This window comes from Carcharodon carcharias, chromosome 6 (genome assembly GCF_017639515.1).
Source record: "Carcharodon carcharias isolate sCarCar2 chromosome 6, sCarCar2.pri, whole genome shotgun sequence".
NCBI classification, from domain to species: domain Eukaryota; kingdom Metazoa; phylum Chordata; class Chondrichthyes; order Lamniformes; family Lamnidae; genus Carcharodon; species Carcharodon carcharias.
The window spans coordinates 129,196,459-129,773,174 of NC_054472.1; the positions used below are offsets into that span (position 1 = coordinate 129,196,459).

The 576,716-nt window shown below is 41.9% G+C and overlaps 5 protein-coding genes and 1 long non-coding RNA gene across 24 annotated transcripts; 4 read left to right on the forward strand and 2 right to left on the reverse strand.

Moving 5' to 3' along the window:
* The first annotated feature begins 19,821 nt into the window (after positions 1-19,821).
* LOC121278672 (NEDD4-like E3 ubiquitin-protein ligase WWP1) lies at positions 19,822-217,097 on the forward strand. 5 transcript variants are annotated; one of them, XM_041188993.1, is made up of 24 exons: positions 19,822-20,052; positions 98,757-98,835; positions 116,257-116,395; positions 117,318-117,442; positions 118,052-118,189; positions 118,303-118,369; positions 138,881-139,059; positions 142,961-143,405; positions 146,599-146,694; positions 146,781-146,955; positions 147,512-147,566; positions 148,186-148,270; positions 153,148-153,276; positions 156,547-156,619; positions 156,805-156,876; positions 162,922-163,010; positions 165,856-166,015; positions 179,313-179,446; positions 182,116-182,256; positions 183,539-183,659; positions 196,687-196,791; positions 208,638-208,734; positions 212,336-212,408; positions 215,775-217,097. In XM_041188993.1, the coding sequence occupies exons 2-24, from the start codon at positions 98,778-98,780 to the stop codon at positions 215,872-215,874; spliced, it is 2,856 nt and encodes a 951-aa protein (XP_041044927.1). In that variant the 5' UTR covers positions 19,822-20,052; positions 98,757-98,777; the 3' UTR covers positions 215,875-217,097. The 5 variants fall into 5 exon arrangements, with proteins under 5 accessions (XP_041044927.1, XP_041044924.1, XP_041044926.1 ...); XM_041188990.1 differs by lacking the exon at positions 19,822-20,052 and adding an exon at positions 95,281-95,352; XM_041188992.1 differs by lacking the exon at positions 19,822-20,052 and adding an exon at positions 95,281-95,352 and having other exon boundaries at positions 138,881-139,044.
* A 695-nt stretch (positions 217,098-217,792) lies between these two features.
* On the reverse strand, positions 217,793-264,148 carry rmdn1 (regulator of microtubule dynamics 1). 5 transcript variants are annotated; one of them, XM_041188998.1, is made up of 10 exons: positions 263,783-264,148; positions 260,748-260,865; positions 245,889-245,976; positions 242,993-243,152; positions 242,824-242,913; positions 237,022-237,077; positions 233,160-233,247; positions 227,543-227,573; positions 224,552-224,685; positions 217,793-218,044 (listed from the first exon to the last, which is right to left on the reverse strand). In XM_041188998.1, the coding sequence occupies exons 2-10, from the start codon at positions 260,815-260,817 to the stop codon at positions 217,997-217,999; spliced, it is 765 nt and encodes a 254-aa protein (XP_041044932.1). In that variant the 5' UTR covers positions 260,818-260,865; positions 263,783-264,148; the 3' UTR covers positions 217,793-217,996. The 5 variants fall into 5 exon arrangements, with proteins under 5 accessions (XP_041044932.1, XP_041044933.1, XP_041044930.1 ...); XM_041188999.1 differs by lacking the exon at positions 263,783-264,148 and adding an exon at positions 263,585-263,709; XM_041188996.1 differs by lacking the exon at positions 263,783-264,148 and adding an exon at positions 263,433-263,575.
* An 11,884-nt stretch (positions 264,149-276,032) lies between these two features.
* LOC121278925 (copine-3-like) lies at positions 276,033-381,156 on the forward strand. 2 transcript variants are annotated; one of them, XM_041189480.1, is made up of 16 exons: positions 276,033-276,132; positions 304,140-304,298; positions 313,433-313,612; positions 329,808-329,882; positions 330,842-330,913; positions 331,502-331,585; positions 334,368-334,457; positions 340,767-340,862; positions 341,905-341,991; positions 345,898-345,957; positions 349,439-349,572; positions 351,673-351,727; positions 351,816-351,867; positions 370,343-370,476; positions 372,291-372,527; positions 379,554-381,156. In XM_041189480.1, exons 2-16 carry the CDS (start codon positions 304,170-304,172, stop codon positions 379,677-379,679), a joined length of 1,611 nt encoding a protein of 536 aa, XP_041045414.1. In that variant the 5' UTR covers positions 276,033-276,132; positions 304,140-304,169; the 3' UTR covers positions 379,680-381,156. The 2 variants fall into 2 exon arrangements, with proteins under 2 accessions (XP_041045414.1, XP_041045415.1); XM_041189481.1 differs by having other exon boundaries at positions 276,086-276,167.
* A 7,387-nt stretch (positions 381,157-388,543) lies between these two features.
* LOC121278752 (copine-3-like) lies at positions 388,544-458,532 on the forward strand. 6 transcript variants are annotated; one of them, XM_041189150.1, is made up of 16 exons: positions 388,544-388,609; positions 408,136-408,272; positions 410,423-410,602; positions 412,964-413,038; positions 419,346-419,417; positions 419,693-419,776; positions 426,876-426,965; positions 428,032-428,130; positions 432,311-432,397; positions 437,820-437,879; positions 438,426-438,559; positions 439,027-439,081; positions 439,172-439,223; positions 454,181-454,314; positions 455,355-455,591; positions 457,518-458,532. In XM_041189150.1, the coding sequence occupies exons 2-16, from the start codon at positions 408,144-408,146 to the stop codon at positions 457,623-457,625; spliced, it is 1,596 nt and encodes a 531-aa protein (XP_041045084.1). In that variant the 5' UTR covers positions 388,544-388,609; positions 408,136-408,143; the 3' UTR covers positions 457,626-458,532. The 6 variants fall into 6 exon arrangements, 5 of the variants coding, with proteins under 5 accessions (XP_041045084.1, XP_041045083.1, XP_041045087.1 ...); XM_041189149.1 differs by lacking the exon at positions 388,544-388,609 and adding an exon at positions 388,883-388,964; XM_041189151.1 differs by lacking the exon at positions 388,544-388,609 and adding an exon at positions 388,958-389,094.
* Positions 458,533-459,417: 885 nt separating this feature from the next.
* Positions 459,418-474,083, reverse strand: LOC121278721. Its single transcript, XR_005943267.1, has 4 exons — positions 474,016-474,083; positions 464,868-464,900; positions 463,585-463,996; positions 459,418-460,050 (listed from the first exon to the last, which is right to left on the reverse strand). It is a non-coding gene; the product is annotated as an uncharacterized LOC121278721 (long non-coding RNA).
* Positions 474,084-474,144: 61 nt separating this feature from the next.
* On the forward strand, positions 474,145-562,730 carry LOC121278719 (copine-3-like). Of its 5 annotated transcripts, none has more exons than XM_041189084.1 (17): positions 474,145-474,353; positions 477,005-477,171; positions 506,011-506,147; positions 506,877-507,056; positions 507,783-507,857; positions 522,250-522,321; positions 522,460-522,543; positions 525,919-526,008; positions 527,650-527,748; positions 537,645-537,731; positions 539,211-539,270; positions 542,976-543,109; positions 552,136-552,190; positions 552,278-552,329; positions 554,160-554,293; positions 556,237-556,473; positions 561,431-562,730. In XM_041189084.1, the coding sequence occupies exons 3-17, from the start codon at positions 506,019-506,021 to the stop codon at positions 561,536-561,538; spliced, it is 1,596 nt and encodes a 531-aa protein (XP_041045018.1). In that variant the 5' UTR covers positions 474,145-474,353; positions 477,005-477,171; positions 506,011-506,018; the 3' UTR covers positions 561,539-562,730. The 5 variants fall into 5 exon arrangements, with proteins under 5 accessions (XP_041045018.1, XP_041045023.1, XP_041045021.1 ...); XM_041189087.1 differs by lacking the exon at positions 474,145-474,353 and adding an exon at positions 474,555-475,042; XM_041189088.1 differs by lacking the exon at positions 474,145-474,353 and adding an exon at positions 474,555-474,980.
* Positions 562,731-576,716: the final 13,986 nt, after the last annotated feature.

The window sequence follows — 576,716 nt, forward strand, 5'->3', positions numbered from 1 at the left end:
ATCTCTATGGATGCCCAAGTGCCTTTGGCTGATTCCCTGGAGAGAAGGGTAAACTGGAGTGAGGTTGGGCTGCCCCACCCTCCCTCTTGTGTAGTCACCAATGCCTACACTGATGAAGTGCAGTTCCTGCTGCAGTGCAGGACCTATGTTCTGAACCAAGGTCTCCATGGTAGCTGCCTTCCTGCCAGTGTTGATCTTAGTGCGTGGCATGCCAGCACTATTAACTCAGACATAACATATACAGACTCCTCTATTGTGCTTTGATATCTGAGGAATGCAGTTGACTTCCCTCCCTGATTGTCCAGTGATTGTCGCTGCAGCTCTACCAACTGGTCCGGAGGTTTGTCACTTGACTTGGACTCTGCAGAATCCCAGCCTCCAGAAGTCCTCTGAATGCCAGTGACCTTGGATGTCCCTGCTTCTGCCTGCTGTGGACTAGATTATGTGCTGTGCTCACCAGATGGTGACCCTGAGGCTGCCCTCACACTGTCCTACCGAGGTGTGTATCTCTGTACCGGTGGAGTGTGTGGGTGAGCAATGTGACAGGTCTTCAATGGTGCTGTCCCTAGGTTCCTCATCTGAGGTATCATTGGGGCTTAAGCTAAAGGCCTGGCTGGTTGAGGGCCTCCGCCGCTTGGTGGAGGTGCCTATGAAAGAAAGTAGAAATAATTAGTACATGGCAGGCGACTCAAAAACAGGACAATTCATTCACAGTATTGTTGGCTGAGGGATGAGCTGATGCATCCTCACTTGGATGTTTGCCACTGACATCACTGTTGCCACAGGGATGGTCCACGTCCTCTCCAGCCAGGTCTGTTCTCGTGGGCAGTGTGGGCCTTAATCTCAGCCATTATGGGACCTCTCCCTCCTATTTTATGTGAGCTTGTCCTACATAAAGACAGATAGAGAGAATGTGAGCAGGAAGCATGCCAGGGTAGATGATAAGGATGCCAGCCATGTGTGGGTGGTGAGTGGAGCCATGGATGGGATGAGGACACGGGTTCCAGAGAATATGAGACCAGATGGATATGTGAAGGTGTGAATGCTAATGTCCCTTGAACTGGCAGCTTTTGAGATGCCAGTGAATGTGTGATGGTCTGATGAATGTGTGAATTGAGAGTGCTGAAATGGTTGATTACACTGGCAGCAGGGATGAGATCATTCAATCATGAGGGCATCCGCCCTCACGCCTTCTCCTCCCTCCCAGAAACATGATAGGGTCCCCCTTGTCCTCACTTATCACCCCACCAGCCTCCGCATTCAAAGGATCATCCTCCGCCATTTCCGCCAACTCCAGCATGATGCCACCACCAAACACATCTTCCCTTCACCCCCCCTATCGGCATTCCGTAGGGATCGCTCCCTCTGGGACACCCTGGTCCACTCCTCCATCACCCCCTACTCCTCAACCCCCTCCTATGGCACCACCCCATGCCCACGTAAAAGATGCAACACCTGCCCCTTCACTTCCTCTCTCCTCACCGTCCAAGGACCCAAACACTCCTTTCAAGTGAAGCAGCATTTCACTTGCATTTCCCCCAACTTAGTCTACTGCATTCGTTGCTCCCAATGTGGTCTCCTCTACATTGGAGAGACCAAATGTAAACTGGGCGACCGCTTTGCAGAACACCTGCGGTCTGTCCGCAAGAATGACCCAAACCTCCCTGTCGCTTGCCATTTTAACACTCCACCCTGCTCTCTTGCCCACATGTCTGTCCTTGGCTTGCTGCATTGTTCCAGTGAAGCCCAACGCAAACTGGAGGAACAACACCTCATCTTCCGACTAGGCACTTTACAGCCTTCCGGACTGAATATTGAATTCAACAACTTTAGGTCGTGAGCTCCCTCCCCCATCCCCACCCCCTTTCTGTTTCCCCCTTCCTTTTTTTTCCAATAAATTATGAAGATTTTCCTTTTCCCACCTATTTCCATTATTTTTTTAAAAAAATAAAAAAAACACCCCCACTAGAGCTATACCTTGAGTGCCCTACCATCCATTCTTAATTAGCACATTCGTTTAGATAATATCACCAACTTTAACTTTAACACCTATGTGTTCTTTTGTACTATTGTTGTTGACATCTTTTGATGATCTGCTTTTATCACTGCTTGTTTGTCCCTACAACCACACCTCTCCCCCTCCACCTCTCCCTCTCCGCCCCCCACACACACACCTTAAGCCAGCTTATATTTCAACTCTTTCTTGGACTCGAACTCAAGTTCTGTCGAAGGGTCATGAGGACTCGAAACGTCAACTCTTTTCTTCTCCGCCGATGCTGCCAGACCTGCTGAGTTTTTCCAGGTAATTCTGTTTTTGTTTTTGTATGAGATCATTCATCCTTTTTGTGTACTGAATGGCTGACCTCCCCTATGCAGCATTGGCACTGACCACCTCTGCCACCACCTTCCAAGATGGAGCAGTGAGGCTGGTAGCCTGAGCAGGGGTAGAGCACATCATGGCAGGCCTCCGCTGCATCCAGTAGATGGCCCAGGGAGGCGTCACTGAACTTGGGGGCTGCCATCTTCTTGGCTTTCAGGGCCATATCTTCAATCGAGCAGTCCTGGGCTACATTCATTGAGAAAGCTGTGCGTGAGTGCACTTCAAATGTGGTGAGAAACCGGTGAGCTCATGGTGAATTAGAAGCCACCACCTGCGATCTGACGTGCATAATTAATGAGGTGCGAAGTGGACAATGTGGCGCAAAAACCCAACATTGTGCCAATTTTATGCATGGAGGGGAAAATCCCACCCTTGGTCCCAGAATGGAAAATTCTGCCCTATATTTTAATACATCATTATGACTGTTTCAAAAGGATTGTAGTCAGAATCATACAATGAGTTGATCATTTGTTTACACTAATTTTGCTTTTAAGAATTAAAGGTGCCAAAATAAAAAGGTGATCCCGCTTCCAACTCTAGCCACCAACCTTAGTTGCTCTGTCATATCCTATTTGGCTTTCCCAATTAATTAATAGTGCTGTGGATGGTGCCTCTCTGAATTTTTATCTTTTGTTTCTCCCAAGCTCCATGAGTCAATCTAGGTGATTTTCCTGCATCCTAAATGTATTAAAATGAATACTATGGGGGGAATTTTAAACTGACAAGGTGGGTGGATTTCTGTATGAGCAATACAGCAATATTAAAACAGCTGAAACTGCTGACTTGTCAGAAAAGTAGCAAGAATCTGCCAATTGCTGTGTTTAGCTCAAGTGCATTTATAATGCACAGGAAACCCCATGGGTCAGGCAGGTCTGATATTTTAATATGTTAAAAGGCAATTAAGTAGATTTTCAACCCTGGATTCTGTCTTTAACTCTGAGCACTTGGGCTTTCTGTACATCCTACAACTCACTAGATAAAACAAGGCAAGAGGACAGCGGGGATTGACAAGGCTGAGCAAGAGACAGGCAAGAAATGTTTTAAATTCTGAAATATGGCAGGTGTTTCCTCACCTAAATGAAAGGCTTTTGCTCACAGGATTCATTCAGAGAATGTATTTTCACTGTTTTGTAGGTAATTTCCAATACTTTGGAGGTCATTTCTATTGCCAGCAGTTTCTTGACTTTCATTTGTACTTTCCGGTTGTCAACATTTGGATCAGCATCGGAGTCACTTATGCAGCCCTAACTTGGACCTTGAATGAGGTACAGGAGGAGAAGCAGCAGCAACATTCTCCTCAGCCACATGCCACTCCACAAGATAAGAGGGATGGTGTTACAATTATGTGGTTTTTAAGGTTATTATATTTTGGGACTGTATATTTATATTTAGGGTAAATGAAGGGGGTCATGTGACCTGTTCTGCAGTCTGCCTGACAGTAAGCCTGGGTAGTTTGATAGTTAGAGATCAAAGGGAGGCTTAGATTATTTTACTGAGAAGAAGTTGCTATGTTTGGGGAATAATGGTTGAGCCGTAATTGGAGGAGAGTGTTTCAGGTACTTTGGTCAAAGTTAATCAGCCAGGCCTGGAACATGGTGGATAACTATCTGTTCAGATTTTGGGCATTGTAGACTTGATAATCAGAGAGAAAAAAAATTTTGTGATGTATTTCCATGTTAATGTCAGGTCAGCTTCTATGGGGCCAAATCTCCTGCTCCTGCTACCCGGCATCCACTGGCTTAAGACATCCATACACCTAAAATTGATACACCATATTCCTGGTGCAGGCACACATTCTTTTATGAATTAGTCTCCAGAAACCAGGGTGGTAGTGGGGTGGGGGAGAGGGGCTGGGGGAGGAGGCAGCAAAGCTTAACCTTATCAAGAGAATTGCACTTGTGGCAATTATTTCTGTGGTTGAAGCATTCCAAAAACAAGCAGCCAGAAAGGCCTTCAACTGATCATGGGCCTGGGTCTCATTGTGAAAAAGAAATGGGCTTGTTTGCAGGGCCACTGCCTGGCATTTTCCAACTGGAAAGGACTTGAGTTCAAGGCCTTGAAGCTTGTAGCTTCTAAAGAGTGTGTGGTCAACAAGGGAACAGAAGATGAGGCAAGTATGCCAAATACCCTTCCCCAATTTATTTGAATGACTGGCCTGGCCTGCACCTATTGCAGGGGCAGACAATCCATCTACAATCTCAGGGGTAATCTCAGAGATCCCATGGCAACATCAAGGGGTCTCTACACCAGAGAAAATTGGAAACTGGGTCATTGGATATATTCAAGGCTGAGTTAAGAAGATTTTTGATCTACAAGGGAGTCAAGGGTTATGAGGGGTGTGGGGGGGGCAGGCAGGAAAGTAGTGGGTGATGCACTTTGGTAGGAAGAGCATGGACAGGCAATATAAAAGGGGTGAAATTTCGAAGGGGTGCAGGAGCAGAAAGACTTGGGTGTATATGTGCATAGATCATTGAAGGTGGCAGGGCAGGTGGAAAGAACAGTTAATAAAGCATATATACATGCTTAAACAACATGCAAAACTCCCAGCAACTTATACTTGCTCATTTGTATTGCTACTCTGAACAGTGTTTTGATCCTGAAATAGGTTCACAGAAATTAACATGAAAAAGCATTTTTTTGTAAAGGCCGATTGTAAAAAACCTGTGCAAAATTACACAGGCTGGATGGGAAAGGGAAAGGTATCAAAATATGAGTATTGAATTCCAGGTCAGATTTGGCATCAGTCAGCTTAATAAGTGGAAGATTTTGAACTATTGCCACAATACAAGTTAAATCAACAAGCTAATACAGCAAAACAACTTTACACAATTTGACACTTAGCAACATACTGCTTGACTAGTTATGTGTCTGCCTCATATGTATTCAATTTCAGACCAGTGATTTAAGATTTTTTTAAGAACTAAGTATTAACAAAAAATGAATCTTTTGTTACGCTCAATCCTCTTCTCAAAAAAGTTACAAGGTTTTTTTTACTCTTCCATAAGCAGCACTATATCTTTGTGTATTTTTGACCGCTGAAAACAAATTAATTATTACATTTAAGATTATGATACTTTTATTCATTCACATATGTGGGCTTTGCTGGCTGGGCTAGCATTAATTGCCTATCCCTAGTTGCCTTTGAGAAGATGGTGGTGAGCTGCCTTCTTGAACCGCTGTAGTCCATGTGGTGTAGGTACTGTTAGGAAGGGAGTTCCTGGATTTTGACCCATCGACAGTGAAGCAATATATTTCCAAGTCAGGATGGTGAGCGACTTGGAGGTGAACTTGCAGGGGGTGGTATTCCCATCTATCTGCTGCCCTTGTCCTTCCAGATGGTAGTGGTTGTGGGTTTGGAAGGTGCTGTCGAAGGAGCCTTGGTGAATTCCTGCACTGCATCTTGTAGCTGGTACACATTGCTGCTTCTCTGCGTCGGTGGTGGATGGAGTGAATGTTTGTGGATGTGGTGCCAATCAGGTGGGCTGCTTTGTCCTAGATCTTATAAAGCTTCTTGAGTGTTGTGGGAGCTGCACTCATTCAGGCAAGTGGCGAGTATTCCATCACACTTCTGACTTGTGTCTTGTAGATGGTGGACAGGCTCTGGGGAGTCAGGAGGTGATTTACTCATCGCACGACTCATAGCCTCTGACCTGGTCTTGTAGCCACAGTATTTGTATGGCTAGTCCAGTTCAATTTCTGGTAAATGGTAACCCTTAGGATGTTAATAGTGGGGCGTTCAGTGATAGTTATGCCATTGAACATCAAGGAGCTGGATTCTCTCTTGTTGGAGATGGTCATTGCCTGACACTTTTTTGGCATGAACATTACTTGCCACTTGTCAGCCCAAGCCTGGATATTGTCCAGGTCTTGCTCCATTTGGACATGGACTGCTTCAGTATCTGAGGAGTCGCAAATGGTGCTGAACATTGTGCAATCATCAGCAAACATCCCCACTTGACCTTATGATGGAAGGAAGATCATTGATAAAGCAGCTGAAGATGGTTAGGCCCAGGACACTACCCTGAGGAACTCCTGCAGTGATGTCCTGGAGCTGAGATGACTGACCTGCAACATTCACAACCATCTTCCTTTGTGCTAGGTATGACTGCAACCAGCAGAGTGTTTTCCCCGATTCCCATTGACTCCAGTTTTGCTAGGGCTCCTTGATGCCACACTTGATTTATATGCGGTTTTGATGTCAAGGGCAATCACTCTAACCTCATCTCAGGAATTCAGCTCTTTTGTCCATGTTTGAACCAAGACCTTAATGAGATCAGGAGCTGAGTGGCCCTGGCAGAACCCAAACTGGGCATCAGTGAGCAGGTTATTGCTAAGCAAGTGCCGCTTGTTAGCACTGTTGATGACCTCTTCTATTACTTTTCTGATGATCGAGAGTAGACTGATGGGGCATTAATTGGCCGGGTTGGATTTATCCTGCTTTTTGTGTACAGGACATACCTGGGCAATTTTCCACATAGCCGGGTAGATGCCAGTGTTGTAGCTGTACTGGAACAGCTTGGCTAGGGGTGCGGCAAGTTCTGGAGCACAAGTCTTTAGTACTATAACTAGATGTTAAAAAATCTGTTAGAATATGACCAGAGAATCAATAATGCACAGGTAATCCACAAACATTTCTTTCCTATAGTTAAGTAAAGTTAAAGCAGAAAGAAAGTCTTAGCAAAGTTAAAGTCTAAGTCAAAGCAATCTCCTGATGTATAAACAATAACAACAGTCAGTGGAGATTTTTTTTGGACTTTTTATGGGTACCCTAAAATCATGTCTGTTCGGCTTTTCCATGCAAACTTGGAATGCAAACATAGCAACAGCAGTATCTTCTGAAAAGTAAAACATAGATTTAATCTGTGATATAAATAATGAACATAAACTGCTCTGTCACTTAAACATTCTAATAGAATTATTGCCTTAAATTCAGAAAGACATATCTATCAACCTCTATTCATTTAGAATGGCAGATAATCTCCTTACCCTGACCTCCTGAAATGCTTTTATGATCATAAAACAGTTCTGAACATCAAATCCTGTACAAGTTGTATATGTATTCTCAGTACAAATTAGAAGATTGCATCTTTATAGAATGCTTATAAACATGTAATCTGATTCCTTGCAACATATTCTTCAACATCAAAAGCTCTGAACTGTAGTTTGAAATATAATTTTCATGTGATTTTAAACAGGCAATGAAGAAATGTGCTTCGTAAGAGGTAACTATTAAGTGTACATTATTTTCTTATCTTAGGATATATATTGGTGACATCTTAAATAATTAAAATGATAAATGTGAGTATTAATTGCAAACACAAAGACAATATACTGCTCGTCATTCAGAATGGCCAACCTTTTCATTTTCTTTCCTTTTATAAGATAACAGGAGATTGACATGGCTGCCCTATTTAATTGCATTATGCATTTTGAAAAGTACAGAGGATTATTGATGTCACCATGTGACCAAGAAGCCAACATGTTCCCGCTGTTCCTCACCCAGTGCGCTCTGCCACACAGGGGTCTGTTTCCATCTTATGGCATTTGTGTCACTTTGCTGGAATTTCCTTGCATCAGTGAAAGCAATGCATGGTGTGTTGTTGCCTTATTTTGGGTCACTGATGATCTGATTATCCAGGCTTACAAACAAAAAGGGAACAAACATTAGAATTCAATAGTCTTGTGAGGGTTTATCAAAAATAAGCAGTAAATGTGACAAGCAATTTTGGGTCATGGACCTTTACATTCCTCATCTTGTCAGATTCCTTAGTATGCTGTCTTCTCCCATGTCTGTTCTGATGACCTGAAGATAATGTACACAGCATTGAGCCTGACTGTCATCTCACACTAGGCATGATACGCTTTAATCTTCTGGGGTGTGTACCCAGAAGTGCTAAGCAGGGCAATTATCCTTGCATCCACCTCAGCCAGTACTCCATTCACTTCAGCACCAGAGTTTCAACAATTGGACCACTCGAGTCATTTTTCTGCAGACTTCCTTACTGGATTTGTCTTCACTTTGTCCTGGAGAAATTGATTCCCTTATACCTTCAATACCCCCATAGATCCTTTATAAATGCTACTAAACAATGTGAATCTATTTTGAGCCTTTTTACAGACTCAGTACTTGTTCCCATATGTGATCACTTATCTTCAAGTGGCTTCATGCCTTTAAATATGAACTGCAGCCCATTAAGAGTTCTGAAGTTTAATATAAACTAGCAGATCTCCTGTGGCTTTTCTCATGCTGAGTCAAACTATACTGTTTATAACAAATAAAATATGTGTAATAATATGTACTTTTAGTACAATATTTTAGAATTTAATGGATCTTTTGGGATTGAGTTCAAACAACTCGGTCTTTTTCTCAATGTTAAGGAAAAATGGATGGCCTTTATGTTGGTAGGAAATGGGTTAGGAGTTATGTGTAAGAGACTAGGGATAATGAATATGTACTCTAATTGGCAGGATGTGACTAGTGGTGCCCCCAGGGAGCTGCACTGAGGCCTCAGTTTCTCACTGTTTTTATCAATGTCTTAGATGAAGGAATATGAAGCCCTATGTCCAAGGTTGCTGACACTCACGTGCATAAGTCATGTTGATTTGTGCAGGAAACTGCAAAGGGACACTGGTTAAGTGCATGTGCAAAACTGTGGCAAGTGGAGATCAGTGCAGAGAAATGTGAGATCATCTGCTTTCTATGAAAGAAAGATAGATTAGAGTATTTTCTGAATGATGAGAAGCTAGTAACAGTGGGGAAACAAATTTAGAGGTCCATGTACAGAAATAATTAAAAACTAGTGAACGGGTACGAAAAGAACTAATAGAATGTTACCTTCACTTAATGGGATCTCGCATACAAAGGGGTGGAAGTTATTCTATAGTTGTATAAGGCTCTAGTTTGACCACATCTAAAGTTTCCAGAATCACATTCATCACTCTTGAACCCTCTCTCTGCCCTGGTGTTCACTTTGCAATAGTTTAAATTACAGCAAAATTTAGGTGCAGCTTCCCTTTAAGGTACAGCCTGCCTTTAAGAAGAGCAGGCTAGCTGTAGAATGTGGTCTGCAAACAATGCTGCCTGTCATCTCTGCCTAACACTAAGGCTGCAGTCAGCTTGGAGGTGCAATCAGCAGTGCAGGATTCACTTAAGCCAATGTTACAATAATAGATGAATTGGGTATACCAAATTTGCATGTTGCCCACCTCGATCTTTGTGAGCTTGGGCAAATCAGAAATTCTGATCTTTGCATCCAAAAAATCAGAACTATCCAACTTCTAGCTCTCTTGGCCTAATAGGAGTGGGTAGAACCTAGCTGCATTCAGGAATGAGTCTGAGCTAAAGTAGCACTCTGAGTGTTTCTGACCTTTGTACTACTGTTCCAAAAATTTAGTGCATCTGGAATCCTGGAGTTAGCAGTATGGGGGTGTCCTTTGATCTGCTGTCTGGAGATTGCCAGAACTCAGGTCTGTGGAACAGGAGAGTGGTTGGGATTTAACTCCCTGGTGGAATCTCGTGTGTCTGTCAGTATGAGAGGATTGAAAGAATACCTATCAAATAACAATGCTGGTGAGAGGAAGAGCCCTGGGACTGGCAGCATTGATTTATAGGCTTCTGAAAGTTCTGCAAATATTGAATTCAATGTTTTGTGACTGAGTATTACTGAAAAAAGACGTTTTGTTGAAGATTTTCATCTCATACTCATCAGGACAATCGCAAGAATACTAAAGCAAAAAATAAAAAATACCTGGAAAAACTCAGCAGTTCTGGCAGCATCGGCGGAGAAGAGTACAGTTGACGTTTCGAGTCCTCATGACCGTTCAACAGAACATTATAGCAAGAATACCAATGTCAGGGGAAGCAACAACTTTATACTGTATGAGAAGAGATTGGTTGCTGATTGGTTGGCAAGTGGCATTTGTGTGTACTGTAAGCTACATATATTAATACACAGGGCCCTGTTCTTTGCAGACAAAAAGAACGTGTACACATTGCGCCTGTTTCAGCTAAACAAAATAAGTGATAGCTATTCATTGGTTCATTCCTCCGGACAATGCCTTGACCAATCAGCGTCAGGCTGCTTGGTTTAAAATTTCAAACAATGCTTGGCAGGTAACTGCCAGTCACCATTTACTGATGCATTCTCCATGGCAATGCCTCTACCAATGAGAGTCCACTTGCCAACCAATCAGCACTCTCATACAAAGTTGTTGCTTCCCCTGACATTGTTATTCTTGCAATTGTCCTGACGAGTGCAAGACAAAAAGCTTCAACAAAACGTCTTTTTTCAGCAATACTCAAGTTCTGTACTACCAAACAACTATTTGTTTTGTGACTGATTCCTGCACGTATCTATCAATTGTACCTTCTCAAAATTATTAATGAACTATTTAGTTCATGGTTTCAATTCCAAACAGAATAAAATAACTGATCGATCATAGGAATTCAGAGGACATTGCAGCAATAGAGAGCATTCAACATAGATTCACCAAAATGATACAGGGGATGGAAATGAAGAGAGTTATGAAGAGTCTTGAAATGCTGGTCAATTTCCATTGGAGAAGAAAACTAAGAGGTGATTTAATATAGGTTTTCAAAATTTTGTTGAACTTTGGTAGAGGAGTTGAAGTTACTGGTTGGTTAGGGAATCAGTGTCAAGAGTCCATCAATTTAAAATGGTCGCAAAGATAAAGATTGGGAATTTTCTTTGCACACTGATTTGTTGGAGCATTGGATTGTTTTGGCATAGGGAATGGTTGAGGCTGAGACCACTGCTACTTTTATGGATAATTTTTGGAGCAGAGGAAGACAGTGGGATTAGTTTTAGATTCCTCTAGCAAATAGCTGGCACAGAAATGTCAAGTAAAATTGCATCCTTCAGTGGTATAAACAATTACAATTTTATTTAGATCAAGAGACACCATGATTCACTTAATAACAGAAGGTTGTTGGATTAACCCTAGCCTAGAACTTAATTTATGCTTAAATGTTAGCACAACACTGAGAAAGTACTGTATTGTTAGAAAATTTGCTTTCGGAAATATTAAACTGAAAGTATGGTTCTGGTGGATATTAAGGATATTAAAGAACTCATGTCATTATTTGAAGAAGAGCAGGGTTTTAACATTTTTCCTTCAATCAATTCCAATAAAAGCACATCTGCATCTCATTGTTATTTCTAGGATGTCTCTATGTGCAAATTAGCTGCTGTATCCCTTTCCAATACCAGTCACTTCATTTCAAAATAATTAATTGAATGTTTCCGAGAGCTACAGTGTTACATAAATTCAAGAATTGTTTTTACAATGGAGCATTTCTGCAGTTTTTATCCAGGAAAATTACAGTTAATTCCAAATAAATTAATAATTTATATATGGATAGAATCTCAAAAGATCAATCAAATCCAGCATTTCATTAAGTCGTTCATGTCCAGCTGAAGCTCTTTGTTGGTGTTTTGTTTTCGATTCAATTCTGTAGGATTCTTCTTAACATTTAAATCTAGATACAACCATTCAAATAATGAATGCTCAGCACACTAAATAATATCAAATATATGGCCTAAATAAAAGTACTAAACGAGTGGTGAACTCAATAAAGTAGAAGACTCAAGAACCTCGCTTTGAGTCTAACATAGGCTGATGGGATTCAAGTCACTTGTAGCTGCTAGGGTCATAAATGAAGTGAGCCTGAGGCAGTCCAGCTCAGATTTTGCTGGCAGGAGTTCACAAAACAAAACAGCCCATAATTCACCACTAATTGACACTAAGTTACCAGTTTCACTTAAAGTGCCCAGAAAGAAGATAGGTGCAGAATTTGAAAACATTACACAATGGAAATGCCCTACCCAGACTGGGTTAAGGCACATTTCTGCAGCTGGCTTATATTATTTATGACCTGTTAATGCTGACACTAATCCTGCAAACATAAGTAAATACTCCATCCCCCAGTAGAACATATTTACTGATTTCTGTGTTTATCAAGGTGAGCAATGTCATGACTGATCATCGATCTCTCAGCTCATCTCAGAAATTAGCAAAAATAAAAACACAAGAGCTGTATGTTAGAACATTCTTTTAAAAGTTATATATTATTTGTTGCAGTATAAGGTTATATGCTTGTAAGATCTACATTGAAATCCAAGTCTCCACTGATATTTATTCATTTTTTTGCATTGCTTTCCTCAAAAATTTTTTTTCTTTGATCCTCTTGTCTTTGCAAAACACCACCCATCCCCAACCTCCCTTTTTTCTCCAAAGTTCTTAAACACATGGCTGCTTCTCAAATCCCTGCCCATTTTCCCTGCAATCCCATGTTTGGATCCCTCCAATCTGGTTTCCACCTTTCCACAGCGCCAAAACAGCCCTAAACAAAGTCACCAATGGCCTCCTCTGTGACCGACACCCTTATGTACTATTGCTTCTTATCTTCTTGACCTCTCTGAAACCTTTGACATGGTTGACCACACCAGCCTCCTCTAATGCCTCTTCTCTATTGCTCAGCTAATTAGGACCTAGTAGTAGGCTCTACTATCTTACCTATCCAGTCATAGCTAGATAAACTCCTGCAATGGTTTCTCTTCCCAATCCTGCACTATTACTTCTGGTATCCCCCAAGGTTCTATGCTTGGCCGGTGCCTGCTTCTCATCTGCATGTTGGCCCTCAGTGGCATCATCTGAAGACGTGATGTCAGGCTTCATATGTGCAATGATGATACCTCACCATCACCTCTTTTGTTCCCTTCACTGAATCAATGTTGTCAGAGTTCTTGCCAATTTGCAGTCCTGGATGAGCCGTGATTTCCTCCAATTAAAGATTGGGAAGACAGAAGTCATTGTCTCCGGTCTCTACCACAAATTTGGATCCCTCACCACCAATTTCATCCCCATCACTAGCCACTGTCTCAAACCAAACTAGACTGTTCCAAAACTCAGCATCTCATTTGATGCTGAGCTGAATTTCCAAACACATATCCTTTCCATCATAAGACCATTTACTTCGACCTCCATGACATTTCCCATCTCTGTCTCAGTTTCACTACAGTTGAAATCCTCATCCATGCTTTTGATACCTGCAGACATGACTATTCCAATGGTCTCCTAACTAAGAATTCACTTTTCACCCCTCCACTAACTTGAACTTATCCAAAGCTCTGTTGCCTTTAACCTGTTCTGCACCAAGTCTTGCTCACTCACCATTCCTTTCTGTATTTACTGAGCTATATAGATTCCTGGTCCACCCACTTATCAATGTTAGAACTCTGATCACACTTTCAGATTGAACTCTGGCTTCATCCTCCCCTATCTCTAAAGCCTCCTCCAGTCCTACAACTCCCCACAAACTTAGTGCTCTTCCAATTTCGGTCTCTTGTGCAATCCATTTCCTTTGTCTAACTGTCAGTAGCTGCACTTTCAGTCATTCTAGGTCCTAAACTGTGAAATTCTCTCCCTAAAGCTTGCTTACATTAAAATCTACTTCTTTTATTCACAAGTCCTAATATCTCCTTTGGTTTGTTCTCAATATTTTTATTTGCTTATGTTCTCATGTGGGAACCAGGAGAGAATATTAGAAAGTAATACCAGGGTACATGGAGAGGCAGATAGCACTATAATAGAGAATAGTAAGTTAATAGATGGAGTTGGAGTAAGGGAGCAAGTAATGAAGTCTAATTCAGGGTTACACTGCATGTATGTGAATGCATGGAGAATAGTTAATAAAATTTGAGGAGTTACAGGCACAGATTGCCTTGTGGGGTTATGATATTGTAGCGATAACGGAGACCAGGTTTAAGGAAGGGCAGATCTGGATGTTAAATATTCCTGGTTACAAGTTGTTCAGAAAAGATAGGAAAGGGAAAGAAGGAGGAGGGGTGGAGTTTTTGGTTAATGTTGCAGTATTGGAGAAAGAGGATGTGTCAGAGAATTTAAGGACAGAATTGATTTGGTTAGAGCTAAGGAATAAGAAGGGTGCAATTACATTGCTCGGTGTAATATATAGACCACCAGCAAGTGGGAAGGATATAGAGGAACAAATCTGCAAGGAAATTATAGAGTGGTGTAAACTTCGTAGAGTGGTTATAATGGGGGACTTTAATTACCCATAAATGTGGAAAATGTCCTGTACACAAAAAGGACAAATCCAACCTGGCCAATTACCCCATCAGTCTACTCTCGATCATCAGTAAAGTAATGGAAGAGGGTCATCAACAGTGCTATCAAGTGGCACTTGCTTAGCAATAATCTGCTCACTGATGCCCAGTTTGGGTTCCACCAGGGCCACTCAGCTCCTGACCTCATTACAGCCTTGGTTCAAATGTTCAAACATGGACAAAAGACCTAAACTCCTGAGGTCAGGTGAGACTGACTGCCCTTGACACCAAGGCCGCATTTGACCGAGTGTGGCATCAAGGAGCCCAAGCAAAACTGGAGTCAATGAGAATCAGGGGGAAACTATCTGCTGGTTGCAGTTTACCTAGCACAAAGTAAGATGGTTATGGTTGCTGGAGGTCAGTCATTTCAGCTTCAGGACGTCAGGACATCATCGCAGGAGTTCCTCAGGATACTGTCATCGGTCCAACCATCTTCAGCTGTTTCATCAATGACATCCCTTCCATCATAAGGTCAGAAGTAAGGATGTTTGCTGATGATTGCACATTTGCAACTCCTCAGATACTGAAGTAGTCCATGTCCAAATGTAGCAAGACCTGGACAATATCCAGGCTTGGGCTGACAAGTGGCAAGTAACATTCACGCCACACAAGTGTCGGGCAATGACAATCTCCAACAAGAGAGAATCTAACCATCGTCCCTTGATGTTCAATGGCATTACCATCACTGAATCCCCACTATCAATATACTGGGGGTTACCATTGATCAGAAACTGAACTGGACTAGCCATATAAATACTGTGGCTATAAGAGCAGGTCAGAGGCTAGGAATCGTACGATGAGTAACTCACCTCTTGGCTCCCCAAAGCCTGTCCACCATTTACAAAGCACAAGTCAGGAGTGTGATGGAACACTTCCCACTTGCCTGGATGAGTGCAGCTCCAAAAACACTCGAGAAGCTTGACACTGTCCAGGATAAAGCAGCCTGCTTGATTGGCACCACGTCTAAAAAAATTCACTCCATCCACCACTGATGCACATTAGCAGCAGTGTGTACCATCTACAAGATGTATTGCAGGAATTCACCAAGGCTCCTTCAACAGCACCTTACACACCCACTACCATCTAGAAGGACAAGGGCAGCGGATAGATGGGAACACCATCACCTGGAAGTTCCCCTCCAAGTAACTCACCATCCTGACTTGGAAATATATTGCTGTTCCTTCATTGTCGCTGGGTCAAAATCCTGGAACTCTCTTCCTAACAGCATCATGGGTGTACCTACGCCAGCTCACCACTACCTTCTCAAGGACAACTAGGGGTGGGTAATAAATGCAGGCACAGCCAGCGAAGCCCACATCTCGTGAATGAATATAAAAAAAATTAATAGGGGCGTAGAGTACAAGAGCAGGGAGGTTATGATGAACTTATATAGGACACTGCTTAGACCTCAGCCGGAATATTGAGTACAGTTCTGGGCGCCACACTGAAGGAAGGATGTGAATACATTGGAGAGAGTGCAAAAGAGGTTTATGAGAATAGTTCCAGGGATGGGATATTTCAGTTATGAGGAAAGATTGGAGAAGTTGTTTTTCTTGGAGTGGAAAAAGCCAAGAGGAGACTTGATGGAAGTTTTTAAAATCATGGGGGATCTAGACCCAGTAGATAGGGAGAAACTGTTCTTGCTTGTAAATGGATCAAGAGCCAGAGGACAAAGTTTTGAAGTATTTTGCAAAAGAAGCAAATGCAAGGTGAGGAAAAACACACAGCGAGTAGTTAGGATTTGGAATGCACTCCCTGGAAGTGTGGTGGAGGCAGGTTCAACTGAGACATTCAAGAGGGTATTGGATGATTATCTAAATAGAAAGAATGTGCAGGGTTACGGGGAAAAGGCAGGAGATTGGCACTAAGTTAAAATGCTCAGAGAGCTGGTGCAGACATGATGGACCAAATAGCCACCCTCTACACCGTAACGATTCTGTGATTCTTGTGAAGTGCATTGGGGCATTTTCCTACATTAGGCATACTATATAATTGCAAACTGTTGTTGATTATAAAGATTGAGCATATGATTTGATCCCTGGTAGGTTTAAAACATTGTATCCAATATTTTTCTTTGCATGATAGTTTTAACAAATTTGTAAAGATGTTTGAAAAACATCTTTACAAATTTATTGAAATGGTTGCAATTATCTCTGCCTAGTAAATATCAAAAAAGTGGGCAATTATAGTGGTCCACTATTTGCTTATGCAAAGGTGCTAATGTCTGTTTCAGGCATGGCTCCTGGATGATTGTACTTCAGCCTTTCCCAATCTGGTGAGGGGGTGCTCCTCCAATGTGTAGGTCCATTCTGCTTACCATATTAGATGAGTAGGCACCTGTCTGCACCTATACAACATACACAGTATCAATGAATTTCAAAGTCATGGACTCCATACAGACTCAGAGTGCTGTTGAACTGAAATCCACTTACTGTCAGCTTCAGATGTGGCAACTCCAGAAGTGCCGGGGTGAGTGAGTCAGCAAGTGAAGCTGGTTAAGGATTGGGCATTCAGAGAAATAGAGGTCTATGTCCCTCCTAACCCAACAGGAGAGGTACCACTTCCTCAAAGCAGAGATCAGCGGAAAGGACTTAAGACAAATGGATACGTGACAATGTGACATATGCCTGTTGAAGAGCATGCATTTCAGCCTGAAACTGAAGATCCCAAATACGCACCCATTCAGTTATCCCCAGTTGTGTATCACTGACCTTGCTGCAAGAGAAGGAAGCAATTACACCAAGTGCTCCCTCCACCACCACATCTTAATTTCTGAATATGAAGGAGAAAAAAAACCACATCTTAATTCCTGAATACGAAGGAGAAAAGTCTGTGACAAGGTCTAATGTCCTGGCTACCGAGACAATTGAACTTTCGTCACTAGACACTGCCTTGGATCCAGTGGTTATCTCCAATAATCTGTTTTGCTTCTGGTGAAGCTGAGCAAGAGTGATCGAAAGACATTGGGTCCCTTTACCCTACTGCCAGATCTGTACCAGAGGAATCAGGGTTGTTTTTTGATCTGCCTTGCAGGCCAAAAATCTGACTCCCAAATCTCATTTCCCTGAAGAAAGGAAACCTCCCAACTGCTGCTAGGAGTTTAACAGAAGAATCTTTGCCTTTATCCTGGGGATGAGGGTCTGAGGTGGAAGCAAGAACAGCTGCTATAACTAGTTCTTTCAAAGTGGGTGGTTAACATATGGCAGACTGAAGCTTTTGCTCCCTCTGGCAGTGAGCTAGGAGGTAGGAAGGGCACGTACTTGGATGTGATGGTGGTCTGCACGAACCCTGCCGCTTTCTCGTCTCTGTCTGAATTAAGGTAGACAAGGAGCCTACTTCAGGAAAGATGGTTGGCTGCCAGGTGTCATTTTCTACATCTCCTTTCAATCCTATTGGACATTCACAAATATACGACAAACAACTATACAGTAGAAACAAGATGTCACTAGATTTGAAGGCTGAACCTTCCGATGTTAATTTGTTCTGTAGATGTAACATGTAGCAGATGAAAACATTGATCCAGCTGAGCTTTGCCAGTTGCAAAAGTTCCTCACTCTTGAGGAAGTGAAGGTCAGAAAATGCTTCTGCTCCCTTGGTCACTAGTGGTGTTGGTGGTAATAGCACTTATGTTTACATAGCCCTTCCATTGGCGACTATGCTTTCAGCTGCCTTGACCCCAAGCTCTGAAATTTCCTCCCTAAACTCTTTGCCTTTCTAACTCTCTCTCCTTCTTAAAACCTATCTTTTTGACCAAGCTTTTGATTATCTGTCCTAATACCTCCTTCTGTAGCTTACTGTCAAAAATGTTTTTATTGATAAAGTGCTTGTTTAGGACCTTGGGACGTTTTGCTACATTTATGGTGCTTTATAAATGCAAGTTATTGTGATTGTAGTATGAGGGCATAGCCTGAATCAATACCTTCGGCAGCAGGCGAGTCTACCACCAGTTTCTGAACTTCTTGTCTCTACAAGAAGGGAAGTGGATGGTGTACTTCCTGGAAGCTACTTACATCACTCCTGGAGAGGAGGCAATGGGGGCCTCTATGTGAGTCATCTGGCCGCAGATTCTGACAAGCTGGCTATCATGTTAACCCTAGATTTTCAGCATGTGATACAGGGGGTCAAGGAGTCAGTACTGGGCTATTTACTCCTGACACCAGGCTTCTGAAGCAGCTGTTCTATTTGGAACTTGGTCATGGCAGGAGACTCCCAGGAAGTCACTGGAGCAACGCTTTAGGTCCTCAAAGAGTCCCTGAAGAGATCAAACATCCCCACCGACTCATGCAAGTCCTTGGCTTGTGACTGACCAAAATGGAGAAGGTTTATTCAGGAAGGCACCAAACACATTGAGAGACTTTGTTGAGAGCACACACAGGTGAAGTCGAGGTGTTGGAGACAGCACACAAACCTCCAAATATTCATGTCCTGACCCTTCAAGCACCATCTGCCCCACATGTGGCAGAGTCTGCAGATCGTGCCTTGGACTTATCAGCCATCTCAGAACCCACTGAACCAGAGCGGAAGCAAGTTATCCTCAATCTCGAAGGTCTTTCCAAGAAGATTTGCTTCATCTTGCTCTTTGACATGGGATGCAACAGGCACAGCCCCATTCAACCATTCAGACTCAGAATTATATCGCTATTCCTTCATTTCTCTGGGTCAAAATCCTAGAATACCCCTCCTAACAGCACTGTGGGGTGTACCTACACCACATAGACTGCAGCAGTTCAATAAGGCAGCTCACCACCACCTTCTCAAGGACACTTAGGGACGAGCAATAAATGCTGGCCTAGCCAGTGATGCCCACATCTTGTGAAAGAATAAAACAAAATCGCAGAGCAAGTGCACCTCTTCAACGAGGTTCTCATCTATCTCATCTCCATTAATACTGATAATTGCATGGTCCTCGGGGGATGATTTTATTGTGCCCTCAAGACTTGAGACCACACCAGTGAGTGGCAACGCCTGATAGCAGTGAAGAAACCAAGGGTCTAAGTAAAATCGTTGGGTTTGATGGACAGCTGCCGGCATCACCACCTTGACTGCAAAGCTTCGAGACTGGACAACTGTGAGGGTTGAACAATAGTTCCAAAGCTGGTCCGGACTTGACCACCTTCACCCAATGAATGGCCTGCCGTTCTTCTGCCCTTTTCTGTTTGGATTTCGACCTGGGTATCCTGCTGGCTGGTACACCAAGCCCTCTGCGAAGCCAGTTTGGCCTTCAGCAGTGTTAAAGCTCCACTATATTAAAGCTTGCTTGCTCTGGGAGCTTTGCCCCGACACTGGCTCCGTTTGTTGGAACAAGCACGGCCGCAGCGCATTCGCGCGACGCTGGACAACGCGCGCGAGTGAGCGTGCGCACGCACGTGCACCCGGTGTCGGTGACGCGGACGAGTGTCGGTGCCGGAGATGGGAGTCGGAGAGCGGGGCTGCGCGGCGGAGCGGAGAGACGAGGAGTAAGGGAACCGTAGCCGAAGCGGTAGCGCCTGCGGGAGGAGGAGGAGGAGGAGGGAGGCCTTTAAACCGGTGAGAAGCACAGGCCCGGAGAGCAGGCTGAGGGCGGCCGTTGTATTATTTTGTTTGGTGGGGGGGGGGGGCGGTGAGGGGGCGTTGCTCCCACTCGGTGACTCCAAGAGCGAGTGTCGGGCACGGCTCTTACCGGAGCTGCGGCCGGGGATGTTAGTGATGAGGTCGGGCCCCGGGCCCCCTCACCTCCCGTGAGCGGAGGCCCCGCTGTGCGGCTGAGCGCCCCGAATCCCCGGGTCTCCGGGGAGTCCCGGCCCCTGTGACCCCGGTCAGACAGGCGGAGGCAGGCAGGCGGACAATGTGTCCCTCTCGGGCCGGGAGAGGAGGGGAGGGGGGCGATAATAGGGAGCCGCTGATCCGGCTCCCTGCCGAGTTTCAGGGCTCGCACTCGATCCGGATTGTGCAGGAAAAATAAACCGATCAGTGTTATTAATAAAAGTTATTGTCAAGTGAGTGGACATTTGCAGCACGGTTTCTCTCGGGGACTGCTTTTTATTGCTAATAAACGGATCAGACTTGGTCTGCCCAGCAGTTTAGAGATGGGTCTAGTTTGGTTTGTACTCGGGCTGGACAGCGGATCGCTTGTCTGCTCTGTGTACCCGAACCAGGAGGAAGAGATTGGGGGAGGGGGGTGTCGTTGTTGTTGTTTGTGAGAAGGGACCACTGCAGCTCCAACTGCATGCTGCCCTCCTGGCAATCACAAAGTGTCCATGACCATGACGAAGCAGCAGCACGTCTTAGACTTGTATATGAGTATTTTTAATCCAACCCTTTCTCCATCTGCGCGCTGGTAGGTTGCAATCCAGTGGATCTGGTGTGATTGGAGAGCGAACGTAGTTTGCAAGTTTTACCATTTGACGAAAACATTTTCTCAGGTTTTTAAAGTGTTTTCTGGACTCCTGTCAGCTAGTAGCTGTGCCCCCCTCCCCCTCCCCCTCCCCCGAATGTAAGGTCCAAGATGCGAGAATTCCTGGATTCCTCTGCCTCTGCTGACAGAAGTAAAACATTACAGCATCTTAATTCAGGGCCTTTGGTAGGCTCGGTGCTGTCTGCAAGAATACAGCCCGATGTGCAGTTTACAGTTTTATAATTACTGTGTACCGATGGATTTTTAAGCCTCCCAAATGTGAAAGTAAATTATAGTACTGTGCATGCCTAGATGACAACTGACACAATTCAGACAAGCCTTGCAAACCTTTACTGAATTTCACAGATTAAGTCTTTTTAAAAAAAGTTTGTTTCTGCAAAATCGAAGGAAACATAACATGGAATTTGAAAATAATTACTACAGGAGGCAGTATGCAGGCAGCGAAGACCCCATTTCTCTCACGTGTTTAATAGTGTATTAATTTACTGATAGTTTTGTCTTTGACCTGTGATTACACAGATGTTGTTTGTCAACATTCAAATTAAAAGTCCAAAATATTCTTTGAAGTGAAAACTGCATCCTTAAATTACAAGTCTTGAAGACTGTCAATGAAATTAATTCATTTAAAGTTCATGCTAAGTTTTTATGTTGAGAACTTTTTCTGAAAAAAGCCTGACTTTTCTCAGACCTGATGCCTGTTTTGTATTTATATTGCTGTGTCTGTCCTTCATACATACCCCACTGGAAGTTTAGTTTGCCATGGCCACATGAATAATTACCTTAAGTTGCAGGCATTTGCTAAATCGTCTCATCTTGATAGCTAGTATCTTGTGGTACAGGACTGTATGAGCTCTTCTTTTGACCAGTGATTGAGATTACAGCTATTCCAATTACTGCATATTGATACATTTATGATCATCCTTACTTTATTTGTCTCTAAATCAGAAAAGGGTAAAATTAAATAACGAGTACACATACAAAAACAAAAACAATCCTTGTGATTTGACACCTATTTAGCTCAGTTTTGAGTAAAGGGCAATACAGTATATGCAAAGCCTCAGATTAATTGCCACTAGTTATTGTGGAATATATGAGCTGTATAATTTTTCAGTTTATTTCTCTGATTGCAGCAACAGGCTGCAAATAAAATGGAGACGATTTTAAATTATGCAAACCATAGACCTCTCAAACAAGGGTCAGCAGCAGAAAGATACGTTGATTGACACAGCCTTACAATGCTGCATGACTCTTGTGCATCCTTGCTCTACATGAATTGAAAGTAACTGACAATCTTAATTTGAAGATGAGAAGAATAGTTTAGAATGCTGGGAGACTGGGAAATGTGTGCATTCATAGGGGCCTTGTACATGAATCATAAAAAGTTAACAAGCAGGTACAGCAAGCAATTAGGTAGCCAAATGCTATGTTAGCTTTCGTTATAAAAGGATTACTTTAAGAATAAAGAAGTTTTACTACATTTGCACAGGGTATTAGTGAGGTCATACCTGGAGTAGTGTGTGCAATTTGGTCTTACCTAAGGACAAACAAGACTGGTTCCTGAGATGAAGGCATTGTCCTACGAGGAGGGATTGAGTAGACTAGGCTTATCTTCACTGCACTTTAGAAAAATGAGCGTTGATTTAATTGAAACTTGTAAAATCCTTCAGGGGCTTGACAGGACAGATGCTGAGAAAATGTTTTTCCTTGTTGGGGAATCTAGAACACATGGCCACAATCTCAGAATAAGTGGTTGATTATTTAGCTTGAGATAAGGAGAAGTTTCTTCACTTAAGTAGTAGCTGATTTTTGGAATTTACTATTCTAGAGAGCTGTAGAGACTCGGCTGTTGAATATATTTAAGACATAGGTTGATAGATTTTTGGGTACCATGGCAATTAAGGGATATGGGGATAATGTGGGAAGGTGGAGTTGAGATGGAAAATCAGATATGATCTTATTGAATGGTGGAGCAGGCTTGAAGGGCCAAATGGCCTCCTCTGGCTCCTATTTATGTTCTAATGTGAAGTGGACCTATTCTGATATCATATCACACAGAAAATATTGTATGAAGGCAGTGAGGCCAGGGAAGTCGTGATTTTTAGAAAAATGCTGAGGGCAGTCATTAACTTCCTTAATCAACTTGATTAGCATAAATGTTCTTAAGAGAAAAAAACACAATATTGAATAAATGAAACAAAAAATAATGCTAGAAACATATGTAAGGAGAAATACGGGTTAATGTTTTAATATTAAGCCTACATTAGAACTCAGGCTAATTTTCAGAAAATTAGCTTTTACTTGGAAGGTGAAGGGGAGATGGAGAAGGAAGAGTAGCAGGGCGGAAGGGACAGAGATGAAAGAAGTTTGTAAAGCAGAGGTCAGGGACAGAAAATTGAAGGGTGAGCCACTTGGTCCGGTCTCATGTTCCATCCTGTGTGTCATGAAAGTATAATCATTTTCATAATTTTTTCAGGTTTGTTGTGAAATAGGTTTATGGGGGCAAGTATAGTTGGGCCTGTCTATCTGTGGTTTAATTACATTTGTTGTCAAGTAGACTGCAAGTTTAATTTATCAAAACAAGCTAAGTGCTTGACATGCTAATGAGTAAACATGGATGCTGGCTTAACATATAAGGTGTGAAGGGAATTTGCATTTTTAGATAAATTAATGGATATTTAGATTTCAAAGGGATCTTAGTCTGTTTACAACTAGCCAGATAAGCAAGGCAAGAATGTGTTTATTTTTCCCAAAGGTTACTGGCAAAATTGACACCATGAAAGATTTTATGTTATGAGGAAGATACAGTTTCAAAGACATATGGAACAATAGACTTTATACATTAAAAAGAGAGAAACATATATAAAGAAGAATTAAAGGTTATGAGTGGGATTTTCTGCACCCACCCACCACCTGGATCATCCGGTCACTCAGCAAGTTAGTGGACTTCTGGCTGGGGCTCTGTGGTGAGTCCTGCCCGCGACAGGGCCGGAAAACCTCAGCCTAAGTGTCAGAAGGCCATATAAGACCTAACAGAAGTGTGTAAAATAGCCTTAATGAAGCCTGTAGCATTTGTGCATAAGTCTGGAGTCTAACGAAACAGAAGCTGGGGAAAAGCCATTTGGAATTCCACTGTCCAGGGTATTGTGTTAACTTGCCAAGTTTGTTTTAAATCTAAAATCTATTTGTGGACCATTGCTTTAAATGGAGCGTAACTGGTAGTCGGGTTAGTTAGGAATTTTAGGAATTATTATAGTAGCAATTGTAGTCTTACATATTTGCTTAAAATCTTTTATTTTGTTAATAAATATTTTAATTCAAATTTTTTAAATGTCTAAAGGTCATTGGTGGACTTATTACTTCTGAATTCAGTACACACCTCTCATAATAAATACAAATTGCAAAACCATTGTGATAGCAAGACCAAGTTTCCCTCATGGATTTGGTCCGTTTGGCACATATCACCTGCCATGTCATAGCACTGTGGTTGATTTGAGTGGCATGGAAGAAATTCATTTGGTTATCATCTTGGCCAGAAATGGTGCATTGCCTTGGAAGACATAGGGGGAAAAAGATTAAAAATAGAAAAAAATGCTCTTTATGTGCAACTTTAAACTTTTGACTTATATTGTGTGTATGTTATGCAGTATTTTGTATGCTTAGTTGTAAGACTGTTCACAATATACATGTGAAAACGGTAGTTGAATTCTAATATTTTCCATGCAGTATTATTGCATCATTTTGCAGTGCTGCTTAGAGAAATCAGAGAAGTGATGACACTCATTACAGTGTTTGTGAGAGTATGATTGTAGAGGCTTATAAAATTGACACTGATGTGAAAAGAATCCAGAGACATTTTTCAAAAGAATTTAGAAGATATTTGGAATTTATTTTCTTTAGTTAAAGTGATGACAATATTTTGTTCACCCTTTGCAGCACCATATTCAAATTGACCAGACAGGCGTTGGATCAAATTTGTTTGGTTGTAGATGTTATTTATTTGGCAAGGGCATGTGTGTAAAGGCAATTACTGTTAGGTCAGCCATACCAAGTGCATTGATAGCTCTACCCAAACACCAATTTGCCAGTTATAAAAACACCTGCTTTTGGTACAGAATACATTTTCTTTTGGCTTAAATAAAATAACAGCCAGATAATTGAAAGAATATGTTTCCTACTATAAACAAATCTTTTTTTAAATCATATGTATGAGAGAGAGATGCATATTTTTCTCTGTAGGAGAGTACGGATGGTGTATTAATATATTGACTTAAGTATGTGTTTAAATTTTCACATTTTAAAATATCACCATGAGTTTCAGTTCCATGTCTTTCCATTGGTTTTGGATATGATTTATATTGATTCAATAGTAACATCTTGAATAGTAAGTTTTTGAATCTTTAAATGACCTTGGCAGTGCAAGGGATGGTGTAGCTGGAAGATTAATGTTAAAAATAACACTAGCAGAAAATATTCTGTAAATGGGGAAAATGGTCAATTGATCACTCTCTCTAAATAAAACCAGATTGTTGCGTTTAATGGCTATTCATTACCAAATATCTTTATTTGGGAAATAAAACACCATTTTTTTTTTAATCATACACAATACTTGTGGATGGTACTTTATCATGATGAAACTTCTCCTTTACATAAACTTTACATAGTGACTTATTTTTCCTTGCATGTTTTATGAAGGAATAGAGTGGGCAAATTTAGCTTTATCCTTGCTGCACCTGAAACAAATCGTGCAACCACCAATAATACTAGATCTCAGAATTAAATGCCGAGTCAGAGTGTGGAGTTTATACTGTCAATTGTAAACCAGAGTGTACTGGAAAATAGAAATGCTTTGGTTTGCAGTTGACAGTATAAACAGGGCATAAATGACAAAGTTGAACTTTTAAGTGCCAAATGAGATAAAATAGAATATCTTACTGTTCCACGTGAGTAAAGGCAGAACAGATAACTAGATCCAGATTAATTCCAATCCTAATCTATTGATAACTGTTTTAATGTATTGGAATAATAGAACAATGAAGTCAATTGCATGTTCACTTAGTAAAAGTCTTGCATTTTTACCCAGGAAAAATGGTGGAATCTGGCTTCCTGGCTATTTTCCTGTGTTTAGTCAACCAGGACAGTCTGAGGAATAACTGTGTTCTTCACCACTCCTCCTGCAACCTCTTATTGTCTGCATGTCTCATTGCAAGTGTTAAAGCAGGACGAATATGTTAATTATCACCATGGCTCAGTTGTCTCTGAATCAGAAGGCTGTGGGTGACAACCCCACTACAGGTTTTGAGGACTGAATCTAGGCGGATGCTTCACTGCTGTACTGAGGGAGTACTGTATTGTCAGAGATGCATTTTGGCTGACCTATTAAATTGAAGCTGCACAAAAGTTTCCATGGGATAATTAGAAAAAGGTGCCTGACCCACACTCTTCTCTCTGCTAACATCTTTAAAATCAGATTATCTGCTCATTTATTTGATATCTGTGGGACCTTGTGGATAAAATTGGCTTGTTTTCCATATAATAGATAATGTACTTAGGAGTAATTCAGTAGTTGTGAAGCATTTTGTGATGTCCTAAGATTGTGATAAAGGGACAGATTTGTTAGCATAATTGAAGTCCATGAAATTAAAGGGGCACTGGCAGTGGAGATGAAATTGACTGCCAGACGGAAAGCAGAGAGCAGTAGTGAATCATTGTTTTTTGGATTGGAATAAAGTATACGGTGATGTCCGCTAGGGTCAGTTTTAGAACCATTGATCTTTTGTTATATATTAATGATCTGGAATTGTGTATGGGGACATAATGTCAGACTTTACAGATGACACAAAGCTTGGAAATGAATTAAAAATGAGAATAGCAGACTTCAGGAGGATGTAGACAGACTGGTAAAATGAGCAGACTCATGACAGATGAAATTTAAAACAGAGAAGCATGAAGTTTGGTAGGAAAAATAAGAGATGGCACAATTAAATTGTGGAATTTTAAAAGGAGGCAGGAACAGAGAGACCTGAAGTTTCATGTACAGAAATATATGAAGGTGGTAAAACAAGTTGATAAAGCAAGTCTGGCAGTATCTGCGGAGAGGAACACAGTTAACGTTTCGAGGCCGTATGACTCCTCAACAGAACTAAGTAAAAATAGAAAAGAGGTGAAATATAAGATGGATTAAAGGTGGTGGAGCTGGATAGAGAGCCAGTGATAGGTGGAGATAGCCAAAAGGTGTCATAGACAAAAGGACAAAGAGGTGTTGAAGGTGGTGATATTCTCTAAGGAATGTGCTAATTAAGGGTAGAAAGCAGGACAAGCAAGGTACAGATAGCCCTAGTCGGTGTGGGGTAGGGTGAAGGAATCGAAATGGGCTAAAAGGTAGAGGTAAAACAATGGATGGAAATACATTTAAAAAATAATGAAAATAGGTGGGAAAACTACATTTAAGGATACTGGTTAGATCTCAGCCAAGTATTATGTCCAGTTTTTGACTTCAGAAAGAATATCAAGCCCTTGGAGGAGACTTACTGGAGTGTATCAGAGACGAGGGATTTCAGTAATGTGAAGGGACTGGTGAAGCTTGGAATGATTTAATAAAAAGAAAAAGATGACTTGCATTTACATAGCTTCTTTCACAACAACCAGACATCCCAAAGTGCTTTGCAACCAGTGAAGTACTTGTGTTGTAATGTAGCAAAAGCAGCAAGATTTGTGCACTCCAAATTCCCACACAAGCAATGTGATAATGACCAGACAATTTGTTTTGGTGATGAATATTAGCCAGGGCAATGGGGATAGCTTCCATGCTGTTCTTCGAAATAGTGGCATGGGACCTTTGAAGTCCACCTGAGAGGACAGACAGGGCCTTGGGTTTTATGACTCATCCAAAAGACCGCATCTCTGACAGTGCAGCACTTCCCTCAGTACTGGAGTGTCACCCTAGATTGTTGTGCTCAAGTCTCAGAGTGGGACTTGAACCCACAATCTTCTGACTCAGATGAGTGTTACCAACTGAGCCATGGCCGAGGTGTTACAGAAGTGTTCAAAGTTATGAGGGATAGAGTAGGTGGCGAAAAACTGTTGCCATTGGCAGAAGGACAGAGATTTAAAATAATTGGCAAAGCAACAGGTGAGGTGAGAGTTGTAATGATCTCGAATGCATTGCCTGAAAAGTTGGTGGAAGGGGATTTGGTCCTAGCTTTCAAAAAAGAATTGGATCGCTACTTAAAAAGGAAATGTTTGCAGGATAATAGGGAAAGAGCCAGGGAAGTGGAACTAATGAGTAGATGTTGCAAAGAGCAGACTTGATGGACCAAATGGCCTCTTTCTGTGCTGTATAATTCTATGAAATGCAAGTTTTTTTTTAATATGTAGAAGAAAAGAAGACCTCTCTTCCCTGTTTAGGGTATTTCTAGGTACTTTTTGGGTATTGATCTCAATAAATTGAGAATTAGTCCCAACTTTGTTTTTTTTTTGACATTTTCTTCTGTTTCTGTAGATTCTGATTTCTTTGATTTTCACATGAATTCTTACCTACATCAAAAAGTCAGCAAATGTAGAAAAAACGTTTGTCTATTCTTCATGTGTTCTCAGTGATTTGCAACTTCAATCACTCACTTTGGGTTCTCTCCTCACAGTTCACTGTCTTCCCTTAACTTCTCCTATATAAACTCTTTCTTTACCCATATTCACATCCATAACCTTTACTTTTCTATTTCATGCAACCTCTCTGTGTACATTGTGTTGACCACAGACAAGGCAATCTCTGAAAATTTCCTTGTATTCCTCACCAATCTCTGAAAATTTCCTTGTATTCCTCACCACTTGCATACCCCAACCCCTTCCAACCACAGTCATTCCTGTATCTAAGCCTGTTTTTTTTTAAAAAAAGCCAAGTCACTTACAGCTGCTGTTGCAAGCTCCCAACTATCAAGTTTTTTGCTGTCCATTGGCCATGATATTCCTGCAGCTATCACATCTGCTTAGTCCATTGCCTGAGTTGGCTAGACCACTTCAAGCACTATTGGGCCTAACTCATTTTTGTTAGAACTGTTAACCACTCCAGTATCTTCCTGGAATGCAAGGGTAACCCTGATTTCTTTTCTTCACTAATAACTGCTTTCTTAAACCTTTCTGGCCTGTCCCCTCCTCTCTCACTTCCAACAATTGTTAGGAGCTTATGTTTGTTGCCTTCACTAAGACTGGGGCCATATTGTATGCTTGTGATAAAAGGACGGCAATAATCATGGGTGATTTTAATCTACATATAAACTGGAAAAATCAGATTGGTAGTAGTAGCCTGGATGAGGAGTTCTTTGGATGCTTTCGAGCGAGTTTCCTAGAGCAGCATTTTCTGGAACCAACCGGAGAGCAGGTTATATTAGACTTGGTATTGTGTAATGTTACAGGATTAATTAATGACCTCCTAGTAGGTAGCAGCGACCACAATATGATTAAATTTTGCATCCAGTTTGAAAGAGAGAAGATTGGGTCCACGACTAGTATTTTAAACTTAAGGGCAATTATGTGGGCATGAAAGCTGAGCTAGCTGAAGAGAACTGGGATACCCAGATTGAGATTAGATCAATAGAGAAGCAGTGGCAGACATTTAAGGGGATATTTCAGAATATTCAGAATGGGTATATTCCTACTATAAATAAAAATTCTAAGTGGAGGACCCACCATCCATGTTTAACTAAAGAACTAAGTAAAGCATCAAATGTAAGGGAAAAGCATATAACTATGCCAGGACGAGTGCCAGGACAGATGATTGGTCAGTATGTAAAGAATGGCAAGAGAATGACCAAAAGGTTAATCAGGAGAAATAAAGTAGAGTATGAGAGAAAGCTAGCTAGAAATGTAAAATGAATAGCAAGAGTTTCTACAGGTATTTAAAAAGGAAAAAAAGTAAGTAGAGTAAGTGTTGGTCCTCTATAGAGTGACAGTGGAGAGTTAATAGTAGATAATAAGGAAATGATGGATGAAATGAACAAATATTTTGCTTCTGTATTCGCTAAAGAGCATACAAAATACATTCCAGTAATAGCTGTATATCAGGAGGTGGAACGGAGAGAGGAACTTGGTGAAACTGCAGTCACTAGGGAAGTGGTACTGAGCAACTGATGGAGCTGCGGGCTGACAAGTCTCTGAGTCTTGATGGACTTCATCTTAGGGTCTTAGAAGAGGTGGCTAATGATGTTGTAGATGCACTGGTGTTAATTTTCCAAAATTTCCTAGGTTCTGGACAGGTTCCTTCAGCCTGGAAAGTAATAAATTTAACCCCTCTATTCAAGAAGGGAGCAAGGCAGAAAACAGGAAACCGTAGGCCAATTAGCTTGACATCTGTCATGGGGAAGTTGTTAGAATCGATCATTAAGGAAGTTATAGCTGGGCATTGAGAAAAACTCAAGGTAATCGGGAAGAGTCAGCATGGTTTTGTGAAAGGGAATGCATGTTTAATAATTTATTGGAGTTTTTTGAAGGAGTAACATGTGCTGTAGATAAAAGGGAGCCTGTAGACATGCTGTACTTAGAGTTCCAGAAAGCATATGGTGCCACATCAAAGGTTATTGCAGAAAATAAAAGCTCATGGTTTAGGGGGTAACATATTAGCATGGGTAGAAGATTGGCTGGCTGGCAGAAAACAAAGTGTATGCATAAATGGGTCTTTTTCTGATTGGCAGGATGTGATGAATAGATTCACATAAACATTTACAGCTCAGAAGGAGGTCATTCAGCCAATCATGTCCGTGCCGGTCTTCAAAGACCTGATTACCCCATTTTCCAGCGCTTTGCCCATAGCCCTGGAGGGGCCTGTGGTGGGCCTCAGCTTTTTACAATTTACATCAATGACTTAGAGGAGGGGAGCGATGGCATGGTAGCTAAATTTTCAGATGATGCAAAGATAGGAAGGAACGTATGTTGTGAAGAAGACATAAGGAGGTTGCGCTAGATCAGTTGAGTGAGTGGACAAAGATATGGAAAATGGATATCATGTAGGAAAATGTGAAGTTGTTCACTTTGGCAGGAGGAATAAAAAAGCAGAGTATTACTTAAATGGAGAATGCCTGCCAAGCTCCAAGATGCAGAGGGATCTAGGTGTTATAGTATATAAGCCACAGAAAGTTAGTATGCAGGTACAGCATGTAATTAAGAAGGCCAATGGAATGCTTTCCTTTATTATGAGAGGAATTGAACATAAAAGTAAGGATCTTGTGCTTCAGTTATACAGAGCATTGGTGAGACCACATCTCTAATACCGTGTGGGGTTTTGGTCCGCTCATTTAAGGAAGGATGTGAATGCATTGGAGACGGTTCAGAGGAGGTTTACTAGATTGGTACCTGGAATGAGTGGGTTTTCTTATGAGGAAAGGTTGTACAGGCTGGGTTTATTTCCACTGGAGTTTAGGAGACTGAGGGGTGACTTGATTGAAGTGTATAAGATCCTGAACAGTATCGGCAAGGTGGACATGGAAAGGATATTTCCCATTGTGGGTGAGTCCAGAGTGAGAGGGGGCACTGTTTTAAAATTAGGGGTTGTCCTTTTAGATGAGAATTTTTTTCTCTGAGGGTTGTGCGACTTTGGAACCCTCTGCCTCAGAAGGTGGTGGAAGCGGGTTCATTGAATATTTTTAAGGCAGAGGTAGATAGATTCTTGTTAGGCAAGGGAATCAAAGATTATCGGGGTTAAATGGGAATGTGGAATATGAAACACAGGCAGATCAGCCATGATCTAATTGAATGGCGGAGCAGGCTCAAGGGGCCAAATGGCTTACTCCTCTTATTCCTTATGTTCATGTATTCCCCCTTTCTTCTGGCCTCTTGCCCACCAAGCCAAATTTCTTCCAAGATCTCTCCAGCCATAGTTCTGATCCCACATCTTCCTCTAGCTTCTGTTCTTCTTGTGCCCTCTCTGACTCCATGTTCTTAAGGCCCACCTCTTGCACTCGTAGAGTAGACAACAACTGACATCACTCTTCATCCTCATGGAAGCTGACATTGTAAATTGTTCCCTCTCCACAGGTATATATGCTTCTCTTTCAAAACTGCGATTTTCACCCCCTAAAAAAAATCATCTTTGATTTCTCTGATTTTGCAAACTACTACCCCATTTCCAACCTCCCTTTCTCTCCAAAGTCCTTGATGCCTGCCAAATCTATGCCCATCATTCCAACAGCTCTATATTTGTATATTTACATCAGGTTTGCGCCGCTGCCACAGCTTTTAAATGGCTCTAATTAAATTCATTAAAGTTGACATCTGTAGTGCACTCTTCCTCCTTGTCCTTCTCAACTTCTGAAGCTGTTGACCCAGCCAACTACACTGCCTTCCTCCAATGCTTTTCCTTCATTGTCCACACAATATGTGGAGCAGTGTATGACCGGGAACTGGATGCTTTGTAAGCAGAGTGCTAAAGTCAGGAATTTGGTGCCAGTGGAAATTCTTTTTTTTTTACCTCCAGTAGCTGGTGAGCATTGTCCCAAGCTAGGAAACTAACTTGCTATTGCTTTACTTAATTAGTGACTAATTAACTAATCAAATAAATGAATAATTAAGCTTAGTTAGACATAGGGCAGATAATGTGCTGTAACGGCAAAATGTGCAAGTTTGTAGTGAACATTGCGAACCCGGACAGCCATATCTGCAGTGAGTGTCTGCAGCTCAAAAAACTGGGAGCTTGAGCCTCAGATAATGCGGGGCACCAGTGAGGGAGAGTTACCTGGGCACTTTGTTCCAGGAGGCAGCCATATGCCTTAGGTTAAGTAGAACTTTAGAGTTGGTCAGTGGGCATGGGAAGGTGGGTGTCACTGCAAGTCATGCAGGTATGGGCACCCAGGATTTAGTGACAGAAGATCCTTGGCCCTGATTTTGACCAACAGGTATAAACTTCTGATAAAAACAAAAAAACTGCCGATGCTGGAAATCCAAACCGAAAACAGAATTACCTGGAAAAACTCAGCAGGTCTGGCAGCATCGGCGGAGAAGAAAAGAGTTGACGTTTCGAGTCCTCATGACCCTTCGACAGACCTTGAGTTCGAGTCCAAGAAAGAGTTGAAATATAAGCTGGTTTAAGGTGTGTGGGGGGGAGCGGAGAGAGAGAGAGAAGTGGAGGGGGGAGGTGTGGTTGTAGGGACAAACAAGCAGTGATAGAAGCAGATCATCAAAAGATGTCAACAAAAATAGGACAAAAGAACACATAGGTGTTAAAGTTGGTGATATTATCTAAACAAATGTGCTAATTAAGAATGGATGGTAGGGATGGTAGGTATAAACTTCTTGTTACCTGTATGGAGAGAATGAGGACTGCAGAGTGGGTGGGCAAACTGACCACAGTGTACCATGATGTAGGACCCCATTTAAGTAGTGGGAGTGCAAAGGAATGTGATAGTGATAGATGACAGTATAGTCAGGGGGAATAGACACTGTTCTCTGTAGCCATGACTTGGAATTGCAAAGGTTGTGTTGCCTGCCCAGTGCTGGGGCTGCAGACATCTCCTCATGGCAGGAAATGAATTTGGAGGGGGCAGGTCCAGTTTTCATTGTCCATGTAGCAACCAATGACATAGGTAGAACTGGAAATTATGTTCGATTTGAGATAGTTTGAGGAGTTTGGGTCCACATTAAACTGAAGAACCTCAAAGGATTTTTACCTGTGCCATGCACTAATTGACATGGCATCAAGCAGATTAGATAATTAAATTCATGACTCAAAGAATGACATGGGAAAAAAGGAGTTTTGATTCATGGGTTACTGTGCCAGTACTAGGGAAAGGGGGAGCTGTCCTGTTGGTCTGGGTTACACTTAAACCTGGTTGGGATCAGGGTCCTGGCAATTGTCTAACCAAGGCTGGGGATAGTTTTAAACTAAAAAAGGTGGAATGCTCACATGAAGGGAGATTTAGAAATCTAAAGAGAAATATTGAGGCAATAGAGCAGTGTAGCAATTTGGGTAATGACCAACAGAGTGGGTAGAAAGGGACAGTGAGTTTAATGATGACAGTACATCAGTGAAAATGTTCCATGTAAAGTATGGTGGTTTAAAAAAGATAAATTAAAGGCTCTTTATTCGAATGCATTCATAACAAGTTGAGCGCACAAATAAAAAGAAATGGGTTTGATATAATCGTCATTACAGAGACATGAGTGCAAGATTCCCAAGGTTGGAAAATAATTATTCCACGGTGTACCTTTGAAAAGAAAAGCAGAATGGGAAAGGTGTAGGAGCAGCCCTGATAAAGTATGACATAAGGACGGTAGCTGGAAAGGATCATGGCTCAGAAGATCACAAAGTAGAATCTGTATGGCTGGAAATTAGGAACAGCAGGGATCATAACTTGTAGGTCCCCTAAAAGTAGTTATAGTGATGGATATTTTACAAGAAATAATTGGAGATTAGCAAATGCAATGTAATAATTATGGACTTTAATCTTCATATAGACTAGACAAATCAATTTGGCAAAGGTAGGCTGGAAGACGAGTTTATAGAATGCTTTCTTGACAACTTCCTAGAACAATACACCGTGGAATCATATGGGGAAAAAGCTATTGTAGATCTGATGTGTAATGAGGCAGGGTTAATTAGTAATCTAATTAGTAAAAGACCCTCTGGTAAAAGTGATCATAATACAATTTTATTCCATATTAAGCTTTGAGAGTGACATATTCCAGTCCAAAAGAAGAATCTTAGAGCCAATTACATAAGGGTGAGAGGAGAGCTGACTTAGGCTGATTGGGCAAATAGACTAAAAGGAATGGCAATAAATAAACAATGGGAAATATTAAAGAAATGATTCAAAGTGTTCAACATTAACAAGAAAGATCCATCGCTGACTTATTACGGAACTTAAAGAAAATATTAGATTAACAGAAATCACAAATTACATACCAGAAATAGAAAGTAACCAGGAGCTAATAAGAGTGAGGAACTTAACGTAATTAATGTCAGCAGGAAAAATGAATGAGAGAAACTTATGCGATTAAAAGCTGAAAAATCCCAGGACCTGATGGCCTACATCCCAGGGTTCTAGAAGAGACAGCTACAGAAATAGTGGATACAGTGATTATGATTTTTCAAAATTCCCTAGATTTCTGAATGGCACTAGCAGATTGGAAGTTAGAAAATGTAACACTGCTACTCAAGAAGGCAGGGAGAGAAAAAACAGGAAACTACTGGTCAGTTAACCTGGCATCAGTTTTCAGAAAATGCTGGAATCTATTATTAAGGAATTCTTAACAATGCACTCAGAAAATCATAGTATGATCAGACAGAATCAGCAAGGTTTTATGAAACAGAAAATGCATTTGACAAATTTATTGAAGTTATTTGGGGGATGTAACTAGTAGGGTAGACGGAGAGGAGCCAGAAGGTGTAGTATAATTGGATTTCTAAAAGGCATTTTGTAAGGTGCCACACAAAAGGTTGATATGCAAGATAAGGGCTCACAGTTTGGAGTAATTATATTAGCATGGATGGAAGATTGGTTATTGGACAGGAAGCAGAGGGTAGGGATAAACAAGGTGCTTGCAAGTTGGCAAGCTGTGACTAGTGGAGTGCCACAAGAATCAGTGCTGAGGCCGCAACTATTTACAATCTATATTAATGACTTAGACAAAGAAGCAGAGTAATGCATTTGCTGATGATACAAAGCTAGGTGGGATTCTAAGCTGTGAGGAAGACACAAAGAAGCTGCAAAGTGATATAGACAGGTTAAGTGAATGGGCAACAAGGTGGCACATGGGGAATAATGTGGGGAAGTGCAAGTTTATTCACTTTGCTAGTAAGAATAGAAAAATGATACTTTTTAAAAGGTGCGAAACTTGTAAATATAGATAAGCAAGACTTGGGTGTACTCGTACAAGGAACATAGTTTGCATGCAGGTACAGCAAACAATTACGAAAGCAAAAAGAATGTTGGCCTATATTGCAAGGGGATTGGAGGCAAGAACAAGGAATTGTACAATTGTGTCGGGCTTTTGTGCCACCAAATCTGGAATATTGTGCTCAATTAAGGAAGGATATACTTGCATTGGAGGTGGTACAGTGAAGGTTCAGTGGATGAGAGGCTGTGTAAATTGGACCTATGCTTTCTGGAGGTTAGATAGATGAGATGCGATATCGTTAAAACATACAAGATTCTGAAAGGGCTTGACATGGTAGACAATGGGAGTTGTTTCCCCTGCTGGGCAATCTGTAACAAAGGGACACAGCCTCAGCATAAGGTGTGTATTATTTATGACAAGTGAGGAGAAGTTTCTCCTCTCAAAGGGTTGTGGATCTAGGGAAAGGCTGGGATAGACAGTTTTTTGATCTCAGGGAATCAGGGGATTTGGGGGTGGGAGGGAAAGTGGAGTTGAAGCAGAAGGTCAGCCATGATTGTATTGAACAATCCAGCAGGCTCAGGGGACCATATGGTCTGCTTCTGTTATTTCTTATGGTATGTTCTTATGTCCAACTGCTTTTGATTATTCTCACTCTTAGCTATCCAGTTGCACCCAGAGACTCTCTAGCAGTTGCTTAATTTCCCACATCTGAACTGTTGGCTCAGGAGCCCCCCAAGGATCTAACTTGGTCCCTTTCACTTTTCAGCATGCTGCCTTTCTGCAACATCATTTGATGACATGACATCAGGTTCTCATGTACATCAATGACACTAAGCTCTACTTCTCCATCACTGCTCACAGCTCATTGGCTGCTGGTTAAGCAATGCTTGATTTAAAAATTTTTCCTTGTTTTCTAATCTCTCCATGGCCATACCACCATCTCCCCACCTTTCTCTGTAATCTCCTCCAGCTTCACAACACTCTGAGATATCCATGCTGCTCTAATTCTGGCCTCTTGAGTATCCCTGATTTTAATTATTCCATGGCTGTAGCTTCAGCTGACTAGGCCCTAAGCTCTGGAATTTTCTCCTTAAACTTCTCTGCATCACTACCTTTCTTTCCTCTTTTAAGATATTTCTGAAAGCCAAGCTTTGAAGAAGCTTTTGGCCATCTTCCCTAACCTCACCTTATGTGGCTTGGTGTCAAATTTTGCTTTATAATGCTTGTGTGAAGCATCTTGAGATGTTTGATCACTTTAAGGGCACCATATAAATACAACTTGTTGCCTGCTGCACTGTCTGCTGTCAGCCTGCTTATATCACCATTTCCTCTAGTAATGTATTGGAAAGAGTGAAACCATTGCCACTGGCCTCCAAGTTAAACTTTGAACCCTTGCCTTGCCATTCCATCTCCCTCGCTGACCACTGTTTCAGGTTGAATCAGACTGTTTGCAATTTGAGAAAATATGCAATATAGGAAAAAAGCTACAGGAAAAGTACCATGAATTCAGTAAGGAGGTAATTCAACATTCACGGGGTGAATTTCTGCAGGGGTTCTCCTGAAGGTTTGTTGTAACTTTGCCAGAAGAGCTTGTATGAGCACTATTTGTGCTTTCTGGAGGTTTCATAGAACTTTTGGCAAAGTTATAGTAGATGAATAGAAGAAAATTGGTTCCTAAGACTATAGGGTTACTGGGCTATTTATGGCATAAAAATAGAGTTGAGACCACAATCAGATTAGCTTTGATCTTACCGAATGGCAGAGCAGGCTGAAGCAGCCGAATGGCTTACGCCTGCTTCAAATCCATATATTTGTATGTTAGACAAGAAAAGACCAGCTAGCCTGTCCATACACTTATCTAGCCTGTTCCATAAAGTCACGATGCCATACCCATCACAATTTAGAAACTCCTACCCACTAAGAACCACACAGTCACCTGGGAGAAGCAAAAAACTTCCGACTTACCTAGGTGATTGAAACTACCCCAGGAGACAACATTGATCATGAATTATATTCCTTTGCACTTACCTTTGTATGACATCATCTCTGCTCCAACAACAAACTAGTTTAGCTACTTTTGAGGTTTAAGGCAAATTAGCATGCTCTGGAGGAGCAAGCAACTTGTTCTGTAAGTTTATTATTTTCTGGGAAAGAAGTTCTGCCTAACACCTATGCTATGTCTACACTTGTGTAACCCACAAATGTGACCCTTGTTCCTAACCTATCTGATTGAAATAATTTGTCAATGTGAACACAACCTAGTTTCTTCGTTATTTTATAGACCTCAATCAGTTTGCCTGCATCTTCTATTATAAAAAGAGCATAAACCCAGTGTTTTAAATCAATCTCATTAGCTAAGGTGTTTCAAACTGGCCATCAATATAATGGCCTTCCTTTGAACCTTTTCCAAAGCCTCAGTAACACTGAGGGATCAGACCTGGACACAGCATTCCAAACGAGGTCTAACCAAGTCTTGTACACAATTATATGTTTAACTTTATATTATTTTTATTTCCTAATTTACTTAATACCCTCTGCAAATTTTTCATAAGATTATAAAAAATAGGAACACAGTAGGCTATTTGGCCCATTGAGCCTGCTTGGCCATTCAATAAGATTATGGCTGATTTGATTGTGGCCTTAACTCCACTTTCCTGCCTGTCCCCCATAACTCTTGTCTACATTGTCAATCAAAGGCACTTCTCCCCTTCTTCATCCTCCCTCTTTGAGTAGCTTACTTGCTGCCCCTACAGCAACTCCATCTCCTGCTGCAGCCCAAGGGGGAATGTTACCACAACCTGCATGGCTGGAAGAAAATGGTTTGCCCAGAATATTGCATTCAGAGCCAACACCTTCCCCAGATGCAGCATGACTTGCTGCAGCTTTCACCAACTGTGACCAGCTCCTCAAAACACCCAGCACTTCCACAAACTCAAACAGAACAAGTAAAAAGCAATTAACCTGCGAGTTGTTGATCACCCCTTTAAATCCTGCTGGTGAGGAATCCTTCATACTGCTGTGTCTGTTTGAGAAAACACCAGCTGGAATGGGGAGGTCCAAAGTAGCAGCATTGACGTTAAATCAGTGATAGGTGCGGACTGACAACATGATCTGCTACATTGGATACTTTGGGCACGCAATCAGAATGATTCAGCTGTATAAATGGGGCTTTTGCCTAAGTTACAGAAATGGACTGTGAGAAATCACAAGTAAATTCTGGGTGCTAATATCCTTATGGCCCCTGATTCAATTAGCTAGTTGGTTCCAAAGCTAATGCAGTTTTATGCTGTGAACCTGCATCCTTTGGAACAGGATTGAGACTTTACAATTTCATTTTATCCTTACAGCTAACAGGTTTTCATTCTACCTGTTCGATTTACCTTTGATCCATTCTTTGCGATAAAAGAACAGTATGCTAACTCTTGTGTATCATTTTGATTTCATTCACGATTTTATGAAAGATCTATGTTTCTATCATACATTGTGTGCTTTACTGTGCAGGGTAATGTTTGAATAACATTGTACTCAACATGATGGAGTAGGAAATTGTTAGGATTGCAAATGATGGATGCAAATTCCGATTTAATTGTTCACGATTCATTTGGGAAATAGTTGTTAGATGCTTCAAATGAAGCTTCCAACTAAAATATTTAGGAATCTTTAGGAATCAACACTGCTGGAAAATTAGTGTTCCCATTTGTCAAATTCATGTTGTTATTTGTTTCATTGAGACCAACTATAGGTTTAAGGGATAAACTGGGCAAAGTTCATCTCTATCTGAAAATTTAATGTGCTTAACAGACCAGGTTTGGGACCAGGGAGTTTGCTGATGGAAACAATTGGAATTTCTTTTATATAGTGAGATTTGTAAGCTGCAGTTGTTGCATAAATGTTTACTATCTGGACTGGAGCTTGTAGTTCTAATTATATGAATTAAACCGCTTCAGTAGATTATTTTGGCTTGCAATTTATAAGCGAGCTTCACATAATATCACTGCATTATAACTAGTTTATTTACTATATTAATAACAATATTTTTCAGAAAGTTTATACCCAAACAAAATGCTCAAATGTTGTGCAATGTACTTCTATGATCTTAACTGGTGACCTTAAAATACTCATACCTCTGCCAGTGACAAACCTGTAACCAAAAGTACTTTATCCTTGTGTTGTATAAATACAAAAGCTCTTGTCAGACACAAGCTAACTTTGGAAGGGCGTAATCAGTAATTGTATTCTTTTCATGGTTCGAATACCTGTGTTACGACAATATCATAGTCCTACAATTACACTAATCCTGTATTGTAGGTAGGACTTTTGAGTGAACTAATGCAACTAAAATACAGCTTAGGGTATATTTTGCTCCAGTGAGTTTATGGCACTTAAGTTTTGGAGATGTGAGACTGTGAATGCTGATTTGCTTCACATCCTGTGGATCTTCCCAGGATTGTTTTCTTTGCAGAAGACATTCTGGTAGAGTTGGGTAGAATCGTAGTTTTTTACCTCTGATTTGTGTTTTAGCTTGTTCAAGAAATCTGGTATCTTGCAACATGAAGGTTATTTTGCTGTTGGCCTTTCTGGGAACCAATACTAAGGTGACTTGTGTTGAAAAAAAAATCACTGGTTAAGTGCAGATCTGGATGATATTAATTGGGAATAACCAATGTTCAGTATTGTGGGTAAGAAAGACTTTTCAGTTCACCGTGAGGTGCATTGAAACCACGTGAATAGAATCTGGTGAGAAATTGGGGTCAACCACGTTGTCTCTGATTATTTTGTAACTACAGAAAAATATTTTTGCGCGCTGATGGTGATTGGCAGTTTAATTGATACTGTAGGTAACAATCCTTAGTGGGTTATGCTTCACATTCTTTTTCAAGACTGTTTATTGATAAGTTTTGTTCAATAATGTAGTACAAATTAAATTGTTTAATTTTTTTGTGTCTTTAACATACTTAATATTGTACAGTTGATGGTTCCACTTCTGTGCTTGCCAGTCTGCAATTTTCTGCCAAGTAAAATGCATAAACTTCAAACCTGACCTTGCTGATAAGAATAGAAGTAAAAATTCCTGACCAATATGGGTACAGCGAGTAATTAGGAAAGCTAATACAACATTATCGTTTATTGTGAGGGGAGTTGAATATGAAAGTAGGGAGGTTAGGCTTCATTTGTACAAGGCACTGGGGAGACCACATCTAGAGTACTGTGTACAGTATTGGCCGTCTTATTTAAGGAAAGATGTAAATGTGCTAGAAGCTATCAGAGAAGGTTTACTGCACTAGTACTTGGAATGGAGGAGTTGTCTTATGAGAAAAGGTTAGACAGTTAGCCTTGTATCCACTGGAGTTTAGAAGAGTAAGAGGTGACTTGATTGAAACCTTTAAGATACTGAGGGGTCTTAACAGAGTGTATGTGGAGAGAATGTTTCCTCTTGTGGGAGAATCTAGGACGAGGGGGTCACTGTTTAAAAATAAGGGGACATTCATTTAAGACAGAGATGAGAATTATTTTCTCTGAGGGTTGAGTGTCTTTGAAATTCTCTTCCTCAAAAGGCAGTGGAAACAGAGAGTCTTAGAATAGTTTTAAGGGAGAGCTAGAAAGATTCTTAATAAGCAGTGGGTAAAAAGTTATTGGGGGTAAGCAGGAATGTGGACTTAAGGTTGCAATCAGATCAGCCATGATTTAATTGAATGGCGGAGCTGGCTCCAAGGGCCAAGTGGCCCACTCCTGCTCCTAATTCGTTTGTTTGTATGTATGTTCACATGGATTCACACACCAGTGCAATACTGAGGGAGTGTGACATTGTTGAAGTTGCTGTCTTTCAGATGAGACTTTAAAGTAAGCCCTGTCTGCCTGTTGCAATACATGTAGATGAGTGCGTGGCATTATTTGAAGAAGAGCATAATCCAGAGGCATTGCATTTCCCTTTTTTTGGTATGAGTTATAGCAGTTTTGGGTAATTTCTATTTTGGTAGTCTCTTAACACAACATCTATTAATAGACTCTGGATTAAATAACTTATCCATTAGGTTATACAGTAATTGATTTGAATTACTATATAAACACAAACCTGCTATCCGAAAATGCCTGTACTAGGGATGTGAAAATCGCTCAAGTTTGCAACAAATCATTGCGTTAACTTTGGACTCTTAGCCTAGCCTTAGAATTTCATTAGCAGTTGAGTATAAAGTAATCACTGGAACCAGATTACCATAACTCTATAATCCATAAATTACATCCTAATGAGGCCTTTCATTCTATTGTTGTAAAGGCTGACTGTAGTTGCTTCACTGTAATTGTGGAAATTTTGCTGCAGTTACTGTAATAGGTGATTAAAATGTACATAGTTTCTTTTTTCTACACTGCTGTTGTGTCTAGAAATGTTCTGGGGTACCATCAGCCTCATTCTATACCCACTAGAGCACAGCAGTTGGACAGTAAGATGCATGTGACATAAGCTATTTGGGTGAGGAATTAAGCTTGTGAGCTCCCATTCTTTGGGTGCTACTAGTGCCCTTAGCGTTCCAAATTGGTGTCTGTGATGTGTGTATGTACATTTGTAAGCAAATCACTCCGAACGCAATATTGGTGCAGAAGTGAACGCAATGTTGGTGCAGACGTTAACGCCACATGCAGTGAACATCCATTGAAAGCCTTCATAACAGGCAAATCATGATGTTAGTCATTGCCATTTGCCCCTCAACACTCAAATACACTCTCAGAACATAGCTAAACACATAATCAGCGGCAAGAAGGACACCCCTCCCTGAATAGCACTATTTAAAGGGATCATCAGCTACATATAGTTTAGTTGTTGGTTGATACCTTCTGGATAGCGCTACAACTCTATAAGTGTTTGGTGCTTTCAATAGTTGTTTCAAGTTGCAAAACTCTATAGGAAGTTGTGTGGTAGGTATTAAAAGATTTTTGTTGACTTCTGGACTTCTGCACAAACCAGTTGCTCACAGGAAGTAGAGTCAATATGGGTGAAGATTAGGAATAGCAAGGGTTGGAAAATGCTGGTGATAGTTTAAAGGCCCCCTAACAGTGGTTATACCGTTGGGTAAAGAAATATACAATAAATTATTGTATCTTACGACAAAGGCAATGTAATAACTGAGGTCTTTCATCTTCATGTGGACTGGAACAATCAAATTAGCAAAAGATGGTCTGGAAGAATGCTTTTGTGAAAGTTTCCTGGAGCAATAGGTTGTGAAACCAACTAGGGATAAAGCTATTTTAGATCTAGTATTGCGCAGTGATGCCTGGTTAATTAGTAATATCACAGTAAAAGTTCCTCTGGGAAATAGTGATCATAATACAATTGATTACCATATTAAGTTTGAAAACAGCATATTCCAATCACAAACGAGAACCTTATACTTAAACAAATTATTTAGATATGAGGGGAGAGTTGACTAAGGTTGCTTGGATAAATATCCTAAAAGATATGGTGCTAAATGAACGGTGGGAAGTATTTAGAGAAACAATTCAAAATGTTCAAGAAAAATATATTCCATTAAAAAATAAAAACTCAGCAAGAAAAATCCACCTGTGGCTCACAATGGAGTTTAAGGATAGTATTAGATTAAAAGAAGAGACTTATAATGTTGCAAGGAATGATAGTAAGTCTGAGGATTGGGAGTGATTTAGAAACTAACAAAGGGCCACCAAAAAGATGATAAATAGGGGGAAAGTAGAATATAAGCGTAAAGTAGCCAATAATATAAAAAAAAAGATTGTTAGAGCTTTTACAAATGTGTAAAATGGAAGAGTAAATGTTGGTCCACTATAGAAGCAGAGACAGGAGAAATTGTCATGGTGAATGAGGAAAAGGCAAAGGCATTGGACAAACACTGCATCTTCCTTCACAGTAGAAGAGACAAGTTACATACCAGAAACCGAAATTCCCTAGATTCTGGAATGCTCCCAGCAGATTGGAAGTTAGCAAATGTAAGAAAGGAGGGAGAAAGAAAATGGGCAACCAGAGGCCAGCTAGCCTGACAGCCATCGTGAAAGTGATGGAATCTATTGTTAGCAATGCACTTAGAAAAGCATAGTATGATGAGAACAAATCAACATAGTTTTACGAATGGGAACTCCTGTTTGAAAAACTTCTTAGAGTTGTTTGAGGATGTAACTGGTAGGGTAGATGAAGAAGAAACAGTAGATGTGGTATAATTGGATTTCCAAAAGGCATTCAATAAGGTGCAACATGAAAGTTTAATAGATAGGGGCTCATGGAGTTGTGGGTGATACATTAGCATGGACAGAGCATTGGTTAACGGACAGGAAGCAGGGATAGGTTGGCAGGTTGTGAATAGTGGAGTGCTGCAAGGATCAGTGCTGGGGCCTCAGATATTTGCAAGCTATATTGATGACTTAGATAAAGAGACAGTGAGTGGTGCACGCCAACTCTGTCATATACTGGAACTGAAAGTCATGAGTCATGTATGAGCCACATTATAGGAAGGATGTGATTGCACTGGAAGGGGTACAGAGGAGATTCACCTGGATGTTGCCTGGGATGAAACATTTAAGTTATGAAGAGAGGTTGGATAGACTTGGGTTGTTTTCGTTGGAGCAGAGAAGACTGAGGGGCAACCTGATCGAGGTATACAAGATTATGAGGGGCATGGACAGAGTGGATAGGGAGCAGCTGGTTCCCTTAGTTTAAGGGTCAGTCACGAGGGGACACAAGTTCAAGGTGAGGGGCAAGAGGTTTAGGGAGGATGTGAGGAAAAACTTTTTTGCCCAGAGGGTGGTGACAGTCTGGAATGTGCTGCCTGGGAGGGTGGTGGAGGTGGGTTGCCTCACATCCTTTTAAAAAGTACCTGGATGAGCACTTGGCACATCATAACATTCAAGACTATGGGCCAAGTGCTAGTAAATGTGATTAAGTAGATAGGTCAGGTGTTTCTCACATGTCGGTGTAGACTCGATGGGCCAAAGGGCCTCTTCTGCACTGTGAGATTCTGTTTTTCTCCTGATTCTGCGTGTTACTGCCTGGCATCCTGGCAGAAGCCATAATGCCTACATTCTGTGGCAGAGTGCTCTGCAGCTGCTTTTAAGCTAACACAGTAAACTAAAGGCTGACTACTGCACTAGTCAGTGCAGTGACTTCATGGCTGATGACTCCAGTGTGCTACCAATCCATAAGTGTGCCGTGTGCATACAGTTAAACGCCATGGTGCCTAACAAAATGTGATAGAGCAGACCATTGGCATGCTGAAATAGCGCTTCCGCTCGCTCGACTGCTGTGGAGCAGCACTGTAGTACTTGGCAGAGCAGGTATCAAGATTCCTGGTGGTCAGCTGTGTGCTCACAGCCTCGCCATCATGAAGGGACAGCCTTTACCTCCAGCTAAATGATGTGCATGAGGAGGAGGAGGCAGGGAAGAGGCATCCTAGACAATCATTCTGGCTGGGAGGTCCAATAAAAACTAATCCAAGTGCAATACCAGTAATATGAACTCGCACCATATTACATACAGAAGTCAAAACACCCTTGTACATTCCCTTAGCTGGCTTATGTGCCTTTCCTTGACTGCATGCAATTACGCACTGCCACCCTAGTGGTTGTAACATGGCTAGTGGAAGTTTGCTGATTTGCAGTGATGGAGAGTGCAGGTGGCCCAACAGGACCACCCCAACTGTGGATGGCAACATTCTAGGCCTGGCTACCTGGTGACAGCAAGTGCATTGGAAATATGTAAGAAGTGGGAGGATGAATGCTGTCATTGTGAGGGAGGAGAACAGATTTGTGCTCCACGTAGCCACGGCCATCCCCCTGACACACTGCCTCAGCAGTCCTAGTAGTCTGCTGGACACATTGTTGGAATGCTGGGACATGCTGCAAGTCTTTTCATGAACCATAGTCCACAGTCATGATGACAGCAGCCTGCATTGCAGCACTCGGACATTGGGTGGCTGCTGCTTATGTTACAATGGAAGCTCAGACATCAGACGCTATCATGGTTGGATCTGCAATTATGTGAGTGGAGTTAGTCACCACTTTCATGCTGAAAAGGATGGACTCCAAGCTCTGTGCAAAACTCTTTGCTAAGTTTTGGTGGTGAACTCCTCCATGCTTCTTGTCATTGACCACAGGCTTTCTAGCAGGCTTCCCAATCCACCAAGCATTTAATGTGTATATAGCAGCATACTTTTGTAGCTTGACTCATTGAAGTCCTTGTCTTTGGTCAGCTGTTACCTATCCTTTCCTTGCCCCCTGCCCTGGCTGCAGCCCACTCGTGCCCATTGTCTCACCATTTGTAGATCCCACCTCTGTTATCCTCTAAGATATATGCAATGAGCTGGTGACTGCCTGTGAAATGAAGTCACAGTGCTGTGTGTTCATCTTCACTCTATACTTGCCTGGCCATGTTGCCCCTCTTGGGTATCTAAAAGGAAAAAGGCGCAAGGATAAGTTTGGTGTGGGGAGCATGGAAATTAGGAAGTGCATGCTTGTATCATCTGCTGTTATATATCTGAAGAGCGTATGTGGTGAGTGAGGAAGTGGGATGTGAGAAGGAGGTTAGGTATGCGAATACTGTCATCTTTCATTTCAGCCCTGCCGCTGATTACCACCTCAGCAATGAACATTCAAATAATGGCCAGCACAGTCTCCTCCATAGGGGTTAGGGCACACAGGCATTCCAGTCCCTCAGTGGGTAACCCCTACTGCTTTCAGTTGTATGCCACCTTGTCTTACAAGTGTGCTTCTTTTTATATTTGTTCATGGGATGTGGCTGTTGCTTGTTAGACCAGCATTTATTGCCCATCCCTAATGACAATCCCTAGTGTCAGTGAGTATGGTGCAATGTTTTTAGATGATGTGACTGTCAGACTGTGAGATGTTGGTGTGAGCAGTGCAAAGTGAGGTTGGGTATGAGTCCTGATTGATGCAGATATAGCAGATGAATGATTGGGATGTGGCAAATTAAGTAGTGGCTGATGCTGGTGATGCATTTGATAGGTTTCGATGATGCGCTCGCTGACCTTGACTACGAAAGTGAAGTAATTAACTCCTTTTGGCACTGTGTCCCGGTCTTGGGCTTGGCCCCTGGCATTGATCTCCACGGCTATCTGCTCCTGCTGCTTTTAGATTGTCAGCAGTATCTCCTTCCCCTCTGTGGACACAGGGCATCTTTCCTCCAGTGCAGTGTCCTAAAACATTGGAGCCTTTTCTCTCCAATGATGTGTTATTCCACACTCTTTCTGAGGTTGGGTTCTCTTCAACCACGATTGTCAGCACCCATTCCAGCCACAGTGACCCAGATTTGGCAGTAGTAATGATGGTGAACATTTCTGAGTTTACTGTCATTACTCTTCTGAAACTGGCAGCAGCTTCTGGAGTTAAATGTGAAAATTTTGAAATTACTGTAATTGACTCTAACCTTCTCTATATAGTGTGCCACTGTGTGAGACTGCACTCAGTTAAAAATCCCTGAATTTCTGAGAACTTGCCCTTTATATTATTAATCTCATTGTAATAATCTGGAAAAAAGTTACATTGAATTGAATGAGGTGTAACTGGGTTTTAATGATATATTAAGTTCATAATTACTGTTGAGAAACTTTTCTGGCCCTAAGAAACTAATTTGTAATTGTAGAATGTCAAATTTCTCCATTATGATAAATTCCACATATTTCAGACTACTTTGATTTTCAGTTTCTATCTGAAGCTCAGTGTTAGGTCCCAATTATTTAGTTCACTATTTCCTGGATTGCTAGCTATGGGAATGTTTCATTGTGATTGGCTGCTTATCCTGCTTGATGATATCACAGTTGTTGGGGCAGCTCTTGATTCAAACTAATGATGGGAAAAGAAAAATCCACACCGTAGAGATTCTGGCTTTCTGGGCAGCTTTCCTTGAGCTCACCACTGAGTACTATCACTTGGCTGCTGGCTGCAAAATCCAGTCTATTGCCCCTCCACTTTAGGAAGTGCAGGCTAGCTTTAAGTGGTGCCAGGACAGCACAATTTTGTGCTGATTTGATGCATCTAGCCAATGAACAGCATGTTTAGCACTCGATGAATGCAGAGATCATTGAAATAAGCAGACAGCATGAAGTTGGTATGCTGTCTGTAGTCGATCATGCATTATGATTCCTCTGTCCATTTTTGGGGGCTATCCCCTCTCTTGCTCGTTCTCCTCTGCCCACGTACAATCCCATTCCATTGAGTGTAACGCCTTGTTGTATTTGTAATCTACCCCATTTGGCTGCAACTACAGTTGAAATTTGGGGCTGTTTAAAATTGAAATATCAGAACTTACTCACTTTCTGAAAAATTGAAGACTTTTCCCCAAGGCAACTGAAACTTATTAAAAGTTATAAAATCCAGATCTGTGTTGCTTTTGAAACATCTGAGGCCTGCAATTGCAAAAACATTGGAGCTTCCTCTTCCGTTACAAAATAAGATTTCCCCTACTGCTTCTCATTGGATTACGTGCCTTCAATCCAAAAGCAAAATCACTCTAACCTCAGTCATTGAGCTCCAGATTGCAGATGACACTTATGTGTGTGCTCACTCAGTAACTGAGCTCCAGATGATTATTGACTTCTCTGAAACACATGAGAAAATGGACCTTCCACTAAACACCCAGAAAGCTAAGGTTCTCTTCCAACCAGCTCCCACAACACAACACCTCCCCCCATCGATAAAGATCAATGTGGACCATTTTCCATATTTTGGGAGCCTCCACTTGACAAAGGCAGACATAGATGATGAAATTCATCATCTCCACTAATGTGCCAGCTCAGCCTATGGCCGATTGAGGGTATTTAAGAACCAGGATCTCAAAGCCTAGACTAAGGTCATGGTTTGCTGGGCATCAGTGATTCTCATGTGTTCTCATATGTTTCAGAGATATGAACAACCTACAGCAGGTTCCTCAAAACACTGGACCATCAGCAGTGCATTCGCAAGATCCTCCAAATTTGGTGGCAAGAAGGGCAGTCCAACAGCAGCGTCCTGTCCCAAGCCAACTTGTTTAGCGTCGAGCTGCTAATCACTCAAAACCAGCTCTGCTGGACAGGGCATGTTGTTAATATTCCTCATACTAGACTCCCAAAGCAACTGCTCTTTTTGGAACTTGGTCATGATAGGAAACTCCCAGGAGAACAAAGGAAGCGCTTTAGGGATGTCCTCAAATCATCCCTGAAGAGGTCAAACATCCCTGCCAACTCATGGGAGTCCCTGACTTGTGACCAACGAAAATGGAGAAGGTTTTTTTGGGAATGCACAGAATGTATTGAGAGTCTTTGTTGGGAACACACACAGGTGAAGTCAAGGCATCAGAGAGAGCAAACAAACTTCCCAACAAACTCATTGAAGCGACCCTCCAAGCACCATCTGCCCCACGTGTGGCAGAGTCTGCAGATCGCACATTGGATTTATCAGCCACCTCAGAGCCCATTGACTCGGAGTGGAAGCAAGTCATCCTCAATCCCGAGGGACTGCCTAAGAAGAAGGGTTCAAATTTGAAATACCAGAACGTATTCACTTTCTGAAAAATTGGAGACCTTTTCCCAAAACAATTGAAACCTCTTAATTAAAGTTATGAAATTAGAGTCTGTGTACTTTTTGAGATATCTGAGATTTTGCAATTGTAGAAGCATTGGAGCTTCCTCATTCCTTGCAAAATAAGACTTCCCATGCCGCTTCCCATTGGATTACTTTCCCATTCCCCATAACGTATTTTTGCAACTTCTCGCTTTCTCCTTTGCCAATCCCCTACCTCCCTTGACCCTGCTAAGGGTTTTTTACAATAAGGTGGATTTTCACTGAGGTAATTTTGTCATTGCTCTCCCCACTGAGAAATACTCCCAATTCTTCTCCCCAATGTAGATTTCCCTTCTTTCCTACCCCATTAGCGACAGTTTTACCTCCTCTGTCACCCTCTCTTTTCTTCCTCCTATTCTTCTTCTTTCCACTTCCTTCCCCCTCTCCTTCCCTCAGCCTCTTCCTGACTACACCCATTCCTCTTTCTCCCTTCCTTTCCTCTGCATTGATTCATTTATGACCCCGCCTGAATGACCCAAAGCCAGAGCTTAAGTCTTCACCGCCTATGTGCAGTGTCATGCGAGACTGTTTTTAGTTTATAATTACTAGTTCAACAAAGGGGGCCATCGATATAAGATAGTCACCATGAAATCCAGTAGATTCCTTAAAAGAAACTTATTCAACTAGAGTGGTAAAAATGTGGAACTTGCTGTCACCCAGAATGGTTGAAGTGAAAGGGGAAGGTCGACAAGCATTTGAGGGAGAAGGGAATAGATGGTTATGATGGTAGATTTAGATGAGAAAAGATGGAGGAGGCTCAGGTGAGCACCAGCATGGATTGGTTAGGCCGAATGGCCTGCTTCTGTGCTGTGTATCCAATGTATGTTTTTTTCCATTTCGGCATTGCAAATTTAACAATGCAAACATTCAGTTTCAGATACTTTAGTGGGTCATTGTTACAAAATTAAATTAATGTAATTTCCTGCTAGCTACTTTTCAGCAGAGTTTACTACCTGCAGGTTTCTAAGCCTAACAGACCCAGGAGCTCTTTTCACAATGTTATACAGTGAAGCCAACAACAAACTGTCCAAGATAAATCTGATTTTGATCACTTGCTACAAAATGCCTCACCAGATGTTGCTGTTGAATTGAACAGTTCTAAGTTGATCACATCAGCAGAGGTATCACATCATGATGTTTGAAGGAAATGCTTTAGATTGTACTATGCCCATAAGTGCAAACTCGGGAAGCTCAAATTACCCTTTCCCTGCTAAATGTGACTGAAAAGTAGATATAAGTATGTTTTAGATGTGATTGAAAAGACAATATGGCATATTTTCAACACGTAAAGCACATTTGTGCACTTAGGCATTGTGCTCTGACATGCCGTTTGGTATCTGTGCACGATTGGTGTTTATGGGGATATTGACATACGTACCCAGCAAATTATAAATCTAGTTGTACATGTCTACCAGATTTGCAGTGCAGTGCCTTTCCCCACTGAATAATAGTAACTTGCATTTATATAGTACCTTTAATATAGAAAAATCTCCCAAGATTACACCTCCCTCATAGAGACAGAAGTAAAATTGGCATCAAACCACAGGAAATGATATTGGAAAAGACAAAAACAAACTTGGTTAGAGGTAGGTTTTCTGAAGAGCCTTCAAGAGAGGAAGATGGAGAGGTGGCTTAGTTTAAAACTGCAATTCCCGAGTGGGATCTTGCGGCTGATGGTATCTTTTCCAGTAGTGCGAGCAGAGGGGGCCTGTTGTGCAAGAGGCTGGAGTGAGAGGAATGGAGACTTAGGGAAAGGGTTGTAGAGCTGTGGGAGTTTACCGATAGAGGGTGTGGTGAGGTCTCGGAGAGATTCAAGCATGTGGATGCAATATATGGCAGGGGTGATGGGTAAGCAGGGCATTATTTGGGATAGATTATTGCTAGCAGATTTTGAATGAACTGAGGTTTGTGCAAGATGGATTGCTAGCCAGAAAAGCATTGGAGAATAACTGAGAATGGAAGTAACAGATGTAAGAATGATGATTTCAGTAGAAGATGGGCAGAAGCAGGCAGTGTTATTGAAGTGGAATTAGACAGTCTTTGTGGCGGAGAGAATATGGCGTTGGAATGCAGAAGTTGAATAAGTAAACAATTGTATAATGAATTCTATCTTGTTTCACACTGTATGAGTCTTTAAAATGAGAGCAGTGGAAACTGAGACAGGGTAGTTTGACCTGTGGAAATTCTGTCCTATGTATGTTTTCTTTCCTGTCATGGAATGTAGAATATTCCTGTTATTGTCTTATGTTGCTTGCATCAGCATTAATACTTTTCTCAGTGGGGCATTTCTGTGTATATGTTCAATTACAGCTGTTTTCTTCATATGTGTATATGTCCATGCTGCACTACTTTTTAATTCTTTCAAGTTATGCAGCTTCTTCAAAACCTCCACCCAGATCTCGCTCAGTAAAACGTTGACACAATTCTCGCCTCTTTTGCATATTTTTGGGATTGTCCTATTCACTGAAAATCTGTGAATTCTTGATAACAGAAGTTAATAGCAGATGATGAGCATATGATGGGCCTTGTCACAATTTATTGTTGAGCGGTTTTCCACATTTTGGAACTAATATGGTTAATGATTCATTGCCTGCTATAGATATAGTAATGTAATTATTACATTTTTATTATTTGGCTGCTGGCTTTTCTATAATGCTACCAAAATTGCATTCTTGGGATTCATGTGTTTTGAAACCCCCATGTTTGACAATGTTGTTTGGTGGTTACAAATGAACATGAAAAACACGTAGTATTTGGTTTCTTCAGTAATGACCTGAGCAACACTTGTTTCTTGGCTGTGAGTTAAAATCGTTGTCAGAAGAAAAGGATCCTTATAATTTTATCCACGATGTCACCAATCACCGGATCTTAGGCTTATTGAGCGACTGAAATACTTGGAAGTTGTAGGAAAGAACAAAAAGTGTGTTGTGCATGACTGTTGAATTATCATAGGAAATATGCTTCAACCTCTTTATAAGAGTGTCACAATGCTCAGAGAATAGCACTTGATTCATTTTTTTTTGTCAAGATTTGCTCCCATTTACCATTTTTCATACCACCCTACACAAGATAATTGCAGATGAAGGCCATTTGACCCATCTTGGTTCATCCATGTAAAAAGATTCTTAAGTACCCTTCTGAATTCTGGATTTTATCTTCAACACTCTGTGCAGAGTGCTATTCTATATATAGAATTTATTGCAAGGTTCAACACCTGAGATGGTAGAAAGCCTTATGCTATTGTAAGTGCTCACGAAGTAATGCACACGAAGCTAGAGTGATTTACTTTGTGTTCCATTTACCTAGCCACATTCTGTGTCCCCTTTTGATGGCATGGGTTTAAAATTGCAGAATCAAGTAGTATCCATTATAAAAATCAATGAATTTTATTTTTCAGCCAGTATAGAAATATACCAGCACTTCAGGCTTGCTTTTTCTTCCATAGACTAAGATTTTTGGGATTGCCTTACTTGCGGAAAAATACAGATGAAAATTATTTGGATTGTGAAGTGTAATGACTGTAATAAATGTCCTGCTGAATAATAAATTCAATTTTGAAATAGACTTATGCATATATTTCTTGCTGTACACTGGGGCTCCACTATAACAAGATCCACGAGTCCACATCAATAAACTGGGAGACCCTGTTATCATGATGTCCTTTCAAAAGCGCTAAGCCAGTAGCCAGAATAACTAAACAAACAAAATGAAGCCAATCAATTCAAATAAATTGCATTTTATTTCTTCTGGTAACAAGAAATATCATTATTAAACAGATTGATGCGTGTTGAAGGCATCAATAATTTTTTACTGTTTACATTTCCTCCTTGCCTCTGCCTATGCTAGATGTAAGACTTTGAGTTTGTGTCATACTTGCAGCAGTTGACTTTTTTTCTTGTTGGCTTCTAGTCATCCCTGTAATTCTTCCAGGTAATTGATGAAGGTATGAAATGATGGCAGTGGCTCAGTCTTGGCATCATTATCATCAGTTTGCTATTTGCTTTGAGGGTTTGTATCAGTTACGTTAGCCAAAATTTGATTATCTGTCATCAACTTGTTGGTAGTTTCTTGGTAAACGAAACCCAGCCGTGTATTAATGTCGTCAGTAGCTTATTCACCTCCTACAGGCATTGCCTGGCTTAGATTGTGGACATTGAATCCTTTGTAGTCCACAATTCTCTTCATGCTTTCCATTATTTCTTCTTAACTAAATCCTTCATGTCATCATTGTTAGTTTCGTCTTGAATGCAGCACCCATGGCATGTATTCAGGAGTTTTTGATACAATTGATCAGCACTTCTTGCCAGGTACAGCTGTATTTGTAGGTTCCCTCTTTCACATTGAGTTTCTTCAGGCAAGTTTTCACATTGTCCTTAGTGTTCACCGTTCTTTCGATCAGTCCTCTTCTGTAGTTATGTTTGAAAGTCAGTTTGATGCCATGGCCAAGGGTTTGAACTTTTGCTGTATTTCTTGATAGATGCATTTGATATTCTTATCTCGTGTTAACCAGGTTCTCAGGGGGTAGGTGTGCAGGGTAGTTTTCAAGCAGCAAGGTGGCCTCCTTTGGTCGTTTGTTCTGTCGAAGATGTTTGCTCGTGTTTGGTGCTAAGTCATGGTGGAACCAGTCTTCAAAAATTGATTAATTCATCTGGGTTTTTGCACTATTTGAGTATTGCCACGGTAGCGATTTTAGGTTTAGATGATGGAAGCAGTTGGTTTGACAAATTTCCTGATGACTGACAAAGTTAGGTTGTGTAGATCAGTTTTGTTGGCAGCAAAGGAGGACTGTCAACTTTGTCTTTACTTGTTTAAATCCAGGCGTTTTCAGATTTTTTCATGTTGCTTGTGCCTTCTCTGGTAATATTTTGTAGTACAGGGTACTCTTGTGCAGTTGTAGATTTGCTCTTAAGTGTATCCTCCTTTGTGTACAATTTTATTTAATTCAGCAGAAAGTGATGTTGTGGCTGGCTTATCCACTGTCCGTTCTCTTTTTATAGTAACCTGTGGATTGCCAGGCTGGTTCTTAAGTTTTGGTTACCATTATTTTATGGCTCCAAACTCTACTGAGGCATTGCTATTTCCATAGACTTGGTGGCAGAACTTCTTGGCCTGAGCTTGAAAAACAGGACTAGCTACAGGTATGACTTTACCTTTGTGCTGATTGAACCAAGTATATCTGGCCTTGTTGAGAGGAATGTTGCCGGCATTTTGGGTTTTCTTTCTTGCCTGACCACCATCATCCATCTCCATCAACCTCCCTTTCAACTTCTCCTCAACTTTAAGCCACCTACAAAACGTTGATTCAATGACCCCTATTCTCTGTAAAATGGATACTTGCATAGCGCCTTCCTTGATCTAGGCTATGATTTTCTGCTTCTTGGCAATGGTGTAAGATTTTATCCTTTGTGATTTAGTATACATGATTTTGCATTGATCATTGTATTAGTATCAGTGCAATTTTGACATATTCATATAAAGAAAACTGACAGCTAACTCTGGCTGGTTCAAAATCATTTATGGAGTATTTATATTTTCACTTTTCTGCAATACTTTCTGAAATGACAAATTTACATTAAATATTTGGAGCCCATGATGGAGCTGCGTTCTACCGAGCTCCGTGCTATAGTAGCTTGCGCTTTAGTGGGGACCCAGTGTATTGTCAGCGACAATAAAACTCTCATAAGATACAGTTCCATTGTAAAAATCAGAGTTTCTCCTCAGTTGTTGTTTCCAAACATAATTGCATAATTGCTGGCATGAACTTGATAGGCTGAATGACCTCCATTTGTGCTGTTATGATACTATAACTTTAGTTTGACATACAGTAGTTGAAAGTATAATTGAATTACTTTTGTATACAAGAATTACACAAGTTATGTGTATTGAAACAAGTGTTGACACTAGTAAATGGCAACTTGTTGAACTTCTCGGACAGAATGTACTGATGAGTCTTTTCAATTAATGTTTAATCTTGTAAGGGATTTGAATGTTTGCAGATAAAAAAATTTTATCATCGGGCAATCGGTCCACAGCTCTGTTAGTGGAGAACTGAACATTTGCAAAAGAAATGGCATACTCCATGTGACTTGGTCCAAAATAATTTTATTTCGCTGATGACAACTCATTGTCCCAACAGTACGGAGCTACAGTGTTCAAAGATTATTTGATCATGTATGAATATACTTTGTTCCCTCAACCCTTTTCTCAATCAGGTATTCTTTAGCTACTTTTTAAAAAGTGTTAATTAATATGAACAATTGATAAAGTTCTTCCTATGAGACATTTAAAGAAGATTTTAAATTTGTGTAATTAATGGTGGATTTGATGTCTTGACTGCGATTAGCTTGGTTGTAAAAGCAGATGACTCTAGTGGTAGAAAAAGCTCTGTTGTGAATTGGGAAGGTAGCGTTGCCTAGTGGAAATCTGTAGGGGTTTATTCTGGGTCTCTTATTTACACTGTTTAAATTCTTATAGTAGTAATTGAGGCAAAGAAGTTGGATGACCTACTGTAAAGGAGATTAACAGATCTCAAGATTTGGGTCATTTAATTTTTTTCATCACACTTGGGAATCTCCAAGGCACAGTACTGAGATATACAACAGTTCCTCTTCCTCAACAAAAGAAACACACACTACTGTTACATGGCTAGAGAAAGTGTAAGATGATAGTCAAAGCTTAGGAGTTCCCCCTCTCCCACCTTCCCTGCATGGGAATGAATAGCACTGCTGGAATTTAACCAGATAGAACTATTAAGCTTATTACCACTGAGCATTGGCAAGTATGCTGCTGTCTGTCCAGTCAAGACCACAATACAGATTTATCTGGAGCTGAGTAGGAAAAGGCACGTAGTAAAAGACCAGCTGGTCAATTTGAGTCTTACCTATTCATTCAGCCATACTTCACCTAAGCATCATGACTCCCAAAGCTCATGGAATTGAAGGAAGAATTTTGACCTAGTTAGGAAAGTTGCTGAGTGGAAAAAAACAGAGAAGTAGAAGTCATGTTTCAGCTATACAAAGCCCTGATCTGAGCAGTCCTGGGCACCGCACCTCAGGATGGATATACTGTCCTTGGAGGGATTGCAGCCTTAATTTACCAGAATGATACATTGGCTCCAATGGTTAAATTATGAGGAGATAATGCACAAACCAGAATTGCGTACTGGAGAAATTACAAGGTTGAGGAGTGATTTGTTCAAAGTTTTCAAGATATTCAGGGGGATAGGGTAGATTGGAAGAAACTCTTTTTGCTAGTTGGGAAGTTTAGGACTAGGATGCATAGTCTAAAAATTAGAGCCAGACTTTTCAGGAGTGAAATTAGGAAATATGTCTTCCTGCAAAGGGTTGTAGAAGTTTAGAACTCCCTTTTTCAAATGATAATTGATTCTTGGATGATTTCTTAATTTTAAAACTGAGGTTGTTAGATTTTTGTTTTCCCTAGCTATCAACTAACGTGGATCAGAATTAACTCAGATTGGCCATGATCTCATTTGAGAACAGGTTCAAAGGACCAAATGGCCTGCTCGTGTTTTTTGTTTTTATTCATTCACGGGATGTGGGCTTCATTGGCTGGGCCAGCATTCATTGCCCATCCCTAGTTGCCCTTGAGAAGGTGGTGTTGAGCTGCCTTCTTGAGCCGCTGCAGTCCATGTGGTATAGGTATACCCACAGTGCTGTTAGGGAGTTCCAGGATTTTGACCCAGATACAATGAAGGAATGGCAGTATATTTCCAAGTCAGGACAGTGAGTGACTTGGAGGCGAACTTCTAGTTGGTGGTGTTCCCATCTATCTGCTGCCCTTGTCCTTCTAGATGGTAGTGGTTGTGGGTTTTGAAGGTGCTATCTTATGAGTCTCAGTGAATTCCTGCAGTCTATCTTGCACAGTAGCAGCAGTGTGTACCATCTACATCAGCTGTGGAGGGAGTGAATGTTTGTGGGTGAGGTGCCAATCAAGTGGGCTGTTTTGTCCTGGATCGTATCCAGCTTCTTGAGTGTTGTTGGAGCTGCACTCATCCAGGCAAGTGGAGAGTATTCCATCACATCCCTGACTTGTGCCTTGTAGATGGTTGGCAACCTTTGATGAGTCAGGAGGTGAGTTCCTCATCACAGGATTCCAAGCTTCTGACCTGCTTTTGTAGCCACAGTATTTGAATGGCTAGTCCAATTCAATTTCTGGGTAACGGTAACTCAGGATGTTGATAGTGGAGGAATTCAGTGATGGTAATGCCATTGAAAGTCAAGGGCCGATGATTAGATTCTCTCTTGTTGGTGATGGTCATTGCCTAGCATTTCTGAGGCGTGAATGTTACTTGCCACTTGTCAGCCCAAGCCTGGATATTGTCCAGGTCTTGCTGCATTTGGACATGGACTGCTTCAGTATCTGAGGAGTCACAAATGGTGCTGAACATTGTGCAATCATCAGCGAACATACCCACTTCTGACCTTATGATGGAAGGAAGGTCATTGATGAAGCAGCTGAAGATGGTTGGGCCGAAGGCGCTACCCTGAGGAACCCCTGCAGTGATGCCCTGGAGTTGAGATGACTGACCTCCAACAACCACAGCCCTCTTCCTTTGTGCTGGGTATGACTCCAACCAGTTGAGTGTTTTTCTCCTGATTCCCATTGACTCTGGTTTTGCTGGGGCTCCTTGATACCGCACTCGGCCGAATGCAGCCTTGATGTCAAGAGCAGTCACTCACCTCACCTCGGAGGTTCAGATCTTTTGTCCATGTTTGAACCAAGACTATAATGAGGTCAGGAGCTGAGTGGCCCTGGTGGAACTCAAACTGGGCGAAAGTGAGCAGGTAATTACTAAGCAAGTGCTGCTTGATAGCACTGTTGATGACCCCTTGCATTACTCTACTGATGATTGAGAGTAGACTGATGGGGTGGTAATTGGCTAGGTTGGATTTGCCCTGTTTTTGTGTACAGGACATACCTGGGCAATTTTCCCCATACAAAAACAAAAATACCTGGAAAAACTCAGGTCTGACAGCATCTACGGAGAGGAATACAGTTAATGTTTCAAGTCTGTATGACTCTTCAACAGAACTAAGGAAAAATAGAAAAGAGGTGAAATATAAGCTGGTTTAAGTGGGGGGGGGCGGAGTTGGTGGGACAGATGGAGCTGGATAGAGAGCATGAAATAAATCCACATGGATTGAGCTGAGGAAGAAAGTGGCTAATCACTGCTGGGTGTATGCAATAGACCCCAAACATTAAGAGGGAAATAGAAGAGCAAGCATGTAGGCAAATGGCTGAGAATACAAGACGGCAAAAATGTTAAGGGTTTTCAATTACCCAAATGTTAACTGGAAAAAATCCAATATTAATGGTTGCAGAATTCTTAATATCATCCAAGAGAACTCTTGCAGACAGTAGCAAGCTGAACAAGAGAAGTGATGGTTCTGGACTTAGTTTTACGGAATGAATCTGGGCCTGAGCAAAGGGTGTCAGCAGGAGGGCATTTTAGTGGTAGTGATCATAATTCGATTAGATTTATAGTAGTTATGGAAAAGGATAAAGATAGACAAAGAGTAAAGGTTTTACATTGGGAAAAGGCCCATTTTACTAAGCTGAGATGGGATTTGCTAAAGTGAACAGGAAACGACCACTTTAAGGTAAATCGGTGTCAGAGAAATGGGAGGCATTCAAGGAGGAGGGTTAAGAAGCAAAAACAAAAATAGCTGGAAAAACTCAGCAGGTCTGACCATCTGCAGAGAGGAATACAGTTAACGTTTTGAGTCTGTATGACTCTTCATCAAAACTAAGGAAAAATAGAAGTGAGGTGAAGTATAAGTTGGTTGAGGGGGTGGGACAGGTAGAGCTGGATAGAGGGCCAGTGATAGGTGGAGGCAAAGAAGGGATTGCCAAAGATGTCATAGACAAAAGGATAAAGGGGTGTTGATGGTGGTGATATTATCTAAGGAATGTGCTAATGGTGACATTAAGGGTAGGAAGCAGGACGAGCAAGTGACAGCCCTATTTGGGGGGGGTGGGGATCGAAATAGGCTAAAAGGTGGAGATAAAATAATGGATGGAAATAAATTTTAAATAATAGAAATAGGTGGGAAAAGAAAAATGTATTAAAAAAATATTTTAAAAAATGATAAATTATTGGAAAAAGAGGGATCGGAAAGGGGGCGGGGATGGAGGAGAGAGTTCATGACCTGAAGTTGTTGAACTCAATGTTAAGCCCGGAAGGGGTGCCTAATCAGAAGATGAGGTGCTGTTCCTCCAGTTTGCATTGAGCTTCAATGGAACATTGCAGCAGGCCAAGGACAGAAATGTGGGCATGAGAGCAGAATGGTGTGATGGTTAAGAACTAGGGTGGGACTCTCATCTGTTGTAGTGCACCACTAAGTGGGTGTGGTTATGTTTTCTGTATACATTACTAGAAGGGAAATGATGCAGTGTATCATGTGATTCAGACTTAGTTACAGTTTGTTCTGAGGAAGCTACCAACTCAGACTTGTAGAAGTTCTCCTATTCTGTAATACTGCTACCAACTTCTCAAATCCTTAATAAATGAACTTACGTATTTGTGTATTAACTAACCCCTTACATGTGGTTGGTGTCTTGATGTTTATCTGTTTTACTTAGTAGATAAGGAGAAGAAAAACACCACAAATCCTCCTCCTAGGATATCAAAGGGCATACAGAGTAGGATAAAGCAAAGAAAGAAAACTTATGTCAGATATCAAAAGCTCAGTACTCTAGATATCCTGCAGGAGAATAGAAAGTGCAGGGGTGAAATTAAAAAGGAAATCAGGAAAGTAAAGGGAAGGCATGAAAAAAAAATTAGCAAGTAAAATCAAGGAAAACCCAAAGAGATTTCATGACTGCATAAAAGCAAGAGGATAACTGAAGAAAAGGAGGACCAATTAGAGACTTAAAAGGTAAACTGGAGGTGGAAAACACACTCATGGTTCATACCGAATATCTTGTGTTTGCTTTCATAAGAGAGAGACGAAGCAGACGTTGTGGTTGAGTAGAATTATGAAATATTGGATAGGATAAACATAGAAAATAGGAGCAGGGGTAGGTCATTCAGCCTTTCGAGCTTGTTCCGCCATTCAGTATGATCATAGCTGATCCTCTATCTCAACCCCATATCTCTTGATGCCTTTAGAGTCCAGAAACCTATCTATTTCCTCCTTAAATATATTCAACGACTTGGCCTCCATAACCTTCTGTGGTCGAGAATTCCATAGGTTCACCACCCTCTGAGTGAAGCGGTTAGTCCTCATCTCAGTCCTAAATGGTCTACCCTGTAACCTGAGACTGTGATCCCTTGTCCTAGATCCCCCACAGCCAGAGGAAATATCCCTGCATCCAGTCTGTCCATCCCTGTCAAAGTTTTATATGTTTCAATGAGATCTCCTCTCATTGTTCTAAGCTCCAGTGAATACAGGCCTGGTCTGCCCAAATTCTTCTCATACGACAATCCTGTGATCCCAGGAATCAGTCTGGTGAACTTTCACTGCACTCCCTCCAAGTATATCCTTTCTTGGGTAAGGAGACCAAAACGGCGCACAATACTCCAGGTGTGGCCTCACCAAGGCCCTGTGTACAGCTGCAGTAAGGCATCCTTGCTTCTGTACTCAAGTCCTCTCGCAGTGAAAGCTGACATACCATTTGCCGCCTTAACTGCTTGCTGCACTTGAATGCTTGCTTTCAGTGATTGGTGTAAAAGGACATCCAGGTCCCTTTGTACATCAACATTTCCCAATCTATCACCATTTAAATAATACTCTGTCATTCTATTGTTCCTACCAAAGTGGATAACTTCACAGTTATCCACATTATACTGCATCTGCCAAGTATTTGCCCACTCACTCAACCTGTCTAAACCACCTTGAAGCCTCTTAACACCCCCCTCAGCACTCATATTCCCACCAAGTTTTGTGTCGTCAGCAAGCTTGGAATTATTAGGTTTGGTTCCCTCATCCAAATCATTGATACATGTCGTGAATAGCTGAGGCCCAAGCCCTGATCCCTGAGGTACCCCACTAGTCACCACCTGCTACTTGGAAAAAGGCCCATTTATTCCTATTCTCTGTTTCCTGTCTGCTAACCAATTCTCAATCCATGCTAGTATATTACCCACAATCCTGTGTGCTTTAATTTTACACACTAATGTCTTTTGTGGGACTTTATCAAAATTTTCTGAAAATCCAAATACATGACATCCACTAGTTCTTCCTTATCTATTTTGTTAGTTACATCCTCAAAGAACTCCAGTAGGTTTGTCAAACATGCTTTCCCTTTTGTAAATCCATGTTGACTTTGTTTATTCCTGTTGACATTTTCTAAGTGTCCTGTTATCGCATCCTTTATAATAGACACTAGCATTTTCCCTACTACTGAGGTTAGGCTAAGCAGTCTATAATTCGCTGTTTTCTCCCTCCTTTTTTTAAACAGTGGGGTTACGTTTGCCACCCTCCAATCTGCCAAGACTGTTCCAGAATCTACAGAATTTTGGAAGATGACAACCAACTCATCCACTGTTTCCATGGCCGCCATCTTTCATACCCTGGGACAGAGATTATCAGGCCCTGGGGATTGATTGGCTTTCAGTTCCATTAATTTCTGCAGGACTATTGTTTTAGTAATACTAATTTTCTTCAATTCCTTCTCCTCACTTGACCCTTGGTTCCCTAGTATTTCTGGGAAGTTATTTATGTCTTCCTCTGTGAAGATAGAACTAAAGTAATTTAATTCCTCTGCACATTTCCTTGTTTTCAATTATAAATTCTCCCGTTTCAGACTGTAAGGGACCTACACTTATCTTCACTAATCTTTTTCTTTTTACATACTTATAGAAGCTTTTAGAGTCTGCTTTTGTGTTCCTTGCAAGCTTACTCTCATACACTATTTTTCCCCTCTTAATCAATCTCTTGGTCCTCCTTTGCTGAATTCTAAACTGCTCTCAATCCTCAGGCTTGCTACTTTTTCTCGCAACTTTATATGACTCCTCTTTGGATCTAATACTACTCTTAATTTCTTTTGTTAGCCTTGGTTGGGCTGTTGTGTTTTTGCGCCAGAAAGGAATGTCTAACTGTTGCAATGCATACACTCGTTCCTTAAATATTAGCAACCGTCATGCCTTTTAACGAAGTTCCCCAATCTATCTTAGCCAACCCGTGCCTCATACCTTTGTAGTTTCCTTTGTTAAGATTTAGGACCCTAGTTTCAGATTGGACTACTTCACGTTCCATCATAATGAAGAATTCTATCATGTTATGGTCACTGTTCCTTAAAGGATCCCACACAACAAGATTATTAATTAAACCCTTATTGTACAATACCAAATCTAGGATAGACTATTCCCTAGAGATAAAAACAAAAAAACTGCGGATGCTGGAAATCCAAAACAAAAACAGAATTACCTGGAAAAACTCAGCAGGTCTGGCAGCATCGGCGGAGAAGAAAAGAGTTGACGTTTGAGGACTCGAAACGTCAACTCTTTTCTTCTCCGCCGATGCTGCCAGACCTGCTGAGTTTTTCCAGGTAGACTATTCCCTAGTTGGTTCCTCAGCATACTGGCCTAAAAAACTATCTCGTACACCAGGAATTCATCTGCCACAGTATTATTGTTAATTTGGTTTGCCCAGTTGATATGTCGATTAAAGCAGCCCATGATTACTGTAGCACCCTTGTTACATGCATCTCTAATTTCCTGTTTAGTCCCATCCCCTACCTTATCACCACTGTTTGAAGACTTATAGACAACTCCCACTAATGTTTTTCACCCTTTGTTGCTTCTTAGTTCCACCCAGACTAATTCTACATCTAGGTTTGCTGAGCCAATATCTTCTCGCACTGATTTCATCCTTAACTAATAATGCCACACCACCCCATTTTCCTTTTTGCTTGTCCGTCCTAAATATCAAGTACCCTTGGATATCCAGTTCCTAGCCTTGGTCACCCTGCAGCCACGTCTCTGTAACCGCCATCATATTGTACCCGTTTACATCTATTTGCGCTGTTAATTTATCTATCTTTTTGCGAGTGCTCTGTGCATTCAGAAAGTGCCTTTGGTCTTGTTTTTTTTTAACAGTTTTGCACATTTTTTTTGTACTATGGCCCTATTTGCTGCTAGCCCTTGTTTGCTCTGCCTTCCACTGCTTTCCAAGTTTCAATCTTTCATTCCTATTTTTGTTTCCCTCTCTTGGTCTCCCCACTCAGGTTCCCACCCCCTGCCAACCTAGTTTAAACCCTCCCCCCCAGTACTAGTGAATAGTATCCAGGACTGTCACTGACCTCATCTCCTCTGGAGATATTCCCTCCACAGCTTCCAACCTCAGTCTCCCAACCTCAGACGGCCCGCTTCTAGCTCCTACCCAAAGTCTACAAACAGGACTGTCCTGGCAAACCGATCGTGTCAGCCTGTTCCTGCCCCACGGAACTCATTTCTTGCTATCTTGACTCCATTCTCTCTCCCCTTGTCCAGTCCCTTCCCACCTACATCCGTGATTCCTCTGACACCCTACATCATATCAACAATTTTCAGTTCCCTGGCCCCAACCACCTCCTCTTCACCATGGACGTCCAATCCCTATGCACCTCCATCGCCCACTGGGATGGTCTGATGGCTCTCCGCTTCTTCCTCGAACAGAGGCCCGAACAATCCCCATCCACCACTATCCTCCGTCTGGCTGAAACTTGTTCTCATGCTGAACAATTTCTCCTTTAACTCCTCTCACCTCCTCCAAATAAAAGGTGTGGCTATGGGTACCCGCATGGGCCCCAGCTATGCCTGTCTCTTTATGGGATATGTGGAACATTCCTTGTTCCAGTCCTACTCCGGCTCCCTTCCACAACTCTTTCTCCGGTAGCTTGATGATTACTTCGGTGCTGCTTCATGCTCTCATCTGGACCTGGAAAAATGTATTACTTTTGCTTCCAATTTCCACCCCTCCATCATTTTCACATGGTCCATCTCTGATATTTCATTTCCCTTCCCTTCCTTGACCTCTCTGTCTCAATTTCTGGTGGCAGACTGTCCACCAATATCCATTACAAGCCTACCAACTCCCACAGCTCCTCACACCCCGCTTCCTGTAAGGACTCCATCTCATTCTCTCAGTTTCTTTGCCTCCGTCGCATCTGTTCTGATGATGCCACTTTCAAAAACAGTTCCTCTGACATGTCTTCCTTCTTCCTTAACTGAGGTTTTCCACCCACGGTGGTTGACAGGGCCCTCAACTGTGTCCGGTCCATCTCCCACGCATCCGCCCTCACAACTTCCTCTCCCTCCCTTAACCATGACAGGGTCCCCCTTGTCTTCACTTATCACTCCACCAGCCTCCGTGTTCAAAGGATCATCCTCTGCCATTTCCGCCAACTCCAGCATGATGCCACCACCAAACACATTTTCCCTTCAACAACCCCCCCCCCGGCGGCTTTCTGCAGGGATCGTTCCCTCTGGGACACCCTGGTCCACTCCTCCATCACCCCCTACACCTCAACCCCCTCCCATGGCACCTTCCCATGCAACCGCAGAGTTGCAACACCTGCCCCTTTACTTCTCCCCTCCTCACCGTCCAAGGGCCCAACACTCCTTTCAAGTGAAGCAGCTCTTCACTTGCACATTCCTCAATTTGGTCTACTACATTCGCTGCTCCCAATGCGGTCTCCTCTACATTGGAGAGGCCAAATGCAGACTGGGTGACCGCTTTGTGGAACACCTTTGGTCTGTCTGCAAGCATGACCCAGACTTCCCTGTCACTTGCCATTTCAACACACCACCCTGCTCTCATGCCTACATGTCCATCCTTGGCCTACTGCAATGTTCCAGTGAAGCTGAACGCAAACTGGAGGAACAGCACCTCATCTTCCGACTAGGCACTTTACAGTCTTTCGGACTTAATTTTGTGTTCAACAATTTCAGATCATGAACTCTCTCCTCCATCCCCACCCCCTTTCCGATACCCTTTTTCCAATAATTTATACATTTTTTAACATTTGTTTTCTTTTCCCTCATATTTTAAAAATTATTCCGATCTATTGTTTCATCTCCACCTTACAGCCCATTTCGATCCCTTCCCCCCACCCCATCCGCACTAGGGCCATCTGCCACTGGCTTGCTTCCCTTAATGCCCCTATTAGTACATCCTTTAGACAATATCACCACCATCAACACCCCTTTGTCCTTTTGTCTATGACATCTTTGGCAGTCTCTACTTGGCCACCACCTATCACTGGCCCCGTTTCAAGCTCTCCTGTCCCACCCCCTTCTACCAGCTTATATTTCATCTCATTTCTATGTCTTAGTTCTGATGAAGGGTCATAGGGACTCGAAACGTCAACTGTATCACTCTCCGCAGATGCTGTCAGACCTGCTGAGTTTTTCCAGGTATTTTTGTTTTTGTTGAACTAGTGAATACCCCTGCAAGGATATTGGTCCCAGTCCTGCTGGGGTGCAACCTGTCCAGCTTGTACAGGCCCTATCTTCCCCAGAATCGGTCCCAATGCCTCAGCAATCAAAATCCCTGTCTCCTACACCATCTCTCCAGCCACACAGTATTCTGGTCTATTCTCTTATTTATGGCACTGGGAGTAATCCTGAGATTGCTACCTTTGAGGCCCTGCTTTTTAATTTATTTCCTAGCTCCCGATATTCTGCTTTCAGGACCTCATCCCTCTTTTTACCTATTTTGTTGGTACCAATATGGATCCAAGATTAAGGTGATTAGCATCCTTGTAAGAGGATAAATTGCCAGGCCTGAACAAAGTGGATCCCAGGCTGCAAAGGGAGGCAAGGGAAGAAATAACAGTGGCTCTGACCATTATTTTCCAATTCCAATTCACAGGTGAGGCACTGGCGGAGTGGAGGATAGCTAAAACTGTACTGTTGGTTAAAATCGGAGTGAGAGATAACCCAAGTGTTTACAGACCAGTCAGCCTAACTTCAGTGATGTGCAAGATATTGGAAAAAATTCTGAGACACAGTGTAGAGTGTCATTTAGAGAGGCACGAATTAATTAAGGACATTCGCCAAGGATTTGTTAATGGAAGTGTGTGAATAACTAGTTGGATTGAATTTTTCGATGAGTTAACAAGGAGGGTCAATGAGGTTTGTGGCAATTGATGTAATCTACATCGCTTTTAGCACGGCTTTTGACAAGATCTCACATGGCAGACTGGTCACAAAATTAAAAGTTCATAGAATCCAAGGGCAAGTGGCAAGTTGAATCCAAAATGTGCTCTGGAAAACATGGCAAGGGAATACTGAGCAATGGTATGATTCTGAGAACAGATGGACCTTAGAGTGTATGTGCACAGATTCCTGAAGTTAGCAGGACAGTTAGATAAGGTAGTCAAGAGGGCTAATGGGATACTTTATTTTGTTAGCCAAGGCCTACAATATAAGGGCAAGCAGGTTATGTGAGAACTATATAAAATACTAGGTAGACTCCAGATAGAGTACAGCGTGCAGCTCTGGTAACCGCATTACAGGAAGCACGTGATCAGACTAGATAAGGTACAGAGCAGACTTAAGGGGATGTTGCAGGAATGGAAAATTTTGGCTAAGGAAATATTGGATCGGCTGGTGGTGTTACTTTGCAACACAGGAGGCTGAGGGGAGATTTAATTGAGGCCTATAAAATTATATGTGGGACCTGGATCGAGCAGATAAGAAGGACCTATTTCCGTTATCTAGTTATCACAAGCAGGCATAGATTTAAAGTAACTGGTAGGAGGAATAACTCTTTCACCCAAATGGTGGTGGGAATCTGGAGCTCACTTCCTGGAAGGATGGGAGGGAGAAAAGAAACCTTCATTGCATCTAAAGAAGACTTGGATATGCACTTGAGGTTCAGTAACCTCTACAGTGTTACAGACCAAAATCTGGAAGGTGGGATTAGACTGGATAGCAGTTTTCTGGCCGATATGGACCTTCTTTTGTGCCATAGGTCTCTGTTTTGTTTTTCTGTTTGGGGAAATTTGAAGAATCTACCGCCTCCTTTTGTGAAATCTACAATGAACATAAATAAGTGAAATAAATTAATATTTTTAAGAGTGGTACATCAAGTTGATACCAGTAGTTCAGTACAAGTTTGTCAACCCTGTCAGAGATCAACCATATTTAATAAGTTATTTTCCTTCATCGTGCCACTTCTAAAAAATTGTTTTTGCATGCCTTCAATTTTCTCCTTTTACTCTGCAAACTGCTTATGGAAGTAATTGAAAGTTTTTAGTTTAATTTTATAGCAGATGTTTTTCTATTTCTTTTTGTTTTCAATCACTTCAGAGTTTGTCGTGTTTACTTCAGCTATATTCCTTGCCTGTTTTCAGCTATTTACTTTGTGCTTTAAAATGTTCAATCTAGAATTCAATTCCTGCATTACCGAAGATTGAATTTTAAAAAGAAGCAATACATTGAGTGATGTTTTTCCTACCCAGACGGAATCTGGCACCTTACCAGACTTTCTAAATTGCTGTCAATCCTGGAAATATGCCATGAGGTCTTCCTCTCCACTTAAAAGCACCCTCGTGAGTGAATGCTTATTGAATCGGAACACTTTCTACTTTGCAGGTCATAAGGGAATAAAGTACAAGTTTTACTTTCAGCTTGTGAAGCACCTTGGAACCTTTACTATGTTAAAGGCGCTACATGAATACAAGTTGTTGGTTATAGGTTATCTGCCAATTTCTGTTAAAGCAACCAGAATTATTAATAAGCGAAATCCTTTGAATGAAGGGTATTCATCAAAAGCCTGAGGATTGCCAAACTGTACAGATGTGTGAGTAGCAGCCAAAAAAAATTTGCTAGTCTAATCAAAGATTTTTTTTCTGGTTGTCTATCTTGTGCAGCTGTATGGCAGAGAATTAGATAATTTTTCTAATGGCTTGAAATTAACACGTGTTAGATTGTCACCAGAGTGCTTAACACTGAACTGTTGATAATTGGAGACAAAGCTGTTTGCTGAGATGGTCATGTTTGTTCATTCCAGGTCTGACAGCATCTGCGGAGAGGAAGACAGTTAATATTTCAAGTCCGTATGACTCTTCATCAGTTCTGATGAAGAGTTTAACGAACTTGAAACGTTTACTGTCTTCCTCTCCATAGATGCTGTCAGACCTGCTGAGTTGTTCCAACTATTTTTGTTTTTATTTCAGATTTTCAGCATCTGCAGTATTTTGCTTTTATCTTTGCTCATTCCGGTATGCTTTTAGGTGCAGACATTTTGCAAGCCATCTCCATTAAATACCTTAAATACATAAGCATCTGTTTGATTGGCTCAGTGGTTCTTGCTCAAGTCAGAAGCTTGTGACTTTAAACCCCTTTTTAAATTTGAGCACATAATCCAGGAGGCTGATGATTCAGTGCATTGTTGGAGGTGCTGTCTTTGGATGAAATATCAAGCTGAGGCTTCAACTGCTTGCTCAGATTGATGCAAAATATTCCTTTTGAAGAGGAGGAAAGAGTTCTAGTATCCTGGCCAGTATTCATTTGTTAAACACCTTCAAAACTGTCATCGTCACAACGCGCCTCAGTAAACCTTTTCTTTCCTCTGTCCTTGAAAACTACTGCCCCTTATTCAACATCCCTTTATTCTCCAAAGACTAGACATATCGCTGTCTAAATTTGTACCTATCTCTTGCATTTATCTCCAGTCAACAGCCAACCGTACTAAATGACTCTAACAAAAGTCAAAAACAATATTTGCTGTGGCTTAGGCTATAGCGTAGTATCCTTCCTCACTTTGCAGCTTTTGACACAGTTAACCCTGTCATCCTTCTCCTACATCTCCTTTTGTTCAGCTTGATGTGATTCGATCACTTAACTCTGTTCATCTGTTCAGTCATTGAACAATTGATAAGAGGAAGTATTGGATAGACTGTCTGTACTTAAAGTTGATAAGGCACCAGGACCGAATGAGATGAATCCAAGGATACTGAGGGAAGTGAGAGTGGAAATTGCGGAGGCACTGATCATAATTTTCCAGTATTCCTTAGACTCGGGTGGTGTCAGAGTGGTGTCAGAGGACTGGAGAATTGCAAATGTTACACCCCTTGTTCAAAAAAGGATGTAGAGATAAACCCAGCAACTACAGGACACTCAGTTTAATTTTGGCAGTGAGGAAGTTTCTAGAAACAATAATTTGGGACAAAAATAATCACTAGGGCAAATCTGGATTTAAAAAAAGGAAAGCCAGAATGGATGACACAAAAGCAAATCGTGTTTAATGTGGTGGAGGCAGGTTCAATCAAGACATTCAAGAGGGACTTGGATTATTATCTGAAAAGGAAGAATGTGTAGGGCTAAGAGGAGAAGGCAGGGAAATAGCACTAGGTGAATCGTACATTTGAAGAGATGGCACAAACACAATGGGCCAAATAGCTGCCTCCTATGCTGTAACAATTCCGAGATTTATATCCCTGCATCATTACTTACTCATCTGAATGCTGTCCCTGGCAATATCATCTGCAGACATGGAATCACCTTCCATATGTTTAACCCATGACATCCATCTTTACCTCCATTCCTTCTTTCGTTATCTCTGTGTTGTCAGACTGCTTGACTGATGCCCAACGTTGCATGGAGCAAAACCTCTTCCAGCTAAATGGTGGGAAAGCTGAAGCCAACTTCTTTGGCTCTTGTCACGAACTGCACCCTTTTCATCTATTCTACCACCCTCCCTAGCCACTGTTTTCAAATGCTGCCATTTAGTATAACACTTGCTGTCAAACCCGGGATCACCCCTCCAACACCCAAACTCACGTGCCCCACACTCCATGAAAATGTGATATGCTTCCTATACCTGTCCTATCTAGAATCCAGAGTATTTTTCTCATCTTCCTTTGTACCCTTGGATTAAAAAGGGAAAAAGTTTGAAGGAATTATATTGTTCAGCTAATTTTCAGTATTCAAGGCCATTGATTTGTCGTTTACCTCATACAGTTAGACTAGAGTAATACTGCCTTTTTTATTGATGCATAGTGGTTTTAGGTATAAGATTTGTAGGTGCTATTCGTGGCCCTTGAGCATTGCACTAGGCACGCTATAATTAAACCTGGCGTGAAGTTGTGCTTTAAAAGTGCTCAGATACTCATCTGGGTATCGTGGAGACTTTATAAACTTGGCTGATTTTTTTGACTATTATGAGAAAAACTTGGTTACGGTCTCATAAAATTCAAAATTAACCACTTTAGAAGTGGAGCTGCATATCTACATTCAAATATACATGCACAAATTTCTGCTGTGACTGAACTAAGTGTAGGGTGCAGATCTACTGAATGTGCATGACTGCAGAAATAGAAATTAAGCTTCTAACTGGAATTCTAGAAATAATATCTTTAATGATTAGTGTTGTGAAGGATTTGCTAAAACTGGAACTTTGCAGTTAAATAGTCTTTTTTAGTTTTAATGCTTAGTCTCCTGTGTTGAGAATTAACTGTTTCTTCTCAGGATATGATCAAAATAAGCTGCTGGATCTTTACAATTTCTTATTATGCCATTGAGCTTGTGAAGCTACTTGAGTGCACTTGGAAAAGAGCATTTACAGAATTCTCTATTCCAGATAGTATGGAAATCTGAGATGAAATTTTGGCAGCCTACCAGAAAATTCCTGTAACTCTACTGCTTATTTTGATAGCAATTTTCTCAATGACAGGTTTTAAAAACAAAAGTGGTCTGCTTTCAAGAACTTTTTTCTCTTTTGCTTTTGAGGCATTCCATATTTTATTAAAAAATGTTAAGTTTTTGAATAAACTTGTTTTTCTCCCAGTATTGTTTTATTTCTTTTCCTCTCTGTCCTATTGTAATCTTGTACAAACGTTTTGGTTTATTTCAGGAAAGAAATGCTGCTTCTCTATAATTGGCAGTAACTTTAAAAATAATCAGACCAATGATGAATATTTCAACAAAATCAGATAGCATCATGTCAATGAAAATCCAAAGATTATATACGTACTTTTTATTCCCTCCTTTTATTCCATTCTTATCAAGACTGCCTCTTGTGGGAATAAATTTCATTGGATCCCAGCAACCCTCCATTGCTTCAACAAAGAAGTCACCATGCTTAATGCAAGTTCAGATAGTGAGTGTCCAGCAGCTGTTTGACTCTAGAGGCCATAATAAATGTGTTCAGCCTTTCCTCACCTAAGTCACAATTTCCAATAGGAATGACTAGATATCTTGATATCAGTCAGTTACAGAAACCTTGCTTGAACTGTTTTCCTTTCCCTTTCTTGGTCCCGAAGCACTGAGGCCAGTTGTACCACCAAAGCCATACTGAGAGCAGTTAATTCCGCATGGATAGGGGATCTTACCAGGAGTCTTCTAGTACCACACATAGGCACTCATTATCTTTACTAAGAATAAACAGCATCCCTCATGGACCAGTCAAGCTCCTTTATGGTTTGCACTGGTGATGTGGTTATGCCTTCATACTTAGTCTTTCATATATTGTCCAAATACAATTTTAAAATTTACCTCATCAGATAACAATGATAAAAATTGCAAGTTTTGGTCATTCTTTTATTTGTCCATGGGATGTAGGTGTCACTGGCAAGGCCAGGATTTATTTCCCATCCCTAATTGCTCTTGAAATCTCAATTGAAAACGATAAACCTGTAACTCCACAACGGGTTGGTCAGTCTGCTTCTATGAGAAGACACTTATAATTTTTCAAATAAATTATGATGAAGACTACACATCTGAAATGTCTAACTATCTATGCACAGAACTGATGAGACACCTCCTGGCAAGATTTTCACCACAAGCATGATGATGTGGCTCCATGATGATGTCATTGATTTTGTTTTGAGTAGTTCTGTGCAATTGAGAGTTTTATATGCCTAGCATAACACATTCTGGTGTCCAAACTATTTTTATTTGTTTTTAAAAAATCATTATTTTTATGAAATAATATGGTTTATTAAATTGAGAGCATCCCTTTTCTTGCACAAGATTTTGAGGTTTCATTGCTGAAGCACTGCACTAATACCTCCTCCCCACCACTTCATGTAATGTTCTCATCTGTAGTTTGCTGATCAATGTTCTCCACACATCATCATTCCATGATATCACAAATGGGGCAAGGAGAAGAGGCAGGACCCAAGAATTACCTCAGTTGGTACAGGGGCTGAACCCATGCCGTCTCGGTTGTTTAACACCATAGCCAACTGAGCCAATCGGCACCCCCCCCACTTTTACTAATACAGACTATAAAAAGCTTAGGGATTTTTTAATGGTCCTACATGAGAGAATGTTCGTAATATAATTAAGATGAGGAAGGTCATTTGACTAACTTAATTCAGAAAGATCTAAAATTCCTCTATTGTAACATATCTTGTTAAAAGATTCTAGGGTTTCTTTGTCCACTATGCCTAAACGTTTATTTGATGGGTTGATCATTTTTTATGTAAAGAATAATTTTCTGATATTCCTAAAATTACACTTTTACTAGTTTGAACTTGTGTTCCCTTTTTCTAAGTCTACATTTTAACATAATATCTTGGATTTATATTTTCCTTTCCCTTGACTGTCTTGTATACTTCTAGGATCACCAATCAGATAAATGGGGAGGTGGTGGCATAGTGGCATTGTCACTGGACTAGTAATCCAGAGACCCAGGCCTGGGGACCTGGGTTTGAGTCCCACCACGGCAGATGGTGGAATTTGAATTCAGTAAAACTCTGGAATTAAAAGTCTGATGGAAACCATTGCCGATTATTGTAAAAACCCTTCTGGTTCACTAATGTCCTTTAGGAAAGGAAATCTGCTGTCCTTACTTGGTCTGGCCACAGCAATGTGGTTGACTCTTAACTGCCCTCTAAACAAGGGCAATTAGGGATGGATAATAAATGCTGGCCTAGCCATCAGCGCCCACATCCCACGAACAAATAAAAAAAAGGCTTTCTTAAATCTCAGACAGATCCTTACTCTAGGAATCAGCCTTGTGGCTTTTCTCTCTCTTGTTTTTTGGTGACTGCAACTGGATGGATACATTATAATGGTAATCTAACTAGATTAGTGCAGATAGATCACAATTTCCATTTGATTTGTATTCTACACTCAACATGCTAATAATGGGACATTATAACATTACTTATTTTTATCTGACCCTGAACAGGCAAATTTTAGTTCTTAGAATTGTATCAGGCAGCAAAGAAATTCTGTGAGGTAGCAGGAGTTAGTCATTCCTGAAGTTGCTCTGGGAATCATTGAATTAACTCCAACTAAAAACCAAAATAAGCTTATTAGATACAGTGATTAGTCCAATTTGGATCAAGCTGTCTGCTCTGGCTTGGTTGGTAGCACCCTTTCCTCGAGTCAATAGATTATTTGTTCAAGTCCCACTCCAGAACTTGAACACAAAAATTGAGGCTTACACTGCAGTGTGGAGAGTGCCGCACTGTTGGAGGTACTATTTTTGAGATGAGACATTAAACCGATGCCCTATTTACCCCACTTAGGTAGGAAAAGATTCCATGGCACTAATAGAGGAAGAGCAGCGAGTTATCGCCGGTGCCCTAACACATTTTCTTTCAATTAATATCACAAAAACAGATTATCTGGTCATTATCATATGCTGTTTGTGGAAGCTGTTGTGCATAAATTGGATGCCACTTTTCCTACATTACAGCAATGACTGCACTTCAGAAATATTTAATTGGCTGTAAAACACTTTGGGAGTTCCGGTGGTCATGAAAGGCACTCTACAAATGCAAATCTTGCTTTCTAAATTTTTTTTCACTTTTGGTATGTTGCTCATGATATGTTATTCCTTACTGACCAGTCCCTGGGTCCTGATGGACTTGGGGTCTGAAAGGAAGTGGCTGGCAAGATAGTTGATGCATTGGTTTTAATTTTCCAAAATTCCACAGATTTGGGAAAGTTTCCATTAGTTTGGAAAATAGCAAATGTAACTCCATCATTCAAAAAGGGTGGGGGGTGTTGGGGAAATTGACAGGCCAGTTAGCTTAACATCTGTCATAGGGAAAATGTTAGAAGCTATTATTAAAGACATTAAAACAGGCATGTTTAGAAACATGCAAGGTAATCAGGCAGAGTCAACTTGGTTTTGTGAAAGGGAAATCATGTTTAACCAATTTATTGAAGTTTTTTGAAGAAGTAACGTGCTTTGGATGATGGGGAATTGGTGGATGAACTGGGGGTTACATGTTGACATGGATAGAAGATTGGCTAGCTAACAGGCAACAGATAATAGGGATAAATAGGTCATTTTCTGGTTGGCAAGACATAATGAGTGATGTGCCATAGGGATCATTGCTGGGGCTTCAACTTTTTACAATTTTATATAAATGACTTGGTTGAAGGGACTGAAGATGTGGTTGCTAATTTTGTTGATGACACAACAATAGGTAGGAAGGTAAGTTGTGAAGAGGACATAATGAAGCTACAAAGGGATATAGATAGGTTAACTGAGTGGGCAAAGATCTGGCAAATGGACTATGATGTAGGAAAATGTGACATTGTCTATTTTGGCAGGAAGAATAAAAAAGAAGAATATTAGATAAATGGTGAGAGATTGCAGAGCTCTGAGATGCAGAGAGACCTGGGTGTCCTAGTGCATGAATCACAAAAGGTTTGTATGCAGGTACAGCAAGTAATTAGGAAAGCTAATAAAATGTTATCATTTATTGTAAGAGGAATTGAGAGGTTATGCTTCAGTTATACAGGGCATTAGAGAGACCATGTCTGGAGTACTCTGTACAGTATTGGTCTCATTTAAGGAAAGATGTAAAAGTGTTAGAAGTAGTTCAGAGAAAGTTTACTGGACTAATACCTGGAATTGGCATGTTGTTTAATGAGAAAAGTTTGGACAGGCTAGGGTTGTATCCACTGGAGTTTAGAAGATTAAGAGGCGACTTGATTGAAACATATAAGATCCTGAGGGGTGGATGTGGATCGGATGTTTCCTCTTGTGGGAGAATCTAGTACTAGAGGTCACTGTTTAAAAATAAGATATTGCCCATTTAAGTCAAAGATGAGAATTTTTCTCTGAGGCTTGAGTGTCTTTGGAACTCTCTTCATCAAAAGGCGATGGAAGCAGAGTCTCTGAATATTTTTAAGGCAGAGGTGGATAGATTCTTGATAGACACTAGGAGGTCCTGAGGTTCAAAGGGACCTTGGCGTGTGTTCTCTGAAGGCGGAGGGCATGTTAGTGGGGTGGTGAAAAGGGCATATGGGACACTTGCCTTTATCAATCGAGGCATAGATTACAAAAGTAGGGAAGTCATGTTGAAGTTGTATAGAACCTTGGTGAGGCCACAGCTGGAGTACTGTGTACAGTTCTGGTCGCCACATATTATAGGAAGGATGTGATTGCATTGGAGGGTATTCACCAGGATGTTGCCTGGGATGAAACATTTAAGTTATGAAGAGAGGTTGGATAGACTTGGGTTGTTTTTGTTGGAGCAGAACAGACTGAGGGGTGACCTGATCGAGGTGTACAAGATTATGAGGGGCATGGACAGGGTGGATAGGGAACAGCTGTTCCCCTTAGTTGAAGGGTCAGTCACGAGGGGAGATAAGTTCAAAGTGAGGGGCAAGAGGTTTAGGGGGGATGTGAGGAAAAACTTTTTTACCCAGAAGGTGGTGACAGTCTGGAATGCACTGCCTGGGAGGGTGGTGGAGGCGGGTTGCCTCACATCCTTTAAAAAGTACCTGGATGAGCACTTGGCACGTCATAACATTCAAGGCTATTGGCCAAATGCTGGTAAATGGGATTAGGTAGGTAGATCAGGTGTTTCTCACATGTCGGTGCAGACTCGATGAGCCAAAGGGCCTCTTCTGCACTCTTGTGATTCTGTGAAACAAGGGGGTAAAAGGTTTTCAGGGGTAGGCAGGAATGTGGAGTTGGAATTTCCATTCAGATCAACCATGACCTCATTGAATGGCGGAGCAGGCTCGAAGGGCCGTGTGGCCTACTCCTCCTAATTCATATGTTCATATGTACTGCTACAAATAAGCTGCACCTCTCCTAGGTCAGTTAAGTTTCTCTATGCTTTGCACTAACTATGTGCTTCTAGCTTCACACTGAGTCAAACTGTTTTGTATATCATCCAAATAAAATTTAGGCATGCGTTTTCAGACCACCTGTAAAAGACAGTTTTGGGCTTAACAATATATCTCAGTTAGTGTGAAATGGTTTCAAAACTTCATTAAATAGCACTTGAGTTCCATTGAATAAACCTCTGTGCAAGCATGTACACATAGAGAACTCAGTTTTTCCTGGTCCGAAATTGATTCAGAGCCCAGTGTAGCCTATGTTGCTGAATCCATTTTGGCCTAAACAAGTACTAGTATCAGATAACACCTGTTGTGTTCATGTTTATCTATTTATTCTTTCACAGAATGTGGGCGTCACTTGCTAGGCTGGCATTTATTGCTATCCCTAATTGCCCTTGAGAAGGTAGTGGTAAGCTGCTTTTTTGAGCCGCTGCAGTCCATGCAGAGTCGGTAAACCCACAGTGCTGTTAGGGTGGGAGTTCGTGATTTTGACCCAGCGACAGTGAAGGAACAGCGATATAGTTCCAAGTCAGGGTGATATGTGGCATGAAGAGGAAACTTGCAGTTGATGGTGTTCCTGTGCATCTGCTGCCCTTATGTTTCTAGACGGTAGAGGTCACTGGTTTGCTTTGCTTAAAGAAGAGCTGAAGAAATAAACTTCTCAAATTAAGTGTTAACTTTGTGATTTATTGAAGATTAGCAAACCATTTTAAAAAAATTTAATTCACAGGATGTGGGCAACACTGGCAAGATAGCATTGTCTACCTCTATTTGCCTATGAGAGTGTGATGGCTCACTGCCTTTTTGAATTGTGGTAGTCATGTTGTGCAGGTGCTCCCACAATACTGTCAAGGAGCTGAGGAGCTTAACTCAGCAACAGTTTTGGAATGTGATCTATGTCTGTTGGCGAGAAGTTTAATTTGGAAATGATGATTTTCCTATGTACTTGCTGCCCTTGTCTTTTGGTGAAGTCGCAGGTTTGGGAGATACTGTCAGTGAAACCTTGGCAAGTTGCTGCAGTACATACTGCAGCCACAGTACACCAATGGTGGAGGATGTGGATGTTTAAACCTGTGAATGGGGTGCCGATCATGTGGACTGCTTTGTCCTGGTTAGTGTGTTTTGGAGCTTCACCCATCTAGACAAGTGTAGATGCATTCTGTTGCACTCTTGACCTATATCTTCTAAGTGATAGACAGATTCTGAGAAATCAGCCAGCCATTGCAGGATATTCAGTCTCTTAACCATGCCATTTATATGGCTGCTCCAGTTCTATTCCTGGACGGTAATGACCCTCAAGTTGGTGGCGAACTTGGCAATTGGAATGCCATTGGAGGTGGATATGCTCTCTCTTGTTAAAGAAAGTTATTGCCTGACACTTGGATAGCACGAATGTTACTTTCCATTTTAAAGCTCAAACCTGGATTTTGTCCAGGTTTTGCATGGACTACTTCATTACTTGAAGAGTTGTGAATGGAACGGAATGCTGTGTAGTCATCAGCAAAAACAGCCTTACCTCTGACCTTATAATCGAGAGAAGGTCATCGAAGAATCAACTGGAAATAATTGGGCCTAGGGCACTGTCCTGAAGAACTCCTCCAGTGATGTTGTAGGGCTGAGATGATTAGATTCTAACAGCCACATCACCTTCCTTTGTGTTGAGTTCTAACTTTAGCCACTGAAGAGCTTTTCCCTTGGTTCCCATTGACTTTGTTTTACCAGCTCTTCTTCGTGTCACTCTTGGTCAAAGCAGTTGATGCTAAGGGTTGTAATTCTCACCTTGCCTCTGGAACTCGGATCATCTGTCCATGTTTGGACATGAAGACTGGAGCTGAGTGGTTCTGCCAGAACCCAAATTGAACTTCAATGAACAGGTTATTGCTAAGTTAGTGTCATTAGTTATGTTAATCTCTCCCTTTCCATCACTTGGCTGGTGATTGGGAGTAGGTTGAAGAAATTTTACTTGATCTACTTTTTGTGGGGCAGGACATATCTGGACAATTTTACACTGGTTAGATGCCAGAGTTGTAATTGCACTGGTACAGCTTAGCAGCGACCTTAGCACTATAGCTGCTCTATTTGTTGGTGCTTGTAGCCTTTGCTAATGAGTCCAAGAAGGATCATCCACTCAGTGGCATTGCCTGGAATGCTGGGTTATGCAGTCACTGGGAATGGAATGTTCATGGAACTACCTCATTTTGTTAGCTGCTTAATTGCCTGCCTCCATTCATGAATGGATGTTGCAGGACTGCAGAGCTTTGAACTGATCTGTTGGATCTGGGGTCACTTAGCTATGCCTGTAGCATGCTGGTTCCACTGTGTGTTGCATGTATGTGCTCCTGTGTTGAACCTTCATCAGATGAGCACCTCATGTTCAGGTACATTTGGTGATGTTCCTCTCCTCGTTGAACCAGGCTTCGTTATCTGATTTGATGTTGATGGGAGCGAGAGTGATGTGCCAAACATGAGGTTACAGATTATTGTGGAGTACAGTTATGTTGCTGTTTGAGCCTTGCATGCCCTTTTGATGGCCACTTTTGAGCTGGTAAATCTGTTTGAATTTATCTCACTTAGAACTGTGGAAGTGCCCCATGACATGATGTATGCTTATAAACTAGGCAACATTTAAATTACAGAGAGCTTGCAGAAATAATTTGTTTTTCAGCAGAATGTGTTATTAAGTTTTGCACAAGGTTCAGTTGGTGTCATGACTTTAAATGTTGGAAAAATTAATCTTAGTGTGAACAGACCACATAAATAAACTGGAAAGTGATACTGTTACGTTTGGAGCTTGGTGCTAAAGGTTATTTTTGATTTGTAACTATTTGCCATTTTAACAATTTGCCTTTTTTTCTTGACTTTCCAGTATCTTAGGATTGTTGTAAAATATTGGGTCTTGTTGGAGGGTGGGCATGAAGAAAATGGAGAAGGATAATACTGCACTAGATTTTGTTGCAGCCTCGATTGATTACTGTGTAAGAAGAGTAATGGATTGTTACAGTAGCTTCCTGAGACCTGGGTGTGTACAATTTTGTTTTACAGGATTTACAGAGCCAAAGATTAACAATGTTATTGGATACTTGACCTAAATTCTGGAGTCCAGAAAGAAAGTTGATAATACCTATCTGCAAGGACTTCTTCAGAAAATAATCAAAAAGTTACATTCATAAATTGTGTTTTTGCTTTGTTTTATGATTGAATCTAATAATGCTGATTCAAAGAGAAACTGAGAAATTTATGGTATTTCTGTACCAAAATAATACAGAATGATTCAAATATTTTAACTTATTGTTAAAAATACTAAATGTAATATTATGTTGTTAAATTCTTAAAGAATAATTTTGTTAAATCCTAGAAAATAAACATAAACTTCTATCAGCTTTCATCAATCTTAAAGATCTGTGGAAGCTACTTCCATGATGGTTTATTAAAATTGCTTATTATCAATCCAATGTAAACTAGAGTACAGTGATTTCCATTATATTATATTATATTATATTAATGCTAGACTTGTAGTTAGTGTATTTTAGCAGCTAATAATCTATCTAACCGACAGTGTGACTATCACTCCCTAAATTAGCAAAGAGCTAATTAACAGGCCTTTGGCAACACCACTGGTGAGGTACCTAGAAGGACAAAAGCAGGAACAACAACTGTCTTCTACTTTTTACCATTTGAAATATCCTCAGCGAGAAATTGAGCTTGGTAACACCTGTTGTCTGGGTGCTACGAGTGCTCTCAGAGATCCAAATTGTACACTTCTGACACACACTGTGCTGAATGCCATCTTGGTAAAGATGTTGGTGCTGCAGTTAACGCCCGCCAGAAGTAACTCTTTCGAGTACAAACCCGTTTCCATTTGTTTCAGATGAAGTTACATTGTTTCATAGTTTGCCATTGTGAGATTTGAACTCTTGATCTTGGGTTTACAAACCCAGTACCATAACCACTTGGCTATTTAGGCCAAGCCCCCGCCAGAAGTATGTAGAACAGTCAGATCATGATATTAATCAACGTGCAATGCTGATTTGGTGCATTGTGACCATTTTGGAGTTCCATGATCTAGCCAATGCCCCCCCTCAACTTTGCAGAGCTGAACACTCGTTCAGCAACATGAAAGGCCACTTTCCTAGGATCTTCATCTGCTTACAGATTAGTTGCTAGTTCACCATTGCTACTCTTCTCCATGTTTTTGGTATTTTCCAAACTTCAAGTTTCAGAAGCCTACAGGAATGGTGTAGCAAATGCTGAAGTATTTTTTGCTGACTCCAAGGATTCTGCACAAACCAATTGTTTGCAAACATGGCCTCCCTCTTGGAACTGAACATTTCTGAGAGAATGAGCAGAGGTCATGCAGAGCAGGACAAGCTGTTAGAAGGGGAAGGAAGGCATTCAGCAGGCGGCCACATCCAACTAGAGCGTTCAGAGAACAATTCTGCCATCTGAACTCAATGGTGACCAGTGCTTAGCACTTTGCTAAGCAGGTCGTCACTGAAATCTGCTAACTGCTGCAGCCACTCTAACCTCAGAGCAGTGTGAGGGCCACATTGCCATTGGCTTTGAAGGTGAATGTGGTGATGAACTTTCATGTGTTTGATTCCTTCCAGGCTGGTGGTTCAGATATTAACATTTGGCAGTTTGCAGTCCACTGTGCATAAGTCACCAAGGCTTTCTATTGAAAGAAAGATGAGGTTTACATGAAGGATCTTGGCCCTGAAATGTTAACTCTGTTTCTCTCCACAGATGCTGCCTGACCTGCTGAGTATTTTCAGTGCTTTCTTCTTATAGGTTTTTTAAAGTTTTCAGGCATGGTGAAGGGGCATTGAATGCACAAACATTGCTTTGCAGGCACTGCATGTCAAATCTGCCAAGTGCTGGAACTAAAAGAGGTTCCACTCCCTTAACTTGCAGCTGATGTGTGACCATCTGTGCATAATGCAGGTCAATGCCTGACATCCTGGCAGCAGTTTTGGTGACTTCATTCTGTGGCATTGTGTAGTGCCAGCTATATTGCAGCCACGGAAAATCAAAGGGTGGCTATTGGGTGAAAAAGGGCTCTCTACTGACGACATGGCTCATGAACCCAGATCCCAACCCATGAACACATGCAGCAGGCATATAATGAGAGTCATGATTCCACAAAAATGTGATAGAGCAGATCTGTAGCAAGCGAATAGTAGCAAGAAACGAATCAATTGTCTGGACCTGCTCAGAAGGAGCTGAACAATAGCTGAGCTGATTTCGAAGCTTGTGGTGGTATGCTGCGTACTGAAAAACCTTGACACCATGGGGGGAAAAGGCACCTTGTGCCATCTTTCAGCCGAGGACCAGAAACACAGGGAGAAGTAGGATGTGGAAGAAATGGAGGTGGCAGAGGAAGGGAGGAAGCAACCTAGAAAGCCTCTTTCTGCCTATGCTGTATGTTAAGAACTAATTCACGTGCGGTACTAGTACCCTCAACCCCCATTTTCCATTCACCAACAGTCCCACACTGCTTATCTTCCCTCTGCTGGCAGTAGAAGTCTGGCTGATGGTTACCAGAAAGGTTATGGGCAGCGTGGTAAAGCTGGGAGCTGTCAGCCTGAGAGGGAGCAGTAGTTCATGCTTCTTAATTGAGCCATGTTCATTCTTCTTAACTGAGCCATGTTCATTCTTCCAGGGTGGTGCCTCAGAAATCTTAGTAACCTGTTGGAGGGAGAGATTGCTGGACTGCTGTGAGCCTCATTGAACACTGGTATCCACAGCCATGGTAACAGCAGTCTGACCTTGCATGGCTGCAAGCTGACCTGGCATGACTTCAGTCTGAGCTTCCAGTGCAACATCCAGAATTTTGGTGGAAGTTTCTTGCACTGCAGGGTAAACTGAAACATCAGCCATCAGAAGCTATATCCATTGTGTTTGGAAGGACCAGGCAATAAATACTGTGGTTACAAAAGCAGGTCAGAGGCTGGGAATTCTGCAGACCGTAACTCACCTGACTCCCCAAGGCCCATCCACCATCTGCAAGACACAAGTCAGGTCTTTAATGGTATACTCTCCATTTGCCTGAATGAGTACAGCTCCAACAAACTCAAGAAGCTTGACGTTATCCAGGACAAAGCAGCCTGCTTGATACCCCATCCACTACCTTAAACATTGACTCCCTCCACCACTTTCGCACAGTGGCAATAGTGTGTACATTCTACAAGATGCACTGCAGCAACTTGCCAAGACTCTTTCGATAACACATTCCAAACCTGTGACCTGAGGCGCCCAGAAGAAGAAGAAACGCATGGGGAACCCCTCCTGCAAATTCCTCTCCAAGCCACACACCTTCTGAATGTTCCTTCACTGCCATTGGGCCAAAATCCTGGAACCCCCTCCCTAACAACACTGTGGGTGTACCCACAACACATGGACTGCAGCGATTCAAGAAGGTAGCTCACCACCACCTTCTCAAGGACAATAAATGCTGGCCTAGCCAGCAACTCCCACACCCCATGAACGAATAATGAAAAGAAAATTAGAACTACCCAACTTGTTTTCCATTTCCATTTTCCTATCCTTTCTAAAAGGCAAGTACCCTGGTTTTGTTCCCATTCTTGGTCACCTTACAACTTTCTCTCAGTACTGGTCAAATCCATTTATCTTTATTTATGTCATTAATTCGTTTATCTTATTGTAAATACTTCATGCATTCAGATATTGCATCTTTAATTTTAACTTTTTAACTAGACTGGTATCTGTGATGCTAGAGGCCTCAGGAGGCAGCCTAGGTGGATCATGCATTTGGCACCCAGCCTGAAGATGGTGGCAAATGCTTCAACCTTGTCATTGAGGATGGGGCTATTGTGGAGCCTCCACCTCCAGTGAGTTGTTTAATTGTCCATCTCCATTCACAACTGGATGTAGCGGGACTGCAGAGTTTAGATCTGATCCGTTGGCTGTGGAATTGCTTAGCTCTGACTATCGCTTGCTGCTTGCGTTATTTGGCATGCAAGTAGTCCTGTGCTGTAGCTTCACCAGTTTGACGCCTCATTTTTAGGTTTGCCTGGCACTGCTCCTGACTTGCCCTCCTGCAGTCTTCATTGAACCAGGGTCGGTCCCCCAACTTGTTGGTAATGGTAGAGTGGGAGATATGCCAGGCAACGAGGTTACATGCTGTGTTTATACACACCGGTACTGCAGCTTATGGCCCACAGCGCCTCATAGATGCCTAGTCTTGAGTTGCTAGATCTGTTTGAAATCTATCCCTTTTAGCACGGTGATAGTGTCACACAGCACAATGAAGGCTATCCAGAATGTGAAGACGGGTCTTCGGCTCCACAGGGAGTGTGCAGTGGTCACTCCTATACTGTCGTGGACAAATGCATCTGTGACAGGTAGATTGGTGAGGACAAGGTCAAATAGGTTTTTTCCTCTTGTTGGCCCCCTCACCTGCCGAAGACCCAGTTTATCAGCTATATCCTTTAGGATTCAGCTAGCTTGGTCAGTAGTGCTAATACCGAGCTAGTCTTGGTGATGGACATTGAACTCCTCCACCAAGAGTATATTCTGTGCGTTAGCCACCCTCGGTGCTTCTCCCAAGTGGTGTTCAACATGGAGGAGTAATGATTCATCTACTGAGGAGGGGATGGTAGGTGGGAAACTGCAAGAGGTTTCCTTGCCCATGTTTGATCTGATGTCATGAGACTTCAGACTCAATGGTGAGGACTCCCAGAGCTACTCCCTCTCGACTGTATATCACTATATTGCCATCTCTGCGGGTCTGTCTTGTCGGGATAGGACATACCCAAGGATGGTGGCGATGATGCCTGGGACATAGTCGTACCTTATAGGCAATGTCAGGCTGTTGCTTGATTAGTCTGTGGGGACAGCTCTCTCAATTTTGACATGAACCTCCAGCTGTTAGTGAGAAGGACTTTGCAAGGCTGACAGGGCTGGCTGTGCTGTTGTCATTTCCTGTTTTAGGTCAATGCTGGGAGGTCCGTCTGGTTTCCTTCCTATGCCTTACACTTTGTAGCAGTTTGACACAACTGAGTGACTTGCTAGGTCATTTCAGGGGACATTTAAGAATCAACCACATTGCTGTGGGTCGGGAGTCACGTGTAGGCCAGACCAGGTATAGATGGCAGATTTCTTTCCTTAAAGCACATTAGTGAATCAATTGGTTTTTTATGACAATCAACAATGGTTTCATAGTCACTATAACTATGGTCATGGGAGACAAACAATAGTAAATATTTGCACATAGTTCATAATTCTCAACAAATTACATTCCCTTGAGGAATAAAACCTCCACTGCAAAAGTGGTACAACTATGGTTCACTAGAGAAGTTAAGGTTAATACTGCATTAAAAGAGGAGGGTTACAATGCCTCCAAAAAGAGTTGTCAGACTAAGAGTTTAGAAGTGTTTTCAAAATCAGCAAAGGATGACCAAGAAATTGATAAATAGGGAGAAAATGGAATTTGAGAGTAAATTAGCAAGAAATATTAAAAAAAAACAGATTATAAAAGCTTTTATAAGCATGCAGCTAGGAAAAGATTAATGGAAGTAAATGTGGATTCCTTGAAGGCAGTAATTGAAGAAATTATAATGGGGAATAAGGAAATAGCAAGTTTAAGTATTTTATATCTTTACAGTAGAACAAACAAGGGACGTACTGGAAATTTTGGGCAACCAAAGATCTGATGAGAGTGAGGACCTTAAATTAATTTTTACCTTGGTAATTTAATACTAATTTAGTAACTTTATTAATTTTAATAACAAAAATGCACTGGAGAAATCCTAGTGTTTTAACAGAGCCTAATCCTAGTAAAACATCCTGGTGTTTTAACAGAGCTGGCTGCAAAGGTAGAGGATGCATTGTTTTTGATCTTCCAGAATTCTAGATCTTAGAGCGGTTCCAGTGGATTGGAAGATAGAAATGTAATTCTGCTTGAGGAACAGCATCTCATCTTCTGATTAAGCACTTTACAGCCTTCTGGACTTAACATTGAGCTCAACAACTTTAGACTTATCCTCCGTTTTGATTTTTTTCCTTCCTCCTCCACCCCCTAGCCCCCCACCACCCCCTCCCAGCAAGTGCCAGTCTGTATGTTGCTCTTATGTTTTTGCTTTCAGACAGTGCTGGCCTCTTTCTGCTATTAATACCTACTCAGTAAAAGTTTTGGTCCAATCGTTACCACTCCCCTTGTCTTGTGCTCCATGACATCATTGTCATTTAAGAGCTCCTGCCCTCCAACCTATCCCTGACCTTAACTTTGCTTCACCTGTCCCTCCCTTTTTTGACATAAAACCTACCACATTTTGACCTCTCTCCAGTTCCAAAGAAGAGTCATGTTGGACTCGGAATTTTAACTCTTTTTCTCTCTCCATAGATGCTGCCAGACCTGCTGGGTTTTTCCAGCATTTTCTGTATCTATTTCAGATTTTCCAGCATCTGCAGTGTTTTGCTTATATAAAGGGTGAAGACTTCTGCATTTGAAGTTTTCTTGAGACAGGTACACAATGCACCCAATTAGTTTCAAAGTCATCATTTTTTTCTCATGTTTCTTATGTCTTGTAAATGTATCAATAACTGAACAAACATCTCAAAAGGTATCAAAGAATTGAAGAATAATATCTGAGGACCCACTTGTTTTCTTACAAAATGCTTTCTCTACATTCAGATATCTCAGTTTCTGATGTGTAGTGGCATCCCAGCCATGCTTGATAATTGTCCACACATTATATACCAACAACAAGATTCCACATAACTAACAGTAAAATTTCAGTTGTGTTGTTTAATATCCTTGCTCACCTGGAGGAACTGAAGTCAAATCTATTTGTATTAATGATCAGCGTGCGATGAATTAACTGCATGACAACAGCAACAACAACTCGTATCTATATAAAGACTAATATAGAAAAATATCCCAAGGCACTTCAGAGTTGTAAGTAAACAAAATCAAACATGGCCTGTGACTCAGTGCCACAACCCAGTGGATTTAAAATTTATGGGAGAGCTCTGTGACGATTGATTTCCATGATGTAATTTGAAATGATTGATCCTCATGGTATCTCTTCTAACTTTGAATTCATTGGAATAGAACAGTATCCTAATTCCCCTGTTTATTTATTTGAGAGCCTTGTAGATATCTTGAAATATGCCTCAGAGGTGTTGCATCTATAAGGACAAATGTGAAGACTTGCTTGACTTGGTCACTTTCTAAAGTTAATTGCATTTTCTCCCAAACTCTGTCAGTTCTAAATGGGCCAGGAGCACAAAATAATTGATCAAACTCTTCAGATAAATATATACACTTTGTTAAAGCAGTCATCTTGATTTTTCAGCTGTCAAATGTAAGTAACTTTTATAACACAAGAATCTTAAAAGATGCATTCATAATGAAATGGACATTCTTACTCTGAGTTGGCTGGATATTCTCTTGCTGAGGTCTACTCCTGAGCCAGAGCTGTTGGCTGGATCTTCAATTATTTTGTTGAATTTAGTTACTTTTTTTTCTGTTGATAATCTAATTCCCCTGATTAACTACAGTCCATGCAGACCATGACAAAACCCCTTTCATGTTGATTTGACAATTTTTGCTTATGTCGCAGTGGCCTATTCACTGTTATCACAGACGGTTTTATGGTGTTACTTTTTATTACCTGTGATCGTTTATATGTGTATATGAGGTGCACATATTTCTTACCCTTGGAGTAAATGAGTCAATTTTAAGTAGTCTAACAGTAAGCTTAAGATAAAAGCAAAATACTGCGGATGTTGGAAATCTGAAACAAAAACAAAAATTGCTGGAAAAATTCAGCAGGTCTAACAGCATCTGTGGAGAGCAAGAGTTAACGTTTTGAGCCCAGGTGACTCTTCTTCAGAACTAATGAGAAGTAGAAATGTGGTGAAATATAAACTTTATAAGGGGGGGTGGGACAGATGAAGCTGGATAGAAGGCCAGTGATAGGTGGACGCAAAGGAGAGATTGCAGAAGATGTCATAAACAGAAGGTCAAAGGGTGTTGATGGTGGTGATACTGGCTAAAGGAGGTGCTAATGGTGACATTAAGAGTAGAAAGCAAGACGAGCCAGTGACAGATGGCCTTAGTGGGGGTGTGGTTTTGGGGAGGGGACGGTGTGAAAGCAAGGATCAAAATAGGCTAAAAGGTGGGGATAAAACAATGAATGGAAATACATTTTAAAAATAACGATAGAAATAGGTGGGGAAAAATGTATATATAAAAATTAAAAAATAAATATTGGAAAAAGGGGATCAGAAAGGGGTGAGGATGGAGGAGAGAGTTCATGATCTGAAGTTGTTGAACTCAATGTTAAGTCCGGAAGGCTGTAAAATGCCTAATCGAAAGATGAGGTGCTGCTCCTCCAGTTTGTGATGAGCTTCACTGGAACATTGCAGCAAGCCAAGGACAGACATGTGGGTATGAGAGCAGGATGGTGTGTTGAAATGGCAAGCCACAAAAAGGTCTGGGTCATGCTTCGGACAGACCAAAGGTATTCTGCAAAGCAGTCACCCAGCCTGCGTTTAGTCTCTCCAGTGTAGAGGAGGCTGCATTGGGAGCAGCAAATGCAGTAGACCAAATATAGGGAAGTGCAAGTGAAGCGCTGCTTCACTTGAAAGGAGGGTTTGGTTCCTTGGATGGTGAAGAGGGGGGAAGTAAACAGGCAGGTGTGCACCTTCTGCAATTGCATGGGAAGGTGCCGTGAGAGGGGGTTGAGGTGTTGGAGATGATGGAGGAGTAGACCAGGATGCCCCGGAGGGAACGGTCCCTACGGAATGCCGATGGGGGGTGAAGGGAAGATGTGTTTGGTGGTGGCATCACGCTGGAGTTGGCAGAAATGGCAGAGGATGACCCTTTGAATACGGAAGCTGGTGGGGTGAAAAGTGAGGACAAGGGGAGCCCTATCATGGTTCTGGGAGGGAGAGGAAGGCACCTCTGCACTGGTCCTCACTTTTCACCCCACTAGCCTTCCTATTCAAAGGAATTATTTCTGCCAACTCCAGCATGACGCCACCACCAAACACATCTTCCCTTCACCCCCCCCGTCGGCATTCCGTAGGGACTGTTCCCTCTGGGACACTCTGGTCCACTCCTCCATCACCCCAACACCTCAATCCCCTCCCACGGCACCTTCCCATGCAACTGCAGAAGGTGCATCACCTCCCCATTCACTTCCCTGCTCCTCACCGGCCAAAGGACCAAACACTCCTTTCAAGTGAAGCAGCGCTTCACTTGCACTTCCCTCAATTTAGTCTACGACATTCTTTGCTCCCAATGTGGCCTCCTCTACATTGGAGAGACCAAACGCAGACTGGGTGACTGCTTTGCGGAACACCTTCGGTCTGTCCGCAAGCATGACCCAGACCTTCCTGTAGCTTGCCATTTCAACACACCATCCTGCTCTCATACCCACATGTCTGTCCTTGGCTTGCTGCAATGTTCCAGTGAAGCTCAACACAAACTGGAGGAGCAGCACCTCATCTTTCAATTAGGCATTTTACAGCCTTCCGGACTTAACGTTGAGTTCAACAACTTCAGATCATGAACTCTCTCCTCCATCCTCACCCCTTTCTGATCCCCTTCTTCCAATATTTTTAAATTTTTATCTTTACATTTTTTCCACCTATTTCTATTATTATTTTTAAAATTTATTTCCATTCATTGTTTTATCCCTACCTTTTAGCCTATTTTGATCCTTGCTCCCACACCGTCCCTCACTAAGGCCATCTGTCACTGGCTTATCCTGCTTTCTACTCTTAATGTCACCATTAGCACCTCCTTTAGCCAATATCACCACCATCAACACCCCTTTGATCTTCTGTTTATGACATCGTTTGCAATCTCTCCTTTGCCTCCACCTATCACTGGCCTTCTATCCAGCTTCATTTGTCCCACCCCCCCCTTATAAAGTTTATACTTCACCACACTTCTACTTCTCTTTCGTTCTGAAAAAGAGTCATCTGGGCTCGAAATGTTAGTTCTTTCTCCTCACAGATGCTTTCAGACCTCCTAAGTTTTTCCAGCAATTTTTGTTTTTGTTCCAAAAATAAGCTTTTTGCCTTTAAGAAGGAATAGGTGTTTAGTTTTCATTCCCTTGCCCTGAAGGCTAGTAAAGAAACTACATATCACACACACACACACACACACACACACACACACACACACACACACACACACACACACACACACACACACACACACACACACGAACTCCAAAACTAGGTACAGATGAAGATACAAACAATACTTAAAATGGAATGGATCTCTGTCTCTGTTTCAATGCAGGCCTGTTATTTCATCGTCATGTTGTTACATTGTGAAAGTGAAGGTCTTGAAATTGTAGAAATGTCTTAGCAGTTGCGATGGCTCCTTCTGCCAGGAAGTTAGTTTCAAAGGTAAGCTGGAAGATGGAACCAGGTAGGGGAGAGAGGAGGTTTTTTTATTTTCCTTTCAAGGAACTGCATTGTGGCCCTCCTTTATCCTGGTTGATTACAGCAGTTAGATGGCTGTGCTTAAAAGCAAAAAACTGCGGATGCTGGAAATCCAGAACAAAAACGAAAATACCTGGAAAACCTCAGCAGGTCTGGCATCTGCGGAGAGGAGCACAGTTAACGTTTCGAGTCCAAATGACCCTTCAACAGAATGGCAGTTAATTAAACACTAAGATAAAAGCAAAAAACTGCGGATGCTGGAAATCCAAAACAAAAACAAAAATACCTGGAAAAACTCAGCAGGACTGGCAGCATCTGCAGAGAGGAACACAGTTAACGTTTCGAGTCTGAATGACCCTTCAATAGAACTAAGTAAAAATAGAAGAAAGGTGAAATATAAGCTGGTTTAAGGGGGGGTGGGACAAGTAGAGCTGGATAGAGGGCCAGTGATAGGTGGAGATAACCAAAAGATGTCACAGACAAAAGGACAAAGGTGGTGATATTATCTAAGGAATGTGCTAATTAAGGGTAGAAAGCAGGACAAGCAAAGTTCAGATAGCCCTAGTGGGGTGGGGTGGGATGAATTTTATCTCTACCTTTTAGCCTTTTTCGATTCCTTCACCCCACCCCACCCCCACTAGGGCTATCTGTATCTTGCTTGTTCTGCTTTTTACCCTTAATTAGTACATTTCTTAGATAATATCACCACCTTCAACACCTCTTTGTCGTTTGGTCTATGACATCTTTTGGTTATCTCCACCTATCACTGGTCCTCTATCCAGCTCTACTTGTCCCACCACCCCTCTTAAACCAGCTTATATTTCACCTCTCTTCTATTTTTACTTAGTTCTGTTGAAGGGTCATTCGGACTCATTAACTGTGTTCCTCTCTGCAGATGCTGCCAGACCTGAGTTTTTCCAGGTAGTTTTGTTTTTGTTCTGTCTGGGAGTTCTGACTTGGTTTGTAGCAGTTTGCTATATTTTAACAAGGAGTAAAGATGGCCATTGTATCGTATGACCAAATGCCAAGTCATTGTCCAAATGAGGCATTGAGATAATTTAAATTAGCACTCTACAGTGTTTACTTACCTGTAGATTTAGCTTTTGTTCCGGCCAAGGTGAAATTTACATTCTTGCAATGAGGCGTCGAAAAGCTTTGTTATCCCCTGGGTGAGACCACAGTGAGCTATAATTAAACTAAAGATTGTCTTTGTCTTCTTGAAAGATAAATAGAGTCTGATCCACAAACCTTTTTGGTAGCTTAAAGCCATTTTGATATTGTCTTTTTAAAATCAGTTCAAAGCTTTTAAATGTAACCTTAAAATACAGTTTTAAAAAAATTGTAATCCTCATGCCTGCACAGGCATGACACTGTGCTTGCTTCAGTAGCCGAGCCCAAGACATGAGCTTATCTCTATGCTGCTTTCAGTGGCCTTCCCTGACCTATTAAGGTTTGTCTACAGCCCACACATCACATGTAAAGTTTGCAAGTGCAGTAAGGAATCTGATCACACCAGTCTCTTCCCACCTGTTTGTTCTTCTAACTGCCCAGCGTTAGTGCTTCTCCACCTACCTGCTTCCCAGTCCATCCAAAATGGCTATACTTTAATTGTATTACCTGGAAAAACTCAGCAGGTCTGGCAGCATCGGCGGAGAAGAAAAGAGTTGACGTTTCGAGTCCTCATGACCCTTCATGAGGACTCGAAACGTCAACTCTTTTCTTCTCCGCCGATGCTGCCAGACCTGCTGAGTTTTTCCAGGTAATTCTGTTTTTGTTTTGGATTTCCAGCATCCGCAGTTTTTTTGTTTTTATACTTTAATTGTGCATGCTATGACCTAGTCCGATGTTTTCACAGCCTCTTCAGCTGTGCCTTCTATACGTTATTCCTTATCTCTGCCCAACACTTCTCACCATTAACTCTGCCACATTCCAGCAATGCACCTCCTTTTTGCTCCAGATGGCCACATTTTCTAATCTGTGGTCATTCTGATCCTGTCCTTTGTGCTGGACTACTCCCAGTTCCACACACTAACGCTTGCCAGCCTTGATATCCTTCTACGTTGATCCCAGCATCGATCTATTTCTCCATTGAAACCCCCACCTCCGCATTTTTTGCTCTCTCACACCACCAACTTCGAGTTCCCTCCCAGTACTTCTTACACACTGTGTACTCATTACTCCAAGTTCACTCTGCTCCTCTACAAATTGGCTGACTGTTTTCGCCATCAATTCTAATAACAGCGTTGTATGAAATTTGGACATTTACTTTCAGAATCTCATTCACTGGTGCTACATTCAGTTCTGACACACATCCCAGCAGCTTCCAGTCTATAATCCCAGTAAAGATTCCCACTCTAATACACTGACCACCATTCCTTCAAACAATATGGCTTTGTTCAGTTGTAACCTTTCATGCTCCAAACTCAAACCTTTGTTCCTTCTGGATGCAAGGACCTCCTTGGGCTTCCGCATCTAATTTTATTCCCAAACACCTATGTTACGGCCCCTTTCCAAAAACCTTTCCCCCCCTCACTTCCAACATCGTATATGTTGCTTTCCATCTTAATGCATGCTGTACACCTTTTCAAAAGATAAGAACAGATAATCACATTAGTAAAAAATGTGGAGACATAAAAATAGAGGAGAGACTTTCAGAGTGAAGAAAAATCAAAAAAAGGGACAATTTATGGTTGGAGAGAGAAGTGGTAGAAGAGAATAAGAGCAATAGAATAAAAATAAGTGATTTAGAGACAATTACAGGAAGGGAGATAATTGATTTAGGAAGGGAGAGAATTGATTTTATTGTAGGGCAATGTGTTACAAATGTAAGATTTTGAAAGATGATTACGTTTTAAACTGTGTCTCAATTTAACGTAAGGCAGAATGCCTTGGAATGAGGGAATGTAATCATGCTGAAATCTGCCCACGGGCAGGCCCATGTGATTTGGTTGTCATGGGGATAGAAGTCTCGATTGAAACTCATAGAACTCAGGTCCCCGTTTTCACACCTTGACACAAAAAAAGAACATCTGTTTGTTTTTTAGATACAGATTCGCAGTCTCAGTCAGACAGAGACCTGGAGAGGGAGTGCAAAATAGCTCCTTTGGCAAGCAGGGGGAAAGACTGTTTTTGTGTTAACCACCAAGCAGAATGCTGGTGAGAATGAATTTCTTGTTTGAAGAGCTATAACATGTAGCGATTTAAAGACCAAGGAGTCACCAGAGGGTGTCTTGATGTTGGAGATTGCTTTGTTTATACTCGGGGTATTGAGTGAAGGGACTTTTAAAAGAGCTTTGAAAGGCTCACTCTTGTGTAGCAGGAGAAGAGAACCTGTTGTATGCCTGGGAGGAATTTTGGACATAAACTACAAGACTACATATCTGCTGAGAGTGTGCTGTAATGTATAAGCATGGCATGGGGCTTTTGTTTGTGTTAATTAATTAATGGGGGAAAATACCCTTTGCAGTCATTTACTAGTTGTTTACTATGTAATGTTTAGTTGATGTTATGATCTGGTTAGTGACCAGTAACTTTTTTTGTTTAGACAAAGTTTGAAATCCTAGTTACCCACTTAGAGAATAAAATCACAAGATTCCATGGTTTTAAACAAACAAAATAAACTTTAATACGCAAAGTCAGAAAAGTAAAACAATGTACAATCTTATTCTCTAACATTCTGAATTAACGAGGTAAATATGAATTAGCAGGCAAAATGGTTGTACACACCACACTGCACATTAAACAGCAGATGAGACCAAGACAAATACCAAGGATTTCTCAGCAACCCACCCAGACCCCAGTGACCAATGTGAGTCTCAATAACACATTAAAACTCTTGTCACCCTCGCAAGGGATTTCAACTGCTCACTTTTGAAGATCTAGCCTCTGAATTCCCCCAAAAGTTGCTCTGACTCGGACTGCCTGAGCGACTGCTCACCTTCTGATAGTTCAATCTTTTCTCCTGAGACTTTTTTTTACTGGATTCACAAAGCCTCTAATTACTGGCACAATTCCAATTTTTTTGCAGACCTCTAGTTTCACTTAAGTTGGCACTGCCCCTAGGTTTCTCTGAATTCCAGTCTCCTTGCTGCACTGAGCTAGAAATGCCTCCTAAGGGTTCTTCCGAACCATAACCGTCTCCAGCATAGAACCAGTGACCTTCCACCTCCTTCTCAGCTCTCCAAGACTTCCTGAGTCCTAACAGTAGAGAACAGCTCCCAGGGCTTAATTGTGAGCTGCAAACCACACAAAGTCCAAATTGCACTCTCAGCTACACCAAACGACTCCCAGAGCTTCTCTGAGCCCTAACTGCCTGGCGCCTGCTAACAGCAGCACCTTTTCTACATGGAGCCTTCAAACAGCAGCACCTTTTCTGTATATTCCCCGTTGCAGAAAACTCAGATAAATTGAAACCAGAGAACCTTCTTAAACTCTGCCTATCTCCATGATGACATAACCTTTCAGGGTTCAATGAATGCTTTTAAACTAATTTAGCTTCAACTCCCAAAACAAAACATCTCTCTGGACTGCACTTTGCAAGCAGTGTAGAAATCATCCCTCTTGTTTTCCAACCAAGCAAGCCCACCTGCTGTTTTTATGGCTCTATCTCTTCTATTCTGGCTCCATTCAACTCATATGGATAGCCTTCTGATCTGCCATTTTCTTTTAGGCTTTCTGGCAATCTCTAAAGCCCAGCATTTTAGTTACCTTAACCTTCACAACAGCAATCTTCCCAGAACAAAACATTACCTCTAAAATATTAGGATGAACCATGAACTAGGAATTCATCACATTGATGTTGATTTTTGTTTGTTTGTTGCAGTAAGAGTCTTAAAACGGAGAATTTTTTCAGTTGGTTGCTGGGAAATTCATATCTCTTTTAAAAAGTTATTGGTCTTGATAGGGATCATTGCAAATGTTAGAAGATATCAACTATACCATGATACGTTATATATTAGATGGCATCATTCTCCTATCGTGTCTTATGGAGTACACCTCTTGACTCAGAAAAGAAAAACTTGCATTTATACAGCACCTTTCTTAAGTCTCAAAGTATTTTACATCCAATCAAGTACTTTTGATGTGTGGTCCCTGTTGTAATATAGGAAATGTGGCAGCCCGTTTGTGCACTTCATGTTCCCACAAACAGAAATGTGGTAATAACCAGGTAATCTGTTATCATGATGTTAATTGAGGGATAAATATTGACTGGGACACTAGAGATAACACCCTGCTCATCTTAGTAATAGAGGCATAGGATCTTTTACACCTACATGGAAGGGCAGACTTGGTTCAACATCTTACTCAAAAGACACCACATCCAGCAATGCAGCATTTCCTCAGTAATGCGCTAGAGTGTCATCTGTGATTATTTTTCTGCTTAAGGCCTGGTGTGGAATTTGAACCCACAACCTTCTGACTTACAGGCGAGTTTGCTACTGACTGAGCCACAGCTGACTCTCAAAGAGGAATGCGGCCACAACAGTCAAGAGGCTCAGTGCCATCTGGGATAGAGCAATTTACTTGATCAGCACTCCTACCACAAAACTTGATATCCAGAACCCTGATGTACTGTGGCTGCAGTATGCATGATCTACAGAGTGCACTGCTGCAACTAACCAAGGTTACTTTGAAATTCTTTCCCCCTCTTGTTACCTTTGCCATTGAGGACAAGCAACCAGGTCACAAAAACACCATTGCTCGAAGATTCCCCTCCAAGTCATACATTATTTTGACTTGTACATTGTTCATGTTTCTGGATCAGTAACTTGAAATTACAAACCTAACACTGTTGGAGGAGCACCATTACCACAGGGAATCAGGTGGTTCAAGGAGGAGACCCATCACTACCTGAGGGCAATTAGGTCAGGGCAGCGACTGTGGCTTCATTGGTGTTGCTCATATTCCAAGAATAAATTTATAAAATTCTCCAATAATTTGCAATTAGTCCAGCAGGCCACTAACACCTTAAATTATGGCACTGAATGGAGAAAAATGGGTTAAATTATTCAGGCATTGCGTGGCTGGGGCCATAGCAGGAGCTCTTTTAGATGCACAGCAAGTTAATGTATTGCAGTAGCTCTTCCCTTTGTTTTCAACTTTCTTTTCGTAGCTATGTGAATTCTGCATGGACGAAGACTATCAATTTCCTCGAGTTTCCACGGAAAAGCTGTGCCCATGTTTTCTGTTGATTCTTTTATAAGTACCAAAGACTGAAACAAGCAGGTTTCTACTTAGAAAAGGTACTAACAAGAAACTTCCTTAGAATATATAAACACCTTTATGTAGTAAGTATAATGATTTGAAATATTACAGCTCACTCAGTGCATATAATGTAGACAAATGTCAGTAAATCTTTTGGGACTTGGAAGTAGATTTGGATATAAACTGGAGTGACTCGATCTTGTACCAGACACTTACTGCTCCATAGAAATGTTTGGTTGCTTGCTCCTACCAGAAATGGTGCAGTGAAAGTAAAAATATAAATGTAATTTGTCTGCATGTGTTTATGTGTCTGTTAGTCGTATCTATATGTGAAGAACTCAAAAATAACTTCTGTTTTAACCTTGGGCAAAGAAAATTCTGTTAGAACCTGCATTGTATTATAAAGTTCGCAGAGCACATATGTTACATTAACATGGTGAGTAAGTTACGACTATGCAACACATTCTACAAAGTTGTACAATATGTAGCAATAGTTTATAGTGACGAGTGAGGCTGTTGTGACAGCTGTAACAGACATTTAATCTTTCACGTATGCCATATTACACATTAGGAGGGTTTATTTCATGGATAGATACAGGGGAATTCAGTGGCTTCCATTTTTTAAAAAAGAAATGAATCCTATTTTAAATATGTAAGCAAGAGTTAGCTTTTCAGTAGGCAAATGACCTACTACTTTTTCCCTTATAAAAACCTGTTGTTAATCTCTCCAACTTTGTACTATATGGTGCAAATAAATTCTAAAGTAAATTAGCGTTAAGGGCTAAAAAATGGAGAAATGTGTATTAATTGCTTTTTTTCTGTAGCCTGAACCTCCTTGTTATTCTGTTAAGAATTATATTTGAGGAGTAGATTCCTGAATTTCCAACTATATTTGAAAAGGACAAACCGCATTCCCAGTAATCTTATGGAAACAAGCTTAATTAGTTCTCTTGGAGAAAATCATGATAAAGCAGTGAAAGAAAGAAAACTGTTTAGTTATATAGCAACCGTCTTGGCTCCAGAACGTCCCAAAGCACTTTACAGCCAATAAAGTACTTTTAAAGTGTAGTCAGTGTTATAATGTAGGAAATGCAGTTGCCAATTTGCACATAGCAATGTGATAATGACCTGATAGTCTGTTTTGATGCTGTTGATTGAGGGATAAATATTAATCAGGGCATAGCTTGTCATTGAAACACTATGATATCTTTCTGTTTAATGCAATCTCCAGTCAGTTTGTACTTGGATTATTTTCTGGTTATATGCAGCATGTTGGGTTATGGTGAACGGGTTGGAAAATGCTATTCAGACCAAGATTAGATCATCCATGATATTGAATTGCGGAGCAGGTTTGAGGAGGCTTATGGCCAACTCCTATTCCTAATTCTTCTGTTCTTATGGTGGATTTAGCAAAGATATTTGTTGTAACAAAATAACTAATATGACTTAGGAACTGGTTACAATTATTTTCACAAATAATCTTTGTGGAGTGGTGGGGGGTGGGGAGTGGTTGAGTGAGGGGCAGACAGAAGATGTTAAATAAAGCTTTATAAACATATATACAGTTTTAAATTAAAAGTTGGTTTTCTAAAACAGATTATCTGATTATTTCGTACGCTCTGCTCAATACTTATAGCTCAGTCAACATCATTTGTCAGATTATCTGGTCATTATCACATTGGTATTTTGGGAGCCTGTTCTGCACAAATTCTCCAGGAAGAGAGAATCTAAGAATCTCCTCCTGACATTCAAGAGAATGATTAATATCCTGGGGATTAGCATTGACCAGAAATGTAACTGGACCTGCCCTATGGTTGTGGCTCGTAACATTGTCGTTACAAATGCAGGTCAGAGGCTGGAAATTCAGCAGCGAATAACTCATCTCCTGGCTCCCCAAAGCCTGTCTACTATCCACAAGACACAAGTCAGGAGTGCATTGGAATACTCTCCACTTGCAAGGAGGTGTGCAGCTCCAACAACACTCAAGAAACTCAGCACTATCCAAGACAAAGCTACTTGGTTGATCGGCACCTCATCCACTACATAATCATTCACTTGCTCCACCACACCGCCTCCAAACCCATGACTTCTACCACCTAGAAAGACAAAGGCGGTGTGTAGATACACCATCACTTGCAAGTTCACCTCCAAGTCATACACTATTCTGACTTGGAATTATATTGCTGCTGCTTCACTGTCCCTGGGCCACAATGCTGGAATGCCCTCCCTGATAGCACTGTGGGTGTACCTGCATCACATGAACTGCAGTGGTTCAAGAAGGCAGTTCACCACCACCTTCTCAAGGGCAATTAGCAATGAGCAATAAATACTGGCCTTGTCAGTGATACTACCATCCCAAGAACTAGTAAAAAATTGGCTGCCATATTTCCTACATTCAAACAGTAACTATATTTCAGAAGTCAGGAGGCTTTAAAGGTGCTTTGGCGCATGTCCTTTAGGGAAGGAGACCGGCTGCCCTTACCTGGTTTGGTCTACATGCTACTCCAGACTCAGAGCAATGTGGTTAACTCTTAACTGCCCTCTGAAATTGTGTTGCGAGCCACTCAGTTCAAGGGCAATTAGGGATCGGCACATGCTGGCCTTGCCAACAACGCCCATATCCCATGAAAGAATTTTTAAAATCTGAGATCGTGAGATATGCTATATGAATGTCTTTTTTTCACTGCTTTATAGTTTATTCTAAACAGACAAGAAGGAAAAATGCTCTGAGAAAGGCAACAATTGACTCTGTAAATATGATGATTTAGATAAGCGAGTGGATATTTGACTGAACTTGTAATGTTTAATTTTCCTTCTTTGCAGGCTAACATTGCAGCCTGTGACATGGCCACAGCTTGTTCAAGTAACAATCAAAATGGAAGATCACAGTTGCATGTAACTGGTATGATTTTTTTTAATTCCACGATACTTTCCTAGAAACCACATAGTTTATTTCTTTATGAAAAGTTTCTATCTCGGATTATCTTGAATCTCGAGCACAAACGTAATCTTTAATGCCCAAGCTGACATGCTCCTTAGAAACCATTGTTCCAAGTGCTCTTTGAGAAGTGGGCTAAATGGGGTTTCTGGGAACAAGTCAGGAAAATAAACATTAATATGCAATATTTGACTTCCTTTTTAAAAAGAAAATACTATGCATCTGTCATGAGGAGTGACTTATGTATATTGGCAGGGGGATGGGAACCAGGATGTAACAGAGGGAAAACAAGGTGCAAAATAATTGGGAGAGACAGGTAATATGGTTAAGAAATATTAAGTTATTAGATGGGATCAGAGTAAGATGGAATGCAGTAAGTTCTTAATTACATTTACAGTGCATGTATGGAACACACAGGCTGTGGTAAATAAGTTTGGTGAGCTGTAAGCACAGGTGGCTAAATGGGAATATTATGTCATGCAATAATGGACACATGCGTCAAAAAATGGAAAGACTAGGTGGATACAAGGTCTACTGGAAAGACGGAGAAGTTAAAAAAACAGTTAATTAATTAGGGAGAATATCACAATGCTAGTGAGAGTGGATGCCCTCAAATGGTCAAGGACAGAATCTGTTTGGTTAAGGTTAAGAAACTATCGAGGTACCAGTACAGTTATGGGTGCATTCTATCGGCCACCAACTAGTAGAGACAAATTTGCAAGGAAGTTACGGAGAGATACAAAAAAGAGCTTCTGATTTTAAAGTGTAGATGACTGTGGAGATGTAATATCCTCTCCCAAAATGCTTAATGTTACCCCTGCTTGCTATCTTGGAGTTAATTTGCAATGACTTATTTCCTCCCTCTAAATTATGAAGAAAAATTATGATAAATATTGCCCATCTCTTAAAAAAACTATAGAGTAGTTATAATGGGAGACTCAAATTATCCTAATATTGTCTGAGATAGTAATGGTGTAAAAGGTAGAGAGGGGAATGATTTCTGAATTGTTCAGCAAAATTTTCTAGATCGGTATGCTCCTGCCCAAAGAGCAAGGAGACATTGCTTTATCTGGTTCAGGAGAATGAGGTGGGGTCAAGTGGATCAATTGTCAGTAGGGAAACATTTAGGGAACAGTGTTCATAGCATCATAAGATTTAGGTTAGCTATGGAAAAGGAAAAGAGGCAATCCAGACTAAAAGTAATTGGGAGAGGGCCAATATCAGTAGGGTGAGAACAGATCTGGCACAGGTAAATTGGAATTGAAGGTTGGTAGGCAAAATTGTAATGGAACGGGGGATGCCAAAAGGAGGAGGTGGTTTGGAGTACAGTGAGAAACAATCCCACAAGGAGGAATGGTAGGAAAAATGAAGCCAGCATTCCCTGGATGATGAAAGAGATAGATATTAAGAGGAAACAGAAAAAGGATAGGTATGATAGATGTCAGGTTGTTAATACAAGTGAGAAAGAGGCCGAAAATAGAAAGTTCAGAGGGGAAATGACAAAAGAAATGAGAAGCAAAGAGTGAGTATGAAAATAGACTGGCAGCCAACATAAAAGTGAATCCAGAAGTCTTCTATAGGTGTATATATAGCAAAAAGGTGTTAAAAGGAGCAGTGGGGCTGATTAGGGACCAAAAAGAGGATTTATGCATGGGCATAGCTGAGGCACTAAGTGAGTACTTTGCATCTGCCTTTATCAAGGAAGATGGTGCAGCAAAAGCTGTGGTGAAAGAGAAGGTAGTTGAAACACTGGATAGGCTAAAAATTTATAAAGAAGAGCATTGGAAAAGCTGGCTGTACTTAAAGTTGGTAAGTCACTAGGAACTGATCAGATGCATCCAAGGATACTGAGGGAAGTAAGGGTGGAAATTGCGGAGGCACTGGCTATATTTTCCAACCCTTCTCAGGTTATGGGATGATACCATAGGACTGGAGAATTGCAAATGTTTACACTCTTGTTCAAAAAAGTCTGCAAAGATAAGCCCAGCAACTGCTAGCCAGTTAGTTCAAATCGGTGGTAGGAAAACCTTTAGAAACAATAACAAGGGACAAAATTGGATTAATTGAGGAAAGCCAGCAAGTATTTGTTAAAGTCAAATCGTGCTTAACTAAATTTGAGTATTTTGATGCAGTAACGGAGAGGGTTGATGAGGGCACGTTGGTTGATGTGGCATTAATGGAATTCCAAAAGGCATCTGATAAATTGCTAGCAAAGTTAAAACCCATGGAATAAAAGGGACAGTGGCAGAATAGATACAAACATTGTGGAACCACACTATATAACCTCCTCCAGTTCAAAATTAACGTTCACAACCATTCCTTGTTCCTGTCAGAATGAACTTTGTATCTATTCTGCCACTGTCCCTTTTGGTCAGAACAAAAAGAAGAGGTAAAATAAAGGATGAGATTCTCAAGTGGGTGCAGGAGCAGAGGGGACCTGGGGATATATGTGCACAAATTGTTAAAGGTGGCATGGCAGCTTGAGAAAGTGGTTAATAAGGCATCCAGGATCCTTGGCTTTATAAATAGAGGCATGGAGTTCAAAACCAAGGAAATTATGGTTAGTCTTTATGAAACACTGGGTATAGTGTCCAATTCAAGGCACCACACTTCTGGAAGGATGTGAAGGAATCAGAGAGGGTATAGAAAAGATGAATAGTTCCAGGGATGAGAAACTTCAGTGATGTGGATGGATTGGAGAAGCTGAGGCCATTCTCCATGGAGAAGAGAAGGTTGAGAGAACATCTGGTGGAGGTGTTCAAAGTCAAGAAGTGTCTGGACCTGGTGGATCAGAAAAACTGTTCCCATTTCCAAATGGGTTGAGCACCAATAATCAATGATTTATTGTGATTGACAAAAGAACCAGAGGTGACACGAGGAAAAGATTTTTATGCAATGAGGAGTTGGGGTCTGGAATGCACTGCCTATATGGTGGAGGCAGAACTATTTCCTGGTTTTTATATGGGAATTAGATATTTCCCTGAAGGGAGAACATTTTTCAAGGCCATGGGGCAAACACATGAGAGTGAGACTAGCTGAGTTGTTATTTCAGAGAGCCAACATAGGCACAATGGACAGAACTGCCTCCTTCAGTGCTATAACCATTTAAAAAAAAAAAGAAAGGCCTTTTCAAATAATCTAATAGATCCCCTATAACAACACTTATGGTTAGCTTGGAACCAGTTTTGCAGTTTTTGACATTTTTCTATAGTCCCACAACAGAGTTCCTATATCAATCAGAATGTCTGCACACAGCTGGGTCTCTTTGGTTCTTACTACCTGGTTATCATGTGCCATGGGTTGCCCTGGCATGCTGTTGATATTGTAGATCCACGGCAATAGCCTGAAAAGCTGGCCAATGATGAATCATTCACCCATACGCTTAATTTATCAGCAAGCCCAAGTGAAATTTTAATTTCCAATCTCAAGCTCTACCTGGAAGAGCACGACTATTTGAGAAAAACTTTGTATTATTTTTTTAAAAAAGGCTTGCAATAATATAGCGCTTTTGACGACCACGGAATGACTCAATGCGCTTTACAACTAATGAAGTACATTTGAATTGTAATCCCTGCTGTAATATAAGAAACATGGCTGCCATTTTACACACAGCAAGCTCATACAAACAGCTACATGATAATGAACAGCTAATCTGTCTTTGTGATGCTGTTTGAGGGATACATATTAGCCAGGATACCAGGGATATCTCCTCTGCGTTCCAAAATAGTGCCATGGGATCTTTTATATCAGGCCAAGCAGACAGATGGATCCTTGGTTTAATGTCACATCCAAAGGATGGAATTTCTGACAGCGCAGTACTCACTCAGTACTGCACTGGAGTGTCAGCCTTGATTTTTCTGCTGAATCCCTGGAGTGGAACTTGAATCTGGAACTTTGTGGCTAAAGTGCTACCGACCAAGACACAACAGATGCAATTGATCATTAATCAATTAATGCCTTATGTTATATCCAGCCATATAGTCTCGCCTGAGTGAAGGAAAAAAAAATCACCTGATAAAAACTGGAGATATTGGAGCAATTTGATCCGTTTTGTGGCATGTGCTATTTAGTGAATAGTAAATTGAGTGGGAAAAACCTTAATACTTGCTTAGTTTTTTACTTATTCAGTTTAGCCTTTCACTAATTTTTGTTCAGTTATATGTCATGACAGGTTAATCAAAACATTTTAATTATATAAATATATACATTCATATTAGTATTACTATAATATGAACTATAAAATGATAGCAGGATTATGATATGTCCAATTTGTAATTGGATTGGCAGTATTACTTCAAAGCATTCAACCTGGATTTGATTGAACAGAAGTAATAAGACTACCCTCAACTTTGGCTAACTTTTAAAACACTTTACCTTTGATGTTTTTTATAACAGGAAAAGGTCAGTTGGACTTTGGTGCTTGTTTTATGTCATCTAAAATGTAGTCAAATGACTTGTGCAAAAGTGTGGCTTTCAGGAGTTTCTCTTTTATCATCATTTTTAAATTAGTGGATTTGTTTTTTTGAGTGTGCTCATTAAAGTCAGAATCTTATTGCTGAGATTTGTACATTTCATCTACCTTTTGTGCAGTAGGGTCAACATCAAGCATTCCAAAGTTTGGTATAGCACAACCAAAAGCCTAGAATTATCTGCCCTCTGTTTTAATGAGATGCCTTAAGTTCACTTTGGTGGTATGCCTATTCACTCTTGTAAACTTTCTAATTCCCATACAAATTGTACTAAATAGTGGCCCCATAGCAAAACATACCTTTGCTCATTAATTGGGTTAAGACTTCCCATTCTTATTTTGTTTAACATTCTTACAGCAAGTAGTTTCATCCCATGATCTATCTGTGGATGAATTTGAACTTGGTTTCAGGGAAGATAAAAAATAGTGTGCTAACCTACTGTTCTACCGATTTTCATGGCTTACTAGACTTCAACCTAATTACATCAGAAAATCAGGGAGTAAATAATGCACTGAAGATTTTTTCTTTAAAACTAACTGTCCTCCAGGAAAAAAAACCCTGATTTTATGTTAGTTATTAAAGCAATTTATTGCTTGGCTACTTATCACACCAAAAAGTGGAAGCACTTTAGTCTTTGTGATGCCATCACAGAATTGATTTGTTCTCTAAATGAGTTTAAACATGATCACATTTAAATTTTTGGCTTGCATTGCTATACTTAAAATGGCATGCTGTTCTGTTGACAATGATTAACTCCCACGATTTCTATAAAAATTGAAATAGAAGTATTGTCATAGTAAATGACTGAATGAGACAGTTTTTGCATTAATTAACAATTGTTTTAGCCTACCCTGATTACATAAATCTTAAGTGAGTTTTGCAATTGGAAAGTCTGAACAAAAAGCAGCTTTTACAGAAGTGTGTGTTTGCTTTCCATTAATCTGGGACACCCTGGTCCACTCCTCCATCACCCCCTACTCCTCAACCCCCTCCTATGGCACCACCCCATGCCCACGCAAAAGATGCAACACCTGCCCCTTCACTTCCTCTCTCCTCACCGTCCAAGGGCCCAAAAACTCCTTTCAAGTGAAGCAGCATTTCACTTGTATTTCCCCCAACTTAGTCTACTGCATTCGTTGCTCCCAATGCGGTCTCCTCTACATTGGAGAAACCAAACGCAAACTGGGTGACCGCTTTGCAGAACACTTGCAGTCTGTCCGCAACAATGACCCGAACCTCCCTGTCGCTTGCCCTTTTAACACTCCACCCTGCTCTCTTGCCCACATGTCTGTCCTTGGCCTGCTGCATTGTTCCAATGAAGCTCAACGCAAACTGGAAGAACAGCACCTCATCTTCCGACTAGGCACTTTACAGCCTTCCGGACTGAATATTGAATTCAACAACTTTAGATCTTGAATTCTCTCCTCCATCCCCACCCCCTTTCCATTTCTTCCCCCTCCCTTTTTTTTCCAATAATTTACATAGATTTTTCTTTTCCCACCTATTTCCATTATTTTTAAATCTATACCTCTTGTGCCCTGTTGGTCTCATTTCACCCCACCCCCACTAGATCTGTACCTTGTGTGTCCTGCCATCCATTCTTAATTAGCACATTCTCTTAGATAATATCACCACCTTCAACACCTCTTTGTTCTTTTGTCTGTGACATCTTTTGACTATCTGCTCCTATCACTGCTTGCTTGTCCCTACAACCACCACCCCCCACCTTAAACCAGCTTATATTTTACCCCTCTCCTAATTTTACTCAGTTCTGTTGTAGGGTTATGAGGACTCGAAACGTCAACTTTGCTCTTCTCCGCGGATGCTGCCAGACCTGCTGAGTTTTTCCAGGTAACTCTGTTTTTGTTTTGGATTTCCAGCATCCGCAGTTTTTTGTTTTTATTTCTTGTACTCATGTCGTTACAAATCCTATACAACTACTTGTTCTCACTTGTCCTAAGCTTGTAATCAGCCATTCTTATGTTGTTAGCTGCTTAAGGACTAGCAAGCTGTTTCAACTGTTGGTAAGCTCCTTGATACTTTTTGGCATGTATGGAAACAGTTAATCTGATTTGTACTGTCATACTGCTGAACCATAAAGATTACTGAAGTGCACTTTTCTTTAATTGTGCCTCTCCTATTAAAAGAGATTTATAGTGCTGCATGATATTGGTTTGTCTGTGACTATTAAACCTGATTCTTTGTATTATCTTGGCTACTTTTAGTCAGATCGCCAAGGAATTGATACTCTTTCCAAGCATGAATGCTGGGAGCCTTCTGTGTTTTTTTGTAAATTCTGATACATTGGGCTGAATTTTAACTTGGCTTACTCTGGTGGATGTGATAGAACACTGGAAATCCAGAAGTCAGATTCCCTCGAATGGCATGTTACATCACGGTCAGGTTCCTTGCTCAGAAGCTAACCTGATTGACAGTCCAGCAGTCCAGAGGAGACCGTATGAGGGAAACGTGTAAACCCACACCCCAGGGGATAGGGGTGGATGAGGTGCCATCCTGTGTCCTCTATGGGTTATGTGTCTGGGGAGGTAGAGGTTGGGAGATCAGGGACATTTTGGGGATGTTCGGGAGGCGATCACAAGGGTCGGAGTGCAATGGAAAGTTGATGTCTGATCACAGGGGACCGATTGTCAAGCAGGCATGCTGAATTCAGCAGATAAGTGGAAAGGCACTTAACTCATAGATTCAACAATCCTCACCTGAGTTTAGCTACTGGATTTTCTAAGGCTTGGGAAACCTGGTTGTCCACAGTTAATCTCAGAATGTTGCCTAACAATGAAAATTGGAGCCTCATAATATTTAGAGTTCAAACCTACTTTGTTTGAGTGGTTTGATCACCTGTTGCTGCCATACCTCTGTTAAAAGCAGAAGTGGGCCGTTTGAAGGTTCATTGACGTTGAGATTCTGATTTTTAACATGTTAACCCCCTCCCCACCCCCAACCGCATCCCCCACCTAACCTAAACTTGCCTTTTTTTGTGATTAAAATGCCCTCCATCATATCTGTGACCTCAAACAAAGTATGGAAATTCAACAGTAATAGGTCCAAGCATAAATCTAAATTCCAGCTATTGGGTGAAGGTATTATCACATTTATCAGTGGCTTAGTTGTTAGCACTCTTGCTTCTGAGTTAGTCTCACTCCTGAACTTGAGCACAAAAATCAAGGCTGACTCTACTGCAGTACTGAGGTGTTTATTCCTGCATTTTTGGAGGTGCAGTCTTTTGGATGAGTTGTTAAACTGAGGCCCTTTCTGTGCTCTCAGGTGGGTGTGAAAGATTCCATGGCACTATTTCAAAGAAGAGCAGGGGAGCTGTGCCTTTGCTCTGGCCAATATTTACCCCGCTTCCCTCAATCACCATCACAAAATCAGATTATCTGGTCATTATCACATTGCTGTCTGTGGAAATTTTCTGTGCACAAATTGGCTGCCTTGTTACCTATCTTATGACAGTGACTATACTTCAGAAGTACTTCATTGGCGGTAATGTCCTTTGGGGAATCCTGTGGTCATGAAGGCTGCCATAGAAATTCAAGTGTTTCTTTCTCTGTATGAAGTCTATCTACCAGAACATTTCTATTGAAGTCATTGCTTTCAACAGTGATATAAGTGATGGTACTTTAGATATGTTGAAGTTCTTTGCTGTCTCCAGTGTCATTTATTGGATGAGGCAAATTTGAGAAATTGTTTTTAATTTGGCTCAATAATTGAGTGCTTTCATGATGATTTAACTGATGGCAATCACAAGTTTTGGAATTGATGGGCAAAACTTCAAGACTGCTATCAGTCATTAGCACTGTCTATTTATTTGTCCATGGTCTGTTGATGTAGAATGTAATAGTGACTTGGAGGGAGATTGTCAGTGCTATCAATGAATGGATACCTTTTGCCTTTGAGAACAGCCACCTATGGTCTATGCAGACTAAAAAATGTGATTCAGTAAATTAAAGAATTTGTCATGGAGAAAGGTGAAACAAATTTTAACAAGCATTTTGAAACTTTCAATTCCACTTATCAGCAAATTGATCTATTTGGGCTCACAACCAGCAGCATAAATCAGTCCATAATAGAGAGGCTTTGCTTTTGAAAGTATTCAAGTTATGATTTTTTTTAATGTTAACATTAAAAAGTATCATAAAATTACATGTTTTATATTTCAAATAACTTTTTGTACTGTTAATTGTAACATTATACCTTTTAACGTTATGATCGTTACATTAACATTTGCTTCCTTTTTCAATAAACCAAAATAATGTGAATTTCCTTAAAATCTGATTGATTTTCTGGCACTATTTTTACGCATTGTCTTCCTGTGTCTTATAAGCAATCAGGGTAATTCCATGGAATACTAGTAGGTTACAAAATATTTTAATATAGATCATGATTATACATTGAATGAAACTAAGGTTCATTTTGCAAGCAACCACACGCGAGGGGAAGACAAGGTTGCATTTAGCTGTGTAACGTCTGCCCCACGATTTTGCCAAGAACCTTTTTGCTAAAGAATCTATTTGATGAATGCAAGAGTATCGGCAATGGATCTGACTGTAAGAGTAGGCTCATCACTTTCAAAGTGTATGTAATGTTGCAAAGCCATTTAGAAAGCTAACAGAATGCTAGGCTATATACCCAGAATAGCCAGGTGCAAATCTAATGAAGTTGTGCTAAAGTTTCACAGTGCATTGATCAGACCACATTTGTTTTGTATTGTGGCATTTAGAACTGAGCAAGAGAAATTATTAGCATTTATTGGTGCCTTTAACATAATTAAAATGTCCCAAAGTGCTACACGGGAGGATTATTGAGCAAAATTTGACACCAAGCAATATTGTGAGATGTTAGAGCAGATTTTTGTCAAAGAGGTAGGTTTTAAGGAGTGTCTTAGGAGCAAGGAGAGATAGATAGAGAAGGAAGGAGGTTTAGTGAGGCACTCTTAGAGCTTATGTCCTCAGAAACTGAAGGCACAGTTGTCAATGCTAGAGTGAATAATATCAGGGGTACTGAAGAGGCCAGAATTGTGGAGCACAAATTACTCACAGAGTCTTAGGGCTGGAAAAGGTTACAGAGCTAAGGAGGGGGTGAGGTCATGAAAGGATTTGAAAGCAAGGATGAGAAATTTAAAATAAAGGATAAAAGTGAAATACTGCGGATGCTGGAAATCTGAAACAAAAACAAAAATTGCTGGAAAAACACAGCAGGTCTGACAGCATCTGTGGAGAGAGAGACAGGGTTAATGTTTCGGGTCCGTATGACTCTTCTTCAGAGCTAAAGGGAAGTATAAATGTGGTGAAATATATACTGTTTAAGGGAGTGGGACAGGTGAAGCTGGATAGAAGGCCAACAAAAGGTGGAGGGAAAGGAGAGATTGCGAAAGATGCCATAAACAAAAGGTCGAAGGGGTGTTGATGGTGGTGATACTGACTAAAGGAGGTGCTAACGGTGCCATTAAGAGTAAAAAGCAGGGTGAGCAAGTGACAGATGGCCCTAGTTGGGGTGGGGTGGGGTGGGGGGAGGGGACGGTGTGGGAGAAAAGATCAAAATAAGCTAAAAGGTGGGGATAAACCAATGAATGGAAATAAATTTAAAAGATAATAGAAATAGGTGGGGAAAAAATATATATAAAAAATAAATATTTGGAAAAGGGGGATCAGAAAGGATTGAGGATAGAGGAGAGAGTTCATGATCTGAAGTTGTTGAACTCAGTGTTAAGTCTGGAAGGCTGTAAAGTGCCTAATCGGAAGGTGAGGTGATGTTCCTCCAGTTTGCGTTGAGCTTCACTGGAACATTGCAGCAAGTCAAGGATGGACATGTGGGTATGAGAGCAGGGTGGTGTGTTGAAGTGACAGGAAGGTCTGGGTCATGCTTGCGGACAGACCGAAGGTGTTCCGCAAAGCGGTCACCCTGTCTGCGTTTGGTCTCTCCAATGTAGAGGAGACCGCATTGGAATTGGGAGCCAGTGTAGGTCAGCAAGCATGGGTGATGAGTAATTGGTGTGAGTTAGGATGCAGGCAGCAGAATTTTGGGTAATCATACGTTTATAGAGGATGGAGGCTGAGGGTAGCTAGGAGTGCATTGGGATAGTCAAATATAGAGGTAGAAAAGGCATTGATAAGGGTTCCAGCAGCAGATGAATCAGGGATGGAGTTGGGTGAGAGGTTAGAAATACACAGTCTGTGTAGATGTGAGTATGTGATTGTGTAACTAAAACCTGTCGTCCTTGAAACCATTCTGGTAAATTTATCTGCAAACTCTCAAGTGCCTTCACACCTTTCCTAAAGTGTGGTGAACAAAACTGGCTGCAGTGCTTAGGTTGGGGCCTAACCAGAGCTTCATAAAGGTTCAGTGTAACTTCCCTGCTTTTGTATTCAATGCCTATATTTATGATCCCATATCCTTTGCAAACCACTCTCTCCACATGTCTTGCCATTTTCTAAGATTAATGCATGTGCACCCCCAGGTCCCTTTGTTCCTGCACATTCTTTAGAATTGTGCCATTAATTTATTTTATTCTTGCCTATCCCTTTTACCATATTGCATTACTTCATACTTTTCTGTATTAAATTTCATCAGCAATTAGCCTGCCTATTCTACTGGTTTATTTATGCCCTGCAGGCGATTCGTATCTTCCTCACTGTTTGCCACTCCTCCAAGTTTGGTATCATTGGCAAATATTGAAATTTTCCTCTTCTAAGATGCAGGTCATTTTTATGTAGCAAAATAAAAGCAGTGGTCCTAGCACTCATTCTCCAGTCCCATAAATAATTATTTACCATGACTTGCTTTTTTCTGGCCTTAAGCTGTTTTTTTTTATCCAGTTGGACACTGACCCATCTATTCCATAAGCCTCAATTTTGTTAACTGACCTTTTATGTGACATCTTGTCAAATGCTTTCTTAAAATCCATGGGCAGCATTTTGCCCTTGGCGGGGGCGGTCAAGAAGCCGACCGGCACCACACCGCGATTTCATGCTGGTGGGGCAGTTAAGACTCGCCCAGCGTGGAATGAGAACAGCAGTGCTGAGCACTGCCTGCGTGGCCGGGGTGGAGGAGTGCGAGTGGGCCTAGCACGACCTTTGCGCATGCGTGCAAAAAAGTGCTTCAATCTCCCTGAGGCGTGGAGCTGCTTCAGGGAGATGAAGTGCTGTTTAAAAAAAAAAAGTGAAGAGAATAAAAATGTCATAAAACATGTCCCCTCGCGTGACTCTGTCACATGAGCAAGGACATGCTTTTAATTCAAGTGTGAAATTTCTATTTTATTTTTATTTGCTTTAGGAAATCTTATTCCGCCCGTGTATGAGGTTTCCTAAAAAGTGCAAAAGCCGCTTGGTGTTTTCACCTGCCCTCCAAGCATGAGGTTGAATGGGCAGCATAATTTTGAAATTAATTACCTTTTTTATGGCCTTAATAGGCCTTTTAATTATTGTTGAGTGTGCTGCCGACTCTAGCCTGCGCCCGCCAAATGAAATATCGCAGGACGATGTTGTGACGTTGGGATGCTTGCCCAACGTCATTGCTTGTCGTTTTACGCTTTGCCGGGTCAGGCGTGCGTTTCCTGCCGAACTCAATATTCTGCCCCATATAAACAATATCCACTGCATTCCCTTCTTTAACCTTCTCTGTTACTTCACCAAAAAAAACCAATTAGTTGATCAAGCACAATCTGCCTTTTACAAATCTGTGTTGGCTCTCCTTAATTATCTCAAAGCTCTCCAAGTGTCTTTTGATTTTTTTTCCCTGGTTGTAGATTCCACACCACTTACCCACCACTGAACATATTAATATACAAATTAGGAGCAGGAGCAGGGCATTCGGTCCCTTGAGCCTTTTCCGCCATTTAGATAAGATAAGATCATGGCTGACCTGATTGTGGCCTATAACCTACTTTCTTATCTCACCCCTATAGCCTTTGACTCCCATGTCAGTCAAGAACCTGTCTAACTCAAATATTCTTAAAAATATTCGATGACCTTGCCTCCACTGCTGCCTGGGAAAGAGACCAGCAACTCTGATAGAAAGATTTTCTCCTCATCTCCATCTTAAATAGGAGACCGCCTATTTTTTCACTGTGTCCCCTAGTTCTAGTGTCTCCCATAGAGAGAAACACCCTCTCAGCATCCACCCTGTCAATTCCCCTCAGGATCTTAGTTTTCAATAAGATCACCTCTCATTCATCTAAACTCCAGTGGATACAGGTTTAACCTGTCTAACCTTTCCAAGATAACCCCTCTCATTTCAGGAATCTGCTGAGTGAACCTTCTGTGAACTGTTAATATTATTATATCCTTTCTCAAGTAAAGGGACCAAAACTGTACACAATACTCCAGATGTGGTCTCACCAATGCCCTGTATAGCTGCAGTAAAACTTCCCTACTTTAATATTCCATTCCCCTTGCAATAAATTACAACATTCCATTTGCCTACCTCATCACTTGCTGAGCCTGATATTAATTTTTGAGATTCATGTACCAGGACACCCAAATCCCTCTGTACCGCCAAGTTTTGCAGTCTCTCCGTTTAAATAACTTACTTTTTTTTTGTTCTTCCTGCCAAATTGGACGAGTTCACATTTCCCCACATTATGCTCCATCTGCCAATTTTTTGTTCACTGATTTAACCTATCTGAATCTCTTGGTAAACTTTTTATGTCCTCCTCACAATTTACTTTCCTACCTATCTTTGCGTTATCCACAAATTTAGCAATTCTTCATTTGGTTCCTTCATCCAAGTCATTGGCGTGGATTGTAAATAGTTGAGGCCCCAGCATTGATCTTTGTGACACTCTATTGGTTACAGCTTTCCAACCTGAAAATGACCCATTTAACCATACTCTCTGCCTCCTGTTAGCTAACCAATCCACTGTCCATGCCAGTATACCCACTACACCATGTGCTCTTATCTTGTGTAGTAATCTTTGGTGTGTCACCTTATCAAATGTCTTTTGGAAATCCAAAAAGAGGTATCCCATTATCCACGTTACTTGTTAATTCCTCAAAAAACTCTAATAAATTAGTCAAACATGATTTCCCTTTCACAAAACCATATTGACTCTGCCTAATTGCAGTAAGGGTTTTAAGTGCCCTGCTATAACCTTAATAATAGGTCCCAACATTTTCCTTATAACAGATGTTAGGCTAACTGGCCTGTAGTTCACTGCTTTCAATCTCCTTTCTTGAATAGAGGAATTAAATTTGTTGTTTTCCAATCTAATGGGACCTTTCCAGAAACGAGGGAATTTTGGAAAATTCAAACCAATGCACCTGCTATCTCTGCAGCCATTTCTTTTAGGACCCTTGGATGAAGTCCATCAGGTACTGGTGATTTGTCAGCCTTTAATTCTAATAGTTTTCTCAGTACACTTACCCTGATGATTATAATTGTTTTAAGTTGCTTTCATCTCTTGATTCACAAGTATTTCTGGGATTTTATTTCTGCCTTCTGGAGTGAAGGCAGACACAAAATATATGTTAAACACTTCCACAGTTTCTTTATTTCCTGTTATTAATTCCCCAGACCCTCACCCTCTAGAGGACCCAGGATCCATGCTTACTTTAGTTACTCTTTTCCTTTTTAAATACCCTTGTAGAAACTCTTGCAATCTGTTTTTATATTTCTTTTTCTCACACTTTAATTCCTTCCCCCTTATCAATTTTGTTGTCACCCTTCGTTGGTTTTCACATACTGGCTAATCTTCTGACCTACCATTAATATTCGCAGAATTGTACACTTTTTCTTTTACTTTGATGCTATCTTTAACTTCCTTTGTTAGCCTTATCTCTTAGACTCTTTCTTTCTCACTGGAATGTATCTTAGCTGAACATTATGAAATATCTCCTTAAATGTCTATCACTGCATTTCTACTGACCTACCCCTTAACCTATTTTCCAAGTTCACCTTGGCCAGCTCCATCTTCACAACTTTGTAATTGCCTTTAATTAAGTTTTTAAAACACTAATCTTAGAACCACTCTTCTGTTCCTTAAACTGAATGTGAAATTCAATCATGTTATGATCACTGCTATCTAGAGATACTGTGTAATCCTACCTCATCGTAAACTACTAGGTCTAGAGTAGCCTGCTGAGTGGTTGGCTCTAGAACATGCTGCTCTAAGAAACTGTCCTGAAAACACCCTATGAACTCATCTACCTTGGCCAATCTGACTCGTCCAATCTGTATATGGAGTAAAATTACCCATGATAATTGCAGTGCCTTTCTGAGAAGCCCCCATTATTTCTTCCTGTATACCCTATCCTACAGTGTGGTTACTGTTATGGGGCCTATAAACAATTCCCACAGTTGGCTTAATCCCTGTGCTATTTCTAATCTTTACATCCTGATCTTTAGAATTAAGCTCATCTCCCACTATTGTACTAATGTCATCCTTAAATAACAGAGCAACCCCACCACCCTTTCCTAGCTTCCTGTCCTTCCAAAATATCAAGCACCCTTGAATATTCAAGTCCTACCATTGGTCACCTTGCAACAACACTTCTGTGATGACTATCAGATCATACATATTTATTTCTATTTGAGCTGGCAATTCACTTGCTTTGTTACGGATGCTACAGGCATTCAGATACAAAGCCTTTAGCTTTGACTATTTTTGCAAACTCTGGCTTTATCTGCTGTCGCACTCTTAAATTTGTATGCTCTGTCCCTTCCTGCCACACTCTGATTGTCATTATCCTTATTGCTACATTGCTCTTTTGCCTCGTCTTTTTCCTTTAAATCTGCGTCTTCCCTCACTTGATCCCTCGCTCCACTTTTTAGTTTAAAACCCTCTCTACTGCCCCCATTATATGATTTGCCAGAACACTGGTCCTAGCTCAGTTTAAGTGAAGACCATCCCAATGGTGCAGCTCCCACTTGCCCTAGTACTGGAGCCAGTGCCCATGAATTGATGAAACCCATTGTTCCCACACAAATCTTTGAGCGGCACATTTAACTCTAATCTTATCTAATCTACAAGAATTTGTTCATGGTTTAGGTAATAATCCAGAGATTATTATCACTGCTTTTTATGGCTCCTCTTGCACTGAAGCCTTGCTACTTTTTTCACCTTCCCTGAAGTCTCGCTGCTTTTTATGTCAAACTAAATGGCCTGTAGTTGCTAGGACTGTCCATATACCCTTCTTTGCATAAGGGTGTGACAAAAACATTTGTCGCTCTGTAATCCTCTGGCACCTCCCCCATATTTAGGGAAGATTGAAAGAATAAGGCAAGCCCTTCTGCTAACTCCACACTCACCTCCTTTAGCAACCTGGGATGAAAGCCATCAGGATCAGATGACTAATTATAACTATCTTTTCCAGGACTTCTTCCCTTTCAATTTTCACACTTTCCATTGCCTCCACTATCTCCGCTTCTACCTATATATTATCTTAAACTCGTCTCGGGGTCAAATAGGAGACCTAGATTGCGAAAGTCTGCTTCAACCTTGAACAGTTTGGGTGTGGAGCTTGTAGTTGGAAGCCAGTGACTTCCCAAAACCCAGAATATTATTCAAAGTAAGACACAGTAGGACTGAAGGTATTCCATTTAAACTAATTAAAAATAAACAAAAAAAATCAGTAAAATTGGTTTTAGCCAGAATGATAAATGATTGGAATAATTACCAATTAAGATAGAACCAAAAACATTAGAGGTTTTCAAAACATGGTTAAATAGTTTGGTACGATATAGGTCTTTCATTATCCTTGACCTTTCTTTATGTTCTTGCACTTACTTGGCTGTCTTGCATCAGGCAAAATCATCATACTTTTATGTTACAGTAATTCCCCATTTTAAATTGACCTGTTTAACTCAGTCCTCTTTAACACCCGTCAGTTAATAGTGTCCCTATTTGCATTTAGCGCCAGGATTTTGTTTTAGCCTTCCTTCACGCCGGGTTACGTGACCCTATTGAGCTATTTTGGAGTGGCCTCTTCCGCTCCCTGACCCTCCCGGTTGCTGCCAACCTTCATGGTGGCTGCCAACTTTCCCTCCCGCCGACCCTCTTGTTGCCTCTCCGGTTTGTGGACTACCTCTGCATAACCTGCAACTTGAAGCTGCTCTGCCTGCTCCTCACTGCTCACCTTGCCAACCCTCACTCACAGCAAAGATGGCGAGCTGGAGGGTTGGGGAACAGGAGAGGCAGTGGGCCAGAGAGGTGACAAGCGGAGGGCTGGGGAATGGAAGAGCAAACCGGATGAACAGAGAGCAGGAGAGACGGCAAGCCAGAGGTAAGTAGAAAGTGTCAGCATATTTCTTTTATATATTTTTAACTTTATTTTAAATTATTTTAATTTAATACTTATTTCATTAACAAATATAAGAATTCAGCCATGTAAAGTATTTTAGCTTACAGGGTGTAATGTTTTAATGTTTTTTTCCTGATGAGAAAGATCCTACAGAACTTAACTACAGCTTTTACGTTGGTTATAATGGGAAAATCTGATTCAGTTAATGTTGTTTCAATTAAAGTTGCACTTTTCAGGAATGCAACTACCATGGTAAACAAAAATGCTAATCCAGATTGTTTTCAACGGACAATGGACTGCTGATAATGTTTCTAAATATTTGCATTTATTGCTATTAATAGAAAAGTTTTATTAATTTCAAATCATATATAACTAACATTTTTAAAAACATTAGTTGCAGTATGAGATGTTAATGTATTCTAGGTGAAAATAATAGCTTTGCAAGAATATGTATTTTAAGATGAAATGTGAACTGTTTGTTTTAGTTAAATTTAAATGTGGGCATGACGTTTATTTAAGAATGAGACTTTTTCATTGCTAAATATCTGATAATACAGATCGTTATAATACAGCCCAAATAGGATTTGTTTGATACAGCTTCTATCCGATCTACTGGGGATGTACCATATGCATTTATTTCAATTTGTAATTTTACTTAATAGTTGCTTCTGCAAAACTAAAAAGAAGAAAGAATTGGTTTGGAACTGCAATCTATGTGGAATTATCAGCAGACGGAGAATTAAAGAAATCTGCAAAGTCACATAGTTCTTCCAATCCAAAATGGGATGAGCACTTAACAATGTAAGCACAATTATGAAACAAATAATTAACCTTCTATAGCATTATTTTCAATGTGAAACAAATGTTAATATAACTCCTTGAGTATATATTCCTAACCCGTGCTGAGTAATATGGTAAATATGTACAACATGGAAAATTCAGCTTTTTGGAATTGTGTGGAGGCAAAATAACAAAATTATGCTTAAATGGAATGAAAACCCAGGAGGATCAAGTTTTTTTGCTGGCATTGAATTGAGGTTCTTTTCCCACTTAGCTATTTCAGTGACTTCACTGGCAGGCAGCATCTTGGAGTTTCCCCAACCAACATTGTTAGAAACGGAAGGATTGTAGCTTCACCTGTGCTGTGCCAAACTTCAACTGCCCAAGTCAGAAAAACAACAGCAAAGGCTAAGGAAAGGGTGGGGGAAATCCATGATAGAATGATCATAGATGACCAATGGATGCAGTGGGCTTGATGGATTATAAGGAGACCATTCAGCCCATCGTGTCTGCACCGGTTCTCCAAATGAGCATAATGACTCAGTGCCGTTCTCCTGCCTTTTTCCTGTAACCCTGCACATTGTTTTTATTTAAATAATAATCTAATGATTCCCTCTTGAATGCCAAGATTGAACCTGCCTCCACGACACTTCCAGGCAATGTATTTCAATTCATTGCACTAATTTGTAATGATCATGAAGTATTGACTTGTCCCTTTAAACAGCCTTCACCAGCTACATCTTCAAAATAGTACCTTATAATATTTCCTGAAAAAGAACCCCTTTTAGGTACTACAGGAGTCTTTATTTTGTTATCTTAAAATGTTTAATGCAGCCATAGCGCATGCATATAATCTTTCAGAATAACCACAAATTAAGAAATTATTGAATTAATTATGTCACACAAGCATATAAATCACAGAATTTTTTTTGTTTGCTTGCAGGAACGTAACACCACACACCAACTTGGAGTTTAAAATCTGGAGCCACCATACATTAAAATCTGACGCTTTACTAGGGAAAGCCACTTTAGACATCAGCCAAGCTTTGGAATTGCACAACAGAAAATGTAAGTTTTACAATTAACTTAAGCATAGTAGCTGCTTACTCTGATGTACCACTGAGACCCATTTGCCTTGTAGGGTTACCTGCCACAGGAAGGCTGTATTGCAGGAGGCAGCCTTATATTGTAAGTAGTCCAGCATCAGCTCCTCCTCCTTCAAACTCTGTCCCTCTGACTGTGTGGCATCTTTTACATTCATCTCTTTGACTCTCCATTGATAGTTGTGCCTTGAGCTGCCTAGCCTCCCCCATATTTAGGAATTCCTTTCTAAAAATGTCTGCCTCTCCACCTCCTTCCTTCCTTCCTTTTCGACTTTCCATAAACCCACCTTTGACATTAGCTGTTGGTCATCCCTCCTAATGTATCCTTTGGCTCAATATCTTTTTTATTTATTGTTTTTCTTTGAATACTTTGAAGTATTTTCTGTTAATGGTTACTTCTAGCTAAAAGCTCAAATTTGATGTTATCTTTTGAACGTCCTTTATAACATTTTGGTTTTCTACAACAAGAAATAAAATGTTTTATAATTCTGATTACACAGTTAAGTTACTGTTGCTGTGCATTTATAAACAAACCGACATTTTATTTTAATATCCCCACTTTGCTTTTGAATAGTGGAGAATGTTAAAGAAGTATTGAAGCTCACGTTGGAAAATAAGAATGGAGTAGTGCAAACTGGTGACCTGACTGTTTTCCTCGATGGTATGACAGTGGATCAGGAATCTGTACCTAACGGCACTGCATCAGCGACCAGTGAGTAACAGTCACTAGCCTGATGACTAGCAAAATAAATGTATATTTAATTCAAGATAGTTTGCTAGAATTTGTTAAAAGTGTATCTATTTAACTAAAATTCTTTTGCACAGAAGTTCAGCAGAATGGAGATGCCATCCATGTAAATGGAGGTGAATCCTCTACAAGGGCTAGAACAAGGTATGTAAAGTCTTTATTGAAATGTATCCTGACTGATTCATGGCCTCTTTAAATGTGATTTCGAGAGGTGAAACTAAATGTAGAAACATCTGTTGGGAAATTTGGAAAAAATTATGGTGTTTAGTGTGACTGAACAGAAAACAAGAAATGTTTAATGTTACTGTGAAAATGCACTGCAAGTACCTTGGCCATTTGTACCGAGTAATTAGTATGTTATGCCATACATTAGAAAGTCATACCATGCTGCTCAAGTATTTCGAAAAACATTATATCTTTTCTCAAATGCTTGTAACCATTAGCTTTAAAAACTTTTAAGAAATGCCTTTAAAATTAGTGGAAACCCTGTTGGTTGAAACTAGAATTTTAAAAAAATGATTTATATGCTTATTTAAATTGTGAGCAGGTGTGTGGGTAAGAGCTTATCTACTTCATGGAGAAAATAGACATAATGTAAACAAGTTTGAACTAGAATTTTGCAATAACGCTACAGCCCAAAGAGACACTAAATTGTTGCAAGCGTTGTTTAGTAAATGGATGGACAAAATATGGTCAGCGAACTATGAATGGAAGAAAATGTAGGGTAAAATTGCTTCATATATGCGCAAGCGATGGATTGTTATTGCTTTCTCAGTATGCATGCTATGCAATGGAAACTACTAACCTTGGTAGTTCAGGATTGTAATTTCATGACATTGATTTTGCACTTGATTTTTAGATCTGCACGAACCACATGAAATAATTTTTAAAACTCTTGCTCGATGAAGCATTTTATTGACCACTCTCTATTGACAATCTGTTATAGTAGTGGAAATGGCTGCTAGTCATCTTTGTGATTTGAGCTGAAGTTCTGGTTTGCAATTCCTAATATATAGTGTTCATTGAGATCTGAGTGCATTATCCAAATTCCACCATTCAAATATGATTACCTCCATTATAATTTTATAATTAGATATTTGGGAATATGTATGCTCCCTGGACATAGAAATCTTAGTGAGTAATTTTGACTTTGAGTGATGGTGTAAAATTCAGTAAGATTCAGCTGCCTGTTAAACATCTCTTCCGACTTTTGTTTCCATTGAAATCAATGATAGGTGTGAATGATTGCAGCCTGTAGTTTTTTTTAATCATTTACACTTAGCACAACCAAGGCTTCCTTTGGGCAAAACAATATACCCTTTGTAATTTGTGCATTATTCTTTTCCTTCTGATCTTCTTGATGAGGATGACAGGGCTGCCTGATCCCCAGAGTTGTGGAAATGGATCTTGAAGACACCCACGTCTCTATATTAGTAGGGAATATTCTAGTTCTTAGCTGCCTTTTCGCAGGGCACTTCTTGAGGTCTAAGTGAAATTACTTTAAGATTTAGCTTCAGTTTATTCCTCACCTGCCTTCCCAGTGACACATTGCTTCTGCAAACTCACCTGACTCTGGCCTGGTGTGCATCACTTCCCACAGTAACTCATCTTAGTGACCAAGCAAAATGATTTGGGCAGAGAGCTCCTAAATGTAGAAGTGGATTGTTGAAGGCAAAGGAAGGATTTGTAAAAGATTATAGTGCACTGGGGTCAGGAAGCCATTAAACATTTACGTGGGCAAGAATGACCAACCAGCAGAAGGTGCAAATACAAGGTGTAAAGTTTTGGATAAACTGAAGCTTGGTTACATTTGTTATGCTGAAAAACCCTACTTTGAGAGTCTGAACCTGCAGGCCTCTCAATTTCTGAATTGACCATTCAAGGATATAAAAGTCCAGGGTACGCAGCATTTGGATTTGGACACAGTACTGCTGTGGCAGTGTCTACCTTTCCATTCCAGGCTGTAGGCAGGCAGATGATAGCCTTATAGATAGAAACATAGAAAATAGAAGCAGGAGTAGGTCACCTGGCTCTTCAAGCCTGCTCCGCCATCCAGTATGATTATGGCTGATCCTCTATCTCAACGCCATACTCCTGTGCTCTCCCCATACCCCTTGCCACCTTTAGAGTCCAGAAATCTATTTCCTCCTCAAATATATTCAATGACTTGGCCTCCAGAGTCTTCTGTAGTAGAGGTTCACCACTCTGAGTAAAGAAGTTTCCCCTATCTCAGTCCTAAATGGCCTACTCCGTATCCTGAGGCTGTAGCCCCTTCTTCTAGACACCATCCCCCCCCCACCCAGGTAGGGGAAACATCACCCCTGCATCCAGTCTGTCCAGCCCTGTCAGAATTTTATACGCTTCAATGAGATCCCCTCTCATTCTTATAAACTCCAGTGAATACAAGCCTAGTCGGCCCAATCTCTCGTCATACGACAATCCTGCCACTCCAGGAATCAGTCTGGTGAACCTCCACTGCACTACATCAATGGCAAGTATACCCTTTCTTAGGTAAAGAGACCACAACTGCACACAATACTCCAGATGTGGTCTCACCAGGCCCTGTATGGCTGCAGTAAGACATCCTTGCTCCTATACTCAAGTCCTCTCGCAATGAAAGCCAACATACCATTTGTCACCTTAATTGCTTGTTGCTCCTGCATGCTGGCTTTCAGTGATTAGTGTACAAGGATACCCAGGTCCCTTTGTACATTATGATTTCCCAATAATACCCTGCCATTCTGTTTTTCCTACTGAAGTGGATGATTTAACACTAGCCACGTTGTACTGCATCTGCCATATATTTCCGTGCTCACTTAGCTTGCCTAAATTGCTTTGAAGCCTCTTAACACCCTTCTCATCACTCACATTCCCACTAAGTTTTGTGTCATCAACAAACTTGGAAATATTACATTTGGTGTCTCATCCAAATCATTGATATATATTATGATTAGCTGGGGCCCAAGCACTGATCCCTGTGATAGCCCACTCATCACTGCCTGCCACTCCAAAAAAGACCCATTTATTCCTACTTTCTGTTTCCTGTCTGCTGACCAATTCTCAATCCATGCTAGTATATTACCCACAATCCCATGTGCTTTAGTTTTGCACACTGACCTCTTATGTGGGACTTTATCAAAAGCTTTCTGAAAATCCAAATACACAACGCCCACTGGTTCTCCCTTATCTCTTCTGCTAGTTACACCCTCAAAAAATACTCCAGTAGGTTTGTCAAACATGATTTCCCTTTCATAAATCCATGTTGATTTAGAAAATATCAATGGGATTAGACAAAGTGTCTTGTTATCACATCCTTTATCTTTTAGACTCTAGCATTTTCCCTACGATTAAGGCTAACCAGTCTGTAATTCCCTGTTTTCTCCCTCCTTTATTAAATAGTGGAGTTACATTTGCCATCCTCCAATCTGTTGGGAGTGTTCCAGAATCTACAGAATTTTGGATGATGATAAACAACACATCTACTATTTCCATGGTCACTTGCTTTAGCACCCTAGGATGTAGATTATCAGGCCCTGGGGATTTATTGGCTTTCAGCCCCATTAATCTTTCCAACACTTTTTTTAGTAATACTAATTTGTTTTGATTCCTCCTCTTCACTAGACTCCTGGTTCTCTAGTGTTTCTGAGAAGTCACTTATGCCCCCCCTCCGGGGGAGGGGATGGTGTTAGTGGTATTGTCACTGGACGAGTAATCCAGAGGCCCATGGTAATAATCTGGGGACCCGGATTCGAATTAAAGTCTAATGATGACCATTAAACCGTTGTCTATTGTTGTAAAAACCCATCTGTTTCACTGATGAAGGAAATCTACCGTCCTTACCTGGTCTGGCCTACATGTGATTCCAGACCTACAGCAATGTGGTTGACTCTTAGAAATGCCCTCTGAACAAGGGATGGGCAAGAAATGCTGGCCTAGCCAGCGCTGCCCACATCCCATGAATGAATTTTTTTAAAAAAATCATCCAAAGGTCACTGACTTCTCTCTAACCAGAAGCATGAGGAGCGAGCATGTGACTTTGCCATGGTGCAGGATACATTAACTGTACACTCTTGGCTTTGTGGGTGCACATCTCAATGGTGAGATGTACCAAAACCACAATGGGTATGACTGACTCAATGTACAATTGGTGTGCCCACCATGTTAGTGAATGCCAGCTGTCCTGATAGTGGCCGTGATTCGTTCATTCTGTGCTAGCCCAGCGACTTCCAGCCACCACCTGAATTAGAGGGTGGGTGCTTGGTGACAAAAGCTACCTGATCTGCAGCTGGCTGATGACTTCACAGCAATGTGGTTGACTCTTAAATGTCCTCTGAAATGGCCTAGAAAGCTACTCAGTTGTATCAAACCACTACAAAGTCTCAAAAAAGGAAGGAAACTGGATGGTCCACCTGGCATCAACCTAGGCACTGGAAACGACAATGGCAAACTCAGCCCTATTGACCCTGCAAAGTCCTCCTTAGTAACATCTGGGGGCTAGTGCCAAAATTGGGAGAGCTGTCTCACAGACTAGTCAAGCAACAGCATGACATAGTCATCCTCACAGAATCATATCTTAGGGATAATGCCTCAGACACCCCCATCATCATCCCTGGGTAGGAGAGACCCAGCAGAGTGGTATACATTCGGGAGGGAGTTGCCCTGGGAGTCCTCAACATTGACTCCGGACCCCATGAGGTCTCATGCATCAGGGCAAACATGGGCAAGGAATCATCCTGCTGATTGCCCTGTACCGCCCTGGCGTGCCCGGCTGGCCCCCCCCTCAAATGATGAATCAGTGCTCGTCCATGTTGACCACCACTTTGAGGAAGCACTGAAGGTGGCCAGGGCGCAGAATATACTCTCAGTGGGGGATTTCAATATCCACCACCAACAGTGGTGCGGTAGCACCACTACTGACCGAGCTGGCCAAGTCCTAAAGGACATAGCTGCTAAACTGGGCCTGCGGCTGATGATGAGGAAACCAACAAGACAGAAAAACACACTTGACCTCATCCTCACCAACCTGCCTGCACAGTCATTGTGAAGATGAAGTCCTGCCTTCACATTGAGGAGACCCTCCATTGTGCTGTGTGGCACTACCACCGTGCTAAATGGGTTAGATTTCAAACAGATCTAGCAATTCAAGACTGGACATCCCTGAGGCGCTGTGAGCCATCAGCAACAGCAGAATTGTACTTGAATACAATCTGTAACCTCATGGCCCAGCATATCCCTGACTTTACCATTACAATCAGGCCAGGGGATCAACACTGGTTCAATGAAGAGTGCAGGAGGGCATGCCAGGAGTAGCAGCAGGCATATCTAAAAATGAGGTGTCAACCTGGTGATGTTATAACACAGGACTACTTGCATGCCAAACAGCATAAGCAGAAGTGATAGACAGAGCTAAGCGATCCCACAACCAATGGGATCAGATCTAAGCTATGCAGTCATGCCATATCCAGTCGTGAATGGTGGTGGACAATTAAACAAGTCACTGGAGGAGGAGGCTCCACAAATATCCCCATCCTCAATGATGGGGGAGCCCAGCTCATCAGTGCAAAAGGTAAGGCTGAAGCATTTACTACAATCTTCAGCCAGGAGTGCCAAGTGGATGATCTATCCATCTTTTAAAGGAAGTGGCTGCAGAGATAGTGGTGGCATTGGTCGAAATATTCCAGAACTCTCTGGATACTGGGAAGGTCCCAGTGGATTGGAAAACTGCTAATGTGACACCCCTGTTCAAGAAGGGAGGGAGACAAAAAGCAGGAAACTATAGGCCTGTCAACCTAACATTTGTCATTGGGAAAATGCTAGAGTCCATTATTAAGGAAGAAATAGCAGGGCGTTTAGAAAAGATTAACGTTATCAAACAGAGCCAACATGGTTTTGTGAAAGGGAAATCATGTTTGACAAATTTGCTAGAGCTCTTTGAGGATATAACGAGCAGAGTTGATAAAGGGGAACTGGTAGATGTAGTGTATTTGGATTTCCAGAAGGCATTCAATAAGGCATCACAAAGAAGGTTATTGGACAAGATAGGAGCTCATAGTATTGGAGGTAATGTATCAGCATGGATTGAGGATTGGTTAACACACAGAAGACAAGGTCAGGATTAAGGGACCTTTTCCAGGTTGGAAAAACGTAACGAGTGGCGTGTCCACAAGGATCAGTCCTAAGGCCTCAATTATTTACTATCTATATTGATGACTTGGAGGAAGGGGGCAGAGTGTAATGTATCCAAATTTGTCGACGATACAAAAATAGGTGGGAAGGCATGTTGCAATGAGGACATAAGGAATCTGCAAAGGGATATAGACAGGTTGAGTGAGTGGGCAAAAACTTGATAGATGGCGTTTAATGTAGGAAAGTGTGGGATCATTCATTTTGGGAGGAAAACTCAAAAGGCAGACTATTATTTAAAAGGAGAGAGACTCCAAAAAAGTGCAACATAGAGGGATCTAGGTGTTCTTGTGCATGAAACAAAAATTTAGCATGCAGGTGCAGCAAATAATTAAGAAGGCAAATGGAATTTTGGCTTGTATTGCTAGGGGGTTGGAGTTTAAAAATAGGGAAGTCTTGTTGCAACTGTACAGGCTGTTGGTGAGGCCGCACCTGGGGTACTGTGTACACTTTTGGTCCCCTTATTTAAGAGAGGATATGCTGGCATTGGAGGCAGTTCAAAAAAAGATTCCTGGGATGAAGGGATTGACTGATCAAGAACGTCCAAACAGGTTAGGCCTTGATTCATTAGAGTTTAGAAGAATGAGGAGTGATCTTACTGAAACTTACAAGATTCTGAAGAAGCTTGACGAGGTAGATGTTGAGAAGATGTTTCTACTAGTGGGGGAATCTCGAACTAGGGGACATAGTTATAGAATAAGGGGACACTCATTTAAAACTGTGGTGTGAAAGAATTTCTTCTCTCAGGGTAGTGAATGTCTGGAATTCTCTGAGTTGTGGAGTATTTAAAGAGGAGGTAGATAGATTTTTGAAATATCGGGGAGTTGAGGGTTATGAGGAGCTGGCACGAAAGAGGAGTTGAGGCCTGAGACAGGTCACCCATGATTTTATTGAATGGCGGGGCAGGCTTGAGGGGCCAAATGGCCTGCTACTGCTCATATTTCTTATGTTCTTTAGTTCTTATCTCAGCCTCCTCCAGAGGTCCTCATCACCACACATGCTAGTCTTCAAACAATTCAATTCATTCCACGTGATATTAGGAAATGGCTGAAGGCACTGGGTGGTGTAAAGGCTTTGGGCCCTGACAATATTCCGGTAGTAGTACTGAAGACTTGTGCTCCAGAACTAGCTGCACCCTTGGCAAGCTGTTTCAGTACAGCTACAACACTGGCATCTACCCAGCCATGTGGAAAATTGCCCACGTATGTCCTGCACAGAAAAACCAGGACAAATCCAACGCGGCCAATTACTGCCCCATGGGTCTACTCTCAATCATCAGTAAAGTAATAGAAGGGGTCATCAACCGTGCTATCAAGCGGCACCTGATTAGCAATAACCTCACTGACACCCAGTTTGGGTTCCGCCAGGGCCACTCAGCTCCTGACCTCAACAGCCTTAACTCAAAAATGGACAGAAGAGCTGAACTCCCGAGGTGAGGTTGGAATGCCTGCCTTTGACTTGAAGGCCGCATTTGACTGAGGGTGGCGTCAAGGAGCCCTAGCAAAACTGGAATCAATGGGACACAGGGTAGTGTCCTCGGTCCAACCACCTTCAGCTCCTTCATCAATGACCTTCCTTCCATCACAAGGTCAGGAGTGGGGATGTTCGCGGATGATTGCACAATGTTCAGCACCATTTGCTACTCCTCAAATACTGAAACCGTCCATGTCCAAATGCAGCAAGACCCGGACAATATCCGGGCTTGGGCTGACAAGTGGCAAGTAACGTTTGCACCACAAATGCTAGGCAATGGCCATCTCCAGCAATAGAGAATCTAACCATCGCCCTTGAAATTCAATGGCATTACCATCACTGAATCCCCCACGATTAACATCCTGGGGGTTACGATTGAGCAGGAACTGAACTGGACTAGCCATATAAATACTGTGGCTATGAGAGCAGGTCAGAGGCTAAGAATCCTGCCATGAGGAACTCACCTCCTGACTCATCAAAAGTTGCCAACCATCTACAAGGCACAAGTCAGGAGTGTGATGGAATACTCCCAACTTGTTTTGATGAGTGCAGCTCCCAAAATACTCAAGAAGTTTGACACCATCCAGGGCAAAGCAGCTTGCTTGGTTGGCACCGCATTCACAAACACTCACACCCACCCACCACCGACGCACTGTAGCAGCAATGTGTACCATCTACAAGATGCACTGCAGGAATTCACCAAGGGTCCTTAGACAGCACCTTCCAAATCCACGACCACTACCATCCAGAAGGACAAGGGCAGCAGATAGATGGGAACATGACTACCTGGATGCTCCCCTCCAAGCCACTCACCATCCTGACTTGGAAATATACTGCCGTTCCTTCATTGTCGTTGGGTCAAAATCCTGGAACTCCCTTCCTAACAGCTCTGTGGGTGTACCTACACCACTTGGACTGCAGCAGTTTAAGAAGGCAGCTCATCACCACCTTCTCAAGGGCAGCTAGGGATGGGCAATAAATGCTGGTCCAGCTGGCGAAACCCACATCCAATGAATGAATAAAAAAAAGTAGTTGTATAACTGGTCCGCTATTTCCTTGTTCTCTATTATAAATTCTCCTGTTTTGGACTGTAAGCCTCCTATATTTGTCTTCACTAATCTTTTTCTTTTTATGTGCTTATAGAAGCTTTTACAGTCCGCTTTTATGTTCCTTGTAAGTTTACTCTGATACTCATGTTTTTCCTCCCTTAATCAATCTCTTGGTCCTCCTTTGCCGAATTTTAAACTGCTTCCAATCTTCAAGCTCGCTACTTTTTCTAGCAACTTTGAGTCCTCTTTGGATCTCATTCTATCCTTAATCTCTTTTGTTAGCCATGGTTTGCTACTTTCAATGTTGTGTTTTTGAGCAAGAAAGGAATGCAGAACTGTTGCAATGCATACCTTCGTTCCTTAAGTATCAGCTGTTGCCTTCCCACCGTCATTTTGATAATGTTCCCCAACCTATCTTAATCAACTCATGCCTCATACCTTCATAGCTTTCTTTAAGACTTAGGACCCCAGTTCCAGATCAGACTGCTTCACTTTCGATCCCAATGAAGAGTTCCATCATGTTACGGTCACTGTTCCTTAAAGGACCCCGCATAACAAGATTACTAATTAACCCCTTCTCATTGCACAATACAGAATCTAGAATAGCCTGTTCCCTTATTGATTCCTTGATGTACTGGTCTAAAAAAACCATCTCATGCAAACTCCACTTCCGCCACATTATTATTGCTAATTTGGTTTGTCCAGTCTATATGCTAACCCTTGTTTCCTCTGCCTTCCACTTTTGTTCTCTACTTTTCTGTCTGTCTTTCCTATCTTTATTTCCCTCTCTTGGTCTCCTGCTCAGGTTCCCATCCCCCTGCTTGTCAAAAATCAGAGCCCTGCCATGCAATTACTACCCCAGCGTAATTTTAAGTCAGATTGTGCTATGTTTCGGTTAATGCCAGTTAAACTTTGTGCCATTACAGGAGCAGTGTGATTGTGTTTCTTTCAGTGAGAATTGTGTATATTACTTTTCAACGAAATAATTTCTATTTAAAAGCTTTGCTTTCTCTTCTACTTGTTTGCACTGCTAAATCACCTGAACTCAACCTGGCAGTGCTATCTAGAAAAATAGGAGCTGTGACAACAAGTGTTATCTATTAGCAAAGGGTCATATGTCGCTGCAGTTTCAGGATACACAGTACAACACTGGAATGTGATGGAGGAGGCCAGGAATTCAGTGTGCCAAATCATGGCATTGGAAATTACCAAAATAATAAAAATGGCATGTAAAGACTTTTGATTAATGTTACATTGTTGTGGGCACTGTCATATTGGTTTAGGACTGTTGCTTCTTAGCTGTTAGTAGGGCGGTTTGATCCAGCAGAATTACTGGAACAATGGTGGGTGTTGCAGAGCATGTGGTGAAGGAGGAACCGCACTGACATTCTGAGAAAGGCAATATGTTTTGTACCTGTAGAGTCACTGCCACTCCCATGAGGCTGAAATTTGGCACAGCCATTATAAGACCGTAAGACATAGGAGCAGAAATTAGGCCATTCGGCCCATCGAGTCTGCTCTGCATTCAGTCATGGCTGATAAGTTTTTCAACCCCATTCTCCTGCCTTTTCCCCGTAATCTTTGATCCCCTTACCAATCAAGAACCTATCTATCTCAGTCTTAAATATACTCAATGACCTGCCCTCCACAGCCTTCTGTGGCAATGAATTCCATAGATTCACCACTCTCTGGCTAAAAAAGGTTTTTCCTCATCTCTGTTCTAAAAGGTCTTCCCTTTACTCTGAGGCTGGGCACTCGGGTCCTAGTCTCTCCTACTAATGGAAACATCTTCATTACGTCTACTCTATCCAGGCCTTTCAGTATTCTGTAATTTTCAATCAGATCCCCCCTCATCCCTTCTAAACTTCATCGAGTATAGACCCAGAGTCTTCAAACGTTCCTCATATGTTAAGCCTTTCATTCCTGGGATCGTTCTCGTGAGCCTCCTCTGGACCCTCTCCAGGGCCAGCACATCCTTCCTGAGATACGGGGCTCGAAATTGCTCACAATATTCTAAATGTGGTCTGACCAGAGCCTTATAAAGCCTCAGCAGCACATCCCTGCCTTTATATTTTAGTCCTCTTGAAATAAATGCCAACATTGCATTTGCCTTCCTAACTACCAACTCAACCTGCAAGTTAATCTTAAGAGAATCCTGGACTAGGACTCCCAAGTCCCTTTGCACTCCAGATTTCTGAATTCTCTCCCCATTTAGAAAATTGTCTATTCTTCCCACCAAAGTGCATGACCTCACACTACCCCACATTGTATTCCATCTGCCACTTCTTTGCCCATTCTCCTAACCTGTCCAAATCCTTCTGCAGCCTCCCCGCCTCCTCAATACAACCTGTCCCTCCATCTATCTTTGTATCATCTGCAAACTTAGCCAGGATGCCCTCAGTTCCTTCATCTAGATCATTAATGTATAAAGTGAAAAGTTGTGGTCCCAACACTGACCCCTGTGGAACTCCACTAGTCACCAGCTGCCATCCTGAGAAGGACCCCCTTATCCCCACTCTCTGCCTCCTGCCAGACAGCCAATCTTCTATCCATGCTAGTATCTTGCCTCTAACACCATGGGCTCTTATCTTACTGAGCAGCCTCCTGTGCGGGCACCTTGTCAAAGGCCTTCTGCAAGTCCAAGTAGATAACATCCATTGGCTCTCCTTTGTCTAACCTACTCGTTACCTCCTCAAAGAATTCTAACAGATTTGTCAGGCATGACCTCCCCTTGATGAAACCATTCTGACTTTGCCCTATTTTATCATGCACTTCCAAGTATTCTGAAATCTCATCCTTAATAATGGACTCTAAAATCTTACCAACGACCGAGGTCAGGCTAATCGGCCTGTAATTTCCCATCTTTTGCCTCACTCCCTTCTTAAACAGGAGGTTACATTAGCGATTTTCCAGTCCTCTGGGAACCTCCCTGACTCCAGTGATTCCTGAAAGATCACACTAACACCTCCACTATCTCTTCAGCTATCACCTTCAGAACTCTGGGGTGTAATCCATCTGGTCCAGGTGATTTATCCACCTTCAGACCTTTCAGTTTTCCTAGCATCTTCTCCTTGGTAATGGCCACCATACTCACCTCTGCCCCCCCCCCCCCCGGCTTTCTTGAACTTTGGGGATGTTACTTGTGTCTTCCCACCGTGAAGACTGTCGCAAAGTACCTATTCAGTTCCTCCGCCATTTCTTTGTTCCCCACTACTACTTCACCAGCCTCATTTTCCAGTGGCCCAATGTCCACTTTTGCCTCTCTCTTACCCTTTATATATCTAAAAAAATCTCTTGCAATCTTCTTTTATATTACTGGCTAGTTTACCCTCATATTTAATCTTCTCCCTCCTAATTTCTTTTTTAGTTGTCCTCTGTTGGTCTTTGTAGGCTTCGCAATCCCCTGGTTTCCCACTGCTCTTCACTGCATTGTATGCTTTTTCTTTAGCTTTTCTGCTATCCCTGACTTCCCTTGTCAGCCATGGTATGCCTCGTCCTCCTTTTAGTATGCTTCTTCTTCCTAGGGATGAATTTTTGCTGTGTCTCCCAAATTACTCCCAGAAACTCCTGCCATTGCTGTTCCACTGTCTTTCCTGCTAGGCTCATCTCCCAGTCAATTCTGGCCAGCTCCTCCTTCATGCCTCTGCAGTTGCCTTTATTCAACGGTAATACCATTACATCTGATTCCAGCTTTTTCCTCTCAAATTACGGGGTAAATTCTATCATGTTATGGTCATTTCCTCCTAAGGGTTCCTTTGCCTTAAGCTCCCTTATCAAATCTGCCTCATTACACATCACTAAATCTAGAATTGCCTATTCCCTAGTGGGCTCCACCAAAAGCCATCTTGTAGACATTCCACAAATTCCTTTCCTTGGGATTCACTACCAGCCTGATTTGGTAGGTTGCATATTTGAATCCCCCATTATCACTGTAACCTTGCCTTTCTTACACACTTTTTCTATCTCCTGGTGTATTTTGTGCCCCACATCCTGACTACTGTTCGGAGGCCTGTACATAACTCCCATTATGGTTTTTTTACCTCAACTCTACCCACACAGATTCTACATCATCTGACCCTCATTTCTTGCTATCGATTTAATTTCATTTCTTATTAACAAAGCCCCCTCTGCCAACCTGCCTATCTTTTCGATAGGATGTATATCCTTGGATATTTAGGTCCCATTCCTGATCCCCTTGCAGCCATGTCTCCGTGATGCCCACCACATCATACCTGCCAATTTCAATCTGTGCCACAAGTTCATTTACCTTATTCGTACACTGCGTGCGTTCAGATACAACACCTTCAGTCCTGTATTTCCCGTACCCGTTCTCATTGTCGTCCCTTTATCTGATGTGCTTGAAGTTAGCTTCCTAGCCCTTTCCAAACACTCTGTCCTATTTTGTGTTCAGGAGACTTTAATAGCCTCTCCTGGGCTCTCCTTTCTTTTCAGTTTTTTCATAATTTTTCATGAAGTTGAATCCACCCCCCACACGCTAACCTGCTGCTTTATTTCCCATTAGTCATACTTCTTGGAGTTTTACCCTTCCCTCCCTCCCCACTTTCTAGTTTAAAGTCCTTTTGACCACCGTATTTACCTCTGCTGAGTGCAGACTGCAGAAGACGATGACACTTTCAAAGCCCCTTTGAAAGTTTGAAGACATTGAGGAAAATGAGTAAAGATGGGAGAACCTTGACTTCAATAGCACGACATTGTTGGTGACTTTGACGAATGTATTCTTAGTACTATGGAAGTAGTAGAAGCCAGATTGGAGGATGTAGGAATAAGAAGGATTTTACCGACGGGATTTTAGTTCCAAGGCAAAAACACATTGCCGATCTTTGGAGAAAAAGGAAACATTAGAGATCAGGTGGCATTTGGAGGGATTGGAAGGGTTAACAGTGAGTTTCTGCAGGAAGCTGGGTGTAGCACCCTATTATAGACACAGGTTGATAATATCAGCAAACACAGAGCTAAAGAAATTAAATTTTGTAGTCAAAAACTGCCAGGTGAGAGAATCGGAGCAGCATGTTTCATGAATTGGATGTTTTTTGAGGGGGAAATGGAGAATAGAGTAGGTGAGAACTTGGTTGGAGAGGAGGATCGAGAGCTGAGTGTTGAAGTTAATTAGGTTGAACAATCAGTGGAGACATTGCAAATGATTTTGAATTTTGACACCATGTAGTCCATGAATTCCTCCCATTTAAAACTTGAGATGAGGGCGTGTGTATGTGTTTTTGCTCATAAAGGAGGGAAAACTGACACATTAGTTTGTGCTGGTGAGGATATTGGAACTCTGCCTATCTTCTATGATAATCTTTGGAATAGTGGCATTGCAATTTAAAATGTTGCAAGCAAATGTGGCACTTGTCAGCAAGGTAGTTGAAAACCACGTTGGGCTTACAGCCAGTGGATTTAAGGTTGCAGAGATATATGTTATACCAATTGAGCAATGAAAGTGGGAGACTGGCAATAACTTTCCTTTCTCCAAAAAATAATTGATTTCTTAATGGGGTAGTGGTCAGTTTGTAGTGCTCCACTACTGAACCGTGGGGGCACTGAAGATAGTTCTAGCATCCCTAACCCTGTCCAACTGTGAACTGTAATTCTTTATAATTCAGCACAGACTGAAAATCAAAACTGGGACTTTCTAGGTCTGTAAGGCTTGAGTATTTATTAACTTAACTGTTTTGATTCTCTTCTGTATCTTTCAATCCTTAATATGCTGTATGTATTATTAGCATGTTTAATTGTCTGTTGTCATAGAATTATTGATAGCACGAAAGAGGCCACTTGGCCCATCAAGCCTATGCTGGCCCTCCGTAGAGCAATCCAGTCAGTCCCATTCATTCCACTCTATCCCCGTAACCCTGCATGTTTATTTCCTTCAAGCACCCATGCAATTTTCTTTTGAAATCATTGTCTCTGCTTCCACCATCTTCGTGGGCCACGGGTTCCAGGTCATTACTACTTGGCGCGTAAGAAGCTGTTCCTCACACTGCCCCCCCCCCACCTTGTCTTTTCTTGCCCAAAACCTTAAATCTGCGTCCTCTAGTCCTAGTACCATCAGGTAATGGGAGCAGCTTTTCCTTGGCTACTCTATCCAAACCTGTCATAATCCTGTACAACTCATATCAAATTTCCCCTTAATCTCCTTTGCTCCAAGGAGAACAACTCCAGCTTCTCCAACCTTAACTTGTGGCTAAAATTTTCCAAATCCTGGAACCATTCTAGTAAATCTTCTTTCTCTTTTAAGGAACTCCCATCCTCCATAGAGTGTGGTGACCAAAACTGGATGCTATACTCCAGTTGTGGCCTAACCAGAGCTTTATAAAGGTTCAGCATAAATTTCTCTGCTTTTGTACTCAGTATCTCAATTTATGAAACCCAGGATTCTCTTTGCTAACCATTCTCAATATGTCTTGCCACTTTTTAAAGATCTATGCACATTGCCCCCCCCAACGGACCTCTCTCTTCCTGCATGCTCTTTAGAACTATGCTGTTATGCCTATAATGTTTCTCCCTATCACTTATGCCAAAATGCATCACCTCACACTTCTCTATATTAAATTCCATTTACACGTGCCTGCTCAATCTGCTAGCATATCTACGTCCTGTTGCAGTTGATTAGTATCATCCTCACTATACGCCACTCCTCCAAATTCAGTTTTAAAAACATCTTTCAAGTGTATTTATTTTATCTCCTCCAGTTTTGTTTTTTGTTGAACCTTTGCTCCTCTTTGACATCTTCCAGTTAACCCATGTCTGTCTATCTTTGCTTCTTTATCACTCTACTTCTGACTTTATTTAATGACTCCCCCTACAGATGTCTTTTTTTCCCTGCTCCCTTTCATTATTTATTTCCTTAGGGTAAAGGTGAGTTGCTTATTGAAATTTACATACTGATTTCACTCTTTAAGAATTTAGGTAACTCTATTTCTAGTAGCTTGTAACTAACTCTTCCTTAACCTGGTACAGATATGAGAGCAAGGCAGACCATGGAATGATCATGGGAACAAAGCTGAGAACTAGCATACAAAAACTAGCATACTAGACAAAAGAACTTGCTGTAACCTGTTGTATGGTTAAATGTGACATTTAAATTTGAAATGCCACATATTGTAGTACATTGCTGCTATGATGATGATGATGGAGTGGTTGCTAAACTATACATTGGGAAAAATTTTTTGATTTTAAAAAAAAATCCCTTAAGAACTTGTTTTACTAATGAAAGCAAAAGGTTGAATCTTTTCAGTTTCCTTAACATCTTGAGCACAATACTTCGCCTCAAATGAGTGGACACCATGTGCTCCTCTCCAGGGGCACCTGGGTGTGAACTTAGCTGCGGAAGAGGGGCAGACACTCGGGCCGAATGACTTCCTCAACAGCCCACTGCCTGGAACTATTAATGGCTACCTTGGCCAGGCCCAGGAGCAGGCTAGCAAGGAGCTCCTCTGCTCTGCCCACGCCCCCTCTGCACCAGGCGGCCAAAGATCAAGAGCCATGGGGCTGATGTTTAGCAAAAATTTGAGGAGCAGCCCCTTCAAATAGCTGAAAAGGAGTTACAACCTCACACAATCTATACAAACATGGAACATGGACTCCTCCAGGCTGCAGAAAATACAGGCGGCCTGGGAGTCCATGAACCATCTTAACCTTCTGTTGCATGGGACTGCGGCGTGCAACACCTTTCACACCAAATCCCCATGTAAAGAGCACTCCACTGGGGCCCTTCAGATGACAGGGCAGAATGCCACAGTGCGTCCAGATGATTGGCGAGGGCAAGGAAGTGAAGGGTTGTGCATAAGAGTGTAAAGGCAATACCTCCATGCGGAATGAAAAGGCACAGAGGGAATTTCCGTGAGACAGCACAAACTGTGGGGCCAAGGTTCCCGAGGGTGGTTTTGGGACCTAGAGCCAATTTAAAATTCTGTCCAATTGGGGGTCAGCTCACATGCTCGAGCTGCCTCGACACTGCGAGTGCAGTTGGGACCGAGCACCACAGTATTAAGGCTGTGGGTGGCTTTGGCCGCGAGCTGTGCATCAGTAAATGTGTGATGTGCAAGTTGTGTCGTCGTCCAACCCATTCCTCCACCATCCAGCATGTCCCTAATCTGGGCATTCAGCAGCTCGATCCTCTCTTCCACCAGCCACATGAGCCCACACTGTGGATGTGCAGATCCCTGAGCAGCAGTTCTCAGACACTAGCCACTACTCATGACAGGAGAGAGCTCCAACGCAAGGCAATCATGTTCCAGACTTTGATCAGTTCCTGGTAAAAGACAGGCAATTCCTGCAAGGAGGCATGGAGACCTCCCAGGTCCATAAACAGCAACTGCAGGTCATACTTGAGGCTGTGCACCAGGCAGAAGAAATACGTCACTAATGCACACCATCAGGGAGGGGGTGCGACATATGCTCTCCCCTATTTCTACTCTTTTGAGTAACAATACAACCAAATAAAAAAAGTCCAATTAGACTAGTTGATAGCCCCTTAAAGGGCATTAATGAAAAATGTGCTCCAAGTACTTAATTAAACAATGCCCTTCACCTGTATATCCTAACAGTCAAACACTCCTTTCAAGTGAAGCAGCATTTCACTTGCATCCCCCAACTTAGTCTACTCCATTCATTGCTCCCAATGCGGTCTCCTCTACATTGGAGAGACCAAACGTAAACTGGGTGACCGCTTTGCAGAACACCTGCGGTCTGTCCGCAAGAATGACCCAAACCTCCCTGTCGCTTGCCATTTTAACACTCCAACCTGCTCTCTTGCCCACATGTCTGTCCTTGGCTTGCTGCATTGTTCCAGTGAAGCCCAACGCAAACTAGAGGAACAGCACCTCATCTTCCGACTAGGCACTTCACAGCCTTCCGGACGGAATATTGAATCCAACAACTTTAGATCTTGAACTCCCTCCTCCATCCCACCCGCTTTCTGTTTCTTCCCCCTTCCTTTTTTTTCCAATAATTTATATAGATTTTTCTTTTCCCACCTATTTCCATTATTTTTAAATCTTTTATGCCCCCCCCCACCCCCACTAGAGCTATACCTTGAGTGCCCTACCATCCATTCTTAATTAGCACATTTGTTTAGATTTCACCAACTTCAACACCTCTGTGTTCTTTTGTCTGTGACATCTTTTGATTATCTGCTCCTATCACTGCTTGTTTGTCCCTACCACCACACCCCCCTCCACTTCTCCCCCCCCTCCCCCCGACCTTAAACCAGCTTATATTTCACCCCTCTCCTTGGATTCACCTAGTTCTGTTGAAGGGTCATGAGGACTCGAAATGTCAACTCTTTTCTTCTCTGCCAATGCTGCCAGACCTGCTGAGTTTTTCCAGGTAATTCTGTTTTTGTTTTGAGTACAATTAACATACAGAGTCTGTAAAATCTGCTCTGTGTTTCTGAAGAAAGTGATGACAGCCATGCTCAAAACAGTGACAACAGAGAAATGGTATTTTCAAGAGCTGGGGATCAAAAATTAACAGAATAAAGTACAGCAAAATGTTACTTTTTCTGAGTACCATGCCATTGCAGCAAGAAAACTAAAACAACACAAATCACATACTTGACCGCTCTGTTATAAAAATGATAGGTTACTGCTGCATATTACAGCCCCGCTTATCCAAAATGCACACCAGCAAACAGAGATAAAAACAAAAAAACTGCGGATGCTGGATGCTCCTCCACATTGGAGAGACCAAACGTAAACTGGGCGACCGCTTTGCAGAACACCTGCGGTCTGTCCGCAACAATGACCCAAACCTCCCTGTTGCTTGCCATTTTAACACTCCACCCTGCTCTCTTGCCCACATGTCTGTCCTTGGCTTGCTGCATTGTTCCAGTGAAGCCCAACGCAAACTGGAGGAACAACACCTCATCTTTTGACTAGGCACTTTACAGCCTTCCGGACTGAATATTGAATTCAACAACTTTAGGTCTTGAGCTCCCTCCTCCATCCCCACCCCTTTCTGTTTCTTCCCCCTTCCTTTTGTTTTTACCAATAAATTATATAGATTTTTCTTTTCCCACCTATTTCCATTTTTAAATATTTTTAAATCTTTTATGCTCCCCCCACCCCCACTAGAGCTATACCTTGAGTGCCCTACCATCCATTCTTAACTAGCACATTCGTTTAGATAATATCACCAACTTTAACACCTATGTGTTCTTTTGTTCTGTTGTCTGTGACATCTTTTGATGATCTGCTTCTATCTATCACTGCTTGTTTGTCCCTACAACCACACCAGCCCCCTCCACTTCTCTCCCCCCACCCAAACCGCGCCCCCCCACACACCCCTTAAACCAGCTTATATTTCACCCCTTTCTTGGATTCACTCAAGTTTTGTCGAAGGGTCATGAGGACTCGAAACGTCAACTCTTTTCTTCTCTGCCGATGCTGCCAGACCTGCTGAGTTTTTCCAGGTAATTCTGTTTTTGTCACCAACAGACCCTGCTGAACCATTAATAATACACAGTTGGAAAGATGTAATCCTTCCAATTATGCTATAAATCAGGAAGTAAATGTTCTATAGTGCCACCTTCTTCAAAGTAAAATACTGTCGTATGTTAGGAACAAATAAAGAACATAACAAATGATCACAAAATAAGTTTTAATGCAAAGTAGGTTTGGGAGCAGGCTGTGATTAAGAATGGAGAGAAAAATGTTACCATGGCAATAGGCAACATTGAATCAATCAATAACAACTTGTATTTGTACAGCACCTTTCCATAGCAAAACATGCCAAGGCACTTCACAGGAGCTTTATAAAATAAAATTTGACACCAAGCTACATGAGATATTAGGGACAATACCAGAGTCCTTGGTCAAAGAAGTAGGTTTTAAGGGGTGTTTTAAAGGAAGGAAGAAAGGTAGAGGAGGGGAGAGATTTAGGAAGGGAACTCTGGAGCTAAATTCCTTGATAAAAACACAATGAATTTAAAAGTTAATAGTTTCTTTCTTAACTATCTTATCACCTATCTTTCTTATCTTTTTTGACATTTTCCTGCTATTGTTTATCTACTTTGCTTTATTCTTCATAAGTTGTTTTGGTTCTGCCTCTGTGCCCTTCAGCTTATTTCTACTTTTTTTTCTTTTGAGTAGGTGATGTGAGAGAAGGCACTTAGAGAGTATTTTTATGTGGTAGATGCAGGGAAAAGTTTCTTGAATCCACATTATCTGATATTATTTCATGCCACCAATATTCCATCCTGTTCACTTATGCATTCTCTATGCTTTTGACTATTAGTGGCACTGATATTTTTTTTAAAGTGTATCCTTCAACACATGGAATACTTATATGTGAATAATGTATTCTATTTCCCCAGGCAATGAGGGAGTATTTAATTCATGTACAAAGGTGCCTTGGGCTCTGATTTGTGAGCCATATTGTCATGGAAAGTAGCAGGACTTACCCACTCTTGCTCTGTCAGTTGCTTTGAAGAAGAGTCTCGTGGACTTGAAACGTTAACTCTGTCTTTCTCTCCACAGGTGCTGTTAGACCTGCTGAGTTTTCCCAGCATTTCTGTTTTTGTTTCAGATTTCCAGCTTGCGCAGTATTTTGCTTTTGACAACACTCAGTTGAGTTAGCTGACCACGGTCATGGTGAAACTATAATCGGTTAGGAAGAGGAAAATTAGCCATAGTTCTGGGTGTTGGTTAGCATTTAGTCACCCTGTTGGAAGTGTGTACATGTGGATATTGGATGAGGACTGGATTGGAGTAGGCTATAGTCACTTTTCTTGGATGGATAGCGCATATAATGGAACTGCAACAAAGAGTAACACCTTCAGATAGGGAGAAAAAAAGTTTAGTGTATGAAGGTTATATATTTATTAAAGAGGAATAATGTCTGAATTATAATTTGAACAGGAATTTTATTCAACAGTGATGTTTGTGGTAGCTTCTAGTGTGTTAACTTGAAATATCTTTTTTTTTTAAAGATCCAACACCGAAACCTCCAACTGTGCAGATAGTCCATCAACAAGTTCTTCACGGCAGTCTGCTTCCAGTTCTCCGATTGTGAATGGAGAGAGTAATCATTCTCCTTGCCATTTAGCTGCCAGGCCTAAAAGTACAATAGCGCCAAAAAGCTCTACCACTCAAGGTACCGGCAGTACTGGTAAGAGTTTGTAGGCAGTTTGATAAGTGTCAAGAGAGATATGTATTTACAATAGTGCCTTTCACGACAAAAACAAAAATACCTGGAAAAACTCAGCAGGTCTGGCAGCATCTGGATAGGAGCACAGTTAATGTTTCGAGTCCGAATGACCCTTCAACAGAACTAAGTAAAAATAGAAGAGAGGTGAAATCACGATCCCAGGATGTCCCAAAGCTATTGACAGCCAATTAAGTACTTTAAAGTGTCAACACTGTTTTACTAGAGGAAACATGGCAACCATTTTGCGCATAGCTAGATTTCACCAACAGCAATGTGATAAAGATAATCTGCTATAGCGATTGAGGTTGAGTGGTTCAGATCTAGAATGCACTACCTGAGAATGCTGGAGGCAGAATCAGTTGTAGTTTTCAAAAGGAAATTGGATAAAAATCTGAAGAGAAAAGATTTGTGGGGTAATGGGGAAATATCTGCAGAGCGAGACTAGCTGATTTGCCCTTGCAGAGTTCTGGCATGAACACAGTGGACTGAATGGCCTCCTGTGCTGTAACCATTCTGTGGTGGTTGAGTTTATTTATTCAATTGGTTTGAGGGATCAATGTTGGCTGTGATTGTGCAGAAGCCCCCCTGCTCTTCTTTGAAATAATGCCACTAGATCTTTTATATCCACCTGAGATGGCAGACGGGGCTTTGATTTAACATTTTGATAATCCTTCAGTTAATATTGCATTGCAGTGTAATCCTGATTGTGTGGTCGTCCCTGGAATGCAACATGAACTCACAAAATTCTGACTCGGAGTCAAGAGTGCAATCACCATGACATAGCTGATGCCTATCATCTCTAGCAGTCGCTGAATGACTGTATCTTGATAAAGTATATATTTTATTAAATCTCTGTTTAATTCACGAAATTTTTGCTTTGTTATTACTCCAATGTGGCCTCTGTGTTTACATCTAAACCTTCATTCAACTTCTTGTGCGCAGCAAGACATGCAACAGCTTAGTCCGAATAGATTCAAGTGAGCATTTTGTTAAGTTATAATGTAGTATGTTTGCATAAAAATCCAGTTTAAATCCAGAAAACTAAGCACCATGAAACCTAGACACAACAGATCCAGATGTAGAAGAGGTGATCAATATTATTTAAAGGATACTTCATTGAAAGACATCAAATATGGATAATTATCTAGTTTGTTTTAGACTTTGCATGTAAATTCAATGTCATTCCCCCTAGTACATGGGCTCTGTGCTGGGACCATTCCAACTCATTATTTTCATTAATGAGTTAGATTTGAGCACTAATGTAACTGCATAAATTTGCATGTGACTCACATTGTGCACAGGAGTTAATAATTCAGTCGAAATTCATAGATTGCAGATTGATTTAGATAAATTAATAAATGGGCCCAGATGTGCAAATGTCCCCAGTGTGGAAAAATGTGCTGAAATAAATTTAGGGTTGGGAAACTCCAGGGCAATTTGTAAAAGTAATGAATCAAAAAAGAATCATGGGGATAATTATTGATAAGTCATTAAGGATGCACAAGCAGTGGTTTTTAAAAAGATAAATAGATTTAATTTTTTAATACTAGCACTGATTCACATAGCACCGAGTTGCATCCTGTCATCCGGAAAATTACCTGTTTATCTCTGGGCAGAATTTTCTGCCTGTCAGGTGGGCCGGTCAGGAGTGGGCACGGAGCCGATCACCGCCTGCGATCGGCTGAGCACTGCCATTTTACGTGGGCAGACCACTTAAGGCCCGCTCAGTGTGACACATGGCCGGTAGTGTGCTACCTGTGCAGGCAGGGGAGGAGGCAGAGTCAGGGCCTGCACTCTTTCGCACATGCACGCGAAAGAGCGCAGAAATCTCCCTGAGGCATGGAGCTGCCTCGGAGGTTAAGTTCATATTGAAAGTTTTAAATAAAGAAAGATTAAAATTATTCAGATATGGCCCCTCATGTGCCAGTGTCACATGAGCTGGGACATGTTTATGAATTGTGAGAATAAAATTTATTTATTTAATAAAACATTCAGGAAACCTCATCCCGCCCGTGGATGAGGTTTCCTGAAAAACGCAAAGGCCGCTCGGGCTCTTCGCCTGCCTGCCAACTTAAGGTTAGATGGGCAGCATTGATAATTACTTCAATCGGTTTCTTATTGGCCTTAACAGGCCTTTGACAGTCCAGCAGGTGCACAGCCGCCTCTGGCGCACACACGCTGAATGAGAGATCTGAATGACGTGCCGGGCCCACCCTCGCACGTCGACGTGAAAATTCTGGCCTCTGTTTCTGTCCATTAACCAGTCCTCAAACCATGCTATTATATTACACTTAATCCCATGAGACCTAATCTTGTTTAATCTCGAAAACCTCTTTTCTGAAAATCCAAATGTATGACATCCACTGATTTCCCCTTATCTACCCTGCTAGTTAGACCGTTAAAAAAATCTAGTGGAGTTTCAAGCATGATTCCCTTTCACAAAACATTGTTACCTCTGCCAAATCATTATTGTGATTTTCCAGTGCCCCGTTACCACATCCTTAGTAATAGATTCTAGCATTTTTCCTACTACTGATATCAGACTAACTGGCTTCTAGCGTTTGTGTTGTCAGCATACATGTGCAACTTGACATATTGTTATCGAATTCACTGCAGCATAATGAAGAGAAGGGAGCAAAGACAGATCCTCAAGAGATAATAATGTGGGTTAGGGTCAGAAGCCATTGTGGGAAATGCTGTGGCAACAATTGGATAGATAACAGTGGAGCCAAGCCAGTGTAAATCTCACTGAGTTGGACAACAGAGGACAGGGTGTTGGAGGAGAATGATGGAGTTGACTGGAGAGGTCAAGGAACTGAGGGTTAATGCAGTTTACAGGGATGTAATTTGTGACTTTGATTAAGGCTGTTTTGATGCTGTGGCAGGGATAGATATGGGATTTGGGAGACAAGAAAATTGGATCTTTACTGGGTCTCTTTCCATATAAATGTTTGAACCCACTTCTCCCTGTGAGCATGTGTTGCCTTTCTTCCCTCCTTTTGTATTTGCACAAATTTGTGAGCACTGTGGTGTGGCTTCTCAAGGGATTTATTGAAGGTCACAGGCTACATCCAGTTTATCGCCATTGTTGCCTTATTCCCAAACTTTATGTTGTCACTTTTTCTTATAAGTCCTTATAATAAATGGCAAATATAATATAAACACTCAGTGCTTTGAAAACTGAAATGCTTGTCAGCTCATTAGAGATTATGGCTGTGTGGTGTGAAGTTTGAAAAGTAAGTGCATATTAGAGCAGCAAGTATTAGGCATTAGTCAAAAGGGCGGAAGAAAACAACTTGGCTACCTGTAAGAGAGAAGGAGAGAAAATGAGGTGGAATGCTGCAGACATGGGAGAGAGGGGTGCATCTGGCCTTGTGACCGGAGGTAGAATACCAGGGAGCAGTTGTAAATGGCCAAAAGTGTAAGTTTTATAAGTCGAAAATAAAATCTATTTTTACCTGCCTATATGTACCATCATTTAGAAGAATGGATGTGGAAGATAAACCTTGGAGCAGCAGTGCAGTATATTGGGAGGCCTGAAAGATAAATAGTTGTATTAATAGAAAATAGTAATGGTAAGTACAGAATTATTCAATCAAAAATAATGCTAGATATTATATGAAGGTATCAATCAGTGCTCAAATATGATAGGAACTGATAAACAGGAAGTGTACTTAAAAGTACATTTTTTTTAAGAAATGAGTGTTAATATTTAGCATTTTGCATGAAGAGCACAAATGGCAGTATTTGCAGCAGATTCTAAAGCACAAATTGAAGGTCCAACTTTCATATACACAATTGGTTCATGATTATGGATGGGTAATTGTCTAATTTGTTAAAAATTTTACTTATTTTTGCCCAGTAAATGGAGAACCAGAACCAGCGCCACCACCAGCAGCAGCTACACCTCCTACACCTCCAACATCATCATCAACATCCTCACCATCAATAACTGTGACTATGACAGCTGTCAGTGGAGTTCTAACGCAGTCTACAGAAACTTCCACCCCCATGGTTTGCACTACTGCTACTATTACTACTAGTACTACTAGTACTACCTTACCTTCCATATGTGCGGCAACTTCAACAGAAACAACCACAGCTGCTGCAGGCAACAGCACAACTTCAGAAACAAGCACATCTAGTGGTGCAACTGATGCTCCTTCAGCAGCCACAGCTATGGACTCCGCTGCCAGAAGCAATACAGGGGCAGACAGTGGAAAACCTAGACATTCAACTTCAAATGCATCTGCTGGGCCTATTAGACAGCAGCCAAACAGCATTAGCACAGAACCATTGCCAGCTGGGTAAGTACATGATGAACACTGTCTTTGTTTGACTATAGGTATCAGCAGGATTGGAGTCTAATGGAAATAACCTATCCAAATGTTATACTCATGTCTTAAAATTAGTTTTATTAAGCAGTAACATTAGTCTGTTGACTAACTCAGACATGTTTGAATTATCCATTGCTTTTAAAATGTGCACATCATATTTTCCAAAGTAAGTAAAGTGTATGATGTGCAAAGTTGAAAGGATGAATTTGATTCACGGAGCTGTAAATCATTTGACCTCAGTGCTCTTAGGACACTTTTTTGAAAATGTGCATCTGCAAAGTGTTTACAATTTTTTCATGGGTGTAGATTCTTTATAATCCTTGGTTCAGTCTGTTTTTATACATAAGTAATGCTTGAGTACTGTAAGTAGGGCCCGTGTATTTTATATTTAATTCCTCCCCCCTTTACTATGCCTCTCAAGGTGGTGATTCATCCGAGAGTATGGTTTGAATAGTATTCAGTTGTTAGTCTGGAGATTGAGCATTCAGCATTCGTTTGTATATACATGTGTGCTTCCTAGAGGAATCACTGAATAACGAATAAAAATAGGAACCTGGCAGTGCCCATTTCCCCTGCCTTCTCCCATTTTCCATCTGGCAGGGAACCCTGTGATCAGCTGTGCTACTTGAACTGCCAATTGATTAAATTTGGCAAGCTTAGCAAATGCCAAGAATTAAATCCGGAACCTTCCTGACATGTGGTTCACTCACATCTGTGGTTGCATTTAACCTGTAATCACTTATATACATATATTTTGCTCCTGAAAAGCTTTTACCTGCTCCCAATTTGTTTTTGATTCAGTACCAAAAATGCTCTCGCATATCGTACAATAACATTGAAGACTAATAATGTGCAGTTTGATAATGTGGATTGAAAGTTCTGTTGAATTTTGGCAGCCCTTTTACATTTAAAAAAATAAGGCTTATATAATTATATGGGTCACTTATCTAACTTGAGTTCCCCAGAGTAGCGTCCAAGGCTCAACTATCTTTATCTGCTTCATCAATACCTTCCTTTCATCATAAGGTCAGAAGTGGGGATGTTTGCTGATGATTGGACAATGTTTTTTTTAATACATTTACGGAATGTGGGCGTTGCTGGCTATGCCAGCATTTATTGCCCATCCCTTATTGCCCTTGAGAAGATGGTGGTGAGCTAACTTCTTGAAACGTTGCAGTTCAGTACCATCCGCAACTCCACAGACACTGAAGCAGATGGAATTTAACCCTGAAAAGTGTGAGGTGATACACTTTGGAAGGAGTAATTTGACAAGGAAGTATTCAATGAACGGCACGATACTAGGAAGTTCTGAGGAACAGAGGGACCTTGGCGTGTGTGTCCATAGATCTCTAAAGGTGGAGGGGCATGTTCATTGGGTAGTGAAAAATGCATTTGGGACACTTGCCTTTATCAATCAAGGCATAGGTTACAAAAGTAGAGTGGTCATATTGGAGTTGTATAGATCCTTGGTGACGCCACAGCTGGAGTACTATGTGCAGTTCTGGTCGCCACATTTTAAGAAGGATGTGATTGCACTGGAGGGGGTGCAGAGAAGGTTCACCAGGATGTTGCCTGGGATGAAACGTTTAAGTTATGAAGAGAGGTTGGATAGACTTGGGTTGTTTTCGTTGGAGCAGAGAAGACTGAGGGGCGACCTGATCGAGTTGTACAAGATTATGAGGGGCATGGACAGGGTGGATAGGGAGCAGCTGTTCCCCTTAGTTGAAGGGTCAGTCATGAGGGGACATAAGTTCAAGGTGAGGGGCAGGAGGTTTAGGGGGGATGTGAGGGAAAACCTTTTTACCCAGAGGCTTGTGTCGGTCTGGAATGCAGTGCATGGGAGGGTGGTGGAGGCAGGTTGCCTCACATCCTTTATATACCTGAATGAGCACTTTGGAGGTCATAACATTCAAGGCTATGGGCCAAGTGCTGATAAATAGGATTAGATAGGTAGGTCAGGTGTTTTTCATGTGTCGGTGCAGACTCGATGGGCCGAAGGGCCTCTTCTGCAGTGTGTGCTTCTGTGATTCTATCCTGCGGTGAGTACATTCACCTACTGACTCCCTCAAGCCTGTCCACCATCTACAAGGCACAAGTCGGGAGTGTGATGGAAAACTCTCCACTTGCCTGGATGAGTGCAGCTCCAACAACAGTCAAGAAGCTTGACGCCATCCCAGACAAAGCGGCCCGCTTGATTGGCATCCCACTCTCAAAATTCAGCCCCATACCACTGACGCACAGTGGCAGCAGTGTGTCCTATCTCCGAGATGCATTGCAGGAACCTGCTAAGACTGTTCAGACAGCACCTTCCAAATCCATAACCGCTACCGTCTTAAAGGATAAGGGCAGCAGATACATGGGAACACCACCACCTGCAAGTTCTCCTCTAAGCCAAACATCATCCTAACTTGGAAAAATATTGCCGCTCCTTCACCGTCGCTTGGTCAAAATCCTGGAACAAACTCCCTAACAGCACCGTGGGTGTACTTACACCACATGGACTGCAGTGGTTCAAGAAGGCAGCTCACCATCACCTTCTCAAGGGCAATTAGGGATGGGCAATAAATGTTGACCTAGCGATGTCCACAACCGTGAATGAATACAAAAAAAAACTCTTCTGGTTAGTATCCATTACCCTCTATCTCCCCAAAATGCATCTTTGGATATTGCCCTCTGTTCGAGGTTCTGCATAAGTGTAAATTATTGTAAACTTAATTTGCACTCATAATGTTTGCTGTTAAATTAAAGAAGAATATTGAGAATTATGAATTTAGAAACTTTTGTCAAAATTTGAAGTGTCGTTCACTGCTTTAAAGAACACAATCATCTTCAGCTTTTTTTTTTGTCCCTTTAATGAACATGTACTGGCAGAGACTTAGAAGTAAGTCATGTGGCAGATGACTGGAAAATAATAGTGTAGCACAGTTAAAATCAGGAAGAGCGGATCAAATCTAAAAATTATACTGTATAAATTGTACTATACTTGTTGAATTTTATAGCGTATAAGAGCTATTTTGGATTATTGCACCTGACTGAAATAACTTTGTTTAGTTGTGTTAATTTTCTCTGAAACACATATTCCACTAACCCTAGTTATCTCCCAGTTTGTGCATTTGTAAACTATTTGAATAAATCTTTTCTAAATTAATTCCACTTTCTGAAGGTGGGAGCAGAGGAAGGATCCTCATGGTAGAACATATTATGTTGATCACAACACAAGAACTACAACATGGGAAAGACCACAGCCTTTACCACCAGGGTGAGTAATATTGAATTGAATAATTTATATATCCTTGTTCGTGAGAGGTTTTGAGTTATATTCTTCAAACATGCTTTGTCTCTTAGTTGGGAAAGACGAGTGGATGATCGAGGCAGGGTGTACTATGTAGATCATAACACCAGGACAACGACATGGCAACGGCCAACAATGGAATCAGTCAGGAACTTTGAACAATGGCAATCTCAAAGGAATCAGCTACAGGGAGCTATGCAGCAATTCAACCAACGATACCTCTATTCGGTAGTTATTGCTTCATTTTGTTTCGCACTTCGGTCTACACAGCATGTCAGAAAAAACTGTTTCATTTACATAAATGTTTCCTATTAATTATTGATATTCTATATTTTTGCCTATGGTAATTCTATTCTGTGTTAGTAACTGTTTCCATCCTGTAGCCTGGAATTGTTTGCTTCATTCCTACAGTGCCAAAGAGTGTAAAGAAGAATGACAGCAAGTATTTTTTAGTTAGTAGCTTAAATTTCCAACAAGTGATGGAGTTGTCAAAAGAGTGTCTTTTACACTGTGCTGCTTAAGAGTAGAAGCCAGATTCACATTTCCAATCCCATGCGATGAATGCTGGAACATGCCAGGTGATTATGAGCAACATGCTTCCCTGCAATTAGAAATAGAGGATCATTCAATGTGGGTTTCCTTTGTGCCAATCATGGTAGATGGTTACAGAGCAACATAAGCCTAGGCTGAACAGGAGAGGTTCGTGATGCTGATGCTTCATTCTGCACTTTGTAATGTATGTTGTTTGATAACAAAGCACTAAAGTGAATATTGTTTTTCATAGGCCTCAATGTTATCAGCAGAAAATGATCCTCTTGGCCCTTTACCACCTGGCTGGGGTACGTTTGTCATCACCTTTGGTGCGGTCATACCATACTGTTTAAAAAACACAACACATTGAGTAAATTTTTCAGGAAATAATCATGTTTCTAAATTGAAAAGGCTGTGATTTGTATCATTTCTTAAAAAGATGTGAGCTCACTAAAATTAATAAAGATATATGCATATAGTAAAGATGGGTTTATTATTTCAACTTGAACTGGACAAATAAAAAAATTGCCATTCAGTTTGGCGGGCATGACTAATGGGCCTCTACTCTTTTCACATACTAATGCAAAGCTATTTTAAATGCATTAAGAAAATCTTTTTAAAAGGTAAGCTTTGAATTGAGGAACAAAACAACAACAGAATTAATGCAGACTCAAATCCTGCGCTTTAAAGATTTTGATCTCATACCACATGATAAACTTCACATAGCATCAGTTCTGTTGTGATATTTGATTTACTGGGAGAGGGAGAGATGTAAGAATAACAGAATTGGTAAAATTATGCAGATTGCAATTTTGGGACCAACACCTGCACCCACTTCCCCCTGCAAATCAGTCTACCTTGAAGGAGGATATATGGGAATGAGAAATGAAAAATATCTAAGTCCTTCTTTGTTTCTCTCTAAAACAGAAAGGAGGGTGGATGCGAATGATAGAGTTTACTTTGTGAATCATAATACAAAGACCACTCAATGGGAGGATCCAAGAACACAGGGGTAAGTATCTAGTAAAGAAACCCATAGCCAAGTAAATATGTGGACACCTTAAGCCCAACTGAAGCAATAATGCACTCAATAAATAGCTATATAATTCCCTGTATATTTCCATGGAAGCTGTTGATACATCATCTGTATGTTTCAATAGTAGGAGTCATGTGCTGTGTTGTTCCTTTAAGATATTAAAAAATTAAAATCTAAAATAGTAAAGAAAGTTTAATAATCACAGTAGCTTGTCAATTTCTAAATTAAGATATCACACAAAACCAAATTGTGCTGACAAAAACAGATAACTAGCTGACTTATTATGGTGGTTTGTTCAGGAATGATTTGAGGTTATGCATAAGTGAATTCACTTGTATTGTAATAGGTGGTTTTAATCACTGATTAATCAATGATTGCTAAAATAATCCAAATTCTTGAAAAATATAGGCTCATTTGTGTTGTCAAGGCAGACGAAATAATGGAATCAGTTATCAGCAGAGGATTTGAGAATGACCTGTATAGTAGCCAATAGTAGTAGACATGACTTTGGGAGGCGAAATATTCTATCAGCCTAACCTCCTTGGGCTGAATCATAACTCTCAAAACATGTGGGTTGATGTCAGTCGAGACTTTGAAATTTAAAAAATCTCAAACCCAAACCATCTACTTTTTAAAGGAGGTGGGATAGAGCAGGTAGCCAATCCACTTCCAGAAACCCAGCATTTAAGGGAGGCATACAGCTTCAGGCAGGAGTTAAGTGCTTCTTCCATGGCTTCCGAAGCTCACCCCCATTAGACTACCCCCCCTCTCCTCTCTTCCTGGGTTGGGATCAGGATCCCACCACTAGCAGCAGCAGAAGATTTACTTGCGGTTGAGACCTGCTGATTCAGCCCATTGATCTTTTTGAGGAGGTGCGATATCAAATAGGTCCGGGTATACCTTATTACATAAATTATTTGGACTTCTAAAAAGTCTTTAACAACTTTTTTTCATAAAAGGTTACTGTATATGCCTTGAGAGAACTTGGGATGAAATCTGAAAATTGAAAAAAAGCTGGCTGAAAGAATCAACAGCATTAGAATAAGAAATAAATAGATGCTAAGCCAAAGTGGATTTTAGGAGGGGTGACCAAAAATGACCTCCCATTTTCTGATTCTTGGTTCTCTTTCCTTTTGCTTCTGTGTGAAGGAAGGAATATAAGTCTGATGGGAGAGATTCAAACATGGAATTGCAGTAAAGAAGGGAGAAAAATTAGGAGAAATTAGAAGCAAAAGGACATTGGAAGTGGAATTATAGTTGGAAAAAGAAAGGGGCATTGCCTGAAGAATGGGAACCATTTGCAGTATTGGTGAGCACAGGGACCATGTTGTCAGCGGTTTATTGGGAGCAGGGTCAAAAAGCCTGAAATGGGTCTCATGGATACAGATGTGCTCAAGAGGGAAGGTAGAAGAAAAATTAGTGAAAGACAGCTCGGAGATAGGACAGGAATGAGGCTGAGGGTCAAATTTGGTGAGCAAGGCGAATGGTCTCAATTTTAATAACAAAGAATTCCAAGATCACCTTATACTTTTTGTCGGTATGAACTCGAGAGATGGGTTTAAGAAGGCTGGTAATGGAAAGGAAGCATTGCATACTAATAAGTGAGTGTTTTGGAGAAGGAGACTTATGAAATTTGATGAAAAGTGCATAAGTTTTCAAGTGATACCAAGCTAATGCGAAGAGGAAAATAGGAGTTAAGCAACACGTTACCTGCAAAAATGAGTTCCAGCAAAACTTACAAATTGCCGGATAGTACATTAACTTAGTGGCTATGTTATTGGATGAATGATCTGGAGTCTTGGACTAATAATCCCAAGATGAGAGTTCAAATCCCACCAGTTAATTGGATGAATCTGAAGTAAAAAGCTAGTATCAGTAATGATGATCATGAAACTTCCAAATAGTCATAAAAGCCTTCGCTTCACTATGGCGTCAATTGTGGCTCAGTGGATAGCATTCTTGCTTCTGTGTCAAGCTTGTGAGCACCAAATTCAAAACTGACTCTCAGAGCCTCACTCCCTCAGTTCTGCAGTGTCTGAGTTTTTGATGAGATGTTATACTGAGGCCCTGACTGCTTTCTCAGTTGGATGCAATTTCAAAGAACAGGGCAGTTACCTTCAATATCCTGGCCAACAATTACCCTTAATCAACATCAAAAAACAGATTATCTGGTTGTTATCACATTGTTGTTTGTGGGAGCTTGCTGTGGTGCAAATTTGCTGCCAGGTTTCCTACATTGGAACAGTGACTAGAGTTCAAAAATAATTTGTTAGCTGTAAAGAACTTAGAGGCATCTTATGGTTGTGAAAGGCATTTTATAAGTGCACAACTATTTCCTTTGTAATGCCTTCAGGGAAGGAACATACAAACATGTGAATTAGGAGAAGGAGTAGGCCACTCAGCCCATCGATAAGATCATGGCTGATCTGATTGTAACCTCAACCTCACATTCCTGCCTCCCCTCGATAACCTTTCAACCCCTTGTTAATCAAGAATCTATCTAGCTCTGCCTTAAAAATATTTAAAGAATCTGCCTCCACTGCCTTTTGGAGAAGAGAGCTCCTCACCCTTACCTGGTCTGGCCTTCATGTGACTTCGGACGCATGACAATGCAATTAACTCAAAATGCCTTCTGAATTGGCCTAGCAAGCAACTCCCTTCTTGAGGGAAATTATGGATGGACAATATATGCTGGCCTTATCACACTACCCATCAATCAATCATGAATAAAGGAAAAATTAACAGACATAATATAATACCAATGCTTTTGTTTTTTTTATTCTTTCATGGGATGTGGTGTTGGTGTCAAGGGCAGCATTTCTTGCCCACCTGTAATTGTTCTTAGAAGGAGGTTGTGAGTCATGTGCCTTGAATTGCTGCAGTCCATGTGCTGCAGGTTGTTGAGAAGGAAGATCCAGGATTTTGAACCAGCTACACTGAAGGAACAGCGATATAGTTCCAAGCCAGAATGGGGTGTGACTTTGAGGGGAGCTTACAAGTGGCGGTGTCCCCATGCATCTGTTGCCTATGTCGTTCTATGTGGTAGAGTTAGGGTTTTTGGATAGTGCTGTCAAAGGAGGCTTGGTATGTTGCTGCAGTGCATCTTATAGATAGTAAGCACTGTAGCCATGGCATGCCTGCAGTGAAGGGAATGAATGTTTAAGGTGTGGATAGGGTACCAGTCAATTGGGCTGCTCTGTCCTTGATGGTGCCGAGCTACTTGAATGTTGAGGCTTTTTCTTTTATTCATTTATGGGACATGGGCATCGCTGGTAGACCAGCATTTATTGCCCATCCCTAATTGCCCTTGAGAAGGGGTAGTGAGCTGCTGCCTTGAACAGCTGCAGTGCATATGGTGTAGGTACACCCACGTTGCTGTTAGGGAGGGTGTTCCAGGATTTTGGCCCAGCTGCACTCATTCAGGCAAGTAGGAAGTATTCCATCACACTAATACTAAAGCAAAATGCTTCAGATGCTGGAAATCTGAAATGAAAACATAAAATGCTGGAAGCTCAGCAGGCCAAGCAGCATCTGTGGAGAGAATCAGAGTAAATGGGCTGAATTTTACAGGCTACCCACTGATGAGGAAACAGGTGGGTGGACCTGTAAATTAGGGTGCTATGCCAGTGGCAGTGGGTCATGTGCCTGTGGACCAACTGAGGTTCTTAAGTAGGCAGTTAATGCCCAGTTAAGGCCCTTATCCTGCTGGCACTCTGATATAATGTTCAGTGTGAGAGTCTTGCACCTAACACATGCAGCCTGGCAAGTTTAATCTGCAGGCTGCTGGTCAGCGAAGAGGTGGGGCCTCTTTCACAGGCCCCCTGTGCCAGTCAGAGGATTTCCCATCTCCACAGTTTTACCTCTCCATATCCACCTCCTACCCCCCTGCCTTGTCCAACATGACCCCACCCCCACCAGCCTCACTGGGGCCTGTCAGCTTGGTTCCAGAAAGAGCTCGGACTTACTAAAGATAGAACAAGAGTAAAAGTTCTAAATTTGGGAAAGACAAATTTTACGAGGCTGAGCGTTGATCTAGCAAAAGTGGACCGGTTACAGACTGGTTACAATGTGGGTGTACCTATACCATATGCATTGAAAGGGAAATCAGTGACACACCAGTGGGAGGCATTCAAATGTGAGATTCTATTGCCAAGTGTATATATGTCTTCACAAGGAAAAATGGTGGTGCTGCCAAATCTAGAGCTCCCTGGTTATCTAGAAGTATACAAGGTAAGATAAAGCAGAAAAGGAAAGCTTATGACAGTCACAAAAAACTCAATACTGTAGAAAGCTGAGAAGAGTATTAAGCGTACAGTGATGAAGTAAAAAATGTAATTACGAAAGCAAAGAGAGGATAAGAAAAAATATTGGCAGGTGAGATCAAAGAAAACCCAAAGATGTTTTACCAGTACATTAAGAGCAAGAGAATAATTAAGGAAGAGAGGACTGAACAGAGATGTATATCATAACTTGCATTCTGATACTGAAGATGTGGGCAGGGTTCCCAATGAGTACTTTGTCTCTGCCTTCACTAAGGAGAGGGTGAAGCAGATATTCTAAAGAGAAGGAGTGTGAAATATTAGATACAATAAGCATAGTGAGAGAGGATGCACTGAAGGGACTGACATCCTTGAAGTTGGATAATTCACCAGGCTGGATGGATTGTTTCCCAGGCTGTTAAAGGAAGCCAGGGAGGAAATAGCGGATGCTCTGAGGATCATTTTCCTATCATCGCTAGACATAGGTGAAGATTGGAGTTCTGTGAACATTGTACCATTATTTAAAAAGGGTGTGAGGGATAGACTTGTGGTTAATTTTGATTCCATATTTTCAATACTGCTTCTTCTGTGCAGTTTGCAGAATGAAGATCCACTTCCTGAAGGCTGGGAAATTAGATATACAAGGGAAGGTGTCCGATATTTTGTTGATCACAACACTCGAACAACTACCTTTCAGGATCCTCGCACAGGCAAATCATCAGTGTAAGTCCTATTCTTGAACAAACTGGTAGGAATTAAATAGCTTTGGTCTAGTTATAGTTTTTTTTTGCTTGAAACTGGCAATTTTGCATGTTAAGCAAAATAAATGAGATTTTTCCCTTTTTTAAATCAATTTAATATTTAAGTAAAATGCTGAATATTAGTTCTTAGAGGTATTACCAACATAAATGATATGAATTCTTTAAAATGCAGTTTGAGAAAAGATTTTTGGTTCTACAGCTCTTATTCTGCTGAGCTATTTTTCCTGCTCCTCTTTTGCACGTCACTTCTTCTCTGCTCATCTCACTGAGACATTGTTCCATGGGTTTTAAGCTTGTGTATTTTCTCACTCAGATGGCCTGCATGATTTTTGATGATGAATGTCACCAGATTAATTCAATCATTGCCCTTTACAAATGAACAGATCTTGATCACATTTGTCCCCATGCAACATACACACAAACGTAATCCAAGTAGGATTAACAGGATAGTGATCAGGAGTGGGAACTATGAGATAAAAGCAGAAAATGCTGGAAATACTCAGCAGGTCTGGCAGCATCTGTGTAAAGAGAAACAGAGTTTCAGTTCTGTGACCTTTAATCACAAAACATTAGATTTTCTTCATCTTGTGCTAGAAATGCTGAATTGTGATGCTGATAGCATCTCACTACCAACCTAATTTAGACCAACTAATTCAGCACGAATCAATAGCTAATCTATGAACTACTTGGTCTGCATCCCTCACTAATTTGCAATCTTGATTCATGGAGATGGCAGGTGAGCTCCTACACAACCCATTTATTCTCCCAAAGAAAGGTTCTTTCAATAATGTAATGTTCCTTGTAATATGAGCCAAGTTGATTATATTTTTAAGATTCTAAGAGCTTTGCACCGTGTTCCCTAACCTCCCTCACTTTATATTTTTGAGGTATAATAAGGGTGAAAGTATGTATAAGGGAAGAAATATGACTTTTGTCGGCATAATTTACATATTGCACATCCTTCAGTCAAAACTTAGTTGAGCCATTTTCATTTGATGCTTCAGGAAGAATGACCATTTGAGCTAGTCACTAGAGGAAGTCTACATGCCTCAAAACTGCACTCAAGCAGGAGAGAAAATGGGGATAAAATTACAAACGAGAAAGAAAAGCTTAAGTAAAAGCAAAAGTGGGAAGCACAAACGTTTTTTAGTAAGAATAATTATTTTATATATATAAAAATGTAAAAGGATAGTTAAAGCAGATTGCCTCCAAAATTTCCTTTATTCTGCACAAAGGGCATGACTGAAGTAGTGAATGAGTATTTTGCATTCCTCTTCATAAAAGAAGATGAAGTTACCATCTCAATAGAGGAGGGAGAAATGGAGATACTAGACAGGATAAAGGTAGAAAGAGAAAGAATAGGTAGGTTGGCATCACTTAATAAGTCACCTGGTCAAACGGGAATGCATCCTAGGTTGTTAAGGAAAGCTGGGGTGCAGATAGCAGAACCTCTGATCACATACTTTCAATACTCCTTAGATATGTGAGTGAGGGGAGAGAGATAAGCTTAGTGATGATAGGCCAGTTAGTCTGATATCAGTGTTGGGAATACTAGAAGAGACCATTGCAAAGGACGAAATTGAATCTCATTTAGAGAAGCGTGGGATAATAAGGGATAGCTGCCACAGGTTTGTTAAAGCAGGTCATGCCTGATTAACCTGATTGAGTTATTTGAAGTACCAGAGAAGGTTGATGAATCTAGTGAATCTCGTATATATGGACATACCAAAGTAATTTGATAAAATATTGTTTAACAGGCTTATTCAGAAAATAGAAGCACGTGGTATTAAAGAGATAGGAAGCAGTAGTGGTGGACAGATATCTGACTGGAGAGAATTGTGCAGTGGGGTCTTCCAGAAGTTGATATTCAGCCTATTACTTGTTATATATAATTTTAAAAAAATTATTCATTCACAGGATGTGGCGTCGCTGGCTAGGCCAGCATTTATTGCCCATCCCTAATTTCCCTTGAGAAGTGGCCAGGATTTGGGTATAAGAAGCATAATTTTGAAGTTTGAGGATGGTGCAAAACTTGGTTATGCAATTAATAGTGATCATGATAGCAGTAGTCTTCAGGAGGACATAGATTGTTGAAATGGGCAGACACATGACAGATGTAATTTAATGCAAACAAGTGTGAAGTGATGCATTTTGAGAGGAACAACATGGAGAGGGAGTCTAATCTAAATGGTACAGTTTTGAAGGGGGTGGGGGGGTACAAGAGCAGACAGACCTGGGAATGCATATTCACAAATCTTTGAGCAAGATGATAAGATGGCTAAGAAAATACATGAAATACCTGACTTTTATATGGGGTCTTGAATACAAAGCAAGAAAGTCATGCTTAACCTTTGTAAATAACTGATTAGGCCTCAGAGTATTGTACACAGCTCTGGACCCCACCCTTCGGGAAGGTTGTCAAAGCCTTGGAGAGGATGCAGAGGAGATTTACTCGGATGAAATCAGGGATGAGGGACTTCAGTTATGTGGAGAGATTGAAGACATTGATTATTCTCCTATGAGCAGAGAAGGTTAAGGGAAAGCTGTTAGAGGTATTCAAAATTGTAAGGAGCTTTGATAAAACAAGTTGGGGAAAACTGTTTCCTCTGTCAAGTGGTTTGGTTTAAATTACAGATTTAGAACAAACAAAAGAATTAAAGGGGAGATGGGAGATTTCCTCACACAGAGGGTTGTTAAGATCTGGAACATTCAACCTGAAAGATTAGTGGAATCCGATTCCGTGGGAAATTTCTAGAAGCAGTTGGACATGTACTTGAAGAGGACTAATTTTCAGTTTTCTAGGGAAAAAGCTGGGGTGCAAGATTAAATTGGACCAGCCATTCAAAGACCTTGCACGGGCACAACAGGCTGCACTTTATGTACTGTAAAAGTCCATGACTCTAATAAGATTTTTAATAAAATTCATTTTCTCAATGTTAATAGCATGTATAGTGTAATATTAGGATTTGTATCTACACCATGTTGTTTTCATTGAAATCATTAAAAAGTGACCAGTTTAGGAAGCACACGAATCCTTGGAGTTATATGCGTACTAAGGTCCATATGACTCCAAGGATTCGTGTGCTTCCTAAACTGGTTCTTTCTTCAGGGTTCAACATTTAAAATCCACAGGATATTTTATATCTTAATGGTGTCTCAAAGAATGTTACAAAGTTCAATTATTACCAACTTCTGCCATTTGTTAAGGGTAAAATGTAACTTATTTTCACAGTGCAAAGGGTCCACAAATTGCATATGAACGTAGCTTTCGGTGGAAGTTAGCACATTTCCGGTATTTGTGTCAGGTAAATCAATTTTCTTTTCCCTCTGCAACTGGCTTATTCTTAATCCTAAACCTTTACATATTTATAAGTACTGGTAGACTATTCAAAAATTGAGTTAATGTAAATTTTTGCACTTGAAAAATTGAGGTGTCAGTTTAAAATGCCACAAGCATTGTTGATTAATGCAGTTGACTTTGTTCTTTCAGTCTAATGCGTTGCCCAGTCATGTAAAGATCACTGTTTCTAGACAGACTTTATTTGAAGACTCCTTTCAACAAGTAAGTAGCTTTTCAGGTACCAGAAGTTGAAATACTTATTAAGGTTTTGTAATCAAGGCTTAAGGTTATCACTTTTAGCTGAAATTTCACAGTATTTTAAAGAGAGTAAGTATGCTCTTAATAAGCTTGCAACCAATGTTACACAAAAAGCTCTTCACTGTGTGTGTATAGATTTATGTTCATGTATCTAGGATGAGAGAACTTCTTCACACCAGCCCTTCAATTGATTTGCCTCTTGTGCGTCAACAATTCTGTTGCTCCACTACCTAGAAGAAGCAAAAAACAAATAACTGAGAATTCCACAGGATATCTGTTTGCTCAATAAAGGGATGTGTACACCCTTTGTGTTGAGGTTCACCTCACTTGCCTAAATCCAGAGATTTAGGTAGAAGACCGAAAGATCCAAGGCATGCAGTGTTTCTCCTTGGTCTTGGTCTTCTCCTTACTTCCATTTCATTTTACTTGAGGTCGCCACAATGCTGGTTGATCACCCTTCTCCATCTCCTGTCATTCATCCATTCTTCTTCCGATCCTGCTGTGTTTACCACCTGGTCTTAGGCCTTCCTCTTCTCCTTCTCCCTGGCACTCCCATCTCCATCACCCGCCTTACCAAATTTCTTCTCTCTCCGCAACAGATGATGATACCATTTCAGTCTCTTCTCACCTACTTTCCCTGATGCTGCCACAATCTTCACTGAAGTGTTGCTGATAGAGTTTCATGAGCAAAAAAATGCACTTTATTCACACTGTTACCCTCCTGCTACTTGCTACCTTAGTCTACTAAGAAAATTCCAGCCTCCAGTAACAGACCTATCCCTCTAGGAACCAGTAATGAGCCACAGTGGCTGATCAATCACCCAAGATGCCCTGGAGCACTGCTAACTTGTTTGGCTTGGATTCCAAATTACCAAATCTGCCATGGAGTGTAGATTCAATTCTATTCTTTTCCACTGTTAGTTGTGATATTTGGAGCAAAGGAGATCCATTTGCCTCTCTCTGCCACAGAGAATAATAATCCACTGAAGCAGTCCATGTCCAAATGCAGCAAGACCTGGACAATATCCAGGCTTGGGCTGACAAATGGCCAAGCAATAAGTGCCAGGCAATGACCATCTCTAGCAAGAGAAAATCTAACCATCGCCCCTTGATGTTCAATGGTATTACCATCACGGAATCCCCCACTATCAACATCCTGGGGGGCTACCATTGACCAGAAACTGAACTGAACTAGCCATATAAGTACTGTGGCTACAAGAGCAGGTCAGAGGTAGGAATCCTGTGACAAGTAACTCATCTCCTGACTCCCTAAAGCCTGTCCACCATCTACAAGGCTGGAATACTCCCTACTTGCCTGGATGAATGCAGCTTCCAAGACACTCAAGAAGCTTGACACTGTCCAGGACAAAGCAGCCCGCTTGATTGGCACCAAATCCACAAACATTGACTCCCTCCACCATCGATGCACAGTAGCAGCAGTGTGTACCACCTACAAGATGCATTGTAGGAATACAGCAAGCTCCCTTAGCCAGCACCTTCCAAACCCACGACCACTACCATCGAGAAGGACATGGGCAGCCAATAGGTGGGAACACCACCACCTGGAAGTTCCCCCCCCAAGTCACTCACCATCCTGACTTGGAAATATATAACTGTTCTTCCGCTGTCGTTGGGCCAAAACCCTGGAATTTCCTGCCTAACAGCACTGCAGGTGTACCTATACCACATGGACTGCAGCAGTTCAAGAAGACAGCTCACCACCACCTTCTCAAGGGCAATTAGGGATGGACAATAAATGCTGGCTCAGCCAACAAAGCCCACATCCCTTGAATGAATAAAAAAACGTCTGTAGCTGGCCATTAGCAAAGTACCAAATGTGTGTTTGAGTCCATGCCAAAAACCTTTATCTCCTTGTGAGCAGCTTGGTGAACAGCACAACTCATGTTTGGGTGCAGTGCTGCTATCCCTCTGTAATAGTTTGGACAACAATGACTTGCATTTACATAACGTGTATATTATAGTTCAAAATCCTAAGAGGTTTCACATGAGCGTTACCAAACAAAATTTTCCATCGAATCACATAAAGAGATTTTAGACATTCTACAGAGGTTTATGAAGGAAATTCCAGAAGAGCCAAAGCAGTTAAAGGCATGGCCGCCTACGGTGGGGATAGAAATCGCGATGTGCAAGAGGTCAGAATGGGAGAAGTGCAGAGATCTCAGCGATTTAGAGAAATCGGGAGGGGTGAAAGGATGGGATTTGAACCCAGGCATGAGAATTTTTAATTTAAGGCATTACCAGTGTATGAGTCAAGGTAGGCTAGAGAGCATAGGGGTGATGGGTGAATAGGATTTGATGTGATTTAGGGCATGAGCACCAGTGTAGGATGAACTGAAGTTTATGAAGGGTGGAAAATGAGTGGCCAGCCAGGAGAGCATTGGAATAGTTGTGTCTGGCGATAACAAAGGCATGTCTGAGGATCTCAAAGTACAACAGACAAAGGCAGAGGTGTGGAAATAGACGGTCTTGGTGATGGGGAAGTTATAGGGTTAGCAGTTCAGCTCTGAGTCATGACATTACTAATCAAGAGTTGCCAAAATGAAAAAGACAAGCTCGTTAACTATTGGTAGTGATCGACATAGGAAACCCTTTTTGAGTTATGCAGTCACTATATGCCTTCACTTTAATGATGTAAGTGTGCTGGAATAATTGATGTTTAGATGGAATTAGGCTCTAATTCAGCATAAAGGTCAATGAGAATTAGGCTTAACTGGCTTACATTATATAAATAAACCAGATAGAACTTCAATGAAAATTGAATAGTAGGTGCAATATGCACCTAGAGCACATAAATTGCAACTGACCTGTCAAACGTCATTTTGGACTCTCATTTTGGTATAGGAACATGTGCATGCTGTTCAGTAATTGGAACATACAGCAACATTGATTTAGCCAAGTTTGTCTACTTGCTTCAGTAGAATACAATGCAACAAATGTAGCATATGGCAATGTGTAAGCTCTTGGTCTGTTGAACATTCCTGCTCTGCAGTTACTATTGGAGAATGTCATAATGCTGACAATTGGCAGCTGCAAGTTGCAAAACAGGGTGATAATTTTGAGGGTAGAGAGATTTTAGTTTGTTCTAAAGGAGCTAACTCTCCTAATAAATTATAGAAAATGCCAAGCACTTTTGTGTTTCTTGTGCACAACAATTTTTGTAGTTGATGTTCGAATACCCTCTAAATCTATACAAAAGTGTATATATTTTAAGTCAACTGCAAACATGGAGATTCATTGCATCCCACAACTGCTATGGAAGTACTTGATGTGTGAAGGTTACTGTCATCATGACAAGTCTGTACAGTAAAGTATGTTCCATCGTGTTAAGATTCTCAAAGCTCTCTGCCACTGAAGTTTTACTCGACTCATGTCTAAGTGTTGTAGCATTATTGATTAGAGTTTGATTGTTATAATTGGCCAACAGCTACATTATATTAACTGTTATGCCACCAGGATGGTAGAATGGGAACCAGATGGAGCTTGATCTTTGTTCACCTAGCAATTGCCAAGTCAGGGGATGTTGGGATAGGTGACTAGGAGTTTGGTTAAAGAGATTTCAGGGAGGTGGAGGGATTTGGGCTGGGAGTTCAGAGCTTGGGGCCTAGGCAGCCAGTGGTGCGTGACTGCCAATGGGAGGATGATAAGGGTCGGGAATGGGTGGGTGAGCAGATTTGGAGGAGTGCTAAGATCATGGTGGAGGGTTGTGGAACTTGAGGCTGCAGACATGGTAGGTAGGTGCAAATTAAACCATGGAAGGATTTTAACATGAGGATTTAAAATCCATGTGTTGTTGGATTTTAAGTCAGCATCTTCAGATGAGTTTGGAGGAAATGAGAAACAAGTAATAAAATATTTCATACAGTGATATCAAGAACTCTGTGCTTTGTGTGTGTAGGAAGACAAAAGCTAGTACAAATGACTGAAGCCTGCTTTTGCAGATTTAGGAGTAAGTCTATCCTTGGATTCAAATCACCAGAATTAATTTAACTAAGGAATGAGACTCTGCAACCCCAGATTTAACAACTGTAAATGGCTCATTGGTTTCAGTTTTCTGAAATGCCAGTTAACAAGAAATTTGCACCTTGTATTTTAATGGTTTAGCTTTATGGCTTTAGCTATGTACAGCCAAAATATCTGGTGGAGCAGCGTGGCTGGAAGAAATGGAAAAACACATTCTGGAATCAGGCTCAAAAGTGATCCCTTCTGAAGCACATTGGTTCAAATTAGGACACAGTATGATCCAGTCTATTTGAATACATTTGACTAAAGACATTTGTTATACTGAACTTAATGTTGCGTAATTGCATTGTATTATGTACCATTAGCATTATTTTATAGCCTCCTGTCCCCTGTCTCCCTACTCTCGTTTTCCAAAATAAGTTGCAATAATTGAATTGTCCTCCTGAACAAATTATTTTTATTTTAATATTTTCCATTCCTCCACTGTGAGATTACAATTAACACCCTCTATTAAGTTATCTTGTTGAAACTTTGCCTTAATGTTGGTACAGAGGTCTTCGAGAGAATTATTAGAATCTTACAGCATTTGGTCCTTCATGCCTGTGTGGGCTCTTTGAAAGTGCCATCCAATTACTCCCACACCTCATACTTCTGCAATTTTCTTCCCTTTAAGTACTTATCAATTTTCCCTTTGAAAGTTATTATTGAATCTGCTTCCATTGCACTTTCAGGCAGCGCACTTGACAGACCATCACAACTCTCTGCATACAGTTTTGTCATTTTTTTTTGAAAAAGTACTGAAATAGTAGAAAACCACTTTGTGATAAGTTTTTGATGATTGGGCTATCTTGAGCACATCTGCCTACCTGTGTACTTATGAAATTATAAGCTTTCTAAGGTTGATAATGTGTTTCTTTTAGGCAGCGTGACAAATTTGAGCAGTTATGCTCAGTTTTTATAATCAGGTTTTGCCCTTTGGTTTTCTTAAGTTCTTTGTTTCTATTTTAAATGATGCATTTTCTGCTTTGCATCTTGCAGGTAATTTGGTGTTAAACTTGAAACTTGCTTGACACTTCATTTGGTGCCTTTATCCATTACATATAAAATTGACAACACAGAAACAGACCATTCAGCCTAACTGATCCATGCCCATTATGCTCAAAAAAAGCTTCCTACCTTATCATCTTGCTCTATTAGCACATAAGGGGTTTTCTAATAGACATTTTCAAGATGAGAGGCTTTGATAGTGTAAAATTATTCCCTCTGGTGGGTGAGTCAATAACCAGAGATCTTGGATTTAAAATCATTGGCAAAAGATCCAGATGGGAGACGAGGAAATTTTTTTTCAGAATTGGTGGGATCGGGAATGCTCTACTGAGAGGGTGGTGCAAGCTAATTCCATAAATAATTTTAAAGGGGATATGCACAAGTGCTTGAGGGTGAGCAGTTTATAGAGTCATGGATAAAAATTTGGGGTTTGGGACTAAGTATGACTGCTCTTTCAAAGAGCCAGCGCAAGCACAATGGTTGAATCCCTCTGTGCTGCAAGTTTCTACGTTCCTATGTTCATAGTAAGGTTATTGTAATTGTAATACTAGCAGCTTACAATGAGAAATATGCTGGCCTGTAATTCATGAAGGGCTAATATTTTGTATTGTTAATTAGTTACAAGCCTACCATGACCATCAACAATAGATACCTGTACAGTTATTAATTATGGCCCTGAAAATCCTTGGCTAGCAATCCTGCCAATTATATTAGGATTATGTGCCATTAAAGATCTCCAGTGCTGACCTTGATGACTTATTCAAGTCCCATCCTATTTTCCAACCCTACTGACACACACCTGCCAAAGTTACAATGGGAATGCACTGGAAAAGCTGTGGAATTTCTGATCCAATATTTTTATTTTAATAAACTTGGCCAGTTGTTCCTCATAGAAGTATGCTATTTTAAACTGCCTATTTTCACTTTTCCTGATGTGTGCACACAGAAACGTTATTAAAAGTTAATGTTTTTTTTAAACAGATAATGGCTTTAAAACCATATGACCTTCGAAGGCGATTATATGTAATATTTAGAGGAGAAGAGGGACTGGATTATGGTGGATTGGCCAGGTAAAGCACCATCAGAATGATTTGCAAATAAAGATCTAGTTTCAAGTATTACTTAGTAAAATGCAGTAACTAGTAAGAAACTTTTGTTGATGCTGTCTGCATAAGAAGATTCTAATATATTAGGTTATATTGGAATTCAAATTTGTACAAAAAGAATAAAATTAATTTATTATTGCATGAAAAATTGTTATAAAAAACTTACAGCACAGAAAGTGGCCATTCAACCCATCATGCCTATGTGACTCTTTGGAAGAACTTTTCAATTTAGCCCCAAATCCCGGCCTTTTCCCCATAAATTGGTCTTCAACATTCCTTAGGGAATTTGGTTTTACCATCCTTTTATGCAGTGCATTCCATATCTTAAACTGTGTGAAGAGATTTTGCCTCATTTCTACTCTAGTTCCGTTGCCAATAATTTTAAATCTTTGACCTATCGTTAGTGACCCACTTATCTGAGGCAACCCCTTGTAATTTGGAATACCTTTAAGGAGAACAGACCTAGCTTCTTCAATCTTTCTAGTCATACGGGTAAACCTCTTCTGTACCCATTGCAGACTCTTGACATCCTCCCTAAACTGTGATGCCCAGAATTGTACAAAAGGCTCCAGCTGAGTTCTAACCAGAAACTTGTAAAAATTTAGCATGGGCTCATTGTTCTTGTATTCCACCCCCTAGTTACAAAGCCAAGTATCTGGATACCTGTTACTATGTTGTCAAGTTTTGTATCATCTGCAAATTTCAAAATTGTACTCCCTAAACCGAAGCCCAGGCAATTTATGTAAAGCAAGAAAAACAATGGCCTTAAGGCACCCCAATGCAAATGTCTTTGTTCATCTGTTTACCACTGTACTCTCCCTTTGATCCATTAACTAATTTCATCCCTAAGTTACTACCATCCCTTTAATATTATGTGCTTCTATATTCTGAATAACTTTGTTATGCTGTACATTATAAAACCCTTTTGAAAACCCATAGATACAACATCTACTCCACTACCTTCATAAACACTTTTTATCACTTCATCAAATAACTCAATCAGGTTAATCACACATGATTTGCCTTTAACAAATCTGTGCGGGTTGCCCCCTGTCAACCCGTGCTTCTCCAAGTGAGAAATCATTTTGTCTTTCAGCATAGTCTCTCGTACTTTACTCTAGTAACCAGGTTTATTCCTCTTTCCTCCTTTGAACGGTGAAGTAACATTTGAAATCCCCCAATCCTCTTGAAACCCATATCCAAGGAGCTTTGAAAGACTGTGTTAGAGCTTCTAGTCTCTCCATCCGAGCTTCTTTCAGCACCTAAAGATGGATCTCATCTGTACATCAGGTTTATGATCTACTAGTTCCTTCTAAAAACGTTAAAACATAGTATTCTATGTTGTGAGGTTAGTTCAAATCATTCCCAGTCTACTGAATTATTTCACAAAAAATATTTCTTTTGAATGAATTGAGTTTTGTTAAAGTTGCAGTTTTAATTTAAATAGATTCACCAAAAGAGGAAACAGGTTATTATTACAAAAGCAAAATACTGTAGATGCTGAAAATCTGAAATAAAAACAGTAAATGCTGGAACTGCTCGGTAGGATTGGAACATCTGGGGCAGAGAGAAACAGAGTTAATAATTCAGGTTGATGACAAAAATGACACAAAAATTGGTGGGAAGGCAAGTGGTGAGGATGACACAGAGTCTACAGAGGGATATAAACAGGTTAAGTGAGTGGGCAAAAATGTGGCAGATGGAATATAATGTGGGAAAGTTGAGGTTATGCACTTTGGCAGGAAAAATAGAGGAGCTGAATATTATTTAAATGGAGAAAGACTGAAGAAAGCTGCAGCACAGGAACTTGGGGGTCCTCGTGCATGAATCCCGAAAAGCTAGCATATAAATTCAGTAGGTAATAGGTAAGGCAAATGAAATGTTGGCGTTATTTCAAAGGGAATGGAGTATAAAAATAGGGAAGCCTTGCTAAAACTGTACAAGGTACAAGTTAGACCACACCTAGAATACTGTGAACAGTTTTGGTCCCCTTATCTAAGTAAAGATATACTGGCATTGGAAGCCGTCCAGAGAAGATTCACTAGGTTGATCCCGGGATTGGAGGGATTTTCTTATGAGGAGAGGTCAAGTCGGTTGGACCTGTACTCATTGGAGTTTAGAAGAATGAGAGGCAACCTTATTGAAACATATAAAATTCTTAGGAGGCTTGACAGGGTAAATGCTGAGAGGTTGTTTCCCCGTGCGGGAGAGTCTCGGACCAGAGGGCATAATCTCAGAGTAAGGGGGCGCCCACTTAAAACAGAGATGAGGAGGAATTTCTTCTCTCAGAGGCTAGTCAATCTATGGAATCCTTTACCACAGAGGGCTGTAGAGGCTGGGTCGTTAAGTATATTCAAGACTGAGATAGACAGATTTTTAATCAGTAAGGGAATCAGGGGTTATGGAGAAACTCCAGGAAACTGGAGTTAAGGATTATCAGATCAGCCATGATCTCATTGAATGGCGGAGCAGACTTAATGGTCTGAATGGCCTACTTCTGCTCCTACATCTAATGGTCTTATGGACCATTCATCAGAAGGTAAAATCTGGTGAAAGCCCTGAAACGTTAGCTCTGTTTCTCTCTCCGCTGATGCTGCCAGATCTGCCTAGTATTTCCAGCATTTTGTTTTCATAAGTTCTTATTTACTTGCAACTTGAGAATTGCTCAATGTATCACACTCCAACCTCGTAGAGTGGGAGATTCCACTTGAGCAACAAAGAAGGGATTGGAATAGTGACAGAATTTTTTAAAAGTTATCAAGTGATGGATAGTATATTTTCAAAATGATGTTTAATTTTCTTCACACAGAGAATGGTTCTTTCTGCTATCCCACGAGGTGTTAAATCCAATGTACTGTCTTTTTGAGTATGCTGGCAAGAGCAACTATTGTTTGCAGATAAATCCAGCATCCACGATAAATCCAGACCACCTATCATATTTTTGTTTCATTGGACGATTTATTGCAATGGTGAGTGCATAATTTGTTAATTGGTTAAATGTTAAGTTGAAAATTCAAAAGGGTTTATGAGTAATGCACTAGCTTTGAAGCCTTTTTGTATTGGGAATAAGTCTAAAATGAGATGCTATTCAAATATTATAATTTACCTTGCACGATTTTGGTATTATACTGTGTGAAGAAATGGTATTGTAGCCCATTTAATTTGACAAATTGAAATATTAACACACTGATATAAAGTGATTCCTAGTACAATGAGTTTCTAGTCTGAGGTTGGCTCTCTGCAAAAGTTGATGAACTGAAGTGAGAATTGTTTTTTGTAAATCTGAAGGCTAGTCTCGAAGTAACAGTTTTGTGTGCCATCTAGTGGTTACTTTCAGTGATATTGGCAGAGGCATGATAGGATACCTGTCTTGCTCAAGGAGTGGAATATAAAACCTAACAGCTCATAAAATGGGAGCATTCTTTAGTTATTTTCTCCACTTTGCCAAATAGGTGGTCTAAGAGGGTAGAGGGGTGACCAGGTTTCAGCAATGCTTTTATGAAATTATTCACTGGAAGGAGTGCCGAGGTAAATATTTCATTTAACCTATCTCTGATTTGAACTAGGCAAAATAATTCATTAAAAGCTGAAAAATGTAAGCTAAGTTGATGAAGTGCATAAACTTTAATTTAATTAGTTCTTGCTGCCTTTGTGGATGAGGAAGAAGTCTGCAGGGTGGATGAACAAACTCACCGCAGTACCATGTTTTAGAAAGTGGGGATAGGTGAAAAGGAATGTGGTAGGGGACACTATAGTCACGGGGATAGATCTTGTTCTCTGCAGTCATGGCTAGAATCTCCGAAGGTTGTGTTGTTTACCCTGTGCCAGGGCTAAGGACATCTCATCATGGAAGGAGATGAAGTTGGATTGTGATGGGGAGGAATCCAGTTGTGGTCCATGTATGAACCAACAATGTATATAGAACTAGGAATGAGGTTCTGCTGAGGAGATTTAAGGAGTTAGGGTATAAATTAAATTAAAAAGCAGAACCTCAAGTCATAAACTCTGGATTGCTACCAGAGCCATGCACAAATTGGCATAGTTCCTACCAGAGGTTTAAGCGTGTAGCTGAAAAGGTGGTGTGGGAGATGGGGGTTTTCAATTTGTGAGGCACTGGCACCAGTACTAGGGAAAGAGGAAGCTCTTCCATTGGTTGGACTCCGCTTACACTGGTTGGGACCAGTGTCCTGGCATATCAAGTAAATAGGACTCTCAATTAATACTGGGGGAGCTGAAGAGAGAAGTCAAAAGGTGTAGAGCAGAATCGCAATTTGGGTAAAATCAAGTAGGTGTGTTGGGAAAGAACAGAGTTTAACAAAGATAATAATTAAGGTGACATCAGGGAAAATAGTAAAAAGTTAAATTTTTAGTCATCATATCTAAATACATGAATCATCCAGAACAGAATAGGTGAAACAATAGCACAAACAGAAATAAATGGGTTTTATCTAATATCTGTTATGGCGGCGTGGCTGCAGAATGATCAAGGTTGGGAATTAAAGAGATAGACAAAATGGAAAAGGAGTTTTGGGTAGCACTCATATTAAAGAATGGGATACGGACAGTGATAAAAGGATCTTAGCTCAGAAAATCAAGATGTAAAATCAGTTTAGGTGGAGCTAAGAACCAACAAGGGCTAGAAAACATGAGGGGCAGAATCTTCTGGTCCTGTCAGCAGTGGGAATCATGGTGGGTGGGGAATATTTGGCAGGAGGCCAAAAATCACTTTTCCAGTGTTGGGAAATTAGTTTGGAATCTTGTTCTCCAACTTCCATGGCAGCTTAAAGACGGGTTGAGTGTCCCGCAGACATATGTTGGTAGGCTTGTTTGCATCTATTGAATGCTCATTGAAAGGCCAACACAAATTAAGCGCCCAGCAGCCGGAATTTAGAACACTCACTTTCACGACTACATAAATGGCGTACACCTGGTGAGGTAGACTTCTTCCAGATCTTTGAGGTCAGTAGATGGTGCTTTCGCCTTCCTTTCACACCATCACTGAGAGATATTGGCTGCCTGTGGCACAAGCTGGGCTTGGGAGAGGTGAGCCTGAGGCAGGACTGGGGAGGAATCATGGAGCAGAGTGGAAGAGTGAATGGCTGTCTGGGTGCCATTTAAGCATGGTGCCCAGGCATTGGAGCCTACGAGCTAATAGCTGGGCAGGCCATTTCCTGCCCGCCCTGCCACAGGATTCAATGTGCCCCTAGCAAATGCATAAGTATTGAGCTGAACAGCACAAGTGCTCGCTCCAACTTCTGCTCCCTCCACTTAATTCTCCAGAATGGAAGATTCTGCCCCAGTGGGAGTAGTTTATTGATTCCCTAAGAGTAGCTGTAGCATCAAGCAGAGTACAAATCAGGATATTTGAGCTGCATGAAACAAGGGTAATACAGTAAAAATGTGGAAGCTTAATGCTCATAGGAGGGCAAACCAAATTGGCAAAAATAGTCTAGAGTTCTTGGAATACATTCAAGATAGTTTTCTAGATCAGTATGCCAAGGAATTAACAAGGGAACAGATCCTTTTAGATCTTGTTCTGTGCATCGTGACAAAATTAACGAATATAAAGGCAAAATGCTCTAGTGTCGGAAATCTGAAATATAAACAGAAAATGCTGGAAATACCCAGCAGGTCAGGCAGCAGCTGTGGAGAGAGAAACAGAATTAACATTTTAGGTCATTGACGTATTGTAAGAACTAGTTGATCAATTATCACTTGGACAGTTGTGGATTCATTAAGGAAAGTCAGCACTGACTTGTTAAGGGCAAATCACATTTAACTACACGGGCTTATTGTCAAGTAACAGGGAGGGTTGATCAGGCTAACATGGTAGATGTGGTGTACATGGACTTCCAAAAGGTATTTGATAAAATGTCATATAACAGGCCTGTCAGCAAAGGTAGAGCCCATGGAATAAAAGAGACAGTGGCATCATGGATATGAAATTGCCTGAGTGACAGTAAACAAAGCAGTGGTGGAAGGTTTTTTTTAGACTGAGGAAGGTATATAGTGCAGTTCCTGGACCCCTATGTTTCTTGGTATATATAAATTACCCAGACTTGGGTGTACAGCGCAAAATTTCAACATTTGCAGATGATACAAAACTTTGAAGAATTGCGAACCGTGAGGAGTATAGTAATAGAGTTTGAAAGGACATAGGCTGCTGGAATGGACGGACAAGTGGCAGATGAAATTTAATGCAGAGAAGTGTGAAGTGATTCATTTCGTTAGAAAGAACAGAGGGGCAAATTAAGATAAAGGGTACAATTGTAAAAGGGATGCAAGAGCAAAAGGACCTGGGTGTATATGTGCATAAATCATTTAAGGCGGCAGAGCAGGTTGAGAGCCCGGGTAGTAAAGCATAGGGGATTCTGGGCTTTATCAATAGGGGAAGAGGGCACAAAAGTAAGGAAGTGACAATAAGCCTGTGAAAAAGGCTTGTTTGGTCTCAACTGGAGTAATGTGTCTAGCCCTGGGACCACACTTTTGAAAACATGTGAAGGCATTAGAGAGGGTGCAGAAAAGATTCATGAGAATGGTTCCAGGGATGAACATCTTCAGTTATGTGGATAGATTAGAGAAGTTGGAACTGTTCTCCTCGGAGAAGAGAAGATTAGGAGGAGTTTAGAAGAATGAGCGGGCATCTCGTTGAAATGGATAAAATTCTGGCACGGCTGGGTGGACTGAATGTTTCCTCTAGCTGGTGGGGTGGTCTAGAACAAGGGGTTACAGTCTCAGGATAAGGGGTAGGCCATTTAGGACAGAGATGAGGAGAAACTTCTTCACTCAGAGGGTGGTGAACCTGTGGAATTCTCTACCACAGAAGGCTTTGGAGGCCAAGTCACTGAATATATTTAAGAAGGAAATAAATTTCTAGACTGTCAAGGGTATGGGGAGAGAGCAGGGCTATGGCGTTGAGCTAGAGGATCAGCTATGATCATATTGAATAGCAAAGCAAGGGCCGAGTGACCTACTCCTGCTCCTGGACTGAGGAGATAGGGAGAAATTGTTCCTGTTGATGGAAGGATCAAGAATTAGAGGACATCGATTTAAGATGTTTAGCTAAAGAAGCAATGGTGACATGAGGAAAAACTTTTTATGCAGCGAGTGTTTAAGATGTGGAACGCACTGCCTGAAAGTAGTTGGAGGCAAATTCAATCATGGATTTCTAAAGGAAATTTGATAATTATCTGAAGAAAACAATATTGCCAGACTGAGAGGAAAAGATAGGGCAGTGGAACTAGGTGAGTTGAGAAATTAACCAGTCCGACAAAGTTGAATTTTGCAGCCAAAGTATTTGTTTAATGTTGCTGACATTTCCTTGTTCCCTGTTATATTTTCTCCTGTCTCTGCCTCTAAGGGGCCCATGTTTACTTTCACTTTCTTTTTGCATACCCATAGAATGGGCATTATGCATGGGCATAACAGACCAAATGGCTCCTTCTGTGCTGTAACCATTCTTTGATTATATAATAACCATGCGGTAAAGAAATTACTGGGGAATAATAATAATGTGATAGCATTGTATGTTGATTTTGAGAATAGCTTAGTTAAGTCTGAAACTCTCATCAATAAAATAGCCACATAGCTATGAGGGGTGAGTTAACAAAGATGGATCGGAGAAACTAGATTAAGATATATAGCAGATAAACAATGGCAAACATTAAAAAAAAATTAAAATTTGCAATGAATATATTTCCTTAAAGGATAAAAACCCCATGGGAAAAGTGGTCCAACTGTGACGAACAAGAGAAATTAAAGGTAATAAATTAAAGGAAGAGGCTTATAATGCCAAAAATAGTGGTAAATCTAAGGATTGGAAAAATTCAACAAAGGATGACCAAGAAATTGATAAAAAGTGATAAAATAGAATATGAGAGTAAAGCAACAAGATTCATAAAGGCAGAGTGTAAAATCTTTTATTGGTATGCAAAAAGGAAGAGAGTGAAAGCCTGTTAGAGGCAGAGACAAGAGAAAATATTGGGAAATAAGGAAATGTTAGAGACATTAAACAAATACTTTGGCTGTAAAACTCTGCTTTGTTGCACTGGTAGTTTTGGTGCTACGGCTGATAGCTTAGGTGAGAAGTTTCTGCCCACTTCCAATGTGGTTCATGCTAAACATCATGTTGTTGAGGGCATTAGTCCAAGTTTTATATGCACATGCCATCGGTATATAGATTGGGCAAAACATGGTGGCAGTTAGCGCCCTATGCTGTTTTGATGCCTGACCTGCCATTTTCAAACTCTCTCCCCTAAATAATGCCCTTTCTTAAACATGTACAGCTGAACATTTAAAGACATTATCACCAACTTGCAGATGAGTTATTTTGTATTATCTGCTTACACTTGCAAAGTTTGTGAAAGTACTAGGTTGTTGGATGGGTTCAGAAAAGCTGGCAAAGTCAGGTTTGAGTGGTACTAGAGTTTGGGAACTTGTGTCCTTTCAAAAAGCCTTGGAGTACATCATTTGCTCCTGGTCATGGGGGCTATAATTGCACATCATTGGAGGGAAATGGCACAGAGGCAGGAAAGAAACTGCTCACAAAGGGAGGAAGTGGTAAAAGAGGAGGCGTCTTCTCAACAGGAGAGTCTTCAGGATGCACTTCTGCTACCTGCACCTAAGCTAGAAGCAATGTGTCGGGTGTCATTGCTTTAAAAAGAGGTGGTCACATAAGTGTACCATCACTTGGAAGCAGACCTTTAGCCTCAAAGCAGGGTGAGGACAGTGCTGCCAGTACTCATCAAGGTGACTATGATCCAATTTTTTTTTTAGCAGTGGATCCTTCCATGCTGGGACAGGTGATATTATAAACATATTGCAGTTTGCTATCCATCGCTAAGGGGGGGCAGTGGCATAGTATTGTCACTAGACCAGTATTCCAGAGACCCAGGGTAAACTCTGAGGACCCGGGTTTGAATCCCACCATGGCAGACGGTGAAAATCAAATTCAGTAAAAATCTGGAATTAAAAGTCTAATGGTAACCATGAAACCATTGCCGATTGTTGTAAAAACCCTGACTCCAGACCCACAGCAATTTTAAAAAATGCCATCTGAATGCATGGATGCATCAGATCCCATGATTCACTGACTTCTCTCTAACCAGAAGCATGAGGACCGAGCACGTGACTTTGCCATGGAGGATGCATCAACTGCACACTCTTGGCTCTGTGGGCACACATCTCAAAACCACAAAGGGTATGACTGACTCAGTGTGCAGTTGGTAAGCACATCATGTTGGTAAATGCCTGCTGTCCTGATAGTGGTCATGATTAGTTCATTCTGCGCTAGTCCAGCAACTTGAACTAGAACTGCTTGGTGACAAAGGCTACCCGATCCACACCTGGCTGATAACTCCTCAACTCTGCAGGTGGCAGCACTCATATGATGAGCACCATGCTGCAACAAGAATGCCTGCTTGTGTGCAGTGGAGCTAAAACATCAGCCACCAGATGCTGCATCACACTTGGGTCTGTAACTATTTTCATGGTGTTGCCAGAAAGGATGGAAGTTCTGGGCAAAGGCCTGTGCCAAGTTGGAGCTAGACTGCTTTCTGCTCCTTCATGGGCATCAGACTGTTTGGCAGGAACGCCAAGGCTCCAAGCATTTCTCTCTGCAGGCCCATCAGCTTTTTTCCCATCAAAGTCCTCATCTGAGTCTTCTGCAGTAGAACACATGTGCAACCTCACCCTCTGGCGAGCTGGCACCTGCACATATCCTTTTCCCCTGACTGGGCTGCAGCCCACTCATGCTGGTGGCTACAAATGTCAGATGGAGCAATGCTGTTTCGTCCTCCTCAATCTGGTAGGACTTGGGTATCCGAAAGAATAACATGCATGATTGAGGATGAGAAAAGTGGTGGAGAAAAGCAAGAGGTGCATGATTACTCCATCAGGAGCTTATGTATCATAGCAGATTTGGGGAATGAAGGTGAATTGGGATTGAGAAGGTGGATTAGTCAGGAATATATCCTTCTCAATGGCCACAGCCTCAGTTATGACAGCTTCAGTTATTCCTAGCGCCATTTTCCCCATGTGGATCAGCACATGCAGCCCTGCCTGTCCCTAACTACCTGTTGACTGCTATTGTTGTCTATTATAGGCTACCTTGTCCTGCAAAAGACAGGGAAGCCTGTCATGTGCTTTGGTGATGTGCTTGCCACAGTTGAATAGCTGACAATGTGTGCAAGATCTGAGATGTGAATATGTGGTTTGTAGCACTGCTAGATGTTTGAGGGTGAGCTGAAGTATATGTATGTGAGATCTGAGTTGTGGTTGAAACAGACTGATGCTAGATGACTGAAGAGGTTTGATGAATGGAGCAATTTGTAAGGCTAGTGGTGCAGCTGGTGGGATGTGGCTTGACATGATGCATTAATTTGATCGCTCATGTTAGGTAATTAAACTTGCAACACTACATCAAAAACCTTGCTGCTAGATTGGCAACATTGACTGCCACAACTACCTACTTCCATTGCCTTCTGAGTATTTTCTAGAGGGAAGAAGACATCTTTGGGAAGAGAACCTCTCTCCTCTTGTCGACCTCCTACATCAAAAGCTCCAGCACAGCTTCTAGAAATCTAGGGTCAGGCCCACTGGCCTATTGCACCATTTCATCTCCTCCAACAGCTCTTCAAAACTTCTCCAAGCAGTTTCAGCCTATTCTGTACCTTGAATGCACCTAGCTTTTTAGATGCACTGGCTCAGCTGGCATTTATTGCCTATCCCTAATTGCCCTTGAGAAGGTGGTGGTAAGCTGCCTTCTTGAACTGCTTCAGTCCCTGTAGGTAAACCCACAGAGCTGTTTGCAGGGGGGAGTTTTATGATTTGACCCAGCAACAGTGAAGGAACGGCGATATAGTTCCAAGTTAGGATGGTGAATGGCTTGGAGGGGAACTTTCAGGTGGTGATGTTCCCATCTGATTGCTACCCTTGTCCTTCTAAATGGTAGCAATTGTGGGTTTGGAAGGTGCTGTCTCAGAAGTCTTTGTGAGTTCCTGCAGTGCATCTTGTAGATGGTGTACACTGCTGCCACTGTACATTGGTGATGGAGGGAGTGAATGGGGTGCCAATCAAGCTTTGTCCTTTGTGCTTTGTCCTGGATGGTGTCGAGCTTCTTGAGTATTGTTGGAGCTGCATTCATCCAGGCCAGTGGAGAGTACTCCATCATACTCCTGACCTGCACCTTGTAGATGGTGGACAGGCTTTGGGGAGTTAGGAGGTGAGTTACTCACTGCAGGCTTCCTAGCCTCTGACCTGCTCTTGTAACTACAGCATTTATATGGCTTGGATCTATATCGTTGCTCCTTCACTTTTGCTGGGTCAAAATCCTGAAACTCCCTCCCTAACAGCCCTGGACTGCAGTGGTTCAAAGAGGCAATTCAGCACCACCTTCTCAAGGACAATTAGGGATGGACCATAAATGCCAGTTTGGGTGAGCACTTCAGTTTCTGGCATTTTGTTCTTGCATCTGATCTTCAGAAGCTTCCAAAGGTAGCTCAAGTGAAAGTGATTGAGCTTCTTGGCATGACGCTGATACAAGGTCTAAGCCTCGCATGTGTGGAGCAAAGAGGGCAGGATAGTGTAGAGGAGAGCCATAATCTCCAAAATGATATAGATGGGTTGGTGGAGTGGGCAGTAAAGTGGCAGATGGATTTTAACATAGAAAAATGTGAGGTCATACATTTAGGGAGGTCAAACAGTTACAAGGATTACAAAATAAATGGGAATGTTCTAAGAGGGGTAGATGAAATGAGAGATCTTGGCGTACAAGTACACAGGTCCATGAAGGCAGAAGTTCAAGCAGACAAGGCTGTAAAGAGGGCGTGTGGAATGCTCTCCTTCATTGGCAGAGGTATAGAATATAAAAGTACGGATATGATGTTGGACACTGGTGAGGCCACAACTGGATTATTGTGTGCAGTTCTGGTCACCACATTACAGGAAGGATGTAATAGCTCTGGAGAGAGTGCAGGGGAAGTTTACAAGAATATTGAAGGGTTAGAAAAGTGTAGCTACAAGGAGAGATTGTATAGGTTGGGGTTATTTTCCCTGGAACAAAGAAGGCTGAGAGGTGACTTGATTGAGATGTACAAAATTATGAGGGGAATAGATAGTGTGTACAGGATAAAATTGTTTCCCTTGATGGAAAATTCTAGAACCAGGGACATAGATTCAGGATAAGTGGCAGAAGGTGTAGGGGGGACATGTGGAAGAACTTTTTTATGCAGAGAGTAGTGGGTGTCTGGAATTCGCTGCCCAAGTTGGTGGTAGAGGCAGAAACTTTAAACTCTTTTTAAAAAGTACCTGGATCTGCACCTAAAGTGCTATAAGCTACAAGACTATGGGCTGGGTGCAGGAAGTTGGGATTAGAAAGGGCACCTGTGTGTCCTCGGGTTGGCATGGACAAGATGGGCCGAATGGCCTCTTGTGCTGTAACTTTTCTATGGTACTATTGCTGTACAGATTTGCAGTTGATAGGCAGACTTACTCTTCTTGGTTCCCTGTTCAAAGTCTACCAAAGACTACACTTGCTTTGGCAATTCTAACGTGTGCCTCATCATCAATATAGACAGTTGGAGAGAGTGTGCTACTGAGATAAGTGAATTTATCCACTACTGACAGGTTCTGGTCATGGACTGTAACCTTGGATTCGATATGGGATTTTCCTGGAGAAGGCTAATACATTACTTCAGATTTCTTCGGGCTGATTGTAAGGCCAAAGTTGTCGTATGCATTGGAGAACAAATCCATGCGGAAACACTTGCTTAGTGGTAATGTCACTGAACTAGTAATCTTGAGGCCCAGGTTAATGCTCTGGAGACATGGGTTCAAATTCCGACATGGCAGCTGGAATTTGATTAATAAAATCTGGAATTGGAAGCTAGTCTCAGTAATATCGTCATAAAAACCCATCTGGTTCACTGATGTCCTTTAAGGTGGAAAATCTGCTATCCTTACCCGATCTGACCTACATGTGAGCTCCAGATCCACAATGTGGTTGACTCTTAACTACCCTCTGAAATTTCCTAGCAAGTCACTCAGTTCAAGGGCAATTAAGGTGGCCTGCCAGCAACACCCACATCCCATGAAACAATTAAAAACAAAAGTAGATAGCCCTGTTTTAGTAGGCATTGTGCTTGGATAGAGAAGACTTGTCATTGAGGAAAACCCTGTACAGGCGTGTTTCTCCTCCAGTATTTTCCGATTACCTCATTGTTTTCATCGAACCAATTTTGATGCTTAGCAGAGGTAGGGTCAAAGACCTTTAGAAAACTGGAGTGCACTATACTCCTTAAGGGCCTGGCCATCGTCAATGCAGTGAGTGAATATTTTCACTGTACACAGGAGACTCTCGAATTTCTCAGAGAGATTCCTTCATGACTGCCTGTTTGAGCATTGAGACATAGTACAGTATTAAAGGAGTTTTGTTTACAGGAGATACCATCTTACAGATGAGATGTTAAATTAAAGCTTGTCTACTCTGTCAGATGGACATAGTAGATGACACTATTCGAAGAAGAACGAGGACATTTTCCCAGTGTTTGGGCCAACATTTGTCCCTCAACCAACATTACTAAAACAGGTTATTGTGCCATTTAATTTATTGCTGTTTGTGAGACCTTGCTGTGTGTAAATTGGTTGTTGTGTTTCTCTACATTACAACAGCAACTAGACTTCAAAAGTACTCCACTGGTTGCAAAATGCTTTGGCTTTCATGACTTCAGGATTTCCCAATGTATTAATGCAGAATATTTCTTTAAAATGCTTTCCTAATGCTAATAGTCGTCTTCCTCCCGCCTCTCCCTGAGGTACAGAGTGAACATTGTAAAGCAGTAGACCAGCATTCATATGGATTTTATTGGCAGCCTCCTCAGCACTGATCGCTGATGACCCTTCACAAGTGCATATTTAAATAGGCAGGCTTTTTTCACTTTTTAAGTCAATTATTGTTTGGCTCTTTCCAGTCTGTGGCAGCATTATGAGCAAGTATGTGGAGGAAGCTGTTGCAAAGACAGCTGATTGATCACTTTACAAAATTAACTGAACTGGCCAACAGGTCACACCCAGTTCTGCTGAGTGAAGGGAGGCAAAGCAAGCAGTAGTGAACAACAGTTTGAGGGTGCTTTGTTACCTGTCAATTTCTGGTATCCGTCAGGGGTGGAATCCTTGCATTCCATCATGTTAGATAATTGAGGTTTGAGCATGTGTGTTTATATTCATATTTTATAGATCTTATAGATACTCAAAATCCTGCCAGTTTCTTTCAAGTGCTTAAGAAAAACTTTTGTTTTGATATTTCTGTTTTCTGTTGAAATTGATCTGTTTGTACAAATCAGTAAGATTCGTTTTTTTTTTTCAATACAGTCTAGACAGGTTCCTCCTAGAAAAATTGGCCAGAGGAGAACATGCTAAATGGATCCTTTATAAATGCAGCAAGTCTCTGGACAAATTCCAGAGAGTGTCATTTTGACTCAGTTGCAGGAATCAGTGAAGCATTTGTTTTCAGGATGCTCAGGAATGAAGTATCTGTATAGTATATGAATCCTCTCCAGATGAGATCTATTGTTCAATCCTCAGGAAAATGAGCAAGGAAACAGACAAAGCTTCAGTTAACATTTTGAGGAGTAAAATATAGACTATGAAATTTGAAGGTGGATATGGGGAGTTCAAAAACACCTGAAGAACCCGAAAGTCCAGGAACAAAGAGGTCCTGTCAAATGTTATAATTTGTTAAATCCATTTCCCACCCAGCAGCGAACCAAATTTACAGCATGACCAGCAACACGGACAATTGGGGATGGGCAATAAATGTTGGTGTAGCCAGTGACACCCACATTCCGTGAATGAGTGAATAAAAAAATACAGAAAGAGAAAATCAGTGGCAGGAGGCGGCACCTGGGAATCCTTGGAAACAATTCCAGCAATCATTAGGAGATGAAGATCAGACATTGTCTACAGAGTGGGGGAAGATCAAATAGCATGGCTGCGGCGGGAGAGAGGGGGCATCGGAGCTGGGGAGTAAGGAGGACAGCAGTTGGGATGGGGGAGATGAAGGTTGCAATCAACAAGGGGTGTTCAAGCTTCCTTGGGGAACTAGTGGGGAGCAGTCCTGCTCCATCTGGCCAACAGCAAGTGCTGGAAAAGATAGCTTCTGTCTCCCTTTCACTACTGGGTTTCCTGATCCCTGGGAAATTTGCACAGCAGCAGGGGGTTTTAAATCAGTATCTTGGTTACAGTGTTTGAGCCTGATTTAGTTATGTTAATGACAAAGTCACCTCTCCACGGTGGAATGCTTGGATGCTCCAAGATCCATCGCCGTAAAAATTGTAATAGGCATGTATGCTGTGGTTTGAGTTAAATTTCTCGTATTTGATGTTTAAGCAAAGTAATTATGAAAGCTAATAGAATGTTATTGTTTATTGCAAGGGGATTTGAATATAAAAGTAGGAAGATTATGCCTTAGTTGTGCAGGACACTGATGAGACAACACCTGGAGTACTGTGTATAGTACTATTCTTCATATTTAAGGAAGGATGTAAATGCATTAGAAGCAGTTCAGAGAAGGCTACTAAACTAATGCCAGGAATGGGCGTGTTGTATTATGGAGAAGGATTGGACAGGTTAGGCTTGTATCCACTTGAGTTTAGAAGAGCAAGAGGCAACTTAATTGAAACCTTTAAGATCCTGAGGGGACTTGACAGAGTGGATGTGGAAAGGATGTTTCCTCTTGTGGGAGAATTGAGAACTAGGTGTTACTGTTTAAGAATAAGCCATTTAAGACAGAAATGAGAGGAATTTTTCTCTCTGAGGGTTGTGTGTTTTTGGAACAGTGGAAGCAGCGTCTTTGAATGTTTTCAAGGCAAAGGTAGATAGATTCTTGATAAACAAGGGGGTGAAAGGTTATTGGGGGTAGGCAGGAATGTGGGGTTGAGGTTGCAGTCAGATCAGCTATGATCTTATTGAATGGCGGAGCAGGCTCAAAGGGTTGAATGGCCAACTCCTAATTCGTATGTTTGTATGTCATGGGGAAGGTTAATATCAAAGTCATAAATCTTTATCTGAGGACTTGTTAACAAATATTATCTCAATAACCAAACAAAGGAGTGAGAAACTAATCAAGAAATTAGAATTATTTGACTGAAACTATCTTGACCCAGTCAGTTTACATGATCACTTGCAATTTTGTATTTTAATAATTCCAGTATTTGTCAGTACTTTTGTTCTTTATCAAGCAATTCGAAGCAAAATTTTGTTTTTTTATAGGCTCTATTTCATGGAAAGTTTATTGACACTGGATTCTCACTACCTTTCTACAAACGTATGCTGAACAAGAAGCTCACAATTAAGGATTTGGAATCCATTGACCCTGAATTCTACAATTCCCTTATCTGGATTAGGTATGTAGTTTATAGTAGGATTATTGTAATTTTACCATAATAGCTGTAATAGCTGAATGTAAATCAATCACCTCAGCTGAATTTGAACTTAAGTTTGTTTTAGGCAGAATTTAACAGCTTGAAGACAGGTTACCTGTGGATTTTAAATCTTTGAATTGATTAAAGTGGAAAATTAAATCCCCTGGTGAAATCCCAATCAGGTGACATTCTGCCAGTGTTACATTATAACGATTTGCTTCTGAATGTGCAAGAGTGGCCTGATCCCTCCTTTTCTATTCTCCATATGCAGCTAGCATCAAGGTTTCAAACTTTATCTCGCCATGGAGACCAAGGGAATTTTGAGAATTAGCCATTGGGGGAAATCATGGTTGCGGATCTGCAAAACACCAACATACTCTGCCATTAGATTAAACACAACAGCGTTTTCCCAAAAAATGATTCTGGACAACCTACTCAATTTAAAATAAAACTGGTGCCTACGGTTTCCTCTAGTCTGCACTGGTACATGCACAATCTGAACCAGTGCAAGAGATGGTAGAAATGTATGTTACAACAAATGTAAATCAAGTTCTCCAATCTTTAAAACTGGTTTAAAAATTATTGTGCCCAAAGAATAAGTCATTTGGCCCATTGAAATAGTTCCTCTAATATTTCAACTCACCCAGCTTTCAACTACATCTTGAACTTCTTGAATGACTTTGATTCCACTAACTTATCTTGTGTATAGTTCCAAGTGTGTGTAATTTGTTTTAAGGTTTCCTAAGATCTATTTCAAAATTTACAATTTACTAATATAAATTCAAGCCCATAAGTTCTATTGATTGTAATTCATTTTAAAGTAATATTCTGGGTTTGTTATGTACACAATTATGGTGTAGAAAAAGGTTAATTAGCCCCTTACAACTTTGCTGTGTGAAAGGGTTATTCACTTAACTATATATATTATCCCTCCCTTTCTCTGTACTCCTTTAAATTTTCCTATTTTACAGATTCTACTCCCTTTTTAGAAGCCATTATAAAATTACTTTCAGCACTTTTGATATTAACATATGACCTGACAGCCCTCTGCATAAGGAAATCTTGTAACCTATTCATTCATTCTTGTTAAATTTATGCCTTCTCGCTACCATATCATTGATCAATGGAAATAATTGTTCCTGATGTATCTTATAATTTTGAATACCTCTGGGATCAAATCTCTGGACCACCTCCTAATGACCCCAAGGTTCGCTAAATACATCATAACTAAAGAGTCTCATCACTGGCATCTTTTTAGTGAATCTCCTCGTAATCACATTCTCCTTTAATCTATCTATTTCTCTGCTCATTTGACTAACCTGTCTGTGTTTTCCTGAGTTTACTTAGTCTTCTTTTCTAATAACTATAATTCAAATTTTATGTCATTTGCAATTTTTTTTGTATTCCCAATATCCACGTCCAGATGGAGAAGGGCAGTGGTCCCATTTTTAATGTAGTCCCTTTCAGCAAACAGGTGTGAGCAGAGCAAAACTATTGTCCATCCAATAAAGTTTACCAGAGGTCTGAACCATTTTTATGGTTGGGCCTAGTTGGTAGTCTGCCAGTGCTCCAATGAGCAGCTGGCCAATTATTGGCCTATCGCCCTACTCTGCATCATCAGCAAAGTGAGTTAAATGAATCTGATCATAAAAGCTGTACTGTATGTTTGCTTTACTATGAAGTAAAGCAGTTTATCAATTTGTATCTTTGAACAAACACCCAAGTGTTTGTTTGGTCTGCCTAGAGAGTTTGCAGTGTATGTGTAAAATATAAGTATGCAGTTTAGATCACAACGGGGTACTACTGTTACACTCCTGGGTTACACTTTTGTAAAAGTAGATTATAGGGCAACGTGAGTCAGCTGCCATTTAAATTTAAGACTCTCAGCTCGCACTTGCGAGCAACTGAATTCAAGCAGGTATCCATGACAGACTTGAATCAGTAATAGTGTGAAATTCTAAAATTCCAGTGAAGAACCCTGTTTAAAATGATCCTATGGTCAATAAAATTATTTAAAAATTTTTCTCTTTGTAAAGCTTTATTTGGTTGGAGGAAGAAGAACTAGTTCCTCTGGTTGGAGGAAGAAACTTGAAAATGCAAGCGAGAACTACAGAATAGTTTCTAATAATATTCAGCAGATTCCTTTCCATAGTTGAAAAAATGCAGTGTCCATTCACATTGCATTCTAGTAACAGTAAAACAGAAGAATAAATTAGGTAGGTTTTTTTTTTATATATGCTGGTTTCACCTATAACACATATAGCAAGAAAGTATCAAAAATGAAGATTTTGGGCTGGAATATGCTCTCTGATTCCACTCCCAATAAATATATTTTTTGTGTTTTCACTCTGGTGCTTTCACAAACTTTGTTTTCCTCTTCAAATCAAGCGAAGGAATGTTGGGTACCCCAACTATTGCATTACAAGCCTGTTAATGACTTGCTTGAGGCCAATTGTAGCTGTTCCACCACTGAAATCAGCTAATGCAACACAGATTTAAGGATTGAATCTCAACTGTCCTGATCTGTATGGCACAGGACATTCAACCACCGAAATACTGGAAGAGGAACATGTTCAGTTTGTAATATTAGCTAATTACTTGGCAAATACGTGCAGTGATTTTTCATAATGCTATTAAATCATTTCTTGTAGGGATAACAATATTGAAGAATGTGGCCTAGAAATGTATTTCGCTGTTGACATGGAAATTTTAGGAAAAGTTACCTCCCATGAACTGAAACAAGGAGGATCAAACATCTTAGTAACAGAGGAAAATAAAGAAGAATACATTGGGTAAAACATTTTTTTAAACACAGAACACATCTGTCATAACATGTTAAAAATCTTATGTCTGCTTGCAGCTTCTGTCAGTTTTTTCCATAATAAACATCACTTTTAATTTTAGAACGAAACTGCATAAACTTATTATGCTGTAATTACACATTTGCACCATTAGCTTCAGGTTTGCATCTCAATTCCTCAGCCTCTACTGCACAGAAGTTCCTATTCTCTAAACAAATTTTATTTCTCTGCTTTCCAAACTGCCATATGCTTTCCTATTTAACTATAAACAATAATAAAATTTAAATATACAAAAACAAGGATAGAACATATGATTTAGTTTATTTATTCCCTTGCCCTCTAACTATATTTCATCTGAAGATGACACTTAACATAATTCTCTGCTGTGCAAATACATCAAAAGCCAATAGGATTATTTAATAATCTTCAGATGTGCAACACATTTTGCCAAACTCAATAATAGCAATGTGCACCATCAACAAGATGCACTTCAGCAACTTGCTAAGGTCCTTCGATAGTGACCTCTACCATCTATAAGGCCAAGGATGAATCCAGAAGCAAACATCACCACCTGAAAGCTCACTTCCAAGTCATGCACCATCCTGACTTGGGGCTATATTGCCATTCCTTTACTGTCACTGGACCAAAATCTTGCAGCTCCCTCCATAACAACACTATGGGTGTACCTACCCTACATGGATTGCAGCAGTTCAAGAAGGTAGCTCACCACTACCTTCTCAAGGTCAGTTTGAAGCTGCCCTTGCCAGTGATGCTCATCCCATAAATGAATCAAAAAAAGTCACAAAAATGAATTAGTTCATAATATTGCTTTGACATAGAAATATGAAGTTAAGAATACAACATCCAAACTTATTAAATCTATACTTTTTTTGATTTGCTTAGAATTAATCAGCATTGTATGTTCTTGTGTTAAGGAGAAATGATTGAATTTACCATGTAAGTATATAGGATGGTATTTAGTGTCAGTAGGAAATGAGCAGAAATTAAAACTATATCTGACTATCTCCAGCCCCCTATTTCTTAGCTTAATTGGCTTTTCATTTTTTTCTCAATTTCTGCTGGCTGTTTGTTGCTCTCTACTTACTACACTTAATACTATCAGAATTCACATGCTTATACTTTTGATTTTGGCATTTAGCTTAATTGTGCTATCCAGCAAATACAGCTTTGCTTTACGTTGTAGTTTAGAGTAATTGTCTAACCGGTATTCTTTTTGCATAGCTACTTTAATCCGTAACCTCCACTTTTGCAGTCTCATGGCAGAATGGCGATTTTCGCGTGGGGTGGAAGAACAAACCAGAGCTTTTTTGGATGGCTTCAATGAGGTAGTACCTCTGCAGTGGCTCCAGTATTTTGATGAAAAAGAGCTAGAGGTAAGACTGTTGCTATTAATTTTCTCCAAATAATAAATAACTTAGTTTATTGAAGGCTAATAGAACTTTCCAAGTAGCTAACACTACTTTCCGGTATACATTACCTGCCTGGCCCATTATTTAATAGAGGGGAATTCCTTGTTTTAATCTATCATACAACCCATGCTTATATTTAAATATTTTAAATCAAATGTAGTTAGATTCATTGAGCACAGAATGAGGCTATTTGACCCATCATGCCTGTGCTGGCTGTTTGATAGAGCTATCCGATCAGTCCCATTCCTCTGTTCTTTTCCCATAGCCCTATTTTTTTTTTCGTTCAAGTATTTATCCAATTCCTTTTTGAAAGTTACTATTGAGCATGCTTTGACCTTCCTTTCAGTTTCTCTTGTCATACCCAGCTTAAATCTGTGTCCTCTGGTTGCAAATGTTTTTGCTACTGGAAACAGTTTCTCCTATTCTACTCTATAAAAACTGTTCCATTGATTTTGAACACCGCAATTAAATATCCTCTTAACCTTCTCTACTCTGAAGGAAAACGATCTCAGCTTCTCTAGGCTGTCCACATAACTGAAGTCCCTCATCCTTCGCACCCTCCTAGTAAATCTCTTTTGTACCCTCCCTGAGGTGTTGACACACTTCCTAAAGTGTGATGCCTAGAATTGAGCTCAAGACTCCAGCTCATGCCTGACCAGTGTTTTACAAAGGTTTAGCGAAACCTCCTTACTTTGTACTCAGTGTCTCTATTAATGCTTTTTAAACACTCTTCTCAGCTTATCGTGACACTTTCAAAGATTTGTGTACACACATCCCCCTTAAAATTTTATAATTTAGTACATAATGACTCTTCTCAATCTTCCCATTAGAATGCTTCACTTCAAACTTTGTTCTGATAAATTTCTTCTGCCTGAATCTGCCCATTTCACCAGTCTGTGCCCCCTTGGAGTCTATGACCATCCTCCTAATTGTTTACTACATCTCTTGAGTTTATGTCATCCACACATTTTGAAATTATGCTCAGTATACCCAAGTCATTAATATGGAACAAAAAGAGCAGTGGTCCTAATACCAGCTGCTGGGGAACATCACTATATACCTTGCCCCAGTTTAAAAAATGATTGTTCACCACAACTCCCTGCTTTCTGCCTCTTAGCCATTTTGTATCCATGTTGCTACTGTGCCAGTTTGATGGGTTTTAATGCACTTTTCACAAGCAAGACATAACAATGGTAATTTTTAAATTCCAACTTCTATTCTACCCTGTGGAACCCCAGACTGAGGGATAGGCAGATGACCTATCTTTTTTCCATGCTTTTCTGTGATTGTCATATGGAAGGAGTGCACATTTGCTGGCACCATTCTCTAATTTCTCTCCTGTCTCCCCTCATGCCCTTTCTGAGCTTATTGTGTCCATGAAAGCACCTCCTGCTCCCTCAACCCTCTTCCATCTAAACTTCTGACCACCCAACTTCACTTCTTAGTCCTAATGTTTGCTGATATTGATGACAGTTCTCTCTCTTCAGGTACTGTTCCTCTGTCCTTGAAATCTGCCATTGTCACCCCTCAAATAAAACAAACCCTTGACCCTACCATCCTTGCAAACTACCACCTCATCCCAACCCCTCCGTTCCTACCTGTAGCCTTCGAATGTGTTGTTGCCTCCCAATTCATGCCCATCTTTTCTGGAACGTCATGTTCGAATCCCTCCTATCAGGTTTTCTCCCCCACCACAGAAAGACTCTTAGTCGTTTTGGCATCCTTTGCCACTGTGGCATAGATAAACTATCTCTCCTCGTCCTATTCCACCTGTCTGCAATCATGACATCCTCCTTCAAAGTTTCCCAGCTAGGTCGAATTGCGCTCGCCTGATTTCATTCTTAGATATCTAATCTTAGTCAGAGTATCACCTGCAATGGCCTCTCTTCCCGCTTCTACACCTTTGCTATCCCCCAAGGATCTATCCTTAGTCCCCTCCTATTTCTCATCTACTTGTTGCCACTTGGGAACACCATCTGAAAACATAGTGTCAGTTTTCACATGTACGTTGACAACGCTCAGCTCTACTTCACCACTACCTCTCTCGAATCCTCCACTTTTTCTGTTAATTAAACTGCTTGTGTGTCATCCAGTACTGCTTCAGCAGAATTGTACTCCAATTAAATATTATGAAGACTGAAGTCATTATCTTTGGCTCCTGCTATAAACACCATTCCCTAGTTTCAGAATCCATCCCATTCCCTGGCAGCTTTCTGAGGTGGAACCAGACTGTTTGCAACATTGGTGTGTATCTGTGCCATCACTGAAACCTCCTATTTCCATCTCCATAATACTGCCCAACTCTACTTCTGCCTCAGTTGATTTGTTACTAAAACCCTCAAATGTACTGTTGCTAACTTGGGACTTGACTATTCAACATACTTGTGACAGGTCTCCCACATTCTATCCTTGATAAGCTTGTGATCGTCCAAAGCTCTGCTGCTTGTCTCCTTAAACGCACCAAGTCCTGTTCACCCATCACTCCTGTGCTTGCTGACCTACGTTAACTCTTGGTTAAACATCTCAATTTTCCTCGTTTTCAAATCTGCCCACGGCTTTGCTCCTCCTTCTCCATTTCCTATATTGTAACTAACTACACTTTAAAAGTACTTAATTGCTGTAAAGAGCTTTGGGACGATTTGTCACGAAAAGCCTTTTAAGTGCAAATACTCTCTCTCTCTTTTTATCTCTGTAAACCCTTCAGGATGTCTGCAATCCTCTAATTCTGGCCTGTTAAGCAACTCCAAATTCATCACTCCATCATTTAATAGCCGTGCCTTCAGCTGCTCTAAGCTCTGGAATTCCCTCTCTCAACCTCTCTCCCACTCTTCCTCCCTTTTCTCCTTTAACGCATTCCTTAAAACCTACGTCTTTGACCGAGCTTTTGCCCATTTCCATTAATATTGGCTTACGTGGCTCGATGGTCCCATAGAACCACAGAAGGAGGCCATTTGGCCCATCTTGTCCATGCCAACCCGAGGACACACAGGTGCCCTTTCTCCACCCGGTCCATAGCCCTGCAGCTTACAGCACTTTAGGTGCAGATCCAGGTACTTTTTAAAAAGAGTTTAAAGTTTCTGCCTCTACCACCAACTTGGGCAGTGAATTCCAGACACCCACTACCCTCTGCATAAAAAAGTTCTTCCTCATGTCCCCCCTACACCTTCTGCCACTTATCATGAATCTATGTCCCCTGGTTCTAGAATTCTCCATCAAGGGAAACAATTTTATCCTGTCCACTCTATCTATTCCCCTCATAATTTTGTACACCTCAATCAAGTCACCTCTCAGCCTTCTTTGTTCCAGGGAAAATAACCCCAACCTATCCAATCTCTCCTTGTAGCTGCACTTTCCTAACCCTTCAACATTCTTGTAAACTTCCTCTGCACTCTCTCCAGAGTTATTACGTCCTTCCTGTAATGTGGTGACCAGAACTGCATACAATACTCCATGTCAAATGTTGCTTTATAACACTCTATTGAAGTAACTTGGGACATTTTATTAAGTTAAAAGTGCTATTTAATTACAGCCTTTTTTTAAAAGCAAGCTTTTTTTATTCCCATCTTTGTACTTCAGTGTCTTTCTCCCCCCACAAGTTCAGAATCATGTGACACACCCTGGTTAACATAAAATTTGCTACCTAAATGTATTCTTTAATACAGTTTTTTTAAACCAATGTAAAAACCAATGCAAAATGTAAAAACACAACTAGACAAGAAAATGGGAATAAAATTCAGAAGAGAACATATTACATATATTGTGCAATGAGATAGAATTAATTAATGACCTCATAGTAAAAGCACCCGTAGGTAGCCGTGATTGTAATATGATGAATTTTGCATTCAGTTTAAGGGAAAGTAGAGTGGTTCCAAGACTAGTATTTTAATTTTAAATAAGGGCAATTATGAGGGCATGAAAGCAGAGTTAGCTAAAGTGAACTGGCAAATTAGGTAATGGACAGGCCAATAGAGATGCTATGGCAGACATTTAAAGGGATATTTCAGAATACACAGAATAGATATATTCCAGTGGGAAAGAAAAATTCCAATGGGAGGACCCACTATCTGTGGTTAACTGAAAAAGTTAAAGATAGTATTAAACTTAAATAAAAAGCATATAATTGTGCAAGGATGGGTGGCAGGTCAGAACATTGGACAGAATATAAAAAATATCAAAGAATGACAAAAAGAATAGTAAGAAAGGAAAAGTTGGAATGAGCAAGAAAGCTAGCTAGAAATGTAAAGGCAGATAGTAAGAGTTTCTATAGATATTCAGAAAAAGAAAAGTTAACAAAGTGAGCGTTGGCCCTATAGAAAGTGAGTCTGAAGAATTAATAATGGAAAATACAGAGATGGCAGATAAATTGAACAGCTATTTTGCATCAGTCTTCACTATAGAGAATACAAATAACATCCCTGAAATAGCTGTAAATCAGGAAATGAAAGGGAGGGAAGAACTGAAAAAAATTATAATCACCAGGGAAGTGGTACTGAACAAATTGTTGGAGCTGCGAACTGACAAGTCCCCGGGTCCTGATGGATTTCATCCTAGGGTCTTAAAAGAAGTGGCTTGTGAGATAGTTGATGTGTTGGTTTTAATTTGCCAAAATTCCCTAGATTTGGGGAAGGTTCCAATAGATTGGAAAATAGTGAATGTAACTCCTTTATTCAAAAAGGAGGGAGACGAAAAGCAGGAAACTACAGGCCAGTTAGCTTAACGTCTGTCATAGGGAAAATTTTAGAAGCTATTATTAAAGACATTATGGCAAGGCCCTTAGATAAATTCAAGGTAATCGGCCAGATTCACATGGTTTGAGAGGGGGATCATGTTCTGTGGTTAAAGGGAAACCAGTGGATGTAATGTACTTAGATTTCCAGAAGACATTTGATAAGGTGCCATATCAAAGATTATTGTGGAAAATAAAAGCTCTTGGTGTAAGGGGCAACATTTTGGCATACAAACATAGGAATTAGGAGCAGGGGTAGGCCATTCTGCCCCTCAAGCCTGCTCTGCCATTCAGTAAGTTCATGGCTGATCTGAATGTAACCTCAACTCCGCATTCCTGCTACCCCAATAACCTTTCACACCCTTGTTAACCCAGGCTCGAGAGGCCGAATGGCCTACTCCTCCTAATTCCTGTGTTCGTATGCTAATATATTGCCCCTTACACCATGAGCTTTTATTTTCCACAATAAACTTTGATATGACACCTTATCAAATGCCTCCTGGAAATCTAAGTACATTACACCCACTGGTTCCCCTTGATCCACAGCACATGATCCCCCTCTCACCAAACCATGTTGAATTTGCCCAATTACATTTAATTTATCTAAGGACCTTGCTATAACATCTTTAATAATAGCTTCTAAAATTTTCCCTATGACAGATGTTAAGCTAACTGGCCTGTAGTTTCCTGCTTTTTGTCTCCCTTTTTGAATAAAGGAGTTACATTCACTATTTTCCAATCTAATGGAACCTTCCCCAAATCTAGGGAATTTTGGCAAATTAAAACCAACAAATCAACTATCTCACAAGCCACTCCAAAGAATCTATCCAGCTCTACCTTAATAAATATTCAAAGACTCTGCTTCCGCCGCCTTTTGAGGAAGAGAGTTCCAAAGACTCTCAACCCTCAGAGAAAATTTTTTTCCTCATCCCTGTCTTAAATGAGCAACCCCTTATTTTTAAACAGTGACCCCTAGTTCTACATTCTCACACAAGAGGAAACATCCTCTCCACATCCAACCTGCCAAGTCCCCTCAGGATCGTAAAGGTTTCAGTTAAGTTGCCTCTTACTCTTACTCTTCTAAATTCCAGTGGATACAAGCCTAACCTGTCCGACCTTTCCTCATAAGACAACCTGCCCATTCCTGGCATTAGTCTAGTAAACCGTCTCTAAACTGCTCTGAGCGCATTTACATCTTTCTTTAAATAAGGGGACCAGTACTGTACACAATACTCCAGATGTGGTCTCACCAATGCCCTGTACAATTGAAACATAACCTCCCTACTTTTGTAATCAATTCCCCTCACAATAAATGATAACATTCTATTAGCTTTCCTAATTACCTGCTGTACCTGCATACTAACCTTCTGTGATTCATGCACTAGGACATCCAGGTCCCTCTGAATCTCAGAGCTCTGCAATATTTCACCATTTAGATAATAAGCTTCCTTTATATTCTTCCTGCCAAAATGAACAATTTCACATTTGCCCACATTATACTCCATTTGCCAGATCTTTACCCACTCACTTAACCTATCTGTCAGTCTGTAGCTTCCTTATGTCCCCTTCACAACTTACTTTCCTACGTATCTTAATATTGTCAGCAAATTTAGTCACCATTCCTTCGGTCCCTTTACCCAAGTCATTTACATAAATTGTAAAAGGTTGAGGCCCCAGCACTGATCCCTGTAACACACCACTCGTCACATCCTGCTAACTAGAAAAAGACTCATTTAAGCCAACTCTCTGCTTCCTGTTAGCTGGCCAATCTTCTATCCATACCAATATGCTACCCCTTACACCATGAGCTTTTATTTTCTGCCATAATCTTTGATGTGACACTTTATCAAATGCCTTCTGGAAATCTAAGTACAGTGTATCCACCGGTTCCCCTTTATCCATAGCACATGTGACTCCTTCAAAGAACTCCAGTAAATTGGTTAAACATGATTTGCCTTTTACAAAACCATTCTGACTCAGCATTATTGCCTTGAGTTTTTCTAAGTGCCCTGCTATAACATCTTTAATAATAACTTCTAACATTTTCCCTATGAAAGAAGGTAGGCTAACTGGCCTATAGTTTCTTCCTGTCTCCCTCCCTTTTTGAATAAAGGAGTTATATTTGCTATTTTCCAATCTAATGGAACCTTCCCCGAAGCTAGGGAATTTTGGAAAATTAAAACCAGTGCATCAACTAATTGGCATGGACAGAAGTTTGGCTAGCTAATATGAAACCAAGAGTAGGCATAAATGGGTTATTTTCTGATCGGCAAGGTGTAACAAGCAGTGTGCCAAAGGGACCAGTATTGGGGCCTCAAATTTTTACAGTTTGTATAAATCACTTGGATGATTGCTAAATTTGCTGATGATACAAAGATAGGTAGGAAAGTAAGTTGTGAAGAGGACATGAGAAAGCTACAAGGGGATATAGATAGGCCAAGTGAGTGGGCAAAGATCTGGCAAATGAAGTTTAATGTTGAGTTGAGGTTACAGTCAGATCAGCAATGACCTTATTAAATGACGGAGCGGACTCGAGGGGCCGAGTGGCCTACTCCTAATTCATATGTTTGTATGAAACAAGGAAATGGCAAACTTTGAACAAAGTAATTTATACTTATCTTCACAGTAGAAGACAGGAATAGTTGAAGGTGAAGGGACGAATGGGAAGGAAGAACTTAAAACAATTTTCCCTCTATAGCTAGAGGGAAAAGTACTAGGAAAACTAATGGGACTAAAGTCTGACAAGTCCCCTGGACCCAATGGCCTGCACCTAAGGTCTTAAAGGAAGTGTCTGCAGAGGTAATGGATACATTGGTTGCAATCTTCCAAAATTCATTTGTTTCTGGAAAGTTCCCAGCAGATTGGAAAACTACAAATGTAATGCCCCTATTCAATAAAGGAGAGTGACAGAAAGCAGCAAACTATGCACCGGTTAGCCTAATAGCTGTCATTAAGAAAATGTTGGAATCCATTATTTAGTAGTAGCAGGACATTTAGAAAATCGTAATACAATCAAGCAGAGTCAACATGGTTGTATGGAAGGGAAATCATGTTTGACGAACTTAGTAGAGTTCTTTGAGGATGTAATAAGTAGGTTGGATAAAGGAGAACCAGTTGTATTGTATTTGGATTTCCAAAAGGCATTAAGGTGCCACATAAAATGTTACTACACAAGAGCTCTTGGTGTTGGAGGGGGAAGAGATTTGTGTGGATAGAGGATTGACTGTTTTCCATTAGACAATTGGGATAAATAGGTCATTTACACATTGGAAAGCTGTAACTAGTGGGGTGCCATAGGGATCAGTGCTGGGGCCTCAATTCTTTACAATCTATATTATTGACTTAGATGAAAGAACAGAGTGCGTTGTAGACATATTTGCTGATGATACAAAATTAGGTGGGAAAGCAAGTTTTGAGGAGGATCTAAATAGTCTGCAAAGGGATATAGAATGGTTAAGTGAGTGGACCAAAGTTTGGCAGATGGAGTATAATGTGGGAAAATGTGAGATTCCCACTTTGGTAGGAAGAATAGAAAAGCAGCACATTATTTAAATGGAGATAACTGCAGGATGTTGCAGTTCCAAAATGTCCTCATACATAAATCTCAAAATGTTATTATGCAGGTAATAGCAAGCAATTAGGAAGGCAAGGAAAAGTTGGCATTTATTGCAAGGGGGATGACGTATAAAAGTAGGTAACTCTTGATATAGCTGTACAAGACAGCGTTGGTGAGACCACACCTAGGATACTGTGTACAGTTTTTGTCTCCTTATTTAAGAAAGGGTATACCTGTATTGGAGGCAGTTTAGAGAAAGTGCACTTAAGTTGATTCCTGGGATGAAGGGTTGTTATATGAGGAAAAGTTGAGCAGCTGAGTTCGTAATCATTGGAGTTTTAAAGAATGATAGGTATGATACAGATAAGATTCTGAAGGTTGGGTGTTGAGAGGATATTTCTCCCTGTAGGGGGAAATTTAGAACCAGGGAGCACAATTTCAAAATAAGGTGTCTCCCATTTAAGATGCATATGAGAAGGAACTTCGTCTGTCAGAGGTAGTTAATCTTTGGAATTAAAAACAAAAAAACTGCGGATGCTGGAAATCCAAAACAAAAACAGAATTACCTGGAAAAACTCAGCAGGTCTGGCAGCATCGGCGGAGAAGAAAAGAGTTGATGTTTCGAGTCCTCATGACCCTTCGACAGAACTTGCGTTCGAAGAACTTGCCTCCATATGAACACACTCGACCTCTCCCTCCAGCAGCACCGCCGTACCCTTTTTCAAAGCTGCGCGTGCCCCCAGTTTCATTTTATCCTTCGGCTCATCCGACGCCTCAACAAGAAACTTTTTCTCTTTCTCTCAAGTGCTAAGGAACGCAAGCTACAACAACTCATCGACACCAACACCCATCTAGGACCCCCCACCCCTGCCTGTTCCTCCGTCCCCACCCTTTCTTCCAATCCCAACCCCAGCCGTGTATTCACTATACCCCCTGACCTTCCCCTCTCCGATGCTGAACGTTCAGTGCTCAGCAAAGGACTTAGTTTCATACCCTTACGCCCTCACCTCAATGAATTTCGGGCTCGGCATGATACTGAACTCTTCTTCCGCCGTCTTCGTCTCCGGGCTCACTTCTTTGGGCAGGAGTCCTCTCCCAGTTCAACAGATCCTTTTACCCATCTCCAATATTCTCCCTCCACCTGGACCCCTCCCTCTGGATTCTTACCTTCTCTCGATCTTTTCATTGAGAACTGTCGGCGCGACATTAGTCGTCTCAATTTCTCTGCTCCTCTCACCCATTCTAACCTGTCTCTCTCTGAACTTACTGCACTCCATTCTCTCAGGTCCAACCCTGACATTGTCATCAAACCCGCTGACAAGGGTGGTGGTGTTGTTGTCTGGCGCACTGACCTCTACCTCGCGGAGGCTGAGCGTCAACTCGCAGACACTTCCTCCTACCTCTTCCTGGACCATGACCCCACCACTGAACATCAAGCCATTGTTTCCAGGACTGTCAGTGACCTCATCTCCTCTGGGGATCTCCCTCCCACAGCTTCCAACCTGATAGTCGCCCAACCTCGGACGGCCCGCTTCTATCTCCTACCCAAAATCCACAAACAGAACTTCCCCGGTAGACCGATCGTCTCAGCTTGCTCCTGCCCCACAGAACTCATTTCTCGTTATCTTGACTCCCTTCTCTCTCCCCTTGTCCAGTCCCTTCCCACCTACATCCGTGATTCCTCTGACACCTTACGTCACATCAACAATTTCCAGTTCCCTGGCCCCAACCGCTTACTCTTCACCATGGACGTCCAATCCCTCTACACCTCCATCCCCCACCAGGATGGTCTGAGAGCCCTTAGCTTCTTCCTCGAACAGAGGCCCGAACAATCCCCATCCACCACTACTCTCCTCCGTCTGGCTGAACTTGTTCTCACACTGAACAATTTCTCCTTCAACTCCTCTCACTTCCTCCAAATAAAAGGTGTGGCTATGGGTACCCGCATGGGCCCCAGCTATGCCTGTCTCTTTATGGGGTATGTGGAACATTCCTTGTTGCAGTCCTACTCTGGCCCCCTTCCACAACTCTTTCTCCGGTACATCGATGATTACTTCGGTGCCGCTTCATGCTCTCGTCAGGACTTGGAAAAATTTATTAATTTTGCTTCCAATCTCCACCCCTCCATCATTTTCGCGTGGTCCATCTCTGACACTTCCCTTCCCTTCCTTGACCTCTCTGTCTCAATCTTTGGTGATAGACTGTCCACCAATATCCATTACAAACCCACCGACTCCCATAGCTATCTCGACTACAGCTCCTCACACCCTGCTTCCTGTAAGGACTCCATCCCATTCTCTCAGTTCCTTCGCCTCCGTCGCATCTGTTCCGATGATGCTACATTCAAAAACAGTTCCTCTGACATGTCCTCCTTCTTCCTTAACCGAGGTTTTCCACCCACGGTCGTTGACAGGGCCCTCAACCGTGTCCGGCCCATCTCCCGCGCATCCGCCCTCACGCCTTCTCCTCCCTCCCAGAAACATGATAGGGTCCCCCTTGTCCTCACTTATCACCCCACCAGCCTCGGCATTCAAAGGATCATCCTCCGCCATTTCCGCCAACTCCAGCATGATGCCACCACCAAACACATCTTCTCTTCACCTCCCTTATCGGCATTCCGTAGGGATCGCTCCCTCCGGGACACCCTGGTCCACTCCTCCATCACCCCCTACTCCTCAACCCCCTCCTATGGCACCACCCCATGCCCACGCAAAAAATGCAATACCTGCCCCTTCACTTCCTCTCTCCTCACCGTCCAAGGACCCAAACACTCCTTTCAAGTGAAGCAGCATTTCACTTGCATTTCCCCCAACTTAGTCTACTGCATCCGTTGCTCCCAATGTGGTCTCCTCTACATTGGAGAGACCAAACGTAAACTGGGCGACCGCTTTGCAGAACACCTGCGGTCTGTCCGCAAGAATGACCCAAACCTCCCTGTCGCTTGCCATTTCAACACTCCACCCTGCTCTCTTGCCCACATGTCTGTCCTTGGCTTGCTGCATTGTTCCAGTGAAGCCCAACGCAAACTGGAGGAACAACACCTCATCTTCCGACTAGGGACTTTGCAGCCTTCTGGACTGAATATTGAATTCAACAACTTTAGGTCGTAAGCTCCCTCCCCCATCCCCACCCCCTTTCTGTTTCCCCCTTCCCCCTTTTTTTTTTATTTTATTCCAATAAATTATAAAGATTTTCCTTTTCCCACCTATTTCACCTATTTCCATTATATAAAAAAAAACACTAGAGCTATACCTTGAGTGCCCTACCATCCATTCTTAATTAGCACATTCGTTTAGATAATATCACCAACTTTAATTTTAACACCTATGTGTTCTATTGTACTATTGTCGTTGACATCTTTTGATGATCTGCTTCTATCACTGCTTGTTTGTCCCTACAACCACACCCCCCCAACCCCCCCCCCCGCCCATCTCTTTGTCTCTCTATCTCTCCGCCCCCCACACACACACCTTAAACCAGCTTATATTTCAACTCTTTCTTGGACTCAAACGCAAGTTCTGTCGAAGGGTCATGAGGACTCGAAACGTCAACTCTTTTCTTCTCCGCCGATGCTGCCAGACCTGCTAATCTTTGGAATTGTCTACCCCAGAGAGCAGTTGAGGCTTAGTCATTGAATATATTCTAGACTGATTTGGACAGATTTTTTTTATCTACAAATAAGTCAACAGTTATGGGAGGCAGGCAGGAAAGGAGAGTTGAGGCCATGATCAGATCAGCCATGATCTTATTGACTGCGGCTCGAGGTGCTGAATGGCCTACAACTGTTCCTATTGCTTATGTTTTTACGTTCATGCTTTCTTTTCTAGAGAAAAAAATGCCCAACCTATTCAACCTTTTTCAATAATTTTAATCTCCCAGTCCTGGTACCATCCTTGTAAATCATTTTTTCACTTTCTCCAGTGTTTCTGTGCCCTTTTTATGGTATGCAGATCAGAGTTGTGCACAATATTCTTAAGTGAAGCCTGATCACTGTCCCATACAAGTTTAGCATAACTTCATGACTTTTGAATTCTATACCCCTAGAAAAAAAAATCCTAGTGCTTTGTTAGCATTTTTAATTGCTTTGTTTACCTGTGATGCTGCTTTTAATGATTTTTTTTTCACTTGGATCCCTTTGTTCATCTACTCAATTCAGTTTCTTATTTTCTATGTTGTAGGTAATGTTTCTATTTTTCTACCAAATTACATCACCTCCTATTTATTTATGTTGAAGTTTATTTGCCACATTAACCACACAGTGTGCAAGTTTACTCAAGTCTTGCTGTAGTATGTTCATTCTTCCTCAGTGTTACTTGTCCAATCAGTGTAGTGTCATCTGCAAATTTTGACATGACAGTTTCCTAAACACCAGTGACAGTGAAGAATCTAAGATGACTTTAGTACCAGTTTCTTTTTCCCCTCTGCTTTCCTTCCCTGTGGGGAACCACCACACCTCTCTTAAAAACACACTAATGGGCCATTTGAGATTGGGAATCACAACGGTGAGGTATCACTTTTGTCTGACTCCCTCAGATTATCATAGCTAATTTGCCAATGAGTTTATATGCCTAATTACCCTGAGGTTTGACTGTGTTGGCAATATGACAAAATGTTTAATTTTGACTCTAAAAGGGTTAAGTGACACTCTGAATACTTGCCACAGTGCCCTATGCAGTTCTGGAGTAAATCCTTATTGTCTGTCTCTGCAGGTTATGCTCTGTGGAATGCAGGAAGTAGATCTTACTGACTGGCAGAGGAATACAGTCTACCGCCATTACACCAGAAATAGCAAGCAAATCATTTGGTTCTGGCAGGTATGGATCACAAAACTATTAAAAGTGATTGACATCTGTTCTGAACAATGTGCAATAATTCTAAATGTAATGACTTTTATGTACATGATTTATAAGGATGGCACTTTATCATACCTTTGTGACAGATTTTCACTTTTCTACCGTTGGAGGAGGGCTTTTGAAGCATTACCTAAATTTCTAATTGGGGGGCTTTAAAATTCCTATCATCACACCAAAACAATAATTTATTGGATTAGCTGCTGGATTTCAGTCAGAGCCAACATCTTGGTATATTACTATGTCAGTTTCCCTCTTCTGACAATCTGATGTGCATTTCCATGGAACCATTTGTACAAGGATTGGGATTAATTGTGACTGAGATAGTAGAATAAAGTAGATTGGTCATATGCTGTCATAGATATTTAACAATGATTTTGAAAAACATTCCACATGCAGGACCACGCAGTGATAGACTGGTTCAGTTCCCTCTACTCTACTGATTTCCTGATCTCATCTACAACGCCAAGAGAAGGCTTAGTGGCTCCCTATAGGGAAGAAATAAATCGTACTAAGAAACTGATTAGTGTGCACCAGTGAAAGTTTAAAGGTTGTGTGACTCTACAGCCTTTGACATGATCAACTCCATCATTCACTTTCAGCCCTCTGTTCTATTAGCCAGCTCATGGAAATGCCATGGATAGTTCCACACTTACCTATTTGATTATAGCTGGAGCTTCTCGAGAAATTCTCTCCGGCCACCTCCACATCATTACCTCCAGAATCTCCTAAAGATTCCCTTCTTCATCTACATGCTGCCCCTTGATAACACTTTCTTTAGACATATGGTCAGTTTCCACTTTGTGTATCATGCAATCTAACTACCCCTCCATGACCCCTCTGGGTTTCTCCACTGCCTAGAATTATAGAATAGTACAGCACAAAGGAGGCCAGTCATGCTATCGGATCTGCACCAGCTCTTTTTGAAGAACAATCTGGTTAGACCCCCTACTCCTCAATCTTTTGCCCTAGTCTACTTCAAGTATTTATCCAATTCCCTTTTAAAGGCTAATCTGTATCTACTATCTTATTAGGCACTGCATTCCAATTCTTAACCACTTGTTGTGCTGAAGCATTTTTCCTCATGTCACCTCTGCTTCTTTTGCTATTACCTTTTTATCTGTGCCCTCTGGTTATCAACACATTAGCCACTGGAAATAGTTCCTTTTTATTTACTCTTATCTAAACTCCTCATGATTTTAAACACCTATATCAATTCTTTTCCTAGCCTTCATTGCACTAAGGAGAGCAGTCCCAGTTCCACAGTCAATTCCTAATTTCTGTAACCATTTGAGTAAATCTCTTCTGTACTTTCTGTAAAGCTTTCACCCTTCTTAAAGTGTGATGTCCAGAAGACGTCTGTGCTGTTAACATTTCTTGTTCAATATCCAGTCTTGGATGAAGCTTATCTTCCTCTAATTAGCATTGTATCACCGTATCTTTACAGTGCAGAAGGAGGCCATTTGGCCCATCGAGTCTGCACTGGCTTTCTGAAAGAGCATTCCACCTAATCCCACTCCCCTGCCTTATCTCTGTAACTTTGTTCACTCTCTCTCTTCAGGTAGCAATCCTTTTGAATACCTTGATTGAACCTGATTCCACCACCCTTTTCAGGAAGTTTGTTCCAGACCCCAACTGCCCGTTGGGTGAAAATTTTTTCCTCACATTACATTTACTCCTTTTGCCAATTATTTTGAATCTATGCCCTCTAGTTCTTGAATCACTCTTGTGAATCTCTTCTGTACTCTGTCCAATGCCTTCACATCCTTCCTCAAGTATGGCACCCAAAACCGGGCGCAGTACTCCAGCTGAGGCCTAACTAGTCTCTTATACAAGTTCAACATGACCTCCTTACTCTTGTACTCAATGTCCCTATTAGTAAAGCCTAAGATACTATATACTTAATTAACTACTGTCTCAACATGCCCTGCCACCTTCATTACATACGACCTATGTACGTATACACCGAGGTCCCTCTGTTCTTGCACCTCCTTTAGAGGTTTTCCCTTTATATTGTCTCACCATATTTTTTCTGCCAAAATGAATCACCTCTCACTTCTCTCACCTTGAACTTCACCTGCCACTTGTCTGCCCAATCCGCCAACGTGTCTGTGCCTTTTCGAAGTTCAAGACTATCCCCACCACATTTGACAGCATTTCCAGTCTTCGTATCATCTGCAAGTTTTGAAATCATACCCTGCACAGGCATAGTCTAGGTCATTAATAGATATCAGGAAGAGCAAAGGTCAACATTGACCCCTGGGGAACTCCACTACAGACCTTCCTCCAATCTGAAAAACAACCATTTATCACTATTGTCTTGTTTCCTGTCACCCTCAGCCAATTTCTTATTTTTTATCCATATGCCTACTTTCCCTTTTATCCCATGACCTGGAATTTTGCTTACGAGTCTGTTGAATGGCACTGTACCAAATCCCTTTTGAAAATCCTTGTATATCACATCAATAGCATTTCCCTTATCAACCTTCTCTGTTAATTCCTCAAAAAATTCATCAAGCTAGTTTAACATGATTTCCCCTTAATGAATCCATGCTGGCTTTCCTTAATTATCCTGCACTTGTCTAAGTGACTATTGATTTTATCCCGTACCGTAGTTTCCAGAAGTTTCCCTACCACTGAGGTCAAACTGACTGGTCTGTAGTTGCCAGCTTTATCCTTGCACCCATTTTTGAACAAGGGTGTAACACTTGTAATCTCTATTCCTCTGGCACCTCCCTATGTCTAAGGAAGAGTGGAAGATTATCACCAGTGCCTCTGCAATTTCCACTCTGACTTCCCTCAGTGTCCTTGGATGCATCTCATCTGGTACTGGTATCTTATCTATTTTAAGTAAAGATAGCCTTTCTAACACTTCCTTCCTCTTGATTGTAAGTTCTTCTCGTGTACCAGTTACCTCCTCTCTCACTTTGGCATAGGTAGCATCTTCTTCCTGTGTAAAGACAGATGCAAAGAACTTGTTCAACACCTCTGCTACTTCTCCCATCTCCACATGCAAATCCCCTTTTTGCCCCAGATCAGGCCTACTCTTTCTTTGATTTTGGTTCGTTGCCAACCTCTTTTCATGCTCTCTCCTTGCTTTTCTTTTTACTTTCTTCACTTCTCCTCTGGTCCTTCTATATTCAGCCTGATTCCCTGTTGTATTTTCTACCTGACATCTGTCTTACGTGCACTTCTCCCTTTTCATCTTTACCTCTATCTCTCTCGTCATCCAGGGCTTTCTGGATTTATTTGTCCTGCCTTTCCCTTTCGTGGGAGTATACCTGGACATTGCCTGCAATACTTTTTTTTGAAGGTGGCCCATTGTTCAGTCACCGTCTTCTCTGCCAACATTTGATTCCAACTCACTCGACTCAGATGCATTCTCGTCCCATCGAAGTTGCCTTTCCCCCAATTAATTATCCTGGCTCTGGATTGTTCCCTGTCCTTTTCCACGATTAACCTAAACCTTTTAATACAATGGTCACTGTCCCCTAGATGCTCTCCCACTGATATGCGATCCATTTGGGCCAACTCATTACCCAGAACTAGGTCCAAAAGTGCATATCCTGTCATTGGACTGGAAACATACTGGTGCAGAAAATTATCTTGAACACATTCCAGGAACTCTTGCCCCTCTTGTCCATTGTACTATTCCCATCCCAGTCTATATTTGGATAATTGAAGTCCCCCATTATGATGACTCTATAATTCTTGCACCTCTCCGCAGTTTTTTTGCAAATTTGTTTCTCCACATCCCTTCCACAAGTTGGTGGTCTACATACTACACCAAACAATGTTATTGCACCTTTTTCGTTCCTTACCTCTAGTCAAAGAGATTCCGCCCTTGACCCCTCTGGGACATCCTCTCTCCAGTACTGTAATGCCATCTTTAATCAATATTGCACTCCTTTCCACAGCCGCCCCCTCCCTCCCCTATCTTCCTTTCCTGTCTCTCCTAAACACCTTGTACCCAGGAATATTTAACATCCAGTCCTGTCCTCCTTTGAGCCATAATATAGCAATGATATAATTCCATTTGTCAGCCTTTGCTTGCAGTTCACCAATCTTATTAACCACATTCTATGCTTTACATACATGCACATCAGCTCTGATTTAGCATTTTTTACTTTCCCTGATATTCTGACCCCATCTAATGACAAGTGACTAATTGCCTACTCTAATTCTATCAAATTCTCCAAGTATTCTATCTACCTTGACACTGCTCTCTGATATATCCTCTTTATCAGTTGATACTTCACTACTTCCCACTGCCAGTTTTTCTCTTCTGCACCCTGAATACCCCTTCAGGTTTCTGTCACCCTGCCAATGTAGTTAAAACCCTCCCCAACAGCACTAGCCAACCTCCACATGAGGACATTAGTCTCAGTCCTGATAAAGCGTAACCTATCTTCCTTGTACAGGTCCCACCTGCCTCAGAAAATATAAAGCCCTCTCCCTCCTATTCCATGTCTCCAGCCACATGAACTCCTCAGTCTTCCTATTCTTATGCTCAGTAGCACATGGCACTGGGAGTAATCCTGAATTACTGCTCTTGAGGTCCTGCTTTTTAATTCCCTTCCTAATGCCTTAAAATCTGCTTTCAGGACCCTTTTCCTACCTATGTCATTGGTCCCAATGTGGACCACGACCTCTGGCCGCTCGCCCTCGCCCAGAAGAAGTTCCTGCTACTGCTCTTTGACATTCTTGACCCAGGCACCAGGGAGGCAACATACCATCTTGGAGTCATGTCTACGGCCACAGAAACGCCTGTCTGCTCCTTTAACTACGGAATCCCCTACCACTATAGCACTTGCACTCTTCCGCCTCCCCTCCTGTGCTGCTGAGCTACCCATGGTGTCACAAACTTGGCTCTTGCTACAGTCCTCTGAGTAACTCACCAGTATCTGAAATGGAAAAGTGGTTAGAGTGCAAGATGGCCTCAGAGGACTCCTACACTACCTGCCTGTTCTTAGATACCCTGACGGTCACCCATTCCTTCCCTGCCTGTGTACTTCTTCGCTGAAGTGTGGCCACCTCTCTAAATGTGCTATCTATGTAATCCTCAGCCTTGTGGATGCACCGCAGTGACTCCAGTTGCCGCTCAAGTTCCGCAACCTGGAGCTCAAGTTTCTGCAGCTGGTGACGCTTCCTGCAGATGTAGTCATCAAGTGCACTTTGTGCCTGCATGACTTCCCACATCCCGCAAGATGCATATTCCACATAGCCAAGCTGCACTGATGTACCGTTATCTTTATATAAAGTGTTTAATCACTGTCACTCACCAATCATCCTCTCCTCTCCCTCCTCTTTATGAAGACCCGCTGCTCTCTCCCTCTCTCACTCTTTTATCTCCTGGGCTCCTCTCTAGTTCCCTATGACTTCACACTTGATTCTCTCCAAATCTGGTCAGTCCACTGAGACCCACCGCCAGCATTGCAACTAGCTCTTTTTGAACTCCTGGCTCCTTTTGCACTTTTTAATTATGTATTAATTAATTATTTTAATTTATTGTATAATTAACAAATCCTACTACTCAGGATAATCTTACTACTATTTATAAACTATATTGATGCTAATAAAACTTTACAATTACAAATAAATGACCAATTTGAAAGTCAATCAAAGCAAAGGCAATGAATACTCACCAGCCAATCACCTACCAGCTCCCCTGTGATGTCACACCTTGGGAACATCCAAATAATTGTCTTTGGTCTCCATCATAAATTCTGCTTACCGACCACTGTTTTGAGCTGAACCAGACTTTTTCCAGCCATGGCATTCTATTCAACCTCAAGCTGTGTCTCCCACTCTATACACTCTCCATAACAAACAGCACCTGCTTGTCCTCGATCTCAGCCCAGTCACCGCTCTAACTCTCATAAACAACTTCCATCACTTCCAAGATTGGTCACTCCAATGCTGTCCTTTTGGTCTCCTATTCTCCACTCTTCATAAATTTAAGTTCATCCAAAACTTTACTGCCAATATCCTATTTAGCACAAAGTTCTCCTTGCACAGTTTCTTCCTCTTTCCCTCCCTCCCCCATTTCCATTTCCCACCTCATGTTCAATGATCTACATTGATGCATGCTTCCCTAATTCCTCAAATTAAAAAAAAAACACTTGTCTTTAAATTTCTTTTTGGCATAACTCCTCCATCATGTTTACATCCTCAAGTCTTACTGCCCCAGAACTCTTCATTCCTCAGATTCTCAACTCTTGTCAATTAGGCTCTCCTTTCCTTCACCCCACCATTGGTGGCTATACTTTCGGTGCACTCTCTGAAATTCCTTTGCTAAATTCCTCCATCTCCTCTCCTTCTTTAAGACCCTTTGGATCACCATTGTGAATTCACATGATGGTATTAAAAGTTTTATTTAGAACACATCAAAAGCCTTTTTTCCTTAGCTTTCCTTCGCCACATATTTGGTCTGGCTGTATAATAGATCTAAATCCTCTTGAATCTGTGTGGATTGTCCCTCATTATTTGCTCTGACTGCTAGTTTTGTATCACCTGAAAACTTGGAGCGTTTGGTTATGCAGATCAATATACATGATATATGTAACAGTAAGTATTCATAAGTTAATGTTGTAAACAGTAGAAAGTCTCCTGCACTTGTGGAGTACACTCTTGTAAGTTTTCAGATTTAGTCTTAATAAGTTAAGGTGACAGTGACAGACCAATTTTTTCCTTGTCACCCCCCCACCCCTCTGCATACAGACTACATCAAGTTTCTACTACATATGTCTAGGGTTAGAAGATTCCCCATTTTAGAAGGTTCCTCATTTAGCTTACACAACTGCATTATTAACCCAGTCTAGTGTAATCTAATAACTACACTTTGAGCCAAGCAGCAGAGAATTTCAGTAGACCCTGAATAGAATAAGTTAACTCTTTGCCAGAGTTTTTGAAGATGAAGTCTGAAGACACAGCTGGAAGAGCTATTTTAATCTGATATCTAACTTAACATAGCAGGTTAGCAGCCATAGAGCAAGAAGAAAGGTTATGGTGTTTGGTAAACAGAATACACATCCAAAACATCATAACCAGTATTTTGCATAAGAAATAGGAGCAGGCAATGTGGTCCTTCAAGAGGTTGACTTCCTGGCACAGTGTATTTCCAGCAGTTTTGTTTTGCAGCTTTTTAAAATCTTATCTAAGTTAACACAACCATTTTTGCTAAGCATACATCTGAATTACAATGAACAGATTTTTCGTCAGTTTTGATGAGAGCTAGTACTTCCTGGTCTGTTCTCACCTCTAACCTATTACTCAACCAGGTATAGCATGAGGAGCATAAACCTTGACCATAACTCCTTAAAAGCTCTTTGTTTATTTGATAATCAGGCTTCCAAGCACCTCTGATTCATCCATCTGCCTTCAGACTGATCGTGTACCATTTTATAGTCTTCAAGACTCCAGGCCATTGCAATTGTATGTTTCTAGTCTGCTATAGAAGCTCCTCTTCCTTGGGATTTTCCTTCTCAAGGATCTTGGCTTCCCACAATTTTATTATTAGCTCATTGTTTTTTATCCCCCCAGAATTTAGTAATGTGACTCAAAACTCATTATCCTCCAAGTTCAAAACTAACTTTTGAGGTAAAAGCAGAAAATGTTGGAAAAAATGAGCAAGTCTGGCGGCATCTGTGGAGAGAGAAACAGAGTTAACATTTGAAGAGTCATAGGGACCCAAAACGTTAACTCTGTTTCTACTTCCACATATGCTGCCAGACCTGTTCAGTTTTTCCAGCATTTTCTGTTTTTCATGTCAGATTTCCAGCATCTGCAGTATTTTGCTTTTAACTTCTGAGGTACCCCACTGACAACTTCCAACCTAAAAAGTATAATTTTTATGTCCCTGTTTCTTGTTTTTAAACCAATGCTTTTATCCAGCACCACACTTCACCTCCTCCTCTCTGGCTTACATACCTTAGCTATTAATAATCAATGAGTACTCTTATCAAAACCTTTCTGAATATTCAAGTACATGGTAACATATTTCCTCTATCCATTATTGCAGTTGTATCTTTGAAAAACCATGTTGGTTAAACATGACCATTTTTCCCAGAATCCATACTGGTTATACATAGAAATTACATAGAAAATAGGAGCATGAGTAGGCCATTCAGCTCTTCGAGCCTGCTCCGCCATTCATTATGATCATGCTGACCATCCAACTCAATAGCCTGCTCCCGCTTTCTCCCCATATGCTTTCATCCCTTTCACCCCAAGAGCTATATCTAACTCCTTCTTGAAAACTTACAATGTTTTGGCCTCAACTAATTTCTGTGGTAGTGAATTCCACGGACACACCACTCTCTGGGTGAAGAAATTTCTCCTTTAACAAGTTGTGCTTTTTCAAATGTTCACCTACTTGAGCTGTTAAAATCATTTGTAAAACATTGGTTCTGCCTCAACTGATGTCCAATTGAGGGCACTGCACTTTAGGAAGGGTCTGAAGACATTAGAAAGGGTGCAGTGAAGATTTACAAGAATGGTTCCAAGAATGAGGATCTTCAGTTACATGGATAGACTAGAGAATCTGGGGCTATTCTCAGAAGATTGAGAGGAGATTTTATAGACGTGTTCAAAATCATGATTGGCTTGGACAGAGTAGGTAGAGAGAAACTATTCAGCTTGGCGGATGGGTTGAGAACCAGAGGATATTGATTTAAGGTGAATGGGGAAAAAAAAGCAAAGGCAAAATGAGGAAAATCTTTGTTTATGCAGCAAGGTCGTCAGGATTTGAAATGCACTGCCTCAGAGTTTGTTGGAGGCAGATTCAATTGTATTTTTCAAAAGGGAATTGGATAATTATCTGAAAAGAAAAGTATTTGCAGGGTTAAGGGGAAAGGGCAAAGGAGTACATGGACTGCAGCGGTTCAAGATAGCTCACCACTATCTTCTCAAGGGCAACTAGGGAAGGGCAATAAATGCTGGCCCAGCCAGCGAAGCCCGCATCCTGTGAATGAATTTTTAAAAAGTAAAACCATCTGAATTGCTCTGGTAGAGAACCAGCACAGATACGAAGGGTTGAATGGCATCCTTCTGTGCTGTAACCATTTTATGTGAGTTTAGTCCCAGGATAAAAATTTATGAAAGCTTTGTATTAGTTGAATATGAGTATTCTTAAGTTATCTAACTGTATTTGTATCAAGCTTTTAATTGGCTTAGTGTACTTGCAAGTTATTTAATAAAGTTGTGCAACACATGTTAAAAGCTTTCACAAGATGAACATGGTGGTATCCCAAACAATACCAAACTGGATTTTCAAATCTATATGAAAAAAAAATAGTCTATTGATGTTCTACTGAAAATCCATTTTTGGGAACAGATTCACGCATGAAAATCCATCATGTAACATCATGTGATAAATACAGATGAATAAACTGACACAACATGACTGGGAAGAAGGCAGTTATACTTATCCACCTCCACATTAGGTTAATAGTCAAAACTTACTTCATTCTATTCAGTCAGATCAGACTTTTACCCACATCTCAGCCTGCAATTTCTACTCCAGCCCACAGGCTGTCTGCACTGCAAGTTCCAATCCCCAACCCACAGTCTGGAACCACTCAAAGCTCTATTCCCAGGAGGGAGGTCAAGGGATGGGGTGGGAAGTGATGCCCTTGACTGAGAGAATTGAGGAGTATGAATGTAATTTTTAATTACTCGTTAAAACAACATCTGTTGGCCAGAAAGAAAGAAGAAATTGTGGTCACACCAGCAACTGGGTACAGGGCCAGAATTGGGCAATGCTGAGGGTCCCAGGCTGCAGACATCATGTAACAATGAGGCTTGTAATTAGTATGACTGGCCTCACGATATTGTCTATAGGATGGTTACCACAGGTGCCAAGCAGCTGGTCTCCCAGAAGAAAATGCTTCTGGGATGGCTTTACAAAGTTTCATCATAACATCCTTGCTTTTATACTCTGTGTCTCTTTATATAAAGCCAGCATCCCGTATACCTTATTAACCACTTTCTCAACCTGCTGCGTCACCTTCAGTGATGCTCCAGCACTCCTTTTAGAATTGTATCCTTTATTTTATATCACCTCACCTCATTCCTCCTCCCAAAATGTATCGCTTCACACTTCTCCATGTAAATTTCATCTGCCACATCCATTCCACCAGCCTGTCTAGTGTTCCCTTGAAGTCCATCACCATTCTGGCAAGCCTGTTATCTGGCACTTTATGGACTTCCAAAGGCATCTAATGTGCACATCAACTGTATTAACCTCATCAACCCTTGCTGTTTCCTCATTAAAAAAACTCAATTAAGTTACTTACATATGATTTCCCTTTAACAAATCCATACTGGCTTTCCTTAATTAATATACATTTGTCTGAGTGACTATATATATATATATATATATATAGTCTTGGCTTTTTGTTTCGAAATGGCTTTCCCACCGCCAAGGTTAAACTAACTGGTTTAACCTTGCACCTTTTTTTGAACAAGGGTGCAGATTCTGCAATTCACTAGTCCTTTGGCACCACCCATGTGCCCAAGGCAGTTTGGAAAATTATGGCCAATGCTTTCGCAATTTCCACCCTTACTTCCCTCAGTATCTTCAGATGCATCTGGTAACTTATCAACTTAAGTACAGCCAGCCTCTTTATTAATTTATAACCCATTCAGTGTCTCAATTACCTTTCACTGTGACTTTGGCAGACTCTTCTTCCTTGGTAAAAGACAGTTTCAGAGTGCTCATTCAATACTTCAGCCATGCCCTCTGACAATGTGCATAAATCCGCTTTTTGGTCTCTATTCAGTCCTATCCCTCTTTTTCCTACCTGTTCACAATTTTTTAATGTCCATCGAAGACTTTAGGATTCTTTTTGATAACTGCCAAATCTCCTCTTATACTCTCTTTGCTTGTTATTTCTCTTTACATTTCCTTTTGAACTTTCTACATTCAGCTTGGTTCTCAATTGTATTATCAACCTGTCATATGCATAAAAGCAAAATACGCGGATGTTGGAAATCTGAAACAAAAGCAGAAAATGCTGGAAAAACTCAGCAGGTCTAACAGCATCTGTGGAGAGAGGAACAGAGTTAACATTTTGAGTCCGTATGAAGGGTCTTATGATCACCGTCCCCTGAATGTTTCCCTTGACCCCACCTCAGTCCCCAGATCCAGCATTGCTTCCTTCCTCCTTGAGGGAAAAATTACGGATCTAGAAAATTCTCCTGAACATACCTCAGAAACTCTTTCCCCCTCTCTGACCTTTATACTATTACTATCCCAGTCTACACTGGAATAATTAAAGTCCTGTTATTACTATTGTAATTTCCTTGCAAAATTGTTCCTCTATATCTTTTCCAATAGTTGATGGCCTATAGAAACACCCGGTAGTGTAATGGTACCTCCATTGTTATTTAACTAACCAAATTGATTATGTTCTTGATTCCTTTAGGACAGCCTCTGCCTTCAATCAATACTGCACCTTTCCCCTTATCTTTCCTTCCCTATCTTCCCTGAACACCCTGTATCCGGGATTACTATGTACTGAGTACTCCCGTTTTTAGTGCCAGGCTGCTGTTATCGCCAAAAAATCATCATCCCACATGACTTTCTGCACCTGCAGCTTATCAACCATATTTACCATGCTCTGAAATTTACTTCTCATTTCTTTGTTTTCCGATTGTTGATTTTCAATAACATTCTACATTTTATTGGCGGTGGGAGTTGACCCTTCTGTTATTTTGAATATTGAGTTTCTACTATATTTCTTGCATCCAAAAAAGATTGTATAGGCTTGAACCATACTGCCTTATCTGTGAATTTGTTTGTTTTCCAGTTTGTAAAAGAAATGGACAATGAGGTGCGTCTACGATTGATGCAGTTTGTCACGGGGACCTGCCGTTTGCCATTAGGAGGATTTGCTGAGCTTCTGGGTAAGCATAACTGCTCCATTATTGTAACTTCTGTGGCTGGACTGCAGTTATGTCACTTCAACATCTAAATTAGTTTTGAAAGCTCTGATTTTGGTGTGTACAGACAAATTATCCAGTTTTATATTCAAGTTAAGAATATACTTGACTTAGAACTTCATTACAAATGATTTATCTTTTTATCTGAAACCTTTTAACTAGTAATTTCCATTTACAGAATAACATTATGCATTTTATGTTCACTTACTGTTTTAAACTGCCTGTAGTGTACAGGCTAACTGATGACATTAAGATTAAATGCTTTAATTGTAGGTTTCGCTGATATCCTTGCAGATCATTTATGCTCGCTGCTACCTTAGAGAATACTTAATTATTTTTCATTTCCATTTGTTATTCTGTTAATTTGTTGTTATTTGTTATTTTCTGCACTCCCTATGATCATTGCCTAATTAGATTGCCTGTATGTCCAATTCCTATACCTTTGCTGCACCAGCCACTAGAAGGTGTATGAGAGCGTCTAAGATTAACTTGTTCCCCAGTTTTCCTTCCCTTCAGCCTGCGCCTCCCATGAACAAACCTGACATTTGGAGGCAGATAGTTTTGTAGTTAAGGCAAATGTTGCTGCTAGCCTCTGACCCCACTCTGGCAAACTAGTGAAGACCATGGATGTGGGGTAGAAATGGAAGACATGGGGAAGGAAACATTGCAATTGGAAGATGAAGAAGTTGGGGTAGGAAAGTGGGGAGGATAAGAACAGATATTGCTGGTCATGCTCAGCAGGTCTGGCAGCATCTGTGTAGAGAAAAAGAGAGTTAATGTTTCAGGTCAAAGACCTTTCGCCAAGTGTGTTCTGATGAAAGTTCATCAACTGGAAACATTAACCCTTTTTCTCTCTACAAGTGCTGTTAGACCTCTGAGTATTTCTAGAATTTTCTATTTTTATTTCAGATTTCCAGAACTTGCAGTATTTTGCTTTTGTAATGGGAGGCTAAGAATTCATTTTTAAAGCATTCAAGAGATTAGCAAAATTAAACTCTGGGGAGCTTGGGCCAGTGAAGCTCAGGACCAGGGTAGGGGTGGTGCAAGGGATAAAGAGGGTGCAGTGCCGGTGGAATCAAAGCCTGGGTAGACCTGTACCATGGCTGTTAAGCACTTGTGTTCCTGGTAGGCAAGGGATTGAAGTATCTGAGTGCAATGTGGTTGACTCTTAATAGTCCTCTTAAGTAGCCACTCGATTGTCCTACTAGCACCTTCTCAAGAAAACAAGGGAAAGATAATTAATACCAGGCTCACTGGCAAAACCCACATGTTCAGTATGAATAAAATAATAGAAAAATTGTCATTTAATAAAGCAAGTTTCTGCTATTTTTGCAGAACTGCTTGGTATAGTAACATTGTGAAATATTTGTGTACACTACTTAGAATATACAAACTGAACTAAACTACATTCCTGTTTGGCGTAAAAATAAAACAGGAAAGGTGGCCAAACCATGGCTTATAAGGGAAATTAGAGATAGTATTAGATTCAAGGAAGAGGCATACAAATTGGCCAGAAAAAACAACAGACCTGAGGAATGGGAGCAGTTTAGAATTCAGCAAAGGTGGACCAAGGGATTCATTAAGAAGAGGAAAGCTTGCAGGGAACATAAAAACTGACTGTAAAAGTTTCTATAGGTATGTGAAGAGAAAAGGATTGATGAAGACAAATGTAGGTCCCTTATAATCAGAAACAGGGGAATTTATAATGGGGCACAAAGAAATGGCTGACCAACTAAATATATACTTTGGTTCTGTCTTCACAAAGGAAGAGACAAATAACATACCAGAAATGTTGGGGAACATAGGGTTTAATGAGAGGGAGGAACTGAAAGAAATCAGTAGTAGTAGGGAAATGGTGTTAGGGAAATTGATGGATTTTAAGGCCGCTAAATCTCCAGGGCCTGATAATCTACATACCAGAGTACTTAAGGAAGTGGCCCTAGAAATAGTGGATGCATTGGTGGTCATCTTCCGAGATTCTATAGACTCTGGAACAGTTCTTACAGATTGGAGGGTAGCTAACGTAACCCCACTATTTAAGAAGGGAGGTAGAGAGAAAACAGGGAATTATAGACCAGTCAGCCTGATGTCGGCAGTGGGGAAAATTCTAGAGTCCATTATAAAAGATTTAATAGCTGAGCACTTGGAAAACAGTGGCAGAATCGGACAGAGTCAGCATGGATTTATGAAAGGAAAATCATGCTTGACAACTCTACTGGGATTTTTCAAGGATGTGACTAGTAGAGTTGATGAGGGGGAACCAGTGGATGTGATTTATTTGGACTTTCAGAAGACAAAGTCCCACATAAGAGATTGACGTGTAAAATTAAAGTGCATGGGTTTGGGGATAGTGTATTGATATGGATAGAAAACTGGTTGGCAGACAGGAAACTAAGAGTAGGAATAAACAAGTCTTTTTCCGAATGGCAGGCAGTGACTAGTAGGGTGCCGGAGGGATCGGTGCTGGGACCTCAGCTATTCAGAATGTATATTAAAGATTTAGATGAGGGAAATAAATGTAATATCCCCAAATTTGCAATGACACAAAGCTGGGTGGAAGGAAGAGCTGTGAGGAGGATGTAGAGATGCTTCAGTGTGATTTGGACAAGCTGAGTGGGCAAATGCATGGCAGATGCAGTATAATGTGGATAAATGTGAGGTTATCCACTTTGGTAGCAAAAACAGGAAGGCAGATTATGATCGGAATGGCTATAAATTGAAAGGGGAATGTGCAACGAGACCTGGGTATCCTCGTACACCAGTTGCTGAAGGTAAGCATGCAGGTGCAGCAGATGGTAAAGAAGGTAAATGGTATGTTGGCCTTCATAGTAAGAGGATTTGAGTATAGAAGCAGGGATGTCTTGCTGCAATTATACAGAGCCTTGGTGAGACCACACCTGGAATATTGTGCAGTTTTGGTCTCCTTATCTGAAGAAGGATGTTCTTGCTATAGAGGGAGTGCAGTGAAGGTTTACCAGACTGATTCCTGGGATAGCAGGACTGACATATGAGAAGAGATTGTGTCAGTTAGGATTAAGTTCGCTGGACTTCAGAAGAATGAGGGGAGATCTCATAGAAACCTGTAAAATTCTAACAGGACTAGACAGAGTAGATGCAGGAAGGATGTTCCCAATGGTGGGGGAGCCCAGAACCAGGGGTCACAGTCTGAGGATATGGGGTAGACCATTTAGGACTGAATGAGGAGAAATTTCTTCACCCAGAGTGGTGAGCCTGTGGAATTTGCTACCACAGAAAATAGTTGAGGCCAAATAATTGTATGTTTTCAAGAAGGAGTTAGATATAGCTCTTGGGGCGAGAGGGATCAAAGGATATGGGGAGAAAGCGAGAGCAGGCTATTGAGTTGGATGATCAGCCATGATCATATTGAGTGGTGGAGCAGGCTCGACAGGCTGAATAGCCTACTCCTGCTCCTATTTTCTATGTTTCAACATTCTTTCCCACTTATTTTATTGTCTGAAAATGTTTAACCTTGCATGGCAACGTAAAATCTTGACAAAGCTGTTTGGTTGATTAGCCGGTGATGATTATTGATTATTTCAAACAGGGAGTAATGGTCCTCAAAAGTTTTGCATTGAAAAGGTTGGTAAAGAAACATGGCTCCCCAGAAGTCATACTTGGTGAGTGATGATCGGAACCTTAACCATCTTTATTTGTGGGAGGAATATCCATGGTTTTAAATCTGCACTGTGCTTTGATGTAATGTCTTCATAAATTTTAAATCCTAGACTGCCTGCTGGTCCAGCAGAGAAATGCTAATTACTCTAGAATAGCCATTTTATTATCTTAGTTTCCATGTCCCAGATTGGGAGCCCAAGATATAAACAATGTTACCATAAGCATGACCAAAACTTAACCTGTCTATTGCTTCTCTCCTCTGTAAGGTCGTCAGTGCAATCAGTGTGTTTATGACAATAGTTTTGCTTCTCACCCCAGCACCAGCACCTGCAGAATATTGCAAAGTTCCTATGGCACCTGCTGATCCTTGGTAACTTAACCTGCAAAGGATCAAACCAGCCAGTGACACCCAACTCCAACATTCCACCATATTCTCTTTCAACCATAACTTTTGAACTCCTCTCAGCCTTCTGAAATCAAGTTGTGGATGATGTAAAATCTCTTCTAACTGCAAAGTGGGTAAACTGAGGTCATTATTTGTAGCCTTTGACACTATCTGCCCCCTCCCTGCCAGTTAACTGTCTAAGGCTGAACCAGGGTTGAAACCATAGAATACTGTTCAAGATTCATGTCTTATCCTTAAAGACTACTTGCTTCTACCTCTGCAGCATACCTGCCCTTGTTTCACCCCCACATGCTGACACTTTTTAATTACTTACCTCTAGATTTGGTTTTCCAATTTCTGTGCATTCTATTCATTAGGAGTCCATGTCCTATTCCATACCAAGTCCATCATAGAATAGTTCAACACTGAACCCCTACCCCACCCCCACTAGGGCTATCTGTCACTTGCTCATCCTGCTTTCTACCCTTAATGTCACCATTGGCACATTCCATAGCTAATATCACCACCATCAACACCCCTTTGTCCTTTTGTCTGACATCTTTGGCAATCTCTTCTTTGCCTCCACCTATCACTGGCCCTCTATCTAGCTCTACCTGTCAGCTTATATTTCATCTCATTTCTATTTTTCCTTAGTTCTGATGAAGAGTCATATGGACTCGAAACGTTAACTGTATTCCTCTCCGCAGATGCTGTCAGACCTGCTGAGTTTTTCCAACTACTTTTGTTTTAGTTCAACACTGAAGGTCATTTGGTCCATTGAATTGGTGCCAGCTCTTTAGAGCAATTCAGTTAGTCCCAATTCCATGATTATTTTCTATATCAGTGCGATTTGTTCTCCTTTAAGTATTTATCCAGTTTCCTTTTGAAGGGTACTGTTGAAATGTACCCACCACCTGATATTTCAAATCCAAATCACTCATTACATAAAAAGGTTTTCCTCGGGTTGTCTCTGGTTTTTTTGCCAATCATCTTGAATCTGTGCCAAGATTTTATCCTTAATTAAAATCCTTTCGTGATTTTACACATCTCTGTCAAATCTCCACTTGGTCTTCTCTGCCCTAAGGAGAACAACATCATCTCCAATCTAACCACAAAACTGTAATCTCTCACTTCTGGCACCATTCTAGTAAATCTCTTCTGTGCCCTCCCCATCGCATTTTTGTCCTTTCTAAATGGCAGTGCCCAGATTTGAACACACTACTCCAACTGGGACCAAACAAATGTTTTATATAGATTTAACATAACTTCTTGGCTCTACTCTATGCCTCTATTTATAAAGTCCAAAATCCCATATGCTTTATTAATTGGTTTAACATGTCCTGAATCCCCTTTAAAATTGTAACATTTATCTTGAATTGCCTTTCCTCATGCTTTCCACCAAAATGTGTCAGCTCACACTTTTGTGCTTCAAATGTCTTCTGGCTTCTTTTTAACAATTGCTAATTGTTAAAACATGCTTCCCAATTTCATGTCATCTACAAATTTTGAAATTATATTAAGTACTCCAAATCTTTAAATATATCAAAAAATAACTGGTTTTGATATTAAACCCTGAGGAACACCTCTGTATATCTGTCCCCCCACCCCCCCACCACACCCCAGTCCAAAAATAGACATTCACCACAACTCTTTTTTTTCCTCCTAGCTAATTTTGTATCCATGGTGTTGCTGCCCTTTTTATTCTGTGGGCTTCAATTTTGGTAACAAGCCTATTATGTGGGACTTTATCAAACACTTGTTATCTCCATACTTACTAAATGCATCGGTGCTTTGTCCCATAAGGATTGAATTTAAAGTATTTCTCTTCAAATCCTTCCATGACCTTTCCCCTCCCACTTTTCCATGCCTTTCAGTTTGCTGGCATTCCCCTCCTGTCACTCCATAACAGGTCAGTTTCTTCCTGTGAAGTTCCATCCCTCTTCATTTCTCTTTTCATGTTTCAAAACCTTCACACAAATCTTTTTGACCCAAGCTTTTAGTCATCTCCCTAACTCTTGCACCACGACTTGCCTTTATTCTTTTATCTATATTTTCCTACTCTATAAATTTCCATGGAATATTTTCTGCATTAAAGGTGCTACATAAATGCAAGTTAATGTATTTAACAGAATAAAATGCCAGAGGTAGCTTTCATTTCAAAAAATGTACACCTCTTAGCCCCATTCTATTGTTCTAGCTTTACTTTTATCTTCTATCTTGGGCACATATATTTCTTTTAACCTGCCACCCAGATCCTACTAATATAAAAAGAGAAAATACTGGAAATACTCAGTTTCTCTCTCCACAGATGCTCCCTGACCTAAGTAAATATTTCAGGTCAATGATTTTTCTGATAAACAAGGCACTGGTTGCATGATTATATTTATGTCAAACAGCAAGAAATGATAGTCAAATAATTGTTTTACCCATATTATCAATAGCCTATTCACACTTGGATATAACATTATCACAGCAATAATTAATACTTTCAAAACTCAGATTTATTTTTGTTTCTCTGCTCCTTGTTCAGAGTGATATGAACGCCTGGGACAGAAGGTGTAGAATACAGTTTCATATTTTGCTATTGTTGTGTCATAAGCACACATTGGTCAGATACGGCACAGCAGCGGCAAAACTCAGTTCTGTACTAACTCTATCCTTTAGCTCTGACCTCAAAAGAACTAAGCTTCCCTCCATTTATATGATTTCTGTTTTCCACATTTTTTTAGTTTCTCTAGTTATGGGCTGCTTTAGCCAGGAGAAATATGTCTTTTGTTGTATCAGTTGCTGCAAAATGTAAATAGTGGTCCAAGAGATACAGAAACATGCTGGGTCACCCAGTACCGAGAAAAAGAATAGGAATTCTGCAGCAGGTTCTGTGGTAAACCTGTAATTTGACTGATTTGAAATTTACTCAGAACATCTACATGATGGTGTTTAAATTGAACCAAATTTTCATTGACCTACATGTGTTCTTTGACAGCTTTAATCGTTTGGACTTGCCGCCTTACAAAAGCTATGAACAGTTGAAAGAGAAACTGCTTTTTGCAATCGAAGAAACTGAAGGATTTGGGCAGGAATAAATCACATATTCTTGATGACATCACAATGTACTCTTGTTTCATGTCCAACCATCTACAGTTGCACAGATGCCTACCATTGTATATAAGCTATTTGCCTAGAGAAGTAATTTACTTCTGGAATCCTATAGAACTGAGCTGCTTTTCTTCCTGAATCATTATGCAAATTTGTCTTGAACCACACACAGTATTTTACATACCTGTGTTTTCCCTTAAAATGAGTGTCTTGGAAAAAACAGTTTGGCTGCTTTCTGAAACATAGAATGATTTTTTTAAAAACAGAAACAGCTGGAATATCATTGGCTCTAGTTTTATAGAGCTTACTTGAGATCTGGTAGGTGTGCTGTTAGGCCCCCTTAGAGTTGCATCTTCCAGAAGAAAAAACATGCCCTATTGATCAGTTTCCACTGATGTAACAAATCTGCCAGGGTTATTTCTCGCATGGCTGTCACTAAAGTATTTAAGGCTTATGCCAAACACTGTCAAATATCTAGAATTAATGCTGCTGGCTTGTTGAGATCATAATATGTGTAAATGCTGACATGAGGTTTTCTTTTACTTCCTTGTTGTGTTATTGCTGTTTATGTATGTTCCGTGTATAGCAGACTGAAAAAAGGAAAGCAAAAGTACTGGGTAGTATCCCATAATATTAATGTAATTTTATATACAAGAAGCTAATGTGGACAATTTTCACAGTAATTATGCAAAATATTACCTCTGCTGCTTTTATGTTCAGCCTTTTGGAGAGTTACATTTATCAATCAGGAATAAAAAAAATATAAATCAAATATAAGTTTTGCACATTGTAAGGAATGTTGTGTAATTAGTTTTCCCATTGCAATGTTATACATGCTGTTTTTTAATGGCTGTTGTGTAAATTGCATTCTGTGCATAGGTTTGATTTCTTTTTCTGTCTTTGAAGTATAATTTCTAATATAGGCCTTCATTCTTCTAGAAATATCAAGTGATTTATTTTTTTTCTTAAATGCAGAAGTTTCAAAAACATGTAATAAAATGATTTTAAAATAGTTTCACCAGTATTGAGGGCATTTACTTAATTACATGTAACAAAAATCTATTTAAAAATAATTGTGAATTATATGGAACTGCAACTTCTAACACACCGTGCTTCCTTGCAGTGAATGGGGGATATGGACATTGAAATGTAACATTTGTAATGCTTTAAATTTAAACATTGTAAATTCCATTAAAGTTTTTAATTTGTACAAGTTTTGTAAATACTTGAGTTTGGTCAGTTTTTCCCATTGCAATTTTAAAAAAAAATTTTGTCACAGAAAAAAAATTGTAGTAAGCAGAACTGATCAGTTGGTATCATTACCTAAATAGGTGGTTGCTGCTGTGGTAGATCAGGATTACCACCTAAACTTTAATTTTTCTTCTGTCAGGTGCTCAAGATCAAAACTTTCTCTTAAAACTCCATTAGTAATTACAGGTAGAAAGATTGCTGACTTTTTCTCTTTAATGTATATTTATCTTTTCTTGGATTGTTTTCTCCTATCTGAAAGCCTTTCTGTCAAAATGTTGTATGAGTAGTTCTAGACCACACAATGTACTAAATAATTTAAAACCATAAGATTGAACGATAGAATGGATTGACTGTCAGTGGGGTTGCTGGTGATCCATTTCATGTGAAGTTTGGGATACATCTTTTCATAGATTTTTTTTTTTGGAAACCTGAATATTGAAAGTGCATCTCTGCACTCAAGTCAATATATGATGTCATTTTTCCTTTGTTTTCAGTGGCAGTGCACATTGCACCACTTTTCTATTGAGGCAAAAACTAGAACTGAGTAGTTCTATAATTCTACTTCACTGCCTATTTGCTCATTGAGTTATTTACTACACAATTTGTGTTTTACACATATACAATAGCACAAAAGGTACATGAGAATATATATTATATATAAACACTTTATTTGGTTAATGCTGTGTCAGGCCTGTACAATTTCATCATGTAGAATTCTTTTGTGATTAACATTTAATAAAAATCCTTTTAATTTACTGGATGTTGTGAGAAATCAAATAATTTATTTTTCAAAATTAATCTTGCAACACAATTCACTGGTCATCTGCCTTAATGGACTAGATTGGTTTGAGACGGTGCTCAACCCCGTTTGATCGACTTCAATAATTCTGTAGCTTCTTTTTGAACCTACAAATAGGAGGAAAAATTGTTTGATTGACCACAATTGCTGTAAAAAAACTGTCATACGTCAAATTAATAGAGATAGTGTTATAAATTAAAAACAAACTTCTGATTGAACAGAGCACACCAGGAAGAATTTAATAAAATTGCATTGACTAATTTGATCACTTTATAGAAAAAAAATTTGCTACATTGTTATGCAAATTAATTCACCAGGCTCCTGTTTGAAAATGGCCTCAAGATTCTGTGAAACATTTTGCACTTCCGATGTATATACTTGCTTCTAACCCACACGAGAGGCAGTTTTCAAGGCTACCTCTGGTTACAAAAAATGCAGCTCGTGAAGCTGTCTCCTCTGGACTCTATAGTTCTTCAGACATCAGAAGTTCCAGCAGCCCAAAAAGTAATTGTGAAACACTGAATTTTAAACAACTAGCTAGAATTCAAAAGGCTAAAAATTTGATGTGCAATTAATCCATGTGCAAACTTTGATGTTCCAGCTCATTTCCACAATTGTGGCTTGCAGCCCAGTAGTAAACACTGCTGAGTGGTTGTATGTTCAACATGAATCTCCAGTTCATGGAGGTTACCACAATTAAAGTCAGTCTGACTGCAGCAGCATTTAACTGGCTGGGAAATATTAGAAGCAGGAAGAAATCCCGAGTTATGGTGCAGCAGGCCAGAGAGGGGGTTCCTAGTTCTCGGATACAGAACTGAAAACCGTAATGGAGTAGGTTGAAAGGAGAGGGACAAGCTATCTGCAGGAGGCCGTCCAGACAGAAATAGTGAAGGCAGTAGGAACAGAAAGCCATGGAAGTCAATGCCAGAAATCTGGCCCTGAGCATCAGGACATAGTGCCTGAAGACTTCATCAAAAAGTGATGGAAGGGTCATCGACAGTCAGCAATAATCTGCTCACCTCATTACAGCCTTAGTCCTAACAGACAAAAGAGCTGAACTCGAGGTGAGGCGAGAGCGACTGCCCCTGACATCAAGGCAGCATTTGACAGAGTGTGACATCAGGGAATCCTGGGAAAATTCTCCGTGGTAGGAGTCATACCTAGCACAAAGGAAGATGGTTGTAGTTGTTGGAGGTCAATCATCACAATCCCAGGACATGACTGGTGGAGTTCCTCAGGGTAGTGTCCTTGACCCAACCATCTTCAGCTGCTTCACCAATGATCTTCCCTCCATCATAAGGTCAGAAATGGGGATGCTCACAGACAATTGCAGAATATTCAGCACCATTTGTGATAACTGTGATAACAGGCTATTTGTAGCAAGACCAGGCAACATTCAGGCTTGGAATTAAGCGGCAAGTATTCTTTGTGTCACACAAGTGCCAAGCAATGACCATCTCCAACGAGAGAGAATCCAACCATCTTCCCTTGACATTCAATGACATTACCAACCATCAACCTGCTGGGGGTTACCATTGACAAGAAACTGAACTGGACCAGCCCTATAAATACTGCGGCTACAAGGGCTGGTCAGAGGCTAGGAATCCTGTGGTGAGTAACTCAACCCCTGACTCCCCAAAGCTCATCCACCACCTACAAGGCACGAGTCAGGAGTGTGATGGAATACTCTCCACTTGCCTAGATGAGTGCAGCTCCAACAAAACTCAAGAAGCTCGACACCATCCAGGACACAACAGCCCGCTTGACTTGCACCCCATCCACTACCTTCAATATTCACTCCCTCTACCACTGATGCACAGTGGCAGTAGTGTGTACCATCTACAAGATGCACTGCGCAACTCACCAAGGCTCCTTCAACAGCACCTTTCAAACCAATGACCTATCACCTAGAAGGACAAAGGCAGCAAATGCATGGGAACACCACCATCTGCAAGTTTCCCTCCAAGCGCACACCATCCTGACTTGGAACTATTATCGCCATTCCTTCACTGTCACTGGGTCAAAATCCTGGAACTCTCTCCCGAACAGCACTGTGGGTATAGCTACACCACATAGACTGCAGCGGTTCAAGAAGGCAGCTCACCACCACCTTAAGGGTAATCAGGGATGCACACATCCCGTGAAAGAGTAAAAAGAGGTTCAATAACCTCACAAGGGGTCAAGGTCAGTAAATACATCTTCAAATGACATACCAATAACTGTACCACCAACCTCTCTCCCTGCTCAATGCAACACACCCACATCACTCATCTATCAACAATCTCCAGTAATAAGGACTCAGCTGAATAGTTGGCAGACACATCATCCAAACATATTGCAACACATTCAGTGATATGCATGCTTTTGGAAGAACAAAGTGGCTGACAATAGATGGCACCAGGAGCAAACTGGTGAGGGATAGGCCTGGATGCACATGCTGATCCCCATGGAGTAAATGGTGCTACAGATAAGGCCATTCAGCATAATATATTCCTGCCTCGTGTACCTTCTCAAATTCCACTTCACCCTCATATACAATCTGGTAATGATATACAAGCTGCAGATGGTGTAACCATGCACCTGTTGCTTTCACCCTGTCCTCTTGCCCCAACCCTCCCCTTACGCGTTTACGCTTTCAGATCTCTTAGATCTGCTGTCTGGCCAGCCAGTGATGTCAGAGGGTGAAGGCCCATAAGAAAAGAGATGTCTCGGAAAGAAACATCATCACTTTACCTTACACTCACAATGACCAGTTCAGATACTGTCACTGCACATATCTTAAGGTAGTTTAGAGGAGGAAGCTGCATGTGGTGAGTCACTGGACATAAGTGGGTTGCAGCCAGGCCAGGGGTGGATAGCTCATGTACCAGCTCACCAGGGTCAAGGTCACAGATAGAGTTCTGCTGCAGAGGACTTAGATGTGGACTTTGCTGGGGTGCTGTACAGGAAAAGGCTGATGGCCATGCACACAAAAGCTTGGTGCATTGGGAAGTCTGCCAGTGAGCCTCGTGCCAATGACAAGAAACATACAGTCTAGCTCCAACATGGCACAGTGTTTGCACAGAGTTGGGAGCCCATCCTTTCAGGGACGAAGGGCCAACTCCATGAGAATCCTTGCAGACCTCAGTGATGCAACGTCTGATAGCAAACATCTCAGCTCCTAATACAGCATAAGCAGAAGCCACGCAACATCTCAGTGCTGCCACGCAACTCAGACTGGTGTCATGCAATCTCTACTTGTTGCCCTGCAAGCCATGCTTTGTACCATGCAGGCTCAGACTGTGACTCAGACATCATAGCTGTGGATAACAGTCCTCAAAAGGGTCTTTCAATAGTCCAGCCATCTGAGCACCAGCAGATTATTCGGATTGCTGAGGTGGTGGCCCAAGGAAATGGCAGTGATTCCTTTCTTTGGGAACCTGATGTCCTTTCTCAGGATGACTGCATTTGTGCTCATAGCACTGCCATTCCATCTCTGCCCCTCTTGTTGCTTACCAGTCAGCAGCCCAGACGTCTCCTCGCAGAGTCCAAAGCTGGGCCCTCAAGGCCCAGAGATGCTCAAAAGCATCCTAAGAGGCCATCCTAAGAGCCCATTGAATGTCAGCAGCCATCCACCAGTCCTGCTGCAGCCACAGGAGTAACACTGTATAAGAGCAGTAGACCAGGCAAAGGTACATGGATAACAGGTACAAGGATCACTTGTTGAGTTCGTATGGAGTATTGCTTGACAAAGTTGGTATGGGATGGTTGTTTTGTGGTGTCTTTTACTTCTGGATTTTGGCCAATAAGACACTGTGAGGGCAAGGTGGAAAAGCACTAAGCAACAAGGATCTGAAGAACAAGGGAACTGGAGAGTGTTATGCCCCATGGACAGCACAGCCAGACCGAAAATCCTAGTAATCTGTCACTCCATGCCTCTTCATCTTCAGGTGCTCGTTGAAGTCCTTGATAGTGGCAAGGGCTATGCCCTATGATAGCCAGGTTTTGAAGGACATGAAAGTCCACCATAATGCAGAACTGAAGGCCTTCCCCCTTCCTGTCCAGGCAACAGAATCATTACTTCAGCTTGTTCATGGTCTGTGCTACAATATTCCTGGTTGCAGCATAGCCCCCATTGTATGAGCACTGGCCTTGAGTGATGGGGTTGCTGAGGAGAGTCATCAGCTACAATGAGTAGCTCTTGTCACCAAGTGGCTATCCTCTGGCTTGACATGGGCCAGGATTTTCCAGTCAATCGTGGCGGGGCCCACCGCGGGAGATTTGGTGGCCCAGCCAAAAGTCCATTGACTTTCAGTGGGACTGGACAATGCTGGCGGTGCGGTGGGCGGGGCCACAAAATCCTGCCCTTAGTCTCGAAGATTGCTGGAACTGAGGATTGGCACAGGACGAAAGCACCATGCCTGCTGCCAGTATAGTTGGAATTCACCAACATGATGTTTTGGGTGTGGTCACGTACTAACTGCACACTGAGTGAGTGGTACTCTTCATGCTTTCAGTACAAGGCCACGAGTGTGACCCTGATGGCTCCTGGCAAAGCCACAAGCCCACTCCTACTTTCTCATTAGAGAGAAGACAATGAAGTCCATTCTCCTGGTCCCTGTGTCCTCAAAGATATAGTGATGGATGGCAAACTGCAATATGTTGCCAATGTCACCTGTTCTAGGATGGAAAGACCCATCTACATAAAAATTGAGGGCAATGGTCACCTTGATGGCCACTGGCAGCACTGTCCTCATCCTGCTCTGTGGCTGCAGGCTGGATCTTTTCTCAGTTCAGACAATTTCCTAGGAATACGTGTCTCAGGCTAGCATGTAGGGCAATTCACACAATGTAATCCACCCATTAGTAAAATTAGTTGGTTGGATTAAACGAAAATGCACTATAGGCTGTTGTCAGCATCCACGGGGTTTAAAATACAGTTGTAACTCAAGATTTTCTAATACAAGCGGATGCTCCTCACACCTATGGATCATTATCTTGCAATGGAGATGCTGCTGCATCTCTTGCTCTATAGGAGACTAAAACTCTTGCTAGGGTACTTACTTGGATAATGCACCTCAATTCAGTTGTTGCCCAAGTACCTTCTTGTGCAAGTCTAGACACTGGATTATCAATCACACAGTGCACTGAATAACATTGAATACCGAATTCTAGGAGAGTATCGTTGATACAACTATACCATCTGACCCCTCAGAGAATCAACCATGCTGAAGGCTGAATATGGAGGTAGCACCCCATCAATGAGTAAAAGAGGTTGAACTTTAAGCTTGAAGTGTACCAAAGCCACATATTTCCATTGCAATCAAAACTCAAATCCACTCTTCATCCGACTTTGGGTTTTTTTTATACTTTAAGATTCTCATTAATGAAAGAGAGGCCCTTCTCTCAAAGGGTTATGTTTTTGCAAAGAGCTGTGTTAATAAGATCACATGCAAAATTTACATCATCTGGTTGAGCTCTGCCAGTGCAGCACCTACATAAAAGGGTGAGTTGGAATAGCCTGAGGCCAGGCCTGCTGAAATTGGATCCCTAAAGCAAACACAGAATCAGTACGGGGTGCAGAAGGAGACCACTTGGCCCATTATGTCTGCACCGGTTCTTCAAATGAGCGACTCACCTAATTCCATTTTCCCACGTAACCCTGCACAGTTTTTCTTTCTTTTCAAATAATAGTATAATTCCCTTTTGAATATGTCAATACCACACCACACTCTCAGGCAGAACTTTTCCAAAAGTTTTTCTTCAAAGTACTATCACTTCTTTTACTAATTACTTTAAATCTGTGCCCTCTCGTTCTCAATCGTTTTATAAGCTTCTCCCAATCTACTCTGTCCAGATTTTGGATTCACCATTATTTAGTTTTTATTTTCTCATCTCTTGCTATTTTCTAGTACAGATAGTGTAGAGTGATAGAGAAGGTTTAGCCTTTGCTGCTGCTGACAAGGCTTCTCCATTGGAAGCCTTAGTTATTTCTGTATTCAATATTTGTTTTGTCAGCATTTGTTGCCCATCCCTAATTGCCCATGAGCTGAGTGCTCAGCCATTTCAGAGGGCAGTTAAGAGTCAACCACTTTGTTGTGGGTAGGGAGTCACATGTAGGCCAGACCAATTAAGGATGGCAGATTTCAGTGAACCAGATGGTTTCATGGTCTCACCATTACTGAGACTAGCTGTCAATTCCAGATTTATTTAGTTTGAATTTCACCAGCTGCTGTGGTGGGATTTGAACCCATGTCCTCAGAGAATTCGTTTGGGCCTCTGGATTACTAGTTCAATGACGTTACCACTATGCCACCGTCTCCCCTATCATTAACAATGTAATCCCTTAATTAAGTTATATTAACATTACTGTTCTATCAAATCCAGTAGGATAAAATAACAGCCTCGAACTACTTTCTTAAGCTAAGCAAGTGCTTACTTTAACTATTCACTTCAGCTTGGCTGGGACCAAGCTGAATTAATAGTGTCTTATCAGCACTAAGAAAAGCAAAAAAAAAGAAATCAAGTTTAATTAAGAACTATAAAGGACAGAGTTTTAAAGCTAACTGGAAGCAAACTAAAATTTATATCACAGCAAAGATAAAAGTTGCTTGAACGAAACTAAACAATTGTACCTGCTTGTCTTCTTCATTACGTGCTGGGTAGTCTCTTGCTTTTGTCAGCCACAACAGAGCCAGTTTCTCGTTTTTTAATTTCATGTAAGTTTTACCCATCATTAATAAGTTTTTACTGTAGAAATTTGGATCAGCTGGAAAATAAAAGACATACTAAACTTAAATTTGCTACACCTTGAAGAGCAATTTACATTGCTCTATTCACATGCTCCATTGTAAAAACAAATCTTATCCGAGAAAGCCTTAGAAATCTAGAAAGTTCAATTTCTGATCCACATTTAGTTAACAGATCTTAATGAGGAAGGTGGGATCAATTTATCTCAGAGTTTCTTGGTTTGGAGGAAAGCAATAAAATTAAAGAAACAAAATTGAGGTACTTGCTTCTGAACTCCACCCAGTGACTACCTGCTGGTAGCTCCACTTGTGGACCAGGTCGGGCTAAGCTGCTCCTAAACTGCCTGCCAGGGTCCAGGATCACTCACAAATGGCCAAGCGGCCTTATACAGGATAATGGAAAAGATTCTGACACACTTGTCATTCATGTCATACCTAAAAGTACTCGCCCTTTCCAACTATTGAAGACAACTTGAAGAATGATCTTTACCAAATTTTACTGCATTTAGCAGGGTATTGAATTGCTTACGCATTAACTGGCAAATTGGTTTGGAAACTTGTGGATTAATGTATGAGGCAGGACTAAGATGTTTGCCAATGGTGCAAAAACCAACCATGTGGTTGACAGTGAGGAAGAAAGCTGTAGACCACAGGAAGATATCAATGAATCAGATGGGCAGAAAAGTTGCAAATATAATTCAATCTGGAGACTTGTGAGATAATGCATTTGGGGAGGGAAAACAAGGCAAAGAAAGGCACAATAAATGTTAGGATACAGAGAAGTGTTCAGAAACAGAGAAACATTGGAGTACATATCCACAGATCCTTCAAAGGAGGAGGAGAGATAGATAATAAAAACAGAAACTGCTGGAAAACACAGCAGGTCTGGCAGCATCTGAAGAGAGAGAAACAAGAGTTAATGTTTCAAGTCCGTATGAATCTTATTCCGCTCTGAAGAAGAGTCATACTGACTTGAAATGTTAAATCTGTTTCTCTCTCTACAGCTGCTGCTAGATCTGCTGAGTTTTTCCAGCATTTTCTGTTTTTATTTCAGATTTCCAGCACATGCAACATTTTACTTTATCGGAGAGGTAGAATAAGGTGGTTAAAGAAGGCATTTGGGATACTTTCCTTTATTAGCTGAGGCACAGAATAAACAGCAAGGTGGTTATGCTGGAACTGTATAATACACTAGTTAGGCCACAGCTAGAGTGCTGAGTATAGTTCTAGTCACCTCATTACAGAAAGGACATGATTGTACTACAGAGGAGGATGTTGCCAGGACTGAAAAATTTTGGCTATGATGAATGATTGGATAGGCTGGGTTTTTTTTTTGGAACAAATGAGACTATGGGGAGATTTAGTTGAGCTCTATAAAATTGAGGGGTCTAGATAGAGTGGAAAGGAAGGACCTATTTTCCTTAGCAGAAAGATCAATATCCAGGGGTCATAGATTTAAAGTTCATTTTATCAGTAACCTGAAATTCCAAAAAGTGATGTAGAAATACAATTCACAGACTTCGTTCATTATCTTATTTACAGTGTAAACAACTGTTTCTCATTCTGATAAAACCTAATCACTAAATAAATAATTAGCTGAACAAATGGTCAAGTGCATATTTTTGCCCAGCAGCAACAGTAATAATTGCACCAATAGGAAGATTTGATTCTATCCTTAGTCTTATATTTTTATGAGGTTGTTTCGAATGAGATTTGTAAGGTTAATACATGAAGCAATCCTCACATTGAGGATTTTTAGTTTCTCGAATTATATTCTGTAACCAAATTCCTCAAGAGACTTAAACACTAAATATATCGTACTATGCAAAAATCTACAAAAATGTGGGGAAACATGAGGATATAAAGCCTGCTTTGACTAGTTCTACTCATCTCATTGCCCTGCAAATGCTTCCTTTTTAAGTAGAGATCCAATTCCCTTCTGCAAGTTACTGCTGAATTTCATTCCGCTACCCTTTTGGGCAATGCACAGCTTTTCCACACAACTGACACCCCTAAACCCCTCACTCTTGGTACCATTCTAGTAAATCTCCTCTGCATTCTCTCTAAAGCTTTGACATCCTTGATAAAATCTAGAATTGGACACAGTAATCCAGTAAAGGTCTAATCAGTATCTTTGAATGTGTTGTTGCCTCCCAAATCAGTAAATATGCCTTCATTACTAAAGGCAAGGATCATGTATGTCTTTTTTATATTAAAAACTTTGGCAATTGCCCTGCCAACTTCAAATATTTCACCATGTGAAACCACCCATCCCCCCTAACAAACCCAGGTCTCTCTATTCTTGCAGCCCTTTTAAAATGGTACCATTTACCAGTTAGAGAGAATACAGAGGAGATTTACTAGAATGGTACCAAAAATGAGGGGTTTAGGGGTGTCAGTTGTGTGGAAAAGCTGTACAATGCCCAAAAGGGTAGCAGAATGAAATTCAGCAGTAACTTGCAGAAGGGAACTGGATCTCTACTTAAAAAGGAAGCATTTGCAGGGCAATGGGATGAGTAGAACTAGTCAAAGCAGGCTTTATATCCTCATGTTCATCATTTTTCATCATTTTTCCTTCCACCACTTCACAGATGTCTGCATTAAACTTCATCTTCCCACTTCACCAGTCTGTCTACTTCCTCCTGAAGTCTGCTCCATTTCCAAGCTTTGTGTCATCTGCAAACTTGATATTATGCCCTGTAAACACTGTAAAAGTGATATAGTACCTATCAAATAATGTAGAGAATTTAATACAACATACATCATGTAACTTTATAAATTAAATGAATGAAATAAAATAACTAAAGTGCAGTATTTAATAGTTCAACATGATACAACTTCATGTAATTGAATAAATTAGTTTTATTAATCTCCTACCTTCCTCAGCTTTGTTAAAATATTGGAGAGCCTGAAACAAAAATGCTTTGAAACTTTAGTATCTTTTGTAATATTCCAGAATAAGTAACATTTTCCCCACACATATGCCAGGCAATGACCATTTCCAAATTGAGAGAATCTAATCATTTCCCCTTGATACCAACGGCATTTTCATCACTGAATTCCCCACGATCAACATCATGGGGGGTTACCATTGACCAGAAACTTAACTGTACTAGCCATATAAATACTGTGGCTACAAACCAGATGAGAGGCTGAGAAATCTATGACAAGTAACTCACCTCCTGACTCTCCAAAGCCTATCCACCATCTACAAGGCAGAAATCAGGAGTGTGATGGAATACTCATCAAGCCTCTTTTGACAGCACCTTCCAAAAGCCGCAACTGCTACCACCTAGAAGGACAAGGGCAGCTGCATGGGAACACCACCACCTGCAAGATCCCCTCTAAGCCACACACCATCCTGACTTGGAACTATATCACCATTCTTCAATGCCACTGGATCGAAATCTTGGAACTCCCTTTGTAACAGCGTGTACCTACACCAGTTGGGCTACAGCGGTTCAAAGGGGCAGATCACTACCACCTTCTCAAGATCAATTAGGGATGAGCCTTGCCATGACACACACATCCCATGAAAGGATATTAAAAAAATTCAATTGCAAGATATGAAATGTACAATGCACTCAGTATTTCTGATGGGGGTGCTGAAACAACAAAGACGACTCAACTCTCCCTTAGAACGACAAAAATAATTTTAAACATGAAGACGACAAAGACAGGCTTGCATTTAGAAAGTGCCTTTCATGATTGCATGACATACCAATATATGAAACAATGACAGCTAATTTACACACAGTAAGATCCCACAAACAGGACTGTAGTAATGACCAAATAATTTACTTTTAATGAAGTTGCTTGAGACATAAAAATTGACCAGGCCATTGAGGCGAATTCACTTTCAATTATTGCCATTGGATCTTTTACATCCAGCTGAGGGCGGGTGGGGCCTCAGTCTAACATTTCATCCAATTGTGTATCATTCCATCAGTACTCCAATAGTGGGCCAATCTAGATTTTGTGCTCAAACCTCTGGAGTGGGACTGCACAACTTTCAGAGGTGAAAGTGCTACCAACTGAGCCATGGTTGACAAATGAATGGGTCAGGAAAGAGGTGTACATGAACCCACTGATATCTTCAATTCCTCAATAAAACAGTTACCTATTTTTTAAGCCTGACACCGCTTATCAAATGATAACATTATGTAGCTTATAATGCAAACATTTTGCCTGAACTCACCATTACTCCATTATTACATCCACTATGTCATATCCATTAACCCTATAGTATGACTATTGTTCCTATGATTACTGCTATTCTTTGAATGTAGGTTGTCCTTTAATTAGGGCCATGATCCAGTAGGGGATATAAAAAAAATCCTTGAAACCTGTAAGATTCATGCACAGTTTTAATCAATTGAGGTTGTACAATACAGGTAAAAATTAATAAAAAGTGAAAAGTTTACGAACAACATCAAAGAACTCCAAATTAGAAACAGTGAAGAAAGGGTATGGGAGTAAGACATACACATAAATTAACTCAAATAATGAGGACATCTATACAGAAGGACATTAATTTTACTTCTCTGAACTCTATTCTTCTCTATCTACTTGAAGGCTTCTTCATGTAAACTAGAAAATGGGAGAGCCTGCCTTGATGACAAACATGTCACTTTATTCCACCTATCTACTTTACAGCTGAAGATTATGGTAACTTTTTTGACGTTACTCCACTGAAATACCATAGGTTGGATGCAGGCAAATATTAGAAAAAATGCGAGAAATGCAAGATGGGCAGAAATTCCTGAAAGGCATACAGCAGAACTTTCTTGATCAGTGCGTTTCCAACTCAAAAGGAAGTAAGGCTGAATCTTGTTCTAGCGATTGAAATGGGACAACTGAAGCATGTTTTACTGGGGCAGCATTTGGAAATCAGCAATTATATCATCTGGTTTATAAATTATGGAAAAAGACAAGGAACAATCAAGCATAAAAACGCTTAAGTGGAGTAGGGCTAATTTCAAGAAGCTGAAAAGGGATCTTGCCCCGGCAAACTGGAATAAATAATGGTCAGCAAAAACAGTAAACTCATCAACGGAAAGCCTTCAAAGAAGATATGCTTATAGAGAAGACACCTTCGTATGAGGGGAAAACAAAGTACATCCAAAGCTAGAGATCCACGGGTGACAAAAGATAATGATCAAAATGAGAGAAGGAGGACAGGGGAGATGTAAGAAAGGGAACAAGAGGGGCAAAGAGAGAGAGCATGAGAATAGATTAGTAGCTAACATAAAAGGGAACTCAAAAGTCTTTTTATAAACTTATAAATAGTAAAAAAGGTAGTCAAAGAAAGGGTGGGACCAACAACAGACCAAAGAAATGATATTTTTGTGCAGACAGAGGGTATTGCTGAGGTAATTTAATTAAAACTTTGCATCAATCTTCAGTAAAGAGGATGCTGCCAATACAGCAGTAAAGGAGGAGGTAGTAATGATAATAGATAGAATAAAAATAGATGAAGAGTAGATAAATAAGAGGCTGCAGCCCTCAAAGTAGAAAAGTCACCGAGTCCGGATGGGATGCATCCTAGGTTACTGAGAGAAGTAAGAGCTGAAACTGCAGAGAATGTGGCCTTCCTTCTTGAACTGCTGCAGTCCATATCCTGTATGATTGTGGGATCGCTTAGTTCTGCCCATGTATGCTGCTTCTACTGTTTGGCACGCAAGTAGTCCCATTTGTAGCTTCACCAGGTTGACACTGCATTTCTATGTATGCCTGGAGCTGTTCCTGTTATGCCCTCCTGCACTCTTCATTGAACCATGGTTGATCCCCTGACTTGATGATAATGGTAGAGCGGGGTATATGTCAAGCCATGATTGTGGTTATATACAATTTTGCTGCTAATGGCCCACAGCAATCAAGGATGCCCAGTTTTGAGTTGCTAGATCTGTTCAAAATCTATCCAATTTAGCAAAGTGGTAGTGCCGCACGACATGATGGAGGATATCCTAAATGTGAAGTCTAGACTTCATCTCCACAGGCACTGTGTGGTGGTCACTCCTACAAATACTGTGCATCTGTGACAGGAAGATTGCTGAGGACGAGGTCAAATAGGTTTTTCCCTCGTTGGTTCCTTCACCACCTGCCGCAGACCCAGTCTATCAGCTATGTCCTTTAAAACTCGGCCAGCTCGGTCAGTCGTGGTGCTACCGAGCCACTTGATAATGAGCATTGAAGTCTCCCATTCAGAGTACATTTCCCTTTATCATCCTGAGTGCTTCCTCCAAGAGGTGTTCAACATGGAGGACTACTGATTCATCAGCTGAGGGAGGACGGTACGTGGTGCTCAGCCAGGAGGTTTCCTTGCCCATGTTTGACCTTATGCCATGAGATTTCATGCAGTAGATGTTTAGGACTCCCAGGGCAACTCCCTCCCAACTTTACCCCACTTTGCCACCATCTCTGCTAGGTCTGTCCTGCCGGTGGGACAACACAGACCCAGGGATGGTGATGGTGGTGTCTGGAACATTGTACGGTATGATTCTGTGAGTATGACTATGTCAGGCTGTTGCTCGACAAGTCTGTAAGACAGCTCTCCCAATTTTGGCATAATCCCCAGATGTTAGTAAGGAGGACTTTGCAGAGTTGACAGGGCTGAGCTTGCAGTTGTCATTTCTGGTGCCTAGTTCGATGACAGGTGGTCTGTCCAGTTTCATTACTTATTGACTTTTTAGCAGTTTGATACAACTGAGTAGCTCACTAGGTCATTTCAGAGGGCAGTTAAGAATGAACCACTTTGCTGTGGATCTGGAGTCGCATATAGGCCAGACCAGGTAAGGCCGGCAGATTTCTTTCCCTGAAGGACATTAGTCAACCAGATGGGTTTTTACAACAATCAACAATGGTCATCATAACACTTTTAATTCCAGATTTTTACTGAATTCAAATTTCGCCATCTGAACCCGGGTCCCCAGAGCATTACCCTGGGTCTCTGGATTACTAGTCCAGTGACAATATCACTACGTCACAGTCTCTATCATTAGAGGCACAGAGTATAAAAGCAAGGAAGTGAAGTTAAGCCATTATAAAACAATGATTAGTCCTCAACTGGAGAACTGCGTTCAACTTCAGGTGCCAAGGATGTCAAGGCCATAGAGTGGGTATAGAAAAGGTTCACCAGAATGGTACTAGGGATGAGGGATTTAAGATATGTGGTGAGAGTGAGGAAACTGGGATTATTCTTAGAGCAAAGAAGGTTAAGGGGAAAGTTAATAGCAGGCATTCAAAAATGAACGCATTTTGTAGGGTAAGGAGAAACTATTTCTATTATAAGTGTCAGTAACCAGAGGACAGAGATTTAAGGTAATTGGGAAAAGAACCAGAGGTGACATGAGGAAACTTTTTATTTTACAGTGAGCTGTTGTGATCTGGAACATAAAAAGGTGATGGAAACAGTTTCAGTAGTAGCTTTCAAAAGACTAAATACTTGAAGGGGAAAATCTGTGAGGCTATTGGGAAGGATTGGGCAAATGGGATTAGTACATGCTACCAAAGATCCAGCATAGTCACAAAGGAGTAAATGCAACCTTATATTTATGGCAGTTGATATTGGATTCCCTTATAAGTGGAAACGTCTTTTCTACATTTAGCCTATCATTTTAAAGAACTCTAGCCAGCTCTCAATCTACTCCCTTCTACAGAAAAGAGCCCCAGCCTGTTCCATCTTTCCTGAGTGTAAAATCCGTACTTAATCTCAGGAAAATAGTGGTGGAAAAATTTGCAGAAAATTGAAGTTGGAGACATTCCAGCTAATAATGTTTTGCTTCGAGTACCTAAAATACAAAAAGCCAAAGCTCAATGACTGAAGATGACAAAACTATCCACATTTGTAAGAAACTGAAAGATACAGATTGGCAAAGGTTTAAGGAAGGAAGTTTGATGGATAAAAAGATGACAAAACTTTAAGTTCTTTTCTTATTAGGAAAACCACAGCTATAATGCTGCTGCTGACACCAGATGATAAAGGAACTGTGGGTTGATCTGTGGCCAAGGTTTTATTCAGTACTGGATGAGAAGGAATTGAGAGAGGACAACTTAATTCAAATATTTAAGGGTTATAAGACTCCTGAAAAGGAGTGCTATCTGAATGATTTATCCTAGTAGGTGGAAACAAATATGGCCTCAGTGCACTAGTAGGTGCTATGACAAGAAGCAGCACAGACAAATGGGATGAAGAGGTCATATTCACAGTGCTTTCCCATTTCTGAAATCCTAATCTCAGGTATGTCACCATGAAGAAAGACCACCCACTTCAGGACATCATAAGGTTACTTGTGCATCCCCTAATATTGTTTACAAAGCACTATGTCAAGTCTGGGAACAGCTTGCAACTGTATTTGTGGCCCAGAAAAACCAAATTTGGAAGGGAATAGAAGTTGATATCAAAAGACAACAAGTTGTAGAAGACCAATACAAGTAAACGTTTGCAATTTCACACTGATCTACAAAAAATAGTCGATTTATCGGTTTACATTACCTCTTTGTAAGTGGAGCTTGGTGGTGTGGCAAAGAACATAGCAGCTATTTTCTGTTGGACCCAGGGCAACTCTGCAAATGTGAAACACCTTGAGAAAAATAACTGTTAATGAATTAAATATTCAGCTGCATCTTCATCCAAACATGTTATGGTAGGGAATTTAGCATATCTGTTTTATGGGCTACAAACAATCTTCATTTTGCTAGTTATTCAGTATTACGTCAATAAATGTAACAACTGTAATGTTGGATCAGCAGTCAGTGCCATTCCCAGAGTCAGGATACTTGCAATGTTAAGTACTCCTCTCTCAAAAAAAAACACACACACGCACACACACAAACACACACACTACACTCAACAATAGAGGTAAACATTAGTGCCGTCAGGGAGGGTTTAAACTAGAATGGCAGGGGGATGGGAACCCAGACAGGGAGACAGAGGAGGGGGAAACAAGGATAGAAACAAAAGACAGAAAAGTAAGAAGCAAAAATGGAAGGCAGAAAAAACAAGGGTGAAAAACAAATGGGGTCATAGTGCAAAATAAAGCTAAGATGACTAACAAGGTTAAAAAGGCAAGTCTAAAGGCATTGCAAATTAATGCACAGAGGTAGATGAATTAACCACGCAAATAGATATAAACTGTTATGATATAGTTACAATTACGGAGATATGGCTGCAGGGTGATGAAGGATGGGAATGGAGCATCCAGGGGTATTCAATATTTAGGAAGGACAGACAAATAGGGAAAGGGGGTGGGGTAGTATTGTTAGTAAAGGAGGAATTCAGTGCAGTAGTGAGGAAGGATATTGCCTTGGAAAGTCATGATGTGGAATCTGTTTGGGTGGAGATAAGAAATACCAAGGGGCAGAAAACGTTGGTGGGGGTTGTTTATAAGCCCCCAAAACAGTAATGGAGATGTAAGGGAAGGCATTAAGCAGGAAATTAGAGTCATATGCAATTAGGGTGTAACTGTAATCATGTAATCTACATATAAATTGGACAAACCAAACTAGCAATAATACTGTGGAGGAGAATTTCCTAGAGTTTATTTTGGACCAATACGTTGAGGAACCAATTAGAGAGCAGGCTATCCTAGGCTGGGTATTGTGCAATGAGAAAGGATTAATTAACAATCTTGTTGTTCCTTGGGGAAGAGCGACTATAAAATGATAGAATTGTTCATCAGGATGGAGAGTGAAGAAGTTGAATCCAAAACTAGGGTCCTGAATCTAAATAAAGGGAACTACAAGGGTATGAGGCACGAGTTGGCAATGATGGGTTGGGGAACCTTACTAAAAGGGCTGACAATGGATAGGCAACGGCTAATATTTAAGGAACATATGCATGAATTACAACAATTATTCATTCCTGTCTGGCGCAAAAATAAAACAGGAAAGGTGGCTCAACCATGGCTTACAAAAGAAATTAGGGATAGTATTAGATCCAAAGAGGAGACATATAAAATAGCCAGTAAAAGCAGCAAGCATGAGGATTGGGAGCAGTTTATAATTCAGCAAAAGTGGACAAAAATATTGATCAAGAAGGGGAAAATGCAGTATGAGACTAAACTTGCAAGGAACATAAAAACTGACTGTAAAAGCTTCAATAAATGTGAAGAGAAAAAGATTAGTGAAGACAAACATAGGTCCCTCACAGTCAGAAATGGGGATGGGGGGGGGGAATTATAATGGGGAACAAAGAAATGGCAAAGAATTGAACACATATTTTGGTTCTAGCTTCACAAAAGAGGACACAAATAATTTCCCAGAAATGTTAGAGAACCAAGAGTCTAGTGAGATGGAGGAATTGAAGAAAATCAGTATTAGTAAAAAAAAAGAGTACTAGAGAAATTAATGGAGTTAAAGGCTGAAAAATCCCCAGGGCCTGATAGTCTACATCCCAGAGTACTAAAGGAAGTGGCCCTGGAAATATTGGATGCATTGGTTGTTATCTTCCAAAATTCCATAGACTCTGGAGCAGTTCCTACAGATTGGAGGGTGGCAAATGCAACCCCACTATTTAAATAAGGAGGGAGAGATAAAAGAGAATTACAGCCAGTTAGCCTAACATCAATAGCGGGGAAAATGCTAGATTCTATTATAAAAGACATGGTAACAGAACTAGGAAAGCATTGACAGGATTAGGCAAAGTCAGCATGGGTTTATGAAAGGGAAATCATGCTTAACTAATCTACTGGAGTATTTTGAAGATGTAACTAGTAGAATAAATAAGGGAGAAACAGTGGATGTGGTGTATTGGATTTGAAGAAGGCTTTTGATAAGGTCCCACATAAGACACTAGTGGGCAAAATTAAAGCACATGGGATTGGGGGCAATGTACTGGCATGGATTGAGAATTGGTTGACGGACCAGAAACGGAGAGTGGGAATAATTGGGTCTTTTTCCAGGTGGCAAGCGGTTACTAATGGTGTATCACAGGGATCAGTGCTTGGGCCCCAGCTATTCACGATATATACAAATGACTTGGATGAGGGAACCAAATGCAATATTTCCAAGGAAAAACTCAGCAGGTCTGGCAGCGTCGGCGGAGAAGAAAAGAGTTGATGTTTCGAGTCCTTGTGACCCTTCGACAGAACCAGTTCTGTCGAAGGGTCATGAGGACTCGAAACGTCAACTCTTTTCTTCTCTGCCGACGCTGCCAGACCTGCTGAGTTTTTCCAAGTAATTCTGTTTTTGTTTTGGATTTCCAGCATCCGCAGTTTTTTGTTTTTTATAGCAATATTTCCAAGTTTGCTGACGACACAAAACTAGGCGGGGTTGTGAGTTACAAGGAGGATGCAAGGAGGCTTCAGGGCGATTTAGACAAGTTGTGTGAGTGGGAAAACACATGGCAGATGCAGTATGATGTGGATAAGTGTGAAGTTGTACGTTTTGGTGTCAAAAACAGAAAAGCAGAGTATTATTTAAATGGTGATATATGGGAAATGTGGATATACAAAGGGATCTGGGTGTCCTTGTACACCAGTCAATGAAAGTAAACAGGTAGATGCAGCAAGCAATTAGGAAGGCAAATGGTATGTTGGCCTTCATTGTAAGGTGAAGTGGGGATGTTTTACTGCAGTTATACAGAGCTTTGGTGAGACCACACCTGGAGTATTGCGTGCAGTTTTGGTCTCCCTACCTAAGAAAGGATGTACTTGCCATAGAGGGAGTGCAGCGAAGGTTCACTAGGCTGATAACGGGGATGGCAGGACTGTTGCATGATGAGAGATTGGTTCGACTGGGCCTGTATTCACTAGAGTTTAGGAGAATGAGAGGGGATCTCATTGAAAGTTCTAACAGGGTTAGACAAACTAGAATCAGGGAGGATGGTTCCTCTGGTTGGGACATCTATAACCAGGGGCCACAGTCTCAAGATAGGGATCAGGCCATTTAGGACTGAGGTAGGGTGGTCAACCTGTGGAATTCTCTACCACAGAAGGGTGTGGAGGCCAGGTCACCGAGTATAGTCAAGAAAGAAATTGATAACTTTTTGGATATTAGGGGCATCAAGAGATATGGAGAGAAAACGGGAATATGGCATTGAGATATAGGATCAGCCATGATTACACTGAATGGCGGAGCAGGCTCGAATGGCCTACTCCTGCTCCTAGTTTCTATTAGTGTTCAGCATCCTTATCTTTTAATCTCTAATTGGATAATGTATGAAAGTTAACTATAAATAAAGCAGAGCAGATGAAATCATTTAATTTAGTCATATGTTCAACAAAATGTTTAAAAGCAGCAAGGTTCAGATATTCCTACTGATGAGTTTTAATACTTTTTTAAATTATTACACAATGTTAAAATAACAGATACAAACTCTCAGTAAATAGAGTTACTACACATGAGAAAGTTCTTACCATAATCCCATTAAATGAATTGACGTTGCATCTTTGGGATTAAGCTCAATGGCTTTCTGAAAGAGAGAAGAAAAGTTTTTCAAATAATTTTTCCAACATCAAAATTTTCTTAATTCCTCCATTTGTATAGCTGAATTTCAGGAAGCCAACAGGAAGTGGCCTTTATTTTTTTATATTATACAGCCACCTCTCAATTCAAAATGCTTTTTCACAGAATTACAGAATTGTTAAAGCACAGAAAGAAGCCATTCAACCCATTGTGTCTGCCAGCTCTCCAAATGAACAATTCACCTAATGCCATTCCCCTGCCTTCACCCCGTAACACTGCACATTCTTCCTTTTCTGATAATAATCCAATTCCCTCTTGAACCCGCCTCCAGGGTCTGGGAAAGGGGGTGCACAAGGTGCAAAACACCAGGGCTCTTGCTCTAGGGGAGCAGGGGCTGACTGCAAGAACAGCAAACTTGTTCTGGCAGTGTCTTAATCAGCGAATCTGGCATGCAGAGCATCCCGATTGACAGGCTACTCAGCCAATGATTGCCGTTGCTCTGAATAAGTAATCACTGGCCGAGTAGGACGTACCAGATTCCCCAGTCCCTCCTTTTTTGCTTACCTCATGGATTGTTCTGTTTCTGTTGGGTGTTTGAGCTGCAGGTGCTTTCTTCAGACCTAGCTAGAGTGCAAGGTAAGGTAAAGTGCCTAGAGCCTTTGCATTACGTTTACCCCCAGATCCTGCATAAGGAATTCCTACCTCATGAGTCCCCGTAATTTGTGCTTCACGGCCAAACTTCCTGACCTCCTACCTCAATGGTGTGGCCCTCCTTCCCAGTCTCCCTCAATGCTGTGGCCCTTCCTGACCTCCTCCCTCAATGCTGGCCCTGGCTTTTCCTGACCTCCTCCCTCAATGCTGGCCCTGGTTCTTCCCGACCTCCTCCCTCATGATATGGTCCTGGTTCAACTTTGTCTGCCAGTGGTTTATAAAGTGCCTTTCACAATCTTACAAAAGTGCTTTTCATCTACTGTGAAGAACTATTGTAGTCAATGTTGTTATGTACAGAATTCTGATACCCAATTTGCACTTAGTAAGATTCACAAACAGAAAGGGCCAAATTCTGGGGGCAAAATTGGATTTTTGGGTGCTACTAGATGCTTTAAAGTTCCGAATTGGAGTTTGCAACACATCCACACAATTCTGATGCATAGTGTGTCAGATGCCCCAGGGCCCATGATTTCTCTCTCTGTCCCTGGCTGCCTCCACCACACTCTTAGGCAGCTCATTCCAGATCTCAACAACTCGCTGCCTGAAAAAGTTTATCCTTTTACCAAATGTCTTAAATCTGTGCCCTCTCATTCACGATCTTTCCACCAGTGGAAATCCATTTCCCAATCTACCCTGTCCAGATCCCTCAGGATTTTGAATACCTCTGTCAAATCTCCTCTCAACATTCTCTTATCCAAGTACCAACTTCTCCAATCTATGTAATTGGAGTTCATCATCCTTGGGACCATTTTTGTGAATCTTTCCTGCACTCTCTCTAATGTCTTCACAACTTTCCTAAAGTATTCTGCCCAGAACAGGATGTAATATTCCAGCTGAGGCTGAACCAGTGTTTCATTCAAGTTTAACATAACTTCCTTTCTCTTGTACTCCTTGCCTCTATTAATAAAGTCTAGGATACTGTATGCTTTATTAACTGTGCACTCAGCCTGTCCTGCCACCTTCAATGGCTTATGCACATATACATCCAAAACTCCTTTCTCCTATGGCTGCAAAACAATTATGCCATTAACGGCCAAGGTTTTCAGTTTGTGTTTTCTGCCAAAATGTTCAGCTAGGATATCATTTGGTATTTTGCAGTTTGATTTTGACATCAGCCAGGAAGAGTTTCCTTAGAGATTGGGCGGGGAGCAGAGTTCACTAACTGCCAGCCAGCTCTGCACTCATGGAGGAAGGGAAGGGTTTTCTGCCAATGCAGGAGAGATTGTGCTACCTCTGCCCTTAACCCATCCCCAAGACTCACAGCCACATGGCACAACCTTTTGATCTGCAGGGGTCTTAGCAACAGGACCACTCAAACATCCCATATAAAAGCCACCCAAAAATAACATTAGGGTGAGACTGAAGAATTCAATAATATAGCTGAAGATATAAATATTCTTACTGACTGTGCAAAGACTGAACAAATGGTGTGGTGCCAAACATTTTAATTTGCATTAAGTGTATTTTTTTTGTTTGGTGTTGAGACTAATTTATTATCGAGAGAGTTCTATTTACAAACTGTCCAATTGCAGGTTTTTGATCTTTCTATGGTGTCTAACTGGCAAGTGAAACAGATGTAGCTCCAACATGGACTACTGCACAATTGCCATTATCATGGTCTGACTAACCCAATCAGTCCACATTTGAAATCATTCAACCAGTAAATATACCATATCCTAAACTAAACTTATTTTAGAACTTTGTCCAAGTGAGATGGGTGACGAAAGGGAGCTTGTGCTATTTAAAACGAAATTTTAAATCAGATTAATGTCGAAACAAGAGACAATTTTGTTACAACAAATGCCAGAGGGAATGACCCTGACAGACAAATTTTAGGTATATTTTAGAACTAGATAATACACTTGGATCAGTTGCATTTGATAATTATCTGGTTTATGAGCATAAATCTAAGACAAGTCATGGATCTATTTAAAAGCATCAGCCATTCCAAAAGTATATACTGAGAAAGAAAGAAACAATCATTTCATGCTAACTAACAGCCAAACATTTACAAGCATTTTCCAGTCTACAAATGTCACTCACCAAACAGTGGTTGAAACTCTTTCGAGTACAAGCCCGTTTCCATCTGTTTCAGATGAAGTTACATTGTTTCCCATTGTGAGATTTGAACTCTTGATCTTGGTGTTACAAACCCAGTACCATAACCACTTGGCTATTTAGGCCAAGCTACCAAACAGTGGTTGAACCCTAGCTGATCTTAGGCTATGTTTAATCACAGCAATTAGATCTTATAATCTTAAAAGGTTGAGGCAGCTTTAAACCAGCTTCTCCTCAACAGCAGATTAATACATTCTATTTACTATGATTACAAACAAGTTCATAGAAGAACCATGTCTAATTTCGAAAAAAGCAAACATTACAATCTGGGCAATAACTACAAAGCATTCAATCAGAATTGTTAAATGCAAGATGAGACCTTCATCTCTACCTTACAATATTACCATAAAGACAGAGATAGCAGCTTAGTAAAGGATGAATAGAAATGAGTAAGGTTACTTCACAAATGATAAGGACTTGGGAAAGGAAATAACATTTGAGTTGGTTAAAAATGAGATGAGAGATATTATGATAAATAAAATGGAAAGTATTGTGGAGAAGTTAGTGGAGAACAGAGTGCCAGGACTATTCAAGGATCCTGAAAAAAGAGAAGATATAGAGGAATTTATCTTTAGGCTACTAGTACAGATAGCGGCCAATGTGACATCCATTTCCAAACGTCAAGACAGAACTAGCCTGATAATTACAAGCCAGTTAGTTTAACAGCTGTGATGGGAAAACTTGGATTATTTAGTTAAATATCTAGATGAGGAGAAAATAATTCAAAGCAGCCAACAGGGATTTCAGAATGGAAGAACATTTTTGACAAATTTCATTTTGTATTATGGACTTCAGAAGATTACCCATAACTAATTTCCTGAATTACCCTGTTTCTGAATACAGATGTAACATTTGTTACCCTCCAATCTATTAGCTCAAATCCCATGGCCAAGGATTTTTGAAAAATTATGGTATTTTCTTGAGAATGAAGCAATATTGGCCATACTTAATAACAATTTCCCTCAGTTTTCTGAATATATTCCATCAAAGCCTGATGCCTCGTACATTTATTCCCATTAATTTTCAACTAACAACCTTCCGGATATGTATGACTAGTAGCTGTTTTCTTCAATCTTATTCAGTATTCCTACAGTCCCACTTTTACATTCCTCTGTTAGATCTGAAGTGAAATACTTATTACTGGTATCCCTTTGTTCTAATTTAAAAGACACCGTCCTATTGATTACCCATTTACTTATATTTATTAAAACCTTTTCTATATATTTTTATATTGACCACTGTTCTTCTTCATACTCCATCTCAAAACTTAATTTCCCTTTTCTTCCCCTTTTATCCTTAGAGCCCCTGCCTTTGTCACATCTCATTCACTCCTAGTTAGAACACATTTCACCTGATCATATCCATTTCAATGTTTAAACATTTCTTATTGTAGGGCCATTGTTTACTTAGTTATTTTTCTAGCCGTTTAATCTGGGCTAGCTCCCCCCCCTTATATCCCACTGGAATTATCTAAATTAGAGTTCAATGTTGGTTACTAGTTTTCTTTGTCCATTTTCAAGATGAGCCTTATAAAGTTAAGATCATATATTCTTCCCATCAAGTTTCTTACTTGTCCTGCTTCATATTCTAGGGCTAGGGCTACACCCTCCTTTGTTGGAGGCTTTTCATTCCATTTAACCAATAATTAATTCTGTATGCACTTGATTCAAATGAGCGATCACCTTAACCACTTGGCCATGCCTACATAGTCACCATTGCTGGGACTAGACTAGCTTTCAATTGCAAATTTTAAAAAAATAATTGATTGAATTTAAATTCCATCAGCTGCTGTGGGATTTCAACCCGTTCTCCCCAGAGTCTGGACTGTTTAATAGGTGGATATCCATTCACCGAATCAGGCACCAGAAGACATTCTGTGAATCACAACTGTTTTATTGTTAAAACTATAGTTCAGTACAAATACCAGTTTCCACTCTTCCCTAGTGGTTCCTTCCCATGTCCAGGAGCAAAAACTCCCTGACTGGGGGGAAAACCCAGCTCTTAAGTACAGCTTCAATGAGCATTGCCGGCTCTCAATTCACTGTGAAACTTGTCCTGGTTTACTCTTAAAGGAATCTGCATTTCTAGCATTGTCATGGACCTCTGGATTCCCAGTGCAGTGATATTACCACTACGCCACAGTCTTCCTCAACCAATCAGAATATCCTCGCTGCTGTGAGCCTGATGTGATTTGAACACACAATCTTCTGATGTGGAGTCAGATGTGCTACTGTTGTGTCATGAAGGATTATGCAATATACTAATTAAGAAAACATTAAGGTCCAATTATCGCCCACTCTTCAACCCCAATTCACCTGAAAATTACACTTATTTCTGGGGTGCAAATTTCTTGGAAGACTGACCAGCATCTACTATTCCTTAACTCCATTCACATTTAAGCACCATTGATAAAACCTTTCCTTTCTAAGCCTATTTTACAGTCGTTAATTAACAAGCCCACCCCGTCCCTCTTTTCTCTCCCACCTCTAAATACTTTGGATCCAGAAATATTCAGCTCCTAGACCTATCTCAACTGAAGTTCCTGTCAACAGTATACTACTTCCCCTTGTTTAGTGCCTCTAATTTCCCTATTTTTCAGGTTTGGGGCATTTGCAGACGAACAATGCAATCTTGACCCATTCACATTACTCAATGACCTCTTCCTTTCTATTTCCCCCCATTGTCTTTTATTCTCATTTTTGACCTTTCTCCTATCTGCCCTAAGGTACATCTTCCACTTACTATTTTAAACTACTTTGCCTCTTCACCACACATATTCTTAATTCCTACCCCAATTCATCTAAATTAAGTTTCTCAATCTTACCTTTAATAGAAGCAGGATGACTTTTAATGAAAACACATGCCAATAAATGCAGTGATATTGTACAACTGGAACATTTCATATTCATTGGCTGCTACTTTACCTGAAAATGTTCTTTAATGACATAGGCATTTGCAATCTTAGCCTTGGTGCCCTCGTAGTCTCCAACGTCACTGATGCAAATAGCATACCACTGTACAGATTTAAAAAAAACAAGATCACAAACTGGCAAAAAATTGAGAAAAAGAACATGATAAAATAATATGCATTACCTTATGAGCTGCAAAGCTCAGTTCATTTTTCTCCAGTGCCTTCTTAGCAAACTCCAAAGCTTCATATGTCAGCTGCTTCTTCTTTTCCATGGAGGTGTTTTCCAGTTGAGCCAAGTCACGTGATGCACGAGCCAGGCGCCACAGAATCTCACCATCTGTACTAGATAAAACACAAGATGCAACTTGTCTATTTTAAACTTCAGTTTTGCAAACAAACTTGCTTCTTCCAATTTTTTTTCTCCCCTACATCTTCAGTTCAAGGACCATTTTCTAAGTGGGAAACTAAATTAACCATTCTAAGATGAATGTTACCATTTAGTAGACTACATGAACTTAGGTTGAGTTGGTCTGCAATTTATACTCAATTTCTCTGGTCACTGCCTGACATTCCAATCCCCTACCCTGGTGTGACCCATGATCAACAACTTGCAGCAGGAAGCCAAAACCTATCCCTACATGATAACACTTAAGTGCACTGAACTGTTTTAATACATCTGGTTTTTCTTTCTGTAAGTTAATAAAAAGCTGTTATGAATTAATCATGCGATGTCTACAGCAAATCTTTGCTGTCTTTCAAAGTTATCTATATAAACAATTGCCTTCTTGGAAGAAGGTCTCTCAAATGGAGGAGGAAAAAGAGCACCATACCTTTTACAATGTCAATAGTGGTTTACTCAATAAATTACTTGAGCATTCTTATGTTTATCCAATTAAAAACAGCTGATGTAAAATCATCTCTGTCTTTCACATTAATAACTGATTACTTTGTATACAAAACTGTATAATACTACTGAATACAATTGAATCCTCCTTGGAAATGTATGTATAATTTAATATTGGAAAAAAGTCATATTCAAATTATTTCCACAGTTCAGTGCAATGGACAGGAGATACAACTATATCTATTGGTCAAAGAGTGAGCTACGAAGGCATTACAAATAAAATGGTATTTACAAAGACTGTCACTTCTGAATTGTTTACTTTGTAATTGCAGAATAAATGCTATACTATTTGAATAATTATGTGCACATAACCTTTAACAGTATATGAAAGTCAAAATAAATGTGCAGTTAACACTAGGCTTAAAGAAATAAGAACATATGAATTTGAACAAGCACCAGTCTAGCTAAGTCCCTTCTTGATCCTGATCTTGAATATATTTTTCGTTCAACATACACATATCACTGCAGAATCAGAGTGAATCCGCTCCCTTCTGAAAACTTCAATAAGTTAGTATATACTTTGAAATAAAAACAGAAGATCCTGGAAATACTCAGCAGATCTAGCAGCATCTATGGATAGAGAAACAGTTACATATTTCAGGTCGATAATCTTTCATCAAAACTGGGACGAGTTGGAGGTGTAATAGATTTTAAGAAAATAGAGTCAGTCAAAGATGAGCAGGTGTGGAAAAAGAACAAAAGGCAAGGCCTGTGGCAGAGTGGAAAGCAGAAGCCATTAAATAACAAAAGGGTTGATGGTGCAAGGCAAAAGGCAGTGGTAATGCAACGAGTAAAGAAGCAAAAGATGTGCCTAGAAGAGGTGTAAATAGCAGGATCATGAACAGCTTCTGTCCAAAATGAAAAAGTGAAAGAGAAAAAACAAAACCTGTAAAGAAAAGGGAAACCAAATAGAACAGAGGTTACAATCTGAAACTGTTGAACTCAATGCTGAGTCTAGAAGGCTGTAAAGTGTCTAATCAAAAGATGAAATGCTGCTCCTCGAACTTACATTGAGCTTGACTGGTAAACTGCATGAGGCGAAGGACAGAAAGGTCAGAGTGAGAGCAAGGTAGAGAATTAAAATGGCAGGCAACCAGAAGCTTGGGGCCATGCTTGCTGATTGAATGAAGGTGTTCTACAAAACAGTCAGTCAATCTGAATTTAATGTCCCAACATAGAGAAGACCACAGTGTGAGCAGTGAATACAGTATAAGTTAAAAGTACAGTGGAACCCCATTATAACTCAGTCTGCTGTAGTGTGAACTTGGTAGAATGCAGGTCTGACTTGGATTCCAAAGTTTTCATTCTGTAAATGTGGTCACAAGCCTCCTCCCATTATAAACACACTTTAAAAAAGAAACATTAAAAATAGCTATTGAATTATTTGATTGATTTTTCACTGTACCTGCTTTATTCACTGAGCACGAGGACTGGAAAGTGTAGGCATATACATGCAATATTGGACCTGGCACTAGTGAGATCAAGCCCGAGCGCTAGGTACCAGCAAATGACATAGCTATGAAATAACATGGTCTCACCTAAAATGCAGTCTCGAGATATGGTCCCTGTGGACCACATTATAGTGGGACCTCAGTGTACAAGTAAGTGATTGTTTCATCTGGAAGAAGTGTTTTGGAGCTTGGATTGCGAGAAGGGAGAAGGTAAAAGAGCAGGTGTTATTAAAAAGGTCAGGTTTCTAGGATAATTAATTTTTCTTTGTACCTATCTGTACCAAAAGTCATCAACTCCCAAGTATGATAAAGTTAATTCTTCAATTAATCCTTCAAAAGCATTCACTTTTATGCACCAAAGTAGTCAACAAAAGACTCCCTCCCAAAATAACAAAATAATAAAATAATTAACTCAAACATATACATTTAACTTGCTTTTGAGATCACTGTATATAACTAAGTACCGAAGTTTCATTTGTGCTGAATATCCATGGGCTACTAAAAACGCCTCTAAAGCACATTTCATTTGCTTCTACTTTAAGGTACAATAAGTGATCCCCAACTCCCACTTATTCTTTGGGAGAATTGAGATTATTTATGGCATTCCATGAGTCACAAACTCCTACTTCAACAGAACATTGGACAAGTGTCAATGAATGACAAACAATAGCACAAGAGATAACACTTCTACATATTTTCAGTATAATTGAGGTGTTATAATACCTGTTCTTGTGTTCAATAAGGAGGTGATAAAGTTTAGCCACTTCTCCAGTGCCATAAAGATAGTCAGCCTGGTCTATAATTTCTTCCACTGGAAATGCAAAATAAAAAGTTAATTAAAATCACATAAAACATCGTCATACATGTATACATGTATACATTACAATTAAAAAGTGCAGATATTTCTACTAGTATCTTGCATTTTATCAAAGACTGAGAATCTCATCAAGTCGTACTGTAGGCTAGTAAAGAATGTAAGCCATTTTAAGGACATTGAGGGTGTGTTGCTGGATCATAGATCAGATGCTGACTTCATCTCTCATTCTTGATAACATTAAAGAAGTGATGGTTCATTCATGCGTATACACTCGCTTATGCTCACGGGATGCAATATGGCAATTTTCTGTTTTGTGTGAATTCTTCTTAAAAGAAAAGAACAGCATCTGAAGGAATTAGTTGTTGTTTTTGGATTCCAATTTGAGTCACCATTTATACAAATGCAACGGGAGTTTCATAATTAGCCCAAGAGTCACTCTAGCACAAAATGACATACAGATGATCCCTCACTCTGCCATGATACCAACACTGATCAGGGTTGGCATATCACTGGAGCATTGAAAAGTTAATTTATGTAATTCCCATGCTAAAAACAGAATCTCAACTTTTTAAAAAGCCAACACATAAAATAAAATATACTTTGTTCTGCAGTAAATGTTGTGTTGACCATGCTACTTGACTAACAACAATAATGTGCTTTTAACTTCATCACTAAGTTTATTTTGCCTGATCCCCTGTTTGCATAGATATGATAGCTAGTGTTACCCTGAATATCTCATCCATACCATAGACATGAAATGGCAGCACATCATTAAATATTTTTCTTCAAAATATTAGACAATATGGCAAGAGGTAAAAAAAAGTCACACTAAGCTACTCAATTTAAACATTAGTTTACTTAATGTGGAATACGAGAGGCAGTAGACAAGGACCAGTGAGTTACAATCCATATTCCATTGATGGAGCTAATCGTTTTACGATATGAATTATGGCTCATGAATTAATTCAAGTCACCAACATTTTGGAGATTAGTTTCAACAATTCTATCCAATATTTCACAAAAACTGAAAGCATGTGACCTAATCAGCTTACTTTCTAGCCTCCTTCCTGTAATCAAATATTAACCTCTAATTAAGTATTCAGACCTCTGCAGTCCATGTCTTCACACAGGGCAAATCTAATGCAGCCAATTACTGCCCTATCAGCCTACTTCTAATTATCAGAAAACTTATGGAAGAAGTAGTCAACAGGGCTATCAAGTAGCACTCACTCACCAATAACCTGTTCACTAATGCTCAGTTTGAGTTTTGCCAGAGTCAGAGTCAATCGGCTACACACCACATTACAGCCTTGGCCCAAACATCAGCCTAGGTTGAATTCTAGAGGTGGGAGAAAGTGACATCAAGGCAGCATTTGATCAAGTGTTACATCAAGGAACCCTAGTAAAATGTGCCAATGGTGATCAGAGGTAAGCTCTCTAGTGTCTGGAGTAATACCTAATACAAAGGAAGATAGTTGTTGCAGTTGGAGGCCAATCATCTCAGTCCCAGGCCATCACTGCAGGAGTTTCGTAAGGTAGTGTCCTGAGCACAAATATCTTCATCAATGACCTTCCCTCCATCATAAGAACAGAAAAGTGGGGATGTCCACTGATAACTGCCGTGTTCAGTTCCATTCACAATTCCTCAGGTAATGAAACATGCAGCAAGATTTTGTTATGACCAGGTGAGAAGGAATGAACTGGCTCCCCTGTATTCAACCTCCTCGGTTGGTCGCAATAAAGTTTTTAGTTTCTTTTTTCGCAAGGATATGCCATTTCCAAATCAGTATGTATTTAACTACTTAAGCAGTGAGCAATACCAAAAAACAATAAAATAACATATGGTTAAGTGTCCTTTGACTGTCCTTGAGGTATAGATTTTAAACGTTGTGGCAGATTTAGTTTAGCTGCTTTCTTGGATGCAGTCAGATATGGAAGATGTTGCAATTATTACGGGATCTCAGTTCACTGGTAGGGTCCTGGTAATGTTGACTTCTCAAACCAGGTGAAACATACTTTTTCAAAAGAGAGGGAGAGAGCACAGTTTCTCAGCCCATTTCCTCCGCTGAAAGCTTTTGTGCAATCTCTCTGCATTGGCTGTAGCCTGGCCTGTTACACTTCATCCATTGTGTATTTCCAACAGGTTTTGGGTGGATCTGTCTATGGCAGAGGTTGTTTCAATATCCAGCACTTTGCATTTTAATGTCCCTTCCTTAGACAGTGATGATGAATCTTTGAATTATAGGTATTGTCCCTCTCTTCACACTCCCCTGAGAGTGTTTTGTTCGCTTTTTCACCTTCACCTTGCATTTTAAGTAATTTTATCTGACTCAGTTGCATGTATATGCATAGCCAGCGACACCCACATCCTATAAATGAATTTTAAAAACCACTCAATGCATGAAAAAGATTTTTCTCATGTCTCTTTTGCTCATATTGCTTTTGCTTCTTTTGCCAATTACTTAAAAACATGTACCCTCATTCTTGATCCTTTCATGAGTGGGAAGTTTCTCCCTATCTACTGTCCAGACTCTCATGGTTTTGGAAACTTGTATTAAATCTCCTTGCAGCCTTATTTTCTCTAAGGAAAAGAGTCTCAACTTCTCCAATCTAAACACTAGTCAGGCCACATCTTGAGTACTGCGTGCAGTTCTGGTCACAACATTACAGGAGGGATATGATCACACTAGAAAGGGTGCAGAGGAGATTTATGGAGACATAGCTAGGACTATGACTTTCAGGTGTGAGGAATGATTGGATCGACTGGGGTTATTTTCTTTGGAGCAGAAGAGGCTGAGGAGATTTAATTGAGGTACGTAAAATAATGAAGGGCATAGAGAGAGTAGATAGGAAGGATCTATTTCCCTTAGCAGAGAGGTCAATGAACAAGGGGCATAAACTTAAAGTAATTGGCAGAAGGATTAGAAGGGAGTTGAGGAGAAATAGGGTGATGAGGTTCTTAACTCTGTCTGAAAGGGTGATAGAGGCAAGAATCCTTATTCCATTAAAAGAAATACTAGGATATGCACTTAAAGTGCGGTATCCTACAGGACTGTAGACCTGGATCTGAAAAGTGGGATTAGGCTGTAAATCTTTTTCTCAGCTGCCACAGCCACAATGGACAAATGCCTCCTTATGTGCCTTCTGTAAATTTTCTAAGTTTCTACTGAAAGGTTCCACACAACAGGCACTGACCCATGTAGCCATAAGCAAATTTAAATGTAGACCGCATTGTTGATGAAGTCATAGTGCCACCATAATACCACCAAACATCAAAATTCGCAATACCTCAGCAGGTACGTTTTCTAAAGCTGAAGATAACTTTGTCATTCATTTGATCCTAAAGGAGTTGACAAGAAGTTGACAAAAGGATGTTTCCCCTTCTAGGAAACTGTGTTCCCTAGGATTCATGGTCTCCCATTTAAGACTGAGATGAGGAGAAATTTTAGTTAGCCTGTTGAATTCTCTTCACTCGAGGGCAGTAGAGGCTGGGCCATCGAATATATTCGAGGCTGATTTGGATTTTTGATTGACAAGGAATTCAGGTGTTATGAGGGACCAACAGGAAAGCGGAGTTGAGACCACAAAAAGATCAGCTATGATCTTATCAAATGGAAGAGAAGGCTCGGGGGGTTGAAGGTCCTGCTCCTGCTCCTAATTCTTAGGCATTTCATCAGCAAAAGTGAAGCTATCTAATGAATTGTTATGAATTGAGGCATATTGTTGATATCTTCTTGGGCTATCCTCAAAGGGAATGAATGAGTCAGTTGGGTTTTTAATGAGATGACAGCTTCATGCTGCAGTAATTAGGTGGCAAACTCTACTGTTTGCATTAATGGAAGACTTTAATAGTGCTTGACAACGGATGACAAGCAGCACCAGATCACTGCTGGCATTCTTACACCCAGCCTAGACAATCAAAATAAACTGATTAAGAGATAGATGCAAGGAATCAGATTACTCTCAGAGAGGCTTACTGGGTCTAATTAGTTTAGAACATCATAAACTTGGTGGTGACCAGATGAAGGTCTATAAAACAATGAAAGGGCTGGAGAGCATGTTTAACAGATTAAGAAAGACAGGGGACACAAATTTAAATTATGCAAGATTAGGAATAGACTGGACATTAGGTGGCTCTTCGTCTACTGGAGAACAGCGAGTCACTGGAATACTTTGCAGGTTGGTGTGGTAGGTGCATGCCTTCAAAAGGGAGCTGGACCAATTCTTGACTAGGGTTGAGATCACATCATATAGCAGTTAAGTGGCTCTACAGTTGCCACATGGTGCACGTGGTATGGACTAGTTTTGATCGCCTAAGGGATTTAAAGAAGAATTTTCCCGAATATCTTTTCCCTTTTAAATCCGGATTTTTTTTCTGCCTCTTACAGAAGATTACGTGACTGGGTTAAAGGTGGGAAACAGAGCTGAAGTGTCTAATCATGATGCTTCAGTCATCATGTGCGTGGAGCATCCTCAGTGGATCCAACTTGTCTCTTCCTGTCCATTATTTTTACACATCCAAAAGAGCTAAGAAATCACAGAAATGAAGCTTAAGGGTTAAAGAGCTCTGTAGGGTTGACATGCCTTGCTACATTGGGTCTGGTTTGACAGGGCATGACTAACACGGACTGCAGCTGAGCTAACTGAGTGAAGACTTGGAGCTTGGTGAGGAGGGGTGGCTTTAAGTGTTAATTTTGTTCTTAAATTTTGCTTAAAATTTAATCTAGTCTAGAACTGGAAAGTACTGTGTAAGCAGGCTGAGTTACTTCTTTAGTGCAGCCAAGGCAAATGGAGTGCAGCTGTGCTAACTGAAACGAGTTAGCTGTTTGGTGAGTATCTGGCAAGTGGGTTTAAAATAGTTCATAAATTGGTGGAAAAGTTAATAAAATATATAAGACAGCAACATAAATAAGTGATTAATATATTTAAGTAATTACTTAAAACACATTAAGGATGGCAAGACATGCTGCAGCATGTGGGAGCTCCTGGGTAACATTGTTTGCAGCTTAAGGAACTTCAGCTCAGAGTCATTGAGCTACAGAGGGAGCTGCAGATTCTGTGACACATCAGGTAGGGAGAAAGTTACCAGGAGGCTCCATACCAGGAGGCAATCACACCACTTAGGATAAGGTCTTCTGATTTAGTCAGGGACAGCAGGGTGTGACTGCAAGTGAGGCAAGTAAGGGGACCCAGAGGGCAGGAGTGCAGGAGTGTGAGCTTCTGAAATTGTCCAAAAGTTTGAGGTTCTCTCAGCTTGTTTGGATGAAAGCAGGGGTTGCAGGATGGATAAGCAAACTGACCATGTCACTGTGGTACAAGAAGCCATTCAAGTGGTGGGAGCAAAAAGGAATTAGTGGTAGTGGGGGGCAGTATAGTGAGGTTCTGAGGTTTTTGTATCAGTTTAGTGTTCTCTGTAGCAAAGAGCAAGAATCCAGATGGCTGTGTTGCCTGCCAGGTGCCAGGCGTTGGGACATCTGCTCAGGCTGGAGAGCAACTTGTAGTGGGAGGGGGAGGATCCAGTGGTCTTGGTCTATGTAGGTACCAACAACATAGGCAGGATGAGAAAGAAGGCTCTGAATAGTCAGTATGAGGAGCTAGGCACCAAATTAAGAACCGGAACGTCAAAGATAATAATTTCTGGATTATTACCTGAGCCATGTGCAAATTGGCACTGAACAAATAAGATTAGATAAACTAATTTATGGCTCAAGGACTGGTGTGGGAGAAGTGGGTTCCAGTTTGTGGAGCACTAGCACCAGTATTGGGGAAAGTGGGATCTGTACTGTTGGTGCGGTCTACACCTGAACCATGCTGGGGCTAGTGTCCTCATGAACCACGTAACCAGGGAAGTAAAGAGCGTATTAAATAGATTGTGGGGCAAGGGATCAAATAGGGGAAGGTGTGGTCAACTAAAGAGGACAGACAAGGCAAGAGAGAAAGGTATAAGTATGGGAAATGATAAGCGGACTGTGACAGGAAGGGACAAAGAATGCAAATCTAAGAGTAAATCAGCATATAAGGCTAGATGCTACAAAAATAATAAAATGACAAAACTAAAGGCTCTGTACCTAAATGCACGTAGTATTCAAAACAAAACAGATGAACTGATAGTGCAAATAGAAATAAATAAATACCACCCGATAGCCATTACAGAAATATGGCTACAGGATGACATAGATTGGGACCTGAATATTGAAGGGTACATGACATTTAGGAAGGACAGGAAGTTTGGAAACGGTGGAGGGGTGACTCTGTTAATTAATGATGGTACTGGCACATTAGAGACAGATGACCTAAGTTCAGGAAACCAGGATGTTGAAGTGATTCGGGTTGAGATGAGAAATGATAAAGGCAAGAAGTCAATTGTGGGAGTGGTGTATAGGACATTAGCAGATGAATTGAACAGGTATTTGTATCAGTTTTCACTATAGAGGATACAAGTAACATCCCATAAGCAGCTATAAACCAAGAAATGGAAGTGGGGAAGGAAGTCAGGAAAATTACAATCACCAGAGAAGTGGTACTGAGTAAATTGTTGGAGCTGCAAAAGTCCGGGTCCTGATGGACTTCATGCTAGGGTCTTAAAAGAAGTGGGTAGTGAAATAGTTGATGTACTGGTTTTAAATTTTCCAAAACTCCCTAGAATTAAGGGAAAGTCTCATTAGATTGGAAGATAGTAAACGTAACTCCAATATTCAAAAAGGGAGAGAGACAGAAAGCGGGACATTACAGGTCAGTTAGCTTAACATTTGTCGTAGGGAAAACGTTAGAAGTTATTATTAAAAAAGTTATAGCAGGGTACTTGGATAAACTCAAGGTCATCAGACAGAGTCAACATGGTTTTGTGAAAGGGAAATCGTGTGTAACTAATTTATTGGAGTTCTTTGAGGAAGTAACATGTGCTGTGGATGAAGGGGAAACGGTGGATGTCCCGTACTTAGATTTCGAGAAGGCATTTGTTAAAGTGCCACATCAAATATTACTGCAGAAAATATAAGCTCATGGTGTAGGGGGTAACATGGTGGCATGGATAGAAGATTGGCTGGCTTACACTAAGCAGAGAGTAGGCATGAATGGGTCATTTTCAGGTTGGCAAGATGCAATAAATTTTTTTTATATTCGTTCATGGGATGTGGGCGTCGCTGGCTAGGCTAGCATTTATTGTCCATCTCTAATTGACCTTGTTCAGACGGCATTTAAGAGTCAACCATGAATGGTGTGCCACAGGGATCAATGTTGGGACCTTAACTGCTTATGATTTATATAAATGACTTGGATGTATGGATTGAAGAGATGGTTGTCAAATTTCCTGATGACACAAAGATAGGGAGGAAAGTAAGTTGTGAAGAGGACATAAGGAGGCTACAAAGAGATATAGATAGGTTAAGTGAGTGGGCAAAGATTTGGCAGATGGAGTTTAATGTAAGAAAATATGAAATTGTCCATTTTGGAAGGAAGAATAAAAGAAAAATATATTATCTAAATGGTGAGAGATTGCCGAGCTCTGAGATGCAGAAGGATCTAGGTGTCCTCGTGCATGAATCACAAAAGGCTAGTATGAAGGCACAGCAAATAATTAGGAGAGCTAACAGAATGTTATCATGTATTGCAAGGGGAATTGACTGGAAAAGTAGGGAGGTTATGCTTCAGTTGCGCAGGGCATTGGTGAGACCACATCTGGAGTACTGTGCACAGTTTTGGTCACCTGAATTAAGGAAGGATGTAAATGCGTTGGAAGCAGTTCAGAGAAGGTTTACCAGACTAATACCTGGAATGGGTGGGTTGTCTTATGAGGAAAGGTTGGACAGACTAGATTTGTATCTGCTGGGGTTTAGAAGAGTGAAAGGCGACTTGATTGAAACATAAAAGATCCTGAGGGACTTTGATAGGATGGATGTGGGGAGGATGTTTCCTCTTGCGGGAGAATCTAGAACTAGGGGGTCACTGTTTAAAAATAAGAGGTCGCCCATTGAAAACAGAGATGAGATGAAATTTTTTCGCTCAGAGGGTCGTGAGTCTTTGAAACTCTCTTCCTGAAAAGGTGGTGGAAGCAGAGTCTTTGAATATTTTTCAGGCAGAGGTGGATATATTCTTGGTAAGTGAGGGGGTGATAAGTTATCAGCAGTAGCTGATTTCAGGTTACTATCAGACCAGCCATGATCTTATTAAATGGCGGAACAGGCTTGAGGGGCTGAATGGCCTGCTCCTGCTCCTTGTTTGCATGTCCCCTAATTGTAACTACACGGTAGGACAGAGTATAAAAGGAGAGATAATGGGAGCTTGTCAGAAAGGTACAGCAATAATCATGGAGGTTTTAATCTATATATAGACTGGAAAAATGAGATGGGCAAAGGTAGCATAGCTGAGGAGTTCATGAATGTTTTCGGGATAGTTTCTTAGAACAGCACATTCTGGAACAACCAGCGAGCAGGCTATACAAGATCTGGTGTGGAGCAACAAGATAGGATTAATTGATAACCTCATAGCAAAGGCACCCCTAAATAGTAGCTATCATAATATGCTTGAATTTTACACTCATTTTGAGGGAGAAACGAGTGCATCCAAGGCTAGTATTTTAAACTTAAACAAGTGCAATTTTGAGGGCATGAAAGCAGAGCTAGCTAAAGTGAACTTGAAAATGAGGTTAAGGGATAGGTCGATAGAGGTTCAGTGACAGACATTCAAAGGGATATTTCAGAATACACAGAATATGTACATTCCAATGAGAAAGAAAAATTCCAAGGAGAGGACCCATCATCCGTGGTTAACTAAAAAAAGTTAAAGACAGTATCAAATTAAAGAAAAAGCATTTAATTACGCAAAGATGGGTGGCAGGTCAGAAGATTGGAAAGAGTATAAAGAACAGCAGAGAATGACAAAGATTAATAAGGAGGAAAAAATTAGAGTATGAGAGAAAGCTAGCGAGTAATATAAAGGTGGATGGTAAAAGTTTCTATAGATATTTAAATAAGAAATGCATTAACAAAGTGAGCATTGGTCCTATAGAAAGTGAGTCTGGGGAAATCGATAATGGAAAGTAGGGAGATAGCAGATGAATTAAACAGGTATTTTGCATCAGTCTTCACTATAGAAGTAACATTCTGGAAATCTCAATCAGGAAATGGAATGGAAGGAGGAACTCGGGGAAAATTACAATCACCAGGGAAGTGGTGCTGATCAAATTGTTGGGGCTTCGGGCTGACAAATCTCCAGGTCCTGATGGACTTCACCCTAAGGTTTTGAAATAAGTGGCTAGTGAGATAGTTGATGCATTAGTTTTAATTTTCCAAAATTCCCTAGATTCAGGGAAGGTTCCATTAGATTAGAAAATAGCAAATGTAACTCCTTTATTCAAAAAGGGAGGGAGACAGAAAGGAAACCACAGACAGTTAGCCTAACATCTGTCATAAGGAAACTGTTAGAAGCTATTATTAAAGACGTTTTAGCAGGACACTTGGAAAAATTCAAGGCAATCGGCAGGGTCAACATGGTTTTGTTAAAGGGGAATCATGTTTAACCAATTCACATTGTCCGAAAATTTAGCAACCATTCCTTCGGTTCCTTCGTCCAAATCATTTTATAAATTGTAAAAAGCTGAGGCCCCTGCACTGATCCCTGCAGCACACCACTTGTCACAATCTGCCATCCAGAAAAAGACCCATTTATGCCAACTTCCTGCTTTCTGTCAGTTAGCCAATCTTCTATCTATGTCAGCATACTATCCCCTACACCGTGAGCTTTTATTTTCCGCAATAGCCTTTGATGTGGTTTCTGGAAGTCCAAGTATAGTACATCCACCGGTTCCCCTTTATCCACAGCACATGTGGCTCCTTCAAAGAACTCCAATAAATTGGTTAAACATGATTTCCCTTTAACAAAACCATGTTGACTCTGCTGATTGCCTTGAATTTTTCCAACTGTCCTGCTAAAACGTCTTTAATAATGGCTTCTAATAGTTTCCCTATGTCAGATGTAAACTAACTGCCTGTAGTTTCCTGTTTTCTCGTCTCCCTCCCTTTTTGAATAAAGGAGTTACACTTGCTATTTTCCAATCTAATGGAACCTTCCCCGAATCTAGGGAGGAAAGTAATTGCTGAAAAGACAGACATGTTGAAGCTTTTCGTCTTGCACTCATCAGAACACTCACAAGAATACCATTATATGGGGGCAAAGCAACAATTTTATATTGTACGTGAAGACAGTGCTGATTGGTTGGCAAATGGCATTGCCATGGAGAATGTACCACTGATAGTGACTTACAGTGAACTGCAAAGCACTGTTTAAAATTTAAACTAGGCAGCTTGACCCTGATTGGTCAAGGCAGTGACCGGAGGGATGAGTCAGCATGAGGACTCGAAACGTCAACTCTTTTCTTCTCCGCCGATGCTGCCAGACCTGCTGAGTTTTTCCAGGTAATTCTGTTTTTGTAATGGCTGTCACTTATTTTGTTTAGCTGATAAATTGTGAAAAGGACATAAGGAGGCCACAAAGGGACATAGGCTAAGTGAGTGGGCAAAGATCTGGCAAATGATGTATAATATGGGTTAATATGAAAATGTTCATTTTGGCAGGAAGAATAAAAAAGAAGCTTATTATCTAAATGGTGGGATGGTGAGAGATTGCAGAGCTCTGGGATTCAGAGCGATCTGGCTGTCCTAGTGTATGAATCACAAACAGTTAGTATGCAGGTACAGCAAGTAATCAAGAAAGCTAATAGAATGTTATAATTTATTGTGAGGGGAATTGATTACAAAAGTAGCAAGGTTATTCTTCATTTGTACAGGGCACTGTGTCAGGAAAATATAATAATTCCCATAATATTGTGATTTATTGTGAAAGTGGGTTAATAGGGGTTTGGACTGTTTGTGCACGCATGCCTGGTGCGTGCGCGATTTAAATGAATAGGAGACAGCTGGCCCGGAGGCTTTGAGTTATCAAAAGGGACATTTGATTTGAAATGCTAAAAACGTAAACAAGGCTGAAGTTTTAGAATGTGAGGTGTGAGGAATATTTGCATTTTTAGATAAATTAGGTTAGTTTGAATTTCAAAGAGATGGTAAGATGTTATACCTCGCCATAAGAAGCTAAGCCACTGTGTTTATTTTTCCCAAAGGTTACTGATAAAATTAGTAGTATGAAAAATTTATGAGAAAAGTTGCAGAAACATCTAGGAACAATGGAATTTACATTAAAAGGGAGAACATGTATGAAGGAAATGAGGCTATGTGTAAGGGAGAAAGCATTCTAAGATCTAAGACAAGTGTGAAAAGCCTCCAGCCTCTGTGCATCAAGTCGCTGTCTACAGAAACCAAAACCAAGAAAACTCACTTTGAATATCACTGTCCAGGTTATTATCTGCTTTGCCCGAGTCTTTTTAAGTCTATTTTGTTTTCACCGTTGCCTTAACGGGGGAGTAACTGGGAGCCAGATTAATTAGGGGATTTAGGAGTTATTATAGTAGTAATTTGTAGACTTATGTATATGCTTAAAATCTTTTCTTTTATTAATAAATATTTAACTTAGTTTTGTAAAAAAACCTTTAAGGTGGACTTATAACTACTAAATTCAAGGCACTCATTGCAAAATAAAATACAAATTGCAAAACAGTTGTGGCAGATGTTTCAAGATTCCATCTGAGATTTGAGCAGCTCGGGATTTACTCTCCGCCATGCCATAACAACTGGTAAAACCACATCTGGAGTATTGTGTACAGTACTGGTCTCTTTATTTAAGGAAAGATGCAAATGTATTAGAAGTAGTTCAGAGAAGGTTTACTAGACTAATACCAGGAATGGGCTGGTTGTCTTATGAGGAAAGGTCAGACAGGTTAGGGTTGTATTCACTGGAATTTAGAGTAAGAGGCGACTTGACTGAAACCTTTAAGATCCTGAGGGGTCTTGACAGGGTGGATGTGGAGGGGTTAATTCCTTTTGTGGGAGAATCTAGAATTCGGGCTCATGGTTTAAAAATAAAGGATCACTCATTTAAGATAGAGATGAGGAGAAGTCTTTTTTCTGAGGGTAGTGAGTCTTTGGAACTCTTCGTTAAAAGGCGGTGGAAGCAGAGTCCTTGAATATTTTTAAGGCAGAGATAGATAGGTAGATCCTTGGTTAACAAGGGGGTGAAAGGTTATCGAGGCTAGGCAGGAATGTGGGGTGGAGATTACAATTAGTTCAGCCATGATCTTACTGAATGGCAGAGCAGGCTCGAGGGGCCGAGTGGCCTACTCCTAATTCGTGTGTTCATATGTAACATATTATCAATATCCCCAACATTTTGCCTGCAGCACCTACAGTTTCTCTTTTAATCCCAAACAAAATAAGCAGAAAAGGTTAGGGAGATTTGTTAGAGGCATCCTCAAAATTGTGAAGGGTTTTGATGCAGTAAAAAGAGAAACTGGCAGGAATGTCAGTAAGAGTAACCCAGAGGACAGATTTAAAGTTAATGGCAAAAGAACCAGAGGGAAGATGAAGGGATTTTTTTCTTATTCTGCAGCATGTTATGATAATATGTGGTATCATAATATTCCACAAGTTTTTTCATGCACTGACCAGGGTGTTTTTTTGGTTTTTCTTATTACAGATGTCACTTGTTGCTTCATTACTCAGAGTAGTGAGAATGCGAACGAGATGAACAACATAGATGTATTTAAGGGGATGCTAGGTAAGTACATGATGGAGAATGGAATAGGTTATGTTGATGGAGTTTGATGAAGTAGGATGGAAGGAGGCTGATGTAAAGCATAAATGATGGCATTTCATTTTATGTAACAATGTCAATCACTCCAGTATGTGGTCTTAGCATCTCACCTTAACAAGAACTGATTCACACTGCCCAAATAGTCTACGATGGAAAGGGCCCAGGATGCAGCAATTAATTCCCACCCCCTCCACCTCCCCGCCCCACCCCTAACACAAACTGGATACATGCATTTCCTCAATTTTCCTGAAGGTGGACCAAGTTAATACATGAGGCAAAGTTTGATCCAAAACCTATACAGTAAGCAAACAAATAACTATGATCAGATTCACTTAGTTCACTCAATGCAACTTATCTCTGCCATAAAAACAATGCAAATAACATCCAACCCCACTTTTTCTCAGGGGGAATGCTTCTAACAAATCTCCCTAAGCTTTTCTGCTCGTTTTGTTCGGGATTAAAAGAGAAACTGTAGGTGCTGCAGGCAAAATGTTGGGGATACTGGTAATATATTACATATGAACACACGAATTAGGAGTAGGCCACTTGAGCCTGCTCTGCCATTCAATAACATCATGGCTGAACCGATCATAACCTCAACCCCACATTCCTGCCTAACCCAATAACCTTTCACCCCCTTGTTAACCAAGGATCCATCTATCTATCTACCCCTGCCTTCAAAGTATTCAATGGCTCTGCTTCCACATCGAAAAGAGTTTCCTCTGCATCCTGCTTTTCTAGAGCCTCTGACTAAGCTGCTGCTTTAGTAGCAAAAGCTCGACTGATTTTTAGTGCTCTAACATTTGCTGACTTATTACAGATGAAGATTAAAAACCATCTAATGTAGTAAGTGTGAGATATTTATCATCCATATTGTAGGCACTGAATTGCTTCTCGATTATGTGGGAGAATGGTCAAAAAATTCTGGAATTGCATCACGACTATTAAAGAATTTATGTAGCAGTCCTCAAAATGAAAGGATAAATACATTCTCCTGTTGCCCCCTCTTATTTGCTCAGAAAGGGAGTGGAATTAACTGTAATAAATTGATTCCCAGCTCTAATGTATATTCCCCAGTCAACAAACTGATTTTAGTCCATGTATTTCTATTTCAAACCAATAGATGGCAGTATTGCAGTTCTAGACAATGGCTTGTTTCTAGAAAAAGAAAATATGAAAATACAAGTTCCAAAGAAGTCATATTGGACTCCAAATGTTTCTCTCTCCACAGCCGAGGCGTAGAATATAAGAGCAGGGAGGTTATGCTGGAACACTGGTTAGGCCACAGCTAGACTATTGCATCGGTTCTGGAATCCACATTATAGGAAGGATGTGATTGCACTAGAGAGAGTGCAGAGGAGATTTACCGGGATGTTGCCTGGCTGGAGAGTTTTATTTATGAGGAGAGATTGGATAGACTGGGGTTATCTTCCGGGAGCAGAAGAGATTGAGGGGGAACATGATTGAGGTGTATAAAATTATAAGGGGCACAGAGAGGGTAGACAGGAAGGAACTTTCCCCCTTGTTGGAGGGATCAATAACCGGGGGCATAGATTTAAGGTAAGGGGCAGGAGGTTTCGAGGGGATGTGAGGGAGAATTTTTTCAACCAGAGGGTAGTGGGAATCAGGAACTCACTGTCTGAAAGGGTGGTAAAGGCAGAAATCCTGATAACATTTAAGAAGTATTTGGATGTGCACCTATGATGTCATGGCATACAAGGTTACGGGCCTAGTGCTGGAAAATGGGATTAGAATAGTTAGGTGTTTGTTTGACCGGCGCAGACTCGATGGGCCTTTTTCTGTGCTGGAGACCTCTATGACATGGAAGGGGATAAATCTGTGATCCTTATGGGGTCAAAACTATATATGATAACATTTAGTCAACGTTTAGCAAGAAGGGCCTTATTCAAGACATCTTAAAATGCTCAGAATGCCAGTCACGACCACCAATAAGTGAAGAAAGAGAATATATAATTAGCACTGTTGCTAGTCCAATTGTCTAATTTGTAAATATGCAGTTGCTTCATCGAGAAAATTGTAATGCAAACCTTCAATTCTATGTTTACCTTTTTGATCAGCATGAACTATTAGAGGTCCTGGAAAGTTTCTGTAAGCTTCATAACCCAGAAAGGTCATTAATGTTAGAGTAAGTCCTCTTCCTAAATTTATAGCACCTCCCAAAACCTAGATATGGAAAAGAAAATGTTATAGTTACACAGCAGGAAATCCCAAAGTCATAATAAACAGCAAATACAGTATCATCGTAAAATGTCATTTCTTATTGTCAGGAAGATATAATAATGTCCATAGTGTTATTGGGATTTATTGTAAAATAGAGTCTGTGTGTGTGTGTGTGTCTTAATTGAATTAGAGGCAGCTAGTCTGGATGCTTTGACGCAAGAAGCAAAGTTACGTTTGAACTGTTAATTAGGTAAACATGGGGAAGTTGTAGGATGTGAAGTGTAAAGGGAGAAAGTTGTATTTTTAAATAAACCAAGCCAGATTGTTTTCAAAGGAGGAGAGAAATGTGTCACCGAGCCAGGTGAAGTTAAGAAACAGTGTATTTATTTTTCCCAAAGATTACTGGTAAAACTTAGTGCTATGAGAGATTTTTATTATCAGAGAGATAAAATCCAAAGACATAGTGAAACAATGGGAATTTGCATTCAAAGGGGAAAATATGTATAAAGGAGCAAAGGCTGTAAGGGTAGGCATTTATAAGATCTAACAAGTGTGACATGCCTTCAGCCTGCGTGTACCAAACTGCTGCCTCCAGGGACTGAAGTTAAGAGAACTCACTTTGCATTCAACTTCAGGGAATCATAACTTTGCCTGGGTGGGTCTTTTAAAATCTGTGTGTTTTACTGTTGCCTTAACAAAGGTGTAACTGGGAATCAGATTAACTAAAGGATTTAAAAATTATTGTAGCAGTAATTTGTACACATATTAATGTGCTTACAATCTTTTCTTTTATTAATAAATGTTTAAGTTAGTTTTATAAAAAATCTCTTAAGACTCGGTGGTCTTATTACTACTGAATTCAAAGCCCGCATCTCAAAACATACAAATTGAAAGTTAGTTCTGACAGTTGTTTCAAGTTTCCCTCTGGGGTTTGAACAGCTCAGCATTTACCATCTGCTGTGTCACAACACTAGATTGATATCTCTTTAAGACATCTGGTCAAGAGAACTTGCTGCCAGGCCACTGCTGTTGCATATTCAATTGGTTGGCTATTGTATCAATCAGATGATTGCCATAGAAGGATCCGAGATAATTCTATCTCTCTAGGGAAAACGTTTAGTATTTCCTTATAATGGTACTGCCAAAGATGAAAAACGTGCCAGCCATTGCATGAGTAAGTCCAACAACCCAGAACATCAGTTGCTTAGAATAAGCACTGAATTGATTTGGCAATCATTTTGATTATAAACATTAATTGACATGGTACTTCCTTCTCCTCCCATATGGCTTTGTTTCATTTGTTACATTGAACCCGTGCTATACCTTGTCTTCTATTTCCATGGGTAATAAACCATTAAAGCAGGAATTAAATCACAGAGGCACTTAGAGGCAAGTGATTTATCACTTTTTGCATTAGGAAGGGTAACAAACAGCAATGACGCATAGTCTTTTCTTGCACCAATGACAATTCACATGATAGTAAAATTAATTTTTCAAAGATTTCTTATAACCTTCAAATTTATTACTTTCTACAGCAATATTTTATAAAAAACTTTAAACATTATCAATAGGTAAAAGGTCAATATCCATTTACTTGTATGTGGTGGTAATGACATCCAGCTTTACCGCACCACCACCATCACCACAGCTAATCTGTTCTAAGCTTCTCTAACTTGCATGTCATCTCCTGGCATTTAAATCTCCCCTTCATCTTTTTGACTGCTCCTTCTCTGCTAACACCGTCAGTGCTCAGCATCCATGTTATCCAACGGGAAATTTCTTAAGTCATGCTGAGTTGGAATATGCTACAAATGCACCTTATTTTTCCTACTGGAGATTTCCTAATTACACTCTGACCGCCTGCAGGACATGGTTTGAAATTCAAACATGCAAATTCTTGCAGACACCTTTCCCTCCATTTGTCAGAGTGGGACAAAGCGAGGGCAGTCCCAACACATGACAGGTTAGGCTCATGATATGGAAGGGGCAGAAATCCAATCGGTGAGATTCAGGATTGAAGTTTGGGGGCAGGGGACCCAGCAACGACACATTGAAGGACTCTGAAGAAAGGGAGGCTGGAGATAAGAAAGGACAGACGTAACAAGGATGGGACATATCTGGGGTTGCCAGCCTTCCAGAATTGTCCAGGAGTCAGTCGGAATTGAAGATTAATCTTTTGGACAATGATGTGAGCTACACAGAAAAGTCTCAGAGGCATTTAAAATAATTAAGCATTTTTCTGTTTATTAGTTTATTTTATAACAATTTTAGTTTATAACAATATTGGTGAAGAGGAGAAAAGCCTGGATGACTGGACAGTTAGACATGGGAATTCATGTGATAAAAGCTGCAGGAATATAAACAATTAGACTTGGCAACCGAGACTCATCACCACCAACAGACCAAAGGTTAAACTGGAGCCTGCAATGTAAATTTTCACAACAGCAACAGACAGGGAACTGGACACAAGGCAGCCGGCACTGCGCCTGCGCACTCTGACTTCCAGCGGGACAGGAGACGGTAAAAGCCCCAATTCGACTCCCATATAACACATCGGGCCCGCCACCCACCTGCGCTCTCACTCCGGACCCAAAACCGCAGGGCCTCACTCGGCAGCTCCAACTCCGCCTGATCATGGCAGCTTTTAACACGAACCGAGTGAAAGCAGCTCTGCCTACAGCCGCCATGCTCACCGCACCCGCTCTGCAGCTCCACCACTCACCCGCAGAGGGCGCAATCAGCACAGCCTCTGCCGACGCCTAGCGGCCAATGTAATAACAGCCCGTCCCGATTCAATCCAGGATCACACCGAGAGCGCCCACTCCCGATTCAATCCAGGATCACACCGAGAGCGCCCAGTCCCGATTCAATCCAGGATCACACCGAGAGCGCGCAGTCCCGATTCAATCCAGGATCATACCGAGAGCGCCCCGTCCCGATTCAGTCCAGGAGCACACCGAGAGCGCGCAGTCCCGATTCAATCCAGGATCACACCGAGAGCGCGCAGTCCCGATTCAATCCAGGATCACACCGAGAGCGCGCAGTCCCGATTCAATCCAGGATCACACCGAGAGCGCGCAGTCCCGATTCAATCCAGGATCACACCGAGAGCGCGCAGTCCCGATTCAATCCAGGATCACACCGAGAGCGCCAAGTCCCGATTCAATCCAGGATCATACTGAGAACTCCCAGTCCCGATTCAATCCAGGATCACACCGAGAGCGCCCAGTCCCGATTCAATCCAGGATCACACCGAGAGCGCGCAGTCCCGATTCAATCCAGGATCACACCGAGAGCGCGCAGTCCCGATTCAATCCAGGATCACACCGAGAGCACGCAGTCCCGATTCAATCCAGGATCACACCGAGAGCGCGCAGTCCCGATTCAATCCAGGATCACACCGAGAGCGCCCAGCCCATTTCAATCCAGGATCACACTGAGCGCGCCCAGCTTGATTCAATCCAGGATCACACTGAGATCACTCAGTCCCGATTTAACCCAGGATCACACTGAGTAAACCCAGTCCTGATTCAATCCAGGATCACACTGAGAGCGCCCAGCCCAATTCAACCCAGGATCACACTGACAGCGCCCAGCCCGATTTAATCCAGGATCACACTGAGTATACCCAGTCCCGATTCAATCAGGGATCACACAGAGCACCCAGTCCTGATTTAATGGCATTAATTAATGATCTCTTAGTGAAGGTGCCCCAAGGTAGCAGCGACCATAATATGATTGAATTTTACATTCAGTTTGAGAGAGAGAGGAGTGGACACCAGGTCATGTTTTTAAACTTAAGTAAGGGCAATTATGAGGGCATGAAAGCAAATTACATTAAGAGATTGGTCAATAGAAATGCAGTGGCAAATATTTAAGGGGATATTTCAGAATACACAGAATGGATACATTCCAACGAGCAAGAAAAAGTCCATGGGACAGACACACCAATCATGGTTAACTAGAAAGGTTAAAGATAGTATCAAACTTATAGAAAAAGTATATAATTGTGCAAAGAAAGATGGAAGGTCAGAAGATTGGTCAGAATATAAGGAACAGCAAAGAATGACTAAAAGATTAATATGGGGGGGAAATTAGAGTACAAGAGAAAGCTAGACAGAAATATAAAAGAACAGATAGTAAGAGTTTCTATAAATATTTAAAAAAAACAAGTTAATAAAATGAGTCAAAAACAAAAATAGCTGGAAAAACTCATCATAAAATGATAGATTGAAATAAATTTTAAAATAGGTGGGAAAAGAAAAATATTTTTTAAAAATGATAAATTATTGGAAAAAGGGGGATCGGAAAGGGAGTTGGGATGGAGGAGAGAGTTAATCATCTGAAGTTGTTGAACTCAATGTTAAGTCTGGAAGGCTGTAGAATGCCTAGTCGGAAGATGAGGTGCTGTTCCTCCAGTTTGCGTTGAGCTTCACTGGAACATTGCAGCAGGCCAAGGACAGAAGTGTGGGCTTGAGGGCAGGGTGGTGTGTTGAAATGGCAAGCGACAGGGAGGTCTGGGTCATGCTTACGGACAGACCGAAAGTGTTCCGCAAAGCGGTCACCCAGTCTGCATTTGGTCTTTCCAATGTAGAGGAGACCACATTGGGAGCAGCGAATGCAGTAGACTAAATTGAGGGAAGTGCAAGTGAAGTGCTGCTTCACTTGAAAGGAGTGTTTGGGCCCTTGGACGGTAAGGAGGGGGAAGTAAAGGGGCAGGTGTTACACCTTCTGCGGTTGCATGGGAAGGTGCCGTGGGAGGGGTTTGAGGTGTAGGAGGTGATGGAGGAGTGGACCAGGGTGTCTCAGAGGGAATGATCCCTGCGGAATGCCGCCAGGGGGTGAAGGGAAGACGTGTTTGGTGGTGGCATCATGTTGGTGGAAATGGCGGAGGATGATCCTTTGTATGCGGAGGCTGGTGGGGTGATAAGTGAGAACGAGGGGGACCCTATCATGGTTCTGGGAGGGAGAGGAAGGAGTGAGGGTGGCTGCACGGTAGATAGACCGGACACAGTTGAGGGCCCTGTCAACCACCGTGGGTGAAAAACCTCGATTAAGAAAGAATTTATTTCGATCTATCGTTTTATCTCCACCTTTTCGCCCATTTCAATCCCTTCCCCCCACCCCACCCCTACTAGGGCCATCTGTCACTAGCTTATCCTGCTTTCTACCCTTAATGTCACCATTAGCACATTTCTTAGATAATATTACCACCATCAATACCCCTATGTCCTTTTGTCTATGACATCTTTGGCAATCTCTTCTTTGCCTCCACCTATCACTGGCCCTCTATCCAGCTCTACCTGTCCCAGCCCCCTCAACCAGCTTATATTTCACCACATTTCTATATTTCTTTAGTTCTGATGAAGAGTCGTGTGGATTCGAAATGTTAACTGTGTTCCTCTCTGCAGAAGCTGTCAGATCTGCTAAGTTTTTCCAGCTATTTTTGTTTTTGTTTCAGATTTCCAGCATCTCAGTATTTTGCTTTTATCTTAATAAAGTGAGTGTTGATCCTATAGAAAGTGAGTCTGGAGAATTGATATTGTAAAACAAGGAGGTGGCAGATGAACTGAACAGGTATTTTGCATCAGTCTTCACTATAAAGGATACATATAATGTCCCAGGAAATGGAATGGAGGGAGGAACTCAGGAAAATTACAATCACCAGAAAAACGGTACTGAGTAAATTGTTGGAGATGCAGGCTGACAAGTGCCTAGGTCCTGATGGACTTCATTCTAGAGTCTTAAAAGGAATGGGTGGTGATATAATTGATGAATTGGTTTTAATTTTCCAAAACTCCCTAGGTTTGAGGAAGATCCCATTAGATTTGAAGATAGCTAATTTAACTCCACTATTCAAAAAGGAATAGAGGCGGAAAGCAGGAAACTACAGGCCAGTTAGCTTAACATCTGTCATAGGGAAATGTTAGAAGCTATTATTAGATAAGTTATAGCAGGGCACTTGGATAAGTTCAAGGTAATCAGGTAGAGTCAACATGGTTTTGAGAAAGGAAATTAATGTTTAACCAACTTACTGGAGTTCTTTGAGGAAGTAACATGCTGTGGATAAAGGGGAACTGGTTGATGTACTGTACTTAGATTTCCAGAAGACATTTGATAAAATGCCACATCAAAGGTTATTGCAGAAAATAAAAGCTCATGGTGTAGGGGGTAACATATTGGCATGGATAGAAGATTGGCTAGCTAACAGGAATCGGAGAGTAGGCATAAATGGGTCTTTTTCAGGTTGGCAAGATGTAATGAGTGGTGTAGCACAGGGATCAGTGCTGGGACCTCAACTGTTTACAATTTATATAAATGACTTGGATGAAGGGATGAATGGGATGGTTCTCAAATTTGCTGATGACACAAACATAGGTAGAAAAGTAATTTGTGAAGAGGACATAAGGAGGATGCAAAAAGATATAGATGGGTTAAATGTGTGGGGAAAAACCTGGCAAATGTAGTATAATGTGGGAAAATGTGAATTATCCATTTTGGCAGGAAGAATAAAAGAGAGGCATATTATCTAAATGGTGAGATTTCAGAGCTCTGAGATGCAGAAGGATCTGGGTGTCTTAGTGCATAAATCACAATAGGCTGGTATGCAGATACAGCAGAAAAGCTGTGACCTGATTGGTTGGTAGGAAATCTGCATCAAATTTGAAAAAAAACACTGCAAAGCTAATTAATAAATTAATTAACTAAGTCGAAATGGCTGGACAGGTGATGTGCTGTAGCTGTATGATGTGGGAGCTGGCAGATCCCATTGCAAGCTGCAGTGACCACATCTGCAGCAAGTATTGGTTGCTGGAGGAATTTCGGCTCAGAATGGATGAGCTGGAGTCCAAGCTCCGGATGCTGTGGCACATCCGGGAGGGGGAGAGTTACCTGGACACTTTGTTTCAGGAGGCGGTCACACCCAGTAGATTAAGAGATTAAGTACCTCACATTTGCTCAGTGGTCAGGGTCAGCAAGGTGTGACTGCAAGTGAGGCAGGTAGAGGGATCCTGTGTTCAGGAACAGAGGAGCCTCAGCTCTTGATGTTGTCCAACAGGTACGAGGTACTTGCTCCCTGTGTGGATGAGGAAGAGGGCTGTAGGGAAGAAGAGCCAGCTGACCACGGCACCGTGGCACAGGAGGCCATTCAAGAGGGGGGAGCAAAAAGACAAGTGGTAGTTGCAGGGGATTCTATAATTAGGGGAATTGATAACATCCTTTGTAAGCAGGATCAAGAGTCCCGCATGGTATGTTGCCTGCCTGGTGCCAGGGTGAGGGACATCTCTGACCGGCTTGAAAGGATATTGGAGAGGGAGGGAGAGGATCCAGCTGTTGTGGTCCACGTCGGGACAAATAACGTAGGTAAAACTAGGAAAGAGGACCTGTTTGGGGATTATCAGGAACTAGGAATTAAATTAAAGAACAGGTCCTCAAGGGTTATAATCTCCAGATTACTACCCGAGCCAGGTGCAAATTGGCATAGGGACGCGAGAATAAGGGAAGCAAACACGTGGCTAAAGGAGTGGTGCGGGAAAGAGGGTTTCCATTTCATGGGGCACTGGCATCACTATTGGAACAGGAGGGATCTGTACCGTTGGGACAGTCTCCACCTGAACCGATCTGGGACCAATGTTCTAGCGAAAATGGTAAATAGGGTGGTCAACAGGACTTTAAACTAGAAAGTGCGGGGGAAGGGAAGGATAAAACTCCAAGAAGTATGACTAATGGGAAACAAAGCAGCAGGTTAGCGTGTGGGGGGATGGATTCAACTTCATGGAAAATTATGAAAAACCTGAAAAGAAAGGGGAGCCCGGGTGAGGCTATTAAAGTCTCCAGAACACAAAATAGGACAGAGTATTTGGAAAGGGCTAGGAATCTAACTCCAAGCACATCAAATAAAGGGACGACAAGAGAAAGGGGATGGGAAATACAGGATTTAAGGTGTTGTATCTGAATGCACGCAGTATATGAAATAAAGTAAATGAGCTAGTGGCGCAGATTGAAATTGGCAGGTATGATGTGGTGGGCATCACGGAGACATGGCTGCAAGGGGATCAGGACTGGGAGCTAAATATCCAAGGATATACATCCTATTGAAAAGATAGGTAGGTTGGCAGAGGGGGTGGGGTTGCTTTGTTCATAAGAAATGAAATTAAATCGATAGCAAGAAATGACGTAGGGTAAAATGATGTAGAGTTGAGGAACCGCAAAGGTAAAAAAACCATAATGGGAGTTATGTACAGACCTCCGAACAGTAGTCAGGATGTGGGGCACGAGATACACCAGGAGATAGAAAAGGCGTGTAAGAAAGACAAGGTTACAGTGATCATGGGGGATTTCAATATACAGGTAGACTGGGAAAATCAGGTTGGTAGTGGATCCCAAGAAAAGGAATTTGTGGAATGTCTACGAGATAGCTTTTTGGAGCAGCTTTTGGTGGAGCCCACTAGGGAACAGGCAATTCTAGATTTAGTGATGTGTAATGAGGCAGATTTGATAAGGGAGCTTAAGGTGAAGGAACCCTTAGGAGGAAGTGACCATAATATGATAGAATTTACCCTGCAATTTGAGAGGAAAAAGCTGGAATCGGATGCAACAGTATTACAGTTGAATAAAGGCAACTACAGAGGCATGAGGGAGGAGCTGGCCAGAATTGATGGGGAGATGAGCCTAGCAGGAAAGACAGTGGAACAGCAATAGCAGGAGTTTCTGGGAGGAATTTGGGAGACACAGCAAAAATTCATCGCTAGGAAGAAGAAGCATACTAAAGGGAGGACAAGGCAACCATGGCTGACAAGGGAAGTCAGGGACAGCATAAAAGCTAAAGAGAAAGTATACAATGCGGCGAAGAGCAATGGGAAACCAGGGGATTGGGAAGCCTACAAAGACCAACAGAAGACAACTAAAAAAGAAATAAGGAGGGAGAAGATTAGATATGAGGGTAAACTAGCCAGTAATATAAAAGAAGATTGCAAGAGTTTTTTTAGATATATAAAGGGTAAGAGAAAGGCAAAAGTGGACATTGAGCCACTGGAAAATGATGCTGGAGAAGTAGTAGTGGAGAACAAAGGAATGGTGGAGGAACTGAATAGGTACTTTGCGTCAGTCTTCACAATTTTCCTTCTTCACAAAGACTTAAGTAACATCCCCAAAGTTCAAGAGAGTCAGGGGGCAGAGGTGAGTATGGTGGCCATTACCAAGAGAAGGTGGTAGGAAAACTGAAAGGTCTGAAGGTGGATAAATCAGCTGGGCCAGATGGATTACACCCCAGAGTTCTGAAGGAGATAGCTGAAGAGATAGTGGAGGGGTTAGTGGTGATATTTCAGGAATCACTGGAGTCAGGGAGGGTCTCAGAGGACTGGAAAATTGTTAATGTAACCCCCCTGTTCAAGAAGGGAGTGAGGGAAAAGACGGGAAATTACAGGCCGATTAGCCTGATGTCGGTCGTTGGTAAGATTTTAGAGTCCATTATTAAGGATGAGATTTCAGAATACTTGGAAGTGCATGGTAAAATAGGGCAAAGTCAGCATGTCTTCATCAACGGGATGTCATGCCTGACAAATCTGTTAGAATTCTTTGAGGACGTAACGAGTAGGTTAGACAAAGGGGAGCCAATGGATGTTATCTACTTGGACTTCCAGAAGGCCTTTGACAAGGTGCCGCACAGGAGGCTGCTCAGTAAGACAAGAGCCCATGGTGTTAGAGGCAAGGTATTAGCATGGATAGAAGATTGGCTGTCTGGCAGGAGGCAGAGAATGGGGATAAGGGGGTCCTTCTCAGAATGGCAGACTAGTGGAGTTCCACAGGGGTCAGTGTTGGGACCACAACTTTTCACTTTATACATTAATGATCTAGATGAAGGAACTGAGGGCATCCTGGCTAAGTTTGCAGATGATACAAAGCTAGGTGGAGGGGCAGGTAGTATTGAGGAGGTGGGGAGGCTGCAGAAGGATTTGGGCAGGTTAGGACAATGGGCAAAGAAGTGGCATACAACGTGGGGAAGTGTGAGGTCATGCACTTTGGTGGGAAAAATAGAGGCATAGACTATTTTCTAAATGGGGAGAGAATTCAGAAATTTGGAGTGCAAAGGGACTTGGGAGTCCTAGTCCAGGATTCTCTTAAGGTTAACTTGCAGGTTGAGTCGGTAATAAGGAAGGCAAATGCAATGTTGGCATTTATTTCGAGAGGACTAGAATATAAAAGCAGGAATGTGCTGCTGAGGCTTTATAAGGCTCTCGTCAGACCACATTTAGAATATTGTGAGCAATCTTGGGCCCCTTATCTCAGGAAGGATGTTCTGGTCCTGGAGAGGGTCCAGAGGAGGTTCATGAGAACGATCCCAGGAATGAAAGGCTTAACATGTGAGGAACATTTGAGGACGCTGGGTCTATTCTCGATGGATGAGGGGAGATCTGATTGAAACTTACAGAATACTGAAAGGCCTGGATAGAGTGGACGTGGGGAAGATGTTTCCATTAGCAGGAGAGACTAGGACCTGAGGGCACAGCCTCAGAGTAAAGGGAAGACCTTTTAGAACAGAGATGAGGAGAAACTTCTTTAGCCAGAGAGTGGTGAATCTGTGGAATTCATTGCCACAGAAGGCTGTGGAGGCCAGGTCATTGAGTGTATTTAAGACTGAGATAGATAGGTTCTTGATTGGTAAGGGGATCAAAGGTTACGGGGAGAAGGCAGGAGAATGGGGTTGAGAAACTTATCAGCCATGATTGAATGGTGGACCAGACTCAATGGGCCGAATGGACTAGTTTCTGCTCCTTTGTCTTATGGTCTTAATTAGGAAAGCTAATAGAATGTTATTATTTATTGCAATACAAAAGTAGGGAGGTTATGCTTCAGTTATACAGAGCAGTAGTGAGATCACATCTGGAGTACTGTATACAGTTTTGGTCACCTTATTTAAGGAAAGATAGAAACAGTTCAGAGAAGGTTTACCAGGCTAATACCTGGAATGGGCGGGTTGTCTTATGACGAAAGATTAGACAGGCTAGGTTTGTATTCACTGGAGCTTAGAAGAGTAAGAGGTGACTTGATTGAAACATATAAGATTCTGAAGGGTCTTGACAGGGTGGATTTAGAGAGGATGTTTCCTCTTGTGGAAGAATCTAGAACTAGGGGTCACTGTTTAAAAATAAGGGGTCACCCATTTAAAACGGGGATGAGGTGAAATTTTTTCTCTCAGAGGGTTGTGAGTCTTTGGAACTCTCTTCCTTAAAATGTGGTGGAAGCAGAGTCTTGAATATTTTTTACAACAGAGGTGGATAGATTCTTAGTAAACAAGGATTGATCAGTTATTGGGGGAAGGAGGGATGCAGATTTGAGGTTATTATTAGGTCAGCTATGGTCTTACTGAATGGCAGAGCAGGTTTGAGTGGCTGAAGGCCTACTCCTGCTCCTTGTTCATATGTAATGCAGGATCAGACGGAGAGCACCCACTCCTGATTCAATCCAGGATCAGGCCAAGAGCACCAACTCCTGATTCAATCTGGGATCAGGCCGAGAGCACCCACTCCTGATTTAATTCAGGAGAGACCGACAGTCTTGATTTAATCCAGGGTCAGACTGAGAGCACCCAGTCTTGATTTAACCCAGGGTCAGACTGAGAGCAGCCAGTCCTGATTGAATCCAAAATCAGGCTGAGAGCACCCAGTCCTAATTTAACCCAAGGTCAGACTAACAGCACCGAGTCCCAATTTTATACAGGATCAGACCAAGAGCACCCACTATGGATTTGACCCAGGGTCAGACTGGGAGTACACAGTCCTGATTTAATCCTGGATCAGACTGAGTGCACCCACCATTCACTGAGTCAACTCACAGATGCCAAAGGTTAATTAAACTTTCATTAACCACCAGGCACCAGTCTGAGAGCATGCAACACAGATTGAAATAACCCACAGATACCCAGGGCAGATCTCATGAATTCCCAGATGCCGGGGTAAATAGTTAGTCAACTTCCAGTGCAGACTAACTTAATCTTCAGACACCAGAGATTAGTCTCAAAGCACTCAGTGCCAAATGATATCACCCTCAAGACACCCCAAGAATGAGAAAGAACACCCAATGGTAATTGACTTAGCCAACAGACACCCTGGGATTCATTGTAGATCATCCAGTGTCAACTCTCTTAGCTCAGCACTCAGGTTATTAAATGCAGACTTCCATAATCCATTGACATCATTGACCACTTTGAAATTGGCCAGGGATGTTTTATAACCAGTGGATATTCATTAATTAATTGAGGGTGTGTCTTCTTTATCTTACTCACTTCTGATGGTCATTATGATAGCATCTATTGTTAACAAAACCTGTTCTACTTATAATGTCTGGTGTCAAGAAACATTTTGATAAAAAATTCCTTTTTGCAAGTAAAGGCCAGTAGGTATCACTTATGAGCTGGCTAAACACTAACAACACGAGCCTTCCTGTTCCTAATATATAAAAATGTTCTGGGTTCCACAAGTCATGCTGAAGCTATACATCACCATGGATAGATTACGAAAAAAGCACTTTGTACAATTCTATACCACCTTGTACAACATAAGAGGCCAAAGGCCTAGAGGCAATGCAGACAACAATCAATCTGATCACTGGTGTTGAAATATGAACTAAAGGCAATAATTAGATAAATTAGGACACAATAGCAATGAAAAAACACACCCCAGAAAAGACTGTATAAAACTCTGCAAGATAATTAATGAAAAAATAAACTCAGAACAATTCCACTAATGAGATGTATAAACCAACTGTCAATTTATATCAGTTCATGTTTGAAAGAAAAGCTGCTCATGATTTTTATATCTATTCTCTTGAGTTTTAAGAGGTTGTTTCCTGAAACCCCAGTGCTGGGGTCTCAACTTTTTACAATTTATATAAATGACTTGAATGAAGAGACTGAAGGAACATTTGCTGAGAACATTTGCTGACAGCACAAAGATAGGTAGGAAAGTAAATTGTGAAGGGAACATAAGGAGGCTACAAAGGGACATAGGTAGGTTAAGTGAGTGGGCAAAGATCTGGCAAATGGATTATAATATGGGCAAATGTGAAATTATCCATTTTGGCAGGAAGAATAAAAAAGCTTATTATCTAAATGGTGAGAGATTGCAGACACCTGAGGTTCAGAGGGATCTGAGTGTCCCAGTACATGAATCACAAAAGATTAGTATGCAGGTACAACAGGTAATTAGGAAAGCTAATAGAATGTTATCCTTTATTGTGAGGGGAATTGATTACAAAAGTAGGGAGGTTATACTTCAGTTATACAGGGCATTGGTGAGACCACATCTGGAGTATTGTGTACAGTTCTGGTCTCCTTATTTAAGGAAAGATGTAATTGCGTTAGAAGCAGTTCAGAGAAGGTTTACTAGACTAATACCAGGAATGGGCGAGTTGTCTCATGAGGAAAGGCTGGACGGGTTAAGCTGGTATGCACTGGAGTTTAGAAGAGTAAGAGATGACTTGATTGAAACCTTTAAGATCCTGAGGGTTCTTGACAGGGTGGATGTGGAGAGAATGTTTCCTCTTGTGGGATAATCTAGCACCAGGGGTCACTGTTTAAAAATAAGGGTTTGCTCATTTAAGACAGGTGAGGATTTTTTTCTCTCAAAGGGTCATGAGTCTTTGGAACTCTCTTCCTCAAAAGGCAGTGGAAGCGGAGTCTTTGATTATATTTTAAGGCAGAGGTGGATAGATTCTTGATTAACAAGGGGGTAAAAGGTTATTGGAGGTAGGTGGGGATGTGGAGTTGAGGTTACAATCAGATCAGCCATGATTTTATTGAATGATGGAGCAGGCTCGAAAGGCCAAGTGGCCTATTCCTACTCCTAATTTGTATGTTCGTGTGATTTATAAAACAGTGAGGTTGACATGTCTGGACACAGGTGACTATTATTTAATTTTAACTTTTTTTTGTTTTATCCTTTTGCCTTTATTAGTCATGCCCCTCTAAAAAGGGGGCCCATTTTTTTGTTTGGTGAGACTAGACCAATCCACTGGTGTCCCCTACAGTTCATTAAGCAAATGCATACCAAATACCCAACCCTAACAGTGATATGGTTGCTGTTGAGTTTATATCGTTGAATTAATTGCATTTAATGATTAAGGTTGACATAAAATATAGAATCACTATTGAACTACCTGCACTGTCACAAAATCGCCACCTGCCGCAGTGCAAGTACAGATTCTTCAATTCTCATCATTTTCAAATTCAATATAAATTGGGAAAAGTTTACATCCTTACATGGATTCTGGCAGATTATAGATTGCATGGCACTTGCAGATATGTTATTATACAGTATACATAGCTCAACCCATTTTGGACAACATTACCTACCAACTCAAAAACAAAAACTGAATTACCTGGAAAAACTCAGCCGGTCATCATGAGGACTCGAAACGTCAACTCTTTTCTTCTCCGCCGATGCTGCCAGACCGGCTGAGTTTTTCCAGGTAATTCAGTTTTTGTTTTTGTTTTGGATTTCCAGCATCCGCAGTTTTTTTGTTTTTATTACCTACCAACTTTTTTTTTCTGGTCGGGAGGCTGAGGTCAAAGGTTGGCCCTTGGACTTAGGCAAGCTTCGGGGAATCTTTGAAAATTGGCTGGTGTTCAGGTGGGTAGTCTCCTAAAGATTTCCTTTAGTTTGACTGGGGTAATAGAATGAGGTATAATAATGGTAATAGCATGTCACTCTAAAAATGAGCATGTCTCGTTTTAATACCTTTTCAATCAATTAGCATCACTCTTCAAATAAACACCGCCCAATTTCTTGCGTTTAACAGCTTTCTATTTTTCTCCACCCACAACCATAAACCAGTTGAGCCAAATTTCAATTAGATTGTTATAAAAAAATTGAAGTGGTTGGGTTCTGGATGTGAAGAACGGCCTTTTGAAAGAGACACCACCTCAAAGTGTCGGGAGTGAGGAGGAAAAATTCGCTTTGAATTATTAATCTGGAAATTTCAGTATTTTTACGTGTGCATTGTAGGATTTTTAATCTCAGCTCCTAAACTATATTTCTGAAATTTGTTTTTAAAGGAGTGTTTCTCTGGGTGAGGCAGCAAACCAGTTCATACACACAGTGAAATCTGCGTCCCGACCCTGGGCTGCTTCCAGACGCTGGTTCTGTGTGTTTGTGTGTGTGTGTCCGTAGAGGGGAGGGAGCTGGCTTTTGCCACAGGAAGTGCTGAATGAAGCGGTAGTGACACTAGTGCAGACCATTTACAATCCTGCTTGCCGCTTTACCTGTCACCCTGGTACGTGCGTTTTCCTGTTGCCTTACTCCCGGAAAGTAGGACTTTTATTCTGTTGCTAGTTTACTCTTTAACAAAAGAAACTGATGATGCCTTGTTTAACGCAATGTTCTGTGCGCGTGTTTTTAGGGTGTAGTCAATGTCAAAAGAATGTTAACTCATGAAGCAAGAATGCAAGCTTTTTTGTGGGTGCACGATTTTCTTTACTCTTTTGAGTATTAATGTTGCCTGAAGGAAGTTATGGAAATGGGAATTGCATAAATAAACATCTGATTTGTGTTTTGCCACGGGGAAGGGCTAATGTCGCACGGACTGGGCAGTATTAAAATGTGTTGTGATGGTGTACAAGTGGTTAATTGGCTTAATTTCAGAAACCGTCATAGGAGAAGTGTTGTAGATGAGCGAACGTTTGCCGCAGCTGGCTGAGTTTCTGTTAACTTTTATATAACAGCAGATGTATTGAGCCTGTGCTTTGTGGATCAAAATATTCGTATGCTGCTACAAGTTCAAGTACAGGACTCCATTTGCATCGTAGAACTGGTTATAAATGTTTTTCGGGATGATGTGTTCGGAACAAATTTTCATCCGTTTTCGGGATGTGACGTTACTGTCAGGTTCTGCATTTATGCCCCTCCTTAGTTTTCCGGAGAAGGTGGTGATGGTCGGGGGTCCGCCCGTTTGGGCCACTGCGGAATTCACCCCCGTTCATAAAATGGAACGGTTTCTGAAACCTGCAGAAATACTGGAGCTACACATGTGTAATTGCTTTAAAATTGAGTTTATAATTGAGTTAAGTTATGATCTATATGATTTATATCCGATTCATTTCTGAAACCCACTGATCTAGAAGTTTAATGTTCATTTGAATATCTGACTATTTATACCCATCCAGTAGAGAAAATTTCAGTTTCAGTGATGACTAGTTATTTGTCTAGTTCATTTTCAAAAAGGTTTATTGGCAGAACCTTAACTACTTCTGATGAGAATTATATTCCACCTAGCTGCTACTCTGAGGGAAAAGTATTTTATCTCGCTTGGGAACAGGTCCTGTACTCATGACTAGTTTTATTTGGACTCTTGTGCTAATACTGGTATCAGTAGAGTCATGCTCATTATGGCACATTAAATCCATGCTGACTCTTTCGAGCTTGGCTCCAAGCAGTTCCGTTTCCCTGCATCATCCTCGTACCCTGTAAGGTGATTTCTCTCAATTGTCCATCCAATTTCCTTTTGAAATCATTGATTGTCTCTGCTTCCACAGTGAGACCCAGGTAATTACCACTTACTATATGGGAAAAAAAACTTACTCACATGCTTCCCTCACCCAAAACCAGGTATCTCTTGTCAAGATCTTAAATCTATGTCTCCTAGTGCTTGTACCATCAACTAATAGAAATAGATTTTCTTTGATTACTTTATCTAAACCTGTCAATCTTGTACACTTCTATTACCTCCTTTGTTCCAGAGAGAACAAACCCAGCTTCTCCAACCTAACCTTGTAGCTAAATTCCCTCATCCCTGGAACTATCCTGCTAAATCTCCACTGCATCGCCTCAATGACCCTACAATATGATGATGAATAGGATGCAATACTCCAATTGTGGCCTAACCAGAAAAGGTTCTGCATAAGTCAATGGAAGAGCTCATGGTATTGGAGGCTGATATATTAGTGTGGATAGAGGAATACTAACTAACAGGAAATGGAGTCGGAATAAATGGGTCATTTTCAGAGTGATGATCTGTAATTAGCAGAGTGCCACAGGGATAAGTACTGGGGTCTCAACTATTTACGATCTATATTAATGACTTGGATGAAGGGACTAACTATTGTAGGAAGGCAGGTTGCGAAGAGGATACAAAGTGTCTTCAAATGGGATCTAGATAGGTTAAGTGAGTGAGGAAAATTTTGGCAGACAGTATAATATGGGAAAATGTGAGTTGTCCCCTTTGGCAGGAAGAATACAATAGAAAATTAAAAGGGAGAATGCAGAATGTTGCAGTACAGAGGAAACTTTTTTTTCTCTATCAGTTCATGGGATGTGGGTGTTGCTGGCCAGGCCAGCATTTATTACCTACTTCTAGTTCAGAGGGTATTTTAAGAGTCAACCACATTGCTGTGGTTCTGGAGCCACATGTAGGCCAGACTGGGTGAGGACAGCAGATTTCCTTCCCTAAAGGACATTAGTGAACCAGAAGGTTTTTACAACAACTGACAATGGCTTCATGGTCATCATTAGACTTGTTGAATTCAAGTTCCATCATCTGCCATGGCAGATGATGGAATTATCCTAGGTCTCTGGATTTCCAGTCCACTACACCAATGCCTCACCGATTGTGCCTGGGTGTCCTTGTACATGAATCACAAAAAGAGCAAGTAATTAGGAAGGCAAATAGAGACATAGAAAACAGGAGCAGGAGTAGGCCATTCAACTCTTTGAGCCTGCTGTGCCATTCAGTATGATCACGGCTGATCCTCTATCTCAACGCTATACTCCTGCGCTCTCCCCTTAACCCTTGATGCCTTTAGAATCTAGAAACCTATCTATTTCCTCCTTAAGTAAATCCTGTGACTTGGCCTCCACAGCCTTGTGTGGTAGAAAATTCCATGGGTTCACCACCCTCTGAGTGAAGAACTTTCAATGGCATGTTTGCCTTTATTGCAAGGGGGGGTGAAGTATACAAGTCTTGTTACAATTATACAGGGCACTAGTGAGACTGCACCTGGAGTACTATGTACAATTCCAGCATCCTTGTGTAAGGTGGGATATGCTTGCATTGGAAGCAGTTTGGAGAAGGTTCACTAGGCTGATTTCTGGGATAAAGGGTTGTCTTATGAAGAAAGGTTGAGCAAATTGGGCCTATACTCATCGGAGTTCAAAGAGTGCAAGGTGATTTTACTGAAATGCTGAAATCTTAAGAAGGCTTCACAGGATAGATGCTATGAGGGTGCCCCCTCTCATGGGGGAAATCTAGAACTAGGAGACATAGTTTAAAAATAAGGGGCCTCACAGTTAAGATGGGGATAAGGAGTATTTTCTTCTGAGGATTGTTAGTCTTGAATTCTGTACCCCGGAGAGCAGTGCAGTTTGTGCCATTGAATATACTCAAGGCTGAGTTGGACAGATTTTTGATTGAGAAGGAATTCCAGGGGGACAGACAGGAAAATGGAGTTAAGGCCAAAATCGGATCAGCCATGAATTTATTGAATGGCAGAGCAGGATCAATGGGCTGAATGGCCTACTTCTACTTTTATTTCTTATGATCAATTTTAATTGCTCCACCATTGGTTGTGCCTTCAGTTGCCTAGGCCCAATCTCTGAAATACCCTCCCTACAACTCTCTACCTTTCTATCTCACTTTCCTCCTTTTAAGACACACTTTCAAGCCTACTTCTTTGAACATACTTTTGGTCATGACCTAATACCCCTTATGTGGCTCAGTATCATACATTGTTTTATCATGCACCTTTGGGTGTTTCATTGCTTTAAATGTGCTATATAAATATAAGTTGTTATATTGCCCCTCTCTATCCCTTCAGCCAAAATTCATCACCTCATACTTATCTCTATATTAAATTACATCTACTTGTTTTCTGTCCATTCTGCTAGCCTATCTATGTCCTGTTGCAGATAATTGATCTTATCCTAACTATTTGCCACTGATATCAAACTGTGGAAAAGTTTGAAATTTTACTCTTGTATTCCAATATCCAAGTCTTTTGTATATATCAACAAAAGCAGTAGTCCTGGCACTGAAGTTTGGGGAACACCACTGTCTACCATCCTCCTTTCTGAAAAACTTGCTGAATTCTGTTCTTAAGATTTTATCCAAAGTGACTCTGACCCTCCAATTCCATGAGCCTCAATTTTGTTAACCAGTCTTTTATGTGGTACTTTGTCAAGTGCTTTCAAAAACAAAAATTGCTAGAAAAACTCATCAGGTGTGACAGCATCTGTGGAGAGAAAGACAGTTAATATTTCGAGTCCATATCACACTCACTTTTGTGTCTGTTATTTTTTTCCTTGATTATTGTTTCCAGAATCTTACCCATTGCTGATGTAATACAACCAGTAGATCCGAGTTATATTACTGGCTGCAAAACGCTCAGTAACAAAGAAGGGCTGAATGTGCAGAGTTTTGCCATCCTATCCAGGAAACTCATTTATAATGTTCAGGAGAGCGGACGCTCTTGTCCACACTCTTCTAGCCTCAAATATTGTGTAGGAAGTTAACATTTAGTCCTGGGCAATTTAAAATGTGGGCTTGCATTAAACTGAAGTTATACTACATTGTGTAAAGCCAAAGTGGTGTGAGATCTCATAATCAGCTAATTTCTGAACACCCAGCTTCAGTATGATCAGGACTATGCTGTTTTTATATTATAATGGTAGCTTTAAACAATCTGGTTACATCCACGTTATCCACAACTCTGAATATTTAAAAGATCTCGGTTATCTGTTCTTCAATAAGAACAAGTTGCTTTTGCTTTATAATGCTCCTTTGAAGAGCCTTGGCCTTTTATTACATCAAAGGCATTATATAAATGAGTTGTTAATTAATCCATTTATCATAATTGGTGGCCATGTCTTCAGCTGCCAAGGCGCTAAGCTCTAGAACACCCTCCCTGAATCTCCAGGTCTCACTTTCCTCCTTTAAGACACTCCTTAAAACCTAACTCTTTGATTAAACATTTGGCCAAAGCAAAAACAAAAATACCTGGAAAAACTCAGCAGGTCTGGCAGCATCTACGGAGAGGAGCGCAGTTAATGTTTCGAGTCCAAATGACCCTTCAACAGAACTAAGTAAAAATAGAAGAGGTGAAATATGAGCTAGTTTAAAGGCGGGGGGGGGGGGCGGGGGGACGACAAGTAGAGCTGGATAGAGGGCCAGTGATAGGTGGAGATAACCAAAAGATGTCACAGACAAAAGGACAAAGAGGTGTTGGAGGTGGTGATATTATCTGAGGAATGTGCTAATTAAGGGTAGAAAGCAGGACAAGCAAGGTACAGATAGCCCTAGTGGGGGTGGGGTGTGGTGAAGGAATCAAAAAAGACTAAAAGGTAGAAGTAAATCAATGGTTGGAAATACATTTTAAAAAATGGAAGTAGGTGGGAAAAGAAAAATCTATATAAATTATTGGAAAAAAAGTGGGGGGGGGGGGTGGTGGAATCGGAAAGGGGGTGGGGATGGAGGAGAGAGTTCATGATCTAACATTGTTGAACTCAATATTCAGTCCGGAAGGCTGTAAAGTGCCTAGTCGGAAGATGAGGTGCTGTTCCTCCAGTTTGCGTTAGGCTTCACTGGAACAATGCAGCAAGCCAAGGACAGACAGGTGGGCAAGAGAGCAGGGTGGAGTGTGAAATGGAAGCTCAATGCAAACTGGAGGAACAGCACCTCATCTTCTGACTAGGCACTTTACAGCCTTCCAGACTGACTATTGAGTTCAACAATTTTAGATCATGAGCTCTCTCCTCCATCCCCACCCATTTTCCGATTTTCCCCCACCTTTTTTTCCCAATAATTTATGTAGATTTTTCTTTCCCATCTACTTCCATCATTTTTAAATGTATTTCCATCCATTGTTTTATCTCTACCTTTTAGCTATTTTTGATTCCTTCACCCCACCCCCACTAGGGCTATCTGTACCTTGCTTGTCCTGCTTTCTACCCTTAATTAGCACATTCCTCATAATATCACCACCTTCAACATCTCTTTGTCCTTTTGTCTGTGACCATCTTTTGGTTATCTCCACCTATCACTGGCCCTCTATCCAGCTCTACTCGTCCACCACACCATCCCCCCCTACCTGCCCCCTTAAACTAGCTTATATTTCACCTCTCTTCTATTCTTAGTTAGTTCTGTTGAAGGGTCATTCGGACTCAACATTAACTGTGCTCCTCTCCATGGATGGTGCCAGATCTGCTGAGCTTTTCCAGGTATTTTTGGATTTCCAGCATCCACAGTTTTTTGCTTTATCTTAAACATTTGGCCATCTGCCTTAATATCTCTTTATATGGTTCAATAAATTTTATTTTATATTGCTCTTCTGAAGCACCTTATTGGAGTACCTACTTTTAATGTATTACATGAAGTCATTGTTGTATTTTGACTCTTGGAATTATCCTTGTCGTTCAGGCGTGACTGATGGATAATGGCGCTTGATGGCTAAAAGTTGATTACTCACTATATTCCATGAGTGAGGAATGTGACATTCTCTTGTTTGAAATCTTGTGCTATTGTGGTAACTTTTAGTAGAATGTTAACAGCTCTTTTGGAATCTGAGACTGTCCAAGACCTGAGTACTTCTGAGGCATCTAGCCCTTGGCTGTCTTGTACATCTGGACAGGATAGGCTCACCATCGCTCTCTGCTATGACTGTCCTAGTCGTTTTGTTCTGTTTCTTTTTGGGATCTGGATGTCACTGGCAATTCTAGTATTTTATTGCCCATCCTAGTTACTCTTCGGAAGATGATGATGGACCTTGTTGAATTCAGCAGTCTGTAAAGTGAAGGTACTCTCAACACTCGGATACAGGACAATTTTATTTGCATAATAATGCACATTGCTCCTTTGAATGTTATTCCTTCTAAAGTCTCACATCATTTTTGTGAGTAGACATACTTCACTTCCTTCCCTTGACCCGTGCTCACCTTTATTCAAAGCATGGGTTTGTGTGTATGAGATTATTTTCTCTTGCCCTTTATAACTTTGGTGAAATTCACTGCGGGCTTGGAACTTCATCTTGCTTACGTGATAAAAATAAACTACAGTATGTACTTTCTCTTAGCTTTAAGAACAGCAAGATAGTTAATGAATTATGTCATGTTTCCAGATGAACACCAATACCTTATTTATGGGGCTACTTGCTTATGACAGCTTGCATCTTTGCAAGTCTAAGTTTGACAGCCAGGTCACAGCACTTCCCTTGATCCTGCAGCAAATTTTCATGGGCCATGTTCATTCACAATATGGTGAACAGTCTAATCCGGGTGACCACAATTGCATGCTGGGCTGTACCTGGCTACTAAGATGTGCTGTTCTATTTTTTAAAATTCACTTTTTTTCACTGCTGAAGAAACACAATCTCTGCCCTGTGTCTCTGTTCAAGAGCCAAGTGGGTCTGGACTTCCCTAATTACATCTCCAGTCTTTGACAATGACTGCTAACTTGCTTAGTGCTAGCCATTGAAAGGAAGAAGCAAAGGGAGGTGACGGGAATTGACCTATAAATTTTTTTTATTCTTTCATGATCTGTGAACATTATTGGCAAGGCCAGCATTTGTTGTCCATCTCTAATTGTCCTTCTTGAACTGCTATAGTTCATGTGGTGTAACTAAACACACACAATGCTGTTAGGAAGGGTGTTCCAGGATTTTGACCCAGCAAAAGTGAAAGATCAATAAAGTTCAAAGTCAGGATGATGTGTGGCTTGGTTGGGAACTTGCAGGTGGGGGTGGTCCCATGTGCCTGCTGCCCTTGTCCTTCTAGGTGGTAGAGGCTTGGCAAGTTGCTGTAGTGAATCTTGTAGATGGTACAAACTTCTGCGACTGTTGGTGAAGGGAGTGAAATTTTTAGGCAGTGGATAGGGTGCCGATCAAGTAGGCTGCTCTGTCCTCGATTATATCGAGCTTTTTGAGAGTTGTTGGAGCAACATTCCTCCCAGCAAGTGGAGAGTATTCCATCACACTCCTGACTTGAGCCTTGTAGATGGTGAGCAGGCTTTGTGGGGTCAGGAGGTGAGTTATGTGCCACAGAATTCCCAGTCTTTGACCTTGGAGCCACTATTTATACGGTTGGTTCAGTGTCATTTTTGGTAAGTTTTAACCCCCACGATGTTGATGGAGGATTCAGCAGTGTAGTGCTGTTGAATATCAAAGGGAGGCGGGGGGATTAGATTCTTTCTTAGTGGAGATGGTCATTGCCTGGTATCTGTGTGGCATAATTGTTTTAAATGTTAGCTGTCACCTATCAACTCCAATCTGAATGTTGTCCAGATCTTGCTGCATGCAGGCCAGATTGCTTCTGTATCTGAAGCCTCTGAACATTGTGCAATCATCAGCAAACATTCTCACTTCTAACCTTATAATGGAGGAAGGTCATTGATGAAGCAGCTGAAGATTTTTGGGCCTAGACACTGCCCTGAGGAACTCCTGCACTTTTGTCTTGGGACTGCGAAAATTGACTTCTAACAGCCACAACCAGCTTCTTTTGCGCTAGGTATGACACCAACAGGTGGAGAGTTTTTTTCCCTTATTCCCATTGACCTCAATTTTGCTAAGCCTGTGTGATGCCACACTTACTCAAATGTTGCCTTGATGTCAAGGGCAGTCACTCTTATTCACCTCTTGAATTACACTGTCTTTCTATACTTGGACCAGTTCTATAATGAGGTCTGGAAACAAGTGCCCCAATCCAAATTGAGCACTGGTGAGCAGATTATTGCTATGTAAGTGCCATTTGATAGCCCTGTCAATGACATCTTCCATCACTTTGGTTGAAGCAGGATTGGCAATAATTGGCAGGATTGGCAATAATTGCCAGGATTGGATTTGTCCTACTTTTTGATGGACAGGGCATACTTGGGCATTTTTCCACAATCAGGTAGATGCCAATGTTGTAGCAGTACTGGATTGGTTTGGTAAGAGGTATGACTAGTTCTGGAGCACAATTCTTCAATATTATTGTCAGAATGTTTTTGGGGCCCACAGCCTTTGCTGTATCCAGTAGCTTCAGCCTTTTCTTGAATTCACGTGGAGCGAATAGAATTTGGCTGAAGATCGGCACCTGTAATGCTGGGGACCTCAGGAGGAGGCTGAGATGAATCATCCACTTGGCACTTCTGGCTGAAATTGGTTGCAAATACTTCACCTTTGTCTTTTGCACTGATCTGCTGGGCTCCTTCATCAATGAGAACTGGGAGTTTTATGGAGAGTTCTCCTCCTGTTAGTTGTCTAATTGCTTATTGCCATTGATGTCTGGATGTGACCAGATCAAAGCTCTGCAGTCCTATTAGTTGATTGTGGAATTGCTTAGCTCTATCACATGTTGCTTCTGCTGTTTATCATGCATATAGCCCTGTGTTGTAAGTTCACCTTATTTTTTGGAAGCCTGGTTCTACTCCTGGCATGCTCTTCTACAATCCTCATTGAACCCTTGGCTCAATTGTATTAGTAGCATGAGGTTACAGATTGTGATTGAATACAATTCTGATGGTGCACTGTACCTTTTGGATGTCTAGTTTTAAACTGCGAGATCTGGTTTTGAATCTCCCATTTAGCATGGTGGTAGTGCCACACAACATGAGGGTATCCTCAGTGTGAAGATGAGGCTTGTCTTCACAAGGACTGTGTGGTGGTCACTCCTACCAATACTACCATGGATCAGATGCATCTGCGATAGGTAGATTATTGAGATTAGGTCGGGTAGGTTTTTCTCTCTTGTTGATTCTCTCACCACCTGTTACAGGGCCAATTTGGCAGGTATGTCCTTTAGGACTCAGTTGGTAGTGGTGCTACCAAACCCACCCTTGGTGATGGACTTTGAAATCCCCCCACCTGAGTACATTTGGTGCCTTTGCTACGCACAGTAATCCTTCCAAGTGATGCTTAACATGTAAATTTATTGAGAATAGTAGGTTGCAAGCATGTTTGACCTGGTGCCATGAGACTTCATGGAGTCAAAGACGCTCAGGGCCACACCCTTATGACTGTACGACATTGTGCCATCACTTCTGGTGGGTTTGTCCTGCCAGTGGCTCAGTACATACCCAGGGAATGGTGATGGTCATGTATGGGACATTGGCGGTAAGATATGACTAGGTGCACATGATTGTCAGGTTGTTGCTTAGATAGTCCATGGGACAGTTCTCAGCTTTGGCGCAATCTTGGCAAAAAGCCCCCGGATGTTAGTGAGGAGAACCATGAAGGCTTATGAAGTCTCCTCCTCAATTTGGCTGCCTTTAGAAATTTGTCAACATCCCCTCCGTACTCCATGATGACATGCAAACAGTGATCCTCACCAATGGAATCACCACAAATCCTATCTCAGTGAAAACCTGGGGTCAAACCGGGTTGTTTTATTGCACCAACTCTCTTCTCCATCTTCCTCACTGCACTTCACCACCTCCAGCAAATTACTCCAAGGCATTGGAGGTAATCTAGAGAACGGACAAACCGTTCAACCTATGCTGCCTTCGGTCTAAAACCAAAATCACTTCAACCTCCAGTCATTGAGCTGCGTTATGCAAATGACGCTTGTGTGCGCTCACTCAGAAACTGAGCTCCAGGTCATTGTCAACTCCTTCTTGGAAGCATATGAGGAAAAGGGGCTTTTCACTAAACACCCAGAAAACTAAGGTCCACTTCCAACCATCTCCCACAGCACAACACCCCGCCCCCCCCCACCGCCAAATCATTTAAGATTGAAGGCAAGATCCTGGAAAATGTGAACTGTTTCCTGTGTCCGAGATAGATAGATAGATTCTTGATTGGTAAGGGGATCAAAGGTTATGGGGAGAAGGCGGGAGAATGGGGTTGAGAAACTTATCAGCCATGATTGAATGGTGGAGCAGACTCGATGGGCCGAATGACCTAATTTCTGCTCCTATGTCTTATGTGTCTTGGCATCCTCCTCTGGATAGAGGCAGACATAGATGATAAGATTCATCATCACCTCAAATGTGCCCGCTCAGCCTTCTGAGGAAAAGGGCAATTGAGGACCAAACCATAGATTAAGGAATTGGTTTACTGGCAGCAATGATCCCTGCACTTCTACATGTTTCAGAGACTTGGACAACCTACAGCAGGCACCTCAAAGCACTTGGAGAAATATGGCCAGCAGTGCCTTCACAGGATCCTCCAAATCTGGTGGCAAAGGCAGTCTAACAGTAGTGCCCTCTCCCAAGCCAACTTGCCCAGTATCGAGGCACTAATCACTCAAAACCAGCTTCACTGGGCAGGTCATGTCGCACATTTACCTGACACCAGACTCCTGAAGCAACTGCTCTATTCTGAACTCAGTAGCAGCGGGAGACTTCCTGGAGGTCAATGGGTGTCCTCAAGGCACCTCTGAAGAGATCAGACATACCCACTGATTCATGGGAGACCCTGGCTTGTGACCAACCAAAATGGAAAAGGTTCATTTGGGAAGGCACTGAACAAATCAGACTTCTGAAGCATGTAGAACGAAGTCGAGGTGTCGGAGAGGGTGCACAAACCTCCAAGCACCATCTGCACTGCATGTGGCAGAGACTGCAGATCACCCATTGGATTTATCAGTCATCTCAGAACCCATTGAGCCAGATTGGAGTCCCGCGGGACTGCTTAAGAAGAATATTAAAGTTAAAGGTCAGAAATGTAACTCGCCCTTAGTATATACTTTCTCATTAAAGTGATTTTTGTTAGCACGCCATTTGAACACATTAAGAAGTGCTGAACAAGGGATAGATATCTGTAGCTAGAAAACAGATTCTCAAGATATCTCAGAGTCTTAAGTGTAATAGTTCCTTGACTTTTTCTGGTTAAACATAGTCCTCCTAACAGTGGATGCAACATTTTCCCTTTACCAGGCGGTTTTACTTTTATCTGCCTTCTAGACACGATATGTGGAAGAGTTATTTTTAGAAGGTCTTACAACTGCAATTAAGGGTGATATGTGTTATGCATACATACAAACCGTGTCTCCCAATCACTGCAATGTTGAAGGATTTGTGCTGATCTAGATGACCCTTGCGATTGTGCATCCTCTTATTAGTACAATAGTACTTGTTCAAAGAAAGGTTGTAAGATTAAGTCCAGCAATTACAGACCAGAGTTTAACTTCAGTGGTGGGGAAGTTTTCTAGAAACAATTATTTGGGATAGAATTAATAGTTACAAGGAAAAATGTGTTTTGATTAGCAAGAGCCAGCACGGATTCCTTAAAGGAAGATCATGTTTAACCAACTTGCTGGAGTTTTTTGAAGAGGTAACAGAGGGTTGATGAGGGTAACGTTGTTGATGTGGTGTCCATGGACTTCCAAAAGGCATGCAGTACAATGCGGCACAATAGACTTGTGAGCAAAGTTATAGTTCATGGACTAAAAGGGACAGTAGCAACGTGGATACAAAATTGGCTGAGTAACAGGAAACAGCGAGTAATGGTTAATAATATTTTTTGGGCTGGAGGAAGGTTTGTAGTGGAATTCCCCAGAAGTTGGTGTTGGGATCCTTGCTTTTCCTGATGTATATTAATGATCTAGTTCTTGGTGTGCAGAGAACAATTTCAAAGTTTGCGGATGATACAAAGCTTGGAAGCATTGTAAACTGAGAAGGATAGTGTAGAGCTTCAAAAGGACATGGACAAATTGGAGTGGCAGATGAAGTTCAATGCAGAGAAGTATGAGGTGATTCATTTTGATAGGAAACACATAGAGAGACAATATAAAATAAGGGGTACAATTCTGAAGGCGTCCAGGAGCAGAGGGACCTGGATGTATGTGTGCATAAGTCATTAAAGGTGGCAGGACAGGTGGAGAGAGCAGTTAATAAAGCACACAATGTCCTAGGCTTTATTAATAAGGGCATAGAGCACAAGAGCAAGGAGGTTCTGCTGAAATAAAAGCCAATTACTGCAGATGCTGGAAATCTGAAACAAAAAACAGAAAATGCTAGAAAAACTCAGCAGGTCTAACAGCATCTGCGGAGAAAAAAAAAACAATTAACATTTAGAGTCCGTGTGACTCTTCAGAGCTAAAGAGAAGTAAAAATGTAATGAAGTTTATATGTTTGTTTTATTTATAATAAATTTCATTTTTATTTCTCTTTAGCTCTGTAGAAGAGTCATACAGACTCAGAATGTTCTGTTTCTCTCCACAGATGCTGTTAGACCTACTGAGTTTTTCAAGCATTCTGTTTTTGTTTGAGGTTATGCTGAACTTGTATAGGACATCAGCTGGAGTATTTGTGTACAGTTCTGGGTGCCACATAGGAAGGATGTGAACACTTTGGAGAGAGTGCAGAAGAGGTTTACAAAAATATTTCCAGGGATGAGAAACTTCATTTATGAAGATAGATTGGAAAAGTAGACACTGTCCTGATCTCCAAGGAGAACAGTCCAAGAGGAGATTTGATAGAGGCGCTCAAAATCATAAGGGGTTGAACAAAATAGATAGGGAGAAACTGTTCCTGCTTGTAAGAGGGTCGAGAATGAGAGGGCGCAGATTTAAAATGATTTGGAAATGAAGCAAATGCAATGAGTGTGGTCGGGTCTGGAATGCACTGCCTGGAAGTGTGGTGGAGGCAGTTTCAATCGAGGCATTCAAGAAGGCTTGAGATCATTGTTTCTATTCAAATAATGTGCAAGGGTATGGTGAAAAGGCAGGAGATTGGCACTGAGTCATAATGGTCATTCAGAGAGCCGGTGCAGACACAATGGGCCAAATGGCCTCCTTCTGCACCGTAACAACTCTGATTCTGTGAAGGAGTTGATGTAACTGATTATTTCTCATTGCAGGGCTTGGGGTGTTATAAATAGGGGAAAATAAAATCATTCTCTGCCTGTAACAAGCTGTTGACACTGCCAGCAGCCAATTAAGGAGAATGCAGATACAATTGGGTGAAAATTATTGCTTATTCAGTTAGCATTCTTTATCTGCTGATGCTGTGGATAAGTGTTCAAACTATTCGGTTCCAAAAACTGAATCTTGATTCCATCATCCCTTGAAAACCAGTAAAATGTGATAATTGCATGAAATTATGGACATGATGATCAAATGTGCTACAAACAAAGAAGTACATAAGAAGTAGGAACAGGAGTCGACCAATCGGCCCCTCGACCCTGCTCCGCCATTCAGTAAGATTGTGGCTGATCATCTTGTATTTTGAATTCCACATTCCCATCTACCCTTGATAACCTTAGATTGATTCCCTTGCCTAACAAGAATATATCTGTGCCTTAACAATGACCCTGCCTCCATCACCTTCTGAGGCAGGGAATACAAAAGCTGCACAACCCTCTGAGAGAAAAAAATTCTCCTTATCTCTGTCCTAAATGTGTAACTCCTAATCTTGAAACAGTGCCCCTAGTTCAGGACTCGCGCACAAGAGGAAATATCCTTTCCACGTCCACCCTGAGAAGGCCATTCAGGATCTTGTATACTTCAATCAAATCACCCCTCAGGCCTTTTAAACTCCAGTGGAAACAAGCCTAGTCTGTCTAACTTTTCCTCATAAGACAACCAACTCATTCCAGGTATCAATCTAATAAATCTCCTCTGAACCACCTCCAATGCATTTATATCCTTCCTTAAATAAGGAGGCCAAAACTGCACACAGTATTCGAAGTGCAGTCTCACCAATGCCCTGTGTAACTGAAGCATAACATCCTTACTCTTATGTTCAATTCCTCTCGTCATAAAGGATAGCATTCCATTAGCCTTCTTAATTACTTGCTGTACTTGAATACTAACTTTTTGTGACTCATGTACTAGAACACCTTTGCACCTCAGAATTATGCAGTCGTGCTCCATTTAAGTAAGACTCTGCTTTTTTGTTCTTTCTGCCAAAGTGAACAACTTCACATTTTCCCACATTAAACTCCATTTGCCAGATCTTTGCCGACACGCTCAACCTATCTATATACGTCTGCAACCTCCTCATATCCTCTTCACAACATACTTTCCTACCTATCTTTGTGTCACCTGCAAATTTAGCTACCATGCTTTCACTCTTCATCAAAGTTATTGATGAAAATTGTAAAAGGTTGAGGCCCTAGCACAGACCACTGTGGGACTCCACTCATTGCATCCTGCCAATCTGAATTAGACCCATTTATGCATGATTTCTGCCAGCCAGTCTTCTATCCATGCCAATGTGTTACCCCCTACATCATTTATTTTCCATAATAACCTTTGACGTGGCACCTTATCAAATGCTCCTGGCAAACCTAGTGTGGTACATCTGCAGACTCCCCTTTATTCACAGCACATGCTACCCTTTCAAAAAAACTCCAATAAATTGGTTAAACATGATTTTCTTTCACAAAACATTGCTGAATCTTCCCAATTGCCTTGAACTCTTCTAAGTGCCCAGCTATAACGTCCTTTTAATAATCTAAAAGAAAAAAGCAAAAAAAACTGTGGATGCTGGAAATCCAAAACAAAAATACCTGGAAAAACTCAGCAGGTCTGGCAGCATCTATGGAGAGGAGCACAGTTAATGTTTCGAGTCCGAATAACTCTTTAACAGAACTAAGTAAGAATAGAAGAGAGGTGAAATATAAACTAGTTTAAGGGGGGAGGTGGGACAAGTAGAGCTGGATAGAGGGCCAATGATAGGTGGAGATAACCAAAAGATGGTCACAGACAAAAGGGCAAAGAGGTGTTGAGGGTGGAGATATTATGAGGAATGTGCTACTTAAGGGTAGAAAGCAGGACAAGCAAGGTACAGATAGCCCTAGTGGGGGTGGGGTGGGGTGAAGGAACCAAAAAAGGCTAAAAGGTAGAGATAAAACAATGGATGGAAATACATTTAAAAATAATGGAAGTAGGTGGGAAAAGAAAAATCTATATAAATTATTGAAAAAAAAAGTGGGGGGGTGGAAATCGGAAAGGGAGTGGGGATGGAGGAGTGAGTTCATGATCTAAAATTGTTGAACTCAATATTCAGTCCGGAAGGCTGTAAAGTGCCTAGTCGGAAGATGAGGTGCTGTTCCTGCAGATTGCGTTGAGCTTCACTGGAACATTGCAGCAGGCCAAGGATGGACATGTGGGCATGAGAGCAGGGTGGAGTGTTGAAATGGCAAGCGACAGGGAGGTCTGGGTAATGCTTGCGGACAGACCGAAGACGTTCTGCAAAGCGGTCAACCAGTCTGCGTTGGTCTCTCCAATGTAGAGGAAACTGCATTTGGGAGCAACGATTGCAGTAGACTAAATTGAGGAATGTGCAAGTGAAATGCTGCTTCACTTGAAATGAGTGTTTGGGCCCTTGGACAGTGAGGAGCGGGGAAGTAAAGGGGCAGGTGTTGCACCTTCTGCGGTTGCATGGGAAGGTGCCGTGGGAGGGGCTTGAGGTGTAGGGGGTGATGGAAGAGTGGACCAGGGTGTCCCGGAGGGATCGATCCCTACGGAATGCTGCCAGGGGGAGTGAAGGGAAGATGTGTTTGGTGGTGGTGGCATCATGCTGGAGTTGGTGGAAATGGCGGAGGATGATCCTTTGAATGTGGATGCTGGTGGGGTGATAAGTGAGGACAAGGGAAACCCTATCATGTTTCTGGGAGGGAGGAGAAGGTGTGAGGGTGGATGCGTGGGAGATGGGCTGGACACGGTTAAGGGCCCTGTCGACCACTGTGGGTGGAAAACCTTGGTTAAGGAAGGAGGAGGACATGTCAGAGGAACTGTTTTTGAAAGTGGCATCATCAGAATAGATGCGACGGAGGCTCTCGACTGTCAGTGTGACATTAGTCGTCTCAATTTCTCTGCTCCTCTCACCCACTCTAACCTGTCTCTCTCTGAACTTGCTGCACTCCGTTCTCTCAGGTCCAACCCTGACATTGTCATCAAACCCGCTGACAAGGGTGGTGCTGTTGTTGTCTGGCGCACTGACCTCTACCTCGTAGAACCTGAGCGTCAACTCGCAGACACTTCCTCCTACCTCCCCCTGGACCATGACCCCACCACTGAACATCAAGCCATTGTTTCCAGGACTGTCACTGACCTCATCTCCTCCTCTGGAGATCTTCCTTCCACAGCTTCCAACCTGATAGTCTCCCAACCTCGGACGGCTCGCTTCTACCTCGTACCCAAATTCCACAAACAGGACTGTCCAGGCAGATCGATCGTGTCAGCCTGTTCCTGCTCCACGGAATTCTTGCTATCTTGACTCCATTCTCTCTTCCCTTGTCCAGTCCCTTCCCACCTACATCTGTGATTCCTCTGACACCCTACATCATACCAACAATTTTCCGTTTCCTTGCCCCAACCGCCTCCTCTACACCATAGATGTCCAATCCCTCTACACCTCCATCCCCCACTGGGATGGTCTGATGGCTCTCCACTTCTTCCTCGAACAGAGGCCCGAACAATCCCCATCCACCACTACTCTCCTCTGTCTGGCTGAGCCTGTTCTCACACTGAACAATTTCTCCTTAAACTCTTCTCACTTCCTCCAAATAAAAGGTGTGGCTATGGGAACCCGCATGGGCCCCATCTATGCCTGTCTCTTTATGGGGTATGTGGAACATTCCTTGTTCCAGTCCTACTCCAGCCCCCTCCCACAACTCTTTCTCCGGTACTTCGGTGCTGCTTCATGCTCTCGTCTGGACCTGGAAAAATATATTAATTTTGCTTCCAATTTCCACCCCTCTATCATTTTCACATGGTCCATCTCTGACACTTCCCTTCCCTTCCTTGACCTCTCTATCTCAAGTTCTGGTGATAGACTGTCCACCAATATCCATTACAAACCTACCGACTCCCACAGCTACCTCGACTACAGCTCCTCACACCCAGCTTCCTGTAAGGACTCCATCCCATTCTCTCAGTTCCTTTGCCTCCGTCGCATCTGTTTTGATGATGCCACTTTTAAAAACAGTTCCTCTGACATGTCCTCCCTCTTCCTTAACCAAGGTTTTCCACCCACGGTCATTGACAGGGCCCTTAACCGTGTCCGGCCCATCTCCCACGCATCTGCCCTCACACCTTCTTCTCCCTCCCAGAAACATGATAGGGTCCCCCTTGTCCTCACTTATCACCCCACCAGCCTCCACATTCAAAGGATTATCCTCCGCCATTTCCGCCAACTCCAGCATGATGCCACCACCAAACACATCTTCCCTTCACCCCCCGCGGCGGCATTCCATAGGGATTGTTCCCTCTGGGACACCCTGGTCCACTCCTCCATCACTCCAACACCTCAATCCCCTCCCACGGCACCTTCCCATGCAACCGCAGAAGGTGCAACACCTGCCCCTTTACTTCCCTTCTCCTGACAGTCCAAGAGCCCAAACACTCCTTTCAAGTGAAGCAGCATTTCACTTGCACTTCCCTCAATTTAGTCTACTGCATCGTTGCTCCCAATGCGGTTTCCTCTACAACGGAGAGACCAAATGCAGACTGGTTGACCGCTTTGCAGAACACCTTCGGTTTGTCCGCAAGCATTACCCAGACCTCCCTGTCGCTTGCCATTTCAACACTCCACCCTGCTCTCATGCCCACATGTCCGTCCTTGGCTTGCTGCATTGTTTCAGTGAAGCTCAACGCAAACTGCAGGAACAGCACCTCATCTTCCGACTTGGCGCTTTACAGCCTTCCGGACTGAATATTGAGTTCATCAATGTTAGATCATGAACTCTCTCCTACATCCCCACTCCCTTTCCGATTTCACCCCCCCCCCCCCGCCACTTTTTTTCCAATAATTTATATAGATTTTTCTCTTCCCACCTACTTCCATTATTTTTAAATGTATTTCCATCCATTGTTTTATCTCTACCTTTTAGCCTTTTTTGGTTCCTTCACCCCACCCCCCCCCACTTGGGCTATCTATACCTTGCTTGTCCTGCTTTCAACCCTAAAGTAGCACATTCCTCATAATATCTCCACCTTCAACACCTCTTTGCCCTTTTGTCTGTGACCATCTTTTGGTTATCTTCACCTATCACTGGCCCTCCATCCAGCTCTACTTGTCCCACCACCAACCCCCCCCAATCTTAAACTAGCTTATATTTCACCTTTCTTCTATTTTTACTTAGTTCTGTTGAAGGGTCATTCGGATTCAACGTTAACTGTGTTCATCTCTGTAGATGCTGCCAGACCTGCTGAGTTTTTCCAGGTATTTTTGTTTTTGTCCTTAATAATCTATTCCAACAACTTCCCCACAACAGATGTCAAACTAACTGGTCTGTGGTTTTCTTTTCTCCCTCCCTTCTTGAATAGAGGGGTTATATTTGCTACTTTCCAGTCTGATGGAACCTTTCCAGAATCTAGCAAATTTTGAAAAATTAACACCAGCGCATCAACTACCTCATTAGCCCTTTCTTTTAAGACCTTAGGATGTAGTCTACCAGGACCCGGAGACTTGCCAGCCTGCAGCTCCATCAGCTTGCTCAGTACCATTTCCCCCATGATTTCAAATTCACCAAGTTCCTTTCTCCCTTTCACCTCCTGATTTGCAGCTGGATTGTTTTTTGTATCCTCTATAGTGAACACAGAAGCAAAATATTTGTTCATTTCCTTATTATCTACTATTAACTCTCCACTGTCACTCTCTAGACGACCAACACTCACTTTGCTTTTTCTTTACCTTTTTTAAGTACCTGTAGAAACACTTGCTGTCCGTTTTTACATTTCTAACTAGCTTCCCCTCGTACTCTAATTTCTTTCACCTGGCTATCCTTTTAATCATTCTCTGCCATTCTTTATATTCTGACCAATCATCTGTCCTGCCACTCATCTTTACCGAGTTGTGTGGTTTTTCCTTAAGTTTTATGCTTTCCTTAACTTCCTTAGATAACCACAGATGGTGGGTCCTCCCCTTAGAATTTTTCTTTATAATAGGAATGTACTTATTCTGAATACTCTGAAATATCCACTTAAATGCCTACCCTTAAATGTATTCTGTGATCCTTATCAGAAAAAACCCTACCAAACTTCATAGGCATTATACTATTAGAGTAATTAGATTTGCAAATAGATAATTATTTATAAATGTAGGCTGCTTAGAATCTTGAGAGTGGCTTAACATAGCACATTGTATTGTGCAAACTACTGGCAAAATATCATTACCCTGTTCTGTTACAGATAAACAACCATAGGTCTTTGATTAATTCATTCATTGTTTTAATGTTGATTGCATGACTGACTTTATTTGCTGATGGGATGTGAACTGCATTCATTGCCCTGAAAGGGTGTTGATTGAAGTAGACTCCCTATTTTAAAAACAAAGAGCATGAAGAGTCAACAGTAAAGCATATGTACAACACTGTTATAAAAACAAAAAACTGCGGATGCTGGAAATCCAAAACAAAAACAGAATTACCTGGAAAAACTCAGCAGGTCTGGCAGCATCTGTCCTTGGCTTGCTGCATTGTTCCATTGAAGCCCAACGCAAACTGGAGGAACAGCACCTCATCTTCCGACTAGGCACTTTACAGCCTTCCGGACTGAATATTGAATTCAACAACTTTAGATCTTGAACTCCTTCCTCCATCCCCACCCCCTTTCTGTTTCTTTTCCCTTCCTTTCGTTTTTTCCAATAATTTATATAGATTTTCTTTTTCCCACCTATTTCCATTATTTTTAAATCTTTTATGCCATGCTACCCTTTCTACCCCACCCCCACTAGAGCTGTAACTCTTTCGAGTACAAACCCGTTTCCATCTGTTTCAGATGAAGTTACATTGTTTCATAGTTTACCATTGTGAGATTTGAACTCTTGATCTTGGGGTTACAAACCCAGTACCATAACCACTTGGCTATTTAGGCCGAGCCCCCCACTAGAGCTGTACCTTGAGTGCCCTACCATCCATTCTTAATTAGCACATTCATTTAGATAATATCACCACCTTCAATGCCTCTGTGTTCTTTTGTTCTGTTGTCTGTGACATCTTTTGATGATCGGCTCCTATCACTGCTTGCTTGTCCCTACAACCACACCCCCCCTCCCCGACCCCCCACCTTAAACCAGCTTATATTTCACCCCTCTCCTTATATTCACTCAGTTCTGTTGAAGGGTCATGAGGACTCGAAACATCAACTCTTTTCTTCTCCGCCGATGCTGCCAGACCTGCTGAGTTTTTCCAGGTAATTCTGTTTTTGTTTTGTACAACACTGTTGTTTGAACCATAATGATGTATCTAATAGGAGTGAGAAAATAGTTGGCGTGTCTCAATCTGGGTGGCAAGCCTTATGTTGTCAAAATATGAATTATACAGAGTGATGTAAATAGAGATGGTATATATTTAAAGTGTTCTGTCACATGTTAGTGTACTATAATTATATTTCATGCAACTTCAAAAATAATTTGATTTCATCAACCACTTAATCAACCATTTTGTTTACGGGTGCCTCCTCTGTCCTTGCAAACTACCATCCTATCTCCAGCCACCTATTCCTCTCAAGTTCTTAAACAAGTTATTGCCTCCAAGTCTCACCCATTTTTTCTACAACTCCATGGACAGAATTTTCTGCCTGTCGGATGGGCGGAGCAGGAGCGGCCGTGGACCTGATCAGTGCCCACGATCAGGGTTGCGCCACCATTTTGTGCGGGTGTGCCAATTAAGGCCCTCCCAGTGCATTTCCCGACTCCTGTGAATAGCGGGAGTGTGCGGGCTGCAGCGGGCGTGCACAGACTGCCGGGTCCAATGGTGAACCAGCAGTCTGTTTAAAGGAAGGCCTGGCAGCCTCCTGTAGGCTGCTCACAATGGCCACATCCAGGTCACACCACAGGGGGTCGACTGAGCAAGGCACACTGGAGGGAAGGGCAGAGGAGCAGGGCAGGCTGCAGGGTAGGCCAGTAGGGGGCCAATGCGCCCCTTGTTTTTCTGATGACTGCCTTGCTGCCCTCATCGGAGGTGGCAGCGTGGCGGGAGGAGGAGGCCCCCTCACATGACCAAACGTGCCTGGGAGGAGGTGGTGAGCTCCCGCGACGTGGTGCGGCACATCTGGATCCGGTGCCATAAGCGCTTCAATGATTTGCGCTTTGGAAGGGTGAGTACCATGTTAGCATTGGGCATTTAACCCAGCATGTAGCTTGATCCTTTGAGGGCCCCCCCCCGCCAAGTCTTACTGTCGTGACTATATTGAATCATGTTGAGCATTTCTTGTACGCTGGGTGGGCAAGCATCAGCCTGAGTGGTCCATGAGCAGATTAGTTCTCCCCCGCACCATATGTTGCTCTTGGTTGCACATGACCAGTTTGGGGACAACCTGCAGAAGATGCAGCTAGGCGCATACTCAGAACTCCAACACATGTCCTATTCACAGTGATGAGATTGTGGAAGGGGGGCCTCAGGTCTCGTGGCCAAGAGCCATCTGCTGCCCTTGACGCTGCACGTGGTTGTGCCTTCTTGCTATGGGAGCTAAGTGTGTTTCCTAAAGTGATAGAAGCAGAATGTGTCCAAGGTTGCCATTGGGGAAGGTTGGGAGCAGGCATAATTTCTTTGTGTGACTGATCAGCAGTAGTGGGGAGAGGAGGCACTGGAGGCCTGAGATGGGCCACTGTGGTTGGGGTGCGGCGTGCACGTGCAGAGTCCATGTGCGGTTAGCACCAATGAATGGTCTTCTCTGTTTTTCAGGAGAAGAATGCTCACAATGCATGTGAGTGTTCACAGACTGGAGACAACCAGGCCCAGGTGATGATTTTAAGCTGCTTCGAGGATGCCCTGGAGCTTGAGAGGCGCCATGCGCCCAGGTCCACTGGTGTCGGTGAGGCTGGGGTGGAACAGCCAGGTTTTAGAGGCCAACAGTGACATCCACTCTGTCTTCCCACCATCCATAGCACTGATGATTGTTTGAGTTGTTATTGTTGCAACATTGCTCATTCACAGATTGATAGAGTCAGAGGTGTGGGTCACAGACAAAGGTCCCTCGGCCCTTCGAAGATGTGCGTGTCAAGCACCTTCCAAAGTCGCCTTATCCCGCTACCTTAATGGGCCTGTTGACATGCACATCAAGGTCCCTCTGATCCTCCTTCCTTTCCATGGTTCTGCCATTCCTCATGTATTCCCGTACCTTGTTTCTTCTGCCCAAGTGCATCGCCTCACACTTATCCACATAACATTCCATTTGGCATTCCTTAGGCCATCTGCCCAGCCCGTCCGTATGCACCTGTAATGTAAGGGTATCCTCCTGACTATTTGCCACCCCACCAATATTCATCTCCATAGGTTCTTGAAGGTTGAGTGTAGAATGAGGCAGGGGGAAAGGGATGAAGTGTGTCACTGTGTGCACGCTAACTGATCCATTGTCCTTGTTGTTAATTTCAGCATCAGAGCCTGTCTGCCAGGAGCAATTCCAGATGCCCCACAGATGAGGGCCCTCAACAGTCACCTGTGTCACACAATTTCTGCGAGGCAGGCACCAGTGCAGATACTAACACCTCAGTGGGCATTGCAATATTGGCTAGTGTCCCAGGGCACAGTGGAGAGGGCACTTCATAATCGCTGGAGGAGCAGCAGAGACGGAGAGCGCCCATGGTGCCAGGAGTCGAAGGACTGCAGGGGACCAGGCACATGCTCAGTCAGGCACATGCGTGATAATGTGCCTCTGGAGTCGTCTGCGATGCTGCAGGAAATGCGACCGGGTGTGCGGGAGCATCTGGGAGTGTCGCATGAAACTATGCTTCGCTTGGTGTCCGTGGTGGAGGAGTCCACGCAGAGCATCAGTGATGCAATGAGACTCATGGCAGAGCATCATGCTTCCTCCATGGAGAGAGTGGCAACTCTCATGGAGAGGGGCTTCCAGGAGAACAATCAGGTCTTCCTGGGGTTATGCATGGACCTGCAAGCCCTCACAGTGCCAATGGCCATGGGTGGTCATTGCCAATGCGGGAGATGGTGTGGGCTTCAAGCTTCTCAGCTCGTTGCCCATCCATCGACGGTGAGCAGGGAGGTCTGGGACGCCCTCACGTCGGCAGAGCAGCAGCTACCTGTCATATCTGTAGGTGCCTCTCATGGCGCTCCAGATGTGGGCAACAGCTGCTCCGCCGCTCTCCCAGTGACCGCTTCATCGGGTGAGGCTGCGACGACTGAGGAGATGCCAGCTGTGGACCTGGCAGATCCCTCCCAGGTGGGGCCAGCACAGGCTCCACGGGCCAGAGGACGCCCGCCAATATCGAGGCCAACAGGGCAGCAGGGTCAGCAGCCTGTCTCAGATGCCACTCTGAGCAATGAGGTGGCACCAAGATGTAGCACCCGGAAACGTAAGCATAAGGCACCTTAGGCACAGCACGGGTTTCTCACTGGTGCTTTTGTGTTGGCCCTAGATGAAGGACTTATTATTTGTTTCTGCTTGAATAACGTTTTGTTTTGACTTTGAGAACTTCTGAAGATAAATTAAAACCAGACTTGTTACCATGGCTGAGGGTGGCTCCTTTGTTCTGCATTTGTATGTTTTACATACAAACATGTCATGAGTGTTTGAGTGGACATTGAGGTTTATGTCCAAAGCCCTTAGTTGCAGCTGATGAAGTGGCAGATGTAGCACTTGAGTGCCAAGTATGGAAGCGCCAGGCAAGGCGGGTCCTCCTGATCCATTTGTGTGGAGCTAGCTGAAGGTTCATTGGACTAAAGTCTCCTGGGTGTCCCTGCCTCCCTGGTGTAGTCCTGGGTCAGCGTTTAGCCCCTCATCATTTCCCTGTGCTTCCTCTTCTTCAGAATCAGTGCTGGACTCATCGTGTGCAGCTGCATCCACTGCGTCAACATCTTCATCGTCCACTGTATCCCCCCTTTCCAGCGCAAGATTGTGGAGAGCACAGCATGCAACCACTATCACCGACACACGATCTGGGGGGTACTGGAGTGTGCCCCCTGAGTGGCCCAGGCATCGGAAGCGTATCTTGAGAAGACCGATGGCTCTCTCCACCACGGCCCTTGTGGAGGCGTGGCTCCTATTGTACCACTGCTCAGTTTCGGATATTGGATGGTGGAGAGGCATCATGAGCCACCTTCTGAGGGGATATTCCTTGTCACCCAGCAGCCATCTATCAAGCCGAGCCAGAGCACTGAAGAGCCCGGCAGCTGGGAGTGTCTGAGGATGTAGGCATCGTGGGAGCTACCTGGGTACCTTGCACAGACTTGTAGAATCAGCATCCTGTGATCACACACTATCTGCACGTTCATGGATTGGAACCCTTCCTGTTGACAAAGGCACCAGGCTCACCTGCTGGCCACATGTCTATTGCACCCTGGGCGCAGGGGAAGCCAGCAATGGCCACGAAGCCTCTGGCTCGCTGTGCCTGGCTTGCCTGGTCCCAGCAGAAGTGGATGAAGGTCAATTCCTGTCTGAACAGAGCGTCTGTGATCTGTTTGACACAAGTGTGGACAGCTGATTGGGAGACACCGCAAAGATCACCCACAGAGCCCTAGAAGGAACCAGAGGCATAGAAGTTGAGGGCCACTGTGACCTTCAGAGCCACTGGCATGGGGGGTCAGCCCACACAATTAGGAGAGATCTCAGGGCCAATCATCTGACAGCTATAGTTGACCCTCTCCCTCGAGAGTCGGAGCCTCCTTCAGCACTGCACCTCAGTCATATTGAGATAGCTGCTTCGCCGTCTGTGTACCTTGGCAGCAGGATAGTAGCGTCTTCTGTGGCCCCTTGCACCTTGGACAACTTCTTGGTCCTGCACCCCTTGTGCCTGTGCCTGGCCTCCCAAAGGTGGCTCCCCTGGAGGCTGATTGTGTACTTCTGGCCTCCTCCTTCTAGTCCTTCCTCCAGAGGAGCTGCCTCCAATGGAGATGTCAAAACCCAAACCCAGGCTAAGCAGTGACTTCCAGAAAGCTGCAGGCCCGATCAAGATTACTGACTGCAGAGTGCTGACCTGAAGGTTCAAAGTACACAAAGCTGCTGGAATTTGTCCTGAACTGCTACAGATAACACAGGCAAGTTTTAAAAAAAACTTTCTGCAATAAATACATACAGACCAGCTTGATGGATGAGTTTTATTAAAAAGTCTCTTACCCACTTGCCCATTGCGACCGTGCGCCAACCCAAAGAACGCACAGGTGGTTGAAAATCGCAGTCAATTGACGATTCAAGGGCCTTAACTGGCCTGTTTAATTAATGGCGGGTGCACGTCGAACTTCATCATGCGCCCGCCCAGCGAAATAATGCAATGGCGCGCATTGACATCGGGATGCTCGCCTGATGTCACCGCGTGTCACTTTACGTGTTGACGTGTGGCCCCCCCGCCTCCCTGGCAGACATCAAGCAGAAAATTCTGCCCATATTTCAACCCCTCCAATCATGTTTCCATCCCTGAAATGGACCTTTTGTATGATCTCAATACCTGAAATGGACCTTTATTTGATCTCATTTGTGACTCTTATACAACCATGGCCATGATATAGTACGCCTTCTCATGCTTTTCGACTTGACTGGAGTCATTGAGACAATTAATCATACCATTCAACTGTAAGATAAAAGCAAAATACTGCGAATGCTGGAAATCTGAAATAAGAACAGGAAATACTGGAAATATTCAGCAGATCTGGCAGGATCTGTGGAGATAGAAACTGAATTAACGTTTTGAGTCCGTACGCTCTGAAGATGAGTCACAAGTTCTATTCCGCCATTGTTTGTAGACTTCCAGACTAGCAATGCTTCAAATTTAAATTCCTCATCCTTGTGTTTGAATCTCTCCATGGCCTTCTGCAGCCCTATAACCTTCTGAGAGCACCACATTCCTTTAATTCTGTCCTCTTTTGCATCTCTGACATCCTTCACTGTATCATTGGCAGCCATACCGTAGCTCTTCAAATCCTATAAGTTCTGGAATTACTTCCCTCTCTATCTGTCTCTCCTGCTTTTAAACCAACCTTTTTGACCAAAAAGTTCTTAAATCTCCTGAAGCTCAGTGTTGAAGTTTATTTGAAGTGCCTTGAGATGTTTTACCACATTTAAAGGCACTATATCGACAGAAATAGTCAGTGTTGGAGATCCCAATTCTGCCCATATCCTCAAGTTATAACAAAGGAACATGAAGAATGACCACAGCCATGAGAGGCTGTTGTTACATGTGTTGTTTTTTTTTCTTGATGCCTTTCACTAAACAAACTAAACAGTGTGAAATTACTTAGTTTGCTGGCACATCAACATTTAAAAGCATCAGTGCCTTGACCTTGCTTGGGCTACAAAGTCAGATGAATTGGAATCCTGACATTGAATTTGGATAAATCAGATATCGTGATTTAGTGTAGTCTTAGTTGCCAGAAGTAACAGATGAAGACGTTACTTTGACAAGTCTTGTGTTTGATCTAGATAAATCATTAGCCTTCTAGATATATTTGTCCAATATTTTAATTTTGATGAATAGTGACTCCATTATGTTTATGCTAGGCTGCTATAAATTACCTCTTGCAATTCTTCAAATTGGTTTAATCAAACAAAAATGCTAGTGTGCTGTGCATTCAGCAATAACTCCCTGAAATTATAACTAAATTATGGCCCTGGGACAAATTTTCTAAAAGACCTCATGGGGCGAGGGTGGGGGGCTTTTAGTTTGTCTTGACTGGATTTGACCTGAAGGTGAATGATTAATATTTGCATGATTTAACACCATTAGACTTCCTAATTGTTAAAAATAAATCAAGGCCATGGTTTATGAACGACTGGAACTTCATTGTTATATGTAATACAAATTTAGGAAAGTAACATGGTTAAATTACAACAATAATATGTTTTCATATTGGTGAATTGGCAGGACACCCAAATGTTTCTATGGAGAACAGTTATCTTCCACCATTTGTTGCAAATTCAAAATAAACTGAACTTTACTTGAGCTGTTTGATTTAATATATCAATTTGTCATACATAGTTTACATGTATCAAAAGTCAGTTCCTTCAGAATTTGTGCTTTGGACATTTAATTTGTATGTTCTTTTCCCTATCTACCAGAATTATTTTGTTGACTGTTTAATTGTATACAAAGAGCTTCTGGTAGTATTAAATAATGGATGTTACAATATCAGTTTATCTTGTTTTCATGCTTCAACTAATTGGAGATAAGATACCAGTCCTGTAAGTAATGCCCAGTTGTATGTTGAGTATTATATCATGCTATCTTGTGGGACTGGAGAGGTGTACCAAACACCATTCCACAGACTTGCAGGATTGCAGCTTATTCCTGTATTCACTTGAGTGACCAGGAAGGTACTGAGCGTGCCTATATAATATTGGGAGCAGCTTGCATTCGTGTATTGGTAATATGGGGGGTGAGTGGCTAGGGAGCTGTTTAATCAAATGGTATTTTGTGTAAATATTTCATTTTATGTGCATTAGTTCATGATTTAAAAGTTGACAGTTTACCTAATTATTCTACAGATTTTCCTTCAGCATTTTGCAAGTTAGCAGATGGCACAGTGTGTGAATAAAGTTGAACTGAGTATCTCCTGCGAGAATCTATTAGATAAAGATGTTGGTTCCAAGTCTGATCCACTATGTGTGTTCTTCATAAGTACTGGCGAGAATCAATGGGCTGAGGTAAGGAGCTCTCCAATGTATGTTTCTTAGTTTGTTGTGAAAATGGTTTTTCAGGAGCTTGATGAATAGATGGATGTTTTTGAAACAGCTGTTTATTTTCCATATTAATCTAGTTCAAGATGCTATAATCTAATTTAATCAATACTCTTTCTAGCTTTTTCCCCAACCCATTTCCATTATATATTTTGGAATATTTCCAATGTTTACTTTTTGTTATAATGTAAATGGGAATAGTGGTGAGATAAATCCCTGCTTTGTATGTTGTTTTCATTGGCTCTCATAACTGCTTGCTATAGGAAGATTGGTTAAAAGAAATTACAAACTTTAACACTCTTCTTTACCCTCCCTCCTCCCCATCCAGTTTCCTGTCCTAGTCACTAGAAACTGTTGACTCTCAGAATTATGGAAACCTACAGCACAGAAAGGAGCCATTCTGTCTGTTATGTCTGTGCTGCCTCTTTTAAAATGTTATGATCCCAGTGGGGGAACCGTAAACCAAAATAACCAACTTTTACCAAACGACCTCCAAATTAAGAAATTACCAACAATATTTCACTCTTTGTTACTTTTTTTCTTTGACATAAATCAGAACCAACGTAAGTTAAACATGAATTAACAGGCAAATGACACTTCAAATAAAAAGGTAAATTTTACTTTAAGTAGTTGATATAAAGATACATCTTGCATAACCACAAGTACACACAGCACTCCATGCACCACACCAATACGCTATTCTTTATTCACAGGGTAGGTCAGGAGTCCTATCTGATAGAAGCTTTTACTTCTGAATTTCATGGGGATGGTTATCATCAGCAAGACCCATTTCTACAAATCCTCTCTTCCTTGGACCATGACAGTCCTAATGGTGTAGCTTTCCAGATTTCCTTTCCAATGAACCGACCAACAATTCCTAGTTCATGATCTGGTCCTCTGACACAAGCTCTCATCTCTTTTGCATGCTTGAGCTATTTAGACTGCCTTTTTAGGATTAGCTCCCTTTCAAGTCACTCATACGTTGCTTCCCGAAGAGCTTCTGGGATTTTATTTTCTTACTGCCAAACAGAAAGCTGACTTTTTTTGAGAGCTTTGCTGGCTTCATCTCGCACAAATTCTGTGTTCCTCTTTCTGCCTTTGTCTCCTTTCTCTTTGTGTCTGCAACTGTATGCTGATCACCTTCTGCCTCTAGGTGTCCTTTGTTTTGAACTCTCCTTTGTGTCTGCAAGCCACTCGGGTTCTGTATTATCTTAACTTTCTTCCTGTTGGTACTGTTTCCAAGTCAAGAGTCATCAAGTCACACGGGCCAGTATTTCTTATTATCCGAGAAAATTGCAATTTATCCCTTTGCAGCTGATGCAAACTCTTAAGTCCTTTTCAAACCTTCTTTATAAAACAATTCCACAGACATTTTAAGGGAATTACAAATTTTCTTCACTCTCTTTCCTTTTTCCTTTTCCTTTTTTCTTTTCGGATCAAAGAGCAGTTGTGCTTAGTTCAACATACCTGTATTCTGTCTATAAACCAGTAAGTAACTCCTTTGCCCTCAAGTATCTGCCCAACTTTTTTTTAAAGATTATTTAAGGAATTAGCTTCCACCACCTGGAGCATTCCAGATCTTTGACAGTTTGTAAAAAAAAAAAAGCCTTTAATCTCCCCTCTGGATCTTTGTGAATGACTTTTGAATCTGTGACCTCTGATTATTGACCCATGTGCCAGAGGAAATAACATTTCTCTTTTTTTTAATCAAAACTTCTCATCATAAAAATCCCTTCAGTCACGTCATAACCTTCCCTGTTCCAAGAAGAATTAAGACTCTTCCAATCTCTCCTCATAACTAAAGTCTCTCATACCTGGTGATATCCTGACTAAACCTCCTTTTGGACTCTTTCTAAGCCCTTTATAGCTTAAAGTGCGGTGCCCAGAATTGTCCATAAACTCCGGTTGAGGCCCTACTCATGATTTATAAAGTTCTAGCATGACCTCTTACACCTTTATATTCCATTTCTCACTTTATATTCCATTTCTCATTTTAGAAGCCCAATTAACCCACATACGTTAAAAAAAAATAATCTCCTGATCAACTTGCCCTGCAAATGTAAGGATTCATGTATATTGACACTAATGTCTCTCTGCTCATAACACTTTTTAAAATCATAGACTCATGCTGGATGTCATGAGGCGCTATTAATGTGGAAAATATTTTTCTTTTAAAAATACACGTTTAGCCTGTGGATGTGTCTTAATTAGATTAAAACCAGCTAGCTGCATGCTTTGATATGTACTAGTTTTGATATGTAAGAGAGCGCGTGTATTTGCATTTTTTGAATAGAGCATTCAAGAAGTGGGGTGAAAACCTGACACCTTTTTTAACAGCTACCAAGCACCATATTTATATTACTAATAAATTGGTACAGTGAATGGGGTTTCATTGTTAAATTGTTCAAAGACACTCATGGGACAATGAGAATTTGAATTCAATCAGTGGTAGTAGGTATAACTTCAGTATTTTTTGGGTGTGCAGGCAGAGGCAATGTAAGATCAAAAGGCAGCTGTAAGCCTCCAACTGGCTCCACAGTGAAAAGAGTTTCATTTTGAATTTCTAAGGTGAAAATGCTTTGCCTGGTGTCTGGTTAAGTCGATTGGGTTGTTTTTGTCGCCTTAATGGAGATTAGTTTGGGAATTTGTTAAACGTTGTGATAGTAATAATTTGTAGCCATTTGTATATATATTTTAACCTGTGTAAATTAATAAAATGGTTCATTTAGTTTAATGTAAAACCTCAAGAACTAGTGATCTGATTCCTGAGTTTAGAGTCACATCCCAAACATAATGCTTAAAATTATTGATTATGACAGTTGTTTAAAGTCTCCCTCTGGGATTTTTAAATAACTCCGCTCTACCAACTACATCGGTTATAACATGGACAATTATTCCAAAAGCACTGGCTGGCCTTGATACCTCGTCAAAGCAGCCATTCTCTAAATCTAAACGGTATATGTTATCAGGATGTTTAAACATTAGATGGGGATGAGGCATCACAAACTCATGTGATCACGTTCTCACATTGCTTTCCAGTAGGAGTTGAGTTAGACATCATGGTTTTCAATTGGCCTTGGGGCCCAGAAGAAACTAGCTTTGGTGTGCTTTGAAAATAGCATCCCTAAATGGAGTATTGGTGTCCCAATGCTTCCGGGACATGTTTGAATTTTCAAAGTAAGGATGGGGAACAGGAACCTGTGAAGGAATGGCAATGTATTTCCAAGTCAGGGGATGGTGAGTGAATTGGAGGGGAACTTCCAGGTGGTGATGTTCCCATCTATCTGCTGCCCTTGTCCTTCTAGATGGCAATAGTCGTGGGTTTAGAAGGTGCTGTCGAAGGATCCTTGGTGAATTACTGCAGTGCATTTTGTAGATGGCACACATTGCTGCTGCTACTGTGCATCGGTGGTGAAGTAATTGAATGTTTGTGCATGTGGTGCCAAACAAGTGGGCTGCTTTGTCGTGGGTGGTGTCAAGCTTTCTTAAGTGTTATGGTAGCTGCACTCATCCAAGCAAGTGGGGAGTATTCCATCACACTCTTGACTTTTGCCTTGTAGATGGTGGACAGGCTTTAGGGAGTCAGGAGGTGAGTTACTCTTCGCAGGATTCCTAGTCTTTTACCTGCTCTTGTAGCCACAGTATTTACATGGCAGGTCCAGTTCCGTTTCTGGTAAATGTTAACCCCCAGGATGTTGATAGTGGGGGATTCAGTGATGGTAGTGCCATTGAATGTCAAAGGGCGATGGTTAGATTCTCTCTTGTTGGAGATCGTCATTGCCCGGCACTTGTGTGGCACAAATGTTACTTGTCACCCAAGCCTGGCTATTGTCCAAGTCTTGCTGCATTTGAACATGGATTGCTTCAGTATCTGAAGAGTCGCGAATGGTGCTGAACGTTGCAATCATCACTGAACATCCCCACTTCTGACCTTATGATGAAGCAGCTGAAGATGGTTGGGCCGAGGACACTACCCTGAGGAACTCCTACAGTGATGTCTTGGAACTGAGCTGGCTGACCTCCAACAACCGCAATTATCTTTCTTTGTGCTAGGTATGACTTCCACCAGCGGAGAGCTTCCCCCACTGATTCTCATTGACTCCAGTTTTGCTAGGGCTTCTTGATGCCACACTCGGTCAAATGCAACCTTGACGTCAAGGGCAGTCACTCTCACCTCACCTCGGGAGTTCAGCTCTTTTGTCCATATTTGAACCAAGGCTGTAATGAGGCCAGGAGCTGAGTGGCCCTGACAGAACTCAAACTGGGATTTAGTGAGCAGGTTATTGCTAAGCAAATGCCGCTTGATAGCCCTGTTGATGACCCCTTCCATTACTTTACTGATGATTGAGAGCAGACTGATGGGGCAGTAATTGGGTGGGTTGTATTTGCCCTGCACTTTGGGTACAGGACGCAGCTGGGCAATTCTCCACATAACCGGGTAGATGCCAGTGTTTTAGTTGCACTAGAACAGCTTGGCTAGGGGCACGGAAAGTTCTGGAGCACAAGTCTTCTGTAACTATTGCTGGAATTTTGTCAGGGCCCTTAGCCTTTGCAGTATCCAGTGCCTTCAGCCGTTTCTTGATATCATGTGAAATGAATTGAATTGGCTGAAGACTGGCATCTGTGATGCTGGGAACCTCCGGAGGAGTCCGAGATGGATCATCCACTCGGCAACTCTGGCTGAAGATTGTCTCAAATGCTTCAGCCTTTTCTTTAGCACTGATGTGCTGGACTCCCCCAACATTGAGGATGGAAATATTTGTGGAGCCATCTGCTCCAGTGAGTTGTTTAATTGTCCACCACCATTCACGACTGAATGTGGCAGGACTGCAGAACTTGGATCTGATCCATTAGTTGTGGGATTGCTTAACACTGTTTACACTTGCTGCTTATGTTGTTTGGCATGCAAGTAGCCCTGTGTTATAGCTTTACCAGGTTAACGCCTCCTTTTTAGGTATACTTGGTGCTGCTCCTGGCATGCCCTCTGCACTCTTCATTGAACCAGGGTTGATCCCCTGGCTTGATGGTAATGGTGGAGTGGGGGATATGCCAGGCCATGAGGTTACAGATTGTATTTGATTACAATTCTGCTGCTGATGGCCCACAGCGCCTCATGCATGCCCAGTATTGAGTTGCAAGATCTGTTTTGAAATCTATCCCATTTAACATGGTGGTAGCGCCACACAACATGGAGGGTGTTCTCAATGTGTCTTCGTCTCCACAACATCTGTGCAGTGGTCACTCCTACAGATACTGTCATGGACAGATGCATCTGTGGCAGGCAGGTTGGTGAGGATTAGGTCAAGTATATTTTTCCTTTCCGTTGGTTCCCTCACCACCTGCTGCAGACCCAGTCTAGCAGCTATGTCCTTTAGGGCTCAGTCAGTAGTGGCACTACCAAGCCACTCTTGGTGATGGACATTGAAGTCCCCCACCCAGAGTACATTCTGTGCCCTTGCCACCTCAGTGCTTCCTCGAAGTGGTGTTCAACATGGAGGAGCACTGATTCGCCAGCTGAAGGTGGGGGGGTGGGTGGAGAGCAGTACGTGGTAATCAGCAGGAGGTTTCCTTGCCCATGTGTCACCTGATGCCACAAGACTTCTCCCAGTGCTACTGGGAGAAGGTGAGGTAGAGGCTCGAGGTGAATTGCTCCTTCAGAGAGCCAGCACAGACGCAACAGGCTGAATGGTCATCTTCTGTGCTGTAACCATTCTATGATTCTGTGACTTCCGGAGTCAGTGTTGAGGGCTCCCATGGCAACTCCCTCATGACTGTATACCACTGTGCTGCCACCTCTGGGTCTATTGAGCCTGTTGGACAGGGCATACCCTGAGGTGGTGATGATAGTGTCCGGGATATTACCTGTCAGGTATGTTTCCGTGAGGATGACTGTCAGGTTGTTACTTGACTGGTTTGTGAAACAGCCCTCTCAATTTTGGCACTATCCCCAGGGCTGAGTTTGCCATTGTCTTTTCCGGTGCCTAGGGACTTTGTAGCGGTTTGATACAACTGATTGGCTTGCTAGGTCATTTCAGAGGGCATTTGCTTGGTCTGGCCTAGATATGACTCCAGACCCACAGCAATGGTAGGTAAGGACAGCCTTACCTAAAGGTAGGTACCTAAGACCTTCTTTCTCTCAAGGATATTTGTGAACCAGATGGATTTCGACAATGGTTTCATGACCCTCATTAGACTTTTAACTCCAGATTTTTATCGAAATCTATGGTGGTGGAATTTGAACCCAGGTCCCCAGAGCATTACCCTCAGCCTCTGGTTACTAGTCCAGCGACATTACCACTATGCCATCACCTCCCCACACGAAGGGCCTAGACAGAATAGATAGGGGAAAACCCTTTCGATTGGTGGAAAGGTCAAGAACTAGATGGCACAGATTTAAGGTAATTGGCAAAAGAAGCTAAGGTGACGTGAGGAAAAACTTTTTCATGTGCTGAGCGGTTAGGATCTGGAATACACTGCCTGAGAGTGGTGGAGGCAGGATCAATTGAGGCATATGCAAAAGGGAATTGGCTTATTGAATGAAATGGAAGAATGTGCAGTGCTACTGGGAGAAGGTGAGGTAGAGGCTCGAGGTGAATTGCTCCTTCAGAGAGCCAGCACAGGCACAACAGGCTGAATGGTCGTCATCTGTGCTGTAACCATTCTATGATTCTATGACTTCCAGAGTTTGGGACATGGCAGCAGAAGGCGCAATTATCAAGAATGCTAAAGAGGCCAGGATTACAGGAGCACAGATACTCAGAATGTTGTGGGGCTGGAGACCAGGCAGGAATGCATTGTGGGAGACCAGGTCGGCATGCCTTTTGGGAGACCAGCATTGAAATAGTCAAATCTAGAGGTAACAAAGGCACGAATGAGGTTTCAGCAGCAGATGTGCTGAGTCAGAGGCTAAGTGGGGCCATGTTACAAAGGTGGAAAAAGGTAGACTTATTGGTGGTTCAAATGTGAGACCAGAAGCTCATGTTGGGGGTCTCATATGGCACCAAGTTTGCAAACAAACTGGTTGAATCTCAGTTGCCAGGGGGATGGATGGAGTTTGTAGCTGGAGGCTGTGTTGTAAAAATGTTAATTTCCTGATTTTTGTTTTGGAAATTGAATTTTTTAATGTAAGATAAATGGGGAAAAAGTGTTTGAGAGATTTGTAAACAAGTTTAAAGTAATTGCAATTCAAAGGATAGCCTGTGTTTATTTAAGAAGGTCAGAGTTGGAATTGGGAAAACACTGAACAATAGATTGAGCTCTTTCTGAGTCTTAGTGAAGATGAGATGTCTACAGTTGTCGTCTTAAGGGGTTCACATGGGTCCCAGATCAAAGAAAAGTTTGAAAGCAATGGGTAATCAAGGGAAGGTCTTACAGTATCCATAAACTTTCCAGATCAAAAGACAGGTTTGGGAATTGTGGATGATTGGTTTGAATCTCTAAGTGAGACACCCCAGATGTGCCACGTTGCCATGGGGATAGGTTGCAGAGGAGGTTTTGTGTTAGCTTTATCTGTACGTTTTTCCTAAGTCACAAGCAGTTTACATCTGGAGCTTGGAAACAGAGAAAGAGAAAGCTGCCAGCATTGCTTGGAAGCAGCTGAGACCAGTGGCAAAGGGCTATCAGAAACAAGGGTGTTTTTTGATTTTGGAGTCATTGAGCAAGAATGCAGTGTGGCCCATGCTTGAGCTGGGGTAATCACAAATGTGAGATGCTTAAAGAGAATTGAGGTGTCACCTGGCTGAATGCTAGTGGAGAGACCCCAAGAAATCTCATACCTCATAGAATAGCAGGAACATTGAGGAGAATCAAAGTGAATTCCTAAGAGCTGTGGCACACCTTGGTTTGGTCCAGCAGAAGTGAGGGGAAGCTCAAGATCCTAGAAAGTATAAGGGACCTCTCGGATGGAACTTAAAAACAGAATGTGAAGTAGTCTGTTCAGGTTTTTGCATTTAAAGTATTAGCATCAATGAAATATAGTTTTAAGTTCGTAGTACGTGCTTTGTTTAATTGTTGTACAGTAAAACATTTTGTGGCGAAGCTCTTTCGGGTAATAAGTGGGAGTTTGACTTTTTTTTTTAAAGTTAAAGTTCTCCCTTGAGATCATAGCAACTGAAAACAATGGCTTCAGTCTTCCCAATATTTAATTGGATAAGTTTCTACTCATGCAGTATTGGATATTACATATTAACAGCGTTTACAGATTCCAGTTAATTGGCATCTGAAAGTGACCCTGGAATACTGAAATTGAAGTGTCTGTCTGTCTTGTGATGTTGATGCAAAAATATTTTGGACCAAATTTTTGTTCAGCTTTTGACTGCACCATTCAGCTCTCTCCTCCTGTTCCAACTTGGCTGAAGTGTGAACTGATAATAGCATGGTGAGAGCAACATGCTTATCTATGACCTTGGTGAAGAACAGGTCCAACAGCATATCTCCTTAGCGGGGAGATTTAAGGATTGGGGAGGAAACAAATGGAATGACAAAGGAGGAGAGTGAATTCGTCAAATCCGACGCAGAAAGAGAAGTAGAGAGGTGAATACATATTGTGTTAAGGAAGAGAAAAGAAGAAACAGAAAGGAAAAGCAAGCAAGAAAAAAATAAATTTAAAATTTTGGAGTTTTAAAATGCTCGAAAGCAACTACAAACAGGAATGAGAAAGAGCTGTTTAAAATGTTCCCTTTCTGGATCAGAGTGATGGATTGGCATTACGTTAGCAATTTTCACTACTGTTCTTTACCAAATTTAATGGGCAAATCCAGTGAGTTATTTAGAAATAACTGGGAGGCTAAGGGCAAGATGCTGTTTGTTTGAGGCAAATGGTTAGTCACTTACATCGACTAACAGGTTCTGAAGATTCACAACTTGCAGCATATCTTTTCACCCCTAAACTTGCTTCCTGATTTGTGCCTTAATAATGGTATGAATTGTTGACTTATTTCTCCAGTAAGGTATGGCCTGTTTACTTTACCAACAACCCTTTTATTAAGTGCATTGTGCACATTGACTTTAAATCGATAATATCTAGCATTTGACTAGTATTTGGATAAATTTGCTTTATTCATTTTGTTTGCTAATTAATTTGGGGCATATTTATTTTTCAGATTGGTCGCACAGAAAGAGTTAAAAACTGCCTCTCCCCAAAGTTCTCAAAGAAGTTCCTGGTGGATTACTACTTTGAGCAGGTGCAGAAATTGAAGTTTGGAATTTATGATATTGACAACAAAACCATTGACTTGAAGGATGATGACTTCCTGGGACATTTTGAATGCACTCTGGGACAGGTAAATAGAATGCTTTTGTTATAATTCCATATCCCAAATATCCTGGGAGCTTTGCTACAATTCTGGGGCATTCACTGATAAAAGCATTGTACTCTAGCTGAAATTCAGAAAATATTTTTAGAAGAGAAATCGTGATTAATCATCGCTACAACCAGATTTTTACCCCATCTTTGACGCAAGTTAAACTAATGCGATTAAGGTAAAAATGCAGTATTGATTGCTTATCAAAGCTCAAGAAATAGTGTTCAATCACACAATGGTGTAGTTTCTTAACTGTACACATACAAAGATAGCATGATTATTGAAGTAACCATCACAAATAGTACAATAACAATTCAAGAATCCTAACTGAACATGCAGTAGTTGCACTCATCCAGGGATCCAGGCTAATGTTCAAGGGACACGGGTTCGTATCCCACAATGGCAAATGGAGGAATTTAAATGCAGTTAATTAATAAAAAATATGGTGTTGAAGGCTACTGTCAGTAATGGTGACCATGAAACTATCATTGATTGTCGTAAAACCTATCTGGTTCACCAATGTCCTTTAGGGAAGCAAATCTGCCATGTTTACCTGATCTGGCCTACAAGTGGCTCCAGACCTACAGCAAATGTGTCCTTTGAAATGGCCTAGCAAGCTACTCAGTTGTGGCAATAGGGGATGGTCAACAAATGCTGGTCTTGGCTGTGACACCAACAGCCCATGAAAAATTAAAAAAAACTCTTGCACTGATTTTTTGTCTCTTTTTCACTGTGCTGGGTGTATTCATTCACTGTGGCAGGTTAATTTTCTCTACACCCATATTTTGAGAATATCATTGATGAATTAACAGCAGCTCAACCAACCTGAGCGTGGCTTCTCCAAGACTTGTCTGCCCTAAAAAGACTTTGTTTTCTGGTTGCGTCAATAAGTCTTCAATCAATTAGACCTGTCAATCATTTTTGTGATTAAACTACTTACTTTTCACTTCCACTCCTCAAGATCATCAAGCTTTAATATGTCTGTGGTAAGAGGCTATTGGGTCAAGACCGGGGCCTTCAAGATATTTCGCAGGATCTAACAACTTACTGTTTGCTGTCAACAGTTGTAGAGTGAGTGAGGGGAAAGCTGTTTTGGCATATAATCAAGAATGCTTCTGAAACTATGCCAAATTTAGTTCTTACCAATTAGGAATTATTTCAAAGTTGAAATGGTCAATGCATGTTAAGAAATTTTTAGCTGCTTTCTCTGCTACTTGTTTGTTCTACATCTGCTTGGCTTTCAATATTTGCATTTAAAACATACAAACAGTCTTATGTTTCTAAAAATGCCAGAGTATCAAAAACTAGCAATCATATGGAATTTTTTTATTGTTCATGGGATGTGGCATCACTGGCTGGGCCAGAATTTATTGCCCTTGAGAAGATGGTGGTGAGCTGCCGCCTTGAACCGCTGCAGTCCATGTGGTGTAGGTACACCCACAGTGCTATTAGGGAGGGAGTTCCAGGATTTTGACCCAGTGACAGTGAAGGAACGGCAATATATTTCCATGCCAGGATGGTGAGTGACTTGGAGGGGAACTTCTAGGTGATGGTGTTCCCATGTGCCTGCTGCCCTTGTCCTTCTTGATGGTAGTGGTCATGGGGGGTTTGGAAGGTGATGTCTAAGGAGCCTTGGTGATTCCCTGCAGTGCATGTTGTAGATGGTACACACTGCTGCAACAGTGCGTTGGTGGAGGAAAGAGTGAAGGAACGTTGTTGGGGTGCCAGTCAAGTGGGCTGCTTTGTCCTGGATGGTGTCCAGCTTTCTTAAGTGTTGTTGGATCTGCATTCATCCAGGCAAGTGGAGGGAATTCCATCACATTCCTGTCTTGTAAATGGAGGGCAGACTTCGGGGAGTCAGAAGGTACTCACCACAGGATTCCTAGCCTCTGACTTGCTCTTGTAGCTACAGAACTTGTAAGGCTAGTCCATTTCAGTTTCTAGTCAATATAAATTCACAAGTAATTCTTCTGGAATTTGTCAGTGCTGAGTTGTGTACCTTTAAACATAGAAATATAGAAAACTACAGCATGGGAGAGGACAATTCAGCCCATGTCCGTGCCAGCCAAAACATTTATCCAGCCTAATCCCACTTTTCAAGCTATCAGACTGTAGCCTTGTTGGTTATTCCACTTCAAGTGCATATCTAAATACTTTTTAAATGCATTGAAGATTTCTGTCTCGATCATTATTCCAGCGTTTGGAACTCACTGCCTGAGTGAAAATATTTCTTCTCAACTCTTCCTTTTATCTTTGGTTATTGATCTTTCCACTATGTGAAATGGACCCTTCCTATCCACTGTATCTACAGCCCTTAATCTTGTACATCTCAACTAAATCTCCCCTCCACTGCCTCTGCCACAAAGAAAATAACCCCAGGCTATCCTATCTTTCCTCATAGGGAAAATTCTTAATTTCTGGCAACATCCTCATGAGTCTCCTCTGTACTGTCTCTATAAGATCACATTCTTCCTGTGTTGCAATTCATCATATGCTAGCTGTGGTCTAAAACTGGTGTTTTATACAATTCTAGCATTACCTCCCTGGTCTTTCTTTCTTCGCCATGGCATCACAGAATCTCACAGTGCAGAAGAGGCCCTTCGGCCCATCGAGTCTGCACTGATACGTGAGAAACACCTGACCTACCTACCTAATCCCATTTACCAGCACTTAGCCCATAGCCTTGAATGTTATGACATGCCAAGTGCTCATCCCGCCTCTTCCACCCTCCCCAAGCAGTGCATTCCAGACCGTCACCACCCTTTGGGTAAAAATGTTTTTCCTCACATCCCCCCTAAACCTCCTGCCCCTCACCTTGAACTTATCTCCCCTGGTGACTGACCCTTCAACTAAGGGGAACAGCTGCTCCCTATCCACCCTGTCCATGCCCCTCATAATCTTGTACACCTCGATCAGGTCGCCCCTCAGCCTTCTCTGCTCCAACGAAAACAACCCAAGTCTATCCAACCTCTTTCATAACTTAAATGTTTCATCCCAGGCAACTTCCTGGTGAATCTCCTCTGCACCCCTTCCAGTGCAATCACACCCTTCCTGTAATGTGGTGACCAGAACTGCACACAGTATTCCAGCTGTGGCCTCACCAAGATTCTATGCAACTCCAACATGACCTCCCTACTTTTGTAATCTATGCTTCGATTGATAAAGACACGCGTCCTATATGCCTTTTCCACCACCCCACTAACATGCCCCTCCACCTTCAGAGATCTATGGACACACACACCAAGGTCACTTTGTTCCTCAGAACTTCCTAGCATCATGCTGTTCATTGAATACTTCCTTGTCAAATTGCTCCTTCCAAAGTGTATCACCTCACACTTTTCAGGGTTAAATTCCATCTGCCACTTATCTGCCCATTTGATCATCCCACTATACCTTCCTGTAGCCCAAGACACTCAACCTCACTGCTAAGCCCCTGGACAATCTTTGTGTCAACCACAAACTTACTAATCCTACCCCCAGCACAGTCACCTATGTGGTTTATATAAATGACAAATAATAGGGGACCCAGCACAGATCCCTGTGGTGCGCCACTGGACACTGGCTCCCAGTCACTAAAACATCCTTCTGTCATCACCCTCTGTCTCCTACAGCTAAGCCAATTTTGAATCCACCTTATCAAATTACCCTGTATCCCATTTGCATTTGAATTCTTTTAAGTCTCCCATGTGGGACCTTATCAAAGACTTTGCTGAAATCCAAATAAACTACATCAACTGCTCTACCCTCATCTACACACCTGGTCACCTCCTCAAAAAATTCAATCAAATTTGTTAGGCATAGCCTCCCTCTGACAAAACCATGCTGACTATCCCGGATCAAACTTTGCCTCTCCAAGTGGAGATAGATTCTCTTCTTCAGAATTTTCTCCAATAGCTTCCCTACCACTGACATGAGACTCACTGGCCTGTAGATCCCTGGATTACCTCTACAACCTCTCTTAAATAGTGGAACCACATTAGCTGTTCTCCAGTCCTTTGGCACCTCCCCCATGGCCAGAGAGGAATTAAAAATTTGGGACAGAGCCCCTGTGATCTCCTCCCTTGCCTCCCTCAGCAGTCTGGGACACAAATCATCCGGACCTGGAGGTTTGTCCACTTTTAAGCCTGCCAATATCTCCAATACCTTGCAGTCTCTCTCTCCGAGTTCGATACCTTCATCCTCATTCTCTTGGGTAAAGATGGATGTGAAGTATTCATTCAACACTCTAGCGATGTCCTCTAGCTCCACCCATAGATTGCCCCCTTGGTCCCTTATGGGCCCTACTCTTTCCCTGGTTATCCTCTTCCCATCGATATACTTATAGAATATCTTGGGATTTTCCGTACTTTTACCAGCCAGAGCTTTCTCATATCCCCTCTTTGCTCTGCTAATTGCTTTCTTAAGCTCCACCCTGCACTTTCTGTACTCCACTAATGTCTCTGCTGATTTGCTTCCTTTGTACCTGCTAAAAGCCTCTCTTTTTCCCTTTTCATCATATCCTGAATATCTCTGGTCATCCATGGTTCTCTGGGCTTGTTACTCCTTCCTATCACCCTAGAGGGAACATGTTGAGCTTGTACCTTCCCCACTTCCTTTTTGAATGTGCCCCCCACCCCCCCCCCCCCCCCCCCTCCCCCACCCACCCATGTTCCTTTGTAGATTTCCCCACAAGTAACTGTTCCCAGTCTACCTTGGCCAGATCCTGCCTTATTTTACTAAAATCCACTCTTTCCCCAATTCAAAACATTTTTTTGCATCTTGCCTATTTTTTGGTACAATTTAAGCTTGTTATGGACAATGTTGTGGTCACTATCACTAAAATGCTCCCCCACCACCACCTCAGCCATCTGTCCGGCTTCATTCCCTAGAATTAGGTCCAGCATTGTGCCGTGCTTTGTTGGACCCTCTACATTTTGACCTAAAAAGTTATGCTGTACACATTTCAAGACATCCACTCCATCCAAGCCCTTAACGTTATGTCTATCCCAATTAATGTTGGGAAAGTTGATATCACCTAATAATTACCCTATAATTGTTTTTACACACCTCCGCAAATTGTGCAAATATTTGCTCCTCAATTTCACGCTGACTATCTGGGGGTCTATAATAAACACCTAACAATGTGGTTGCCCCTTTTTTTTTTATTCCTAAGCTCTATCCACAAAGCTTCATGCTCCCTCCAAGGCATGAAGAATCCCACTTGCCACCTGATTCAATTTATCAACCTGTCTTGCTACCTTCAGGAATCTGTGGACTACTGCAAGGTACCTCTGTTCCCTCTACACTTCTCAGTATCTTACCATTTATTTTGTTTTCCCTGCTCAAAAGCACTGGATTGAATTCTATTTGTGATGTTTCTGCCTTGGAAGGTTGTATAACTGTCAAATTTTGGAGGTTTTAGATCAATTTTCTTATGTAAAATTTTAGTGCAGCAACTATTGTACCAGTTTTACTGGAGCAAATTTGTGTTGTTTTACTCTCTTTATCTGAGAGTACCTTGTGATATTGCAGTATGAGCAAAATTTTCTGTTCGTCATTCATTATATTAGAACTGTCTGCTTTTTGAAAGATGGTAAGCTAATAAATTAGAACTGATGCATCGCTCTTTAACCTGTATCCTGTGAGGTTCTCATTTTTCTTGCAGTTTAATGTCTGAGTGCTTCAGTTAATGTAATAGTACTGTTTCAGTGCTTGGGCCAATACTATCTATGAAGCAGATTTGAGGGAATGCAAAAGCAGCATATAATGTTTTTGTTTCAGCTCTTTTGATGAATTTTGCGATTTCTAAGTGTGAAAATACTTTTTCCACTCCTGGTGCAGGTGTTACATGTATACTTGCAGAGTAAAGTTTCTTTTTTGAACTCTGTCAGACTAGCTATCCCTACTGCACCACTGAAATTTCCTTGTACTTTGAGGTCTGTGTGAAGTTAAACTGGTGATTTGGTGCTATGCTGTGCTGAACTGTGATCCGCATTGTCCTAAGTGTCTGAGAGAGAGAAAACAGAAACTCCCTTTTCTGTTTGCAATTGGTTAGTTTTTTTCCCACTGGCTTACCCATATAGAAAGCTATTAATACATTTTGGTGTACTTAACAAGAAGGAGGAGGGAGAACTTTTCATTTTTAAAGGATTTTTATCGTGTGTTACCTTGAGACACATTATCCCTTTAACTATAGAGGCTGAAAGGTTAATTCTGAAATTTGCACTTCAAAAGTTTTCTTTAAATTACCTGAATTAGGATAAAGGGTGTACAGCGTCAAAATTCCAATATGATTCATGCTTAACTATAAAGAGTATGCAAGCTACTCCAAAAGTGCACAGTTTAATACATTAGGCAGATAGAAATTGGATGGTAATTTTTTTTTTAAAAGGGTTTAAGGAAAAAGATAGTGGAATTAAAATACATGGATTATTATTTCAGAGAGCCAGGATGGTGTGATTGGCCTCCTGTAACATTCAATATTCTAAACTTTACTAAGAATTTCTTGAGCATATTTTCATCTGACATTTGAGATAATCTGCCATTTGAAGTAAATCTTGATGCTCTAATGTAATTTGGTGTTGTTCCAGTGGCAATCCAACATCATTGTGATACCATGCAGTCTGTGTATCTGTGTGAATTGTTTGGATACAAATATGGTGGCAACAACTTGCATTTATATAGCACCTTTAATGGTTCTTACTCGTTTTTCACGAGTGTTTTACAATCCTCCGTAGAGTCTAATACTTTCATAAAGATTGAATTTCCAACCAACCAAAGGAAATAACTGGAGGGCAAGGTTTCATGTTTTAGGACTTTTTACAGTAACAAACTACAGTCAACATAGATCAAACACTACTTAGCCGGTAACTAGTACAACAAACAAAATAAAAGGTACTTTTGCATTAGCTAACACAATCATGTTATGTCCTACAATCCCCTTTTGCTGTGCACCACACTTCTGGAAGTTATATAGCATTACAGGAACATGGCTCCAAGCTCCCCAATAGGGTCGCTTCTCTGCCACACCAGGCTGAACCTTCTAGTATCCTTTGAAAATTATTCCCATCAGCTTGAGTCTTCCAAATTCAATTTTCACCAGCAAGGTCTACATAGACAACTCTTTTGTTCTTAATCTCCAGAACTCTGTTTGATAAGTCCTTTATTTTGAATAGAAAACAAGCTCTCCCAAGCATCTTGCTTGATGTTGATGCAAAGCAGTCCTTCTGCTTCCCCAAATCCGTAGCTGCTTTGTCTACCTCCTTCTGTGTCTCAAAAGCAGCTGTGGCTTTTTCTGTGAGTTACTATGCATAGGTGTGAAAACTGTTCCCCCATTTCAATAGGTTTCTGTTTGAGTTTCTTCCCCCATGGCAACCAGGTCACATTGGTCTGTCTCACAGTAGAGGTGTTTGTATTACCTCACCATCACATTTTCAGAATGTACTGTTTCACCTCAAGTTAAAGGAGGCATTTTAAAATGTATAACTGAGTTGTAAAGTCCAATTTCTTATGAGTGTTATGTAACAAAATTCTGCCCTGAACGCCATAAAGTGCTTTTAAGACTGATGAGCAGAGCAATGCTTTGTAAAAGAGTTAGGTTTTAGGAACAGTTTTAAAGGAAAGAGGTAGAGAGATGCAAAACTTTATGGAAAGAATTCTAGAGTTTAGAGCCCTGGCAGCTGAAGGTCTGGCCACCCATGATGGAGCAATGAAAACACAAGAGGCCAAAATTGGAGGATAGCAGAGATCTCCGATGATTACAGGGCTGGAGCAAGTTAGAGATAGGGAGGGGTGAGGTCCTGGATGGACTTTAAAACAAGAGTGAGAACTTTGAAATTGAGGCACTGCCAGAGTGGGAACCAACCTAGGTGGTGAGCACAGGGGTGATGGATGAATGGGACTTGATGTGAGTTAAAATGTAGTTTTGGATGAGCTCAAGTTTATGCAGGGTGCAAGGTGGGAAGCTGGCCAAGAGAACATTGGAATAGTTGAGGCTAGAGGTAAGAAAAAAGCATGGAATGAGGGTTTCTTCAGCAGATGAACTGAGGCAGCAACAAATGAACTTAAAATTTAAATCGTATGTTTAGAAATCCTATGTTAGCTGTGTTTTAATCTTGTGTCCTCCCATTACATGTAAAATTTTAAATGACTGTTTATTCAAAATGCCACCTAACATTGTCAGTTTTTAGATACTGTTAGACTATTAATTTGACTATTAACAATTGAGAGTTCAAGACTCCCAGCTAACCATTTTTAAGTTCAAGTGCTGCTTCCTAGTGGTTGGTTATGACAGTGAGTAGATGAATCATGCAGATCGGGTAGGTCCCAAATGCCAATCTGTCCTGATTAACTGATGTTTGGGTATTGTTTAGCTCTAGAAATTTACATCTGTTTGATCTTTGACATTTTGGATTTTTGAATTCTCCTTTTGAAGTTTCTCTTATTTCATGGTCTGTTTTCCTGAAGAAGGTCAAATATCATCTATTGATAGAGTACAATATAACCTTTTCAGTGCAAGGCATTACTGAAATATGGTGGATAGTGTTGTAGTATGCCTTTAAAGGGTAGCAGCATGCCATTACTTTAAGAGAAGTTTGTCATGTGATCCAACCTCGGTTTCACTTTGGCCTGAAACTGTAAACAGCCACGCAGCTGTGCTGCTGATGAGTTCAAGGTTTCTGTCCATGCATATATGTTCACATGTGCCTAAAATTAATAAATGAACCCACAAAATCCCTTATGAGCAATTGGTGCCTTTTATATCATTATTACACACAACATGGTATGCGGAAGTGGTTCCTTCTAAATGGGATAGCAGTATGCCATCATTTTAAAAGCATGTTACAACAGATAGCACAGGCAATAAATGAAACTTCCACTGTTGCATACATTAAAATGCACATGAACCTAAAGGTACTAATGTTTCTGTCAACTGACTCTGAACAGTTTTTTGTATAATTTTTCCTTTCAAATGTTCCTTAAACCTTATGCTGATTTTGGTTACAAATTTAATCAACACGGTGAATTAAACTGAGGGAACAAATTATAAAAATAGTGAAAATGTGGTTTGATATTTAGAGAATTTTGACCTTTAGGATAACTTCACTTTGAGTCAACTGATCTGTGTTCATAAGCTTATGAACACAATGTTTTCCCTTCACCTAATTTTTTTTTTCTCTTTTTATTCATTCGTGGGATGTGGGCTTCGCTGGCTGGGCCAGCATTTATTGTCCATCCCTAGTTGCCCTTGAGAAGGTGCTGGTGAGCTGCAGCCTTGAACCACTGCAGTGCATGTAGTGAAGGTATACCTACAGTGCTGTTAGGAAGGGAGTTCCAAGATTTTGACCCAGTGACAGTAAAGGAACAGCGATATATTCCCAAGTCAGGATGTGAGTGACTTAGAGGGGAACTTCTAGGTGGTGGCGTTCCCATCTGCTGCACTTGTCCTTCTAGATGGTAGTGGTCGTAGGTTTGGAAGGTGGTGTCAAAGGAGCCTTGGTGAATTCCTGTAGTGTTTCATGCTGCCTTTCATGAGTTTCAATTAGGGATGCAGAATGATAAAGTACATGGACTATTTCATGTCTTTCAGTTTCACTGAGAAATCCATGGACAAATTTAAAAACAACTGCGATAAGAAAATGGTGCATTGCTTGGCTCATGCATCCAATAACATTCTAATTAGAGGATCTAATGGCTTCAAACTTCAGTGTCCCTTAGCAATATTGATTATTACTATAAACCTCAGTGCTGTTGATATTTGTATGCCTAGTGCAAATTAGTTTCTAAATATCCTTCCAGTTTTTACATTACAGCTGTCAGTTTATTTTTCTAATGTTCAGCTCTCTGATTAACCATTTAGATCTAGTTTATGTGCACCTCCCATCGATATGCAGAACCAAGATGCTTATTTACAAGGCCTGTACCCTCAGCACACTGCTGTATGGCAACAAAGCCTGGACAACGACACCTATCAAGTAAATAGGCTCAATATCTTCCATCCTTAGCATCATACAGAAAGGCAAAGTCACCAATGAAGCAGTCCATTCCAGGGCAAACATGCTTGCGCTAATGAAGCAAAGAAGGCTTTGCTGGCCAAGGGATATACTGAGGATGGAAGATGGCTGCATCTCCAAGGGTATGCTTGCTATGACGCAGCAGTTCTAGTACAGCAACAACAGTGGCATCTACCCGTCTATGTGGAAAATTGCCCAGCTATGTCCTGTACGTGAGAAGCAGGACACATCCAACTCAGCCAGTTACTGCGCCATCAATTTACCCTCGATCATCAGTAAAGTATTGGAAGGGGTCATGAACAGTGCTATCAAGTGGCATTTACTTAGCAATAACCTATTCACTGACATACAGTTTGGGTTTCACCTGAGCCACTCAGCTCCTCACTTTGTTACAGCCTTGGTTCAAACCTGGATAAAAGAGCTGAACTCCCAAGGTGAGGTGAGACTGACCTGCCCTTGACATCAAGGTCGCATTTGACTATGTGTGGTATCAAGAAGCCCTAGCAAAACTGTAGTCAATGGGAATCGGGGGGTCCGGGGAAAACACTACACTGGCTGGAATCGTACCTGGTACAAAGGAAGATGGTTGTGGTTGTTGGAGGTCAGTCATCTCAGCTGCAGCACATCACTGCAGGGTAGTGTCCTCGGTGCAACCAACTTCAGCTGCTTCATCAATGACCTTCCTTCCATCATAATGTCAGAAGTGGGGATGTTCGTGGATGATTGCACAATGTTCAGCACCATTCGCGACTCCTCAGATACTGAAGCGTCCATGTCCAAATGCAGCAAGACCTGGACAATATCCAGGATTGGGCTGACAAGTGGCAAGTAACATTTAGTGTGTGTGTGTGACTCGCCACGTGTGCGCACGCCCACGGGCGCCAATCAGGGACTAGGAATTATGCAACATTTAACCCACTCCTGTCCCCCCCCAAAAGACACATGTCAGGAGTGTGATGGTGCAGCTCCCACAACTCTCGACTGCCAGGACAAAGCCCACTTGCTTAGCACCACATCCACAAACATTTATTCCCTCCACCACCAACACACAGTAGCAGCAGTGTGTGCTATCTACAAGATGCACTCCAATAATTCACCAAAGCTCCTAAGATACCGTTTTCCAAGCCTGAGGCCACTACCATCTAGAAGGATAAGCGTAGCAGACACATGGGAACACCACTACCTAGAAGTTCCGTTCCAAATCATCCTGACTTGGAGATATATCACTATTCCTTCACTGTTGTTGGGTCAAAATCCTGGGACTTCCTTCCTAATGGCACTGTGGGTGTACCTACACCACTTGGACTACAGTGGTTCAGGAAGGCAGCTCACCAGCACCTTCTCAAGGGTAACTTGGAATGGGCAATAAATGCTGGCCCAGCTAGTGAAGCCCACATTCTGTGAATGAATAAAAAAAGGATGTGAGCCATCAAATCCACAAGGGAAACTTGATCATGCTATCACAATAGTTTTGCAGTTTGTATTTATTTTGAGATGTGTGCACTGAATTCAGAAGTAATAAGTCCACAAAGACTTTGAGATTGTTTAAAAAAAAAAATTAAATTAAAATATTTATTAACAAAAAATATTTCAAGCGCATGTTTAGGTCTACAAATTACTATTGTAATAACTCCTAAAGTTCCTAACTCCCAGTTACACCCCATTAAGGGAACAGTCCATAAACAGATTTTAGCTTTTAAGCAGATGCAGCAAATTTACACAATATCCTGGACAGTGAAATTCCAAGTAATTTTTCTCCAGCTTTGGTAGACGGCAGTCTTATGCACAAATGCTGGAGGCTTCATTAAGCTACTTCACATACTTTTGTTAGATATCATAGGGCCTTCTCCTGACACACAGCCTCACTCTCCTTTTAGAGGTATTTCTCTCTTAATATGTAAATTCTATTGTTTCATAATTCTTTGAAACTGTATCTACCTCAGCATAAAAACTTACACGTCACTATTTATTATCAGTAACCGTTAGGAAAAATAAACACGTTCCTTAACTTTGGCTATTTGTAAACAGACTAAGATTCCTTTGAAATCCAAATCTCCCTTCATCTATCTAAAAATGCAAATTTCCTTCACCCTTATATGCTGAGCCAGCATCCATGTTTACTCATTAGCATATCAAGCACCTTTCTTCTTTTGAACTAAAGCTTGCAGCCTACTTGGCTTCAAATGCAATTAAATCTCTAACAGACCAATTAATTACCCCCATTAACCCACTTTACAATAAACCAGAGAAATATTATGAAAATTATTATACCTTCATGACAATGCTATATGAGGAACTAGCCTGTGCCAGGAAACCAGCAGGGCACCCAAAACTCTGATTCAAGGATGCTGTCAAAAGGAATATTGAAAGCCCTCGACATCAATCGTGACAAGCGGGTGGATTTGCAATGAAACACACCGTGTCGTAGCGCGAGGCCCCCAAATGACAGAGTGAGTGCTGGACTGTTGGAAATGCCATGGATTTTTGTTAACAAGACAACTTTTCTTTGCTCAGGACTTGCATGTAGTCGATGATTAATAGGCCCAACCCTTTTGCCTTGGGTGGGGCATGGGAAAGTTTAAACTAGTTGTTAGCGGCATGCAAAGCGCATTGACATGTGAGTTTAAAGAGGCACATTTGGCTTGGGGGTGAGTAGACAAACTAGAGACAGAGGTCCTTTCTGTGGATTTTATTTTTATTAATGACGAGGGGCACAAACCGGCTGAAATCACACCAAGCAAACCGCTTGTAAGTGCAGTAACAGCAAACCAGAGAAACAGACCTCCCTGATCCAGTTGGAGTTTTGTTTTCTTGAGTTTTTGTCACTGAGCAAAATGATTCTAGATATTGAATTCTATCAGAACATACATATAAAATGATAGTTGCGTGTGTTTGAACGAGGTGAAAATACATGTTCCTGTTGTTCGTAGATATAAACATTCCTGATTCAATCAGTTTGGCAGCACATTACCTGAGCCTTAGGCTACCATTTCCATCATGTTCTGAAACCAGAATGTGCAACATTGGAACAATGTCCATAATAATAGTTGGAAATAAACATCACTGTTACACGCTCTGATACAAATCTATGCGGTGAGCACCATCGATTGAAATTATTGGTTATGAAACATAGTCATATAGTTTGCAAAACATCATGATATATGTGCATCATCCTTATATCAAAGTTAACCTGTTAGAGCTTGAGCAGAAATGTGTGCTGGATTTTCGATTTAAAAGATATTCGGACTGTAAATTGCCAGTGTTACGTTATTTTTCATTGTAGAATAAACAAACATTTGTGACAAGAAGGGCCTCTGCCTGAAAAAGAATCTGTGCATTTTTAAATTTCTGTGCAAATAGGTGTATTCTGTAGAGAAAGTCACAGGATAAATTAACCTGGAGACTGCTAGTCGGGTAACTACATGATGACCTCCCCTCCCGCCCATACTGCCTAGCGTACTTGGAGAATTCCATTGCCTACTTCATATATTGATGCATTTTGAGGGGCAATAAATAAGTTGAGGTGAGCTCGGGTATAAGTTAACTGTTTTATAAGATTGAGTTTAACCATGGACTTTAATCTCTAACCTAAATGTTTAACCTACTCGTAAGATCTTAAATTATTGACATCTGATTATTTAGATTATAGTAATCATCGCTATGACTTTATTTTGATCCAAGAAATTGACAACAAACTGAACAACATGAAACGAGCTAAAGAGTCAATACCAAGGTGAAACACAGCCATTCCACAGCCAGTCAGAAGTTCATTCTTTTCGCAACAAGCTGCTCAACAGAAGTTCCTCTAGGTTTGGCTTGAACTCTCAGCCTCGGCAATGTACACACATCAATCCTGTCAATGTACACCAGGCTAATCAATTACGCCACTAAAACAAAATAGCATTCGTTTTCATCCTGGTGGGGTGTGTGGGGGGTGGTGACAAGTGGGGAAACACTAGCTAATGATCAATGCAAATGGCAACACTATTTGTAAGCAAGAATTTGCCATCATCATGACATTTGACTTCAGAAGCTCCAAAGCAGATACTAGCCCTGCAAACAAATTATCATCAGTGATCATCCCATACCACTGGCAAGGGCCAACTTCATGTGTGGCACTTATGGCAGATTTTTGCCTTTCTAGAATCAGCTTGTTCAGCCATCAAAACAAGTGCAGGAGATGATCTCATCTTATCTCAACAAAGTCTTAAGGCTGCACTCCCATCGTTTCTTGCAGATGGAAGGATTCCAATCATAGTTTTTGTGACATTATGACACTTGACAGAGGATAGAATCGTCCAGATTTACACTTAAGTGCAGTAGCTGGTGGGAAAAACAACGTTTTACGCGCTAACCCCAATGGTGGCTTTTCATGCCATATTGTCCCAAATCCGCCGCATTAATTATGTGTTCCTGGAAGACACACTGTCTTGATGGCAGGCTGGCTCCAATTCACCTGCTTTGCTCTCACCTCGCTACTTCATTGTGCCAGGCACCACATTTAAAGTACAGCCGCACTCAGTGCTTCCAACCCAGGACTGCAGCAAAGATGACGTGGCCCTGAAAGGCAAGAAGATCGCAGTCCTCAAGTGCCTTTTGGACGCTGTGGAGGCCTGTTGTGACGTCCTCTACTCCTGCTCTGGCCGCAGAAGGGGCCCAACATTACCACTCCAGCTTGGTAGGCGATGGCAGTGGTGATCAGTGCCAATGTTGCATGGAAGAGGTTGGCCATCCAATGCAGATAGAGGGTGAATGATCTGATCTGTATCGCTAGGGTAAGGCAACTATCTCATCACTCTAAACCCTCACACTCAATTCCATCACACATTCACTGGCATCTCACTCACTACCAGCTCAAGGGACATCATCACCCATTCTCTCACACACCCTCATATGGCCTCATCTCCTCTGAAGACTGCCTCCTCAGCCCTCATATCATGAGGCCACTTGCACAGATCAACATGTGCTCCCACACACACCCTGTGATGCCCCTCCTTCCCCAGTACAGCCCTCTCCCTGCAGCCTCTTCCCTTGCCAGAAGTTACTTCTCCCCCTTCCCCAAGCAAGCCTTAGCCAGCGAAAAACCACCCACTTTTGGCTGATCTGGTGGGTAGAGGCCTGCCCATGAGCCCCCCTAAAAGTGATGTGGTGCTGTCTATGAAGCCTGGCGCTGAAGACTGAGTGCTGAACGAAGCAAGGTAGGCAAACAAACCTTGAAGTCCCAAGCGAAGTGCAGCCCGCCGCATGCATACCTTATATATGCTGTTATGAAACATGTTGGTATGTTTTCCTGCTGTCGTGGGAAGACAATCCAGCAGGGTGGGGGTGGGGGCGATTCCAGCAGGCTTGCCTAATAATGACATGCAGACGCATTGCGCTGAGGTTCTGATGGCAGGAAACACAGCCCACCATCGGCGATTGGACAATCGCAAACTGGTTTCACACTGGCGTGAAACCGATCACGCCATATTGTCTGCTCATGCCATCAAACACACCCGATGCCAGCGGCCATGGAAAATGCCAGCCAGAAACTTTCAGTGGAGGTGTGATGAATTAGCATGCCAGCCTTCTTCACTGAGGCTGTACTTTAGATACCTGGCAGAATTGTATGATTCACCACATCTCGTCTGCTGACCCTTAAATTTTTATTTGGCCCCTTCCGAAAGAGAAGTTCTTGAATTTCCCTGTTGGATTAGCCGATCTATATGATGATGGGAAAATCATTGATGTGAACTGATGTGGAATACGTTACTGATGTGTCGTGCTGCCTGTCTTTTCTTTGGTATCACAATGGACCAGGCAGTTTCGTTTCATTTTAACTTTCTAGTTACTATTGTGAAACCTTTCTGGTCAGTGCAGAAATTGGTTGTATTCCCAACATATCCTAGGAGGTTTAGGGGGGATGTGAGGATAAACTTTTTTACCCAGAGGGTATGACGGTCTGGAATGCGCTGCCTGGGAGGGTGGTGGAGGTGGGTTGCCTCACATCCTTTTAAAAAGCCCTAGATGAGCACTTGGCATGTCATAACATGCAAGTCTATGGGCCAAGTGCTGGTAAATGAGATTAGGTAAGTAGGTAGGTCAGGTGTTTCTCACGTGTCGGTGCAGATGGGCCGAAGGGCCTCTTCTGCACTGTGTGATTCTGTGATATCAAGCTGATCATGATTCAATTGTTTTGACAGATCGTCTCATGCAAGAAACTAATGAGGCCTCTCATGCTGAAAAATGAAAAGCTTGCAGGAAAAGGAATAATCTCGGTAAAGACCTTAACTGTTTTTGACGTTCTGTATGCTCACGTGGGATATAGATTAGTGCGTTAAAATGTTTAAGCTTGAAGTTATTGTGATAATGTTTCAGGTTTTTTTGATTATGAAGCTACTTGGAGGATTAGAAGTAATTTTAGTGGCTCAAACAATATTTTCAGTAAGTGTGTTTGCCTAAAGGTTCAGATACATTAAGCTTTTAAATTGGTAACATGAGTATATAAAACTGTTTGCTGTGAACTGCTTATGGCAAAAGCACTGTTGTTTTTCTATTGGGGTTTAAAATCCTTAATGCAAACTTGAAAATTAGAACCTCAGTCAGAAGTAAACCACCCAAGGGTGATTTCAATTCCAATATTAAGCTCTAAGATCGTCTTCAGTTCTCCCCCTGAAGGCAGGCCCTTAGCCGTGGTTTGGCAAATAAATGCCAAGTGCTGTGATTTTTTCTTCTGGATCTGCCACAGGTGGAATGGGGATCGAAACCCATAGTGTTGGTGTTATTTGATTAACACACACGCTAGCCATCTAGCCAGCTGAATTAACTGGCCTTCCATGTGCTAAGGTATGGTGGCCGAAACTGAACTTGCCCAATCTGCTGTGTGTCATAGGTTAAATTTTGTAGTTTTTAAGATGAATGGCCTATAAAGATTATTCAAATGGCATTGTGACATCTTATTTTTACTTGAATTAGCAACAAATATGACAGTATGAATCAAACAAAATTTAATTGCAATCTTGTAGGTCTTACGATCTTGTGAAGGAAGTAAATAGACCACTCAAAATTACTTTGGCATTTCAATCCTGCAAGGTAGAATTATTGAAATTATGATAACCATATGCAAAGTGTAAATCCTTCAAACATCATAGGCAAGTTTCCAAAACTAGTAGACCATGGAAGTATGTCTTATAGGATTAACTGACTGTTTTAAAATAAAAACATGCTTGGCTCTTAGATTTTGGCAGAAGAAGTGAAAGATAACAGAATGGTAAACCTTCAAGTTCAAGCCCGGAATCTGGATAATAAGGTATTAAACTTCTTCCAAAAATTCAAAGCTTTTTTTATAAACTCATTTGTTCTACCACTGCATACTTCTGTTTGCCCTGAGAAGGTAATGGTGGGCTTTCTTGAACTGTGCAGTAAAGTTGTTGCAATTTGACACAATTGAATGGTTGCTAGCCCACTTACATGTACAGTTAAGATTAAACCATGTTGATGTGGCACTGGAGTCACATTATAAACCAGACTGGATAAGGTTGGGGGGTTTCTTCCCTTGAACATCAAATGTTTTTTTTACGATAATCCAACAGCTCTGCTTCCCTTTTTACTGATATCTGCTTTCTAATTCTTAATATCAAAAAAAGTACTAAAATTCTCAAACTGGCAGATTTGAATTTCCACTCTCTTGATTATTAGCATCTGGATTATTAATATACGATCATAACTGCTACACTAAAGTCCAACTTCCCACAATTTTGTGGCCCTACACTTTGGTGCTTTATTATTTTCAGTGTAATGCATCAATAATAAATAAAGTTGCTGGTTGACGATATATTGCAACTATATCTAAGCAATAATTGTTCTACTTTTTATTACTCCTAATGGTGATGTTCAGGATCTCTTTGGAAAATCAGATCCTTATTTAGAGTTCCACAAACAGACAGAGGATGGAACGTGGCAATTGGCACACAGAACAGAGGTAAGATATCTGTCCTAAGAGATAACTGCTAGCAATTTGTTTTCATCAAATATTAACACACTGATCATTTTACTTTAGCCTTTCTTACATACAGCTTCTAATGATTTACTTGGGGCCTTCAAAAATAGTGGCACTTTTACAACTTATGTTATTGGTGAAAATGTCAAGATACATTGAAAAAGTATTTAATAAAGCATATGGGATCTTGGGCTTTATAAATAGAGGCATTGAGTACAAAAACCCAAGGAAGTTATGATGAACCTTTTTAAAATGCCAGTTCAGCCTCAACTGGAGTATTGTGTCCAATTCTGGACTCCACGCTTTAGGAGGGATGTGAAGACATTGGAGAGGATGCAGAAAATATGTAGGAGAATGGCTCCAAAAATGAGAAACTTCAGTCACATTGATAGATTGGAGAAGCTGAGGTTGCTCTCCTTGAAGCAGGGAAGAGATTTGATAAAGATGTTCAAAACCATGAGGGGTCTAGAGAGAAACTGTTCCCATTGATGGAAGGGTCAAGAACCAGAGGACACAGATTTAAGGGAATTGGCAAAAGAACCAGAGACAACATGAGGAAAAACATGCTTTACGCAGTGAGTGGTTAGGATCTGGAATGCACTGCCTTAGATTGTGGAGAAGGCAGATTCAACTATGGCTTTCAAAAGAGAATTTGATAAGCACCTGAAGAGAGAACTTTTGCAAGGCTACGGGGAAAAGGTGGCTAAGTGGATCTAGATGAGTAGCTCTCATAGATCATCAAATGGTTGGCTTTTTATGTCCTGAGGTTAATTGTAGTGGTAGTGCCTTTATTAAAGAGAAAGGTGCTTCAAAGAGGCCTGAGGAAAATGACTCTAAGCCAAAAGAGAGAAATTGGGTGGTGACCAAACTCTTGTGATTTACATGGTGCCTTAAATAGAATGGAACAGAAAGGCATAGGAATTCCCTCCTGAAACCACTGAACAGTTGAAGGTGTGGCTACCAACTATGGGATATTAGAGGTCAGAGTTAAAGAAACAGTGCATTGGAGGGTTTGTAGGGCTGGATAAAGTTAGAAGTAGGGAAGGACAAGCCATGAAAAAGTATGAACACAAGGATGGGAGTTTTAAGTTTGTAGGCATTGGCTCCTGATGGCCTCAGTGTGGATGGTTAGTGTGGATGGGTGTGATTTCATGTGGGATAAGATGGAGGGTTTGGATTTGCTGAATTTGAAGTTGAAGGATAGGTGGTTAGCCTGAGACAGTGACAGGAAAGGAAATAAGAGTTTGTGGAAAGATTTGTATTTTGAAGACTGTGGCTTCAGACTTTTAACACTCTAACTGGAGGAAGAGTTGGCTTACCGGAGACTAGGGCTGGGATTTTCTGGCCCTGCTGTGGGGAATGCGGTGGGCTAGCCAAAAGTCCATTGACTTTCAGTGGGACTGGACGATCCCGGCGGCAGGCAGGGCTGGAAGATCCCACCCTAGGTGTTAGACAAGCAATTTGACACCATGGGGCAATGGAGGAACCGAGAAGTTGGGAGAGTTAAAGCTGATGGTGTTGACTTTGTGGCTTCAGATAATGTCACCAGGGTGCAATTTGTAAAGGGGAAAGAGGAGAGGCCAAGGATGAAGCCTTGGTGTACTCCAGAAGTGATGGTGTTGGGCTGGGAAGGCCAAGCCATTAACAGAGATTCTTTGCTTACTAGTGAATAGTTGAGAGTGGAATCAAGCAAAGTAAATCTCATGGAGCTTGATGGTGGGAGAGAGGTGTTGCATGAGAATTGTTCAATCAGCTGTATGGATCACTGCAAAAAGGATGAAGTGTCAATGCACTGCAAATATGGTTCCAGAGAATATTTTGGTGCTTTGGGAGGGTCCTAAATCTGATCTGAGGATTTCAAGTAGGGTTGTGGAAGGGTTGGGCATGTGTGCGAGGTGACAACACATTCAAGGACCCTGGAAAGGAAAAGGAGGTTAAAGATTGGATAGTAGTTCTGAAAGGCAAATGAGTCAAGTTTAGACTTTTGAGGAGGAGATGATGACAGTAGTTTAGGAAGGAACAGTGCCTAAATAGGTTAAAATGCTAACCAAGAACAGAGATTGGCTGATTTGGGCTTTAGGGGGAGTGAGATTGAGGGAGCTGGAGATGAGTCTTGTGGATGAGAAATGCTTCTGGACAGGAGATACAAGATTGAGAGAGGTTGTGTTCCAGTCTAGTGTGGGGTAGGTGAGAAGAGGGTGAACTTGGCAAAGGGGAAGAAACAACAGAGGCAACAATGCCCATGGTCTCTAAGTTGGTGACAAAGAGCTCTATGTACTCTTGCATGATGGTAGAGTTGGAGGGGTTTAAAGAGGCAGTTTGTCAATTGGTACTAAGAGGAAAGGAGCCTAGGGTTATCAATCCAAATGAAAACATTTGAAAGAACAGATTTTACTTCTGCTATTTTACTAAAATAATATTGGAGATGAGTGATTGATTATTGAGAAATACTATAATATTTCTCATAATTTGGAAAGTAAACATAAGAAAAGAGCCTGCGCCACACTAACATTTTGCTATACACCCAAGGGAAGAGTTTGGAGCTACATACCCAAGTGATAATTCTTTTTATTGAAGGAAAACCACAAACATCTGTTGTTCCAGATAATGGGCATAAAATATTGAGATAAATAAAGATTAATTATAATCTCAAACTCATATTGGGAGGAGGAAATGATTTGAATAGGTTGTATACTCAATTGTTGTGAATTAAATCTTTTAAAAAATTTTGTTCTTTCAATTTCCCCTCTGTATTTCTTTTCAGGTTATTAAAAACAACTTGAATCCTAGTTGGAAAGCATTTAAAATCCCTTTGCATTCCCTCTGTAATGGTGACTTGCAGAAGCCAGTCAAGGTATTCATTTTTGCTTAAATAAAGAAAGTTATACCACAGATGTTCAAAAGATCAGTTCTCATTAATCGAAAAGATGAGAAAATATTTACTTAGGTTTACTGACATGATTCTGTAGTTACAGAGCAGGTTTTTATTGCTTTCAGCTTGACATGAAATGTGATCCTTCTGTGGGAAAGGCATCTGTTTTTCTAGCTAGCCATTGGTTTGCATGTTATTGCTTAACTGTGTACATGGGATTCCAGACACCTCACGAAAAGGCTTTGTGACTCCTATGTTCTGTGGTTGCGTGGGTGGGACAGTATTATGAATTTTGTATCGAAATAGAGCTTTTTTAAAATAAGTTTACTGGTTTCAATCCTGGAAAAGTGTACATACTAATATTTGAGACATGGTTTGAGCTTTCTAAAAGCTGATCCTTCTAAAATGTATATTTAACTATAGGACCATAAGATATAGAAGCAGAAGTAGGCCATTCGGCCCATTGAGTCTGCTCTGTCATACAATGAGATCATGGGCTGAATTTTCCCAGAATTGTAGTAGCAGGCAGGTAAAATGGAGTCTTACCTCCAGATGAAAATGGCAGGTCTTCACGCTGTATCTTCCTGAACTCGCCTCATTATATATTCACTCCCGCAAAACACGCCGTTTCTCTCATTCACCAAGTGAGGACAAGGGGGACCCTATCATGGTTCTGGGAGGAAGAGGAAGGTGTGAGGGTGGACGTGCGGGAGATGGGCTGGACACAGTTTAGGGCCCTGTCAACCACTGTGGGTGGAAAACCTCGATTAAGGAAGAAGGAAGACATGTCAGAGGAACTGTTTTTGAAGGTGGCATCATCAGAACAGATGCGACAGAGGCAAAGGATCTGAGAGAATGGGATGGAGTCCTTAGAAGAAGCGGGGTGTGAGGAGCTGTAGTCAAAGTAGTTGTGGGAGTCGGTAGGCTTATAATGAATATTGGTGGACAGTCCAGCACTGAAGGGATGTCCACTGCACTCCTCAGATTGCAAGGCACGATAGAGGAGCCCATCCGTCTTCAGGCTGAGGTAATAGCGCCAGCATTGCAACGGACCGAAGTCAGCACTGGCAGGATGGTGGCTGCCTTGGAGATCTTGATCCAGGATGTCATTCCTGCACTGCTCCGCGGGCTTAACTCCATGGCCGATGCCATAGTTGGCCTCCAACAGTGTGTACGCGAGAGGGGTGTTGGGCAGCTCGATCTTACTCCAGCTACCCGTTCAGTTCACGGAGTCAGCCAGGGACCCTCGGACACCCAAAGGGAAGGGGATCAGCAGGTGCATGCTCTGGGGCCATACACCCAGATGACCCTGGGAGTGACCCATCTGGCCCCTCTTCCTATGACCTCTGCAGATCCAGCTTCACAGGCCGAGGAGGGTGCTACTGCCACACAGCAGGACCCCGAAAGCCGGCCGGGACCCTCCAAGTCTTGGCCCTCCAGAGGACACCCGCCAAAGTCATCGCAGACAGGGCTTCACGGTCAGCAGGCTGCCTCCACCTTGGCTGTGGATGTCCGGGAAGCACCAAGACATAGCGGCAGGGTTAGGACAGTTGAGGAGAATTTGTTGCATGTCCTGGACATGATTGTTAATCACTTGCACATTATGTTCACGATTGTCTCTCTTCCTGTGGCTCCTTGTTCTGATCAACAGTGTTTTTGTCATTCAGATGTGAAACCTTTCTGCACAAGATAAAAGGCAGATGTCTCAGTCCTGGGCCTCTTCCCTGTGCCCTGTGCAGCCTTCAGGCCACAGTGATGGTCCAGCCTCACACTCCCTGGAAACATCACTGATGCCTCCACCTCGGCAGTGCTGGTCATTGCTGCCACAACGTAGTGGGCAGGTGCCACAGAGTTCTCTCAATTCTGTGTGCTCTTAGTATCTATTAAGCAGGGCTAACCCCTATAACATCAGCATCTGTGACCAGTGATGCTGTGCACCAGCTCCTGAAGGGCTGAGGTGCTGAAGGTGGACACAGCATCAGATGTATCTAAAGTTTCATGGCTGTGTCTCTGAGATGGCCCTGATCATGGAAATCTGTCCTCGGCCAGACAGCAGTCAGACATTCTCAGAGGCCATGTGAAGATCTATGGAGTGTCCTCACTGCATGTTGATGCCTCTGTGATGCTTGCAAGGGCGGGTGGGCAGGCTAGGAACCTGACCCCAATCATATCACTGTGGCTGCACCTGATCTGTCTCAGTTGCAGAGGCATGGTCAGTTTATACACGTGTCCCTAATGCTTGGCCACTTCCCTCGCCTACCCTGCCCCCCACCTCGATTGCTTATGCACGGGATGCAGCGCCAGGGTAGCAATTGGCCCCTCCCCCACCTCAGCAGTCACCTCCAAGGCTTCCCCTGCACCCCCCACCCCACCCCCCTCCCCAGTGCCCTGAGGCCTGTAAACAGGCGAGCTGTGGAGAACCCTGCTGCTCACTCAACTCAGTCCCCCCTAAGTGAAGCCTGCTAAATACACGTCGCCTCCGTGCTGTTGTGAAACACGTTGGCGTGCTTCCCACTGACGTGGACGGACGATATGGCGGGGTCCCAAGAGCCTGGTGGGATGGCCTTTTAATTATATGCTAATGTATTACAATTACCTCCCCGCTGACCGATGGCAGGAAACGCGGCCCGCCACCAGTGGGTCACGCCATTATGAAGTAGGTCCCACCATATTTTCCGCGCACGCTACCTATCATGCCCGCCACCAGCAGACTCGGAAAATTCCGCCTCATGGCTGATCTGATAATCCTCAACTCCACTTTCCTGCCTTTTCCTCATAACCCTTGATTCCTTTACTGATTAAGTGCTTTACAAAGGGCCATATTTTGCTGGGGGGAAAAAATCAGTGCTTGAATGATGCACACTGTAACTACACAGTGGCAATTTAGCCATCTACTTAGAGTGAAGAAGTGATACCCATGAATTGTGAATTACCACAAGTTACTGGTTAATGTGCACAGTCTACTATTAGCTTCACAAAAACAGCATCCAAAATCCAAACATAACTTATTTGCACATGAATTGCCCATTAAATTTGCCACAGAAGATTAAGCGTAATAACTAACAATGTAAATGCCTTTTAAACAATATGGTAATTGTATTTTTTTCTTTGTTTTCTTTTCATGCTCTTCTATTCTCTCTCAATCTAATCTTCTTTCTGCTCATTCTTTTCCTGTTTGACATTGAATTCATCTATTCGAACTCCAACTCCTCCATCCTTCCTTTGCTTATTTCTCAATATTTAAATCTCATGAATTTAGTACATACACTATCCTGTTCACTGCGGTCTGAGATGCCTTGTTGCACCGGAATAAGCTTGCATGTCTAGCAACTATGTGGCCAAAAAAATATATGTAAACCTAAATATGCATGAACAAGTCTGATTAATGGAGTATAACATGAAACACTTTGGGAAAATCTGGCCCATTTTTGTTTTAGCTCACCTCAGTAACAAGTTATTCTATGATTTGAACCTCGCTTCACTGTGCCAAGCATTTTTTTTAAAAATATGTTGCAGTACATTTAATTGTAATTTATTTTCACTTGCATGTAAGTTATATGATATAAACTAAGTTTGGGGCCATATTTTTTCAATTGATTCATGAGATGTGGGCATCACTGGCTAGGCCAGAATTTATTGACCATCCCTAATTGCCCTTGGTGATGGTGAGCTGCCTTCTTGAATCACAGCAGTCCATGTGGTGTAGATACACCCACAGTGCTGTTAGGAAGGGAGTTCCAGAACTTTGACCGAGCGACAGTGAAGGAACGGTAATATATTTCCAAGTCAGGATGATGAGTGACTTGGAGGGGAACTTCCAGGTGGCGTTGTTCCCATCTATCTGCTGCCCTTGTCCTTCTGGATCGTAGTGGTCGTGGGTTTGGAAGGTGGTGTTGAAGGAGCCTTGGTGAATTCCTGATGTGCCAATCAAGTGGGCAAAGCAGCCAGGATGGCATCAAGCTTGAGTGAGAGCTGCACACATCCAGACAGGTGGGGAGTATTCCATCACAGTCCTAACTTGTTTCTTGTAGATAGTGAACAGACATTGGCAAGTCAGGAGGTGAGTTATTCGTCACAGGATTCCTAGTCTCTGACCTGTTCTTGTAGCCACATGGCTAGTCCAGTTCAGTTTCTGGTAAACGGCAACCGCCAGGATGTTGTTAGTCGGGGATTTAGTAATGGTAATGCTATTGAATGTCAATGGCCAATGGTTGGATTCTCTCGTGTTGGAGATGGCCATTGCCTGGCACTTGTGTGGCACAAATGTTACTTGCCACTTGTCAGCCCAAGCCTGGATATTGTCCAGGTCTTGCTACATTTGAACATGGATTGCTTCAGTATCTGTGGAGTCGCGAATGGTGCTGAACACTCTGCAATCATCACTGAACAGCTCCACTTCTGACCTTATGATGGAAGGAAGGTCATTGAGGAAGCAGCTGAAAATGGTTGGGCTGAGGACACTACCCTGAGGACCTCCTGCAGTGATGTCCTGGAACTGAGATAGGCTGTGGTTGTTGGAGGTTAGCCATCTTCCTTTGTGCTAGGTATGACTCCAATCAGCGGAGGGTTTCCCCCCGATTCCCATTGACTCCAATTTTGCTCGGGCTCCTTGACGCCACACTTGGTTAAATGCAGCCTTGATGTCAAGGGCAGTCACTCTCACCTCACCTTGGGAGTTCCGCCCTTTTGACCATGTTTAAATCAAGGCTGTAATGAGGTCAGGAGGAGTGGCCCTGGCAGATCCCAAACTGGGCATCAGTGAACAGGTTATTGCTAAACACTTCCATTACTTTACTAATGATTGAGAGTAGACTGAGGGTGGTCATTGGCTGGGTTGGATTTGTGTACAGGACATACCTGGGCAATTTTATACATAGCCAGGTAGATGCCAGTGTTGTCGGGTAGATGCCAGTGCTGTATCTGTACTGGAAGAGCTTGGCCAGGGGCGCAGCAAGTTCTGGACATTGTCAGGCCCCATAGCCTTTGCACAATCCAATGCCTTCAGCCATTTCTTAGTGTTCCTGGAGCAAATTGAATTGGCTGAAGACTGGCATCTGTGATGCTGGGGATCTTCGGAGGAGGTCGAGATGGATCATCCACTCGGAACTTCTGGCTGAAGATCGTATTCTTCAGCCTTATCTATTGCACTGATGGGCTGGGCTCCCCCGTTATCGAGGATGAGGATATTTGTGGAGCCCCCTCCTCCAGTGAGTTATTTAATTGTCCACCACCATTCATGACTGGATGTGGTAGGACTGTAGAGCTTGGGTCTGATCTGTTGATTGTGGGATTGCTTATCTCTGTCTATCACTTGCTGTTTATGCTGTTTGGCAGGCAAGCACTGCTGTGTTATTGCTTCATCTGTTTGACACCTCATATTTAGGCATGCTTGGTGCTGCTCTTGACATGCCCTCCTGCCATCCTCATTGAACCAGGGTTGATCCCCTGACTTGATGGTAATGGTAGAGTGGGGGATAAGCGGGGCCATGAGTTACAGATTGTGTTTGATTCTGTCGCAGCTGATGGCCCACAGTGCCTTATGGATCCCGTCTTGAGTTGCTAGATTTGTTTGAAACCTATCCCATTTAGCACAGGGGTAGTGCCACACAACACGATAAAGTGTAACTTCATTGTGAAGGCTGGACTTCGTCTCTACAATGACTGTGCAGCAGTCACTCCTACAGATAGTGTCATGGACAGATGCACCTGCGGCAGGCAGGTTGGTGAGGATGAGGTCAAGTATGGATTTCCCTCTTTTTGGTGTTCTCACCACCTGCCGCAGACCCAGTCAGAGCAATTGGAATGGTGTCATAACTTAGAGGATAAACTTGATGATTAGTCACCAGGTGGAATTTTCCAGCCCCGTTTGCAGCGGGGCCTGGGCTGGAAATTGCGGCGAGCCATTCAAATCACCATTTACTTCAGTGGGGCTGGAAGATCCCGCCAGTGGGAGGGGTCGGAACATTCTGGCCACTGCTCTTTGTGTTAGTGTAAAACAAATTAAAAGTGGCTTTTTTATTTCTGAGAGAGTATCTTTAGTTACTCAGTTACATAAATTGTAAATGATGCAATTAATTTCTTTATGGCAAATGCATAAATTTGCTGTGCTGTGTGTAACTTCGTCTGGTGAGATTCAGAGGTATGTGCCTTGCACTTCAACTCAAAAGTCATTAAGGATTGCATTTTACACAAATGGTATGGTTCACCAGGGTTGGGATGAGGAATAAATGTTTGCTTCATTAACTTTTCTTTTATTCTTTTTACAAATAAACATCTCAACTTCTTTGTCAGGTGGAATGCTATGACTATGATAATGATGGATCTCATGACTTAATAGGAACATTTGAGACCAACGTTGCCAAACTTCAAGAAGCATCACAGAACGCAGTAAGAATTTACCTTGATTTTGGTTTCAGTTGGTCACGAATTGTGTATGATGCTGAGATCTGCGGTTTTTGTGTGTATACTTGTAATTCATATTTGGTTATTCATGTATAATCAAGTCTCTGGTTACCTATTCAATATGATGGTTAATTTTGTATAATGTAATTGCATAGAATTTACAGTACAGAGGCCAATCAACTCAACAGGTCTATGACAGTGATTATGTTCCACTTGAGCCTCCTCCCACCTTGCATCATCTGATCCTATCAGCGTGTATTTCTAATATGATTGTGGTATTTTCTCTGTTTGCCATCCTTCCAACTTGTTGCCATGACAAAGGAAGCAATTATCCTAATTCTGGCTGGGAGTCCATCTAGCTTCAACTTTGAGGCTGGCAGGAGTAGCTCAATGGGTTGTTGGTGGGGGGGTGGTGGCGTGGGGGTGTAGTCCAGCAGGTCACCCTGCTCGGGCCTCAGGCAGGAAGGGGAAGGTGCCTTCCTCAGGAGCCCCTTTCCATATTGAACTCTGGTGGGAGAATTTCTGACACCTGTGGAATCGAGAAGCACTTTTGCTTCTCCTGACTTCAAGAACGGTGTTTATTCAAAAAAAAAATTGCCTTTAGTTGGTGATTTTGGGAACTGCTAATAAAGCCTGAGTGAGGCTAACACTTGCCCTACCAATTGCTAACTAATTTTGTAAAGTGGACAATAGGACTCCCTCATTAATATGTTCAAGGGGCACATAGGAGTGGAACTAAAGCCTGTGAAAATTGGGTGCAGTTCACCCACTGCTAAAATTGTATGGTTTCTTGGGTGTAAAATGGAGATAAGGCAAATAAATTTTTATCCCATAGTCCGTACAGTGGCCATGACTATTGTTAATTTATATCTTTAAATGTATAGTTAAGGAGAAGAAGAGTTCAGTTGTTTGAATGTTTTCATGTCAAAAGGAAATTTTCCTCAGCTATTTGGGTTAGTATTATCACTACATTAATATCATTAGGAGATGCTGCACTTGGATTTTGATATTTGTGCTTCTCTCACAGATGGAGTTTGAATGTATTAATCCAAAGAAAAAACAGAAAAAAAAGAATTACAAAAATTCAGGGACTGTGATTGTTAAATCATGTCAGGTATGTTTGGATATTTTTTGTTTAATAAAATGCTCGTTTCTAAATTAATATCATGGGAATATATCCTTTGTGTGATTTTGGGTTTATGGATTAAATTTAGGCATACAATTCCTCTCTCTTCTTGCCCCATGTTAACATTAAGTATAGAAAATAAATTGGCATTTATTGGCACTTAATAAATTGGTACTTTTCACACTTTTGGTAAGTCCCAAAGTACTTCACGATAAATGAGTAACTACACAGCTTTGTGGGCAACTGACACAGCTAATTTTTTGTAAGCGAGGTAGCACAGTGAGATGAATAACCAATTAATTCTCTTCTTTTGATTGTGCGAGTTGAAGGATCAGTGTAGGCTATGACACCAGAAAAATTCCATTTTCTTCACAGAAAGTGCATCTAAAATTGGCCTCGGTGTATTGCATTTGAAAGACAGTACCTCCAACAATGCATTACTCTTTCAATAGTGCATTAAAGTATTAGTCTTGCTTATATGCTTGAGTCTATAATTGGACTGGAACTCGCAGAAGTTTAGCTCAGAGGCAAATCACTCTTGCTAAATCAAATCAAAAATTAAGTTTGAAGTGTTTATTATAGACGTCACTTTTTTGATAAAAACACATTCATAGAACACACTTAATACATATAAACTCCTTCAAGTACTTAATCCCTTATAAAACAAATATTTCCTTCAAGTGCTTAATCTCTAATGAAAACAAATAATTGTATTTACAGCCCTACGTCAAAGGCAGCTAATCTCCTTTATATAAGTGCTTGAAGCTGTCAATCAAACTGAACTTAGACCATAAGACATAGGAGCAGAAGTAGGCTATTCGACCCATCGGGTCTGCTCTCCCATTCAATAAGATCATCGCTGATCTGATAATCCTCAAATCCACTTTCCTGCCTTTTTCCCCATAACCCTTGATTCCCTTACTGATTAAAAATCTGTCTATCTCAGCTTTGAATATACTTAACAACCCAGCCTCTATGGCACTCTGTGATAAAGAATTCCACAGATTTGACTACCCTCAGAAGAAATTCCTCCTCATCTCTGTTTTAAATGGACGCGCCCTTATTCTGAGATTATGCCTTCTGGTCCTAGACTCTCCCACAGGGAAAAAAACCTCTCCATCTACCCTGTCAAACCCCTAAGAATCTTATGTTTCAATAATGTCACCTCTCATTCTTCTAAGTTCCAGTGAGTACAGGTCCAATCTACTTGACCTTTCCTCCTAGTAAACCTTCTCTTGGCCGCCTCCAATGCCAGTATATCTTTCTTTAGATAAGGTGACCAAAATTGTTCACAATATTCTAGGTGTGGTCTAGCTAGTGCCTTGTTACAGGCCCTCCACTGTAATAATGATAGGTTGTGGAAGCTGTCAAGCAGCACTAATCCTATCATGATAACCTTCAGGCTAATGTCAACAGATTGCTGATGAAATTGCAAGCAGCGACATAGCAAGCTATTTTCTTTCCAAAAAAATTAAAGGGCTTGGTGACTTAAATAATTTGACAGCTTGATAGTTCTATTGAGGTTATCCACTTTTTACATACATTCATGTCTACTCTTAACAATCCCAAAGGGGCACCTTGACTCTCCAAATAACTTTGTCAGGTTTAGACTTTTTCCTCAAATGTCTAAAGCCACTTTGAACATCCCAGTAATGAAAACTTGTATCTGTTTGAAGGCAGCTGCACTTTTACATGCCCAGCGAAAATGGTCGGTGTTGGTTATGGGGCTGGGACTTAGAATTGGGGCTGTAGCACCATTTTGGCTAAGGCACAGAGCCTTTCCATCTCCATGAAAAGTCAAGCCTATGACTCCAAATTGCTTTTGCTTTCCTGACTCAGCTCCCTGTGCGTGGAGGGCCAATCCTGAAATTTTCCAAGTCCTTCAGGGATCTGGACCACTTGCCAATTCTATTTTTCTGGAAACTATTCACCTCATCTAACTTGGCTTACCGGTGTCACATCAGGTCATTTATGAATTGCTCATACTTCTACAGGGAAGTAGGAACTCCCTATGTAAGGAATTGAAGCTGACAGCCCTATGCCCATTCTTCTGTCTGGCTTTGCAAAGGGCAATCAGAGCTGTTTAAGTGTCACATAACAGATTTACCTGGAAGGTAGAAGCACAAAGAATAAAAGGGATTGTGCTAACTTGGGTACCTAATTGGCTAAAGGATAGTAGGAATAGAGCAGAAGTGAACGGATGTTTTGCTGACTGGAGGGAAGTACTCAGTGAAGTTCAGTTTTTAAAACTACTTACTTTCCTTATGACCTGAACATGGGTGTAGGAATACAATTTTGAAGTTGGCAAATGACACAAATCTTGGTAATGTAGTAAATAATAAGCAGAATAGTTTCAGGTTTCAGGACGACATGGGCTGATGAAATGGGCAGACAATGGCAGATGACGTTCCCTTTAAACTTTAGGTTGCTTTTTGCCACCAGTTTTTTTTTAATGCATGGTACCTTGAAATCTTATTGCGCAGCCACACACCTGAAGCAAGGTTTGTGTGCACAGCTGTGGGAACATTGGTAAATGCAACTTAATACAAATAAGTGTGAAGTGATGCACTTTTAGTGAAACAACATGAAGTGGCAGTATAATCTAAATGGTACTATTCTGAGGAGGTGTAAGAACAGATGGAGGTGCATATTCACAAATCTTTGAAGCTGGCTGGACAAGGTGGGAAGGCAGCTCAGAAAACATATGGGTTACGTGGCTTTGGACACGGGGTATTGAATCCAAAAACAAAGTATGTTAGTCCTTTACAAATCCCTGATGAGGCCTCAGCTAGAGTATTGTGTACAGTTCTGGGCACCACACTTAAGGAAGGATGTCAAGGTCTTTGCAGTGGTATAGAGGAGGCTTACAGGATGGTGCAAAGGATAAGGGGCTTCAGAATGTGAAATGTTTGGAAAATCTTGGATTGTTCTCCTTGAAGCGGAAAAGGTTAAGGGGAGATCTGAGACGTATTCAAAATTATGTGGAGTTTTGATAGGGCTGGCTCTAGCAACTGGTGATAGATTTTAAAATAATTGACAAAAGAATTAGAAGGGAAATGAGAGATTTCTTCGCACAGAGGGTAGTTCATATCTAGGATACCTGGTGAAAGATGGTGGAATCAGAAAGTCATGGATATATACTTTAAGAGGATTCTATTAACCCCATTGCCATTTCTTCATTCAAATTTAATTATTTTTAAATCAAACCATTAAGTTGAATTTTGAATGCCTTTGTATGTTCGGTAGGAAGGAAGCAGTGAAGCAAAGCAAGCTGAAGGTGAGGGGGTCTTTAGCTTCTCATCACCCAATCACGGGGGTAGTGGATAGAGGGTTGTGATGTGAGTAACAATGGAGCTAGGGTGAGGGGAGAAGAGGGATTGAGTGGATCGTTCTGTAGAATAAGAAGTAGAGGCAGTGATGGGAATGGTGACTGTAGAAAGGGAAGAAGATGGGAGAAGGTGAAAGGAACAAAAGAGGGAGAGAATGAGGTTGATTGTCACTAATGAGATTGAGGGAATGAAAGGGAGGAGGAAGAAGGTTACCTGAGTGCCATTTATTCCTTTCAACTCCATCCCAAGTGCAACCTGCAGCCATTGTGACCTCTTTCACCATCCTATCAATTTCATACCACCCACAACCTCTCCAAAAAGGGAAAAAAAAAGACAGTGAGAGAAAAAAAAGGCAAAGATAAAAGAATAGTCACAGAAACATCAACGTAAAGGCGGGTGAGAAGGTGACTGTATTCTCCGAGTTGCCATATACATCATCAGAGATTATTAAAGTTGAATGAATCAGTCAAATAAAATGAATGTTGAATAAAATCCACGGCAGATTTGATAATGTACATAGTCGTTTTTGCCACACAGTTAATGCAATTAAATATTTAATCAACAGGTTGTGAAAGAATATTCTTTCCTGGACTACATTATGGGTGGCTGTCAGATGAACTTTACTGTAAGTAAATTTTGTTTTTAATTTTAAGTGAATTAATGTAGTATTAGTGGGACTTGCAGTCACTTTTGGCAATTAATTTTCATATTGGATCAAAATGTGACACCTGTCACGTTTTCATTTACTTGGAAAATAATAGTGACTGGAGCTTTTTAAATGAAATGCAACAAACAAGAAGTAAAAACAGAAAATTCTGGAAATGCACAATCAGGCTGCATCTGTGGATAGAGGAAGGTTGGGTTAAAATTTCAGGTCCAGTGAACTGTTGCCAGAATCTTGCATGCTTTGCCTTCAATAAATCTTTTTCTCTAAATATTAAGCAGTTACTCTATGTGGCTACTTCGGTAAATTGAAGTTGTTGGATAATGTGCATCCTTCAAGATGTCAACCAAGGCATTTGAGGAAACCATTGATCCCATAGCTGCAGCAAAGGTCAGCCTAGTTTAATATTTTCAAATAAAGCAGAAAATTGTGGAAACAATCAGCAGGTCAGGCAGAATCTTTGGAAAGAGAAACAGACTTAATGGGCTAGACATTAAACTCCATGCTGTGTTGGAAGCAGTGTGTTGCAGTAGCGTGTGGGGAAACTTGGAAGTTAGCGCAGTGCATCTGTCAGTGACTTTTAATGCAGCTATTGCATGAAAATGTTATTTCTGGGTTTCCTTACCAATCAATATAAGTTGGCGAGATGTCAACTTGCATGAGGTGATTTCAGCTCCAGTTTTTAAAAGCACACTCCAAGAATGTAATTTGGGAGTCGGGAGCAGAACAGAAGCAACTGGCAGAATAGAGTCCGCATGTTCAAAGGCTGTGCCTTGTTTTAGTGACACTCCTTGGTTGTGTTTTAGAGAGCACGGAGAGGACAGCATTGCTTTTTTTATGTGGTGATCAGATGGGTGGGCTGATGGAACTTAAGTGAACCCTGCAATTATGAAGACATCCTGGTAGCAATGAGTGTTGTTGATGGTTCATTGACTGCGTCATCTACTGCCAGTGCCTACTGCTCCTCTTTGACACCTGAAGAGGCTTTGTGCTCTGCACCTCATTCCACCTGCAGGTCCAAACTTCACTGTTGTATAATTTTGTGCAGAACTCAGCACACCACACCCATTCTAGAGAACCTGGCTGATATATATGAATGGCACCCCCAGATATATCCAGGCACTTAGTGTTTTCAGCAGGCCAATGGCTTTCTCAGTGACACATCCTTTCGTGACTTTCATTCTTTTGCTCCTTGGCCACATTGGTTGGATTCCTCATAAGTGTCATCAACAATGTTTTAATTGGGTATTCTTTGCTCCAAGCAGCCAGCCACTAAGTCTGCTTTTGAGGCACCTATCGGGGAAGATGGACCAGTACAGGATGAAAGTATCTGGGCAGCTGCCCAGGAATCTTGCTCTCACCTGCGTAAAGATTTCTTTTGGTTGCACTCCAATGGTACCTTGATGAAGTGGAAATCTTTGCAGTTGATGTATATCCCTTGGGGTGTTTTAATTGCTACATGTGTGCAGTAAATTATGCCATGTGGCTGTGGGAAGCCAGCCAAGCCAAAAAAACCTGACCCTGAGCACCTGCTCATTCTGACTGGCATCATCCCGGGATAAATAAACATAATTGGCAGTCTGGCAAACAAGCCATTAATCATCCATCTGGTAAAGAGTGTCTTCCTCCGAAAGGCTGCAAATGTCTACCATTATCTTGTGCAACAAGAATTTTATATCCCGTGGGTGGCATGTGCCCCAACCCATCCAGCCGCAGAATATCTTGACGGTGTCAGTGAGTGTCCCGGCACTCGCGTGGTATCTCGCTCGGTGGGTGCACGCAGCAGTCGGCAGCCCACCCACCGACAATTAAATGGGCAGTTAAGCCCGTTAAGGAGGCAATTGAAAGTGATTTTTCATGGCCCGTCCACATTTACTGTCGGCAGATGGGCCATTCTCCCAGGCGGCACTTACAATTTTGTTTGAACCTTGATCCAGGGCGGGATGAAATCTCCGTGCGAAATAAAATAAAAAGAGGTATCTGTGGTCTGTTTATTTGAGTTATGCTTTCAAGTGCTTGATTGTGCTGCACAGACATATTTTGCAGCATTTTTGTTGTTTTGTTTACTCTGTGGAGGTGTGCAGCTCCCTAAGGCAACTGTCTGCCTTCAGGGAGCTCACTGGAAGCGCTCACCTGCGGTGACATCGACACCTGCCCCCCTTCCTACCCCTGCCGGCAATGCTGAGCCTTTCTCCAGGCGTCTTTCCAGCCAGCATGAAATTATGGTTGAGTCCCACTTCCTGAGTGCTCCCAGGCCCGACAATCATGCGCACCTGATGAGAGCAAAATTCAGGCCCCTGTGTTAATTGTATATCAATTTGTGGTTCACTATATGCAGGCAGTAGACGTTGATTTGGGTTGTTACTTGAGCACAAATATAAAGAGACACTTTATTTTATGGGTAATCAAAAAAGCATATAAGAAAGATACTTACTGACACTGGGTTTGAGGATTGAGTTAGGAAGTAGATCCTTGTAATATTTCACTCTGAATAAATCTAAACTGAGTAAAGATTGGTGAAGGAGAAACCAGAACCAACTGGCTGTCAGAAGTTTTAATACCCTGAGCCTCCTGAGAAAGTTTATCCTCTACCTATAGCATGTTTGGCATGGTCTGCAGTGAGCTGCAGTTCTCTGTTGATTCACCTCTCTCCTATTGAACTGCAGATCTATGAGCAGCAGGTTGTTGCTGATTCTGCTGCTGGTGCTGGTCATCACCTTAATCCCCACCTGAGGTCTAGATTAACACAATTTCAGCAGCACCCATGCTGATCTAATAGGCCAGAGCTTCAAAGTGCAGATCAAATGCTTAAACCTCCAAACTTGTAAATCTAACCTCCTGTCACAAGTATTGTGAGTAAAGCCTTTAACACAAGCAGGCAAGGAAGCAGCTGAGAGTTATTGGTACTAACTTATACAATTTCCTGCTTGTCCCCAGTGACCTTAAGAGTGACTGTGTCCTCACCTTGTTTTATCTGAGAAGTTCCAGATAGATTGGGAAACGCACAAAGCCGCAATTGCAAAAGCAATATTAATGTTTGCTATATTGAGCAATTAATATATTGAAATTGACAACCTACCCGACCAAGGTTGGGGGGGGGGGCGGTGGGGGGGAGATGTGTTTCCCACCAAATAACATTTTTTCAGGACTTTACCACCCTACCCACCCCATCCACAACTAAACCCATGTTAAAGTTTCCCCAGATGTTTCAGGTCAATGACCTTTCTTCAGACCCTGCATATTTGTGAAGTACACTGACAATGTCTAGTGGTGAAAGATTCATCATTTGGAATTTGGAGAAGATAAACCAGTCATTTTATTTAAATTTCTAATCTGAGATCAGCATGTCAGTAAAGTCCATGATTCTATAAAACAAAAACCAAAGCAATTACAGGAAATGAAGTGGAGGCATTCAGTAATGTTCTTTTGTCTCCATGCCCAGGTCGGTATCGATTTCACAGGTTCCAATGGGGATCCTCGTTCACCTGACTCTCTACATTATATAAATCCTAATGGATTTAATGAATACCTGATGGCAATATGGTCTGTTGGAATGGTTGTTCAAGATTACGATACGTAATGTATTCTTATTTATTTTGTTAATTGTATTACTGTGATATGCTTCAAATACTGGAGAATTCTGATCCATCATTAAACTAATAAATGCACATGTTCTTTTACACTAAATTATAGTTATTAGCTCTTGTCCAACATTTCCAAAAGATACCAATGAAATGTGTTTTCTTTTTGGGTTAAGACCAATTTTTTTTACCACATCTTCCCTTTTCTCACTTTGTGATCATTGATACAGACATTCAGCCACATTACATGCAAATATCAGAGACACTAACTTTTGAGATGCATTGGCACTTACATTGTGTGTAGGTAGATTATTCAATTTTAAATTTCACTAAATGAATCTTGCAACTTGAAATTGTTAAATCCACAATGGATGCACGTTAATTATTTTCTTACAGTCTATGCAGCAATTTCTGTGATCGTGTGAAATAGTATATGTGTGCCATCAACTGACAAACACAGATGTAATTAGAGAATGAGGTTGCCGATGTATCAGCATATCAAATGTTGGTATGTGGTGAGAGTTTCTCAAGAAGATAATGTCATAACCACCCGGCTTTGTAAAGACTGGAAAAAACCCACATCATCCTTTAAAAAGTCATATTTTAAGATGTTTTTATGTCCTGACAATGGTGTTGATTTATAAAGAGCTCGTTTTAAGAGAACAATAGTGTTTGTTTAAAATAAAATCAAAAATACCTGGAAAAACTCAGCAAGTCTGGCAGCATCTGCGGAGAGGGACACAGTTAACATTTCGACTCTGAATGACCCTTCAACAGAACTAAGTAAAAATAGAAGAGAGGTGAAATATAAGCTTATATTTCCCAACATTAGTTATATGACACCTAAACCTCCCTTCAACCCCACCCACGCCATGCCCCTTCATACTCCCTATGCCCACCTATATGTCCTCCATTGCCACTCACCCAGTATCCACCGTGTACAGCCATCAGGAGCCATATAATAACAATGGGGATTATTTTAAATGCAGGTGAAAAGAAACTAAACCTGTAACAATTTAATAAAGCTCTAATTCAAACAACTGTCATTGATACTGCAAAGAAAAAAAACCCAGTAAATCTCCTTAAGTGGTCATTAAGTGGTGTAAACAAACGACCCTATATTCAGAAACTACATAAAAGGCAGATAATGTTATTGCAGCTTCCTAAAACTGTCAATCACTCCTCTGAACAACTGTGTTAATAGACCACCTACTAAATTGAGTATAGCCTTTGGAACTCAACCAAGCATTCAAAATGGCTGCAGTTATCAAAACACTAGTTTGCAGCTCTAGAGCCTGAAACTGAGAGATGGATGGTGTTACTTTTCTGTTTCAAAGCAGATTACTTGTCAATCATTGGAGGTGTTTTATTAACCTGCAGCAGTGGAACAACTTTTCCTCAAAATTAAAGTTGTCTGGAGATTTAAATCAAAGTCCAAAACATGACAAGAGAATTTCCCATCACATTTTTCTATGTTTTTGAAAGGATTATGGCACTTTTTCCAATAGGAATAATATTGTAATGAATCTCAACACTTGTGCAAAACTGGTCAATGTAATCGTCAACTTACCTAGAGCCCTATGATTAATCACTGCATTAAAACACATCTGCGTTACAATGCAGCATCAAATAGTAACATTTGAAAGTACCAAACATTTAACACTTGCCTGTCAATGTTCTAGGCTCATCAGCAGGCTTCTTCCAATGGTCACGAACTCAGACCTGGCAGGTTTTTTTTTTTTAAGGCTTCCAAAACCCACACCAGCATGTGAAGATACTGGAGGGAAGGGAATTCAAACTTCTTAAAAGGGTTCACAATAGCAACGCTAACCTCGGACGAGGTGGGTGCAGGGTTCGTACTCGAGGCCTCCCTGCCCTCAAGGGTGACACAGAAATAGCTCAGGGTTGGGAAGGCACTGCAAATTGGAATTTACAACTAAAAATCCTAATTTTTTTTTTTTGCTTTCCCAACTTCATTCTCACCTCCACCGGGAAACGAAAATCCAGCCCATTGTTTATAAAATAAACTAGGAAATATTTAGCTATGATGATCTGCCAGGTATCTTATTTGATGATACCACTCATTCCTTTACAGAGACAAGATGTTCCCAGCATTGGGATTTGGTGCACAGATACCCCCTAATTGGCAGGTAAATATAAATCGATTACATGAAAGAATATTTTGCTTCATTTATACCTTGGTTGTCAAACCTTATGTGACATTTTTTCTGCTTTTAGGTGTCACATGAATTTCCAATTAACTTCAACCCTGACAACCCATTCTGTGCAGGTATGGAGAAGTGCAAAACTGTGTAATACTGGGTTAAAAATAGTCAATCATGGATGTTAGGAATAATGGAAATATATTGTTAGAAACAGCTTTGATCTTAATTTAGCATAAATATATGTTATCTCATGGATTAGACAGCAAGGCTATCATGCCACCCTTCACTGTCTACCTGGATTTCACAGAAATGACAAGTTGCTGATCTCAGCCTTATTACTGGAGTGATGCTGAACTAAAGGGAGGAATATTATTTCTATAACCGAAATAAAGGACTAAACTGAATTTCCATATTGTTAATGTATAGAGTACTCCAAAATATTTTGCCTTCGCAATCATTTTGAATTAACTACAATTTTCTGAAAACTGAACATAGCTGAAGAAAAATAAAAGTCTGCAGACAACCTTCACTTAAAAAAAAACATTGAGGGTTGAAAATCTCATATTCAGGGCCTGCTTTTTGCTGCTCTAACCCTGTAAGTAATCTCACTGATGAAGATATGGAGCTTAATTTAATATTGTTCCAGCATTTACTTACTGCTCACTAGAACACTTTGAAAAGCTTTTAACAATGGTACTTTAACAAGAAGCCTATGCAGTCACTTAATAAAGAAAATTATAATATACCATTTGTTTATCAATTTGCATAGCAGTGTAAAGGGGCACGAAAAATACATAGAACCATAGAAAAGTTAGAGCACAGAAGGAGGCCATTTGGCCCATCTTGTCCATGCCGGCCCGAAGACACTCAGATGCCCTTTCTAATCCCACATTCCTGCACCTGGCCCATAGCCCTGCAATTTACAGCACTTAAGGTGCAGATCCAACTCTTTTTAAAAAAGTTTAGAGTTTCTGCCTCTACCATCAACTTGGGCAGCGAATTCCAGACACCCACTACCCTCTGTGTAAAAAAAAATAATAATAATTTCTTCCTCATGTTTCCCCCTACACCTTCTGCCACTTATCTTGAATCTATGTCCCCTGGTTCTAGAATTCTCCACCAAGGGAAACAATTTTATTCTGTCCAATCTATCTGTTGCCCTCATAATTTTGTACACCTCAATCAAGTCACCTCTCAGCTGCCTTTGTTCTAAGGAAAATAACCCCAACCTATCCAATCTCTCAAAACAAAAACAGAAATAACTGGAAAAACTCAGCAGGTCTGGCAGCATCGGCGGAGAAGAACAAAGTTGACGTTTCGAGTCCTCATGACCCTTCAACAGAACTAAGTAAAAATAGGAGATGGGTGAAATATAAGCTGATTTAAGGTCGGGAGGTGGGGGGTGGGGGGGGGAGAAGTGGGCAGGGTGGTGGTTGTATGGACAAGCAAGCAGTGATAGGAGCAGATAACCAAAAGATGTCACAGACAAAAGAACAAAGAGGTGTTGAAGGTAGTGATATTATCTAAAAGAATGTGCTAATTAAGAATGGATAGCAGGACAGGCAAGGTACAGATAGCTCTAGTGGGGGTGGGGTGAAATAAGACTAAAAGGGCATAAAAGGTATAGCTTTAAAAATAATGGAAATAGGTGGGAAAAGAAAAATCTATGTAAATTATTGGAAAAAACAAAAGGGAGGGGGAAGAAACGGAAAGGGGGTGAGGGGGAGGAGGGAGTTCAAGATCTAACATTGTTGAACTCAATATTCAGTCTGGAAGGCTGTAAAGTGCCTAGTCGGAAGATGGGGTGCTGTTCCTCCAGTTTGCGCTGAGCTTTACTGGAGCAATGCAGCAAGCCAAGGACAGACATGTGGGCAAGAGAGCAGGGTGGAGTGTTAAAATGGCAAGCAACAGGCAGGTCTGGGTCATTCTTGCGGACAGACTGAAGGTGTTCTGCAAAGCGGTCGCCCAGTCTGCGTTTGGTCTCTCCAATATGGAGGAAACCACATTGGGAGCAACGAATGCAGCAGACTAAGTTGGAGGAAATGCAAGTGAAATGCTGCTTCACTTGAAAGGAGTGTTTGGGCCCTTGGACGGTTAGGAGAGAGGAAGTGAAGGAGCAGGTGTTGCATATTTTACGTATGCATGGGGAGGTGCCATAGGTGGGGGTTGAGGAGTAGGGGGTGATGGAAGAGTGGACCAAGGTGTCACAGAGGGAACGATTCCTACGGAATGCCGCCAGGGGGGATGAAGGGAAGATGTGTTTGGTGGTGCTATCATGCTGGAGTTGGCGGAAATGGCGGAGGGTGATCCCTTGAATGCGGAGGCTGGTGGGGTGATAAGTGAGGACATGGGGACCCTATTATGTTTCTGGGAGGGGGGAGAAGGTGTGAGGGTGGATGCGCTGGAGATGGGCCGGACACAGTTGAGGGCCCTGTCATTGTTTCCAGGACTGTCACTGACCTCATCTCCTCTAGAGATCTTCCTCCCACAGCTTCCATCCTGATAGTCGCCAATCTCGGACAGCCCGCTTCTACCTCCTACCCAAGATCCACAAACAGGACTGTCCCAGCAGACCGATCGTGTCAGCCTGTTCCTGCCCCACGGAACTCATTTCTCGTTATCTTGACTCCCTTCTCTCTCCCCTTGTCCACTCCCTTCCCACCTACATCCGTGATCCCTCTGACACCTTACATCACATCAACAATTTCCAGTTCCCTGGTGCCAACCGCCGCCTCTTCACCATGGACGTCCATCCCCCACCAGGATGGTCTGAGGGCTCTCAGCTTCTTCCTCGAACAGAGGCCCGAACAATCTCCATCCACCACTATTCTCCTCCGCCTGGCTGAACTTGTTCTCACACTGAAATATTTCTCCTTTAACTCCTCTCACATCCTCCAAATTAAAGGTGTGGCTATGGGTACCTGCATTGGCCCCAGCTATGCCTGTCTCTTTATGGGATATGTGGAACATTCCTTGTTCCAGTCCTACTCCGGCCCCCTTCCACAACTCTTTCTCCGGTACCTCGATGATTACTTCGGTGCTGCTTCGTGCTCTCGTCGGGACCTGGAAAAATTTATTAATTTTGCTTCCAATTTCCACCCCTCCATCATTTTCACATGGTCCATCTCTGACACTTCCCTTCCCTTCTTTGACCTCTCTGTTTCAATTTCTGGTGATAGACTGTCCACCAATATCCATTACAAGCCTACCGACTCCCACAGCTACGTTGACTACAGCTCCTCACACCCTGCTTCCTGTAAGGACTCCATCCCATTCTCTCAGTTCCTTCGCCTCCGTCGCATCTGTTCTGATGATGCTACCTTCAAAAACAGTTCCTCTGACATGTCCTCCTCCCTTAACCGAGGTTTTCCACCCACAGTAGTTGACAGGGCCCTCAACCGTGTCCGGCCCATCTCCAGCACATCTGCCCTCATGCCTTCTCCTCCCTCCCAGAAACATGATAGGGTCCTCCTTGTCCTCACTTATGTCCTCACTTATCACCCCACCAGCCTCCACATTCAAAGGATCATCCTCCGCCATTTCCGCCAACTCCAGTATGATGCCACCACCAAACACATCTTCCCTTCACGCGCCCCCCCCCCCCCCCCCCCCCGCCCCCCGGCGGCATTCCATAGGGATCGTTCCCTCCATTCACTCCTCCATCATCCCCTACTCCTCAACCCCCACCTACGGCACCTCCCCATGCTTACACAAAAGATGCAACACCTGCCCCTTCACTTCCTCTCTCCTCACTGTCCAAGGGCCTAAACACTCCTTTCAAGTGAAGCAGCATTTCACTTGCATTTCCCCCAACTTAGTCTACTGCATTTGTTGCTCCCAATGCGGTTTCCTCTACGTTGGAGAGACCAAACACAGACTGGGTGACCGCTTTGCAGAGCACCTTTGGTCTGTCCGCAAGAATGACCCAGACCTGCCTGTTGCTTGCCATTTTAACACTCCACCCTGCTCTCTTGCCCACATGTCTGTCCTTGGCTTGCTGCATTGCTCCAGTAAAGCTCAGCGCAAACTGGAGGAACAGTACCTCATCTTCCGACTAGGCACTTTACAGCTTTCTGGACCGAATATTGAGCTCAACAATGTTAGATCTTGAACTCCCTCCTCCATCCCCACCCCCTTTCCGTTTCTTCCCCCTCCCTTTTGTTTTTTCCAATAATTTACATAGATTTTTCTTTTCCCACCTATTTCCATTATTTTTAAATCTATACCTTTTATGCCCTTTTAGTCTTATTTTACCCCACCCCCACTAGAGCTATCTGTACCTTGCCTGTTCTGCTATCCATTCTTAATTAACACATTCTTTTAGATAATATCACCACCTTCAACACCACTTTGTTCTTTTGTCTGTGATATCTTTTGGTTATCTGCTCCTATCACTGCTTACTTGTCCCTACAATCTGCCCCCCCCCCCCCACACCCCCCCACCTTAAACCAGCTTATATTTCACCCGTCTCTTATTTTTACTTAGTTCTGTTGAAGGGTCATGAGGACTCGAAATGTCAACTTTATTCTTCTCCGCCGATGCTGCCAGACCTGCTGAGTTTTTCCAAGTATTTCTGTTTTTGTTTTGGATTTCCAGCATCCACAGTTTTTTGTTTCTATCCAATCTCTCCTCGTAGCTACACTTTTCTAACCCTGTCAACATTCTTGTAAACCTCCTCTGTGCTCTCTCCAGAGCTATCACGTCCTTCCTGTAATGTGGTGACCAGAACTGCACACACTACTCCAGTTATGGCCTCACCAGTGTTTTATACAATTCCAACATTATATCCTTACTTTTATATTCTATACCTCTGCCAATGAAGGAGCACATTCCATATGCCTTCTTTACAATCTTGTCTACTTGAACTGCTGCCTTGAAGGACCTGTGTGCTTGTACATCAAGATCTCTCACTTCATCTACCCTTCTTAGTATATTCCCAATTATTGTGTAATCCCTGTAACTGTTTGACCTCCCTAAATGTATGACCTCACACTTCTCTATGTTAAAATCCTTCTGGCTCTTTACAGCCCACTCCACCAACCCATCTATATCGTTTTGGAGATTATGGCTATCCTTTACACTATGTACTACTCGGCCAATCTTTGTGTCATCTGCAAATTTCCCATTCGTGCCCCCCACGTTCACATCCAAATCGTTACAATATAACACAAACAGCAAGGATCCCAACACCACTTGAGACAACTTCCCATTCGCAAGGCCATCCATCGACCGTTACCCTTTGTTTCCTGTTACAAAGCTAACCTTTTATCCAGTTTGCCACATTACCCTGTATCCCATGGGCTTTTACTTTCCTGACCAATCTGCCGTGTGGGACCTTATCAAATGCCTTGCTAAAATCCATGTACACAACATCCACTGCACTACCTTCATCAACCCTTCTTGTCACTTCCTCAAAGAATTCAATCAAATTTGTGAGGCAAGACCTTCCTTTAACAAATCCATGCTGACCATCCTTGACTAGTCCATGCCTTTTTACATGACAGTTAATTCTATCTCTCAGGATTGATTCTACTAATTTGCTCACCACAGATGTAATACAAACTGGCCTATAATTGTTTGGCATTTCCTTTGATCCCTTTTTAAGCAATGGAACTACGTTTGCATTTCTCCAGTCCTCCGATACCTCCCCTGTATCTCGTGAAGATTGAAAAATCATCCTCCGAGCATCTGCTATGTCCTCCCTGACTTCCTTCAGCAGCCTCGGAAACAGTCCATCCGGCCCTGGTTACTTATCAACTTTCAAGGATTTCAACCCTTCGAGTACTTCCTCTCTCTTTATGACTATCCCGTTCAATATCTCGCAGTGTTCCTCCTGTCTACTATATCTACATCCTCCCTTTCCTTTGTAAACACGGAGGCAAAATATTAATTTAAAACCCTTCTCACAGCCTCTGCATCTACACAAGTTTCCACCTTCATCTCTGATACAAAGAAATAAAGACAAGTACAGCACAGGAACAGACCCTTCGGCCCTCCAAGCCTGCGCCGGTCATATTGCCCGTCAACTAAAACATTTTGCACTTCCGGGGTCCATATCCCTCTATTCCCATCCTATTCGTGTATTTGTCAAGCTGCCTCTTAAACACCACTATCGTACCTGCTTCCACTACCTCCTCCGGCAGCGAATTCCAGACACTCACTACCCTCTGCATAAAAAAACTTGCCCCACACATCTCCTCTATAGCTTTCTCCTCTCACCTTAAATCTATGTCCCCTAGTAATTGACTCTTCAAACCCTGGGAAAAAGCTTCTATCTACTCTGTCCATGCCACTCATAATTTTGTAAACTTCTGTCAAGTCACCCCTCAATCTCCGTCGCTCTAGTGAGAACAATCCGAGTTTCTCCAACCTCTCCTCATAGCTAGTAACTTCCAGACCAGGCAGCATCCTGGTAAACTTCCTCTGCACCCTTTCCAACACCTCCATATTCTTCTGGTAATCTGGTGACCAGAATTGCATGCAATATTCCAAGCGTGGCCTAACCAAGGTTCTATACAGCTACAGCATGACTTTCCAGCTTTTATACTTAATACCCCTGCCAATGAAGGCAAGCATGCCATATGCCTTCCTGACTACCTTATCTACCTGCGTTGCCACTTTCAGTGACCTGTGGACCTGTACACCCAGATCCCTCTGCCCTTCAATGCACTTAAGGGTTCTGCCATTTACTGTATAATTCTTGCCTGTATTTGACCTTCCAAAATGCATTACTTCGCATTTGTCCGGATTATTTCTCCGCCCAAGTCTCCAACTGATCTATATCCCATTGTATCCTTTGACAATCCTCTTCACTATCTGCAACTCCTCCAACCTTAGTGTCATCTGCAAACTTACTAATTAGCCCAGTTACATTTTCCTCCAAATCATTTATGTGTACTACAAACAGCAAATGTCCCAGCACTGATCCCTGCGGAACTCCACTAGTCACAGTTCTCCATTCAGAAAAGCACCCTTCCACCGCTACCCTCTGTCTTCTATGACCAAGCCAATTCTGTATCCATCTTTACCTTTTGTACCAGTCTGCCTTACTGAAACCCATGTATATAACATCCACTGCCCTTCCATTGTCGATCATCTTTGTCATTTCCTTGAAAAACTCGATCAAGTTAGTGAGACACGACCTCCCCTTCACAAAACCATGCTACCTCTCACTAATATGCCCATTTGCTTCCAAATGGTAGTAAATCCTGTCACGAAGAATCTTCTCCAATAATTTCCCTACCACTGACTAAGGCTCACTGGCTTGTAATTTCCTGGATTATCCCTGCTACCCTTCTTAAACAATGGAACAACATTGGCCATTCTCCAGTCCTCTGGGACCTCACCCATAGCCAGTGAGGATACAAAGATTTCTGTCAAGGCCCCGGCACTCTCTTCCCTTGCCTCCCTCAGTACTCTGGGGTAGATTCCATCCGGCCCTGGGAACTTATCCAAACTTAATATTCTTCAAGACGCCTAACACCTTTTTTGATCTCAACATGATCCAGGCTATCTACACTCCCTGTTCCCTAGACAAATCGACCGCTAAGTCCTTCTCTTTGGTGAATACTGATGAGAAGTATTCATTTAGTATCTCTCCCATTTCTTCTGGCTCCACACACACATTCCCACCTCTGTCCCTGAGTGGGCCTACCCTTTCCCTGGCTACCCTCTTGCTTTTTACATATGTATAAAAGGCCTTGGGATTTTCCTTAATCCTGGTTGCCAGTGACTTTTCATGACCCCTTTTAGCCCTCCTGACTCCTTGCTTAAGTTTCTTCCTACTTTCTTTATATTCTCCACAGGCTTCATCTGTTCCCAGCCTTCTAGCCTTTACGAATGCTTCCCTTTTCTTTTTGACTTCGTTATCCAAGGTTCCTGAAACTTGCCATGCTTATCCTTCATCCTAGCAGGAACATGCCAGTCCTGAATTCTTATCAGCTGACGTTTGAAAGCCCCCCACATGTCAGTTGTTGATTTGCCCTCAAACATCCGCCTCCAGTCTAGATTCCTCAATTCCTGCCTAATATTGTTATAATTAGCCTTCCCCCAATTAAGCACCTTAACCCGAGGACTCCTGTTATCCTTATCCACCAATACCTTGAAACTTACTGAATTATGGTCACTTTTCCTGAAATACTCCCCTACTGAAAGTTTGACCACCTGGCCAGGTTCGTTCCCTAATACTATGTCCAGTTTTGCCCCTTCCCTAGTTGGACTATCTACATATTGTCTCAGGAAGCCCTCCTGGATGCACCTTACAAATTCTACACTATCCAAGTGTAGAACTAAGTGATTCCCAGTCAATATAGGGAAAGTTAAAATCACCCACCACAACAACCCTATTGCTCTTACATCTTTCCAAAATCTGCCTACGTAACTGTTCCTCAATCTCCCGCCGGCAATTGGGAGGCTTATAGTAAACTCCCAACATTGTGACTGCACCCTTCCTATTCTGGAGCTCTACCCATATTGCCTCGCTGCATGAGCCCAACGAGGTGTCCTCCTGTTGTATAGTTGTGATATTCCCCTTAACCAGCAGTGCAACTCCCCCACCTCTTCTACATCCCTCCCTATCCTGCCTGAAACATCTAAATCCTGGAACGTTTATCTACCAATCCTGTTCATCCTTCAACCAAGTCTCTGTAATAGCAATAACATCATAGTCCCAAGTACTAATCCAAGCTCTAAGCTCATCTGCCTTGCCTGTTGTACTTCTCGCATTGAAACAAATGCATTTCAGACCCCCAGTCCCACTGGGTTCAGTAATTTCTCCCTGCCTGCCCTTCCTCTTAGTCCTACAGGCCATATTCACTGGTTCCCAGTCATTTATTTCACCTGCTGACCTATTGCTCTGGTTCCCACCCCCCTGCCATACTCGTTTAAACCCTCCCGAGTGACACAGCCAGGATATTGGTGCCCCTCCAGTTTAGATGCAACCAGTCCTTCTTGTACAGGTCCCACCTGCCCTAGAAGAGATCCCACTGATCCAGATTTCGGAAACCTCCCTCCTACACCATCTGTTCAGCCACGTGTTCAGCTGCACTATCTTCCTATTTCTAGCCTCACTAGCACGTGGCACAGGGAGTAATCCTGAGATTACAACCCTAGAGGTCCTGTTTTTTAACTTTCTGCCTAACTCTCTGAACTCCCCCTGCAGGACCTCGTCACTCTTCCTGCCTACGTCGTTAGTACCAATGTGTACCATGACCTCTGGCTGTTTTCCCTCCCCCTTCAGAATGTCCCGTACCCGATCAGAGACATCCTGGACCCTGGCACCAGGGAGGCAACATACCTTCCTGGTGTCTCTTTCACGACCACAGAAGCGCCTTTCTGAGCCCCTGACTATAGAGTCCCTTATGACACTTGCTCTTCTGTGCTTTGACCGCCACCCCCTCCCGCTGAACAACAGAGACAGCCGTGGTGCCACTGCTCTGGTTACTGCTGTTGTTTAGGTCCCACTTTTTCCTTAACTAACCTTTTAGCATTAATGTATTGGTAAAACATCTTTGGGTTATCTTTTAACTTTACTTGCTAATCTTTTTTCATGCCTTCTCTTTGATTTCCTTATTTCCTTTTTTACTTCGTCCTTGCACTTCCTATATTTGTCTAGGCTATCTGCAGTGCATAGTTCTTTGTGCCTATCGTTCACTTTCTTTTTCTGTTTGATCTTCCCCTGTATTCCTCTAGACAACCAGGGGATAGGTAGGATAATACATGCTATTGTTGTTGTTAAATTAGAAAACAAAGTGCAAAGGGTATTTTTGACTGCAAAATTCATCAATGAACAAATTTTTCTCAACCCCACCCTCCAAAAATATTCAATCTAATCTAAAAGGCTCAATGAATTATTATAATAATCGCCTGAGGTGGTTTTGGTTCCTATGTTTTTGTGCTCATTATATTTTCTTAGCTTGGCAATTGACACCTGTGTGTGACTCAAATGCAGGATCATAGACACTGTAACTAAGCAGTTGTGTCACTAAACCTGCAACCTCAGGACCAAGTCCATGCTGGATTTTTGATCTCGTTGGGTCGGACATGTAGAGCGTTGAGGGCATGTTTTTCAAGTAACAATTGCAAAGGGCAATTTTCTAAAAATTAGAGAAAATGCTGCATGATGAGGCAGGAATTTTTTTGGAGCAGCTTCAGTCAGTGTTACTTTGCCAGATGTGTGGCAAGCTCTGTTTATGCATATAAATGGAGTTCCCATTGCACTTCAATAATGTGATGGTGATGGAGTGAGAGTAGCTGCAAGGAATTTCACAGCTATAAAATTAGATCAAAAATATTGATGAGGCAAAGTCAGGTGATGGCTGCTTAAAAATTGTCCGGTTTTTGGATAACTGGATTTGAGACACAGTACTTGTATTAACTAATGATTGAAGTACTGGAAGGCAGGAAAAATGCCATAAGTATTATGACTTTTTTGATGTGCATTTTTCAGGTGAGATTAAAAAGTACCAATGTAACCTCCCTCTATCATTTTAGCATAATTTTTGTTCCAAATGAGACTTTGAGTATGTGGAATGGAGTTTATTTTAACATTTGTTAATGAGTGAGTGAAGATGTTTGCAAACACAGACATTCAGTTATTTTATATTGTCATGTCACATTCATAACTTTAAAAATACAAATACTATTCAATGAGGAATCTTTGAATTGACTTTAAACGGACAATGTGCTGCAACAAAGATGGCTACCGGAGGCCAGAATGCCTGGGTCAGTGTATTCAAGGACTGACTCGCTGTCTCACAAGAACAAGAAGGTGCTTTCCAGATTAAAAGGTGTTAATTACACACAACTCAAAGACCATCAGAAGGTATTCATGAATTGAATGGGTATTTTGAAAGAAAAAAATTGCCTTAAACCATTAAAATGGATGTCTCAAATCAATGGAACAGTAATCCAGGAACAATAAAGTAGGACACCATCATAAAACAGAATTACCTGGAAAAACTCAGCAGGTCTGGCAGCATCGGCGGAGAAGAAAAGAGTTGACGTTTTGAGTCCTCATGACCCTTCGACAGAACTAAGTAGAAATAGGAAAGGAGTGAAATATAAGCTGAACCATCATATTTGGTAGAGAAACCACAATTGCAAGGAGTCAAATGGTGAAATAGACATGTTTGCCCTTTTACCTATTTAAATGAGGAATGCTGTCTGCAGAGAAATGGGAGACAAAGAATAAGCAGTACCATCTGGGCCTGAGAAAGATCTGAAGGCTGTAGGATCATAAGATCTCCAAGCCTGTTACGTTTCTGGTCCACCAAAATGGCAAACTGACCTCCTGGTAACAGGACTACAAGAAACTGACTGTGACCTGCAGAAAGTCCATTACCTTGAGAAAATCCTGCAAACAACTTCAACAGATGACTTTGGCTGTTGAGCTCACCTCAACTGCACTTTAGGTGTGACGAAGACATGCAACATTGACCTTCAAAAGTTGTAGAAGTGCACTATTCTTTTCAATTGTACTTTCTTTGAGGGTGTTTTTGTGTGTGTGGTTACGGAGTGGGTTCTGTGGTGTTAGACTTCAGGATGAATGCTTAAATAAATAATCATCTTTCTTTGTTTAAACCCATGAAAAGCTTGCCACTGGATATTGAAATCATCCATACACTCAGGAGTTTTAAAACATAGACATCTTCCTCTCAAAAAAAACTCTCTGATTATGAACAGTTGGAAAAGGGATGAGGATTTTGGCTGTTCTCCCTCAGCCAGCCCATAACAGTACGTTAAATCATTTTGAGAATTTAAAAAAAAAAATTACATCTTAGTCTGCTAGAGCCCCAGGCTTGAGTTTTGTAACCAGGCTGTTGCTCTCCTAAATGGCCCCTAATGCCTGAGTTCCCAGTCTGCCCTTAGATACTATCACCAGGAGGTTTGGATTATAAGTCAGACATAGCGCACAGTGATGAATAATGTGAGAGAAAGTCAGCTGAGTTTTTAAGAAGAGAAAATACTTTGAGTGTTTCTTCTTCTGTGGTTTTTGACAAAACATTTGTAATAGAGTTTGCTTTAATTTACTGTACAGAATGCTCACAATGGAGTCGGGCTGTTATGTGGTCAGAATGCCTGACACTCGCTTACCAAAGCAAATCTTCTTTGGAGAGCTCGAGTCTGGGGTGCACTCTCATGGCAGTCAAACAAGCTGCTACAAGGACACACTGAAGGCTTCACTTGGGACTTTTCATATCGACATCAAGTCCTGGGAGAAGTTTGCCCAAGATTGCACAACCAGATAGAAATCAATGCAGCATCCTTTGAAAGCAATCGCATATCAGATGCAAGGATAAAATGCAAAGGAGAGGAAATCCAGAGCTAATAACTTGTCCAAAACTTGATCACCTGTGGTATCCTGAACTATGAACCTTCCAACTGTAGATCAGCCTTAGCAGTCACCTACGTGCCTAGTGGAACCCTATCGAACACCCTGGATGATGAATATGGGCATCTTTACCTCGAAGGGCAACCTGAGACAAATAACAATACAGTAGGATGTATGTGTTGCCTCAGAATTTAGGAACCACAGATTCTCCCAGTAGTTTGCTTTTGACAGTCGGAGAATGCGGTTGTTGCTAGTTTGTGTATTGTTAAAATTTGTCCTTTATTGTGCAGACTTGTATGGCTCTTTTATTAAAGTTGGTTTTTCACAGGTTTAATTCAGTAAATATTTTGAAAAGGGGATATTTTTCATGTTATGTTGAGCTTCAAGGTAGTTATCATAAAGAAATTGCATATTCATACCAAGCACTTCCTTATGTGCGTACGAGCACATAGTTGGCAGTTCTATTTCAAGCTGCAAGTTGCTCATGAAAGGGTAGCCTCAATACATTGCAATGTTGTAACATATTACAACATTGCATAGAACTAGATGGCAATTACAACACAAAAAAGCTGTTCAACACAACCAGTCTGCTGTCTTATTTATCTTCCACATGAACAGTAGTTCTAGTGCCAATGTTACCTTTTTATTCCCAATTTTCTTTAATTCCCCTTTTGTTTTAACCACACATCTAGCCTAGCTTTAAAAGTTGACATTGGCCCAGAGCTTCTGATGCCAAAGGCAGTGAATGCTGAGACCTTGAATAAAAACACAATGCTTGAAAAACTCAGCAGGTCTGGTAGCATCTGTGGAATGAGAAACAGGGTTAAATTTCGAATCCAGTATGACTCTTCATGTGAACTGGGTTCTGAAGAAGTCATATTGGACTTGAAAGCAGAAGAGGTTAATCAGGATGTTGCCTGGGCTGGAGCATTTCAGCTATGAAGAGAGACTGGATGGGCTAGGGTTGTTTTCCTCAGAGCAGAGAAGGCTGAGGGGGGACCTGATAGGTATACAAAATTATGAGGGGCATAGATAGGGTAATTGGAAGAAATTTTTCCCCTTAGCGGTGTCGTCAATAACCAGGGGGCATAGATTTAAGGTAAGGGGCAGGAGGTTTAGAGTGGATTTGAGGAAACATGTTTTTCACTCAGAGGGTGGTTGTAATCTGGAACACACTGCCTGAGGGGATGATAGAGGCAGGACCCCTCACAACATTTTAGTAGTATATAGATGAGCACTGAAACGCCATAGCATACAGGGCTACAGGCCAAGTGCTGGAAAATCATGGGATTAGAATAGATAGATGCTTGATGGCTGGCATGGACACGATGGGCTGGAGGGCCTGTTTCTGTGCTGTATAACTCTGACTATTGGACTTGAAACGTTAACTCTGTTTCTCTCTCCACAGATGCTGCCAGATCTGCTGAGTTTTTCCAGCACTTTGTTTTTACTTCAGATTTCCAGCATACATAGTATTTTGCTTTTAATTCTGAGACCCTTACTGCTATTGAGGGTCGCAATGACAGTGGAAGTTCTGGGGAGCTGATTTATGCCAAAAGTTGGAACTTATGATACCTCAGAAAGGGCTCCATGTAAACCCTTGCTGATGGTTTTCCCCATGATCTGTAAACACATAAACTTGAACAGTTTGCCCTACACTTAGATAAAAACAAAAAAACTGCGGATGCTGGAAATCCAAAACAAAAACAGAATTACCTGGAAAAACTCAGCAGGTCTGGCAGCATCGGCGGAGAAGAAAAGAGTTGACGTTTCGAGTCCTCATGACCCTTCGACAGAACTTTTCGACAGAAAGTTCTGTCGAAGGGTCATGAGGACTCGAAACGTCAACTCTTCTCCGCCGATGCTGCCAGACCTGCTGAGTTTTTCCAGGTAATTCTGTTTTTGTTTTGCCCTACACTTACCTGGTTTTTATAGTGATTTACTTAGAGCTGTTCCTAGTAGGCTTAAAGCCAGCTCGGGAGCACAGCTCCAAAGCACTCCAGCACAATGGCAAACCCACACAGCTCAACCCCCATACAGTTCACCTGCTGACGCAGGGGCTAGGGGGTACAGTGGGGCAAGCATTGGGGAGGTTTGGGAGAGCATTGTCATGGGGGTGTTGAGATTTTTTTTTGCCGGGATGAACTGTCGGGAGGGTTGGAGGGTTGTGAGGAGTGTTGGGGGGTGGGGTGGTGGGAGAGATTGAGCCATGTTACGAGTGTGAGGTTGGGGGATGGACCTAACAAAGCCAGGGATATTGAAAAACTCTGCAGGTTAATGAAGACAGATCTTAAGGGGTGTGTCTTCAGTTCAAGACGAAAAAGAGGCATGACTTCACTGCTGTTACACCTTGCCACTAGGTCTCACCACTCTGCTTGTCACTGGAACTGGAACTAAGGCTCCAGTGTAAAATGGCAAGCATGCAGTTTTAAACTGGATCAGTGGGTGTGCTTGCCCGCTGCCCTCTGACTGGAAGATCTGGGTAATTGTCTCTGCTTCAGTCATTAAATTTAATGTATTCCACAACTTCAACTCTGCTTAAAACGAAAAGTATTTCCTGCTCTCTGTCTAGCACTCCCTTGGGTTGGCACTGAAGTGTCAGCTGATGAAATTGTGCTTGGGTGCGGCTTGGATCCACAGGCATCTGCCTTGGGAGTTCTACCAAGGCTAACATCCAAATTCCAGATTATTTTGAATCTTTTTGGGAGAAAAAGCAAATTACCTTTAAAAACCTCAAGACTAGGAGAGACCCCTTTTGCATCAATTCTCAGAAATCTACAGATGCATGGTGCAATTTTTTTTCAGTTTCATGTGCAGAGTGCACATACATAGGACAGAATTTTCCCATTGGCATGCGGGGCGGGCCCCACACATCCGCGCGTAAAATGACGTGCGGTGATGCCGGGCGAGCATCCCGATGTCATCACGATATTTTGCTGGGCGGGCATGCAATGATATCTGCTGTGTGCTCGCCATTAATTAACGGGCCACTTAAGGCCCTTGACTAACCAATCGACACCGATTTTTCAGTACCCATGCGATCTTCAGGTCAGCTCATGGGCACAACGGGCAGATGGGTAGGACACATTTGTATAAACCTCATCCTTGGGTGGGATAAGAGGGCTCAGTGGGGTAGCAAGTATGATTTCTCAAGTATTGATTTTTCCAAGTTACTGATACTTGCCTGTGTGACCTGCAATACTTCAAAACACGTACCAACTGCTTTGTCTGGACTCTTAACCTTCAGGTCAGCACTCTGTAGTGAGAAATCTTTTTTGGGCCTGCAGAATGGGTGCTGGACTCTCCTCTGGAGGCACCTCCTCTGAGGAGCAAAGGAGGGCTAGAAGGGGGAGGAGGCCAGGAGTGCACATTCAGCCTCCAGGGGAGCCACCTTTGGGAGGACAGGCACAGGTACAAGGGGCGCAGGGCCAAGAGGTAGACCAAGGCAGAAGGGGCCGCAGAAGATGCCCCTATCCTGCTGACAGGGTATACAGGCAGCGAAGCAGCTACCTCAGTATGTTTGAGGTGCAGTGCCAAAGGAGGCTCCGTCTCTTAAGGGAGACAGTCAACTATATCTGTCAGATGAGAGGCCCTGAGATCTCTGCTAACTGTGCGGGTGGACACCCCATGCCAGTGGCTCTAAAAGTCTCAGCTGCCCTCGACTTCTATGCCTCTGGCTCCTTCCAGGGCTCGATGGGTGATCTTTATGATGTCTCTCAATCAGCTGCCCACACTCGTGTCAAGCAGGTTCCAGACGCTCTGTTCAGCCGTGCATTGACCTTCATCCACTTCCGTTGGGACCAAGCCAGCCAGACACAGTGAGCCAGAGGCTTTGTGGCCATTGCTGGCTTCCCCCGCGTCCAGGGTGCAATAGACTGTACACATGTGGCCATCAAAGCACCAGCAGGTGAGCCCAGTGCCTTCGTCAACAGGAAGGGCTTCCACTCCATGAACGTGCAAATAGTGTGTGATCACAGGATGTTGATTCTACAAGTCTGCAAGGTACCCAGGCAGCTCCCACAACGCCTACATCCTCTGATGCTCCCAGATGCTGGGGCTCTTCAGTGCTCCAGCCCGACCTGATGGATGGCTTTTGGGTGACAAGGTCTATCCCCTCAAGTGGTTCATGACGCCTCTCTGCCATACAAGAACAGAGGCTGAGCAGCGGTACAATAGGAGCCACACCTCCACAAGGGCTGTGGTGGAGAGAATTATCAGTCTTCTCGAGATGCATTTCCTATGCCTGGACAGCTCATGGGGCGCTCTCCATAACCTTGCGCTGGAAAGGGGGGACGCAGTGGACGATGAAGATGTAAACGTAGTGGCTGTGGCTGCACACGTTGAGTCTAGCAGTGAGTCCAAGGATGAGCATGCACAGGGAAGTGCTGAGTAAGCAGACGTTGACATGGGAACACTGCAGGGAGGCAGGGACACCCAGGAGACTTTAATCCAACAAATCTTCAGCTAGCACACCGCAGATGGATCTCTAAGACAAGCCTGGGCTGTAGGCTCCATACTCGATACCCAAGTGCCAAATTTTCCAGGTTAGGAGCAGTAACTAAGGGCCTTTTTAATAAAGCTGAATGTCCCACAAAGCACTCCTAACATCTTTGGAAACCACAAAGATGCAGAAGAAAAGAGGCACCCTCAGCCATGGTCACATGTCTGAATTTAATATCACAGGCAAAGAAACTTATGAAACAAAATGACAATGGGGTTCCAAATCAAAGCAAATCATAGAGACCTCATCTCGGGCCAACACAAAAGCACCAGTCATAAACCTGTGGTGTGCCTAAAGTGCCTTATGTTTTTGTTTCCAGATGCTGTGTCTTGGTGCTGCCCCATCGCTGGGAGTGGCATCTGAAACAGCCTGCCGACTCTGCTGTCCTGTTGGCCTCGATGACCTTGGTGGCCGTCCTCTGGCCCATGGAGCCTGTGCTGGCCCCACCTGGGAGGGAGTGGGCAGTTCCACAGCTAGCATCTCCCCAGTTGTCGCAGCCTCACCGGATGCTACAGTTACTGGGAGAGGGATGGAGGAGCTGCTGCCCTCATCCTAAGCGCCCTGAGAGGTGCCCGCAGAGATGACAGGCAGATGCTGCGCGGATGTGAAGTCGCTTCGGACCTCCCTGTTCACTGTGGATGGATGAGCACCGAGCTGGGAAACTTGGTCCCCACACCATCTTCCACACTGGCACTGACCAGCTAAGGTCATTGCCGATGTGAGGGCTTGCAGGTCTGAGCACATCTCCAGGAAGCACTGATGGGTCTTCTGGAGGAGCATCTCCACGAGAGTTGCCACTCTCTCCATAGAAGATGCATGTGCTCGAACATGTGCTCATTGCTTTGGTGATCACCTGCATAGACTCTGCCACCACAGAGACCAAGCCAAGCATAGCCTCATGTATCTCCCCCAGATGCTCCCGCACACCCGGCTGCATTTCCCGCCCCTCCTACGTCGTGGACGACTCCAGAGGCACATCATCAGGCACCAACTGAGCATGTGCTTGGTCCCCTGCAGCCCTCCAACTGCTGGTGCCATGGGCACTCTCTGTCTCTGCCAGCTTCTCCAGCGACTGTGAAGCAACCCTACTGCAATGTCCCGGGACACTAGCTGACCGAGGTGCTAGTTTCTGTGCTGGTGCCTGCCTGGCAGAGATGGTGTGACGCTGGTGAGACTTCAGGGCCCTCAGTTGTGAGAGCGGGCTTGTGGCACTGGATCCAGGTGTGCCACACCACGTCGCAGGAGCTCACCACCTCCTACCAGGCACGTTTTGTCATGTTGGGGGGGACTCCTCCTGTTCTAGGGTACCAACTCCTCCCACCGTGCTGCCACCTCCTTGGGGAGGGCAGCAAGGCAGTCATTGGAAAAACAAGGGGTACGCTGGCCCCCCACCCTACCCTCCATCATGGCCTGCCCCAATAGCCTACCCTCCAGCATGGCCTACCCTCCAGACTTGCATAACTTCCATTCGCCTGAAGATGCCTTTGCCCAGCCATTGCGAGGCTGCCAGGCCTTCCTTTTATACAGGCTGCCGGGTCGCCATTGGACCCGGTGGGCTGAGTACGCCCACCACCGCCTGCCCACTCCCGCTATGTACAGGAGTCGTGAAGTTACATTCCTAGATATTGTGAGGCCAAAGTCACATATGATTTTTATGGGAATGGTCTTCTAGTACTGGAGACAAGTGAAATATCTAGGTGAAAACTAAAATTGCAATCATGCCAGGTTGTCTTCAATAAACAGTTTTTTTACCACCTTGTTTAATAGGAATACAAGGAGTTGTGGATGCCTACCGCAGCTGTCTTCCTCAAGTCAAACTATATGGGCCAACAAACTTCGCCCCCATAATAAACCACATGGCAAGATTTGCAGCTGCAATAGCACAGCAGCCGACAGCTTCTGTAAGTATAAAGAGAAACCAGCGACACTAGAAATATGAAATAAAATTGAAAATGCAGGAAGTCAGTCAATGTCTGGGGGAGAAAATGGAAGATATATGCCAATACTTAGGGTGGGTTTCTTTTATCAGCGTTGTACTCTCCAGTATTTTCTAGCTGCAGTAAGAATCTTTGCCTGGTTGTGGGTGCTCAGCTTTACTCCACACTGCAGCAGAAATGCCCTATTCTCTCTTTTTCCCCCCCCCACCCCCCCAGTTCTAGCTTTATCTTTTGTAGTTAATTGATCCTTGTGAATATCGTTTTAATCACTTTAGAATAGGCAAGATGATTACTTGGGGGGGGAAAGCTTAATCAATATGTAGGATTTCACCTAATCTGTTATATTTGTTATATCCAACCAGCCCTGAAGAGTCATATGTATAAAATGTTTGGATCATTGTAATATTCTATTCTAATATTATTTCTTTATCTACCATTCAAATGGCCTCCTTCTGTGCCATAAATAACTCCATGATTCACTGATGGGCATAAGGGCTTGCAGCACTTCTCACTTTGTCAGTCTTGTTAAGCAGTCATGATGGGGGAAAAAATATTACCCCAGAGGCAGTAAGGAGTTTACATTTAAAATATCTCCGTCTGCTTTTTAGATAAGATGTGTGTCCATAAACTCAATGCTTTCTCCTAGGCATGATTCAAAATTCTCTAGGTGTTACATCTGATTACTATGTTTGAATATGGATAAAGTACAATAAAAGATTGACCACAAAATTCAATTTGTAAATTGTTTAATTTCAAATGCAAACTAATATTGCGCTGTGATAAGGGATAAATCAACCATGGAAAAGAAAACAGTGTTTTGCATTTAAAAATACTGGGATAGAACCCGGAATATGTATACAGAGCAGAAAATTCACCTGTTGTTACTTAAGAAACTTGAGGTGAATTATTCATTGTACAAAAAGTTATATCAAATTTCACATTGACATTTATCATGTCACCTATTGCTGGCATTTTTTTTAAATGAATACTGCTGCTATAAGCTCTATGTTATATAATACATGGGTTTCAGTTTCAAGTTTTATTTTCTCTGGGGTTCTAATGTCCATTTATAAATCACAGATTTTGAAATTTTCTTTTCTCTTTTTCTGCTGGCATTTCTTGAAAGCATAGACTAGTACCGAGTATGGTTTTACAAGCATGGTAATTCTCTGGTACCTCATTCCACATGGCTATTTTGCCTTCAAGAGGTGACATTATAAATGTTAATGTGATGTTTAATATGTCACTGGACTTTCACCAGAGTAGAGCTGGGTTAATCCTATCTCAGTCCAAATACAGGAAGACTAATAATTGTGAAATATAAAAGGGAGGCTGATGTTGTAGGATGCATTTCCTGTCGTTTGCGCCTTAGAAACACTGGATGTAAAAAACACCAGTGCTTCTCTAACCAGCATTGCCAAGACGCAACTGATGTCGTCCTGTCTTTTGCATCTTCTGATATGCATCTGCTGATACTTGGGTGCCGTGTTGTTCATTCTATACAACTTCCAGCGGAAAATCCCAGAAGTGGCATCAGAAGAACAACTTCTCAGATGGCTTAACTGAAGTGGAGAATCTACCATAAATTTGTGTGTGATGTCGGAATGTCTCATTGTGATAGATTTTTTTCCAAAAGCAAATAATTGTTATTTCGTTAGTATATATTTAACATATGTTTGGTTGTTGCCAGGTAAAAAAATATATATTTAAGCACAGCACTAATATCCCCATTTGTTATGTAATTTATCTTTGGTCTGTGAAAATTTTTGTTTTAACAGCAATATTTCATTCTGCTGATCATTACGGATGGAGTGATAACAGATTTAGATCATACAAGACAGGCTATTGTTAACGCTTCTAAGTTGCCAATGTCTATCATAATTGTTGGTGTTGGTGGAGCAGATTTCAGTGCCATGGAATTTCTCGATGGTGATGATGGTGTTCTGAGATCACCCACCGGAGAAGTAGCTACTCGTGATATAGTCCAATTTGTGCCTTTTAGGAAGTTTCAAAATGTAAGTATTTTATGGCATATGACGGCATTAATGCTTGAGGTCTATTTCACAGCTTTGTATTAAAATACTTATCATAGTACTGATTTGTAGAAAATAAATGATTTGACTTAAATGTTTGGCGCTAACCATGATAGTAACTCTTTCTTGTTAGTGTTATTGCAGGTAAAATGCTATCCTTTTAAAATATACATGTTTTGATCAATAGGCACTTGGATATTTAAATAACTCTCAGGGATTTTAAGACATGAGGTGACTGTTTGAATAATTGGGTACTTGGACCAATAGTAATTGGGTCTGTTTAAGTCAGTCATCCTGCATTGTTCCATGTCCATCTTTGTGAAAAGAAAAAAACAAACATGGGTTTTTTTTGTAATCTTCTGGAAGATATGGGAAATATTCTATGATGATGTAACCTACTTACAACAGGCCCTACGTAGTACCACCAATTGTTTCCTAAAAAGGTTGAAATTACGAAGGCACTGGCCACAGGTTTCCAGTCCTCTTTGTTATGGGGTGGTGTCAAAAGATTGGAGGATTGTAAACATTACACACGTTTAAAAAGGGGAGAGGAATAAATTTGACAACTATTGTTTAAACAGCTTAATGTGATATTGGGGAAACTTTGAAACAATATTCTTGGACAAAATTAATTGGCATTTGAAAAGGTATGGGCTAATAAATGGAAAGTTATCATGGATTTGTTAAAGACAAATCGCATTAAATAAGCTTGATTAGAGTTTTTTGAAGTAATGGCGAGATGAGGACAATGCTGTTGATGTGTTTTCGACCTTTTGAAAGGCCACATACACAGTACCACATAATAGTCTTTTATTAGCAAAATTAAAGCCCATACGATTAAATGGATAGTGGTTGTATGGAGACAAAATTAATTAAGGGGCAGAAAGTAAGGTGAAAGCACGGGGGAATATTATTAATTGGATTGCTCTCCCAAAGAGCCAGCACAGGCACAAATGAGCTGAATAGCTTTTTTTGTGTGATATCATTCAATGGTTCTAGGATATTTAATTTGCAATACTCTTTTTGGGAGTCCATTTCTATTTATCCCACATGGAATAGTAAGCCTCCTAATATCAATCTTAAGTTCGTTTTTTACTTGTTTGAACTTTGTCCTGTTCTTGAAATTTAATTTAAGGTAAATTTTTTAATCATTTACTTTTTCCATAAATCTTATCGTCTACATTTCTGAAAGCTGCTTCTTTTGAATTTTCCTCAGTCTTTCCAATAGAACTATAGGACATTACAGCACAGAAAAACAGGCCATTTGGCCCTTCTAGTCTGTGCCGAAATAATATTCCACTAGTCCCATTGACCTGCACCAGTCCATAACCCTCCAGACCTCTCCCATCCATGTATCTATCCAATTTATTCATAAAACCTAAGAGTGAGCACGCATTTACCATGTCAGGTGGCAGCTCGTTCCACACTCCCACCACTCTGAGTGAAGAAGTCCCCCCTAAACCTTTCCCCTTTCACCCTAAAGCCATGTCCTCTCGTGTTTATCTCTCCTAATCTAAGTGGAAAGAGCCTACTCGCATTTATTCTGTCTATACCCCTCATAATTTTATAAACTTCTATCAAATTTCCCCTCATTCTTCTACACTCCAAGGAATAAAGTCCTAACCTGTTTAATCTTTCCCTGTAACTCAACTCCTTAAGACCCGGCAACATCCTAGTAAATCTTCTCTGCACTATTTCAATCTTACTGAGATCCTTCCTGTAGTTAGGCGACCAGAACTGCACAAAATACTCCAAAGTTGGCCTCACCAATGTCTTATACAACCTCACTATAACATCCCAACTCCTATACTCAATACTTTGATTTATGAAGGCTAGTATGCCAAAAGCTTTCTTTACAACCCAGTCTACCTGTGACGCCACTTTCAGGGAATTATGCATGTGAACTCCCAGATCCCTTTGTTCCTCCACACTCCTCAGTGCCCTACCATTTACTGTGTATGTCCTACCTTGGTTTGTCCTTCCAAAATGCAACACTTCACACTTTTCTGCATTAAATTCCATCTGCCATTTTCTGGCCCATTTTTCCAGTTGGTCCAGATCCCTCTGCAAGCTTTGAAAGCCTTCCTCGCTGTCCACAACGCCTCCAATCTTAGTGTCATCAGCAAACTTGCTGATCCAATTTACCATATTATCATCCAGATCATTGATATAGACAACAAACAACAATGGTCCCAGCACGGATCCCTGAGGCCACACCACTAGTCATTGGCCTCCAGTCTGAGAAGCAATCATTCACTACCACTCTCTGCTTCTCCCACACAGCCAATTTCGAATCCAGTTTACAACCTCTCCATGGATACCAAGTGTCTGAACCTTCTGAACTAACCTCCCATGTGGGACCTTGTCAAAGGCCTTACTAATGTCCATGTAGACAACATCCACAGCCTTTCCTTCATCTACTTTCTTGGTAACCTCCTCGAAAAACTCTACAAGGTTCGTTAAACACGACCTACCACGCACAAAGCCATGCTGACTATCCTTAATCAGCCCTTGGCTGTCCAAATAATTGTATATCCGATCTCTCAACACCTTCCAATAATTTACCTACTACTGACTTCAGGCTCACTGGCCTGTAATTACCTGGTCTACTTTTGGAGCCTTTTTTAAACAACGGAACAACATGTGCTACCCTCCAATCCTCCAGCATCTCACCCATGGCTAAGGACGTCTTAAATATTTCTGCCAGGGCCCCTGCAATTTCTACACTAGTCTCCCTCAAGGTCCGAGGGAATATCATGTCAGGCCCGGGGGATTTATCTACCTTTATTCACTGTAAGGCAGCAAGCACCTCCTCTTCTTTATTCTTTATATGTTCCATGACACTACTGCTTGTTTCCCTTCCTTCCTTATACACTATGCCAGTTTCCAAGTAAATACTGATGCAAAAAAACTGTTTAAGATCTCCCCCATCTCGTGAGGCTCCACGCATAGACAACCACTCTGATCTTCAAGGGGACCAATTGTGTCCCTTACTATCCTTTTACTCTTAATATACTTGTAGAAACCCTTTGGGTTTACCTTCACATTATCTGCCATAATCTTTAACTTTTTGGGACTTCCTCCAACACATGAATATTTCTGTCTCTTTTTGTGTTCTGTGCTGTAACATGGTACTCCAGATGCGGACTGGCCAGAGCACTATAGTTTGATCATAATTTGATCAATATAGCTTAGACAGTAGAATACAACATTCAATTGGCAGCTCAGTACTGAGGGAGTTCCGTTGGAGGTGCCATCTTCTGGATAAGCGTGAATAGCTTCTTAGATTTATAAGGTCACGCTGCACCAATTTAAAGAAAAGGGAGTTCTCCCATAGTCCTGGCCAACGTTTATCCCTCAACCAAAATATAAAACGGATAATCTGATAATTTATTATATTTTCAGTTTGTGGGAGCTTGCGGTATGTAAATTGATACCGTTTCCTGCATTCCAATCGTGGTTATGCTTCAAAAATACTTAATTGGTTGTAAAGTGATTTGGAACATGTCAAGGACATGAAAAGTGCTGCATAAACACATGTCTTCAATTTATTTTGCTGCTTTGTATTGATTGAGCATTGTGAGGCCACAAAACTTCTGGGTATTTTTCAACCTTAGCAATTTGAAGATGGAGTGCACGTGTTACCTATTTTTTCTTAGTTTATGCAGAGTTTTACGCTCTTCCATATTAAATTTGATCTGTTCATCTATGTTTTTTGACCCATTCTGTAATTAACTTCTATTTCAGTACTCTTTGTTGTTATCTGCAAACTTGACCATTGGTGTTGGATTGCTGGATCTAGGTTATATAAATTATAATCTGTTGAGGTCTCAAAAGTGTGGAGATGTAAACTTATTGGAATAGTGGGTCACATAGAATTAATAGAGGCCATCAAGTTTGTGAAAGGTTGTGGTAGGGCTAAAGGAAAGTGTTTCCACTAGTTCACGACCATAGTCTATAAGGCACACATTTAAGATAACTTCCGAAATAGTTAAAGGAGATATCAGAAAAAAATCTTTACATACTGGGGGTGGAATTTAATCTCTCCACCCCACCCACCCCCCTCACCAGGTGAGTTCAGAGGCTGGGGGTGGGGTTGTGGGTCATGTGATCAGGTGGGAGGGTGTGGGGTGGAGATCCCACCATCTTCCCAACTTCTTCTGATTACCCAGAGCAGGAAGGCTTGTGGGTAGCCTCCCGTCCTGAGACCAATTGAAGCCAATTAAATGCCTCATACTGCTAGTGAGGGACTCGCCAACCAGGCAGGTGATCCAGCAAATCCTGTCTGGGTTGCCAGTGGCCTACCTGGGGAGTCCTTTGTTCAAGGTAAGGGACCTGGCATCATGAAGGGGGATCCTGCGAGAATCCATCCCCCCTCCCACCCTTGCTTCCAACCTCCTCCTCTGCCAACCCCCTCCCCACCCACCCAAACTCACTGGCAATCCCTTTGCCTCCTCCCCAACCCAATCCCATTAAAACTCGTCTCTACCTAGGGATCTATCTCCAATCCCTCCTGCAGGCCCTACTGTAGTACCAGCAGTGGCCACTGCTCCTGTTGGCACTGCAGAACTACTGGCCTCTGAGTGACTGGCAGCTTCCAGGGATGGGATTTCTGCCCTACCGGAGCTTAATTGATGAGAGGCTTGATTGGAATTAAATAGCATTGGGCCCTCAGAAAAACAACATGGGACTCCCACCGGTTCTTGTCACCCACATTAAACCCCAGCCTGGATGTGTAAATGTGAAATTCTGTCATAAAATATTATTGAAGTGGAGTCCTTTGGTACTTTCAAACTGGAATGGGTAAGGGCTTAAATGAGAAAAGGGCATGGATAGAGATCAGCTAAGTGGAATATGCTCCATGAATTGTTTTTCACCCTTTTCTGGTAGTTCCACAGTCTTACAGATTTTATTGAAGGAATTTTAGTTCCAAAGCTGTCCTATACAAATTGAATGCTAGCATTATCTTCTAACAACAGTTTGCACAATTTGCATTTATATAATTCTTAGAATGTAATAAAAATGCCCCAAAGAATTTTGCAGGAGTGTTATCAGACCAAATTTGACACTGAAACATAAGATATTAGGATAGTGTAATTGAACCATTTTTTTGCCCCATGTGCTTTGTAAGCTAGCACCTGTAGAGATTGTAACAGTCCGGGCACAGGATATTCCTATACTTGTTACCTTTCATCCTGACTAGTAACCATGATGGGACCGTCTTAGAGTGTTTTGAAAGATCACCCAGATCAATTTAAGGGTCAGTGAAGAGCAGTTCAAGGATCAGTCAATTTTAGTCAGTAAATGAGGAGCAGAACAAGAAACTCCATGCAGCTAAATTGCTGCTTTTAGCTCTGAGGAGCTGGATTGGCAGGGTCCAGGTAGAGGAGGCTCAGGAGAAGTCCAGGATAGCTGAAAAGGCTGTGGAAGGTCAGCGGCTCCACGCTGAGGGCCGTTGAGGCAAAGGTAACCCTTTGGTGCAGTGGTGTTCTGCTCAGCATGGCTAAAGGACTGGAATTGTGTATGAGTTGGAGCTGGAGTGCAGACTCTGGAATCCAGGGGCATTTGGTCTCGGGAGATGAGATTGAAACCCTGGGGGATGAGTAGTCATTGAGAGAGTCTGAGTGGGAGTGACTTTGGGAGGGAATTCTGAGGCTAGATTTTCGAAAGGGAAGAGTGAAGACCTCATAAGAGAGACAGAATTTTAGCGAGATTGTGACTCACAGTGAAACTGATGTCTGGGTTGCTGAGGAATCTATGGTTGCATCTGCCATTTATTGTGCAGTGTTGTGCATCCAACCATAGTTGCCTGTTAATTCACATCTACCTTTGTGTTAATTCTGAATGTTAGAGTAAAAGGTAGATCTTGTAAATTGTTTTCCTTTTCTGACTTTGTGAGGTTTATTTTGTTTGTTTAAAAAAACTGTGGAATCTTATGGCTTTATTCTCTCAGTAAGTGCCTGGGATCTCAAACTTTGTCTACTTTAAACAAAAAGTTACTGGTCCTTAACTGGATTGTACCAAAACTTGGGGGTCTGACCCAGGATCATAACAATAGATGACCAAAAACTTGGTTATGGTCAAAGAGGTAGGTTTTAAGGACCACCTTAAAGGAGAAGAGAAAGGTGGAGAAGCAGAGATGTTTCAAGAGGGAATTGCATAGCTTAAGGCATATGGTTTAAGACATAATTGCCGGTGCTGGTGTGAAGGATTTTGGGAATACACAAGTGGGCCGAATTCTCAGAGGATTGTAGAGATAGAGAAGCTTACAGAAAAAGGGAGGGGTGAGGCCTTGGAGGGATTTGAAAACAGGAGGATGATTTGAAATTTGTGGCATTGGATTGGGAGTCAATGTAGGTTGGTCAGCATAGGGTATGGTTAAATGATACTTAGTGGAAATAATGATATGGGCAGTAGAGTTTTAGTGAGTTCAAGTTTAGAGGTTGTTCTTCAAAGTGATAAACAATGCAGAAAGGACTTGGTTAGCTCCTCAACGATATCTTAATTCTCGTACTTAACATGCTCTGATAAATCATTTAAAGGACCATTGCAGTCTTTCATTATTTTCTAATTTCAAACATCTATATCCAAAATAATACTGACACTAGGTTCTAAAAGTGGAGGGGGATAGTACTCAATTTCCCATCATAAACATCAATTACGTTCCTTACAATGGAAAGTAATGTGTTTAAATTATGCTTTTCATTACAGGTATTCAGGGGGATTAAAATCCAGTTTAATAACTGCTGCATACTAATCAATATTTCCTTTAATTGCAAATTGAGAGATTTACATGTGTTTTCTCTCCAGTGTAAACATTGTGCATGACAAAGAATTATAAGTGGTAAAGCTAATTTTGTTAAAATTTGATTTCGGTGTCCGAATTAATAAATAATTTACTTCAAATTAATTATGATCATATTTTAGTCTAACTTTAAAATTTGTCCAGATCTGTTTGTTGACCTTGACTTTAAAGGCAAAATTTGTATGGGCTTTATTTTTCTACAGGCTGCCAAAGAAGCACTTGCACAAAGTGTACTCGCTGAAGTGCCTCAACAAGTGGTGTGCTACTTCAACACACGTAAAATGAGTCCTCCAAAAGAGCAAAAACCTGAAGATTTACTGGATTTCTAATTGCTGGGCAATAATAGTCTTTCAAACTTAGACTTGTATCTTTGCCATTTCACTTGTTAAGTCCTAGTAAATGTATTCATGAAACAGCTGCTTATGATTCACCAATCTTAAAGGAAAAGGTTAACAACTTGTTCTTCCCCCTACTGTGTACTTCAAAAAAATATTTTTGATTCAAGGCTTGCACTGTGGCACCTCTTTCCAAAATGAGGTGCTCTATTGACCTGCCCTGATGATGCAAATTATGTGTGTGTCAGTTTGCATGTGATTCCATTGCTTTGCACAAAAGTGATCTAAGGGTGCTTGGATTGGGAAATGGTACCAGCGAGCAGTTTTTCATATTCAGCTGCATGTTAAGAACTGGGTTGTGCCAGCTAGCCAAGTTAATTAGCTTCAGCATTCCCAGGCTATTGAGGGAAACTTTCAGTCAGGGTTCCTGCTCTTGACTGTGGGAAGCTTGGATAGATATTATGTGAAGCTGAGGGTAACCCAACTCTGATTAGTTCGTCAACTCTAATTTTTTTTTTTTAAATCTTGCACATGAAAGTGGCCAATTGGATGAGACATTGGCAGGCTGTTTGTTCTTTGGAACTGTACAAATGCTCCCTATATTCAAAAAAGGAGGGGCATGGGAAGGAAATTAAAAAATATTTAAAAATTTCCATGCTGATTTCACATGATTTCTAGATCACTCTATGGAGTTGATCCAGGGTACACCAGTAATCCACATCATTGGAACAGTTCCTGGTGTGAGCAGACATGAAGTGGGGGTTTGCTGTGCATGGGAGGATAGAAGTAGAAAGAAAATGAAAGCACTTTTATGTTAAAAGTTGGCATTCCCCATATTTTCCATTACATGTGATAGCTTTCTGTTGAATTACTCATCCAGACATCTCTGCACTACTCTCTTCCCCAGAAACATGCTTCACCACTAAATCAATTTATTAAATGTTTAACAAAATTTACTTTATATCATGTTTAATAATTTTGAAACAATATTCAAAATAGATCTTGCAATGATTTTTTGTTAATCTTTATACAAGATTATTTCAGATTAAACTTTTTTCGGTTGGTAGGCTTTGCATATTTTTATAGTGGTCTCCTTTTCCCAATTCTGGCCAATTTCACACGTTCCATATAAGCATTAGTTGTAACATTGAACTGGAAAATTGCTTGTATAGTGTGCTTTTAATATAGCACCATGCAGTACATTTTATTAAAAGCTTTAAATATTTAGCCAAAATTACCAAAGATTAAAAATGAATAAGGGAAAGCCAAGTTGTTAGGATTGTTTCAAAAAATAATCTGCCAATAATATTTGTTGAACAATGCTTGTCGAACATTTTACAATAAAGAAACAAAGGAAGCATAATTTTCCATATGCTGTTTGTTTTCGAGATGAACTTGTCTAGTCACTGCTTGTATCCTATGCTCCATTTACCTGTTAATATTGCTGGTAAAAGAATCTTAACTATTTTAATTACTGCTGATGTGTCAAGATCTTTTTATTTATATCTAATTTTTCAAACATTTAACTGATACTTGGGGCTACACTAACAATATGAAGATTATCAACCTTGTGCTCCAAGTTATGATGCTATATGATAACAAAAATAGTTATTTAGTTACATACTTCAATTTCATAAATATAAGTTAATATTAACTAATTTTTTTGGGAGGGGATGGGTATGAGGGAATGCTGGGAGAAAGATGGTGAATTTATTTATAACAAAGTTGGAAAGACTGGAAAAACTCCTCCTAATTTGCATTCACCACATACTGGGGGCGATTTTTCAACAGTTCCTTTGGGTGTTAAAGAGAATCTGAGGTGACCAAAGATGGTATCCTGAGATGAAATGCTGATTTTTAGCCTGTATTTAGTAATTGGAGCTTCCACCAGGAATCCTAAGGAATGGATTGCCACTTTAATTGCCTCTGAGTGCTTGTTATGAAGATGGTAGACATTGATAACAACATCTGGGAGACAGTCACCGATGGCTTTGACCTGTGGAGCTTGACTGTTTGGAGGCACATTGGAAGAGGCTAGCAGAAACGGAAAGCTTTGCTGGCCAAGAAGAGGGTGCAGAGAAAACAGAAGTCAGTGAATACTGTGCTTTTCAGCCCACTGTCTTCCTCTGCAGCAAAATGCGCCAGAGCCTGCCATGCCAGAGTGAGAGTCCTGAGCTACACCAGGTGATGCTGAACACACTTGACCACCATGGCACAAACAATTGTCTCACAAGATGGAAGGCTGTCAAACAGTGTTCATTAAAAAGGTTGCATGGTATTTGGTTGCACAGCGCTTGTACTGACGCCTTAACAGTGACCAGTTGTGGGAGGCGATGGGGGTAGTGGGATTGCCACTGGACCCAGGGTATGAATCCCACCACAACAGATGATGGAATTTGAATTCATTAAAAATCTGGAATTAAAAGTTTAATGATGATCAGGAAACCATTGTTGATTGTCATAAACTCACTTGGTTCACTAATGTCCTTAGGGAAGGAAATCTCCCATTCTTACCTGGTCAGACATTTAAGGGGATATTTCAGAATACTCAGAATAAGTAAATTCCTACTATTAAGAAAAATTCTAAGGGGAGGACTCACCATCCATGGTTAACTAAAGAAGTTAAGGAAAGCATCAAACTTAAGGAAAAGGCATATCACTCTGCAAAGCTGAGTGGCAGGTCATATGATTATATGTAACTAATGGTAGAGGAATGACTAAAAGGTTAATCGGGAAAAATAAATTAGAGTACGGGAGGAAGCTAGCTGGACATGTGAAAATGGAGAGCAAGAATTTCTACAGATATTTAAACAGGAAAATAGTAAATAAAGCGAGGGTTGGTCTTCTAGAAAGGGGAGTTAATAGGTAATAAAATGGCGGATGATGCAAAAAACATACCAATAATAGCTGTAAATTGGGGTGGAAGGGAACTTGGTGAAATCACAATTACTAGGAAAGCAGTACTGAGTAAACTGATGGAGCTGCGGGTTGACAAGTCTCCAGGTTCTGGTGAACTTCATCCTCGCGTCTAAAAGGGGTTGTTAATGAGGTAATGGGTGCGTTGCTGTTAATTTTCCAAAATTCACTAGATTCTGGAAAGGTTTCATCAGACTGGAAAGTAGCAAATATAACCTCTCTATTCGAGAAGGGAGGCAGGCATAAAAAAAGGAAGCCATAGGCCAGTTAGTTTGAGACTGTCATGGGGAAGGTGTTAGAATCGATCATTGAGGAGGTTATCGCTGGGCACTGAGAAAAACCTGAGATAATCGGAAACAGTCAGCATAGTTTTGTGAAAGGGAAATCATGTTTAACTAATCTATTGGAGTTCTTTGAAGGAGTAACATGCACTGTGGATAAAGGGGAGCCTGTAGACTTGCTGTACTTGGATTTCCAAAAGGTGTTTGATAAGGTGCCACATCAAAAGTTATTGCAAAAAATAAAAGCTCATGGTGTAGGGTGTAACATATTAGCATGGATAGAAGGTTGGCTGGCTGGCAGAACACAGAGAATGCATAAATGGGTCTTTTTCTGAGTGGCAGGATGTGACTTGTGGAGTCCTGCAGGGGTCTCTGCTCAGGCCTCAACCTTTTACAATTTATATCAATGACTTAGATGAGGGGAGTGAAAGCATGGCAGCAAAATTTGCAGATGGCACAAAAGTAGGAAAGTATGATGTGAAGAGGATATAAAGGGGTTGCAAAAAAATATAGGTTGAGTGAGTGAGCAAAATCTGGCAAATGGAGTGTAATGTAGGAAAATGCGAAGTTGTTCTCTTTGGCAGGAGGAGTAAAAAAGCAGAGTATTACTTAAACAGAGAATGGCTGCAGAATTCCAAGCTGCAGAAGGATCTAGGTGTTTTAGTGCATGAGTCACAAAATGTTAGTGTGCAAGAACAGCAAGTAATTAAGAAGGCTAATGGATGCTAGCCTTTATTATGAGAGGAATTGAACATAAAAGCAAGGATGTTATGCTTCAGTTTTGCAGAACATTGGTGAGACCACCTCTCGAATATTGTGTGCAGTTTTTGTCTCCTTATTTAAGAAAGGATGTAAATGCATTGGACACGGTTCAGAGGAGGTTTACTAGGTTGATACCTGGAATGAGTGGGTTTTCTTATGAGGAAAGATAACAAAGACCGGGCTTGTTTCCATTGGAGATTAGAAGAATGAGGGGTGATTTGACTGAAGTATATAAGATCCTGAACAGTATTGACAAGATGGATGTGGAAAGGATGTTTCCTCTTGTGGGTGAGCCCAGAACTAGGGGGCACTGTTTTAAAATTAGGGGTCACGCTTTTAGGACAGAGGTGAGGAGAATTTTTTTCTGAGGGTTGTGTGAACTTGGAACACTCTACCTCTGCCTTAAAAATATTCAATGACCCCATCCCCGCCGCCCTCAGAGGAAAAAAGCTTCTTGTTAGGCAAGGGAATCAAAGGTTATTGGAGGCAGATGGGAATATGGAAGTCGAAACACAAGGTCATCAGCCATGATCTTATTGAATGGTGGAGTAAGCTTGAGGGGCTAAATGGCTGACTTCTGCCCCTATTTCATATGTTTGTTTGCCTAGCTTACATGTGACTCCAGATCCGCAGCAATGTGTTTGACTCTTCAACACGCTCTGAAATGGCCCAGCAAGCCACTCAGTTTTATAAAAAGAACAAAACTGGACAAATCACCAGGCATTGACCTAGGCACTGGAAAAGACAATGTCAAACTCAGCCTTGTTGACTCTGCAAAGCCTTCCTTATTGGGGGCTAGTGCCAAAATTGAAAGAGCTGTCTCACAGACTAGTCAAGCAACAGCCTGACATATTCATACTTATGCACTCATACATTACAGCGGGTCAGAGGCTAGGAAGGCTGTCCACCATCCACAAGGCACAAGTCAGGAGTGTGATGGAATACTCTCCACTTGCCTGGATGAGTGCAGCTTCAATAATATTTAATAAGCTCAACACCATCCAGGACAAAGCAGCCTGCCTGATTGGCACCACATCCACAAAAAAACATTCACTCTCTTCACCACTGACACACAATGGCAGCAGTGTGTACCATCTACAAGATGCACTGCAGCAACTCACCAAGGCTTCATAGACAGCACCTTCTAAACCCACAACCACTGTCATCTAGAAGGGCAGCAGACACATAGGAACACCACCACCTGGAAGTTCACTCACCATCCTGACTTGGAAATATATCACTGTTCCTTCACTGTGGCTGGGTCAAGATCCTGGAACTCCCTCCCTAATAGCACTGTGGGTGTACCTACACCACATGGACTGCAGTGGTTCAAGAAGGCAACTCACCACCATCTTCTGAAGGGAATTAGGGATGGGCAATAAATGCTGGCCTAGCCAGCGAAGCCCAGGTCCCATGAATGAATGAGAAAAAAACAATAACAGAATTACCTGGAAAAACTCAGCAGGTCTGGCAGCATCGGCGGAGAAGAAAAGAGTTGATGTTTCGAGTCCTCATGACCCTTCAACAGAACTGAGTTTGGAAATAAACAGGTTATTGCTGAGGAGTTCGAGCATGACTCAAAGGTATACTGTTCCCTTGCTGTTTGAAGAGTTCCTTTGAAACACAGGTCTTTTTGGGACACTTTTTCAAGATTTCACCAACACTATCAACATTTATTCCAGAAATTCACTCACAACTTCACATTGAAAGAGATGAGTACTACGCTATTTAACCTTACTAGACACCTAAGGAGTCACCAGGAAAAGGGAGCTTGGTCACTGGGGTCTTGCTAGGTGTCCCTTGGACATGGAGAAATGAGAGGATGACATAAGGTTAACCAAAGCAGCAGCTGTTGTAGGAGAGAGAAACTAGGCTGGGGTGGGGTTATTCCTTCCTCTGGGTACGAAGCATTTTGCCTCCTCTGGATCTTCTCCAGCCCCTTGCTCAGTTCCTGAGTCATCCTGAAATTTGCTGCTGTGTGTCAGCCACTCTAAACCTCTCCATGAAAATTGTATCTAGTCAGTACTTGAATTGACATGGCAGACAAGGAAGCTTCCTTCAATAGAACCTTCCAAACACATGACCTCTGTCACCCCAAAGGGCAAGGGCAGCAGACACATGGGAACGCTGCCACCTGCAAGGTCCCCTCCAAACCACACACCATCTTGACTTGGAAATATATTGCCATTCCTTCACTGTCACTAGGTCAAAATCCTGAAACACCCTTCCTAACAGCACTTTGCATGCACCTACATCAAATGGAAGTTCAAGATGCAATTCACCACCACCTTCTCAAAAGCAATTAGGGATGGTCAACATACGTTGGCTTTTCCAGTGATGGCTGTATCCCATTAAAGGATAAAAAACGCTGACTTTCAGAAGGCCTTTTCAAGGTACCATATCGGAAACTTGGAGATTAAGGGGTATGGAATAATGGAGATGGTACTGAATTGGGTTAAAACATATTAGCAGCGAGGAAACAGAGTAGGAGATTTGTTGACATTAACTGGCATGTAGCTAACAGTAATTAGACATTGTGGCCATAAAGCGATATAGGTTACAACATAACCATGAATCAGGAAGGCTATTTGGTTGATTTCAAATTCTTAAATTATTTCACCTCACTATTCAACCTGGCAATCTATTGCATCTGATCATTTTTTGGTGTCAATTCTTACTAAATCTTAGTCGCACTGTCCTTTCGTAATATATTTTGAATTAATACGTGTGGCTACATTTATCAATAGTTCATTACACTCTATACATCTATACAATTACATCTTAGTTATATCCTTTCAAGGATTTTAAACCATAATTTCTCCAATTTTTTTATGTCCTTCAGTCCTCTGATGTCATCAATTAGCTTGTGGCTCTTGTTTGAACTGCCTGTAGGGCTTGAATTCCTTCCTTGGGCTTTAGTTACCAGAAATAATCCATCTAGTAGCCTAATAATTCCTGGTGTTCTGCTCCTCCCAGTATAAAGCAATGCATCAGAAAACTTAGTGAACAATACCACAAGAATATATACAAATGGCGCACTGAGCACATATTTTGTCCAACATACTTCCAGGGTTACACTTCACATGTGCAACTCATAGAAGTTTTTATGTCATGAATCACAGAATTGTTATGGTGTAGAAGGAGGCCATTTGGCCCATCGTGTCTGCACTGGCTCTCTGAGCATTTTAACTGTCCTGACTTTTCCCCCGTAACCCTGAGCATTGTTTCTATTTAAATAATTACCCAATGTCCTCTTGAATGCCTCAACTGAACTTGCCTCCACCACACTTCCAGACAGTGCATTCCAAACACTAGCTACTCACTGTGTGAAAAAGTTTTTTCTCACCTCGTGTTTGCTTCTTTTGCAAAACACTTTAAAACTGTGCCCTCTGGTTCTCAATCTGTTTACGAGAACAGATTCTCCCTATCTACTATGTCCAGACCCCTCATGATTTGAAAAATTCTATCAAGTCTCCTCTTAGCCTTGTCCTCTCCAAGGAAAACAGTCCCAACTTCTCCAATCTTTCCTCATAACTGAAGTGTCCCTGGAACCATTCTTGTAAACCTCTTCTGCACTCTCTCCAATGCGTTCACATCCTTCCTATAGTGTGGTGTCCAGAACTGTACACAATACTCCATAAAATGCAGGAAACACACAGCAAGTCTGACAGCATCTGTGGATAAAGAAATAGAGTTAACCTTTCAGATCCATGATCCTTCATTATTTCTTTCCTAATTTCATGATTTGCAACATCCACAGTATTTTGCTTTTGTACTGAAATTTTTATTGCATTTGGTTGGCTGAAATTCCGTTTTCATAATAATGGCATCTTGAACTCTCGCTAGGTGAGAAATTGGGCACTGGAAGAAAAGATCTCCAACACAAGGGCGATATAAAAAATAAAAAATAGTGTTTGAATAAATTTTAAGAATTTATTTGTAACATTTCTGTGTTCAACTGTATGGGGCACAATAACACACTGGCCTATGGAGCAAAACATAGCATAGTACAGAAAAATACATACAATTGCTAGTTTAAAAATATTCTAGAATTAAAAAACACCGACAGAAGGGAGTGAAACAGACATTTCACAATATAAAAACTGACAGTTGTTGTGGTTTGCATGTATGCTATAATGGGATATGTTAGTGGGTGGAAAGGCCCCAAAGATTTCTTAACTCCAGTATGTTCCTTTACAGTGCAATTCAGTGGAAGAGGGAAACAAATATCAATTTGGGAACCTTTCAGGGAAATAAGATATTTCAATTGGGCCTCTTTTATACAAAAAAGAGAAACTGAGAAAATGTATAGAATACCAAATATAAAAATGCACTTGGAAAATGTTATGAAATTGCCTGATGGATTATTGATTTCCACTATTTTCCTTCTGAGTTCAATAACTTTTAAATATGCCTGTTCATGTATTTTCCTAGATTTGGAGAAAAGAGGGACTGGCAATCCACATTGTATATTCACAAAAAAGTATTTATTTGGCAAATGCTTTTGGTTTGCAGAGTAAACTGAAGCTATTTAAATTATACCTCCATGTGCGGTATCCCTTCACCGGTCCGGCAACTAAAAATGAGGCACCACTCGCCTGAAATGTGTTTCACCTCTTTAGAATAAAAGCAAAAAACTGCGGATGCTGGAAATCCAAAACAAAAACAAAAATACCTGGAAAAACTCAGCAGGTCTGACAGCATCTGCGGAGAGGAGCACAGTTAACGTTTCAAGTCCGTATGACTCTTCAACAGAACATCTTTTGGTTATCTCCACCTATCACTGCCCTCTATCCAGCTCTATCCGTCCCAACACACACACACACCCGCCCCCCCTCCCCGCGTCCCCCTTTAAATCAGCTTATACTTCACCTCTTTTCTATTTTTCCTTAGTTCTGTTGAAGAGTCATACGGACTCGAAACGTTAACTGTGTTCCTCTCCACAGATCTGCTGAATTTTTCCAGGTATTTTTGTTTTTGTTTCACCTCTTTAGAAAATGCCCGTTTGATAGATCAAGAACAGCCTTACAGTATATTAACTTTATTTTCTCATGTTGAGTAATCTGTTGTGCAACTCCGGTATTTCATGGCATACGTCTTTAAATCGCTTTCTTTACAGACACCCTGTTTTACAAACCCATTTACTGTTCTGGCTGCACAAATGCACTTACTGTTTTAGGACTGTAAACAGGAATGACGTCTCCTGCAACCCCGCCTCGCACTAAGCTGGACAGGCATGCGCAGTGTGATCGAACCTTGTGTCAGCAGGAGCAGCGATTGTGCGCGAGTTGCCAAATGAGTGTAGTTGCGACTCAGAGTGGTAATACTTTATTTTTCCTCGTCCTGCTGAGGAATTAAATGTAATGGGGTGCTTCTTGTTGTTTCTTTATGTTGTATTTCCCTTTCTTAGAGACGTGGTGAATCCAAGTTTCAGTGAGAGGAAAAAAGAGGTGTGGTTACTTCTCTGGTAGCTTTACATCTATTCGTCAATGTGATTTGTTTCTGAATATGCAGGAATGGTTTGTTTCACATAATGGGGCGTCGTCAGAGCAGGAACTAAACATCAGGCACCAAGTGTTTGTGTGTGTTGCGGTAGTGGTGTGAAATCTGCGTTTTCAGTGATCCTTCCTGCTGCTTTTTATCGACCCTCTGCAGTGCAATGTCAACTTTTTTTTTTAGCTGATGGCTCTCATTGTAAGAATTAAGCTGTATGTGTGAGGCTGGTCTTGTTAAGTTTCTGATCAATGCCGGCCCCCCATGATGTTGCTGATGGGGAATTCGAACATGGTAATGTCAGTGAACGTCAAGAGGAGTTGATTAGACTTTTTTCTTCTTAGAGATGATCATTGTCCGACACGTGTGTGGAGCGAATGTTACTTGTCACTCATCAGCCTAAGCCTTAATGTTATCCGGGTCTCGCTGACTGCAGGCATGAGCTACTCCAAAGGAGTTTGAATGGAACTGAACACTACAATTATCAGCGAACAGCCTTCTACCATATGATGGAGGAGAGGCCATTCTGAAAACAACTGAAATGGACACTAGGACACTGCCCTCAAAAGCTCCTGCAGCGATGTGCTGGGGCTGCAATGATTGTCCTGCAGCCACGAGAGTGGATGTGGGGTAAAACTAAAGGGGCCCTTCAGGCCCCTCTGTCCTTGGCCTCCTACACTGTTCCAATGAAGCTAAATGTAAGCTTAAGGAATAGCGCCTCTTTTGAATAGGTACTTTGAAAATTTCTGAAGTCAATTTGAGTTCAACAATTTCAGATTATAACCCCCTGCCTTTATATTTTGGACAGCGGTGTTGGTGATGATTCTGCTATTTCTCATTTACATCACCTTCTATATCCAATTTTTGTTTCTTTGCTTGCCTTTTTGGCCTTGTTCTTTAATCACTCCTGCCTTACCACAGACCATCCCTTTTGATCTTTCCTCCCCTCCCACCATCCCCTGCCTCTGCATTTGCTTAAAACCTATTACAACTCAAACTTTTCCAATTCTGATGAGAGATCATTGACCTGAAATGTAAACTATTTCTCTCCACAGATGCTGCTTAGTCTGCTGATTATTTCCAGCATTCTTTTATTTTACTTTCCTATTCTGTTCCCAGTCATTTCATGTATGTAATATTTATGTTTGTATGTTCTGTCATCTTTCCATTCAAATGTCCTGTGTTATCAGCCCTTTTAAATCTATATTCTTGAGATATAGGAACACATGTAAGGTCATGTTTATTGCTCATCGTGATCCGTAGTTGCCTGAGAAGGCTGTGGTCTGCTTGCTCCTTGAACAGTTGTGCTAATGGTGTTCCCACAATGGTGTTGGATAGGGAATCCCAATATGTTGTTCCTTCATTGCTGGGTCAATGATATATAGAGTTTTCAATGTTCATTATGCCCACAGCTAAGTTACATCTGGTAATGCCTGTCCTGCTGTATTTTAATGGAAATGTTGCAGCACATAATGTTAGAATACTTTAAGAATTGCTTTGATTAAAATTTTAACTCTTTTCCAACCATATAACCCTCCATGAATCACAGTGCAGAAGAGGCCCTTCGGCCCATTGAGTCTGTACCGACATGCGAGAAACACTTGACCTACCTACCTAATCCTATTTACCAGCACTTGGCCCATAGCCTTGAATGTTATGAAGTGCCAAGTGCTCATCCAGGTACTTTTTAAAGGATGTGAGGCAACCCGCCTCCACCACCCTCCCAGGTAGTGCATTCCAGACTGTCACCACCCTCTGGGTAAAAAAGTTTTTCCTCACATCCCCCTAAACCTCCTGCCCCTCACCTTGAACTTATGTCCCCTTGGGACTGACCCTTCAACTAAGGAGAACAGCTGCTCCCTATCCACCCTGTCCATGCTTCTCATAATCTTGTACACCTCGATCAGGTCGCCGCTCAGTCTCCTCTGCTCAAATGAAAACAACCCAAGTCTATCCAACCTTTCTTCATAACTTAAATGTTTCATCCCAGGAAACATCCTGGTGAATCTCCTCTGCACCCCCTCCAGTGCAATCACATCCTTCCTGTAATGTGGCAACTAGAACTGCACACAGTACTCCAGCTGTGGACTCACCAAGGTTCTATACAACTCCAACATGACCTCTCTACTTTTGTAATTTATGCCTCGATTGATAAAGGCAAGTGTCCCATATGCCTTTTTCACCACCCCCACTAACATGCGCCTCTGCAGAAGTCTGTATTCTTCTGACTCTGGCCTCTGATAAGAATCAATATGCTTTGTACTAAAGTATGCACTTTATTTGTACATTTTCTGAAAATCTATTCTATTTTCAAGAACATTTAACCTTGGCCGTAACTTGCGAGCTCCCCAGCGCGGATTAGTGGGGGGTTACCCCAAAGATGTGCTGGGGATGTCCTCTTGGAAGTTCCCAGGTTAGGTTTGCAATTGCCCAGAAACTTCACCTGGGCAAATGCTTGTGCTGGGAACCATGCAAAAATGTGATTTTAAACTGGATGGCTCTAAGTTACACCAATAGTTACCCAAAAAATGTTAGAAGAATTAACTTCTGGTTAATAATTGCACAGATCCAGGCTGAACCCGCATGGGAAACGCTTCACCGCCACCCCCCCCAACACACCCCCACCACCCACCCACAGGGGATTCCCTCCACCTGCATGGGACTCCCCCACCCGCTCCCTCCCCAAGGCCGGACTGGATCTGTTACAAGGCTTGCCCCACTGCCACCCACCCCCCACCACAGGCCCAACCCAAAGCCTGATGCCCCAAGCCCAAGGCCAGACCCACCCCGCACCCCGAAGACCCTCCAACCCCCCCACAATCCTGCTGAGGCCCAACTCATCCCACGCCACACCACCTTCCAGGCCCCCCTCTGTCTCTCCCCCACCCCGAGGCCTGATCCCTACCCTTGTCAAAGGCCTTCCCCATCCCCCCCACACCCAATGCCATCCCACCACACCCCCCACACCCCACATTCCCCATGCCTGGCCTGATAACCTGCCCTGTCCCCTAATCCCCAGAAGCTTACCCTACCTGAGGCCCCACTGCATACCCACACCCCGCTACAAGACCCAACACCCTGCCCCCCCGAGTCCTGAGGGAGTGCGTGCCAACTCCCCGCCCCCGGCCAGTCGTAACTCCCCACCAGCCGTGACCCCCCCCCACACCCAGTCCCGACCTTCCGATTTCGCCCCCCGCCTGCCTGCCCCAACCTCCCTCCCTCCGACTCCTACCCCTGCCCGCCTGACCTGACCTCCCACCCCCAACCACCAGCCCTGACCTCCCCTGACCTGCCCTCCCCACCACCCACCTTGACCTGACCTCCCTCTGACCTCTCCCCCCTCCCACCCTGACCCAACCTCCCTCTGACCTCTCCCTGTTCACCCCAACCTCCTTCTGACCTCCTCACCGTTTCCCCCCCCCCCTACAAAAAACCTTTAAACTTAATTGGTTTACGGCAGCTGGTACTGTTTTAAAAAAAACGGTGTGTGACCCTCTTCACTTCAACTCTCCTGCACTTCGATACTGGGCCCGGTGGTGCACCGCACTGCTTTGATCTTGCTCAGCCTGAGACAGTTGGGTGAGACAGGCTGGGAAAAAATATTGACGTAAGTAATGGGGCACTGAGTTCAGGCCCCTTATAATTTGCATAATTTTAAGATGCCTAATACTGCATCCAGGGTAATCTATCCCTTCTCAAACCTCTCGACCTATGTGAAAGATTTGACACAGTTGACCACACCATCTACCACCAATCCTTCTCCATTGTTGTCCAGCCTGCTGGGACCACTCTCACTTGGTTTGATTCTTATTTGTCTAATAAAGCCAGCAAATCAACTACAATTGCACTTTTGCCTACTTCTGCACTGTTACCTCTGGTGTCCACCAAGCATCTATCCTTGGCCCCCCACTGTTTCTCATTTACATGCTTCACTTTGGCAGCAATATCTGATAAGAGTCATTTGGACTTGAAACGTTAACTGTATTCCTCTCCGCAGATGCTGTCAGACCTGCTGAGTTTTTCCAGGTATCTTTGTTTTTGTTCTGAAAATATAACGTCACTTTCCACATGTACACTAATGATATGCAGCTGTACCTCACCACCAGCTCTTTCGACCTCTCCAGGGTCTCTAGATTATCACGCTGCTTGTCCAATATTGGGTACTGGATGAACAGAAATTTTCTCCATTAACCTGGGGTTACCATTGACCAGAACCTGAACAGGACCAGCCAAATAAATACTGTGGCTACAAGAGCAGGTCAGAGACTGGGAATTATGCAGAAAGTAACTTGATTCCTGACTCTCCAGAGTCTGCCCACCATACAGCACTGTGGGTGTACCTACACCACATAGACTGCAGTGGTTCATGAAGGCAGCTCACCACCATCTTCTCAAGGGCAATTAGGGATGGGCAATAAATGCTGGCCTAGCCAGTGATGCCCACATCCTGTGAACAAATAAATTAAAAAAATATGTATGTGAGAACCGGACTATTTGCACCTTTGGTGTCATAGCGGACCCCAAGATAAGCTTCTGACCATATATCTGCGCCATCACAAGAGCAATCACTTCCACCTCTGTAACGTCGACCATCTCATTCCTGCCTCAACTCACCTGCTGCTGAAACCCTCATCCATGCCTTTGTTACTTCGACTATTCCAGTGCTGGCCTTCCATGTTCTACCCGCCGTAAACTTGAAGTCATCCAAATCTTTGCTGCCCGTGCCCTGTTCATCCATTACCCCTGTGCTCGTTACATTGGCCCCTGGTTAAGCAATGCCTCAATTTTAAAGTTCTCATCCTTGTTTTCAAATCCCACTGCAGGCTCGCCCTTCTCTACCTCTGTAAACTCCTCCAGCTGCACAACCCTTTGAGATATGTGCTCCTCCAAATCTGGCTTCTTCTGCATCTCCAATTTTTATTTCTCCACCATTGCTGGCTTTGCTTCCAGTCAAGTCTCCAGACTCTGGAATTCACTCCATTAAGCCTCTTTGCCTTGCTATCTCTTTTTTCTTTCTTAAGACATTCCTTAAAACCTAGCTCTTGACCAAACTTTGGTCATCAGCCATAATACATCCTCATGCGACTTGCTATCAATTTTTGCTTTAGAACACTCTTGTGAAGCACCTTGGAATGTTTTATTACATTAAAGGTGCAAAATACATATGACCTATTGTTGCATGAGAACGCCTGAAAGAATTGTCTAAATAAGCCATTGTGATGTTTTATTTAAGTTACAGTTAAGTTCCATCCTTATTAAAATATATCACTTTGGAGCTCACCCTAAAATATCCCACCAGCTTATAACATGCATTGTGTTCTCAATATGTGACTCATTTTCATGTTCTCAAAATTGAGGCTTATCCTTTGCATTTAAATTGAAATAATTTATAACTAATGTAAGACTTATAATTTCCCACATTACAACAGTGACTACACTTCACAAGTAATTAGTGAGATCTAATGTGCTATGGGGAATCCTGAGGTTGTGAACGGTAAATGCAAGTCCAGTTAGCATGATGGAAGGCATATCTTCTATTTCCACCCCTAGATGTCTTGAGTGTTATTTTCCTCATCAGTGATGGCAAATGACTGGTTGGATGAACTCACATCTTTGTCAGATAGTGCTGGGAAGACTGGCTGTTCAACGGTTGTTCCGAAGAAGAGTCATATTAGACTCAAATCGTTGGCTCTGTTTCTCGCTCCACAGATACTGCCAGACCTGCTGAGTTTTTCCAGCACCCTGTGTTTTTTTCAGATCTGCAGAATTGTGCTTTTATTTGGTTCTTTTCTTATACTGCTTATATTTCAATGCAAATAATTGGGCCAGCAATAGACAAGGTCATTTTAACATTTTAATAATCTGAACAAAAGATTAGAGTTCACCAATTTTATAGAATTACAGGAACATGTATACAATAATTTCACCTGCATACAAAGCATATGAAAAGGTGCCAAATGACACCTAGTGTGCTATACAATCAACTTCTATTTCCTATTCTCTCTTAGCAACCACAGTAAGCCACTGACTTGATGAAATCTCTTTTCCCCACAGAGGAAACAAAGGAAAGTCAACCTTTTAAGTTAATATCAGAACCAGGCTTTATGTACTTTGAGTGACAAATTTTAGAGCATCACCAGTGTGAATCCAGGAACACTGCCCCTGTTTGAAATTGTTTGTATAATTTTAAAAATACTTAATCTTTTGTGTTACATGTTCGGAAGTTTTTTTTCAAATGTGGTACCACAGTACCATACCATAGCTGGCTTATATATTTAAAAACTCTTTGAGGTCGGGGCTAGTTCCAATTGCCTGGATTAAGTTGTAATAATAAGAAATCAAACCATGGAAATTATAGGCCAGTTAATTTGCCATCTATTGCAGAAAAGATAATGGTTGCCATTTTAAGGTCTGTGATGTCAACAATTCTAAGAGAATCCCAGCATGGACTTGGACTTGGGAAACAGGCACTTTGCCTCAAAAACCTGATTTGAGAAAGGGAACAAATCAGCTGTCTAGTAGATGTTGTAGAGCACAATTTCTAGAAATTCTTTGATAAAATGCAACAGGGAAGGCTATTGTGTAAAATTTCATCATGTGAAGCTGATGATCAGACATCTTACCCAGTGGGAAGTTGATTTTAACCTGGTAGGCAGAGGTCATCATCAATGGAAAGAGATCTGTATGGGGCAGTGAAATCCTATAAAGTTTCATATTAAGAATGCAGCTGCCTGTCATTTTCATAGTCTGCATTAATAGAACCATTCATGTATTTGTAAATGACATAGAATGTGCATTTGGTTGGGAATTTAGATCAAATGGGGAAAAAGTTATACACTGATTAGGGAAATGGGTCTATTGTGACTGATGCCCTTCAGTGTGGATGTGGTGTTATGCATCTGGGTCTGATAAAACTCCAGGAATGTGTTTACATTTTGGGAATCTGCTAAAGGTCATAGCTGCTAAATCATTGAAGAATCACAAGCAATGTGACAAGGCTACTGGGAGTGAAATAAGTTATGTTGCTAGATTTTTACAATATAAAAATAAGCATACAAAGCATGTTGGTACCAATGACATAGGTAGAAAGAGGGATGAGGTCTTGCATCAAGAATTTAGGGAGTTAGGCAGTAGACTAAAAAGCAAGACCTCTCGGGTTGTAATCTCTGGATCACTCCCAGTGCCACGTGCTAGCGAGCTCAGAAATAGGAGAATAGCACAGATGTATACGTGGCTTAAGAGTTGGTGCAGGAGGGAGGGTTTTAGATTCCTGAATCGCTGGGACCATTTCTGGGGAAGTTGGGACCTCTACAAGTGGGACGGTCTACATCTGAACCAGAGCGGGACTAACATTCTTGCGGGTGGGTTCGCTAGTGCTGTTGGGAGGAGTTTAAACTAATTCGGCAGGGGGAGGGGACACAGAATGTTAGCAGAATAGGGACACATCATAATACAGTAAAACCATCAAGTCAAAGGGAGTACAGTTGCAATAAGCTTCAAGAGAGTAAGGCAAGGCTGGATGGCCTCGACTTTAATGCCAGGAGTATTACACGTAAAACAGATGAGTTAAGGGTGAGGATTGACATATGGAATTGTGATATAGTAGCCACTCTAAGATGTGGTTGAGGGAAGGGCAAGATTGGCAGCTCAACATTCTAAGATATAGAATCCTCAGGCAAGACAGGGGAGGGGGTAAAAGAGGAGGAGGTGTTGCATTATTAGTTAAGGAGTCAGTTACTACAGTAAGGAGAGATGATATCTTGGAGGGGGCATCGAATGAAGCTTTGTGGATGGATGTTAGGAATAAAAAAGGGGCAACCACATTATTAGGTGTTTATTATAGACCCCCAGATAGTCAGCGGGAAATTGAGGAGCAAATATGTGCACAATTTGTGAAGGTGTGTGAAAACAATAACAATAGGGTAATTATATTAGGTGATTTCAACTTTCCCAACATTAATTGGGATAGACATAGTGCTAAGGGCTTGGATGGAGTGGATTTTTTGAAATGTGTACAGGAGAACTTTTTAGGTCAATACGTAGAGGGTCCAACAAGGAATGGTGCATTGCTGGACCTAATTCTGGGTAATGAAGCCAGACAGGTGGCTGAGGTGGTGGTGGGCGAGCATTTTAGCGATAGAGACCACAACATGGTACAGTTTAAGTTTGTTATGGACAAAGAAATAGACATATTGCAAAAAAATGTTTTGAATTGGGGGAGAGTGGATTTAAGTAAAATAAAGCAGGATCTGGCCAAGGTAGACTGGGAACAGTTACTTGTGGGGAAATCTACAGAGGAACAGTAGGGGGTGTTCAAAAAAGAAATGGGGAGGGTACAGGCTCAACATGTTCCCTCTAGGGTGATAGGAAGAAGTAACAAGCCCAGAGAACCATGGATGACCATTCAGGTTACGATGAGAAGGAAAAGAGAGGCTTTTAGCAGGTACAAGGGAAGCAAATCAGCAGAGGCATTAGTGGAGTACAGAAAGTGCAGGTTGGAGCCTAAAGCAATTAGGAGAGCAAAGAGGGGATATGAGAAAGCTCTGGCTGGTAAAAATAGGGAAAGTCCCAAGATATTCTATAAGTACATCAATGGGAAGTGGATAACCAGGGAAAGAGAGCCCACAGGGCAATCTATGGGTGGAGCCAGAGGACATCGCTAGAGTGTTGAATGAATACTTCATGTCCGTCTTCACCCAAGAGAATGAGGGTGAAGGTATTGATCTCGGAGAGAGAGACTACGAGGTTCTTAAGCAAACTGATATAGGGAGTGACAAGGTATTGGAGGTGTTGGCAGGCTTAAAAGGTGGACAAATCTCCAGGTCCAGATGATTTGTGTCCCAGACTGTTGAGGGAGGCAAGGGAGGAGATCGCAGGGGCTCTGACCCAAATTTCTATTCCTCCGTGGCCATGGGAGAGGTGCCAGAGGACTGGAGAACAGCTAATGTGGTTCTGCTATTTAAGAAGGGTTATGGAGATAAGCCAGGGAACTACAGGCCAGTGAGTCTCACATCAGTGGTAGAGAAACTATTGGAGAAATTTCTGAAGGAGAGTATCTCTCTCCACTTGGAGAGGCAAGGTTTGATCAGGGATAGTCAGCATGGCTTTGTCAGAGGGAGGTCATGCCTAACAAATTTGATTGTATTTTTTGAGGAGGTGACCAGGTGTGTAGATGAGGGTAGTGCAATTGACGTCGTTTATATGGATTTCAGCAAAGCTTTTGACAAGGTCCCACATGGGAGACTTTTAAAGAAGGCAAAGGCACATGGGATATAGGGTAATTTCATAATTGGATTCAAAATAGGCTTAGATGTAGGAGACAGAGGATGATGATAGAGGATGCTTTAGTGACTGGGAGCCAGTGTCCAGTGGCTTACCACAGGGATCTGTGCTCGGTCCCCTATTTTTTGTCATTTATATAAATGACATAGGCTATTATGTGGGGGGTAGGATTAGTAAGTTTGCGGATGACATAAAGATTGGCCGGGTAGCTAACAGTGAGGTTGAGTGTCTTGGGCTACAGGAAGATATAGACGGTCAAATGGGCAGATAAGTGGCAGATGGAATTTAACCCTGAAAAGTGTGAGGTGATACACTTTGGAAGGAGTAATTTGACAAGAAAATATTCAATGAACGGCAGGGCACTAGGAAGTTCTGAGGAACAAAGTGACCTTGTCGTGTGTTTCCATAGATCTCTGAAGGCATAGGGGCATGTTAGTGGGGTGGTGAAGAAGGCATATGGGACGCTTGCCTTTATCAATCGAGGCATAGATTACAAAAGTAGGGAGGTCATGTTGGAGTTGTATAGAACCTTGGTGAGGCCACAGCTGGAATACTGTGTGCAGTTCTGGTTGCCACATTATAGGAAGGATGTGATTGCACTGGAGGGGGTGCAGAGGAGATTCACCAGGATGTTGCCTGGGATGAAACATTTAAGTTATGAAGAGAGGTTGGATAGAATTGGGTTGGAGCATAGAAAACTGAGGGGTGATCTGATCGAGGTAAACAAGATTATGAGGGTGGATAGGCAGCAGCTGTTCCCCTTAGTTGAAGGATCAGTCACAAAGGGGCATAAGTTCAAGGTGAGGGGCAGGAGGTTTAGCGGGGATGTGAGGAAAAACTTTTTTACCCAGAGGGTGGTGACATTCTGGAATGCACTGCCTGGGAGGGTGATGGAGGTGGGTTGCCTCACATCCTTTAAAAAGTACCTGGATGAGCACTTGGCATATCATAACATTCAAGGCTATAGGCCAAGTGCTGTTAAATGGGATTAGGTCAGGTGTTTCTCCCCTGTCGATGCAGACTCGATGGGCCGAAGGGCCTCTTCTGCTCTGTGATTCTGTGAAGCCTGGGCAAGACTTGGGCATGGCTGCACTTGAAATGTTATGCCTAGTTTTAGTTCTTATAAGGGCCTTGGTGAAGGTACAGGTGAGGAAGGCTAGAGAATAATCTGTCATGGGGCTCTTAGCAGAATGGCTCAATAAGTTGCAGCTGTTTCCATTAGCTATGTGGCGGTTAGGAGGTTTAAGCACAGGTTTATAGAATGTTTGATTGAGGTTCTAAAATAATGAAGGGATTAGATTCTGTCTAGATGGATTGGTCATTGAAAAGACTTGGAAGGAAGAAATATTATTAGGTGTCTTGTGTTTTTATATTACCCTAACTTGCCTGTACGAGGTAAAAGTATGAAGTCTTAAATACATCTTGAATTTGGCTGGTGTCTTGGAATGTATACCATTTTCAAAGAGTTTGTGTCGTCTTAACAATTGAACTGGTAAATATCTGACCATCAAGTGCTGTTCAGGCTGCAAGATTCTGGGCTTGATCCTTGTTTGCAATGTTAGCCATTTGCAACGAAGGTGTAATCTTTAACCTATGCCTGAACTTGGGAATAGGAGGAACTGTGTGCATTTGTGATATCTGGGGTTGTCTGCCATCAATTGTATGGTGGTAGGATGAAATCGGGCCTGGCACTCCTGTAATAACCCAGAATGTTAAATAGCCTAATATATTGTTTATGAGAAACTATTTTATTGGCCACTTAGCCCTCGGGGACTCTCGGAGCCTATATCATTCAATTGAGATTCACGTGTGCTTCTCACGTGTCGGTGCAAACTCGATGGGCTGAAGGGCCTCTTCTGCACTGTGTGATTCTGAGAGATTGATAGATTTTTGCCAATTAAAGTTATGCGATATGTGGTAAAGGTAGTTATATGAAGTTGGGGCTCAGATCAATGGTGATCTCATTGAATGATATAGGCTCCATGGTCTAAGTGGCCAATAAAGTATCAATTATTGTTTGTGGAAGTGTGTTCCCAATTTCTATTACCTTTTGTGTGTAGAAGTGTTGGCAAATTTCACTCTTGAAAGGTCTGGGTCTATTTTTTAAACTGTCTCCTAGTCCTAGACTCCCTAACCAGCAAAAATAATTTATTTCTGTCTATCCTCTCTCATTAAATGTTAAAAACATCTTTCAAATCATTTCTTCACCTTCTAAATTCAAGGGAATGCAGTCCAAGTTGGTGTCAGCTGTGGCTCAGTTGGCAGCACTCTTGCCCCTGAATCGCAAAGTTCTGGATTTAAGTCCCATTCCAGAGCTTGAGCACCAAAATTAAGGTTGATGCCTCAGTGCAGTATTGAGGGAGCACTTTCACTCTTGGAGGTGCTGTCTTTCAGATGAGACTAGGTTCTATTTGCCTGCTCAGGTGGATGTAAAAGATCCCATGCTGCTATTCGAAGAAGAGCAGGGCCGATAGCCCTGCTATCCTGCCCAATATTTAGACTTCAATCAGCATTGTGAAAAAACAGATTATCACATTGGTAACCACATCTACCCATCCATAAATGTTGATGGAATATGGATGGTAGTCTGTAATGCCATCACATCAGAAGCAGAAGCAGATGGATAAGCTATTTGTGATGGAAAGAGATGGTGGAGCCGGAGCCTGTGCGATTTGTGGAACTAGAGCACATGTTTAATGTCTATAGACAAAGAGTTAGTTTAGATGTTAGAAATATTTATTTTCAAAGTCATTGCCTCAGGCATGCATGAAATTGTCTACTCCCTAGTGATAACTGTTCTCAGCAGTTTTGAAAAAGAACACAGAGCAGATCACCAACTTGAACTGTTTATGAACATAGATGTAGTGGAGCAAAAGGGGAAGGTTAAATAGAAATCTTCCCTCCCCCAAAAAAACATAAAAATCTGTGTCTAATAATGCTTTGATTTTTTACCACTTGTTTAATTCTGTAAAAACAAAGACCAGTCCATTCCACTTCACTGACACTTAAATAATAAGTATCACCTGAATGTCTGTACTGGTGGAGATTTTGTTGTTGAAATAGGCATTTGTACACACTGGATTTGTGTGTGTGTGTCTGGAATAAAATAGATTTTCCATGAGAGGCACATTCAGTAAGTATATTTTCAAATAAAAATATGGCTTTAAAGAATACTTTCAATGAGTTATTTGTTTGGAAGGTGGCGTGCAGTTAGAAAAAATTGTAATTGCTTTAAAATGTCTGTGGAATCAATCTATAATTGTTTTTAAGAATGTTTGAAAAACACTTTAGAAGTTTGCATCAGTTCTAAAGGGACAAATTGTAATTTTATTGAATAATAAATACTGGACCATGTGATCTAGCAACTCTTGACCTGGAAGCAGCATTAACAGGAAGGAAGTTAAGTACAGAAGCTGTGTGGTCAGACACAAAGGAGAGCTACAAGCAAGAGAGCTGGAGGATGAAGCACATTGATGCAGACACAAAGCAGGGTGACCAACTATAACTTATTTTACGGGATTGTGCCGTATTTTTAACAATTGTCTCGCACCCCTTACTGAATTCTTTGGGATGTCAATTGAACCGTTTTCTATGTACCCCCTGCAGCTGGAACGCTGAAATCTGGAAACTCCAGGGGCTGAATTTGGCCTTTGGTGAGCAGGGGGTGGGGCTCGCTTGCTGATGCGCAAAATGACACGAGATGACATCGGGGGGAACCCCCAACATCATCCTGTCCCATTTAAATTTTCAGGAAGGCAGGGGCACAGCGAAATCAGTTGTCTGCCCGCTGACCTGTCAATGGCCAATTGAGGCCATTGACTGGATAATTAAAACAATTAAAGGACCTGCCCGTCCAACCTTAAGGCCGGTGGGAAGGCCAGGAGTCCCGGCGGGGAATTAGAAAAAACATGAAACCTCATCCACTGGCAGGATGAGGTTTTGTGTAGGGTTTAAAAAACTTTAATAAAGTTTTAGTGAAATTTATTAACATGTCCCATCTCATTAAGGATTTTTAAATTTTTCTATTTTAAATGTTTGTACAACTTTCAGCGATCTGCTTGGGGCAGCACTTAGCCTCAGGGAGATGTGCGCTCTTTCGTATTTGGGGAATTCCCCCCCACCCCCACCCGCACAGGAAGTGCATAGTGCTTCCTGCCGGGTGAGCCTTAATTGGCCCGCCCACTTAAAATGGAAGTGGGGCCCACTTCTCTGGCAGGGATCGACTCTCTGCCTGCCGGAGATTGGGTCGGGCCCGCCCACCTGGTAGGCAGAAGACTCTGCCCAGCTGTCTGGAGTTTTGTTCAGTTGGACCTGCAATTCTCAGGCCTGCCACTTGTGGCGCAGCAGCAGCCCTCAATCCACTGAATGGATGCTGAAAAGTGACCACTTCGAACTTTGTCTTTCTGCTCATAGACACTTTTAAAAGGTACAGGGAACTGCGACTTTACCATATGAGTTAATATACAAAAAACAAAATGACCTAAGTTAAAATAGGATCAAACACGTAGTACATGCCTAACATGATGTTCAACCCAAATCAGACGACCAAACCAGGCTAATTTGCTTGACTATACACAGGCTGATAAGAAACACACTGGTGTCTAAGTAAAGTACTTGTTTGTTCCATAATTCTGATATCAATCACAGCACTGATGTTTTATTGGGTGGGGAAGAGGGGTTAACTTTGTATTCATTATGCTATTGATGTCTGTAGTGTTGACTGGAAATGTTTCCACTTTTTGCACCACATCAATTATTATTAAATTAGGTAGAACAACCTTCTTTGCTCCATTCATAGGAGACTTGTTTATGGGATTGTGATGTGATCTACCACTTCACTCTTGTGATTATCATTTCAAGCTTCCAAATAGCCTGCTGGTAAATCGTGGCATCTCCCTTACATTTCCCATGTAGGGAGCAGGTTAATACAAGGGAATGTCAAGGCAGAGAACCACTGAAAGCCCTATAGTGCAAGCAAAAGAATTTTCACCAATGGCATGAATATGGGTATCGCTATGTCTCCACAGCATTTTGTGCCACCTTGTCCTGGAGATAAGATGGTAAAATGGTAGAAGATGAAATTTATTCTTGATATTTGACATTAGAATAAAATTCATGAAATCCTTGTGCAGCGCCATTGAAGAAAGAAAACATTATACCAAACTATATGCTGAATAGTAGCACGTAACTTGGAGAATCTTATGGTGTGCTCTGGCTAGCTCATGTCTCTGCTTCCAGTTTGGTTAGCAGTGCACAAGGGTAACTTTTAAACCCTGAGGACAGTGCAGAAAAATGCCATGAGGGTCCTTACTGATACTTACCTAATGGCCTTACAGAGCAATACTGAATTAACGTCACTGCATTGAGACAAAATAATGTTCGTACTGAGCTAATCGGTGTGCCTGCCTTTGTAAGTCTTACAACGGGCACAGGTGCAAAATATTACACTGTTGCTTTAGTGGTGAATGATTGAAAGCCTTCATATACAATCTTTAAAGACAATTTCTTAAATATGTAGTGAATGGTGGTAGGTTTTTGAAGGATTTCTTTACAATAGTTTAGATTAATGGATTCTTAGGTTTTAATGGTTTCATTGAATTTAAGTTCTTTCTTAACCATTTTTTAGAAAATAAATGATGTAATAAATTAGCTTTCACTAATGGCAGGAAATAATGTCTATTCAGTAAAGCTGATGTAATCAGAGATAGCATTATCTGTCTCTGCTCCAGAGGTGAGTTGTGCTTTGAACCAAGCTAAATTTATCACATACCAGCAGATTAAAAATAACAGAGGTGCGTGCTAAGACTATGTGTGGTTTGGGTAATTTCTTTGCAATTTTGTCCCTGATTTAAAGATCAGATTTGCATATTTCTGCAACAACGACATATGTAATGGGGGTAGAAGGTGGTGGGAAAGCAATTCAAAATAAGATGAGAGTTGAGAAACAACTTATGGTATTAAGGGCTGCTCTAATTCTACTTTATGACTTTTAGCATTTGATACATAACAAATTATTATTACAAATGTTATAATAGAAATCAGATGTGACCTATGAACAGAATAAAGCACGTTCAGTACAGAATGATAAAAGCAAAAAACTGCAGATGCTGGGAATCCAAAACAAAAATAAAAATACCTGGAAAAACTCAGCAGGTCTGACAGCATCTGCGGAGAGGAGCACAGTTAACGTTTCAAGTCCGAATGACTCTTCAGCAGAGCTAAGGAAAAATAGAAGAGAGGTGAAATATAAGCTGGTTTAGGGGGGTGGGTGGTGGGGGTGGGAGGTGGGGGTGGGACAGGTAGAGCTGGATAGAGGGTAGAGGGCCAGTGATAGGTGGAGATTGCCAAAAGATGTCATAGACAAAAGGACAAAGAGGTGTTGACGGTGGTGATATTAGCTAAGAAAATATCACCACCGTCAACACCTATTTGTCCTTTTTTCTATGACATCTTTTGGCAATCTCCACCTATCACTGGCCCTCTATCCAGCTCTACCTGCCCCACACCGCGCGCGCGCGCGCCCCCCACCCCTTTAAACTAGCTTATATTTCACCTCTCTTCTATTTTTCCTTAGTTCTGTTGAAGAGTCATTCGGACTCGAAACATTAACTGTATTCCTCTCTGCAGACGCTGTCAGACCTGCTGAGTTTTTCCAGGTATTTTTATTTTTGTTTTTGTTCAGTACAGGATGAGTTGGGTTAGCACCAGGATTTGGTGGGGCCTTTTGCTAAGTTATTGTGTGATAAAGACTCTGACTTTGAACTTGCAGCACCTGGTACCACAGGCAAGATACCAGCACAAGCAAATGTACAGTGTTTTCACAATTCCTTTCATGTTCCAGGAATCACAATCTCCTGACACTTTAGCTAACTGTTGAATCAGACACACATCCAGAAAGATGAGATTGAGAAAGTGGGCACAGGAGGACCATAGCACTTACTGAACATAGAATAATTCCCTTTAACACTCTTCCCATCTCCATGAGTCCCACCTTTGAATAGAATTAGGTGTGTTAGAGTGTGTTTAAAGGGAACAGTAGTTCTTTGAATTGAGAATATGCTAATAGGGTTAATGGTTCCATGTGCAAGTTATTTGTCATTGCCCAGATATGCTCAGAAATCAGCATTTTAAATATTAATTAGACTTGTTATGCAAATTTATAGTACTGGGCAGCAAATAACAGCACAGATGTAACCCAGGATTTGCCACATTGTTACAGTAGATTTGCCTAATCTTTGGTAAACAGCTCAAACTTTGCCTTTGTGGTTTATGGAAGCCCTTTACTTCACGATATCGTAATATGCTGCAGACTGCATGCTATCTTATTTGTAGCAGTTTTCTAACATGCTTCTCACAACATGAGAAGTTCCACAAGGCTGCCAAAATAACTTATGAACTTATTCCTTGTAAATAATCCAAACCCAAATATCCCTGAGCAATCCTAAATAAAAGTAACTGTAAAATGGAATACAAAAACAATATGGATTATTGGTTCCAAGACTGAGTTAAACAGTATTTTACACTGTGCCCCCTGATTAAGTATAACAGAATGTATTAAAGTTATTTACAGAGTAACTTGCTTGTGAACATCTGAAGATAATCTCTGGAAATTCGTTGATTTTTGCATGCATAGATTGTGGATTGAACAAGGATCTATCTTGTATGGGGTCAGTGCCAGTCCACACAGTGCATCCACACCCCTTGTATAAAGTTTTACACACGTAAGATGAGTGAGATACCAGAGGTTCTTGAATGGGATGGGCAGAAAATGCTGGCATTGTCAATGATGCAAACATCCAATGAAAGAATAAAAAAAAGTGCAACAATGCTGGGCTTTGGTCAGGTACGGGACTAGTCAGTGTTTGCCAAGTGTTCCTATATTTTCTAATAATTTTATGTTCCTGTCTGTTATGCATTGGGGAGAGGGGGCTTTTACTGTGAGTATGGAGGGAAAAAGGGGCTAATTATTGTGGCACTGCCTTTGCGTCTTTTACGTTTTGCACAGGCGCACTGGGCTCCTGCTGGCAGCGATAAGGAGGCAAGCACAGGGAGAGCAGGACTGCTAGAGTCATGGTGTACATGCAAGTTCTTTTTCCCATTGAGTCCCTAGCTCTCACGCCCATTAACGACTCCTCCCCACCCACCCCACCCCCCCAGCCACGCTCTCACCACAGAACCCGTCCTCTTTTCCTCCCACCCTCCCTTCCACCAATCCTACAGTCAAAGTGTCCCTTATTTTATTTCTTAAGAGTTGGTCACCCTGATAAAAAGGGAAAGTGGACCGAGACAGAAAAAGGAACATACAGAATTCTTGTGAGGAGAAAAAGCAAATCTCTGTCAGGAAGTGATCTGCTTTTCTATTTGGCATAAAGGGAAACAAAAACTCTCGGAAGCACGGTGTGAGCTGGCTAAAAATGGTGTAGAACCTGCAAGGTATATGAATAGCTTGGAGACTCGAAAGAGATGGTTGTTTTCCAGAAGTGGCTAAGCTGTGAACTGGGGTGTAATTGGTTGGTCAGTTGAAAAGGAACTCTGGAAAGCGACGTCATCAGGACTGTTATGACCCAATTAGAGAGAGGGTCGTAGAAGTGTGCCTTGTGAATGGTAATTTTACCCAGGAAATTTGGGAGTAGAGCTGCTGTCGAAAAGGACTCCTGACCTACCCTGCATGAATAAAGAACAGCGTATTGTGGAACTGTGTGGCTACATAGTGGCACGTGTCTGTGGGGAGTGATGTGGGTGCTTGTGGTTGTGCAAGATGTATCTTTGTTAGATTGACTATTTAAAGTCAAACTTAGCTTTTTATTTGAAGTATCATTTGCTTGTTAATTCATGTCTGGTTTACGCTGGTTCTGATTCGTCTTAAAGTAAAAGTTACAAAATGTGAAGTCTTGGTAATTTCTTCATTTGGGGGTCGTTTGGTAAATTTGGTTAGTTTGGTTTACAGTTCCCTCACATGGATTGTATCAAAATGCATTCCTGTAATTGATGGGCAAATAGTTATTTTTCCTCATCATAAAAATAGTAGCAGTACTTTACAATTGCACTTAGCTTTATCTCTTTTAAAGTTTTTCTTCCCAATTTTCACTGCAAGTGTTTGTGATTCAATATAAGATGGGTAAACTGCTAATACAGAGTTTTCTTGTTTGGCTCTGTTGCTTCCTGAAGCCTTACAAAGGTGCTAACTTCCTTTCTGTCCATGTTTAACTAATTGTCTCATCTGCCATTTTTCTGAATGCTGCACAGATTGGAATGCAGAAAATCCTGAACTTAACAATAAAATGTTTTCATGTACTAAAAAGGGAAAATGTTGGAAATGTTCAGTAGGTCTTGAAGCATCTGTGGAGAGAGAAACAAAGTTAAGTTTCAGATTGATGACCTTTCATCAAGTGTTGATTTGTTAATTGAACGTCCTATCAAAATGCTCTGAAGAAGAGTCATACGGACTCGAGATGTTAACTCTGCCTTTCTTTCCACAGATGCTGTTAGACCTGCTGAGTTTTTCTAGCATTTTCTGTTTTTGTTTCAGATTTCCAGCATCTGCAGTATTTCGCTTCCATCAAAGTGATTCATGGGCACATGGTTAAAATAAAATGCTAGGATGTTTGGTTGCGAGAGTTGGACCTATAAAGGAAGGAAGGGAAAAATGTAATGGTTCAGTCAAATGCAACTTGGCTGCATCTTCTACATTTGGTTTTGCTCTGTTTATTTTGCAGGGCAGCAGATGGCAGATTGTGTGAGTAAAGTTGAACTGTGTGTCTGCTGTGAGAACTTATTGGACAAAGATATTACTTCCAAATCAGATCCGCTGTGTGCATTGCTTATGAATGTTGGTGGAAATCAGTGGGCTGAGGTAAGTAATTTTTTTCAGATGTGTGGTGCAAACTTGCATCCATGGAAGAACAAGTTTATAACAATAGTACTTTTATTTTTTTCTATTCAGTTGATGAAGTATATTTTCTAATTTATTTTACTGATCTGCCTTCCATTATTACATCCTCCTTTCTTTCCTTGTGACATGGGTATTTTTCCTTTGCTGTCCCGCTGTTCTTCAGGCTACTTAACCTCCAGTGGGGGGAGGGGGTTTGGGGTGGGGGGGAGCTGTGGGGGTTGGGGCTGTGGGGGTTGGGGGGTGGGGGGGGTGCGGTCAGCTTACATAATGGACCATCACTAACAAAGTCCTTAGATTTTATTCTGGTAATCAATGTTTTTAAACTGACCTTGATTGCTACTTGCCTTGGTGCAATATGATAGAAATTGATAGTAAAAGTCTGTAGGAATTCTGACAGTTATAATTCTGACAGTACTTACATGAATGGTGCTGTAAAATCTGTTGCATAAACTGCTTCATATAAATTCTTCATGATTTGGGTTTATGAGAAGCGGCCCACTTATTTTTTTAACCTTTCTGCAGAGTTGCAGGTGCATTTTTTATGGTAAATCCACTTTATAGTGTTATTTTTCAATGACATTTTTGTCGACGTTGTTATGGCCCGAGTTTAGCAGCCTATAAATAGTGTTTTTCAACTCACCTAAAAGAACTAAATCAGAAATACTTTTACGGTTCAACATTCAGTGAAAGTTTTTACTTAGAGTTTAATGAATTTTGTAAGTAGGCTTGTTGAACCTTTTTATGTTCATTCATGGGATGTGGGCATCACTGGCTAGGTAAGGATGGCAAATTTCCTTCCCTAAAGGGCATTAGTGAACCAGATGGGTTTTTACGACAATTGACAATGGCTTCATGGACTTCTAATTCCAGATTTTTTATTGAATTCAAATTCCATCATCTACCATGGCGGGATTGAACCCAGGTCCCCAGAGCATTTCCCTGGGTCTCTGGATTACTAGTCCAGCGACAGTACCATGACGTCATCACCTCCCCTACTTTACTTTAGTGGTTTTAAAATTAGCAGTTGAGAATTGCAGAATAATTCCTTGAGTGTACAGGCATGGCCTGTAATCTTTTTTTTTGGTTTTATTAAAAGAGGCATGGAATGCACAAGTGATGATATAAAGTTGTGGAAAACTACTGTTTTATACATTTGAGCGCCACATACAAAAGATGTTAAAACCATATTATAGATTTGCTAGAATAATGCCAGAGATGGGAATCTGAATTTATGAGGAGAGACTTGAATCTATTTCCAGTAGAGCAGAAAAGGCTAAGATGACATTCAGTGGAGATTTTTCACATTAAGAAGGGTATTGAGAGGAGGAATAATTAAAGATTACTTCTCTTTTGCTGGGGAGTCATCAATTTAAAATTGTCATGAAGAAAGTAGAGAGAAGAAATCCCTTTGCTCAGGAGTTGGAGCATAGAACACTTTGTCACAATGACTGTTTGAGGCAGAGACCATTGGAGATTTTAAGGGGAGATTGGGAAAATATTTAAAACAGTGTACAAGGCAGTGGGATTAATTTTGGAATTCTCCAACAAAAGGCTGACACAGATTTGATGGGCCAAATTGCATTCTTTTGTGCTGTAAACATGTATGGTCCTGTGAACATTTTCCATCTTAGACACGCTGTGTCAGCATTAAGCAATCTTGTCTTCCTCAGTTCCTTGATACTTCAGGGGACTTTAGTCCAGAATAAGTGCCCCATCAGGCCTTAGATCTGTATAGGTATAACATCATTGTTGTTTACTTTTCTGTAGCCTAATTAGATATTTTATATAAATAGGCCAGCTTCAAATCTCTAGTTAGTGCTTGAAGAAATTTGAAATGGTGACTATGAAACAATGGGCCATAACTTCTAAGCTGCAGTACAGTGGCCTACTCTAGCTTCTAACTTATACGTTTGTATGTAACTGGGGGTACCCCAAAGATGTGCTGGGGAACACTCCCACAAAAATTCCCAAGTAATGTAAATAGAGCTAGGTGTTTTCTGCTTTGTAGCTAGTTAAAAATGCATTTTGGGTTCAGAACACTATTGGCATGATATGTATTTGTTGATTCTTTCACTCCAGTCGTTTTAACTGCGGGAATTTATTTTTTGTAGATTGATCGCACAGAGAGGGTTAATAACTGTCTCTCTCCAAAGTTTGCGAAGAAGTTCCTGATAGATTACTGCTTTGAGCAGGTCCAGAAACTGAAGTTTGGAATTTATGATATTGACAATAAAACCATTGATTTGAGTGACGATGACTTCCTGGGAGAACTTGAATGTACTCTGGGGCAGGTAATTACAAATAAAAGTTTTTATTATGTTTGTTGCCACTGAATAATAATTAGGGGATTTTTTTAAACAATGTTGCATTAGTTAAACAATTTACACACCTTAGGTTACCTCTCTGCTACAATCAGAAATAAATTTGTTTCATGGGAAGAAAGAAGGTTTGTAGAGAACTAACACTTTCAAATGAAAAGAAGCACAATTTGGCCTACATTTTGAGAGAAAATTCAGTGGATGCTTTTAAATTATGAAGGATTTTGAGATGATTAATAGGGAAAGAATACTTCTCTTTTGTTCGAGAGCGCTCACTGCTGCACACAAAGATTTGGTTATCTGTGTGGTGCAGATTTCCCCTTTCTTGCCAGCAATTTCAACCTGGCTCCAAGTTAAGGGGACTTCCAGCTATACAGTAGCAGTGATATCAACAAGGGAGTTAAATGCACTGAATGCCTTCACTTTTCAATGTCTTAAAACATAAGTTAAATAAATGATTACGGATTAAGTTAAAAGCTAAATATTACAAAAAAACTTTATATATGGGATATAAGTATATGGAATTTATTTTCACAATGAAGAAATTTGACATTCCACAAATATGAACTCAGTCGTTTGGTAGTACCAAAGTTAAATATTGCTGAGAAAAGAAATGTACTATCAAAGCTTTTTATCTTGCACTCATAGGACAGCTACACAAGGTAAACAAACAGTAAAGGGAACAACACTTTATACTGCATGAGGAGCGAATGCAGATTGGTTGGCAAGTGGACTCTGGTAGAGGCATTGCCATAGAGAATGCAGCAGAGAACAGTTTCTTGTTAACAGCCAAGCTGTTGTTTCAAATTCAAACCAGGCAGGATACTCTGATCAAGGTATTGCCATGGGGGTTGAACCAGGGAATGGCTGTCCCTCAAGCTTGCCTTGTAATGCCTTGATCAATTGGAGTCAACCTGCCTGGTTTGAATTTGAAACAAAATCTTGGTAGTTAACTTTTCTTTGCTACATTCTCCATGGCAACATCTCTACCAATCAGAGTCCATTTGCCAGCAATTAGCACTCTTCTCATGCAGTGTAGATTGTTGTTCCCTTTACTATTAGTTTATCTTGTGTAGCTGTCCTGATGAGTGCAAGATGAAAAGCTTAGATCGCATGTATCTTTTTTCAGCAATACTCAAATATAAACATAGTATTTCGGGGCCACTGAGGGTGTTTAGGAATAATTATGAAGTTAATACACTGTTACAAACGTAGCTACATCCCATTCATCAAGGTGCAACATTTTCAAGGGTTTTTATTGCTGCAGTCAACAGTGCACCATCTGAAGAAGAGTAGAATCACTGACAGCAACTTCTGAATTTCCATTTTATTCTCCTGTGTGCAGAATTCCAAGGTTGCTTTCAGTTCTGGGGGTAATGGTAACGAATGCTGATGGTTTCGCTGGCATTACTACCCCAAAATCCGACCCTTACAATTTCAAGCGTTGACATGAAATTATTTTGTATGATGTTATTTTGTCGGTGTCAGTCTTTTAAATCTGTCAATAATTTATTGGCTAATTGATGCATTACACACTGGAGTGAAAACCAAGTGTATATTCAAATGAAGTGGAATTAGAGCTTTGGGATACTGATTCAAGATGCTTAGATGCACTTCAGGCAATGTTATAAAATTTTAACTTCAAATATTTTCCTTATAAATTCCTACATCTACATTTATAATGGAAACTGCCTATGTAAACTTGTCAAACTGGAACTACCACTTCCTATTTGTAGTGGCACTGCAGTGCTTCCAGTGGGTCGATAACAAAGTTACAGCACAAGAAGTTTATATGGGCAATTTTCACTGTAAATATGGACATGGGGATCTATATTGGAAAAAATTGCTTGATCCGTATAGAAGTAAGATTTTTAATATCAAAACAAAAAGTATGTTCCAGTATTTCACTGAATTTGCATACAGAACTTCTGATGAATAATGCCTTCTGCAGTAGCAGTCTAATATCTAAAGCCAGCTAACAATTTCTAAATTGCTAGTATGATCTCCTACTTTACAATGGATTTTGAAATTAAAAAAACAATCTCAGTCTCTTCTCAAATATGTTTTTTTCTTGTTGCTTATTTGTTTGATACCATTTATTTTTGTATGTTCTGCCTTGGTCCCAGCAATGCCATACATGAATAAATGCTATCAGATTAGAGGGTAACATTCTGCTCTTTAGACTATACCATTGAATAATGCATAGTAACAACTATATGTTCAGGTTTAAGTGTGAGGAAAAATTAGCATTTCTACTCACTGATTTGTATATTTTTGTCTGTCGTTATTGCTTCTGTTGGAAACTGAGCACCGATAATTGAGTTGTTTTAACAGATTGTCTCCAGCAGAAAACTGACTAGACCTCTTGTTCTGCGAAATAGAAGACCAGCAGGAAAAGGAACTATCACGGTACAAACTTGAAATAATTTTTTTATTTAGATGTTAGTTGTGGGCTTTGGTTAATGCAGCTAGAAAGTGGTTTTAATATTATGCCAACAATATTGGGAAAACAAAGTGGTGGACCATACAAACATACTTGTCTTATTTTTATTGTTATTTATTTTTATTGTCTTTATTTTTCTTATATCTGTCTGCTAAAAGGAAGTGATTTGTGCTAGAGCCCTCTTGACACCTTGCCCAAAAAATCATACCATGCCTGAATTTAGACTTCAGTGTGTCAACATGACATTGCTGCAGAGCTCTTCATGTTCCAAAGCAGTGGGTTGGGTGGAGCTAATTTTAAATGCAGGGTGGGTTTTTAACAATTTTCCTGCTCCTGGCTGGTTGGGAGAGAGGGCATTGCAATGCAATTAAATGGCTGTAGGTTTTTAAAGGGCCAGAAATATTAGATTTTGGGGGACACAAGCTGAAATAGCAAGGGGAGCAATAGTAGATACTTCTCTTGTTGTTGGAGCCTCCAGAATAGAACACTTCTATTGATATACTTTTGGCTGAGGTAAAGGCAAAGAAAGACCAATTGCTCAACATTCAAACAGAGTCACAGAAAAGGGTCATTATAGAGGGAGCTGGCTCAGTGCAACCTTCACCACCCTATCCAGTGCCATGCATTGCAGAAAAAAAGATTTAATGACCTCCATGATGTTAGCCAAGGTAGGTGAAGGTCTTGATTATCAACTTGATTCAATCAACTTGAAACAGAATTAGGAGCTTGAATCACTGCCATTTTCACCCTCACTGTAATGCCCAATGAAAGATGAGTGTTTTTCTATCCTACACTTGGCAAGATTATCATCAAGATATGGATGGGACACTATTCAGTGAAATTAAATGTAGTGACAGGGAGACACCTTTATTACTCTCTCCTCTCTTTGCAAAGGAAAAAGTGGCTCATGGTCAGAGTTAACAAGTAGCCAAAGGGAAAGAACCCCGAGAGCACTGACTAATCATGAGGACAAATCATGTTGCAATTACTTGGCAACACACTGGAGAAGACAACAGGAAGTGAGGCAAGCTGCCACATACAGGCTGGTAAAGAGAGTGATTTTCAGTTCAGTGAGTAGTTGCAGTGTTCTGCTTTCCAGGTAAGCCATTTCAAATATAGGATCTCCATTCAATGCATGTAACCACTTTGTTTCATGATGAGCATTAACCATCCTCAAATCTATTTCCATTAATTTCTTTCAGATCATTCTCACCAAATCTGTGAACCATGGTTGGAAGAGCAGCCTTGCACCGCCAGCCCTTCTAAAGGGACTCTTTCACACCTCTAAGTCTCACCTTCACTGTCATAGCACTTTGTGTACTCAAGCACCAGCTCAGATACACCTAGTGGGGAGAATGTTCATAATGATCAGAGGGAATATCCCAGTAATCCATAGAGCATCAGTGAGCTAGATGACTGGGATTGGAAGACGAGGAGGCATCACTGTGTGACTGATGAGATGAGCCTAGATTTTAGGGGCTCGCTCTTCAAAAGGAAAATGAACCAGGAGCACAGAACTTGTGCAGGCAGTGGGCTGTTACCTAGAATAAGCTATAGATAGTGGTTAATCTGGAGGACTGCACAACCCACTATTTGCATTTGTAACACAGTAAAAGAAGATTGTGAGGTCATGGAATGTACGCAGCTCAGATAGAGGAGGAGGACTGAAACTCAACTATTGCCGCCAAGATGGAAGCGATGACCACTTCCATTGATTTCTTGTGAAATACCTTTTAAAATATCATAGCACAAAGAATTCAAGACTTAATTGGGATCTATTTAAATGATATTGAGCTCACACTAACTATTCGCTACACCCAGTAAATGGTTATGTTTGCTATCTGAAGATGCCACTGTCTCTCAGTATATTAAATCAGCAAATCCTGTCTTATAGCCCCAGTTGTGTCTTTTCTATGGTCTTAGATGTATGCTAAGAATGATACTTATTGTAAACAATTGCTAATTTAATGGCAGTGAAGACATTCACAAAGGCATAATCAAAAAAAGGCAATTGTTTTTCCCTGACATTGCATCATCAGGTGATGGAAGGCCTATTCTTTCTTTGCCTCACTGTCCCTCAACTGGAACCACTAACCTTTTATGAATGGCATAATTCATTCAGTCACTGAGAACCTCACCAGGCTGTATGAACCTGTCCAGATACCTGTGAGGACTTATGCTAATGTTCTGTGTTGTAATTGGACTGGTTGCAAGGACCTCACTACACTTGGGGCAGGATTTTTCAGTCAGCATGCGGGGGAGGGCCCGACACATTGACACGTAAAATAACGCGCAGTGACGTTGGGCATGCTGTCTTGCGATGTTTTGTGAGTGGGCTGCGCCCCTTCGATATGTAAACGGCCTATTAAGACCATTAAGGAAGTAATTATTTTAATTGTTAACGCTGTCCGTCCAACCTTAAGGTTGGCGGGCAGGCAAAAAGGCCAAGCGGCCTTCATGTTTTTTAGGAACCCTCATCCACAAGCGGCATGAGGTTTCCTAAAGCTTTTATTAATTAAATAATAAATTTTTCCTCCATATAAAAATGTGTATCATCTCACATGACACAGTCACATGAGCAAACATGTTTAAATACATTTTTAATCCATTAATTACAAAAGCGATTCAATCTCCCTGAGGCAGCTCCGTGCCTCAAGGAGATTGGAGTACTCTTTCACACGCATATGCAGGAAAGAGCGCTGGCCCCGACTCTCTTTCCTCCCCCTGCCTGCAAAGGTAGCACTGAGTGCTGCGGCTTGCGTCTTACACTGGGCGGAGCTTAATTGGCTCGCCTGCGTAAAATAGCGGCGTGGAGCCGATTGTGGACGGCGATCGACGCCGCAACTGTCCGCTCCTGCTGAGCCTGCCCGCCGCCTGAAAAATTCAAGCCTTGATCTCCACCGCTGGGTTGAATGCTCAGAATACCCCTCCTTGCCAAACAACCAACCCAAAGCGTGACCTGACTCAGTTATGCAGATCTCATTGATTTTCCAAAGTACAAATGAATGATGGCAATTTCTAAGATACCACATGTTCATGTGCAAATTGATGTGATTTGTAGCACATAAAAGTCCCTGTTGATAAAGTTGATGTGGATTTTGTATAGGTCTTCATGAAGTTATCAGTAGCACCATGTACATGGGTGACTATTGCTATTCTGTAAAATTTAACTGCTTGTGTTCTTTGCTTGAAAGGATCTATTTAAGGAGCCTGCCTGATAGAACGTCTTGTAGCCACCCTAAACACTAATGCACAGTAGATAGACAAATGTGACTCAGGTCATCCAAAGCTGCCTGAAAGGACCTGGTCACAAAAGGCAATGCTGTGGTCACATACCAATCATTAACAATTTTGTGCCATGACCAATCACTAACAATGCTGTGCCATGTATTCATTTGGGCTGCAAGTATGTACAGCAACTGGCATTACCAGATGGTTGCCTTTAGGCAAATTGACACTCTAATATTTCCTCTGTGAAAAGTCAACTTATGACCTCCAAGTTTAGAGTACCTTCTGGACTGGATGGATATGAGTCATATGCTGACATCTTTCATGATACCTCCCTCACCAAGCTTCCATTCTTTACTTCATATTTTTGTTATTTCTTCTCATTATAACTAGGAAACAAGGTTATTGTCATACTGAAATCCATTATTTTACTTAATGTATGAAATTTTTGTTGTACTAAAGTTATGAAGTATTGCCAGGTGAACCAGCGCACTGTGACTGCAGTACGCACTATCTACAAGATGCACTGCAGCAAGTTGCCGAGGCTTCATTGACGGCACTCCTCAAACCTGCAACCTCCATCACTCAGAAGGACAAGGTCAGCAGGTGCATGGGAATGTCATAACCTCCCATGTTCCTTTCCAAGTGACACAGCATCCTGGTTTGAACTTATATTGCTGTTTCTTCATTGTCGCTGGGTCAAATTCCTAGCTATCTACCTAACAGCACTGTGGCAGTACCTACACTGCCTTTAGCTTCTCAGGAAAACTAGGCGTAGGTAATAAATGTTGGCCATCTAGTAATGCCCATACATTGTTTTTTTTTAAAAACATGCTGCATTTGTGTCCTGAATCTTCTAGGGAGTTGGAAGAAATTTTATATGCTAACAAAAAGAGTTAATTAACTTGAATGTAAATTCGCACAGCTACACGTGAACAAATCTACTGTGTTGTTAGAGAAACTAATGTAATGGAGATAGCAATCTGATTTATATAGCCCTTGTAATGTATAAATGCCCCAAGTTATGTTGGAATAATAATAAGATGTCTAGTTGCCAGCTAGGGAGGTTGGATGATTAAGAAGGGAGAAGGTGTGGTTTTTAAGCTCAACTCAATTCAACAAGACAATTATGGTTTTGCACAGTCTTGTTCAGCCTAAATTGGTGACTAGGGAGGGGGATGAAGCCAGTGGTAAAGAAATGCTTCTTCGCCAGTGACATCATCTCCAACTTGTATTTGTAGGAGAGTGTCTTGAAGCTGTTAATGTGTATAATATTGGATAATATTTTTCTTTTAAAATAGATGTTTAGGCTGTGGGTGTGTCTTAAATGAATTAAAGCCAGCCAGTCTGGGTACTTTGATGTGTACTAGTTTTGATTAGTAAGAGAGATAGCATGCATTTGCATTTTTTGAATAAAGTATTCAAGAAGTGGGGTGAAAAATAATACCTATCTAGCAGATACCAAGCCATATGCTTATATTACTAATAACATTGGTATTATGAAAGGGGTTTTATTGTTAGAGAAGTTTAGTTCAGAGGTTGTCGATACAATGAGAATTAACATTCAATGGGCAGTGGTAGGCATAACAAGACAACTGTTTTGGGTATGCAGAGTAGAGGCAATGTGAGGTTAAAAGGCAGCTGTAAGCCTCCAATTCTCTCCATAGGAACCAACGTGAAAGGAACCTTGTTTTGAATTTGTACGGTGAAAATGCTTTGCCTGGTGTTTGGTTAAATCTATGGGTTGCTGTTGCCTTAATGGAGATTAGTTTGGGAATTTGTTAAAAGTTATGATAGTGGTAATTTGTAGTCATGTGTATATATTTAGCCTGTGTAAATTAATAAAATATTTCATTTAGTTTAATGTAAAATCTTGAAAACTGATGGTCTGATTCTGAATTTAGAGACGCATCTCAAACATAACATTTAAAATTATAGGTTAGGACAGTTGTTTAAAGTTTCCCTCTGAGATTTTTAAGTAACTCAGCTTTACCAACTGCATCGGTCATTACAGGGAGGTATTGAGAACATTGGTATCTTCAAGCACAAAAAAACTTGGTTGTTTTTTAAATTAAAGATTGATGAATAGCTTGTCTTCAGGGATAATTTGAATAACCTGTTAAATATTTATAAATACTAGAATAACTCATAAAATTCAAATCCTTAATCATTGATAACCATTAGCTGCAACTTTAAATTGAGTGATATTGATCTTAGCAACTAGGAAAAAGATCTCAAAGATGAAGAATAAGAAAAGGGCATTGTGGCCTAGAAACTCAGCCGTGTAGCAACTTTTTGCAGATGCAGTGCAGACACCCAAGAGCTCAAAATAGTGGGCAGGAAGCATGCATGCACTTATGGTCAAAATTGCTCTTCCCACCATATTGGAAAAGGACTAATGAGGTCTGCCTTACCCATGCCTGAAGTAGGTGTTAAGCCCTTTGCATAAACAAATGAAAAGGTAATACCTGCTTGAGGTCCCAACTGTAGCATTGGTTTGCCCTGATGCACTGAGTAAAATAAGCGCTATAAACCCAACAACAAAGATGATTAATAACTTAACTGAATATGGAACTGACAGAAGCAGTATTGCTCCATCCAAATTCACATTAAAGGACCCCTTGGTAACTGCTTTACTTGTATGCCCCAGAACCAGAGATCCCAAACTTATACTACTCCAAGCCTCCCCTGGCCCACAATATATTGCTCTATTCCCAACCAGTCCCATGGACCCACTTATCTGAAGGTCTCTATCGCACTAAGAGTAGCCCATTTCTTACCTGTATGATCCATTCTTCATCGGCTGATTGTTATGCCCTGCTGGCTCTATTACAATGTGGTCCAATGCTCAATATCAAGGATATGTTGGATCTCATCATTCTGCATGCTATATGCCCTGGGCCCTCTGTGAGCATAAAAATGGTTGATCCTGAATTTTTCTATGATTTTTGGACCAGTCCCTTAGTTCAGATACTTGAAGTGCAAGTTATTTGGTCATTTTGTTATTAACTGGTTTCTATTCTGTTCTTTATCTTCATGCTCAAGATTTTTGCAGAGGAGGTGAAAGATAACCGGGTGGTAAATTTTGAAGCTCAAGCACGGAATCTGGATAATAAGGTGGGTTTTCTATGTAAAAACTGAAAATACACAGCAAGTCCTTTAACTGAAAAGAGGGAAGATTGAAACATAATTTGGATAGAAACCCTTCGTCAACACTGGCTGTTTTATTTCCATCATTTTCTCTTTTAGATTAACAGCATTATCAGTTTTGCCTTTTATCTCTGGCTTTTATACCTCACCTAAGGGTATTATTTGTACAATGATTGTTGGTTCACATTTTCTGTCTGCTTATAATATTTGTTGTTCTATTGTCTTGTACTGGTGGTGATCAGGATTTCTTCGGGAAGTCTGATCCTTATTTAGAATTCTACAAACAGACTGAGGATGGAAGATGGCAAATGGTGCATAGAACAGAGGTAAGGGTTACAATGCTGTTGTTACCATGTCTTTATCACTATTGTCTTTTTTTCCTTATGCAACCTAGCTATCAATCACTTCAATCCTTTTAAATGTATAGGAAGTAGGATGTTGTGATTTTATGCTGGTCGAGTGATACCGTACATGTAGAGGTCTAAATTGGATAGTCTAGTGCTTGATCACGTGACCACAATAAGGATCAAAAATGAGGCCTAAGATGCTTGAACAGACTTCTGCCTGGAGAGGCATCTATTTATTGCCCATGCTTGAAGTAAACATTAATCCACTTAATTGCATATGCAAATAACAATGCTTGCTTCTCGCCCCTGCTGTAATTTTGGTTTGCCCTGAGGTAGCCAACACCTGTGCCAATTGTCACTGGGGAAACCAATTCTAAGTACCATGGAAGTTTTACAGAAAATGTTATATACTTGCCATAATGTTACCATAATGTCCTGAGTTAGCAAACATGACAGCTTCCTTGTTCCCCTACCCCTGCTACTCTCACCATCCTTAGCATTCCCAAGGCCTGTGATCTTACTACCTGATCCACAACAGCACCGCTAATATCCCAGCAGTGCTCCTGAGGTTTGTGATCTTTATACCTGAACCCTGACTGCAGTCGCCCACGATTCAACTCGATCACTTTACCTGGAAGTTGGAAAATTACCAGCATAATTCCACTTGCATTCCAGTGAGGTCTGAGACCCAAAATCTGGGTGGTGTCCTCGGAACTTGCCATTTGAGTTAAAGCTGCGCGTGAGGTGGGCACCTCCGAATTGATCCCCATAGTGTGTTATTACTTCGACTAATTTGATATAATATTTTTGGAAAAATCCGATGAGCAAATATTAAAGGGATAGTGGCGGATATTATGGGGTAAAATATCTGCTATGGACAGATAAATGTTAACGGAATCTCTACCTCTGGTGCCCCCCACCCCCCTTTAAGACCATGAACCATTCATGAATCCTTTTATAAGGAGCAGGTATATGATTTTAATAAAAATCCCAACTCAATGGGCTGAATTTTCCCCCCATTAGGGGGGAAGTTGATGGGTGGGTGCGTACAGGCGCGCTTCTGACCGGCGCCCCCAATTGGAGGCACGATGCCATTTCATGTGGGTGGGCCAATTAAGGCCCGCCCAGCGTGACATCCGCAGAGAAGCGCTAGGTGCTCCCTGTGCAGGCAGGGGGGTATTCCTAAAATCGAGAGTGTGCTCTTTCACACATGCGCATGAAAAAGCGCACTCATCTCCCTGAGGCTAAGTGCAGCCTCGGGGAGATCAGCTCTAAATGTGAAAAAGCTCAAAATAGGAAAATAAAATTTCCCTAACATGTCCCCTCATGTGACAATGTCACATGAGTTGGGACGTGTTCATAATTTCCAAAAAAACTTTATTAAAAATTTTAAAACCCTACATGAAACCTCATCCCGCCCATGGATGAGGTTTTATGCTTTTTCTTGTTCCCACCAGGGCTCCTGGCCTGCCCGCCAACCTTAAGGTTCACTAGTTACTTTAATTGCTCTGCCAATGGCCTCAATTGGCCAGTGACAGGTTGGCGCGTGTGCAGCTGATTTTGCTACGCCCCCACCTTCCTGAAAATTTAAATGGGGCGCGGTGACGTCGGGAGTTCTGCCCAATGTCACCGCGTGTCATTTTACGTGTTTTATGAGCGGGCCCTGCCCCTGCTCGCCGATGGTAAAATCCAGCCCTATGTCTTGGGCCAGAATTTTCAGGCCTCGTTGGTGTTGGGTGTCATCGTGGGCAGGGTGGGGCAGGCGAGCAGTATGGCAAGAAGGCCAAGATTTGGTTTCACGCTAGCATCAAAGCACAGCAAGATCATCCATCTTACCGGAGGCCTGTGTGAACCCTCTTTGCATCTCGCTAATGGGATACAAACTAAGGGCCAACCAGAATTGTGCCCCCCACGCCATGTTTACCGTCACACCAGCGGGAAAATTTGCCAGCCCAGAACGCATCTGCACAAGTGTGACATGCAGAATTTGGGACTTAGCGTAAGGGCCTGGCTCAGATCACAGACATCTGAGGAGCAGAAGATGCTGCCGCCCTACAGCTACCGGACCCTGTTAGAACACTTGAATCGCATGCTGGGTGGGCTCTCATGGACATGGCTCTACCATGAAGCAGCTCATGGAAAGTGGGAGGTCTCCGTTGATGTCTCTGGTCTGATTCAGAAAACCGCAAGGTCTTGGAAATGGACTGCTACAGATGATCGGCAAGGGTGGGGGAGAGGAAGGTCCAGCTATGAGTGGGAGAGTAAGATGTACCGGGTTTGGGGGGCGACAGGGGTTGAAGTTTGGAGTGGGGGCGCAGAGGACAAAGGTGTTCGGGGGGGTGAGGTTGAGGGGGAGGAAGTATGTAACGGGAGAGAATCCAACAAATGGGGATTTAGGTCTCACCGAGATTTGTGTCTCTGCACTGGTGGAGGGTGTGGGTAAGCGCAGTGACGGATCTTCCAGGCTTCTTATTTCCAGCTCTTCAATGGAGGAGGTGTAAGGGAAGGAGTCCGGTGGTGGGGAAGGGAGTCCAGCGAGGAGGAGGGAGGGGTGGGCGGAGGGGCAAACATGCAAGAGAGGGAATCTGTGGAGTCAATGGCTGCCTCCTGGGGAGCAAACTGAGGTTGGGTGTGGTAGGAGGGAGTGGTGAGTGCGAGAGGGACAGAATCAGTCGAAAGGGTGGGAGGGTGAAGGTGTGACGGTAAAAGAGGTGGCAATTGTGCTTGGTGGGGGCTTGGAGGCAGACATGGACCCTGGGAGTAGGAAGAGGAGATCGGGGAGGTCCATGTGGATGAGGGTGGGATTCTCAGGAAGGTAGGAAACGTGCATGTTCACCTGGACATCCTGGAAAGGAAAGGTTTTGGATTGGTAGGTGGCAGTGGGAGGTGATGCAAGCTGGGGGAGTGGGGGGGGGGGGGGCGGTGTTCAACAGTGATGGTGGGGGAAGGACATGGGTCTTATGGTCCTATGACTGGGGGAGGGGAAAGGACGGGGGAGAATCTTGACCATGGCCATGTTTTTCCATTCGAAAGTGAGCGGAGTCTCCTATTGGATGGGCGCAGGTGCTGCATGGGAGTGTGATGAGTGGTGGGCGGAGACGCAGGTCAGCTCAAATGGACACCTGAAAGAGAACCCCAGCAGGTAGCATTGAAAATCCTCAGGACATTGAGATGAGTGTGAAGGAGGAAGGCTCCACGTGCATGAGAGAGTGTTTGCATGAGGCTTCAAAAGGTCCTGCCACACACACACTTCTCCCTCCAGAATCACTCATGGTTTGGCTGCGTGCAGCTGAACTGCAACTGGGGAGTGGTGCAGGAGGAGGACTCATGAAGCCTGTAAATGAAGCTGAAAGACACCATTACACATTATTCGGTGACAGTGAATATGTTTTCAGATTGTAAAGTGACAATATATGTTCACCCGTACAATAGTTTGTGATCAGAAATTCCTAACTTTTCTAAGCTTACCACCTCTTCTAGGTGCTGCCTTGACATCTGCAGCAGGGGTGGAGACAGCCTGTGCAATGGTTGGCCATAATACCTCTGATGATTTTGGCATGTGTCCTCTGGAGAGCCAAGGCCTTGATGACCCCGGCTTGGTTTGGCTATCCTCCTGTGGGCCAGCTGCTCCCTCTGCGGTGACAGAGGATGGGTTTGAGGAGGTCACAGACAAAGGGGATGTGAGGGAGAAGACAGCCTCTGAGAGGATGACCCTGGGATATCCAACTGCCACTCCTCCTCCCATTGAGTGCCCAAGGGCCCCAGCCTGACTGCTTGAAAGGAAGGAGCACCTGGAGGGATGTTGAGGTGCCCCATTTTCCTCTCTCATTGCCACTGGAGGAACTCACCCATGGCTACCACGATGGAGTGCAGGTCTGCGCACATCCCTGCATTCTGCATTGTCCAGGGTTTCCTTGGCTTCCTCCATTCTTCTCCATATGTGCACTTCATCAGAGAACAGGTGGACACACTCTTCTGACTTGCATGCCATTCTCTTAAGGGCTTCTAACAGCTCTGCGTGATGTTTCCCCGCCCTCTGCCGATGAGCAGGAAGGCAGAATCCAGAGGCTCGTCACCTGACTCAGATCTCATAGATGCCTCTTCCCCAGCAGTCTTCCGAGTACTGGGGAGTTTGGCTGAACCTACCTCCTCCTGCTGCCGTCACATGTCCTGGTGGTGACCACCAGATTGTGAACCTGAGCATGCTCTAGATTTAGGTCCCACCGAAATTTGTGTCTCTGCACTGGTGGAGTGTGTGGCGGATCTTCCAGGCTGCTCATTTCCAGTTCTTCAATGGAGGAGGTGTCCTCTTGGCTGGAGGTGAGGGCATGGATGGAACTGGGGATCTGGCTGGCTGAGGGTATCGGTTGCTTGGCAGAGCTCCCTATGAACCAAAATAGAGATGATTAGTGCATGGCAGCAGAGTCAAAAGCATGAGAGAGAGCACTCACAGTTGCGTTCAGAGAGGGATGATGTGATGCGGGATGATGTGGTGCAGGACCCTTACGAGGGTGTTCACCACCGACCTCACTGTGGTCGCAGGAAGGGTCCATGTCTTCACCAGTCAGTGCAATGGTACACTCCTCAAAGTGAGTGAGGGGCCTAATGTGGGCCACTCCACCCCACCTCCAGTCTGGGACCTTGCCACCCCTGGTCTGGGGCCTCTCCCTGCTGATGTGAGCCAGCTTCTCCTGCATAAAAACAGATGGAGAGAGTGTGAGCAGGACACAAAGCACTGTGTGGAATATTTGTGTGGTGAGTGGAACCATGGACGGGAAGCAGATGTGCGTTCCAGAGGATATGAGCCTGATGGAGATGTGAGGGTGTATATGAGAGTTAGTGGTGTTGTCCCTTGAGGTGTGAGATCCATGTGGATGTGTGATGGGTTTGTGATTGTGTGCATTGAGAGTGGAGCGAAGAGTGACTTACCCTGGCGGAACAGATGAGAGCATCCATCCTCTTCCTGCACTGGATGGCTGACCTCCTCTGTGCTCAGGGGTGCTGGCCGCCAATGTCACCGCCCCCCTAGGCCGGATTGGTGACTCTGGTGGCCCTCCTCCGGTCAGAGCTGGGGGTAGAGGACATCGCGGCGGCCTTGCACTGCGTCCAGCAGGTGCCCCAGAAAGGCGTCACTAAATTTGGGGGCTGCCGTCTTCTTTGCTTTGCTAGAGCAGTCCTGACCTGGAGACATGAGGTAGGCATGCACCCTGATGCACTTTAACTATGGCGCCTGGAGTGAGGAAGGGCTGATGTCACGGCGTGGCAGGCAAATTCGAGCTCGCCCACCAGTGATCTGGCGTGTTCCCCACGAATGCATAATTAATGAGATGGGATGCACCTGGTATGGGACGATACAGCGCAGGAAGCTGTCATTGCGGCTGGTGGGTAAAATACCTTTCTTCTCATCCGCTACCGTGCTTTGTGCAAATCTGGTACGATGCTGCCCTTGACAAAGTAAAAATGTGCAACCCAGAAACATCACCAGAATATTGACATTACTTAATGACAGTTCTGGAGTATTTCCCTTGCCAGACAACAAAATTTCCATGAACATTAGATCCAAACAACTGACTTAATTTTTAGACAGTTTATTTCTAAATAATGTATAATTGAAGATGTGATGAATTCTGACATGTTAAGGTTAGGATGTACACATTGGTGAGGATTAATTGATCTGTAGCACAGTCATTTCATTATATTTTTCATCTCTATGGTTTCTACTTCATGAAATTCCAAGCATTTACTCACAAACCTGTGTTTGAAGCAAAAGGTGTTCATGGTTATGCCCTGAAAATATGCCTTTAACAAATTCATTCATCTTTTCAAAATGTAACTGCAACAGTGTTTATAAAGTAAAGCATCATGGGCAGGACTTTCATGTCGGTGGGGAGGGGGGCCCACTCGCCAACACGTAAAATGACACGCGGTGATGTCGGGCGGAACTCCTGATGTCACCACGCTCCCTTTAAATTTTCCGGCAGGCAGGGGCGCAACAAAATCAGCTGTGCACCTGCCGATCTGTCAATGTCCAATTGAGGTCATTGACAGAGTCACTTAGCTAATTAATGGACCTGCCCATCCAACCTTAAGGTTGGCGGGCAGGCCAGGAGCCCCAGCGGGAATTAGAAAAAGCATGAAACCTCATCCATGGATGGGATGAGAAGTTTCATGTAGGATTTAAAAAATTTTATTAAAGTTTTTGTAAAAATTATGGACATGTCCCAACTCATATGACAGTGTCACATTGAGGGGACATGTCAGGAATTTTTTATTTCTCTATTTTTAATATTTGTTACAGAACAGCCAGTCTCGCTGAGGCAGCACTTGGCCTCAGGGAGATGAGTGCGCTCTTTCATGCGCATACACGAAAGAGCGCACTCTTGATTTTGGGATTCCACCCCCGCCCACACAGGGAACGCTTCCGTGCAGACATCGCGCTGGATGGGCCTTAATTGGCCCGTCCACATAAAATGGCGCCATGCCCCTCATTGAGGGTGCCGATCGGAGGTGCGCCCGCAATTCAACTTCGACCCCGATGGGGGGAAAATCCTGCCCTATGTATTAGTAATCTGCAACTTTAAAATGGCCAATAACTACCATAAGACTCTCGAATCTTCTTTCCCATTTAGATAAATATTTAATGTTTGTGATAGTCTCACAATGATAAATTGGGGTTTCGCTTCTCATATCTGAAAACTTACTGAAACAACAAACCATTTGAAACTAACCTCTCAGCTTTCAGTGTTAGTATTAGTGAACTGAATGGGACAGTGCAAGTGGCTGTTTGAAGCTTCAGAGCAGAAAAGTACAGTTAGCTTTTTCAGCCTGTCATTTATTTAACCAGGAATTAATATTCATAATAACAAAAAATGTGATGCTGTTTTTTCAGATAAAATATATTCTTATATCAGCTGTATTCCGGGACAGTTAGCACTTCAATGTTTATCAAGCTACCCTCTCAAAATCAATGGAGGAACCAGATTGAACTTCCACACAGATTACAAGGGATTTTTTTTTTAAAATTCAGAGCAACATTTTTCTGATATTATGTTATCATATTTCCTACCTCACTTTTTAGGTAATAAAGAACAACCTGAATCCAAGTTGGAAACCTTTTAGAATCCCTTTGCGATCTCTGTGTAATGGTGACTTACAGAGGTCTATCAAGGTACTTTACATTTATCTGTATTGAAGGGGAAACAATATCTTTTTAACAATATTGATTCAACAAAAACAGTTTGAAAATACACAGTACTTTGATTATCTTTCATAGCGATTAGTATAAAATCACATTGGCAATGCCATTAGTACTCTTGTAAAGATTTGACCAGACTGAAAGAGTGTATTCAGTTGTGAGTGAAGTAAATAGAGCAATATAGTAGATATATGTTTTTGTCCTTGGTTAAATTTTGTTGTACTAGCAAGCAGTGACAGAGAGGTTTTGAACATATGTGATGGATGGTTTGGGAACATTTAGGTGTCATGAGTTGAAGTGAGAAGATTCTTAAACAAAGGCCACTCAGAAAGAAAACCAATCTTCAACTCTAACTGTTGGCATTTGTTCTATAAGTAGTTCCACTTTTTATAAAACATTCAGATTTAGACTAATTCAAAGCTTGCCAAACATTTACATAGGCAATATCTTTAGCTGTTTGTCATATGCTCATATGTTGCTAATAAGTTCTTGCGGCCCAGAGGAAAAGCGGTTTAAGTGCTGTCCTCATCCAATGACTCACCCATCCAGTTTTAACGAACTCTCTTCATGAGGTGCGTATGAATTGAAATAAAATTTGAATGTATATAGGATCTGACAGGTTAGCAGTGCTGATGCATATAAATAAGGTAGTTTAGGGAGCTCAGGTTCCAAGTGTTGATAACACTTCATGACCAATTCTAACAAAATAGAGACCATTAAATCATGATCTTTTATTCCTCAATCCTTATCTTTGGATTGCAGTTGCACAAAAAATGTCAGCTATTGTCTCTCTGATTACTTCTGATACTTCACAAAGATGATTTGGCAATAAGCTTGCTGAGTTGCTCAAGGCTTTTGTTGCAGATTTGCAATGAGAATTATTCATAACCAGTACTACTACAGGCAACAAAAGAGAAATGCATAGAGGAATGTTGCATCGATCGACAACAATGGCTCATTTATACTGTAGATTGAAGTGTGGAAACTTGAAAATAGCAATTTTTCAGTTTACAACAAAATTTAATTTAATCTTTTTCAGGTGGATTGCTATGACTATGACAATGATGGATCACATGACCTAATTGGAATATTTGAGACTAATATGACTAAGCTACAAGAAGCATCCTACAGCTCGCCGGTAGGTTTGTATATAGAATATACAGTGTTGAAAACAGGCCGTTCACTCAACTAGTCTATACTCCACACAAGTTTCTTCCTGTTCCATCTACCTCATCTCAACCATTCAGAATATCTTTATCCCAATTCTCTCATGTACCGATCTAGTTTCCTTTTGAAAGCATTAAGCTTCATTTACCTCAACCTTCCTGTAGTCACAAGTTTCATATTCTAGCCACTCTATAAGTAAATTTCTCCTTATGTCCCTATTAGATTTATTACTAATTATCTCGTATTTATAGTCAATTTTTATTATTTTTGTTGAGGTATGAATTGCAATATTTCTCATGCTTTTAAATCTATAAACTAAAGGAGTAATTTTCAGACTTGACACATTCACTGGAGTGCTGTGCCCACAGGGGAGACAAATTGGAACTTCAGGTGTATGTTGCGCCCATTTATTTGACCAATAACTAATGAAAATTGGGTCACCAAATGCCACAATTTTTGATTGCAGGCAAAGGTTCCCACAGGGTATGCAAAGTTCTTGTTTCCTACATTTTTTGGCTGTTTTGTATTTTAATACTGCCTAAATTCTCAAATACTTTTAAATGTTAAACAAGCCTGTGTTGATTTTGACTTTCTTGAGTTATATTTGATGATAGCTCTCACAGCACTTAGCATATATCAATATATGACTTGTTTAAAATTGTCACAAAGTGGCTAATTCTTTTGGCCATATTAAGTATGCGTATCCTATTACTATGACCAAGCTTTGAGTCTTCAGACTTAAAATCTCCTCGTGTGGCTAGGTGTCATATTTTAATTGATAATGCTGCTGCATAGCACCTTGGGGCATTTTACTTGAACTTTAAAGGCTCAATATAAATGCAATTTGTTGGTGCGATCAAACAGTGGCTTTTCACTACACAAAGGATAACTAAGCAAATCAAAGAATGTTACCTCCTTGTAAAACTCCACTTAGGCAGGTTAAAGGGCAGAAAAATAATGATGCATTCAGTGAAGCATGTAAATAATGGTGACTTTCTGAGTGCTTGCCCATGATGATGTAGCTGGACTGCCATGAGTACATATTATAAATTTGTGGGTGAGAACTGTTACAACTTGATCCTGTGATGATGCCTATTTCTATATGATTTAGTATTTGATAGTTCTGTGTTATTAAAGCCACAAATTACATCTTATGTAACTGTGATCATTCTGTTGTTGAATAGATCTGATTTTCTTTTTTTTTACTGTTGAGGACACATATAGGTGCGGCAATTAGTCCTCTATATTTCATAGAAAAAGTCTACATCAGAATTTTTGACTACGTATTTTCACTCTTTAGCCATTATTGATTTAGTTGCCTGGAATACTAGTGGAATTGTTTCATGAAAGAGAGCAAGAAATGGGGAAATGTAAACACACTCACAAGCTAATTCATTCAGCTGTCTCTGCTGTTTCCTTCCCTTCTAGCCCACTGGATCAAACTTCTCCTAAAGCTGCCCCATGCCCTAGCCCTGAACTTGTATCTTTCTGATTCTCTTCATGCCCCCTCTTGAGCTCATCTTGTCCATGAGACCCATTTCCTGCTCCCTTGATCCTATCCCCATTAAACTACTGACTACCCAACTTCCCTTCCTGGTCTCCTCCTTAGCTGATATTGTTAATGGATTCCTCTACTCAGGTATTGTCTCTTTCCTGAACAAGTTTGATGTCATTCATCCACAGTCCCCGCAAAATAATTTAACCTTGACTCCCCTGCACCCCCCCGCCCCCAAGTTCTTGCAAACTGCGGCCCCATTCCGAAAGTCGTTGAACATGTTATTGACTTTCAAACCTGTGCCCATCTTACCATGACTCCATGTTTGAATCCCTTCAGTCAGGCTTCCAGCACTGAAACTGTCTTTATAAAAGTCACAAATTAAACCCTATATAACTGTGACCATGATAAACAATTTCCTCCTTATTCTTCTCAACCCGTCTGCAGCATTTTTCATGTTTGAAAATACTCCACACCGCTGTGCAGCTGGGATGTAACTGCATTTAGCTGGCTCCATTCATATCTAACAAGTCGTAGCCAGGGAATTATCTGTAATGACTTCTCCTCCATCATCCACACTGTTACCTCTAGCGTACCCCAGGGATCCATCATTGATCCCCTTTCTTTTCTCATTCACTTACATGCTGCCACTCAGCAATATTATCCAAAACATAGTGTCAGGCTGCATATGCTCGCGCTGCCATCACTCTGCTCTATCTCACCCCACCTCTCTTGACCACTCCCTTGTCTCTAATTTGTCACACTGCTTGTCTAGTACTGGATGAGCAAAAATTTCCTCCCAACTAAATATTGAGCAGGCTGAAGCTTTAATCCCCACCACAAACTCCATTCCATGGCCACTGAATCCATCCCTCCCCTTGCAACTTCCTGGGGCTAATCCAGATCAGACTTGGTGTCATAATTAATCCTGCGATGAGCTTTTGACTGCATTTACTTCATCACCAAGACCTATTTCCATCTCCATAATAACACTTGATGCCACCGATCCCTCCCCCACCACCACACCTCAGCTCATTTGCTGCTGAAATCTTCATCCATGCCTTTTTTATCTCTAGACATAACTATTCCAATGCTCTCCTGACCAGCCTCCCATCTTTTACCCTACAAAAACTTGAGCATATCTGAAACTCTTGCCCGTATCGTAACTCGCATCAAGTCCCATTCGCCCATCGCTGCTCCGCTTGCTAATCTACATTGGCTTGCAGTAAATTAACATCTTTATTTTAAAATTCTGATTCATGTTTTCAAATCCCTCCCATGACCTTGGTCCCCCCTATCACTGTACCTCTTTCCCCATCCTACAACTGTCCAAGATCTCTGTTCTCCTCCAATCTGGCCTCCTGCGCAAACCTAATTTTAATTACTGTACCACTGGTGGATGAGCCATTAGCTGCCAAGGCCCTAAACTCTGGAACTTCTCTCCCTCAAACCTTCCTGCTCTTTTACCTCCCTCTCCTCCTTCAGGGCACTTGTTAGCACCTATCTGTTTAACCAAGCTTTTGACCATCTTCCAAATATATCCTTACATTGCAGATGACAAATTTTGTTTGGTAACATTGGCCAGAATTTTCCTATCGGCGAGTTGGGGCCGGGGCCCGCTCGCCGATGTGAAAATGACGCGGGATGACATCTGGAGGAACCCCCGGCGTTATCCCGGTCCATTTAAATCTTTAGGAAGGTGGGCGGACAGCAAAATCAGCTGTCCACCCACCAACCTGTCAATGGCCAATTAAGGCCATTGACAGGATAATTAAGATAATTAAAGGACCTGCCCATCTAACCTTAAGGCTGGCGGGCAGGCCAGGAGCCCCAGCGGGCTCCTGATAATACATGAAACTTCATCCACTGGCGGGATGAGGTTTCCTGTCCGTTTTTAAAAACTTTAATAAAGTTCCTGTGCTTCCTAATAACATGTCCCATCTCGTGTGACATTGTCACATGAGGGGGACATGTTAATCATTTTTTATTTTTCTATTTTTAAAGTTTTTTAGAATGTCAGTAATCTCCCTGAGACAGCACTTAGTTTCAGGGAGATGTGTGCTCTTTCACGCGCATGTGTGAAAGAGCGCACTTTGACAGTTGGGGCATCCCTCCCCCCTCCCCCGCACAGAGAGTGCATAGCGCTTACCGTCGGGCAGGCCGCTGGGTGGGCCTTAATTGGCCTGCCCATCAAAATGGCCACGGGCCCCGTTTCAGTGGCAGGGATCGGCTGCACGCCCGCCGCCGAGCCAGTGGGGCCTGCCCGCCCACCAAGGGCAAAATTCTGCCTATTGTTTTGAAGCACCTTGAGATTCTAAGTTAAAGGCACTATTTAAATATGGGTAGGTTTTGTAGTATATGTGTGTGGAGCAGGGGAAAGAGGAAGGAGATTTTGGAAGAATAGTGTAACACAGTATTGCAACATTCCTCTTTTGAAACTTACTTTATGCTTCTCACTTCTAGCAGAGTATTGAGGTTATACCTGTGAATAAGGTTACATTGGCTGTTCTTTCTTTGCAGTAACTTACTGACATGGCCTTGGTTTTATGATGAAGATGATGATTTTATTGGATTAACTTAGTTGTGTATGGCCTGAACGCCTTATAATTTCATATTATTTTTTGTAATCACTTTGCTCCTGGTAATTCTCTTGCAGGCAGAGTTTGAATGTATTAACCCAAAGAAGAAACAGAAAAAGAGAAGTTACAAAAACTCAGGAATAGTGAGTTTTAAATTATGCCAGGTAAGAAATGTTGGCCCTTATTTGGTTATTGAAGGATTTTATCCCAACTGCTGCAGTGATTGTTTGGTTTGTTGTTTTTTTTTGTTCTCATCCCTTCTGTTTCTTTCTGCTTTATCATCCCTGTCACTTTCTTGCTCCCTGTCTTCTCCTTTCTTGCACTCTATGCTGTCACAACCTTTATCCTCAGTTTGCTATTTTGTGCCTGAAGCCACAGCTGCTGCTTACCTTCCATCTTCCAACCCAACAGCTTCCTTGAGCCTCAGCAGCTCTGTTTCTGGCCCCCAGGACTGCTGCTGCATTTTTATCAATTTTGCAGCATTGAGTCAGCAGCTTAGTTTTTATGCTGACAGTGTGTTTGCTGTCTGTTTATTTGGCAAATACATTATATGCTTAATGATGCTGTAAAAACTAAGCTGTTGTTTTCCTAGCTCAACTGGAAAACGGTGAAGCAGGCGCCAGAGGCCCCCGGGAGGGTTAACTGTAGCATATGGGTAAGGGGGCAGAGGGGATAGAAGGAATCATTGGGTTGGTGAGAAAGAGGGGTGAAGGGAGATAGAGTAGGGGAAATGCTTGCCAAAAGAGGAGAAGGCAGGAATGAAAAAAGGAGGAGAAAAAATGCAGGAAAGGAAGAAGTGTGATGGCAGCGAAAGTGATATGGTGAAGGATGATGAGGGGACTTGCACTCTGGCACCTCTTCCACATTGTTTTCTGTTGCTATCCTATGTCTCTGCAAAGCCACCATGCAGCCTTAGCTGGATCCCTCTTTAGATCTTAAGAGGTAGCATTTCTGCATTTCTGTTCTTGCTGGTTCATGACCAAAAAACAATAGAGTTTTGGGGATTTTAAAAAAAACTCAAAAGCTTGTTTCCCAGCTCAGTTTGATTTTTAAAGCTGCATGTTTAGGATGGGATAGAGAATAGGAGTAACGGGTATAATTTAAGAATTGTACAGAGAAAGCATATAGACCAAGTTTCCCCCACATACTCCAGCTGTCAGAAAGGCAACACCTGCCCAGCAGCCTTGTGGCTTGTGACTGCAATTTGTGCCCGAGTAGAGCAAGCACTGAGTTTTATAAACTAATTATTTTGTATTTTCTGACTGCAAATACAGTAGAAGAATTCTAGAAATTAAAAGCTTGTTTTGCTGCTAATTGCCAGGAGAACAGGTTGGAAATTTGGGAATTTTAAGAGATGTGGCTATGAGGACTAGTTGTGAAGTGGGAGGGACATTGGGATATAAGGATCTGATGGTGAAAAGTGAAATTGTGATAGTGGGAGGTGATGATCATTATTGTCATTTGCTCCTTTTTGTAGTATAAGGGTCTGGCACATATAGGGTTAATGTGGGACTGAGTACAGTACCACCCACACAGTGATGTAAGAGAACACATGACGCAGACCCAACACCTGTAGACCTAAGCATGGAGGCAGCTCCTAGCTTGTACCCTTTACTGTACATGTGTAAATGGTTATAGCAGTTGATAAAGACTTATTGTTAACCTACGGAAGACTATGGGGACTTCTTTTAAGACACGCCTTTCTGTATCTAACGCCCCACAACATGGTGGCAGCAAGGGGATAAAAACCCAGAACCCTACTAAAATGCAAAGACAAACCACAATGCTGGAAGACTGAGAAAAATTCAACAAAGCATCCTGACCTGAAGATCTGAAGAGAAGCTCCTAAAGAAGCAGAAGCACAGGGGGAAAATCACCAGACAAAACTCTAGAGAAGGAGCTGGAAGTTGAAAACAGCGATTCAAAATTCCTTACTACAGCAGAAGATGTGAATCTCCTCTGAGGTCCAGTTTCAGAGTGCAGAGTTGACAGAATCTGCAAGAGTGAGCTAAACCTTTTAAAATTCCAGGATGCAGCAAGCCCAGAGATAGCTTTAAAGTAATTCAGTGTTAAAAGTGCCGTTTGAAAGAAACCCGTTGCTAAAAGCTGATGCCCAGATCGGAGACTGAGCATGTGGCATCCGAGCTCAACCGAAAAAAAAAGAAAGGGTTAGTTAAGTATTTTGGAAATGTCACAACTGTCCAGGGTCAGTAAACAGCAAGCAGAAGCTCCAATTCAACGGACTTGAGTCTAAAAAATAAAACGCTGAGCAAAAGAAGTCTGCAGGCAGCCATTGTTAATATTTTTTTCAAGAAGAGCACCATCGCCATTGTGCAGAGCCCGCCAAAACCAGCAAGTACGGGAAATCCCTTTGTCTCCGAGTGAATGGCAACATCATCTTGAAGGTCATAAAGCTCTTAAAGCTGAATGTACATTTGAAAAATTTTGAACATGGGTCACAATTCCACACTTCGGAGTCAATTCAAACCAAACCAAACCAAACCAAACTAAGGCCCAGACCAAACACCACGTTGAGGACTTTGGAGGAAAGATTCTTAAGATACAGCAATGCTTCAGGTTTAAATAAACATAGGCCTGATTGCTGACAATATCATTGTAGGACAGGGAATTAATGAATCGCAGCAAAATTCGAAGAGGTACTAAAATCATTCGACAATTATTTTAACCAAAGAAGAAACAAAGCAGTCAAAAGAGCTAAATTCAATAAGAGAGTCCAATTGCCACGGAACCAGTTGATTCATTCATCAATGATCTGTATAGGGTGGCAGAGGTTGTGAACACGGAGACTTAAAGTCTGAGCTCATCAGAGACAGAATAGCGGGTGGAGTAATAGATGATGCACTCTCTGACCTCCTGCAAGTAAGGAAGATCTAATCCTGGAAAAGGCAATCCAGACAGTTAGACGGTCAGAAATCTGTGAGCAACACAGGACAGTCTTAAGGGGAGGGACTAAAACATTGGTGCAGTGGCCAACCCTCAGTCCAGCTTGTCAGGCAACAAAGACACAGAGGCACTATGTCATGGAAACCTTTACATTCACAGACTTGAAGGGGAGAGATGGGTAGTGATAATGTAGTAATAGTGATAATGTCGTAACAACCATAAATGTGTAGGAGTGATAAAAATGTAAGACATGAAGTAAGCTAGTGTAACTCCAAATACATTGGATAAGGACTTTGGAGGAGGTGTAGTATAAAGGTTTGACACATATAGGGTTAATGTGGGACTGAGTATAGTACTATCCACACAGTGATGTAAGAAGGCACATGATCCAGACCCAGGGGTCAGTGTGGTGTTGAGCAGAGATGTGTGTAGACCAAAGAATGGAGACAGCTCCTAGTCTGCATTCTTTACTGTACCTGTGTAAATAGTTCTAATAGTTAATGAGGACTTACTGTTAAGCTACAGAAGACTACTGAGACTTCTTTAAGACAAACTGATCTGCAACCAACACCCCACAACCCTTTTGTAGGAAAACAGAGACAAATGTAAGACTATGGGGTAAGAGGAGGGCAGTGAGATTATTTTTGGATTGCTTTAGCAAAGAGTTGGTGTAGAAATGATGGGCAGAATGGCCATCCCCTTTACTGTAAACCTCTGATTTCTATGGCTGTTAAATCTTTTCATAAACACCTACCCTTGATACTTATTTTTCATTGTTTACATTAGTGTTTGACCCAAAGCTGGTGTTTGTGTTTGTTTTTGCCCTGCTTTGTTGGATTTTATGTATGTATGTCACTGTTGTTTGCTTTTATCCCTGTTCCTGTTATTTGGGTGGAATCATCCACTCCCATTTGCAGCAGGCATCATAGTGGGCGGGAGCAGAAGATGTTGGGGGATCGCAAAAATTGGTTTCACGCATTGTAAAACCAGTTTGTGATCGTCTGCTCCACCTTGCAATGGCCGGCCGTGTTTCCTGTCGTCACACATTGGGAACCTAATTTCAATATTTTAGCATCTCCTTATAAGTCCTGCTCGCCTGGATCAGCCGGGAATTACACCGATGTGTTTCACAACTTTACATAAGCGATGTGCACCAGGTGAGCTGCACTTTGCCCAGGACTTCGAGGTTTGTTAGCCCATCTTGCTTCAGGCAGCACTCTCAGTCATCAGCGCCAGGCTTCACAGGCAACATCATGTCACTTTTAGGGGGGCTCATGGGCAGGTCTCTACCTACCAGACCAGTCGTAAGGTGGGGACGGCTTTTCAATGACTGCAGGGCTAGGGCTTGCTTGGGGAAGGGGGAGAAGTGGCCTCAGGCAAGGGAAAAGGCTGCAGGACAAGGGCTGTACTGGGGAAAGGGAGTATCCCAGGTTTTCTGTGGGGGCACATAGTGATCTGTGCAAGTAGCTCAAGGTGGTGAGGGCTGAGGAGGCAGTCTCCAGAGGAGATGAGGCCAGATAGAGATGTGATGGTGTATGTGAGAGAGAGTGAGTGGTGAAGTCCCTTGAGTTGGCAGGGAGTGAAATGCCATTCAGTGTGTGATGGCCTTGTGAGTGTGAGAGTTTAGAGTGATGAGATGGTTGCCTTACCCTGGCAGTATGGATAAGATAATTCATCCTCTTTCTGCACTGGATGGCCAGCCCTCTTCTGTACAGTGCTGGCACTGATCACCTCCCAAGCTGGAGTGATGGGTTTACTGGACCTCCTGTGGCCTGAGCAGGGGTGGAGGGCATCATGGCCAGTTTCCAAAAGACAATCCAGTAAACTTTTCTTGGCTTTCAGGGCCATGTCTTCACTGGAGTAGTCCTGGGCTGCAAGCATTGAGAGCTGTGTGGGCGGCTGCAGTTTAGATATGGCACCCAGAGTGAGGAAACAGTGAGGTAACAGGGCAGCAGCTGATTCAGAGGCTGCCTGCCAGAGAGATGGCATGTTTCCTGTGGCTGCATAATTAATGAGGGAAGCAGATGATGCTTAAATGATATGGCGCAGAAACCCACTACTGCAGCCGATGGATAAAATGTTTCTCATGGCCACTACCATACTTAATGTAATTCTGGGACAATTCCGCCCTTTGTATTTCTTTACCTTCCCCGTTATGATTTTTTTTAACTCCTGATGTTTGAGTTGCTTTAATACTGCTGCTGTATTAGTATTTTTCCTGTTTCATGATGTATCTAATTCCAAAGCTCTCCAAAATGAACACCACATTCCTTGGGGTCTCTTAGTAGAGCAAAGGGGAAATGGAAAGAGTCTAACAGCAGTAGCGGAAGGTCCTGGATCTGACAGAATTTCTTCTGGATCTCTGGAAACATTGTTTTGTGATTGGAAAAATACTCCTTTTCATTGGATAAATAGGTATCACAGCCACATAAATAAATGTCTTTATCTCTCTGGAACCATGAATAAACAGATATCAAATTTAATAAAATATAGTTTTATTTCAAAGAGCAAAATTCAATCATCAGTTTTTGCATCTAATAGAAAGTGGGTAGGAGAGGTGAAGTTTAAAATCCTCTAAAGACCCTGTCTTCCTGAAGAAATGCTTCCAGAAATTAGTCCTGGAAAACCTGAGACAAAACAAGGTTCTAGTTTTAAAGAACTAAAACAGTGTTTAATTTGCAGATCGTGAAAGAGTATACATTCCTGGATTACGTTATGGGTGGCTGTCAGCTGAACTTTACTGTGAGTAGAACATCCTGGTTGATGCAACGAACAATGTAGGTTTGGTCACACCTCGGTCTCTTCTGATTCTCAAAGCAAAAGAATATGAAGTATTATAGTTAAAAGAACTAGAGCTGATATTAGAGTATCATTAACAATTTTGGCAAATTACTTTTGTGTTTTTTTGGTCTTCCAATTGTGTATACTTCGTCTTTTTGTCCCACTGTGATTTTTTTTCCTGTTTGATACCATATCAGAAAAATGTAATCTGTAAGATAACTATACTTACACATTATAATTATACTTACAATGAGCATGATACTCAATTTCCAGAAATGTTCAAGTATCCCAGTAAAACAATTGATAAATTAAAATCCCTGTTTTTAACATTAATCAATGTTTGATAGAAAAGCATCTTACACTGATAAGTAAAGCCTTAATTCTGACCATAAATGTTCATATGCTACTTAACTATAATATTTTTAGATGAATGTTAATCCGAGAGTCTGCATGCTGTTCAATTCATTTCCTACTTCCAGTCATTGTTTCCATGTTTACAAATTGCAGGTTGGCATTGATTTCACAGCTTCTAATGGAGATCCACGTACACCCAACTCTCTACATTTTATACATCCCAATGGATTTAACGAATACCTGATGGCAATCTGGTCCATTGGAATAATAATTCAAGACTATGATACGTAATGAATTTCTTTATCCTTTGTCAATTTACAGTGTTTCATTTCAAGTTTCTCCTCAAAACTAAAGTAGAAAATTCTATCTTCCAATGAAGATAAAAGCTATATAATACATATTCTGACCTGTGGGTATGATGTAAAATAGAGTACTGTGAGGCTCCAGACTTATATTTGATTATGCTTTTGTAACAGTGGTGAGATCTGGTAACATTTTGTTTCAATTGCCATTAAAATCCAGGTTCTGTCTTTACAATTCTTAAGATGTAGGTTATTATGATAGGACAGTTTGTGGAACAACGATATACTCCACGATCCCTTTTTATAACTAATATGCAATAGTTTGTATGCCACAGTTTGGTTATCTGGCTTCTAATTTACATGTTAATGCTGGAATACTTTATCCTCAGTCGTGTATTCTCTTTCTCCAGTAATTCACAGACAGATGTCTAATTATGGTTGTATATTCACAGAGACAAATTATTCCCTGCATTTGGATTTGGTGCACAAATACCCCCTACCTGGCAGGTAAAAATAAGCCATTTGTATATAAAAGATTTATTCAAATACTTTATTTGTGTATACAAGTCATTCTATGCAGTGACATTTTTCCTGTAGGTATCACACGAATTTCCACTTAACTTCAACCCTGAAAACCCATTTTGCGGAGGTATGAAACATATATTTATTTTGTAATAGCTTTTTAACATGGGGAGGATGAAGGGTAAGGTGTTGTTAAAGCAATGATGCGATCAATTTCAACTAAGATGTGGAACTGTTCATATGACATTACTTCGTTGTCATGTGACATCAAAATAATTGATGCCTGTTTTGAAAGGACATCTTTAAAAACTCAATTTTGAATAAATTATAAATATTCTGCTGTACAGCATTATAAGATCATAAGAAATAGAAGTAGGAGTAGACCATATGACCCCCCCGAACCTTCTCCTTCATTCAGTAAGATCATTGCTGATCTGATAGTGGCCTTAACTCCACTTTCCTGCCTGATGCTGCCCCCATCACCCCCACCCCCCATAATCCTTGACTCCCTTGTAGATCAACAATTAGTCTAACCCAGCCTTGACTATTTTCAATGACGCAGCTTCCATTGCTTTCTGGGGAAGAGAATTCTAAAGAATAATGACCCCTTGACAGAAGAAAATACTCCTCATCTCCATTTTAAATGGGAGACCCCATATTTTTAAACTATGCCCCCAATTCTGGATTCTTCCATGAGGGAGAAGCAACCTCACAGCCTCTACCCTGTCAAGCCCCTTCAGAATCTTATGTTTTAATAAGATCACCTCTTGTTGTTCGAAACTCCAATGGGTAAAGGCTCAACCTGTTCAACCAGCTTCACCCCAGGAATCAGCTTACTGGACCTTCTCTGAACTGCTTCCAATGCAAGTATATCCAAAACCGTCTACAGTACTCTAGCAGCAGTTTCACCAATACCCTGCACAATTGTAGCAAGACCTCCCTACTTTTATAGCCCATCCCCTTGCAATAAAGGCCTCCATTCTATTTGCTTCCTAATTATCTGCTATACCTTCTTGCTAACTGTTTGTAATTCACGTACAGAGGCACCCATGTTCCTTTAGTCTCACAGCATTCCGCAGTCTCCCTCCATTTAAATAATATTCTGCTTTTCTATTCTTCCTGCCAAAGTGGACAACCTCACATTTTCCCACATTATACATCTGCCACATTTTTCCCATCTTAGTTATCTATATTCCTTTGCAGATTCTTTATTTCCTTCTCGCCACTTGCATTCCTACATATCGTCAGCAAATTTGGCTACAGTACACTTCAGGCCTTTTATCCAAGTCTTTAAGTACATTGTAAGTAGTTGAGGCCCCAACACTGATCCACGTGACACTCCAGTAGTTACAGTTGGCCAACCTGAAAATGACCTATTTCTCCCAACTCTCTTTCTTGCTAGTTAGCCAGTCCTCTGACAATGCTAATATGTTACTGCCAACTCCATGAGCTTTTGTCTTGTGTAGTAACCTTTTATGTGGCACCTTATCGAATGCCTTTTGGAAGTCTCCTTATTTTAGATACCCGACCTTTGCAGTGCCAACCTAACTTGACTTTCTTGACTTTTTTGCAGCAACCAATCCCATGATCCTTATGCCTATCATTAATGCTTATAAAAACACCTATGTATGTTTAGCACAGGAATTTTTATTCCCTCTTATCTCCCCACTCCTGAATGAAATGACTAATGGCTCCATTGATGCTCTCAGTGCTCCAGCACTACAAGCCCCTGAATGTGTTGGCAGACTGTTCCAACTGAGAGAGGCACCATTGCTAAAGCCATTCCTGTTTATTTCTCTCCTTTGGCATTGGATGGACACTTTCTGGGTTTGAAGATTACTTGATAGCTGTAAGGAGCTAACATGCTCGCTAATTTAACAGCAGTCCAACCTAAGACACTGATTATAGTTATAATACTCCCATTGCCACTTTTTGGTTGAGATCAGCTAATACAATAAAAACCAAGCATCAAACATGAAATCTTCTTAGTCTTATGTTTCTCAATTTAACACCATCTGTGACTTTGCCCGCTTTGACATTATGGATAAGATTTGGAAGGGGAGCAAGTTATGGGAGCTTGTTTCAAATCCCGAAATGGAAAACAAAATGTCCCAACTGTGAAACGAGCAACTTGTTCAATCATACATTTTTGTCTTTGCCCTGAGGCCTAAGAGAAAAGGCAGTTTGTGTAATTTTGAACTTGTGTTTCTGACAGAGCTGAAAGCATTCCTATGTTTCATTTTAATAAATTGCATATGGTGTTTTTAAAAAAAATGTTCTAATGGGATGAAAAAAGTTCAAAACTTTTTTCCAAGTACTCAATTATGTCAGACCTCTTGGCATTCTAGACCAACAGGCTGAACTTCTTGGATTCTGGAAAATTTAATGTATTAAGGTCTGATAATCTAGGTCAGGCTTATCCAACTTTCTCACACGAGGGGCCACATATCAATCTTTTCCTTATTCACGGTGCCGATGAGTAAATTTTGGAAAGATAAGGTTTGACACAACATTAAACATGAATTTTTAAAAAAAACAGTTGAGATATGAAGAAAGGAAACAACTTGCTGAGCAAAAATTAAGCAATGTCAAAGCAATAAATTGGTAGTTTTTAAAAAATGAGTAATTAATAAATATGACCATCAGTGTGTGAAAAGGTGAGTGTGTGTCCGACTCACTCCCAGTCTCAGGATGCTCACTCAACTGCCCTCACCCACTGTGTGAGTGGATATGAGTATGAGTCAGAACCCTGAGAGATGTAAAAATAAAAACAAAAAACTGCAGATGCTGGAAATCCAAAACAAAAACAGAATTACCTGGAAAAACTCAGCAGGTCTGGCAGTATCAGTGGAGAAGAGAAGCGTTGACGTTTCGAGTTCTCATGACCCTTCAACAGAACTGAGTGAATATTAGGAGAGGGGTGAAATATAAGCTGGTTTAAGGTGGGGGGTCGGGGGCTAGGGGGGAGGTGGGGAGAGAAGTTGGGGGTGGTGGTGTGGTTGTAGGGACAAGCAAGCAGTGATAGGAGCAGATAATCAAAAGATTTCACAGACAAAGGAACAAAGAGGTGTTGAAGGTGGTGATATTATCTAAACGAATATGCCAACTAAGAATGGATGGCAGGGCACTCAAGGTACAGCTCTTGTGGGGGTAGGGTGGAAAGACTAGCAGGGCATACAAGATTTAAAAATAATGGAAATAAGTGGGAAAAGAAAAATCTATATAAATTATTGGAAAAAACAAAAGGAAGGGGGAAGAAACAGAAAGGGGGAGGGGATGGAGGAGGGAGTTCAAGATCTAAAGTTGTTAAATTCAATATCCTGAGAGATGTGCTGTCTCACGCTCTCTCACAATCACACTCTCGCAATTGCTCTCTCTCTTGCTCTCGCATTGCCGTCACCCTCGCTCTCGCATCACACTCGCTCTTGCTTTGCTCTCGCATCACTCTCGCTCTCGCGTCACTCTCGCTCTCGCGTCACTCTCGCTCTCGCGTCACTATCGCTCTCGCGTCACTATCGCACTCGCATCACTATCGCTCTCGCATCACACTCGCTCTCGCTTTGCTCTCATATCGCTCTCGCGTCACTGTCACTCTCGCTTCGCTCTCACTCTCGCATCACTATCTCTCTCGTGTCGCTGTCGATCTCGCGTCGCTCTCGTTCTTGCGTCGCTTTCGTTCTCGCATCACTACTATCTCTCTCGCGTCGCTGTCGATCTCGCGTCGCTGTCGATCTCGCGTCGCTCTCGTTCTCGCGTCGCTCTCGTTCTCGCGTCGCTCTCGTTCTCGCGTCGCTCTCGTTCTCGCCTCGCTCTCGCCTCGCTCTCGCCTCGCTCTCGCCTCGCTCTCGCCTCGCTCTCGCTCTCGCGTCGCTCTCGCGTCGCTCTCGCCCTCGCTGTCACATCGCCCTCGCCCTCACTGTCACCTCGCCCTCGCTGTCACATCGCCCTCGCCCTCGCTGTCACCTCGTCCTCGCCCTCGCTGTCACATCGCCCTCACTATCACTTCGCCCTCGCTGTCACATCGCCCTCGCTGTCACATCGCCCTCGCTGTCACATCGCCCTCGCTGTCACATCGCCCTCGCTGTCACCTCGCCCTCGCTGTCACATCGCCCTCGCCCTCACTGTCACATCGCCCTCGCCCTCGCTGTCACCTCGTCCTCGCCCTCGCCGTGGCATCGCCCTCACTGTCACATCGCCCTCGCCCTCACAGTCACGTCGCCCTCACAGTCACGTCACCCTCGCTGTCACCTCGTCCTCGCTGTCACCTCGTCCTCGCTGTCACCTCGTCCTCGCTGTCACCTCGTCCTCGCTGTCACCTCGTCCTCGCTGTCACCTCGTCCTCGCTGTCACCTCGCCCTCGCTGTCACCTCGTCCTCGCCCTCGCTGTCACCTCGTCCTCGCCCTCGCTGTCACGTCGCCCTCGCTGTCACGTCGCCCTCGCTGTCACGTCGCCCTCGCTGTCACTTCGCCCTCGCTGTCACTTCGCCCTCGCTGTCACTTCGCCCTCGCTGTCACCTCGTCCTCGCTGTCACCTCGTCCTCGCTGTCACCTCGTCCTCGTTGTCACTTCGCCCTCGCTGTCACTTCGCCCTCGCTGTCACTTCGCCCTCGCTGTCACATTGCCCTTGCCCTCACAGTCACATCGCCCTCGCCCTCGCTGTCACCTTGTCCTCGCCCTCGCTGTCACATCGCCCTCACTATCACTTCGCCCTCGCTGTCACATCGCCCTCACTGTCACATCGCCCTCGCCCTCACAGTCACATCGCCCTCGCCCTCGCTGTCACCTCGCCCTCGCTGTCACCTCGCCCTCGCCCTCACAGTCACATCGCCCTCGCCGTCACAGTCACATCGCCCTCGTCGTCGCTGTCACCTCGTCCTCGCCGTCGCTGTCACCTCGCCCTCGCTGTCACATGGCCCTCGCCCTCACCTCGCCCTCGCTGTCACATGGCCCTCGCCCTCACCTCGCCCTCGCTGTCACATGGCCCTCGCCCTCACCTCGCCCTCGCTGTCACATGGCCCTCGCCCTCACCCAGCCCTCGCTGTCACATGGCCCTCGCCCTCACCTCGCCCTCGCTGTCACATGGCCCTCGCCCTCACCTCGCCCTCGCTGTCACATGGCCCTTGCCCTCACCTCGCCCTCGCTGTCACATGGCCCTCGCCCTCACCTCGCCCTCGCTGTCACATGGCCCTCGCCCTCACCTCGCCCTCGCTGTCACATGGCCCTCGCCCTCACCTCGCCCTCGCTGTCACATGGCCCTCGCCCTCACCTCACCCTCGCTGTCACATGGCCCTCGCCCTCACCTCGCCCTCGCTGTCACATGGCCCTCGCCCTCACTGTCACATTGCCCTCGCTGTCACCTCGCCCTCACCCTCACTGTCACCTCGCCCTCGCCGTCACATCGCCCTCACCCTCGCCGTCACATCGCCCTCGCTGTCACATCGCCCTCGCCCACGCCCTCACCTCGCCCTCGCTGTCACATCGCCCTCGCCCACGCCTTCACCTCTCCCTCGCTGTCACATCGCCCTCGCCCTCGCCCTCACATCGCCCTCGCTGTCACATCGCCCTCACCCTCGCTGTCACATCGCCCTCACCCTCGCTGTCACATCGCCCTCACCCTCGCTGTCACATCGCCCTCGCCTTCGCTGTCACGTCGCCCTCGCCCTCACTGTCACGTCGCCCTCGCCCTCACTGTCACGTCGCCCTCGCCCTCACTGTCACATCGCCCTCGCTGTCACGTCGCCCTCACCCTCGCTATCACATCGCCCTCGCTGTCACATCACCCGCGCCCTCACAGTCACATCGCCCTCGCCGTCACCTCACCCTCGCCCTCGCTGTCACATCGCCCTCACCCTCGCTGTCACATCGCCCTCACCCTCGCTGTCACATCGCCCTCACCCTCGCTGTCACATCGCCCTCGCCTTCGCTGTCACATCGCCCTCGCCCTCACTGTCACGTCGCCCTCACCCTCGCTGTCACATCGCCCTCGCTGTCACATCGCCCTCACCCTCGCTATCACATCGCCCTCGCTGTCACATCACCCGCGCCCTCACAGTCACATCGCCCTCGCCGTCACCTCACCCTCGCCCTCGCTGTCACATCGCCCTCGCCCTCACATCGCCCTCGCCGTCACATCGCCCTCGCCCTCGCTGTCACATCGCCCTCGCCCTCGCTGTCACATCGCCCTCGCCCTCGCTGTCACATCGCCCTCGCCCTCGCTGTCACATCGCCCTCGCCCTCGCTGTCACATCGCCCTCGCCCTCGCTGTCACATCGCCCTCGCCCTCGCTGTCACATCGCCCTCGCCCTCGCTGTCACATCGCCCTCGCCCTCGCTGTCACATCGCCCTCGCCCTCGCTGTCACATCGCCCTCGCCTCGCTGTCACATCGCCCTCGCTGTCACATCGCCCTCGCCCTCACTGTCACGTCGCCCTCGCCCTCACTGTCACATCGCCCTCGCTGTCACATCGCCCTCACCCTCGCTGTCACATCGCCCTCGCTGTCACATTGCCCTCACCCTCGCTGTCACATCGCCCTCGCTGTCACATCACCCTCGCCCTCACAGTCACATCGCCCTCGCCGTAACCTCACCCTCGCCCTCACAGTCACATCGCCCTCGCCGTCACCTCACCCTCGCCCTCGCTGTCACATCGCCCTCGCCGTCACCTCACCCTCGCCCTCGCTGTCACATCGCCCTCGCTGTCACATCGCCCTCGCTGTCACATCGCCCTCGCCCTCACATCGCCCTCGCTGTCACATCGCCCTCGCCCTCGCTGTCACATCGCCCTCGCTGTCACATCGCCCTCGCTGTCACATCGCCCTCGCCCTCACAGTCACATCGCCCTCGCCCTCGCTGTCGCATCACCCTCGCCCTCGCTGTCGCATCACCCTCGCCCTCACTGTCGCATCGCCCTCGCCCTCACTGTCGCATCGCCCTTGCCCTCACTGTCACCTCGCCCTCGCTTTTGCATCGCCTACACCCTCGCTGTCGCATCGCCCTCGCCCTCGCTGTCGCATCGCCCTCACTGTCACATCGCCCACGCCCTCGCTGTCGCCTCGCCCTCGCTGTCGCCTCGCTGTCGCCTCGCCCTCGCTGTCGCCTCGCCCTCGCTGTCGCCTCGCCCTCGCTGTCACGCCGCCCTCGCTGTCGCCTCGCCCTCGCTGTCGCCTCGCCCTCGCTGTCACCTCGCCCTCGCTGTCGCCTCGCCCTCGCTGTCGCCTCGCCCTCGCCTCGCCCTCGCTGTCGCCTCGCCCTCGCTGTCGCCTCGTCCTCGCTGTCGCCTCGCCCTCGCTGTCGCCTCGCCCTCGCTGTCGCATCGCCCTCGCCCTCGCTGTCACCTCGCCCTCGCCCTCGCTGTCACCTCGCCCTCGCCCTCGCTGTCACCTCGCCCTCGCTGTCATGTCACCCTCGCCCTCGCTGCCACCTCGCCCTTGCTGTCACATTGCCCTCGCCCTCGCTGTCACCTCGCCCTGGCTATCATGTCGCCAACGCCCTCGCCGTCACATCCCCCTCGCCCTCACTGTCACATCGCCCTCGCCCTCACATCGTCCTCGCCGTTCCTTTGCCCTCGCCTTCGCCCTCGCCATCCCTTTGCCCTCGCCCTCGCCGTCCCATTGCCCTCGCCCTCGCCGTCCCATTGCCCTCGCCCTCGCCGTCCCATTGCCCTCGCCCTCGCCATCCCATCGCCCTCGCCCTCGCCGTCCCATCGCCCTCGCCATCCCATCGCCCTCGCCCTCACCGTCCCATCGCCCTCGCCCTCGCCGTCCCATCGCCCTCGCCCTCGCCATCCCATCGCCCTCGCCCTGGCCGTCCCATCGCCCTGGCCGTCCCATCGCCCTGGCCGTCCCATCGCCCTGGCCGTCCCATCGCCCTGGCCGTCCCATCGCCCTCGCCGTCCCATCGCCCTCGCCGTCCCATCGCCCTCGCCCTGGCCGTCCCATCGCCCTGGCCGTCCCATCGCCCTGGCCGTCCCATCGCCCTGGCCGTCCCATCGCCCTCGCCGTCCCATCGCCCTCGCCGTCCCATCGCCCTCGCCGTCCCATCGCCCTGGCCGTCCCATCGCCCTCGCCCTGGCCGTCACATCGCCCTCACCCTGGCCGTCCCATCGCCCTCGCCGTCACATCGCCCTGGCCGTCACATCGCCCTGGCCGTCACATCGCCCTGGCCGTCACATCGCCCTGGCCGTCACATGCCCTGGCCGTCACATGCCCTGGCCGTCACATCGCCATCGCTGTCACCTCGCCCTGGCCGTCACATCGCCCTCGCTGTCACATCGCCCTCGCTGTCACATCGCCCTCGCTGTCACCTCGCCCTGGCCGTCCCATCGCCCTCGCTGTCACCTCGCCCTGGCCGTCCCATCGCCCTCGCCCTGGCCGTCCCATCGCCCTCGCCCTGGCCGTCCCATCGCCCTCGCCGTCACCTCGCCCTCGCCGTCACATCGCCCTCGCTGTCACCTCGCCCTCGCCCTCGCCGTCCCATCGCCCTCCCAATCACATCGCCCTCGCTGTCACCTCGCCCTCGCCCTCGCTGTCACCTCGCCCTCGCCGTCACCTCGCCCTCGCCGTCACCTCGCCCTCGCCGTCACCTCGCCCTCGCCGTCACCTCGCCCTCGCCCTCGCCGTCACATCGCCCTCGCCGTCACATCGCCCTCGCCGTCACATCACCCTCGCCCTCCCATCGCCCTCGCCTTCGCTGACACATTGCCCTCGCCGTCACCTCGCCCTCGCCGTCACATCGCCCTCGTCCTCGCCGTCCCATCGCCCTCGCCTTCGCTGACACATTGCCCTCGCTATCACATCGCCCTCGCCCTCGCTGTCACCTCGCCCTCGCTGTCACCTTGCCCTCGCCGTCACGTCGCCCTCGCCCTCGCTGTCACGTCGCCCTCGCCGTCACGTCGCCCTCGCCCTCGCTGTCACGTCGCCCTCGCCCTCGCTGTCACGTCGCCCTCACCGTCACATCGCCCTCGCCCTCGCCGTCACATCGCCCTCGCCCTCGCCGTCACATCGCCCTCGCCCTCGCCGTCACATCGCCCTCGCCGTCACATCGCCCTCGCCCTCGCCGTCACATCGCCCTCACCCTCACAGTCAAGTCGCCCTCACCCTCACTGTCGCATTGCCCTCGCCCTCGCTGGCAAGTCGCCCTCGCCCTGGCTGTCACGTCGCCCTCGCCTTGGCTGTCACGTCGCCCTCGCCTTGGCTGTCACGTCGCCCTCGCCCTGGCTGTCACGTCGCTCACTCTCACTGTCACGTCGCCCTCGCCCTAGCTGTCACGTCGCCCTCGCCCTCGCCGTCCCATCGCCCTCACCGTCCCATTGTCCTCGCTCTCGCTGTCACGTCGCCCTCACTGTCGCATTGCCCTCGCCCTCGCAGGCAAGTCGCCCTCGCCCTGGCTGTCACGTCGCCCTCGCTCTCGCTGTCACATCGCCCTCGCTCTCGCTGTCACGTCGCTCACTCTCGCTGTCACGTCGCCCTCGCTCTCGCTATCACGTCGCCCTCGCTCTCGCTGTCACGTCGCCCTCACTCTCACTGTCACGTCGCCCTCACTCTCGCTGTCACGTCACCCTCGCTCTCGCTGTCACGTCGCTCACTCTCACTGTCACGTCGCTCACTCTCGCTGTCACGTCGCCCTCGCTCTCACTGTCACGTCGCCCTCGCTCTCGCTGTCACGTCGCCCTCACTCTCACTGTCACGTCGCCCTCACTCTCACTGTCACGTCGCCCTCGCTCTCACTGTCACGTCGCCCTCGCTCTCGCTGTCACGTCGCCCTCACTCTCACTGTCACGTCGCCCTCGCTCTCGTTGTCACGTCGCCCTCACTCTCACTGTCACGTCGCCCTCGCTCTCGCTGTCACGTCGCCCTCGCTGTCACGTCACCCTCGCTCTCACTGTCACGTCGCCCTCGCTCTCGCTGTCACGTCGCCCTCGCTCTCGCTGTCACGTCGCCCTCACTCTCACTGTCACGTCGCCCTCACTCTCGCTGTCACGTCGCCCTCGCTCTCGCTGTCACGTCGCCCTCGCTCTCACTGTCACGTCGCCCTCGCTCTCACTGTCACATCGCCCTCGCTCTCACTGTCACGTCGCCCTCGCTCTCGCTGTCACGTCGCCCTCACTCTCGCTGTCACGTCGCCCTCGCCCTGGCCGTCCCATTGCCCTCGCCCTGGCCGTCCCATCGCCCTGGCCGTCCTATCGCCCTCGCCCTCGCCGTCCCATCGCCCTCGCCCTCGCCTTCCCATCGCCCTCGCCATCACATCGCCCTCGCCGTCACCTCGCCCTCGCCCTCGCTGTCACATCGCCCTCTCTTTCACATCGCCCTCGCTGTCACATCGCCCTCGCCCTCGCCGTCCCATTGCCCTCGCCCTCGCCGTCCCATTGCCCTCGCCCTCGCCGTCCCATTGCCCTCGCCCTCGCCGTCCCATTGCCCTCGCCCTCGCCGTCCCATTGCCCTCGCTGTCACATCGCCCTCGCCCTCGCCGTCCCATCGCCCTCAATGTCACATCGCCCTCGCCCTCGCTGTCTCCTCGTCCTCGCTGTCTCCTCGTCCTCGCTGTCTCCTCGTCCTCGCTGTCTCCTCGTCCTCGCTGTCTCCTCGTCCTTGCTGTCTCCTCGCCCTCGCAGTCACATCGCCCCCGCCCTCGCCGTCCCATCGCCCTCGCCTTCGCGGACACATTGCCCTCGCTGTCACCTCGCCCTCGCCCTGGCTGTCACCTCGCCCTGGCTGTCACCTCGCCCTGGCTGTCACCTCACCCTCGCTGTCACACCGCCCTCGCCCTCACAGTCACTTCGCCCTCACCATCACATCACCCTCGCCCTCGCCGTCACATCACCCTCGCCCTCGCCGTCATATCGCCCTCGCCGTCACATCGCCCTCGCCGTCACATCGCCCTCGCCGTCACATTGCCCTCGCCGTCACATCGCCCTCGCCGTCACATCGCCCTCGCCGTCACTTCGCCCTCGCCGTCACATCACCCTCGCCCTCGCCGTCACATCGCCCTCGCCGTCACATCGCCCTCGCCGTCTCTTCGCCCTCGCCGTCACATCGCCCTTGCCCTCGCTGTCACATCGCCCTCGCCCTCGCCATCACATCGCCCTCGCCCTCCCCGTCACATCGCCCTCGCCGTCACATCGCCCTCGCCGTCACATCGCCCTCGCCGTCACATCGCCCTCGCCGTCACATCGCCCTCGCCGTCTCTTCGCCCTCGCCGTCACATCGCCCTCGCCCTCGCCGTCACATCGCCCTCGCCCTCGCCGTCACATCGCCCTCGCCCTCGCCGTCACATCGCCCTCGCCCTCGCCGTCACATCGCCCTCGCCCTCGCCGTCACATCGCCCTCGCCCTCGCCGTCACATCGCCCTCGCCCTCGCCGTCACATCGCCCTCGCCGTCACATCGCCCTCGCTGTCACATTGCCCTCGCCGTCACATCGCCCTCGCCCTTGCCGTCACATTGCCCTTTCGCCCTTGCCCTTGCCATCACATTGCCCTCGCCGTCACATCACCTTCACCGTCACATCACCTTCGCCGTCACATCACCCTCGCCGTCACTTCGTGCTCTCTCTCACGCGCGCACACACACACTCACACTCTGACAGGGCAGCACTTTACATGCCCCCACTGGGCATGTTTTTGGTGGGGTCACACAAAATCTCCACCACCTTCCCTCCCACCCATGAACTCCCCGCATAATATGGGGGGGTGGTTGGTGCACAGTTGTCAAAACCAGCAGCCTACTTGCCATATCTAAATGAAAAATCAAGGGTCAATTGAGCCTATTAACAAGCCAATTGACCACAATAATCCGCAGCCCACATGATAATATGTGTCGCCTGAGTAGTCGGGCCGGAATGGGCAGGTTGCTTTTTTTAAAAAACCTTTTTCGCAGGGCATGAAGGAAAGTGATGGTTCTATCCTCAGGGGGTCTCCTTTACGCATGTGGACCAGTTGCCTTAAGGTAATACCCCCCTTTCCTTCTACCCTCCTTCTATCTAGAACCCACCACTCCCTCCCCGCGTTTTCCCCTGCCATGCTGCACCCCTCCCTAAACTGCACAAACCCTCCCCACCCAAGATCCTGGACTTACCTTGCTCCAGGATCCATGGGTCACCTTCGTAGGCTTTGCACTGCCAGGACTGATGGGATATTCTCCTCTGAACATGTTTCAGAACTTCCTGAGCTGTGATGAGTGCTTTTTCATTTAATACCTTCCAATCTGTGGGCACTGTTCTAGAATCTAAGGAATTCTGAAGATTAAAACCAATCCATCTATTACCTCTGCAGCCACCTGAGCCACCAGATCTCTATCACTTGTTAGCTTCCAATCTCATTAATTTCTCCATCACTTTTTTATTACTCATATCAATTAATTTATGTTCCTCATCCTCATCAGACCTTCTACTGTGTACACGGATATAGAACACCTGTTTAAATTTTCCCTATCCCCTTTGATGGTTATTCCTGCCCCTTCAACTACTTTTGCTAACCTTTTGCTTGTAAAAGCTCTGACAATCTGTTTTTATATTTCTTGCTAGTTTACTCTTGTGTCCTATTTTCTTCCACATTATCAATTCCTTGGTCATGCTTTGATTTTTATAACCCTCCCAATTCTCAGCCTTGCTTGCTTTTTGGCAATGTTGTAAGCCACCTCCTTTGATCTAATACTATCCTTAACTTCTCTAGTTAGCCATAGTTGTACAATTTTTCAGTGGAGTTTTTATTCCTCAAGGGACTGTATATTCATACTTTCACATCTTTTAATCTAATGTCCCAATCTATCTTGGCCAACTCTCCATTAATACCCCCATAATTGATTTTGTTTAAATTTAATACCCTAGTTTTGGACTTCAACACATTACTCCCAGATGTAATATGAAATTCATCATATTATGATCATCCTTCCCTGATGATCCTTTACCATAAGATTATTAATTACTCCTGCCTCATTATACAATAGATCTAAAACAGTCTGTTCCTCAGCTGGTTCATCAATGTGTTGTTCTAAGAAGTTACCTCGCATGCATTCCATGAATTCATTCTTCAAGCTACTTTTGATGATTTGGTCTTCCCAATCGATATGAAGATTAAAGTCCCCATGATTATTGTGTTACCCTTGTTACATGCTCCTCTAATCTCCTGGTTTATATTCTGTCCAACAATACAATTAACTATTAGGGGGCCTGCAAACTACTAGCAGTGTTTTCTGCCCTTTGTTCTTTCTTAGCTCCACCCATACTGATTCATCATCCTGATTTTCTGGGTTAAAATCTTTTTTCCCTACACCCTTTATCTAATCTTCTATTATCAGGGCTATCCCATCTTGCCTAACTTTTCTAAAAGTTTAATATCCTGAAAAATTTAGTTCCCAACCTTGGTTTCCTGCAATCATGTCTCTTTGAACGTGCAGATATGGTACCTTTAATTTTAACTTCTTATTTTTTCCGCTATTACCTATTTGCCTATTAGCATTTATTAAACTCTCTGTCCCTTCCTGACACAATCTGATTTATTTTACCCAAATCGCTATTCCACAGTCTTGAATTTTCTTTTTAAACTTGTAAAATTACCTTGAATGCTCCTCCCCTGGTTTCACACCCTGTCCATTGCCCCAGCTACTTGATTCACCAGGACACTGGTTTCTGCCCAGTTTAAGCTGAATTTGTCCCGCCGAAACAACTTCCTTGTTTCCCATCATTGGCGACACTGCCCCTTGAAATGAAATCCCTGCCTCCCACACCATTTTTAAAATCCTTATATTTAAACCTCTAACCTGTTTGTTGCTATGCAAATAATCCAGATGTTATTACCTTGTTGAGATTTTGGTTTTTACCATTACCATTTTGCCATTGTACCATTATTCCTCACACTCCCTCAGCAGACCCTCATTCATTCTACTAATGTTGTTGGTTCCTATGTGGATCACATCAACTGGACCCCCCGCACTCCTGCTTCAAGTTCTTCCCCAGTCATGAGGTGATGTTCTTAACCCCAGCAGTGGGCAGGTAACACAACCTTTGGGACTCCTGGCTGCTGCTAAAGTCCTATTTCAGTTCAGTGACTTAAGCTTCTAATAATGTCCCCTAATTCTGTTATTTTGGTTCAGTATAAAAAACTTCTGGTGGTAAGACTAATTTTTTTCAGTGTTCATCTGCCCACTGGTAAATAAGACGATCAGTATAAATGAGTTTAAATAATCATATCTAATATGAAGAGAGAAGTTGTCCTGGATACATTGGTGGACCAACCAAATGGCAAATCTTGCCAGTGTGGAAAATGCAACAGGGCCTCTCATATACATATAACCAGGAAGGCAGGTGCTCAATTTAACATCTCATCTAATTATAAAGAACTTTTGACAATGCAGCACTCCTTCAGTACTGTACTGAAGAGCCAGCCTAGTTTATGCTTAATTTGTGAATTGGGATTTACACCCAGAACCATTTGACTCTTGAGGATGCTAAGGAATGAGCTGAGCTGACGTTTGGCACTATAACCTTAAAGCTGGTGATTTATCAAATAAAAATATTCTGAAAACATATGTCGGAGAGAAGCAAGCAAGATCTCTGCAGCCTCATCTGTGTGTTGTTTTTGTTTCTAGAGAATCAAAGGGCGGGGAAAAGAATTTTTTTATAAAAATTACCGCCCCAGAATGAAAACACACAGCACATGCATATGTCCTTGTGAAGCAGTAACTCTTCTGGAAAGCAGCACTGTTACAACTGGTATGCACAGCAGTGCTATATTGTAGCTGAGTTAGCAACCACTTTGAAAATTATGGCTTTTTATTTTGCAAAATCAACATCTTAAGTTTTTTTTAAAGAGGGTCGCTACAAATTGTAAATTGTGTACTTCATTGTGATTCCCCAAAACTCACCATTATAATTAGAAGCATTGAATTCAAAAATATTCTGAGCATGCAAAGTGTTCAGTCTATGTCGTGATTGCTTAAATAACAACCACCTCATAATGGTTCCTTCATGATAAAACGCAATCAGGACACTGTCCTGTGACTTGCAGAACTTGAGACTGATGTTAGAGTGGCACCAAATGGAGTTTTAATAAACTCATTTATTAATACTTTGTTACTGATTGGGTTCTTTAGGGGTGCAGGGGATAGCTGACGCCTATCGCAGTTGTCTTCCTCAAGTCAAGTTATATGGACCCACGAACTTCTCTCCAATAATAAACCATGTGGGAAGATTTGCAGCTGCAGCAGCACAGCAGCCAAAAGCTTCAGTAAGTATTTTTACATCTACAGTTACACCCACTGGTAATAAGGCAGCTTTAACAGGTGCTAGGAAGCAGCTCATGTAATCCAATATCTCAGTGAGGAACTGTGCTCACAAAACTGGAACGGGGAAAAAGTGGCAACACTTTTTTGTTTAGCATTTCAAAGATCATTGATAACAAAGGGTTAAAAGTTTAGGACAATGTAAGTAATTGACATTATTTAATTATAGTATTAGTATTTCAGGAGGGTAAAGGGTCCTGGATAAATATTTTTGTCGTCTTTAGCTGAAGACAAAGACTTCTTGCTGGGATGTAGTTTCATGAACAGGGAACAGCCTCGGTGCCTCATGCTTCCTGTTCATTGTGAACCTGGATATTGAATGCCATTAAGGTATTTGGGTGGGAGTGGCTGAAGAGCCCTAAATAATGGCCAAGCCTGATTTATCCCTGGCTGCACATTTTCTAGCAGGTGATTGGGAGAATCAGCCTGCTTTATTCCTCATTTCTTGTAATCTAATTATAGCATCTTTTCCAGCACAGACCATGATTAAACTTCTCGGTCTGTGTGACTGTGCTCCACTTTAAGAAGTGTATTTATTTGTGAGCCCTGAATAACTATTGTCCTCATATGTAAGTGCGTCATAAACAAATGGATGTTTTCTTTTACAAATCTTGAAAAGCTGCTGAAATAATTGACAATTTCTGAAAGTGACTAATATTTTAATCCAGTATTTGATTTATATATTCATGTTTGAATATTATTAGACAAAGATTATATGTAGTTTGGGCACTTAGAGAACTTGTTAGCATGTTTCGCTAGTGAGATTTACTTTTAAATAAAATGAGGTTGAATGCAAGGTTCAGTATACACAGTAAAATCAATTTCAGCATATATGTGATGATTACAACAGTTATAATCCACCTGTTTCACTATCTTTCTAATTATCCATTAAGAAGCTATGCTTTGCGTTTGATCTTGGCAAGTTAATCCATTTGCTGTGTATGATTTTGATGAATTATTTATGGTAGATTTTTTATTTTGGCAGCAATATTTCATCCTGTTGATCATAACAGATGGAGTGATAACAGATTTAGATGAAACAAGACAGGCCATTGTGAATGCTTCTAAATTGCCAATGTCCATCATCATTATTGGTGTTGGTGGTGCAGATTTCAGTACCATGGAATTTCTGGATGGTGATGATGGTGTTCTCAGATCACCAACAGGAGAAGTAGCTATCCGAGATATAGTCCAGTTTGTGCCTTATAGGAAGTTTCAAAACGTAAGTATGCACACTGTCTAACTATAATAATTGTTGAGCCTTACTTCACAGGCTTGAAATAAAGTATTGGATTAGACAAATGTATGAAATCTTGTCAAACTGACATATGATTCATATTCATTCAAATCTTTAAATGTGACTGGTAAAACTGAAAATGAATGAGTTAATAAATCACACATTGTGCATCTGTGATTCCTTGGGATACAGACTCCTAAAAGAAGCAGATCTTATGTCTTTGTAATACTTCCAAGAAGAAGATGCAATTGCAGAAGGTGCAAGTAACAAAGTTGCAAGAATTTTGCATCCAGGCTGTTCATTTGCACATGCCTGTTTATGTAATGGGATTTTTTTTTTAGCTAGTTCTGACATTTAATATTCTTTTACAAAAAGAAAGCCCATCTAATATGGATAATGTGATTGTGGTGTGTCAGTTATATCAATACATATACTGAAGTTTGAATTGTTGAATACAGGTAAAGGGATTGTTTTTGAACATGCCATTGTTGGTGTACTTTTTAAAAAAATGCTAAATTCCACTGGAAAGGGTAATGTCAACAGTGTGATTGACCCCACATAGTCCACTTTGTGACATATTTGAATAGTCTCTTAACAAACTGACATAATAAAATGATTGTGCCAGATTATGCAAATTAGAAGTTGAAAACAATTACATTAAGAATGAAGCTCCAAAATCAGCATGAAATCTTATACCAGCAAAGCTACAATTTTGTTGCTGCAGCAAATCTTTGGCATTAAAACATTATGGGCCAGATTTTCCACTTGGGTGTGGAATTTGATGTGGTGGTGCTTTTGCTTTCCAATAAGGTATCCCCTGACCACAGCTAATCTTGTGGGAATGGATAATTTAAATAATTTTGGAAGGCATTCTGACTTCCACAAGGACCCAGAAGCACTAGGAGCGAAGTTTTATTTGCAGCAGTCTGTTGATAAGACTTTTAACATTTTTGAATCCAGCAATTACCCAGGCTTTCTGGATTTTAAAATGTAAATTTCCTCATTCTGCGTCCATAGCAATGCTGGATGCCATGGGCAAACAACCAAGTGATGGAAAGATGATTGATGCATTTTCATTGTTTGAATGTTTCAATATGTCTAATCATGTATGCGCAGATATAGTGAGCATCATCTGTCATTTCCAACTAGAAATTCAATGGTTGTGAAAACTGCAGTGGGATGTGAATCCCCATTACATTTTCTAGCTTTGTCTGTCCCAGTTCCACCCAGAGGGCAGTGGAAGGAAGAAGATTCCAGCTGGGTTTTTTTAGTCCTGTTTTGATTTGGTAGAATTACTTAATTTTAATGTGAAAGAAGCCAGCTTCTCAAGATGGTTGGCTTCCATCAGACCATATGTTTTAAAAAATCATTGGCTAGGGTTTGCTGCTTCTAGACTCACCTATCTGCAATTCCTTGACCATTCAGTTTAATCACTGGCTGGTGAGCGAAAAGCAGAAACATCCAACTATTCTCACTGATGTAGTTTAATGGAAATGGAATGTGCAACATCCCATATATAAATAAAGAGAAACTGTTTTCACTGGTAGAGTCAGTAACCAGAGGATGCAGATTTAAGATGATTGACAAAAGAACCAGAGCAGCAAGTTATGATCTGGAATGCCCTGCTTGAAAGGGTAGTGGAAGCGAATTCAATAGAAACTTTCAAAGAGGAATTGAGAAAACACTTGAAGGGGGGAAATTGCAGGGCTTTGTGGAAAGAACTGGAGGATTTAAGTAATTGGATAGTTCTTTCAAATAACCGACAGGGACACACTGGACTGAGTGACTTCTATCTTGTATGATTCTACGATACAGTGTAGGCTAAACATTTGGTATGATGTTTGTGATTTGCTGCTTGTTGTCCACATAGTTGGATTTTCTAGTTAATAACAGTCTCATCCTATTCAACAGGCACCCAAAGAGGTTCTTGCACAAAGTGTACTGGCTGAATTACCTCAGCAAGTGATGTGCTACTTCAACTCACGCAAACTCTGTCCTCCTATTGAGCCAAGTTCCTAAATATCTGAATGTGTGATCTGACTTCAGTGCTTAATCTACAAATACATTCACTGGAGTGCGGAATTCTTCAATCCTGCCAGTATTAGCCACTAAACTTATTTTTTATGATGTATTTTTTAGTTAAAAATGTTTCAAATGCTGATGAATTTAAACTCGTTTCCATCTTAACATTATGAATAACTTTGATAAAACAATATCATGAAATTTGACTAGGTTAAATTGATCAGCAACAGGTCATTCAATTTATTAAATATCTAGATTGTGGTACCTCTTGTTTCCTCTGTTGTTTCTGCTTTTTAGCCCAATCCTGTAAATTGTTTCCATTCTGTTGAAAGGTCAAACTTGGCTATTTTATAAATGCGGAAAGCTACTTACTGGTTTTATTTCAGACCTCCAGGCATTGCAGTCTTTTGTTTTAAAATTTAGCTACATATTTCTAAGTTATTCTATTGATGTTTTATTATTTTTTATAACTTTTTCCTTTGGAAATGTTCCATTATATTTTTAGATTGGGGCCAAATACTTACAAATGAAATAGCTGCTGTTATTAAATAATTGAGATTGGTTAGAGCTTTCATATTTTAGCAATATTAAAATGTTTAATTGTAAAAAGAAATAGTTGAATAATCATTTTTAAGACATACTAAATGATAAATCCAGAGTAAGTTATATTATGCACTTAATAAAAAGGATATAAACCTACCTTTCCATGACATACATTTTTGTTGTATGAAGAGTATACTGTGTTAGTCACTTGAACTTTGGCAGTTTAGAAACAGCTAGTGAATACAAAATTATAACTTGAATTTAAAATGACAGCAATAAAATATGGAATGGATCTTCTTAAGCCTGTCAATAAGTCATCATCTCTGTATTTATCTTTCAATTAAATGATCATCTTCCACAACATTTTATCCATCCTTGTTGATTTAAAAATTCAAATATTGAATTAACTACATATGTCTCCAAATTCACCACAGCATCAGATGAAAGCATTTTAAGATTTTGTAAAAGCAAAATTCTGCGGATGCTGGAAATCTGAAACAAAAACAAAAATTCCTGGAAAACCTCACAGGTCTGACAGCATCTGTGGAGAGGAAGACAGTGTTAACGTTTCGAGTCCCTATGACTCTTCATCAGTACTAAAGAGAAATAGAAATGTGGTGAAATATAAGCTGTTTAAGGGGGGGTTAGACAGGTGAAGCTGGATAGAGGGCCAGTGATAGGTGGAGGCAAAGGAGACATCAACACCGTCAACACCCCTTTGATCTTTTGTTCATGACATCTTTGGCAATCTCTCCTTTATCCAGCAATTTTTGTTTTTGTTTAAGATTTTCTAATTTGCACAACTAGTACCATGTAAAAATGTTGCAAAATATGCAAGATATTTTACTCATATTGTCCTCTAACAACAATTCATTATGCAAAGCACTCGAAGACATTTTGACAACAGGATTTGCTGCTGTATGAATGTAATTGTTTATATTTCTTTTTAATAGACTCAGGAGGAAATCTTAGCCAGATTATAGCTACTGTATAAATTTCAAAATAGCGACTGTATAATAAATACAGGAGCTAAGTTACTAAATAATAAATACATCTTTGAAATTCAAGAAATTCCTTTAACAATACACTCATGTAAAAGTCAATTTTTTAAAACAAATCTTTTAGGCCGAGAGTCATAGAGTTGTTGTTTACACGGGTAATGTTTTAGAGGGATTGATGTGTGCTTGATTGGAGCCAAAAAAGACTGCCGCAATGGAATAAAATAAAAACCAACAACACCAAAGAATTCATATTAATTCTCTAACATTTATTTATTTTGTAACATTACAAACTATATTTATATCATAATGTATGAAATGTGTATATACCATAATCAAATTAAATACAGCACTTCACAAGAAAAATCTTTCAAAATCATCATCTGAATCACTGAACAATTCAACCCAATTGCCTAGTTGTATAACGTCTACATATGGATCTTGTGTCTTCAATGGTAGTACTTGTAACTTCAACATCATTATTCCACAAGTAATCATCCTGGTAACCGTTGAGCGCATTTGATATTCCACATTTTAGAAACAACTTTTTGACAATATTGGAATCAAGCCTATGACCCATTAACACAATGTTGATAGTGAGGGTGTTTGCATATTTCCACCTTTAGTGAATATTTTTCGCCTTCCAACGTATGATTATTCCACATCTTTTGGACGCTGTCCTTGAGAGGTTTATTTATATGCACATCCAAAGGCTGAACAACATTTGGAAGACTTACCAGTGTTGGCTGATCTCACCATGGACTGCATCATGGACAAAGTAGGAATTGAACATATCTTAGATGAACAAATCTTTCTCTTTGTGTCTCGAATTCCACGCTTTGATCCATTTCTCGCAATCGCCCTCATCCATCCAGTCTTTCCTGTGAACATAGACGACAGCACTTCCTGAAATTTCTCTCTGGGGGAGCTCATCAGCTTTAACTTTGTACCACTGGCCATACAAGGTGGAATAAATTGAACCGTGTCTTCTCGTGGTCAGACATCTTTATAAGGATGGTTTTGTTTACGAATCTTGCTAATTGTCTTTTTTGCTAGCACATCAAACTTCATCAGTGTTTCATCCAAATTTCAAATGTAGACATTCCAATTGATACACATTTTTCATTCTATGTTAGACGATAAATGGTGGAATTTGATGATTTGACCATAAGACATAGGAGCAGAAGTAGGCCATTCGGCCCATCAAGTCAACTCCGCCTTTCAATGAGATCATGGCTGATCTGATAATCCTCAACTCCAGTTTCCTGCTTTTTTCCCATAGCCCTTGATTCCCTTACTGATTAAAAATCTGCCTATCTCAGCCTTGAATATAGCTAATGACCCAGCCTTTACAGCCCTCTGTGGTAAAGAAGTCTGCAGATTGACTACACTCTGAGAGAAGAAATTCCTCCTCATCTCTATTAAGTGGGGGCCCCCTTACTCTGAGATTATGCTGTCTGGTCCTAGACTCTCTCCCACAAGGGGAAATAACTTCTCAGCATCTACAGTGTAAAGCCCCCTAAGAATCTTGTATGTTTCAATAAGGTCGCCTCTCATTCTTCTAAACGCCAATGAGTACAGGCTCAACCTAGTCAACCTCCCGTCATTAAAAAAAATCCCCCCATCCCCAGGATCAACCTAGTTCTGTGGACTGCCTCCAATATGAGTATATCTTTCCTTAGATAAGGGGACCAAAACTGTTCACCGTATTCTAGGGCCTGAATTTTTCAGTCAGTGTCCGGGGGCGGGCCCGACATGCTGGCATGTAAAATGTTGTGCAATGACATTGGGCGTGCGTCCCGACGTCATCGTGCTGTCTCACGATGTTTCAATCGGTGGGCGCACACCGGAGTCGGCCGCGCGCCCGCCATATTTAAATGGCCCATTCAGGAAGTAATTAAGGTCAACTTTACGCTGCCTGTCCAACCTTACGGTTGGGGGGTAGACGAAAAGGCCAAGCAGCCTTTATGTTTTTTAGGAAACCTCATCCCATGGCTGAGGTTTCCTAAAGCTTTTATTAATTAAATTTTAAAAATTTCTGCAATATATAAACATGCCCCATCTCATGTGACACAGTCATGAGGGGACATGTTTAATTAAACTTATAAGCCATTTATTTATTTATTTCAAAAGCACTTCAATCTCCCTGAGGCAGCTCTGTGCCTCGGAGATTGAAGTGCTCTTTTGCACGCACACGCAAAAGAACGCTGGCCCCGACTCTCCCTCCTCCCTCTGCCCGCACAGGATGCTAAGCGCTACCACTCACGTCTTACGCTAGGTGGGCCTTAATTGGCCCGCCTACTTAAAATGGTGGTGCGGAGCCGATCGCAGGAGGCAGTAGGCTCCGTGACCGTTCCCGCCGAGCCAGCCCGACGAGAGAAAAGTTCAGGCCTAGATTTGGCCTTGTATAGTTTTAGCAAGACTTCCCTATTTTTATACTCCATTCCCTTTGAAATAAAGGCCAACATTACATTTGCCTGCCCTATTACCTGCTGAACTTGTACGCTAGTGTTTTGAAATTGATGTATGAGGACCCCCAAATCCCTCTGTGCTGCAGCTTTCTTCAGCCTTTCTCCATTTAAATAATATTCAGCTCTTCCTGCCAAAATGCATAACCTCACATTTTCCGATTTTATATTCCATTTGCCATGTTTTTGCCCAATCACTTAACCTGTCTATATCCCCCTGTATACTCTTTGTGTTATCCTCACCACTTACCTTCCCACCTATTTTTGTGTCATCTGTAAACTTGGCAATATATCCCTCATCCAAGTCATTCATATATATCGTAAATAATTGTGGCCCCAGCACTGATCACTAGTTACAGGTTGCCATCCTGAAAATGCAGCCCCCCACCCCCCGTATCCCAACTCTCTGTCTCCTATTAGTTAGCCAGTCTTCTATCCATGCAAATATACTACCCCCAACACCATGGGCTGTTATCTTAAGTAGCCTTATGTGTGGTATCTTATTGAAAGCCTTTTGGAAATCCAAATATATTACATCTACCAGTTCCCCTTTATCTATCCTGCTTGTTACCTCCTCAAAGAATTCTAATAAATTCATCAGGCATGATTTCCCTTTCATGAAGCCATGCTGACTCTGCTTGATTAGATTATGCATTTCTAAATGCTCTGTTATTATATCCTTTATAATAGACTCTAACATTTTCCCAATGACATTTGTTAAGCTAAATGGCCTATAGTTATCTGTTTTTTTGTCTCCCTCCTTTTTTGAATAAGGGTGTTACATTGGCAGTTTTCCATTCCCCAGGGCCTTTTCCAGAATCTTAGGACTTTTGGAAAATTACTACCAGTGCATCCACTATCTCTGCAGTTATTTCCTTTAATATCCTAGGATGCAATCCATCAGACCCAGGTGACCTTTTGGCCTTTAGCCCCATTAGTTTCCCTAGTACATTTTCTCTAGTGATTGTTATTGTTTTTACTTCCTCCCCCTCTTTTGCCCCATGATTATTTAGTATTTTTGGTATGCTATTAGTGTCTTCTACCGTGAAGACTGATGCAAAATATTCATTTAACTCCTCTGCCATTTCCAGGTTCCCCATTACTATTTCCCCAGCCACATTCTCTAACAGGCCTATATCGACTTTGGCCTCCCTCTTCCTTTTTATATATTTGAAGAAGCTCTTACTGTCTGATTTTATATTACTTGCAAGTTTACCCTCAAAATTTATTTTCTCCCTCATTATTTTTTTGTCATCTTCTGTTGGTTTTTAAAACTTTCCCAATCCTCTGGCTTACCACAAATCTCTGCCACATTGTATGTTTTTTCTTACACTTTGATATTATCCTTAGCTTCCTTGATTAATCATGGTTGCTTTATTCCCTTCCTACAATCCTTCTTCCTCACTGGGATATATCTTTGTTGTAAGACATGAACTATTTCCTTAAATGTCTTCCATTATTCATCAACCGTTTTTTCTGCAAAACGCCTTTCCCAGTCCCCTCAGCCAACTCCTCCTCATTCCTTTGTAATTACCCTTATTTAAGTTTAGCACAATTGTTTCTGAACTAAGTTTCTTACTATCAAACTGAATGCTAAATTCCACCATGTTCTGGTCACTGTTTCCTAGGAGATCTTTTACTCAGATCATTTATTAAACCTGCCTCATTACACATTACCAGATCCAAAGTAACATGATCCCTGATTGGATCCACAACATATTGTTCTAGGAAACTGTTCCGAATACACTGTATGAATTCTTGCTCGTGGCTACCCCTGCTAATTTGAGTTTCCCAATCTACATGGAGATTGAAGTCACCCATGATTAATATACTGCCTTTATAACATGCCCTCATGATCTCCTGGTTTACTCTCTGTCTGACAGCATAGCTACTGTTAGGGGGCCTATAGACTACACCCACCAGTGTCTTCCGCTTGTTATTTCTTACCTCCACCCATATGGATTCCACACCTTCCGATGGCTAATTCAGTTGGCTGATGCTCTGAAATGTTTGTTTTTTGATGGAACACTAAGTGTGCCTTTTCATAAATCTTGTGCACCACCTGGAACTGGCCTTGAATTCTGAAATGCCATCTTTCTTCACTTCTCTGAGGATGTAGAGTTGTATTACTCTGCAGGTGATAATATGACCATCTTGCTGATGCTCTTTAACCTATTCTGCCAATTCTTTCTCCTGTTTAAATTGAGCTGTGTACTTGTTGTTGTCTCTCGAAGGCATCATGATTGACCAAGTGGTCCACATTAGTCTTGTCGATAGGCTGGAAGATTGCTGCTAGAATTGGAAGGGAGAAAATCCAAAGGTTCTTGCATGTGCCTTTCAGTTAATGAACTGCAATTACCTGTAAGTAATTAATAATGATGTGATTTGATCCCTGAAAAAACAGGTTTGACTTTGACTCAAGATATGTGAAAAATTACGTTTTCTTTTTAAGGCCAAAAGTCTTGTGGGTTGACATTTACACGAGATCTACATTTATATGAGCATATAGGATTTTTACTCTCATTCCATTTCCATACAGCTTCTGATGAGCTCTTTGTGCCACTCTTTCCAAAATATCCCTGGACTTGCATTGTTAAATCTACTCTTCATTAGCCTTCTTTGAAGAGCATGCAGTTTACACAGAACTAAAATTTTGGTTGAAATTTTAAAACCTGCATAAAATAAGTTATGGAATCTGTTAGCTGAGACACAGAACTATTTTCTGGTTTGTGAACAGAAACTGCTTCAAACTTCCTCAACACACTGATCAAGGGAGATACTGAAGTATAAGCAAATCTTGAGCACCATTTTTCATCTTGCCAGTTAGATAGCTCAGCTACCATTGATATCCAAAAGTAAATGTCAGCTGGGGCAGTGCTTCTAAGGCCTGGGCACAACTTAGAGACATCTTGGGAGAGTTGGTTCCAAGATATGCTCATTAATGGGTGATTGGAGCCAAGTCACCCATCAATGAGTGGACTTAAGTAACCTGACGCTTGAGACATCCAGACCTACAATACTCCAAAGATTTAGCCAATTATTTTGACTGAAAAAAAGGGTTTGAAAATGAATTATTTTATTTTTTTTAGTTAGTAAGTAAATGCATTCTCAAGTTTACAAAAAAGACATCTAGATCAAAGGATATTAACATGATAAATGTAAGTGGATTTTCTTAGTGACTGACCATTTTGTAACTTGTTAACCAGGACAATGGACCTTAAAAAACTCACGTGCATTGTCTTGAAAAATCCTTTGATCTGTGTCTGTGGAAAGAGAATAAGAGAGACAGATAGACAGACGGACAGACTGAGATAGGTACAATAATAGGTGAGATATAGGCAGGTTCATTAAAGGAAATGCTGTGAGGTGAAGAGAAACAGAGAAACAGACTAGTTTAAGTCAAATAATATGACTCACTCATGTGAGAAAGTATTGTGTGATCTTCATTTTGTGTTATTACATGATGAACTTTGTAAGCTAAATTACTTGATTGGGATCATAGCAGTTACTATGCATCTTACTGTGAAATAAAGCAGCTCAATGACATATGATTTAATCTCACCAAGAATTTTCTTAGTCTGCCTTTGGAGGTTGAAAAATACGCACGAAAAACATGCGTTTCTGGCTCAGGTCGCAAGTGTTCCTATTGTTATACTGCAGGATTATGTTATTGTATAAGTTATTGTATAAAGGACAGCGTGAGTCCTATACTGGTCCTATATTACTTTAATAGTAATATTCTCAAAATACTTATGGGAATAATTAGAATGAAGCTGAGGCTATGTACAGAAGACCTAAATTTGTAACATCTAGCCTGACTGACTCACTAGTGGAACCTGCTGGCATGTATCAGCACCATAGTGGCATTGTCACTGGGCTAGTATTCCAGAGACCCAGGCTAATGACCTGGGTTTGAATCTCACCATGGCAGATGATGACATTTGAATTCAATAAAAATCTGCAATTAAAAAGTCTGATGATGACCATTGCTGATTGTCGTAAAAACCCATCTGGTTCACTAATGTCCTTTAGGGAAGGAAATCGGCTGTCCTTACCTGGTTTGGCCTACATGTGACTCCAGACCCACAGCAATGTGGTTGACTCTTAAATGTGCTCTGAGCAAGGGCATTTAGGATGGGCAATAAATGCTGGCCTAGCTAGTGATGCCCACATCCCACATACGGATAAAAAAAATTCCAGGCAATGTTGTAAACTAATACAAAACCAAAATACTATGGATGCTGGAAACATGAAATGAAAACAAAATACTGGAAATACTCCACAGTCAGGCAGCAACTGTGGAGAGAAACAGATTTAACATTTCAGGTCATTGACCTTTCATCAGAACCCTGTAAACGGATTTCATTATGGGCAGAGTGGCCTTGGCTGGGTAGATTGAGGATGCTTTGTGCTGATAGGCTATGTGGCTTTAGTAGACTAAGATCCAGCAATATAGTTGTGCCCATTTGGGAGTCTATAAACCTCTGTTCCTGTCAGCATGTTATGAAATTCTCTAGAATTAGTAAGTAAGTGGGATATGTCCTAATGAGATCATTGTGCATTTCACAAAAGCTTATTTTGGAGAGTCTTAAATTGGTGATTGGTTTCTGTGCATTTCACACACATGGGGCTGAATTTTGAGGTCATCGGGTGGATGTGGCAGGTGGGCTTGAGAGCGGAAGAGAAAAGGTCTGTTGCCCACGATCAGCCCCTGACCGCGAATCCATGCTGGTTGGCCAATTAACATCCAGCCAGCATGAAAAGTGCGCTGATATGCTCAGCGCTGCCAAGGTCGGGGAGGGAGGAGGGCAAGCACAGAAGTCTGTGCATGTGCATGGGAGTGTGCGCTAAAAGCTCCCTTAGGGCACAGAGCTGCCTCAGGGAGCTGAAGAGTTGGAGAAACAAAAATAAAGATTTAAAACATGATATAAACATGTCCCTAAATGTGACTCAGCCACATGAAGAGGGACATGTTTAAAATGAAGTTGAAAATTTTTTTCTGGTTTTTTTATTTGCTGTTGGAAACCTCATCCTGCCCATGGATGAGGTTTTGTAAAAAATGCAAAGGTCCCCTGGCCCGTTCGCTGAACAGTTGAACAGGCAGTGAAAAATACAAGTTAATTAATTGCTTAAGGGCCTTAATAGGCCTCTTAATTTTGGCAGGCGTGTTGCTGACTCTTGTGTGCACCCGCTGACTGATAGGTCACGAGAGTGCATGATGACGTCGGGATGCTTGTCCAGCGTCATTGCATGTGATTTTACACCCAATTGGGTCGGGCACGTATCCGCCCGACGAGCATAAAATTCAGCTTTGGTAGATCTGAAATGTTTATGCATTTATTAAATATTCTATAGGCTGTAGTTGGTTGGGCTAGAAATTTTAAAAAAGGCAACTCTTGTGCAATTGGTAGAAATTCGAGCCTTTCAAAGTGAGTTATGTGATTCAATGAGGTCTACTGTTCAGACAATCTGTATGGTTGAATTGCTTATTTAAGTCAACGAGAAAAGTACTTTTTTTCTAAACCAGACAGATTTAAGTGTTATCCAAAGGGTTAATATGAAAATATTTTAATTATATAAATAGATTCCACATTCACATGCATCTTCAGTTTTAACCATATTAGCATCTTTTAATATCCTTGCTTCGTCTCTGGAGGCTGTTTTATTGTACTATTGGAAGAATTCCTTGCCATTCTCCACCTTCATGACACATCTTGGATTTGGCAACAAGTAAAACCAATAAATATAGGTGTCTTAGTAGACATGAAACTCAGCATGTCAGACTACTGCTCACTCGGTGGTGCCCGGCATACATTTCTTTCAATGGTCATGAAACTTTGGACCTAATGCCGTCTACTGAATATGAAAGCTACAAACCTGAAACTTGGATTTTATCTGGTATTTATTTACACTCCAGATCCAAAATGTGTGTTAAGATTGCCAAGAGAAACACTAAACCCGTCTTTTTTGAAGAAGAAATGGTGCAGTGTTATCCACTGTTGCTCAGCCTATTCAATATCTTTGTCAGTGATGTGGTGTTTGAATGGCCTCAGAGCATCTCTTCTGGATCCTTCTGAAATATTTCAGCAATCTGCTGGCAGAATCTGACACATTCCACTCACCACCTTGAATAATGAAGGACCCAGTGGGATATGATGGTGTGTGAGTCAATGAAGTGCCTTTGAAATGTAGTCACTGTTGTAATATAGGAAACATGGCAGCCGATTTGTGCATAGGAAGGTCCCACAAACTGCAATTTAAAAAATGATCAGATAAACTTGTTTAGATGTTGGTTTATAGATAAATGTTGGCCAGGATACTGAGAAACACTCTTGCTCTTCTTTAAGAAATATCAAGGGATCTTTTATTTGGTTGCAGCAGGGTCAACGGAGCCTCCGTTTGATGTCCCTTCTAAACAGCAGCACCTTTGGCAGTGCAGCATTCCCTTGTACTGCACTGAAATGCCAACCTACGTTATGTGCTCAAGGCTTTGGGGTGAGAGTGCTAGCATTGAGTTAAGACTGATAAATAGGGCTCGTGAAGAGGAAATTGATTGCTTTTATTGGGAAATAAAAGATGCATCTGCCCCAATTTCTACTAGTTTATCCTGGTAACTGAAAATTTTATTGGATGGCAGCCTCAGCCTGAATACAATCCTCCAAGGTTATACTGAAATTGGATGAAAGGCATATTGGTCTCTCTCATTTCTTTTCACCAACAGCAAAATTCCAATAGCTACTATGCTTTGAGTGAGCAGGTTACTGATGGTAGCACTGTCATTGACTCCTTCCATCATTTCGCTTATGATTAAGCATAGACTAATGGGGCAGTAATTGACTGGATTGGATTACTCCTGCTTTTTGTGGGCAGGCCATGCCTCGGCAACTTTCCTCATTGTTCCTCAAATCAGTATTGTAGCTGTGCTAGAACAGCTTGGCTAGGGATGCATCAATTTCTGGAGTGCAAGTCTTCAGCACTACAGCCAGTATGACACCAGGGCATATAGCCTTTGGTATATCAGGTGTCTTCACTTATTTCATGAGATCACATAAAGTGAATCCGGTTATGAATATAAAGTTTATAAGATTGTTATATTTTGGGACTGTGTCTTTTATTTAAGGTAAAATGAAAAGGGTCTATTCTGTCATCTTCCTAACAACAGGCCTGGGTGATATGGTCGTTGAAGATTAATGGGAGGCCCAGGTTGTTTTGCTGGAAAGAAGCTGTAAGCTGTTCACACTTGGAGGCAATTGCAGCACATCTGCAGTTACAGTGGTTAGACTGCTAGTCTCCAGAGTCCCAGGAGAGTATTGAGAATGTTGAGTTGTAAGCAGTTATGCTTTAAACTGTCCATTTACTTCCAAGATAAAAGGGAGTTGGTGTCAAGTATAGCTAATCAGCATTTCTACCTGGATACCAGGCCCATGTGATTTGTGTTACCATGGAGATGTGTTCTGAGAAGGGAAAGATTTCTAAGACATCCCTGAAAACACACAGGCACTGGTAGACTGCCAGGATCTGGGAGAGAGCAGTCTGACCAAAAATTTCTATGGTTTACCACATGGGAATGCAAGTGGGAGCTCGCGCTTGGATTGAAAAGGCCAAATTCATGAGGATTTGAAAAGAGGCTGGAAGATTTGCCTAGTTTGCACAAGAGGGAGGACCTCCAGGATAAATCCTCACCATAAAAGACAATTTTAAGGTAAATGTTACCAGACTGGGAAAGGAAAGGAACGGGAAGTAAACCCTCAGGAGCTAACAATCACTTTGTACTGGGTCTGGGCAAACTGAATGACTACTTAAAGAACAGTTTAAGGTATACTTGTTAAGTGGGTTTTTTGGTTGTATTAAATGTAAAAGAGGAAAGTTCTGTTCTGTAGTTTAAAGTATAAGTTGCCTGCAACAATAGTGTTTAATCATAGTGCTTTTAGTCTGTTTGTTACAGTACAAGCCTCAAAATGTGAAATCTTTTCAGGAGCTGGGAGTTTGTTTTTTTTTAAAGTTATTGGTCTCTACATGGATCATAATAATCTTATTGACTAAATACTGGCATCCGTGATCCTGGGGCCTTGGGGAAACCAAAATGGGTCATCCACTTGGTATTTCTGGTTGATGAGAGTTGGAAATGCTTCAATCTTTTCTTTTGCACTAATGTGCTAGGCTTCCATATGTTATGATTCCCAGCTGAGGTTACCCCTGGACAAGCCTGATCCCAGAGGAACCCAGGTTGACAGGCCCTAACTTTTAATATATTTGTTTAGATACTTGGACAGCAGCTACTGAACAGAGTCACAGCAGTCAGCTGATGACCTTTTAACAAAAGAATAAAACATTTATTAAACAAGAAAAGATGAACTTTATTACAATACTCCTTTACCCACAACTATAATTTTACAGATATATACAGATTTCTAAGGATAATACAAGTTACAAAGGCTATCTTACACTTTAATGTTCATAGTAAGCACACAGTCCATGTACCAATAGGCACCCTGTGGTCAGATACACCGCACTCTGAAACCAAGTCACAGATGTCACCTCAACCAGATGCTATGGATCTCTCCTCAACTCCCCCTAGAAGTTTGTCACACCATAGCCAACCCATCTCATTGATCTCCATCTTTCACATAAGGGTTTCCAATCTCCACTCTCCTAGAACTCACTTTGGAAGCTTCTCCCAAATTAACACTTTCTCTCAGATGCCTTCCGCAAGGGTTCACCTCCTTCTGATGTTTCTCTCCCCTGGGTCACCACATGCATTCAAGTTGTCTTCAACGCACTCGCTCTCACTAACTCAGCTATCAACAGTATCACTGCTTCACATGCCCATAGCGAGAAGTTATAAATCTTCAGAAGTCTCTTTGGACCTTCTTGCCTCTTGCTAGCTGTTCTCACTTTAAATCTGCTTTCTGCAGCTTTTTTCTCTTTAAATCTGAACCTTGGAGCCTTTCTCTCTGCCCCTCGCTCTTACCTTCACTTAACAGGATCTTTTCCAGGTTCATGTCCTTCCTTTGACTAGAAGGCCTGCTAGGGACTTTCTCCTGTTCCACTCCCTTGGATTTTGGGGTCTTTTCTTTAGCTTGGAACTTGCTGTCTGTCCCCTTTGCTCCAGACTCTCTCATTCAGCTACTTTCATACGATTTTATCTTGGGACTGGCTATCTGTCCCTCCTAGTCGGCTTCTTTTTGACAGCAATCTTCAAACAGAACTCCAAACTGCTTTAGTTTCTCTCTGTGTCTTTGGGAGGGACCTGCCTCTCTGAACCCCTGTTGCTAGACAACAGCACTGCTTTTTCTATTCTTGTGTTGCTTAACTTCTTAAGTCACGAAACTCTCATTAGAAATGCAAGCATCTTTAAAGTAAAATTGAAATTCGATGTAACCTTTTTTAACACAGGTACAGAAATACAAATCAAACTTAAACATTAAAGCTAAAACTCATTCCTAACACCTACAAATACAAACATAACTTACTTAAACTATCTCCATTTCCTAACACATAGCATTGAGGATGGAATTGTATTTGGAGCCTCCCCCTTTGGTTAATTGTTTAATTGTCCATCACCTTTCACAACTAGAAGTGGCAGGGCTCTAGGGCTTTGATCTGATCTGTGGGATCGCTTTGCTCCATCCATCTGCTTCCACCCTTTGCAAGCACGTAATCCCATGTTGTGTCTTCACTAGGTTGGCACCTGATTTTTAGGTATGCCTGGTGTTGGTCTCCTCATTGAACCAGAGTCGCTTCCCTGGTCAGATGGTAATGCTAGAGTTAGGGACATCCCAAGTCATGAGGTTGTAAATTGTGCTGCTCATGGCCCACAACACCTCATGGATGCCCAGATTTTATTTGCTAGGTTTGTTTTGCATGTATCCTATTTAGCATGGTGGCCGTGCCTCCAAACCATGGAGGTGTCCTCAGTAACTTGGAACCAAATGACAATATGAATTTTGGCCAAAAAAGAGGAACAGCTGAAGGGAAGTAGTGCTCTGGCCTACACTGGCCTGTCACTGAATACCTAGAAGGAAGAGTAAAACACACTTTGGGCATGCTTCTAGGACATCTAGAACATCAAGCTGGTTGACACAATATGTGCTGCCCTGTGCATCCCCTACCACCCCATTGAAACATTAGTGCCTTCTCTAGTTTGTCTGACAAGGTGATGATGTCCCTCTTCTTGAACCGCTGCAGTCCATTGTATTGGTTTTATACAACTGAGTGGCTCGCTAAGGTTAGTGAGCAGTTAAATGTTACCCAGGTTGATCTGCGACTAGAGTTATATATAGGCCAGGCTGGGTAAGGTCTACAAATTTCCATCACTAAAAGACATTGAAAACAAAAACAGAATTACCTGGAAAAACTCAGCAGGTCTGGCAGCATCGGCGGAGAAGAAAAGAGTTGACGTTTTGAGTCCTCATGACCCTTTGACCGAACTGAGTGAATCCAAGAAAGGGGTGAAATATAAGCTGGTTTAAGGTGTGTGTGTGTGGGGGCGGGGGAGGGGGGTTTGGATGGGGGGAGAGAAGTGGAGGGGGTTGGTGTGGTTGTAGGGACAAACAAGCAGTAATAGAAGCAGATCATCAAAAGATGTCACATACAACAGAACAAAAGAACACATAGGTGTTAAAGTTGGTGATATTATCTAAACGAATGTGCTAATTAGGAATGGATGGTAGGGCACTCAAGGTATAGCTCTAGTGGGGGTGGGGGGAGCATAAAAGATTTAAAAATATTTAAAAATAATGGAAATAGGTGGGAAAAGAAAAATCTATATAATTTATTGGAAAAAACAAAAGGCAGGGGGAAGAAACAGAAAGGGGATGGGGATGGAGGAGGGAGCTCAAGACCTAAAGTTGTTGAATTCACTATTCAGTCCGGAAGGCTGTTCGGTTGAAGGGTCATGAGGACTCGAAACGTCAACTCTTTTCTTCTACGCCAATGCTGCCAGACCTGCTGAGTTTTTCCAGGTAATTCTGTTTTTGTTTTGGATTTCCAGCATCCGCAGTTTTTTTGTTTTTAACTAAAAGACATTGTAGTCAAGTACCAACTTTTATTTCCATAGTTTTAAACTGAATACAAATTCTCAAACTGTCACGGTGAGATTTGAAGTCATGTTGTCTAGATTATTGGACGAGACCTCTGAACTACTCACCCAGTGAAACAACCATTACGCTGTTGTACTCCTATTTAAGGTGTTAGTTTATGGAGGGCAGTCCTTGGAGGCTGAGTATGAACGCACATGACATATTCATGGTTTGTCAGCTGTCTTGATTGGCTAGTGAAGAGCAAACAGCTAATGCTGAAGTTCTGCACCACCAACTGGTAGAATCATAGTGTGCACCCAGAAATAGTGAGGATAAAGGTGACATTGCAATTTTTCATCTCATTTTAAGATGAATGTGGATTTCAAAGTAGCTTTGTTTTAGAGATTTTTTTTACAATTAGTGATGAAGTTCTCCGGATGTCAGACATCCAACTGATCAGATAAAAACTAAATAATATGGAAAAGGTATACTTGGAAAACTAATTCAAACAATACTATGAGAGTTGGTTCAAGGGGATAAAGATTCAAATTAGTGAAATAAAATTCAGGGCTGTTGTCAGGAAGTTCGTCCTAAAAGAATGTTCAAGAATTTGAATGAATTTTCAGTCAGATACATTGAGGCAAGAATCCTGGGATAATTTAAGAGGCAATTAGAGGGCGTGAGGATGAGATTGGAGGATCTGGCTGGATGATTTAAGAGGCTGTGACCATGTTCATTTGTATCTTAACTATTCCTTATTCACTTACCAGTAGCTTGACCTAACGTAGGAAGAAAATACAGATGGTACACATGCCTCAGGAGTGGTTTGAAATGTTTTATAATCAGGCTGAAAGGGACCTGTGGAATTTTAGTGGACAGCATGCTAAATATGTTAAAATACAGAGCAGCCATCAACGAATAGGATACAAATCAAATGAGTAATCAAACTTCATTGCGGGCACTGCTAAGACCGCATATTGAATACTGCGTATTCTGCAATACTGAGTATTGAATTTTTATCGACAAGAAACAATATTCAAGCGCTGGAGACAGTGCAGAGAAGCTGACAGCTTATTTCAAAGGCTGGACAGACCAGAGCTTTTCAGCCTTAAAAAATATCGCTATAATATCAGTTTTTAAGGGAGTAGAAAAAAGTTAACATAGAATATTATTTTAAAGGAAAACTGAAAGTGGATCTGGGGGACACATTAGACTAATGGGAAATTCTTCAGAAATTTACCCACACAAAGAGCAGTTAATTCACGAATAAACTTCCAGATAGAGTAATGGGGGCTAATACCGTTGCATGCCACTATATGGAAGTTGGGCTTTTCATTATATTGGGCCGAGAACTTACTTCTTCCGCATCTTGTCTGGCGGCAGTGGAGTTTCGGTCGCCCTTTGATAAGTGCATGCGCAGTGTGAAGGCTCTGGGCTGTCACTAGAAGTGGAGCTGAGGGAGCAAGAACCTCCCAGAGCGAAGTTGGCGCAGTGACAGCCGTCTTTGGATTTTTAGTGCAGCCGTCGAGGAGCAAATATACGGCAAAGATTTGTCTTGTACCGTTAATTAGTTTCGACATAGCTCTTCATTTTTCTCTCAGCTTTCTTCCCCCCCCCCCCCCCCCATTTTGGCTGTGTCAACAATCTCTTTCCACGCGGAAAGGAATTACTGAGGGAGCTTTGGTCACTTTCCAGGTAAGATATCTGTTCAAATGATATGATCAAATGTTTAGTTTTAGTCCAAAAAAGAAATGTGATATTAAGAAGTACGTTGGCATTTGTTGGAAGTTTCCAGGGCGGAGTCAGTTTCACTTAGTGTGGGGAAAGATTAACATGAGTAAGTGTGTGGAAGTCAGGCTGCTGCTTCTGGCTTGCAGTTGTCAGCCAGCAGCTTTTGCAGAGCACACGGCTGGTTAGGATTCGTTTAGACTTAAAAAAAAAAGGAAAATATTGGTGCAGATTGAATTAGTTGAATGGCCTGTTTCTGTGCTGTAATCCCGCGGCTCCCTTAAATAGCTCCACACACAAGACAGAATACCTGACCATTCTCACCATATGATGGACACAGGGAGGTAAACAAACGAAGGAGACCAGGAGAGGAACAGAGACTTCATAGTAAATGAACGTCTGTAAACATGTTCCTTCTTTCCACGCCCTGAAAGAAAAACGAGGGCGAGAGATGCCGCTTGTCCATCGCCAGTGGGTGAAAATCGCAGACATGTCATGCTGGGTGTGAAGGGTTAGGGGGCGATTACGGACTACGCCAATTACTCACTGTGCTGACTGCATAACTTGAGGGGCGGAAGTCAGGGCAAGAGAGGCGTGAGTAATCTCTCCCTCTAAATACAGAGGAAAGTAACCTTTATAGAGCTTTAAGATGAAAGGTAATTGACCTGAAATGTTAACTCTGGTTCTCTCCACAGATGTTGCCTGACCTGCTGAGTTCTTTCAGCTTTTTTTGTTCAGCATCGCTGTAATGTGCTTCTGTAACCTTTAAGAATCCAATTTCAAACCCCGTTTGGCTTTAGGAGTGCGTAAGGCACTTTTTTTCTTTTTGTGGTATTTTACATTTGTGGACTGTAATATAATGCACCATAATCAACGTTTGTATTTATATATTCATGTTATTAGCATTTTTGTAGCGGGTTTCTGTTTATTCACTTGGTCTGTTTTGAGGTTGGATTAATTTATAGGATACAGGAGTGATTGAAATCACGCCACTTTATGGTTACACTTTATATTATACACTATTTCTAAACACTTTTGAGTCCATTTGTTATTTTTGTGATTTCTCTTGCTCCCCGCCTCCCCCCCCATTTTTCATTTGCACTGTTTTTGTAACTTGATCTGTCTTGTCTTGTCAGATATGCCTTATTGGTCATTTGTTCTACTGAAACCCTCGGTCATGCCTTTGTTTACCTCTAGACCTGACCATCCATTACTATTGAGGTCATCCAAAACTCTGCTGCCCTTGTCCTAACGCATCATGACCCATTCACCCATCGTCCCTGTGTTCGCCGATCTGCATTGGCCTCTGGTTAAACAATGTCTTGATTCATCTCTTTCTCTCTTTCTTTCTCATATATATCCAGCCAACAGACTATTGCGATATCTCTGCTCCTCTGATACTGGCCGCTTAACCATCCCCGATTTGAATTACTCCACCATGGATGGTTGTGCCTTCAACTGATAAGGCACTAAGTGCTGGAATTCTCTCCCTAAACTTCTCTGACTCTCTTTCTTGCTTTAAGAAACTCCTTAAAATCTATCTCTTTGGCCCAGCAATCTGCCTGTTTTTTTCATATTCATGGATGTGGGCATCTCTGGCTAGGTCAGCATTTGTTGCTCATCTCTAATTGTCCTTAAGGAGGTGGTGGTGGGCTGCCTTCTTAAACTGCTGTGGTCAATGTGGTGTAGCAACACCCACTGTGCTGTTAGGAGGGGAGCTGCAGGATTTTGACCCAGCAACAGTGAAGGAATGCCGATATCGTTTCAAGCCAGGTGGGTGTGTGACTTGGAGGGGAACATGTGGGTGGTGGTGTTCCCACCCATTTGCTGCCTTTATCACAGGTTTGGAAAATGCTGTCGAAGACCTTATATCTCCTTATATAGCTCAATGTCAGGTTTTATTTGATAATGCTCCTATGAAGTGCCTTGGGACATTTTACAATCTTAAAGGTGCTATGTAAATGCAAGTTGTTGATACCTTGAAATTATTTTGTATCATTATGTTCTATTTAGTTTAATTTCCGGTCTGCATTAGTTTTCTTTGCACTTTATGGTTCAGATCCTCAGAATGGTAGCTTCCAGCTTCTTTTAAGAATCAGTATTATGTTGATATGAACTTAATATTTGGTTGGGACAAAGGGAAAACATATGCTTGGTCTAAGGTGCACTGCAATAGAGCTGTGTATGCCTTATTCTAAACTATGAAGATGTGTTGCATGGACCTCAGTGCAGTGAAACAAATTTAATTCATTGATTTCAGGCAGATTACTTGTTTATCAAGCTAGACTCAACAGATAGTACCTAATGTTAGATCCTCTTTAATTTGAGTATTTAATTTTCATTATCATTTAAGATTTATTCAAAAATTTCATATACAGTCAACTCCTGCTGTTTTCTTGTTGGGGGGGTGGCGGGGGGGTGAAGGGTGAAATTGCCAATGGCAAATACAGTTTATATTGGGAATGAAATGAAATGTGTTCCAGCCATCCCTGAATTTCACGTTTTTACATTAATGGAATCAGTAAAAACTTTTAAAAATTAAATTGAAGACAATTTTGCTGAATAAATTGTTTGTCAATACAAGAAAACAAAAACAATTTAAATCTTTTCAATTACAGAATACAGTACTCACCTGTAGTACAATTTACAAATCACAGTGCTGAACATTACAGTACACGTGCACATGGAGACTACACATGCGCAGTGAACAGACATTTGCAGTGCATGCTTTCTTCGAGGAAAAGAGGACAAAACTTTTTTTATGGTTTCTGAAGAATTTTATAAAGTAAGTTCTTTATTAACCTTTTGGGACCATGTGCAGAAACTTTAAATGTTCGCTTGTGTAAGTGCTGTTTAATTGTGTGACAGTATTTTAAAGGTTGGAGGGCAGGGGAGTAGTGACATTTTGAGTTTCAATGTTTCTAACTGCAAGATACCAGTGCTTTAAGAGGGTCCCAAAATGTGGGATTTGCCACCCGTTATGCGGGTGTGTGCTGTTTAACCGTCACTATAAACTTGCAGCGTATAGATTGTTATATTTTTAATCACGGATGAGCAAAGTTTCGGGGATGTGAACTGTGAATGTATACACAAACAGATTGGCACGGATAAACAAAATTGCGATGAAGGGAACATGAATGGTGGCTGTTGACTGCATTATGGGTGGGCAGTTGTGATATAATTTTTATTCATTTATGGGGTATGGGTGTCAATGGCAATTTATTGTCCGTCCCTAATTTCCCCAGAGAAAGTGATGGGGACCTGCAGTCTTCAACTGCCACAGTCCATGTAGTGTAGACACTCCTCCAATGCTGTTAGGTAAGGATGGTGAGTGATTTGGAAGGGAACGTTGTGTACCTGCTGCCCTAGTCCTGGTAGACAGTAGACAATATGGTTTTGACTCAGTTTTGGAACTCTGATCTAAAGTAGAACGTCTAAACTAGAAGAGACCTAATTTCAGTCTGATGAGAAGGGATGTGGCTAGCGCGAAATGGAACCAAAGACCAAGAGGAAATAATGTAACAGAACAATTAGGGATCTTTAAGGAAGAGATGCTTCACGTATAGGCATGGTACATTCCAACAAGGGCAAAAGGTATTTATTTTCTCTTTGACAATCCTCTAAAATGAACTTTGAATCATCTCCAGGGATGGTTTTGGTGATATTTAGGGGAACCCAAAAATGGGGCTTCTTGGATGGCAAGTGAGATAGAGATTATGATGAAACAAAAAAAGAGGGTATATGATGCATGTCAAATGAATTTGTCGAGTAGAAACCAGGCCAAATACAAAGGGTTAAGAGAGCAGATGAAGAGGAAAATAAGACTGGCAAAGAGAGAACGAGAATAGAATGGCAGTCAAAATATAAGGGAATTCACAAATCTTCTACTGGCATGTACATAGTAAGAGGTTGTTTGGGGGGGTGGGGGGGTTACTATTTAGGGGCAGAGAGGGTGATATATGCTTAGCTGCACAGAGTAAGGCTAGAATAATTAAGGTGCACTTTGTATTAGTTTTAGTAAGGAAGAAGAACCTGACAAATATTGGGAGAAAGTGGAGATAGCGTAAAATTGAGAGGGAGGAAGTACTGGAAAAGCTAGCTATGCTGAGACTAGATGAATTACTTGGTCCAGATGGCTTGTATCACAGGCTGCAAAGGGAAGTGGGGGTGAGGATAGTGGAAGGGCTTGCCATGATGTTCCAATCTTCCCCAGATATGGGAGAGGTGTCAGAGGGTTGGAGAGTGGCAAACCTGACACCCTTATTCAAGAAAGGGTACAAGGACAGTCTTAGTGACTACAGGTCAATTAGTTTAACATCAATAATGGGTAAAGTTTTAGAAACAAAAATCAGGCAAAGAATCAACAGGCACTGGTGAAGTTTGATTTAATTAAAGAGAGCCAGCATGTGCTTGTAAACAAAAGATGGTGCTTAACCAATCTAACCGAATTTTTTGATGAAGTAACAGAGAAGGTTGATGAAATAGATGTTGTCCATGTAGATTTTAAGAAAGTGTTTGACAAGGTGCCACAAAGAAGGCTGATTAACTAAATTGAAGCTCATGCAATAGGGAGGTCATTATCCAACTGGATAAAAAAATTAGCTTAAGAACAGAAAACAGTGAACTGTGGTAGATGTTTATTTTCCAGACTGGAGGATGGTAGACAGGAGTGTTCCCCAAGGGTCAGTGCTAGGAAAACTACTTTTTTTTGCTACATATAAATTATTTGGTTTTTAGCAGATAGGGTAGGATTTCAAAATTTGTCGATAATGCCAAACTTGGAGGAGTGGTAAACAGCGAGCATGATAGGAATTGCCTGTAACAGGATGTGGATAAGCTAGCAGAATTGGAAGACAAGTGGCAGATGGAATTTAATATAGAGAAAGAATTTTTGCAGAAGAGATAGAGGGAGGCAATATAGATATAATGGCACAGTTCTAAAGAGTGTGCAAGATCAGAGAGATCTGGAGGTGCATGTGCATTGATCTTTGAAGGTGGCAGGATATATTGAGAGAGCGGTTAGCAATGCATATGGGGTGGACTTCCTAAAGAGCGGCTTTGGACTGGGAAGTTGGGAAGACTCCACAGACATTTAAAAATTGTGGGTGGGACCGGGATACAGATATTCCACCCCCAGTTCCAACAGATCCAGTTTTGTTGGCAGGGAGGGGGTGGGGTGTAATTCACACTGGTGAGAAACCCACTCAGCAGGGACATTTGAACTTAGGCTGAGTTCAAATAGATCCTATATTGGCTGTTGCACAATGTGGAAGTCATGAATTTATGGAGTAGACTTTTTAAAGGGCAAATAATATCTGTTTAAATGTCATGATCTGAAGTCTTTTTGAAACCCCTTGCTCTTTAAACATGGCAATAAAACAGGCTTCAGCTGCCAATGAGAGTTTTTAAAAATAAACCGTCTGCAGGACTGCTTTGATTGACAGGCCATCTAGTGTAGGTTTTTTAAAAAAAATTACCATCTATCTGTGCAGTTTTAATACAGTTCTTTGGCATTTCCTAAGAACTATTTTTATGTCATTGATTTTTGTGCATGCCTGGCTGAGTTTCAGTTATTATCTCAGGGGACTTTGAGTTCACAGTTTGATTGACGGTTTTTTTAAATTCATTCATGGGATGTGAGCATCACTGGCTGGGCCAGCATTTATTGTCCAACCCTATTTGCCCTTGAGAAAGTGGTGGTGAGCTGCCTTCTTGAACTGCTGCAGTCCATGTGATGTGGGTACACCCATAGTACTGTGAGGAAGGGAGTTCCAGGACTTTGACCCAGCAACGGTGAAGGAACATTGATATATTTCCAAGTCAGGATGGTGAGTGACTTGGAGGGGAACTTGCAGGTGGTGGTGTTCCCATCTATCTGCTGCCCTTGTCCTTCTAGATGGTAGTGGTTCTGGGTTTGGAAGTTGCTGGGAGGGAGTGAATGTTTGTGGATGTGGTGCCAGTCAAACGGGCTGCTTTGTCTTAGATGGTGTCAAGCTTCTTGAGTGTTGTTGGAGGTGCACTCATCCAGGCAAGTGGGGAATATTTCATCACATTCCTGACTTGCACCTTGTTGATCGTGGATAGGCTTTAGGGAGTCAGGAGTTACTCGTCATAACATTCGTAACTTCTGACCTGTTCTTGCAGCCACAGTATTTATATGGCTAGTCCAGTTCAGTTTCTGGTCAATCATAACCCCCAGGATATTGATAGTGGAGATTCAGTGATGGTAATGCCACTGAATGTCAAGAGGCAATGGTTAGATTCTCCCTTTTTGGAGATGGTCATTGCCTGACACTTGAGGCATGAACGTTAGTTGCCACTTGTCAGCCTAAGCTTGGATATTGTCCAGATCTTGCTGCATTTGGACATGGACTGCTTCAGTATCTAAGGAGTTGAGAATGACGTTGCACATCCCCGCTTTTGACCTTATGATGGAAGGATGGTCATTGATGAAACAGCAAAAGGTGATTGGGCCTAGGACACTACCCTGAGGATCTCCTGCAGTGATGTCCTGGAGCTGAGATGACTGACCTCCAACAACCACAACCGTTTTCCTTTGTGCTGGGTTTGACTCCAAACAGTGGAGAGTTTCCTCCTGATTCCTGTTGACTCCAGTTTTGCTAGAAGCTATTAAAGAATAGCTGTCTTTGTTATGGTTACTGAAAATAAGTATGTTTTTATAAGAGATTGAACACATGAGATTTACAAACTTTGAATGGATTTCATGAAAGGAGCTTTTTTTTTTTCACTCTTAAGTCTGTATGAATGAGGCCAGTATTTAGTTTTTCATCTCTACATCGCTCCTGCAGTCTGTATATTAGGTGAGTGGTATTGGAGGGGACCCGGGGGTATGAGGGGACATGGAGGGTGGGTAGGGGGCATGAGTTGGCATGGAGTGACTATGGGGGGTGTACATGGCAGTGTGAGAGGTGAGGGTTAAAGGGCCTAACAGCTTCTAAAACAACTGGGACAAAGTTCCAGAGAACCGAGGTGGCAGAACCAACACGCCTTGGCACTCACCCCTGTGGCCACCTAGAACCTGCTTTCGGGATTAGCGCGGCTGACTCGATCCTGCCCCTACCTCCCCTGAGTGAAAATTGAAGACCGTTTATACCAAAGCAGTTTTGCAGAGTTGGGAAATTTCCTGACTCAAGCTACCCAACATGATAGCGCAAATCTGGCTCATTGAGCACAAAAACGGGTAAGTTATGCTGATCCTTTATAACTTTAAGGCTCCAACTAGAGTATTGCATTCAGATCTGGTCACCACACTTTAGAAAGCTGGAGCGGAGGTTTACCGTAATGTTTCCAGGGATGGGAGATTTCAGTTTCCAGGGATGGTAGATTTCAATTACAAAGTTAGACTGGAAAAGCTGGGATTGTTCTTCTTGCAGCAAGGGATGTTGAGGGGAGATTTGATAGAGGTATACAAGATTATGATAGGCTTAGATAAGGTAGACAAGGAAAAAAATCTCCCATTAGCTGATGGCACAAGGACTAGGAGATACAGATTTAAGGTCTTGGGCAAGAGATGCAGGGGGAATATGGGAGAGCATTTTTTTTCACGCAGCGAGTGGTAATGATCTAGAATTCACTGCCCACAATGGTGGTGGTAACGGAAACAACTAATGATTTCAAAAGGAAATTTAATGGGCACTTGAAGAAAAATAAACTTGCAGGCCTACAGAGCACAAGTGGGAAAGTAGCATTGACAGCATTGCTCCGTGGACAGCTCGTGTTGGCTCAATGGGCCAAATAGCCTCCATCTGTGCTGTAAAAGACTCTATTTGGTGGTTTAATTTGATCTGACCACCAGTCCTTCCCCATCCCTTCTGCTGTGCAGGTGAAGGTACTTCACAGCAAGTCATTTCTCTAGTTTGCTGCATTTAATGTATTTTTGATCTTTCTTTCCCATGCCTTTGGAAGATGAAGGTGTAGAACAGTGTTGTCTCATGCATTAGTCTCAAGCCACATTGCTTATTGGGAAGCCAGATTGGGAAGCCAGATATGGCTAATTGCATTACTGATTAGCAAGCAATGGGTAGGTTCCTTGGGCATGTGATCTTAATCATTTTCACAGTGCATGCACATTTGTACTTCAACAATTTTGTTAGTTTTTGGTTAAATGGTAAGGTGGGAAGTGAAGTGAGAGACTACTTTTTGATCATTGTGAGTGCTTTTATGTTCTTGTATGCTGAATGGTAGAGCTTTTTGTAGGTTACACCTGTATATTGGTCATTTACCTGTGTTGTGTGAGCTTAAGTGCGTGTAGCTAAAACACTGTGACCACCTGTAGCTAGTCAACAATTTCTATGGACAAAACTGGTGTGGAGTGCTGCTCTCTGTATAGCCATACAGTATCCTCTATGTCCTTTGTTCTGCATGTTTTTCCCACTGAAACCCAAGCTTTACCTTTCCACCCGCTAACTCTGCCAAATTTGCCTCAATTTTTATTTTCAACTCCCGGTCAAAAGGAGGTACATAGGCTTAGACTTTGTCCTGATGTCTTTGCTGCTCCCCTTAGCTTCCTTGAATCATTTGACTTTGGACTTGTTTGGATAAAAGTACTTCTCCCTCAATTCACTAGATACATTGGCCATCTCTGTTGCTGTTTTGAACCTAGAACTTTTTAACTTATTGTTGATCAGAGTCCATCAATTAAATCTAACTTTCTCTCTGTTGAAACAGCATTCTTGTTGACTTTCATGTTCAAGTATCATGAATTACTCTGCCTTCCCTCTTCCATTAATCCGGTTGACAACTACACAAAATACATTTAACAGGAGTTGGCGTAGGCAATTTAGCCCCTTGTGTTTAATAAAGCATACAGTATTCTGGGCTTTATTAATAGGAGCATAGCATACAAGACCGAGGGGGTTATGTTGAACTTGTCTAAGTCATTAGTTTGTCCTCAGCTGGAGTATTGCATCCAATTTTGGAAACTGCACATAGGAAGGATGTGAAGGAATTAGAGAGGGTGCAGAAAATAAATCCTGAAAATGATTCCAGGGATGGATTTATTATAAGGATAGATTGGGGAAGTTGGGACTGTTTTCCTTAGAGAAAGTAAGGCTGAGAGGAGATCTGATAGAGCTATTCAAAATCTGGACAGAGTAAATACAGAGAGACTGTTCCTACTCATGAAAGGATCAAAAATGAGGAGAGGCATAGATTTATAGTAGTTAGTTTATAAAAAGAAAGCAAAAGTGATAGGAAATTTTTTTCATGCAGTGCGTGGTTAGGGTTTGGAATGCACTGCATGAGAATGTGGTGGAGGCAGGTTCAATTGAAACATTCAAAAGGGAATGAGGCTGATATCTGAAAAGGAAGATTTACGGGGGGAATGGCACTAGGTGGTTGCTCATTAGGAGAGCTGGTACAGATATGATAAGCCAATTGGCCGCCTTCTGCATTGAAACAATTCTGTGATTCTCAGATTCTGTGCTTACATTTTACCTCTAATGTAGGAAAACACCCCAAAGTGCTTCACAGAGAAAGCTGGGAATAGACACAGCTGCCTATGGTCGAGGTCACCAAAAGGTTTATTGAAGAGGTAGGCCTTGAGAAAGTTTTTTAAAGACTGAGAGTTGGAAAGGCTCAGAGAGCATGTCCTAAAAATTAAGGCAGAGATTGTTGAAGGCTGTGCCACCACTGATAGAGTAGAAGGTTAGCGGATACAACAAAGGCTAGAAGCGGAGGACAGTAATTCCTTTGACTTTTATCTACCATGTTTGCTGGACCATAAAATGCATTTTAAAAAAAAAAGTTGCCTAAGATTGTTGTGCATCTTTTGGTCCCAAGGTTATGCCCAAATATTCCCTTTTAATATCCTGGTGCATCTTTTGGCCCAGCGTGTCTTATGGCCTGACAATACAGTAGATACTTGTGTTCTGCTCCAAAAAATATTGCATTAAGCTAGTTAGTGAATCATAGTACGTGTTGGTACAGTATTCCCTAGGATCAAACAGAAACCCTTGCTACTGTAGTTAGTTCTATCAGATATGGTGCAAGCTCTCCTGTGAACTTTTGGACTTTGGAAAGTGAAAAAATAAATGTTCTGTTGGATTGGATATTTAAAGAAAGTCCGAGCAAAAGACTTTATAACAGCTTGTACTGTATTTTCACAGAGCATTTCTTTACTTGGTCCCTGATTATCCATCTGACATATTTCATGATACTTTTATACATGTAGGTATATATTCATACATATATTTATAAAATATTACACATGTGAAACTATTTCATTCTGTGAGTGTTTGTATTCCATATGTAATTTATGATTCCTAGTCCTTTTTAACTTTAACTGTCTCCTCACTCATGTACAATACAACACTAGACATGGCATTTTGCTAACTCTTATACTTATGAGCTAACATCTACTGCAACTCTTTTATATGTGGCTATTCATAATAGTGTATTATGTATTAGTGTATTCGGAGCTCCACAGGGATCCCTCCACATAAGCTGTAATACTATGCTCCATGAGCCAAACAAGGATTTTCTATTTATCCATCAGAATTTATACTTTCTGCCTATAGAACTGTCTATCAAAGTGGACTTTTAAGTTTTACTTTTGAGAGGAGAGAATAAAATCTAAGGTTTTCAGCACCCTATTTTTCTTTGAAGATCAGGCCGAAACAAAAGAAAATGGGAAGCTTTTACACAAGCAAATACAACACTCACTCAAAGTTCAAAGATATCAACATGATTTTCCTGCCTGACTTGACTTCGGCCAATCTAAGTGACGAGCTGACAATCACGCATCAAAACTGTAACCTAGCTATCGCTAAGTGCTTCTGGTCGGATCAACATCAGTGGCTCTGTAATTAAATTTAAAAAAAAGACTTCTAGGGTGAATTCTGCATCTTCCATTTGATTTTTCTCATGATGCTATTTCTAAACATATTTCCAGAATGTAGGCTCTAACTCAACCCAGAGAGCACAAGTTTTTCCAGTTCACAAACTTCTTATCTTGTCATCACCATTTTTGTCATACTTTTATTCCAACATTTAATTTCAAAAATCACGATAGAAGTATTTATAGTTTATTTTTCCTGTAAAAACAGTTATCTGTCACTGTTGAAGAGACACTTAAAAAGCTTTTGCAAAACATCAGTTACAGTTATATAAAGCTTGTTTATTCCAAAAGATTTGAAGTGAAGATTGAATTCTCAACCCATTTATTTCAGCTAAGTCTGACGCTGCTTTACAGAAGAAAAATCTTGAATACACAACATTTTATGCTTCTATACATAATCACTAGACATCTTAAAAGGCTTTACAATCAGAAAGCACTTTTTGAAGTGTTGTCACTCTCTTCACTCTCTTGTAATGTAGGAAATGTGGCAGTTCATTTGCCCTCAGCAAACTTCCACAGACAACAATGTGATAATAACCAGATAACCTGTTCTTTGTGATATTGATTGAATTGAATTTTGATTTAAATATTGGCCAGGGTGCCATGGATAACTCCCCTGCTCTTATTTGCGTAGTGCCATAGGACATTTTACATCCAGGCAGATGGGACCTTGGTTTAAAGTTTCATCTAAAAGATGGTATCTCCCACAGTGCAGTGCTCCCTCAGTACTGCACTGGCATGTCAGTCTTAATTTTTGTGCTCAGGCTCTGGTTTGGGCCTTGAACCCAGAAATTTGTGATTTAAACACAAGTGTGCTACCAACTGAGCTACGCAGACTCATTTATTAATACCAGAGAATAATAGAACCTAATGAAGAGCATTAGCTGCCAAAATAGTTTCTTTGATACTTTCTGGTTAGAAAATAGTTGTTTGTAATATTACTGTGTATTATTTGTTGCAATAGGAAATTCAGTTAGAGAATCTGTTCTGAGCCATTTATATGTTTTAAAGAATGAATATGTTTAAAAATCCTGAAAATGCAATTTGAGAGAAGTTCTATTTGTTTATGGTGATATATGCTACCATGAAATCCATTGATCTGGGTGCTAAAATTAGCTGTCTGTGGAGATTGTAACATTTAAGGTACAGGATGTTCCAATGCTTGTTACATTGGTTTTTGCCTAGTAACAAAGCTGGGACCCTCTGGGAGTGTTTTGATAGGTCACCTGAATAGTTCAAGGGTCAGTGAGCAACTCTTTTTGAAGTGGTCAGTTTCAGGCAAGCTTCATGCAGCTAAAGTTCTCTGTTAGCTCTGAGGAGCTGAGAAGGGGGCTCAAGGAAAGTCTGGTAATTGAAGAGGACCCAGAGGAAGCCCTGAGAGTCAGAAATAGCTGGATACCGCCAGGAGACAGGAGTTGAAGAAACTCAGGTGCAGTGCAGCTCAGTGAAGCTAACTGTCTAGCAAAGAGCTGAAATTATGCTAGTAAGTAGAGGCTGAAGTGCAGAGTCAGGAATTCGGGTAGAAGGAATCTCGGAAGGCGAGATTGAAGCCCTGTGAGGTGGGCCATTATCAAAGCCATCCAAGTGGGAGTGACGTTTGGAAAGAATTCCATGGAGAGATCTTCAAAGGTGAAGCTGGGAATCTGTTGTGACAGAGTTTCAATGGGATTGTTTAACTTGGTGTTTACTGACGTTTGAATGGGTTTCTTGAGAAATCCATGGAATCTGACTTGGTTGCAGCTGTGCCTGATGGTAGCAACTGCTCCTCCACGCCTATGCCAGTGACCGTCACATCTGATGAGGCTGCGGCGACTGGGGAGATGCCAGCCGTGGCACTGGCTGCTCCCTCCCAGTCAGGGCCACCACAGGCTCCATGTGCCAGAAAATGACCGCCAAGGTCAACAAGACAGCAGAGGCAAAATCAAAAAAATGCTGGAAAACCTCAGCAGGTCTAACAGCATCTGTGGAGAGAAAAACAAACAGTCTGTGTTTTGAGTCTGTATGACTTCTTCAGAGCTGAAAGGAAGTAGAAATGTGGTGAAATATATACTGTTTAAGGGGGGTGGAACAGGTGAAGCTGGATAGAAGGCCAGCGATAGGTGAAGGCAAAGGAGAGATTGCAAAAGATGTCAAACAAAATGTCAAAGGGTTGTTAGTAGTGATGGTTCCAGCTAAAGGAGGTGCTAATGGTGACATTAAGAGTGGAAGCAGAATGTGATGATGGCCAGACCAGGGTAAGCACTCTGGAAAATGACAGATAGCCCTGGTTGGGGGAGGGGAGAGGGGACGGTGGTGGGAAAAACGATCGAAAAGGCTAAAAGTAGGGGATAAAACAATGGAAAAAAAAGGAAATAAATTGTAAAAATAATAATGTGGGAAAAAATAAAGTAAATATAAATTTAAAAAAGAACAAAGGGAGGGATCAGAAAGGGGTGGGGATGGAGGAGAGAGCCCATGATCTGAAGTTGTTGAACTCAATGTCAAGTCCAGAAGGCTGCAAAGTGCCTAATGGGAAGATGAGGTGCTGCTCCTCCAGTTTGTGTTGAGCTTCACCGGAACATTGCAGCAGGCCAAGGATGGACATGTGGGCATGAGAGCAGGGTGGTATGTTGAAATGGCAAGCAACATGAAGGTCTGGGTCATGCTTGTGGACAGACCGAAGGTGTTCTGCAAAGTGGTCACCCAGTCTGCATTTGGTCTCTCCAATGTAGAGGAAACTGCGTTGGGAGCAGCAAATGCAGTAGACTAAATTGAAGGAGGCGCTAGTGAAGTGCTGCTTCATCTGAAAGGAGTGTTTGGGCCCTTAGATATTGAGGAGAGGGGCAGTAAAGGGGTGTTGCACATTATGCGGTTGCATGGGAAGGTGCCGAGGGAGGGGGTTGAGGTGATGGAGGAGGGAACCAGGGTGTCCTAGAGGGAATGGTCCCTGTGGAATGCTGACAGGGGGGTGAAGGGCAGATGTGTTTGGTGGTGGCATCATGCTGGAGATGGTGGAAATGGTGGGGTATGATCCTTTGAATGCGGACGCTGGTGGGGTGATAAGTGAGGACAAGGGGGACCCTATCATGGTTCTGGGAGGGAGAGGAAGCTGTGAGGGCAGAGGTGCGGGAGATGGGTCAGTCGTGGTTGAGGGCCCTGTCAACTATCGTGGGTGGGAAACCTCAGTTATGGGAGTAGAGTCAGCAGGCTATCTCCAATGCTGGTGCCAGCAAGGGGGGAGCACCTAGATGTAGCACCTCAAACATAAATATAAGCACCTTAAGCACAAGATGGGCTTATCACGGGTGATATTTTGTTCCCCATTTTACATTAACTTTTTTTAATGGTGTGATAAATAACACCGGTTAATATTTAGTTCAGCAGTGTGTCACATGCAACATTACGTGAGATTTTATTTTGTGCTATCGGCCTCTGTTTGCTTCATTTGTTCTGTGGGTGCAGGGTGGGCCATGATGTAATGATAGATGTGTGTCTCCTGACACTCTCTGCCTGTGCAATAAAGTTTATGTTGGTGGCCAAGGAAATGGTCCTGTCAGGGATCAAGTATGGAGCCTGCAGTCCTGGCATGTCGTGGTGGTTCTTATTTGGTAGGCTATCTGAAGGAGCATTGGATCAAAGCACCTCAGGTGTCCCTGCCTCTCTAGAGGTTACCCAGGTCAGCGTCTATGCCCTCAGCATTCTCCTCACCGCGCTTGTCTTCGGACTCACTACTGGACTCATCATCTGTTGCCTGTGCAGCTGCGTCAACATCCTCTTCCTCCAGTGGGTCCTCCTGCCTGTGCCAGATTGTGGAGAGCACAGCATGCAATCACTATCAGTGACACACGCTCTGGGTGACATTGCAGTGCGCCCCCTGAATGGTCCAAGCATTGGAAGTGCATCTTGAGAAGACCAATTTCCTCTCTTACCGCATTAGTGGAGGCGTGGCTCCTGTTGTACCACTACTTGGCCTCTGTTCTTGGATGGCGGACAGGCATCATGAGTCACCTTTTGAGGGGGTAGCCCTTGTCACTCAGCAGCCATCCATCTGGCCCACACTAAAGAGCCTAGGCACTTGGGAAGTGCCTGAGGATGTAAGCATCGTGGGAACTACCAGCGTACCTTGCACAGGCTTGCTGAATCTGCATCTTGTGATCATACACTGTCTTCATGTTAATGGATTGGAATCCTTCCTGTTGACAAAGGCACCCCACTTACCTGCTGGCCCCTTGATGGCCACGTGTGCAGTCGATGGCACTCGATGTGGGGAACCCAGCAATTTCTGTGAAGCCTTTGGCTCACTCAGCATGGCTGGTCTCATCCATGTGGAAATGAATGAAAGTCAATGTATGCCTGAACAGAGCTTGTCATCAGTTTGACGCAACTGTGAACAGCTGATTGGGAGACTCCACACAGATCCCCCACTGAGCCCTGGAAAGAGCCTGAAGCATAGAAGTGAGGGCCACTGTGACATTCAGCACCACTGGCATGGGGTGTCCACCCACACAGTCTGAGCTTATCTGAGGCCTAATCCTCTGACAGTTGGAGGTCACAGTTTCCCATGAGAGTTGGAGCCTCCTTCGGCATTGCACCTCGGACATTTTGAGATATCCCTGGCAGCGAGATAGTGCGTCCTTCTGCTACCCCTTCCACCTTGGACTACCAGCTGGCCCTGCCCATCCCCCCCACCTTGTGCCTGTGCCTCTCCTCCTACAGGTCCCTCTCCTGGAAGCTGCATTGGGACATTTGGCCTCTTTCCTTCTATCCCTCTGTTCTTCCTCAGAGGAGGCCTCCAGCAGCAAGTGCGTCCTTCTGCTACCCCTTCCACCTTGGACTACCAGCTGGCCCTGCCCATCCCCCCCACCTTGTGCCTGTGCCTCTCCTCCTACAGGTCCCTCTCCTGGAAGCTGCATTGGGACATTTGGCCTCTTTCCTTCTATCCCTCTGTTCTTCCTCAGAGGAGGCCTCCAGCAGCAACCACAATCACCATTACCAGTGTTATGGAAGGCTGGCTGATACCAGGAAGGGCCCATACAGTCTGAATCCTCTGGGGGTCTGGAAGACAACAATGAGTCCTGCAATGAAGCCTAGAAACAATCAGAATGCAGCCCTGAAGTGAGATAAAGTTGCCCGTTTCATATAAGCAACCAGCAGCACATGATCTCTAAACCTACTCACATTGACAGTGCTGTTAACACTTCTTATCTCGCCCATGGATGAGCTTTTGTAAATTGTGGCTTGTCTGTGCGACAACTGACCAATTGTATGGGCTACGTTAGTTCGGAGACAATTGGTGTGTCAAGGCCCTTAACTGGCCTCTTAATTAATGGCGGGCACGCTTCCATCTCTATTGTGTGCCCACCGAGCGAAATATCAAGAGAGTGCATGCTGATGTCGAGACGCTCGGCCAATGTAAATGCATGTTATTTTACGCTTGAGCGGGTCAGCTGTGCGCCCAACTGCCAAGTGAAAAATTCTGCCCATCGTAGCTAAATTCTCTCAACCCTGGTAAATCTCCTCTGCATCCCCTGGAGGATCTTTCTAAAGTGTGGTGACCAGAACTGGACACAGTATTCTAGTTGTGGCTTAACCAGGGCTTTATAAAGGTTCAACATAACTTCCCTGCTGTTCTACTCAATACCTGTATTAATGAAGCCCAGGATCCCATATATGTTGCCAACTACCCTCTTACTATGTCCTGCCACCTTCAAGATCTATGCACATGAAACCCTAGGCCCCTCTGTCTCTGCATACTCTTTAGAACTGTGCTATTAAGTATGTACTGCCTCTCCCTATTCCTTCAGCCAAAATGTATCATCTTGCACTTCTCTGTATTAAATTCTATCTGCCAATTGTCTGCCTATTCAACTAGTCTACCAATGTCAAAAAAATTGAATAACAGGTTAAGCAAACACTTTCATGCTGCTACTATACAGTGGCTATGCAAGTGATATTTTTCACTAAGATGTTGCTGCTGGCAGTTCAAAAAGTCGTTCTGCCTTCTACTCAATTGAGCAACAGCATGAATGAATTTCAGTGCCGGTGCGATGACTGGTACGTAGGCCCACGTCCCAATGTTTGGCTGATCGAACCAAACGCCATGTTCCTTTGTTTATAATAGGCAGAGTACAGGTTGTACTCAACCAGCCTGTGCTTTCAAATTCCAAAACAAAATGTCTACTTGTTAGATGCAGTTCCAAGATTGGACAGCACTTGCTGAACAATCCTGAGTGTGCTAATAGCTACGTTAAGAACCAATTTAAGATAATGAGTAGAGCTCATAATGTGGCTCATTTACGCTTGCTAGAAGCAACATAACTTCTTTCCAGAGACCCGTTCTCTGCAAACAAGAGGAATACGTTCAAGCCTTGCACGTTTTTTGGTTTACTCAGGAGCTTGGGGAGCCTATAGTTACTTGTTGCTTTCTCCATGACAATTCCTCAGTCAATCAGAATCGATTTGCCAACTAGTCAGCGTCCTTTTTCTCTTGTAGTATAAATTGTTGTCATTGTTTGAAATTTGACATTCTTTTGTTGGTTCTGATGAAATGCTTTGGCGACATGTATCTCTTTTCAGCAAAACTCCTGCAAACATCTTAGACACCTCAAATTCCCCTAATTTTCTATACTTAAGGGAATACAAAGTTAGCGTATGCAACACCTTCGACCTCTCTATCATTCTGGTGAATCTACTGCCCACCTCAGAGGCCAGGATACCCTTCTAAAGGTGTGGTGCCCAGAACTGAATGCAATACTGTAAATGGGATCTAACCAGACCTTTATTTAACTGTAACATAACTTATGCTCCTTTATATTCCAGTACCCTTGGAATAAAAGCCATAATTTCATTAGCCTTTTTTAAATTATTTTTTGTACCTATCAACTAGTTTTTAGTAATTTCTGTACTTGGAGCCTGAAGTCTCTGCTCCACAGTTCATAGCTCCTTGTCATTTAGAAATTAATATGACCCATCTTTCTTGGGTCCAAAGTAGATGCCCCCACACTTTCCATATTTCAGCTTAATCTACCATTGTTTTTCATGTTCACTTTATCTATCAATGTCCCTTTGCAATTTTCTGCTCGCATATACAACTATTTAGCTGAGCTACCTAACCTTAGCAGACTTGAATATGTGACCCTCTATTCCTTCATTTAAACACATTTACATTTAGTAAAAGGTTGAGGCCACAGTACAGATACCTGGGGAACAACACCTTCCCTGGGGAACAACACCTTGCCAATTGGAATAACTATAGCCTCCCGTTGTCTCTCCTGCCCCAACCCCACAAAACTTTATTGTCAACTCCTGACCACTCCTGGTCCCAGTGCTTCTTAATATTGGAAATTTGTCATTTTGAATTTGTCCCCTAGTGGAAATTGTCCAACTCTGTGATGCCCCTGTTCTCTTCAATTTTCCTCCCACCTCACTTTTCTCTTGGTCCTTCACTTGTCATTGCCATCTAGCTGTGTACTTGTATTTCCTACTTGTTCCCCTTTCTTAGCCATTCCCTTTGAACTGCATTAATCTTGTTTTTTTTTCTCTTCCTGCCAACCTCACCTCCACCATGCACATTAGATTTTTCTAGACAAAGTCACCTTTTGTGATTGCAACTTCAGCATGTTATCCTTCTTCATTCTTAACTTCTATGCCTTTTTGTTATGGTCACCATGCTCTTTTCTACCATCTCTTCTGTTTCGTAGGCATCTGTGAGCTAACCTTTTCATGGTTCCACTTAATGTCCCTACATAGCCATCATAGCTGCAGGCACTTCATCAGTCACCCCTGACATGCTTCAGGATTGCATCATCGGTCCTCTCTTATTCCTGGTTGACATATTACACCTTGGTGTTCATGACTTTCATTTGTCACAGAATGGATTTAAACATATATTCTAGATTGGAATCTGTACTAATGTGTCACATGGCCACTCAGTTTGGAATAAAAAATTCCACGGCAATATTCGAAAGAGAGTTTTTTTCGTGTTCTTGCCTCAACATATAGGGCCATTGACAGATTATCCATTCGTTCATTCATTTTCTATGTGTGGCTTTTCAGCCTTTTTTTTGTCTACCTGCAACAAAAAATTGCATTTATATAGCACCTTTAATGTAGTAAAATATCCCAGGGTGCTTCATAAGAGCGTTATTAATGAAAAGTTGGTCTTGAGCCACGTTGGAGCAGATGAACAAAAGCATAATCAGAGAGAGATTTTAAAATTATCCTAATGGGGAAGAGAGCAATATTGAGGTGAAGAGGTTTAAAGTTGGAATTCCTTGGCTTGGGGCTTAGGCAGCTGAATGCATGGTGCCATTGTTAGGGCTAAGGAGACCAGAGACTAATGGAGAGTTCCTGGAGGGTTGTAGAGATAGGGAGAGGAGAAGCCATGGAGGGGCATACACAAAAAAGATCATTTCGATTTGAGGTGTTGCTGGACCGGGAGCCAGTATTGATTGGTGAGCACAAGGCTGATATACCTGAATGGTGTAATGCTGTATTTCCTTTACATTGGTGATATTGAGCTTTACGTCCTTTATATGATTTACTTCTCTACCATTACCAACTGCACAACTCTCACTGTACGTACTTCAATTACTTGACCGATATTAAGCTGTGGCTTAAGCTGGACAGTTAGTTTAACATAAATAGGACCTGAACCACCCTATTTGGCTCCCAAGCGTTGCTTTGTAGTTCTTGATAATCTCCCACTCCTCCGATTAAATCTAATGCTGTGTTACCGGTGTTCATTTCTTACCTCCACCACCCATTTATCTCTCCTCCCTTAAGTCCCTTGGGATGTTTTCTTCTGTTAAAGTTTAAATATATGCCAACTATTAATAATCCAATTAATATTTTGCATATTCAACTGGCAGAACTATTTTTAGTTTTAGTTCAAATTCTAATTATAAACACTAAGACATAGTAAAAAATTCAGTGTCCTGTGAGCAGCTTCACTTTTCTTTCCCTGGGAAAGCGAATACTATCAGAGAAAATACCCCTGCTGAGGAAAGAATTATGCAATCATTTGATAGAGATTTAAGAGTAATTCATTGAGTTGGTGTGACCCATTAGCTCTTCGGAAAAATCGGAATAGGTTTCCTGAATCATTGTATAGGAAGAAGTAGTTCCCTTACTATTTTAGTTCTGTTTAAGTGCTGATGACCATATGTAGGAAGTTTGTAGTAATTGGAGATGGAAAATTAGTTCAGATATTGATGTTATCGCACCATGTGATACATTTTGTTACACTGAAATGTGATGATTGAGACATCGTATGTTATCTGAGCACCTGTTGTTTAAATTTACATCAACTTATTGTAACATGGATTGTGTTGTAAACAAAACAGAAGTTCCATTTGTGTAAAGAGACAGCATTCTGAATTCAAGAACCATTGGTAAAAATATAGCTACAGTGCTAGCATGCTGCTGGTGCAACCTGTGGTTAGTTAGGCAGAATACAATAACATAATGTTTTATAATTTATCGCTTAGTGAATGCTTATTTTGACTCTGAGTAGGTGAAGCCAAGAAATACTGGTTAATCAGTCATGTTAGACTGCACAAATTAGATACCAACTATTATCCTTGGAGTGAACAATACTGGCCCTCACAGCCTTTAACAAGTTCCAGTGACTAATTGGAAGTACGCTAAAATCTGATGGATCTAGTTTATTGTTTTAAAAAAAGTGCACTGATATACACAGTAGGTGATTTTAACTAGTTGAAACTGGCTCGGTGTAGTATGGAGGGTGAACTAAGGGTCACTGGCAAAATATCTATGTATATTTCACTCTTCTTTTAAAAGTGCAATTACGCATACAACAGTTATGATTTGGGCTTGACATTACTTGTTACAGAAATGAAGCATTTTTACCTATGATTCATTCTTAGTATGTGGGACACAGTATGTGGGACACATTGAAAATGTAATATTTATTGGCCATCCACTGGTTCTGAGGGTATTGAGAATCAACCATATAGCACGAGACTGAAGTTACAATTAGCCTGAGACCACGTAAGGATGACAAGTCCCTGAAAGATACTAGTGAACTACTTGTGCATTTATGACAATCGAACAGCTTTCATGGCTGGATCTTAAATCAGCAGATTTGTTGAATTCAGTTTCACAATTTTAAATTTAAATTGTGACTTCTCTAGCTCACTAACAGAACCACTAAACTGCCATACTCTGGTCACAATGCTTAAGATTAAATTTGGTTACAGTTTCTTCATGCTGCAAAGGATACAAATTCTCAAATTGTCTGATAGACACACTTCAGGACAATTCAGAGGCGTGTCTTGATAGCCATGGGTCAGTGTAAGAAATCAATGGGTCAAGCCATGCAATCCAAATCTAAAAATCCTGTAGGGTTATTTTATAGTATAGCTGTACTAATGGGAAAATATAATTTTGAATCGTGTGCATGGCTAACAATAATGAAACCAACTTTCATTTATATGGTGTCTTGAATGTAGAATAATACATGCCAAGTTGCTTCACAAGTGTAGAGTAAAAACAAATATCAGGCCAAAAGTTTGATCAAAAATTACTTTTTAAGTAAAGTTCCTAAGGGAGGAGAGAAAGGTGGAGAGACAAAGGTTGGAAGTTCAGTGTCGAACAGGATGCTGAGGTTGTCAACATTCTGATTCAGCTTGAGAAGTAGTCAGGGAGGGGGATGGAATTTTCAGCAAAGATATGGAACTTGTGGGCATTGATGTTGATGGCTTTGTCCTTACAGATGTAAGAACTATCAGATAGGAACAGGGGTAGATTATTCTGATCCGCCATTTAATATGATCATGGCTGATCTTTTGCCTCACTGCACTTTCCCACTTGCTCCCCACATCTCTTGATTCCCTGAGATAATCTCAGCCTCAAATATATATGGTACGTCCTAAACCCTGCGGAGTAGAGTATTCCAAAGATTAATAACTCTGAGTGAAGAAATTTCTTCCCATCTCAGCCCTAAATGATCAACTCCTTATCCTGATGTCCTAGAATCTCCAGTTTGTGGGAAGAGCCTCTTGGTGTCTACCCTGTCAAGCCCCTTCAGAATCTTGTTTGTTTCAATGAGATCTTCTTCCTCGCTATAAGTATTCATTTAATATCTCAGCCATGCCCTCTGCCTTCATGTGTAAATCCTCCTTTTGGTTCCTAATAAGCCCTACTCCTCTTTTAACTGCCTTTTTACTATTTATATGCCTAATGCAAACTTTAGGATTCCCTTTTATGTTGGCTGCCAGTCTCTGGACCAGTCTATGCGTCCAATTTACTCAGCTTCTCATCATAGGACAACCCTCTCAACCCAGGTACCAACCTACTGAGCCTTCCCCATACTGCCTCCAAGGCAAAAATCTCTTTTGTTAGAAATGGAGACCAAAACTGCATACAACACTTCAGGTGCGATCTCACCCAAGCCCTATACAATTGTAATAAAACTTCCTTCTTATCGTTCCAATCCCCTTGCAATAAAGGCCAACATGCCATTTGCCTTCCTAATTGCTTGCTTATCTGCATACCAACTTTTTGTTCCTTGTACGAGTAACCCCGAGACTCACTGAACATTAACATTTACAAGTTTCACACTTTAAAAAAATTCTTCTTTTCTATTCTTATGACCAAAGCGAATAACCCCTCACCTCCCCCCAAATACTCCATCTGCCACCTTGTTGCTCATTCACTTAACCTGTCTATATCTCTTTGCAGTCTGTTTGTGTGCTCCTTCCAGCTTGTATTCCCACCTTGCTTTGTGTCATCAGAAAACTTGGATGCATTATTCTGTCTATTTGCCTAAGTTATAAATGTAAATAGCCGAGGCTCCAGCGCTGATCCTTGCAGCATTCTGCTAGTTACAGCCTGCCAACTCTTAAATGTCCCATTTATCTCTACTCTCTGCTTGCTGTCCATTAACTAATTCTCAGTAATCAATCCATCCATGCTAGTAAATTACACACAACTCCTTGAGCCCTTGTCTTGCATTTTAATCTTTTGTAATTCTTTTTAAAAATTTATTCTGATATGGGATATAGGCTTTGCTGGCAAGGTGTTGCCCATCCCTAATTGCCCATGAACTGAGTGGCTTACTCTTGGCCATTTCAAAGGGCAGTTAAGAGTCAACCACATTGCTGTGGATCTCGAGTCACATTGGCACACCAGATAAATGATGGCACGTTTCCTTACAGAAAGGACATTTGCGAATGAGATGGGATTTTGTGACAATCGATAATATTTCATGGTCAACAATACTGAGACTAGCTTTCAATTCTGAACTTTATTAATTGAACTTAAATTCCACCATTTACCATGGTGGGATTTGAACCCATGTCCAAGAGCATCAGCCTGGGCCTCTAGATTACTTGTCCAGTGACATTACCACTACGCCAGAATCTCCCCTCAGAAAGGGGAATTGTAGCTCATTAGAAATTGGATGTCAGCAAATAGTCTCGACAGCACACAGACAGTGGCAGAGTCGAGACAGATTGAAGAGTGTTGGATTTGTATGTCATCAGCAAACATGCAAAAGATGTTTTTGTGTCTGCAGCTGATGGTACCAAGGGCAGCATGCAGGTAACAAAGAGGATGGGGCCAAGGATAGATCCGAAAGGACGATATAGGTAACTATTTGGAGGCCGGAAAATAGGTTCTTGCTGGAAGTGCTCTGGGAAGAATTGGGTAGGCCAGAGTGGAAGAAAGTGAGAGAAGTTTCACTGAGCTGCACAATGGAGGAAGGCATTAGTGGAGGATGTTGTAGTTGACCTTGTCCAAGCCTGGTGAGAAGTCAAGGAGGAATAATGTACTACAGTTACAATCATAGGCGTTCCCATTTGTGTTAAATAAGACCACTTGGTGCTATAGCAGCAGTTGAGGCCTGATTGGATAGATTAAACTGGGAGTCACAGGAAAGATGATTTGTGAGGTAACAACACATTTGAGGACGTTGGAGAGAAAAGGGAGATGGTGATGAGGCCATAGTTTACAAAGCTAGATAGTTTGAGGCAGAGTGATGATGGTAGTTTTGGGGAAGAAGGACAGTATCTGAGCAGAAAGCTGACATTGTAACTTGTTCTACTATTGAGTTCAAGAAGAAAATTGGATGTTCAACAGTTTTTGGGAATGAGGTCAAGGGAACATGAATTTGGTGAGGATGAGGGAGTTGAGAGGTAAAAATAGAGGGATGTGGAGTCAGGGCTAGGGGAGGGGAATGTCTGAGACTTGTCTGGTATGGTGGGAAATGGTTGATGCAGAGGCAACGGAAAGGTGTTAACTTTCGTAACAATACATCTGAACTCGTACGTGTTGCAGCTACAGTTGGAAGTGATAGAGGAGAGGGGCTTGATGAAAGAGACAAGAAGCTGGGACCTATCTTTTTTCAGAACAGTCCTGGAATCATGAGTTGTTTAGTAGACGGTAGTGATGTCTAATATTATTTGATGTGATCCAGCTTGATCAGCTGATAAATGGCTTAACGAGTTATGTCAAGTATGTTGAAGTCTGTTCCTCTAGGCTTGAGGGAGCAAGATGAGTGACCTGGTTGGGGAAGTAAAACATTTTGGGTACAAAAGCATCAAAGCTGGAGGTGAGGGATTGGTTTAACAAATAATTGACAGCTGTAGGCGCATTGTAGTGATTAAAAGGCTAAAGGTTAGGCAGTTGAAGTTTGAAAGTGCAATTGCAAACAACTTGCAGGGAGGGATATTTTTCACAAACAGACGAAGAAGAAATGAGATTGAAAGTGGCTAGTGGGATATTGGTGGTGTGTGATACAAGAAAGTTATCAGAGATGGCTGAGTCAGTGATGAGACCATGGGACTAAGCAGATCAGTGGACATGGTCAATGAAGAAGATGGGCCAGAATGTGGATAGAAGAGTTTATTTAGAAGAAGAGATTGAGAGCTCAGAAGGGCAATGAAGAGGAAAAATGGCAAGGAAAGCCAAAATGGAAAATTAAATAACCAAGGACGAGCAGTTGTCACTTTAAAGTCAATGGGAGGACATCTTGGGGAGAGCTGGGGAGAAAATGTGATTAGGTTTGGGGGGATTAGTGGATAATAAAGATTTAAAAGAGAGCTGAGAAGGTGAAGTGTTTAAGGAAGGAGAAGATCCCAGAGGAAAAGGGGTGAGAAACCAAGGTGTGATTTGGCAATGCCAATTCACCACCTAATCTATCTTGACCCCAGTTCTTAATGCCGCTTTGTTCTGGGATTTCTTCAAAGGCTGTTGAAGTAAGTGTTCTTGCTTCAAGTTTCAATTTGATTTTGAGGGTTAATTCAAGAAATGAATATCTGCTCTTTTCGACATTGCAAAGAGAATTTTAAGATCCGCAATTATTAATATGGTGTCTACAGAGTACTGTTCATTTTTTGGTTAAATATTGAAAAATTATTCAGTGTTTTGAAGCTGTGTATGTTCTTCGAGCACCTGAAGGTTAGTAAATAGTGCTATTAAATAGAGAGAATGATGAGTTCTTTGACCCTGGGTTTTACCCAATATCTAGGTAAATACAGTACATAATAACACTGGTTTGTAGGGGACACAAGGCTATTGACATTGAACCATGGAAATATATACCATTTTAAAAAACCAACAAACACAATTCATGAGTTAACCTTGAAAGGCAGCTTTATTGAGGCACCTATAAACCTAAAATGTATATTGACTATAATGTAACTTACCTCAGGGCTGATGGAATATATTTTTATTACTAAAGTTGGACAGTAAATAACGTGGCATGTCCACTACATAGAAGAAGGAATTTTATACAGCATCTTTCACATTCCCACGATGTTCCAAAGTGTGACAGTCAATAAATTATCTATGAAATATAGTCATTGTTATACCAGCAAATGTGGCAGCTAAAAGGTACAGAGCAAAATCCCATGAGCAGCAAATTACATGAATGACTTGCCAATCTGTTTTTGGTATTGGATGAGATCTGATTATTAGCCAGGAGGCTGGGAAAACCTCTGCTCCTCTTCAAATAGTGACCAGGCGTCTTTTACATTCACTGATACAGTCTGACAGGATACTGGTTTAACGTCTCACCTGCAGACACCACTCTGACACTGGGAGACTCCTGACCTCTGATAGGGTAGAAATGCACAATAGAGACCACACCCAGGCCGAGGTCTATTTTTATGGCCTTCGCTTGGTGTTAATCAGGTGGAAGCAGCCATGAATGGAGTTGGTAGCCTCACTGGCTTGTTAATGGTGGCAATTAAAGGGTCAACTCCATTTTGAAATTAAGGTTGTCAAAGCTCTTGCCTGTTCCATGCAATAGGCCTCTTATTCCAGATATTGGGGATTCTGTGATGTACCTTGAATTTCTTTGTAAGCCCCGAGGAGCTAAGAGCAACAAAAATAACCCGGACCACTAAATCCCTCCGTGATCGTGTCCCTTACCCTATAACTTTCAATGCAGGCACCAACCCTGGTGCAACCTTGAGGTCTCAATTGGGCAAGCCAATTTGGTACACTATATCTTACCTGTGAAATTTTAAGTAAGGCCCCCAAAATTATGGAGTCCTCTTTGTCAGAGCAGGCAGCCAGCCAGTGGAAGTCGAAATCAACCCTCAAAAGTTGCAGATTAATATAGCTTGTTTATTTTGAGAAAAAAAAGGAGTAATTTAAATCAAATAACTGGCAAAATTGTACTTGGCACTCTTGGATACCTTTAATTATTTTGAGATTAGAACAGCAAATCCTTCTGAGACTGTTAATCCATAGGGGAATTCAGTTTTATTGCGTTAACCAAAAAGAATGAAAGAACTTGCATTCTTATAGTGCCTTTTATTTTCTTGATGTTCTATGTTGCTTCACAGCAGCATTGAATCACTGTTATTGCAGAGGCCAATATTGTAGTCAGTTTGTATTAACAGCAAGGTCCCACAAACAGCAATGAGATAAACAAGCAGTTAATCTGTTTGTGGGATAACTGTTGGCCAGGCAAACTCTTTTCTCTGCTTTGAGCTTAAAAGGCCACTCATAGCTACCACTGTTAACCATCAGTTTCTCAAATGAAGAGGCTTGAACATGTGGTAAGACAATTTTCAGAATTTATTAGTGTCAACTACACAGGTACTTAAAAGACAACTCTCAGGTTATTTAACCTTCATCCTGAGCACAACCACATTTTGGAGAATGGTGTATGTAACAAACTTTAGGATTGCCACCTAACCTTCCATTCATGGAGCAAGCCTGAACTTGCCGAATGATGAAAAAAGCCCGAGTTCTGGTATTGTCTATGTATTATTGTGGGGGCTCCATCCCCAGAGGGACTGCAAGGATTCAACTGAAGACCTACCACCACCACCTCATGCAAGGAAGAATAAATAATAAATATGGCCTTATTTGCATTACCCACATCCAAGGACATCTTTTTTAAACAAAAAGTATAGCAAGAATTGTGGAGATTTTATCGATAAAGAGCTGGAGAGGATTTTATTCTACAAATTCATGGGTTTGTTTGTTGATGACATGTGTCTGGTGACAGAAATTTCACTCTTGGTGTTTGATGTACAAATCACTGAAAACAAACAGTGCTGTAATAGTCTTTTTCCCCCAAAAAAACATGATTGTACAGCAAACAGACTATATGCAGTCATAACATCATTGTTGGTTATTGGCCAGAATTTGCTGATGGAAGGAAAAGCAATGTGGAGGTAAAGAGACGTTTAAGTGGCTTAAAGCCTTTCCAGTCTTGGATTCACAGGACATTTTTTTTATTGTACTTTTGTTGCCAAATTTTCCTATCACTTTTTCTCAACCCTTGAAGACGTACATATTAGTGTTCAGTGCAGTTCCAATGAGCAGTGGCAATGCATCTTGCCAGTTTGTTGAAATTTTTAAAAAATTCATTCAGGGATGTAGGCTTCGCTGGCTGGGCCAGTATTTATTGCCCACCCCTAGTTGCCCTTGAGAAGGTGGTGATGGTGAGCTGCCTTCTTGAACCGCTGCAGTCCATGTGGTGCAGTTACACCCACAGTGCTGTTAGGAAGGGAGTTCCAGGATTTTGACCCAACGACAGTGAAGGAACAGCGATATATTTCCAAGTCAGGATGGTGAGTGACTTGGAGGGGAACTTCCAGGTGGTGGTGTTCCCATCTATCTGCTGCCCTTGTCCTTCTAGATGGTAGTGGTAATGAGTCTTGAAGGTGCCTTGGTGAATTTCTGTAGCGTATCTTGTAGATGGTACACACAGCTGCTACTGTGCGTCGGTGATGGAAGGATTGAATTTTGGTTGATGTGCCAATCAGGTGGGCTGCTTTGCCCTGGACGGTGTCAAGTTTCTTTAGTGTTGTGGGAGCTGCACTCATCCAGGCAAGTGGGGAGTATTCCATCACATTCCTGACTTGTGCCTTGTAGATGGTCAACAAGCTTTGGGGAGTCAGGAGGTGACTTACTCATTGCAGGATTCCTAGCCCCTGAACAGCTCTTGTAGCCACAGTATTTATTTGGCTAGTCCAGTTCAGTTTCTGGTGAATGTTAACCCCCAGGATGTTATTAGTGGGGGATTCAGTGATGGGAATGCCTTTGAACGTCGAGGGGAGATAGTTAGATTCTCTCTTGTTGGAGACGGTCATTGCTTGACACTTGCGTGGCGTGAATGTTACTTACCACTTGTCAGCTCAAGCCTGGATATTGTCCAGGTCTTGCTGCATTTGGACATGGACTGCTTCAGTATCTGAGGAGTTGTGAATGGTGCTGAACATTGTGCAATCATCAGCGAGCATCCTCACTCCTGACCTTATGATGGAAGGAAGGTCACTGGTGAAGCAGCTGAAGATGGTTGGGCTGAGGACACTACGCTGGGGAACTCCTGCATTGATGTCCTACAGCTGAAATGACTGACTTCCAATAACCACAACCATCTTCCTTTGTGCTAGGTATGACTCCAACAAATGGAGAGTTTTCCCCTGATTCCCATTGACTCCAGTTCTGCTGGGACTCCTTGATGCCACACTCTGTCAAATGCTGCCTTGATGTCAAGGGCAGTCACTCTCACCTCACCTTATCCATGTTTGAACCAAGGCTGTAATGAGGTCAGGAGCTGAGTGGCCCCAGTGGAATCCAAACTGGCTGTCAGTGAGCAGGTTATTGCTGAGCAAGTGCTGCTTTTTAGCACTGTTGATGATCCCTTCCTTTACTTTACTGATGATCGAGAGTAGACTGATGGGGCGGTAATTGGCTGGGTTGGATTTGTCCTGCCTTTTGTGAATAGGATGTACCTAGGCAATTTTATACATAACCAGGTAGATACTAGCGTTATAGCTGTATTGGAATAGCTTGGCAAGGTGTATGGCAAGTTCTGGAGCACAAGATCTTAGTACTATTGCCAGAATATTGTCAGGGCCCATAACCTTTGCACTATCCAGTGCTTTCAGCCATTTCTCGATATCACGTGGAGTGAATCGAATTAGCTGGAGACTGGGGATCACCAGAGACTAAGATGGATCGTCCACTCGGCAATTATGGCTAAAGATTGTAGCATTGCTTCAGCCTTGCCTTTTGCGCTGGCATGCTGGGCTCCCCCATCACTGAGGATGGGGATATTTGTAGAGCCTCCTCCTCTAGTGAATTGCTTAATTGTCCACCACCATTTATCACTGGATATGGCAGGACTGCAGAACTTAGATTCGATCCATTGGTTGTGGGATCACTTGGCTCTGTCTATCACTTGCAGCTTATGCTGTTTGGCACTCGAGTAGTTCTGTTTTTTAGCTTCACCTCATTTTTAGGTATGCCTGGTGCTGTTCCTGGCATGCCCTCCTGCACTTTTCATTGAACCAGGGTTGATCCCCTGGCTTGATGGTAATGTACAGTGGGGGATATGCTGGGCTGTGAGCTTTTACAGATTGAGTTTGAGTACAATTCTGCTACCGATGGTGTGCAGCACCTCATGGATGCAGTCGTGAAGAGATATTAATGTCCTATAATGTTATTGAAAATTATTTTAAAAATAGAATTGTAGTTGGGTCTGTGTTGTGTGTGTTTTTGTTTGTCTTAATTGGTTTAAACCAGCTAGTCTGGGTGCTTTGATGCATAATAGTTTTGAGATGTTAATTGGATAAATGTAAGAAGGATAGAAGGTAAAGTGTAAATTTGCATTTGTTGAATAAAACATTCATGAGTGGGAGTAAAGTTTGCACCTAGCTGGAGGACGCCATGCAATGTGTTTATATTTGTAATAAAATTTGGGGGATGAAAATGTTGTTGTTAGAGGATGTTAAAAGCCTCAGGTACCAAAGAAAATTTACATTTAAAGGAAAAGCTGGGTATAAATGCAAAGGTGTGTATGTAAGTAGAGGCAATTAAGATCTAACCAGCCTGTAAGCCTACAACTTGTTTCTGCAAAGGAACCAAATTGCAAGGAACCTCATTTTGAGTTTGTAAGGTCAAATGTGCTTTTGCCTGGTGTCTGTTTAAAGTCTATGGGCTACTGTTGCCTTGATGAAGATTTACCTGGGAGTGATTAATTTGGGGATTTGTTTAAAAGTTATTATGGTAGTAATTTGTAGACAAGTGTATGTGTTTAATTTGTTGTTAAATTAATAAATGTTTAATTCAGCTTTATATAAAAAAATGTCTTGAGCCTCAGTGGTCTAATTCCTGAATTCAGAGCTGCATCTCAAACATACCAATTGAAAATATAGGTTATGGCAATTGTTCAAGTTTCCCTCTGGGGCTTAAACAACTCAGTCTTTACCAACTGCTGTCTCCCCGCCTTCTGCAGACCCAGTCTAGCAGCTATGTCCTTTAGGACTTAGCCAGCTCAGTCAGTAGTGGTACTACCAAGCCACTCTTGGTGATGGACATTGAAGTTCCCCACCCAGCGTACATTCTGCACCCTTGCCACCCTCAGTGCTTCTTCCAAGTGGTGTTCAACATGGAGAAGCACTGAATCAGTGGTAAGTGGTAATCAGCAGGAAGTTTCCTTGTCCATGTTTGACCTGATGCCATAAGACTTCATGGGATCCGGAGTCAACGTTGAGGAATCCCAGGGCAACTCCCTCCTGACTGTATAGCACCTCTGCTGGATCTGTCCTGCTGGTAGAACAGGACATACCCAGGGATAGTGATGTCTGGAACATTATCTGTAAGATATGATTCCGTGGGGATGACTATGTCAGGCTGTTGCTTGACTAGTCTGTGAGACAGCTCTCCCAATTTTGGCTGCTAGGGCATTTCAGAGGGCATTTAGGCCAGACAGGTAAGGATGGTAGATTTCCTTCCCTCAATGCCATTAGACTTTTAATTCCTGATTTTTATTGAATTCAAATTCCACCATCTGCTGTGGCAGAATTCAAACCCTGGTCCCCAGAGCATTACCCTGGGTCTCTGGATTACTAGTCCAGTGACTAGTCCACCAGAACATCTCCTCCCCTAAAATGTGCACATATTAACTGTGTGAAATCCTTTCCTCCTCTGAAATTCATATACCATAAATGGAATTTCTGGCTAATTCTCCCCTTCTAAACCAAAGAACTCTGAAGATAGTTGTAGTACCTCTGCTGCCACTTGGCTAAGAGCAACAAACCCAACATAGACCAGAAATTGAACTTTATATTTATTTATTTTGTATTTTATATGCCCTATTATAAAATATGTTCCTTCGGTTAACCTAGTAACTAATAAGAACAGCGAAGCACAGTAAGTGTTGTTAACGTTGAACTGAATTCTAATTACGTTCAAAAGGCATTACCATGTTTTGTATTCAGCTGTTTTTTTTATTTTTAATAAATAAAACCATAAAATAATTTTATAGCATTCCATGTATTATAATCTGCTTTTCAGGTTAGCAGATGGCAGATTGTGTGAGTAAGGTGGAACTAAGCATTTCCTGCGAAAATCTGCTGGATAAAGATGTTTTCTCTAAATCTGATCCACTGTGTGCACTCCTTCTAAATACTGGTGGAAATCAATGGGTTGAGGTAAGGAAAATCTGTAAGCTATACCTGTGAAAAGCATAATTTATTATTATGGTACTAGTCTCTTGGCATAGAGTGCTAACTGGACAGGGTGATACTGCTCTTGGCTTTTAGCCCTACAATTCAGTAACCATAGAACGTGTTGAAAAATGTCATGATTCATTTGTTTGTTTCTACATCTTTAGACTTTTTTTGTATTTCATTTTCTTACATAATCATTTTTCCACCATTTAACTGAGAGAATATTGATAGAAGAGTGATTTCCTACTCGTACCATTATGCATTAATATTTTTTACACAGCCCTACTCTTGGCCTTTGACAAGTCAATTTGTGCCAAATAATCGGTAGTTAATGCTATGCACTGATATCTGCTAAGAGCTAGTTTGTGATTGGCCATACTTAGTGACTGATACTTTCCTAAACATTTTGTTCCAGATAAAAGAAATATGATTGACATATTACAACACATTTAGAGCTTCTTTATCATTATATTATCCATCTGTGGATTTTGGTTCCTTTGAGCTAGGGTCAGTGTTGCTATGGATAATGTGTCTGACTGTGGACCAGAAGATTGTAACTTGACTCCTACCAGGCTTGAAGATTTCTCTGGCATGGCCAAATGGGTCTCTTCTGTGCTTTAATGACTCCATGACTCTCTTATAATTGAGTTTAGTAAGTAGAAGTTGAAGGAATTATCATTTTGAAGGTTCATTGTCTTTTATCTTTCCTAGATTGGCCGTACAGAAATGGTTAAAAACTGCCTTGACCCAAAATTTTCGAAGAAATTTCTGATAGATTATTACTTTGAGCAAGTACAGAAATTGAAATTTGGAGTTTACGATATTGACAATGAAACTTTTGATCTGGGCGATGATGATTTCCTGGGAGAATTTGAATGCACTCTGGGCCAGGTAAATATAAGTATTTCATTCTTCTGTTTGTTAAGCCACTGAGTGCTCTAGCTGATTCTACAAAGCTGTTTAGTTTGTGTTTTATGGTTCAAGTCACAAAATAGCTTTTTCTTTTACTGTGATCATTGTTATGCACTGTAATAATTTTCATGAATAATTCGTTCATGGTGAAAATGTTTCAAGATATGACATCAATGTGTTGGATTTTATTGTAAATCCCTTCTCTGCCCACAGAAAGCAATACAATGATTATCATGACATTTCTGCATCTATAATGAATTTTGAAAAATACTGAAATCCATCTATCTTAGATACATTGCTGAAATCAGTGACACTTTTCTTTGGCTGATAGCAAAGCTTGCTAATGCTATCTAATAAAGAGGCACAACAAACTGAGGAGGTTTGCAAGGGAACATAAGACAGCCTTGGGGAGTGGGCAGATGAGTGGCAGATGAAACGTAGAGCAGAAAATGGGAAGTTTTGGGAACTGAGGCACTATTGTACAAGTAACTATAACCTGTGTCCTCTTGTCTATATTGATCTGCTTTTGTCATCTTTAAGGCCATCATTGGAGCTGTTTTGAAGTTCATGTGCAGTGCTTGTATTTTAGGTTTAATGTTTGAGGGAAACAAGATCTTTGGCTGATCTGCACAGACTCCTAGCTTTTGTTTCTATACTAATTATTATGATAAACTAATAATGTAAGTTTTTGAATTCTTTTGACAGATTGTCTCCAGCAAGAAGTTAACCAGACCCCTTGTGCTGCATAATGGGAAACCTGCGGGAAAAGGAACAATCACGGTACAGACCCAAACACCTCATGTAGTTAGAGCTTAATGGTAGTCAAATGAACCCTAAAATTGTGATGGTTTGTTGTACCATTGGAAATTCTGCACATTGACAGGCCCAATGTTGACAATTTGGGAAATAATGTGGTGGGGTTAATTTGAGAAGGTTCCCATGTGGTTTCAGGGCAGCTGGAATGCTGAAGAAGGAGCTTTGTTTAGAGCATGTAACTTGGTTGACTTAAGATCCTTACAGGTAATTGCCAGGCAAATCAACAAAGGCAATTTGATTGAGGACACTGTAGTTTCAAAAAGCATATCATGATGACAATCTTTTAAGAAAGCAAGATAGCAATGAGGAAGTGGGGTGATGAATGTAATGTCAGTGTCATTGATTTATAAGGCTGATCAGAGCAAGATGCCAGATTGATATGTGTTTTAAGTTTATTCTGGAAATTTATTGATACTTCAGTCACTGGCATGAGAATATTGGGTATATAATTTGTGTAGCCAAGCTATACCTTGTTTATATTTATGGCTAGGAAAGAGTTCTATACATTAATGTTTACAAATATGAACAAAGCTTTACTTCTGACCCTCAGACTTTTAGATATCATGATTGCCCAATTCATCCAGGCATTTAAGTCAGCCATGTGTAATTAAGAAATCAGAAGTTTTGAACAACCTTCTGTAGACCAGGTTGGCAGTTGTACTCCATGCACTATGTGGCTGCTTCATTGGGGAGCGGTTGGGGGGACGAGGAGTGGATTGCTCTCAGCCACATCTGTTGTGAGATCAGGGTCTGGTTCCAGGTATACAAAGTTACTCTTACACTATTGCAGAGCAGAATGTACTTTGCATTTATATAACAGTATGCTTTAGACAGAGCTATGCAACCCTAGAATCAGTGGATCAGATCAGACCTGCCACATACAATCATAAATGGTGGTAAACAAATAAACATCAGTAAGAGAGGACTTGATGAACATCCCTGCCCTCAATGATGTGGAGGCCAGCATTGTTGTAATATGCCTTTCAAGGATTGCAGAATGACATGACTGGAAAGGAAGTGTGTCACGTGATCTAGTTTTCGTTTCACTTTTTTTTTTAAAGCAGAGCACACACACACACACAAAGCTCTGTTGCTGGTGTCATCAAGCTTTTGCCTCTGTAAATGTTCCGATGCAACAAGTCTCATTAAACAAACCCATAACATATATGCACAATCCCTTAGAGCGATTGTTGCCTTTACATCATTTTTAAAACAAGACATGGTGTGCAGCAGTCATTCCTTCTAAAGAAAATGGTGCTCAGCCTGGCGGCAAGATTGCATGTAGGAACACACAGATTAGTACAGCTCCATTACTTGTGTCATAAAAAAAGATGAATCCTTGAGATTATGCCTCAACCCACAACGTTTAATTTTTAAAAATTTCTTAAATTCATTCATGGGATGTGGGCATCACTGGCTGGGCCAGCATTTATTGCTCATCCCTAGTTGCCCTTGAGAAGGTGGTGGTGAGCTGCCTTCTTGCACCTCTGCAGTCTATGTGGTTTAAGTACACCCACTTTGAAGCTTTGAAATGTTGCCCTTACAAAATAGCCATGTTAGAAGAGTTAAATCTAAGATTTGCAAGATAAGCTTGATGTCAAACATGGCTACTGGTTGGTACATCTCAGAGAAGTCCCAAGAGCTTACTGCATTTCATACCCATTCGGATGCTACTGTTTTCAACGACTTCCTTTCAGGCTGTCTGTTAGCCTGGATCTCTTTCAAGCTCACATGGACTGTATTACATTCACTGTGCCAGGATGCATCTGTATCGCTGATGATATTGCTGCTGTAAGAAAAACAAAGGAAGAACATGACCATAACCTGCACGAATTGAGCAAGTGGCATGTAATGAAGGATTGGTGTTCAACAGTCCGAAATGTTTCATCAATACGCAGCAGATTAATTTCTTCGGTCCTGTTTATTCCAGTGCTGTTTTACGTCCAAATCCAACTAAAAAAGAGTATATTAAAGCCATGCCAACTCTTCAAAATAAGGATGATCTTTGAAGATGTCTAGGTCTCATTAATTTTTCTCCACACGTTCAGTTTTACTCAAAAAACCTTAATCGCTAAGGGAATTGTTGAGAAAAGATGTGCTTTTCCTGTGACATGATGACCACTGATACCTCTTCTGAGACTGAAACAGTCATTATCAGAAGCATTGACATTGCAAATTTATGATCCTAGGGAGATGACTACCCAGGAGAATAGATGCCTTACAGAAAGGGCTGGGAGCATGCATACTACAAGAAGGCAAACCGATTGCATTTGCTTCAAAATCTCTATCATTACACAATCCAACTACACCAACATCAAGTGTGAAACATTAATTAGCTTAAATATTTGGAATCGTGGGTTTTCATACGTATCCATTTGGCAAAAGATTTGTGGTAGAGACTGACCACAAGCCTTTGACCAGCGCACCGTCAAGATTACAATGTCTCTTGATAAAGATTCAAGGTTACGACTGTGAGATTAGGTACAAGCCAGGTAACTTAATGGTCACATCAGATACACTTAACATATTTCCCAACCCGTGAAAACAAAGATATATCATTGGATCTACAAGTTGACTTCATTGATGTCGAACTTAGGGATGTTCTCCAAATTGATCTGGTACATTTAGTGCAACATCTGTGCCAGCAGCTACAAGAAAAAATGGTGAAAGATTCAACATTACAGGAACTGTGGAAAACAACCATTGAAGGATGGCCTGATTCAATCGAGCAGGTTCATGATGTTCTGATCCCAGTTGATGTTACTACTGGACAAGTCAGATCCCAGGGTGGACCCTGACTTGATGGATCCTACCTTTTTATTTTTTGTTTAGAAACATGGAGGGCAGCTACTGAGTGGAGTCACAGCAGTCAGCTGATGAACTTCTAGTGAAAGAATAAAACATTTATTAAACAGAAAAGATGAACTATATTACAATACTCCTTCACCTTGGACTGTACCTTTGCAGATATATACAGATTTGTAAAGATAATACAAGGTTCAAAAGCTACATTATACTCTCGTGTCTGCAGTAAGTACAGAGTCCATGTAAACCAATAGGTGACGTGGTCAGACCCACCACACTGAAACCAAGTGACAAATCCCACTCCAAAAAAGCGCTATAAATCTCCCATCAACTCCCCTCAGATGCTTGTCACACCATGAGCCAACCGGTCTCGCTGATCTCCCATCTTTCACATGGGTGGTTCCAATCTTCACTCTTGAAGAACTCACTTTGGTATCCTCTCCCAAACGATGCTTTCTTTCTGATGCCTTCCTCAAGGGTCCACCTCCAGGCTTTCAGTCTCCTTCCAACGATCCTCTCCCCTGGATCGCCACATGCATTCAAGCTTCATCTTCCATGTACTCTCCCTCGGATACTCATCCATGCCAAAAGAACATCACTGCTTCACATGTCCATAGTAAGGAGTTACCAACCTTTGGCTGTCTCTTCCGATCCCCTGGCTTCTCGCAAGCCCACTTTGCCTTGAGTCTGCTTCCTGCAGCTTTCTCTATTTAATTCAGAGCCTTTCCCTCTACTCCTTCCTTTCAACTCCACGGGATAGGGTCTGTTCCAGATTTCCTGCCCCTGGTCCTTGACTTAGCTGTCATCTTGGGACCTTTTTCCTGTCCCCACTCCCTGGTATTGGTACTTTCTGCACTTCTTTTGGAACTTTCTGCTTTTCTTTTGGGACCTGCTTTCTGCAGTTCCCTCTCCTGTGTCTAGCTCCTGGCACCGCACCTGCTTTCAACTGAACTAAAGCTGCTTTCTTTTTCTGTGTCTCTGTGGGACTCTGTTGCTAGGCAACAGCCTAGTTTTTCCATTTTGTTATAACTTCCCTAAACTACTTCAAGAGTTGTAAAGCCTCATTAGAATGCAGGTATGCAAACAAAGCCACAGAATTGCAGGAAATATTCCCCAGAGAAAAACTCTAAATGAAACTGGACTCCGGTTCCATCCTTGAAACCCACAAGTTTTAAAAAAATAAAATAAACTTAAAGCTATATCTTGTTTCAAACACCCACAAATACAAATATAACTTACTTAAACCTACCTCTAGTTCCTAACAATGAAATGTGAGACCATTTTGGCCTTGCGTGGATGAGCTATCTCCTGGGGAGTCATCATACCGGAATCTTTGTGACTTGATATTCTTCAACAACTTCTTCATTTACACATTGGCATAGGTCAGACGAGAACGCTTGCAAGAGAGTCAGGCTATTGGTCAGGTACGAATAATGACATTGAAGTCATTATCAAGAAGTATGAGGCATGTCCAAGAGCATATGCCAGATCACAAAGCACCATTGATCCCACATGAAGTTCCTACCCATCCTTGGTACAAAATTGCATCTGACCTCTTTCAAGTCATGGCACTGACTTCATTATCATTGTCAACGAATTTACCAAGTACCCCATAATTCAACAATTAAATAGTAAGTTGAGCAGAACTGTTGCACCGACTTAACATGCTATTTTCAGTTTCTTTGGTGTTATTAGAGAGGTCATTACGGATAATGGTTAACAATTTATTGGGAAGCCATTTCAGGATACGTGTGAGAAGTGGAATATTGATTACACTGCTTCTTCTGATTACCCTAGATCTAATGGCCTAGCTGAATCAATGATTCACATGGGGAAATCCCAATTCTCAAATGTAGTCAGACCAAGCAAGAGCTACACATAGAATAGATGCATTTAACGTTTTAATTACAAGCAGAGGTCATGTTCGGCTGATCGTTGCATACCAATCTATTGCCTTTTACCCATTCTACTCTGAGAAACTAGAGAACAACTTTTAAAACTGCAAGATAAGATGCCCAGTGTGCACGATTAAAATGCGGGTACAGAATTACTAAGTTTACAGTTGGGACAACAAGGTTGTATCCAGGATCCCACAGATGTATGTGGCAACCAGCCCAAGTGGCAAGGATTTGTTCAGAACTAAGATCCTGTGAAGCCATTATACACAAAGGCATTGAGGACAAGATCCCAAATGCAATCGGGAAGGATATCCAAGATTGACAATCCCACAGATCACTATAACCAATTAAAGAAACTTCCAGACAAGGTTACCATTACAAGATCTGGATGTACTAGCAGAATACCTCTATTCTTTAGAGACTCATGGATTCATGTGTCCTATACACTGATTGTAATGTTAACTAAACATGAGCATACGTTGTAAATAGTTATACTTCTTTAGAAGGTGGGAAAATATCTTTAAAACGAAAGGAGGATGTTGTAATATGCCTTTACAGAATGGTAGCATGACATCACCACAATGGAAGTGTGTCATGTGATCCAGTTTTAGTTTCACTTTTGCTTTTACGCAGACTGCACAGCTCTGCTGCTGGTGTCTTCAAACTTTGTGGGTAGAATTTTCCCCCTGTTAGGGCGGTTGTGCGGGGGCAGGCACACACCTGATTGATGCCCCTGATCCGGTCTGTGCCACCATTTTACGTGGGCGGGCCAAGTAAGCCCAGCGTGATGCGCACCCGGAAGCGCTGTGTGCTCCCTGTGTGGGTGGGGGGTTCCCTGAGTCGGGAGTACGCTCTTTCACACATGTGTGCACAGAGATGCCTCGGAGTTAAGTTTTAAGTTCAAAAAATTTTGATAAAACAAAAATTTTAAGATGCCCCCTCGTGACAATGTCACATGAGCTGGGACATGTCAATGAACTTTAATGAAAAAATGTATTTAATTTATAAACCCTTCAAGAAACCTCATCCCGCCTTTGGATGAGGTTCCATGAAAAATACGAAAGCCGCCTGGGCTCTTTGCCTGCCCGCCTACCTTAAGGTTGGACAGGCAACTTTCTCAAAAGGCTTAATTAATTCATTCATGGCCTTAACAGGCCTTTGACAGTTTGGCGGGCGTGCAGCCGACTTGGCTGTGCGCCCACTGAACTGAAAATCTAAATGATGCGTGGTGACGGGACACATGCCTGATGTCACCCCACATCATTTTACACCTCGGCAAGCGGGCCCCGCCCCCACTTGCCGAGCCGAAGATTCAGCCCTATGTTTTTATTGCGGGATGTGGGTGTTGCTGGCTATGCCAGCATTTATTGACCTCCCCTAATTTCCCTTGAGAAGGTGGTGGTGAGCTGCCTTCTTGAACCGCTGCCGTGGGTGTAGGTGCACCCATAGTGCTCTTAGGGAGGAAGTTCCAGGATTTTGATTCAAGAGACAGTGAAGGAACAGCGATATATTTCCAAGTCAGGATGGTGAGTGGCTTGGAGGGGAACTTCCAGGTCCCAGGTCGTGTTCCCATGTATCCGCTGTCCTTGTCCTCCTAGACGAGAGTGGCCATGGGTTTGGAAGGTGCTGCCTAAGGAACTTGGTGAGTTTCTCTAGTGCATCTTGTGGATGCTACACACTGCTGCTACTGTTCATCAGTGATGGAGGGAGTGAATGCTGTTGGATGGGGAGCCAATCAAACAGACTGCTTTGTCCTGGATGGTGTCAAGCTTTTTTAGTGTTGTTGAAGCTGCACTCATCCAGGCAAGTTGAGAGTGTTCCATCACATTCCTGGCTGTTGCCTTGTAGTTGGTGGACAGGCTTTCGGGAGTCAGGAGGTGAGTTACCTGCCACAGGATTCCTAGGCTCTGACCTGCTCTTGTAGCCACAGTATTTATTTGCCTAGTCCTGTTCAGGTTCTAGTCAATGGTAACCCCCAGGATGTTGCTAATGGGGAATTCAGTGATGGTAATGTCTTTGAATGTCGAGGACTGATGGTTAGGTTCTCTCTTGATGGAGATGGTCATTGCCTAGCCCTTGTGTGGCTCAAATATTACTTGCTACTATGGTGGCTTAGTGGTACGATCACTGGACTGGTAATCCAGTGACCCAGGGTTCGCATCCCACCACAGCAGATGTTGGAATTTGAATTCCAATAAGAATCTTGAATTAAAAGTTTAATGATGATCATGAAACCATTGCCAATTGTCATTAAAAACCCATCTGGTTCACTCATGGAAATCTGCCATCCTCACCTGGTCTGGCCAACACGTGACTCCAGATCCACAGTGTTATGGTTGACTCTTAAAGGCTCTCTGAAATGGCCTAGCAAGCCACTCGGTTGTACTAAATTGCTACAGAGCCAATACCACTCTGGGTATAAAAACAAAAAACTGTGGATGCTGGAAATCCAAAACAAAAACAGAATTACCTGGAAAAACTCAGCAGGTCTGGCAGCATCGGCGGAGAAGAAAAGAGTTGACGTTTTGAGTCCTCACGACCCTTCAACAGAACTAGGTGAATCCAAGGAGAGGGGTGAAATATAAGCTGGTTTAAGGTGTGGAGGGGGGTGGGGCGGTGTGGTTGTAGGGACAAGCAAGCAGTGATTGGAGCAGATAATCAAAAGATGTCACAGACAAAAGAACAAAAGAACACAGAGGTGTTGAAGTTGGTGATATTATCTAAACGAATGTGCTAATTAAGAATGGATGGTTGGGCACGCAATGTATAGCTCTAGTAGGGGTGGGGGGGGGGGCATAAAAGATTTTAAAATAATGGAAATAGGTGGGAAAAGAAAAATCTAAATAAATTATTGGAAAAAAACAAAAGGAAGGGGGAAGAAACAGAAAGGGGGTGGGGATGGAGGAGGGAGTTCAAGACCTAAAGTTGTTGAATTCAATATTCAGTCCGGAAGGCTGTAAAGTGCCTAGTCGGAAGATGAGGTGCTGTTCCTCCAGTTTGCGTTAGGCTTCACTGGAACAATGCAGCAAGCCAAGGAGAGACATGTGGGCAAGAGAGCAGGGTGGAGTGTTAAAATGGCAAGCGACAGGGAGGTTTGGGTCATTGTTGCGGACAGACCACAAGTGTTCTGCAAAGCGGTCGCCCAGTTTACGTTTGGTCTCTCCAATGTAGAGCTCTCCCCCCACCCCCACCCCACACCTTAAACCAGCTTATATTTCACCCCTCTCCTTGGATTCACCTAGTTCTGTTGAAGGGTCATGAGGACTCGAAACGTCAACTCTTTTCTTCTCCGTCGATGCTGCCAGACCTGCTGAGTTTTTCCAGGTAATTCTGTTTTTGTTTTCAACACCTTGGTGTTCTTTTGTTCTTTTGTCCGTGACATCTTTTGATTATCTGCTCCTATCACTGCTTGCTTGTCCCTACAACCACACCCCCCCTCCACTTCTCTCCCCCCACCCCCACCCCACACCTTAAACCAGCTTATATTTCACCCCTCTCCTTGGATTCACCTAGTTCTGTTGAAGGGTCATGACCCATCACTCTGGGTATACCTACACCACAGGGACTGCAGCGGTTGAAGAAGGCAGCTCACCACCACCTTCTGAAGGGCAGTTAGGGATGGGCAATAAATGCTGGCCGAGCCAGCAATACCCACATCCCATAATTTAATTTAAAAAAAAAAGCTTAAGCCTGGATATTGTCCGGGTTGGACATGGACTGTTTCAGTCATGAAGGTTGCTGAACATTGTGCAATCATCAGCGAACACCCCCACTTCTTTCCTGCCGTTGGAAGGAAGGTTACTGATGAAGCAGCTGAAGATGGTTGCGGCAAGGACACAATCCTGAGGAATTCCTTCAGTGATGTCCTGGAGCTGAGATGACTGACCTCCAACAACCACAACCATCTTCCTTTGTGCTAGGTATGATTCCAACCAGTGGTGAGTTTTCCCCCTGACTTCCATTGACTCCAGTTTTGCTAGGGCTCCTTGATGCCACACTTGGTCAAATGCGGCCTTGATGTCAAGGCAGTCACTCACCTCACCTCGGGAGTTCAGTTCTTTTGTCCATGTTTGCACTAAGGCTGTAATGAGATCAAGAGCAGAGTGGCCCTGGCGGAACCCAAACTGGGCGTTAATGAGCAGGTTATTGCTAAACAAGTGCCTTTTGGTAGCACTGTTGATGACCCCTTCTTTTACTTTACTGATAATGGAGAGTAGACTGATGGGGCAGCAATTGGTCAGGTTGGATTTGTCCTGCTTTTTTGTACGGAACATACCTGGGCAATTTTCCACATAGCCGGGTAGATGCCAGTGTTATAGCTGTACTGGAACAGCTTGGCTAGGGGCACAGCAAGTTCTAGAGCAAAAGACTTCAATCCCATTGCCGAAATATTGTCAGGGCTCATAGCCTTTTCAGTATCCAGTGCCTTCAGCCATTTCTTGATATCACGTGGAGCGAGTTGAATTGACTGGAGACTGGCACCTGTGATGCTGGGGACCTCCGGAGGAGGCCAAGATGGATCATCCACTTAGCATTCTGGCTGAAAATTTGTAGCAAATGCTTCAGCCTTGTCTTTTGTACTGATGTGCTGGGCTCCTCCATCATTAAGGATGGAGATATTTGTGGAGCCTCCTCTTCCAGTGAGTTGTTTAATTGTCCATCACCATTCACAACTGGATGTGGCAGGACTGCAGAGCTTAGATCTAATCCGTTGGTCGTGGAATCACTTAGCTCTGTCTACCACTTGCTGTTTGGCACGCAAGTAGTCCTATGTTGTGGTTTCACCAGTTTGACCCCTCATTTTTAGGTATGCCTGATGCTGCTCCTGGCATGTCCTCATGCACTCTTCTTTGAACCACGGCTGATCGGTGGTAATGGTAGAATGGGGGATATGCCAGTCTGTGAGGTTACAGATTGTGGTTGAGTGCAATTCTGCTGCTGATGGCCCACAGCGGCTCATAGATTCCCAGTCTTGAGTTGCTAAATCTATCCCATTTAGTACGGTGGTAATGCCACACAACACAATGGAGGGTATCCTCAATGTGAAGATGGGACCTCATCTACATAAGGGCTTATGCGGTGGTGACTCCTACCGATACTGTCATGGAGAGATGCAGGCAGGTTGTTGAGGATGAGGTCAAGTACGTTTTTCTGTCTTGTTGGTTCCCTCGCCACCTGCCACAGACCCAGTCCAGCTGCTATGTCCTTTTGGGTCTTGGCCAGCTTGGTCTGTGGTGGTGCTCTTGAGCCACTCTTGGTGATGGACCAAGTTCCCCACCCAGAGTGCATTCTGTGCTCTTGCCACCCTCAGTGCTTCCTCCAAGTGGTGCTCAACATGGAGGAGTACTGATTCATCAGCTGAGGGAGGTGCAGTACGTGGTAATGTGCAGGAGGTTTCCTTGCCTACGTTTGACTTGATGCCATGAGACTTCATGGGGTCCAGGGTTGATGTTGACTACTCCTAGGGTAACTCCCTCCCGTTGTGCCACCACCTCTGCTGGGTCTGTCCTGCCGATGGGACAGGACATACCCAGGGATGGTGATGATGGTGCCTAGGACATGATCTATAAAGTATGATTTCATTAGTATGACTATGTCAGGCTGTTGCCTGACTAGTCTGTGAGATGACTCTCTCAATTTTGGTATAAGCCCCAGATGTTAGTAAGGAGGGCTTTGCATGGTTGCCCGGGCTGGGTTTACTGTCGTTTCTGGTGCCTAGGATGATGCTGTATGGTCTGTCCGGTTTCATTCCTTTTTATTGGCTTTTTAGTGGTTCGATACAACTGAGGGGACATTTAAGGGTCAACCACATTGCTCTGTGGGTCTGGAGTCCCATGTAGGCCAGAAGGTAAGAAGATGGATTTCCTTCCCTAAAGGATATTAGTGAACCAGATGGGTTTATACAACAATTGACAATGGTTTCATCGTCATCATTGGACTTTTAATTCCAGACTTTTATTCAGTTCAACTTGTTGTGGGATTTGAACCCGGGTCCCCAGAGCATTACCCTGATTCACATCGTTACCAATCCAGTGGCAATACCACTATGCCACCACCACTGTAGGAATGTTCCCATGCGGTTAATTTCAATAAATGAATCCACGTGTTTGCACAATCCCTTACGAGCGATTGGCACCCTTATATCATTATAAAAATATGATAAGCATGTGAATGCAAAATACAAGACTGAAGTCATTTGCATTAATCTTCAGATGGAAGTACTGAGTGGATGATCCATCTTTGCCTTATGAGCTCCTCAGCATCAGTTTTCAACTGATTTGATTCACTTCATGTGCTATCAAGAAATAGCTGAAGTTACTGGGTATATCAAATGCAATGGGCCTTGGCAACATCCTGATTGTAGTACTGAAGATGTGTGCCACAGAACCAGCTGCACCTCTACCCAAGCGCAATGTGGAAAATAGCCCAGGCATGCCGTGTCCATAAAAAGCAGGTCAAATCCAACCTGGTCAATTACCCCATCAGTCTAAATGTTGGAAGGTGTCAGTGACAGATTGGACAATGTTATCAAGCGACACTTACACAGGAATAACCTGGGCCAGAATTTTACGCTGGTTGTGCAGAATTTTACGTCTGGTGCGTATCCTGAGGTCATCGTGCACTCGTGCAATATTTTGCTTGGCAGGCGCATGCAGCAGTCGGAAGCGTGCCCGCAGGCAATTAAGCTCATTTAAAGAAGCAATTGAAATCGATTTTACGTAGCACATCCACTTTGGCCCATCTGCCAACTGTAAATCGGTCAGCCAGCCTTTACATTTTCATTGCAACCTTGATTCAGGGCGGGATGAAATTTCAGGGGTGAAATATAATAAATAAGATGTTTTTTGGGTTCTGCTGTCAGGTGCTTGAATGTGCTGCATTGACACAGTTTGGTGCATTTTTTTTCTTGTCATTTAATCTGTCCAGGCCTGCAGCTCCCTCAGGCAGCTCCATAGCAGCTGTCTGCCTTCAGGGAGCTCGCTAGAAGTGCCCACTTGCACTTTCACTTCTGTCAGTTGCCACCCTAACTTTCCTGGGGGCTGATTGCGGGCGGAAGTGCGTTTCACATCCGCTTCTGGGCCCGCTGATCGCACGCGCTCGACGAATGTAAGATTCAGGCCCTGCTCACTGATGCTTAGTTTGTGTTCTGCCAGGGAGAATCTATTCCTAGCCAATGGCTTCCGGTGTCATATTAAAGCTGACATCATACTCCAACTGCAAGATGATCATGATCAGAAATTTAAATGTTAATTGCAGTCGGTTTTAACTGAGTTCTGATGTACAAAACCGGTTGACCTCAAAGTGACTGGGGGAATTATGAGCTTTTTAAAACACCCTCCCCCCCTCCTATTCACGCCACTGCTGCCACAAAGAAATAGTGTTTCATGACACTCATGTCTGAATACTTTGAAATGTCATTTTTTGCCCGCCAGCCACTAATTAGGTCTCCTATTCTATCACAGTCAAAACTAAAATAACAGGTGTAAACCATTTGTCTCATTAAGACTAGTGCATCATGGCAGTTGCATTGTGTTCTGCCAGGGCTGTGCGGCTGCATTGGAACCTTTGTCCAAACATGGATAAAAAACTGAATTGCAAGGCTGAGTTGACTGTCTGCCCTTGACATCAAGGCAGCATTTGACAAAATGTGGCATCAATGAGCCCTAGCAAAACTGAAGTCAATGGGAATCAATGGAAAGCTCTCTATTGGTTGGAGTCATACCTAGTAGAAAAGATGGTTGTGGCTGTTGGAGGCAAATCATCTCTGCGCCAGGACGTCACTGCAGGAATTTCTCAAGGTGGTCTCCTGGACTAACTATCTTCAGCTTCTTCTTCAATGATCTTTCCTCCATCATAAGTTTGGAAATGGGGATGTTCACTGCGCAGTGTTCAGTTTCATTTACAACTCCTCAGATACTGAGCAGTCAATAGCTGCATGCGATAAGACATGGGCAACATTAAACTTGGGCTTATAAGTGGCATGCATGGCCATCTCCCCTTGACATTCAATGGCATTACCATTGCTGAATCTTCCACTATCAAAATCTTGGGGGTGGTGATTAACATTGATTAATAATTGATGTCAAAGGCAGCCATGCTTGGACCAAGGCTGTAATGAGGTCAGGAGCCGAGTGACCCTGGGAAAACACAAACAGAGCATCACTGAGCATGTTATTGCTGTGTATGTGCCACTTGATAGCACTGTTGATGATATCTTGCATCATTATGCTGATGGGGTGGTAATTAGCTGGGTTGGATTTGTCCTGCTTCTTGTGGACAGGACAGACCTGGGCAATTTTCCAAATTGTTGGCTAGATACCAGCGTTATGAAACAGCTTGGCTCAGGGCATGGCTAGTTCTGGAGCATATGTCTTCAGTGCTGGTGTCAGGATGTTGTAAGATTCCATAGCTTTTGCAGTTTCCAGTGCCTTCAGATGTATTTTGATATCATGTGGAGCAAATTGAATTAAATGAGGACTGGCATCTGAGGACCTCAGGAAGAGGCTGAGATGGGTCCTTCACTTGGCACATATGGCTGACGATGCTTGCAAATGGTCATGCCTTGTCTTTTGCACTGATGTATTGGCCTCTCGCATCATTGAGGATGGGGAAATTTGTGGAGCTTTCTCCTATGTTTAGTTAAATTTTTTGCCACCTTTTGCAATTGGATGTGGCAGGACTGAAGGGCCTGGATCTGGTCAGTTGTCTGTGGGATCGCTTAGCTTTGTCTATTGCATGTCAGTTGACAGAAACACCATGCAAGTAGCCCTGTGTTGTAGCTTCACCAGGCTGACACCTCATTTTTAGACATGCCTCTTGCTGCTCCTGACAGCGAGTGAAGTGAGTAACTTGCCTCCTGACTTCCCAAAGCCTTTCCATCATCTACAAGGTACAAGTCAGGAGTGTGATGGAACACTCTACTTGATTGGATAGCCCCAACAATGCTCAAGAAGCTTAACACCAATCAAGGCAAAGCAGCCCGCTTGATCGGCACCCCTTTCATTATCTTAAACATTACTGACTCATCACCAGCAAATATCATATACAAGAAGCACTGTAGCAACTCACCAAGCCTCCTTTGACTGCACCTTCCAACTTGCAACCTCTACCATCTAGACGAATAGGGGCAGCAGGTGCATGGGAATGCCACAGCCAGCAAGTTCCACTCCAAGCCACACACCATCCTGACCTGGAACTGTATTGCCTCTCCTTTACTGTTACCAGATCAGAATCCTAGAACTCCTTTTCTAACAGCACATAGCAGCAGTTCAAGAAGGCTTACCACCACCTTTTCAAGGCTAATAAATGCTTGCCTTGCCAGCAACACTCGCTGGCCCAATATAAAAAAAATAGCCCAGTTGCATTTTGGCACTTATGTTCAAACACAGATAAACTTCTCACTTCTTGAGGTCAACTAGTTGCTGCAAGGAAGTGCTGAATTCGCTTTCCATAATGCAGGATGTTCCTGTCTGTATGCTTTTCTTGGTTAACTAAGTTTGAGGCAGCATAGCGGATTTCCTAGGAGCAGGTGACCTATGCTGACTCTAATGTGCAGGGTCAAAAAGATGATTAATGGAGAAGAGAAGTAGGTAGTTTGGTAGATAATGCATTTTTTTTTTGGAAAATGCCTCTATTTGTTTTATCTACTCTAGATTTTTGCAGAAGAAGTAAAAGATAACCGAGTGGTCAACTTTGAAGTTCAAGCACGTAAGCTGGATAAAAAGGTAGAGCTCGCTTTTTAAAAATAAATAATTACTGCTGTTCCAAGTTTGTTTTTTTGGAAGTTATTAGCTTACAGTGTTACATTTTTTATCTCTCGAACTAACCTGGGGTGTTTTACTTCTATTACTTGTAACGATCAGGATTTTTGGGGGAAATCAGACCCTTATTTGGAATTCTGCAAACAGACGGAAGATGGAAAATGGCAAATGGTGCACAGGACAGAGGTGAGAGATGTCTCCAAAAGATATAGTGATTCTGTAAATTTCATATCAGCCATAATGGTCCATGCTACATACAATGTTCTGATTGTACATAAGTAAATAGGATAATAACCATTTTTTTTCTCTCTTACAACCTATATCTATTTGGTCAGTTTATAATAAGATTGAGACAGTGTCAATATTGCAGGTCAAGGTTTTTAACCAAAGCACACTTTTTTGGCATCAGATGAAGGAACTGAAGTTATTACTATTTAGCATTACATTGAAACCTAGCACATGTTTTGAGTGTATCAAAGCTTAATTTTGCCTTAGCCAGTCAAAATGTATTGCCAGTATTTTAAATTGATTTCCTCTTATTGGATATGTGATATTCAGTTTCTTATAGAAGACAATATAAGAAGGTTCAATTTCCTCTGACTTGCTAGGACAGAGCACACCTTGAACGGAATTTAATTCTGCCTTTGTGAGTTGGCTGGGAGGCAGGGTGCTGTAAAATCTGGAGGGAAGGACGCCCATCATTGTTCACTGAGAATGGCCTTCCTGCCCAGAGGCCACTGGAGGTCCTTTTAAATGGCCAATTAAGGGAGTGCAGGAGCAGAGGGACCTGGGGAGTATATGTGAACAAATCATTGATTCTGGCAGAGTATGTTGAGAGCACGGTTAATAAAGCCCAGGATCCCATGTACTTTATCAATAGGGGCATAGAGTACAAAAGCAAGGAAGTCATAATAAACTTGTATAAAACACTGGTTCGATCTCAACTGAAGTATTGCATCCAGGTCTAGGCACCATGTTTTAAGAAAGATACGAAGGCATAGGAAAGGGCTTGGAAGAGATTCACAAGAATGGTTCCAGGGAAGAGGAACTTCAGTTGTGTAGATAGATTGGAGAAGCTCAGGTTGTTCTCTTTGAAGAAGGGAAGATTAAAAGATAGAGATATTGAAAATTATGAGAGGTCTGGACAGAGTAGAAAGCGAGAAACTGTTTCCACTCATGAAAGGATTGAAAACTCATTACAGATTTCAGGTAATTGGTAAAAGAAGCAATGGCGACATGAGGAAAATAATCTTATACACGGTGAGTGGTTGGTTAGGATCTGGAATTACTGCCTGAGCATGTGGTGGAGGCTTCCAATCATAGCTTTCAAAAAATTGGATCATTTTCTGAAGAGGAATGATTTTCAGGATTATGGGGAAAAGATGGGGTTGGGGTTGGTGGTACTAGGTGAATTGCAGAGAAGCAACACAGACATGATGGACCGAATGACCTCCTCGTGTGCTGTAGCTATTTTATGATTCTATGATTAAGGGCATTATCCCAGTAGCTGGTACTTTACCAACAGCAGGGGGTTGTATGTTACTTGGGAGGTTGCCCAGTAAAAGCTGATAACCTCCTTGCTGGTTTGGGGGGGCTCTTGTGATTTGCCACTATGACCCATGGAGGGTCCCAACTGGTGGCAAGGACTGCCCCCTGGAAGGCCCCGTCCTTCTTTCAACAATAACCTCCCACCCCACCGCCTTTCCTCCCCTGCCGTTAGGCAGGCCCTGGCAAACCCAACGCACTTGCCTACATTCTGGAGCCTCCTATATTCTGCTTGTCCTAGCTGGTTGCAGTATCAGCTGTGGCCACTGCTCCTGGTGGTGCTGCGGGGACTGAAGAGCAACCATCTCTCTGATTAACAGGCAGCCCTTGGGTGCAGGATGTTTATCCGTAAAGGGTGGGAGCCCCGATGCTGGACCGTTAATTGGTTGATGGATGTTGAATTGCTTTGGGGCTTCCAGAAACAGCCTGGATGGGACTGGTCTCTGATTTTTGGCCCACTGGTGGGGCCACCGTGACAATCACTCGGTTCAGCCCCTGATGTGCACTCTTTCCTTCCTGACCCACATACACCGATGGGTTCAGATTATCTATATTGTCTGGTTTTCCCCTGGCAAGGGCCTGTGTTCAGAAGCGGGGGAAGTAATTGAATGCTGACTCTGAGGTCTGCAATTATGAAATGGCGCCATCCAAAACCAACAGCTGGAATGCAGTCAGCCACAAAAATCCTGTGTCCTGTGCTGCGTTTGTTTTTCTGCCAAGTAATGAGCATTCTCCAGGCATAAAATAAGCGACAATTTGCCTTAAGCTTTCTAGTACTTGACTATATGCAGTACTGTTTCTGTGCTGTTTGAACACTTTTGCATGGCTTATCTTCAGTGCTTTCTGCTGAGGTTTTCCAGCATTTTCTGTTTTTATTTGAGTGCTTTCTTCCTTTGCTATTTGTGCAGTGAGAGAGAGACACATATCAATTAATTATATATGCACATGTTTCAAATAGAACAGGTTTTTAAAATTTGAATTCTAAACTTTAACAATGTAGCATTCTCTCAGGATTGCACTGGAGTATCAGCATAAATAAACTCAAATCCCACAATGATATGAATTTATATGGCTCCTTTTAGTGTGGAGAAGTGTCCCTTGGTGTTTCATAGAGGTATCATCATATAAAAATGGATGCTGAGGCATAGAGAACATAATTAGGAGGGCTGCTAAAAATTGATCAAAAAGTTGAATTTTAATCTGGGTCTTATGGGAGCAGAGAGTGGTTGAGAGACACTGGTTTAGGGGAAATTAATACCTCATAGGGCTTGGATGGCTGAAGAGTTGCCTGCTAATGCCAGGATGAAGCGGGGTGGGAGGAAGCACAAGGCCAGGCCAGAATAACATAGAACTCCCAAAGGGTTGTAAGGCTGATATTGGTTACATAGGGCTGGGCAAGGCCATGAAGGGATTTAGATAGGAGGATGAGAATTTTAAGTTTGAGGCAATGAGGAACCACGAATGGAGGAATTCGCTGAACATGGGTGTTGTTTATGTGATGTAAGGTAGAAATTGTGCAGCAGAGTTTCAGATGACCTGTGCCTTATGGAGTAAGCAGGATAGGAGGTTGGTTAGGAGAGCACAATGACAAATCATTGCCTATCTAGCAAGTATTCAGCTTGATAGTTGCACATTGGTCTTAGGAACTGGAAAATTAGGCACTTGAACTAGCACTGAGCAGATTAGTTTCTACTCAGGGTCATTAAGCCCAACGTAGCCCCAAGACATTTATTCTGTAATCCACTAATGGGATTCTTTCCTTGCTGTGTTTCCACCAAACAAATGCTGATATTTTTTATAAACTGTATAATATAAAAGTATATTTTTAAAAATGTTATATATGTTATATGTGTATGTATGTGTGTATGTATATATAATATATTTTATATACTATATATATTTTATACACATGTCATGCATCTCCTGAACTAAACTTTAGTGCCGTTTTTATGATACTGAACAGCAAATACTTTTGTGGTACTTCAGCTGTTGCACTAACTTTTTTGTTATTTTCAGGTCATAAAAAGAAATTTAAATCCCACTTGGAAACCATATAAAATTCCTTTGCAATCACTGTGCAATAGTGACTTGCAGAAGCCAATCAAGGTATTTCTCATTTTTATTACTGAAGAGCTAAGGAATATTTACTTAGCAGTTTACTTATTGAAAAAATTAATAAGCAAAGAAACCTAATAAAAACTTGTATTGGCATAAGTAATTGAGGATCTACAATCTAGTTTCAAGTGGGAACTCTCCAACTCATCCACATGCACACTCTTTTGATCTCTTTCATTCTCTCTTTCACGTGCTCTCCTTCCTGTTTCTTGTTATAAAACTGGTTTAACAGCCTGGCACAGTAGTTTTATTTTGGAAAAAACAATCTTGTAGCCTGTGATTGTGTATAAGAAAATGAACAGAGGTCTTTTGTCAAATTTTAAATCTGTTTAACAACACTCGCATTCACTGCTACCTTTATTATGCACAGATCAAGATTTTTACCTCTGGCAGGCACGCCGGGTGGGGCGGGCGGGACCCGGAGTGGTTGTGGAGCTGACCGCTGCCCGCGATCGGACCCGACCTCGATTTCACACTGGCTGGCCAGTTGGTGTGGCCGGTGTGACTGTTCAATTGGTGAACGGCCAGCCAGCGTGAAAGGTGTGCTGCAACACTGAGTGTTGCCAGGGTGGGGAGGGGAGGAGAGTGAGTGCAGAAGTTTGCACGGGTGGGTGTACTGAAAACTCCCTGAGGCACAGAGCTGCCTCAAGGAGCTGAAGATTTTTAATAACACAAATAAAGAATTTAAAAATGTTTAAAAACATGTCCCCTCATGTGACTCTGTCACATGAGCAGGGACATGTTAATAATGAGATTTGAACATTTTTATTGTATTTTTAATTCCTGTTGGAAACCTCATGCTGTCTGTGAATGAGGTTTCATAAAAAATCCAAAGGCCGCCTGGCCAATTCGCCTGCCTGCCAACCGTAAGGTTGGACGGGCAGCAAAAAATTGAATTTAATTATGACTTTAATGGCCTTAATCGTCGGCGGGTGTGGTGCCGAGTCCTGCATGCGCCCACCGACCGAAATATAGCGGATGACGTCAGGACCCTTGCCCAAAGTCATTGCACATCATTTCACGCTCGTGTAGGTCATGCGTGTGTCTGCCCACTCAGCAAAAAGTCCTGCCCATAGTATTTACTTGCATTATGATCACTGTTTATCTACTACATTTGTTGCATCTAGTTAATTATTTGTAAAGCTCACACTCTGAAATACAGGGTGGAATTTAATACTCCCCATGGGAGATGGCTGGAAAGAGGGGAGGGGGTGCCCATATAATCACATGGGAAGGTGTGGGGTGGAAAGGAATGTTGCCTTCCTGACTCTCTTGCTAGAGTCTGGGGTGGGAAGGGTCAAGGACAGGTTTCCCACTTGGAAACCAATTGAGAATATTTGAGGCCCCCATTCCACTGCCTTTGGTATTCAACAATTGACTGGTGAGGACCATGACATGTGGGAAACTTGCCAGGTAAACCCAGGTGTGGGAGAGTCCCTCCTACTTGAGCAGCCCATGCCCAAAGGCCATCCACATGTGAAGACCCCCTCCTTAAGTTTAACTTATTGAACTTAAAGTATTTTGTGGGTTATGAAGTACTTTGGGAATTAACAAGGTACTATACAGATGTAAGCTCTTTCGTAAATTAGTTTCTATAATCTTCAGCTGACTCAACGAAAGCCTTTTTTTCAGGTAACCTGCTATGATTATGACAATGATGGATCACATGATCTAATTGGAACATTTGAAACAAATATGGAGATGTTGCAAATGGCATCACAGAGTTCACCAGTAAGTTTGTATTTTTCTTTATAATACTCCTGTTTAATTCTTATTTTCTGCTTTATTTAAAAAAGAATCAAAGGAAATAAAAATTAAAGTAAGCTGTCTTAGGTTAGTGCATAAATTTTCTTCTATTATTTCTCCTTTCAAGACCCATTCATGATGGTGAGGTGCTTTATATCTAGACCTTTGCTAATGCTATCCTTTCAGTTAGCTGTGAGAAGGTGAGCAAGGGCAATCCAGAATGATTTGCATTTTGTATTTGCATTTAGTCAAGCTTCTCTTCTTTGATATTTTTTTGTAGGGAACATTTGGTATCTTGTTACATGATGAATCAGAAAAGCAGTAGGGGAGAGTGAAAGTAAGGCCAAGAGCTTTTTGGAAAAGAATTCCAGAGGGTGGAGCATATTGGCCTATGATGATGAACAGAGGATGTGGGAAATAATTAGTAAGCTAAAGACAGAGCAATGAGGGGACATACGGTTGGAGAAACTTGATAATGCGAATGAAAATCTTGAAATTTCCTAAGGACTTTTTTTTTGTGATGCATCATGGAATTCTCCCTCTATGTTAATACAACAATCGTTTAAGGTTGGGTGGGTTGGAATGATGTGCGGCTGCTTCTTAAGCAAATTTGTACCTAAATAGCTCAATAGATCATTGATCAGTTAAACTTAACTGCTGCAATTTAAGGGTTGGATTTTAGCTACCAATTTGCCGGACCCACCTCAGCAAAAAAATTCCCCGAAGCACAAGATTTTAATTCTGCTTAGAGTCTCAAGCAGCTGTTTTGGCAAGTTGGGAATGTATGGCCACTATGGGGAGTCAAAGTCAGGTAGGTATGAGTGGGAATGGGATGAAAGCATAGATCCTTAGAGCAGGTAGGAATGGTATGGAAGGTAAATAAGAACAGTAAAAGCTTTAAGGCTTCAATTCCCCTCCCTCCCTCCCTCCCTCAATGTTTGAAAAAAGCTTAAACATGATTTTTAGTTTTGGGAATCCAGACCCTGCAATGCAAACGCCAAACACTGGGAACTGGCTTTGAGTTGCTTGGCTGCTTTGCGCTTTTACTGAAGTAAAACTCTAAGGCCTGAGTCATGCCTAGGTACGCTGCTTCTACAACAGCAACTTGAATTTATATAAAACCTTTTAATGTAGTGAAAGGTCCCAAGGTGTGTGGCAGGAACGTTGTCAAACAGGATTTGACACAGTCACATGAGATATTGGGACAAGTGACCAAAAGCTTGGTCAAATAGGTAGGTTTAAGGAGCATCTTAAAATCAGGGATGCACAGAAGGCCAGAATTGAAGGAACACTGAATTCCTAGATGCTTGTAGGGCTGGAGGATGGGGCAGATAAGTCCACAGGTTCAAAACATGATTGATTGAGTTTTAAAATTGAAGCATTGCTGGCCTGGGAGCCAATGTAGTTGAGTGAGTAGAGGGGTGATGATAAATGGAATTTGATGCGAGTTAGGATATGGGCAGCAGAGTTTTGGATGCGTTCAAGTCAATGGAGGATGGAAGCTGGGAGGGTGTCCAAGAGAACATTGGCGTAGTTCAGTCTATAGGTGACCAAGGCATGAATGAGTGCTTCAGCAGCTGGTAACCTAAGGCAGGGTGAAGATGAGCAACATTATGGAGGTGGAAGTAAACAGTCTTGGTTATGCACATCAAGGTTTTGAATGGTCTGGTTTAGCCTAAGAGTGACAAGGCATAGAGATGGAGTCAGTAACTTGGGAATGGCAGTTGTGGCGGGTACAGAAGAAAATTATCTTAGACTTCATGATATTTAGCTGGAGGAAATTTCTACTCATCTAGTACTGATGTCTGACAAGAGAGTGACTAATTAGAGGAAGTGAAGAGATCAATAGAGCAGGTGGTAAGACAGACTGGATGTTGTCAGTGTACACGTGCAAACTGACATTGTGTTTTCGAATGGCTTTGTCAAGGGGTAGCAAGTAGCTTGAAAAATAGGAGGGGGATAAGTTAGATCTTCGGGGGCTCCAGAGGTCATGTTGCAGCAGTGTGAAGAGAAGGTATTGCAGATGATTCTCTAGATATGATCAGATAGATAAGAATGGAACCAGGCAAATGCAGTTCCACCCAGCTGGACAATGGAGAAGCAGCATTTGAGGAGGTGTGCTATGCATACAGAGACTGCAGACAAGTTTAGAAGGACAAAGAAGGATAGATAACAATGGTCGCGGTCACGTAGGATGTTATTTGTGACTTTGATAAAGGGTCATTTTAGTGCTTTGGCAGGTGTGGAAATCTGATTAGAGGAATTCAAGCATGGAGCTGGGGGAAGAATTGGCATAGATTTTAGAGGTGACAACAAGATCAAGTACTTGGGCGAGTAAAGGGACGTTGAAGGTGGAGTGGTAGTTTGCAAGGACACAGGTCGAGGCTTTTTTTGAGATCTGAGGTACTGATAGTTGATTTAAAGTACAGGGGGCAGTACCTGAGGAGAGGGAGTCATTAACATTTATTCCATGCTATAAAATTTATTTATTGAAACTGAGTTGCTGCAAGTAAAAGCACAACTTAAAGCAAATATGTGTAATATGCAAGATTTTTAAAAACTAGAAGCAGATGTCTTATATTGCTCTTGGTTAAAACAAAAACATATACTGGGTAGAATCTTGAAGCATTGGGGGTGTCTTGCTTGCCTGCTGGAAAGCCGGTGAGAGACCGACGCTACTACCCACAGCTCTTGTGCTTAGCAGCACCACTGGGGAGCACTTTTACGCTTCTGATCATTGGGTGCCCGGTGCAAGGAGGGTAAGAGACCTCCTTGTGAACCTGCTCCTGCTGGCCAGGCTGGCCATCAACGATCCAGGCAGCGGACGACCAAGGGGGTCGTAGGCCCAACTTTCTGCCCCTCTTCCGTGGCTGGTGTCCGCTGGCACGATAAAAGCCTTCCGTGCTCAGTAGGCACCGCAGAGACTGGGGTACTTTAATCACATTTGGGCTTAATGTTTGTAAGTTTCCTTCTTTCTGTTTGCAGTGCCCCTTTAAGGACCTGCATCTTGTTTATCCCTCATTTTTCTTAATTTAGTTTAATTAGTTTCATCCAAAGAAAAGCTCCCACGGGGGACGCTATGCCAGTTTCCTTGACAAGGCACTGGCGTGCCTTCGATCAAGGGCATCCCCACAGAGGTGTCAATCTGGCTGCACAGTTTTATCTGTCGTGCACACTGCATGGCAACAGGCCCTCCTGAAGCTGGGTTAATATCAGTGGAGGTGTGATGAGGCCCTTGTCATTAATTGGCCTACTTTAAAAGGGCTCAATTGGTGGTGAGGCAGGAAGGCGCATTCCCTACCAGAACTTATTCCTGACAGAGGTGGGATCTAGTACGGCCCCATCACCCCTAAATAAATGTCCTTCCCACCTTCAAACTCACTGCCAACAAGAGCACACGATTTCAGCCTTAGTTTCATGCTGTATAATGCAGCATGAATTATTAGGGCCACTCATTAATTTTTATTACAAGTATAATAGTGATAGTGTTTAAATGTTACTGCTTATTTTTAAAGCCCAGCATACCAAGGAAGATGGTAGGAAAGATTTGTCTGGTTTCGGGTAAGTAGGCGGAAGGTTGCAGGGATTGTGCCTAGCAGTGGTGAAGAGTTGGGAATGCTGTCTGGTAATGTTGAGGGATATTAGAGCACAAAAAAGTCAGCCAAGGCACGTAAAATTTGACTAGACAGCAATGCAAAATTGGATGCAGTAAATTGGCAGCCTACTCTACAACCTGCCCAATTTTCCTTCCCATGGACTTCAGTTAAACAAAAGATTTGACAGCATTTAAGTCAAGCTGCTGATTTGTTAATTGCTCATTTTAAGCTACCTGTGACATTAATTTTCACCCCGATGTGTTTCAGAGCATTGAAAATGGGATACCCAGGAGATGGGCAGGGATGTCTTGGTGTGGCAGCACCGTAGGGAATTAGAGAAATTACTGATTGTAACAATGCTGGGAAAATGAACGGGGGTGTAGAAATGCTGAGATGACGAAGTTAGGGAGCATTAGGTGGGGATTACTGGGTATAAGAGTATTGGGAAGAAAGCTACTAATTTTCTGAGGGAGCAGAGCAGCCGTAGGAGCAATTGGAATGGCCAGGGATGGAATGGGAGCTGTTTGATTCTAGCAGCAAGTGGGAGGAAGGGTTTCCTTAGTGGTGAATTTGGTAAATCTATAATTTAGAACGTAGCTGATTTATTTATTTAAAGTTCTTAGCAATGTTATTGAATAGGTAAATCTTTCCCAGAGATAAAAACAAAAAAACTGCGGATGCTGGAAATCCAAAACAAAAACAGAATTACCTGGAAAAACTCAGCAGGTCTGGCAGCATCGGCGGAGAAGAAAAGAGTTGACGTTTCGAGTCCTCATGACCCTTCGACAGAACTTGAGTTCGAGTCCTGGACTCGAACTCAAGTTCTGTCGAAGGGTCATGAGGACTCGAAACGTCAACTCTTTTCTTCTCCGCCGATGCTGCCAGACCTGCTGAGTTTTTCCAGGTAATTCTGTTTTTGTTTTAGGTAAATCTTTCCTCCTCCCCCGAGCCACTGCCATCAATCTCTGCTGAGCTACTGCCATCAATCCCACATTGGCCACCCCCACCCCAAAGTAAATCGTCATCAAAGCTTTTTATAAAAATGTAGATGGAATGTGTGACTTTAAAACTGGATGTTAAGTTGTATCTGAAGTCGTAGCCCAATTATTCACTTCACCTGAAGATTTCACCTGATCTTGATTATGTACAATGTCATGGGAGGATGACCAGTAGTATAATTAAACACTTTCAAAAAAAATGTTGGTATCCCAATTTAGCAATGACCAGCAAATGAGGGGGTGGAAAGTTTTGAAAAATAAATTATTGGTTCCACAGTTTCACTTAATTTGGAGTTACCGTTGATCAGAAATTTAACTAGACTTTCTGAATAAATACTGTGACTACAAGAGCAGGTCAGAACCTGGGAATTCTGTGGCAAGCTTCTCACCACCTGACTCTACAAAGCCTCCATTGACTACAAGGAGTGTGATGGAATACTCTCCAGTTGCCTGGATGCGTTTGGCTCCAATAACACTCAAGGAGCTTCACATCATCCAGGACAAAGCAGTCCGCTCTATTACCTTAAATATTCACACCCTCCACCACCGATGCACACTGGCAGTGATATATACCATCTACAAGATGCATTATAGCAGCTCACCCAGGCTCCTTCCACCCAGCATCTTCCAAACTCACAAACTCCACTAGATGAACGAGGACAGCAACCACATGGAACACTCCCATCTGCAGGTTCTCCTCCAAGCCGTATGCCACCCTGACTTGGAACTATGGGCAGAATCGTCCCAGATTTGCACTAAATGTGGTAGCGGGTGGGGGAAAACGAGGTTTTAACGCCATATCTTCCCAAACCCGTTGCATTAATGATGCATTCCCAGGATACACGCCTTCACAATGGCGGACGGGCTCTGATTGGCCTGCCACGCCATCACTTTATGCCAGGCACCACATTTGAAGTGCAGCTGTGCTCAGTGCATCCAGCCCAGGACTGCATCAAAGAAAACATGGCCCCAAAAGGCAAGAAGACTGCAGCCCTCGAGGCCACGATGCCGTGGAGGCCTGCTGTGATGTCCTCTACCCCTGCTCTGGCCACAGGAGGGGCAGCAACATTGCCACTCCAGCTTGGTAGGTGATGGCAGTGGTGGTCATTGCCAATGCTGCACAGAAGAGGTTGGCCATCCAATGCAGACAGAGGATGGATGATCTCATCTGTGCAGCCAGGGTGTGGCAACCATCTCATCACGCTAAACTCTCACACTCAAGCCCATCACACATTCACTGGCATCTCACTCACTGCCAGCTTAAGGGACATCACCACCCATTCTCACAAATATACCCTCACATGTCCATCTGGCCTCATCTCCTCTGGAGACTGTGTCCTCAGTCCTTACCATCTTGAGTCCACTTGCACAGATCAACATGTGTGTGGGAGCACACCTTGGGACACCCTCCTTTCCCAGTACAGCCCTCACCCTGCGGCCTCTTCCCTTGCCTGATGCCACTTCTCCCCCTTTGCCAATCAAGACCTTGCCCTGCAGCTATTAAAAAGCCACCCACATATGGCTGACTTGGTAGGTAGACACCTACCCATGAGCCCCCCTAAAAGTGGTGTGATGCTGCCTGTGAAGCCTGGCGCTGATGACTGCAAGTGCTGACCAAAGAAAGGTAGGCAAACAAACCTTGAAGTCTTGAGCGAAGTGCAGCTCACCAAGTGCACATCGTATACATGCTGTTGTGAAACACATTGGCACGTTTTCCTGCTGAAGTGGATGGACGGCCCAGCCAGGCGGGGTGAGTCCTGAGGGCTGGCGTTATAATGATATGCAGATGTATTACAATGAGGTTCCTGTTGTCCGATGGTGGGAAGCTCAGCCCACCATTGACTGGCTGAGCGGACGATTGCAAACTGGTTTCACGATGTCATGAAACCGATGTTTGGCTTTTTCACCATATTGTCTGCTCACGCCACTGAACACGTCTGACCCCAGCAGGCATGGAAAATCCTGGCCTATACACTGTTCCTTCAATGTCGCTGGGTCAAAATTCCAACAACCCCCCCGCTCCTCACACTGTTGTCTTACCTACACCACCAACGGTGGACTCCAATGGTTCAAGGAGGGTCACCACCATCAATTAGCTTCGCTGACACATAAAAAAATGTAACATAGACACAAATACAGCATTAATTGTAGAAAATTTGTGTTACAACTCATGGCTTCCCTGGTGAGCAAAAGAGCTGCCAGCCGCTGATTGGCAAGGGCAATTAGAAATGAACAATCAATGCTGGTTCAGCCAGTGATGCCCACATTCTGGGAAAGAATTTTTGAAAAGTCCAAGCTCAGAAGCTTCAGAGAAAAGTAAATAAATAGAAAACATTAGCCTGGCACAAAATTTTGACACAGTAAGTTCACAAGAGTTGTATAAGTTTTAATTTATTATATATAATAGGTAGGTATGTATGTACATAATTTAAGGTGCTTACACAGAGGAGGGGGAAAGTACTGCATTTGGGTTCAGAATCTGAGAGTGTTTCGTATTATCGATATCTCCAGTGAGGCTTACCACCACGACTGCTTACTGAAAAATATTTTTTTTCGGATAGGAGTGATTAGAAATGTGATAATCATTGGATTTCAGCTCACAAATATCTAGGCTTGGAGTTTCCTGGCAATTTTAGGCATGGGAAGTGGCATTTTGTGATTTATTTTCAAGAAAGTTTTTGTTTGACTGATTTATGCTGAGATATCATTGAGCATCAATTACCTCAATAGTTTGATAAACTGCTGAAATTCTATAACAGAAACAAAAACAAAAATACCTGGAAAAACTCAGCAGGCCTGACAACATCTGCGGAGAAGAATACAGTTAATGTTTCGAGTCCATAGGACTCTTCAACAGAACTAAGGAAAAATAGAAAAGAGGTGAAATATAAGCTGGTTTAAGGGGGGTGGGTGGGGACAAGTAGAGCTGGATAGAGGGCCAGTGATAGGTGGAGATTGCCAAAAGATGTCATGAACAAAGAGGTGTTGACAGTGGTGATATTAGCTAAGAAATGTGATAATAGGTGTCATTAAAGGGAGAAAGCAGGACGAGCAAGGTACAGATAGCCTTAGTGGGGGTGGGGTGGGGGGAAGGGATCGAAATAGGCTAAAAGTTAGAGATAAAACAAGATGGAAATACATTTAAAAATAATGGAAATAGGTGGGAAAAGAAAAATCTATAAATTATTGGAAAAAAGGGGGATCGGAAAGGGGTTGGGATGAAGGAGAGAGTTCATGATCTAAAGTTGTTGAACTGAATGTTCAGCCCGGAAGGCTGTAAAGTACCTAGTTGGAAGATGAGGTGCTGTTCCTCCAGGTGCTGAAATTCTATGCTGCTCATTCACCATAGCTTCACCCCAAGACAAACACAAACTCATGGGAGTTTCCTGGATTTACACAAATAATGAACAGGCATAGATCTATATCCCAAACATTTAGGCATAGCAATTCAAAGTCACTTGATTTTTGACAATGACTTGAGATTCCTGGCTTTTGATGGGGATCAAGTTGCCTGACTTAGTGAAAACAATTACCGAGACAACAATACAGACATGCTCACTAAATCTTTTTATTTTCTGAAACAAAGACATTTTTAAAATGACACTTGTGGGTGGATTTTATGGCATTAGTGTCTAACAAGATGGCTAGAGAGCTGGCAAGAGATTCACATTGCCTCCTCCAGCAAGGCCTTCCCTGGAATCAAAGGCCCTCCCACCCCTACGAGTGCTGCTGGCCAATCAGAGGCTAGCAGCTCTTTTACTCACCAAGGAGGCTATGGCTGCTGCTGGACTGACAGCCACTGGAGGCCCAGAATCGAGGATTGATCTAAGCCAGAGGTAATTCTTGGTGGGAAGGGTTTTTTTTGGGGGGAGGGGGGGGCGTTACGGTGGTGGTTTGGCAGCAAGGACAAGGGGGTGATTCTCAGCTGCCCCTCCCTTTCTGATGTTGGGTCCTTCTATCAGGCACTGAGTGCCTTTGAATGAGGGTTCTACCCTGGGAAACCTGCCCAGGCAGGTTTACTGATTGTGCATGATACATGGTGACAGGCCTGCCCAAGATGGGTTAATACCATAAATGGGCATTAATTGACCACTTAAAGGCCTCAATTGGCTGCGGGAAAGGAAGTTTGACGATATGCCTACCCACCTGGACTTGATTTGGCAGAAGCAGGAAAGCAATGGGATGCCCACATAGCACCCTCCTGCCTGATTAAATGCCTTCCCTACCTCCAAACATGATATGTGGGAGGGCATAAAATTCTCCCCCTAGAGTCGTAACACAAATTATTTACAATTAATGCTGTATTTGTGTTCATTTTACATTTTATTTTTTACATGTCAATGAAGCTAAATGATCTGCCCAGGAAATATTGGTTTAAGTTCCCATCATCAAATCTATGGGGAAACTGGTGTAATTCTTGACAAAATTTCTGTATAAGGGCTATCGTGGAAATTCAAGAGATTTGTAAAGTAATATTCAACCAGAGTGACTGTGTCCTTTTAAGTACTGTTTTGTTAACTAACTTTTTAAATTGTACTCCAGTCGAAATCAGATTTTAAAAATATCCATGTTTAAATTGGCCAGAAATCTTTCCAAGTTAGCACGGCTTGTCACATAAGTCATTTTAAAGAATGTGACTGAGGGTTTACAAAACTATGAAATTGGCCCAGTAAGTTGATTAAATTAAAAGCAACGTGCTACCCTCTAGTTTTGGACACTGATCAGAAGTTTTTAGGATCCAGTCCTGCCCTCGACCGGTGTGGATAAATCGTTTACAATTTACTTAATCCTAACCTAAATATTTCCAATGCTGAATCAGTTTTCTTCCTTCTCTATGATGCTCCACTTTTTCACTTCCTCTACAACAGGTACTGTTATCGGCTGCAAAGACAGGTGTTCAATCTGAAAATAATCGTCTGATAATATCACCCTGTAACAGACCACTAGTGTGAGTAACTCCCAAATGTATGACTGGCTCTCCACCCTCCTTATTTTGGGAACGAACTTGTATCTGAATACACTTCACCCACAGCAAACTGCCTGTGAACTGGCACTGGTGTTCTAAAGAAGCTTGGAAGCATTCTTGGCAAACTTAATGTAGGAGTAATTAAAAAAAAATAAAATCTGCATGAAAAAATGTTGGATTAGTCAATGCTCATTACATTCCTTTCTCTGTGTACAGTAATGTTTTTGTTTGCGTACTGAATACCATGAATCAGCATAATGATGGTGCTGTATCCATTTCTCATGACCTGTTACAACATTTCTCATGGTGTTTATCTTGCAGGCAGAGTTTGAGTGTATTAATCCAAAGAAGAAGCAAAAAAAGAGAAGATACAAAAACTCCGGAATAGTGAGTTTTAAATTATGCCAGGTAAGTATTTTAGAGTTTTTATTTTCAAGGATAGATTTGTTTTTGTAAATCCATTCAACATTTTATGTAGTCCCACCTCTAATATAGTTAGTGCACTTATCAAGTATCTTCAGTGACTCTTCTTGCCCCACCCAGTCTATCACCACAATTGTGCAGAGGTGTCTTTTTTTTTCTCGCTGACACCAAAAGCATTTGGCAGTGGATGAATTTTTAAAATATTTACACTATCATGAAGGGTACAGTATTTTCTGTGGATATGAATCACACAGGGTCTGGATTGACTGGTAATTTCAGTTTCAACTTTACAATTTTCCCCAGTTTATCCAAATTACAGTGATTTGTAAATTGCAGTGAGCAACTGACTGACTGTATCATTACTATTTTCACTTTTGGTTTGCTCGCCTCTATTTAGCTGAACACAATTTAAATACATCAGTTAAACCGAACTCCCACCCTCATCTGGGAAAAATATCATAGTTCCATTCTTTAAAAAACAAGGAATGCATTGGCTTTGACAACATGAGACATACTTTTCAAAACAAGATGGCATTGTTGGGTACTAAAAATGCTATTGCAAAATCCCATGAATATAGTTCTGTGTTTGGAAGAAAAATAGAGCCAAATCCACATCAGGCTGGTCACAACTTGTTCTGTTAAATATCTGAAACATAAGTAACTCTAGTGTCCTGGTTTATGATTTGCTTTCCTATGCGTTTGTGCGCACACATTTTTACATTTTCTTCAGCTGCAGTGGATTCATTAATATGGGTACATTCCCAACTCTTTTCTCTTGTGCCAGTTATTTTTGTTTCAGTGAGACAGCACTGGCACAACATGGGCGGAAAATGTGTCGAGTCGTTCAAAACTACATTGACTTTGGGGCCATAAAATCCCATCGCTTAAAATTCTGCCCTATATTACAGTGCTATTACACGTCATTATGTACTTTGGGTTTGTGTCCATGACCACCACATCAACAAATTTCCAGTCTCAGCTATGTTGCTGTGAGCAGTACCATGAGCTGGTACATGTCTAGTTTGGACAACAGAGTCCTTAAACAGTATAGTTTGTTGCACCTTTTAGTGATTGGCCTGTTCTGTAGTGGTAGAAAATGTGGAGCAAGTCGTTAATGCTTTGTGATGTCCTGAGCATGTGAAAGGTGCTGTATAACTGTAAGTTCTTTATTTCTCGATGTTGCTGCTGCAATGGGCAATTTATCAATGGTGACAATTAATTATTTCCTTTATTAATTAAAAATTAAGATACATAATTCTTCTCACTGGTTGAAATGGCTGTTCTTAAGTGAAGTTTTTTAAAATTCATTCATGGGATGTATGTCGCAGGCAATGTCAGCATTTGTTGTCCATCTCTAATGCATAATAATACTCAGGTAAGAATATTAATTGTTGGATCGTGTAATGGATCATCAATTTATTACACATTAAAAATCTGATATGCTTCTAAATGTTTAACTTACAGATTGTGAAAGAGTACTCTTTCTTGGACTATATTATGGGTGGCTGTCAGATGAACTTCATTGTGAGTAAATAGCTCAAGTATGTAAACTGAGAATGTTAGCCGAAGTTTGCACTGTTTTTGGGAATGAAAATAGAGATGTCGGGATTTTTTTTAGCACTCAACCTAGTTTTTTAATGAGTTGAAATTAATGAATTTATTTTCTGCAACAGATTAATGATTTGGCCTCATTACTTCCAATCCTTGGAGTTTACTTTCATCTTTAATTTTCTTCAGTTTTCTCATTCATAATCTCTTTCCGTTTTGTTTTCTTCCAATTTTACTTTTTCGAGGCAGTAGTCTAAAATGGAAATAGGAAATAAAGTGTGTTCTAGAAACAAAGTTTACATTAATATTAACTAGACAAATGACATTGGCCGGGATTTTCCAGTCCGGATCTGTCACGGGCGGGATGGAAAATTTGGCGAGGCAGCCAAAACTCCATTGACTTTTGGCCTGAAAAGTCCCGGCCATAGTTATATTATCACAAACCATGTGATTTACTTTTATTGTTTTGCTCTGTTTTATTTTGCCCCATATCTCGCACCAAGACAAGAAAACTGATTCCTGAGTCATGCATTTTCTACTGAGTAATGTATTGTCATGCTGGTCCCAATTATTTCTCCTTACCTGTGGAGTAGTCATGCTTAGCCTCTAGTTGATATCTGGTCAGTTCAGCTAACTGCAGCATTCAAGTGTCTTGTTACTGTATGGAACTGTGTTGTTGCAATTATCTGTTCTATCACTCACCCTTTCTTACGGGTATGTATCCATACTTGTGGAATACAAGTTTTCATGGCTATATGTTCATGCTATATCACCTCATTCACTGAAGTACTGGAAGAGTAAGCTGTTCAAAGTGGAATTTTTTCTTGAAGAAAATGCATCAACTTGTTAAATGCACCAACATGTTAAATATGACTAAGCGAGCCAACTGGTCTATGCCTCTGCCATGCTGAAAGTGCCACTAATAGATGCATGAAGCAATTCTGTCTTCTGCGCAGCAGCTGCCCATAAGGATATGACTGAGATCAGGAAGTTGGAGAAATGAAACCTCTACCTCAAAACAGAGGTTTCTCAGGATGTAGCAGTCCATTTTCAGCCTTGGTGTCCTATTCGACACTTAAACTGACCCCATATCCTTTCAATCCCATATCCTCTCCATTACCAAGACTGCCTGCTTTCACCTGGAAACATTGCCTGTCCCTGCCACGGCCTCATCTCATCTGTTACTGAAACTCTTATCAATGCCTTAGTTACATCCAGACTCGACTGTTCCACTGCTTGCCTGGCCAACCTCCCATCTTGCACCCTCCATAAACTTGAGCGTATGCAAAACTCTGCTGCTCATGTCTGAACTTGCACCAATATCTCTTTACCAATCGCCTCCCTGCTTATTGAGCTACATTGATCGTTGCTTCCCGAATCCAGCTACATCTCGATTTCAGAGTTCTCACCTTTGTTTTCAAATCCCTCCATGATACTGCCTTTCCTTTCAGCCCAAAATCCTCCAAGTTCTTTTGTGTTTCTTCAATTCTGGCCTCTTACCCATTACCCAATTTTAATCACTTTGTTATGGGTGGCTTTGCCTTCAACTGCCTATGACCTAAGCTCTGGACTTCTCTCCTTAAATTCCCCAGCTTCTCTACTTCTCTTTCTCTTTTAAGATGCTCTTTGAAACATACCTTTATGGTCAAGCTATTGGCTACCTGGCCCAGTATTTCCTTATGTGATTAGCTGTTAATTTTTTTTGGTGACTCCTGTGAAGTACCTTGGGATGTCTTACTATGTTAATGGGGACAAGGAGATGCAAATTGTTGTTGCTGAGTTACTCTTACCACATTCCTTGCTGTGCATGCTATGACAAGGTTTAAAATTAGTGAATAAATAGTCGGTTGGTAGCACAGAACTTGATATTGCTATTGATGTTGAAAAAAGACATTTTGTTGAAGCTTTTCTTTTTGCACTCATCAGGACAATTGCAAGAATACCAATGTCGGGAAGCAACAACTTCATACTGTATGAGAAGAGTGTGCTGATTGGTTGGCAAGTGGACACTGATAGAGGCATTGCCGTGGAGATTGCACCAGTTAATGGGGACTGATAGTTAACTGCCAAACATTGTTTAAAAGCTGCCTGGTTTAAAATTTTAAACAATACTTGGCAGTTAACTGTCAGTCACCATGAACTGATGCATTCTCCATGGCAATGCCTCTACCAGTCCGCTTGCCAACCAATCAGCACACTCTTATTATACAGTATAAAGTTGTTGCATATCCTGAAATTGGTATTCTTGCGATTGGCCTGATGAGTGCAAGATGTAAAGCTTCAACAAAATTTTTTTTTCAGCAATATTCTAGTGAAGATATTGAACAATACAGCTGATCAGATTTTCAGTTTTATTTTTTAAAATTAGCTTACATGTTTACCAGAGAAAAATAGTTTTTGAATGTCTTGTGCTTGTTGTTAAATGGAACAGTAAATAAATATTAATTTATTTAACTTTATAAAAGGACAGTGTTCTGTGGGATTTCTAGGTAGAACCAAAACATGATTCTTCAAGCGACTAAACAAGGGAAAGTTTATGTGTGCACCTTTTTATTTCAGTAGATTAAAAAGGACCAGAATTGTTATGTTGGTGAAACTTTCAGCACGGTCATCCTTACAGCTTAAAACCAACAGCAACTTAGTTAAACGTAGAAGTCTAGAAGTTGCTGTCAGTGATACCCTGTTCTTTCACAGGGTACACTATTGCATTTTTCAGAGATGCAGTTAGCAGGGAATCAATGAATTGACATGAACATCAATATCTTATGCAATATTCTTACCGTAAAAAAAACATTGAAAATGTTAAGTTGTGAATGAATGGTAAATGAACTTTTAATGGCATTATAAACAATCTCTCTGCTCCTGAAAAACTAATTTTATAAGCGTAGAATGCCATTCTCTTCTTTCCATAAGTTACTGATCTTTAAAATAATTATTTTAGTTTTTAAAGTTTGTTTATGATTCTGTTTTAATTTAAAGCCATGTGTAGGTCCCAATCTTTATTTTGCTTTTGGAAAAAATAATTAAATATTGAATGTATGTATGTCTGTGCTTTTTACACCCTAATTTTCTCTCAGTGAGAGTTCTGCAATCTGAGGCTGCTCAGCCTCCTTATCAACTTCACTGATATTGAACACCCTGGATCCCCTATGGATGATGTTGGATTGAAAGCCATATTGAAAATGAGGAAATTGACACTGTAAAGCCTGTTAAACTTTTATGGGCAGCTTTCTTTGAGGCCAGCGGTGAGTGTAGTATCTTCATCGCTGAGTTCAAAATACAGGCCCGATGATTTTTTTGGAAAAGTCACATGCTTCATACCTGGAATTCCCAAAGGTGCACTCCTTACTGGGTGCTTTGGACCATGGAAACATATTATAAATCACTGTAGTGTCAAATTAACTTGTGTTATAATTGCACCATTATTGGATATAAAAGCAAATAACTGTTTCATTTGATCTGTTAATTGACAACCATGCTAGCTAGAGGGGAGAACTTAAACAAAAATCAGCTTCAGTTTTCAGTCAAATAAATGTAATGCTTAAGAAACAAAGCTGAAGGGTTCCACTCTTAGTACAACAACGAGCATAACTTCATTCAGCATGGATAGGGCTACATTAAGGATCTATCTTGTGTTTTCTAATCATTTCTAGCAAATGATTTTTTGCTTCTTGATTACAGGTTGGTATTGACTTCACAGGCTCGAATGGAGACCCTCGTAAACCCGACTCTCTACATTATATAAGTCCTAATGGATTTAATGAATACCTGATGGCAATCTGGTCTGTTGGAATGATCATTCAAGACTACGATACGTAATGCATTCCTGTTAATTTTATCAGTTTGGCTTCTTGCCTTCTATTATGCACCCATTTTCTTGCTTTCCTTGGGTTATGCCTATATCCTTGCCCAGAGGGTGGATAGATGAGCTGATTCCAAAACTTTGCCAAAGTTTTTCCTGTTTTTAAAAAAAAACAGTGGCTGGAAAGTCTGAGATCAGACTAAGGCAATTTACCTTCTCTTCCTCTATATAGGAGACTTATTTCAGCTTGTCAGCTCTTTGCAGCTGCAATTGAGTGTGTCAATCTTTGGCATTGCTTTGACATTGATCATTTACTGATTCAAATTGTGAATGCTAATTTTATTTTCATTTTAGTCATTCTGCTTGCCATTGCATATTTGAATTTTAGCCTTAATTTCTGCTTGAGAAACAATGTGGCCTTTATTTGTGGGTTTTGTTTTGGTTATATTTTTTTGAAATGTAAATTTATATTACAAAGTGTTTACAGCAAAGAAACAGACCATCTGGCCCGATTGACCCAAGCTGGTGTTCATGTGCCACAAGCCACCTCCCACCATTCTTCCTCTAACCTCATCAATATATTTTTCTATTTATTTTTCCCTCATATACTTATCTAACATCGTCTTGAATAAAGTTATGCTATGCCCTCAACTACTCTTTATGGTACCGAGTTCCACATTCTGACCATTCTCGGGATAAAACAAGTTTCTCCTGAATTCCCTATTGGAGCCATTAGTAACTATCTTAATATATATGGCTGCCAGTTCTGATCCCCTGTTCAAGTGGAAACCTTACCTACTCTGTCAAACTTCTTCATAGCCTTAAATATCTCTGTCAGATCGTTTGTTGCTTTTCACGAGGGAAAATTTTGTAAAAATGCTGTTTAAAATGAAAATTATTTTCTACCATATAAACAAGAAAGGTTTAATAGTTTTCATTGTTGGGCAGGAAATACTCTTGAATTTTATATTCAGCTGTAGTTACCTGTAACTTATTTCCTCACCAACTGCTCAGACTTTATCATATTGCTATCCACACTTGTGACCGCTAACAGAAATATGGGTCAGCTTCTTATTGAGACAGAAAATGCTGGAAATGCACTAACTTGGTCAGAAAACTGGAATTTTGTCAGGCTGATGGGGATCTCGCCCACCAATCAGAGGACCAGCAGGGAACTCCCATCAGTTCCGTGGGAGAGACTTGATGGAATCGAGTGCCCTTCAGCCACTTAACTTCCGCTGTCAGGTCTTCCCACGATTGAGGTCCTCGGTGACAGAAGTCCCACCCGTCGAGAGCTGCTGGCAGTCAGAGGCTACAGCTCCTCATTGCTGCTAGTGCCAGTGGGAGCGGTGGCTGCTAGCCACACTGCCCCTACCCAAGATCCAGGTTCCGGGTGAATGAAGTTGAGATGAGGGTCATGGGGTGGGGTTCACCGGAAGGGATTGAGCTCAGAGGCAAGGATAAAGGGGGTTGGCTTTCAATGGCCATCCTGTCTGATGCCAGGTCCCTCGGTCAAGCACAGAGTGCCTGAAGGTGAGGGTTCCCTTACCGCCCCCTCCCCACCCCCCACTTCCTTGGGAGGCCGTCTGGCAAATCAGGAATAGTTTGCTGGATGGCCTTCCAAGGGCGCGGGAGACCCCTGCAGCTTCCATTTAATCCCGGAGCCAGCAGTAAATTGCTGGGGTCGGGGATAATGGCTGTCAATTGATTCATTAATGAGCCCAGTTGACATCCTGTCGCTGGTGGCTGGGAATCTCTTAACAATCCCTTTCTGCCTTCCGACCTAATTGGGAGAGGTTTTCCTGCTGTCAGGAGACTAACAAGGGGCCTCTGCCATGATTAAGTGGGCCTGACTATCATGGTTCCTGCAGCAGCAGGCTGAATAAAATCCCGCCCCAGGTGCTGAAAATAATTGTAGAAAGGCAACAGCACAGAAGGAGGCCATTCGGCATGTCTTTGCCTGGGTGCACTTATTGCTATAGCAACTCCCCCTGCCTTTGCCCTGCAGCCGTGCAATTATTTTCTCTTCAGATAATGATCTAATTCTCTTTTGAAAATTATGATTGTTTTTCAATTCCCAAAGAGGCTGATAACTTTTAAAAAGAAATTCGAACTTCTGGTTAATGAGTTAGCTGAAAACGATGACACAAAAGTTCGTATTTTAAGTTTCTTACAGTAGCAAATTACTAAAATCACCATTAACTAAACACTATTTCCATGGGCAACTTATACTTTAAATTATAGAAAGATACATTCTCCTTTTATATTTGCCCCACATTGCACTCTTCATGGAATTACAGTCCTTTATAGCAAACAATCCACATTTGCTCCCAGTTTCCAATGGGTTTACATTTCCCTATTTTGCTGAGTAGTAACTTCAAGTGACCATCTCCAGGCACTTCCCTTAATATTGATAGAGCTTTCTAAATACGCAACCAGCAGTAAAGTTTTTCCTGATGATTCTTCCCCTTTGGCCACATCAGGACAAATCTCCAGGTATCCTTAGTTGACTGCGGATGCATTTCTTTGACTAGAGACCGTCTCGGTCCTACATCCAGCTGTGGTAGTTTGCAAAGCCAAACAGCCTTTTCTTTTTGCTGACCACACAAAACTGCTATCTGTCTGTGATATTCATTGATTTGTGGGGAAACCTGTACCTGATCTCAAAAGTGGCTTCCTCTGCACTCTTCCCCATGGCAACGTGAAATATATTAACCTTGCATCCAGGTAGGAATGCTGATTAGCTCATCTTAACCCCAACTCCTATTTATCTTAGAGATAAGTAGACAGTTTATAACCCAATACTTTTAACACCTTTCTGGGACTTTGGGAGACTCAGAGTTTACCCATTGTGAACTCAGAGACTGCTGCCATTGTCTCCAACCGTGAGCACCTTATACCATTGCCCCATTAACACAGTCTGGGCCTCCCTTTTGATCTTTAACAAGCCTAGGCTTTTTGCCAAGCAGATATCAGAACAGGTCACATGACCATCTCTGTTTACATTAAAAACACGGTTTCAAAGCATCCTATAACCCCCATGGGCAGGATTTTGCCCTCGGCGGGGGCGGTTGGGATGCCGACCACTGCCTGCACCGCGATTTCATGCGGGCGGGCCAATTAAGGCCCGCTCTGCATGGATCATGAGCGAGAGCGCTGCCTGTGCAGGCAGGGGTTGGAGGGAGAGTCGGGCCTAGCGTGCAGTTGCTGCCTCAGGGAGAATGAAATGCTGTGTAAAAAAAAAATTTAATAAAACCTTCCCCTTCATGTGAATCTGTCACAAGAGCTGGGACATGTTTTTAAATCAAAAATAAAGTTTTTATTTAATGTTAATTTGCTTTAGGAAACCTCATCCTGCTTGTGGATGAGGTTTCCTAAAAAATGTAAAGGCTGCTTGGCCATTTCACCTGCCCGCCAACCATTAAGTTGGAAGCGCAGCATAAATTTGATTTTAATTAGATAATTAATAGGCCTAATAAGGCCATTAACAATCGGCTGGCCACAGCTGACTGCGGCGCACATCCACCGAACAAAATATTATGAGACTGCACGAAGACTTCGGGCCACACTCCCGACCTCAATGCGCATCATTTTATGCTCGGCTGTATCTGGAGTGTGCCTGCATGCCAAGAGTAATGTTCTGCTCCATAAGTACAATGATTGAATCTGCTTCACTCTCAGGCATTGCATTCCATATTGCAAGTACTCGCTGCATAAAAACGTTTTTCCTCATGTTGCCATTGATTATTTTGCTAATAATCTTAAATCAGTGTCCTCTTGTTCTCAAACCTTCCACCAATTGGAAGGTTTTCCCCCCTATTTACCCTGTTCAGACCTCTCATAATTTTGAACGCCACTATCAAATCTTTTCTTTGCCAAGGAGAACAGTCCCAGCTTTTCCAATCCAACTGAGGTTCTTCATCCCTGGATCCAATCTAGTGAATCTTTTTTGTATCCTATCCAATGACTTTGCATCCTCCTTAAAGTGTGGTGCCTAGAACTGGATGCAATACTCCAGTTGAGGTAAAACCAGTATTTTATATAAGCTTATCATAACTTCCTTGCTTTTGTACTCTATGGCCCTACTGATAAAGCCCAGGATCTCATATGTTCTTTTAACCACTCTCTAAGCCTTCCCTGCTGCAACAATGATTTTTGCACTTATACCCCCAGGCTCTCTGCTTCTGCAGACCCTCTACCCCCACTTTAGAATTGAATCCTTTAATTTATTTTGCCTCTCCTCATTTTTCCTACAAAACGAATTACTTCTCACTTCCCTGCATTAAATTTAGTCTGTCTTGCGTCCACCCAGTCTGCCAGCCTAAATCCTCTTGAATTTAACGCTATCCTCATCACATGGGGCAGAACTTGACCCATGTTGGAAGGGCTCGGTGGGGTGGTCGGGAAGCTGCCCGCTGCCCACGATAGAGGCCGGAAGGCAATTTCACGGTGGCGGGCCTGTTAAGGCCTGCCTAGCATGAAACGCGAGCGGCGGCGCTCAGTGCTGCCTGTGCAGGGGGCGGGAGGAGGGAGAACAGAGCGAGTGCGAAGAGGACGAGTGTGACCTTCGCACATGCGTGCGAGTGCAGACTTCATAATCTCCCTGAGGCACAGAGCTTCCTCAGAGAGATGAGTTCAATAAAAAAAAATGAAGAGAATAAAAATGTAACAAAACATATCCCCTCATGTGACTCACATGAGGAGGGACATGTTAATTAAATTTTAAAACTTTTATTTTTATTTGTTTTTGGGAACCTCACCCCACCCATGGATGAGGTTTCCAAAAAAATGCAAAGGCTGCTTGGCCTTTTTGCCTGCCTGTCAACCATAAGATTGGATGGGCAGTGGAAAATTTAAGTTAATTGATTGTTTAATGGCCTTAACAGGCCTTTTAATTGCCTTTTAGAACAGCTGCAGTGGTGTGGGTACTCTCACAGTGCTGTTAGGCAAGGAGTTCCAGGATTTTGACTTAGTGACAGTGAAGTAACAGTGATATGTTTTCAAGTCAGGATGGTGAGTGACTTGGAGTGGAACTTCCAGGTGGTGGTCTTCCCATGTGTGTCCTGCCCTTTTCCTTCTAGATGGTAGCGGTTGTGGGTTTGCAAAGTGCTGCCAATGGACCCTTGGTGGGTTCCTGCAGTGCACCTTGTAGATGGTACACACTGCTGCTATTGTGTGTCAGTGATGGAGGGAGTGAATGTTTGTCGATGTGGTGCCAATTAAGTGGGCTGCTTTGTCCTGATGGAGTCAAGCTTCTTGAGTGTTGTTGGAGCTGCACTCTTCCAGGCAAGTGGAGAGTATTCCATCACACTCCTAATTGTGCATTGTAGATGGTGGACAAGCTTTGGGGAATCAGGAGGTGAATTAATTACCACAGGATTCCTTACCTCTGACCTGCTCTTGTAGCCACAGTATTTATGTGGCTAATCCAGTTCAGTTTCTGGAGAATGGTAATTCCCAGGATGTTGATAGTGGGGGATTCAGTGATGGTAATGCCATTGAATGTCAAGGGGCAATGGTTAGATTCTCCCTTTTTGGAGATGGTCATTGCCTGACACTTGAGGCATGAACGTTAGTTGCCACTTGTCAGCCTAAGCTTGGATATTGTCCAGGTCTTGCTGCATTTGGACATGGACTGCTTCAGTATCTGAGGAGTCGTGAATGGTGCTGAACATTTTGGAATCATCTACGAATATCCCCGCTTCTGATCTTACGGTGGTGGGAAGGAAATTGATGAAGCAGCTGAAGATGATTGGGCCTAAGACACTACCTTGAAGAACATCTGCAGTGATGTCCTGGAACTGAGATGATTGACCTCCAAGAACCACAACCATCTTCCTTTGTGCTAGGTATGACTCCAACCAATGGAGAATTTTCTCCCTGATTCCCATTGACTCTAGTTTTGCTAGGGCTTCTGAATGCCACATTCTGTCAAATGTGGCCTTGATGTCAAAGGCAATCACTTTAACCTCACCTCCTGGAGTTCAGCTCTTTTGTCCATGTTTGAACCAAGGTTGTCAGAAGCTGAGTGACCCTGGAGGAACCCAAATTGAGCATCAGTGAGCATGTTATTGCTATGCAAGTGTCTCTGATAGCATTGTTGATGACCCCTTCATTCATTTTACTGATGATCAAGAGTTAGACAGAATTGGTAGTAATTGGCTGGGTTGAATTTGTCCTGCTTTTTGTGTACAGGACATACCTGGGCAATTTCCCACATTGCCAGATAGATGCCAGTGTTGCCTCCACCATACTTTCAGGTGGTGCATTTCTGATCATAACCACTCGCTGAATAAGAAAGATTTTCCTCATAACATCTTTGGTTCTTTTGCGAGTCAGCTTAAATCTACAACTTACAGTTTGTGATCCTCCCACCAATGGGAACCGTTTCTCTCTATCTACTCTGTTTGCACAGCATATGGGGCAGAATTTAATGCAGTTAATACCCACTTTAGGGCCTAATCCTGCTGCTGCTGATATTCACCCAGTGACTGGTTTGTTGGGGGCTGCAAGTCTCGCTTTGTGGGGAGCCCAAATAGAAAACCCCATCGTCGTTTGCAGGTCCCTCGTTTGGTGGGACTCGGGAGCAAGGGACCTGGCATTGGGAAGGGGAGAAACAGTTGAGAGCCACCCATCTGTCCTTACTGCTGACATACCGCCCATTACTTTGAACACCACTATCAAATCTCCTTTCAACACTGCTTGCTCTGAGAAGGACAACCCCAGGTTTTCTAATCTACCTACCTAACGATAAACATTCTAGTAAATCTCTGCAGCCTCTCCATGGCCTTCATATCCTTTCTAAAATGTGGTGCCCAGAATTGGACATAATACAGAATTGTGGCAGAACCAGTGTTTTAGAATGGTTCATTATCATTTCCTTGCTTTTGTACTCCTCGTCTATTTATAAAGCCCAGGGTCCTATGTTTTTTTTTAGCTCCTTCTCTACCTGCCTTGCCACCTTCCATATTTGACACCCAGGTGTCAGTGCTCCTTCACCCCCTATAGAATTATACCCTTTAGTTTACATTGCCTGTCCTTTTTCTGCCTAGCAAAATGTATCAGTTTGCATTTCTGAGAGTTCATTTTCAGCTGCCACGTGTCCACACATTCAACTAACCTATCTATCCTCTCCTGAGCTCTTCACAATCCTCCTCACTGTTCACTACACTTCCAAGTTTTGTATCAACTGCAAATTTTGAAATTGTACTCTATACACCCAAGCCCAAGGGCCGGATTTTCGCTACTGGAACCATGTAAAAATGGCAGGCATGACCCAATTCAAGGACCCCCCCCACCCCCACACCCCCATTGAGGTGCAGCAGTTTTTGCCATTGCGGGATAAGGGTGCAGGTAGCAAGCCCTCACCCTATACTCCACATATGGCTGGCTCCATTGCAGGGACAACATCTTCTAGCACTCCGCAATTTTTGTGGAGTTGTCCAGTTTCTCTATGACACCTGATTCATGGCCCCTCGGAGGAGTCATGAACCATAGCGTGGATTTGGGAACCTTTTACAAAGTAAGTTCAAAAAGTCTTACCCATATCCCCAGCCACTCCTTGTGGGCCCTCGTACCTTCCATGCCAATAGATGACCCTTCCATGCCCTTTCACCCAGTATGCACTATGTACATAACCAGTGAGCCATGTAATAACAATGGCAAGTGTGAACTGTTGAGGGGGATAAAAAAAACTACCCATTCAAAAATGTTCTTTGAGAAAAAACTGCTTTTCCTCCAACCCTATAAAGTGTCAATCAGACAGACCATTTAAGTATCAACAACACAGGCTTCAAAACTTCACACCTCTTAATATTGTCCAAATAAACATTGAGACATTAACAAAAGGTACTGCAGAAAGAACAGCTCATTATAACCACTTAAAAATGTTAATAGAGCAAAGCTAACAAGTCACTTCACTTGTCAAGACAGAATTCCTGCTGGGCTCATGCTTTTGTTGGCCTCGGTTTTCAGCCAAGCGTGCATAATGAGGGCCACCAGTGGGTGGGTATGGGCTATAGTGCCTAACTGCTTTTATTATCACTGAGATGAAGTGCAGAGAACTAAGACGGCCTTCTAATCAGCCTCCCTCAGCACACACTCTCCATTTCCCCCCCCCACCCCACCGCAGCCTAGGATCTGCTTCCTGCGTCAGCAGGCCTTAGTCAGATCATGCGTCTGCCTCCCTGAAGTGAAAATCTTTTAAACCAAGGTGGGTCCTGACTGGAGCTACTTGCCTCTAGCAAAATTTTGATCCCAAGTCATTAATATATTTCGTTAAAAAACTATTGGCCTAACTAATTTTCAAAAAAAAATTGTTAAATTCATCCACCTATAGACAAATTATAGATACCTTGTTTTCTGCCTCATCATTTGTCACTTGAGTGCCTTCACCTTATGCATGTTTTTAAATTTGTTTCTGGGAGGTGAGCACCTGTGACAAGACCAGCATTTATTGTCCTTCCCTAATTGCTTTTGTGATGAGTAAATGAGAATTGGAGCAAGATAACCTTCAACATGATCTTTATTTTTTATACTTTTCTACCTATACACCTCTAATTCATCTTCCTCCATTATTTCTAACTCTAGTGTTTGAATACTATTTAATTTGAAGAGTCAGTTTTTTTTTAATCTTGGTAATAAAAGCCTCCTCTACAGCCTGTGCTATTGGAAGCAGTTTAGGACAGCCTTTGGCGGTCCCATTGGTCTGGGAACTTGAAAGTTTAAAACTTTTTTGAGGTCAGAAATATTATGTCTGATTTCCGTTGGATTGCCTGAACACTTCTTAATTTCAGCAAAGTGGAGCTCTTTGCTTTCATGTCAGCATATATGTGCCAAGCAATTTCTTGGCAAGAAAATTTCAATCTCAGCTGGGCATTATGAACAAGGTAAAGCCTGGCTGGAACAATTTGGTCTGCAATGTAAATGATGCTAGAGTAGCTTTTGCAGAATATTTGTTATAGCTCATTGCTGGCTATGATATGTTTTCTTTGCTTTCAATTTAATGGCGAATGTCTAATTATGATTATTTTATTTCAGAGACAAGTTGTTCCCAGCGTTTGGATTTGGTGCACAGATACCCCCTAATTGGCAGGTAAATATGAAACAATTAATGAAAGGTATTACTAATTTGATTTTATATTTTGTGTACAATTTATACTTTGGCTTTTATCCCCTGCAGGTATCACATGAATTTCCACTTAATTTCAACCCTACCAATCCATTCTGTGCAGGTATGGCATTCTCCTTCTGCTACATTTTTTTTTTACCCATTTTAAAATTATGATAGTGGCAGTTCTGATCTACTTTTGCAAAGAATTAGTGGTAAGCAGTATTGTGTAAGATGAGATATTTTGTAGCACTGAGGTTTCATGATTAATTACTCAGCGTGGTCAAACATAATTAATTAAAAGACACAAACATGCAAAACCTTTAGAAGGTTCACCCTATATACTTCAGTTCTACATTGTGTGGAAGGTTGCATCATGTTTCACTTGTTAATGAAAACATAAAAGGGTTTCTTAATGGGATAATAATACTTGGAACTATTTGAATGTGTTTGTATGTTTTGAGAGCACAAAAAGACAGTGTAAAAGATAAGGTATCATGTACTTAATTGTACTGTGAAAAGTTGGAATGTACTTATGATTATGCTAGAAGAAATTTTAATTTAAATACTCAGTGTTAAGCTAAATAATAATATAACATCTGATGTGAAATGATAATAATTATGCTGTAGTGCTAGCATCAGCTGCTTGTGACCTGGAAGCACTGATTCTAAGAGAAAACCTAAAAGCCAGTTTTTTCTATCTTTTCCTGGTTCCATTTATTTGAATAGGATATGGTTCAATTTGTATATAAGTGCTTTCAGTTTTGGAAAATAAGTTTATAAAAATTCAAATTAAGCGATGAAGCAATTCCAATCTTGCAAATTCTTCTTCTTTTCGGACCCTCCTTGAAATCCGCCCACCGTCAGGATCGTACGGTCCCGCCGAAAGCCAGTGGACTTTTGGCTGGACTGCCGAACTGCCACGGTGGGGCTGGAAAATCCAGGCCCTTGTATCTTTATCTGCTTCAAAAATGCATCTAAATTTTACGTAAAAGATACAATGGTCTCTGCTTCATTCATTTCCTGTCTTAAAGCTCCAAACAACTTTTGTAGTTGCAGTATGCAAGGCTGATGTCAGGTCAATCCAAAGGTAGAGCTCCCAGCATCTAGTGATCTGTGACGCACGCTTTCCAGGTAATGAGTTTGAGCAGCTAGATCCTCAGTCTTGGCTTTCTTATTGACTGTATTAAGGGCATCTGTTTGAGTATGGCTTTTGAAGAGGAGCATCCCCACCATGTACTAGTCTCATCTGTTATCACTTCAGTTTTGGTGTATCGTAAACTTACTAAGAAAAGGTATTTACAAATAAAAAATCACCTGTAAATCAATTTCACGTACTTTTCAATACAAGAAAATTAACTGGTTGCGTTGGTTCAAGTGCCACTTCAAAGATTTGAGCAGAAAATCTAAGCTGACACTTCAGTGCAGTAATGAGGGATTGTTGCAGTGTCAGAATGCTGTGAAACAGAGGCCTTGTGTGGCCCCTTAGCTGAATGTACAAGGTCCAATAGCTCCATTTTTTGAAGAAGGGCAAGGGTGTTCTCCCCTGTATAATATGACCAATATTTATCCCTCAACCAGCATCAGTTTAAAAGAAAACCTGATAATTATTGCATTTCTGTTTGTGCGAGCTGGCCGTGCACATATTGACTGCCCCTTTTTCTACATTACAACACACAGTATGTTTTAAAAATACTCCATGGGCTGTAAAGCACTTTGGGATGACCTGAGGTCTTGAAAGGTGCTATATAAATGCAGGCAGTTTCTTTTCTTTTAATATTATTCAAATTGTACATCGGTACAAAATGTTTTCTAAAACATAAAAACGGGCTTACATTTTGAGTATCTTCTTCTGCAATACTGGTTACTTGTAGGATCACAAGTTGTGGTGAGAATGATAAGTTCTCTTTCTTACATGAAATTTGATATTTCATTTATGATTTATGTTTGTTAGGAGTGGAGGGGATAGTTGATGCCTATCGAAACTGTCTGCCTCAAGTCAAACTCCATGGACCCACAAACTTCTCGCCCATTATAAACCATGTGGCAGGATTTGCAGCTGCAGCAGCACAGCAGCCAATAGCGTCAGTGAGTATTTCTACATGTAGATTTGGGGCCTCTCTCCATCAGAGGCCTGCAGAAAAAAATCAAGATCTAAAAGGCATCATAATTTCGTTCCCTGTGTTTCTGATGCCGTTTATCTCAGGAAACTACTACTGTTATGATATTGAAATGTTTTATTTTTTAAAACAATATACAATTTCACCTAATATGTTGGTGCATACCATAAGGAAAGTACAAACTAGCACTATGTAGTTTCTGGTAAATGCTTGAAGAAGGAAAATATCACTGTGTGGTTTTGAATGTTTTGGCCATGGAAAAAATACATCGTGGATTGAATGGCACTATGATGACTTTAACGACAACCATGGATGACATTATGTTGTTACAAATGAGCAACGTAAAAAATAAGTATTGACTAGAGCATAGAACGTTAAGCTGGAATCTATTAGTAGTTTTTACGTGAAGAAACAAAAAGTGACCTCTTATTTACCAGAGTTGGAGATTTTCATCTGCCCACGTGATAAATAAACCTTCACTGAGACAAGGAATCCCAAATAATATTTTGAACTGAGTATTTTCGATTGCTGTAAGAAGTATTGCAGTGTGACTTAGTCTTGAAAAGTTGTGAACAATATTTCTGTGTCATCTTGCATTAAAAGAGAGGTAATGACATGGAGTTCTTGCAGGCTAATTCCTTTCTCACTCTACTGCTGGAGTGCTTGATGGAAAGACTCTAGGGTTCATATCCTGTTTAAACCTTTTCTTCATGAACAGATCATCTAAAGCAAGACATCTGGAGATGAATTCTCCTCTTTGAGGCAGAGTTCCATCAAGGCAGAATTACGTCTTCCTAATCTCAATCCATTTTCCTGGATTGAGAGTCATTGCATATACGTGATAGGGTCCTGGCCATCATTAGGAGGAACCCATTACTGCAAGGGAGGAACTTTTGGCAGTGAAAAACCTTAAAGGGGCATAAGCTCTCCACAGGTCAGATGAAAGGCATCCATTGAAGGCTTTGGCCAAGCTTGAGGCCTGGAGCAGGTAGTAGGGGTTGACTGGGAGGGGGAAGCTGCTAAAATGAAGCTGCTGTTGCTCTCCATGACATACTGTCACCTTCTATCTGTCAGCCTTGGAGAGCAGCAGTTAGGATGGAAAGGATGGAAATCTGATGAGAAGTCAGCTCATTTGCATATGGTGTACTGGGAAGCAGCAGCATTCCCAGCAGGTGTTGGAGAAGACAATCCCAGCTATCACTGGGAAACTTTGGCCTCTTCACCTGAATTTTCCAACATTCACTTTTGTGATGTCACCTGATTTTGGTTGTGCTTATGAAATGGAATCTCCCTCCTTTGACTTCAATTGTTTTGGAACTGTTTAAAATTGTCTTCAAAACTAAGTATTATTTTAATTCTCCTAAATTTGTAGAATTAAAACACAAAGTAAAGTCATTCAGCCCATCAAGTTTGAGCTATGCTGTTGGTTTCAATCTTCAGCTTTGTCCCAATATCTTTTTTCAACTTTCTTCACCAAATATTTGTCTCTTTTTTAAATTCCAATTTCCTTATCTCTCCTTGTAATTAAAACCTCTCATTTTTGACACAGTTTTTGTAAATCATGTGCAGTTTCTCCATGGCCTTGTTGTCTGTCTTAAAATGGTGTAACCCGAACAGGACTTGAACCGCATTAGAATTTCTATGAATTCCCCACTCTGCTGCTGCACCCGTTTAATATCGCCATCATTCCTTTATTCCCAAGTTTAAAATTTTAGCCACAATTTTTACTCCTGTTGGGGGTGAGCAGCAGTGTGAAGCAAAACTTTCTTAGTGATACTACATTTGTACCATAAATGCAATCTTACTGCCTTGTGTATCTCAAATTATGTATCCATTGAATTTGCAGTGGCTGATATAAAATGCATTTTTGGATTGCATATGGTGATATGCCTTTTTTCTTTCCTTTAACAGCAATATTTCATCCTCCTGATCATCACTGATGGAGTGATCACAGACTTAGATGATACAAGACAGGCCATTGTTAATGCTGCTAAGTTGCCAATGTCCATCATCATTGTTGGTGTTGGTGGAGCAGATTTCAGTGCCATGGAATTTCTGGACGGTGATGAATGTGTTCTTAAATCACCTACTGGGGAAATAGCTATCCGAGATATTGTCCAGTTTGTACCGTTCAGAAAGTTTCATAATGTAAGTCTTACATGGTTACAGTGTAATATGATTGCATCACCTTCAAGATTTAATTTTATATTGTGTTTTAAAAAATAATTGTAAATACTGATTTACATTATAATTTCTGGCATATGTCTACTCCTATCTGTTCCAATGTAGCTAGCACGTTTACTGGAATAGCTTCTATCTTGCCCTATCCTATTGTTTGTCCAGGTTGCAGTTCAAACCCCTTTCCAGATTCTTGGAACTGAGCATATTTAGATAAACATTTAAACACAACTGTAGAATTCATCAAAATAGATTTATTCTGCGACCAGGTACCCATTTCAGGGACATTCTCTAGCCAAGTGCAACATCAGCAATAACTTTGCGGTTGTTGTAAAACATTCAAAGCACTCCGCAGGCATGTTAACAAACAAAATTTGACACTGAGCTGCATAACAAGATACTAGTACAGGATAAAAACAAAAAAACAAAAAAAACAAAAACAAAAACAAAAAACAACTGTTCTGTCGAAGGGTCATGAGGACTCGAAACGTCAACTCTTTTCTTCTCCGCCGATGCTGCCAGACTTGCTGAGTTTTTCCAGGTAATTCTGTTTTTGTCTAGTATAGGATAGTTAAGCCTGAAAGAGCATCTTAAAGGAGGTCAGAGATGCTTAGGGAGGGAATTCCAGAGCTTAGGCCGTGGCAGCTGAAGAAACAGCTACCAGTGGTGAAGTGATGAAAATTGGGCATGTGCAATAGAATAAGATTAGAAAAACACAAGAGGAATTGGAGGGTTGTAGGGCTGGAGGACGTTACAAAGAAACGGTGAGGCCATGTAAGAATTTGAAAACAAGGACGCAAATTTTCAAGTCAAGGCATGGCTGGACTGGGAGCCACTGTAGGAGAGTGAACATGAGTGAAGGGACTGGGTGCAAATTAAGATACAGACCGCAGGGTTTTACAGCAGTGGCAGAATTTTACATTTGGTATGCGCCCGACATGCCGGAACATAAAATGACACGTGATGTGCCCGAAGTCATCGCGAACCCGAGCGATATTTCGTTCTGCAGGTACATGCCGGAGTTGGCTGTAGGTGGGATGAGGTTTCCTAAAGCTAATAATTAAATAAAAATTTTCCTTTGAAAATAAAAACATGTCCCACCTCGTGATACAATCAGATGAGGGGACATGTTTCATTAAATTTTTATTGTCTTTAGTTATTGTTTTAAAAAGTGCTTCAGTCTCCCTGAGGCAGCTCCGTGCCTCAGGGAGATTGAAGTGCCCTTTTGTGCGCATGCATGAACTGTGCGCTGGACTTGACTCCCCACCCCCGGCCTGCGCAGGTAGTGCTCAGCACTACTCGCGATCCACGCAGGGCGAGTTTTAATTGGCCCTCCCGTGTGAAATTGCAGTGCGGAGCCAATCATGGTGGCAGTTGACTCCATGACTGCCCCCACCTGCTTCTGCTGAGCCCGCCTGATGATTGGAAAATCCTGGCCCAGATGTAAGGTGTGAGGATAATCAAGGGAGTGTTGAATTAGTTAAATCTCAAGGCATGGTTGTTGGTTTCAGCAGCATAAGAACATAAATAGGAACAATTAGACTATTTGGCCCTTCGAATCTGCTCCTCAATTCAATAAGATCATGGCTGATCTGATTTGTGGACTTAATTTCACTTCCTTACCTGCGCACCCCCCCCCCCCAAATAATTCTTTGCTCCCTTGTGGATCAAAAATCTGTTGAAATTAACCTTGAATGTATTCAATGACCCAGAATTCACTGCTCTCTGGGGATAGAGAATTCCAAAAGTTAATGGCCCTCTGAGAGAAGAAGCGAGATGAATGATGCTATGGGGTGGAAGAAGGCAGTCTTATTTATGGAGAGAGGATATGGAATCAGAAACTCAGTTCAGGGTCATATAGGGTACCAAGCTTGTAAGCGGTCTGCTTTAGCCTCAGACAGTGGCCAGGGAGAGCAGTGGAGTCAGTAGCAAGGGAATGGAATTTGTGGTGTGGATTGAAGAATTGGGCAAATATTGTTGTAGCAGGGAAAAGAGAAGACTGAGGGGTGACCTGATAGAGGTCTTTATATTGTGACAGGGTTTGATGGTGTGGATGTTGAGAAGATATTTCCATTTGTGGGTGTGACCAGAACTAAGGACCATAAATATAAACAATCATTTATAAATGCAATAGGGAATTCCGGAGAAACTTCTTTACCCAGAGGGTGGTTAGAATGTGGAATTTGATATCACAAGGAGTAGTTAGGGAAACAGCTTTGATCCATTCAAGAGGGATCTTGGTAAGCACATGAGGGAGAATAGAGTAGAAAGGAATGTTGATGGAATTATATGAAGAATGGTGGGAGGAGGCTTATGTGGAGCATTATCACTAGTATGGACTATTGAGCCAAATGGCCTATGTCTGTGCTATCAGTACTTTGTAATGTAAATTAGAGTGAATGAACTCAATATCAAATCATACACAAAGTGAAAGAGAAGGCATGAAAGATTAGATTAAGAGGAGAAAAAAGAAGGAAAATAAAATAATTGCAGATTTGACAGGGTTTACCAGGACAATTCATTTGAAATTGTCTAAATCAGTGCAAAACATCAACTAATTTCAAGTACAAGTTACGTCCAATGCATGTTTCCGTGATCTTTTGCACTGGTTTAAAAAACATTGTACTGGAAGTCAGCCCTCGCCATGAATCTCCCACATGAGTTAATCAGCATGGTGAGTTTCCACTAACTGCATTGTTTGTGGAACTTCATGAAGGCTCTTAAATTAATGTACACCAATGAAGCTAGTAAATTGTTCAATATGATTTTTGTCATTTTCAGTTATTTAAAATTGGGTTACCCAGAGAACTAGATACTTATTTTGTGATAAACACATTTTCAGATATATTTATAAAAATACACCAACTTACCACTCTTACATATATCAAAACATTTTTTGCAGAAAAAATATTGTTACAAAACTGCCCAGTTATGTGTGGTTTATGAAAGATGTTGTTTGTGACAATGCAAATGAGTTTGAGTGGAAGCATGAAACATCACTTTGGAAGACTAAACAAATTTGAGCCAAATTTGCACCCCAATTGCTGATTATGCCTGAAGTGGAAACTCTAGTCTGACATTTTTAAAATCACCAACAATTAAAATCTGAAGGAATGAGACTCTGCCCTTGTGGTGTTTAATTTTCAGTGTTCAGAGAAATCAATAGGCAATAATTAACACCTGTCACTAAGTGGATAAATGTTTAAATAGATAGGAATTGCCAGAACTTAATTTTCTGCGGCAAGTTTAGTTTGATTTTGCCACCCAACTGCAACAATTTAATTACATTTAATGCATTTCATTGGTGAGGCTGATAGCAAGTTATCTGTTTTTGTGACGCTAATGATGGAGTGGCACAAATTGTAAAGCAATGTTTGTATATTTGAGTTTAACTGCACCTCAGTGGAAGTTTCTGTATCATTTGCACATAAATAATGACAAGCGCTATCAACCTCATCAACGTTCCTGGAGTAAGTAGCTTTATTTTAATCTTTCAAGTGCTCACTCACTTCCGCTTGTGCCGTTTTTTTGTGCTTTTCTTGATAAACAATCAATATTCCCATTCTTAATGAATGTTTGCGATTATTACAATTGCTAAACCTGTGATTCAGGTGGTTAAATTCAGTGTTTGCTGGTGCACAGTGCAAATGAGTTTAAATATTCCTTCGAGTTCAGCGATGTTAGGCTGAAGAGTAACAGCTTTGTATCCAAGTTTGGAAACAACTTGGGAAGGACATTATTATTGACTAATTTGTAACTATTAAATAAAATAGGAATGCAAAATGTGATGTGATATGATTGACAGTGACTTCATGTTCATGAATAGTTTTTTAAAATTCATTCATCATATGTACTTATCCAAAAATTGTAATACCTGAGTGTTTGGTTTTCCGACATCATTGCTTGTGTTTTATTGAGAAAACCAACTAAACATACAGCTACTCAAAAAATACCTGCTTTTTTGTATCATAATATCAATCATGTAGTTAACTTTAAATTACACCAATTTAATTTGACATTCTGAACATCACACCTGAAAAGTTCCTCGAGGCCCCTTATTGAATATTCTTCCTTTTTCTACCCGCTTCCATTTCAAAAGTCTCACTACCCTGTGTATAAAACCTAAGTAAGCACAGATCATAACTTTTGTCCAATCCAAAACATTGTTTGCTAACCTCTTCTGAAATAAGTGCTTTACAAGGACCAAATAGTCCTTTGGTTTCAACAGAAGTTACTCTCAAACTTTTGATTCAATGCCCCATCTTCATGGCTTACTGGGATCCTGTCATATGGACATAGTTTAAACAAACTGTAAAGAGACACAAGTCAGACTTGGAGCATATGCTTTACCGGTCTGTGTTGTTGGAATACGCTCCATGATTTGCACCATCATGATGCAGTGGCCTGACCAGTAGGTGGTAGTCTCCTTCATTCGAAGTTTTTTATTCTTCATTCATGGAATGTGGGTGTCGCTGGCTAAACCAGCATTTATTGCCTATTTATTGTAGCTGTTTTACCTTCTGTGCTACAACAAAAATTATTCTGAGAATATACTTTAGTGTGCCTGTCATATTTGTACCCTTTTGTAGCCTGTTGTTACTTTCTGGTTTCACATTTTTTGACAATACAGATGTTCAGCAAGTACTGTTGAGGTATTGTCAGAAATATGCAAGTACATTTTTCACAAAACAAAATATTCTATCCTCTGTGCCTAATGACTTGGAAATTTTACCTCTAAATAATTAAAAATGTAAAGGTTATTTGATCTCAAGTTTGCATGCAATTAATGTATATTTTTGATTCACATGGCATTATTAGTTAAACAAATTTGTTAATGTTAATTTAAACAATTGTTAATGTCAGATTTAAGGTCAGATTTCAAGTTAAACTGGCTTATATTAATTTGATTAACTTTTGTACTCTACAGGCAACAAAAGAAGCTCTTGCACAAAGCGTACTGGCTGAATTGCCTCAGCAAGTGGTGTGCTACTTCAACACACGCAAACTTCGTCCTCCAAACGAGCCTAATCCTTAAGTGCTCTGAATTCATGGCCAAATGTTTGTAATACACTACATCAAATAAATCTATACTTTTTCTTCTAATTAAATTTAGAAATGTATGCATTAACAAACACTGTATTATATTACATATGAATTTTTTCCTAGTTTTAAAATTATTTAAAATAGTTTATTGCATTATATATATTTTGTATGTGAATTTAAAGCAACTTTTTTGTTGCAAGAAGTCGAAACAATCCAGTAAAAATCAATGAGGTCAAACCATTGAATCATAATCACTTACCAGTTGCTATCAGTGTAAAATTGTTCATTGTCTTTGATAATGTTTTAGTAATGCTTAAAGAAACATTTTTTGTTAGCCTCCAATACTTTTTACAATTTTTTTTACTGTTGTTTTGAATGATAATTCAAATTTTGGATTTTTGGATTATATGCCTGCATCCGGCACCAAAGTATACAGCAGTTTTTAATGTTTAATTCTAAAATTGAGAATCGTTTGCATATCATGCTTCATATTATAGAATCATGTAATTGTATTTTACTACTGGTTTTACATTTTTTAGGTTTAATAACTAAGATATAATGAAGTAAAGCTAAAAGTAATTATACTGTGGGTGAGGTTGTCGAACCCATGATGTGTGTATATGATGCCGTTTTTAAAATTGGTGATGTAATACTAAGTGGACTTAGGCCTGGATTTTTGCAATGATGGAGAGCCTCTCTGTCATTGCAAAAGTGGCAGAAGATGTCCGGATCCAGAAGTCTTGCCTCCAAACATGGCACCTACTATTTTTGCAGGGGCTGTCATGGGCCCAGATAGGGGTTCGTGTGCATGCATTTCGTGGAGGCAGCAGTCCCCAGTTGTGTCGTTTTGATGCAGCCCGATGTGCACAGATTAGACCTGAAAGGAGCGGGTCTGAACTTATGAATTTGTTTGGATAGCCTGGGTACCCTCTGGGGAGTTCAGGTCCACTTTTGGGGAAGTCGGGTGCCCTTTGGGATTCCTAAAAGTATGCATAAATGTGTGTAAAGTGCATAAACTTGTTGGAATTGTGAAACTCATTGGAACTGTCAAAAACAACTATCAAAAGCATCAAGATGAACTATCAAAGGGAGCCATCACACTGCCAAGACATTTAAAAATTTACCCTTTAGCTCTTTGAAATAAACTGTCTTGAGTGTTAATAAAATGATTATTTGCTATTTCACTCTGTCTGTTGACGTAAGCCTTGGGGCAATCATTACTGGATTAGTGCTGCATAATTGATTTCACACTGGTTGATTTATCACAGTAGGGTGCCTGCCATTTCAGTTTAAAAATTGACAGCTTCTCCTCGTTATGGTCTCCAAAGTGAGACTATGAATTCCAATGCTCCCTTTTATAAGGGATTATGCAATTGAATAAAATGTTTGTTGTTATAATGGATAATGTAGTTGAAGGAATGTAAGTGGGGGTTTATGAACAAGAGTGTATTTTTTTAAAGATAAAGTCTGCAATAGACACTTGGAACTTTATTTATTTAATCTCAGCATGAGTCCTGAGGGCTGCCCATGGTGGATACAAGGTGTGTTGGCATGGTAGGTAAAATGGCAAAAGGTGGTGGATGGGGGCATGGATTGGAATGAATTGGCACTAAGTTCACATAGGGGCTTTAAAGGGCCGGGTTGGGTGGGAGGGAGCATATGTTGGAAGGGGGATATAAGGAGCCACGAGTGGGTGGACAGACGAGCATACATTGGAATGAAGGGTGTGAGGGGCCATAAAGAGGAGGTGGGCAGAGGTGCATAGGTTGGCATTGAGGGTATGAGGGGTGGGTAGAGGAGCGTAGATTGGCATGGGGAGTATGAAGGGCCATGGGGGGGTGGCATAAGTTGGCATGGATGGGACATAGGGAGTTTGAGGCTTATGTTTTTTGTTTTCTAAACCTTTATTGATAAAGTGCCGCTGCAATGAGTGCCTTATGACCAACCAGCGTCCGCACTGGGATCCATAAGACCATAGCACAAGTAGGCCATTCAGCCCATCGAGTCTGCTCTGCCATTCAGTGAGATGATGGCTGATCTGATAATCCTCAACACCACTTTCCTGTCTTTTCCCCATAACCCTTGAGTCCTTTACTGATTCAAAATCTGTATATCTCAGCCTTGGATATACTTAACGACCCAGCCTCTACTGCCCTCTGTAGTGAAGAATTCCACAGATTCACTACCCACTGAGAGAAGAAATTCCTCCTCATCTCTGTTTTAAATGGGTGACCCCTTACTCTGAGTTTATGCCGTCTGGTCCTAGACTGTTCCATAGGGGAAACAACCTCTCAGCACCTACCCTGTTAAGCTCCCCAAGAATCTTATGTTTCAATAAGGTTACCTCTCATTCTTCTAAACTCCAACGAGTACAAGCCCAACCTACTCAACTTCTCAAAGAAAAAACCCCGCCATACCCAATATCAACCTAGTGAACCTTCTCTGGACTGCCTGCAATGGCAGTACATTTCCCCTTAGATATGAGGACCAAAACTGATCACAGTATTTGAGGTGTGGTCTAACCAGTGCCTTGTATAGTTTTAGCAAGACTTCCCTATTTTTATAATCCACTCCCTTTGAAATAAAGGCCCACATTCCACTTGCCTTCCCTATTACCTGTTGAACATGTATGTTAGATTTTTGGGATTCCTGCATGAGGATTCGCAAATCCCTCTGTGCTGCTACTTTCTGCAGTCGTCCTCCTTTTAAATAATATTCAGCTCCTCTATTCTCCCTGCCAAAATGGATAACCTCACATTTGCCCACATTATATTCAATTTGCCAAGTTTTTGCCCACTCACTTAACCTGTCTACATCCCTCCGTAGCCTCGTTGTGTCATCCTCACCACTTGCCTTCCCACCTATTTTTTGTGTCATCCGCAAACTTGGTGATAGATGAGGGAAGTGAATGCACTAAGTCATTTTTATTTATATATATATATATATATATATATATATATCTATATATATAAATAATTGTGGCCCCAGCACTGATCCCTGTGGCACTCCACAGGTTGCCATCCTGAAAATGCCCACATTATCTCAACTCTCTGTCATCTATTAGTTAGCTAATCCTCTATCCATGCTAATATGCTACCCTAACACCATGGGCTCTTATTAAATAGCCTTATGTGCAGTATCGGGTGCCTTTTTGAAATCCAAATATATTACATCTACTGATTCCCCTTTATCCATCCTACTTGTTATCTCCTCAAAGAATTCTAATAGTCAGGCATGATTTCCCCTTTGTGAAACCATGCTGACTCTGCTTGATTATATTATGCTTTTCTAAGTGCTCTGCTATTATATCCTTTACAATAGACTCCAACATTTTCCTAATGACAGATGTTAAGCTAACTGGCTAATAGTTACCAATTTTTTGCCTCTGCACCCCCTCCCCCTTTTTTGAAAAGGTGTTACATTGGCAGTTTTCCAATCTTCTGAGACTTTTTCAGGATCTAAGGATTCTCGGAAGATTACTACAAATGCATCCACTATTTGTGTAGCTACTTCCTTTAATAATCCAGGATGCAACCCATCAGGTCCAGGGGACTTATCAGCCTTTAGCCCCACTAGTTTCCCTAATATTTTTTCTCTAGTGATAATTATTGGATTTATTTCCTCAACCATTTTTGAATGCTATAGTGTCTTCTACCGTGAAGACTGATGCATTTATACATTTGACTTTTTTCCTCCCACAACTTCTCAAGCGCCTATTATCATCTTCGTAATGCACTGTCACATCAACCACAGCAACGTTTGTTCTCTTCTGGAAAATGATACCAGGTTTCCATAGGGAACCGTCATTGGCTATAAGCCTAGGCTCCAAGTTTGATGACCAGCCTTACTTAGTGACATATTGATGCAACTCCTCTGCCATTTCCTACTCCCCCATTATTTCCCCACCCTCATTCCCTTAAGGGGGTTATGTTCACTTTGGCCTCTTTTTATAAATTTAAAGAATATATTTAAAGAAAGATCATCCGCACTTGTTCCAGGGTCACCTGGCCTGACTCCTAGGGACCCTCACCAACCCTGATGGAAACCTGTCCTTCTGGGCCACTTTCTCCTCAGTTAGATTTGTGGAACTGGAAACGCCCCAACTCTCTGCTCCAAACCCATGAGTGAAAATGCAGCCCTTAAAATTGGCCATATTGATCAGCATTTTACAATTTTAAAAAATCAATCCTTAACATTTATGTTCTGTGTCAGTCTTATCAAAAACCAAGCTGGATAAGCACTGAACAAAATCAATATTAAACACAAAGATGCTGGATGAGTAGGACTATTTATATAAGGCGATTAATATCTGGGTGAGATCTGCCTTCAGAACAGATAAAGGATCTCGTATAAGACATTGATCTCGATTTCTATGGGGTGGTAAGAACTGTCTGAGCAAGCCCGGTTGCTGCAGCTGGAGGTTGATTAAATCAAGTTTCCTGGAAATGTGCTTGAAACCCAGTCAGATTTAATACCTGACTGGGGGGCAGGGATAGAAATTTGGCCAGAAAAATGTTGGAGAGGCCAAAAGATTTCTTGGGGAGAGCATCGATGTTTCTGCTTGCCCACAAAACAAAGGGAGACAATTTTGTAACCTAGCCTGCCCTCTGCTGGCTATGGTTCTAATGCAAGGCTTCCCTTGGTTTGACGTTAATATGTTATCTTGCCAATGAATGCTATCAAGTTGTGAATTTAGCAGCTTAATTACACTCCCGCTGAGTCCTGGTCGATGGTTAATATTACAGCAGCCATGGGAACACTGATTTGGTGGCAGGGTCTCGATTATCAAGATTCTAATCCCTCATTCAACAACTTCCTGTGTGTCTGAAGTCCCTTTTTTTTCTTTCCTACCTATCAACTGAATTACCAACTTTTCCAACTTTTATTTCAGGATTCATTATTTTTCTAGTCTTAATGATTGCTGCTGGTATATTAATTGGTTAGACTTCCCTATTTAATAAGTAATATTTGTATCCACTGCTGGGTTATACCAATCATCTAACACTGCTCCAATGAAACACCCTCATAAATTATAATATCAAAAATCGTTTTATGGAAAGGATCTTGTACTTTAGGAATTCATACTGTTCTGTATGCATTTCTATTTGACCTCAAAATTGAATAATATGAGAAAGTAACAGTTGTTGAATTTATCAACATCTCTTCAACAAACTTATCCAGTACTTAAACTATAGTATTGGGTTACTCTTTAATTCGTTAATTTAAACTAAACACCACTTCCTTGTAATTTTATGACAATGTTTGTTAATCTTTGATTTCCTGTGGCATTAATTATAGACAGAAAGGGCTCTTCCTGCAACTTTCAATGGTAGGTTGCCTGTTTCTGAAATTTGTTTCCATTTTATAATATTGAAATTTGTGACAAGCTGTGATGGCTGAAACATGACGTGTGAAGTGCGACGTCTGGAATATGATTGGGAAAACATATGCTAGGTGTTGTATGTTAAACTTGATCCTTCTTTACCAAAAATTTCTGCAGCTTTCAGGCAGATCGAAGGGAAAATTTAGCTTTCAAAAGTGAGTGAATTTGGGGGCGTGTAGAGGTTGAAAGCGCTGAAATCGACAGTGCTTTGGGAAGCCGGCTGCAACTGTTGACTTCTGCATTTAACTGCAGCGCATGAGGCTGCGTGTGAACAACCCCTTTGGGACTGGTGGGTTGGCAATGTAAATATGTAAATTCATTGAAAGCTATCTTATCAGGGATTTTGGGATTTAACCGACGGTGCATGAATTTCCTGGCTTCCTTGGAATTTGTTAGTGAAAGCAAAGCGAGAACACAGTGGCAATTGAAGAGGAGGAAGAAATGACAGGCAAATATTCCCATAAGTACTGAAACCTCAGCTGCTTTTTTGCCTAATTGTGTGAAACTTATTTGCTCACAATACTTGTTCTGAGAGTTTACTACTAGTTACTACTGCTTTCTACTATTTGGGAGGTTTGTGTGTCTTATCTCCACTTTGCGACCGATAGATCAGCGTTGGTGTCACTTCTGCTGTTCTAGCTCAGATGAGTAGCAATTTGATCAGCTGCAACAACAGTACCAACTGCAGCTTTTTCCTCAGACCTGCCACTCCTCAGGACAGAGGGGTTGAGCAGACTGGTGCAGCTCACAGGTAGCAATATCCACAGCATAGGGTGTCCAGGTAGAGGATCAGCTTCCTGGATATGTCCGGCTCAGGGTCTTGCATTAAGTCATGTCACACATTCGCAATCTACTCGAAGAAGACCTGCTGCCAAGTGGACCTGGTGGCCATGATTTACCAATGGCTGTTAAAGTCACCACTACCTTCAACTTCTTTATCGCTGACTGCTTCCAGGGATCAGCCTTTGATTTTTACAGCATTTCACGGGTAGCAGCCAACAAATGCAGCACACGAATGAGTGATGCCATGTTTGCCAGGACAGAGTTGTACACCTTGCCACTAATGATACCAATGCGAACATACTCAGATTCCCAGCATCTGCAGTATTTCTTGCAGAGTATTTCCAGCGTTTTCTGTTTTTGTTTCAGAATGACTGTGCACTTGGGTTTGCAGCCCTTGTTGTCTTCCAGCAGGTGCAAAGCATCATCTACTGTAAACTTGTGGCAATCGAGGCACTCCAAGATCACCCAGGAGTGTTTGTGATCACAAAGGCTTCCAGACCATCTTTGTTTGTCCCAGACCTTTTTGTGCATCACAAAAAGATGATCATACAGGTGTGCAGACAGCTGCCATGATGTTTCCTTCCTGTGCTAATCCACCCTCCCTCATTTCTATGCACATTTAAGCAGACATACCAGCTGCTTGGATCCAAAGGGTACCTACTTAAATTGTGACTTCACCAGTGAGGAGCAAAACCAATGAGGTCCAGGAACGATACAGTGAAAGCCGTATGACAGGATGTGTCACTGAGTATGCCCAAGATACCCTTTGATATGCACCGGTCATGGCATACCGTGTTCTGCACAATATTAACACAGTGAGGTTTGGACCTTTAGGAAGAGCGAAGTACACAACACCGAGCTGCAGAGAAGGTGCAGGAATGTGATAAGGCCAGTGCTACAGCAGCAGTGCACATTCCTGCCTATACTTTTCGTAAGTGGTTCAATTAGATTGTACCTAATCTGCTTGCTACATACCATATCCACTTCTCCCATCCCCCTTTCCCAACATAAAACAGTCCTACAATCAACCCAGCATCCCTTTCACAGCCACCCATTGCTCTGTGTTGAGCCTTGTCTGACCATTCATTACAAGTGAGAAGGCCACTTTCTCTTCCTAGCAGTTCTACGTGGTGTATTCACTGGGGCTTCAGCAGAGGTCTGCTTTGATCAGTATGCTGACTGCTAAGATGCTCTTGGTCAATGTCCTCCAGTTTTTGAGCTTGGGGGATGCCACTAAAGACTGCTGCACTTGGACCTGTGCAGGGGCAGACTCGGCCATCAGGACATGAGGCAGCACAATAGGCTTTTTATTCATTCATGGGATATGGGCATCGCTGGCTCGGCCATTCTGAATTGCCGTTGAGAACGTGGGGATGGGCTGCATCCTTGAACATGGACATGCAGTCCATGTGGTGTAGGTACACCCACAGTGCTGTTAGGAAGGGAGTTCCAGGATTTTGAACTGGTGACAATGGAGGAATGGTGATATGTTTCCAAGTCAGGATGGTGAGTGGCTGGGAGGGGAACTTACAAGTGGTGTTGTTCCCATGTGTCTGCTGCCCTTGTCCTGTTAGATGGTAAAGGTCATGGGTTTGGAAGATGCTGGCTAAGGAGTCTTGGTTAGTTGCTGCAGGGCATTTTGTAATGGTACACACTGCTACTGTGCGGCAGTGGTGGAGGGAGTGAATGTTTGTGGGTGGGGTGCCAATCAAGTGGGCTGCTTTGTCCTGGATGGTCAAGCTTTTTGAGTGTTTTTGGAGCTGCACTCATCCAGGCAAGTGGAGAGATTTCATCACGCTTCTGACTTGTGCCTTGTAGGTGCTGGACAGGCTTTGGAGAGGCAGGAGGTAAGTTACTTGCAACAGGATTCCTAGCCTCTGACATGCTCTTGTAGCCACAGTATTTATGTGGCTAGTCCAGTTCAGATCCTGGTCAATGGTAACCCCAAGGATGATGTTAGTGCGCGATTCAGTGATGGTAATGCATGTCAAGGGGCATGGCAAATAGTAGAATTTGAAAAAATAAAAATCTGGAATTAAAAGTCTAACGATGACCATGGAACCATTGTCAATTGTTCTTAAAAACCCATCTGGTTCACTAATGCCATTTAGGTAAGGAAATCTGTCATCCTTACCTGGTTTGGCCTACATATGACTCTAGACCCACAGCAATGTGGTTGACTCTTTAAATGCCTTGTGAAAGGGCCTAACAAGCCACTCAGTTGTAACAAACCACTACAAAGTCACAAAAAAGAAACACAACCGGACAGACCACCCAACATCAACCTAGGCACCATAAGCAACAACATTCATCTCAGCCCTGTTGACCCTGCAAAGTCCTCCTTACTAATATCTGGGGACCAGTGCCAAAATTGGGACAGCTGTCTCACAGACTAGTCAAGCAACGGCCTGACATAGTCATCCTCATGGAATCATGCCTTACAGATAATGTCCCAGGCACCACCATCACCATCCCTGGGTATGTCCTGTCCCACTGGCAGGACAGGCCCAGAAGAGGTGGCACAGCAGTAGTATGCAGTTGGGAGGGAGTTGACCTGGGAGTCCTCAACATCATCTCCGGACCCCATGAAGTCTCATGGCATCAGGTCAAGCATGGACAAGGAAACCTCCTGCTGATTACCACGTACTGCCCTCGCTTAGCTGATGAATCAGTGCTCCTCCATGTTGAACACCAATTGGAAGGCGGCAAGGACACAGAATGTACTCTGGGTGGGGGACTTCAATGTCCATCACCAAGAGTGACTTGGTAGCACCACTATGACCGAGCTGGCCGAGTCCTAAGTGACATAGCTGCTAGACTGGGTCTGCAGCAGGTGGTGAGGGAACTAACAAGAGAGAAAAACATACTTGACCTCATCCTTACCAACCTGCCTGCCGCAGATGCATCTGTCCATGACAGTATCGGTAGGAGTGACCAGCGCATAGTCATTGTGGAGATGAAGTCCCACCTTCACATTGAGGATACCCTCCATTGTGTTGTGTGGCATTACCACCGTGCAAAATGGGATAGATTTCAAACAGATCTAGCAGCTGAAGGCTGGTCATCCATGAGGCGCTGTGGGCCATCAGTGGCAGCAGAATTGTACTCGAACACAATCTGTTATCTCATGGCCTGGCATGTCCCCCTCTCTACCATTACTATCAAGACAGGGGATCAACCCTGGTTCAATGAAGAGTGCAGGAGGGCATGTCAGGAGCAGCACCAGGCATACCTAAAAATGAGGCATCAGCCTGGTGAAGCTAAAACACAGGACTACTTGCATGCCAAACAACATAAGCAGCAAGTGATAGCAGCGCTAATTGATCTCACAACCAATGGATCAGATCTAAGTTCTGCAGTCCTGCCACATGCAATCATGAATAGTGGTGGACAATTAAACAACTCACTGGAGCAGGAGGCTCCACAAATATCCCCATCTTCAATGATGGGGGAGCCCTGCACATCAGTGCAAAAGATAAGGCTGAATCATTTGCTACAATCTTCAACCAGAAGTGCCAAGTGGATGATCCATCTCGGTCTCCTCCAGAGGTCCCCAGCATCATAGATGCCAGTCTTCAGCCAATTCGATTCACTCCACATGATATCAAGAAATGGCTGAAGGCACTAGGTACTACAAAGGCAATGGGCCCTGACAATATTCCAGCAATAGTACTGAAGACTTGTGCTCCAGAACTTGCCGTGCCCCTAGCCAAGCTGTTCCAGCCACAACACTAGCATCTACCTGGCTATGTGGAAAATTGTCCAGGTATGTCCTGTACACAAAAAAGCAGGACAAATCCAAACCGGACAATTACCGCCCCATCAGTCTACTCTCCATCATCAGCAAAGTAACGGAAGGGGTCATCAACAGTGCTATCAAGCGGCACTTGCTTAGCAATAACTTGTTCACTGATGTCCAGTTTGGGTTCCTCCAGGGCCACTCAGCTCCTGACCTCATTACAGCCTTGGCTCAAACATGGACAAAAGAGCTGAACTCCCAAGGTGATGTTAGTGTGACTGCCCTTGTCCATCAAGGCCACATTTGACAGAATGTGGCATCAAGGAGCCCTAGCCAAACTGGAGTCAATGGGAATCAGGGGAAAAACCCTCTTCTAGTTGGAGTCATACCCAGCACAAATGGAGATTTTTTTTTTTTATTCATTCATGGGATGTGGGCTTCGCTAGCTGGACCAGCATTATTGCCCATCCCTAGTTGTCATTGAGAAGTTTGTGGTGAGCTGCCTTCTTGAACCGCTGCAGTCCATGTGGTGTAGCTACACTCACAATGCAGTTAGAAAGGGAGTTCCAGGATTTTGATCCAGTGACAGTGAAGGAATGGTGATATGTTTCCAAGTCAGGATGGTGAGTGACTTAGAGGGGAACTTCCAGGTGGTGGCATTCCCAACTATCTGCTGCCCTTGTCCTTTTAGACAGTAGTGGGCGTGGGTTGGCAAAGTGCTGCCTAAGGAGCTTTGGTGAATTCCTGCAGCACATCTTGTAGATGGTACACACTGCTGCTACTGTGTGTCGGTGATGGAGGGAGTGAATGTTTGTGGAAGGGGTGCCAATCAAGTGGGTTGCTTTGTCCTGGATGGTGTTAAGCTTCTTGAGTGTTGCGGGAGCTGCACTCATCCAGGCAAGTGGGGAGTATTCCATCACACTCCTGACTTGTGCCTTGTAGATGGTGGACAGGTTTTGGTGAGTCAGGAGGTGGGCTACTTGTCACACGATTCCTAGCCTCTGATCTGCTCTTGTAGGCACAGTATTTATATGTCTAGTCCAGTTCAGTTGCTGGTCAATGGTTAACCCCCAGGATGTTGATAGTGGGGGATTCAGTGAAGATAATGCAATTGAACATCAAGGGGCGATGATTGGGTTCTCTCTTGTTGCAGATGGTTATTGCCTGACACTTGTGTGGTGTGAATGTTTATTGCCACTTGTCAACCTAGGCCTGGATATTGTCCAGGTCTTGCTGCATTTGGACATGGACTGCTTCAGTATCTGAGGATTATCAAATGGTGCTGCACCTTGTGCAATCATCAGCGAACATCCCCACTTCTGACCTTATGATGGGAGGAATGTTATTGATGAAGCAGCTGAAGATGGCTGGGTCCAGAACACTACCTTGAGGAACTCCTGCAGTGATGTCCTGGAGCCAAGATGACTGACCTCCAACAATCACAACCATCTTCCTTTGTTCTAAGTATGACTCCAACCAGTAGAGAGTTTTCCCCCTGATACCCACTGACTCCAGTTTTGCTAGGGCTCCTAGATGCCACATTCTGTCAAATGCAGCCTTGATGTCAAGGGCAGTCACTCTAACCTCACTTTGGGAGTTTTGTCCACTGATGAGGTGGTAATTGGCTGGGTTGAATTTGTCCTGCTTTTTGTATGCAGGACAAGCTGGGAAATTTTCCACATAACCGCATAGATGCCAGTGTTGTGGCTGTACTGGAACAGCATGGCTAGGGGCGCGGCAAGGTCTGGAGCTCAAGTCTTCAGTGCTATTGCTGGGGCCGACAGCCTTTTTAGCATTTAGTGCCTTCAGCTGTTTCTTGATATCACATGGAGTGAATCGAATTAGTTGAAGACTGGTATTTGTGATGCTGGGGCCTCCGGAGGAGGCTGAGATGGATTATTCGCTCAGGCTACTGAATGTGGGGGTGGGGAGGCAATGGTGGGAGGTGGTCGCACTTTGAGCAGCGTCTCCAATTCTATTTCCCTTTTATTCGTCATCCCTCTAATGCCCCACCTATACTTCCAGGGTTGCAATGAGCTGGAGAGCACTTTGCTGAAGATTAGTGGGGTGATATACAGTTGATTATCAATCTTATTTAATTTGGTATTCATAGTGTGCAAGCCTGGTGAAGGCCTGCATGTACTTATTTGACTTATCTGTTTGATGCTCCACATAGGTGGCCACTCTCTCTATGGAAGAAGCTATCATCTCAAATGCCTGTGACATCATGCCACTTATGTTTGAGACAGACTCCTCCAATCTCTCTGCAAGTGCGCACAGTGCATTTGAAACGCCTGCCAATGCTGCATGCATTCTCTGCTGCTGTGCCAGAAGTATCCTCTACATTGATGATCCCTGAGTTTCAGCATCTTCATTCAGCTGAGCAGAGCTTGCAACATCCTGCAGCTTCCAACCTGGACTCTCCACTGCTCCCCTTGTCATTTCCACCTGCTCTTGCTGACTTGTGCAAGTCACCAGGTGAAAACACAATTATCTTCCTTACTTGTCCCATTGATGTGAGAGATTCTGAACGGGTGCATGGTCTGTATGAGTCCTCTGACAATGCAAATCTCAGACAGAGTAACCCCCTCTGAAGGGCCATTGATCTCCTTGGGCCAGGGGGTGGCAACCTTAAAAGCAAGAAGAGCCATTTTTTAAATTTAGTGAGAAGTGCAATATCTTAAGAGCCATAATGCTGTTAATCAAATGTCAATAATAATGAAAAATGGGAGAGACACATTCCAAAACATTTTAAAGATTTGTTGCGAAAGGTTTTTAATTCAATGTTGTTAAAAGTTTTTAAAAGACAAAAAGCACATTTAATTACTATCAAATGGGTTTGATTGATCAAGATTTTGAAATTGCACTGCAGTCCTTAATGAGCGAATGAGGCACTGGAGCTGTAGGTTGAAGACCCCTGTCCTGGACTAGTTTGTGCAAGACACTTGAAGGTCCTGTGGAAGATGAAAGATGTGAATTAAAATGATCAATGTGTGAACATTATGCATAGCGTCATTGGCTGCTGACATCAAGGATTCTAGAGGATGCAGCAGACAACCCTGAATGTGGGACAAAAACAGAATTACCTGGAAAAACTCAGCAGGTCTGGCAGCATCGGCGGAGAAGAAAAGAGTTGACGTTTCGAGTCCTCATGACCCTTCGACAGAACTAGTTCTGTCGAAGGGTCATGAGGACTCGAAACGTCAACTCTTTTCTTCTCCGCCGATGCTGCCAGACCTGCTGAGTTTTTCCAGGTAATTCTGTTTTTGTTTTGGATTTCCAGCATCCGCAGTTTTTTTGTTTTTATACCTGAATGTGGGCACATGTTCTGGTGAGCACTAAACACCTCCCTATAAGTGACCTAGGCATTGGAACTGTTGTTTAAGCATGCCAATGATTTGCTTCACAGCATTTCTGGTGGCAGCATGGTTTGTGAACATGTGCTATCCACATATGAGCCAGGTGCAAAGCAAATAGCTCTTATTGATGGTTTGAGTGTTGTGGGAATGACTGACTGTTTCAGGATGAATGCATCCCGTGGCTGCTGCTGCCAGGATAGCATGAACTCACTGACAGTGTGCTCTGTGCATGGTCACACACCAGCTACATGTTAAGAGCGTGGTAACCATTGTGTTATGGTACACCTTCCTGCTAAATGTGGCACCCACAGACCGAAATGCATGCAGTTGTAGGTTCCCTGCACCACTGAGAATCCCACTGCCCTGGCAAAGCGCTTTGCTTTCTACTGGTTAGAGAGAAGACTCTCCTGATGGGCAGGGCCTCTGTTACTCCTCTGTTACAGTAATGCATGGTGAACTGAGAGATTTGGCAATGTTGCTGGCTTCAGCCAGGAAGAATCCAGTTGGGTAGAAATTGAGGGTGATGGTGATCTTTACCAGCAATGCCATCCTTCCCCTGCTTTGTGACTGCCATTCTGGTTGGAGGTGGCACAATTCTGTGACCACCTCCTTGGTGAATCATATTTGCCTCAGATACTGCTCCTTGTTGAGGTGGAGTTAGGAGAGGTCTCCCTGAAAATCCTAGTTGAGTAAGGCTCTCCTCCTCCTCCTCCCTCTCTGTTGCCAATGTTCCAACTCTTTGTCATGGTTCAGCCCAGGTAGGACGTTCCCCAGTTATAAGTATTGTGTGCTAAGTGAGCCACACCGAAAGTGGCCAGAAGCCAATCAATAGCAATTTTCGGGGGCTCCCATGGCACTGATAAAAGTGGCACTGTGGATCCTAATCTTGGGTCCTTTATCCCCGAATCCGATACTTGATTTAGGTGAACCAATGAGATGCTCAATAGAAATACATAATGTATTTTACAAATAAGTGAGTGAAAAACATCGAGTGTGCAAATATCTTCCTTTATGGTTTATATATGATGTAGGATAGTTCATCACACCACCCTTCCTGTTAAACAAATTAGCTTAGACTTTCTGATTATGCAGAAGTGGTGCAGTCAGTTGTCTGAACTTTAGTTTGCTGAACTTGCTTGTTTTGCAGGATCAGTCCAATTAATTGCCATTATATTAATGTGGTTGATTCTGGAATATAAGCAGGGTCAACTAAAAGGTCAGACTTGTGCCCACTCTGAAGTGCCTCAGCTTACGTGAATGGCACATACTCTATGAGCTTGCCAATTGTGTGTAGCTGGGGAGCGAAGGGAAATCAAAAGATCTTGCAACAGCTTAAAAGACAGCCTTGATGGGACACAGGAGAGGGCTTTGTTCAGGATGTCCTATCATATGATTACAGGATGAGCTGCATAACACAAATGCCCTGAGAATCATCAGATAATTCAGAAAGAACTTTTATGATCCTCCTAAATCAGGCAAGGTAAGAGAATCCACTCTCACTTCCATTACTGCAGTGAAGTAAACATGCAAAGTACAATAAAATGGTTCCTTGTCACCCTTGGTTCTGACAATTTTCATACTGTATGCAGCAAGAAGCACTTTGAATCTCTGACCTTCACTGTAGGTGTTTCTTAACTCACATCATTATAATGTGTTCAGCCCAAAATTATTCTCCCATTTAATGTACCTGTAACCAGGAACATGTGATTTGCAATACTGACATTTCTAAATCATCATAACTATTTCAATCTATCACTTTTACTCTGGGTGCAGCAGAAGATAGCCTATAACAATAGACAGAGAACATGCACAGGATGAGAGCCAGCAAATCTTCATTATGCAACTTCATGTGAAGAAGGCTTGCCAGTTATAAGGAGAGAATCAATGGGTGGGAAGAGTGGAGCTA

What these genes read in the sequence shown, in the direction of transcription:
- LOC121278672 (XM_041188990.1), top strand. Translation starts at nt 95,296, where the DNA reads ATGTACTGTGGCTGCAGTATGCATGATCTACAGAGTGCACTGCTGCAA. An exon ending in TCTACAAGGGCTAGAACAAG is followed by an intron (nt 118,370 to 138,880) that starts GTATGTAAAGTC and finishes TTTTTTTTAAAG; the next exon opens with ATCCAACACCGAAACCTCCA. An exon ending in AATTCCCTTATCTGGATTAG is followed by an intron (nt 179,447 to 182,115) that starts GTATGTAGTTTA and finishes CATTTCTTGTAG; the next exon opens with GGATAACAATATTGAAGAAT.
- rmdn1 (XM_041188996.1), bottom strand. Translation starts at nt 263,549, where the DNA reads ATGGCGGCTGTAGGCAGAGCTGCTTTCACTCGGTTCGTGTTAAAAGCT. An exon ending in AGTTCATGCTGATCAAAAAG is followed by an intron (nt 245,977 to 260,747) that starts GTAAACATAGAA and finishes TTGCATTTCCAG; the next exon opens with TGGAAGAAATTATAGACCAG. An exon ending in TTTTAACAAAGCTGAGGAAG is followed by an intron (nt 224,686 to 227,542) that starts GTAGGAGATTAA and finishes TTTATTTTCCAG; the next exon opens with CTGATCCAAATTTCTACAGT.
- LOC121278925 (XM_041189480.1), top strand. Translation starts at nt 304,170, where the DNA reads ATGGCACAGTGTGTGAATAAAGTTGAACTGAGTATCTCCTGCGAGAAT. An exon ending in CCCGGAATCTGGATAATAAG is followed by an intron (nt 330,914 to 331,501) that starts GTATTAAACTTC and finishes GGTGATGTTCAG; the next exon opens with GATCTCTTTGGAAAATCAGA. An exon ending in TGATTGTTAAATCATGTCAG is followed by an intron (nt 341,992 to 345,897) that starts GTATGTTTGGAT and finishes TTTAATCAACAG; the next exon opens with GTTGTGAAAGAATATTCTTT.
- LOC121278752 (XM_041189149.1), top strand. Translation starts at nt 388,940, where the DNA reads ATGAGTGTAGTTGCGACTCAGAGTG. An exon ending in AAATGGTGCATAGAACAGAG is followed by an intron (nt 419,777 to 426,875) that starts GTAAGGGTTACA and finishes CTCACTTTTTAG; the next exon opens with GTAATAAAGAACAACCTGAA. An exon ending in AAATACCCCCTACCTGGCAG is followed by an intron (nt 439,082 to 439,171) that starts GTAAAAATAAGC and finishes TTTTTCCTGTAG; the next exon opens with GTATCACACGAATTTCCACT.
- LOC121278719 (XM_041189084.1), top strand. Translation starts at nt 506,019, where the DNA reads ATGGCAGATTGTGTGAGTAAGGTGGAACTAAGCATTTCCTGCGAAAAT. An exon ending in GTGGAAATCAATGGGTTGAG is followed by an intron (nt 506,148 to 506,876) that starts GTAAGGAAAATC and finishes TATCTTTCCTAG; the next exon opens with ATTGGCCGTACAGAAATGGT. An exon ending in ACTTGCAGAAGCCAATCAAG is followed by an intron (nt 526,009 to 527,649) that starts GTATTTCTCATT and finishes CCTTTTTTTCAG; the next exon opens with GTAACCTGCTATGATTATGA.